The sequence below is a fragment of the Trachypithecus francoisi genome, unplaced genomic scaffold (genome assembly GCF_009764315.1).
Source record: "Trachypithecus francoisi isolate TF-2019V2 unplaced genomic scaffold, Tfra_2.0 Lachesis_group8, whole genome shotgun sequence".
NCBI classification, from domain to species: Eukaryota; Metazoa; Chordata; class Mammalia; order Primates; family Cercopithecidae; genus Trachypithecus; species Trachypithecus francoisi.
Genome location: NW_022681473.1, coordinates 98,320,669 through 98,836,016, shown reverse-complemented (window position 1 = coordinate 98,836,016; position 515,348 = coordinate 98,320,669). Strand labels below are relative to the sequence as shown.

Genomic DNA, 515,348 nt, shown 5'->3' with positions numbered 1-515,348 from the left:
CACTGCAACATCTGCCTCCTGGGTCCAAGCAATTTTCCTCCCTCAGTCTCCCCAGTAGCTGGGATTACAGGTGCCCGCCACCAATCACAGCTAAGTTTTGTATTTTTAGTAGAGACAGGGTTTTGCCATGTTGGCCAGGCTGGTCTCAAATTCCTGACCTCAAGTGATCTGCCCAACTCCGCCTCTCGAAGTGCTGGGATTACACGCATGAGCCACCATGCCTGACCAAGTTTTTCTTTTAACCAATTGATTAAATAAGAAATCTTTACTAAAAGATTTCCAGTTTCAGCTCTAACAAGTAAAGAGCTTGGATGTTGTCACTCCCATTTTTACAATAAGAAAAATCTGGACAAAGTGAAAATCAATGAATTTTCTTGAACCCACCAGAGAACTGAGTTTTCAGGGCAAACTGCTACACTGAAATCTGGAGGGAAAGGCTAACTTAGAGACTTACAGCTGGGATCTGCCCATCAGGAGAAGAAGTTTCTGAAACCATCAACTGGTAGGAACACTTACATGGTGATTTTGATGAATTGTTGGAGGCTGAGTATAGACTAGCATGAGAGTGGGGGCCTGTCCCACCAAATTCTCAAGGTAAAGATCTAAGAAAGTTGCTCTCTCAACGAAACAAAGCAAAACACACATTTTTTTTTTATTTTTTTGAGATGGAGTCTTGCTCTGTCGCCCAGGGTAGAGTACAGTGGCGCCATCTCCGCTCACTGCAAGCTCCGCCTCCCGGGTTCATGCAATTCTCCTGCCTCTGCCTCCTGAGTAGCTGGGACTACAGGCACCCGCCGCCACGCCTGGTTAATTTTTTTCTATTTTCACTAGAGACGGCGTTTCACCATGTTAGCCAGGATGGTCTCGATCTCCTGACCTCGTGATCTGCCCGCCTTGGCCTCCCAAAGTGTTGGGATTACAGGCGTGAGCCACAGCGCCCCGCCAATTCTTTGTAACTTAATCAGGATCACGTGGATCCGGGAGGTTGAGGTTGCAGTGAGTTATGATGGTGCCACTGCACTACAGCCTGGGTGACCAAGCAAGAACCTGGATCATGTCAGTGCACTGCAGCCTGGTCTACAGAGTGAGACTCTGTCTGAAAAAAAAAAAAAAAAAAAAATCTGAGTATGTACCACCTGTAGTGCAAGTATACAGAATGGCTCCCACTCATGTACACTTTGTCACCACAAGGAATAGTAGAATAGTCTAGAGGATGAACTAGCTTCTGCCACTAGAAATCTATACCCAAGATACTCTTGTTCGTGGAAGAGATCAACTACAGGAAATGTTAAGAGTTTATCCAAGGTGCTTTCCTAGGAGTTAGAGACTAGTATAATTTCATTTGACAGTTGACCTGAGTTAATGTCCTGCTCTTTTGTTCAATGTTTGCAAGACCTTGGCTAAGCACTTAACTTCTTTGTATCTCATAGGAATCAAAGAAATCACTGAGCAATGCAGACATGCAAACTTATGCCATTATGCATCTTTGCATTTGGAATGAGTCCTTTTCCTATGCGGATTATAAAACATTTAGTCTCAGAGATTCTATGAGAATATTATTATCTTGAGGCATTTAGGGTAATTTACTGATGTACATGCAAATTCTCATACAGACTTTTAAAATAAATGTTTCATTTTAGAAGGGTTTTAGTTACACAGAATTTTTGTAAAGATAGCACACATAGTTCCTATATGCCCCACAGTTTCCTGTATTATTAATACCTAATGGTATATTTGTCACAATTACTGAATCCATATTGATGTCTTATTAACTGAAGCGAAGACTTGATTTGAATTTCCTCAATGTATGCCTAATGTCATTTTTCTGTTGCAGAATCCCATCTAGCATACCACATTTCATTCAGTTGTCATGTCTTCCTATGTTCCTTTGTCTGTAACAGTATCTCACTATATATACATATATATTTTTTGAGTCAGTGTCTTGCTTTGTCACCCAGGCTGGAGTATAGTGGTGTAATCACTCCAGCCTTGACCACATGTGCTCAAGAGATACTTCCACCTCAGCCTCCTGAGTTTCTGGAACCACAGGTGTATGCCACCATGCCCGGCTAATTCTTTTATATTTTATTTGTACAGACAGGATTTCCCTATGTTGTCAAGGCCGGCCTCAAACTCCTAGGCTCAAGCAATCCTCCCACCTTGGCCTCTCACAGTGCTGGAATCACAGGCGTAAACCACTGTGCCCAGCCCTTTCCTTGTTTTTGATGACCTTGGCAGTTTTGAGGAGTACTGGTTAAATATTTTGTAGACTATCCTTTGATTTAAGATTTTTCTGACATTTTTCTCATGATTGGACTGGGATAATGTTGTTTGGGGAGAAAGATCAAAGAGGTAAAGTCATTTTTATCACATCATTTCAAGTCATTTTCACATCATCATATCAGTGTGACTTATCACAGTTGATACTGATCTGGGCTACTTGGCTGAGGTATCCTTTATTAGGTTTCTTCACTGTAAAGTTACTCTTTTTTTCTTTCTTTCCGTACTGTACTCTTTGCAAGGAAGTTACTATATTCAGCCCAGATTTAAGGAGCAGAGAGTTACGCCCCATCTCATTAAGGGTGTCTATATAAATTATTTAAAATTCTGCTGCCATTTATTTATATCAGAATGGACCCATGGATATTTATTTTTGTACTTTGAGTTACTAGCCAATAATAGTGATTGATTTTGTTACTCAAGTTTTTTCCAGCTCTGATTATTGGGAGCTCCTTCAGTTGACTCTTTCAGTTGAACCCCATCATTATGGGGTTTTGTTTTCTTTTGCATTTCAAGAACTTACTTCCTGACCCTACAAGATGTTCCAGGGTCATTTTCCTGGTGCACGCCTATGTAACTGTCAATGAAATATAGGCCCTGGGGGAAGAAGAATCCATGTAGATCAAAAAGAGCTTGTCAAATTTAGGAAGCAAGCGATGAAATTATTTAAGGATTAAAAAATTAACAGAAAGGTAACCTTCCCATGATCACTTTAACTGATAAAGCCTTTGCTACGAACTGCCTCAGCCTGGACACAAACCGTTTATGACTGGAATCAAGCTAATATGTTCAAGTTAGAAAGCCAACAATTCCAAAGTGGAATTGGAACATTCCAACTCCACTATTTTAGTTATTTTAAAATAGACAATATATTATTATTAACTATAGTCATCCTATTGTGCTACAAAATACTAGATCTTATGCATTTTATCTAACGTATTTTTGTATCCATTAAACATTCCCACTTTATCTCCCTCTCCCTATTAGTCTTCCCAGCCTCTGGAACCCATCATTCTATTCACTGCCTTCATGTGATCAAATTTTTTAGCTCCCATATATGAGTGAGAACATGTGATATTTGTATTTTTGTGCCTAGCTTATTTCTCTTAACAAAAATGGCCTCCAGTTCCATCCATGTTGTTGTTGCAGATGACAAGATTTTATTCTTTTTTATGGATGAATAATATTCCACTGTGCATTTATACCAGATTTTCTTTATCTGTTCATCTATTGATGGACACTTAAGCTGATTCCATACCTTGGTTATTTTCAATAGTGCTGCAAATAAACACAGAAGCGTAGATATCTCTTTGATATACTGATTTCCTTTCTTTTAGATATATATGCAGCAGTGAGATTTCTGGATCATATGGTAGCTCCATTTTGGTTTTTTGAGGAGCCTCCTGCTGTTCTCCACAGTGCCTGTACTACATTCCCACCAATAGTGTATAAGTGTTCCCCTTTCTCCACATCCTTGCCAGCATCCGTTATTGCCTGTCTTTTGGATAAAAGCCATCTTAACTGGGTGAGGTGATACCTCATTGTGGTTTTAAATTTGCATTTCTCTGATGATTGATGATGTTGAGCATTTTTCATATACCCATATACCTGTTAGCCATTCATATGTCTTCTTTAGAGAAATGTCTGTTCAGATCTTTTGCCCATTTTTCAATCAGATTATTTGATTATTTATTGTTAAGTTCTTTGAGCTCCTTATATATTCTGATTATTAATCTCTTGTCAGATGGGTAATTTGCAAACATTTTTTCAATTCAGTAGGTTGCCTCTTCATTTTGTTGATTGTTTTCTTTGCTGTACAGAAGCTTTTTAGCTTGATGTGATGTCATCTGTCCATTTTTGCTTTGGTTGCCTGTGGTCTTTGAGGTCTTTGAGGTCTTACTCAAAAAATGTTTGCCCATACCAATATCCTGAAGTGTTTACCCAATATTTTCTTCTAGTAGCTTCATAGCGTCAGGTCTTACATTTAAGTTTTGAATCCATTTGGATTTGATTTTTATATATAGCAAGAGATCAGGGTCTAGTTTCATTTTTCTGCATGTGGATATCCAGTTTTTCCAGTACCATTTATTACAGAGACTGTCCCTTCTCCAGTGGATGTTCTTGGTACCTTCGTCAGAAATGAGTTCACTGTAAATGCATGAATTTATTTCAGGGTTCTCTATTCTGTCCCATTGGTCTATGTGTCTGTTTTGATGCCAGTACTATGCTCTTTCGGTTACTATAGCTTTGTAGTATAATCTGTAGTCAAGTAATGTAATGTCTCCAGTTTTGTTCTTTTTGCTCAGGATTGCTTTGACCATTCTGAGTCTTTTATGGTTCCATATGAGTTTTAGGATTATTTTTTCTATTTCTGTGAAGAATGTCATTAATATTTTTATAGGGATTATATTTTTATAGTGATTGAATCTGTGGATTTCTTTGGGTAGTATGGGTATTTTAACAATATTAATTCTTCCAATCCATGAACATGGATATGGTTTCATTTTTTTGAGTCCTCTTTATTTCACCAATTTTGTTTTGTTTTGTTTTGTTTTGTTTTTGTGTTTTGTTTTGTTTTGAGACAGAGTCTTGCTCTGTCACCCAGGCTGGAATGCAATGGCATGATCTCAGCTCGCTGCAACCTCTGCCTCCCAGGTCCAAGCAATTCTCCTGCCTCAGACTCCCAAGCAGCTAGGATTACGTACGCCTGCCACGGCTAATTTTTTGTATTTTTAGTAGAGAAGGGGTTTCACCACGTTGGCCAGGCTGGTCTCGAACTCCTGACTTCAGGTGACCCACCAGCCTCAGCCTTCCAAAGTGTTGGGATTACAGGCGTGAGCCACCACACCCAGACTCATCAATGTTTTATAGTTTCATTGTAGAGAGCTTTCAGTTCCTTGGTTAAGTTATTTCCTAGGTATTTTATATTCTTTGTAGGTGTTGTAAATGGGATTACTTTTTTGGTTTCTTTTTCATATTGTTCACAGTTGACATACAGAAATGCTACTGATTTTTCTATGTTGATTTTATATCCTGCAACCTTACTGAATTTATCCGTTCTAATAGCTTTTTGGTAGAGTCTTTAGATTTTTCTAAATATAAGATAATTATCACTTGCAAACAAGTATAATTTGACTTCTTCCTTTCCAATTTCAATGCCTTTTATTCCTTTCTCTTGTCTAATTGCTCCAGCTAGGACTTCCAGTGCTAGGTTGAATAACAGTAGTCAACATGGGCATCCTAGTTTTGTTCCAGATCTTAGAGGAAAGACTTGCTGTTTTTCCCCATTCAGTATGATACTAACTTTGGTTATGTCATATACAGCTTTTATCATGTTGAGATATGTTCCTTCTAGGCCTGGTTTTTTGAGATTTTATCACAAAAGAATGTTGAATTTTATTGAATGCTTTTTCATCACCAACTGAAAATGACCGTATGTTTTTGTCCTTCACTCTATTGCTATAATGTATCAAGTTTATGGATTTGTATAGGTTGACCCATTTTTGCATTTCTACAATGATTCCCACTTGATTATGATTAATTATCTTTTCTTTTCTTTTTTTTTTTTTTTTTTTGAGACAGGGTCTCACTCTGTCACCCAGGCTGGAGTGCAGTAGCATGATCTCAGCTTACTGCAGCCTCAACTTGTCAGGCTCAAGCTATGCTCCCACCTCATCCTCCTGAGTAGCTGGAACTACAAGTGCATACCATCACGCCTGGCTAATGTTTTGTATTTTTAGTGGAGAATGGGTTTCACCAAGTTGCCCAGGCTAGTCTTGAAAGCCTGGGCCTGAACAATATGCCCACCTTAGCCCCCTAAAGTGCTGGGATTACAGGTGAGACCCACCACACCCGGCCCAAATTATCTTCTTAATGTGTTGTTGAATTTGGTTTGCCAGTTTTTTTTTGTTGAGGGTTTTTGCATCTATGTTTATCAGAAATGTTGGCCTGTAGTTTTATTTAATTTTTTTTTAGAGATGAGATCTCACTCTGTTACCAAGCTGGAGTGTGGTGATGCAATCATAGCTCACCACATCCTTGAACTCCTGGGCTCAAGTGATTGATCTGATTTTTATTGTTTATTTTCTTCTACTAATGTTGGGTTTGTTTTGCTGTTGCTTTTCTAGTTTTCTAAGATGCACCATTGGTTGTTTATTTGAAGTTTTTCTACTTTTCTGATATAGAACTTTATTGCTATAAACTTCCCTCTTAGTACTACAATACTTTTGCATATCCCATAGGTTTTGGTATATTATGTTTCTCTTTTATTTGTTTCAAGAAATTTTTAAATTTCTTTCTTAATTTCTTCATTGACTCAATGGTCACTCAGGAGCATATTTTTTAATTTCCATGTGTTTGTATCATTTCCAAAGTTCTTCTTCTTATTAATTCCTAGTTCTATTCCATTGTGATCAGAAAAGATACCCAATATGATTTCAATGTTTTTGAATTTTTAAAGACTTGTTTTGTGGCCTAATATATGTTCTATACCTGAGAATGTTCCATGTGCTGAGGAGAATGTGTATTCTTTAGCTGTTGGACGGAATGTCCTGTAAATGTCTATTAGCTCCATCTGGTCTGTACTGCAGACTAAGTTCAATGTTTCTTCATGGATTTTCTGTCTAAAAGACCTGTCCAATGCTGAAAATGTGATGTTGAGGCCTCTAGCTACCATTGCATTGGGTTCTAACTCTCTCTTCAACTCTAATAATATTTGCATTATATATCTAGGTGCTTCAGTGTTGGATGTAGGTATATTTACAATTGTTATAGTCTCTTGCAGAATTGACCGTTTTATCACAATATAATGACCTTCTTTGTCTCTTTTTACAGTTTTTATCTTGAAATCCATTTTTTTATCTGATATAAGTATAGCTACTCCTGCCTCCTCTCCTTTTTTGTTTTGTTTTGTTTTGTTTTTGGTTACAGGGTCTCCCTCTGTTACCCAGGCTAGAGTGCAGTGATGTGATCATAGCTCACTGTAATATCAAACTCCTGAACTCAAGTGATCTTCTTACCTCAGCCTCCCAAGTAGCTAGGACTGCAGGTGCATGCCACCACACTCAGCTAATTTTTAAATTTTTTGTAGAGATGAGGATCTTGCTATGTTGCCCAACTGGTCTTGAACTCCTGGCCTCAAGCAATTCTCCCACCTCAGCTTCCCAAAGTGCTGGGATTACAGGTGTGAGTCACCATGCCTGGCTCTTGCTCTTTTTTTGTTTTCATTTGCATGGAATATCTTTTTCCATTTCTTTATTTTCAGTCTATGTGTGTCTTTATAGGTGACATAGGTTTCTTGTAGGCAGCATAAACTTGGGTCTTTTTTTTTTTTTCTAATCCATTTAGCCACTGTGTCTTTCGACTGGAGAATTTAGTCCAATTACATTAAACGTTATTACTCACGGATAAGATTTACTACTGCCATTTTGTTATTTGTTTGCTGGTTGTTTTGTTGGTCGTCTCTTTCTTTCTTCATTCCTTCCCATTTTCCTTTGTGTAAAAGTGATTTTCTCTGTATTATGTTTCAATTTCTTTTGAAAAAATTTTTGGGTATCTGTTGTAGATTTTTGATCTGTGGTTACCATAAAGCTTGCAAATAACATCTTGTAGTCAATTATTTTAAACTGATGACAACTCTAATTACAAAAAAAATAAAAATCTAAAAATCTCTACCTTTTAACTCCATCCTTTTCCCCTTTTTGACTTTTTGTTTTTTCTATTTGTATATTTTAATACTATGTATCTATCAAAAAGTTGTTGTAGTTGTTATTTTTGATAGGTCTTTTAGTCTTCCTACTCAAGATATGAGTGGTTTACACACCACAATTACAGTGTGAGAGCACTCTGTATCTGTCTGTGTACTTACTACTAGTAGTGAGTTTTACACCTTTAGGTAGTTTCTTATTATTCATTAATGTCCTTTTCTTTCAGACTGAGAAACTCTCTTTGGCATTTCTTGTAGGACAGGTCTGGCGTTGACCAAATTCCCCAGTTTTTGTTTGTCTGGAAAAGTCTTTATTTCTCCTTCATGTTTGAAGGATATTTTTGCTGGATATAATAGTCTATGATGGAAATTTTTTTTCCTTCAGTACTTTGAATATGTCATTTCACTTTCTCCAGGCCTGAAAACTTTCCACTGAGAAATATGCTGTCAGAAATATTGGAGTTCCTCTATAAGTTATTTGTTATTTTTCTCTTGCTGCTTTTTAGAATCCTTTTCTTATCCTTTACCTTTGAGAGTTTATTAAATGCCTTGAGCTAGTCTTATTTGGATTGAATCTTCTCACTGTTCTATGACCTTCTTGTACCTGGATATTGATATTTCTCTAGGTTTAAAAGGTTTTCTGTTATTATTTGTTTGGATAAACTTTCTACTTCGGTATCTCTCTTTACTTCCACTTTAAGGCCAATAACTCTTAGATTTGCCTTTTTGAGGCCATGTTCTAGATCTTGAAGGCGTGCTTCATTCTTTTATATTTTTTTTCTCCTCTATGTGTTTTCATATAGCCTGTTTCAAGCTCACCAATTCTTCCTGATCAATTCTGCTATTGAGAGACTCTCATGCATTTTTCAGTTTGTCAGCTGCATTTTTCAGCTCCTGAATTTCTGCTTGATTTTTAAAATTATTTCATTCTCTTTGTTAAATTTGTTCAATGGAATTCTGAATTCCTTATATGTGTTACCTTGAAGTTCACTGAGCTTTGTCAAGACAGCTATTTTGAATTCTGTTTGAAAGATCACATACCTCTATCATGCCAGTGTTGGTGACTGGTGGCTTAATTAGTTCATTTGGTGAAGTCATGTTTTCCTGGATGTTCTTGATGCTTGTATATGTTCATTAATGTCTGGCCATTAAAGAGTTAGGTATTTATTCCAGTCTTAGCAGCCTGGGCTTATCTGTGCCTGTTCTTGGGAAGGCTTTCCACATATTCAAAAGGAATTTATTACTGTGATCTAAGCCTGTGGTCACTGCAGCCATATCAGCACTAGGAGGCGCCTTAAGCACAGTAGCACTGCAAATGCTGCAGATTCCTAGAAGCATTGCCTTGATGGGCTTGGGTAAAATAAGGTATAATCCCTGGTTTACCAGGCAAAGACTTTTGCTTTCTTTCCTCTTTTTCCCCAGTCAGGAGTCTCTCTTTGCACTGTGCTGCCTGGATTTGGGGAGAGGTGACACAAGCATTCCCTTGGCCACCACAGCTGGCACTGTATTGGGTGACACCTGAAGCCAGTACAGTGCTGGGTCTCACCCAAGGCCCTTGGGACTACTGCCTGGCAACTGCTGATGTTTGTTTATTCAAGGTCCTAGGGCTCTTTAGTCAGCAGGTGGTAGATTCTGCCAGGATTCTTCCTTTTCTGGCCCAGACTGGGTCTAGAAATGCTGTCACATCATCATAGCTAAGGTTTCAAACTAGGGGCCTCAGGAATCTGCACAATGCTTCATTTTACTGTGGCTGAGCTGGAACCCACGTTGCAAGACAAAGTCCTCTATACTCTCTCCTCTCCCTTCTCCAAGTAGAGGAACCTCTCCTCAAGCCGCACCATCGGGAGTAAGGGGAGGGATAAGGCAGGCACTACTTTGGCCACCACAACTGTTGTCTCACTGGGTCACATGCATCCCAAGTCTATTGGCTCTGAGCCTAGCCCAGCACTGTGGTTTGCCCAAGGGCTACAGTCCTTGTGACCTGACTGCCTCCCAAATTTATTCTGGGCCTCAGCCACCCGTGGCAGAGCTAGACGGGAACCCAGGATACTAGAGCTGGGGCAGAGGACTCCCCTTTGGTCTAGAAAATCTCTCCTTGGGTGCCAGCGGAATTCTTCTCTGTGTTGTTTTCCACTGTGACAGGCAGCAAAGTCCCACACTCACTTTGCTCTCCCTCCCACAAGAGCACAGGTTCTCTCCCCACGCTCAGTGTAGTACTGCCAAGGGATCGAGGAGGGTGGTATAGGTAATGCGAGGCTGTCTCTCCTATCCTCTTCAATTCCTTTTTCCTTGATATAATGTTAAAACCAGGTACTGCCTTATGAAGGTGCTTTCTTACATGAACAGTTGTTCATTTGCTGGAGGGTTCTAGCTGACCACCTTGCTCTGCCTCCTCCCCCCATATTCACCTTTATAAATAATTGACTTTTGGCTGGGAGCGGTGGCTCAAGCCTGTAATCCCAGCACTTTGGGACGCCGAGATGGGCGGATCATGAGGTCAGGAGATCGAGACCATCCTGGCTAACACGGTGAAACCCCGTCTCTACTAAAAAATACAAAAACCTAGCCGGGCAAGGTGGCGGGCGCCTGTAGTCCCAGATACTGGGGAGACTGAGGCAGGAGAATGGCGTAAACCCGGGAGGCGGAGCTTGCAGTGAGCTGAGATCCGGCCACTGCACTCCAGCCTGGGCGACAGAGCGAGACTCCGTCTTAAAAAATAAATAAATAAAAATAAATAAATAAATAAATAAATAAATAAAAATAAATAATTGACTTTTTAACACACTTTTAGAACAAATATTTTGGTAGGAAAGCGTCCTTAATAAATTGATAGTGTAATACTTGTGGTGTCACCATGAAACTTCCTGGAGTATGTTACAGATTAAAAACACAGCAGAATTATAACCAGATATAGTGATTGAATGAATGCAAAATAATAATGGTTTTATATTTCCATATTATCAAGTGAAAAAGATGAATGTCCAGTCATACCTTCATTAATTGTTAAAATATTTGGAGTCATGTATATTTAGAAGAACAAATGAAAAGAAAGCTAGGTAATTCCCACTAACTGCCTATTTAGGCAGATACATTATTCTTCAAAAATATAGCAAGTAAATTGAAAGCATTTCTTGCTTGGCTATCTATATATATGTGTGTGTAGTGCTTCTGCCAGACCATTTAGCTGGCAAAGTCTTGTCCAGCACAAACACAAATCATTCATGGAAAAAACAAGCCAATTGGTTTGTGTGCAAGAAGCCACTATCTCCCATGCTGATTTGGAAACAGAAAATGGTTTCAAAATTCTATCAGCAATAACAATCTAGTGTGTAATAACAAACATTCAGTAGATAGCAGAAGATACAGTTAATTGCTATCACATTTTTGTTTTGGTTGGTTGGTTGGTTGGTTGGTTGGTTGGTTTTAGAGACTGGGTCTCACTCTGTCATCCAGGCTGGAGAACAATGGCATGATCATAGCTTACTTGAACTCCTGGGCTCAAGCGATCCTCCCATCTCAGTTTCCCAAGTAGCTGGGACTACAGGCACATGCCACTACAGCCAGCTAATTTTTAAATTTATTTTTGTAGAGTCAGGGTCTTTCTATGTTGCCCAGGTTGGTCTCAAACTCCTGGCTTCAAGCAGTCCTCCCACCTTGACCTCCCAAAGTACTGGGATGAATAGGCATGAGCCACCATGCCCAGCTGTTAATGCTATATTTGAAATTCTACTTGTACTTCTTATTATGTTCAAATTGTATCTTGAATTTAATAATTTAAATAACTAGAAACCTTGTAGTCATCAAGGAAAGCAATGCAGTAACAGAGGAGAAAATGATTTCTGGAAGCATGTGGTTTTCTAAATACGCAGATATTTACCACTGCAGACCATAACACAGCTATGCATATTTTATTATTAATGAAGTATGCAGTGTATGCCTATAAACATTCACCTGGTATTTCCCAAGCGTCTTGTTCATGATACCATTTGGTATTGTTATGGGATTCTTTCCATGCTTTTTCTTTCTAGAAAGATCATCCCTCCCCTCTGTGGAAACATAAGGGGTAGAGGAAAAGTCAAGTCCCCTGGCACTCTTCAGTTTAATAATTACAGCTTTGGCCATCCATGAGTGTAACTACCTCCCTCCGAGAAATAAGTCAGCACTCAATTGGGACAGCCTTGGGTCCAGCTGCAAGAAGTCACTGTTGAAGACATTATGCTATGTGAAAAAATAGCCAATCACAAAAGACCACAAAGTGTATGATTCCATTCATATGAAATAACCAGAATATTCAAATGTACAGAAACAGAAGGTGGATGAGTGGTTGACTAGGGTGGTGGGAGAGAGTAGGGAGGCAGTGGGGAAAATGACTGCTAATGGGCGTGGGGTTTCTTTTGAGGATGAAAAAGTCCTAAAACCATGGTGATGGTTCCATAGCTTTCTTTTTTTAAAAATATTTTATTATTATTATTTTGCATAGCCTTTAAAATATACTAAAAACCATTGAACTGTACTGTTTCGTTTTGTTTTGTTTTGAGATAGGGTTTCACTTTGTTGCCCAGGCTGGAGTGCAGTGGCATGAACATGGCTCACTGCAGCCTCAACCTCGTGGACTCAAGTGATCTGCCTGCCTCAGCCTCCCGAGTTACTAGGACTACAAGTGTGCACCACCATGCCTAGATAATTTATAAATCTTCTGTAGAGGCAAGGTTTTGCCATGTTGCCCAGGCTGGTCCGGAACTCCTGGGCTCAAGCCACCCACCCATCTCGGCCTCGCAAAGTGTTGGGATTACAGGTGTGAGCCACAGTGCCTGGCCAAACTGTACATTTTAAATGAGTAAATTGTTTGGTATGTGAATTGTATCTCAATAAAGCTGTTAAAAAAGAAACCATTGTCCCTATATCAGCCACTAGCCTCAGAGTCACCCTATGTGTATATGTACTACAAATCTCTGTAATGATCAAGCTGTCCTCACAGGGTTAACAAGAATTCTGGACAGAAATATAGTTATAATTAAGCAACTATAATTAATCAGGCTGTGCTTTGCCCTCTTTCTTGTAACTGAAAGTAACATTAGATACTGACCATTTGCATTCTCACTGTTCCTATAGTTAGGATCTCTGATGTTAGAATAATATGGCTTTTGCTTATGAATTGCTTAAGGTGTTTTTTAGATTCCAAATCTCAGGGAAACAGCTGATGCCAACCAATTTAAAGACCTCCACAGAGGGACTAAATCAGCATGAGAAAACAGTTTCCTTATCTCCCTGTCCCATCACTTCACTCTGCACTTTTCAACCAATCGACAATCTCCATGCTTTGGCCCACTCCAAAACCCTTAAAAACTCTTATCCCCAAACTCCAAGGGAGACAGAGAGGTTTCCTCTCATTTCCTCATTCAATGGCCCTATGATTACATCTCTTTCTCTGCTGCAACCTGCTATCTTGGTGCCAGTAGGTAAAGGACCCTGTAGGTAAAGGACCTACAGTTATAATCAGATACAATGACATTTTGTCCTTTGAATTTTCTTGTGGGACCTCTGGTGGGCTATTCATCTTATGCTTTGAAAAAACCTCTGAAATGGGTCATGGCCATACTATGTATTAGCCAAAATATTGCTCCCTAACCTTTTCCCTACCACCTCAGCTAGAGTTTGGACTTTGGCATTTATAAAACAAACTGGCACAATTTTGAGAGTGGAAGGGAGAGCTATCAATAATTACTCTGACAGATGAACCATAAACTAGGACTGTCCTAAGAAAAATATTAGGACATATAGTCCTTAACTAGAGTTCAACAACAGTGTGTATACAACGAGCCTAGTAGCATGATGCCAAATAAGAAAATGTCAACAATATTTAAAAACCTAAAATTTGAACAATACAAATTCCCCTTCATTATCAAATTCCCAGCGTGACATTTAAATACGAAGAATGGCCGGGGGTGCAGTGGCTCACACTGTAATCCCAGCACTTTGGGAGGCTAAGGCAGGCAAATCACTTGAGGACAGGAGTTCGAGACCAACCTGGCCAATGTGGCGAAACCCCATCTCTACTAAAAACAGAAAAGTCAGCTGATCATGGTGGTGCATGCCTGTAATCCCAGCTACTCGAGAGGCAATTCACAAGAATTGCTTGAACCCGGGAGGCAGAGGTTGCAGTGATCTGAGATCACGCCACTACACTCCTGCCTGGGCGAGAGAGCAAAACTCTGTCTCCAAAAAACCCCAAATACAAATAATGAATCTCCCTCATCCTTTTAGCTAATGTACAAGATAGTAAAGCCCCACAGTCTTAAAATTAAATCAAAATCCCAAAGACCACTCTTTTCCAATTTTGTTTTACACAGGTTCCTATGGATGAACTGAACACAATTCTGTCCTAGGACAGCCCTAAAATGAATGCATCAGATGCCATCCCTTCTAGGCTACTCAAGGATCTCGATACAGCCCAATAATTGTTCACTTTCTCTCCTCCATCCCTATTTTATTTTATTATTTTATTTTATTTTATTTTTTGAGACAGGGTCTTGCTCTCTTGTCCAGGCTGGAGTGCAGTGGCACCATCTCGACTCACCACAACCTCTATCTCTTCAGCTCAAGCAATCCACCCACCTCAGCCTCCCAAGTAGCTGGGACCAAAGGTGTGCATCACTACACCTGTCAAATTTTTGTATTTTCAGAAGAGATGAGGTTTTGACATGTTATCTTCAAGTGATTCACCCACCTGGGCCTCCCAAAGTGCTAGGATTACAGGTGTCAGCCAGGATGCCCAGCACTTTTTTTTAATAGAAAAGAAAAACCAGAAACAAAAACTTCTCTTGATGAGCTATTATGCCATCTCTCTCCTCTCTGTCAACACAAAGAGTCAAACGCTGACATATTTGATAAGATTTATTCTGAGCCAAACGTGAGTGACCAATGGCTTGTGACACAGCCCCAGGAGATCCTGAGAACGTGTGCCCAGGGGTGGTATGGCTATAGCTTGATTTTATACATTTTAGGGAGACATAAGACATCAGTCAATACGTGTAAGATGTACATTGGTTTGGTCCAGAAAGGCAGGACAACTTGAAGCGGGCAGGGGTTCCTGGTCATTCATAGGTGAATTCAAAGATTTCCTGATTGGCAATTGGTTAAAGGAGTTATTATCTAAAGACCTGGAATCAATAGAAAAGAACATCTGGGTTAAGACAAAGGGTTTTGGAGACCAAGGTTTTATCATGCAGATGAGGCCTCTAGGTAGCAGGTTTCAGAGCTCTTATCAGATCTAAAAAGGTGCCCAACTCTTAGTTGTCTCCTGGATCAGGGAAAAGACCTGGAAAGGAATGGAGTTTCTCCACAGAGTGTAGAGTTTTTCATTTTGGGGTAAAATGCTTCAATATTTATATATTTTTTTATTTAATATTTTTTCTTTATCCTTTTTTTTTTTTTTTTTTTTTTGATACAGAGTCTCACTCTGTCAACCAGGCTGGAGTGCAGTGGCACCATCTCTGCTCACTGTAACCTCTGCCTCTGGGGTTCAAGCAATTCTCATGCCTCAGCCTCCCAAGTAGCTGGGATTACAGGTGTGCGCCACCACACCTGGCTAATTTTTGTATTTTTAGGTAGAGGCAGGGTTTCACCATGTTGCCCAGGCTGGTCTTGAACTCCTGACCTCAAGTGGTCTGCCTGCCTCAGCCTACCAAATTGCTGGGATTACAGGCATGAGCCACTGCACCCAGCTAATGCTTCAATTTCTTCAAGGCCTGCTGTCTGTCACATGATGCTACACTAGAGTCAGGCTGGAATTTGGTGCTTTATTTCTACAAAAAGTCTATTTTTGTCATTCTTAAGAGCTCTGTTATAATGTTAATGCTGGTCAGCTGTGCCTGAATTCCAAAGGGAGGAGGGTATAATGAGGCATGTCCAACCCCCACTTCCCATCATGGCCTGAACTAGCTTTTTAGGTTAACTTTGGAATGCCCTTGACTGAGAGGAGGGGTCCATTTGGTTGGTTGGGGAGGCTTAAAATTTTATTTTTGGTTTACATCTTTACAGAAAACGTCCTTGAAAGTTCAGTCTGTACTTGGTGTCTTTAGTATCTCTTCCTGTTAGCTCTTGAATCCACTCTAATCAGGTTTTTGCTTCACCAATGCATCTCAATTGTTCTATCAAGGTTGTTTTAATGCCAAATTCAGGTGTCAGTCCCAGCAGCACTATTTGACACTGTTGCTTTCTCTCTTCTCCTCCACTCTTTTCATTTGGCTCCAGGAAACCACAGTTGTTGGATTTTTTTTTTTTTTTTTAATCTCTCTTGACACTCCTGAGTTTCTTTTTCTGGTTCCCTCTCAGGTCTGACCCCTAAATTTTGGAGTGATCCAAGTTTTTAGATCTTTCTTTCTTCTGTAGAGGCCAAGGAAAACTTTCATTTTGCCCTCTAGAGTTTCACTGAAAATTCCCAACATGAGGCAGAATAATAGGAGAAGCAGCATACAAATTTATTTAATGTGTATACATAAGAGCTTTCAGAATGAAGATCCAACCTCCCTGTCAGGTGCAGAAGCTTATAACTGAGCTTCTAACTGAGGAAAGAAAAGAACTTTCATAAGAAGAATGAATGTGAGCTCTTTCAAATTATTAGGCCAATGGAAGCATTAAAATGAGACAGAAATCACACCCTACTCCCCTGTATGAGCTCTCTGTATTCATCTCTTGAAACTGCTTGCTATTGCCACAAATAGCTATAAATTAACCTAACAGTGCCACACCAAACACTATAATATAACCCACACCCTACAGCTTAACCAGGTATAGCCTATCACTAATCAATATTATTTCTGAAAACCAATGAGAATTCCTGACAAACAACTTTACACCAGCTCACTCCCTGTCCCCATTTTTTGCCTTTAAAAATCACCTTGTAACTGCTCTATAACTTATATACTGCTAGAGTGTATATTCAGGGCAACTTGAATCTATGATCCTGGTTGGAATCTTCAACCTTGGCCCAAATAAATGCTCTACTTATATTAATTTTGCTTCAGCTTCTTCCTTTTACATCAACAATACCATCTTGAGGTTGCAGAAAGAATCAGGGCTTGGATCCTGGTAAAACAGGTTATGGGGTCGGGGAAGAAGAGAAAGTCTGTTGAGGAGCAATAAATTATTATCAGGGAGAATGAATGGATGTGAAACAGAGAGCAGCTGGTAAATAATGGTCTCTTTGGAATCTGAATGAGTCTGAGAAACAGACATTATCTTGTGAAAGGGTGTGTTGAGGTGTGGTTACATTCTTGGTCTTTTCTCTGTAATAGATAACGAGAGATACCAGGGAGGGGAAGAAAAAATAATCATTCTTCTTGTTAGATCTGGATATTAGGCAGATAAACCATGTTTTGTTTATGCATTCATCATAAACATTCTGGTATAATACTGTTTTGTTTATGCATTCATCATAAACATTCTGGTATAATGCTGGTATAAACATTCATGTACAAGTTTTTATGGGGGCAAATGTTTTCATTTCTCTTGCATATACTCTTAGCATCACAGTTTTTTGGAAACAAATGGTATAAGGTCATTCTCCTGCCTGAAATCTCCAGCTGGCTTCTTGTTGCAGTTATAAGAGTCCAAACTCTTTACCAAACCTTTCCAGATCTTTGTATTCTAGTCCTAGCTACATCTCCGATCTGATCTCCTAAGTCTCCCTGCTCACAATACTTCGCCAGACTCTGATTTCTGCAAACACGCCAAGCTTGTTCTTGCCAGTGCAGTTTTAAACTTTCCCTTTCTCAAGATCTTCACGCGGCTGACTTGTTCTGATCAAACAGATCTCAGCCCAAAGATCACCACCTCCTTACTGTGGCCTTCCCTGACCTATGCATCTAATGTTGTCTGGTTACTCTTGGTAGTTAGAACACTTTTAATTATCTCAAATTATCTTTAGTACAGATTTTCTGTTTTTTTTTTTTATACTTTCTTGACTAAAATGTACGATCTATGAGATAAGAATTCTAGTTTTTCATCACTCCATTCCCAATACTTGTCTCAGTGTCTACCAAATCACTGTGTAGAAGTGGATAAATTACCTTGGCATTCATGTGACATCCTGTAAAGGTTATATAATGTCTTCTCTTGTATTCATCTTTGTTTCAAAACATTATTCTAAACTTCTTGAGCCAGTCCTTCTTTTGTACTTGAGATGGAGTCTCGCTCTGTCGCCGAGGCTGGAGTGCAGTGGTGGGACCTCAGCTCACTGCAAGCTCCGCCTCCCAGGTTTACACCATTCTCCTGCCTCAGCCTCCCGAGTAGCTGGGACTACAGGCGCCCGCCACCTCACCCGGCTAGTTTTTTGTATTTTTTAGTAGAGACGGGGTTTCACCATGTTAGCCAGGATGGTCTCTATCTCCTGAACTCGTGATCCGCCCATTTCGGCCTCCCAAAGTGCTGGGATTACAGGCTTGAACCACCGCGCCCGGCCCTCTTTTGTACTTCTTAATAATCCTTATTACCAAGCAGAAGAGGCACTCAATAGATTTCTTATGATTTCAGCATGTAGAAGTTGTTTATTCAATGTAAAGAAGCAGTTATTAGAAGCTTATGGAGTTTTAGTGAAATTTTATTGGTTTAATGCCTATATTTGTATAACCAATGCTAATATTCAAAATTAGGGAACCTATTCTGGTTTCCTTGAAGCCATGTAAAGATTCATAGGTGAGGTGGAGAATCTTTTGACTTAACCTAGTTTTTATTATTATACTTATAAATACACCTCGACTTATTTGGGGCTTATTTACTCAATGAATGCTCCTACCATTTATTGATTAAAGGAGAAAGTCCTAACTGACAGGCTGGCGCCTGTAGTCCCAGCTACTCGGGAGGCTGAGGCAGGAGAATGGCGTAAACCCGGGAGGCGGAGCTTGCAGTGAGCTGAGATCTGGCCACTGCACTCCAGCCCGGGCGACAGAGCAAGACTCCGTCTCAAAAAAAAAAAAGAAAAAAAAAGATATTGTTCAAATATCTAAGCAGTCATACTTGGAATGCTCATGAAATGCAGTACACTGGCTGACAAATGGAGGTAGATATAATGTGCAAGCATTTCCAGTAGCATCAAGATATCTGCTTTCATCTTTCACCATTAATTTATTCTTTTCTTTTCTTTTCTTCCTTTTTTTTCTCATAGAGATAGAGCCTTTCTCTGTCACCCAGACTGGAATGCAGTGTGCAATCATAGCTCACTGTAACCTTGAGCTCCTGGGCTCAAGCAGTCCTCCCACCTTGGCCTCTCGAATAACTAGCATTACAGGTGCATGCCAGCCACCACACCCAGCTAATTTTTTTTTCTTTTTCTAAAGATGAGAGTTTCCCTACATTGCCCATGCTGTTCTCAAACTCCTGGCCTCAAGTCATCCTCCGCCTTGGCCTCCCAAAGTGTTGTGGTTACAGGCATGAGAGATTGCTCCCAGCCCATCATTAGTTTCATTATGATAAAAACATTCACTAAAAATAACATTGTCCCAAGTAATTTTGTTATAGTTCTTCCTTTATTGTCAACATTAAATTAAATATATCTTGGATATTACCATTAATACGCAAAATACCACAAAGTGTTTTCCTTTCAGTGAGTGAAAAATGAAAGGGAACATTGAAATAGGCTAGTCTTTGCCCAATCTTAGGGATATTGTATTTGGTTATTAGATTTGCCTCAGTGACATTTGGAGGATTCCTGGGAGAGAGATGGCCCTACTCAAAGGCATGCTGATTAGACAACAATAAATGCCATTTCAGCTTAATATAAGCCTATGGAACACTTGATTGTTGTGGATAATCCAGCTCCTTTCATGAACAACTTCCACAATGTGTATTTTCAGTCATATTTTTGGAAAAAGCATTGTGTTTTTTGTCACTTTCAGCTTCAGATTCTATTAAATTGGACATTGTCAGGTATTTTAGGACAATAAAAACTCTCGTGCATTATGTACAATATAAAATATACACCTTAATTGAATGCTGTAAACCTTTGTTGCCATCTGCATTCTTGTTAACATTTATCCCTGACCAGAATAAGTGAATGTAACCAATCAAATGCAGCAATACTTGTCTCTGTTTCTGCGACATAAACAATGTGATTTATTTACACTGGCTATCCTAACTGGCAACTAAATTCTAGTAGTTGAATATGGCCCTTTCATAAAAGATCAATTGAAAAAAAACGAGATACCTATGGTTAGATCTACCAGGGCCACTGTGGTCAAGAATCCTTATTTCCAGCTCTATTCTTCAGGTGGACAAGGAAGTAAGAGAGAGTGGAAACCAGTCTATCCATCAAGGTAAGTTGAATTAAGCATGCCCATCCCTATGTTTGGCAAAACTCTGAGCAACACCAATAGAATGTGCTTGAGAACTATGAGATGGTTTAATTTAGGAGAGGTATCCAAGAAACAAATTATTGACTGGTTTCTTCAAGAAATATCAGTGGATCTTGAAATGCTGCTTGTCAGCATTCCATTCACATGCCTTCTTCTGGCATGAAAATGTAGAAACTGAATTAGAGCTGCTAATCATTTCTGACTGGAGATGGAGGAAATGTATACAGGAGAAATCACTTATAATAAAAAGTCCATGATGTGCTAGAACTTGACAACTTGTGTAGTTCAGAATAGGCATGAACCAAGTTTCCATGAACATCTGAGCATTAAACAAAACACAGATAATGAGCAATGGTGGTTTTTTGAAGTATATTGTTTCTTCTATGTGCAATTTCAATACTGGATTTGAATTACTGAACATTAACTTTGATAGCATGTTATGAATAAGGCTAGGAAAAGGGAAGCTTATTAAGATATCTGCAAAAACAGATGGAACAAGCTTCTTGGACAAAACAATAGAAATAAGAGGCTCTAAAGCAAGTCTAATGGGTGAAAGGAAAACAGAACAGAAAGCAATACCAAACAGGAGAATAGCTAAAGTAAAGCCTGAGTCAACTCACCAATAAGATCAAGTCAACAGGAAAAATTCAGCACTTTGATTGACCGGGATGTAAGTTTGGAGGGAGACTTAGTATCCATTTTTGTGGACTGTGTTGTGAAGAAAGTTGAAGTATCAATAACCTAGTTAAATGACTAAAAAGTTAATGACAAAATATGTGGATTTAAGCCAAGATTCTTAAAATATGGATTGGCTACATGGCATCACCCTCTCAAGGCAATCCTTTGCGGCTTTCCTGGAGGCTGGAACACATTGGCAGAAAACTGTAACAGGGGAAGACAGAGTTATTAGTACAGGGACAACAGTCTATCCAAAGATCTGGTGGCTCAGGAAGGTGTGGCTCTGGGAGGGTGGACTTCCTAGTTTTCAATGGAAAGGACCATCCACCCCATAAGAAAAAGATTTGTCCTCTTTATCATACATACAAGTGGATCTATTTTTAGAACTAGAAGCATAAAGCATACTTCTTGATTATTCACTCTCATTAAATCCCCTCCTTCCAAGTCCAACAGCCATGTCAAACATTATTGCATGTTGAATTTCACTTTTTTTTGAAACAGTTTGTCACTGCGTCACCCAGGCTGGAGTGCAGTGGCATGATCACAGCTCACTGAAGCCTTGGCCTCCGGGGCTCAAGCAATCCTCCCACCTCTGCCTCCTGAGTAGCTGGGACTACAGGTGCATGCCACCACATCTGGCTGATTTTTGTGTCTTTTTGTGGAAATGGGGTTTTGCCATGTTGCCAGGCTGGTCTCAAACTCCTGAGCTCAAGTGATCCACCCTCCTCAGCCTCCCAAAGTGCTGGGATTACAGGCTTGGGCCACCACACCTGGCCTGAATTTCAATTTTAACTTTGTATTAATTGAGCAACTACTATATGCCAGATTTATCCTACACACTGGGAATATAAAACTACAAAACAAAATCTCTGTCCACAAGGAGCTTGGTCTATAGGTTGAAAACTACATTACATAATTTTAAAACTATGTATTAAGGAATAAGCACAAGGGACCATAGAGGAGGCAAATCTAAATTACACTTGGAGGTTGATTATCAGAATGGGTCATGATAGAGCGGAATCTTAAAATAGGAGTTATCCTCCAAACTAACTAACGAAGAAAAGACTAAGGAAATGGCATGTTCAAAACCATGGTAACAAGAAAGAAGGTGGTGGAAGAATTCTACTTCTTGCTATAATGAAGTTGCCTGAACATTCCAACCACTTCGACTTGAAAACAACCAGGGAAGTTGGGAGAGGGAGGATGAATATAGATAGATATAAATATAGGACAGCCTCCAGCATAGTGAGATCTACATGAGGGGCTAAGACAAAAGCGAGAAGAGAAGCTCATTGATGTGAGCTCATTATTATATGTGCCATTATTTCCCTTGGGGCATCTGCTGATTTTTCAGCTTTTCAGGAGAGAGGCTGAAAAGCTGGGCAGAAGGCCGCTACTAAGAGACAGAGAAACTAGCAAAGCTTCAGCAATTTCGTAAGGCTGAAGAGATAAAAACTGGAGTTCAGGCTTGCCAAAGCAGTCAGGACTTGAAGGGACCAACATCTCACACAAAAGGAGAAGTGTGGAGAAATGATGTTGACACTCAGCAGGAGTATCCCTTATGAATATCTTGCAATACACCAAGAAACTAAGCAAAAAAAAAAACAGCTAAAAACTTTCAGCTGTCTGGGGATAACTCTGAAGATTTCTGAAAGTACCAGCATGCTGAGTTTGAATGCTACACAGTCAGGAACCATCCAGATGGGGACAAAAGTAGCAAAGGAAAATGACCAACCATAACACAGAACTATTCTAATGGAAAAAATACTGCCACCAATGCCTGGCATTTTGACACTCATGATACAAAGACCATATGCCAGAAAATACACCACAGCTGTTACCAGAAGAACCAGATGCTTTTGACACATTGTTTCAATAAGAACCAAACTCCTTGCCCAAGGTCACTTGCCCCCTATTTCATGGGGGTGCATCTGGGAAAGGGAATGCATCCACATGTGGATATGTGGGTGGATATGATATCATATGTGGATCCCTGACTTCAGGGAAATCTGAGAAATGTTATTTTAGCTTTCTAACCTCTATAACGTCCAAATGCAAACCAGAAGGGGATTGGCATGGATGTTGAGTGAGCTAAATTCCAGTACATCTCCAAAGCTCCAAACCATTAGAAGACATAAAAGGGGTTCAAGAAAATCCAATCAAAAAATAGAATGCAGGAAATAAGGGAGGAAAGGCTTACAAGAAGAAAGGTAGGTTTCATTTTCCAGCATCATGGTCAAACACATGCCTAGAATAACCCTCCCACTGAAAACCAATAAAAAATAAGATATACAAAATATTTTTTTTCAAAATGTATTTCAAAAGAAAATGAGGGAAATCTCTAAAAGCCAAAAATATATTGAAAGCAGGTATCTAGAAAGATAAGTTAGTACTGATTTTTTTGAAAAAAGAACGCCCTGAGAACATCTGTACATACCTGACAACCATCAACTTGCATTTTTATGACAATTTCAGTGGCTAACTCATTTTTAAAAAGTGATAATTACAAACTTTTAGTACTTAGCTCCATAGTCTCAAATATATAAAGCAAATATTGAGAAGGAAAATTTAATGAATCCATGAACAAAATGGGAAATTTTGTTTAACACAGCACACTTTCTAATTTATAGATCAAATAGGAAGAATAACAAGTACATACAAGATTTGAACAACACAATTAAGTACCTAAGACATAAATGTATAACATATTCCATATAACAATTGGACAACACTCATTATTTTCAAGCATAGAGAGAACACATATAGATGCTAAATATATATCAAGTAAAAAAGTGAATTACAACAAATTCCCAATTATTTAGCATCATATATTACCTCTCCACAATGCAACTGAATGAGAAATCAATGACAAACTAGAAAAGCTCCACAGGACTGAAAATTTTTAATGCACATTTTTAAAACAATCATGGGCTAAAAAGAAACCAAAATGGAATTACTTAAAAGATGATAAAGAAAACACTTGTATGACTCAGTTATGGAAATATTTAGAGGGACATTATAGCCTTAAAATGCCTATATTTTAAATAGATAAAGGTAGGAAAATTCATGACCAAAACATCTAACTTAAGTTAAAAAAAAAAAAGACAAGCTAGAAAATGAACAAAATAATAAATCCAAAGAAGGTGAAAAGAAGCAAGTAATAAGATGAAATTCAGTTAAACATAAATCAATGCTACATTATATAGAAGGTCAAAATAAAAGCCAAAAGTTGATTAAGCCTTGTATCACAATGTAATATTCTTTATTTCTGAGAATGAGTTTTGCTTTTGTTGTTGTTGTTGTGTTGTTTGTTTAGGGTTTATTTTTCCACCCTATTATTTCTAAACTTTCTGTGCCCTTATATTTTTGGTGTGTTTATTAGAAACTACACATAGCTAGAATTTGTTTATCAGTGTAACAATCTCTGTCTTGTAACTGGAGAGTTTGGTAACTGGAGAGTTTGGTTCAGTTATGTTTACTTAATTATTAATTCACTTATTCCTTGTCTTCTTTTGGCTTTTTATTTTCTTTTGGCCATTTTATTTTTCCCCTCAATAGTTTATGAGCTATACTTTCTATAATTATTCTCTTTCTAGTTAACGCTATCCTTACCCTCCTTTTTAAAAATACAAGAATCTTAAAATACCTGAGCCCTAATCATTCACCCCCCGACTTACATGCTATTATTGCCCAGGATGTTCATTTATATATAAAGTTATACATATATAATTATATAGATATATAAAGTTATATATATAGTTACATATGTAAAGTTATATATATAATTAATTAGACATTAAGTTTTTGTGTGATTAATGTTGGTTTACATTTCTTCATATATTTATCAGTGTCTCTATTCACCACTTCTTCTTACTTCTCAGGCTTATTTCTGGCATCATTTTCTTTGACTTAAAAGACATCTTGCCAGGCGCAGTGGCTCACGCCTATAATCCCGGCACTTTAGGAGCACAAGGCGGGCGGATCACATGGTCAGGAGTTCGAGAACAGCCTGGCCAACATGGTGAAACCCCGTCTCTACTAAAACTACAAAAATTAGCCGGGTGTGGGGTGGGCGCCTGTACTCTCAGCTACTCAGAAGGCTGAGGCAGGAGAATCGCTTGAACCTGGGAGGTGGAGGTTGTAGTGAGCAGAGATTTTGCCACTGCACTCCAGCCTGGGCGATAAAGCGACACTCGGTCTCAAAAAAAAAAAAAAAGACATCCTTTAGAATTTCTTCTGATTTCTAAACTCTGAGTGGTAAGCTTTCTATTTTGTTTGCCTGAAATATTTTAATTTGCTCTTGAAAAATAGTTTGATGGATATAGAATTCTAGGTTGAAGGTAATTTTCTCTTATCACATTGAGGATATTATGCCATTGTTTTCTAGCTTTTATTGTTGCTGACATTTTAACAGTCTTCTTTTGTAAGTCATCTGGCTTTTTTCCAGCTGCTTTTAGGATTTTCTAATTTTTTTTCTGTTATTTCACTATCTGGTGTACAGTTGTGGGGAATTTTGGTATGCCCTGCTTTGGGTTAGCCAGCTTTCCTGGATCTGAGGTTTAGCATCTTTAAATAATTCTGGAAAATTGGCTGGGCACAGTGGCTTATGACTGTAGTCCCAGCACTTTGGGAGGTAGAATGATTGCTCAATCCCAGGAGTTCGAGACCAGTCTGAGCAACGTGGAGAGACTCCACTTCTACAAAAAACATTTTAAAGTAGCTGGGTGTGGTGGTGATGGTAGGATCGGCCCATCTGAAGCATATGCTGTGAAGATGCTGGCTGCAGCGTGGGGTTGCATGGAGCCAGTGAGAACCCTGCCCGCTTCCAGGTGGTTGGGTGGGAACCCCACCCTTCCAGTGCAGTTGCAGCCTCCCAGTTATAGCTGCCCACCTGGGCATCCCTGCTCTCTCAGGGGCCTAGGAAGCTTCCCCTGCCCCCACAGGCTTAGAAGTGCCTGCTCTGGCTGCCTGGCCTCTCCCTGCTCCCACCACCCACTCCAATTTCAGAGCAAAGTTGAGGCCAAGCCCAGGTGCTGTCACGACCCAGCTGGGCATGCACACGCTCTGGGAGTGCTGACATGCCAGCCCCCTGCTGCCTCAGCCCCCTCCAGAATGTGGGCACTGAGGAGCATGGAAGGGAGCCCTAGGCAGTGCCGAGGGAGGCTTGGCGTGGCGCTGCAGGCGCCCCTCCACACAAACAGCCTGGGTGCCATGGAAGACATGATTGATGGTGGCAGGAGGCAGGCAGGCTCCTGGGCAGAAAGGGGCGGGTCCTGGTGAAGCACCACCTTCAAGTCAGGGACAGCCCGAGGCATGGGGGCCAGGCTGTCAGTTCTGGGTGGAGTCTGCAGCCTGGAGTGAGAACTTATAGTGGTTTTTCCAGGCTCGCCCATGGCCACCCGTGGACCAATCAGCATGCACTTCCTCCCTTCTGAAGCCCATTAAAAACCCTACTCAGCCAGGCTCACGGAGATGTTGGGCTGACCAGCTGTGAGAAGGAGCTACCCAATTCATGTCTCCTTGACGGGTCTGGGACAACCTGCCTGCAGAAGGAAGCTACCCACTCTGGGTCTCCTTCCCACTGACAGCTGGACACGGGTCAGGACAGCTTGCCAGAGCTGTTGTGTTGCTCAGTGAAGTCCCTCTCTGCCTTGCTCACCCTCTAGTTGTCCACCCACCTCATTCTTCCTGGACGCAGGACAAGAACTTGGGATGTGCCGAATGGCAGGATGGAAAGAGCTGTATGTAACACAAACAGGGCTGAAACATGCCACTGCAACTCACCACTTCGTGAGTGATGAGAAGGAGAGAAGAGCCGTGGTCCTTCAGGGAGGACAGACTTATGGGCTACCCAAGCCAGGGCTGTGGCACCCTCTTTGGGGCTCTGTGCTTCCTGGTGTCTCCAAGCTTCCATGTACCACCACATTCCCCTCATCCAAATGCAGGTTCCCATAGTGGAAGTTATGTGCGGTACATCTGGTCCAACCACAGCCTTGCATGGAGCCAGCATCTGTGCCAGCTCCTGAACCTGCCTGCCCTACTGCAGCAGCCTGTGTGCCTGGCGGTGCACAGTGGTTGGACCCCATGCTTGCTTGCCCTGGGCAGGTGTGAGACCTCGGCCAGTAGCATGAACCAAACGCAGCCAGACCAAGTGGGCACAACGAGCCCAGAAGGCGTGAGCAATACTCAGGCAGACGGTGTCGCCCACCACAGAGGTTTCTGGCTGGCTAAGTGAAACCTCAAGGGTCCCATGGCAGCGGTGTGCACCTGTGGTCCCAGTTACTCAGGAGGTTGAGGCAGGAGAATCACTTGAGCCTGGGAGATCGAGGCTGCAGTAAGTCGTGTTTGTACCACTGCACTCCAGCCTGGGCCACAGAGTGAGACTCTGTCTCAAAAACATAAAGATAATAATTCTAGAAAATTATCAGCCATTATCTTGGAATATTTGTGTTTTTTAAATTTATTATTATATCCTTCGAGAACTCTGGTTACATATATGCCAGACCTGGCTGTTCTGAAATGTCTTCATCACCATCTCACGCTTCTTTGGTTTTCTGGCTAGGCACAGAATTCTAGGTTGAAAATCACTTTCCTCAGAGCTTTGAACGTATTGCTCAAATACATTCAACTCCATAGTATTTTACTTTCCAGTGTTGCCCTTAAGAAATATGATGTCATTTTATTCCCAATCCATTGTATATGATGTATTTCTCTTTATCTCTGTTTATTTACTTACTTATTTTATCCTAATCACCAAATTGGAAACATTCACAACAATGTGCCTTCATATGAATCTTCTGCATCAGTTGTGGTCACTCCCTTTAGTCAAGAAACTGTTGTCTTTCAGTTGCAGAAAATTTTCTTATTTTGTTCCTTGGATCATTTTTTCACCTTCATTTGTATCTGTTCTCTTGTTCTGAAACTTTTATTGTTGAGTTTTGGATTGCAACATATCCTATGTATTTTTTTTTAATCTCTCCAGTTTCCCATCTGTTTGCCCTTTTGTTCTAGCTTGTGAACAATTACTTCAACTTGACATTTCAAACCCCCTCCCCCAACACACACACACACACACCAACCCTCTTCATGAACCCAGGTTTCACTCAGTCACCCAGGCTGGAGTGCAGTGGTGTGATCATAGCTCACTGCAACCTCGAACTCCTAGGCTCGAGCAGATTCTCCCGCTTCAGTCTTTCAAGTAGCTAGGACTACAGGCATGTACCACCAAGCTCGGCTAATATATACATTTTTGTAGACATGGGAGTCTTGCATATTGCCCAGGCTGGTCTCCAACTCCTAGTCTCAAGCAATCCTTCTGCCTCAGCCTCCCTAGTCTCTGGAATTATAGGAATGAGTCACCACACCTGGCTTCAACACTTTATAGAATTGATTTTACATATCATTTTCCTAGGATTCTGTTTCTTCTGTTCTATACATATTCCTTTTTGTAGCCTCTTATTCCTGCTTCTTGGATGTACTTTGAAGATTTTAAAAGAGGATTTAATGTATACATCTATGCATATGTATGTTTACATATATAAAACACAACATGTATATTTTATCCTTCTTCATTACATTTCCCTTTTTTGTCTATGATTGTTAAGATTTCTGTCTTTCTGGGCTGGGCACGATGGCTCATGCCTATAATCCCAGCACTTTGGGAGACTGAGGTGGGCCGATCACTTGAGGTCAGGAGTTTGAGACCAGGCTGGTCCCAACATGGTGAAACCCCATCTCTACTAAAAATACAGAAATTAGCACCTGTAACCCAAGCTACTCGAAAGGCTGAGGCAGGATAAATTGCTTGAGCCCGGGAGACAGAGGTTGCAGTCAGCTGAGATCACGCCACTGCACTCCAGCCTGAGCAACAGAGCAAGACTCTGTCTCAAAAAAAAGCTTTGGTTACAAGATTTTCTCAAATTCAAAGTGTTTAGTGTTCTTTGGCTGTTTCTTCATTTTTAAGAAAAAGGCATCGAAAAGCTGATGTGATCCTGTGAGTCGTGGCTGTGATTTTCAACCAGTGGATTTTGCTATAGAGCAGAGTTGCTCAATAGAGGCGCTGTTGATGTTATGAACTAGATAATTCTTTGTTGTGGGAGGCTGTCCGGTGCACTGTAAGATGTTTAGCAGTATCCCTGACCACCACCCCTTAGATGATAGTAGCATCCCTCCTTTATTTGTAACTAAAAAATGTCACTAGGCATTGTCAGATGCCTAGTGGGAAGGAAGACCAAGTCGTCCCTATTGAGAACCACCTTCTAGTGTGATCTGGCTACGATTTTGTTGGGGCTCCAAACAAGCATTTCAAATTGATCTTTTTTTTCTCATGGGGTCAATTTTCACTGCAAAAAATTATCCAGTGGCCTGCCTAGAGGTTATCATCTGGCCACCAGCATCCCCAGAGCAAGTTAGGAGTCTTGCCATTAGGTATGAGGCTTTACACTTAGTTCCACCATCACCTTGCTCATTTTCTTTTTGTTCTTCTTTTTTGTTTTGAGAGACAGGGTCTTGCTCTGTCACCCAGGCTGGAGTGGAGTGGTATGATCATAACTCACTGCAGCCTGGAACTCCTGGGACAAGCAATCCTCCTGCCTTGGTCTCTCTCAAAGTGCTGGGATTACTGGGATGAGCCACTGCATGGGGCCTCCTTGCTCATTTTCATTGCAGCTCATAACCCCCCTTCAGTCATGCCTGGTGCCATTCAGCCCAAAGTCTGTTTCTACTCCTGGAGAGCAATACAATTCCAGTCTTATGTCAGGATGGAGAAAAGCATCTGATTCTAGCTCTGAAGAGTCAGAGAGTTGATCTAGTGATCTAATTGCTTCTTATACAAGCTTTCAACTAATCTTATATTAACTTTATTTACATCATGATCTTAGTGATGCCCAGCACCTCCAATGCTAGGCTTTCTGAGGGTGGCGTTAGGAGATTACAGTAAGATGAACTTAGCAGAACCCAGAAAAAAGTAAGTAAGTCTACACTAGCTCATTTGCTTTCCAGCTTCCAAAGGTTTTTTTCCCATTTATTTTTTTCTGTTTAACTTGTCCTTGTGGATTTTTGCCATGTTAAAGTCCTTACTGTAATCTTAGTGGTGTTTTAGAAGCGAGTAAAGGTAAAAGCATGTATTCAACCCACTCTTCAATAAGAACTCCTTTGCTGTGTGTTTTTGTTTGTTTGTTTTTGAGACGGAGTCTCACTCTGTTGCCCAGGCTGGAGTGCAGTGGTGCGATCTTGGCTCACTGCAAGCTCTGCCTCAAGGGTTCACACCATTCTCTTGCGTCAGCCTCCTGAGTAGCTGGGACTACAGGTACCCGCCACCACACCCAGCTAATTTTTTGTATTTTTGGTAGAGACAGGGTTTCACCGTGTTAGCCAGGATGGTCTCGATCTCCTGACCTCGTGATCTGCCCACCTTGGCCTCCCAAAGTGCTGGGATTACAGGTGTGAGCCACCACACCCAGCCTGCTGAGTGTTTTAATAAGACCCCTTGTAAGTTACTTTCTCTTGACTTTGCCCCATTTACCCCTAAGCAGGGCCATTGGAGAAGAAATTGTGGGCCTGGGATCTTTCTGATTACCTATAATACAGATGATGATGACTTATCCTCTCAATGCTATTGCTGCCCCTAATTTCTCCATACCTACTTGTCTTCCTTTTTGTAAGAGAGAAACCATGACATTTATCTCACTGAATGTGTTTTATCAGATCAGGCCAGGAAGTCTATGCTACGTCATAAAAAGTGGCCTTTTTAGGAAAAAAGCCCCTATAGAAACACTAAAGTATGCTCAATTGGGTAACCTACCTTTGAAAGCTTATCTAGATTCAGAGTGTTTCCAGTTCTACATACCGACAGAAGCATCCCATTACTGACTCTGAGTTAAAGTGAATTGCCAATTCCCCTCCCAGTGTATCAAAACAAAAGTGACTTAACAAGATAAGACAAGGAAAGGACTGAGAATAGACTGAAACCACAGAATCCACAGAATCTTACATGTAATTTAAATTGAAGTCTACGTCCTTTCCTGTTTAATGGAGGCAGAGATCTGGAAATTGAGGTCCTTCCTTCCCAAACTGCTCAAATGAATCTAAAAGAATCAATCATTAAACAGTGAGAGTTTCTGTTCAGCCAGGCAATAACTTTCCTACTGCTTAAGCACTGGTGTTTACAACATGATTGAACAGGGAGAACCTGGCAAATGAGCTCTCTGTGGGTGTGCATGCCAATATCAATGCTGCACCCAGAAAGCATGCTAGACGGAGTTATGTTGATTCTTGGAGAAGTTTGCCTTTAATAATAATGCCAATTGCACCACAGACACATCTTCAACACACAAGCCCCACCTCAAATGAAAAACTTTTTTACAAAACAATGAACACATGTTGGCCTGTTTGATTGGGAAAAGCCTACACCCATGATGAAAAATGAGCCTGGTGCTAAGAAGAAATTAGAACAACCGTGAGAGAAGAGGTCAAATGTTATTGAGCAGGTCTTTCAAATTGGTGGCATTGAACCATTGGACACAGGACTTTAAATTTTTATATTTTCATTCCAGTGATAATCTAATGATATAATCATTACATCAAAAATATTTTGAAACTATTCATCAGGCTATTTCTTATTCCCCTCATTTATTATGTTTCACAGTACCCTACTATAATTCATGCTGAGCCTGATGGTGCCCAGGGAAGAAGATACAAACCAGAAGGAAATTCCACAGAATGAAGAAGAGATGATAGAGGGCAAGTAACCACAAGAATAGAAAGGGACAGGCCAGGTGCAATGGCTCACGCCTGTCATCTCAGCACTTTGGGATGTGGGAGAATTGCTTGAGCCCAGGAGTTTGAGACTAGCCTGGGCAACGTCGTAAGATCTTGTCTCTACAAAAAAAAATTAAAAATAGAAAAAAATAAGAATAGAAAGGAACATAGAAGCCCTTCTGGAATGGGGAAGAAACGAGGCAAGAAGTCAAAACCAGTGTCTTCCTTCTCCTTGATCACTTAACCCCTCTTTGCCTTCATCCTTCCCTTTCTGTTCAAATTGTTTCTGCCTAGAGTAAATCCTTCTGGTGCTCTTTTAGCAAGGAAATGTGAGTCGTAAATCTTCTCTGTTTTGTCTTAAAATATTTTTATTTTGCCTTATTTTATTTTGACAATTGAATAATTTAGTTGGGGATAGAATTCTAAGTTGACAGTTTTGCAACTTTTACTCCATTGATTCTGAATTTGATAATTTCTGTTGAAAAGTCTATTGTCATTTTAACTAATGTTCTCTTTTAGTTTCAATTTTAAAAAACTTTGGGTGTCTTAATATTTTCCTTTCATTTGAGGTGTTCCATCATAGTTATCCTGAAGATTCATGTCTTTCATTAATTTAAGAAAATTCTCAGACATTATCTTTTGAAATACTGCCTCTCCCACTCTTCATTCTCTCCTTTGGAAATTCCTATTAGATAGGCACTGGACATTTTTCTTCTTTCTTCCATATCTCTTAAACTACCTTTCATATTTTCCATTTCTCATGCTTTTGAGAGTCACATTTGTGTATATTTTCTTAGATCTATATTTCAGGTCATGAATTGTCTATTTAAGGATTAGTGTAGCTATATTTTTTAATTTTAATTTTTAGAAATTTCATTTTTAAAAAAAGGACTTTGATCTTATTTTCCTGTAATTCCTAGTCTTTCTTATCTCTTATTTTAAACATACTTATTTTATAGTGCTATAAGCTGAAGTGCTTGGGAGGGAGTATATAACTGCTGTTTGTTGAATCTGATAACTTTAACACATGGTAGATTATTTCCTCCGGTATTTTGTCATTTCACTGGGGATCATTTTTTCTATGTAGCCTCCGGTTTTGAAGTACCCTATAAAGTAGTTTGTTTGTTTATTTATTTATGTATATGGTTTGGCTCTTGTCCCCACCCAAATCTCATCTTGAATTACAATACCCGTTACCCCCACCTGTCGTGGGAGGGAACCAGTGGGAAGTGATTGGATCATGGGGGCAGTTTCCCCCTTGCTGTTCTCATGGATAGTGAGTTCTCCCAAGATCTGATGGTTTTATAAGTGCCTGGCATTTTCCCCTGCTAGCACTTCTCCCTCTTGCTGCCCTGTGAAGAAGAGTCTTTCCTTTCCCTTTGCCTTCAGCCATGATTGTAAGTTTCCTGAGGCCTCCCAGGCAATGCAGAACTGGAAGTCAATTAAACCTCTTGCCTTTATAAATTACCCGGTCTTGGGCAGTTCTTTACAACAGCGTGAGAACAGAGTAATACATTTATTTTTTAATTTTTTACTTATTTGTTGAGACAGTCTCACTCTGTCACCCAGGCTGGAGTGCAGTAGTGCAATCTTGGCTCACTGCAACCTCTGCCTCCCAGGTTCAAGTGATTCTCATGCCTCAGCCGCCTGAGTAGCTGGGACTACAGACACACACCACCATGCCTGGCTAATTTTTTTAATTTTAGTGCACACAGGGTTTTGTCATGTTGGCCAGGTTGGTCTCAAACTCTTGGCTTCAAGCAATCCACCTGCCTTAGCCTCCGTAAGTGCTGGGATTACAGGCATGAATCACAATGCCTGGCTTATTTGTTTATTTAATTTTTGCTTCTGGCAGACTGTCAGGTTGAGGTTTACATTAACTTTGTGACTTGGAGAGTTTCTGGACAATACAGGAAATTCCAAATCTGTCCATGGAGTACATGGGGTTTTAATTTCTTGAAAGAGCTTATGTTGTTTTCTGCCCAAAGACCTAGGCATTGACATGTTTCCTTTGAGTCTCCCTGGGACAATGGAGAGAGTTCTAGTCGTTCTTTCACACAGGCACATCTCTCTCAGTGTCCCTGCATAGGCTTAATACCTATGGTCTTAAATAGCATTGTTAATTTCTAAGTCTAAAATCGCAGAGTCAGCCTGTGTGCTTACCACAAGTCTTTCACATCTTTTTTTTCCGTTTCTGGTATGGAGAGTTTCCTTTCTCTATGTAGTTACATATAATTATATTGCATCTCTAAATAGTTACATTGCAGCCAGCATTTTGAGGTTTACAGGAGAAGATTCTGTGTTATCTTAGTCCTCTCTGTTGTTAGAACTACATGTTTAGCATTGAATCTTTAATTTCTTGGCAAGCATCTGTGGTTGCTTTTATGTCTTAATTTTAAAATGACAGTTACCTGTGTTCAAAGTAGTACTGGTGTTTAATTCTTTTACCAAAGTCAAACTTATTTCATTGAAGTGAAAATTCAAAATTAAAGGCAATTTCACAGGAAAAAAACTTTAGTTTTATAGAAAAGTTAACCCATTGAGACTTCCATTTCCTTGTATGAAAATGATATGATACAGTGGAGTCATGAACTACTTTGATTGTTATAAATCAATGAGAAAAAAATACAAGAAGAAAACATAATATATGAATGATGGGTTCAATCCAAGTGGAGGTATTAAGTGAGTGAAAGTTTTACAAGTAGGCAAATAGAGATAACTGGTAGAAGAACTGAGTCATCACACAGCAAATACTATAAAAGGCATATTGTCATAAATGAGTAGATGGGTTACATAAATTTCACTTCTGTACACAGAAGTTCAACAGTTCATGACCATTAGGTATAGTAGTAAGTATGCAATTTTAAAAATTCTGAAAACAGTGTGTTTTATTCATTAGTGTTGCATCAGGAGGATACAGTATTAAATTAAATATTTCATTAAAATAAGTGATTGCTGATTTATAAAAAAACCTAGTTCATTGTTTTCTTTCAGCAACACTATACCCTCTATTTCACGACATACATATTGGTAAATAGATTTTTAGGTTATTTAGGTTTTTTTTTTAATTTTTAAGTTTAAAAAAATTGTTGCTTATATAGTTTAATAAAGCTACATGAATCAGAAGTCTGTACCTAATTTTTTGCTTGCACATATTAAGTAACATTTAAATTAAAACAATTCAAGTCATCATTAAAGATCCAAGTAATAAACAGTGGTATATAAGTGTTAAAAGGAAACTTCAGACAAGTTAAATTTGATGGAGTTTAATTGAGGAAAAAAAGGAAATAATTTGTGAATAGGGTAGCCTTCAGAATTACAGGAGATTCAGAGAGACTCCAGGGGTACATTGTAGTCAGAATAAATTTATAGATTAAAAAAAGTAAAGTGATGTACAAAGATTAGAAGTGAGGTACAGAAACAGTGAGATTGGTTACAGTTCGATATTTGCCATATTTGAACACAGTTTGAACACTCAGCAGTCTATGAATGGTTGAAGTATGGCTGCTGTGATTGACCAACACTCAGCTATTGTTACAGGTGCATACTCCTAAGTTTAGTTTTCAATTTTTGTCTGCCTGTTAGGTTATGGTTCTCCACAAGGACTCAAATATAGAAGGACAGAGTCCTTCTCAGGCCATTTTAGTTCGCTTCAACATAAGATAAGACTCTAGGATGGGAGACAGAATCCATGCACTGCAGCCCTGGATTTTCCATTAGGTTGAATGACATGAAATTGTCATATAACCTTTTTCAATTTTATGTACAAAAATTGCAATAATACATAGTAGCTATGTAACCTTGAGTAAGAAATTTAACTTCTTTGAGTCTACCCTTTCTCATCTGTAAAATAGAGAAAATAGTTCTGACCTATTAGAAAATGGTTGTTCATACATTAGAACAGGATTTATTTTACTTATCTAATAGATAGAGTTATTTTTTTCCCCACGAGGATATGTTCCACAGAATCTGGTCTTTTACCATAAAAAAAATTGCTCCATTTCCCCTGAGGGAGAAGAGGTGTCCTGCTTCCCCCAACCACTGGCAAGAGGGGAGAGGAGAACTAGCTGAAATATTTTCTTAAGAAGAGTAGAAACTCCACATCCTCCTCATCCTACCAGAAGTCTCAAAGATGACCTTGCCGTGTTTGGAAATTTCCAATTTCCATTCCTATTCTTGACCCAGTGTTAGACTAAGAGCTTCCAGCAAGGCCATAAATGACATAAATGAAGCCAAGATGGTTTCATGTTACAAGGTGCAAGAAGAGCAAGACATATTTCTACACGAAAGGCTACAAAGATCCGGGACACTTTTGTCAAAATCCACATACAGTTGCCCCTTCAACAACAGGGGTTTGACCTGCACTGATCCATTTATACAAGATAATTTTCAACCAAGAACAGACTGAAAATACAGTATTCCTGGGATGGGAAATCCTGATATACGCAGGGTAAACTTTTCATCTATGGAGGCTCTACAGGCTGGACTGCTGAACTTGAGTATGTGAGCATTAGGGATTTGCAGGAGTCCTGGGGCCAGTCCTCTGAGTATACAGAGGGATGGCAGTATTATTTTGGGTTGAAGAGAGTGAAGCTCATGATTGCAGTCACAAGACCAAATTAATTTTCAATAACAATGACTGTTAAACAATTCATCTATTTGTAGGATATTAATTTGGTGGACAAAAGGAAGACAACCAGTCTATACTCAATGAAAAACAAATATGTATAGATAAACAATAAGCCATCAGATTTGATTCCTAAAGAATGGATATAAAATGCAAGAATTTGAGGCAAAAAAAAATCATAGATGTGCATAGATATGTAGCCACAGAAGAGCTATACATAAATACATGGACATATATGTATAAAATGTATATAGCCTTTGACTTAGCAGACAAAGAAAACGTTCGCAGACACAAAATGATAGGAACAGTAAGGATTATCTTACAGATCATAAAAGCCACGTGAGGTTGACCAGTCATTTTCAGACAGCATCAGTATACATTTATATTAGTGGCCAGAGTGATACCAGATTTAATCTAACATTCCATGTATGAGGATAATCATCTCTCAACCACCACCTCAGGCAGCCATGAAAATTAGATAGTACGACATGACATTTCACAAGGAGCTGCTATAGACATGACTCATATTTACCAAAAGAATGACTACTGTTTGGGATGTTACCAATTTTATTTATATGGAGGGAGGGGGAAGGGAATGGGGAAATAACGCAATATAGTTAGTTTTTTAAATTCATGTTTCTTTGTAAGGTTTCTGTATTTGATTCTGGGTAGGTAAAACTTGAGTTATAGAAGTGAGATTTTCAGCTTTTCCAGAAACTCCAGTGAAAACTGGATGTGATTATTTTTTAGGCAGGGGACTATGCAATGTGAATCTTTTCTGTTCAGGATTTGTGTGTTTCAAGTGCTAAGTGGAAGCAGACCAAAATATTCTCAGAATATTCTCCTAAGAACACTCTAGGAAAACAAATGTGTCTGGTAGAAATATTTCTTAATGGTTACCAGGACTCTTCCTCCTCAAAAATGCATCACGAATTCCACAAATGAGTATATGGGGGCATACACACCCCCATCCACCTAACTCTAATTCCTAAACAAATGCCTCTTTTTTTGTCTATTCAAACGTATCTGAATTTTTTTTAAAATGTTCTCTTGTGATTTCTTATTTTATTAGTAACTCTAACAAATATATACACTAAAATAAAAATGAAGTCTCATTATGCCACAGAAACTTACAAGAGTTAAGGAAAGGGATAGAGTGGTGTACACCTTGTGTACACCTAACGGTTTAGACTGTCCTTCAGCATCCCACGTAAATGGCTTAGGAAGCTTATGCTGCAGCTGACTTTCTTTTTTAATTCACTCAGAATTTTGCCACAAATTCATTAACTCTTTACTAATCAGATATAATTGCAAGCCACTTTTAACCTGCCTAGAACATCACTGGTGTGCATCTGGAGTGAACAGAAAATACAGAAAGGACATAGGAAGAAAAAAGTCTTGCCTCATGTGCACCTTTGCAAAAGATGACTAAGCTTTTCATGCCCACAAACAGCATCTGCATCTAGTAGGCTAACAAGGCAGTAGCCAACAGGTAAATCTTCCGCCTCTTTCTGAACCACTGAAGTACCCTTAGTCATCCTCCTTCCCTTCCCCTTCCTTCCCTCTTCCCTTCACCTCCCCTTGTACCCAAACATGATGTTCCATTAACAAATAATGCTCTTAGAGCATTGAGGGGAAGGCACTGGACAAGGAGAACAAGACTTTGCCTTCTTTCTCATTCATGGTTTTAGTGGAATCTGTTTGTTACCACACTAAGCCCTGCTTATAAAGGAAAACATTGTGCATCATGAAAAATTTGAGGGATGTAGACTGGATCTTGGGTCTCAGCTCTGTCGCCCAGGCTGGAGTGCAGAGGCTCCCAGTCATAGTTCACAGCAGCCTCAAACTTCTGGGCTCAAACAATTCCACCCTCCCTCCTTATCCTCTCCCTCTCCACAACACACACTGTTAGCTGAGACTACAGGCTCTGGCAGCCACCACACCTGGCTAATTACACCAGATCCTAGAGTTCAGAAACTCCAAAGCAGCTCTTGGTGATAGCCTCAAGCCCTGGGAACTGTCTTAGGATTTCCTATCTCAAAAAGAGAAAATAATTGGGTTTAGTTCAGTTCTCGCCTCTATTTAAGAGGGGCTTGATTAACACTGAAAACCTGAAGATTAAACCTTTTATCCTGGCCCCTTTTTTCAGCTGTTCCCTTACATTTTCTACTCCTCTGCCAGGTTGCAAAGTTTTAAAAGACCATGGACTACTATACTGAGCATTACACTGAGTAGCTGCTCATCTAATATTTAAGGAATAGGATGGAATTACACTGTCCCTAATTCAGGCTCCTGGCTCAGTACAGCATCCACTGCTCTGGAATGTGATCACCCTATTGCAGTGTCATGGTGATGTTGACCACAACAAAAAGGAAGCAATCTCTCAGGAGAAACCAGGAGGCTCTTTCTAGTTAGTCGACGCACGGAAGACAAGGTGATTCATATAATTCCAATGAGGTAATCATAAGACAATAGGATTTGAAATCAAGCAGGAATTATGAGTCATAACAGTCACGTTTTCAATTGGAATATCCAGTTTATTTTACTTCTCGGGTAAATAATGGGCAGCATACGTACGTATAGACAAAAGCAAAGGGCCCAAATTATTTGCTTTTTGTTTGTTTGTTTGTTTTGAGATGGAATCTCACTCCATCGCCTGGGCTGGAATGCAATAGCTCAATCTCAGCTCACTGCAACCTCTGCCACCCTGGTTCAAGGGATTCTCCTGCCTCAGCCTCCCCGGTAGCTGGGATTACAGGCTCCTGCCACCGTGCTTGGCTAATTTTTGTATTTTTAGTAAGGACAGCGTTTCACCATCTTGGCCAGGCTAGTCTTGAACTCCTGACCTCGTGATCCACCTGCCTTGGACTCCCAAAGTGCTGGGATTACAGGCGTGAGCCACCACGTCTGGCCTGTTCGTTTGTTTTTTGGATTTTGTTTTTTAAGACAGGGTCTCACTCTGTCACCCAGGCTGGAATGCAGCAGCCTGATCTTGGCTCACTGCAACCTCTGCCTCCCAGGTTCAAGCTATCCTTCCACCTTATCCTTCCACCTTATCCTCCCAAGTAACTGGGACCACAGGTGTGCACCACCACGCCTGGTTTTTAGTAGAGATGGGGTTTCTCTACTAAATTTTTAGATATTTTTAGTAGAGATGGGGTTTCGCCATATTGCCCAGACTGGTCTTGAACTCCTGGGCTCAAGGGATCCGCCCGTCTTGGTCTCCAAAAGTGCTGGGATTACCGGTGTGAGCCGCCAAGCCCGGCTATTTGCTTTTTAAAATTTATGTACTTGGCTGGGCGCGGTGGCTCAAGCCTGTAATCCCAGCACTTTGGGAGGCCGAGACGGGCGGATCACGAGGTCAGGAGATCGAGACCATCCTGGCTAACCCGGTGAAACCCCGTCTCTACTAAAAATACAAAAACTAGCCGGGCGAGGTGGCGGGTGCCTGTAGTCCCAGCTACTCGGGAGGCTGAGGCAGGAGAATGGCGTAAACCGGGAGGCGGAGCTTGCAGTGAGCTGAGATCCGGCCACTGCACTCCAGTCCGGGCGACAGAGCGAGACTCCGCCTCAAAAAAAAAAAAAAAAAAAAATTTATGTACTCTTGGGCGGGGAGTGGTTGCTCACGCCTGTAATCCCAGCACTTTGGGAGGCCGAGGAAGGTGGATCATGAGGGCAGGAGATCGAGACCATCCTGGCTAACACGGTGATTTCTCCACTAAAAAATACAAAAAAATTAGCCAGGCGTGGTGGCGGGCACCTGTAGTTCCAGCTACTCGGGAGGCTGAAGCAGGAGAATGGCTTGAATCCGGGAGGCAGAGCTTGCAGTGAGCTGAGATCGCGCCACTGCACTCCAGCCTGGGTGACAGAGCCAGACTCTGTCTCAAAAAAAAAAATAAAAATAAAAAATTAAATACTCTTTATGCACAAATATATTTTAGTTTTCTGACCATGGAAGAAATGTCATAAGTATTTTCTCTCACTTCATAAATATTTTGTATGCATTACTAGGACTTATATTTATTCCCAAATTAAATATTCTCTCAAATAACGTGTCCTAAATTATTATGAATAGCTTTTGGAAGTGAGGATGAGAGAAAAAAGTTTTCCCTTGGGAAAGCCTCTCCTAACACAATCAGCATGACAGTTGATCTTGAGATAACCTAAGTTCTGTTATCTCGTAAGCAATATAATTGACTAGATAGTAGCAACAAGGAAAAACCCGTTTAAATTTTTTTAAAAAGATAAAAAGAAAAAAAAAGAGCTTCAATCACAGAAGAAAAAAACAAAAAACTTTAGTGTTTTGTTTTTTGTTTTTTGTTTTTGAGGCAGAATCTCACTCTGTCACCCAGGCTGGAATGCAGTGGGGTGATCTCGGCTCACTGCAACCTCTGCCTCCTGGGTTCAAGCAATTCTCTGCCTCAGCTTCCCAAGTAGCAGGGGTTACCGATGCCCACCACCACACCTGGCTGATTTTTTGTATTTTTATTAGAGACAGGGTTTCACCATCTTGTCCAGGATGGTCTCAAACTCCTGACCTCGTGATCCACCAGCCTCGGCCTCCCAAAGTGCTGGGATTACAGATGTGAACCACCGCACCCAGGCTTAGTTTTTTTTAAAGAAAAGCTTAAAACCTTATTAATATGGCACTGTGATTGATAAGCAAAGCATTTTGCCTGGACTTTGGTAAGAAAGAAATAGGCCACTTGTCCATTTCAGTCCTTTTCAACCTTTTTGTGTAGATAGTAGCACAACTAAGTTTTCTCTACTAGCTAATATCTTTAGCCATTTTGGCTTCCCACAAGGTGTCTTCCACACAATGGATGTCCAGGATATAGGTGACGCATGAATAAGTGAATGAAGTAATGCACTTCTCAACTTCGACATGCTGGGCTAATGGGAGGCTCTTCACATAAACTTCTTGAACTGCCTTGACACTACCCTTAATACTTCTTTCACGAGCACCTTCTTCTCATGCTACTTGTTGACCTGGAGAGTTACCAAATAACCAATACTTATATATACATCTCTATAAGTGTGGCCCAGACTAGACTATTAGATGGTACTCTGGCCATTTTTTTCAGAGCTTCCTGCTCTGTAATGATCTGAGTAGAGTAAGAATAGAGCATAAAACATAATTTCTTCCCCCATTATTAATGGCTATGTCTTTTACCAATTTTAATTTAGTCATCACATAGTGACTGATTGATACGCATTATAAGCGGAAACTTAAAAATCATGACTCATCAGCACAAGTAGGCTATACATGTTCTGCCTGTTCAGTACAATAATAATTCATTTGGCGTATCTCACTGAGCATTAACAAAATAATGAAATCTGACTGTATAACAACTTCTTAAATTTTACTACTTATATAAGTAAACTGTGTATGATCATCTTAATCTTCTTGTTATTTGTGTACTTTTTTTAAAGTTTGTTTTGTTTTGTTTTGAGACAGGGTCTCACTGTGTCACCTAGCCTTGACCTCCCAAACTTAAGCGATCCTCCTGTCACAGCCTCATGAGTAGCTGGGAGTAGCTGGGACTACAGGCACACACCATCATGCCCAGCTAATTTTTAAAAATTTCTTGTAGAGACAGGGTCTCCCTGTGTTGCCTAGGCTGGTCTTAAACTCTCAGGCTCAAGAGATCCTCCTGCCTCAGACTTCCAAAGTGCTGGGATTACAGGCGTAAGCCACCATGCCCAACCTAAAAGTACTTCCCAATCTAGAAGTGTAAAGGATTTTGAAGTTTAATCTGATAATAACTTATACAAGAATGAATAGCTTGACTTCTCTGAAATAGAAACTCAGAAATACTTCTGACCTCTCTAAAATATGAACTCACCTGCTGCTATGTGACCCTGGGGTTGGGAACCCCTGCTTTAAAGGTTCATTGGACATCTCCAATGCTTCTAATCAGAGCACAGCATGAAATTGCTCCTTTGTCAATGGAAGCAGGGATACTGAGAAACCTAATGCAGCATTAATACTCACATAAGGCCAGGCACAGTGGCTCATGCCTGTAATCCTAGCACTCTGGGAGGCTGAAGTGGGCGGATTGCCTGAGCCCAGTAGTTCAAGACCAGCCTGGGCAACATGGTGAAACCCTGTCTCTACTAAAAATGCAAAAAATTAGCCAAGCGTGGTGGCGTGCACCTGTAATCCCAGCTACTCAGGAGGGCACTAGAATCACCTGAACCTGAGAGGCGGAGGTTGCAGTGAGCCGAGATTGCACTACTGCACTCCAGCCTGGGTGACAGAGCGAGACTGTCTCCAAAAAATAAAAATTAAAAAACAAACAAACAAACAAAAAATCACATGAGTATCACCGAGGAGTTAGTAACAGGATAGTTTTATGTCTGGCTGTGGTTGCCTGAGAAGAACCTGCCATGCTATTTAACACCAAACACTACAACATAAAATAAGTGTATGTAAAGGAAAAAAAATTGCATTTAATTCTTCCTTGCTAGACACATGTAACTTTGGTTCAGTAGCATTTAATAATGATAAGTTAATACATTTTATTGCTTTTGCATATTGGGGAGGTAAATCCACATTGACAGTCAAAAGAACTGTGTCCCAGTTTTGCCACTTACTGGCAGTTGTCCTTAGATGAATTATCTAAATACTGTGACTCTGTTTCCTCATCTGTTTTGTGTGTGTGTGTGTGTGTGTGTGTGTGTGTGTGTGTGTTTGAGACGGAGTTTTGCTCTGTCACCCAGGCTGGAGTACAATGGCGTCATCTCGGCTCACTGCGACCTCTGCCTCCCGCGTTCAAGAGGTTCTCCTGCCTCAGCCTTCCTAGTAACAGGGATTACAGGCACATACCACCACGCCCAGCTAATTTTTGCATTTTTAGTAGAGACAGGATTTTGCCATGTTAGCCAGGCTGGTCTCGAACTCCTGACCTCAAGTGATCCATCCGCCTCAGTCTCCCAAAGTGCTGAGATTCCAGGCATGAGCCACCATGCCTGGCCTAACTGAAGCTTAGTAAATGTTGATTCCTTCTTTTAAATTTCAAAATGTTTGAACAAGCTCCCATAAAATAGAAACAAAGAGTTAAATTTTGCTTCCAGAAAGTCAAAAGTCTTATTAATAAATTCATTGAGTTCATGTATCACATTGTAAAAGAACTTAGGAAGATTAAAACAACATTAGTTAGTTCTCATTCTAGATCCCCAAAATGTTAGTGAAAATAAACAGAGTATTCTGTGATTTTTAATAAAAATTCAGTAGAGGCTCAATACAATGCAGTGGAAAATAAGCACAGGTTTTGGAGTTTGGGAGACCTAGGGTCACATCCTAGTTCTGCCACTTCATAGTTTTGTGATCTTGCACAAGATTATATCGTTAAGGCTCATTTTCTTTATGGACAGGAAGGGGAGAATACCATATTTTAATGAATCTAATAATCCATATATTGTAAGACTCATTGTTTTTTCATGTACAAGTAAAAAAACACTGCCACTAAGACACAATGCTTTCTTGTAATGTAGAATTTTCATTTCATACTTATTGAAAGAGCTCTTTCGATACATTTAGATAGGTTTTAATCATATGTCACCCTAAGGCAGAGATAAAAATAAAAATCTTAGCAAAATAAACTACTTAATGTATTCTTCAAATACAACATAGTAAGACTCTTTTCTTTTATTTTAAAACAGAGTCTCGCTCTGTCACCCAAGCTGGAGTGCAGTGGCGCCATCTCAGTTCACTGCAACCTCTGCCTCCCGGGTTCAAGCGGTTCTCCTGCCTCAGCCTCCCCAGGTAGCTGGGACTACAGGCGCACGCCACCACGCCTGGTTAATTTTTGTATTTTTAGTAGAGACGGAGTTCACCATGTTGGCCAGGCTGGTCTCGAACTCCTGACCTCAGGTGATCTGCCCAGTAAGACTTTTCTGAATTGCTTTTGACTCACGGTCACTGATGTCCCCACTTTTCTATGTAATATTGGCTTCTATGCCATCAATAACCTCTATGATGCTTAGTTCCTACAAGACAACCCTACAATTGCCTCCAAGATTTTCCTCCAAGCCATACTTCGATGCTGCTGCTTTCATGCCACAAAAAGTGACAACCAAATTTGCTGATGAGCGGGCAGTGACAATCAGCGTATAGCTGCTGTCTTGTGGACAGTGTCTATGGGACATTATATGATCCATCTTGGTTTCAGAGACATTCAGTGGTGGGAAAATGTGCTTCTTAGAACTATGAAATGTGGGTAATAATCTTCATAGAATATCTGTGGAGATTAATAAGAAAATACATTAAAAGGATTAATAATATAATAAATAAACTGTAGCTATTAAATTACAGGAGAGTGGGAGAATGCAGCACGTTTGATCTGTGACTCCTCGCCATGTTCCTGGGATGGGCATAAATACTGAATTAAATTATTCAAAATCCTGGGTAGTCTGCTGTCCTATTTGAGGCTTGGCATTTTGCACATGATGGATTTTTCAAGTCCGAAGCAAACATTGTCAAATAGAATATTCATTTTAGTTTCTTATCCCCTCCCTCCAAAGAAAAAAAATGAAACAAAATGTTGTGGCTATTGTGGTAATCCATGTCTTATAAAAGCATGGCGAGATCACCAGAGTATGACACTCTTTTCCTTTCTTGCCCTCCAATTCTACGTTCTCCTGGGTACTTCCTGTCCACCACCATAAGGTCTGCAGATCCATTCCAAATAGCTACATTTAGAAAGGCAGGTCAGGCAAATGTTTGGCAGAGAAGTGTATCAATAAAAATATCAAAATCACTTTCAAGGGTAAATAAAAAATAGCTATAAGAATTACTTGGGATTTTATTATTTTACTCAGTTCTTCAGTGAGAGGTCTGAAAATCAGCTTATCTAAAAAGGGGGCCGTGGCGGCTCACCTCTCTAATCCTAGCACTTTGTGAGGCCAAGGGCAGATTGCTTGAGTCCAGGAATTCAGGACCAGCCTAGACAACATGGCAAAGCACTCTCTCTTAAAAAAAAAAAAAAAAAACTCGCTGGGCATGGTGGCGCATGCCTGCCTGTAGTTCCAGCTTCTTGGGGGGCTGAGGTGGGAGAATCACTTGAGCCCAGGAGATTGAGGCTGCGGTGAGCCTTGACTGTGCCACTGCACTCCAGCCTGGGTGACAGAGCAAGATCTTATCTAAAAAATCAATTAATTAATCAACTTAAAAAATTTTTAAAAAGGAAAAAAGAGAGCAATAACCTCCGAGCTTTACTGCAGGGGAGCAAAAGTGCAAGGCTGAGCCTCTTTTTTACCCTAGCTGCTCATGAGCCCACAGGCAACAGGTCCCCTTTATCTAAGACAGCACTTTCTGCAACTGCGGTCCAAAAATATAAAATGGAAACTTCGAGAAATAAACAATTCCTAAGTGTTAAATTGCACACTTTTCTGAGTAGTGTGATGAAATCTCACATCATCCTGCTCCATCCCACGCAGGATATGGATCCTCCCTTTGTCCAGCGTATCCATCCTGTCTACATTCCCTGCACCTTAGTCACTTACCAGCTGTCTTGATTATCAGAATGACGGTTGAGGTCTCACAGTGCTCGTGTTCAAGTCACCCTTGTTTTATTTCATAATGGCCCCAAAGCGCAACAGTAGTGATGCTGGAAATTCAGACATGCCAAAGAGAAGTGGTAAAGTGCTTCCTTTAAGTGAAAGGGTGAGAGTTCTCAACTTAATAAGGAAAGAAAAAAATTCATCCAATGAGGGGGGTTGCTAAGATCAATGATAAAAACGAATCTTCTATCAGTGAAATTTTGAAGGAGAAAATAGAAATGTGTGCTAGTCTTGCTCTTACACCTCAGACTGCAAAAGTTATGGCCACAATGCATAATAAATGCTGAATTAAGATGGAAAAGGCATTACATCTGTGGGTGGAAGACGTAAACAGAAACATGTTCCAGTTGATAGCAAAGGGAGTGGGATGGGAGGTAGGGAATGACCAGGGTCACATATCAGGCTGATCAGGCAGAACAATATCAAATAGAACAAAGTTGCTCAACCTTACACTATTGACCTTTTGGACTGAATGATTCCTTATCTTCAGGGGCCATCCTGAGCACTGAAGGAGGTTTAGCAGGATCTCTGTTTTCTAAGAACTAGATGCCTGTAGTTACCCGCCCCCTCTACCACCAATCCCTCCCCACCCCACCCCTGGAGTTGTGACAATCAAAAATGTCTAGGGCATGACCAAATGTCCCTACTGGGGTGGGGGTGAAGAGAAATTGCCCCTGCTTAAGAGCCACGTACATAAGATAATATCAGCAAAGTTCATGTATCGTTGTGAGATACCAAGATCTCAAAAGGAGTTTGAGTATAGAGGACTAATTCAGGCAGGAATAATTCTCAAGGACAGTGGTTGCTGGAATCAGCCTTCAGCCCTGGGCTTGCTCCCTCTTCTTTCTTTCTCTTCTCTTTCCCCTCCTCTTTCTCCTCCTTTCTCTGTCTTCTTCCTCCCTTTCCTCCTCTTTCCTCTCTTTCTCCTCCCTCTCCTTTTCCTCCTTTTCTCCTCCCCCTTCTCCATTCCCCCCACCCCCTCACAGGGAGAATTTGACTTTGTCTTTTGTTTTGTTTTGTTTTTTTGAGACAGGATCTTGCTCTGTCACCCAGACATGATCATGGCTCACTGTAACCTCAAACTCCTGGGCTCATGTGATCCTCCTGCCTCAGCCTCCCAACTAGCTGGGTTTACAGGTACAAGCCACTGCACTGAGCCCGATTATGTGACTTTGTCTTGCGGAGAGCAGCTCTCTAAGACAGAAGTCTTTGCAATCTCTGCTTCAGCAATTTTCTACACCACCAAATAGGTATTAGCCCAATTCTCTTAGCTTCTGGGAAGGAGCTGCAGAGAGGCACGGAAAACTTCCTTCCTCCTATACTCAGCAAATACACATTCAACAACACATGGAGGAACATTTAGGGAGAGCTAAGCTTAATAGTTGTGGGCTGGGCATGGTGGCTCATGCCTGTAATCCCAGCACTTTGGAAGGCCAAGGCAGGCAGATCGCTTGAGCCCAGGAGTTCGAGACCAGCCTGGGTAACATGGTGAAATCCTGTCTCTACTAAAAATACAAAACTTAGCCCGGTGTGGTGGCACATGCCTGTAATCCCAGCACTAGGGAGGCTGAGGCAGGAGAATGGCTTGAACCGGGGAGGCAGAGGTTGCAGTGAGCTGAGATCACACCACTGCACTCCAGCCTGGGCGACAGAGCGAGGCTCCATCTAAAAAAATTCAAAAAAAAAAAAAATTCAGTTGTGTATTTAAAGCTTCTTCTATTCCCAGAATATTAGCTTGTCCTGAATGTCCATTTTGAGAATTTGGTAATCACAAAAACACCTTTATTTTGTACTATACTATTGTGAGGTAATGAGCCTCAAATCTTTAGGAAAGTAAAATTTGAAAACCAAAAAACTCGTGGCTACAAACCTTCTCATGCATATGCATTGTCAGACAGTACTTGTTGAAAATGCAGATTCCTGGTACTACCAGTGAGTTTGATTCAGTAGGTCTGGGTGGACCCAGGAATTTGCATTTTTAACAAGCAACCCAGGTGATTCTGATCCTCAGATAATCTTTTGAGAAATACTAGTGTTCAAAGGATATAAAATGTAAGGATATACTGAGATTAGTTAGAAATGTATGATTTCGTCTAAGAGAAGGCATTTGGCAGGTACTTGGGCCCTTGTTTGATGCAACTCCGGGTGGAGGTTTGAAAGATTAGTGAAGGGGAGGGATTCCTGCATGTATAAATCACTGTGTGAGGAAAGTGGATAATTGCTTGGCGTTTAGGCAATTATACATGCAGATTAGAAGAGCACATATATATAAGCCAGATAAAACAAAGACAATGGTTAGTACATCACAGAGCCACCATGCCAGTCACATCATCATTTCCAACTACCCAGATGTAAGTACCAGCAATGACATGGTTTCCAATTGTTTGATGCTCTGATAGTTATGTATTGATGCAAGAATGTTTTGTTTGGAGGATATTTTTACCTTGAATGAGGAAAAATTATGATTAATTCTTTTCTAGTTGACTCCATATGCACCCCACACTAAAAATAATCAGATATTTAATAAACATAGGCCTAAGTCAGTTTGAAAGATAATTCTTATTCTCGATGTTAATATTGCATACTCCCAGTATTGTATTCTAGAATTCTTTCTGTCTTTCAGCTGCTTCAGCTTTTCAAGGCATGAGTGAAAAGCAGAAAGAGAAACGAAGCTCTTCTTCTTTTTCTAACAGATACTAGCTAGTGATATTTTCATTAGTGATTTTTATGTGTATGTTGTATCAGTCTATTGCCTGGAATAGCTGATGTACTTCTGTTTGTTCTCAGATTCATATTTCTTTTTTTTTTTTTTTTTTTGAGACGGAGTCTCGCTCTGTCACCCAAGCTGGAGTGCACTGGCCAGATCTCAGCTCACTGCAAGCTCCGCCTCCTGGGTTCCCGCCATTCTCCTGCCTCAGCCTCCCGAGTAGCTGGGACTACAGGCGCCCGCCACCTCGCCCAGCTAGTTTTTTGTATTTTTTAGTAGAGACGGGGTTTCACCGTGTTAGCCAGGATGGTCTCGATCTCCTGACCTTGTGATCCACCCGCCTCGGCCTCCCAAAGTGCTGGGATTACAGGCAGATTCATATTTCAAAAGATGTCCTGAGATAGAGGTTCTTAGACCTCCTACTTCTCTTGAGTCTTGGTTCGAGGACTCTTAGGTGGTCACAATGAAAAGTCCATCATTTAAGATCTCTATAGTCTGAGAAGGTAAATGGAAATGTTTTCAATGGTTTACAAATTTTAAAAAATCTGTAAGTGATATGACAAAATTGAACCTGGACCAGAGTGTAATTAAGATATGGTTCCTTGGTTCCTGCTTTAGAGTTTTTGCTTAGCTAGTGGGACAAGGTATGTAAACAAAAAGTGCCATAAAGAGTTCTAGGTGCTGTGAAAAAAAGCCTGTATGAGGAGAGGAGGCTTGAGGGAGGGTGTCGTCAGGCAGGGGTGAATCATAAAGGGGAAGGGTTGGGAAAAGCTTCTTGCACAAAGTGAGACTTGAGCCGAGTCCTCAGTATGAACCTGTCTTTAAAGGGCTTATTATAAAATTGAGGAGTTTGCAAGCTCATTAGAGAACCCAAATTTAAAATCCATTTTTTGAAAAAAGGTGAGTAAGTTGATATTAAATCATGTGGGGCTGGTTACTAGGTGAAAAACTTTTGGAAAAGTAAGGCAGGTGGGTTGGAGCAGGTACAGAGGGCTTTGTAAGGGAAGTAAAGCTGAGTCAAGCCTTAGAATGGGTAAGAAAGAGATAAGTGGAGTGGAGATTGGGGAGCAGAAGGTGGGGAAAGAGTCTGAGCAAAGACGGGGCCCACGAGGAGGAAACCAGCTGTCTGAGCAAGCATGCCTGACAGGGACTGGTGTGGGAGGTTTAACAGGGTCACACCATGACTGGCTTTAGAGCCAGGCAATTTGGAGATTTGATGTAGAAAGGTGTTGGTGAGGCTGGGCACAGTAGCTCACACCTGCAGTTCCAGTGCTTTGGGAGGCTTAGGAGGGAGGATTGCTTGAAACCAGGAGTTCGAGGTAACAGTGAGCTATGATCGCACCACTGTGCTCCAGCCTGAGCAACAGAGTGAGAACCTGTCTCTATTTTTAAAAAAAGAAGAAGATGATGATGGTGAGATCTCCCAAATTCCTGATTAGGGAAGTCATATAGCTGAACATATGCTGAAAGAAATATTTCAGAAAAACAAGTCTGCTTTCCATTTCAAACAATGGACTAAAAAGGGCTGAGACTGGAGGCTGGAGACCAGCGCAGAGGCTGCTGCAAGCCTGCCTCACAGAATTGGCAGGGAGGTTCTACAGTCCTGCCTCTGCTGCTGAATTATTACATTTGTATTTCTCGTCATCCTTTTCAGAATGATTCAGCATATATGCCCACTATACAGTAGGCATGGCAAGCACATTAAGCATCAGAGTAGCTTTTCAAAGGACGCAGAGTTAGCAATGAGTTGAGTACATCCCACAACCTAGGTTCTCTGAATCCAAATTGCTATAACGCAAAGTTTCTTGGCCTCAGCACTGTTGACATTTTGGACCACATAATTCTTTCCTGGGCATAGGAGGGGGGGCTGTCCTGTATAATGTAGGATGTTTAGCAGCATCTCTGCCCTCTACTCTATAAATGCTGGTACCACTTCTCTTCCCACAGGTAACAGTGAAAAATGTCTCTAGACATTGGCAAATGACCCCAAGGGACAAAATCAGCCTCAGTTGGGAACAACTACTCTAGTGTATCAACAGTATAATTTTTATAAGAATCACATCTCCTATGTTGGACCTAGGCAGCTATTTTCCCTGACTTTCACTGGAACCCCAAGCCAGCACTGCTCAGACACTCAGTCTTTGGAGGATGAGAAGAGCCCCAGTAGCAGGGTCACTGCTTTTGTGATCAATTCTTTCTGGAAATGATGGCTAAAACCCAATAGCAGGGAAAGGGTCTGCACCTTGAGGCACCCTTTCAAGGTGCTGCACCACCACACCCCGTTTCCACCTGGAACTTTGGGGATCATTGGTTTGATACTCTTGTCCCAGAATTTTTTTTCTATTGGCTAAGAACGCATCCCAATCCCAGTGATCTTGTTCTTAGGGAATCTCCCTCCTGTCCACTCACCTCTTACTTCTCTTACTTACTCTCAGTCCCTTCTAAGTTAATCCCATGCGATTCATCTCCACCCAACCAAGGCTATTTCTCTATATACCTATTTTATGGTCACTGAAACCCTTATTAATTTTACTAAAATTTCCTGTACACTTACAGACCTTTATGTGAGTGTTTCTTTCCCGTTTAACCTAAAACTGATTTCATCCTCATAACCTGAATTTCCTTCTTGACCACAGGTAGTAGCCACTTCTTGTGTTGCCTTCTTCCCTTTGACCCTGGGGTCTCAGGACCCTCAGGCATTGGCATTCTCCTTGGCCTAAACACCTACTTCCATACCACTTTTCTGCCTGTCTTAGTGTCATATTCGTTAAAAGTCATCTCCACATTCCCCTTGACATCCCATCCTATCATCTGTAAACCAGAACACTTACTTACAGAAAAGGAGTAAGGCTCAGGCCTCCTAATTGTGAACATCTTCTCTGTGAGTTCTAATTTGCAATAATAATACATATAAAACAAATACAGACATTACCAAGAGGCTGAGTAGGGTAATGAGGTAGGATGAAATAAAAGGAAATAAAGTTTTCTTTTAATTGGTAAAAATATTCAGCCTTCCTCCCCCACCCCAGCCACCGCCGCCGCCACCTTTCTTTTGAGACAGGGTCTTGCTGTGTAACCCAGGCTGGAATGCAGTGGCACAATCTTGGCTCACTACAGCCTTGACTGCCTGGGCTCCAGTGATCCTCCCACCTCAGCCACCTGAGTAGCTGGGACTACAGGCACACACTACCATGCCCAGCTAATTTTTTTTTTTTTTTTTTTTTTGTAGAGATGGGGTTTCACCATGGTGCCCAGGCTGGTCTCAAACTCCTGGGCTCAAATAATTCTCCCAGCTTGTCCTCTCAAAGATTACAGGCGGGAACCACTGCACCCGGCCTATTCAGCCCTTTCTTCAATTAAATGTAACAAAACCAACTGCCTGCCCTTAAAAAATATGAAACAGGTCTACTACGATCAGATCTTCTTTTCTGACCTGACCACTAGATCCATTTCTAACAAATATCAACTCGTGAATAACAGCCTGTTCTACTTCCTCATCATTCCAGAATCCCAGCCATCTTTTCCTGGAGATCTCTGAAATCTGTTTGCTCCTCCTGGAAATAGCCTTTCTCTCCTCCAGGTCAATCCATAAGGAAGTCTTGCACTTTATCATTGTTAGGTAGTTATTAGGAACTGCTCTCTGCCCACAGGTGGAGGCCATATGCATTCCAGCATTCAGAGTCATGTGGAGCAAATGGGCTATCCCATACAGAACAGAGTCATGTGGAGCAAATGGGCTATCCCATACAGAACAGAGTCATGTGGAGCAAATGGGCTATCCCATACAGAACAGAGGGGTTGTATCTTGCCAGTGTTTACAGCCTCTTTGGCTTAATGCTGTCCTACTAAATTTAACTTCACATTTTGAGATGCTTGAGTTAATAACGGCATTATGCTTAATGCACTGAGCTTATATTTGGACTATCCCCTAGCTTACTGCAGTGAGAATGGGGAGGTTCACAATGTGATCAACACGGACAAAAATAGTGAAATATGATTTTTAAAAGTTTTTTTAAGAAACAGATTCGCACTCTGTTGCTCAGGCTGGCCTCCAACTCCTGGCCTCAAGCAATTCTCCTGCCTCAGTCTCCTGAGTAGCTAGGATTACAGATATAAGCCACCCATGCCTGCTGTGAAATATGATTTAAAAATTGTTTTTATTAAAGTGAAGTTCACGTAACATAAAATTAATCATTTTAAAATGAACAAACCAACGGCATTTAGCACATTCACAGTGTTGTACAACTAGCACCTCTATCTAGTTCCAAAATATTTTCAGCAATCCAAAAGGCAACCCTATTGTAGTAGTCTGTTCTCACACTGGTATAAAGAACTACCCGAGACTGGGTAATTTATAAAGGAAAGAGGTTTAATTGACTCACAGTTCCACATGGCTGGGGAGGCCTCAGGAAACTCACAATCAGGGCAGAAGACAAAGGGAAAAGGAGGTCTTTTTCACATGGTGGCAGGAGAGAGAAGTGCAAGCAGGGGAAATGCCAGACGCTTTTAAAACCACCACATCTTGCGAGAATTCACTCACTATCACGAGAACAGTATGGAGGAAATCGCCCCCATGATCCAATCACCTCCCACCAGGTCTTGCCCTCAATACGTGGGGATTATGGGGATTACGATTCGAGACAGGATTTGGGGTGGGACACAGAGCCACACTATATCACCTGTATCTATTGAAACATGATATTTAAACCAACCTGAGAAAGTATATATGATTTGTGTAGTATTTGCAGTAAGGATTGGGTTTCTATTTTCCTTTCTCATCCTACTGACCCCTTATAATCTGCTTTATGTTAAAGACAGTTTTAGATGGGTGCAATGATGGCTCATGCCAGTAGTCCCAGTCACTTGGGGGCTAACATGGCAGACTCGCTTGAGCCCCTGGAGTCAAGGCTGCAGTGAGCTGCGATCTGGCCACTGTACTGCAGCCTGGAAAACAGAATGAGACCTCATCTCCAAAAAAAAAAAAAAAAAAAAAAAGGCAGTTTTAGTGGGAGTCACAGGCGGACAGTGAGTTACATGGGAGAAACCCCTCTGGCCCAGGTTATTTGCCTTTCTGGAAAATTGCTGGGTAACATAAATCTACACTGGATACACCCCTCAAAAAGAGAGGTGTAGGAGATGGGGGCAAATAACCACTGAAAACTATCAAGGAAGGAATTTGGAGGAAATTAAACTGAGAAGAGAAATTAGAATAGAGAGGTAAAGAACAGCTGTAGAACAGTCTCTGGCATACAGCAGGTGCCTAATAAATATCTGTTGAATGATGGAATGAACAAAAATAACCCTAAATGCAGTAGTGAAAATAACCCAGAACAAATGAATGGATGGCTGCATTGGAAATGGATGCAGGATACAGTAGTGTTTCAAGGGAACAATTTGATAAGCCATGAGGGGAAGCACATTAAATTGTTCCCATGTCATTGCAGTTGGACCAGTCTTAAAAGCAAATAGGAAAGAGATGTAAAGAGTCTATCATTTCAGGGTGGGCACGGTGGCTCTTGCCTATTATCATAGTATTTTGGGAGGCTGAGGTGGGTGGATTGCTTCAGTCCAGGAGTTCGAGACCAGCCTGGCCAACATGGTGAAACCCATTCTCTATAAAAAATATGAAAATTAGCCGAGCCTGGTGGCTCACACCTGTAGACCCAGTTACTCAGGAGTCTGAGGTGGGAGGATAGCTAGAGCCCAAGAAGTGGAGGTTGCAGTGAGCTGAAATTGCACCACTGCACTCCAGGCTGGATGACAGAGTCAGACCCTGTAGAAAAAAATAAAAATGAAAAAAGAAAGAAAGGAAAGGAAAGAAGGAAGAAGGAAGGAAGGAAGAAGGAAGGAAGGAAGGAAGGAAGGAAGGAAGAGAGAGAGAGAGAAAAGAAAGGAAGGAAGGAAGGAAGGAAAGAGAGAGAGAGAAAGAAAGAAAGAAAAGAAAGAAAGGAAAGGAAAGAAGGAAGGAAGGAAGAGAGAGAGAGAAAGAAAGAAAGAGAGGGAGTCTATCATTTCATATTCAAATATTTACAATATAGGGGAAATGATCAAAGTTTTCATAGATTTTACTATTTGTCATATTTAAATACTTAACTTTGAAACTACACCTTGAAAGGCAAAATATTGATTGGATTCCATTACTTAAGGTTTTAACAAAAAGGCCAGAAGTAGAAGGGCATCTATTATTATATAAATTGTTGTTTACAAGCTTGGATTGTACCTAATGTGGTTGTAAATTTATGTGACCATTTCTTAGTCAGTCTTGGAAATACTATTTCTATTTGTATTTCTTTATATGTTAAGTGCATTTTCTCTCCTATGACTATTAACTGAAGTATGCTATTAATTTGAAAGTTTGTCTATCTAGTCAGCTCCTTAACCAGGAGAATGTCTAATATGATACATACCACCATGTGACTATGGGTATTAAAACATAGAGTTAATTAAAGCACTGGCATATTTTGATCTACACAATAATTAGTTTAATAGGATTTAGCAAGACCCAGATGTTACTCTATTCCAAGAGGGTTGACATCTCTGCTCAATTAGTACTCAAGTTAGACATTCTAACTCAGGACCACAAGCATATATGGCAAATTTCACTCCAGTAGGAATATTCTATTACCCGCAGGAAGTCCATGTTTGGTGAACAATTCTTCCTGATCCATGGGCTCTGCTGAAGGACTTAGCCTGCTTCTTAAGCCATGGCAACAACTTCTTTGTGTTCTTTCAACAGCTTGTATTTAGAAACTTATGTGTCATTATCCTGTTTGAAGGCATTGAATAATATTGTACTTGTCATTGAACTTGTCACTTGACAATAAACACCTGACCATGTGAAACAACGAAGATAACCAGGAAAACAATTGTGTGTGGTGGAAAAAGGGATGGCTAGAATCCTAAAATCTGTGTGGTTAATGTATTATTTGAAGTGTGCCCCATGTATGAGAACAAATGACTAGTACAGGAAATGAAGAACCAAAAAGTACTTAAAATACATCTAAATTAAAATTAAGGTTAATTTCTGAAGACCTTCATTGGTTAGTTAGCTCTGCTTAAAGTCTTCCACCCAGACACCAGTAGGTCCTGATAATGAATTTAAAAACAAGAAATGAAATTATCAAATTCTATTTAGTGGAAATTTGCCTTCTTAAATCACAATACGAGTTTTGAAGAACTATCATCCCCATACTGTGCCAGTCATATTAAACTGTTAACAATTTTGTTTCTAGTTTAAGACCCAGGTACTTCAATCAAAAGGAGAAAAAAATCCAAATACATTAATAAATGCTTTAAAATGCACAGAGATAAAAAGAAACTTCAGGTTTAGTTGGAGCCACCATTTGATTAGATGTGAGTGGTATATTAAGTAATTGCAATGATCCATCTAATAAAAGGTTGCAAAGAGACTGCAGCATACCAGTATTTAGGCTGTTGATGGAGAAAGGAAAACTTAACTTTCAATCTCACTCTTTTCATTCCAAGTGGACATTTCTTTGAAGTTTAGAAGACGCTGAGTTCAGTCTCCCATATTTGAATTTTCTTCCACTCTCTGTCCCCTTTTCCCCCATCTCCATGCAACATAGAAGGGAAAGTATAGGAAAGGGCCCTCTCTTCTCACCTTTCTTGTAGATTCCAAGTTACCCAGATTGCAATCTCCTGGACTTAAAGAGTAAAATCAAGTTCAATGGATTAGTATTACGGAAGCAAACAAATGTAGGTCTTTGCTTATGAAGAAGTGAGTTACTGAAAACTTTTTAAAATCTATTGAGAGCAGGCATGGCGTTCCTTCTCTCAGGTCGACAGTAGTTATTAAAGGCTGCACGCCATCAGCATTGTCAGTGCTCTCACTTACCCTGCTTTCTTTACTGAAGAGAAGCCTCCCCAACAACCAAAAAAACAGGTTTCTTTTCCAGGTATCACTTGATGTCTGCACAAGGATTGTTATTGAAAGGGCACTTCTTCTAAACAGAAAGGCAACCACATGGAAGTTGGTAGAAGTGCTGTAAGGAAAAATGTTCAAAGAGTGAATACTATAAAATGCCAGAACTGGTTATTGAGGTAACATAAAAACAGTCAACAATCTTACTTCTGTAAAGCAGTTTAAAGTTCTCAAAGAACCTTCAGAACTGAAGGTTCTTTTTTTAAATCCAGTTAGGTTGTGAAATCTGCAGAGGTCTTTCATAATAATATTAAAAGCCTTCATCAAAATATGCACACTGTGATTACAACTGTGTTATGAGTATGCATTTGTATACATGTGTATACACAATTGTGATTTATAACTATAGCTTTATACACACACACACATGAGACAGAACTTTAGAATGATATTCAAATATGGAAGCAGGCCTTGAATTAGGATGGTTGGATTACAAAATATCTTTTGTTTTTCTTTTACCACGTTGGTGTCATCATGCTACATTTTCAATTTAAAACAATTTAATCCTTATGTCATATACAATGTGAGGTGAGTTCTGCCCAGAGAAAAGAGTTCCTCTAGTTTGGAGGCAGGGAGAGAAGAGACAACATTTGGAAATTTATTTTATTATCCCAGAAGCCAGCCAGGTGTGAGGAGGAAACTGGGCAGAATCCCACTGACCACCTAGCTGGGAAGATCTCTCTCTCTCTCTCTCTCCATCTCTCTTTTTCCGGAGGGCTTACCATATGCTACACACTTCCCAGACACTAGGACATTTAATTGCACAACGTTATGAGGTGGAAGGAGGTGAGATGGCTGCCCAAGGTCACACATCTAATAAATATTGTAGCCAGAACTTGAACCAAGGACTACTGACTCCAAGCCCATGTCCTTTGGATGGAATCTAACCTCCCTTGCTTGGCCTAGCTCCCTTATGTTATCAGGCCCACACTTACTTCTCCAACCTCCTTTTTTATGTCCCTCTTCCAGGCATTTACCATGGTCCAGAGACATCAGCCCAGAGCCTGCAAATCTCTCTCCTGCCTCAGCATCTTGGCACTTGCCTCTGCTTGGAAAGCCCTTCTCCTGTGTCTTAGCAAAGCTGGATCCTTGACACCCTTCAGGTCACCACTTATGTGTCACCTCAGGGTAGCCTTCCCAACCACCCCATCTAAGAGTATCCCCTCCTCTTCAAACTTACTCTCCACCGTATCACTCTGTTAATTTCCTTCATAGCATTTATCACACTTGGTAAATCTTTTTATTTATTTACTAATGTATTATCTGTCTCTTTCCAAGGGAGTGCAAACTCTCTGAAGACAGAGACCTGTTTACCTTGATGCCTCTGTGTTTCCAGCACCCGGCACAGGGCCTGAGATACAGCAGGTTAAACAAACACTGCATGCCCATAACCACTAAGCCCATTATCTGGGGCAAGGAGCCCTGTGGAGTATTTCTTAGATGAAGATGAAATAAGTTCAAAAGAACTTATAAATAGCACACACATCTACTTTCTACCCACATTTTATTCAACCAATTTGAGGACATTTGTACCCGTAAGTTCTTCACATGTCTGGCTTCTTACCCTTCAGGTTTTAGCTCATATGACATCTCATCATGCGGGTCAGTCTCCAGACTGACCACTCTAGCTGGAGCCCTCCCTGCATCCCTCCCATCCTCCACCCTGTTTACTTGGTTCACGGCACTTATCACACTCTAAATTTATGTTGATTTAATTATTTATTTATTTACTTCTATCCATTAGAAGGTAATGTTTTGAGCGCAAGAACATCTTGTCTACACAGTTCCTAGAACATTTCCCAACAGATAGTAGACATTCCATAAATATTTGTTGAATGATGCCACACATGGCCACTAATTTGTACTCCCTTTTTAGTTCTAACAGGTTTTTTTTTTTTTTTTTTTTTAACAGATTTCTTTGGTCTTTTTCTTAAGTAGATAATTATCACCTATGATCAATTTTCTCTTTTCTAAGAGTTACACCACATTGTTTTTTCCTTCCCTATTGTATCAACTAGAACCACCAGAACAATGTTAGACAATATAGGGAATAGCAGGTGTCTTTGATTATTGTTACTTCATAGACTCACCATTAATTATAATACTGGTGTTATCTAGGACAGACATTCCTTGCCACATCAAGGAAAAATCCTTTCTAAAGAATTACCAAGTAATTTTAAATTTAGCTCAATTTAGTTTAGTCCTAACAAAAAGCAATATTGAATTTTATCAGAGAACTTTTGATAATAATGTGTTATTACTTTGATCTAATGATAAAGCAAACTATGTTAATATATAAATCGCCTGAGGTCAGGAGTTCAAGATCAGCCTGTAAAACACATTCCTTAATAAAAATACAAAAATTAGCTGGGTGTGGTGGTGTGCATCTGTAATCCCAGCTAATTGGGAGGCTGAGGAAGGAGAATCGTTTGAACCCAAGAGGCAGAGGTTGCAGTGAGCTGAGATTGAGCCACAGCACTCCAGCCTGGCCAACAGAGTGAGACTCCATCTCAAGAAAAATAAAAATAAAAATAAAAAATCAGACATTCAAGCAAGTGATGTGATCAGCATGTCTCTTGGCCTGGTGATTGTCAAGGAAGGAAAAAACTAAGCCCTCTGGCGGGGATTTGGTCAACAGACTAGAGAAGGTAGGAGACTATGGGAGATTTCTAAAGATTATTGCTTTCTATCCAGCTGTGACTATTAAAAACCAAACTGATGAGTATCTTTTTAGCTGAGAGCCTGGGCAAAAGGTTGCCAGGATTACAGATACTAAGATTGAAAATGACTGCTTGCCGCTGGCTAAATAAGCCCATAAAACAAACCTTTGGAGAATTATTTTAATTTTAAGAGCATTGTGTTTAAAACTCCACAAAAACAATTCTGTATGGTTTCCAGGCCAGTCTCCAATGCCTCGTAAATTTCTCAATATAAAAGTTTCTCAATGGTATGCCCCATTGTGCCACAACCCAGGGCTGAAGCTTGTTTCGGTGCTGATGTCTGATGAGGTTGGACATTCAAAGTTCTCAACTCAGCTTCTGCTGCTCATCCTTCCTTTGCTATCTCAGGGTTTTGGCAACCATTTTTAAGCAGATAACTTCCCAATCTACTTCTCCATCCCTGTTTCAAGAATTCGAGTCCCACATTTCTCATTTTAAATTGCCATGTGGATGAATTGTAGATACATCAAACTGCTTGTGTCAAAAACTGAAAAACTGATTTCTGGACAAACCTGTGTTTCTCATACTATCAAATAGACTAGTCTCCTTTTAGACACCTCTCTTGAGATCTTGCATCATCTTTGTGTCTCTTTCTTAATCCTCTTGTTTAATGAGTTACCAAATCCAGCCAATATTTTTGGAATTCCACCCTTTTTCTACTCTCACTTACATTGCCTTTGATTGGGTCCTCTTTCCCTTTCTCCTGCATCAGCATTCCAACACAATGGTTTCCTTGATGCCATCTTCACTCTACTCTTCTTGTCTATTGCTATCAGAGTAATATGCCCAAAGTTCAATTTTTTTTTTTTTTTTTTTTTGAGACAGAGTCTCGCACTGTTGCCCAGGCTGGAGTGTATTGGTGCGACCTCAGTTCACTGCAACCTGTTCCTCCCGGGTTCAAGCGATTCTCCTGCCTCAGCCTCCTGAGTAGCTGGGACTACAGGGCTAATTTTGTGTATTTTTAGTAGAGGCAGGGTTTCACTGTGTTAGCCAGGATGATCTCGATCTCCTGACCTTGTGATCGGCCAGCCTCTGCCTCTCAAAGTGCTGGGACTACAGGTGTGAGCCACCGCGCCCGGCCCTAAGTTCAATTTTAACTGCATCACTGTCACCCTCAAAACCTGTATTAGCTCCTCGGTGCTTACACAATGAAGTCTAGAATTGCATGGCATTCATAGTCAGAGCTCAGCCTGACTACATTTCAGCTCACTGTGCTCTGAGCACTAGCCCAGTGTTTCTAAACCGCTTTCTCATTACTGTCCCCACAACGAACCTTTTTAGAACTTTTTTCACAATCACCTCCCTTGTGCAATGTTAATACTACAGATACACTATACATCTGTGTATTATGTGTAGATTTGTGCTTTCTACATAAAAAGAGGAAGATTTTACCCCTGTGGAGACTACGTGCTCTGCCAAAACAGATCATGTACCAATCCCAGAACATGCTCCAGTATTTTCTAGCTTCCAAGATTTTGTTCAGTCTGGTCATTAGAGAGGTTGAGGGAATATGAGAAGATTCCTAGACTGTACTTCTGTTATTCAGCATGCTGATCCCCTTGCCTAGAATAGACTCACACATCTCCTCCCACCACCCCCTATTTCTTCCTCTTGAAATCTGACTCTTCATGCAGCAACCTAAATACTGTATCCTCTCTCCATCCACTCAGTTGCCACTTACTTTTCTGTGTGCTCATGGAATTTTCTTTATTCCTCTGTTATGTTCTTTGTTACATAGTCATCTTTCTATTTGTGTTTCTCTCCCACTGGATTACAAACTTTCTAAAGACAAGAACTGTGTTGTTCACAGTGTATGATGCCTTCATGTAATAGGCACCAGGATATGTTGGTTGAAATCAGTTCACTGATATACTGGAAACAGTGTAAAATCCCACCAGTGACCATATGGAGAAGTCCCACGTGTATGCTAAATAAATGAACACACTAGAAAAATTGGACTCCATATACAAGACATACTCCCAAAACATGATCACTAATACAGACACTGTTTATAAAGGAGTTCTGTGTTGTGTACACCATAGGTGAACAAAATTGGTTCCTGGTTCACACAAATAACAGACACCCATAGAAAGGCAGTTAGCTGCCTAGGCATGTTTTAAATAATGATGATCGAGTGGGGATAACCCAGAGACCAAAACACAAGTGGCAATTTTTGATATCATGTTCTTGTAAAGATACAGAATTTTAATTGGGTTTATGTGCCATGAAAAGAAATGATACATGTGGATGTACATTTTATATGTTAGTAATCATCACCATCTTCAAAATGACCAAATTAAGGCTATGGGACAGAAAAGTCAATCTGACAGAGTTATTTTTGTGTAGAAAGTGAAGCCAAGATAAAAACATGTTTTCTGTAAAAGCCTTGATAATTTAAAAAAATGCATATATGTGAATATCTTTATAAATTTCCATTATTCTTCATTGTATTGTGGAACAACTGACTTTCTAGGAAAGCTATTTCCGTGGCTTCATAGGATTACCATTTGCTTTCACCAGAGGATTAGGTATTTTTAAATGGCATGTGTATTACTTCTCTGAGTTTATTAAGATGGTAATAAAATCTTACAGAAAACTTCTAACAGGTGTTTTCTACCGTCCTTTGCTTCTGGGCTGTCTTCTCCTAAAATATCATAAACTGTTTTGTTTGTTTGTTTGTTTCTAAAGTCTGAGAATGACTTTTGTGGGACAGTGGAGGTGGGGGGTGTCTACGGGATGAGAAGCTTGGCAAATAATTCGTTTCCAAGGATACATAATTTCCGCCCTTCAGCCAGGTTCATCCACAGTCAGTAGTGTAATTGAGTTTAGTTCTTCCTGGTCTTTCAAACGAAGTAATCCTTTTGCCAGTTACAAACCCTACTTGCAATTCTATTTTCTATGGGCTCTTAATTATTGAAAGGGAGGATTAGTCATCCTTCTTTTTCACTCCTTTGCTAGTCAAGCTCAAGTTCTGCGAGCAAACAGCAACAGCAAAAGCAAACACTTTGGCGCCAACACTTAGCCTTGCCTCACTTTAGAGGCAGAATTATATAGGCTTGTTTGCTTAACAACTCAGATGGGGGCGGGGAGGGTGACGGGAGGGAACGAGGGAGGGAACGAGGGAGGGAACGAGGGAGGGGGCGGGGAGGGTGACGGGAGGGAACGAGGGAGGGATCGAGGGACGGATCGAGGGAGGGGACGAGGGAGGGCCCGCCCCCCTTGGAACAGGATTGGTTCCCTCTCTCCCTTTAGACGTTCACTTTGCATCTCGGTTGGACAGGTTGAGAGAAATATGTCATTAAGGTGTTGTCAATATGAGCCCTTTAGGTGTGGGCGTTCCCTAGGTTTGTGGTTTTAGACTTTCAAAGGGACGGACTTATTATTGGCTGTGGGATCAAGTTAGTGAAACTGGTCTTGTATATGTTGAAAAATGCGTTCCTAACAGGAGGCGCCAAGGAGCTTAAGTGTAACTCACACACAGTAAAGAAAATGACGAAAGTTCCTCCGGGGTTTGATTTCAGTTTCTTAAATGACGAAGAGGCCAGGAAGATCCTTCAGGTGCTGGAAAGAAATGAGGAGCTACAGAGGGCCGAGAAGGACAGGATCAGGTACAGAGCAAACTCATTTCTCTTGTGCTGGGCCTGGGCCCAGCAGGGGCCAGGGATCCGCGGGGAAGGCGCGGAGCTCGCGAGGGGCACCTGCCCGGAGGTGCTCCGAGCGGCTGCTGCGGAGGCAGCGGGTCGGGAAGAGAAAATCGCGCCTAGTTGCCCTCTAAAGGACTTTGGGATGACTAGTTGGTACCCTTTCCATCCATTGCATACCAGACGGGCTCGCCTGCGGGTCTGGGGTCGGGCAGGGTGGGGGTCCGTGCGCTGCGGGGGCCGCGCAGCCACGCTATGCTATGCCGGGTGCCTGCGGGGCCATCGCGGGGCGTGGGCCGTTTCAGGCAATGAAATGAGGCGGGGGCGCGATCTGGAGCGGAATCCTGGCTGCTGCTCACTACGCGGCCCGCGCGCACCCACGTGCTCGCACGGGTCCGACAGAACTTCCACCTTCGCCTAACACAGTTTTCCCTCGGCACCAGAGGCGAATCTCCCCACCCCACGGGGGCAGTCCGCAAAGCCTGGGAGAGCCTGCACCTCACGGGAGGCGAAAGGTCCCCACCCCAAGGGTAGTAACTCGAGGAATTTGTCAAATAGAGACTTATGTGGGCGAATGGGACTTAGACACACGGGGTTGGCTGGAATGGTTGGGTCTCCTTGTGCGTGGTGCTGTGGGGAGCGAGATTCTGCGAAATTTCATCCTTGACCTTACTATGTACTGTTGTAGGTGAGGGATTAGTTACTAAAGAATGCAATCCAGAGACACAGATAGTGAGATAATGACATGGGATATAAATTAACCAGTTTTTCTGCTGGGGAGTGTAAAGGGACTCTCGCCAGTATTGGAATATACCCATCTAAGTCCTTCTCTAGATAACTGTGGAAGGGAATTCAGGACATCACTCTCAGGTCACACTGTGCCATTGATTGGAATTTAGCAAGTCATTTTGTTTTATGATCAACTGCTTGCTAATGTGAGTTCCAGGTTCCCAATTCTTTCTGGATATCCCCACCTGCCTGTCCCCCACAGCTGACAAAAGAAACCCTCCAAGGACCCTCTTCAAATTGGAAAATCTAGTTAGTCTTTGTAGAAATAATTAGAATATACTAAGCCCAATGCCCAGACTTCACCCTGCTCCCCTAAACATGACTCTTTGGGGAATGAAGGAATATTTGAGGTTGGTGAATGTGGATTTCATACCATCATACTCTGCCTTGAGAAAAAGTGGCTTTATCGTTCTCCTCCCCTGAACAGTGTAGAAAGTGTGCCTTCATGAGAACAGTATGCCGCACCACACACACCCACGTGCATGTACCTACTCATATGCACAGGCACCGCACACAGGCACACCCAACTCTCGGAAGAACTTCTGAACTGCACGGAATTTCAATGCATACTCCAAAGGCACTAAGAAACTGCGGTTATTCTCAGTGTGTCTTACTGGAAGTGTTTCTTGTCTCTGAAGAGGATGGGGCTTCTTAAGTGATCCATTGTGTACTGGGGGAAATTGAGGGGAAAGTTAGAAAATAAGAAGGAGAGAAACTTTCATTTAAGATGTTATCTGGGCTTTTCATTTTTGACCTGATGCTTGCCTTGTTGTGTTTTCTCTATTGCAACGCATGACGCCCACTTCAGTTGACTTTAGAAGGAACTGGATCTCCACATAGATCTGTTCAAAGCACATGTATCTACACAAAGCCATTGGGCTGGGCATTACAAGGAAGGTCAAAACACACTTTCTAATTTCATGGCACTCATATCCTAATGGAAACATCAACAGAAAAAGCCATAATGCTAAGACAAAATCAATACTCTATTATACTAATTATTAAAAATATTTAATTGTCCAAACAATTTGAAAAATATCACCATTAAAATACAAAAATCATTTAAGGAAAGTAGATGTGTGGACCAAATACCCAAGGCAATGATTTCTAGTACTGTCTTTTCCTTTGATTAATTCCCCACTTCCACTATCAAATACCCATGTCTGGCTTGCAGTCTCCATGGGATTGTTCTGCTTACCCACTTCAGGCTCACATGTATTAATTTCAGTAGCAGATATTGGCATTCAGAAAGTTCCTGAGACAACATGTCAACTTGGCTGCCTCTTCTGCTCATTTTCTTGATACATGTGATCATATTTTCCAAATCAAAAATCAGGACACATGACTTACAACTCAAGAGTATAATTTCATTCTGTTCTGGCTTGGCATATATGAACAACAACAAAAAAGAGATGCTTCAACAGGCCTGTCTGAGAGACTCAGGGAAGCCTTTTTACTACATTGAGAAAGAGCTTCAAGACCTCTTGACTAGAACAATAAGGGTCCAAATGGGGAAGTTTAGCAAGTTAGCAGGTTGGGGAATGGCTGATGAGTTCATTCATATCTATGATAGGCTTGAGGTATCTACAAGACAACTAAGAAGAAATACGAGTACCCTATAGTTAGCAATATAGAACTATAGTGTTGGGGCTGGGCCCAGTGGCTCATGCCTATAATCCCAGTGCTTTGGGAGACTGAGGCAAAAGGATCGCTTGAGGCCAAGAGTTTGAGACCAGCCTGGCCAACACAGCCAGACCCTGTCTCTACAACAAAAATTAAAAATAAATTTAGCCTGACATTGCTGCACATACCTGTAGTCCTAGCTACTCAGGAGGCTGAGGTGGGAGGATCCCTTGAGCCCAAGAGTTCAAGGCTGCAGTGAGCTATGATTGTTCCACTCCAACCAGAGTGACACAGTGGAGACTCTGTCTTTAAAAATAAAATAATTTTTTTAAAAAAAAGAACTACAGTGTCATGCAGGGCCAGAGATATTGTGAGATGGATGTGAGGGTAGTTGAGTTCATCATGCAGAAGGCAGCAGCCCCACCCACAGAAAAATCCCTGAACACATAGAACTTTTTCCTGATCTCCCCTCATCTGTACCAGACCTCTATGGCTCCAACTTACCAGGAAAGTATTTGCATTAAATATAATAGTTAATGTTCTAATATATAGTTTATTCAAATTTTTAAGAAAATCACCAAGATTCAAACTAATAAATAGGCAAAAGATAGAAATAAATCATTCACACCAGAAGATATCCAAACAGTAAACATAACAGATGGGAAAATGTCCACCCTCACAGTAATAAATGAAAATTGAAGTAACCTTGAGATACCATGCTGCCCCTTTAAAAATAACAGAAAAGACCATCCTGGCTAACACGGTGAAATCCCGTCTCTACTAAAAAAATACAAAAGACTAGCCGGGCAAGGTGGCGGGCGCCTGTAGTCCCAGCTACTCCGGAGGCTGAGGCAGGGGAATGGCGTAAACCCGGGAGGCAGAGCTTGCAGTGAGCTTAGATCCGGCCACTGCCTCCAGCCTGGGCGACAGAGTGAGACTCCGTCTCAAAAAAAAAAAAAAAAAAAATACAGAAAAAAAAAAGTCTGTGAGAGTTAGAATGAAATTGATAGATTCTTCACATTGTTAGTGACATTGTAAGTTGGTTACAAGCCTTTTGGTGAGCATTATGGCAATATCTATCAAGATATGCCTTACGCTTGACCCAATTGTCCAATTCTTGGATATTTCTCATTAGTAGGAGATTAAGCTGGAGGAGATGGCTACACCAATATATATTAAGTGCTGCCTTTTTATGTAATAATAGTAATTATTGTGATAATAATGACAGCTAACATTTATTAGGCCCTTACTGTATACTAGACACTGTACTAAACATGTTATACAGATTTAATTAATCCTCTCAATAACCTCATTAGGTATACACTTTAATTCTCATTTCACAGAGAAGGAAACAATTTAAAAAGATTGAGTATTTTGTCCAACTTAAGCAGCAAAGCCAGAATTTAAAATCCGGATCTATCTCGAAACTACTTTACTCATCAAGATTGAATAATCCTCACAACCATTTATTGGGGTATTATTAATGGCTTTTTAAAGAAGGAAAACTGAAATTCAGCAACGTTAAGGAACTTGCCTAAGGTCACACAGGTCATAAATGTCAGAGATAGAATTTGAACCTAAATGTATCTGGCATCAGGACCAGATGTGACAGTGCCTGGTGTAATCAAGTTTTTAAATGGCATGTCTAGATTTAGATCATTTTTTGCTCCGTGGCAAGATTGCAGCCTGGAAGGGTTTTCCAGAATTTAATTATTTCTGATTGATTTACAGTAATATCCTTGAGCTGTAGCACAGTTCTGAACGGGACTGTATATGCCAAAGTCATAAAGTGGTCTATAGCTGGTGGCAGCTGCCACATCCGGCAGACATTAAAAGCCAGATACACAAGCCTCCTGCCTCCCCTACACATTCTGCCTGCCCTCTCCTCTCCCAGCCTGTGAAATCTGCCTCTACCTAAGGGGCAGAGTTTCTAGAGACATTGGATGTCTACTGATTGGGCTTTTACTGTGTGCCAGACACTGGGTTGGCCCTGAGAATACAGTGGAAAATAAAACACAGATTCTGCCCCAAATGACATCAGTCTATGAAAGGTTTCCATTGGCGATAGAATGTGTAAGATGAAGTGTTCATATAACTGTAGCTCACCCTTAAGCAGTCCTGTGTGGCCTGGAAAAGGGACAACAAGAACAATGCCTGGAAGTCACAAGTGTGCTCAAGAGGCTTGAGCAGGCCGGGCGCGGTGGCTCAAGCCTGTAATCCCAGCACTTTGGGAGGCCGAGACGGGCGGATCACGAGGTCAGGAGATCGAGACCATCCTGGCTAACACTGTGAAACCCCGTCTCTACTAAAAAAATACAAAAACTAGCCGGGCGAGGTGGCGGGCGCCTGTAGTCCCAGCTACTCGGGAGGCTGAGGCAGGAGAATGGCGTGAACCCGGGAGGCGGAGCTTGCAGTGAGCTGAGATCCGGCCACTGCACTCCAGCCGGGCGACAGAGCGAGACTCCGTCTCAAAAAAAAAAAAAAAAAAAAAAAAAAAAAAAAAAAAGAGGCTTGAGCAAGTTCTGATACATAACAAGGTATCAGATAACACACAGCGGATCTCTGAGCTGTCTGCACTTTCCAGTGGCATCCATTTAGTTAATTCCTTTAAACTGAGGGAGAACTTTCTCTCAGATACATTCTCCTGTCTAGTTACTCCCGTGGATTGGTCCCCATAGGCAACACACACAGAACTACTATAATAATATCGTTCCATATCCCAATGCCAAGGAGCAGGGTTCTTTTTTTTTTTTTTTCTGAGACGGAGTCTCTCTCTGTCGCCCGGGCTGGAGTGCAGTGGCCCCATCTCAGCTCACTGCAAGCTCCGCCTCCCGGGTTTTACGCCATTCTCCTGCCTCAGCCTCCGGAGTAGCTGGGACTACAGGCGCCCGCCACCTCGCCCGGCTAGTTTTTTGTATTTTTTAGTAGAGACGGGGTTTCACAGTGTTAGCCAGGATGGTCTCGATCTCCTGACCTCGTGATCCGCCGTCTCGGCCTCCCAAAGTGCTGGAATTACAGGCTTGAGCCACCGCGCCCGGCCAAGCAGGGTTCTTTTTAAGCTTAGTGATATTATGACTCTTTTAGCTTATACAGTCTTTCATATTTGTTTTTTTCCTCAACCTGATAAAGCAAATACTATTATCTTCTTTTTCAAAAGCTAATAAAACAACTGTAATAATAGCTAACATTTGTTGAGTACTGACCCATGCAAGCTCTTTGTGTGCACTATCTCATTTAATTCTTACAACTGATGAGTTAAGGGATATCTTTATCTCCATTCAACAGAGGAAGCTTAGAGAGGATAAGTGACATGCTTGAGATCATACTGCTAGGGAGTGTCCGATCTGGGAACTCCATCTGTACATAATCACTGTGCTGTGCTGCCTCCTATAGTACCAAAAAGTTGAAGCAACTTTCCTCACCTGGCCCATCTACCTCACAACAGAACCAAGACTGGGATCTATCCACTTTAAAACTCTTGCTGTTTTATCTCCACTCAGCATAAAAATAAAAAACACACAATTCTATGTAGTCAAATGCCCAGCTAAAAGCTGGAGATGTTATTACTAAGGAAAATGGCATAATGGATATGGGAGGATAACTAGTACCATCTGCTTATATAGAAAAAATTGCTGGCAACCATTTATGTGAAAAAATGCATACATGCGTTCTGTAAGGACGGACTTTATACTGTTAAAATGATTATCTTTGGGGAATGACATTTAAAGGGACTTTAACCCTTTTACTACTGTTTTATTTTTGAGTTATCATATGCTATTTAAAATAGGCCAGGTGCTGTGGCCTGTAATCCCAGCACTTTGGGAGGCCGAGGTGAGTGGATTGACTGAGGTCAGGAGTTCAAGACCAGCCTAGCCAACACGGTGAAACCCCATGTCTATTAAAAATACAAAAATTAGCCTGGCGTGGTGGCTGGCCCCTGTAAGCCCAGCTACCTCGGAGGCTGAGACAGGAGAATCGCTTGAACCTGGGAGGTGGAGGTGGAGGTGAGCCAAGACTGCGCCGTTGTACTCCAGCTTGGGTAACGAGCAAAACTCTGTCTCAAAATAAATAAATAAATAGAACTGTTTCTTTGGATAATAAATATGGAATGTTTGACTATTTTTTACTTTCATACTTTTTTTATGAAGGTAAAATAGTTTTTAAAAATGTCTTTTAAGAAATAAGTAACTTTTACTGGTAAATTTCTTTTTTAAAATGTCTAAATGTTTTTCTGCCCTTGTCCTTTTCTTTACAATGTTAATGTGTGAACAGGTAAGTTGGTATATGGTAAGTTGTACATCAACCTTGATTCCTTGTGTGAGAGCCTCACACACTTAGGTACTCAATACCTAGTCAAATGGAACTTAACTTACTGCTATAGGAAATACAAACTAAGGGAAAGAAAGATCTGAGGAAACCAGGTGAAGGGCGAAAGAAGGTCAGGTGAAGGTTAGTCAGAAGATACTTTCGTTCCTCATTAGTACAGATGGTCTTAAACCTGAGAACCACATGAAGGTCAAAAGGAAGTCAGGTTAAGTTTAGTAAGAAAACGCTTTCCTTCCCGGTTAGCATAGCAGGGTCTTAAAACTGAGAAGAAGGTGGCTAAGAACTAAGGAGGGCTAGCTAAGGCATGATCTTTCATAAACGTGGGTGGATTCTCTCTTTCACCTTCATTCAGGTCGGTTTTTCTGTAGTGAGTTATTCCCCAGGCTGTGAGATTTGAGAGCGATAGGCTCATCGCCCTCTCCTTCTCAGGATGTTTCCTTATTGACATTGCCAATGGCCCTATTAAAAGGCCATACTTCAAATATTAACAGATCACAGGAGCCAGCTTCCTCATTCCATGATGTGTTAGGCTTTCTAGATGAAAGAGGAAATGGGAGATGACAGTGACCAAATTCCCTGCATCCCAACATAGAGTTGTGTTTTTTTTATATTGATCAAGCTTGTCTTGGTTTTAACTTTGAAACGATGCATTTAACAGCAATTGAGGGAGGAAAGGGGGTGGGGGAGGGAGTAACTTATCCTGCCAACCACTATTTCGTTCTTCATCACTAGTTTTATTTTTTAAAGACCGTTATATAAATGGAAGCACAGAATACGTAACCTTTTGAGAATGGCTTCTTTAACTCAGTAAAATGAGGGTCACACAGGTTGTTGTATGTATAAATGATTCATTCTCATCAGGCAAGTTGGCTCACGCCTGTAATCCCAGCACTTCGGGAGGCTAAGGTAGGAGGATCACTTGAGGTTTCGCCATGCTGGCCAGGTTGAGACTAGCCTGGCCAACATGCCAAAACTCTGTCTCTACTAAAAATACAAAAATTAGCCAGGCATGGTGGCACGCATCTGTGGTCCCAGCTACTCGGGAAGCTGAGGCAGGAGAATCACTTCAGCCCAGGAGGTGGAGGTTGCAGTGAACCGAGATCGTGCCACTGCACTCCAGTCTGGGTGACAGAGCAAGACTTCATCTCAAAATAAATGAATGAACAAATAAATAATTCATTCCTTTTATCGCTAAATAGTATTTAGTATTTCATTACATAGATTACTACAGTTTGTTTATCCTTTCACCCACTGAAGAACACTTGTATTGTTTACACATTTTAATAATACTGAATAATGCTGCTATCAACATCCATGTGCAGGCTTTTGTGTGAACATGATTTTTATTAGCAGTGGAACTGCTGGATCATATTCTTGAATTTGCAAGAAACTACCAAACTGTTTTCCCCACAGCTGTACCGTTCTGCATTCCTACCAACAGTATATAAGAGTTCCAATCTCTGTCTTTGTCATTCAGGCTACTACAACAAAATACCTTAGACAAGGTAATTTATAAACAGCAGAAATCTATTGCTCATAGTTCTAGACCCTGGGAAGTCCAAGATCAAGGCACTGGTAGATTCTGTGTTTGGTGAAGTCCCCCTCCTCATAGAGGGTGCCTTCTCTGTGTCCTCACATGGTAGAAGGAGCAAAAAGGCTTTCTCTCAGGCCTCGTGTGAAAGGGCACTGATCCAGTCATGACGGAGGAGCCCTTTCGACCTAATCACCTCCCAAAAGCCCCATCCCTTACTACCATCACCTTGAGGGGTAGGGCTCAACATGTGAATTTTGGGGGGACACATAGTTTCAGACAAGAGCATAGTAGTTCTTCAGTCTTGCCAGCATTTGGTATTTTCAATTTTATTTTAACCATTCTAATAGGTATCTCCTCATGGGTCTCCTCATGTTTCAATTTGCATTTCCCTGGTGACTAATGATGGTAAACATCTTTTTAAGTGCTTACTTGCCTTCCATATAGTCTCTTTGGTGAAGTATCTGTTAAAGTCTTTTGAACAGTTTTTAATTGGGTTATTTGTTTTCTGATTGATGAATTTTGAGAATTCTTTATATATTCTTGATACAGGTCTCCTGTTGAACACCAAGTTTGTAAACATTTTCTTCCCATCTGTAGCTTGTCTTAACTTTCCTACTGTGTCTTTGCAGAGTACAAGTTATCCAGTTTGATGAAATCCAACATACCAAACTTTTTTCTTTTATGAATCATGCTTTTAGTAGCATTCTAAGAATACTCTGTCTCAGCCCAGATTACAGACATTTTCTCCTATGATTTCTTTTTGAAGTTTTTTAGTCTTATGTCTTACATTGATGCATTTTGAAATAAGATTTATGTAGAGTGTGAGGCTTAGATTGAGGCTTATTTTTGCATATTAATGCCCAATTATCCCAACACCATTGTTGAAAGACTGTCCTTCATTAAATTGCCTTTGCACCTTTGTAAAAAAATTTGCTATATTTCTGGACTCTGCTCTTTTCCATTGATCTCTATGTCTTTTCCTTCACAAATACTATGATATCTTGATTACTTTATAGTAGGTCTCAACATTAAGTAGTATGCTTCCTCCATTTTTCTTTTGTTTGTTTGTTTTGTTTGTTTTTGTTTTTGTTTTTTTGAGACAGGGTCTCTCTTTTTCACCCAAGCTGGAGTGCAGTGGCACAATCTCGGCTCAATGCAACCTCCACCTCCTGGGTTCAAACTATTCTCATGCCTCAACCTCCTGAGTAGTTGGGATTACAGGCGTGTGCCACCACACCTAGCTAATTTTTTTTTTTTTTTTAATTTTTAGTAGAGACAAGGTTTCGCCATGTTGGCCAGGCTGGTGTCAAACTCCTGACCTCAGGTGATCTGCCCGTCTTGGCCTCCCAAAGTGCTGGGATTACAGGCGTGAGCCACTGTGCCCAGTCAGAATGAATTATTTACACATACAACAACCGTGTGACTCTCAAAGGTGTTTACTGAGTTACAGAAGCCATTCAGGCCGGGCGCGGTGGCTCAAGCCTGTAATCCCAGCACTTTGGGAGGCTGAGACAGGCGGATCACGAGGTCAGGAGATCAAGACCATCCTGGCTAACCCGGTGAAACCCCGTCTCTACTAAAAAAGAAAATACAAAAAAAAAAAAAACTAGCCGGGCAAGGTGGCAAGTGCCTGTAGTCCCAGCTACTTGGGAGGCTGAGGCAGGAGAATGGCGTAAACCCGGGAGGCGGAGCTTGCAGTGAGCTGAGATCCGGCCACTGCACTCCAGCCTGGGCGACAGAGCGAGACTCCATCTCAAAAAAAAAGAAGCCATTCAATTTACTCTTTGTTTTTAGAACTATTTTGTCTATATCGTTCCTTTGTTTTTACATGTAAATTTTTACATTTAAGTTTAAAATTGTTCATTGCTAGTATAGGGAAACACAATTGATGTTTGGTATTGCTCTTGTACCCTACCACTTAGCTAAGCTTACTTATTGGCTCTAGGATGTTCTTTTTTGGGGGGGGAGTTTTTTTGGGTGATTTTCTACATGGCCAATCATGTTACCTATAAATGGAGATGGTTTTATTTCTTCCTTTCCAATACGTATGCCTTTTATTTCTTTTTCTTGCCTAATATTGACTGGGACTTCAAGCATGATGTTGAACAGGAGTATTGAGATTGTACTTCCTTGCTTTGTTGCTGAGCACTGTCTTTCACTATGAATTACGATGTTAGCTATGTTTTTTTTGTGGATGAGTGTTTTATTTTTTTTTGTTTTTTTTTTGTTTTTTTTTTTAATAGAGACGGGGTTTTGCTATGTTGGCCATACTGGTCTCCATCTCCTGGGCTCAAGTGATCCACCCGCCTCGGCCTCCCAAAGTGTTGGGATTACAGGCATGAGCCACCATGCCCAGCCTATAGATGACTTTTATCTGGTTCTGTTTCTTGCTTGCTGAGAGTTTTTATCATGAACGTATCTTTAATTTTATTAAATACTTTTTCTGCGTCAACTTATATGACCATGTGGCTTTTTCTTCTATAGACTATTGATATACTTATTTATTTTATTATTATTTTTTGAGACGGAGTCTTACTCTGTCACCCAGGCTGGAGTGCAGTGGCACAATCTCGGCTCACTGCACTTGAGTTCATGCCATTCTCCTGCCTCAGCCTCGCAAGTAGTTGGGACTATAGGCACCCGCCACCACGCCCGGCTAATTTTCGTATTTTTAGTAGAGATGGGGTTTCACGGTGTTAGCCAGGATGGTTTCCATCTCCTGACCTCGTGATCTGCCCGCCTCAGCCTCCCAAAGTGCTGGGATTACAGGTGTGAGCCACTGCGCCCGACGATATACTTATTAACAGTAATTGATTTTAGAATATCAAACCAACCTTACTGTTGTGGGTTGAACTGTCCTCCAAAAAATTAAAAAAAAGAAAAAAGAAAAAAAGCTGTGTTAGAGTCCTAATTGCCAATACCTCAGAATGTGATCTTAATTAGAAATAGCGTCTTTACAGAGATAATCAAGTTAAAATGAGGTGATTAGGATGGGCCCTATTCTAATATGAATGATGTACTTATACAAAGTGGAAAATTTGGACGCAAAGACAGACAAGCATGCAGGGAGAATGCTTTGTGCAGACAGGAGTTAGGCTGCCACAAGGCAAGGAACTACTTCAGAAGCTAGAAGCCTGGAACTGACCCTTCCTTAGTGCCCCCAGAGGGAGCATGGCCCTGCCAGCACCTTGATCTCTAGCCTCCGGGACTGTGAAACGTGTGGTGCAAGTCGCTCAATGTGCCATACTTTATTATGGTAGCCAGAGAAAACGAATCCACTTATATTCTCAAGAAAATCTCACTTGGTCATCATGTGCTATTGTTTTTATATGATTTCACTACATTTGCTAATATTGAGGGTTTTTAAAAAATCTGGGTTCATGAGAGATACTGATATATAGTTTTCTGGGTTTTTATCCATTTTCTTTTTTTTTTTTTCTTTGGAACAGGGTCTCATTCTGTCACCCAGGCTGGAGTGCAGTGGTGTGATCTCAGCCCACTGCAACCTCCACCTTCCAGGCCTAAGTAATCCTCCCACCCCAGCCTCCCTAAGTAGCTGGGACTACAGGCATGTGCCACCACGCCCAGCTAACTATTTTGTATTTTTAGTGGAGACAGGGTTTCACCATGTTGCCCAGGCTGATCTTGAACTCTTGGGTTCAAGTGATTCCCCTGCCTCAGCCTCCCAAAGTGTAATCCCAAAGTACTGGGATTACAGCCCTAAGCCACCATGCTCAGCCTGTATACTATTTTCTGTGGTTTTGGTGTCAGTAATTCCAGCCTTATAAAATGACTTAGGAAATGTTTTCTTCTATTTTCTGGAAGAGATTATATAGCCTTGGCATTGCTTCTTCCTTAAACGTTTGGTAAAATGAAACAATGAAACCATCTGGAATGGGAAGTTTCTTTTTTGAAAGGTTTTAAACTACGAATTCAATTTCTTTGACAGATATAGAGCTTTTTCAGCTATTTCATCATGAGTGAGTTTGACAGTGTGTGTTTTTTGAGAAATGGATCTATTCTAAGTTGTCAGGTTTATATGCATGAAGTTGTTTATAATATTCATTTATTATCCTCTTAATGTCTGAAGATTATTTCTTTTCTCTCTCTTCTTTCTTTTCTTTCTTTATTTCTTTCTTTTCTTTCTTTCTTTTTCTTTCTTTCTTTCTTTCTCTTTCTTTCTTTCTCTCTCTCTCTCTCTCTCTCTTTTTCTTTTTTTCAAAATTTTTTTGAGACAAGTTCTCTTGGTATTATTCAGACTGGTCTCAAACTCCTGGGCTCAAGCAATCCTCCTGCCTTGTCCGCCCAGACTGCTAGGATTACAGACGTGAGCATCCCATTTTTTAACTTATAACAAAATTAATTTACTTCAAAAATTACTTAATCGCAAAGATAAATGACTAACAGAATTACTAGACAAGGGCCTGGGGGCGGTGGCTCATGCCTGTAATCCCAGCACTTTGGGAGGCCGAGGCGAGTGGATCACCTGAGGTCAGGAGTTCAAGACTAGCCTGGCCAACATGGTGAAATCCCGTCTCTACTAAAAATACAAAAATTATCTGGGCATAGTGGCGGGTGCCTGTAACCCCAGCTATTCAGGAGGCTGAGGCAGGAGAATCACTTAAACCCGGGAGGCGAAGGTTGCAGTGAGCTGAGATCACGCCATTGCACTGCAGCCTGGGCAACAAGGAGTGAAACTCTGTCTCAAAATACATAAGTCAATAAATAAAAATAAAACTTGCTAGATAAGAAAGCAAACAAAATAAGAATCTCACACGTTGTGAATCTAATGTTTCCACTCACGGGGGCACTGGTAAGGATCCTTAGGAGATCATTATCTGCACACCAGTCAGGATCCAACTAGGAAAACAGAAAGTAGTGCAGTGACTTGGTTCCACAGAGATAAGAAAAAAGCAGAGAAACCAATCAGGGGACAGTGAGTAAACGTGTGGAGTACTTTGCCGCTTTAAAACTGCTTGGCAGGATCAAAGGGTTCTTCTGCCCCGGAGCTGTTTCGGCAACCGTGAAGAATCACTTTTTACTTTTAGTTGCTTTGGCTTTGTTTCACTGCCCACGTGGTGTGGGTTATGCGTAAACACAAATGCTGCCGTGCCCACAAGCTGGTTAGATCCTGGCCTGGTGAATAGCTTCTTTGAACCCCACTGTAGTTGGTCACATTGGCTCTACTTGAGCAGTTATGTTCAATGCCTATTGTAAACATTGCTGTCAAGTATTTTATGTGTGGTTCCCTCCTTCAGATGTCAAAAAGGTATATGAAAATGACTTTTGGGATCGTACATATTTGAGGGGAGGTCTCAGTTGCTGACTGAATTACTACATTTGAACTCGAGCTTGCCCTTGGGAGCTCCCCTTCAGCATTACCAGGGGCCAAGTGAGAGCTCTGTTTGCTCAACATTGTACTCTAAGTAGTGGGTGTTAAGGGCTTCATGCCTCAAAGTAAAAAAAGCTCTTCACTCCTCAGAATAGAAAAAGCAGGGGGAATTCTGACAATAGCCTTCTCCACGGGGAGTACATCAGGGAGGGTCTGTCCACCTCTCTGCATTCTCTGGTCTGTTTCCCAGTGTCTCTTCCTCCTTAAGGACATCAGTTTCTCCCCTATTCTCAGCAACTCTGCTCTTCACCCCACCAAAATTCATTCTTAGTTGTAGGTTATGGTATAGCACTGGCTCCACAGTAGGTAACTGGAAAGGCCAATAAATTAGGTCATGTCTATCCGGTTGTGTAATTGCTTTGCCTCTGCCATCCAGGCAAGTCTTTAAAAGGTTTATGAGTAACACGCTCCCTCCGGGGTAGCTGTCTCCACCTTCAAAGCCACACCAGGCCTCACCTTCAGCCAGCTCTACCCAGCTCTTTGTACTCCCAGTTCCACTGAGCTCAGGCTCCAGCTTCTTCCTTAGACTTCCTTTCGTTTTCCCCATGTGTCAACTTATAACACCTTATCCTGGGCCTTCCAGAGCCTTAAGGAGAGTTCACAGTCACAAAACAATATATAAATGTAAATTTTTTCTTAAAAACAACTTGCACGTGTCTAAAACCCACCTTGCAAATAATGTAAATGCCACAATTTCCAAAAAGTTCTCCAAAACAACGACACTTTTATCATTAAAGTGATAATACTTTTCAATGGCTCATGCCAGTAATCCCAACACTTTGGGAAGTCAAGGTAGGAGGATCACTTGAAGCCAGGAGTTCAAGACCAGCCCGAGTAATGTAGTGAGACCCCATCTCTGCAGAATAATTTAAAAATTAGCCAAGCATGGTGGCACATGCCTATAGTCCCAGCTATTTGAGAGGCTGAGGTGGGAGAATCGCTTGAGCATGGGAGTTTGAAATTGCAGTGAGCTGACCCCGCCACTACGCTGCAGCCTGGGCAACAGAGTGAGATCTTATCTCTAAAAAATAAAAAAATAGTCTGGGCACAGTGGCTCACATCTGTAATCCCAGCACTTTCGGAAGCCGAAGCAGGAAAATCACTTAAGGTCAGGAGTTTGAGAGTAGCCTGGCCAACATAATGAAACCCCATCTCTATAAAAAATACAAAACTTAGCCAGGCATAGTGGCGTGTGCCTGTGATCCCAGCTACTTGGGATGCTGAGGCAGGAGAATCGCTTGAACCCAGGAGGCGGAGGTTGCAGTGAGCCAAGATTGTACCACTGCACTCCAGCCTGGGAGACAGAGTGAGACTCCATCTTAAGAAAAATGAAAATAAAAAATGCTATTCTGTTCTCAGCTTGCCTGAACTTCATCTCTGAGGTGCTGCAGACACTCACAGGTGGCAGTCTCCTAAAGCTGAAAGATCCCACACCTCCAGGAACCTCGGCCATTTCGGAAGGCAGGCCGGGCCTGGTTACTCTCTTGGCTCAGACCTGCTTTCCTTTCTGGAAGGTAAACAGTCATCTGGAGTTTTTGACTGTAGGTCAATCATCAGCATTAAGCATTGGGAGTAGCGCAATTTTGCCTTTTTTCTTGGAGCTGCCAGGTATGATCAACTCCTCCATTTGCAGCATTGAGGCAGTTGTCTTTGGAACCTGTCACTGTCCCAAGACCCTCCTGCCAGTGCCTCACAGCATCAGGAGTCAGAGGTCTAGGGACCTCTGTGTTCCTCCATAAAATGACAGCCCCATAGATTGTTTTTCCATGTCATGATTCAATGACACTTCTGTTCAACAGCACTAATTTATTTAGAGGATATATTTGAGATCCTACTGTGAACCTGGTACCGGAGATATATAAATGTTCTCTGTAACCTTTCAATACCATAAAAGAGGTGGGTTTAAAAACACTACATTCAGGCCAGGTGCAGTGGCTCATGCCTATAATCCCAGCATTTTGGGAGGCCAAAGTGGTTGGATCACGAGGTCAGAAGTTTGAGACCAGCGTGGCCAATGTGGTGAAACCCCCGTCTCTACTCAAAATACAAAAATTAGCCAGGCATAGTGGCGTGCATCTGCAATCCCAGCTACTTGGGAGGCTAAAGCAGGAGAATCACTTGAACCCAGGAGACGGAGGTTGCAGTGAGCCAAGATCACACCATTGCACTCCAGCTTGGGTGACAGAGAGAGGCTCTGTCTCCAAAAAACAAAAAATAAGAAAATAAGAAAGAAATAAATAAAATAAATAAATAAATAAATAAATAAATAAAAGCAGTACATTCACTATAACGTGACGAATGATAAGATAGTCACACAGGGGGCCGCAAAGGTCATTTAACCTCATGGGAAGTCTCAGAGAAGACTTGCTGGAGGAGGTGATGCCTGAACTGAGTCTTGAAGGAGATGAGAGGTGAATAAATGTGAAGTGAACAGCAAGTGGAGTGAACAACATTAGGCAAGCCACAAAGATGTGAAAGACTACAGGGAGATGCAGACACCATTAGCAGTGAATGTCACCAGAATGCAACGTGAGAGGCAGCCACAGGCAAGAGAGTGAGCTAGGGGTAGCAGGGTGGAACGTGGACCTGTGTGCCAAGCCAAGGCCCCTGAGCTTGACAAAACTGGAGGGGAAGAGGAGCCACTGAAATGTTTAGAGTCACTGAATAACAGGGTCAAATTAGGTGGATAGGTATGGGTGGCAAGTGAAGCCTGGATTAGGAGAGAATTGTGTTTAGGGGCCTCGATTAGGGATGAAGAGAAGACAAGTGATTTAAGAAATACTTGGAAAGTCGAATTAGCAGGGCATGGTGGCTGACTGGCCGCAGGAGGAAGGAGAAAGGAGAGTTCATATGAACTCAGGTTTCTGGCTTTGACGAGTCTATGGCGTTTGACCTACTACTGAAATGAGTGGGTCCAAATGGATTCTATACTTTGTGATTCCAGGGTAAGGTAATATATCTGAATACTAAAGGACATCAATTCTTCAATCAACTCTGAAATATTTAAAGGCATATCTCTTGTTGTACATTATTTCTCAGTGATTGAGGTCAAATTTTAGGCCTGTGACCAAGATTGGGGGTTGAGGGGAGGTGTGGACAGATTTCAAAGCAGAATTCTGGCCAAGGGAGCTTGGAACTTGTTCCTTGGCTCCAGATGGCCCGGTGAAAGACTTCTGGGAGAGAAGCTGAGAGCAGCCACCTGACAGTAGAGGAGGGAACCAATTGGCTCTCAGGAACCACCACACCAGTCAGCCATGGTGAGCAGCCTGCCAGGCAGCAGGTGCCTAGCAAGCCAGAGGAACCCGCGCGCGCAGTCATTTCCTCCCCTGCAGCTTTGGACTTCAGTCAGGAGCTTTATCTCTCCTATTCTAAGCAAAAATGGTTAAGGCCAACTGATTATTGAGACACCCTCCCCCTGCTCAAAAAAAAGTAAGACACTTTATTGCAGTAACTGCTTCTCGTCCCTGAAGCAGCAACAAGCTGGCTTTCAACGGCGCTCTCCCCTTTGGTATGGGGTCAGCAGAAGGGTGTTTTGTCTTCAGCGAGTAGGAAACCCCCTGTCTTCAGTGTGTTCTGCCCACCAGGATAGGGCACTGTGGATTTTGGTTTTGAAGCTTGTCCAGAGTTACTCAAGAGAGACAAAGCCGCCATTCTACTGTGTGCTACCCAACACCCACCAGGTAAGCTGCTGAGCAACAGGATGAAGCCCCTGGAAGATTGTTTGGCTTTGGTATTCCAGAATTTGCTTAAATATGTGGAACACACACCCCTGAGTTTAAAGCAGTGAGGCTGAGAATAATATCTTTAGCAGGCACAAGGATAAAGGAAAGAGATACCTGTTTCCAGTTTATCATGATGTTAGTTTGCTTAACTAAGTCCCATTTAACATTTGGGGGATCAAGATTTGTGATGTTTTCATTTTTCTTGGAGAAATACTTGACGAATATTTTGAAGGCCTAATATTTGTATGGGCTATGAAATCTGCTACGGTAAATGCAAAGTGTGGGACCCAAGAAATGTATAATCTGTTTGGGAGGACAGACCACAAGAATTCAAACAAGAATATAAGGCTACGCGTGACTAAGTACTTGATGGGTGGCATGGACAGCAGTGAGGTAGGGTTTTGGAGAAGAGAAAGATGGATGGGCGCTAACATTATTAGGCAAAACTTCATAGAGGCTGGCCTTGAAGTGGCAGGTGGATAAATGGGAGATAGATAAAGAAGAATGACTCCTAATTATGGCTTTATGCTTCCATTAAACCAATTCTACATAACATATTTATTGAGCTATAATCAGGAGTTAGAATACATAAATCTTCAATTCAGAAACCCTGTTCATATCAATATGGAAATTAAAGTCCTAAAGAAGAAGGCTGACGTTTGTATACTGTGAGTAACCGCAGGCTTGTCAGATTTCGTCCCACCTGACTTCTTTCTCTTGCCCTCCTTAGCAATCTGTTAACCATCAGTAACTTCTACTAAATGTTCACTAATTTTTAACAACCTTGCACATAGAGTGAGATTTAAGTTAATTGTTTTTGTTTTAAAATTCTGTAAATGTCAAATAGAAGAGAAGCACGAAATCATTTCTGATAAAAATAGAAGTTAAATCTGTGTTAAAGGGTTTTGTGGTCCCTTTCTCCCTAGCTGTGGCTCTCGGCTGAATAGGTTGCATCAGGGAGTGATCACGCAGTGTGTTGGTGCTGTCTGTGTTGAGTGACTGGCAAAAGACCACAAAAGGAAATCTTTAGTTTCCCCTCTAAGTCTCATTCTTTACATAGGAGCATAGGAAGCCTCCAGAAGACTTGCAAGATCCTAGTATTGAGTCTTCTTCTATGCATTTATCAAGGAAAATGAGAGAATTTCAGAGCAGCTGGAATTATTTATTTATTTTAGAGATGGGGTTTTGCCATGTTGCCCAGGCTATTCTTGAACTCCTGGGCTCAGGCAAGCCTCCCACCTCAGCCTCCCAAAGTGCTAGAATTATAGGCGTGAGCCACCATGCTCAGCCTGAAATTCTTATTTATAACCCAGTGACACAAGACTGTAATAAAACTATTAATAGATAATAATCAACCTCATCATTTGGTCATTTTCTCTTGATGCAAGGCCAGCAAATAAAAATTTTATATCCACTTAAAACAAACAAAACAAAAACAAAGCTTCCTTCGCTCAAAAGGTCACTTAGAAGGAAAGTCTGCCAATGAAAGCCTTCACCCATTGATTCCTGCCCACCCCCTTCCATGCACACCTTACCTACTTTCCATATTATTCACTCATTCACTGGGGAATGAACATCACTCTTGATGAACAATAATGGATTCAGACCCAGCCTTAGTGGAGTTTATTCCCCGGCAAGTCTAGTTCCGATTGCCTTTTAAGACCTGTCTTCATGAATGCTTTCCCAGCCCTTAGCTAGAATTAATCTTACCCTTCTTCATAACGCTAAAGCAAGAATCTTGATTTTCTATTAATATATTATCAACCGTGTCCTGTGTTATATCATAGCTGCTTTGTACATATCTTTTTCCACCAATAGATCTTGAGTTTTCTGGTGTCTTCACATCATCCTTACACATTTAAAGCTCATTATGGTTGAACAGGATTTTTTTTCCTCACTCGAAAAGGCATTTTTCAACTCTTTAGCTAAGTGCCAGCACAAGTTAGACTGTGTGACAAAGAATATGTAGAAAGGGCATTGTAAACAAAAGAAAAACTTGGAAAATTGCCCAGAGAGCATGGCAAAGTGCTTGGAATGGTTGGCACCCAGGGTTTAAATGACGGAGTAATGGGAAACAAGTCCGGATAGGTAAGCATGGGGCTGGTGATAAAGAACTGAGCTTTACAGATGAGGAAGATGAGACACATAGATGTTATTTGATCAACCCAAATAATGAAGGAATTAGAACCCCTCACCTGATTATCCTCACCATCCAGGCCCAGCACCCTCACGTAAGCTCGGACAGTGATTTTATGCTACCATGCCCGTCCAGGGCAATTGGCTGGGAAAAGATGAAGATAGTGACAGAGAGTGTCTATGACACTAATGTCTGTGTAGTTGGGCCACATTGTTCCTCTCTTTGTAGTGATCATGCAACTTGAAGAAAGGCAAGAACAATAGGAAGCAAACAACCGAGAAGCTTAGGTGTATTGAAGACAACATTCAGCACTGATCTGTGGCATGCTGTAGTGGCCAGTACGAGTCCCAGGTTAGGGTGACATAGACCTGGCCTGTAAATTACACTCTGAAGCAAATGCCAAGGTTGCCAATTTTGCCATTTGCTTGTCTCTTTACCTTGAATTTCATAGAACCAATATTTTAAATGGTGCCTGGGCCAAAATAATCAGCAAAAGTGTTGAGCAGATAAGTTGTCAAAAACTACAGGCCAGGCGTGGTGGCTCGTGCTTGTAATCCCAGCATTTTGGGAGGCTGAAGCGGATGGATCACTTGAGGTCAGGAGATCAAGATCAGCCTGGCCAACATGGTGAAACCCTGTCTCTACTAAAAATACAAAAAAAATTAGCCGGGCATGGTGGTAGGTGCCTGTGATCCCAGCTACTTGGGAGGCCGAGGCAGAACAGCTTCAACCGGGGAGGTGGAGGTTGCAGTGAGCCAAGATCTCACCACCGCACTCCAGCCTGGATGAGACAGAGCAAAAAAAGAAAAAAAAAAAAAGCTACACATATCCTATAAACAAAATAAATAATGTTCACCCTCTCTAGTAATCAAAGAAACAGGAAAAAAGAAAAATTTTTTTGGCCTATCAGATTAGCAAAGATCAAAAAGAAAAGACATAACTAAGATTGGGAAGGACATGGGGAAATGGATGTTCATAGAAGGGAAAATTTCATACAACCTCTCTCCAGGGTAATTCCATGTGATATATTTCATAAGTCATTGAAACATGTTCATCCTTTGGCCTGGCAATTCCACATCGAGGAAATTCATTCTACGGAATTAATCAGAGATGGGCACAATGCTAGTTTTGAACTGGGTTTATTTCAACATTATGACTCTAAAAAATTAGAAATAACTCCAATGAGAGGGAAGTAGGATCACAGGTTGCAGGATAGATATGCAGTGGTAGAATATGGACATAACACAGCATTCTTAATGTAATGCTAAGTGGCAAACAGACTACACAACAGCATGCATACGGTAAGAGCATTTTTTGAAAATGCAGGCATACATAACCGACATGTGGAGCAAGTAGGAATCACGGAATATAACCAGAAAGCATCTTTAGTTTTGCCTCCTACTATCCCTTTATTTCTTTTTTATTTTTTTAGACAGAGTCTTGCTCTGTCACCCAGACTGGAGCGTAGTGGCATGATCTCAGCTCACTGCAACCTCTGCCTCCTGGGTTCAAGTGATTCTCCTGCCTCAGCCTCCTGAGTAGCTGGGATTACAGATGCACACCACCATGCCCAGCTAATTTTTTTTTTTTTTTTTGTATTTTTAGTAGAGACAAGGTTTCACCGTGTTGGCCCGGCCGATCTCAAACTCCTGACCTCAAGTGATCCATCCGCCTCAGCCTCCCAAAGTTCTAGGATTACAGGCGTGAGCCACCGTGTGCAGCTGTCTCCTACTATCCCTTTGAATGCCACTGGATAAAAACAAAGGCAGTCCCTTGACTTTTCTGGTCACTTTAAGACACAAACACAGTCACAATTCAATGATAATTAGAACATCTGGTCCTAGATTAATCCCAGTTTTATTCAGAGGAGCAGCCCCTCACACAGTCACCACTTGCTGCAGAGCAACGCCTAGGACAGTGAAGAGGATTTGATCCTTTTCCTTTCGCCATCAGCCTCTGCCTCTCCACCCTTTCAATAGTTTTGTGTGTGTGTGTGTGTTGTTTTTTTTTTTTTTTTTTTTTACTGTTCCAGGGTTGAAGCGGAGGGTGGCTGGGAGGCAGGTTTGAGTTTGAATGGAAGGCACCTGCAGAAAAGCTGTTGCTTGACTAGAATGGTTGTGAGGTGGCATCACACTCTCTGGGTAGGGCAGATGTTTAAATCTGCCTCTTCTCTTGTGTGCTCTTCTGGGGTTTGCTGAGATGGCCTGTGGCCTGGCGCTGTTCCCCAGCAGCTCTTTCCATGCAGACGATGTGCTCTCCCCTGCTCTGTGCCAGGAATCCAGGGATTCATCCACAACCTCTTTCTACTCAGGTTTCTTCACCCCTGGAGCCAACTCTAGCAGACATGAACTAAGAGAACCCCATGCCTCCTCAGCCTCTCCTGGGGCCCACATCTTCTCCACGGGACACACTCACACTGTGGTTGCCTGAGAAACCCTGGAAATGAGGACTGATTGACAGCTGAGCTATGCACTTCATTCTGCAGTCAAAGCAACCGTCAGGCCCCAGTTTCTCCAACTCAGACTTCTCAGGCAGGAGGTAGATACCAGTCTACCTTTCCTCCAAACCACAAGGGACATAATTAAGCTCTTCCAGTCGTACTGGTTAAGCTCCCTGGCTCTAGAGAAAGCCTCCTCACAAATCCTCCCTCTGCCTTTACTCTTCCAAGTCAATGCATGTAAGGGGACTTAAAACCCTAACTAGAGAGATTTGCCTTTTGTTTGTTTTTAAAAATCCCACAAAGCAAGTTCTCCTGATCTTCTCACAACTCCCTTAGATGTCTTGAATCTCTTGCTTTCATGCTTTAGCTAAAAATGGGAGAGTCCTAGTCCTGTTACCACTGCTTTAAAACACGTGGATGAACATATGTACACACACAGCAGTACATCTGACTGTGGTAAATAAATGAGTGATTTATTTTATTCAAGTTTTTGTTTGTTTGTTTGTTTGTTTCAATGGAGACAGGATCTCGCCATGTTGCCCAGGCTGGCCTTGAACTCCTGTGCTCACTTGATCCTCCTGCCTCGGCCTCCCAAATTGTTGGGATTACAGGTGTGAGCCACCATGCCCGGCCTCTTCAAGTTTTTTCTTTAATTTCCAAGTCTTTTGCATTGAATGTAATTTTACTTTCTTTTTTTTCTTTCTTTTTTTGAAACAGTCTTGCTCTGCCACCAAGGCTGGAGTGCAGTGGTGTGATCTCAGCTCACTGCAACCTCTCCCTCTCAGATTCAAGCAATTCTCCCACCTCAGCCTCCCTAGTAGCTGGGACTACAGGTATGCACCACCATACCCAGCTCATTTTTGTATATATATATGTATATATATATATTTTTTTTTTTTAGTAGAGAACGAGTTTCTCCATGTTGGCTAGGCTGGTCTCAAACTCCTGACCCCAAGTGATCCACCGCCTTGACCTCCTAAAGTGCTGCGATTACAGGCATAAGCCACCCAGCCCAGCCTGATGTAATTTTACTTTCATAATTACAAAAAAAAAAAAAAAAATCAACGTGGAAAAAATTGTATAATGTCAAAGCAAAGTCAGTTTTATTGACATTTGAAATTTCCTGTCCCAATCCATGCTGGAGAATTCCTCTGTGAACAAATTCCTACATGCTGCTTATGGCTGGATGTTTTCATTATGGTCTTTCAGGTGACAAGGAGCATACAGCAGTTTCCTCAAGGGATGGGTGGCACTTTATTGTCAGGATCTAATGGAGAAGTAAGGAAACACAGGAAATAGCCTCAGCCCTGCACAGCCAGTCCTCGGGAACTGGAATGTTGATCAGAATACCGCAGCATTCTGGTGCCAATCAATCAACCAGGCTGGTAACCACAGGCTTGTGGCCCGGCTTCTCTCTTCTGCTTCTTCCTACTCACTTCCATTGCCAGGGCTGATTTTCTTCTTGCAAGTTTCCTCTCTGCCCCAAAGCTTCTTCCTGTTCAAGACTCTGGTGCCTCATGGTTTCTATTCATGGTACTGCTCAATACCTTCTCGCTATGTATCTCTTAGCCATGTCACTTTGGTTTCTCTTTCTTGTCATTATGATTTTAAGACATGCCAAGAGGAAAGACGTTATTAAGTTGTTAATCACTCTCCAAAATAGAACAAATAGAATTTTCTGGGCAGCATTCTTGCTCATGTTTAGCTTTTGGGTCAAGCATGAATCTCTGGTTCAGGTGATTCGGGCAGGAATGCAAAAAATGTTGGATCCCATGAAGCAAAGCACAGGAACCACCCGTGACTGCTTTACTATGAGTGGGACAGACTCCCAACACTTCATGGGATACCTGTATGCTAGAAAAGTGGTCCACATCTTTCAGACAGATCTACCACCATGCTTAATTCATTACTTTTGTGGCTTGATTGAGTGCTATTTTTGGGTGTTGGCAAAGAGAATAGAGATGCCAGAATGATTTAAAACAAAACAAAACGGAGGGAATCAGATATCCAGATTTCTTTTTCTATGCCAATAACATCGAAGGGATTCAAAGCTAAATAGATGTATTTTTAAATCTAAGGTCACTATTAATAAATAATAGGCTACACCCATATAGATATACCAAATAAACAGTTATTTTCTTCTATAAAGCACACTTGGCACTACTGCTTCTTTGCGTTGACATGTCTTTTCATTTTTGTGAAATAAGTTGATTGGTTACAGACTGAGTTCAATTATTTTGTACCTATTCTTGATGCACTGAGACACATTTATTTAAAGTACATCATGTCCACCAAAGTTAGTTATATTATCATTTATATTACGTAACAAAGCTTCTTTTAGGCCTTTTCTCCAAAGACTCATTGAGATTTCATGATAAATTATTTAATACGTGATAGGGAATGATCACAAACTTTATTATTGAGATTGAGAAAGGGGAATTTAGATACTAGAATTTGAAAGTTAAAGTGATAGTGAATTATAAGAACATATAACAATGACATTACCAGAAAAATATCTTTTACACAAAATCAAACTTCCATAAATAAGTTACATAATTTGGAGTAGTCACATGCATTTGTGCTGCTAGTAGTACTTCATTTGACCCCCAAATACAGATTTTGTCACAGAATTATTCCAGGAGTGGTTCTCAGGAGTATGTGTTGGTAAATAAATGTAACTACATCTACAGACAAAACTTAACGAGGTCTTCTGGATAAGATAATACCATATGAAAACAATATGTGTGTTTTGAATCACCGAGGCAGAATAATCATTCTAATCATAACATGTAGTGCAAGGATTCAAGAGGAAACGTTCAAAGTTAAAGCCCTTTGGCGTGTAATTCTGCAGTAATTTCTGATGAGGTGGCGTGGTCTGTCAGGTCAGTTGGTTTATCAGTAGATGGATAAAAAGGGTTTAAATGCCATACTCATCTTTGTAAGGCAGGGTTTATTTGCCAGAGAGGACTTGGAAAAGGCAACAACCATGTGGAAAAGGGTTATTTCAAAAGTTAACTCTTTTTGAAAATAAGTATACTGTAATCCAAACCAATGAGCTTTAACTGATGTCAGCAACAAGCTTCCTTTGACCCAGTGAGTGAAACCTGAAGCAGATGTGGTTTGCGAGTCATGGACTCTCCGAACCTCCACTATCCCTAATGGGACCAAGAGCAGTAGATTCGTGGTGCTGACATTTAGAAAACCTCCAGGCATTTCCTCAGCATTCTGCATCTTAACACAAAGACTGAATAGCTATTTGAGATCTATCGTTCTTTCGTCTGATTTGCATATTTGACCAGTGTGTGTGGGTGGGGTGGGAAGGAGGATAGTGAGAGTCTCATATTGCAACATTAAATTCCTTAAAGTTAAAGCAAGGTCCAGAATGTTGGATTTGAGTTGGTTTCCCAACACCCTTAAAACTGCATGATACAAAGGGTGAATTCAGTTGAATGCAATAATAGTGGATTTTAATTACAGTATGAGAAGTGAAAGTAATGTCATCTTGTCACCTTTTTGCTTAGACACAGAAGGAATCTATAAGAGCATCACTTTCCTTCAACTTTATGAAATAGCGTAGGCTGCTCTTTCTGTCTTCTATTCCTGGCAAGACAGGTTCCAAGAATAAGAATTAAATTGCCTGAATATGAGGGAGAAAAAAAAAAAAAAAAAAAAACATGCTCTGCATTCTTATTAATGAAAATGAAGGAGAGATGCATATTCATGTGTACCATTCTATCTTGTTACCTAACTCTACTTAACTAGCAGTGCAGAGGATGTGGTCAGAATTTAGGATGTAGTTGTCTTTGGAAAGAAGCTGTGAACAATATAATGAACAAATTCAAGACGTTGAGATCATACACTCTGTCTATGGATGAAAACCTTCATGGTTCTAACCTGCCTTGCAGCTGTGCTAGTATACCAGACTTGCGAGAGGCATTTATGTCCCCATTCTGCAGCTCTGAACAGCTTCCTTGCACTTTTAGAATCCTGACACTCAACTTGCCATTAACCCTTGCCCTCCAAGTTTCAGTGGAAGATATCTGAGCATCTTTATAAAGGGGAATAAGAGAGATGAAAAAGCTAAAAGCTAGTTTTTCATTCTCTAGCATTCTTTTTTTTGGTTATTCAACAAATATTTCTTCCCTGCTTGCTGTGTGTTCAGGAAATCTACACTTGACTTGGGAAGCTGACAATCCAGTGATGAGACAACCAACACGCAAAATAAAAGTACAGACACTCAACAGAGGAGGTTTATTCTAGGCATGGGTTGAATAAATCAGGCTCCTGGAAATAACTGCTCTTACTCAATGATTATCGTCATGCTGGTGGGGTGAGGGGGGTCTGAGCTGGGTAGAAGCTTAAGTCTTTCACTCACCACTTTACAACCTCTGGCAAGTGTTTTCACCTTTCATGGTTTCAGCTCCTTTTACTGGATTCCTGTGGTGATTACATGAAATAATCTAGGTGGAAGCGCCCAGCATCATAGCTGTCACATAAAGTGTGTTTACCAGTGCAAACTTTCCATCTCAGGAAACAATATACATTTACAGTGTGCAGGTTCCCATCACCTTCAGCAGCAGCATGAAGGTACTGGAAATGATACTAAATACTGCCTTCATTTTCCATAAAGTTATTGTCAGTTGGGATCTGGAATCATGTGTCCTTTTCTGGTCGTTTCATTTTAATCACGTAAAGGATCCAGACAGGAGCAGCAGAAAGTTCAAAGGAAGTGAAAGAAAGGACAGTAGATGCAAGAGGACAATATACTAGACTGGGACTTCCCAGGCTGAAATACAGAGGCCCAAGGGAGACAGAGTTAGAAACTATGAGATCTGAGCCAAACACGGACTTGTTGACCACATTCTTAAATAGTGGAGCATACCCTTTGCAACCATAGCAAAAGTGTACTTAGAATCACAAAAAGTGGGAAGTGTGGTGCAGTGGTGTGTGCCAGCTACTTGGGAGGCTGAGGCAGGAGGATAGCCTGAGCTTGAAGGTTCAAGGTCAGCCAGGGCAACAGAGGCACTGTCTCTAAAAAAACAAAGTTTAAAAAGTGGGGGCTGGGCACAGTGGCTCACATCCATAATCCAAGCACTCTGAGAGTCTGAGGCAGGGGGATCACTTGAGGTCAGGAGTTCAAGACCAGCCTGGACAACATGATGAAACCCCATCTCTATTAAAAATACAAAAATTAACTGGATGCAGTGGTGGGCACCTGTAATCCCAGCTACTCAGGAGGCCAAAGCAGGAGAATTTCTTGAGCCTGGGAGGCAGAGGTTGCAGTGAGCTGAGATTATGCCACTGCACCCCAGCCTGGGTGACAGAGTGAGACTCCATCTCAAAAAATAAAAAAATTATAAGTGGGACGGCATCCTTGATAGCCTCTAGTTCAACCCCCTAATTTTGTGGATGAAGAAATGCAAGTCCAGAGAAAAGAGAGTTTCCAAAACTCATATTCATTCACTAGTTCACCAAAGGCTGAGTCCCTACCCTATGTCAGACATCTTTCCAGAAAACAAGACAGGCAAGGTCCTCATGCTTGTAGATTATATTTTAATGGGGTACAAGAGATATAATCAATAAGAAAGTAAATAAGTGAAGAAGATAATTTTAAAAGAAGATTAACAAGATTAAGAAAAGTAAACAAGGGCCAGGTGCAGCGGCTCATGCCTGTAATCCCAGCACTTTGGGCGGCTGAGGAGAATGAATCGCTTGAGGTCAGGAGTTCAAGACCAGCCTGGCCAACATGGCAAAACCCCGTCTCCACTAAAATTACAAAATAATTAGCCTGACATGGTGGCAGGCACCTGTAATCCCAGCTATGCTAGGGAGGCTGAGACATGAGAATTCCCTGAACCCAGGAGGCAGAGGCTGCAGTGAGCCGAGATCTTGATTAAGTTTTCTTTTCTTAATTTTGTTAACCTTCTTTTGAAATTTCTTCACTTATTTACTTCTTATTGATTATATCTCTTGTAACCCATTAAAATATAATCTACAGGCATGTCTTGTTTTCTGGAAACACTCCAGCCTGGGTGACAGAGCAAGACTCCATCTTAAAACAAGCAAACAAACAAACAAACAAACAAAAGAAAAGTAAAGTAAACCAAGTAACTTGATAGAAAGCAGCTGAATATGAGAGAAGGAATAATCTTTTGGAGAGCCGGGGGGGCCTCTCTAAAGATGTGACATTTTAGCTACGGCCTAAATGGCACAAAGGCATAGCCATGTCACAAAATAGGGAAGAGCATTTCAGGTAGAGGGAACAAGTCTGAAGCCCAGTGGGAGCCAGCTTGGCCTGTTAGAGGGAAAAAAAGAAGCCAAATGCTGAGTGGAGAGGAAAGAGGAGTGATTAAAGGTGGTAGAAAAGGCAGAAGGTCAGACACTATGTAGACTTGAAGACTACAGAGTTTAACATTGTATTCTAAGCATGATGAGAAGCTGCTAGAGGGATTTAAGCAGGGGATGGCATGATATATCTTACATTTACAAAAAATCATGTTCAATAAAATTGATGGGGGCCAGGCCTGATGGCTCATGCCTGTAATCCTAGCACTTTGGGAGGCCAAGGCAGGTAGATCACTTGAGGCCAGGAGTTCGAGACCAGCCTGGTCAACATGGCAAAACCCCATCTCTAATAAAAATACAAAATTAGCTGGCCTTGGTTGCGCATGCCTACTGTAATCCCAGCTACTCGGGAGGCTGAGGCAGGAGAATCGCTTGAACCTGGGAGGCAGAGATTGCAGTGAGCCAAGATTGTGCCACTGCACTCCAGTCTAGGTGACTGAGCAAGACTCCATCTCAAAACAAACAAACAAAAACAAAACAAAACAAAAATAAAATTGATGGGATGCCACTGATTTGTACTGATCTTCTCCTGTACTAGGTCCCAGGAGATCAAACCAAAATGGAAACACTCTTAAGTGCCACATGATCAAACTGAAACTTAAAAAACAAAAACAGGCAAATCCCCAAATAGTCCAGATTTTCCAAAAAACAAAACAAAACAAAACAAAACAAAACAAAACAGCAGATTCACAACTAATTGCAAAGGGCCCAGCCAACGCCCACATGATAAGGAAGGCTTCCCTGCTTTAACCCTTACAAGGAAAGTAACCTGAAGTAGCCTGATGTTAATCAGTCCACTTTTTTGTATTATGTTGTTGTATTGTTACTGCTCAAGCTATCTTGTAAAAACCCACTGTTCTGCCAGGCAAGATGCTACTCAATTCATGAATCACTAATAAATGCCAATTAGATCTTTAAAACTCATTTTGTTGAAATTTTGTTCTCTGGCCATCACTCTTGCTCCTGCATGGAGCCTGGATGGAAGGGGAGCCAGAGTGCAGGGAGACAGATAGGGGCTTGTATGAGTCCGTTCTCACGCTGCTATGAAGGCATACCTGAGACTGGGTAATTTATAAAGGAAAGAGATTTGATTGACTCACAGTTACGCATGGCTGGGGAGGCCTCAGGAAACTTACAAATATAGCGGGAAGGGAAAGCAAACATATCCTTTTTCACATGGCGGCAGGAGAGAGAAGTGCTGAGTGAAGTGGAGTAAACCCCTTATAAAACCATAAGGTCTCCTGAGAACTCATTCACTATCATGAGAACAGCATAGGGGAACTGCCCCCATGATCTAATCACCTCCCACGAGGTCCCTCCCCCAATACATGGGGATTAGAATTCAGAATACAATTCAAGATGAGATTTTGGGTGGGGACACAACCAAACCATATCAGGGCTCCTGCAGACATCCAGGTGAAAGATGGTGGTGGCTTGGGCCAGGGAGGTGGCTATGGAGATACTTGCTAGACTGCAGGCTCCAGAAAGGTGAGAATCTTTGTCTCTTTTGTACACTAATGTATTCCAAGCTGCTCGAACAGTGTATGATATATAGTAAATGCTCAATAAACTTGTTGATTCAGTAGATGGTTATTTTCTGAAATTAGACTAGAATCCAGGTTTCAGATAAATAAAAGTATAAGCTGTTCATGTATGCTCAAATAATATGCCTTATTCAGATGTGGAATAGTATGTGTTTTTAGACATTTTAATAAAGTACATGCAATATTCTTGCAGTTGTGTGGCCCAAACCGTGGCATCAGACAATGCATTCAGTGCAGTGTGAGAGTTAGCCTGGTGACAACAGGCAGTGAGCCTTGCCCAGTGCATTCCTCTTGTCTTGAGCTTGCCATCTAAGCTGTGTTTGTGAACATCTGCACTGCAGTTTGTTTTCTCATGATCATGCGTTGATTTAAGTACAACATAGAAAACTGGGAGTAGATCTGTTGGGCCTTTGCCAAATAGCTGATGTTTTTGAGTTTTACAGGATAAGGAAACTTGAGGATGATTCCCTCTCTTTTTTGTGGGGGGAGACAGGGTCTCACTCTGTCACCCAAGGCTGGAGTGCAGTGGCATGATCTTGGCTCACTGCAACCTCTGCCTCTTGGCTTCAAGTGATTCTCCTGCCTCAGCCAGCCAAGTACCTGGGACTACAGGAGCGTGCTACCACACCTGGCTAATTTTTTTGTATCTTTAGTAGATACGAGGTTTCACCATGTTGGCCAAGCTGGTCTCAAACTCCTGGCGTCAAGTGATCCACTCACCTTGGCCTCCCTAAGTGCTGGGATTACAGGCCTGAGCCACTGTGCCCAGCCATGATTCTCTTTACTACCATAGACCTCTTTTGTGTTGGGAGTGGTGATATGTAATTCCCACCCTCCAACCCCATTATCCCTCCACCACCTTTACCACCCATCCTGCATATTTCACAGGTCACAATGACAGTGTTTCATTTGTTCCAGGCACAGCTGTACAGGCCTTACATACATTAACTCCAGTAATCCTCACACAAGCTCCAGGAGATATTACTCTTATCCCCACTTTACAAATGTGCAAACTGAGGCACAGAGAGGTTAAAATCACACCCAGTTAATAAAGATCAGGGTGGCTGGGCATGGTGGCTCACATCTGTAATCCCAGCACTTTGGGAGGCTGAGGTGGGAGGACCACTTGAGGCCAGGAGTTCAAGACCAGCCTGGCCAACACAGCAAAACACCATCTCTACAAAAATTACCCAGGCGTGGTGGTGCATGCCTGTAATCCCAGTTACTCAGGAGGCTGAGGCAGGAGAATCACTTGAACCCAGGAGGCAGAGGTTGCAGTGAGCTGAGATCACGCCACTACACTCCAGCCTGTGCAACAGAGTGAGACCCTGTCTCAAAAAAAAAAAAAAAAAAAAGGTCAGGAGCCACATTCATCCCAGGAAGTCTGATTTCAACTTAGTCTCAGTATTTTAATTTCTTCACTGGTAAAATAGGGATATTATCTACCTTCACAAGGGTTCTTGTGAAGTTTAAATTAGTTAATATGTGTAACATGCCTGGCCCAGGGCAAGCACTGTGTAACTGTTAGCTATGATTAGCTTTCCAGTATTATTCCTATGGAAAAATTGCTTTTTACATACATGATTTTAATTTATGTATAGGATCACATCTTGCACTTATGTCAAATATCAACTGAACTGCTTCACAATGATGGCAAAATCAGTTGGTAGAACTCATTTATTATCCCCTAGATGGAGCAAATATATAATGATCGACCATGAGTCTGCGACCATGCTAGGCCCTGGGGATACCAAAACAAATGAGACACAGCACCTGTCCTCAAGGAGCTGATGGCCTGGTGACACAACCAAATAGGCACATGACAAGTAATTAAATGTGATTTGGTAAATACAGAAGTGACAGTGAGTGATTTCTGAGCTGGCTCAGGTAAAAGGTATAAATTCAAAAAGGGATCACGTAAACCTAGGAAGACAGAAGAGCTCTGATGAGCTACAAGAGGGACTGACACTTAAACCCTAAGTCTGACCTCAGGATGGACAGCTAGTCCTTTCTACAGCGCCTTCTTGAGGGTGACTGTTGGTCAAGGGCGACTATTGGTGAGAGACCAATCACTGTGCTCTGAACCAGAAGGGAATTACACATCCTTATTTTTACTTAGATAACTTATCTTTTCTTTCTGTTGTGAGTTTCTGGATGTTTTGTAAAAAGAAACATCCAGAAAGATTGCAATGGTCAATTTATTGTATTTTTTATTATTTTTTTTTAGATAGAGTCTCACTCTGTCGCCCGAGCTGGAGTGTGTTGGCACAATCTTGGCTCACTGCAACCTCTGCCTTCCCAGTTCAAGCAATTCTCCTGCCTCAGCCTCCCCAGGTAGCTGGGATTACAGGCACCCGCCATTACACTGGCTAATTTTTTTGTATTTTTTATAGAGACGGGGTTTCACCATGTTGGCCAGGCTGGTTTCAAACTCCTGTCCTCAAGTGATCTGCCCATCTCAGCCTCCCAAAGTGCTGGGATTACAGGCATGAGGCACTGCACCCGGCCTTTTTTGTTCTTTTATTTTACCCAGGCTGGAGTGCAGTGGCACGATCTCAGCTCACTGCAGCCTTGACCTCCTGAGCTCAGATTATCCCACCTCAGCCTCTTGAATAGCTGGGATTACAGGCACGCACTAGCATGCCCAGCTCGTTTTGTTCGTTTGTTTGGGGTTTTTTTTGTAGAGACAGAGTCTCAGTACATTGCTGGTCTCAAACTCCTGGGCTCAAGCAATCCTCCCGCCTTGGCTCCCCAAAGGTGCTGGAATTACAGACGTGAGCTACCATACAATGGTCAATTTTTTAAATACAGAAAATACTGCTTTTTATCCTAGAGTAGGCACTCTATCACAGCCATTCATGGAATTGAAGTGGAATTTATTATCCAGCTTGGCTTAAAAGCTGGTGCCATTATTTTGTTGCCTCTCTTTGAGTCCTAAAGGCTGCTGCTGTTACTCTTGCTGCTTGCTTGCTTTATAAAGTTTACACTTTTCCTTGTCTGAGCTTCCCTTCCTTCAGACTTCCATGTATGATTTAACTTTACCCTTATGAAAAGAACAATATACTTGCTTGCTTTTTTCAATATACTTGCTTGCTTTTTCTAATTCTTGCCCCTCCCTGAGTCTTGGCCATGGGCTGAACCAAAGAACAGGCTCAGATGTCAGGGACAAAGGCTCTCAAATAACAATCTTTTCAGAAGATCAACAGGGAGAGAGACCAGGCCCCGGATGATGAAGCTGCTGGTGCAGCCACTGAGCCACAAGGCTTTCTCTTCCTTCACTCTGCCTTTTTCTGACAGGGACTGCACAACAGTTGTTCTAAAACTTTCCCTGGAGGGTGAGCGGTAAGAAACCTGTTACCTGGAAGTATCACCTTTCTGAAGCAGGAGAACAGAAAGCCACACTCTCCCCAGGTGGTGAGTCTCTTGGGGCTTCAGGGTTTTGAAAAGGCTCTTGCTTGGACATCCTGATCCACCCTCCATTATGACACTGGCCCGACGTTTAAGCTCTGACTCGGGATACAGTTCCTGCTCCATCCTCTCCATTTGTGCTTTTCCGTGTGTCGTGGTTGCTGGGCAATATGACAAAATTATGTTTGGATTCCTGCGTGGGAGGAAAACTTTAAAGCTGCTTTGATCTGCAAATCAAGGGACAAATTCACTTTCACAGGATTCGGTGTAATTGGAAACTTTATTCTGGGGTTGGCTGATGGCTGAACTTGTAGGAGATCAAGGGACTATTTGGCAAGGCGCCCTTGAAGGCTGGTGTGGAGGGTTGATAGAGATTGGGGTGCTTAGCTGCCTGGAAGGAGAACAAGGTGTAACAAGACGGTCAGGTCAGCGAAGATCAGCGAAGATGTAAAAGAAAAAAAGGGATGCGTGTACAGAAGCAAGGGAGTAAGAAAAGTGAAAGAGAAATATCAGAGATGTCAGAGAGGAGATAAAAACAGAAGTGAGAACATCAAAAAGAGGAATGGATGCCCTTGGCAAGAGGAGCTGATAAAGGGAACTATTTTGAGAAACATTTGAGATTTTTCTGACAAGAAAATGGAAGCTATTCCTGGCTTAAGGAGTTGTTTGTTTTCAAAACTTGCATAACTGCTCTCTCTTCAATCATATCTGAATTCTCGTTACTGCCTGTTTAATTGGCAAAAGTCACTGTAAGTTTATATCAATTGCATTGTTTATTAGTGGGATTAATAATGCCCACAGACAATGAGATATACGGTTAGGAGAACATGGGTTTTAGACTCAGAAGGGTGTGGGTTCATGTCTCAGTTCGGCAGCTCCAGCACAACTGCCACGTCCTCTCTGTAAATGAGGACGATGCTGGAGCGGTGTTAGGGTGAGGACTGGCAATAAGGACTGCAAAATCCAGCAGGTGGCAAGAGCTCAATTCATATCATCGGTTATTATTTTTTATTGGTATTATTTAACCCAAAGACAGGGTGTTTGGCCAGATTATATCTGGAGTCCTCTTTCAGCTTTATAAGATTCCTCAATGATTTGGATGTGATGTAGAAATGTTGAGGTTTTTCTGATCATAGATTTTAGACTGGGAGATATCTTCAAGATAATCTCATTTGTATCCATGTTTTTTTCAATTTATACATAACAAACCACCCCAAAATTATTTTTATTTTTATTTTTATTTATTTATTTTTTTGAGACGAACTCTCACTCTGTTCCCCAGGCTGGAGTACAGTTGCATAGTCTTGGCTCACTGCAACCTCACCTCTCAGGTTCAAGCAATTCTCCTGCCTCAGCCTCCCGAGGAGCTGGGATTACAAGAGTGCACCACCACGCCCGGCTAATTTTTGTATTTTTAGTAGAGACAGAGTTTCTCCCTGTTAGCTAGGTTGGTCTCAAACTCCTGGCCTCAAGTGATCTGCCTGTCTTGGCCTCCCAAAGTAGTGCTGGTATTTCAGGTGTGAGCCACTGCTCCCGGTCTCACCCCAAAATTTAAAGGCTTAAAACTACTTTTGTTTATTAGCTTAGCATTCTATGGGCTAGCCATTTGGGCTGGACTCAGCTAGGTGGGTTGCCTGGGATCACACATTGGGCACCACTATGACAGCTTGGCTGGGTCTGGATGGTCTAAGATGCCTTCACCCACATGTTGGGTAGGTGGCAATGGCTCTCTGCTGGGCCTCTTTCTGTGCATGGTCTCATCCTCAAGGAGACCAGCCCAAGCTTCCTTACACAGAAGTCTCAAGGTCTCAAGAGGAAGAGAGCAGAAGCTGTAAGATACATTGAGGCCTGGATTCAGAAATCTCAGTTTCACTTCCACCATATTCTATTGGTTTTAGCAAGTGCAAGTCTGGCCCAGATTCCAGGAGGAGGTGAAGGGAGGTGCCTCTTACAGCAGTTGTCCTGGGTCAGTCTCACTTCAAAGGCCAGAACTCTTTCTGTTTTGCTTCCTTGGTAATAGTATACACAGTGCCATCACTGACTACCCGAACCTTGAATTTTCTGGTTGTTGACTGTACCTGTTCATCCACTTTCCTGACAACCACTAAGAAAGAGGTTAAAGAGATCTCGCCTCAGCCGGGTGCGTTGGCTCACACCTGTAATTCCAGCACTTTGGGAGGCCGAGGCAGGTGGATCACGAGGTCAGGAGATCGAGACCATCCTGGCTAACACAGTGAAACCCTGTCTCTACTAAAAATACAAACATTAACCAGGCGAGGTGGCGGGTGCCTGTAGTCTCAGCTACTCGGGAGGCTGAGGCAGGAGAATGGTGTGAACCCGGGAGGCGGAGCTTGCAGTGAGCCAATATCGCGCCACTGCACAACAGCCTGGGCAACAGAGCGAGACTCCACTGCCAAGGAGTATACCTCCAGGAATGATAGGAATTGTAGAGGAATTCTTTGCAAACAATCTACCCATCATTTATTCCTCTTCGACAAGTGGGGAAAGAAAAACCAAGAAAGTTAAATATTTGGCCAAGATCACCCAGCTAGAACCTGACACTACTCCTGGGCTCTGTCTCCTATCTGATAGTACCTCAAGAATGGGCCAGGGAGGGTTTAATTAACAAGGAGCAAACAAGTGGGGCCAACGAATTACTTACAAACAACGACTGGGAGATAAACGGACAGCTATCATTTACTTTTTTTTTTTTTTTTTTTTTTGAGGCGGAGTCTCGCTCTGTCGCCCGGACTGGAGTGCAGTGGCCGGATCTCAGCTCACTGCAAGCTCCGTCTCCCAGGTTTACGCCATTCTCCTGCCTCAGCCTCCTGAGTAGCTGGGACTACAGGCGCCCGCCACCTCGCCCGGCTAGTTTTTGTATTTTTAGTAGAGACGGGGTTTCACCGTGTTAGCCAGGATGGTCTCGATCTCCTGACCTCGTGATCCGCCCGTCTCGGCCTCCCAAAGTGCTGGGATTACAGGCTTGAGCCACCGCGCCCGGCCTAGCTATCATTTACTGAGCATGTTCTAAATGGTTAGTACATAATTAATTTGTCAGGGAGAAAAGATGGGCACAAAGCCTTGCTCAGAATAAAGACAGACAAAAGTGACAAGCAAAGGTCAGCAAGGACTAAGCTGGGAAAGACAAAGAGGAGGGGGAGGTGGGTGTCATAACTCAAGGCTGGAAATAAAGGAAAAATAAGTTTAACTCAGGAATAGGAATATAAGAGGAGTGGCGTATTCAAGAGGTGCTAAGGTGAAATCCAAGGCAGCATTTCGCAGACAGATTCATGTGAATGAAGAAAGGACATTTTGACTTGGAGCAGAGGGCTGGGCCTCTGGCCCAGCAAGAAAAGACCTGATTTAATTTAATCAAGTTGATCAGCCTCAGGGTAAAACAAATTAGAAGTGTAGACAACAGTCCCTTGTGATATGTTGAGTCAAGCTGGACTAATTAAGCAGGCAAGCTGTGTATTAGTAATTTCCCTGTATGTATGTCATTCTCAACCCTGAGGTTCTCATTGGCATAAAGTGGACTGTACGTCCCAATTGCCCAATTGGTGCTGAATATATAACAAGCCCACATGGAAGAGGAAGAGCCTTGTGCAGGCTGGTTATAAAGTTGGTTGAATTCTGCTTACAAACAAATGTTATCTTTGTCAAACTGGGACTAGCGGGAATAGAAAGTACTGTCCTCAAGATTCATGTCACCGCATTTCCACTTTATGTTTAGATTTTTTTCTTATTTGCTAATGTCAAGCTTATTTGATGGTTTTTTTAAGTAAATGAACGAATCTAGACCACTGATTTTATAATTGTTGTGCTCCTTTTAGTACCAGAAGCTCAGTAAACCATTGTAAATGTACAAACTAAACTTCCTGGGGATCTTGGGTATGTAGGGTTAAAAAGATGAATTACAGGTACCCAGAAAGTTTGAGTTTAGACTTTTATGTCATATTTTCTCTTCCGGGTCACCCTTACATCAAAGGCCAAAACTATTTCTGTGTTGCTTCCTTGATAATAGTAAACATGATGCCATTATTGACTACCTGAATCTTGAATATTCTGGCTGACGACTGTACCTGTTAATCACTTTCCTGACAGCCATCCCTGGAGTCATCCTTGCAATATTTCTGCTTTAAAAATATTTGAATTTCTTCAAAATCTTGCCCCCTTCATGTATCTGCATGCCACTACTGTCTGAATTTCATTTCTCACTATCTTCAGGAAACAAATACTAGCATAAACGTATCCACGGATTATTTATATTTTACTTCCAACAGCGCTAACCAGAGTAGGGTTTGTATAGCTCAACATTCAAAATTTAATCAAAATGAAAGTCAATCTCATCACAGTAAGACGATGATCAAAAACAGGAAAAAAAAGTCAAAAACTTTCTTATTTAAAACACATAAGAAAAATGAGCTTTTTTAAATTAAACATTTCTTATTCCAATAAAGAACTCTGAGACACTGAGTTGTTTTTTTTTTTAAAGATGGAGTCTCACTCTGTCACCCAGGCTGGAGTGTAGTGGCGCAGTCTTGGCTCACTGCAACCTCCCTCTCCTGTGTTTAAGTGATTCTCCTGCCTCAGCCTCCTGAGTAGCTGGGATTATAGGCACCCACCACCAAGCCTGGTTATAAAGTTGGTTGAATTCTGCTTACAAACAAATGTTATCTTTGTCAAACTGGGACTAGCGGGAATAGAAAGTACTGTCCTCAAGATTCATGTCACCGCATTTCCACTTTATGTTTAGATTTTTTTCTTATTTGCTAATGTCAAGCTTATTTGATGGTTTTTTTAAGTAAATGAACGAATCTAGACCACTGATTTTATAATTGTTGTGCTCCTTTTAGTACCAGAAGCTCAGTAAACCATTGTAAATGTACAAACTAAACTTCCTGGGGATCTTGGATATGTAGGGTTAAAAAGATGAATTACAGGTACCCAGAAAGTTTGAGTTTAGACTTTTATGTCATATTTTCTCATGTATTTTTTGTATTTTTAGTATTTTTATTTTGTATTTTTAGTAGAGATGGGGTTTCGCCACGTTGGCAAGGGCCTGGTCTCGAACTCCTGACCTCAGTGATCCACCTGCCTCAGTCTCCCAAAGTGCTGGGATTACAGGCATGAGCCACCACACCCGGCTAAGACACTGATTTATAAATTGACAAAATATACAATTGCCAAATCACAAAGTATAATTACTAAACAGACCTAAAGGAAGAGTTCAAGCCTTCCTATTATCAAAGAAATGTAACATATTTTATTAAACAAAGAAAATAAAGATTCTTGAAAAGAAAAATAATTACTCACAATTATAAATAGTACCACCAAAATATTAAATTAGAAAAATAAAAATACTTGAAATAATACCTTGTCTTCTAAGGATGCCTAGTGGCAGACTTGTACTTTGCTGGCATAAATGATATTGGTGTAGCTATTTTGGTAGTATGTATAAAGAATGACAAAAAGGGCTAGGGTCTGTTGTTCATGCCTGTAATCCCAGCACTTTGAGATGCCAAGGTGGGAGGATCAATTGAGGCCAAGAGTGAGAGACCAGCCTGGGCAACAGAGTGAGAGCTCTATCTCTACAAAAAACTAAAATATTAGCTGGGCATAGCAGTGTGCAACTGTAGTCCTAGTTACTCAAGAGGTTGAAGCAAGAGAGTCATCTGAGCCCAGGAGTTCGAGGCTGCAGTGAGCTGTGATGGCACCACTACACTCCAGCCTGGACAACAGAGTGAGACCCTGTCTCTAGAAAAAATAAAATTTAACTTTAAAAAAAATCACAAAAATGTTTTGACTCTTTGGCCCAATCATTCTACTTTCGTGTCTGACAGACACTGTAAAAATAGAAAATGCACAATAATATTTATTACAGCAATATTTATAAAGAAAATTCTCAATGTCCTGGATGAGGAGAATAATAAATAAAGGATGGAAAACATACTAGCTTGAATATTAGGCAAATACTTAATGATTGCTCTGAAGATGAGTGATGTTAAATGTGTTATTTAAGTTTCGGTAATGTTAAGTTTTTCCAGTGTTAACTTTTGGGTTTTTAAAGATTATATATGCATGATATCTGTAAGTGGCATCTTCTTTTTTTTTTTTTTTTTTTTTTGAGACAGAGTCTTATTCTGTCATCCAGGCTGGAGTGCAGTTGTGCGATCTCAGCTCACTGCAAGCTCTGCCTCCTGGGTTCACGCCATTTTCCTGCCTCAGCCTCCCAAGTAGCTGGGACTACAGGTGCCTGCCACCACGTCCAGCTAATTTTTTTCTTCTTTTTTTTTTTTTTTGTATTTTTAGTAGAAACAGGGTTTCACCATGTTAGCCAGGCTGGTCTCGATCTCCTGACCTCATGATCCACCCGCCTCAGCCTCCCAAAGTGCTGGTATTACAGGCGTGAGCCACTGTGCGCAGCTTGTGAGTGGCATCTTCTATGCACTTCTGTAAATCAGAAGTCTAGGAATCTTCCTTGATGTGTCTCTACCCCTACTCCCCAAAACGCCATTACTTGGGGGTCACTTTTCACCTTAAGTCACCCTGAACGCTTTCCACTTTTCTCCAGCTTCCCCACTACCATCCTGGTCCAAGCACACACCTCTTTCTTTTAGATCCTACAAGTATCCCGACTGGTCTCCTGCCCTCCACTGGAATCTACTCTCTACCTGCAGCTAGGATGATCTTTCAAAAATGCAAATCCAATGTGTCTTGCCCCTGCTGAGCCATCATTGTTCCATGACCAAACACCAAACCGCAGAACCTTACCCCTAATGCTATGTTATCTAACAGCTGCCTCTCTTTCTGCTTTACTTGGGCTTCTTCTCTGTCCCCGCACTCCAGCTACACAGGCCTTATTTCAATTCCTTCCTTCTTCCCTGGGTGCATTTGTTGCTCTACAGAGGCTACCCCTCTGCTTGGAAAGCTCTCTCCCAGACCCTTCTGCCATGACCCTTTGGCCTCATCCTTCGTCCTTCATTCTTCCAGCCCGATGTCATCTCAGGGAAACCTTCACTGATGGTGTCTCAGCCCAGGTCCTTGTTATATGCTGTCTTAGCAACTATTTATTGGTTTTTGTTTTGTTTTGTTTTTTCCAGGCAGAGTCTCGCTGTGTCACCCAGGCTGGAGTGCAGTGGTATGATCTCGGCTCACTGCATCCTCCACCTCCCGAGTTCAAGCGATTCTCCTGCCTCAGCCTCCTGAGTAGCTGAGACTACAGGCGTGTGCCACCACACCCAGCTCACTTTGTGTATTTTTAGTAAAGATGGGGTTTCACCGTGTTAGCCAGGATGGTCTCAATCTTCTAACCTCATGATCCACCTGCCTTGGTCTCCCAATGTACTGGGATTACAGGTGTAAGCCACTGTGCCCAGCCTATTTACTATTTTTTTAGACCAGGTCTCACTCTTTTGCCCAGGCTGAGTGCAGTGGTGTGATCCTAGGTCACTGAGCCTCCAGCTCCTGAGTTTAAGGGATCATCCTGCCTCAGCCTCCTGAACAGCTGGGACTACAGGAGCACACCACTACACCTGGCTAATTTTTAAATTTTTTGTAGAAATGGGTTTTCGCTATGTTGGCCAGGCTGGTCTCTCACTCCTGGCCTCAAGTGATCCTCCCACCTTCCTTCCCAAAGCACTGGGATTACAGACAAGAGCAACCACACCCAGCCCTATTTACTTTTTTATTGTTTTCCCCCGACACACACCCCCACTTCAGCAGAATTTAAATCCTATGAAGTCAGGGACTTGTTCACTGTACTTTGCTCAGGGTTCAAATGTGTGTTGAGTGAATAAGTCATATTTACCATTATTTGTTACCTTATGTCAGTATTGTTATTGGATTCATACCTGTCTCTCCCACTAGACTGTAATCTCTCTAGGGTTGGCGCTCACCACCGTATGCCACCATTGTATGCCAGCATTTGCACCATAGAAGGCCTTCTACAAACGTATATTGAATATTATATATATACCTCAGCATCCCAAGTAGCTAGGGCCATAGGTGCAAGCAACCACATCTGGCTAACTGTTAAATTTTTTGTAGAGACAGGGTCTCACCATGTTGCCCAGGCTGATCTTGAATTCCTGGACTCAAGCAGTCCTCCTGCCTTGGCCTCCCAATGTGCTGGGATTACTGGTGTGAGGCACCACGCCCAGCCTGGATATATTTTATCACAATGGTGTGAGAAATGCAGTAGAAAAATCACACTGAAAGAGTAATATTGACTGTGTTCAGATTATGACAATATTACTGACTTCTTTCTGTCTCCAAAAAAAAAAAAAAATTGATGGAAAAGTGACAACACAAATAAAAATTCACAATTAAACAAAAAGAAGAAATAGCTCCATATATTGTAGATATTGTATAATAAAAAAGCTACAATAAAATGAAAAATAATAAGCTAAAAATAGAAATGATACCTATAATCTACTCTAAAACATCAGGTGTCTTCAGTTTTTTTTTTTTTTGGTGTCCCCTAAAGGGGGATCATTTTTACATAGCTACAATCATAGATAAATGTTGTATTTTCATTTTCCTGCTTCATGTTATGTCATGTGCATTTTCCCAGGATTCTATGTTGTCTACATAATTATTGTTAGCAACTCAGTTGCTCAGTTAAATTAATGCTCTTGGGGTGGGATTATTGCTGTAAGATAAATGTCCTGGAGTGGAATTCAAAGTGTATGAGGACTTTCAGGGAAATACAGATTTCTGGCTTCATTGGCCAGAAGACAGAAAAGAAGCAGGCAGTGGTGGATATGTACACAACCATGGAAGGAAAGCTTGAGGTATGATTAAGTAAACTGTGATTACCTTTAAAAGAGAGTCAGGGCTCAGCATGGTGGCTCATGCTTGTAATCTCAACACTTTGAGAGGCTGAAGTGAGAGGATCGCTTGAGGCCAGGAGTTCAAGGCAAGCGTGGGCAACAGAGTGAGATTCTGTCTCTACAAAAATTAGTCAGGGACAGTGGTCCCAGCTAAGGAAGGAGACTGCTACTACTCCTGCTGCCCTCCTCCCCCCACCTTGCCTAGTTCACAAGACAGGAGGAAAGAGAGAAATCAAAAAGAAAGAAACAAAAGTAAGATAAATAGCCAGACAACCTTGGCACCCAGCCCTAGGAGTTAAAAAAAAGTAATAATAATAATATCAACCCCTGACCTAAACTACTTGTGTTATCTGTAAATTCCAGACACTGTGTGAAAAAAAATTGTAAAACTTTTTATTCTGTTAGCTGATGCATGTAGCCCCCAGTCATGTTTCCCACGCTTGCTCGATTTATCACGACCCTTTCACGTGGACCCCTTAAAGTTGTAAGCCTTTAAAAAGGCCAAGAATTTCTTTTTCAGGGAGCTCGGCTCTTAAGACGCAAGTCTGCCGACGCTCCTGGCCGAATAAAAACCTCTTCTTTCTTTAATCCGGTGTCTGAGGAGTTTTGTCTGCAGCTCGTCCTGCTACACAGCTACTGGGGAGGCTGAGGCCAGAGAATCACTGGAGCCTAGGAGGTCAAGGCTTCAGTGAGCTATAATCACACCACTGCACTCCAGCCTGGGCAACAGAGTGAGACGTTGTTTATAGAAATAAATGCAGAAATAAAGAAAATGTGTAAAAAGAGAGTCAATATTACATCAAGCCTGTATGGGGGAAAATGTTGTTTATATGAAACATTTCTAAGTCAAGTAGCTTGACTGTCTCCTGAAACGAGACCGATGTTTTCAGAAACAGAGAAAGGTGGTGCCAGCTTTTGGGGAACTGACAATTAGGGAGGGCTCCAAGGAAGGGGAGGTCGTGTACAAATGTGGGTCATTAGTAAGTGAGGTGTTCATAAGTTAGAGGCAGCCAGTATTGGTTAGAAGCAGATACTTAGGATCTCTTAGTCTGCTCTGTTAGTAAATGAAGTAGCAATAGAGACAGGAGTACCAGGCATCAGAGGGCGGAAATGGCAAAAAATTTGCATTGAGGCACCAATGCAAATTCTGTAAGTTGAACATGTTGATTGCTGTCTAGTGCTTTGCAAAATGCAAGTCTGGGCAGGGTGACCTCTGGCTCCTTTCTCGAATATTTTATAAAATAGCAGTATCATAGCCCCAAGCAGGAGCCTGAGTTGCAGCCATCTCGGTTCATTGCCTTTTAACTCTAGATTTGCCACTTCACGGATATCTTGCTCTTCAGCTCCTTAGCAATACAAAGACCCTAACACTGTGCTTTACAGCAGACCCTGGATAAAGGATAACAGCTGCTGAGCCACACGGAATACTTTTCCAAGCAGCAGAATCTCCCAAGGTTGGAACCCAACAATTTGCTAACTTTTTCATTAGTGCTGTCTAAAAGCAACCACTCTATAAGCCTTGTCATCATGTTCTTCAGACTCCACTTTCTGCTCATTTTGCCTCCGTCCAGGAACATCTCCCTCTGAATTAGGGACCTCTCATTTCCAAACAGTTCTAGAGTCTTCCTTAAATAGAGCAAAATGATCTACTTTGAAAAAAAAGTATTAATAAATCACAACAACCGGTGATTTAATTAAGAACTTAAAGCAGCATTTTCATTTGAAAGAGAATTGGGCAGGAAAGGGGAGGACAGAAAAAAAAAGTAATAGGATTTCAGGCCACATGTTCTGACAATATGGGGCAGACACATTTGTGCACCGCATGGCTTTTCTGTCCATCTCAAATTATCCCATCTCTTACTACCTTTGCATTAGACCTGTGCTCACTCATGGGCTTTTGTGTTTTTGTGTGTAAAGAACTTCATTATCTAAGACCATTATATTCGGCAGGGTGCGGTGGCTCACGCCTGTAATCCCAGCACTTTGGGAGGCCGAGGCAGGGGTGATCATTTGTGGTCAGGAGTTCAAGACCAGCCTGGTCAACATGGCAAAACCCCGTCTCCACTAAAAATACAGAAATTAGCCAGGTGTGGCTGTAGGCGCCTGTAATCCCAGCTACTCAGGAGGCTGAGGCAGGAGAATCACTTGAACCTGGGAGGCAGAGGTTGCAGTGAGCCAAGATTATACCACTGCGCTCCAGCCTGGGTGACAGAGAGAGACTCTGTCTCAAAAATAATAATAATAATAATAAGAGTGTTACATTCAATAATTTCTTTTCTTCATGTTAGCTTTTATCTTTGACCACTGGATGGACAAGCAAGTATCCTATTTGTTACATTCACTGTTGAATCCATTGCCTACCTGGGGCCTCATAAACACTAAATTGATTAGCATTGCTCAATAAACATTTAATGAATTAACAAGTGAATGGATGAGTAATCAGAATGAGAATATTCTAGTTTCTGCATGTCATTAGAACATCTATCATTCAATTGCATTATTAGGTCAGGTTTTAGCACATTGCTTAATCCAGGTTGTCCTCATCAGCCTGATGATTAGTTTAACTACTGGCAAAAACTTTTACTTTGCCATCATATTTACAAGAATACTAAAAAAGAAAAAAAAAAAAGAATATACCTAAAATACACGCAGTGTTGAAAGGGAAATTCTGATTAGAGCCATTTTTTTTCTAGACTCATAGATAATGCTGCTCCTCCATTAGGTAAAGTTTAACCCATCACATGAATTGGCATTAGATGTGAATGAATTTAAAGAATGCATTGAGGCTGGACCAGGTGGCTCACTCCTGTAATCCCAGCACTTTGGGAGGCTGAGGCATGCAGATCGCTTGAGCTCAGGAGTTCGAGACCAGCCTGGGCAACATGGTGAAACCCTATCTCTACTAAAAATAGAAAAAATTAGCTGGGCATGGTGGTATGCATCTGTGGTCTCAGCTACTTGGGAGGCTGAGGTGGGAGGATCACTTGAGCCCAGGAGGTGGAGGTTGCAGTGAGACGAGGTTGTGCCACTGCACTCCAGCCTGGTGACAGAGTGAGACCCCATCTCAAAAAAAAAAAAAGTGCATTGATTTAAGGATGAGCTTGATGTTAAGAAAATAAAGACTGCGCTAATGTTTTTATTTTATTTCAGCAAACTTCAGAAGACAAAGAGGGATATCAGATGGCTTCAGGGAGTGACTGGTGAATGGTTTGAAGAAATTCAAAGAAAAAAGTTTTGTAATGAAACAGATGTTAGCCAAATGTTAAAACAACCACTTACATACAGGCTAAGGAAGGAGATGGCAAAAAACGGTAAGAAAAAGATTTTAGATTTAAAGTTGGTTTCTTTTTTTCTGTGGCATAGTATTGTAGATAATGGCCCAGTGGATCTCCAATGTAACCAATCCATGTTTAGAAATATTTTAAGGTCGTGCCGGGCGCGGTGGCTCAAGCCTGTAATCCCAGCACTTTGGGAGGCGGAGACGGGCGGATCACAAGGTCAGGAGATCGAGACCATCCTGGCTAACACGGTGAAACCCCGTCTCTACTAAAAACTACAAAAAACTAGCCGGGCGAGATGGCGGGCGCCTGTAGTCCCAGCTACCTGGGAGGCTGAGGCAGGAGAATGGCGTGAACCCGAGAGGCGGAGCTTGCAGTGAGCTGAGATCCAGCCACAGCACTCCAGCCTGGGTGACACAGCCAGACTCCGTCTCAAAAAAAAAAAAAAAAAAGAAATATTTTAAAGTCGTAAGCCACAAAAGTTTATAATACAATATACACTTTAAAAAAGGGAACTGAAATTTTACTGTAATAATGTCTTGGGGTTTCTTGTTTTTTGTTTTTTGTTTTGAATCGGACAAGATAGCATAGTGGGTAGGAATATAGACTGTGATGTCAACAGAGGCCTGGATTCAAATCTACTCTGTCTCTATTCATGTGAGTCTGTTCAGGTCATTTACTGTCTGTAAACCTCAGTTTCCTCATCTTTAAATGGATACAATGATACCTACACCTCATAAGGTGGTTATGAGAATTAAGTAAAATTATACATATAATGTATTAAGCTGGGTGGGGGCGGTGGCTCACAATTGCAATCCCAGCACTTTGGGAGGCTGAGGCAGGAGGTGGCAGGCGCCTGGAGTTTGAGACCAGCCCGGGCAACATGGTGAAACCTCATCTCTACAGAAAAATACAAAAGTTAGCTGGACGTAGTGGTGCCCAACTATAGCCCCAGCTACTCTGGAGGCTGAGGCGGAAGGATTAGTTGAGCCTAGGAGGCAGAGGTTGCAGTGAGCTGAGATCATGCCACTGCACTCCGGCCTGGGCAACAGAGTAAGACTGCACCTCAAAAAATAAATGAATAAATAATAAAATATTAAGCTGGAACAGGGTAAGCACTTAATAAATGGGATGACTATGATGAAGGGGGAGGAAGAAAAAGGGGAGGGGTGGAGGAAAGGAGAATCAGAGATCAGAGGAGAAGGGAGGGAAGGTGGTGGAGGAGCTGCCACACTTCTGGAACTTTGGTAAACTCCATGAATGAGTTCTAATAAATGCCTTCTATGTAGATTAAAAGGATACTAAAACTTGCTTTCACAGAGCTATTGTGAAGATAACCAAAGTGCACTAGAAACTATAATATACTAAAATAAAGTATCTTTTTACTGACGCAGAGTCACATTGACTACTTTTTTGCATGTTATTAACATTAGTAACATCATGAAACGTAAAAATAATTCTAAACTTCTATATTGATAATATCTTGCAACTCTCATAATAAACGTATCTATGTAAAAAGATTCATAGTTCAGATTTTTTAGATCACCCCCATACATACCCTCCTGACTTTTCCCTTGTCCTAAATTCCCCTAATATTTATAAAGTCAGCATGTCCAAAATCATTATAATATCATGGATTTTTAAAAATTTTATTTATTTATTTATTTTGAGATGGAATCTCACTCTGTCACCCAGGCTGGAGTGTAGTGACGCCATCTTGGCTCATTGCAACCTCCACCTCCCGGGTTCAAGCGATTCTCCTGCCTCAGCTTCCTGAGTAGCTGGGATTACAGGTGTGCGCCACAATGCCTGGCTAACTTTTTTGTATTTTTAGTAGAGATGGGGTTTCTCCATGTTGGTCAGGCTGGTCTTGAACTCTTGACCTCAGGTGATCCACCCACCTCAGTCTCCCAAAGTACTGGGATTACAGGCGTGAGCCACTGTGCCTGGCCAATACTATGGATTTTGTATATGTTGATGTTGCCTTTGAATTTTTAATACCCATATATTACCTATACATATATATTATATATAAACAGGTTGAATATCCGTTATCTGACATGTTTGGGACCAGAAGTATTTCTGATTTCAGATCTTTTTGGATTTTGAAATATCTGCATTATATAAACTGAAAAGTTGAGCATCCCAAATCCAAAAATCCCAAATCTGAAAGGCTCCAATGAGCATTTTCTTTAAGCATCATGTTGGTGCTCAAATTTTTTTGGATTTTGGAGGAATTTTGGATTTCAAGTTTTTTGGGTTTAGGATGCTCACCCTGTATATGTTACATGCAAACACATATATAAACCATGTATGTAGCAAATACATATCCACAGAGATAGATTTTGGAAACGAATGAAGAACAATCTAAATGACTTAATTTCCTTTTCCTTTACTTTCTTCAGTATAAGAAGTTATGTAGTATGTATCTGTCACCATTGTTATAAGGTACTGAAATAAAAACTTCTGAAGGACAGCATGGTTAAGCAACATGAGAATTGAATGGGGTCCCTGACTTCCTAGCTTGAGTGAGGAAGAACGCTGTATGGAATTTGATTCACAGTACACGTGGAAAGATTCCCTACTACTTGAGTTTTCTCTATGCGACAGAACCATCAGAGGCGCAGGAGAGAGGTTGTTCTGACTCCCTTAGTCCCTGAGGTCTTCATGTGAGGTTGCCTGCCCTGTTTCTAGTCTGCATAGAGGGAGAAAGTGACGTAAGAGCAGAGGCTTCATTCTTTCAAGTATATTTACTTGGAAATAATTGATGCAAAATTTTTACAATTTTTTTTTTTTAGATCCAATAGAATTACCTACATCAAGATCTAAAAATGTAACTAATCAAAAAAAGCCAACACCTTTTTCTTCCCGGATGAGCTTCAGGTCGTCATTTGCTTCCCTGTTCTCATTCAGGAAATCTGGAAAGGAGACTTCAAAGCTTCCATCGCTGGGACAGAAAGGGTGAGTTAAACTCAGGTCATGTTACGGCCCATTTGTTATCCGATATCAGAGGCCAGCAGCCTGTTTTGTGTTCAAAGTGTTTAATATTTGTTCTTAGAATTTCAATTCAACTGGTATTCATAACAAAGGAAATGGGACTTAGCTTGCATAGTGACAAAGTTCTTAGGAAACCATGAAATTTGGCTCACCTGAAATCCAACTTCTAACGAACTGCAGAGTGCGTTGGTGGTGCATTTGGTGAGTGATGGGTTAAATATTGGGAAATAGTGATTGTCAGTTTTTCCACTGCTCCAAGAGTCTGGCCTATGCCCTGGCCAGGAAGATATATTTAAATAAAAACTACTCCTTCTTTGCAGAGTATGTGTCCTGGTCACGTCCTGGTCATAAGGAGAGTTGGGGTATAAAGACTAGATGAGAGAAAATGTGAGACGAACAAAGAAACTAGAGAAAAATAGAATTCTAAAACAGAGGGAGGAAATGTGATTACTGTTACTAGAAATACTGAGGGTTGTTCCCATGTGTTTGCTCAGAATGTATAAGGTGAGGGAGGAGAAGCTTTTGGAGCAGTGGAAACTTAGTTCCAGATGGTTCCCAGTTTAGAACTGTGCAAATCAGTTCACTTGACTCAGTATGTTGTTGGATTACTTTGTGAAAAACAAGCAAGGTTATGCTTAAGTGCAATTGAGCTGACTGCTAAATATTTTCGGCATGTCTTCCTGGTTGCAAAGCTTCCCACCCTCTTAAGGTGTTGGCTTGGCACGTGATGTGTTCCGTGTGCCGTCAAACCACACGGTGTGTTGCAGCACTAAATAAAAGGTGTTGGAGGTCACTGTCGCTGAGAAACAAGAGGCAGCAAGCAGCTGGTGGGTCGTGTGATGAGGCTGCTGGATTTAGCAGACCACTGTCCTCCCCTCTTGGGTGAATGGAGGGTTTTTCACTTCCAGCTTTCACCCGAGGCTGTTTTTGTCTGATGAAAAACAGAGCTGACCGCAATGTAGATTTATGTGACCGTAGCTACCAGAGTCACTAGCAAGGAAATACTCTTCAAATAGGTGAGTCGTTTCTCTTTGTAAAAATTTTTGAGAGACTAGTGATTCTCACATTTGGGGGATTTAAAATTGAGAAAATGTTTCTTGCACAGTAAATATTTCTTTGAGGGAGAAGAAAATATTTCCACTGCACGGTACAGCTAGGATTTGTGATATCATTTGTATCCTACGTGATTTTCTTTAAGGTAGAATGTTGTATAGCTGAACCATCTAATATTAGTAAACTGGGAAAAGTTGAGGAACCTGTTAATTCTATGGGCAAGTTATTTCCAAGCTCATATTGCAAATTATTGCAAAGGTGGATCAAAGAAGATATAGATCTATAATCTTCATTCTGGGTATCATGTTTTTTGGTTACAGACCAAACTGGAAAACATTAAAACTCCTGCAACATTCTGTTTAGCAAATGTTCTTCTTAGATATCAAAATACTTGCAGCTGTCTTTTAACGGGGAGAATTGAAACATACACACAACATGCAGAAATAAAATAAATATCATCATTTAAGTATATTTATGTGTGTTTAGTAGTTTTCAGAATTTGTCATCTTCAAATACATTTTACTCTCAAAACATAAATGGAAATATTTAACATTTATCTTATTATTATTGATATTGATAAGTATTTATTATTTCTGCTGGTGCAGAATATAATTAAAGGCACTGGATTTTGCTCCTAAGAGGTTTCAGAAGATGACATATAAAAGCATGTCGTTTTTATTTTTAAATTTGAATGTGACCTAAATATTTGGATATGAATCCTATATGTGGGAGAAGAAGTGTTTATTAAAGGGGGCATTGTATTATGAGGAGGTGATATAAATCAGGTCATACATTATGAAGGGCTCTATAATCTCAGGTAGAACCTAACTTTCTTTGGCAGTGTTGATCTGAAATAGAAAATCAATCTGCAAAATGGACAGTGATTCAGGAGCTCCTCCTTACCTACAAGCACCCTGGGAGGGACTGACAAATGGCCCACGGACACACAGTCATCCTCTGCAGGCAGCAGTCAGGTTTCTACTTGCTGAAGCCATCAAGGGCTTGACTGTCACACTCAGTGCTCTGGAAAACAAATCAGTAAAGCAATTTAGAGGATCTTTTGCAAATCAGAGAAAAAGAATCAACACAAGGTGAAAGATAGCCTTCTGATCAGCACTTTAAAACGTGCTTATCAGAGACTTTTTTTTCTCTCTTTTTTAAGCTTTGGTTCTAACTGAGAAATGCACTGGGTAATAGGTAACCCTCCCCAGAAGAACATGGACTTCATCATTTCACCAGATTCACTTGTTCCCTTTAAGGCCTAGCCAATAATAGTATATGATATCTTCAAGCTCTGATTTCCTAATATCAGAGATAAAAAGCCATGGGAACACAGTGACTTGGTGAATTTGTAAAAAATGTAAAAAGAAAGGCCTGTCATGGCGGCTTACGCCTGTAATCCCGGCACTTTGGAAGGGCAAGGCGGAAGGATCACTTGAGCCCAGGAATTTTGAGACCAGCTTGAGCAACACGCTGAAACCCCATCTCTACCAAAAAGACAAATTATCTGGGCATGGTGGCGCAAGCCTGTAGTTCCAGCAACTTAGGAAGGTGAGGTAGGAGGATCACTTTAGCCTGGGAGGTGGAGGGTAGAGTGAGCCATAATCATACCGCTGCACTCCTGCCTGCGTGACAAAGTAAAACTCTGTTTCAAAATAAAAGCAAAAAGATTGACTACTTCTGCCTCAAATATGATTTGCTCCTCTTCTCAAACATATACACTTCCCAAATTATCCCATTATGATTTTAATCCTATTCGTAAATGATTGACCCTACTCCAACCCCAAGAAAAAAGAAAAATACTTTCCATTCATGTTTTAATGTATACCTTCCTAGCCAATAAATCCAAGAAAAGTATACATATACACATGTAGCTTTCCCTCAACATCTTCCTGCAAGTCATGTTTCCACGGGTCTTGTTCTGGGGTATCTAGTGCATGTAACGTGTGCTCAGCCCCTACCATAGAATTTCAGTAACTTTGTCATCTCACGAATGCCTTCCACAGGGCATCCAATGGTGTATGTCATCAGCTTATACATGCAGTCTTCTCAGCTGCCAAGCAGAATCTATAGTTGTTCCTTTCTTATTCCAGACCCCCAATTATTCCAGTGATGCCTTCCCTACTACGAATAAGTGATGTGCATTGCCCTTTGGATGCAAAGAGCTTTGGGGGATCCACCTAGCTACTCTCAGGCATGTCCAAATTTTCCTGACCCGTAGGGTGTACACAGCTCAGACAGTCCAACTGCAACCTCTAGGTTACATAAGTAAAAAGGTCAAATTCTATTTTGGAAAATTAAAAGAGCAGGTCATTTTTTTTTTTTTCCTGGTCTCTCTGTCTCTTGATCTCTCTCTGTTACCCCCCTCTCTCCTCCTCCCTCCCTCCTCCTTCCAAATGCTCTACTGTGTACTCTTGCTTGTTGCTAGTTGAGTGCCTATGTCTGAGTTGGAAGACACAGGAATCTAAGACACCTAGATTGCAGGAGAAGTCAGAGAAAGCAAGCTCCTTCTTTGGAAATGCTCCTTCTGTGATTCCAGGCATGGTGTCCACAGATAAATGGCAGCATTGTGGTGGCAAGAGGGAGAAACAAGACAAGGGGAGTGGTTTTGAGTTTTATCCTGGGTGGCTTATGGTTCCCAGCTGGTCTGATCGATCATTATTAGAATCTCATCAGCAATTGTTAAATGAAGACCGACAATCAGGCTCCAACCTGGTGCTTTTGAAGTAAGGTACAGGGAGCTTTACTTACTTATTTTTAATTCTCCAGAATATTTGGGTACTCATTCAAGTTTGGGAACTGCTGCAGCTTAGCTATCTCTCACTCTGGTAAGGGCTGTCAGAATTTTTGGCATAGGGGATAAAAGCCAGGTAATAGCTTCCCTTTCATTTATTTATCAAGCTTCTGTCCCACTCTGGATCAGACCCTATGTTAAGTGCTGGAAATCAAACAGTGAAATGAAAGCAAAGTCCCCACCTGGAGGATTTTATATTCTAGTAGGGAACACCATATTGCTGCATAGGTCAGGCAGGCAGCACGCCACAGAACTTTAGGATGTGCCACTTGCATCATGACCGTCATGGATTTGTACATGTCTTATGGCAATTTCCAGCAAATGACAGGAAGGGGTCTTGAGAAAGAAGTGCGCTTTAGAATTCACACAGGGATGCCATGTGGCCTAGCTGCCTAAGTAACAGCTGGGTACAGTGACAATTACAGTAGAAGGTGGTGAGTGCTATGGTGACGCATGATGTTCCTGCCAGGAAAAAATGTAGAAGCACTTAACTCAGACTAGAGGATCAAGATCCCTTCCTGGAAGAGGAGAGCTAATTTTTGAAAAACAAATAAGACTAAGCCAGGCAATTAAGAATCCAGACGCTGCACTTGGCAAAAGAAATGACATAAACCAAAGTGCAGAGAGTGGAGAAGGCAGGAGTTCATCTAGGTCACTGAAGTTCAGTGACCCAGTACAAGGTGAGGGCTGATAAGAGATAGGGGAGGAGAGGTTGGCAGACGCCACAACACAGGGGCCCTATATGTGCAATGCCCCTAAGGAGCTTGGCCTCATTCCTGCAGGCAGTGGGGAGCCATTAATACTTTTAAAATAATGCCACCCTTCTCCTTGTTTTGTACATATGACAGATAAAATCACCCAAAGCCAGTTCATCTGGACAAACACTAACCTTTTGGCATCTTTCCATGTGTGTGCGTGCATCCATTGACGGTTTTTAAACAGAGAAGTGACATAATTGGGTCTTCATTTTAGAGAGATTACTGTAGCTCAGTGGTTTGCAACCAAGCGTGATGTTGTCACCCAAAGGACATTTGGCAATGTTTGAGAACATTTTTGGGTCAGATGTGGTGGCCGCCTGTAATCTCAGTGCTTTGGGAGGCTGAGGCAGGATGCTCCCTTGAGGCCAGGAGTTTGAAATTAGCCTGGTCAACATAGTCAGGCTGCATCTCTACAAAACATTAAAAAATTAGCCAGGCATGGTGGCACACACCTGTAGTCCTAGCTACTTAGGAGGCTGAGGTAGCAGGATTGCTTAAGCCCAGAAGGTCAAGCTTCAGTGAACTGCGATTGTGCCTCTGCACTCCAGCCTGGGCAACAGAGCATGACCCTATCTCAATAAAAATAAAACATTTTTGTTTTCCACAACTGAAGAGGGGAGGGTGCAATTGAGATCTAGTGGGTAGAGGCCAGGGATGCTGCTAAACATCCTACAATGCTCACAACAGATCACCACAACAAAGAAACATCAACAGTGTAGAGACTGAGAAACTTTCTTCTAGCCGTATGCAAAGAATAGATGTGAGGCGGCAAAATTAGGCTCAGGGAGACCAAGTAGAGATTGCTAAGATAATGGTGGCCTAAACTAAGGTAGAGGCAAGAAGGAAGACAAAAGAATGGGCAGATTTGTACAAGATTTAGAATGTAGGCCAGACGAGGTGGCTCACATCCATAATCCCAGCACTTTGGGAAGCCGAGGCAGGTGGATCAAGCCGAGGTCAGGAGTTCATGACTAGTCTGGCCAACATGGTGAAACCCTGTCTCTACTAAAAATTAGACAAATTAGCCAGATGTGGTGGCAGGTGCCTGTAATCCCAGATACTTGGGAGGTTGAGGCAGGAGAATCGCTCTAACCCAGGAGGCAGAGGTTGCAGTGAGCTGAGATCGCACCACTGCACTCCAGCCTGAACGACAGAGAGAGACTCCATCTCAAAAAAAAAAAAAAAGAAAGAAAGTAGACTCATGAGAACCTAAGAAATGAATGTGGTGGGTAAGGAAGAGAGAGAAGTAGAGATGAACTGTCCACTCTGACTGAGCAAACTAGGTAGATAGATGATCATGAATAATATGAGGAAGAGCAGATGTGGTACAGATAAGGATGAATACACTCATTAATTTATTCAGCAAAACTGCCTGAAGAATACCATGTGCAGCACTGTGGGACAAAACAGGCCTTGCATTCCCAGGCTGTACTCTTGTGAGGACAACCAGAAGGAAGTAGAGAAACACACAAGAACAATGCTAAGATGGGGAAACTCCATACGCCACGGGAGCATATATGAGGGGTATGTCTTCTAGACAAAGTCCAGGTAGGTCTCCTGGAGAAAATGACATTTCTAGTGATTCTTCAAGTACGCGATAGTCAGCCAGGCAAAGAGATGGTAGAAAAGTGTTCTAGGCAAAACAACAAAATGTGCATAGGCTCAGAGGCCTATCTGATTTTCTACAGCAGGCTGGGCTTTCGTCGGCAGTGAGGGTGAGCGAAGCTTTGTTTGTTTTTGTTTTTTGTTTCATTTTGTTTAAATGGTCACACAAAGTTTTCATTTGCTAGCCTTGCTTCAAGAGAAACTGGCCAAATGATGAGGTTGATCATTATCTATTAATATTTTCATTACAGTCCTGTGTCATTGGGTTATAAGTAAAAATCCCAGGTCAAGCATGGTGGCTCATGCCTGTAATCCCAGCACTTTAGGAGATCAAGGCAGGTGGATCACTTGAGCCCAGGAGTTCAAGACCAGCCTGGCCAACATGGTGAAACTCCATCTCTACAAAAAAAAAAAAAAAAAAAATAACCAGTGTGGTGGTGCACTCCGGTAGTCCTAGCTACTCAGGAGGCTGAGGTAGGAGGATTGCTAGATCCCAGGAGGTAGAGGCTGCAGTGAGCCGTGATCATGCCACTGTACTTCAGCTTGGGCAGCTAGGCAAGACCCTGTCTCAAAAAAAAAGAAAATTCCCTATGGCAGAATGGATATAGGAAGGTGAGTTATGAGGCTGGAAAGTATACAGGAACTAGATCATACAGGGCTTTATGAATGCAGAAAAACATTTCAACTTTCACCTGAGAGCAAATGGAAGTCTGCAGGGAAGTGGCATGATTCAGTTTATATGGATCACTCTGAATAAAGCATAGAGGATTGGTTGGATTGGGACAAAAACCTGTACACAAAGGACAGTTAAGAGGTTATTACAGCAAAAAAGCCAAAAGATGATAAATGTCTTACTAGGGTAAAGTCAGGGAGATGTTAGAGATGTGGATGGGTTTGAGAGGGATTTCTGAGTTTGAATCAACAGGATTTGTTGATTAGGTGGATGGGGAGGACTGCAATGGAAGGAGGACATAGATTCTGTTTTGGACAAGTAGGATCTCAACGGCCTGTGGTTATCCAGGTGGAGGTCCTCCTCAGTGGGTAAAGTGTGCCCCACCAACACTTGGGGGGAAATCACCCAGGGTTCCAGTTAGAAAAGGATATTCTTGAGCTCCACTCAACTCTATTGAGTGAGAATTTCCGAATGGTGTCTGTAAAGGTGTGGAAATGAGAGAATATTAATGGAATTAATTTGACAAGTCTAGAGTACAGGTACCTGTGGAAGAGTGGAATGTGAGCAGATGAGACTTGAAGGGTACTGGATTATCCAGGAGTGTTTGCCAGGTTAAAGAAAGGCCTTATGTCATGTTAAGATTTTGATTTTTAAAATTTTCTTAATTTTTTGTATTTTTAGTAGAGACAGAGTTTCACCATGTTGGCCAGGCTGGTCTCAAATACCTGACCTCAAATGATCTGCCCACCTCAGCTGGGATTACAGGCGTGAGCCACTGCGCCTGGCCTCATTTTAAGATTTTGGATAATACTTTATTGTAAGATTTTTAGGCAGGGGATTGATAAGATCAAATTTGCATTTTAGACAGATCTTTCTATTGCTAGTGTGAAGGATGGAGAGGAGTCCAGAAGAGAAATTGTGAAAGTTGATGCTCAGGCAGAATGACTGGAGATGGAGAAGTGGGGATTAATGTGAAATATCTCAGATACAGCATCAATAGGACTTGTGTGTAAATGCAGAAGACAAGGTAACTTAGTATTCCTTGAAATGACCAAGTCCAGGGGGCTTTTACCAGCATAGTTTTAATGATACCACTGTTGCTTTTATTGACTCTCTAAGTGGAAACTCTTCACATCAGAAACATAAATTAACTTGTGGGAAGGCCTGGGAGTGGGTGCAGAGACTCTGGCCCCCCAAAACTGCTGAGTCCTATACTCTTCTACCCAAATCCACAGGAGCACACACAACCATGGCACTCTTAGGCAAGCATGTGTCCTTCCACTCGCTGCACACCCTCACATTTGGTGGTAGCATCCCAGCTGTGCTCTAGGCACCCTCTGGTCCTTTAGCTGCATCTCCCTCACACCTGCCATTCTCAGAAACCTGCTCCTGCTGCCCTCACTCCAGATCAGAAGGGGTGCCTGGTGAGCTGGTGAGTGTCAGACTGTGGGGAAGCACCGTGAGGCCTGTAGCCCAGCAGGATTCCGGAAAGAACCTTCACAGTCTGGCATGTAGTCCTGGCTCCAGGCATATTGGATTACTTGCCAGTCCCCGACCTCCCTTGCAGTGCCCCCATGTCCAAGCTTTTGCTCAGGCTATTCTTTAGCCTCTTGTACCACTTCCACTGCCATCTTCCTATTGCCTTCCCTGTTTGTCCCAGGAAGTGCTTGCTGGCTGGCCCCTCTGCATTTCCCATGCATTTTACTTATACCTCTTCATCGTCCTTATCAAGTCTTGACTTAGATTTTGGCTCTTTACATATCTGCTGTTTCCTAAAAGCTCTCAGAGAACAGGGTCCCTATCTGAGCCATATTTGTTTCCTCCAAAGAGCTCAACATAGTATGTAGAGTGTGGGAGGAAAACAGGCTCAATAAATGAGTATGGAAAAGAAGAATAAAAATAAAAGCAGTATTTAACTCCTAGATATTATTAGTAGATCCAGTATTTCAGAGTTATATGGAAACATCCATAGTTTTCATTTCAATTTCTGCTAAACTCTGAGCTAAACTGTAAAATGCATGTGGTTATCTTAAGGATATAAAATTATTTCATCTCCCAGGTTTTATGTTCAACTTTTATGAACCATGGAGCAGCTAGAAATTTGAATGGACAACTGTGCCTTGCCACTTTTAACTGATCTGTACCTAGAGACCCAGTTTCTTTAACTCTTGATCCCCATTACTGTTCTGTCAGTGGAGGAAAGGGCCTGATTTCATACAGAGCACTTAGTCATTATGGTCTATTAAATCTTTTTTTTTTTTTTGAGACAGAGTTTTGTTCTTTTTGCCCACGCTGGAGTGCAATGGCGCAATCTCAGCTCTCTGCAACCTCCACCTCCTGGGTTCAAGCAATTCTCCTGCCTCAGCCTCCTGTGTAGCCGGGATTACAGGCACCCGCCACTGCACCTGGCTAATTTTGTATTTTTAGTAGAGACGGGGTTTCTCTATGTTGGTCAGGCTGGTCTCGAACTCCTGGCCTCAAGTGATCCACCTACCTCGGCCTCCCAAAGTGCTGGATTATAGGCGGGAGCCACCACACCTAGACAGTCTATTAAATCTTGAATTCAGACAGAGAACCCCTTGGCATAAGACTATAGATTTAAAAGATTATGCCAGATGCAGTGGCTCATGCCTGTAATCCCAGCACTTTGGGAGGCTGAGGTAGGAGCATGACCTGAGCCCAGGAGGTCAAGGCTGCAGTGTACTGAGATCACACCACTGCACTCCAGCCTGGCTGTCAGAGTGAGATCCTGTCTCAAATAAATAAATAAAGATTAAAATTTATCTCAGTTCTGGGCCTAGGTCTTAAATTTGTCACCTTCTCATTGAATTTGAGAAAGCAACACAAATATTAAAAGAATACGTGTTCACAATGAGAACACCTGGACACAGGAAGGGGAACATCACACACCGGGGTCTGTCGTGGGGTAGGGGGAGCTGGGAGGGATAGCGTTAGGAGATATACCTAATGTAAATGATGAGTTAATGGGTGCAGCACACCAACATGGCACATGTATACATATGTAACAAACCTGCACATTGTGCACGTGTACCCTAGAACTTAAAGTATAATAAAAAAGAAAAAGAAAAAAAAAAAGAATACTTGTTTACTCCCAAAATGGTTTCCTAGTAAGTCAGGCATCTTTATAGAAGTAAACATCCTAAAGCAATGTTCGTTGTTGTGGTGGTGGTTTTTTTCTCTTTTTTAGAAACAAAATTATCTTATGTACTGTTAAATCTGGTCATTACTTAATTGCTCTTTAAAATAAAAATGCAAAGAAACAGAAAAGTTGTTTCCCATTAGGAAAAAAAGTCAGCATGCTGTGCTGGGTAAGAAAGAGGGCTCTGGGCCGGGCGCGGTGGCTCAAGCCTGTAATCCCAGCACTTTGGGAGGCCGAGACGGGCGGATCATGAGGTCAGGAGATCAAGACCATCCTGGCTAACATGGTGAAACCCCGTCTCTACTAAAAATACAAAAAAACTAGCCGGGCGAGGTGGCGGTGCCTGTAGTCCCAGCTACCCGGGAGGCTGAGGCAGGAGAATGGCGTGAACCCGGGAGGCAGAGCTTGCAGTGAGCTGAGGTCTGGCCACTGCACTCCAGCCTGGGTGGCAGAGCAAGACTCCGTCTCAAAAAAAAAAAAAAAAAAAAAAAAAAAAAAAGAAAGAGGGCTCTGACCAGGCACCATGACTCACACCTGTAATCCCAGCACTTTGGGAGGCCGAGGCAGGCGGATCACCTGAGGTCAGGAGTTCGAGACCAGCCTGGCCAACATGATAAAACCCCATCTCTACTAAAAATTAGCCAGGCGTGGTGGTGGGCGCCTGTAATCCCAGCCACTCGGGAGGCTGAGGCAGGAGAATTGCTTGAACCCAGGAGGCGAAGGCTGCAGTGAGCCGAGATTGTGCCACTGCACTCCAGCCTGGGCGACAAAGAGCAAAACTACGTCTCAAAAAAAAAAAGAAAGAAAGAAAGAAAGAAAAGGAAAGAAAGAGGGCTCTGGATCCAGACAGCCTTTGCCCAATTCCTAGCTCAGCAACTAACTGTGTATTCTGACTTCTCTGTACCTCCATCTTCTCATCTGTAAAATGGGAGTAGCCATAACGTCCATCTCAGTAGAGTGAAGTATCTAAATGAATTAACATGCACAAAGATCGAGCCTGACACAGAATAAACAGTGCAACAAACGTAGCTATTATATTTTATGTGTTATGTTGTGCTCAAATGCAAATCCACCAATATGTAATTTTTTCTAGGCTACCTGAGGGACAAAGATGTAAAGCATTGATTCTAAGCAATCATAGAAAACGGTTTCTATTTTTTTTCAATAATGCACTAACGAAGAAACATCTTTCTACGGTGAATTAGAAATAGATCTTCTCAAGATATCAAAATCTAATGGCAAATGTGCTGTTGATTTTTCCTCCTGGTAAAAGTTAGGCTCTTCTTCAAAGAAATCATTTCAAATTATTTCCACAGATGCGACGGCCACGCAGGACCTCCCGTGCCTGTGAGGGGAGCTGCTGTGGTAAGTAACCAGATAACTACCAGTTACTCTAAGAAATTCAGAATATATGTCATCCCAGGGTGGCTACCTATTTAAGTAGTATTCCCCTCGGCTCAGTTTTAAATTTATTTTAGAAGCTTGGATTTCTCCTCAATAGTTCACATTTTCTGAATTATATTTGGCTTCCAATTGACTTTGGTACTGGAATTCTCCGCCAGGAAGGAGTAAGGCCATCATGTTTCCACTCACGCCATCAGTGGCATCTCTGATATTTTACCATGTGTTGCTCCTGTACAGCCCTGAAGGGTTGGGCAGAGGAGGTGGCCAGAGGAGGAGCCACAGCCACGTTTGCCAGCCAGGATGGGTCTGGACCAGAACCTTTCTGAGTGTGGTTATCATTTGTACTCAAAGAGGAAGCCACTCATAGGTGCGATGCAGGAACAAGTTTGCATGAGGGTTGACCCAGAGAGACGCATCCTCAGAGGCTAAAATTTAAATTTGTCACCATGTTCAGATGCTGACAAGATAAAGAAGCTTAAGAGTTCTGTTTCTGCTTTTTCACGGTCATAACTTTTGATCTGCACATGCCTGTGTCTTCCTGTGTAACTCATATGGTTTGGAGGTAAAAGAAATGGAGAGTTTTGGAAGGCACCTTTAGGAAGGTTTTAAAAGCGTGCAGGAGGAGAGCAAGTATATTTATCAGTGGATCGAAGCCTTAGTACTGGGACCTCTCTTTTTCTTTCTCTCTGTCTCTCTTTCTGCTCTCTCTCTCTCTCTCCCTCTCTCTTGCAAAAAGCATGAGGTAAAATTCTGGTGAGGAGGAGTGCATTAACAGAGAGTCTTTTTTTTTTTTTTTTTTTTTGAGACAGTTTCTCACTCTGTCACCCAGGCTGGAGTGCAGTGGTTCGATCTTGGCTCACTGCAACCTAGGGTTCAAGCAATTCCCCTGCCTTAGCCTCCCAATTAGCTGGGATTACAGGACCGCACTACCTTGCCCAGCTATATTTTTAGAAGAGACAGGGTTTCACCATATTGGCCAGGTTGGTCTTGAACTCCTGGCCTCAAGTGATCCTCCTGCCTCAACCTCCCAAAGTGCTAGGATTACAGACGTGAGTCACCGTGCCCGTCTGGAAACAGAGGTTCTTTACACTCCTTCTTTCTGGATAACACTGATCCCTATTTTTCTCCTGCATATGCCTCAGCCCTAACCATGACACCAGCATTAAAAATTGCTACACTCTAATGTAGAACTTGCTGTCCTCTAGGCACTTGACATAGATCATTTCATTTAATCCCCAGAGAAACTCTATAAAATAGGTACTATTATTCTCCCCCATTTAAAGATGAAGAAATTGAGGTTTAAAGAGTTAAAGATCACACTCGAGGTCACCCTGGTAATAGACTCAGGATTAGAAAGCCTGGGTTTCTGGAACTCCACAGCGGGAAGTCAGTAATGCCAGCAGCTCCTCAGCTCTGATGCCCTGTTTGCACATGGACCCTAGTTGCTCGCCACCTGCAGAGACTCTGCTTCAACTGAGCAGTGGACTGAAGTGGCATGACCTCCCCATCCAGCTTTGCTCTGTGAGAGGACAGAGCCCTGCTCCAGGATGCTTCTGTACAGGATGCTTCTGTACTCTTGGTTCTCCTAGGGCAAGTATTCAGATTGACCATCCTCTGCCATTTGAGAGCCATGGGGTCTGAAGCAGAAAAAGCATGTAAAAAGAAAGGTAAATGCCTGGAAGAAGTGGAGCTAATTTGAAGTTTTGGTGATTTGAAAATCCAGTCTAGGCATTAATAGACATCTTACTTTGACAGTCCTGATTCCCACTTGCACGTAACCATTTCACTGCTTGGAACATGTCAATCTAAAAGGCAAGAGCTAGGCAAATAAGTGAAATGGAACCCAGTGATTGTTGCTCCCCATGAATAGCTATTATGAAAAGGAAGAGAGAGGCTGGGAAGAGTGGCTCATGCCTATAATCCCAACACTTTGGGAGGCCAGGGTGGGAGGATTGCTTGAGGCCAGGAGTTTGAGATCAGCTTGGGCAACATAGTGAGACCCTGTCTCTACAAAAAAAAAAAAAGTTTTTAATTAGCTAGGTGTGGTGGCGCACACTTGTAGTACCAGCTAATCAGGAAGCTGAGGTGGAAGGATCACTTGAGCCCAGGAGTTGGAGGCTGCAGTGAGCTATGATTGCATCACTGTACTACAGCCTGGGCAACAGAGAGAGACCCTGTCTAAGAAAGAAAGAAGGAAGGAAGAAAGGAAGGAAGGGAGGGAGGAGGAAGGAAGGAAGGAAGGAAGGAAGGAAGGAAGGAAGGAGAGAGAAAATAATGAAAGGAAAAAATAATAAAAGTACTATCTCTAAATTTTTTAAGTACTATCTAAAATAAGGCTTCTGCATGACATGTAGATTTCTCTTACTTACTCAAGGAAGTTCTAGCCCCTCAACCCCACAGAGAGCCGGAAATTGACCACTGATGCCATAGCGATTCTCCCCAAGATGTGAGGTGATGGGCGTCTCATCACTTGGTTGGTAGCCTGGCAGGAGTGGTACAAGCAGATTCCACCATTTCATGGGAAGTTGTATTATATTATTACATGATCTTCCACTTAAAAAAGAAGGAAGCTGCTACTTAAACATTTGCATAAGCTTAAAAGAAGCAAAAGAAACACAGAAATTTCAGAAAACATAGAAATTTTAGAGCTAGAGAAACACTTAGAGATCACCTAGCCCAGGGTTTCTCTCAACCTCAGCACCACTGACATTCTGGACTCCTATGTATTGCAGGATGTTTGGGAGCACGTCTGGGCCACTTGACTACTCCTTATCCCTGAACAAACTCTGGCTACTGTCCAGTGATACTGCCAGTTCTGTACCCTTAGGAACACACCTCCAATGTGGCACTTCTTACACCGGGCTCTTTGTCCAGATTGGTGTGAGCTCCTCAGGCAGGGCCTGTGTATTAGTTTGTTTTCATGCTGTTGATAAAGAGATATCTGAGACTGGATAATTTAAAGAAAAAGGGGCTTAATGGACTCACAGTCCCATGTGGCTGGGGAGGCCTCACAATCATGGCGGAAGGTGAAAGTCACATCTTACATGGTGGCAGACAAGAGAGAATGAGAGTCAAGCTAAAGAGGAAGCCCCTTATAAAACCATCAGATCTTGTGAGACTTATTCCCTACCACGAGAACAGTATGGGGGAAACCGCCCCCGTGATTCAGTCATCTCCCCCTGGGTCCCTCCCACAACACGTGGGAATTATAGGAGCTACAATTCAAGATGAGATTTGGTTGGTGACACAGCCAAACCATATCAGCCTGTGTATCCCCACTGCCTGGCACAAACTGAGCACTCAGTAATTGAAAGAAGAAATGAATGAGTGGTTTTAAGCTGCAGCTACATCGGTGGATATGACCTGTGCTGGAAAACAGACACGGAACAAATTCAGGAACACCTTGAAAAATTAAGTTGTTGATTTTACCAAGGCATTTGATAATATCAGTGAGTTTAGGCTTCAGCTCTGACAGCTGTTCTACAGGTTTGGCTGCCCTAGGAAGTTCTCAGGTACTCTAAGGCTACTCTATGACAGAGATTTGTTTGTCTAGTCAGGTCAGAATGGCAGACAATATCAGTAGAGTGAGTTGGAGTTGTGTAAAAGGCCTCATTTTGTTCAGCCTATTTTATGTACCATGTAACTGAGATCCTGAAAGCCAGCATTTTGCAACTGGCCTCTCATCCTGTGGGATACTTCTCTACCTCATTTGGCTGCCAGCATCAACAGGAGTCCTCCAGGAAATTCTCTATAACCACAAAAGAATAGTAGCAGCAACAGTAAGGATTATTAAGTGCTAGACATCATTCTAAATGCATCATAGCTATTAATATTAATTCACCCAATTCTTACAGCAACCGTATGCAATGGGTATTGTTACTGTTGCTGTTATTTTCCTTTTACCAAGAAAGAAACTAAGGTACAAAGAGATTAGATAACTTGCCCAAAGTCGTATAAATATTAATGGGCAGAGCCAGGATTGGAACCTATGTAGAGCTCATGTGCTTAGCCACTATGCTGTCCTGCCTCCAGCATGCTTTTCTGAATCCTAATATTACAAATCTTCAGTGTCTCAATTTCTGTAGTAATATATACTAGTAATCTTATATAATTACTTTTCTTTATTTTTTGAGATGGAGTCTCACTCTGTCACCCAGGCTGGAGTGCAGTGGCATAATCTTAGCTTGCTGCAACATCTGCCCCCAGGGCTTAAGCGATCCTCCCACCTCAGCCTCTCAAGTAGCTGAGACCATAGACATGTACCATCAAGCCTGCTAAGTTTTTGTATTTTTGGTAGAGACAGGGTTTCACCATGTTGCCCAGGATGGTCTTGAACTCTGGAGCTCAAGCGATCTGCCCGCCTTGGCCTCCCAAAATGCTGAGATTACAGGCGTGAGCCACCACACCCAGCCTTATATAGTTAGTTTTCTACCTTGGTATATCATAAATCAGTTCATAACTATGTGCAAAGTATCATGCCATATACAATGAAAGGCATGGAATGTCTCAGACAAGGTTCCTTTCTTCAGAGAGTTTACCATCTAACTAAAGATATGTACATTAGTGAAATAATAGTAAAAAAAAAAAACATAATGGAAAGAAGAGGGCTTGGGATCCGATCATATGAGTGTGACTAGCCAGTGCCACCATATAGATTATTAATGTAACTTCAGTAAGGCACTTACATGAGATACAGTTTCCTCATCTGAAAAAATGGGAACGATAATTCCTAGTTAATTCATAAATTTGTTACAAGGATTCAGTAAGAGAGGACAGTTTTAAGTATATTAAAAATAAATGAGTAATTTTGTTCAAATACAAGAAAGTTGGAGGCTGGGCTTGGTGGCTCATGCCTGTAATCCCAGCACTTTAGATGCCAAGGTGAGAGTGGGTTGCTTGAGCCCAGGAATTTGAGACCAGCCTGGGCAACACAGCAACCCCATTGCTACAAAAAATTAAAAAATTAGTCAGGTGTGGTGGCACACATCTGTAGCCCCAGCTACTCAAGAGGCTGAAGTGGGAGGATTGCTTGAGCAGGGAGTTCGGGGTTACAGTGAGCTGTGATTGCACCACTGCACTCCACCCTGGGTGATGGAGCAAGTCCCTGTCTAAAAAAAAAAAAAAAATTGGAAAGGATTTTGACACAGTTGTGCTACAAAGAGGTGTTTGAACCTCCTCATCCTCTAGGCCAGGGATGGGAAATAGGCTTCACCTTTTATGACAACTCCAGAGCATGGAGCATTATTTTGAGGGGGCTTCTGAGTCCAAAACTGAGCCCTGATGAGGATCAGTCAGTGTCTGCTCTGGGCCCTGGAGAGATTTACTTCTCTTCTAGGTCATAAGAAACTTCAGGAGCCTCCCAGCAGCTCTATGGTCTGTGTTTGGCTTCAGAGAATGCGAGAATGCCTGCTACAGGGATGTAATGCACTAATAAGCCAAGAGCTGCAAAACTTGATCATGAGTAGAATGAGGTATTTCAGCATTGGCTCTGGAATCTGACAGACTAGAAATGAACCTCCTCCCCCGACCAGTGTGACCAAAGGCAAATGACCTGACCTCTTGAAACCTGTTTTCTCAAAGTAGGGATAATAAGAATATCAACTCCACAGGGTAGTTAAAACTAAATGAACTGAAGTAACTCACATAAAGCCCTTAACACATTGCCTAGAATAATCAATGTTTAGTTGCTGCTGCTAACAATAATAATATCTCACACATAGCTTAAAGAAAAATTAGGAGTCTATAGGGTAGTGATAGTTTTCAATCTTTATGTCTGATACCTACTATTGACTAACAGTTCCTTTTTTTTCTTTTTAAATCACTAATGTCACCCTTGCAGAGTTACAGTTGAGTGTAAATGAAACCTCAGTATTTTCTCTTGTTAGCTGTATAATTTACATCTCTGTGTGTTGAAAGCATCCTGAACATGTGGTTTGAGTAGGGTAGGTCTTGAAGTAGAGGGTCTGGGCGAAATAAAACCAGAGGAAATTACACTCGGGGTCTCTAGAAGGTAGTAATTCTTCCCAATCTAGAGAGGGTCATCTCTTCACATGACCCCTCAGTTCATGTACTTTTCATTTCACTGTAAATTATCATTACAAAGGCATGTGATCCTGGGGGCCACAAGAAATGTACTGGTCTACATACATAGAGAAAAGGTTGTTTGGGTGTTAAATGGTCGAGAATGCCTGCTGTTCTCTTAATCAGATATATCTACTTTGCACCAACTACCAAAATTGAAGATTTGAGTAGAATGGATTTATAAGATCTGTAATGAATTGTTATTATCACTAACAACAATTATTGATGTAGGGTAACCTCTGAGTTGGACAGACAAAAGGGAACAATTTGATGTAGGATAAAAAGAATTAACTTTAACCGATCTGATTTCTCAAATGATTAGTTTGAGGTTTTATTACCTCCAATCAGTATCCCATTATAATTGTGTTTTGCTTTTAACATTTGTTTACTTCTGAATTTTATGTTAGTATGCTAAATCATATTCAATGACCAATAAGTTATCATGGGAGCACTCCTTTCTTATTAATAAATCTCCTTTGTGAGTAGTCAACCGTGGCTTGCTCATAGAACTGAAAACCATAGGTCAATGAAATTTGGGCAGGTTTCTGTAGGAAATAACTGACCTAGAACTTGAGAAAGAAAACAAACAGGAGTGAAGATACAAGGTCGTGAGGAACGTAGAGGTTAAGAGAACCAGCGCCGTGGAATCTGACAGACCTGTTATGGAGAAATTAAGAAGTTGGAGCTTTGGAAAGGATGGGCGTGTGGTCTTAGGCTTGAAAGATGAGATGAAATGTAGTGGTGAAGGTCACATAGAAAGGGAAATTTTGAGGTGGGGGAGAGGGATTTAAGAGGCAAGGACTGGGTAGCAGAGTGAGCTGAAAATAAAGACTGTAAAGGGAAGTGGGTGAGTGTAGGATGAGTTAAAGTGCAGTCATGAGTGACAGAGCCAGTTTGACAAAGGAAATGCAAATGGAGTTTTGGCACAAGAAAGTGAAGGATTGGGAGTGGATAATGTTCGAAAGGTTATGAAGACAAAAGCTTGAAAGTAGGGCAGTGATTAGATTTTATGAAATTAAGATGAACATTTGTTAGTAAAAATAATAATAATAATAGCTGGGCGAGGTGGCTTAAGCCTGTAATCCCAGCACTTTGCAGGGCTGAGGCAGGAGGATTGCCTGAGGTCAGGAGTTCAAGACCAGTCAGGCCAATATGGTGAAACCCCATCTCTACTAAAAATACAAAAAAATTAGCCAGGTGTGGTGGCATGCGCCTGTAATCCAGCTACTCAGGAGGCTGAGGCAGGGGAATTGCTTGAACCAGGGAGGTGGAGGTTGCAGTGAGCCAAGATCGCACCACTGCACTCCAGCCTGGGCGACAGAGCGAGACTCCCCCTCAAAAAAAATAAATAAAATAAATAATAATAATAAAGGAAAACAAATTTAGTTCTATATCATTCTCCTAAATCCTTTCATTGAAAACTAGCAATAGGTTTTTTTTTAAGCCATTTATTATTTATACAGTCATACTCTTGAGAGCCTTTGTTTCAGAACTATCAAATCAGCTCCTTATGGCCGTCTGAGGGATTCTACCATTCTAGATCAGCAGTCCACAACCTTTTTGGCACAAGGGACCCACTTCATGGAAAACAACTTTTCCACGGAAAGGGCTGGTGGATGGTTTGGGAATGAAACTTCCACTTCTGATCATCAGGCATTAGATTCTCATAAGGAGAGCACAACCTACATCCTTCGCATGCGCAGTTCACAATAGGGTTCGCCCTCCTGTGAGAATCTAAGGCCTAATCCTGGGGCTAAGCTGACTGGAAGCGGAGCTCAGGAGGTAATGCTTGCCCCTTACCCAACACTGTGCGGCCTGATTCCTAACAGGCCACAGATCAGTACCAGTCTGTGGCCCAGGGGTCAGGGACCCCTATTCTAGATGACCTCTAATGGAAACCCATTTTTTCCCCTAAATCCACAGGTTCACAATTTTTTTTTTAAATTTTATTTTATTTCATATATTTTTTTGAGACAGAGTCTCCCTCTATCTCCCAGCCTGGAGCGCAGTGGTGTCATCTTAGCTCATTACAACCTCTACCTGCCTGGTTCAAGCGATTCTCCTGCCTCAGCCTCCCAGGTAGCTGGGATTACAGGCATCTGCCACCACGTCCAGCTAATTTTTGTATTTTTGTTTTCTTGTGGGTTTTCTTTTTTTTTTTTTTTTGAGATGGAGTCTTGCTCTGTTGCCCAGGCTGGTGTGCAGTGGCGTGATTTTAGCTCACTACAACTTCCGCCTTCCAAATTCAAGTGATTCTCCTGGCCCAGCTTCCAGAGTAGCTGGGATTACAGGCACTCGCCACCACATCCAGCTAATTTTTGTATTTTTTAGTAGAGACAGGGGTTTCACCATGTTGTCCAGGCTGGTTTTGAACTCCTGGCCTCAAGTGATCTGCCCACTTTGGCCTCTCAAAGTGCTGGGATTACAGGCATGAGCCACTGCATGCAGCCAAGTTCACAAATCTTAAGGTCCACTAAGAGTTCTAGCTAACAGAGTCTTGAAAAAATACGTATATTGTTAGGAAATCCAAAATCCAGCCATTGGAGCCATGGAGACAGCACTCCAAACTCAAGAGGGGTCAATTTCTTTCCTCTCTGCAAGGAACCCCCACTAAGATCTGTGTAATGCTATTACCGCACCCCACCACTTACCCAAAGTTAGCCTTTGGTTGGAAGGTTTCCTTAGTATTGTTCCTTCCGTGGTCTCCAGGAAGATGTTACCAGAAAAAGGTCTGGATCCAGATCCCCAAGAGAAGGTTCTTGGATCTCGCACAAGAAGGAATTCAGGGCGAGTCTGTAAAGTGAAAGCAAGTTTATTAAGACAGTAAAGGAATAAAATAATGGCTATCTCATAGAGCAGCCCCAAGGGCTGCTGGTTGCCCATTTTTATGATTATTTCTTGGTGATATTATGCTAAACAAGGGGTGCCTTATTCATGCCTCCCCTTTTTAGCCCATATAGGGTAACTTCGTGATGTTGCCATGCCATTTGAAACTGTCATGGCGCTGGCGGGAGTATAGCAGTGAGGACAACAGGAGAGGTCACTCTTGTCACCATCTTGGTATTTGGTGGGTTTTAGCCGGCTTCTTTAGTGCAACCTGTTTTATCAGCAAGATCTTTATGACCTGTACCTTGTGCCGACCTCCAATCTCATCCTGTGACTTAGAATGCCTTAACTGGCTGGGAATGCAGCCCAGTGGGTCTCAACCTTATTTTACCCAGCCCCTATTCGAAATGGAGTTGCCCTGATTCAAACACCTCTGACAGTGCTGTGTTTGGCAGAGAGAGGCTCAGTACCTTGCCTGAAGTCTCATCATTGAAAGAATTAATGTAGGTATAGAGAAGTTGCAGGTCAGTTACAAATGGCAAAAACAACACATTGTAAATTGAGAAATAAATATTAGGAAAATGGATTTGTAGTCCTTAGACTAATATTTTTAAGCTTGGGACAGTTTTGTGGGAACGTGTGAGTATTCTGACTGGTGAAGGCTCAGAAATAATATTGTGTTCTCTACTTTAAAATTAGCAGGCAAAAATATACAGTTCACCTCTGGAAAATCAACTAGTTGACAGTGCATTTGTCCCAAAGCCAGCAGTCATGAGGGAGGAGAGTGGCATGCCTCCACCGTGGGACGCTTCACTGCTGGAGAATGAGTTTTTCCAAGGTAAGTGCATGCATTAAATTGCCTTTGCAACTACTGATACTAAAGGAAGTAAACAATAACTAGTTTGTATTAAACTACTCAAAACATATCAAATGCTGTACTTTAATTTTTACGTCCTCATGTTTAGCTTATTTGAAGAGGATGCTGACCTGTTATTAACACAAGTATTAAGAACTTATGATTAAATATAATCTAAGCAAACATTCTCAAATCAAGGACTGATAAATATATGGAGTAGTAATGTTTAATATTTAACCTCAGGGGTCAGGAGTTCGAGACCCCATCTCTACTGAAAATAATACAAAAATTAGCTAGGCATGGTGGTATGTACCTGTAATCTCAGCTACTCGGGAGGCTGAGGCAGGAGAACTGCTTGAACCTGGGAGGCAGAAGTTGCAGTGAGCCGAGATCGTGCCACTGCATTCCAGCCTGGGTGAGAGAGCAAGACTCCATCTTGGAAAAAAAAAAAAAATTAACCTCAGGTAAAAAGGAAATACATCTTTAGGAAATATATCTACAAAGTTTGCTGTTTAATAGACTTTTATTGTTCCAGATTAGGACCGAAATGCACTGTGATAAAATCTAATTCATTAGACAATTAACCTTGTATGATGATAAAAACTGAAACAGGTTCCAAAAGCAGTGGCGTTCCAAATGCACCTGTATCTTATTACAATCTGATCAGAGTTCACTTTTACAAAGGTTATTCTGTATAAGCCCGGCCATTTGAAAAGTTAACTCTGAAGTCGCCACCAGCTTCACCTTGAGGAACTACATTTAGTTTGCAAAGGCAATACCATCGCCTGGCCCCTATCGTGTGGTACAGCAGTCAGGAAGACACAGTCAGCTGGACAGTCAACATAGGGGCTTTCTTCAGTAAGATGCTTCCTGGCAGAGAACAGAGGAAAGTCTTTGTTCCAAAAGAAGGTTTTGTTGGAAGAGGAGAGCTACTGTTTATGGAATGAAAAAATAATGAAAAAAGTAATAATAATGTGGCCTTTCTGAAAATAATGTAGAGAAGCAGAACGGGAATTGTTCTGATGTCAGGAGTGGTGAGTAAACAGCATTGTTAATCTGGGATTCTAAGTGGCTTTAATTTAAAATCCTGTCGTGGGAATGTTAAGAGTGGTTACCTTTAAGTAGAATTCCTGGCGATTTACCTATATTGTTATACTTTTCTGTATTTTCTGTTGTAAATACATTCTGCTCTTGTAGTCAGCCAAGACTTTAAAGGGAAAGAAAAACATAAACAGCTTGAAAGGGAGAATGGATATCAAAGAGATTTTCATTATAATTTGTTTTAAAGATAGATTTTTATTCATTATGCAGTTTTGTTTTGTTTTGTTTTGTTTTGTTTTGTTTTTTGCCCCACCTTATACCTCAGCATTGCTTATTTTATTGTGGCTATAGGGAACAAATTACTTCAGGTCCTAGGGATAAATAAATATTTTTCACTAAAACATTGACAGATCATTCCCTAAAGAGTTCCTTAATTACATATCCTTAATACTCAAGATCAGTTTTTCTTTTGGTTGTACAAACTTAATAACACCAACTTGCAAATAAAATAGGATAGGGAAAAATCCAGAACAGATTTTTTTAAATCCCTTTAGCATCTGCCCTAACATAATTGGCATGTTGTATGTACATTTCACCTATGTGTTCTCAGACACTTACATTTCCTGTCATTATACAGTTGAAATAAAATTTGTAATTTCTGCGTATTTATTGAACATGAATATAGTAAACTATATCTATTATAGACTGGGTCTTAGAGAGTCTACAAACCTCAAAAGATTATGATTCTGTTCAAAGTCTAATGGGTTTTTATTGAGGAAAACATGTCAAGTACAATTAAATTGGTACAATTCAAAGAAAAGCCAACTGTGTCACCAAAAGGTAACACAGGCTTGTCTGAGATCACAGAGGCTGTGGTCCTAGAGAGCAAGAGCCCTATGTCTGGGCTTGGTCTAGGTCTTCAGTTATCATAAGGAGGCCCCTGGGCACTGACTTTAACATCACCCCCGACTTTGCTCCTGAGAGAAAAGTAATCATTATTTGACAACAGCAGCTTCGTGTCTTTGTAAAATTATGAGCTCATCTTGTAGTGAAATCATCTGTATGGTTCATAAAGAGCAAAATATGAAAAGTGAGGGTTTTTTTTCTGGGTTTTGTTTTTTTTTTGAGACAGGGTCTCACTCTGTCGCCCAGGCTAGAGTGCAGTGGCACCATCTCAGCTCACTGCAAGCTCTGCCTCCCAGGTTCACACCATTCTCCTGCCTCAGCAGGAGAATTCTCAGCCTCCCGAGTAGCTGGAACTGGAGGCGCCCGCCACCACGCCCGGCTAATTTTTTGTATTTTTAGTAGAGATGGGGTTTCACCTTGTTAGCCAGGATGGTCTCGATCTCCTGACCTCGTGATCCGCCCTCCTTGGCCTCCCAAAGTGCTGGGATTACAGGCGTCAGCCACTGTGCCCGGCTGAAAAGTGAGGTTTTATGGCACAGAGGTTGCATTGCACAGTGGTCGTATGCATGAACACAGAGGTTGCATTGCACAGTGGTCATATGCATGGACACAGAAGTTGCATTGCACAGTGGTTGTATGCATGGACTCAGGAAACAGACGGTCTGGGTTCAAATCCCAGCGCTGTGTGATCTTAGGAATTTGCTTAATCTCTTCTTGCTTCAGTTTCCTCATTATAGAATAATAATGGTGGTGTAAGGATTTAATGAGTTACTATATTAAGTGTTTAGGACTCTGCCTGACACACAGGAAGTGCTGTTTTATAGGAGTGTTAATGGGTATTAATTTTTCCAGAAAAAAAAAAAATCTACCATTGGCATATCATTTAATAATATTATCTGGCACTTTTAATTAAATATATTGCTCGAATCCCCCATCCACCTAAGTATGTTCTTAAATTAGGTGCTAAGCTTTTGGTGGTAATACTGTTTTCGTAACCGTATAACCTAGAAATCACATGCTACTTACAGAGGCTCATTTCTATTATGATCCCAGGAGGTATACACAGCTGGAAATATTGTAGCAACCTAGTGGCATGAAAGAAACAAAAAGACAAGGCTTAACAACACTAACAATTGTCTAGTTATTCAATGTCTGCATTATTAGTTCCCTTTTATTACTAGCCCATATAGAAAAACTCAGTACGCTTTAGATGCACTAAAAAAAACCATGATTAAAATTCATTGTTAGAAGAATATAGTTCTATTTCCTTAGGGCGTTATGGAAGGTTCACTTTGGAAAAAAGTGATTTGAAAAAGCAGGAAATTCCATCCTGGCTAACACTGTGAAACCCCCTCTCTACTAAAAATACAAAAAAAAAAAAAATTAGCCGGGTGCGGTGGCGGGCACTTGTAGTCCCAGTGACTCGGGAGGCTGAGGCAGGAGAATGGTGTGAACCTGGGAGGTGGAGCTTGCAGTGAGCCGAGATCGCGCCACTGCACTCCAGCCTGGGCTACAGAGCGAGACTCCGTCTAAAAAAAAAAAAAAAGAAAAAAGAAAAAGCAGGAAATAAATTTTCACTATAGTCTTGTAAAAGTCAGACTATCTTAAAAATATAATCAAAATTAATGTTATAACATTTATGATAATATGATAAAAAATAAAATTGTAAACGATTATGTTTCTTGAAAAGGAGCCTTCAATAACTCAAATTATTATTAAACTGTAAAAACATATACAAAAAAGTTGATTCACATTCTCTTTTCAGTTTTAGATGACTTGGATAGCAAATTGGCTCAGGAACAGTCTGCAAGCTCAGTGAATACCAGAACACCCCTCAACTATGGATCAAGGACACAGTTCAGTCACTTTTATTCCAGTGATAGCAGACATGGTAATATCACAGAAAGGCACAAAAAACACTATAATGAAACTTCCAATACGTCTATCTATGACATCCTAAGACCAGGAACTCCTAGGGAAGGTTTTAAAACCTTTTCTCCTAGGACAAGGACAATTTATGATATGTACAGGACAAGGGAGCCCAGAGTCTTTAAAGAAGATTATGTGCAAAAAAATACTTTTGGAAGTACTTCGCTGTGTTTTGACAGCAGACAACGGTCGGCCTTAGCAGCCACAGGGCATTTCACAGCAAGAAGCTTGCATTTTCCAGCCACAACTCAGAACAAGAGTGGGTTTATACCACCAAGGCACCAGCAGAGTCCAAAGAGAACTCCTTTATCATCTATCATGTGGAACAGATCGGATTCCTCTAGAGATAGGGAGAACCTGAGGGCACCATCACCAATGGAAATTGACCCTGCTGACAAGTATGTGTATCCCAGGGGTTTTCAGGAGAATAGGAGATATGAATCTTACCATTCACAGAATGTTTACCAACGTGTTAGTTTAAATGTTCCCGTGGAGAATGCAATGAGTCCTGACACTTTTGAGAACTCAGAGAATATGCCATTCTACCATCAAAGCAACCCATTTGCCAGGTCTTTCTTCAGCAATACCTTTGGACAAAGCGGAGAACAGAGGAGATTTGGACAAAGTCCTTTCTGGAGCCAACAGAAAGGACATTCTTTCTGGTCTGATTTTCATCAAAGCAGGAAGTCATTCAGTTCTTCTGACAGAGACTTTGAAATGATTTCCATGGAAGCAAATAGTGCATCAGCCATTCATGGCCATAGTGTTTCTTCTGAACACTGGGAATCATTTTCTTCTGGTTATGGAACAGATGTTTCCAGAGTCCAAGAAGAGCCACATCCCTGGCAGTTTGATTTTCAGACATCCACACTGGAGAGCATGGCGGTATCACATGGTAATGAGACCAAGTTGACTCCTCATTTTGGCACACCAAATGTTTGCTCCATGACTGGTTCAAGCTATCATGTCAAATCTGGTGAGTTGGTAAGCCAACAGGACAGTTCTCCTGTTGAAGTACATATAAACAAAGAAGCTTCCTCATTTGGAATTGCTCAGACTCTAGCATCCTCATTCAAAACTTCCTTTCCCCAGATTTCTGATGACAGAAGGAATCCTCAGAGTCCCAACTTGCAGAATCCCACAGTCACTTTGCAGAAAATTATTCCTAATAAGCCTGCCTCTCATCCAATGAGAAGCCATACAGAAGTCACTGTGACCAACAGCAATTCAATTGACTCTCTGCCTCTTGCCAAAAGCCAGCCCAATATCTTGGTCACAGAAGTGAATAATGAGAAAGACTTAAATGAATCTATTTCAGAAGAAGACAAACAGCTAAGCAAGATGGACCAGACAAACAAGGCAGATGAAGTACCCCAACCTGTTTCACAGAGAGGGATCTCAAACTCTTTACCTGATTTTCAAAATCCTTTCTCCCAGGACTCAGCCAAGAGCAACAGGTTTGGTTTCAGTGCATCTACCACAGTAAGTTCAAAAAAGTCACCCAGAGTCTTTTCCAGGAAAGATACTTCCAAAATGTATACACTGCACAAAGATAAATCCAATGACATTAAACAAGATAAGAGGTTTACTGAGAACAGAAAACTTGGCTCAACGGCTTCCCTTCCTTTCATTCTGGAACACAGAACACCACTATCTTTCCCCAGGACAGACCAAGGTTGTCACCAGGAACTAACTGTAAGTAATGAAGATATTTCAAGCATTATTACAAATAACCACTGGAGCTCTGCACCAACTGATATTCAAAATGCACAATCTCCAGAAAAGCCTGTTATTTTAGATACTGAGGGAGAACAATGTGCCACAATTCATTCTACCAACTGTGGCAAGTTGACTCCTGGCCACAAGACCTCGTGTGATTCTTTAGATCTGTCATCAGCTGCACTACCAGATTCCTCACCATCAAATAATTCTTCCCTTGATGCTCCTGTGGTTCCATCTACTACAGTGTTCTCCAGGAGAAGTCCTTCAGACAAAGATCCATCGCTAGGAGAAAGAGAAGAAAAAGACAATGCTGGGAAGAACCAAAAGAATCAGTTTATTTTAAGCCACTCAGAAAACCAAGAGAGAAATGATAGTCATGTACCTACACACGATGAAGTGGTTGATGTCAAATGCCATTCACACTCTCCTTTTAGGAATGAAAGAGGAAAGGGAAAAATAAGGCATCATATATCCTGTATTGAAAAGTTAAGCAAAACAGAAAGTATATCAGTACCCACCAGTGATCACAGGAGCCTCATTGAAGCAAATCAAAGCAATTCCAAAGTTTCTGAGCTTGACACAATTTATTGTACCTTGCCAAGAAAATCAAGCAGTTTTCTCATACATGGCAGGCAGTCAGGGAGTAAAATAATGGCTGCTTCATTGAGGAATGGGCCACCTCCCTTCCAAATCAAAAATAATGTGGAAGATGCAATGGGGAACTATACATTAAACAAATTTAGTCCCAGTTCTCCTGAGTCAGTGAATGAATGTTCCAAAGTCATTTCAGACTCAGCCCTGGAAGCACCTGAAGCCACAGAGAGAATGACAAATGTAAAAAGCAGTGGATCTACTTCCGTTAGAAAAGGACCCCTTCCATTCCTCATTAACAGGGCTATGTCGTGTCCCTCAGGGGAGCCACATGCCTCAACTGGAAGAGAAGAAAGAAAAAAGCCATTGACCTCAGGCAGGGATGCTTCTGAGCTAACACCAAGGGCTTGGGAGAGAATCATTAGCCCCGTGGAAAGTGACTCATCTGTTAGAGATTGTTCTTTAACCAAAAGACACCACCGAAAGGAAAACTTCCAAGAATGCACTGAGAAAGAGGGTAAAATGGCTGCCTCCAGGAGAAGTGTACTTGCCCTTTCAAATGAAGACCCTTTACCTTTTTGTTCAGACTTGTCAGGAAAAGAACGTGGGAAAACATTACATAAAGTTAAGACAACTAGTACGTTTTCTGTTTCTGGTGATGAAGATAATGTAAAATGTCTGGAGGTGGTCTCAATATATTATACTCTACCGCGGAAACCCAGCAAAAAATTCTGTAACCTCCTTCAACAGTATACACAAAATACTAATTCACTTACAGAATCACCTCAAGTGGAGACTGAAACATTTCCTCATGCTTTAGAAAAAGATGAACAGAATTATTTTACACGAGAGCAGTCAGGAACACCTTCATGTGAAAATCTAAAGATGTCGGTCAACTCTGATCAGACACTGACCACTGAAAATATGACTGCCTTCCGATTATCAAATAGGGGGCCCCTAGTGCCTACATTACAGGAAATGGCTTCTGTTGAAGCAGCTGTTTCTCTTCCTGAAGAGGAATCTAAAGCTAGAGAGATTTTTTCAGATAATTTAGCTAAAACACCTCTAGGTGATTCAGAAAACAAGAAAGAAAGAGGTAAAAAACTGCAAAGTGAAACCCTGCATACTTTGTTGATGCTTCAGAGAAAAAATGTTTCTGAAGAAAAATCTGAAAATTGTCAACAATCCATTAATTCAAGTAACAGTGGTCCCTCTAGTCTTCCAGCTCTTTCAGAAGTTAATATTGGAAATTCCCAAGCCAGAAGAAATTCTTGGGAGTGTACAGGGAGTGGCAGAGCCATTCCTTTTACTGAAAGTGGGAAGTGTCCTCAGAAAGATCACACATCCACAACTGTAGGTGAGAGCTCCAGTGGATCACAGCCTAGGGAAGGCAGAGGGGACATCAGAACCAACTGCCAAAAAATGACTAATAAAACACTTTCTCACTCAGAGAGTCAAGTCTTTGCTCTTACTCCAGCATTGCATAAACTACAGCTTGGTGAAGAGACTCAGTCAGATGAACCAAACTTAGAGAGTCTGCAGTCTGAACCCAGAGAATTACCTCAAAGAAGTCAGGAGGCAAATATGACAGAGAGCAGGAAGGCTGAAGATGAAATGCAGAAATCAGCTTGGGATCAACCTTCACTTCCTGAAGGAAACAATAAAAATAAAACCAATTCTGATGACCTAGTAAAGGGGGAAAATAGATCTTCAGTTAAACACAGATTGGCAGTCGTGTCTAAAGCAAACAGAAAATTCCCAGCTAAAGATGTAAGCCCCAGAAGACATGTAGCTACTATCTTCCCCCAAAGTGGAGGCAGATCTGGCTTTGACCATTTATCTCTTGGCACACTGGAGTGCAACCCACTGTTCCCTGAGCCTACTCCAAAATCTGCAGACTCCATAGGCGAAAGCAGGTTGAGTGAGGATGGAAAGCATGTGAAGAAATCCGAGAACCCTCTCACCATTACTGTACTACCCAGCAGAGAACCTTCTACACACGTCAGCAACCAGAAGTCTAACAGTATTTCACAACGACCTCAGAATGAGTTTAAAAATGTCTCAGAATCACCATCAAAGCTTGAGAGTTCTAAAGATGTCACAGTAGCTGAGAATTTAGAAAGAGAATCAGGAGCCCCATCCCCCATCACATTCACCAGCCTCAGGGAAGCAGAATTCTCTGACGATCAGAGGAGGCTGAGCCCTCCTTTTCCACTGGAGCCTGCACAGAAATCTAGAGTAAGCATCCCACTGGCCAGTTTTCTGCGGCAACAAAGGAGTGCTTCATCTCTGGAGTGGGAACCTGAGCCACACCTCTATCGTTCAAAGAGTTTAAAAAGCATTAATATGCATGGCGATCTACTACGAAAAAGTCATCCTCCAAAAGTCAGAGAGCGCCATTTTTCTGAAAGCACTTCTATTGACAATGCCCTGAGTCGACTGACCCTTGGGAATGAATTCTCTGTCAACAATGGGTACAGTCGAAGATTCAGATCTTTTTCTGAACTCCCCTCCTACGATGGAAATGAAAGTTGGGCTTATCGCAGCAGTACAAAAACAGGTCCCAGGTCTGCAACATCTATATACAGACCTATCGACTATGGGATCTTTGGGAAAGAACAACAATTAGCTTTCTTAGAAAATGTAAAGAGGTCACTTACACAAGGAAGATTATGGAAACCAAGTTTTCTTAAGAACCCTGGCTTCCTAAAAGATGATTTGAGGAACCCTCCCAACCCCTCAGAGTCATTAAGCTCAAATTCTCCCTGTAGTCAGATGCCAGAAGATGGCTTATCTCCAAGTGAACCGCTTAATATCTATGAGGATGACCCAGTGGACTCGGATTGTGACACAGACACAACCACAGATGATGAATACTACCTGGATGAAAATGACAAAGAGTCAGAACTGTGAGGCTTTTTCAATAAAATGCTTTACCTTTTTCACCAAAAGCTTATAATGGAACTGAGGTGTATGTGTGCATGTGCATGGGAGGATAAAAGATCTAGTCTGGGCAGTGTCTGCTCTGAAATGTCCCACATCTCCTTTTTTTCCTCCATACCCTATATAGATAGTTCCTGAATGTTAGAACAATGAATTCTTGTTTTGAGAGAGTCTCTATTTTCTCTCTCTGTAAATGTTCTTAGCCTGCCTTTCCACCACTCCCACTTAATCCCTAATTCACTGTCTGATTTGGGCTTTCTACTTTATTTCTCTCCTAACATTTTTCATCTTTAATTGTGATTTACAACCCTAATATCCCAGGCACACATACAAAACTTACTAATTACCCCGCACAACTGTGAAACTCTGTATGGCTTCTTCCGGTCCACACCCTATACTCATGACATTAAATAAAAGGTAGGGATGATAACAATGGGGTAAACATTATCATCCTGTTTGACTCATGAACATTTAGGAAGTTTAAGGTGATGATCTTCTCTTTCAAACAAAGATAAAGGATTTTTTTTTTTAACTTGAGAAACTGCAAAAAGGAAAAAAAAAAAGGATAAAGGAATTTTCTAAGTACATCCTGTTATATCTGTAGTGGAGCCTGGGAGGCACATGGTCAAAGCACATGTTGAGGTTATAGATGAAGACCTGAATCCCTACCCTAGTAAGCTAATAGAAGGTTAGCACTCCTAGAAATTCTTCTGAAACTGTGGGGCACTGGCTGGATTATTAAGGGCTTTTGATCAAGCCAAGGACTTAGGCCAGGCAACCTGGCCATACAGAGAGTTGCCTGGTCACAGAATTTCTGCTTCTGAAGAGAACATAGCTGAGGAGCAGAGAGAGGAAATAGGCATCCCTTCATGAGACCGACTTGTCTTTACTCCAGCTCTCTCAGCAACTGGCTTTTCCCATTTCCTCAGAACTATTCATTTTCACATTTTCTTTTGTTGTTGTTCTTGTTGTTTGGTTTTGTTTTGTTTTTGGTTTTTGGAGATGGAGACTTGCTCTGTCACCCAGGCTGGAGTGCAGTAGCATGATCTCGGCTCACTGCAACCTCCGCCTCCTGGGTTCAAGTGATTCCCCTGCCTCAGCCTCCTGGGTAGCTGGGATCACAGGCGCACCCAGGTGCATGCCACCATGCCCAGCTAATATTTTTGTATTTTAGTAGAGACAGGGTTTCACCGTGTTGCCCAGGCTGGTCTCAAACTCCTAAGCTCAGGCAATCTGCCTGCCTCAGCCTCCCAAAGTGCTAGGATTACAGGTGTGAACCACCATGCCCAGGTTTGGTTTTTTGTTTATTTGTTTATTTTTTGAGATGGAGTCTTGTTCTTGTTGCTCAGGCTAGAGAGCAATGGTATGATCTCAGCTCACTGCAACCTCCTCCTCCCAAGTTCAAGCAATTATCCTGCTTCAGCCTCCTGAGTAGCTGGGACTACAGGCACCTGCCACCACACCTGGCTTTTTTTTTTTTTTTTTTTTGGTATTTTTAGTAGAGATGGAGTTTCACCGTGTTGGCCAGGCTGGTCTCCAATCCTGACCTCAGGTGATCTGCCCACCTTGGCCTCCCAGAGTGCTGGGATTATGGCCATGAGCCCCTGTGCCTGGCCCACATTTTCTTTAATTGCAAGGTAGACCACTTCTTTTCAGGTGGAACATATTAGTCCCAAATATCAAGTGGGAACCTTGGCCAAGTCCCTAAAATGCCGTCAAGTCAGATCTGTTACCCTGGAATTCAGTCTTCACTGCAGGATCATTTACCAAACCCTTGGGAAATTCTAAGGCAGAGCTCCTAAGGGCCTGTCACTATGGATCTCTCAATAATTTATCTAGAGTAAACCACTTATGATACCCACTGATATTTTGACTTTCCTAACTCTTTAGTTGCCATGCAGAACCTTGGGGGATTTCTCTTCTAATTCAGGATAAAGACCAATAGATGGCAGTGAAGATAATCTGCTTTAACTACAGAGAGCATGCATTCCTGGATCTCAATACTATGATAGTCACCATGAATGGATTTTATCTTGTTTGGTTTATATTTGCTTCGTGACCTAATCTAATTTTCCATCTTTTATACCTAGTCTGTTTCTTCATTATAAACTAAGAATAATGATAGGTGTTGGTGAAGTGTATAGAGATCTGGAACTGATAGAGATTTAAGAAAGAACTATATTATTATTATCCTACTAACCATTCCCTTACCTAGACACAAAATGCCTGGGTTCGTTTACATGGTTCCCATGCAACTCAAAGCTAATGAACATGAGGTAACTAACATGAAAGCTATTCCCTAAATCTGTCAACTATTTTAAACTTCAAGGTCTGAACAATCCTGAGCTCAAAAAGTTCAAAAATCAAATATTGTGAACTTTTCAATGCAAATTTGTGTGGTAAAGAATAGATAACACTTTATTTCCTGTTTAATATATGTTTGTAAATTCTGCCTTTCCTCTTTTTCTATTTATCTGATTAGTATTATTATTTTCTTTGAGACGGAGTCTCATTCTGTCACCCAGGCTGGGGTGCAATGATACGATCTCGGCTCACTGCAACCTCCACCTCCTGGGTTCAAGTGATTCTCCTGCCTCAGCCTCCCGAGTAGCTGGGATTACAGGCGCCCACCATCGCACCTGGCTAATTTTTGCATTTTCAGTAGAGACAGGGTTTCGCTATGTTGGCCAGGCTGGTTTCGAACTCCTGACCTCAGGTGATCTGCCCTACTCAGCCTCCCAAGCTGCTGGGATTACAGGCATGAGCCACCTTGCCCAGCCTATTTATCTGATTATGTAAATAAAACATTTATAAACCATGACCTACATTTTCTATGCAATTTTAAGATACTCAGTATTTTAATATTGAGTTTCTTGATTTTTTTAATGATCAGCTTTCAAATTATATTTCAGTATATACTCTGAGTCTATGTGTATGCTACAAAACGTGAAATGAAGTTAGCTTATTTTTCAGTGAGTTTAGGCTATATTAAGAGTTAGGTAAGTTAGGTAAGGGTGAAACTGCTTTGGGGCCCAGACTGCACTGGAATCTACTATTTAAATTCAAAGGTAATTGATGGCCAGTGTTCAGTTGCACTATTTGTAACGTTTGCATGTTGGTCTGGCTCAAGTATCAGAAAAACACAAAATTCATGAAAATAGCACTTTTTATAATTTTATGCTTTTATAAAGCACTTCGTTAAAGAAGTATAGCAAATTTCTATGTATTTTAACATATAAGTCACTGCATTTTAATGTTCATTTTTGGTATAGCTATGGTAACTTATAATAGTCATTTTTATATTCATAACTTGTTTTTTGAAAGATATAATCATTATTAAAAGAAACATTCACGTAAATGGAGTAAATCATGGGGGAATCAATCCTAATAAGTACCTTATAAATTATAAACTTGTTTATATACTACATTTCTATAACCATAAATTTTATACTGTAAAGTCCATTTAAAATAGGGTTTAATGAGGTTATTTTAATTTTTAGAGACTCCCCTCTAAATAATTTACTCTTACATTGTAAATACATTGATGCCAACAAAATTCCAACTGCTACTAACAAAGGTTTGGTTGGTGATAAGCTAATAAAAGCTACTTTGTGTAGGAGGTAAATATGTGTACCGGAGGGGGTAAAAATCCACTTAGGTTATGGCAAAGATGGGAATCAAACTGGAAAGCTCATAGCTCCATAAAATTAATATTCTTTGTTAAGTGCCAGAGGGTTTAAGAGAACTTCTTGCTAAGAGTTTATTGATAATAATAATGCTTCAGAATATCCCATTTAAATGTACAGTGTAAATATGTAAAATATTTTACTTCCCAGGCAAGTTTGTGAATGTATTGCCACTTAGTGGCTCTTTGTGACTGGTGATTCTGTATATCTGAAACAAATAAGCTGTAAGCACTTTTGTTAAAACTTTGTCAAATAATCCTATTATGTACTTGTTCTCAGACCTGTTCTCTGGGTATGAAATGTGTTACAAGACAAGGTACAAATTTAAAACAATGCCTGTATTGAAATAAATGATTTAAACAGATGCACTATGTGATTTGGTTTTTATTCACATCCTCAAATGATTATTATTTATTTATTTTTTTTTTCGAGATGGAGTCTCACTCTGTCACCCAGGCTGGAGTGCAGTGGCCTGATCTTGGCTCACTGCAACCTGCGCCTCCCGAGTTCAAGCAATTCTCCTGCCTAAACCTCCTGAGTAGCTGAGATTACAGACACGCACCACCATTCCCAGCTAATTTTTGTATTTTTAGTAGAGATGGGGTTTCACCATGTTGGTCAGGCTGGTCTCAAACTCCTGACCTTGTGATCCACCCACCTTGGTCTCCCAAAGTGCTGGGACTACAGGCATGAGCCACCGCACCTGGCCCAAATGATTATTTTTAAGTGTGAATGTTTCAGGAAAAATATAAAAGGTGGGGGGCTTGAGGGAGGCATAAGTTTTCAAACCAGTCTTTCTTATGGCTATTGAAGGAGATCTGCCATATAGGTGGTTTTAAAAAAACAGTGGCTTGCTTCTTTCTCATTTGTACCCAAAAAGTAACAACCAACAGCAGGAAATTAATGTGCCTTGTTGCATAATAGGAGAGGAATGAAGAAAGTCTGACATTTCTTTCTGGAGATTCTCACATTTATAAAGGAAGAGGGGCCGGGTGTTATGGCTCACACCTGTAATCCCAGCACTTTGGGAGACCGAGGCGGGTAAATCACCTGAGCTCAGAAGTTTGAGACCAGCCTAGCCTGGCCAACATGGTGAAACCCCGCCTCTACTAAAATACAAAAATTAGCCGGGCATGGTGGCATGCACCTGTAATCCCAGCTACTGGGAGGCTGAGGCAGGAGAATCACTTGAACCTGTATGGCGGAGGTTGCAGTGAGCCAAGATCACATGGCTGCACTCCAGCCTAGGCAACAGAACAAGACTCTGTCTCAGGAAGAGGGAGCTACGTGGATTTGGGTCATCCACTGTCCAGTAGCACTGACGAAAGATAAGCAGGTCTCTCTAGTTGATATAAGTCATGCAATGTGAATTCCTCCCAAGCAAATTAATTAATAAATTTGTACTAATCTTTTACCTTTTCTGGAAAAGCAACCCAAAACCCATTTTCTATCAGGGACAGGAGAGTGTCATCATCTTGAATATGGACAGCATTTTATTCAAAATATTTTTGCTGTCCTTTATTAAAAGTTAAAATACAGTGGATCAGCTAGGACTTTTAGTGATAGACAATAGAATCCTCTCTAGCTCGTTCAAATAGAAAAACATCTATGGGAGGCTGGGCGCAGTGACTCATGCCTGTAATCCCAGCACTTTTGGAGGCCAACGCCGCCAGATCACTTGAGGTCAAGAGTTCAAGACCAGGGACTGGCCAACACAGCGAAACCCCATCTCTACTAAAAATACAAAAATTAACCAGATGTGGTAGTGGGTACCTGTAATCTCAGCTACTGGGGAAGTTGAGGTAGGAGAATGGCTTGAAACCAGGAGGCAGAGGCTGCAGTGAGCAGAGATCTCGCCACTGCACTCCAGCCTGGATGACAGAGTGAGACTCCATCTCAAAAAAAAAAAAAAAAAAAAGCAAGAAAGAAAAGGAAAAGGTCTATTAAATTGTAAATTTTGCTCACAAACTCATTAATAGAGATAAGGAGATAGATTTTGAGCTGAAATTCCAGGACCAATTCTAAAATCCATGCCACAGAATTGGACCTGCCAAGGGAGCTGCTGTCTCTGTTATGACCAGGAAGATGCGGAATCAGGACATCGAGTGGGCCAATGTCCTGAATCACCACCTTCATTTGGTCCAGAAATTGCTCCTATAGAAATAAAAACACCAGTATGTATAGACTTGCATGTAGGATTTTTATTACTACAATGTTTGTTGTGGCAAAACCTGGAAACAAAGTTAATACCTGATTGAGAAATGACTGACATAGAACACTTACATATGTATATTGTAAAACCATTGAAAATTCCTCTTTGGCTTTAGAAACTGTCTAATTTTCCATGTCACTAAGTTGACTTAGAAGAATTTCCATGAGGTACTGTTGAGGGAGAAAAGTAAAATTCCATGTTTGTAAAGCATTCACCAAGAAACCTGCATATGCATGTGTACACATGGAGGGACACACTAGGTTATTAACGTTGGTTGTTTTGTAGACAGGTGTTGGGGGAGAGGACGTTCAAGAACTGGAGAAAAGAGAGAGTAGTTTCTTTCCTCCAAAGAAGAAACTGTAAATATACACACATATATGAATATATATAGAAATATATAAATAAATGAGAATAGTTATTATTCATGTACTTAAGTGCAATGATTTATCGGGGGTATACAGATTGAAAACTAAGCATAAGTTTTTAAAGGATTTCTGTACAGGAGAGCATTTAATAAATTACTTTTCTTTCTTAAAAAAAGTGATCATCGGTCAGGCACAGAGGCTCATGCCCGTAATCCTAGCATTTTGGGAGCCCAAGGCAGGTGGATCACTTGAGGTCAGGAGTTCGAGACCAGCCTAGCCAACATGGTGAAAACCCATCTCTACTAAAAATAAAAAATTACCTGGCATCATGGCGCACGCCTATAGTCCCAGCTACTCCGGAGGCTGAGGCAGGAGAATTGCTTGAACTCGGGAGGCGTTAAACCCAGGAGGCGGAGGTTGCAGTGAGCTGAGGTAGTGCCACTGCACTCTAGCCTGGGTGACAGAGTGAGACTGTCTCAAAAAAAAAAAAAAAATTGATGATCATACTTAATTCTACAAAACGTTGTGTTTTAATAATATAAATGCTAGCACTAAGTTTCCCTCTAGGCCCATGTTCTTTTCCCCAATCATCCTTTCTAGATTATGTCATCTTTCCAGTCTGGGAATTACAATTCCATTCTAGAAATGTTTTGGAGAGATGTGGTAGGTACTGACATGATTGCCCAGTAGATCCTTTTTCTTTGCTCTGGAAACTGACATCCCCTCCCTTCAGGCCATATGTTGACTGTGGAAGAATCAATGTTATTCAACCCTAAGAATTAGGGCACAATTGATTGTTTCAAGGTGGAATGTTTTGAAGGAAATTGGTTCTGGATGGAAGTTAATATTTAAACCAATTGTCTCACCATCTAAAATGTACCCTATAGACTGTAATACACGGAAGGGCAGGGACTGAGTTTATATCCCTAGCACCTTGCATAATGCATGACATAAAGTCATGATATAAAGTGTGTGTTGAATAAATATTGTTGATATTATTAAAGTTTTGTGCATTTTATGGGATCTAATCTTGTCTAACCCTATGTAAGTTTTTTTATTCATTAGTGACATTGAAAATTAGACAATTTCCACAAAAACTAACCAGGCTTGGTGGCTTGCACCTGTAGGCCCAGCTACTCAGGAGGCTGAGGCAAGAGAATCGTTTGAACCTGGGAGACAGAAGTTCAATGAGCCGAAATCGCACCATTGTCCTCCAGCCTGGGTGACAGAGCGACAGTCTGTCAAAATAAAATAAATGAATAAATAACAATTAAAGAAAGAAAATTACACAATTTCTTTTTTTTTTTTTTTTGAGACGGAGTCTTGCTCTTTCGCCCGGGCTGGAGTGCAGTGGCCAGATCTCAGCTCACTGCAAGCTCCGCCTCCTGGGTTTTACGCCATTCTCCTGCCTCAGCCTCCGGAGTAGCTGGGACTACAGGCGCCCGCCACCTCGCCCGGCTAGTTTTTTGTATTTTTAATAGAGACGGGGTTTCACCGTGTTAGCCAGGATGGTCTCGATCTCCTGACCTCGTGATCCGCCCGTCTCGGCCTCCCAAAGTGCTGGGATTACAGGCTTGAGCCACTGCGCCCGGCCAGAAAATTACACAATTTCTAAAGTTAAAGAGGAATTTATTATAAAGATGCAAGGATGTCTCAGAAACCAGAAATAGAGACGCTGCTCATGAACTGTACCAGACTCTAGTGCACTACACATAACCCAGAGAGTTTTCTGTATTTCTCTTCTGTTTTCAGAATACGAGGGAAAAAAATAGCAAAGGTTATAATGCTTCTGTTGGAGAGCAGTCAGTATGTTAAAAATCTCCTAACCTTGATTTTAAACTCTCAGGGAAAGGGGATTAGTTCAGCATGAGTCAGTTTCCAAACTAGGAGCCAATGAACTGTAGCCATAGTTAAAGTTATGCTGTTACAAAGCCTCACTGTTAACCAGGTAGACTGTGGAGTAAAAAAAGAGGAGTTACCAAAAAAGGTAGAAATGTTATAAACTGAGTCGACAATAATTAACTGTGAATTTTATGTGACATTAATGTAAAGATTCCAGGGGCCAGTGCAATTCACAGAAGTGTATTGAATCTAGACCTTCCAGAGTCACATACTGACTGTAATTCTATGTGTTTGAGATTGGAGTTCAATATGGAGATGAATGTGAAAGGGAATGAAAAACTTCTCGGAGTGTATCATTTACTTCAAAATTTTATACATGATGTTCCTCCTATCCAGAATGCTCTCCTCCTTCTCTTTATGTGGCTGATTCCTATTTGACCTTCAAGGTTCGGCACAGATGTCATCTCTTTCAGAAGCCTCTCTTGGTTCTCCCAAGACTAGGTTAGCTGACCTTTATATGTAGTGTGTGAGTACACTGTACTATATTGGAAAAGGCTCTCTGCCATGGCACTTGAACTTCTCTGATCATTCTTGCTTGGTATGCCAGGCTTTCTGCATGGCACTTGAACTTCTCTGATCATTCTTGCTTGGTATGCCAGGCTTTCTGCATGGACCTTGAACTTCTCTGATCATTCTTGCTGGTCTGCCACTCTAATGTCCAGCTGTTTATCAGGCCATTTCTCTGGGCAGTGTTTGTAGCAAGCAACGTTGAGGGATGAGATAACATCTCCCCACCCACAAAGAGCAGGCTTAATTCTGTGTAGCCTAAAAGAGGCAAATTCCTTTAGCTCAGTGCTCCTGTCCTGTAATGCAACCCACTCGAGGCATCCATCAGAGTCTGTGTGCATTGTCCCCACAAGGCTTGGGAGGCTTAGGAACAAAACGCAAACCAACATAAAGCTCTGGCTACTGCTTTTGCAGTGAATAATAAAGTACTTTGATACAGGAGTGTTGTATCTTTTGACAGCATCCATGAAACAGTAACAGGCCAACTTGTTAGTTTTTAAGTGGGATAAAATCCTAGACCATGCAGTTCTTGAGGCCCATATTTTAACATCTGTAGGCTATTTACGTTGCCTCTTTGCCTTTCTTCTCCACTAAACTACAGGCACTTTGAAGTCAAAATACAATATCTAAAATATGGTAGGCATTTAATAAATATGTGTTGAATGAATGAAATTTGATTAATGATAAAGAGTCTGGTCAAGGCACTGGTTGCTCTGAAGAGATATACTCTTTGGAGACAGGTTAAGATGAGAAAGAAAACAGGTTGGTGCAGGCTTAGTATTGCTAAACACGAGTGTGCTCAGGTACAATTATATGGCTTCCCTGACGTGTTCTCAAAAAAAAAAAAAAAAAAAACACTGGGTGTTAACGCAAGTGTTATGTAATTTATTAGGCCATGTTTTACTATCATCCAGTACCAGCAAACCTCAGATTATTTCTCTGGAAACTGTTTTAAGTCAGATTTTGAAAGAGTGTGAGCAAAATGTGTTCCATACAATTTTTTTAAGTGATAGCTGGAACAGAGCAAAGCTATTTAAAGCAAGCAGACACCCCCACAAAATAAAATTTATCAATGAAAGTAATACCGAGTGATGTTACACTTTAGCCCTAAAATTTACCAGCAACTGACTACCAGTTCCTGAAAATCCTTCCAAAGTACAAAGAACACCATCCACAAGCACTGCTTAGCATTACTAAAATAGGTCAAGAGAACTGTGAAAATGTGGGAAAGATTTTGCCCTGGTAAAACTTGGTCATAGCAAGAATGCTGAGTAGCACAATTAAAGCTGTGAGGTGGACAAAGGCTTGCCTAGTGCCTGGCTCTGATGTTTTGGGGATTAAGGACCCCCAAGAGGGTGCAGAAACCCTGTGTCCATTCTAGGGTGTGAGTTCCTTCTGGCTCATTCAGCCAGAGGAAAATCTTTATTGTCTTTAAATAGATTCAGACCATAAGAGGACAAAAAGGAGGAAAAATCGTTAACAAATTGGATCAAATGATCAAAAAAGAGAGGCAGACAGTGGCCTTGACAATCTCTCCTGGATCCAGCGTTCATCTTCTGAGGAGTGGTGGAGGTGGCTGAGACCACCACCCCTTCTCCTACATGGATTACAGAAGAACAGGAGGTTTCTGGTTTTGAGGTAAAGCTCACACACGGGCTCAAGGCAAGGCCTGGTCTTCTGCCACCCCAGTGGCCAGCTCCTCAATCTGGGCTTGGCCCAAACTCCGTGGATGTTATGTAAACACCTGCTGGAAGAAGGGGAGTGCGGGAGGAAGCCGGAAAAGGGAGGAGTGGTGGGGATCACAGTGCTGTGAGGAAGGCTGCTGAGCAGAAAAGCAACAGAACAGGCCACAAGAGAACGGTGCTGCTGTGAACAGCGGGCTGTGAGGGAGGCCGGGGCAGGGCGTGACCTTGGCTCTCATCTTGTAAACTCATTCCTTGGGAAAAGGCATTTCCCTAAACTACATCGATCTGGGGGCGGGACCCTTTCATCCTCCCACAACAATCACCACCCGGTCCTTTAAAAACACCAGAGCTGCGGACCCGGTGGCTCAGGCCTGTAATCCCGGTACTTTGGGAGGCCGAGGCGGGCGGATTGCTTGAAACCAGGAGTTCAAGACCACCTGGGCAACATAGTGAGACCCCGTCTCTACACATAATAGTAATAATAATAATAATAAATTAAATTAGCCAGCGTGGTGTCGTGTGCCTATAGTTGATCCCAGCTACCCGGGAGGCTGAGGTAGGAGAATCTCTTGAGCCCAGAAGTTCCAGGCTGCAGTGAGCTGTGATCGCGCCACTGCACTCCAGCCTAGGCGACAGAGCCAGCCCCCTTGTCTGTACAAAAACAAAGAAAGAAAAGAGAAGGAAAAGAAGGAAGAAAAAGAAGGATACTGGAGGTCGAGGCCAGGCGTGCCCGAGGCCTTGGCAATCAACAGCGCACACTCGCAGCCTCGGTCTCTGTGCGGGCCTCTCCACCCCTTTCCTCCATCCGGCCTATGGGGCTGCGGGGAGGAAGGGGCGCGCCCATCGCCGACCCCTGCAGGGCGCGCAGTGGGTGATTGGAGCCGGGGCCGGACAGAGGGCGGGAAAGGGAGCCTGCGCCGCAATCTTTCCCGCCCGAAAGACCCGCCCCTCGGTGGGCCCCAGTCCCCGCCCGGCCCGCGGCCCTCCGGGCCCCTCCTCGGCGCCGCGGAGCTGGACCACAGTTGTGCCCCGCCGACCATGCGCAGCCTCCCTCGGGCCCTGCTGCTGCAGCTGCGCCTCGCCCTGCTGGTGGCCGCGGGGGCCCCGGAGGTGCTGGTCAGCGCGCCGCGGAGCCTGGTGTGGGGGCCCGGGCTGCAGGCGGCCGTCGTCCTGCCGGTCCGCTATTTCTACCTGCAGGCGGTCAACTCGGAGGGCCAGAACCTCACTCGCTCGCCCCCAGGTAGTGTCCAGCCGCCGGCCTCCCTCGTCCCACGGCCGGGTCCCCGCGCGTCCCTGCCGCGCTGGAGTCCGCCCGCGGCCTGCGTGGCGTCCCTCCTCGGCGTGTGTCACCCCTTTTTGGGTCTGGTCAGCTCCTCTTCCCTTCTCCCGCCCGTAATCAAAGCGGGCAAAAATCACCACAAAAGTTTATGGAATGAATGAATGAACTTCAAGGGCGCTTCCGCATTTAATGTGCAGGGGTTGATGTTGCGAATGGACGGCGCCCGGGCGTTACAAGGAGTGTGCCGTGAGTCACACGTTGGCTTTCATCTCTGACTTAGTTGTCTGAACTGTGAGGGATTGCAGGGTGCGCTTTCCAGTGGTGAGTCATCAAGCCCACGGATCGCGTCGGATTACATGGTTTAGGCCTGATGGGTTTGGAGCAACGAACTCTTACGCAGAGGAAATGTCAGAGCCATAGGAAGGAGGAGGGGTTTAAGTGTTAGTTTTTTGTTTCCTTTTTAGTTCTGAGTTCCTGAAAGCAGATTACAGAAACTAGGGAAACTCAGTAGAAATCATTCGGTTTTCCCTCCACCGAGGGTGAGATGGATCTGGTCCTGAATCCCTTTCTGCCCGGTCCTCCTCCCATGTTGTCCTTCACGTCTTACCTTTGCAACTTCTTAAAACTTGTCCTGCTGGTTTCACGCTGTTGCCAGTCAGGATTTGCTAATGTATAAGTTTAGGGCTCTGGCCAACTAGCACCTTGTTTTATCAGCGAAGAGACAATTAGAATAACCCAGTGCCTCTGCCCCTGCTAGTCCTGCTGGGAACATGGCTGCCAGAAGTGTGTCCCAGCTTGTGAAAGGGGTAAGGGGGTCTTGACAGTTGGGCAAAGCAGAGAATTTAGGAGCCAAACATAATTCACTTTTAGATTTAATGATTTTAAAAATTTCGTTCATTCAAGAAATACTTCTTTGATGTCTACTTCTGCGTTTGGTAATTCTGCTGGGGATCTAAGGATGAAAATGCCTGCCCATCAGGGAACTTAAAGTCTGTTGGTAAAAGACATGCAAATAACTGATCACTGTACAAGATAATGAAGGTATATACAGAGTGCAGTGGCAACATTGAAGCACTGCCAGAGACTGGAGAAGTCCAGGAAGGTTTCAGGAGCAGAGACTTGAAGGATGAGAAGGTTTGCTGGGCAGGCATGTAGGTGGACACCCCGGCATGTGCAAAAGCACACAGACGTAAGAGACCGTGGTGTTCGGGAGAATAAGTACTGTAATGATACTGAGCAGAAAAGGCTAGTTCATTGTAGCCACTGGTCTTCAAGCGCCTTGAATGCCAAGCAAATGACTGTATAACTGGATAAAAGCGAGCCACTGGAGAAATTTGCGCTGAGGCAAGAATGTGCCTCTCCCTTAACCACCTCAGTGGCTTGTGTTCTCCATTTGATTCAGAACACCACTCCTGAAGTTGTCTTTGAGCATTGCTTTGATAACGTGTCTACCAGTTAAACCCTAAAGACTCAGACATCTGGTTTCATATGCATGATATGCATTTAGGGAAAATAATTCCGACTGTATTGACTGAAACGCATGTGTGTATATCAGGGTTTCACAAACTTTTTCTTTAAAGGGCCAAATAGTAAATAATTTAGGCTTTGTAGGTGATATCATCTCTCACATTTATTCCGCTCTGCTTTGTAGCCATGGACCTATAACAAACCCGTTTATGTTACAATAAAACTTTTATGGCTACTGAAATTTCAATTTCATATAATTTTCCATAAGTTACAGAATATTATTCTTTTGATTTTTCTCCAACCGTCTCCCTGCCGTTTTTTTTTTTTTGGAGACGAAGTCTCGCTCTATCGCCCAGGCTGGAGTGCAGTGGCGTGATCTCTGCTCACTGTAAGCTCCGCCTCCCGGGTTCACGCCATTCTCCTGCCTCAGCCTCCCCAGTAGCTGGGACTACAGGCGCCCGCCACCACACCCGGCTAATTTTTTGTATTTTTAGTAGAGACGGGGTTTCACTGTGTTAGCCAGGATGATCTCAATCTCCTGACCTCATGATCCACTCGCCTTGGCCTCCCAAAGTGCTGAGATTACAGGAGTCAGCCACCACACCCGCCCCCCGCCTTTTTTTTTTTAAGAGACAGGGTCTCTGTCACCTAGGATGGAGTGCAGTGGTACAATTATAGCTACTGCAGCCTCAAATTCCTGGGCTCAAGGGATCCTCTTGCCTCAGTTTCCCCAAATGCTGGGATTACAGGCATAATCCACCATGCCCGTCCCCATTTTAAAACCATAAGAATCATGGTTAGCTTACAGGATTTACAAAAACAAGCAGTGAGCTGGATTAGCTATAGTTTGCCAACCTCTGATATATATTAAAGACTCTCAATTAAGATCCAAATGATACAGACTTAAAAGTTGTGTGTACATTTATGTATGCATATATATTATATATACACATAAATATATTCTTTAAACAAATGAAAAAACAGTTTACAGTTTCTATTAAATATCTTAACAGAAGGAAAGTTACATTTATGTTTCTGCTTGGTTTACCCCTACGATCTATGACTTTCCTTTTTTTAGTCTTAGAAAGACTTCCCAGCCAGGGCAACATAGCAAGATTCCATCTCTACTGAAAATAAAAATTTAAGAAATTACCTACTTGGGAGGCTGAGGCAGGAGGGTCAGTTGAGCCCAGGAGCTCAAGGTTTCAGTGCATTATGATTGTGCTGCTGCACTCCAGCCTGGGCGACACAGCAAGACCCTTTCTCTAAATAAATAAATAAAATGAAGACTTTTCAGACAACCTTACTTTCATTCCTTTGGATTCCCTTTGTTTCCTTTCAGGCCTCTTGATTTCTGGCTTCCAGTTAAAAAGCTGCCCTATAGTTTTGAAAACTCACCCAACTAGTTTCTTACATTTCTGCCACCAGCATTCACTTCCAAGTCCTGAGGTCTTTCCCTCTTCAAGAACCAATTGAATGGCTCGGTATTCATGCCTTGCAATCTCAGCACTTTGGGAGGCCAAGGCAGGTAGATTGCCTGAACTCAGAAGTTTGAGACCAGCCTGGGCAACATGGCAAAACCCATCTACCAAAAACATCCAAAATATCAGCCAGGAGTGGTGGTGCACAGCTGTGGTCCCAGCTACTGGGGAGGCTGAGGTGGGAGGATCTCTTGAGCCTGGGAGGCCGAGGTTGCATTGAGCTGAGATTGCACCACTGCACTCCAACCTGGGTGACGGAGTGAGACCCCATGTCTCTCTCTCTCTCTCTCTCTCTCTCTCTCTCACACACACACACACACACACACACACATACACACACACAAGAACTAAAAAGAACTAATTGGAAAAGAAGAAAAATCTTTTCAAGCTATAGCCTGTTGTACACAACTGAGAAAGGTTCCCTTATTATCACTCCCATTCAAAGTGTAGAATTTATCTGAATGCCACTATTATGCTACATATATCCAAGTACCCAGATAACAAAAATATTGTGAACTTCAGTGATCTCAAGCAGGACATCTCAAACTGGGGTTCACAGACAGAAATTACAAGGTCTTTGTCCTTGGATGGGGGGAAGAAAAAAACCTGTATCTTTATTTTCAGTAAACTCTTGCTTAAATTGAACATTTCCTTCAATTATGAATGTAGGCAGTACCTGTTGATACTGTTATATTCCCAGCCTCTAGCACAATGCCTGGCAGAGATGCTGAGTATTATAGATGAAAAGAAGGAAGGGGTGGAGGGAGGGATGATTGAAATATGTCAAGATGGAAGGATATAAATAGTTATTTTCTACTCAGTCTTCTATTTTCATCAGTAATAATATCTTCATAAAATAATCTTACCTCCTGGTTGTGTAGTACTTTAGTGTTTTGTACTATGCCTTGCTTAATTTGTCCTCTAAAATAGTCTTGTAAGGTAGGAAGGATAGATATTACTGTCTTTACACATAAGAAACTGGGCTCAGTGAAGCTAAAATGCCTTGCCTGGTGGGCTCCACAGCGAATGTCAGAGCCAAGGCAGGAACAGCCCTTTAACCTTCTACTTCATTGCTTTTTCTGTTTTATCACATCATCCTTAATATGATTGTCGTGTGTCAGTTTACAATAAGATGTTGGAGGGTGTTCATCGTTGGCAGCTAGCCAGGTATTTTTGGAGGATTTCCATTTAGCCTCATGGTACAACACCTTGGCCTTCTGGGATTTTGCTTCCCTTGACCATGTGGGGTCAACACTTATGTTGCAGCTGTAGAGAGCCTTAATGAACTTTCTGAACAACAGAGGAGGAGATGACTCCAATGTATCCAAAGTGCCAGAAGTATTCCTCCAACTGTGACTGCTGCAAAGCTACATTCAAATATTGGCTCCTCTGCTCATTATGTATGTGACCTTGGGCAAGTTACTTTACTTCTTGGAACATTGGTTTCTTGATGTATAAAATGGTAGTGACAAATACCTACCTCAAATTTCTTGTAGGAAATAAATGACATAGAAAATACATATGAAAGTCTCAAGCCCATAAAAAGTACTAATTTAATTTCTAAATATGCGTTTGATTTCTTACCAAATCAAACATGTTCAAGATTTCGGATTCTGATGATGTAACACTTTGATACTACCAACCTCCTTTTGTCTGCATAGTCACTGCATTCTCATCCAGTCAGCTATTTTTCTTAAGTTTGAATTTATTGAGTAGAAAACTCAAGCTGAGCCTCAATTCCTTTTTTTTTTTTTTTTTTTTGAGACAGAGTCTAGCTCTGTTGCCCAGGCTGGAGTGCAGTGGTGCAATCTCAGCTCACTACAACCTCCGCCTCCTGGGTTCAAGCGAATCTCCTGCCTCAGCCTCCTGAGTAGCTGGGATTACAGGTGTGTGCCACCACGCCCGGCTAATTTTTGCATTTTTAGTAGAGAAGGGGTTTCACCATGTTGGTCAGGCTGGTCTCAAACTCCTGACCTCGTGATCTGCCCACCTTGGCCTACTAAAGTGCTGGGATTACAGGCGTGAGCCACCACGCCCAGCTGCTGAGCCTCAATTCTATCCCACTATATTAGTCCCCAGAGCTAATGAGAATTTTCATTCCTTCCATTTGAAGCAATTAGAAATTTCACTCTTCATTTTCTCTTTTATGAGGTTAGGATTCCTTATTTCTATTTCAGTCCTGATCAATATTATCTTGCATTAATTCTAACATTAATTTCATGTCAACAATGACACAGGCATGAAAGATTATAAAAAATAACTGAACATTTAAAATATATATTTCCAATGGCTATATTATAGTTGTATACATACATTTTAAAATGTGACTTTTAAATGGTATTTCAGCGACAAAAAATATTACAACTGGAAGCGACCATAATTATTTATCTAATACTTTCAATTTACAAATAATTGACGCATTTTGGAGCTAGTTGTTTTTTTCTGCATGTCTTTCCCAAAAGTCACAGTCAATAATAGTCTTGTCTTATATCTGTTTTGTTTATTTAAAATAATAATGTATGGAGAATAAGACTATTTGATCAGGAAATAAGAAAACCTTTTTGTACATTTCCAGTTTGGGGAGAGAGCAATGGAAATGGCTTTCCAATTCCCAGACTTTCCTGTCCAGATTTCAATCTGCTGCGCCATGTTGCCTTTGTGAAACCATGTGGGAAATAATGCAAAGCAATAATTTATGTGTTTCATTTATTCGGTTCAGGTAATTGGCCAACATTTCTAATAATTTCATATTAAATTATTACCACTTTATAGCATCTTCCATGTTTATTATACTTCATTTAGGTTAGCAGGTTTCTTTCATAATTTTATCATACTTGTTTCAAGGATCCTAAAATGTTTATGTTTATGTTTGGTACTCAATTATTAATATTTAATAGCAAGATGTCAGATACATTGTTATTACTAAATTGAAGACTGAGAAACATTTCTGCGAACTCACAAGAAAAACCCTTAAAGATCAAAAGAAAGTAGATCTTATACTTACTAGATTTAGAAACTAAGAATTTCACAAACTTGTTTAGTAATCTCAAAAGATATATTTTAAATATTCTAAATTTTATAATATGATAGATGTGAGGTGAAAAACAACTTTGGTCACAATTTTCTGTTTGCTAGGACTGGGGATTTCAGAGGATTCATTACTTTTTTTAGCATTTCCATTTGATTTGGTGATCTAAATGGTATATCCACTGCACTCTCTGAGGAAGAAGTTTCAAAGTTTATTCCTGGCCACAATAGCATTAATCACAACAGTATCATTTCAAAGCCAAAATGTCAGCAAATAGGAAAGGGAAAGTTTGTTAAATAGGTATTATTTACCTAGAACAGAAACCCCACAAAACTTTAAAGGTGGAATGGATTATTATAGTGTAGCTGTTTCATTTCAAGCTGAACAAACAGACTCAGAAGTAATCTCTAGTATTTGCAAAGATGTGTATGTGTGTGTTTGTGTGTGTATATGTGTGTGAACTTGTACAAGAGTCTGGTAACTAGCTATAATCTCTCTCTACCTAAGGAAATGGGCTTAGAAGTACCACTTGAAATTTGGCCTTAATGAACGGGGAAATTTTCACAGAAATGAAAGTTATTAGATACTGAAATGGTATACAAAGAAAGCTTGTGTGTATTTTACGAGGAGGAAGTTCGATTACTATAGAGATCTGTCATGATTAGAGTCCATGGGTTTTTAACTATCTGGGCTTTAATCCTACCCAAAGGAGGAAAGAGTAAACAAGCAAAAAGTTTATTTTTTATTTGCTTTCAAAAAATGAATTGCTTCTCTTCATGCAGTAAATCAATGTTGAGTCTGATCTGTAGTTTGAATACATGAACCAAACCAAGCACTGTGGCTCAAGCCTGTAATCCCAACACTTTGGGAGGCTGAGGCAGTGGGGATCGCTTGAGGTCAGGAGTTTGAGATCAGCCTGGGCAACATAGCAAGACCCCCTCCAACCCATCCCGCCCCCCACCATCTCTACAAAAAATTAAACAAATTAGCTGGGCATGGTGGCACACTCCTGTAGTCCCACCTATGCATGGGGCTGGTGCAGCTTGAGGCAGGAGGTTCATGAGCCCAGGAGGTTGGAGCTGTAATGAGCTAGGATTGCACCTCTGCACTCCAGCCTGGATGACAGAGCAAGACCCTGTCTCAAAAAAGAAGAAAAAAAAAAAGAAAAAAAAGAATGCATGAACCAGACATGATAGTTCCTGGCCTCAAAGATCTTCCAAAGTAAATGATTTTTTTTAAACCACCAATGCTGCAGGAATAAGCAACATATTTAAGTTATCCAATGACACCTATCCAATAATTGTAAATCATAATCATGACATGGTAGAGTGGTTTGTATCTCTTTTCCTTTTAGGTCAAACACCATTCAAAGTAGTAGTCAAATCTCTTTCACCCAAAGAGTTGGTCCGGATACATGTCCCTAAACCTTTGGACAGGAATGATGGAACATTTTTGATGAGATACCGGATGTATGAAACTGTCAATGAAGGGCTGAAGATAGAGGTCCTTTATGGTGATGAACATGTGGCTCAGTCTCCCTATATTTTGAAAGGTAAGGATTATTATATACTACAGAGTCAGCCTTATGTATAGGTCCTGTGCCTTTCAGAATGGCCTAAACCTGATGACTTCAAAGTCATGTGCAATAAACATTGTATACATACCTCCTGGAGCTCAATTTAAATTTTAAGGGAAAGAAAATTAAGTAAAGATATTTAAGTGATAAGAAAAGAAATCTTGTGTATTAACATCCATGTAGTTACTATTTGCAAAACTCTTCATTCCTTTGTGTAGATCCATATTTCCATCTAGTAACATTTGCCTTCTGCCTAAAGGATTTTTATTAATATTTATTTTACTGTGAGAATGCTGGTGATGAATTCTTCCAGCTTGTGAATGTCTAAAAAAACTTTATTTTGCCTTTTGTTTGTTTGATTTGTTTTTTGTTTACTTTGAGACAGGGTCTTGCTCTGTGGCACAGGCTGGAGTACAGTGGCACAGTCAAAGCTCACTGCAGGCTGGGCGCAGTGGCTCCCACCTGTAATCCCAACACTTTGGGAGGCAGAGGCGGGCAGATGGCTTGAGCTTAGGAGTTCAAGACTAGCCTGGGCAACATGGTGAAACCCCGTCTCTACTGAAAATACAAAAATTAGCCAGGCATGATGGTGGCACATGCCTGAAGTCCCAGCTACTCAGGAGGCTGAGGCTGGAGAATCGCTTGAACCTGGGAGGTGGAGGTTGCAGTGAGCCAAGATCACGTCATTTGCACTCCAGCCTGGGCGACAGAGTGAGACCCCCATCTCAAAAAAAAAAGCTCACTGCAACCTCAGACTGCTGGGCTAGGCTATGTGCAGTGGCTCATACCTATAATCCCAGCACTTTGGGAGGCCGAGGTCAGGGGATCACTTGAGCCCAGGAATTCAAGACCAGGCTGGGCCACATGGCAAAAAACTGGCTCTACAAAAATTAGCTGAGTGTGGTGGTACATATCTGTAGTCCCAGCTACTCAGGGGGCTGAGGTAAGAGGATCACCTGAGCCCAGGGAGGTCGAGGCTGCGGTAAGCTATGATCGTGCCACTGTACTCCCGCCTGGGGGACAGAGTGAGACCCCCTGTCTCAAAAAAATATAAAACAGAAACAAAAATTGCTTAAAGCAAACCTCCTGCCTCAGCCTCTGGAGTAGCTAGGACTGCAGGCACACACCACCATGCCCAGCTAATTAAAAAAATATTTTTTTGTTTCTCCAAAACATTATTTTGTTTCTACAGGGTCTTATTATGTTACCTAGGCTGATCTCCAACTCCTGTGCTCAAGTCATCCTCCTGCCTTGGCTCCCCAAAGTGCTGGGATTACAGGCATGAGCCACCATGCCCGGCCTAGTTTGCCTTTGTTTTTAAAAGACATTGTCGGCCGGGCGCGGTGGCTCAAGCCTGTAATCCCAGCACTTTGGGAGGCCGAGACGGTCAGATCACGAGGTCAGGAGTTCGAGACCATCCTGGCTAACATGGTGAAACCCCGTCTCTACTAAAAAATATTTAAAAAAGCTAGCCGGGCGAGGTGGCGGGCGCCTGTAGTCCCAGCTACTCGGGAGGCTGAGGCAGGAGAATGGCGTAAACCCGGGAGGCGGAGCTTGCAGTGAGCTGAGATCCGGCCACTGCACTCCAGTCTGGGCCACAGCCAGACTCGGTCTCAAAAAAAAAAAAAAAAAAAAAAGACATTGTCTCTAGTTATAGTTATAGGTTGATGGGTTTTTTTTCTTTTGATACTTTAAGATGCGGTTCCACTGTCTTCTCACTTGCATTGCTTCTAACAATAAATCTAGCATTTTCCTTATCTTTGTTCATCTGTGTTGCTTTTAAGGTTTTTTCTTTATCAGTTCTTTTGAGAAGTTTGATTATTATGTGCCTTGGTGCAGTTTCCTTAATGTTTCCTGTGTTTTGGATTTGTGGAACGTCTTGGAATTTAAGTCATCCAAGTGATTTAAATTTCATCAAGTTTAGAAAAATTATGGCCATGATTGCTTCAAATATGTTTTCTGTTCCATTCCACCTTACCTTCAAGGATACTAATTACCCATATATTGGGCTTGAAACTATCCTATGGTTCATCGATATTCTTTTCATTTTTTAAATTATTTTTTCTCTTTGTTTCATTTTGTATAGTTTCTATTACTGTCTCTAAATTCTATTATATTCTCTTCTGAAATGTACAATCTGTTGTCAATCCTATACAGTCTAGTTTTCACCTCTTGATGCTTTTTCATCTTCTTGAGCTCATTTCTGGGGTGCAGTTACATTACTGGGAAATAGTTTAATCCTTCCAAGCTTTGCTTTTACAATTTGTTAGGTGGGACTAGTGCCATGTTTAGTCTAGGGCTAATTATTCCCGGCTACTGAGGCAATACCCTTCTGCATACTTTACCCAAGCCCTATGAATTAGAAGGCTTTCCAGTCTGGCTGGTACCCACTGGTAAGTAGTGTTCCCTCTGATCATTTTGGATGGGTTCTTCCCCTGTTTTCCCCAAGAACATATGAACACTCAGGTGGCAAATATCTTAGATGTCCATTTCTCAGCCTGAAATCTGTTTTCATCCTTTGTCATTATCATTCTAAACATTTAGATGTTATACCTAAATAATTAAAGTGTATTATTTTTGGAACCAGTACAGGGGAAGAACTCATCCAACATGCACTGATCATATGCTCTGCTTAATATGTGAAGAGGACTTCCTACAGAGGAGCATCTCTAATGTTCTCTCTGTGCAGTGCTTCCTTTTTAGATACTCTGTCCTACAAAGTCTAGAGCTGCCTTGGTCTCCCTGGACTGTCAGCTCTGTCTCTTCAACTCAGTGAGGCTGCCTGCCTTTGCCTACAGGCCCCCTCCCTGCACTACAACCTCAAAGCTCCCTTAAGCAGTAGGCTGTAGGAATTATAGGGCTTACCTTATTTGTTCCCCATCTCTCAGACTCACTGTCCTTCATTGCCTAATACCTAGTGCCTTAAAAACTATTGTTTAAGGCCAAGTGTGGTGACTCACACCTGTAATCCCAGCACTTTGGGAGGCCGAGGCAAGCAGATCACTTGATATCAGGAGTTCAAGACCAACCTGACCAATCTGGCAAAACCCCATCTCTACTAAAAATACAAAAAATTAGCTGGGTGTGGTGGTGAGTGCCTGTAATCCTAGCTATTCAGGAGGCCGGGGCAGGAGAATCACTTGAACCCAGGAGGCAGAGGTTGCAGTGAGCTGAGATCATACCACGGCACTCCAGCCTAGGCAACACAGTGAGACTCCATCTCAAAAAAACAATAACAAAAACAACAAAAAACTATTGTTTCATATGTTTTGTGGGGGTATTTTCTGGTTGTTTCAGGTGGGATGGTACAGCAGTCCCTGTTACTTGTTGTCAATGAAAAGAGTTAAATTTATGGCCAGGCACAGTGGCTCATGCCTGTAATCCCGGCACTTTGGGAGGCCAAGGCAGGTGGATCACTTGAGATCAGAAGTTTGAGACCAGCCTGGCCAACATGGTGAAACCCCATCTCTAGTAAAAATACAAAAAAGTTAGCCAAACATGGTGGTGTGCACCTGTAATCCCAGTTACTCGGGAGGCTGAGGCAGAAGAATCGCTTGAGCCTGGGAGGTGGAGGTTGCAGTGAGCTGAGATCACACCACTACACTCCAGCCTGGGCGACTCTGCCAGAGTCTCAGCCCGAGTGGACTGTGTCCCCCTGCCACAAAAAAAAGAAAAAGAAAGAGAGGGAGGGAGGGAGGGAGAGAGAGAGAGAGAGAGAAAGAAAGGAGGGAGGAAGGAGGGGAGGAAGGAAGGAAGGAAAGAAGAAAGAGTCCAGCTCTATAAAATTTGAAGAGATTTATTCTGAGCCAAATATTCAACTCAGTGAGACTACCTGGTTTTGCCTACAGTGCCCCACCCTGCACTACAGCCTCGAAGCTCCCTTAAGCAGTAGGCTGTAGGAACTGTAGGGCTTACCTTATTGTTCCCCACCTCTCAGACTCAATGACCAATGGCCCATGACACAACCCTCAGGACATCCTGAGAACATGTGCTCAAGGTGGTCCGGCTACAACTTGGTTTATACATTTTAGGGAGACAAAAGACATTAATCAATACATGTAAGATGTACATTGGTTTGGTCTGGAAAGGAGAGACAACTGGAAGGGGTGGGTGTGGTTGGGAGTGGTTGACGGTAGCTTCCAGGTCACAGGTAGATTCAAAGGTTTTCTGATTGGCAGTTGGTTGAAAAAATTAAGTTATTGTCTAAAAACTTAGAATCAATAGAAAGGAATGTCTGGGCTTATGATAAGGGTTTGCGGAAACCAAGATTTTATCATGCAGATAAGGCTTCCAGGTAGCAGGCTACAGAGAAGAGATTGCAAATGTTTCTTATTAGACTTAAAGAGTCAGTTCACCAAGGTCTGTGTTGATGTTAATGCTGGTCAGCTGGGCCTGAATTCCAACAAGGAGGAGGGTATAATGAGGCATGCCTGTCTCCCCTTTCCCTTCATGGCCAAACTAGTTTTTCAGGTTAACTTTGAAATGCCCTTGGCCAAAAGGAAGGATCCATTTGGATGGTCTAGGAGGCTTAGAATTTTATTTTTGGTTTACATAATGTCTAAAAATTAATACATTCTTTTTCTCCTTCCTAAAAGGTAAGTTGTTTTATGTTTGCCAGCCATTTATACCTTACTAGAAATGAATTTATCAGCTAAGTGACCAAGAGTAGGTTAGATTGGGAGAGGACATATACTACATTGTGTTATCCAAGGTGATGTGAAAAGGAAAGTAAAAGTGTAGGACTCTAACATAATCACTTACACCACTGATTTGACTAGGGCAGATTATCTCTGGATAATCTTAGAATTCACCAAGAAGCAGAGACAGAAGCGACTCCCTGTGCTGTGGTGCTTGCTAATGGAGTGCGGCCTTGTTCATGTTTTCCTTCCCTAGGACCAGTGTACCATGAGTACTGTGAGTGTCCGGAAGATCCTCAGGCCTGGCAGAAAACTCTTTCTTGTCCAACCAAGGAACCACAGATCGCAAAAGATTTTGCTTCCTTTCCCAGCATCAATCTCCAGCAAATGCTAAACGAAGTCCCCAAAAGGTTTGGGGATGAGAGAGGTGCCATTGTTCATTACACGATTCTTGATAACCACATTTACCGGAGATCTTTAGGAAAATACACAGACTTCAAGATGTTCTCTGATGAGATTTTGTTATCATTGACAAGAAAGGTAGGAGAATGAATGAATTGATAATACAGTTTAATTATTTGGGTATACACATTTAAATGTTTAGAATTATAATGACAAAGGATGAAACAGATTTTAGGCTGAGAAATGGGCATCTAAGATATTTGCAATCTGAGTGTTCATATGTTCTCCACCTTTGTGGATCTCACTTTCCTGTAAGATTTAAAATTAAGTAGCTTGAGGCCGGACATGGTGGCTCATACAAGCCTGGCCAACATGGCAAAACCCCATCTCTAGTAAAAATACAAAAATTAGCTGGGCGTGGTGGTGGGCACCTGTAATCCCAGCTACTCAGGAGGCTGAGGTAGGAGAATCGTTTGAACCTAGGAGGTGGAGGCTGCAGTGGGCCAAGATTGCGCCACAGCACTCCCACCTGGGTGACAGAGTGAGATTCCATCTTGAATAAATAAATATAATAAAATAAAATAAAGTGGCTTGAGCCCCCATTCCAGGTAGGTATGCCGTACAGGACACTCCCAAGGTTTCTTTGAGCTTTCAGACATTTATAACAAGGTTACTACCTCTTACTCTTTTTTTTTTAATAGTCTATATTTATAGTATCCAAACAGACTGTCTCTTATTTATTTATTTATTTTATTTTTTTAAATAGGGGTGGGGTCTTGCTGTGTCATGCAGGCTAGTCTCAAATTCTTGGGCTCAAGCCATCCTCCTGCCTCATCTCAGCCTTGGTCCTAGCTGGGACTATAGGCATGCACAACCATACCGAGAGGTCACTTTAAGTTCTCTGTTCCTGCTGAATACCACTCCAGTTTAGATTTCACCTTCTGCAGCTGTTTTCTTCTCTTCGCCTCAAAATGACTTGAACTTAGAACACATTTTCCTTGTTTTACCCTAAGCATACCTAGAAGATAGCATGCATGGAACATTTTGTCAAAGCTTGGGGTACCAGAAACAGGTTTTTTTTTTTTTTTTTTCCACCAGTACATACTAAAAAACAAACAAAAATCCTGATATTTAAAAATAGACATCTCTGTACTAATCAGACTCTCAGTCATGCTTGCCTCTGGGAATTTCTTGTGGCTGTCCTTGACCTTAAGGTCTTAGCGTCTCACTAATGTGGTTAGGCCCCCTGTCTTTCAGGCTCTCCACATCCCCCCAATAGCGCCCCCTTATCTTACTATTCAACCTCTCTTTCCACATTTGCAGAACTCTAAATTCCTCTTAAGCAGAGCAACTTAAACTACCTTTTGTCCTTGTTTCTGATCATACGGGGTGAGGGATGGAGCTGGGCAATATTTATCTTTCTTACTCAGAGAGACCATCAAGGGAGTTTGTTTGTTTGTTTGTTTGTTTTGAAACGGAGTCTCTCTCTGTCGCCCAGGCTGGAGTGCAGTGGCATGATCTCGGCTCACTGCAACCTCTGCCTCCCGGGTTCAAGCAATTCTCCTGCCTCAGCCTCCCGAGTAGCTGGGATTATGGGCATGCACCATCACTCGTGGCTAATTTTTGTATTTTTAGTAAAGATGGGGTTTCACCATGTTGGTCAGGCTGGTCTCGAACTCTTGACCTCGTGATCCGCCCACCTTGGCCTCCCAAAGTGCTGGGCGTGAGCCACTGCGCCCGGCCAAGGGATTTTTATAAACCAAAAAACAAAGCACAGTTTTCCTGATATGTTATACAGTTTCCCAAGTATGCTGACTGTGTGCCTGCAGTCAGTTCTTACTTTAAATAGCAGTCCCCAACCCCTCTGCCACCAGCCCACAATGTGAGGATGCAAGCATATGATAGGCATCTGCTCCTAAAGGTAGTGCTCTCTTCCTGGGCTACAACTAGTCAACTGTGCCCTGTATTCTTGCCTCTTTAATCCATGTTGCTGGTTTCATAGCAGTAGATTTCAACCAGGGATGATTTTGCCCCTCAGAGGACATTTGCCAATGTCTAGAGAGATTTTTGGTTGTCACAGCTCAGGGGTTGCTGTTATCATCTAGTGGATAAGCATTCTACAATGCAAAGGATAGCACCCCCCAACTCCATAGCAAAGAATCATCTAACCCCAAATGTCAATAATGTGAGCTTGAGAAACCCTACTCCACAGTGAGTACATCCAATGTGGAGTTTATTAATGAGTTTATAAATAATAGCAGGGAGGCTGGGCACAGTGGCTCACACCTGTCATCCTAGCACTCTGGGAGTCCGAGGCAGGTGAATCATTTGAGGTCAGGAGTTTGAGACCAGCCTGGCCAACATGGTAAAACCCCATCTCTGCTAAAAATACAGAAATTAGCCAGGCGTGGTGGCACGCGCCTATAATCCCAGCTACTCAGGAGGCTGAGGCACGAGAATCACTTGAACCTGAGAGGCAGAGGTTGTGGTGGAGAATCACTTGAACCTGAGAGGCAGAGGTTGTGGTGACCCAAGATCGCACCACTGCACTCCAGCCCGGGTGGCAGAGCGAAACCCTGTCTCAAAATAATAATAATAATAATAATAATAATATAATAATAATGATGATGATGACAGGGAAGCAAGAGGGTGAATATTCACATCTCTCACCCTTTCCTTTTGGTATTTGCCCAGTGGCTGGGGAAGAAATAAATCTAAGATAAGTGAGACTTAGTCCTAGTCTTTGAGTAGCCCACTCTAGTGGGAATTTTTTGTTGTTGTTTGGAAGTGGGGGTGGGATGTGAATACAAACAAATGATTATATCCCAATATGATGATAGGCATCAAGAAAAGTAAGTACCTCGGGTTTAAGTGCCAGAGGAGGGTGAGTCATAGAAGAGGTGATATTAGATCTGGGCTTGAAGGATTAGAAAGGAGACTGCCAAGTTAAATAAGTAAAACATTCCAAGCGAAGGGAATTACATGTTGAGGTGGATGGCATTTTCAGAGAGTAGCCTGAGGTTTCCTGGTGTGTGGGCAGATGAAATATGAGGCTTATAGCCAAGCTGGAACAAGATAGTGAGGCCTTGAACGCCAGCCAGAGAGTTGAGATCTTGTGCCATAGGCTTAAGGTTCTGTTGAGCTTGGTAGTGACATTAACAAAGTTATTTTAGAAATGTTAGTTTTGGAATTAATTTTAGTTTTGGAAATCTGAGCAGCCCTACAGCCCAGAATCAGAACATCTAGTAAGGAAGCTGTTGCAACAATCTAGGCAAGAAACGATGAGGGCCTAAACTGAGACATTGATCGTGGAGATGGAAACGGAGTGGCAAGTTCCAGAGGCAAGTGCATATGAGGTAAAGAGGGAGAATAGTGAAGGAAAACAAGGGTTTGGTTATAAGTTTGTAGATTCTCTTAGGCAGCTGGCAGAGAGGGTTCTTGAAGGCATTCATTCATACCTTTCTACACAATTTCCACTTCTCTAACACTACATTTTATTTTATTTCATTTTTTGTTTGTTTGTTGTTTTTTTTGTTTTTGTTTTTGTTGTTGTTTTGAGAGGGAGTCTCACTCTGTTGCCCAGGCTGGAGTGCAGTGACATGATCTCGACTCACTGCAACATCTACCTCCCAGGTTCGAGCGATTCTCCTGCCTCAGCCTCCCAAGTAGCTGGGATTACAGGTGTCTGACACCAGTCCAGCTAATTTTTGTAATTTTAGTAGAGATGGGGTTTCACCATGTTGGCCAGACTGTTCTCAAACTCCTAATCTCAAGTGATCCACCTGCCTCGACCTCCCAAAGTGCTGGGATTGCAGGTGTGAGCCACCACGCCTGGCCTCAAACACCGAATTTTAAATGCACCTCTGGACAGAGGTAGTGACTCCTGGTTAAGTGAATTTGCCATGTAGGATCCTCACAGATGACAAATTGACAGGCATTCTTCTCTCTTCTCTTGCTGTTTTTGAATGGTTAGCCCGGTCAGAATATGTAAGAAAACCAAAGAACTATTGTATTTAGTACCAAAGACTGAGATCTTCCCAGCACTGATGTTTGTTTATATATTTATTTAGGTCCTTCTCCCAGATTTAGAATTTTATGTTAATCTTGGAGATTGGCCCTTGGAGCATCGAAAAGTCAATGGAACCCCCAGCCCCATACCTATCATTTCATGGTGTGGCTCTCTGGATTCAAGAGATGTTGTCCTCCCAACCTATGACATCACCCACTCCACGCTTGAAGCCATGCGGGGTGTTACAAATGATCTCCTCTCTATTCAGGGAAATACAGGTATTCAGGGAAATGCAAGGCTAATTAATGAAGAAAAAGCTTAGAGAGTGGGTTATACATACATGTTTGCATTCAGTAGCATATTTGAAAAAGTCTTTCTTGTATTCAAAATTCTGACCAACCTAGGGATTAAAGATTTGTGGATGTTACTCAGTTATTTAGTTTTTTCTGGTCACCCTATGTAAGAACAAAGACCAAGCTCACATTTTATTGTGAAACACAGAAAATGGAAGAAGCTAATGCCTTGGTGAGTGGGCGAAGTCATTGAATCTCTTTTTGCTTTGAACATGGTCCGACATTATTTCAGGTATTTCCTAGTATTATATAACAGAATATACCAATACTTGCATGAGCTTTCACTAGCAGACAACTAGATGAAATTAGAGCCTTCTTTTATATAATACAGCAAATAAAAGGACTATTTTTTTGAAAGTCTAAACTTGAAAGTTCTTCTGGCAAATTGAGACTCAATCCCATATTTTATTTGAAATAGCATCTACTTTAGAAGATGAGTTGATGATAAAAGAGCTTTAACATCTTAAATGACAACAGTAGATTAAAGAGGATTATGCTTACCATATTAAAATGTCAAATTCATAATCATAATTTTTTAATGGCTTCAAACTTGTAGGACCTTCCTGGATCAATAAAACAGAGAGAGCTTTCTTCAGAGGTAGAGACAGTCGAGAGGAGAGGCTTCAGTTGGTACAGCTGTCCAAAGAAAATCCGCAGCTACTAGATGCAGGAATTACAGGATATTTCTTTTTCCAAGAGAAAGAAAAGGAGCTTGGAAAAGCCAAGTTGATGGGTTTCTTTGATTTCTTTAAGGTATGCATTTGAGTCTTCTTCTATGGATATGAAGTGATAAAATTTTGTATTAAAAGTCTACCAAAATAGGTGGGCTTCAGCAAATTTCTCTTGTCTTGTGAACTGACACACATGTTCACACTTTCTTAATAGATATCAGGAATTACAAAATTCATTGTGGTTTCCTTCTTTTGTTGTTAAGTTTACCAAATAACTCAGAACTGTACTTAATTCTCAAAATATAGTATAAGGATTAACCTGGGATTTTGGTGTATTTATGTCAATTTTTTTCTTTTTTTTTTTTTTGTATTTGCTTTAATAAACTGAGAATTTAAATACCTTTTACCTAAAGTGATCTCAAATGTCTTTTGTAAGTAGAAAAAGTATAAATTCCATATATGTAAAGTGGGAGTTGGGATTAGGGTTCAAGGCCTGCTTCTATCCTGCCTCTGCCACCAACTATGGGACCTTCCTGTCTTGGCGCCTTGGTCTTTAAACCCATGTGATACCTACCTACTCCTTCGGAACATTATCACGAGGCCCAGAGGAGAGATGTGAACAATGTGACAAAACCTGATGGGCTCAAAAACTCCTTGTACCAATTATTTAAGAAAAAATTATTTACCAAATCTGGGAGTGTGTCCTCTTTATCCCAGATAATGAGTAGAACAGGGGATTTGGACTCAGAATGAGGTTTATACATTTCTCTGAATACCAGTTTTCTCAATTGTAAAAACAAAAAGAAGGGGTTAATAATACCTGCTTCAGATTATTATAATTGAATGAGGTTTAATGCCTATGAAAACTGCATTTGAAATGGAAAACAAAGTATATTAACCCAACAAATATGCAGACAGCTTTCCTACTGTGTTGCCAGCATTGCCCAAGTCCTTAAACGTCTCCAGGTTTCTGTCTCCTCAGCTCTAAAACTGTAAAGTAGAGACAGTGCCTGCCTGTTTCATAGACTGCACATAAGGAACAAATGAAATAATGAATAAATGAAAGTGTTCGTTGTTATCAGTATTCAGCTTTAAGAATTTTGAAAATAGTTTTCCCGGCTGGGCGTAGTGGCTCACGCCTATAATCCCAGCACTTTGGGATGCTGAGGTGGGCGGATCATCTGAGGTCACGAGTTTGAGACCAGCCTGGCCAACATGGGGAAACCCTGTCTCTACTAAAACTAGGAAAAAAATTAGCTGGCCGCAGTGGTGGGTGCCTGTAATCCCAGCTACTCAGGAGGCTGAGGCACTAGAATTGTATAAACCCAGGAGGCGGAGGTTGCAGTGAGCCAAGATCACGCCACTACACTCCAGCCTGGGTGACAGAGCAATACACTGTCTCAAAAACAACAACAACAACAACAACAAAACAAAAAAAAACAAAAAAAAAAAACTAATTAATTAATTAAAATTTAAAAAGAAAAAATAGTTTTCCTACCTGAAATCTGGAAATCTGGATTCCATATTACAGAGACATGATTGAAATAGGTCTTCACTCCTATTTCCAAAAATTTCGCATCTTAGCTTTAAACAATATATTTCTTAAAATTAATCTGAGAAAGGCTGCTTGTGATTTTTATACAAAGAGAAGATATAAGTTATAAAATAAAACTTTTAAACACCAAAGTTGGAAAATAATTCCTCTGTAGTTGGTATTACGGTGTTGATGAGAAGCAGAAGTGAAGCAAATGACTACTGAAAGTTTGTTTATGTTTGTTTTTCATCTTCCAGTACAAGTATCAAGTAAATGTGGATGGGACCGTGGCTGCTTACAGATATCCATATCTCATGCTGGGCGACAGTCTGGTTTTAAAGCAGGACTCGCCATACTATGAACATTTCTACATGGCATTAGAACCTTGGAAGCATTATGTTCCAATTAAAAGAAATCTGAGTGATTTATTAGAGAAAGTTAAATGGGCTAAGGTATGCTTTCAGCAATTTTTGTTTCTTTAAGCAATAACAAATTTACCAGTGTTAGATGAGTTCCATCACAACACAATTTGATGTGACATAATGGAATGAAAAGAAATATTGTCTTCTGAAATTGCTGTTCCCTTGAAATATCTAAAGAATCAGCATCAGAATCATTTTGCATACCCTCTATCAACATTTTTGAAGATTTTCAGAAGATTTGAAGTCCAGCCTTATATAAAATACAGATTTTCTAAATGCTGTGTTTACACATACAAAAAGAACATACAAAATGCAAATTACTGATTGAAAGACCAGAGTTAAGGTGCTTTATGAACAAGAAAACATTTCAGGCAATTACAGTACTCTTTTCTTATCCCCAGGTAGAAAAAAGGCACAAATTCTTAATGAATGTGTGTTATATAATGCAAGAATCACGTTTCCCATAAAATAGGAATTCCTTTTTAAAAAGTAAAAGTATTTAAAAAACTGTTGCATTTTATTATAAAACTACAAAAATGTACCCTTCCATTATGAGATTTTATACTAAGTTTCTAAGAAACAATATATGGTTATGGAAATAATTGGATGCCTGAGGCAGAATCATTTTTGTGACCCTTTGTAAAAGCCTCAGTTGCTCGCAAATGGCTTACCTGCGGACAGCATGGTAGAAGATTAACTATTTTCCAAAAGTATAATTAGGAATGCTGACTATTTCTGGTACTGAATGAACAGCCTGTGGGTACTAATGACTGAATTTTTCGGTTACAAAAGCAATACAGTCTTTTATAGCTACCATTTTATAACACAACTTTTTGGCTCTGACTGCATATTTGCATGGAGCTTTTAAAAGATATTATAACATGAAAACGTATTCATTCTACTATCATGCAGAGAGGAAATAGGCTGGTGGGACAGATGAGGAAGCTGAAGAGTACTTCCTGGGTGGCCAGGAAAGTACCAAGATGGTCACAATAGGGGCTGCACGTGGGTTGTTGCACTGTGGGGAGCAGTGGTTTCCTCGTACTGTGGAAAAGGGGCCAAACGTGATCATTTCTTTTAACAGAGATGTCTAGGAAAATACTGTCTTCCCGTAGCCTCATTCTTTATTTATTTATTAATTAATTTATTTATTAGTTTATTTATTTATTTTTGAGACAGAGTCTCACTCTGTCACCCAGACTGGTATGCAGTGGCACGATCTCCACTCACTGCAACCTCCGCTTCCCGGGTTCAAGGAATCTCGTGCAGTGAGCCACCGCACCCGGCCCCTGTAGCCTCATTCTTAAGTTATAATTCCATTATGTTCTGTCTTTCCCATGCTGTTCACTTTCAACCCCACATCTGTTCCACTTCACACTTAACCCTCTCTTTGTGGGTCTTAGTAGTAATTTTTATTCATTTTTTTTTTTTTAACCTTTCAGGAAAATGATGAAGAAGCCGAGAAGATTGCAAAAGAAGGACAGTTGATGGCTAGGGACCTACTACAGCCACACAGGCTTTACTGCTACTATTACGAAGTACTGCAGGTCAGTTCAGAGTGTCCGTCCACACTGCTGGGTCAGGTGTCCTCAGACTACCCACTTGGCCTGTACACTTCCTGCCTGGCTTCCTGAAGGGCTCAGAGTCAGCCTATGGACCGGCTGGCTAAGCCAAGGCACTTGCCTAGGGAAAGATAGTGCTAAGTCTTCATTTGGTGGCCCCCTTTTTTTTGTTTTTTGTTTATATTTTTTGGGGTTTTTTTGAGACAAAGTCTCACTCTGTCGCCCAGGCTGGAGTGTAGTGTCTCAATCTCAGCTCACTGCAGCCTCTGCCTTCCAGGTTCAAGCAATTCTTTGGAGCCTCAGACTCCCAAGTAGCTGGAATTACAGGCATGCGACACCACGCCCAGCTAATTTTTGTATTTCTAGTAGAAACGGAGTTTCGCCATGTTGACCAGGCTGGTCTTGAACTCCTGACCTCAGGTGATCTGCCTGTCTTGGCCTCCTGAAGTGCTGCGATACAGGTGTGAGCCACCATGCCCAGCTGTGGCCTCCATATTTTCATCTTTATTCCATATTATGAAAAATGATGCTGGGAGCCCTCACAAATATAGATTAGCAGCTCCTCCCATCTTCTCAGTGCTCTCTTTTATTAAATGCTTTATTGAATTCCAGCCTCAGAGAAAAACATTTTTCTTTATCTGGAAAACAAGACGGTTGGACTGGAGATCATTAACATCCCTTTTTAGTCAAAATGTGGTCTCCTTATTCTCCGTGATACTTAAGATTCATGCCTTTTACAGTACAAGGCAGAAAGCAAATATTTAGCTTGCTAGAGCAAACAAACTAATGAAAAATATGTATAACAGTTCTAACACCTTAGGGCTGAATCCTGAATTACAGTGTTTATTGGGATTCCGAGGATTGGTGTTTTGAGTAATTACCTTAAGTTTTACTCAGAAAAATCTAGACAGGAAGGATTAAAAAAAGGAAATTATGTTCTTGTTTTTAACCTAAATTTATTTTCCTGTAGGCATAATAAAAGTAAATTTCCCTAGATGCTTGTGGATACTACCCTCTCATATTTTCATTTTCATAGAAAAATAAAAATGATAAGTTACACTATTTACTAGAAGCAGCTCTTCCTTCTCTTAAATTGGTCTACCCTCTCTGTTGGTCCAGCTTTAATTGTTAAACAGTTTTTTTTTTTTAACAATTTCTTGGCTGGGCGCAGTGGCTCGCACCTGTAATCCCAGCACTTTCGGAGGTCGAGGAGGGCGGATCACCTCAGGTCAGGAGTTCAAGACCAGCCTGGCCGTCATGGTGAAACCCCGTCTCTACTAAAAATACAAAATTAGCCAGGTGTGGTGGCACATGCCTGTAATCTCAACTGCTCAAGAGGCTGAGGCAGGAGAATCGCTTGAACCTGGGAGGTGGAGGTTGCAGTGAACCAAGATTGCACCATTGTATTCCAGCCTGGGCAACAAGAGCAAAACGCATCTCAAAATATATATATTTCTTAGTCTGTCACCCAGGCTGGAGTGCAGTGGCATGATCACAGCTTACTGCAGCCTCAACCTCCTGGGATCAAGCGATTCTTCCACCCTCCCACCTCAGCCTCCCACTGAGTAGCTGGGACTACACCACCACACTCAGCTAATTTTTTTAGTTTTTTTAGAAACAAGCTCTCGCCATGTTGCCCTGGTTCCTCAAGTGATCTTCCAGCCTCAGTCTCCCAAATAGTTTCACTTTTAATGGTAGGAATTTCTGTCTCTAAAATATTAATTAGGCTCATCTACTTATGTCAGCGTTTTGTTGCATTTGGTCCAGTACCAGGAATGTACAGCGAAATGGACATGGTATCATTGAACTGAAATATCCAATTTATATCCAGGCAGGGTGGCTCATGCCTGTAGTTGCAGCACTATGGGAGGCCAAGGTAGGCAGATTGCTTGAGTCCAGGAGTCTTCAGTCTGTGCAACATGGTGAAACCCCATCTCTCCAAAAATTAAAAAATTAGCCGGGCATGTTAGTATGCACCTCTAGTCCCAGCTACTCAGGAGACTGAGGTATAAGGATCACTTGAGCCTAGGATGTCGGAGGCTGCAGTGAGCCAAGATCACACCACTGCACTCCAGCCTCGGTGACAAAGTGAGACGGTGTCTCAAAAAAAAAAAACCACCCAACTTCATTTATAGAAATATTTCACTCAGGGCCACAGTGGAGGAACACTCCACAGACCTGTTGCCATTCAAAAATGTCTGTGACTATAGGCCTAAAGGAAAGGATGTGTGAGACTGCCAACTTTTCAGATGGTTATCTTGTTTGTTTGCTGGCTTGAGTATTCAACAAAGTCAATTATTCATTAACAAGTGTAAGATAAATGCGAGCTGCTGTTTGTTTCAGGCCTTTTGTAAGGTCTGTTGTTAAGCCCTTTTGTAGAGGCTTCCAACCAACACATGAAATTGTGGATTGGGGTTTCTTGCTAGATTATGAATTATCACTAGTGCCTGTGATAGCTAAAGTTAAAATGTAACTTTAGGACTGGAATAAACCAGACCTTTGGTTTTAGTCTGAAGACACAGAGCAACTAGAAAAGATGGCGTGACTGTGGATGGGAGTGGGTGAGGGAGTCAACAGAATGAAGTGTGAACTAACCTTTCAGTTCCCTTTAAACCCACATTTCAGAAATATGCCGAGCGCCAGTCCAGCAAACCCGAAGTACGTGATGGAATGGAACTTGTTCCTCAGCCAGAAGATAACACAGCCATCTGCCAGTGCCACAGGAAAAAGCCTTCGAGAGAAGAGCTTTGAGTCAGCCCAGATTCACACTCCTGTGTCCCGGCTACATCTTTTTTTTTTTTTTTTTTTTTTTTTTTTTTGAGACGGAGTCTCGCTCTGTCGCCCAGGCTGGAGTGCAGTGGCCGGATCTCAGCTCACTGCAAGCTCCGCCTCCCGGGTTTATGCCATTCTCTCGCCTCAGCCTCCCGAGTAGCTGGGACTACAGGCGCCCGCCACATCGCCCGGCTAATTTTTTGTATTTTTTTAGTAGAGACGGGGTTTCACCATGTTAGCCAGGATGGTCTCGATCTCCTGACCTCGTGATCCGCCCGTCTCGGCCTCCCAAAGTGCTGGGATTACAGGCTTGACCGGCTACATCTTTAAGGAAAGATCGAATCTAAGCTGTGAAGGGCAGTACAGAAGACTTTACCAAGTGGACTAGTTCTCCTGGTAGCTTTATATGTATAGATGGATGTAGCAGTACTGGGTTAGTATCCCTTATCTGAAATGCTTAGGACCAGGAGTGTTTCAGGTTTCAGATTTTTTCAGATTTGGGGATATTTACATATACATAATGAGATATCTTGGGGATGAGATCCAAGTCTAAACACAGAATTCATTTATGTTTCATATATACCTTGTTCATATACCCTGAAGGTAATTTTATATAATATTTTTAATAATTTGTGCATGAAACAAAGTTTGTATACGTTGAACTGTCAGAAAGCAAAGCTGTCACCATCTTAGCGACCCATGTGGTGGTGTCAGCACTCAAAAAGTTTTGGATTTTGGAGTATTTCAGATTTTGGATTTTTGAATGAGGGATGTTCAACCTGTATTTGAACAAGCATTACCAAATATCATTGGATATTAATATCTTTTTAGTAAAAACTGCTATTATCAGCATCATAGTTTCTCTAAAAAGAAAACTTGGGTATCATAGCAAATAGAGAGGCTTGCTAAAATATAAATTGGCCTCTGCAAAACTGTTTACATATTTATTAGTTTACATATTTTATTGGTTTATTTCTATCCCCTGTTCACTTTTTCTCTTCCACTTCCAATTATGAAGAGAAAATATTTGTTCAGGGATTTTTTCCCCCCATCACTGCATAATTTCTCCTCTTACAAGCTGCTTTTCGCATTCATTAATAACAGCATCCCTTTAGAAGGTCTGATAAGGATATTTAAGGAAGAGAATGACTCTTTTATTAAAGGTGGCATGGAGACTGTGGAGGGAATATTTTTTAAAGCACTACTCGTATCCTTTAAACTAAATTTTGCCAAAGCCTGAGACAACATTAAGGAGAAATTGTGCCTTAAGGTAGTAATTCCAAATCTATCTGAGTTGTATACCCATCAAAGACAATAGCATTATTAACATAGATGAATGTATGCTTTAGGCATCATTCATTATCTCTATATTGAATAGGTGAAAGATAACTGTAGTTGGCCAGGTGCGGTGGCTCAAGCCTGTAATCCCAGCACTTTGGGAGGCCGAGACGGGCGGATCACGAGGTCAGGAGATCGAGACCATCCTGGCTAACATGGTGAAACCCTGTCTCTACTAAAAAATACAAAAAAAAAAAAAAAAAAAAACTAGCCGGGCGAGGTGGTGGGCGCCTGTAGTCCCAGCTACTCGGGAGGCTGAGGCAGGAGAATGGCGTAAACCCAGGAGGCAGAGCTTGCGGTGAGCTGAGATCCGGCCACTGCACTCCAGCCTGGGCGACAGAGCGAGACTCCGTCTCAAAAAAAAAAAAAAAAAAAAAAAAAAAGGTAACTGTAGTCAGGTGAAGGGTGTTCATTATTTTCAAGCTGAAAAGGGGATCCTTGAAAACACTGAAAACCTCTACAACAATCTTCAGGAAGCCTGCTATCTTGGGATTCACTAATAACAGGCCAAGAACAAAGGCAAGCATCCATTCCTCACTCCACCACTTTTCTATTTCAGTGGGTGTCATTGCTAAGATAAAGACTTTGGAAATTCTCTCTCTTTTAGGACAGGGTCAGGATTTAGGACTCATAGCCTGAAAGTTCATTACATACCCCTTGTAACCATCAGTCCAAGGTTCAGTTTACTAAAGCACATGCTCTAAAACAAGAGTTATCCTCATTCCCAATTTAAAAATATGTATTCATATCCCAATTTAAAAATATGCTGGTTGCAGTGGCTCATGCCTGTAATCCCAGCACTTTGGCAGGCCGAGGTGGACGGATCTTTTGAGGTCAGGAGTTTGAGACCAGCCTGGCCAACATGGTGAAACCCCATCTCTACTAAAAATACAAAAATTAGCTGGGCATGATGGCATTTGCCTGTAATCCCAGCTACTTGGGAGGCTGAGGCAGGAGAATCGCTTGAACCTGGGAGGCAGAGATTGCAGTGAGCCAAGATCACACCACTACACTCCAGCCTGGGCGACAGTGAGACTCCATCTCAAAAACTAAAACTAAAACTAAAAATATGTACTCTCCTAATTGAGATATTTACTTAATCTGGAAAACAATGTAACTATTTTTAAAGTGGTTACATCTATTCTTGCTGAAGAACAATAAACAGAATTTTTTGACTAAGCATAACCAAATTTCAGAACAATTTAATCAACACCAAGTATCCAAGGCAAACTCTAGTACCCATCCATTGTGCAAAACCACAAGCGCACAAGTATTAAATAAGAGCAAGCTGTCCTGAGACCATACCTAATGAATTTGTGTCTTAAATATTGTACACAGTGTTTTTGAGGCTTGTCAAAACTGGGATTATGGCAAGAAAGGTTGCCTGCCTCATGCCTTTCTGCCTCGAATTCCAGGTACTAATGGCTAATGGCATTTTAAACATCTTAAATTTTTAAAAATGTATATTGCCTCTGCCAAACAGGCCTAACAGTTAAAAGCAAGATGAGACAAACGAGGCAGCTTCAGTGAGTGGAACAGGAAGGATGTGCTTTAAAAAAAGGTGGAATCCCTCAAAAAATTCTACAGGGAGACAGCAGCCTTAATCTACATAATTCTTCATCTCACCAACTCAGCTGCAGCCTTTAAAGAGTTAGTGTTAATGGCTTTCTGGTTTGTAAACAAAAATGTATCTATGTGGTTGAAAGTTTGAGAGGAGACTCACCAATATCTGAGGAGAAGATGGAGTGAAGGGAATTTTTACTTTTTGCTTTATACCTTTCTATAATATTTAAATTTTTTTTACTTTAAGTATGGATCAAATTGCAAAATAAAAATGCCAACCTTAGAAAAGACAATAAATGCACAAAAGATATAAATAGGAACAGAAAATATTTATATTTTTTTCCATTATGCTCTTTTTAAATCTATGTTTAGAACTTTTTATCTTGAGACATATATGTATACTTTTTAAATAAAATAAATTTTCTAAATAAAAATTTGAAAAGGATACCTTTTGTTTTTTAAGAAAGAGGTTGTAACCACTTATAGCCCTGGTATTTCTATAACTGCATTGGTCTAATTTTGATTCTATTATGTCTTCATGAATAAATGAACCAAAATGACCACTCAGTCCCTAGAGGGCAGAAATCTATAGTAACATTAGAAGAAAAGGCCAGTCACAGTGGCTCACACCTCAGCACTTTGGGAGGCTGACGCAGGAGGATCACTTGAGCCCAGGAGTTTAAGACTAGCCCTGGCAACACAGTGAGACCTTCAACTCTACAAAAGAAAAAATTTAAAAATTAGCTGGACATGGTGGTGAACACCTGTAGTCCCAGCTACTTGGGAGGCTGGGGTGGGATGACTGCTTGAGCCCAGGATTTTGAGATTACAGTGAGCTATGATCATGCCACTGCACTCCAGCCTGGGCAACAGAGCAAGATCCTGTCTTGAAACCACCTCTGCAAAAATTATAAATGAGAGAATCATTACAGTGAAAGAGATCTGACCTAACCAACTCCATCTTGCTTCTAACCTCCAAGCTGTCCTTGTTTATTCCTGGGCATAGGCCAAACTAACCTTGGGAGGACCTTAGTTTATAGTTTAACTTTGAAACAGAGATGATAACAGCCCTTTCCCGAAAGAATCCCCCTTCATGCCTGGGGATTAGACTGCCTTTGCAGGACTAACAAATTAGCTACAACATAGAAATTATGATTTAGCAGTCATGCATCTGAAGGCTGCCGGATTTTGAACCTCCTCAAATTGCTCCTGGGGATAACATCACTATTGTAAAACCTAAAATCAGTGCTTGAGATATTTCGCAGACCCTGTACTCGATGATTCCACTAGCATCACTCAGATCAATAAACTGGCTCATCTGGTGTTGTGGCCCCAACCCAGGAACTGACAGCATAGGAGGACAGCTTCGACTCCCTTTGATTTCATCTCTGACCCAACTAATCAGCACCTCCCCACTTTCTGATCCCCTACCCACCAAATTATCCTTAAAAACCACACTCCCCGACATTTCAGGGAGACTGATTCGAGTAATAAAACTCTGGTCTCCCACACAGCCAACTGTGCAAGAATACAACTCTCTATTGCAATTCCCCTGTCTTGATAAATTGGCTCTGTCTAGGCAGCAGGCAAGGAGAAGTCATTGGATGGTTACAGTCTCAAAAAAAAAAAAAAAAAAGAAAGAAAAAACATTTAAGCTTGGCACCGTTATTTTTGTTGATGGCGAAAATACAACAAGGGGCAGGGCGCGGTGGCTCACGCCTGTAATCCCAGCACTTGGGAAGGCCGAGGTGGGCGGATCACGGGGTCAGGAGATCGAGACCATACTGACTAACACAGTGAAACCTCGTCTCTGCTAAAAATACAAAAAATTAGCCAGGCATCATGGAGGACACCGGTAGTCCCTGCTACTCGGGAGGCTGGGGCAGGCGAAGGGCATAAACCCGGGAGGCGGAGCTTGCAGTGAGCCGAGATCCCACCACCGTACTTCAGCCTGGGCAACAGAACCAGACGCCATCTCAAAAAAATAAAAGAAAGAAAAAAAAATACAACAAGGGTACGCAGAAGACAAACAGTCCCCTGGCATAACAAGAGTCATTGTAGTGAAGAGGACAGATTTCTTAGCCAATAATTAGCTAAAGGTGCCAACTCCCTTCCCGTAGCCGCTTCAAACTGCTAAGCCTCAATAAAAGGATTGATGCCTGGTTGGAGGTCCCTCTGGCCTCCTTTAGGACCACTGCAGGACCGGTGCCTTTGACCCACACCCACTCCTCATGTGTGACATTGTGGTTTTCTACTACATGACATATTTTCCACAATTATAAAAGATTCCATGCTCACACCCAGGGGACAGCCTTGGAGTCCCCTATTGTTGGAGTTTGTTCCAGTGCCAAAGCAGACAGGAAAGAAATGGCATATAATTGTGACTCTTCTCCCTCGGCACTACAAATATTTCCCCTTTCCTCATACGAATTCATTTTTGTTTCTTTATCTCTTGTCTTCGCATGGTTTATAAAGAAAAATCTTTGCCTTGTAAGTGGAAAGCAATAATATTAATTTCATAAATATGATATATTGTATAATAGTAGTATGACAAAAGAGAAAAGAGGAAGAGAATGAGTGGAACGCGGAAGAGAGAAGGAAGGAAGGAACGATTTCTGTGAAACGACCCAGAAGTTCTTCTGAGTTCTGCTTCTTAGTAAACTGTTCCTAGATTTAAGCAGGTATATATAAATGAATAAACCTAACATTTGAGAGTTTCTAGTCTTAATGATCCCTTGTGGCTAAAGAAAGATACTTTTAAAGAACTGAACAATTTTTACATGTATTAGAGCAATAAGAAAATGTTCGAGCCTATTATGTAGAAATTGCTGAATTCTTCTGGATCAGGTTAGAGGTAACATAAGTATTCGATAGTAACTATTGTAAACACTTTTTTAAATAATTCAGATAAGCAGTACATTAAAAATATGTAGAGTTTATTAGGTTGATGCCAAAGTAATCGTGGTTTTCGCCATTATGTTTAATTATGTATGTTTAATGGCAAAAATCGCAATTACTTTTGCACCCACCTAATAAAAATAATATATAAACAGCAGTAGACCTTAAATTTATTTTTATATTTCATCCTGTACATTTAGGAATTTTTGTTCTAAATTATTTACTGGCTTAGTTTTGTAGTTTTTTAATTGAAAATTTAAAAATTGTGGTAAAATATAAATTTATCATTCTAACTACTTTTAATTGTACAACTCAGTGGCCTTAAGTATACTCACATTGTTGTGTAATTTTGAATTTAATTTTTTTTTTTTTTAAGAGGGAATCTTGCTCTTGCCCAGGCTGAAGTGCAATGGCGCCATCTCCGCTCACTGCAACCTCCGCCTCCGGGGTTCTATCGATTCTCTTGCCTCAGCTTCCTGAGTACCTGGGACTACAGGGGGCGCGCCAGCATGCCTGCCTAATTTTTGTATTTTTAGTAGAGAGGGGGTTTCACCATGTTGTCCAGGCTGGTCTCGAACTCCGGACCTCAAGTGATTCGCCCACCTCAGCCTCCCAAAGTGCTGGGATTACAGGTGTGAGCCACAGCACCTGGCCTGAATTTAAAATTTTTAACCCAGTTTCTATTAGATTGAAAATTAAGATATACATAATGTTTCCATGACTATATTTTTACAGTTTCTTGTTCATAACTACTGTGTATTAAGGCATCAAGGTAACTACATGAAGGGGAACTGAAGCTCACCCCTTGCTTATGATTGTGATTATTTTAAAGAACTCTGGGAGCTCAGTGAGTCACTGAATTAACCTACCAAGAATTTTTTCTGTACAAATGTTTTCATAATACAGGGAAATTTCTCTTCAGGTGTTTCTTTTCTCCCCTTAGAAGTTTATCTTCCTCCTGGCTAACACAGTGAAACCCCGTCTCTACTAAAAATACAAAAACTAGCTGGGCGAGGTGGCGGGCGCCTGTAGTCCCAGCTACTCGGGAGGCTGAGGCAGGAGAATGGCGTAAACCCGGGAGGCGGAGCTTGCAGTGAGCTGAGATCCGGCCACTGCACTCCAGTCCGGGCGACAGAGCGAGACTCCACCTCAAAAAAAAAAAAAAAAAAAAAAGAAGTTTATCTTCCTTGGCCAGGTGCAGTGGCTCATGCCTGTAATCCCAGCACTTTGGGAGACCGAGGCGGGCGGATCACGAGGTCAGGAAATCGAGACCATCCTGGCTAACACGGTGAAACCCCGTCTGTACTAAAAATACAAAAAATTAGCCGGGCGTGCCGGCGGGCGCCTGTAGTCCCAGCTACTCGGGAGGCTGAGGCAGAAGAATGGTGTAAACCCAGGAGGCGGAGCTTGCAGTGAGCCGAGTTGGCGCCACTGCACTCCAGCCTGGGAGACAGCGAGACTCCGTCTCAAAAAAAAAAAAAAAAAAAAAGTTTATCTTCCTTACAAAGTAATTATATTCCATGCCTGAACATAGGAGGAACGTAGCAAAACTGGGCAGTTCTGAACAAGATTTTTTTCACATTGCAATAATCTGTGACCAACTAAAGGACTGCCGGAGTGTCAGAATCAGAATTCAAGCAAGTCAGACTTGCTTTAGATAAGCAGTGCTTGCATTATTTAAGGTCATTTGAAAACTCATTGAAGAGGTCGTCTGTTTTCACTTAAAACCAATTTAGCTTCACCAGCTGAAGAGCTTACATTTAGAAATAACATTGGACTGCAAGTCACGTATTCTTTGACCTTGAGCAAGACCTTAAATAGGCTAATTAAATAAGCCGGGCGCCGTGGTTCACACCTGCAATCCCAGCACTTTGGGAGGCCAAGGCGGGAGGTGGGGGGGGGGGGGGGGGGGGGGATCGCTTGAGCCCAGGAGTTAAAGACCAGCTTGGGCAACATGGAGAAACCCTGTCGCCACTATTAATAAAAATAGAAAAATGAGCCTGGCGTGGTGGTGCACTCCTGTGGTCCCAGCTACTCGGGAGGCTGACGTGGGAGAATCACCTGAGCCCAAGGAGTTCCAGGGTGCAGTGAGCCGAGATCGCGCCACTGCACTCCAGCCTCGGCCACAGATTGAGACCCTATCTCAAAAAAAAATTTACAAAAATTAATTAAATAGAAAATACTTCATTATGTTTCTCAACATTTTTAAGGTTCTTGGTTGAAATGACTGGGCTTCATTATATACCAAGCCCAACTTCGTAGACAATCACTTTGCTTTCCCTTGCAAAATCCTTTGCCTCAAAGCCATTGACGATCGAAAGCAGGCTTCTAACAGAACCAGCAGTCTTCATAGGCTTTTGGTCTAGATCCCCCGGACTTGGTCAGAGCGCGAGCAGAGGAAAAGCCCGGGAGGAGTGGCGGGGCCTACAAGGCGGGGCTAGGAGGGCAATGGGGCGGGATAGAACGGATTGAGTTACGTCATTTCCGTCTGCGACGTTACCTAGGAGTCCAGCGGCGCCAGGGCCAGCAGCGATTGGTAGGTCAAGGGAAAAGTGTCCCTTCCCTCTCAGCCCGTACTACTATTCCGCTAGCCTTTGTGGCTTTTGTTTTGAGCCTTCCTTGTTTCAAGGCCCTGAAGAACCCACACCCTTGATATCCGTTCCCCATCCGCCCCCCCCTTAAGGATGTTTCATGCCTCTAAAGACCCCCAGCGAGGCCTTCAGCTAGTTTACAGTCCTGCCTGGGAGTAACCCCTTCCTCAGAGCTTCCTTTCCTCGCCCTCGGTGAAGTTGCGTGGGGCTGGTCAACCAGCCCTTACCAGTCATACTGCACGTTCACAGACCCCCCCCACACCCCAATCCTCCGCAAAGATACTGCTCCGTCCACCTTCCCGCTGACCGGGAAGTACACATTAATCTTCCTTAGATTTTTCCTCATTTCTTTCCCTTCCCCCCTCCCATTGGTTTTACGTCTTTTCATTTTTTTTAGAGATGGAAAAGGGAAACGCGTTTTTAAAGAATAGGTTAGTTGTTTTTCTTCTCCTGCCCCCGGTATCAAGGACCACATGTAAAGAGGAAAAGCGAAATTACGAAACTTATAAAGGCCACGAGAATCATTTGTGTATTCAATAAATTTAGTAGAGGAAACAAAATAGGAAGTATACAGGTTCGAATCCAAGCAAAGTGAAGATTGTTTGCTGCTTTAAAAGTGAAACTAAGAATCCAAACACATCTTGTGGGCTTTTATCCGTGAAATGTAAAAATAAATAAGACATCTATTATGATAAAAATTTGTATTGATTAGGGATGTAATAAGCTTGGAAGATCTTTGTCTCTGAATCTACAAGTGGTACATGGGTGTAGTAAAATACTTCATTGCCTGAGCAGTTGTTTGATAGTACATTTTATTTATTAGTTTTTTTTTGTTTTTTTTCAGAAGGCATGCCGCTCTGTTGCCCAGGCTGAGTGCAGTGGCACGATCTCAGTTCACTGCAACCTCTGCCTCCCGGGTTCAAGCTATTCTCCTGCCTCAGCCTCCCAAGTAGCTGTGACTACAGGCGTGCGCCACCACACCCAGCTAATTTTTGTATTTTTAGTAGAGACAGGGTTTCACCATATTGGCCAGGCTGGTCTCGAACCCGGTACTTCAGGTGATCCGCCCACCTCGGCCTCCCAAAGTGTTAGGATTACAGGCATGAGCCACCAGACCCAGCCTGGTAGTACATTTTAGTATCTTGAAACTTATGAAGGGTTTTCACAATGGTTAATTTATTTGGAGCATCATAATAGCCGTATAAAGTCGATCTTATTTCTTATCTAAAGCCAGCAACGGTCCCACCCTCCTTTCTGCTCCAGATGGTGTCCTCTTACACCTACTGAAAGGTTTTACCCTTTAACTTATCCCTTTCTTTGCCCTTTGAAGTTCTCCGTCACTTTAATTTCTCCCTAACTACTGGATGGTACATTTTAACAAGCTTTAGAATCTCTCATGGTTTTTTTTGTTTGTTTGTTTTGTTTTTTTTTTGTTTTTTGGGTTTTTTTTTAGAGCGAGTTTCACTCTTGTTGCCCAGGCTGGAAGAATGGCACGATCTCGACTCACTGAAACCTCCGCCTCCCTGGTTGAAGCGATTCTCCTGCCTAAGCCTTCCTGAGTAGCTGGGATTACAGGCATGCGCCACTATGCCCAGCTAATTTTGTATTTTTAGTAGAGCCGGGTTTCTCCATGTTGGTCAGGCTGGTCTCAAACTCCTGACCTCAGATGATCAGCCCGCCTCGGCCTCCCGAAGTGCTGGGATTACAGGCATGAGTCACCGCGCCCGGCCTTTTTATTTTAAAAAACCTTTAATCCATTCTCACTCTCTAGCTACACCCCATTTTTCTGCCAAAGAATTACTACTGTACTTACTGTCTCAACTTTCCCACTTCCTCAACCTACCCCAAACTTCCTTCCCTGTTTACTCCACTGAAACAGTGCCTGTACTGTCACTAGTGACTTTATCTGGCCAAATCTCCCTTTCTTTCCTCTGTATTTACTTGTCCTTGCAACAATATTTGACACAATTGAATATGTTCTTTCTGGAAATTGTGGAACTTCATTGTTTATTTCTGAATCATAATTTTGAATGCTGGAATATATTTCCTCAATATTTTGTGTATTCATAAACATAATGGTGGCATATATGACATAGTTTTTTGGCAGCCTCTAAACACCCTTTAGCCTATGTCACTAGAGAAGCAGGAAGCAGGTGTATGCAGAAAGCCTGTGTGAAATTATTTAGATCAAAGTGTTCAATAAACTGGGTCAGAATTTTTAAGATCCAGTGTTAAATTTTCACCTACAAAATTGAGAATGTATTTGGGAAAATGACAAAATTGTGATGGATTAATGCTAATGCTATCATGTTAAATAACACACATACTACATTGATGACAGGTAAAAATCATACAGTTTAGTTCTTGGAAAGAATATTAAAAGACCCGTTATAGTCCTAATATCTAATTTACGTTTAGTTTTTTACTTTTCTAAAATTTAGAGTCAGGCATTCCCATGGAATGTTTATGGGTATAAATTGGACACCATTTTTGAGGACAGTTTGGCAGTGTTAGGTTTTAATATGCATACTATTTTATTTTTTATGAAGTTATATTGTGTATCTCTGAACTAAATGCACATTGTGGAAAAAAAACAACAGTGTATAAGGGTATACTGGAACAAAAACATCTCTTCCCTTTCCGAACCCAGGCTCCTCAGTCCACAGGTCCCTTCCTAGAGACAGTCATTCTTAGTAATTTCTCATATCCCTTTCCAGAGACAGTCAATTCAAATGTATATGTGTGCCAGGCGCAGTGGCTCACGCCTGTAATCCCAGCACTTTGGGAGGCCGAGGTGGGTGGATCATGAGGTCGAGAGATGGAGACCATTCTGGCCAACATGGTGAAACCCCATCTCTACTTAAAATACAAAAATTAACTGGGCACGGTGGCACACACCTGTAGTGCCAGGTACTCCAGAGGCTAAGGCGGGAGAATCGCGTGAACCCGGGAGGCGGAGGTTGCAGGGAGCCAAAATCACACCACTGCATTCCAGCCTGGCAACAGAGCGAGACTCCGTCTCAGAAAACAAACAGACAAAAACCAGAAATGTATATGTACCTACCTTTTGTCATAGCAATTCCACTTTTAAAAACTATCCTACAAAAATTGTTGCTGCTGAGTGCAATGGCTTATGCCTGTAATCCCAGCACTTTGGGAGGCCAAGGCGGGTGGATTGCCTGAGGCCAGCATTTCGAGACCAGCCTGGCCAACAGGGTGAAGCTCTGTCTCTACTAAAAATACAAACATTAGCTGGGCATGGTGGCACACACCTGTAATTCCAGCTACTCAGGAGGCTAAGACATGAGGATCACTTGAACCCGGGAGGTGGAGGTTGCAGTGAGCTGAGATAATGTCTCTGCACTCCAGCCTGTGTAACAGAGCAAGACTGTCTCAAAAAAAAAAAAAAAAAAAAATTAATGAATCTTTTAGGCGTGAAATTTCCTTAATTTCACTTATGCCAACAGTTATTTGTCAAGAGAATAATTGTACTTAAAATATTATCTCAGTTTTCTAACTGGAATAATGCACATGAATAGTTTTTATTCTGGAAAAGTTTGTATTATAATAATAGATAAGATTTATTGTGATGGGTCAGAAACTATACTATATGCTTTACCTGTATTATCTGACTTAATCCTGACCATTTTATGAGTTAGGTACAATGAGTCCCCATATTTTACAGATGAGTAACTTGAAGTTTGAATGAGTTGAGTAACTTTTGCAAAATCACACAGCTAAGGATGAGGTAGAATTTGTTAAGATTTAAACCCTGGTCTGTCTTGCCTCAGAGCCCAAAGACTTAACCTCTCTTCCCATGCCTCCTATATTGTTAAGGCTATTTGTAGGGAAAGCAAAAAAGACATAAGTTTTTTTCATAGCGAACCTTCTCCTGACTCTTAAAAATGTCAATTTAAAAAACAATTTACCAAATTAGGAAGAAAACACCATTAGTTTTAAGCATCTGAATAACTTTAAACATCAAAAGGGAAAAATGACAAATTGAAAAATATATAAATACATTTTTCTTTCATTTTTCTTATGAATGGCATATCCTTTTTGGCAGTTTTCTGTTTAGCCTCTGTCTTTCTAAACATATTAGTAGATGTATGTTATGTGTTTAAATAGGTCAGGGCTTTGGGATTTGTAAATCCTTACATGTTTTGCATTTTACATGCACCAATTCAGAATTTAAATTTTTATTATTTTTAGAGACATGGTCTTATTTTGTGGCCCAGGCTGGAGTGCAGTGGTGCAATCATAGCTCATTGCAGCTTTGAACTCCTGGGCTCAAGCTATCCTGTTTCAGCCTCCGAAGTAGCTAGGACTACAGTATGTGCCACCCTACCCAGCTTTTTGTTGTTGTTGTAGAGACAGGGGTCTTGCTATATTGCCCAGGCTGGTGTTAAACTCCTAGCCTCAAGCAGTCCTCCTGCCTTGGCCTCCTAAAACCATGGAATTACAGGCATGAGTCACTGTATTCAGCCCAGAATTTTAAGCTTTTAAGCAAAATTTATTCACTTTGGACTATAATAAAGCATCTCAGAACTATATTGCTACTGTAAATGTAACGAGTGACATTATTCTGTGAAGTGTAATAGCTCTAAGTAAAAATCCATGTTTCTCCCTGTATTCAGTGCATAACCTTTTTCTTCCTTTTATATTTGACCATATAAGGTCTAATTTTAGGTTAGGGACCTGTACAATGTTGTGGATGCAACTCTGTCTCTATGCACGTTAAGAAAGGTTTATTTGAAGTCATGTAAAAGTCATGGACTTTGAAGATAAACTTGAATCAGTAACTGGCTTAGTTACTCACTATTTGATCTTAGGCCTTAAAGCTTAGGCTCCTCATCTCTAACACAAGCATGTTAGTGAAATCTGCTATGCAGGGTTATTGCTGGAATTAGAAAAAATATACAAATTAGGACGTATTAAATCACCAATAATTGCTGACCACTTTTGGCTGGGCGCAGTGGCTCATGCCTGTAATCCAAACACTTTCAGAGGCAGAGGTGGGAGGATCACTTGAGTACAAGAATTCAAGACTAGCCTGGGAAAGATAGCAAGAACCTGTCTCTACAAAAAATTTTAAAAATTAGCTAGGTATTGTAGTATGTGCCTGTAGTCCCAGCTACTCAGGACGGTGAGGCAGGAGGAGCAATGGAGCCTAAGAGATCAAGGCTGCAGTGACCTATGATCCTGCCATGGCATTCTAGCCGAGGCAACAGAGAAAGACTCTGTCTCTTAAAAAATAAAAAGGTGACTATTTTTATTTTTATTATTTTGATACAAAATCTTAATTGTTTTATTTATACAACTCTTTAATTTTCATTGAGTTCTAGTGGTAGTTTTATAATGGAGCATATAGAATAATTTTAGGCTGGGCACGGTGGCTAACGCTTATAATCGCAACACTTTGGGACGCCAAGCCAGGAGGTGTTTGACACCAGCCTGGACAACATAGCAAGACCCCATCTCTACAAAAACATAATAATTAAAAAAAGAAAGCCAGGTGTGGTGGTGTGTGCCTACAGTCCCAGCTACTTAGGAAGTTAAGGTGAGAGGATCACTTGAGCCCACCAGTTTGAGGCTGCAGTGAGCTATCGTCGCAGCACTGCACTCCGGCCTGGGTGACAGAGCAAGAATCTAAAATAAATAAATAAATAAAAATGTCCCCCCTTTTAAATGTACCCTTTTTGCTCATTTTCTTTTAGGAATTTCAAATGCCTTGGAAAGAGGAATTAGAAGTTATAAAGCAGGATAAAGCTGCCAGAGTCATTCAGCAGGCCTGGAAAAGTTTCCTTGTGAGTTTATTTAGAAGTTTTATTGAGATTTAATTTTTATGTCATGAAAATCAAAGTGTACAGTTCGATACTTTTTTTTTTTTTGAGACAGAATCTCACTCTCTGTTGCCTAGGCTGGAATGCAGTGGCATGATCTCGGCTCACTGCAGCTTCTGCCTCCCAGGTTCCAGCAATTCTCCCATCTCAGCCTCCCTAGTAGCTGGGATTATAGGCTCTCCACCATGCCCGGCTAATTTTTGTATTTTTGGTAGAGACGGGGTTTCACCATGTTGGCCAGGCTGGTCCCGAACTCCTGACTTCAGGTGATCCACCTTTCTTGGCCTCCCAAAGTGCTGAGATTACAGGCGTGAGCCACTGTACCTGGCCAGTTCAATACTTTTTATATAAAGTGTGCAATTCATTAGCTTTTAGAATACTTGCAGAATTATGTGCCACTCTTCACTTTAAAAAGCAGACTTTTTGACTGGGCGCGGTGACTCACACCTGTAATCCCAGCACTTTGAGAGGCTGAGGCGGGTGGATCATCAGAGGTTGGGAGTTCGAGACCAGCCTGACCAACATGGAGAGACCCTGTCTCTACTAAAAATACAAAATTAGCTGGGCGTGATGGCGCATGCCTGTAATCCCAACTACTTGGGAGGCTGAGGCAGGAGAATCACTTGAACCTGGGAGGTGCGGTTGTGGTGAGCCTAGATCATGCCATTGCACTTCAGCCTGGGCAACAAAAACAACAAAAAAGCAGACTTTTTTAACGTTTCAAAAAGTTACAATTATTTCATTAGCTGCACAAATGTTTATTGAGTTCCTGATCGCACTTTTATAAGGGTTATCAATGAAAGTATCATTAATAAGATTATTTGCCTTTCACCTCTAAACACTTTATTTCTTGACTGAGGAACCAGCATTGTGAGCAGATGTTAGGAATATAGCCACTCATTAAATATTTGTTGAGTACTTATTCTCAAGGAGCTTAAAGTTTATTAATAATACACTATATCCGGGTTAATGTCGTGGTCACTTCTTGTACTTTTGTAAGGGTAGAGCTGGTCTTATAGGTGTAAGGAATATTCCAAGTTGAATTATCTGGTTGAGTGAGAGCCAAGAACTAAAATGACCTCACTCTTTTCTCTCTGATAGCAGCAGGACTCTGTGCCTGGTAATTTTTTTTTTTTTTTTTTTGAGACGGAGTCTCGCTCCGTTGCCCAGGCTGGAGTGCTGTGGCCGGATCTCAGCTCACTGCAAGCACCACCTCATGGGTTCACGCCATTCTTCTGCCTCAGCCTCCCGAGTAGGTGGGACTACAGGTGCCTGCCACCTCGCCCGGCTAGTTTTTTGTATTTTTTAGTAGAGACGGGGTTTCAGCATGTTAGCCAGGATGGTCTCGATCTCCTGACCTCGTAATCCGCCTGTCTCGGCCTCCGAAAGTGCTGGGATTACAGGCTTGAGCCACCACGCCCGGCCTGTGCCTGGTAATTTTAACTGAAGAAATATGGCTCTATTTCTAGCACACACTGATACAAAGGTTTTATGGCTTACAAGACCACCTTTGTATCAGTTAATCACATTTTGTAAAGTTGCTTCATTATTTGCCTATACCAAGGCCATAAAACCTATGCTGGGGTATAACTATGCTGATTTCTAGCACTAAAATAATATGTATTTTTAAAAGATACAGGAATCTCACTATGTTGCCCAGGATGGTCTCAAACTCCCGGGCTCAAGTGATCCTACCACCTCAACTTCCCAAGTAACTTGCCCTATAGCTGAGCACCATCATACCCAGCGAATCTTCTTTTAAAACTTATTCTTCCTTAGTTGGTTTTGATTGACATATACATCACCTAGGCTTAAGCTTTTCTATTGTTTGCAGCTATTTTCTCTCACATTCAACCAGCCACACACCTTTGACTAACTGTTGTGTTCCTGACATTGTGCTAGGCGTTTTACAATACATCCTTGCCCTTAAAGGAGCTTTGGCAGATAAGCCGTGTAAATAGGGGTGTGTGTGTAGATTGAGGACACATTTCACCTTGTGTCCCTCCAGAACCCCATTGAAATGACACTGTATAGAAGGTTAATCCATAATAGAGGGGGTCATGAGCAGATAAAAATTTTATCTAATTTTTGGAAAACTAAAAATAGATGATAGCATCCTTTGGAAAAACTGTAGAAACACTTGCCTAGACACATTTCATAGGGTTCCAATGAGGGAATTGGTTTGCCATTGGAACCCCAGAGAGGATATGAATTTGGAGTTAACAATTTAAAAGAGCTGGAAGGAGAAGGACTGAAGACAGGGGGTTTAATTGAAGGTCTGTACATGGAGCAGCTGTGCCAGTTGTCTCCAGTCTTTTCCAGACCAAGAGCTGCAGGTAGGTGGATGTTTACTGCTAGTCACAAATCTGCTTGTAGACAGATATATACTATTAGGCAAAAAAGACACAAACCCTGGAGGCTTATCTCTTTTTTAAAAAAAAAAAGAAAAATGAAAAATCAAATGAACTATCTGGAAAAGCTAGTTCTAGCATGGATTTGGCATTCCACAGTGAAACCCTCTTAATTATGCCCTGTTGCCTGTTAATTTTGGTATTTGAGAGACACCCTGCTTCATAGCTGGCTACTTGACCATACCCATTAAAGAAAGCCTGCTAATTGCTTATTCCACTCATGTCATGAAGCCCCCAGGCAATTTTCCCACTCCTGAGTGAGAACACTGGGGAGACAGAATACTAACAAAAGACACTTGTACTAGCTCCTAGAAAAATTGACACAGACCTTCATTCTTAAGTATTAATGGACAACCAAGGTTCACTTTTAAGGAAAACCAATAATGTCAAAACAGAAAGGAAGAAAAAAGAGATAGAATCTAAAGAAAATAAAAATAGTAATAAATTCAAATTAGATCAGGATATTGAATGCCTCTAAGAGGGTTATATCCGGGAGGAAAATGGTACCCCATGCAACAGAAAGTATGACAGAGTCTGGATTTAGAAAAAAGAGATTAGAAACTCTGAAAAAAAAGCTAACCATGAAAGTCATGGTTCAGATATGACAGATTAAAATTGTTCTAAGATGTGAAGAGAATACATTTGCTTTTGATTATAGACACAGCATCTTGATTCTAGATAGAGTCAAGTGGGTGACTTCTAAAAAAGGATGCATAGTTTTAGCACATTGCTTGGCCGTAGAAGTGAATTATTTGCATAGTTATAGTAATGTAAATGTAGGGATTTAAAAAAATTAAATATTTTAATCTAACGTGTACTTCTTTAATAAGTAATATAGAAGAATTTATGATGAAAAATAAGTATTTTACCCCATTCTACTTTCTTTCACCCTCATACCCCAAAAGCAACCATTTTTAATTTTTTTTTTTTTTCTGAGATGGAGTCTTGCTGTGCTGCCCAGGCTGGAGTGCAGTGGCTCGATCTTGGCTCACTGCAACCTCCACCTACTGGGTTCAATCAGTTCTCTGCCTCAGCCTCCTGAGTACCTGGTATTACAGGTGCCCACTACCACGCCCAGCTAATTTTTTTGTATTTTTAATAGAGATGAGGTTTCACCATCTTGACCAGGCTGGTCTTAAACTCCTGACCTCATGATCCACCTACCTCAGCCTCCCAAAGTGCTGGGATTACAGGCGTGAGCCACCACGCCTGGCCCATTTTTAACTATTTTTATTGTAGATCTTCTAGTAGTTACTTCCATGCTTCTAAATAATATGCATGTACAATTATCTTTTATTAACTTTAGAAGTAATCGTTTGGCTTTCTGCAAAGATAATTGGGAACTTAGGTTACTTACCCTCCACAGCCCTGTTTATCTCCCCACCCAATATCATAATGTTATTTTTTAAATTCCTCTATTTTATTACCTTATTGGTTTAAAGAATATTTAAGTCTTAGTTATCTTGTTCCATCAGGCTGACATAGGCTCTCTTGACTCCACATTATATATGATGAGAACATAAGTATCCCTACCCTTTTCTTTACCTCTCCTCTCCATCTTCAAACCACCAAGATCTATTACCTGTACTATTACGTTATAAGTATTCTCTGGAGGAGTTCATATATCCTCAATGCAAGTCCTTTGTTAAATACTATATGTGTTGAATATCTTCTCCCAGGCTTGCCTCATTCCTCTAAGAAGTTCTTAATGAAAAGAAGTCTTTAATTTTAATAAAGTCCAATTTGTGACTTTTTCTCTTTCTTTCCTTCTTTCCTTTCTTTTTTTTTTCTTTCTTTGGCAGGGTTTAACTCTTTTGCCCATGCTAGAATGCAGTTGCATGATTACAGTTCACTGTAACCTTGAACTCCTGGGCTCAAGCAATCCTCCCTCCTCAGCCTCCTGTTTGGACTACAGGTGTGCACTACCACGCCTGGCTAATTTTTTAATTTTCTGTAGAGACAGGGTCTCTCTATGTTGCCAAGGCTGGTGTTGAACTCCTGGCCTCAAACAGTCCTCCCACTTTGGCCTCCCAAAGTGCTGAGATTAGAGATGTCAGCCACCATGCCCAGCCACCACTTTTTCTTCATGGTTAGTGCTTTCTGCATCCTGTTTAAGAAATTTTGTCTAATCTAGTCAGAAGATATTTTCCTTATGTTTGTCCTAGAGGCTTAATTGCTTTAGTTTCAGATTGAGATCTAGTATCCATCTCAAATTAATTTTTGTGTATACTCAGAGGTACAAAGTTCGTTTTTTTCATATGGATATCCAACAGATCAAATACCTTTGATTGAAAATACCATCCTTTTCACAATAAATTGCCATGGTGCCATTGTTTAAATCATGTAATCATATATGTAAAGTGTTTCTGTAGTGTCTATTCTGTTACATTGGTCTATTTGTGTATATGTATTTATTTATTGTTTAAGACGGAGTCTCATCCTGTTGCCTAGGCTGGAGTACAGTGGCACAATCTCAGCTCACTGAAATCTCCACCTCTCAGGTTCAAGCAATTCTCCTGCCTCAGCCTCCCAAGTAGCTGGGACTACAGGCATGCGTCACCATGCCTGGGTACTTTCTGTACTTTTTGTAGATGGGATGTCTTGCTGTGTTGCCCAGGCTGGTCTCTAACTCCTGAGCTCAAGTGATCTACCCGCCTTGGCCTCCCAAAGTGCTGGGATTACAGGCATGAGTCACCATACCTGGCCCATGTCTTTGGATCTTAAATTTCTCTCCATGAGGTTCTTTTTCTTTTCTTTTTTTTTTGAGCCGGAGTCTTGCTTTGTCACCCAGGCTGGAGTGCAGGGGCATGATCTCAGCTCATTGCAACCACTGCCTCCCAGGTTCAAGCAATTCTCCTGCCTCAGCCTCCCGAGTAGCTGGGATTACTACTGGCATGTGCCACCACACCTGGCTAATTTTTGTATTTTTGGTGGAGATGGGGTTTCACTATGTTGGTCAGGCTGGTCTCGAACTCCTGACCTCGTGATCCACCTGCCTTGACCTCCCAAAGTGCTGGGATTACAGGCATGAGCCACTGTGCCTGGCCTCTAATTGCTTTTTTATAAATTCCTTTGGATTTTCTTAGTCATGTTATCTTTGAATGATGATAGTTTTACTTTTTCTTTGTGAACATTATACCTTTGGTTTATAGAAACACCACTGATTTTTGTATGTTGAGTTTGTAACTTTACTAAATTTGCTTGTTATTTTTAACAGTTTTTTGATAGGGTCTTTAAGGTCTTCTGCATATAAGATCATGTCATCTGCAAACAGAGACAATTTAACATCTTCCTTTTCAATTTGTGTGTCATTTCTTTCTCTTGCCTAATTTCTCTGGCTGAGACTTCCAGTGCCATGTTGAATACAAGTAGTAAGCAGGGGCATCCTTGTTCCTGATCTTAGAGAAGAAACTTTTAACTTTTCACCATTGAGTATGATGTTAGCTGCGGACTTGTCATATGTGACCTTTAAAGGTAAATTAAGGAATATATTGAGACAAACAAACTGGAGACACAACATACCAAAACTTATGGGATGCAGCAAAGGCAATTCTAAAAGGCAATTTCATAGCAATAAATTCCTACATCACAAAACAAGAAAGATCTCAAACAACCTAATATTACACTTTAAGGAACTAGAAACAGAAAAACAAACCAAAGTTAGCAGAAGGAAGGAAATAAAGATTAGAGCAGAAATAATTGAAATAAAAACTTGAAAAACAATAGGAAAGATCAACAAAACTAAGAGTTGGGTTTTTGAAAAGATAAACAAAATTGGCAAATCTTTAACTAGACTAACTAATTTTAAAAAAGAAAATCAGGTGTGGTGGCACACGTCTGTAGTCCCAGCTACTTGGGAGGCTGAGGCAGAAAGATCACTTTAGCCCAAGAGTTTGAGTCCAGCCTTGGCAGCACAGTGAGACTACTTCTCTAAAAATAAATAAATAAATAAAAATGTAAAAGTAGGCCTGGCGCAGTGGCTTACGCCTGTAATCCCAGCACTTTGGGAGGCCGAGGTGGGCGGATCACCTGAGGTCAGGAGTTTGAGACCAGCCTGACCAACATGGAGAAACCTCATCTCTATTAAAAATACAAAATTAGCCGGATGTGGTGGCACATAGGCATGCCAACTACTCGGGAGGCTGACGCAGGAGAATCACTTGAACCCAGGAGGCGGAGGTTGTGGTGAGCTGAGATTGTGCCATTGCACCACAGCCTGGGCAACAAGAGTGAATCTGTTTTAAAAACAAACAAACAAACAAAAACAAAAAAAGGAAAAGTTAAAAAAAAGACTCAAATAAAATCAGAAATGAAAGATGAGACATTACAACTGGTATTACGGAAATACAAAGGATAGTAAGAAACTACTATGAACAATTATAAGCCAATAAATAGGATAACTTAGAAGAAATGGGAAAATTCTTAGATACATATAACCTTCCAAGATGGAATCATGAAGAAATAGAAAATATGAACAGACTAATAATGAGTAAGGAGATTGGACCAGTAATAAAAAGCCTCCCATCAAAGAAAAGCCCAGGATGGCATCACTGTTGAATTCACTGATGGCCTTACTATTGAATTCTACTAAACATTTAAAGAAGAAATAATAACCTGCCCTTTTCAGACTCTTTCAAAAAATTGAAGAGGAGAACATACTTCTAACCTTATTTATAAAGCCAACATGACTTGGCTACTGAGGCCAGACAAGGATGCTATAATAAAATTACAGGTTAATAGCCCTGATGAACATGGATGAATAGGATCTTTAACAAAATGCTAGCAAACTGAATTTAACAGCACATTAAAATAATGATCAAGTGAGATTTATTCTTTATGTGCAAGGTGGTTCAACATATACAAATCAATAAATGCGATGACCATATTAACAAAATAAAGGACAAAAAACATATGATCACTTCAATAGATATTTCGTATATTTTACAACACTTCTTGTCTGAAAGAACATTTTATTTTATATTGATATAGCTACCCTAGTGTTCTTTTGGTGAGTACATGACATTTTTTCTTATTCTTTTACTTTTCAGCTTTTTGTGCCTTATATTTGAACTGTGTCTCTTGTAAACAAAATACAGTTGGATTTAATTTTGCATAATTCTAAATAATCTTTGTCTTTTAATTAGCATGTTTAGACCATTTGTATTTATTGTAATTACTGTATTCTTTTTTTTTTTTTTTTTTTTTTTTTTGAGGCAGAGTCTCGCTCTGTCGCCCAGACTGGAGTGCAGTGGCGCAATCTCGGCTCACTGCAAGCTCCGCCTCCCGGGTTCACGCCATTCTCCTGCCTCAGCCTCCCGAGTAGCTGGGACTACAGGCGCCCGCCACCTCGCCCGGCTAGTTTTTTGTATTTTTAGTAGAGACGGGGTTTCACCATGTTAGCCAGGATGGTCTCGATCTCCTGACCTCGTGATCCGCCCGTCTCGGCCTCCCAAAGTGCTGGGATTACAGGCTTGAGCCACCGCGCCCGGCCTGTAATTACTGTATTCATTGGGCTTAAGGCTACCATCTTGCTGTTTGTTTTCTACTTGTCCGATCTGTTCTTCCTGTATTTCCCCCTCCCTTTTCCCTTTCTTTGTAGTAATTAAATATTGTTAGTTTGTCATTATTTTCTTCTCTATTAACTTTGTAGTTATTTTGATTAAAGATGCCATAAGTTGTTTTCTATTTCTCTTATTGACAGCAGGTGGCAATATTTTCCTTTTCTTTTTTTAAATTATTTTATTTAAAAAAAATTTTTTTTAAATTATACTTTAAGTTCTAGGGTCCTTGTGCACAAAGTGCAGGTTTTTGTTACATATGTGTACATGTGCCATGTTGGTGTGCTGCACCCATTAAGTCGTAATTTACGTTAGGTATATCTCCTAATGCTCTCCCTCCCCTCTCCCCCTACCCCATGACAGGTAGGTTCCCCACCCTGTGTCCAAGTGTTCTCATGTTCAGTTCCCACCTGTGAGTGAGAACATACAGTATTTGGTTTTCTGTCCTTGCAATAGTTTGCTCAGAATGATGGTTTCCAGCTTCATCCACGTCCCTACAAAGGACATGAACTCATCCTTTTTTATGGCTGCATAGTATTCCATAGTGTATATGTGCCACATTTTCCTAATCCAGTCTACCATTCATGGACATTTGGATTGCTTCCAAGTGTTTGCTACTGTGAATAGTGCCACAGTAAACATAAGTGTGCATGTGTCTTTATAGCAGATTATTTATAATCCTTTGGGTAAATATACCCAGTAATGGGATTGCTGGGTCAAATGGTATTTCTAGTTCTAGATCCTTGAGGAATTGCCACCCTGTCTTCCACAATGGTTGAACTAGTTTACAGTCCCACCAACAGTGTAAAAGTTTTCCTATTTCTCCACATTCTCTCCAGCACCTGTTTTCTGACTTTTTAATGATCACCATTCTAACTGGTGTGAGATGGTATCTCATTGTGGTTTTAATTTGCATTTCTCTGATGGCCAGTGATGATGAATATTTTTTCATGTGTTTGTTGGCTGCATAAATATCTTCTTTTGATAAGTGTCTGTTCATATACTCCGCCCACTTTTTGATGGGGTTGTTTGATTTTTTTCTTGTAAATTTGTTTAAGCTCTTTGTAGATTCTGGATATTAGCCTTTGTCAGATTGGTAGGTTGTAAAAATTTTCTCCCATTCTGTAGGTTGCCTGTTCACTCTGATGGTAGTTTCTTTTGCTGTGCAGAAGCTCTTTAGTTTAATCCCATTTGTCAATTTTGGCTTTTGTTGCCATTGCTTTTGGTGTTTTAGTCAGGAAGTCTTTGCCCATGCCTATGTCCTGAATGGTGTTGCCTGGGTTTTCTTGTAGGGTTTTTATGGTTTTAGGTCTAACTTTTAAGTCTCTAATCCATCTTGAATTAATTTTTGTATAAGGTGTAAGGAAGGGATCCAGTTTCAGCTTTCTACATATGGCTAGCCAGTTTTCCCAACACCGTTTATTAAATAGGGAATCCTTTCCCCATTTCTTGTTTTTGTCAGGTTTGTCAAAGATCAGGTGGTTGTAGATATGTGGTATTATTTCTGAGGACTCTGTTCTTTTCCATTGGTCTATATCTCTGTTTTGGTATCAGTACTAAGCTGTTTTGATTACTGTAGCCTTGTAGTCTAGTTTGAAGTCAGGTAATGTGATGCCTCCAGCTTTGTTCTTTTGACTTAGGATTGTCTTGGCTATATGGGCTCTTTTTTTGGTTCCATGTGAACGTTAAAGTAGTTTTTTCCAATTCTGTGAAGAAAGTCTTTGGAAGCTTGACGGGGATGGCACTGAATCTATAAATTACCTTGGGTAGTATGGTCGTTTTCACGATATTGATTCTTCCTATCCATGAGCATGGAATGTTCTTCCATTTGTTTGTGTCCTCTTTTATTTAGTTGAACAGTAGTTTGTAGTTCTCCTTGAAGAGGTCCTTCACATCCCTTGTAAGTTGGATTCCTAGGTATTTTGTTCTCTTTGAAGCAATTGTGAATGGGAGATCACTCATGATTTGGCTGTTTGTCTGTTATTGGCATATAGGAATGCTTGTGATTTTTGCACATTGATTTTGTATCCTGAGACTTTGCTGAAGTTGCTTATCAGCTTAAGGAGATTTGAGGCTGAGACAATGGGGTTTTCTAAATATATAATCATGTCATCTGCAAACAGAGACAATGTGACTTCCTCTCTTCCTGATTGAATACCCTTTATTTCTTTCTCCTGCGTGATTGCCCTGGCCAGAACTTCTAACACTTTGTTGAATAGGAGTGGTGAGAGAGGGCATCCCTCTCTTGTGCCAGTTTTCATAGGGAATGCTTCCAGTTTTTGCCCATTCAGTATGACATTGGCTGTGGGTTTGTCATAAATAGCTCTTATTATTTTGAAATATGTCCCATCAATACCTAGTTTATTGAGAGTTGTTAGGATGAAGGGGTGTTGAATTTTATTAAAGGCCTTTTCTGCATCTATTGAGATAATCATGTGGTTTTTGTCTTTGGTTCTGTTTATATGATGGATTACGTTTATTGATTTATGTATATTGAACTAGCCTTGCATCCCAGGGATGAAGCTAACTTGGTCGTGGTGGATAAGCTTTTTGATGTGCTGTTGGATTCGGTTTGCCTGTGTTTTATTGAGTTGAGGGTTTTTGCATCATTGTTCATCAGGGATATTGGTCTAAAATTCTCTTTTTTTGTTGTGTCTCTGCCAGGCTTTGGTATCAGAATGATGCTGGCCTCATAAAAATGAGTTAGAGAGAATTCCCTCTTTTTCTATTGATTGGAATACTTTCAGAAGGAATGGTACCAGCTCCTCTTTGTACCTCTGGTAGAATTCGGGTGTGAATCCATCTGGTCCTGGACTTTTTTTGGTTGGTAGGCTATTATTGCCTCAAATTCAGAGCCTGTTATTGATCTATTCAGGGATTCATCTTCTTCATGGTTTAGTCTTGGGAGGGTGTATATGTCCCGGAATTTATCCATTTCTTCTAGGTTTTCTAGTTTATTTGCATAGAGGTGTTTATAGTATTCTCTGATGGTAGTCTGTATTTCTGTGGGATTAGTGGTGATATCCCCTTTATCATTTTTTATTGCATCTATTTGATTCTTCTCTCTTTTCTTCTTTATTAGTCTTGCTAGCAGTCTATCAATTTTGTAGATGATTTCAAAAAACCAGCTTCTGGCTTCATTGATTTCTTTGAAGGGTTTTTTTGTGTCTCTATCGCCTTCAGTTCTGCTCCAATCTTGGTTATTTCTTGCCTTCTTCTAGCTTTTGAATGTGTTTGCTCTTGCTTCTCTAGTTCTTTTAATTGTGATGTTAGGATGTCAATTTTAGATCTTTGCTGCTTTCTTTTGTGGGTACTTAGTGCTATAAATTTCCCTCTACACACTGCTTTAAATGTGTCCCAGAGATTCTGGTATGTTGTGTCTTTGTTCTCACTGGTTTCGAAGAACATCTTTATTTCTGCCTTCATTTTGTTATGTACCCAGTAGTCATTCAGGAGCAAGTTGTTCAGTTTCCATGTGGTTGAGTGGTTTTGAGGGAGTTTCTTAATCCTGAGTTCTACTTTGATTGCACTGTGGTCTGAGAGACAGTTTGTTATAATTTCTGTTCTTTTACATTTGCTGAGGAGTGCTTTACTTCCAACTGTGTGATCAGTTTTGGAATAAGTGTGATGTGGTGCTGAGAAGAATGTATATTCTGTTGATTTGGGGTGGAGAGTTCTGTAGATGTCTGTTCGGTCCGCTTGGTGCAGAGCTGAGTTCAATTCCTGGATATCCTTGTTAACTTTCTGTCTCATTGATCTGTCTAATGTTGACAATGGGGTGTTAAAGCTTCCCATTATGATTGTGTGGGAGTCTAGTCTCTGTAGGTCTCTAAGGACTTGCTTTATGAATTTGGGTGCTCCTGTATTGGGTGCATATATATTTAGGATAGTTAGCTCTTCTTGTTGAATTGATCCCTTTACCATGATGTAATGGCCTTCTTTGTCTGTTTTGACCTTTGTTGGTTTAAAGTCTGTTTTATCAGAGACTAGGATTGCAACCCCTGCTGTTTTTTGTTTGTTTGTTTGTTTGTTTTCCATTTGCTTGGTAGATCTTCCTTCAACTCTTTATTTTGAGCCTGTGTGTGTCTCTGCAGGTGAGATGGGTCTCCTGAATACAGCACACTGATGGGTCTTGATTCTTCATCCAGTTTGCCAGTCTGTGTCTTTTAATTGTAGCATTTAGCTCGTTTACATTTAAGGTTAGTATTGTTATGTGTGAATTTGATCCTGTCGTTACGATGTTAGCTGGTTATTTTGATCCTTAGTTGATGCACTTTCTTCCTAGCATTGATGGTCTTTACAATTTGGCATGTTTTTGCAGGGGCTGGTACCAGTTGTTCTTTCCATGTTTAGTGCTTCCTTCAGGAGCTCTTGTAAGGCAGGCCTGGTGGTGACAAAATCTCTCAGCATTTGCTTGTCTGTAAAGGATTTTATTTCTCCTTTGGTTATGAAGCTTAGTTTGGCTGGATATGAAATTCTGGGTTGAAAATTCTTTTCTTAAGAATGTTGAATATTGGCCCCCACTCTCTTCTGGCTTGTAGAGTTTCTGCCGAGAGATCCGTTGTTAGTCTGATGGGTTTCCCTTTGTGGGTAACCTGACCTTTCTCTCTGGTTGCCATTAATATTTTTTCCTGCATTTCGACTTTGGTGAATCTGACAATTATGTGTCTTGGAGTTGCTCTTCTCGAGGAGTATCTTTGTGGCTTTCCTGAATTTGAATGTTAGGCTGTCTTGCTAGGTTGGGGAAGTTCTCCTGGATAATATTCTGAAGAGTGTTTTCCAACTTGACTCCATTCTCCCCTTCACTTTCAGGTACACCAGTCAGACGTAGATTTGGTCTTTTCACATAGTCCCATATTTCGTGGAGGCTTTATTCATTTCTTTTTACTCTTTTTTCTCTAAACTTCTCTTCTTGCTTCATTTCATTCATTTGATCTTCAATCACTGATACCCTTTCTTCCACTTGATTGAATCAGCTACTGAAGCTTGTGCATGTGTCATATAGTTCTCGTGCCATGGTTTTCAGCTCCATCAAGTCATTTAAGGTCTTCTGTACACTGTTTATTCTACTTAGTCATTCGTCTAATCTTTTTCAAGGTTTTTAGCTTCTTTGCGATGGGCTCAAACATCCTCTCTTAGCTCAGAGAAGTTTGTTATTACCGATCATCTGAAGCCTCCTTCTCTCAACTCGTCAAAGTCATTCTCCATCCAGCTTTGTTCCATTGCTGGCAAGGAGCTGCATTCCTTTGGAGGAGAAGAGGCATTCTTCAAAGCTGTCAGTATACAAAATCAACGTGCAAAAATCGCAAGCATTCCTATACACCAATAATAGACAAACAGAGACCCAAATCATGAGTGAACTCCCATTCACAACTGCTACAAAAAGAATAAAATACCTTGGAATACAACTCACAAGGGATGTGAAGGACCTTTTCAAGGAGAACTACAAATCACTGCTCAAGGAAATAAGAGAGGACACAAACAAATGGAAAAACATTCCATGTTCGTGAATAGGAAGAATCAATATTGTGAACATGGCCATACTGCCCAAAGTAATTTATAGATTCTATGCTATCCCCATCAAGCTACCATTGACTTTCTTCACAGAATTAGAAAAAACTACTTTAAATTTCATACGGAACCAAAAAAGAGCCCATATAGCCAACACAATCCTAAGCAAAAAGAACCAAAGTTAGAGGCATCATGCTACCTGACTTCAAACTATACTATAAGGCTACAGTAACCAAACAGCATGGTACTGGTACCAAAACAGATATATAGACCAATGGAACAGAACAGAGGCCTCAGAAATACCACCACACATCTCATCCTTGACAAACCTGACCAAAACAAGCACAAAACAAACCTCTCTGGAGGCTCTAGGGAAGAATTTGCTGCCTTTTCCCCCTTCTAGAAGTTGCCTGTGTCCTTGGCTCATGGCATCCTTCTATTTATTTATTTATTTTCTCTTTCTTTCTTTCTTTCTTTCTTTCTTTCTTTCTTTTTCTTTCTTTCTTTCTCTCTCTCTCTTTCTCTCTTTCTCTTTCTCTCTCTCCCTCCCTCCCTTCCTCCCTCCCTCCCTCCCTCCCTCCTCTCCTTTCTTTCCTTCTTTCTGTTTTTTTCCTCCTAAAATCCTTTCCTAGAGCAACCCCTATTTTCAAAGCCACCAATGACCTGTCAAATCTTTCTCACATCACACCACTCTGTCGCTGACTCTTACATGTCCTTTATATGGACCCTTGCAATTACCTTGGGCCAGTCAGGATAATTTCCCTGTGTCAAAGTCAGCTGATTAGCAACCTTAGTTATATCTACAATCTTAATTCACCCTCTCCATGTAACAGCATATTTACAGTTCCAGATTACAGGGATTAGGTGTGAACATCTTTTGTTGGGGGGCATTATGCTGCCTACCACACCGTGATTAACACACTTTACATTTGTTTTAGGGGAATGTGAGCAGGAGAAAACTAAAGAAAAAAATGGCTAATATTTATATGCAGATATATGGAAGAAATACTCATAGATACTACCTGTTTCTGCAACTAATTATGGGATCATAACTGGTATTTTTAACTTTTTTCTTCCACTAGCTATTTCATATTCTCTCATTTTTTCAGCAAGCACTTCAGCTGGTTGTGGTTCTTTGCTCAGGGGTGGAGGAAGGGAATGATGCAAAACTTCATTCCTAAAGGGGCTAGACCTAGAATAATTCTGCATGTGTGGGGTTATTATAATTTTCCAATTAACTTTTCTTACAGAATATGGTATTAATAAAAAATACCCCAAAAGTTTTCCTGAATTCTAGACATCTTCATACTATGAAGAAGCTCAAACTGAAGGTCTGCGTGGAAAGAGAGGCCCAGCTATCCTAGATATTCCAACAATTTCAGCTTAAGACCCTGATGTGTGTGTGAGGCCATATTGATTAAATCACCCAACTGCAGCTGATCTGGCAGCTGACTAAGGCCAACCAAGACCAGCAGAACTCCCCTGTCAACCCACAGAAAGAGAGAAATAAGAAATGGTTTTTGCTTTAAGCCACTAAGTTTTAGGGTGATTTGTTATGTATTAGTAGACAGCTGATATAGTAACCACCTATTTAGAAGATACTGTTCAGATTTTAAACCATAATAAATATCTCTTGATACTCAATTTGGAGTTTTATTTGGGGAAAATTGTATCTTCCTTTCAGAAAGAATACTATTAGTATAGACATGGGCTGTACCATCTTCCATAGGCAGTTGTAGTGGGGCTTTAGATTGTTATATTGGTACTATGGATTACTTAAATTTGAATTTTTTTTTTTGATTTAACACAAGCAAACTGGGAGTGGGGTGTTTACCAAGGGTTATTAAAGCATTTTTAGGAAGCTAGGGTTTGAGGGGAGGGTTACGAAAGAAATAATTTTCCAAGATGGACTAATTGGTAGGGATTGTTTAGCTAAATTTGCACTAATGTGAAACATAGATAAACACTCAATAAATATTAATCACTGTTACCATTACAGAATCTGGTAATAAATCAGTGGAATTACTGTAGGAATAAGGAGGATTCTGCAATGGTAACAATGGCTAATATTTATTGAGTGTTTTCTTGTGTCAGAAAGCTTTAAGCTCTACAACTATTAATTCATTTATTTCTCACCAAAGCTGTATGAGATGGCTACTATGATTCCCACTTTATAGTTGAAGAAACTGAGTACAAAGAGGTTAAGCAACTTGTCGAGAGTCACAGCTGCTAAATACTAACAGCTGAACCCAGACAAGAGTATCCCATACTCAGTGTTCTTAATCCGTAGTCCGTATTTTGTTTTTTTTCTAGATTACTCTGGAGAGTACACTGAGATGACTTTACCAAAGTTTGGGATATTACATTTATAGGTGGTAGTGACTCTATTACAAATTTAAGAATAAAACTCTGTGAGAATTATACTAATATTACTAGGGTTTATCAAAGCAAACCCTGAGTGCATAATATTTCTAAAATCTGGTATGCATACATAAAATCTATTTTATGGTACTTTATTCATTTTTCCCTAATTAGACAAAAAGCTAAGTAGAAATAGTAAATCCAGTTTTGATCATAAAATCTTGTGTTTGAACCTTTAGAATGTTGCTATATTTCAACACTTTAAAAGTCTGATTGATTTAAGAAGACAAGGAGAACCACGTCAGATCATGAAATATATTAATCCCAAAGAGGTAAGGACATTACTTGTTGATATTGCATCCTATATTTTTCCTTAAAATGTGATTACTTTATCAATTCAGTGTGTTCATCATATTTCTTTTTAAAACTGTTTTTAATAAGTATTACACATATGTTGAAAGTTCATAAAACATAAATATATAGCTCAGTGAATCATCACAAAGCAAACACCTGTGTAACCATCACCCAGATCAATGTTTTCATACTCCAAATCACTCCCTTCAGGTACCCTACAAATCACTGCCAACTCCCTTCTTCCAAAAGGTAACCACTATTTTGTATTCTAACATAATACTTTAATTTTCTGTTTTTGAACTGTATATAAATAGAATCCTATAGTATGCTTGGGGTATATATTTGTTCATCCAATAATACATTTACATAGCTAAAATTCATTCATTTTTAATTAATAGGCATTATTCACTTTTATGAATATATTGCTATTTATTCATTCTACAGTTGATTGACCTTTGTATTTTTTCTAGTGTGGGGCTATTATAATAACGATTTCTGGAAATTTTCATGTCTCCTCATGGATAAGTGTACACATATTTTTTTTGTTGTTGTTTATACTACACCTAGAAATGGAATTGCTGAGCAACAAATTATGCTTATCTCAACTCTGGGAGATAATGCCAGATTATTTCCCAAAGCTATTGTACTAATTTATATTTGCACTAGCAATCTTTGGTATTCTTAGTGCTTTATATTCTCACCAATACATAATATTGTCAGTTTGTAATTTGTATTTCCCTGATACTTTTGTGATATGGAAAGTGCTTATTTAAGTCTCCTGTGTGTGTGTGTGGTGTGTGTGTGTGTTCCCTATCCTTATGGGTTTTGGGGTTTTTTTTTGTTTTTTTTTTTTTAAGACAGGGTCTCACTCTGTCACCCAGGCTGGAGTGCAGTGGCACGATCAGGGCTCATTGCAGCCTCAACCTCCTGGACTCAAGCAATCCTCCTGCTTCAGCCCCATGAATAACTGGTACTATAGGCACATGCCACCGTGTCCAGCTAATTTTTTGTATTTTCAGTAGAGACAGGGTTTTGCCATGTTGCTCAAACTGGTCTAGAACTCCTGGACTCAAGTGATCTGCCCACCTTGGCCTCCCAAAGTGCTGGGATTACAGGCGTAAGCCACTGTACCCCTTATTGGTCTTTTAAAAATCAATTCTTTGTATATTTTTGTTAACTACTTCTTTTTTCTCAACTTATTTTTTGTGGTAAAGCACACATAATATAAAATTTACTATCTTAACCATTTTTAAGAATACAGTTCAGTGGTACTAAACACATTTATAATGTGTGTAACCATCACCAGCCATCACCACCACCCATCTCCATAAATCTTTTCATCTTATAAAACCAAAACTCTATCTTCTTTAAACAGTAACTCCTAATTTTCCCTTCTACCTATCTCCCAGCAACTACCATTCTACCTTCTGTCCCTATTGATTTGACTAATTATCTCATAGGAGTAGAATTATACAGTACTTGTCTTTTTGTGATTGGCTTATGTCACTTAGCACAGTGTCAAGATTCACCCATGTAATAGTTTATTGCAGGATTTCTTTCTTTTCTTAAGGCTGAATAGTATTCCATTGTGTGTATATACTACATTGTACTTGTTCACTTGTCCATTGATGGACACTTGGGTTGCTTCCATGTTTTAGCTATTATGAATAATGCTTCTATGAATAGTTATACAAATATCTCTTTGAGACCCTTCTTTTAATTCTTTTGTGTATATATCCAGAAGTGGAATTGCTAGATCATATGGTAATTCCATTTTTAAGTTTTTTAGGGGCAACTATACTGTTTTCCACAGTGGCTGTACCATTTTGTACTCTCACCAATAATGCACAAGGGTTGTATATTCTTTATAGAAGCCCTTTGTCCGTTATCTGTGTTACATGCATCTTTTTTTCACTCTATGACTTGTCACTCTCTTAATGGAGTCTTTCCTTTGATTTTTTGTTATTAAAAATGTCAAATATATACAAAAGGAGAAAGAGTAAAGTCAAAAGCCACCATGTACCCATCATCTAGCTTCAACAATTAGCAATTCATAACCAATCTTGTTTCATCTATACCTCTACCCACTTTCTACAACCTCTAGGTTATTTTGAAGCAGTGGTGTCTTTTGATGAACAAAGTTCTCAATTTTAATGTAGTTCAGTTTATCAATATTTTCCTATATGGTTGGTGCCTTTTTAATTTGGTTTTTCTTTTTTCTTTTTCTTTTTTTGAGACAGGGTCTCGTTCTGTCTCCCAGGCTGGAGCGCAGTGTTGTGATCACAGTTCACTGCAGCCTCAACCTCCTGGGCCCAAGCGATCCTCTCATCTCAGCCTCACAAGTAGCTGGAGCAACAGGCATATGCCACCATGCCCAGCTAATTTTTTTCATTTTTTGTAGCGATAGGGTCTCCTTAGGATGCGCAGGCTGGCCTCAAACTCCTGGGCTCAAGCAATCCTTATGCCTTGGCCTCCCAATGTGCTGGGATAACAGGTGTGAGCCACTACACCAAGCTGAGTTTTTTGCTTTGTTTTGTTTTTTGGTTTTTTGTTTGTTTGTTTTTTAGTACTTTAAGTTCTGGGATACATGTGCAGAATGTGCAGGTTTGTTACATAGGTATACACGTACCATGGTGATTTGCTGCACCCATCAGCCCGTCATCTACATTAGGTATTTCTTCTAATGCTATCCCTCCTCTAGCCCCAACCCCTCTACAGGCCCTAGTATGTGATATTCCCCTCCCTGTGTCCATGTGTTCTCATTGTTCAACTCCCACTTATGAGTGAGAACATGCGGTGTCTAGTTTTCTGCTCCTGTGTTAGTTTGCTGAGAATGATGGTTTCCAGCTTCATCCATGTCCCTGCAAAGGACATGAACACATCCTTTTTTATGGCTGCATGGTATTCCATGGTGTGTATGTGGCACATTTTCTTTATCCAGCCTATCACTGATGGGCACTTGAGTTGGTTCCAAGTTTTTGCTATTGTGAACAGTGCTCCAATAAACATATGTGTGCGTGTGTGTTTATAGTGTAATGATTTATAATCCTTTGGGTTTATTCCCAGTAATGGGATTGCTGGGTCAAATGGTACTTCTGGTTGTAGATCCTTGAGGAATTGTCACACTGTCTTCCACAATGGTAGAACTAATTTACACTCCCACCAACAGTGTAAAAGCGTTCCTGTTTCTCCACATCCTCTCCAGCATCTATTCTTTCCTGACTTTTTAATGATTGCCATTCTAACTGGTGTGAGATGATATCTCATTTTGGGTTTGATTTGCATTTCTGTAATGAGCAGTGATGCTGAGCTTTTTAAAATATGTTTGTTGACCACGTAATTGTCTTCTTTTGAGAAGTATCTGTTTATATCCTTCACCCCCTTTTTAGTGAGGTTGTTTTTTTCTTGTAAATTTGTTTAAGTTCCTTATAGATTCTGGATATTAGCCCTTTGTCAGATGGATAGATTGCAAAAATTTTCTCCCATTCTGTAGGTTGCCTGTTCATTCTGATGGTAGTTTCTTTTGCTGTGCAGAAGCTCTTTAGTTTAATTAGATCCCATTTGTCACTTTTGGGTTTTATTGCCATTGCTTTTAGTGTTTTAATCATGAAGTCTTTGCCCATGCCTATGTCCTGATGGTATTGCCTAGGTTTTCTTCTAGGATTTTTATGGTTTTAGGTCTTACGTTTAAGTCTTTAATCCATCTAGAGTTAATTTTTGTATATGGTGTAAGGAAGGGGTCCAGTTTTAGTTTTCTGCATATGGCTAGCCATTTTTCCCAGCACTATTTATTAAATAGGAAATCTTTTCCCCATTGCTTGTTTTTGTCAGGTTCGTGAAAGATGAGATGGTGTCAAAGGTGTGTTTGTTTTGGTCAGGTTTGTCAAGGATGAGATGTGTGGTGGTGTTTCTGAGGCCTCTGTTCTGTTCCATTGGTCTATATATCTGTTTTGGTACCAGTACGTACCATGCTGTTTTGGTTACTGTAGCCTTATAGTATAGTTTGAAGTCAGGTAGCATGATGCCTCTAACTGTTCTTTTTGCTTAGGATTGTGTTGGCTATATGGGCTCTTTTTTGGTTCCGTATGAAATTTAAAGTAGTTTTTTCTAATTCTGTGAAGAAAGTCAATGGTAGCTTGATGGGGATAGCATAGAATCTATAAATTACTTTGGGCAGTATGGCCATGTTCACAATATTGATTCTTCCTATCCATGAACATGGAATGTTTTTCCATTTGTTTGTGTCCTCTCTTATTTCCTTGAGCAGTGATTTGTAGTTCTCCTTGAAAAGGTCCTTCACATCCCTTGTGAGTTGTATTCCAAGGTATTTTATTCTTTTTGTAGCAGTTGTGAATGGGAGTTCACTCATGATTTGGGTCTCTGTTTGTCTATTATTGGTGTATAGGAATGCTTGTGATTTTTGCACGTTGATTTTGTATGCTGAGACTTTGCTGAAGTTGCTTATCAGCTTAAGGAGATTTGGGGCTGAGACAATGGGGTTTTCTTAATATACAGTCATGTCATCTGCAAACAGAGACAATTTGACTTCCTCTCTTCCTATTTGAATACCCTTTATTTTTTTCTCTTGCCTGATTGCTCTGGCCAGAACTTCCAATACTGTGTTGAAAAGGAGTGGTGAGAGAGGGCATCCTTGTCTTATACCGGTTTTCAAAGGGAATACATCCAGATTTTGCCCATTCAGATATTGACTGTGGGTTTGTCACAAATAGCTCTTATTATTTTGAGATACTTTCTGTGAATACCTAGTTTATTGAAAGTTTTTAGCATGAAGGGGTGTTGAATTTTATCAAAGGCCTTTTCTGCGTCTATTGAGATAATCATGTGGTTTTTGTCATTGGTTCTGTTTATGTGATGGATTACATTTATTCATTTGTGTATGTTGAACCAGCTTTGCATCCCAGGGATGAAGCCGATTTGATTGTGGTGGATAAGCTTTTTGATGTGCTGCTGGATTCGGTTTGCCAGTATTTTATGGAAGATTTTTGCATCGATGTTCATCAGGGATATTGGCCTGAAATTTTCTTTTTTTGTTGTGTCTCTGCCAGGTTTTGTTATCAGGATGATGCTGACTTAATAAAATGAGTTAGGGAGTAGTCCTTTTTCTGTTGTTTGGAATAATTTCAGAAGGAATGGTACCAGCTCCTCTTTGTACCTCTGGTAGAATTCAGCTGTGAATCCATCTAGTCCTGCGATTTTTTTGGTTGGTAGCCTATTAATTACTGCCTTAATTTCAGAACTTGTTTTTGGTCTATTCAAGGATTTGACTTCTTCCTGGTTTAGTCTTGGGAGGGTGTATGTGTCCAGGAATTTATCCATTTCTTCTAGATTTTCTAGTTTATTTGCAGAGGTGTGTATAGTGTTCTCTGATGGTAGTTTGTATTTCTCTGGGATCAGTGGTAATATCACGTTTATCATTTTTTATTGTGTCTATTTGATTCTTCTCTCTTCTTTATTAGTCTGGCTAATAGTCTATTTTGTTAATCTTTTCAAAAAAAAAAAAAACAGCTCCTGGATTCACTGATTGTTTGAAGGCTTGTGTCTCTATCTCCTTCAGTTCTGCTCTGATCTTAGTTATTTCTTGTCTTCTGCTAGCTTTTGAATATGTTTGCTCTTGCTTCTCTAGTACTTTTAATTGCGATGTTAGGGTATCAATTTTAGATCTTTCCTGCTTTCTCTTGTGGCCATTTAGTGCTATAAATTTCCCGCTAAACACTGCTTTAGCTGTGTCCCAGGGATTCTGGTATGTTGTGTCTTTGTTCTCATTGGTTTCAAATAACTTATTTATTTCTGCCTTTGTTTCATTATTTATCCAGTAATCATTCAGGAGCAGGTTGTTCAGTTTCCATGTAGTTGTGCAGTTTTGAGTGAGTTTTAAAATCCTGAGTTCTAATTTGATTGCAGGGTGGTCTGAGAGACTGTTAGGATTTCCATTCTTTTGCATTTGCTGGGGAGTGTTTTACTGCCAGTTATGTGGTCAATTTAGAATACGTGCGATGTGATGCTGAAAAGAATGTATGTTTTGTTGCTTTGGGGTGGAGAGTTCTGTAGATGTCTATTACGTCTGCTTGGTCTAGAGCTGAGTTCAAGTCCTGAATATCCTTGTTAATTTTCTGTCTCGTTGATCTGTCTAATATTGACAGTGGGGTGTTAAAGTCTCCCACTATTATTGTGTGGGAGTCTAAGTCTCTTTGTAGGTCTCTAAGAACTTGCCTTATGAATCTGAGTGCTCTTGTATTGGGCGCATATGTATTTAGGATAGTTAGCTGTTCTTGTTGCATTGATCCCTTTACCATTATGTAATGCCTTTCTTTGTCTTTTTTGATCTTTGTTGGTTTATTTATTTTTTTTTTTTTTGAGACGGAGTCTCGCTCTGCCGCCCAGGCTGGAGTGCTGTGCCGGATCTCACTCACTGCAAGCTCCGCCTCCTGGTTTACGCCATTCTCCTGCCTCAGCCTCCCAAGCAGCTGGGACTACAGGCGCCCGCCATGTCGCCCGGCTAGTTTTTTGTATTTTTTAGTAGAGACGGGTTTCACCATGTTAGCCAGGATGGTCTCGATCTCCTGACCTCGTGATCCGCCCGTCTCGGCCTCCCAAAGTGCTGGGATTACAGGCTTGAGCCACCGCGCCCGGCCGATCTTTGTTGGTTTAAAGTCTGTTTTATCGGAGACTAGGATTGCAACCTCTGCTTTTTTTTTTTTTTTTTTTTTTGGTTTCCATTTGCTTGGTAAATATTCCTTCATCCCTTTATTTTGAGCCTACCTGTGTCTTTGCATGTGAGATAAGTCTTCTGAATACAGCACGCCAATGGGTCTTGACTCTCTCCAATTTGCCAGTCTCTGTCTTTTAATTGGAGCATTTAACCCATTTACATTTAAGGTTAATATTGTTACTGTGTGAATTTGATCCTGTCATTATGATGCTAGCTGGTTATTTTGCCCATAAGTTGATGCAGTTTCTTCATAGTGTTGATGGTCTTTACAATTTGGTATGTTTTTGCAGTGGCTGGTACTAGCTTTTCCTTTCCATATTTAGTGCTTCCTTCAGGAGCTCTTGTAAGGCAGGCCTGGTGGTGACAGAATCTCTCAGCATTTGCTTATCTATAAAGGATTTTATTTCTCCTTTGGTTATGAAGCTTAATTTGGCTGGATATGAAATTCTGGGTGCAAAATTCTTTTCTTTAAGAGTGTTGAATATTGGCCCCCACTCTCTTCTAGCTTGTAGGGTTTCTGCAGAGTGATCTGCTGTTAGTCTGATGAACTTCCCTTTCTAGGTAACCTGACCTTTCTCTCTGGCTGCCCTTAACATTTTTTCCTTCATTTCAACTTTGGTGAATCTGATGATTATATGTTTGGGGTTGCTCTTCCCAAGGAGTATCTTTGTGGTATTCTCTGTATTTCCTGAGTTTGAATGTTGGCCTGTCTTGCTAAGTTGGGGAAGTTCTCCTGAATAATACCCTGAAGAGTGTTTTCCAACTTGGTTCCATTTTCCCCGTCACTTTCAGGTACATCAATCAAATGTAGGTTTGGTCTTTTCACATAGTCCCATATTTCTTGGAGGCTTTGTTCATTCCTTTTCGTTCTTTTTTCTCTAATCTTGTCTTCATGCTTTATTTCATTAAGTTGATCTTCAATCTCTGATATCGTTTCTTCCGCTTGATCGATACAGTTGTTGATACTTGTGTATGCTTCATGAAGTTCTTGTGCTGTGTTTTTCAGCTCCATCAGGTCATTTATGTTCTTCTCTAAATTGGTTATTCTAGAGAGCAATTCCTATAACCTTTTTTTAAGGTTCTTAGCTTCCTTGCATGGGTTAGAACATGCTCCATTAGCTCGGAGGAGTTTGTTGTTATCCACCTTCCAAAGCCTACTTCTGTCAATTCATCAAACTCATTCTCCGTCCAGTTTTGTTCCCTTGCTGGCAAGGAGTTCTGATAGTTTGAAGGAGAAGAGGTGTTCTGGTTTTTGAAATTTTCAGCCTTTTTGTGCTGGTTTTTCCTCATCTTTTTGGATTTATCTGCCTTTGATCTTTGATGTTGGTGACCTTCGAATGGGGTTTCTATGTGGATGTCTTTTTGTTGGTGTTGATGCCGTTCCTTTCTGTTTGTTAGTTTTCCTTCTAACCGGCCTCTCTGGCTGCAGGTCTGCTGGAGTTTGCTGGAGGTCCACTCCAGACCCTGTTTACCTGGGTATCACCAGTGGAGGCTGCAGAACAGCAAAGATTGCTGCCTGTTCCTTCCTCTGGAAGTTTTGTCCCAGACAGGCACCTGCCAGATGCCAGCCAGAGCTCTCCTGTATGAGGTGTCTGTCAACCCCTGCAAGGAGGTATCTTCCAGTCAGGAGGCACGGGGATCAGGGACCCACTTTAGGAGGCAGTCTGTCCCTTAGCAGAGCTCGAGCACTGTGCCGAGAGATCCTCTGCTCTCTGCAGAGCTGGCAGGCAGGGACGTTTAAGTCTGCTGAAGCTACACCGACAGCCACCCCTTTCCCCAGGTGCTCTGTCACAGAGAGATGGGAGTTTTATCTATAAGCCCCTGACTGGGACTGCTGCCTATCTTTCAGAGATGTCCTTCCCAGAGAGGAGGAATCTGGAGGCAGTCTGGCTACTGTGGCTTTTTGGCACTGTGATGAGCTCTGCCCAATTCAGACTTCCTGGCAGCTTTGTTTACACTGTGAGGGGAAAACCGCCTACTCAAGCCTCAGTAATGGCAGACACCCCTCCCCCACCAAGCTTGAGCATCCCAGGTCGACTTCAGACTGCTGGACTGGCAGTGAGAATTTCAAGCCAGTGGATCTTAGTTTGCTAGGCTCTGTCTAGGTGGGATCCACTGAGCTAGAGCGCTTGGCTCTGTGGCTTCAGCCCCCTTTCCTGGGGACTGAATGGTTCCGTCTCGCTGGCATTCCAGGCGCCACTGGGGTGTGAAAAAAATTGCAGCTAGCTTGGTGTCTGCTCAAAGGGCTACCCAATTTTGTGCTTGAGACCCAGGGTCCTGTTGGCATAGGCACCCTAGGGAATCTCCTGGTATGCGGGTTGGGAGCATCATGCAAAAAGCGTAGTATCTGGCTGGAATGCACAGCTGGTGCTTTTTATAAACTTTTCCAACTCCAAAGTTATAAAAATATTCTATTATACAAGATTTATTGATTTGCCTTTTATACTTAGATCTACAGTCCACCTGGGATTGACCTTTGTGTATGGTGTGAGGTACAGGTCAACTTTTTTTTTTTTTTTTTTTGAGGCGGAGTCTTGCTGTGTTGCCCAGGGTGGAGGCCTGTGGTGCTATCTCAGCTCACTGCAACCTCCGCCTCCCACGTTCAAGTGATTCTCCTGCTTCAGCCTCTCTAGTAGCTGGGACTACAGGTGCCCGGCACCACACCCGGCTAATTTTTTGTATTTTTAGTAAAGACAGCGTTTCACTGTGTTAGCCAGGATGGTCTCCATCTCCTGACCTCATGATCTGCCCACCTTGGCCTCCCAAAGTGCTGGGATTATAGGTGTGAGCCACCATGCCCGGCCTAGGTCAACATTCTCATTCTTCCATACAGATATCCAAGTGATTAAACCCTATTTATTGAAAATACTATCCTATCCCTACTGTTCTGCAGTGCCACCTTTAAAATAATTAAATCAGGTGGCCATTTATGTATTGGTCTGTTCCGTTGGTCTATTTTTCTACTATTGTCGTAACTATAACAGCTTTATAACAGTCCTATTAAATGATAGAGAAGACACCCAATCTTACAATTCTTCTTCAAGAAAACACTCCAGGCTATTCTTGAATGCTTTTTATTTCCACATAAATCTTTGAATTAGCTTGTCTATTTCCACACCAAAATAAATCTGTTGGGGAAATAAATGAAAATTGTAGAGTAAGGAGTTCTAAGAATAACTGTCAGCCGGCGTGGTGGTTCACGCCTGTAATCCCAGCACTTTGGGAGGCTGAGTCGGGCGGATCATGAGGCCAGGAGTTCAAGACCAGCCTGGCCAACGTAGTGAACCGTGTCTCTACTAAAAAACAAAAATTAGCCGGGCACGGTGGCATAAGCCTGTAGTCCCAGCTACTCGGGAGGTTGATGCAGGAGAATCACTTGAACCAGGAGGCAGAGGTTGCAGCGAGCCGCGATTGTGCCACTGCACTCCAACCCAGGTGACAGTGTGAGACTTCATCTCAAAAAAAAAAAAAGAATAACTGTCAGAATCAACTTTATTGGAACTCTGGAGTCTAATTAAAAACTTAGAGCAACCAGAGGAGTGCTTTTAATGAAGAAAAAGGCTACTAAACTTTAAGAAAGCAAGGTGGTGTTTTTGCCTACCCATCAAACATTCCTTGTTCTCCAGCTTGGCAGCAGCCATAGAAACAAAGGCCCTTATTCCTGGTATGGCTTACTGGGGCCAGAGGGCAAAATACAGAACGTGTTCTCAAAAATTGTGGTTATGTTTGTTTGTGTGTGTGTGTGTGTGTGTTTGTCTTTGTTTTTGAGATGGAGTCTTGCTCTGTCACCCAGACTGGAGTGCAGTGTCACGATCTTGGCTCACTGCAACCTTTGCCTCCCCGATTCAAGTGATTCTCCTGCCTCAGCCTCCCAAGTAGCTGGGATTACAGGCACCACCACCACACTCAGCTAATTTTTTTGTATTTTTAGTAGAGACAGGGTTCACTACGTTGGCCAGGCTGGTCTCGAACTCCTGACCTCAGGTGATCCACTCACCTCGGCCTCCCAAAGTTCTGGGATTACAGGCGTGAGCTATTGCACCTGGCCTGGTTGTGCATTTTGATCTGTCTGGCAGTTCCCTGAGGAACCTGCACAGAGGCTTGCCTTTATTTCACCCCTCTCCATGCCATCACAGGGATGGGCCAGCTTATGGGATTTAAAATCGTTTACAACCTGCAGCCACCTCAGGCAATAGATGGCAGACAAGGCAAGGACTGGCAAACCTAAAAATCTAGGTAGAATGAAGCTGAGGAGAAAGATACATGGGGATGTCTGAACAAATAGAGATTATCAAAAAAGAGAAAGATGACTAGTACTTACCAGGTGTTGGGGGTAGGGTGAAGGAAGTGACTGCTTGATAGATATGGGGTTTCCTTTTGCAGTGATGAAAATATTGTGGAAGTAGTGGCTGTACAATACGAAAGTACTAAATGTCACTAATGGTTAATTTATGTTGTGTGGATTTTTACCAAAATAAAACATATTTTTTAAGTCTATTGGAATTTTGGCCGGGTGCGGTGGCTCACACCTGTAATCCCAGCACTTTGGGAGACTGAGACAGGAGGATCACTTCAGCTCAGAAGTTTGAGACCAGCCAGGGCAACATAGTGAGACCCCATCTCTACAAAAAATAAAAAATTAAAAGTCTATTGAAATGTTGATTGGGATTGTATTGAATATTTAGCTCATTTTGAGGAAAACTGATACGACAATACTGAGAGCTCTAATTCATGAACATTTGTAGGAAATATGGATAGGCTGCTTAGATCCCTCTTTAAGAATGATTTACTACCCAATCTCAGGGACTGCAGTCCACAGACAGCCTCCAGCTGTGAGAATCTTCAGTGTCTACCCTAACTGCAAAGAACTGCTTGATCCTAGGTCAACCCTTTCCAGGGAATCCCACATCCAGTGACTGAGCAGAGTGTGGTGGGTGAGGAGATGGGTCTAGAAGCCATTGTGATGTGCATCAACTCTTTTGGCAGTATTCACTTTAGAGGTCCCAGCAGGATTGGCCCAGGCTTTGTGTGGCTTACATTGCAGTTCAAACTCTTTTTCTGCCTAGTTGTTCTTCCCTCCCCTTTCTTCCATAGGTATTGAGCCCTAATAAACCTGTGGCACTCAAACTTCATACAAGCATCTTCTTTTGGAAAACCTAATTTAAAATATTATTTAGTTCTTCTAAATTTTCTCTCAACAAATGCTTTATAGTTTTCTATAGAGAGACCTTGCATCTCTTTTGTTAGGTTTATAACTTGCTTTTTAATGCTCCTATAAATGGTAATTACAAAATTTTTATTTTCTTATTTTTGATGGTATTATGTAGAAAGACAATCAATTTTTGTATATTAGCTTTGTTCCCAACAACTTTGCAATCCTCATTTATTAATTCTAATAATGTGTACATTGATTATTTTGGATTTTCAATATAAACAATCATGACATCCTCAATGAGTTTGTTTTTCCTTTTTCAAGCACAATACATTTTATTTCTTTTTCTTGCCAATATACACTGGCTGGAGTCTTCAGTAATGGTGAATAGAAGTGATAACCACTGTCTTATTTTGGATTTCAGAGGGAAGGATCAATATTTTGTCATTAAGTATGAGGCGTGCTATTTTTGTTTGTTTGTTATAGAATCCTTTTATCTGATTAAGGAAGTTTCCTTCTATTCCTGTTGAGCTAAAAGAGTTTTTTTATTTTGTTTTTAGAGGCCAGGTCTCACTCTGTTACCCAGGCTGGAGTGCAGTGGTGCCATCATCGCTTGCTACAGCCTCAACCTCGTAGGCTCAAGTGATCCTTCCACCTCAGCCTCCCAAGTAGCTGGGACCCCAGGTGTGGGCCACCATGCCCAACTAATTAAAAAAAAAATTTTTTGTAGAGACAGAGTCTTCTTATGTTGCCCAGACTGGTCTCAAATTCTTGTCCTCAAGCAATCCTCCTGCCTTGCTTGGCCTTTGAAAGTACTAGCATTATAGACGTGAGCCACCGTGCCCAGACAAGAGTTTTTTAGAAATCCAAGAACAGATGCTAAATTTTATGAGACCTTTTTTGCTTTAATTGAGATACGATTTTTCTTTTGTTCTTATTTTTTGTTTGAATGTTAAATCTTCTTAGCATTCCTAGAATAGGTACATTTTGGTTATGATTATCTTATCCCTTTAAAAATCACTGAATTTAGGTTGCTAATATTTGGTATAAATATTTTCACCTGTGTTTCTGCAGCACATGTAATTTACGGTCTCTGTCAGATTTCGGTATCACATTTAACTGGCCTCCTAAGACAAATTGGGAATGTTTCTACTCTGTTTACTTTCTGAATTTCTTTTTCACATTGTTATTTTGTCCTTAAATGTACTTTGTAAGGATTTACTAATAAAGCCATCTATGCCAGGAGTTTTCTCCATGAAAAGATTTTAAATTACAATTTAGAATTATAGTTCTATTTCTATTTTGTATTTCTTCTTGTGCTAGCTTTGATAAGTTATATTTTTCTAGGAAGTTTTCATATAAATTTTCAAATTTATTAGCTTAAAATTATTCATAATACCTCTTATGATCTTTCTAATGTCTTAGAATCTGTAATAGTTATCTTTATTTTATTCCTAGTATTGGTTATTTGCGTCTCCTCTTTGTATTCTTGAGCAGTCTCTTTGGAGTTTATTACTTTTATTAGTCTTTTCCAAAAACAATTTTTAGCTTTGTTGTTTCTTTGTATTGTTCATTTGTGTCCTACCTCATCATTTTCTGCTGTTTATTATTTCCTTCTTTATATTTTCTTTGAATCCTGTTTGCTGTTGTTTTTCTAACTTTTTGAAATGGATGCTGAATTTATTGATTTGTAGCCTTTTCTGGTATATGTATTTAAGGACATAAATTTTTATCTAAGAATGGTTTTAGTTGCAGCTTACAAGTTTTGATATGTCATATTTTCATATCAATTTAATTCAAATTGATTTTCATATCATATTTTCATATCAATAAAATTCAAATTTAAATTGAATTTTAAATTCAATTTAAAATATTTTAAAATTTCTACTTTATTTCAGTTATTTAGAATTGTACTTTTAAATTCCTGGACACTTGGAAATTCGCCAGTTATCTTTTTGTCCTCAGCCCTTATCTTGATTATGCTATACTTTCAATTCTCTGTTAATTGTCTATTTTTTATTAATTTTTTTTTTTTTTTTTTGAGACGGAGTCTCGCTCTGTCACCCAGGCTGGAGTGCAGTGGCCAGATCTCAGCTCACTGCAAGCTCCGCCTCCCGGGTTCACGCCATTCTCCTGCCTCAGCCTCCCGAGTAGCTGGGACTACAGGCGCCGCCACCTCGCCCGGCTAGTTTTTTTTTTTTTGTATTTTTAGTAGAGACGGGGTTTCACCGTGTTAGCCAGGATGGTCTCGATCTCCTGACCTCGTGATCCGCCCGTCTCGGCCTCCCAAAGTGCTGGGATTACAGGCGTGAGCCACCGCGCCCAGCCTTTTATTAATTTTTTATCTGTACTTGAGAAGAATATATGTTTTCTAGTTATTGAGCATAGTATTGCATGGATGTCAATTAGGTCAAGTTTTTCAGTTATGTTGATCAAATCTTCTATAGCCTTGCTGAATATTTTTGTCTAGTTATACTATCAGTTACTGAGAGATATGTATTCAAAGCTTGCACTATGACTGAATATATGTCTATTTTTCTGGTAGTTTATATATATTTGAGACCATGTTATTAAGTGAATACTTAAGGTTATCGTATCTTTCTTGAATTGAACCTTTTATCATTATAAAGTGTATCCCTTAAGGTCTCAAATTTCTGGTATTAATACAACCACATCAACTATCTCTTTTTTTTAAACAAATCAGAAAGTTTTATTGGCAGTAATATTGTGTTTCCTTTTTTTATTATCATACTTTAAGTTCTGGGATACATGTGCAGAATGTGCATGTTTGTTACATAGGTATACACATGCCATGGTGGTTTGCTGCACCCATCAACCTGTCGTCTACATTAGGTATTTCTCCTAATGCTATCCCTCCCCTAGCCCTCCACCCACCGAAAGGCCGCGGAGTGTGATGTTCCCCTCCCTATGTCCATGTGTTCGTTCTCACTGTTCAACTCCCATTATGAGTGAGAACATGTGCACACCGTCTCTTATTTGCATGGTATATCTTTCCTGTTATTTTACTTCCAACATTCTGAATCTTTACATTTTTGCTGTGTCTTTTTGTAGGCAGCAGGGTTTTTGTTTGTTTGTTTGTTTGTTTTTTGAGACACAGTCTCGTTCTGTTGCCCAGGCTAGAGTGAAGTGGCAGTATCTGTCTCAGCTCACTGCAACCTCTACCTCCCGGGTTCAAGCATTCTTGTGCCCCAGCCTCCCCAGTAGTTGGAATTACAGGCATGCGCCACCACCCCCAGCTAATTTTTTGTATTTTTAGTAGAGATGGGGTTTTGCCATGTTGCCCAGGCTGGTCTCAAACTCCTGAACTCAGGCAATCCTCCCACCTTAGCCTCCCAAAGTGCTAGGATTACAGGCGTGAGCCTCTGTACCTGGCCTGGCAGCAGGTTGTTAGCTAACATTTTTTATCCAGTAGGATACTCTTTGTCTTTTGTCATAACATTTACTTCATTCACATGTAATGTAATTACTGATATTTGGGAATTTAAATCTACCCTGTTACTATTTACTCTCTTTATGTCTCAGACGTTCTACATTCTTTTTCAACATGTTATGGCCTTCTATGGGAATGAGTTTTTTTGTTTTATATTTTTCTCTATATATTATCATTCTTTTACACTTATTCAAGAGATTGCAACATGCATATTTGACTTATGAAATCATATATAGTTTTGCATTTTTATCTTCTCCCAGGCAATGCACTTATTTCTCATTATCCCCTTTGACTTATATACTCTGGCTGTTATACTTTTAAATTCTCTATTGGTGGATCTTATGGTAAGAGTACATTTAATTCAATAAGAAGCTGCCAAACTTTTTCCAAAGTTGCTGTGCTATTTTGCATTCCCACCAGCAAAGAATTACCGCTCCACATCCTTGCTAGCATCTAGTGTTGTCAGTATTTGAATTTGGTCCTTCTAACAGGTGTATAGAGGTATCTCGTTGTTTTTGTTTTGTTGTTGTTGTTTTGAGATGGAGTCTCTGTCGCCCAGGCTGGAGTGCGGTGGCACAATCTGGGCTCATTGCAACCTCTGCCTCCCAGATTCAAGTGATTCTCCTGCCTCAGTGTCCTGAGTAGCTGGGATTCACACCCCATCACACCCGTCTAATTTTTGCATTTTTAGTAGAGACAGGGTTTCACCATGTTAGCCATGGCTGGTCTCAAACTCCTGACCTCAAGTGATCCACCTGCGTCAGCCTCCCTTTCAAAGTGCTGTGATTGCAGGCTTGAGCCACTATGCCCAGGCCCTCATTGTTTTAATTTGTAATTCCCTAATGACATACAACGTTGACCATCTTTTCATATGCTTATGTGTCATCTGTATATCTTCTCTAGTGAGATAGCTTTACAGGTCCTTTGTCCATTTTTAATTCAGATTGTTTGTTTTCTTATAGTGAAGGTTAAAGAGTTCTTTGTATATTTTAAATACCAGCCCTTTATCAGATATGTGTTTTGCAAGTATTTTCTTCCCAGTTTATGACTTGTCTTTTCATTATCTTAATGCCCTTCATTTAGTACAACTTTTTAATGAAGTCCATCCTATCTATTATGCTTTTGGTGTTATATCTAAAAAGTCATTACCAAACCCAAGCTCACCTAGATTTCCTCCTGTGTTATCTTCTAAGAGTTATACAGTTTTGCATTTTATATTTAAGTTATCATCCATTTTCAGTTACTGTTTTGTGAAAGGTGTAAGATTTTTGTCTAGATTTTTTTTTTTCTTGAACGTGGATTCCCACAATGTCCAAATGGTCTTCCAGCACCATTTGTTGAAGACTATTCTTTCTCCACTAAATTGCCTTTGCTCCTTTGTCGGAGAATAGTTAACTAAGTTTGTGTGGGTCTGTTTCTGGGCTCTCTGTTCTGTTCCGTTGATTTATTTGTCTATTCTTTCATCAATACCACACTGTCTTGATTATTGTAGTTTCATGATAAGTCTGGAAGTTCGGTAGTGTCAATTCTCCAACTTTGTTGTTCACCTTCAGTATTATAGTGGCTATTCTGGGTCTTTTGCCTTTCCACTTAAAATTTATAATCAGTTTGTCCTTATACATAAAATAAGTTCCTGGGATTTTGATTGAGATTGCATCGAATCTATAGATCAAGAAAGAAGGGAGGAGCAGACATCTGGACAATATTGAGTCTTCCTATTCGGGTGTATGGAATCTCTCTCCATTCATTTAAATCTTCTTTGATTTCCTTCATCACAGTCTTGTAGTTTCCCTCATATCGATTTTTATGTATTTTGTTAGATTTATACCTAAGTATTTTACTTTTTTGGGTGCTGATATAAATGACATTGTGTTTTAAAATTTCAAATTCCGGTTGCTTATTGCTGGTTTATAATAAAGCAGTCGATTAGTGTATTAACCTTATGATTCATTGGGATTTTTTAACATAGACAATCATGTCATCTGTGAACAAAGACAGTTCTTTTTCTCCCTTCTCAATCTATATACTTTTCATTTCCCTTTCTTGTTTTATTGCATTAGCTAGGACTTCCAGTGTGATGTTGAATAGAAAAGGTGAGGGGACATCTTTGTAGGAAAACATTTAGTTTCTCACCATTAAGTATGATGTCAGGTGTATGTTTCTTGTAGATATTATTAAGTAAAGGAAGTTCCCCTCTAGTCCTAGTTTGCTAAAGTTTTTATCATGAATGGGTGTTGAATTTGTGCTAAAATTGGTTTATTACCCTTTTTAGTGTCCATGCAATCAGTAGTGATGACCTGTATTTTGTTTCTTTTTTTTCTTCACCATTTTCATTCTTTCCAAATTTTATTCCAAAAAAAAGGGGATGTGTGCGAAAGATTAAGATGTCCATGAAGAATAACCCATCATCATGACAATAAAGTATTCAATTAGACAGAAATGACAAGGACCATTTCTTATATTAGTAATGTGTAGTATCTGTCTTTTTTTCTTAGTTACCCTGGCCAGAAGCTTACCAATTTTATTGATCTTTTCAAACCAGCTTTTTGTTTCTTTTCTCTTTAGGTTTCTTATTATCAATTTCATTGATTTCTGCTCTAATCTTTATTATTTATTTTCTTCTGCTTGCTTTGAATTTAATTTGCTTTGCTTTTCTAGTCCCTCAAGGCAGAACATTAGATTATTTCATTCAGATCTTTTTTGTTTTCTAATATACACATTCAGTACTATAAATTTTCCTGTAAGCTCTGTTTTTGCTGAATCCCTCAAATTTTAGTCAGTTGTATTTTCATTTTCATTTATTTCAAAGTATTTTTAACTTCTCTTGAGACTCTTTATTTGACCTGCTTGTTATTTAGAAGTGTGTTATTTAATTTTCAAGTTTTGGAGTTTTCCAGCTATCTCTCTGTTACTGATTTCTAGTTTAATACTATTGAGGTATGAGAGTATATTTTGTATGATTTCTATTCCTTTTAAATTTGTTAAGATAGGCCCATATATGACAAATCCACAGCTAATATTGTACGGAATAGGGAAAAGTTGAAAGCACTTCCTGTAAGAACTGGAAAAAGACAAGGATGCTGATTATTACCACTCCTATTCAGGACAGTATTGAAGTCCTAGCCAGAGCAATCAGGCAAGAGAAGGAAATAAAAGGCATTCAAATGGGAAAATAAGAAGTCAGATTCTCTTTTTTTTTACTGATGACATGATCTTATATATATATCAAATGTTCTGATATAGAAGTGGGTGCTAAAAATGTATACACATGAAGGTAGACAGTGGAGTGATAGACAATGGAGAGTTGGAAGGATGAGCTGGTTGGAGGGAGGTGGACTATGAGAAATTAGTTAATGGATACAGTGTACATTAATTGGGTGATGGATACTCTAAAAGTCCTGACTTGACCACTCTGCATTCTATGTTTGTAACAAAATTGCACATGTGCTGCATAAATTTGTACAAATAAAAAAATGTGTTAAGGTGTGTTTTATGGCCCAAAACGTGGTCTGTCTTGCCAAATAATTTGTCTGTGCTTGAGAAGAATATGTATTCTGTTGTTCGAAGAAGTGTTTTATAAATGTCAATTGGATCCAGTTAATTTATGCTGCTGTTCAGTTCAATTATGGCCTTACTGATTTTCTGCCTTGCTGAATCTGTCAATTACTGATAGAGGGTTATTGAAATCTCCAATTATAATAGTAAATTACTATATTTTTTCTTGCAGTTTTATCAGTTTTTGCTTCACATATTTTCCTGCTTTGTTGTTAAGTAGTTACATTATCATCATGTAATGCTCCATTTAGTCCTGACAATTTTCGTTGATCTGAATTTGGCCTTGTCTGAAATTAGTATAGCAGTTTGGCTTTCATTCTATTAGTATCATATGTCTTTCTTCTTCTTCTTCTTTCTTCTTTCTTCCTCTTCAATAAAGCCTCACTCTGTTGTCCAGGTTGGAGTGCGGTGGTGTTATAATGGGTCACTGCAGCGCTTGACCTCCCAGACTCAAGTGATCCTCCCGCCCCAGCCTCTGAAGTAGCTGGAACTACTGGTGCATGCCACCACACCCAGCTAATTTTAAATTTTTTTATGTGGAGTCAGAGTCTCACTATATTGCCCAGGTTGGTCTTTGTTCTTTTCTTTGTTATTAATCTGTGTCTTTATATTTAAAGTGCATTGCTTGTGGATAACATATAGTTGGGTCTTGATTTTTTATTCACTCTGACAGTCTCTGATATGCCCTTTTTAATTGGTATAGGTAGATCATTGACATTTAAAGTTGTTGATATAGTTCAATTGATATTTATTCTATTTGTAATTGTTTCCTGTTTGTTGCCTTTTTTTTTTCTCTATATTCCTTTTTCTGCCTTCTCTGGTTTTAAGTGAGCATTTTATATGATTTCATGTGTATGTTTTACATGTAAATAGACTAAAGAACCCAAATGAAAGCAAAGGTTGTCAGACTGACAAAAACCGTATCTATTTATTATTTTTCAGGCATACTTTAAACAATAAGAATACCAAACAATAAGAATAAGACAATGGAAAAATATACATCATGCAAACTTTAATTAAAAGAAAGTCAGGCCAGGCATGGTGGCTCACGCCTATAATCCCAACACTTTGGGAGGCCAAGGTGGGTGGATAACTTGAGGTCAGGCATTTGAGACCAGCTTGGCCAACATGGTGAAACCCCGTTTCTACTAAAAATACAAAATTTAGTCAGGCAAAAGTTAGTCCCAGCTACTCGGGAAGCTGAGGCAGGAAAATCACTTGAACCTGGGAGGGGGAGGTTGCAGTTAGCTGAGATCACACCACTGCACTCCAGCCTAGATGACAGAGTGAGACTCCATCTCAAAAAAAAAAAAAAAAGAAAAAGAAAATCAGTGTCATTATGTTAGTACTGGACAAATTAAGCTTTAAGGGATAAAGTTTGTGAGCTATAAAGAGGGCAGTTTCATAATGATAGAGTAAGTTCAACAGAAAAATATAAAAATTCTGTACTTATAAGACAAAAATTTACATAATTACCAGAAGAAATATAGTAATTATCAAGCATAGTCAAAGATTTTAACACAGCTCTCTTGGTAACTGATAGAAACAAGCATGCAAAAAAATTTAGTACAGATATTATAGATTTTAAATTCTTTACCTAATTGATATATAGAGAGAACACTGTCACTACTCTTGCAATACTGCAAAATGTCTGAAGTTCTGCAAAAGTAATGTTGTTTTTAAGTGCACAGAAAATGTTTCCCATAATAGGTCACATGCTTGGATTTAATGAAAGTCTCAACAAATTTCCAAGGTTTGAAATCACAGAGAATGTTTTCTAGTCTCAGTGGAATTAAACAAAAAATTAATGAGAGTACAGAAGTAGAAAACCACCAAATTTTTGCTGATTAAGCACATGAGATTAAATAATCTATGGATTAAAAGAGAAAATTAGAATATATTTTATACTAAGTCATAATGAAAATATGACATCAAAACTTGTGGAATGTATCTAAAGTAGAGCTCAGACAGAAATTTATACCTCTAAATGCAAATATTAGAAAAGAAGAAAAATTAAAAATCAATTTACCAAGTTTATACTTCAAGCTAGAAAAAGATAACCAAATTAATCCCAAAGAAAGTAAAAGGTAGGGGGCCGGGCATGATGGCTCATGCCAGTAATCCCAGCAGTTTGGGAGGCTGAAGCAGGGGGATCATGAGGTCAGGAGTTCAAGACCAGCCTGACCAACATGGTGAAACCCCGTCTCTACTAAAACTACAAAAAAATTAGCTAGTCATGGTCATGCGCACTTCTGATCCCACTTACTTAGGAGGCTGAAGTAGGAGAATCGCTTGAACTCAGGAGGCAGAGGTTGTAGTGAGCCAAGATCGGGCCACTGCACCCTAGATTGGGTGACAGAGCAAGGCTCTGTCTCAAAAAAAGAAAAGAAAAAAAAAAAAGAAAAAAAAAACAGTAAAAGGAAGGAAATAGTGAAGATAAAATCAGATATCAATGAATATAAAGTAGAAGTGGCTGGCAGGGTGGTTTACACCTGTAATCCCAGCACTTTGGGAAGCCAAGGTGCACAGATCGCTTGAGCCCAGGAGTTTGAGACCAGCCTGGGCAACATGGAGAAACCCCTTACCTACAAAAAATAAAAAAAAATTACCCTGTCACAGTGATGCATGCCTGTAATCCCAGCTACTTGGAATGGTTAGGTAGAAGGATCAGTTGAGCCGGGGAGATTGAGGCTGCATTGAACCATGATGGTGCCACTATGCAAGTAAAAGCCAGTTGGTTCACTGAATAGGTTAATAAAATTGATAAACCACTAGCATGATTGATAGATCCATATGGCCAATAAGCATATGCAAGGTGCTCAGCATGGTTAGTCATAAGAAAATACAAATAAAAACTACAGTGAGCTACCATTATAACCCCACCAGAATGGCTAAAATTAGAAGGATTGACAGTACCAAATGTTGATAAGGAGATGGAGCAACCAGAACTTTCATATATTGCTGGTACGGGGTTGTTACAAAAATTTGGAAAACTCTTTGGTAGTCAGTAGTACAGCAAATTACAGATGCTCCTTGGCTTATCGCAGTGTTAAGATAAACTCATCGTAAAGTGAAAATATCATAAGTAAAAACTGCATTAAATACACCTAACCTGCCAAACATAACTTACCAGTTTAACTTAGTCTATACTGTAGAGCAGCAGTCCTAACTTTTTGGTGCCAGGGACTGGTTTAGTGGAAGATAATTTTACCACAGACTTGGGATATGGAGGATGGTTTTGGGATGAAATTGTTCCACTGCAGATCACCAGGCATTAGATTCTCATAAGGCGTGTGCAACCTAGATCCTGTGCATGTGCAGTTCACAAGCGGGTTTGTGTGCCTGTGAGAATCTAATGCTGCTGCTGATCTGACAGGATGGGGAGCTCAGGCAGTAATGCTCCTGCTGCTCACCTCCTGCTTTGTGGCTCAGTCAGTTGTTTACCCTCATGATCATGTGACTGACTGGAAGCTGTGGCTTACTGCCACTGCCCAGCATCACGACAAGAGCATCATACCACATATTGCTAGCCTGGGAAAAGATCAAAATTCAAAATTTGAAGTATGATTTCTACTGAATGCATATCACTTTCACACCATTGTAGTCAAAATCGTAAGTTGAATCACTGTAAGTCGGGGCCATCTGTATACTTACGTACCATATATATCTCATGACCTCTCATATTTCATTTCTGGGTATGTAACAAAGAGAAATGCTTGCTATAACCCACAGAAGACATGAAAATGAATGTTCACAGTAGTTTTATTCATTTTAACCCAAAACTAGAGACATAGCAAATGTCCAACAATAATATAAATTGTCATATATTCTATTATATGATAGAATGGTAGATAGCAGTGAAAAAGAACTAACTGCTGCTATCTACAACTACATACATGAATCTTAGAGATTTATCACAGATTCATGTTGAGCAAAAGAAGCCAAGCACAAGAGAGTACAATACATATGTAAAAATTCATGGAGCTGTACACTTAAGATCTGTCCACCTTAGTGAAAAAATGTGTATATGTATATTATTACAGTTCAAATACAGAAAATAGGTTTTATAACAGCATCTCACACTTCATATTTGAATTCATAAAATTTTTAGTCAAGAGAAGATTATTCGGCAAAATTAATGTTGTCTTTAAGATTCTACAGTTTGAATAGCATCTATTTTCTGATCTAACCTAATATGATCAGGAGACAAGATTGAACTGCTTTCCAATAAAGGACCAAGAATTTTTTTCTCTACTTTCCATTTGGTGCAGCATACCAAACTAAAATCTAGAAAACCTATTATATACAATTCTTACATTATTTTATATTATTTTATTTATATATTTATTTATTGAGACGGAGTCTCTGTCGCCCAGGCTGGAGTGCAGCCTCCACCTCCCCGGTTCAAGCGATTCTCCTGCCTCAGCCTCTAGAGTAGCTGGAATTAACAGGCACCCAACACCACACCCAGCTAATTTTTGTATTTTTAGTAGAGATGGGGTTTTACCATGTTGGCCAGGCTGGCTTCAGAACTCCTTACCTCAAACAATCCACCCTCCTCAGCCTCCCAAAGTGTTGGGATTACAGGTGTGAACCACCACACCTAGCCGAGAATTTTAAACATGGATTTTTAAATTTAACAATAGCTAATTAGAAAAGGTCATCTACTGTTGAATTTAGGTTGTTCATAATTTTTTCTTTGAATTTACCTGTAAGATAATATGTTATATGTAATATTTGATGACTTATTTAAAAGTTAAATTTTATGAGTAAAATATTACTTGGCTTTTACGTTTATATGTTGTATAAAGAGGAAACAGTTTGGTATCATTTTTTCATTTACCATAGAAGCTGTGTTAGTTATTGATGTCCATAAGAAATTAAGTACTTAGCTTATAAAATATTTACTAATTACAAAAAAAATTTTTTAATGGCTGAGCACCTTGGCTCATGCCTGTAATCTCAGCACTTTGGGAGGCCAAGACAGGAGTATCAGTTGAGGCCAAGAATTCGAGACCAACCTGGCAACATAGACTTTTGTCTCTACATGAAAAAAAAAACAAAAAACAAAATTAACCAGGCATGGTGGTGCATACCTGTAGTCTCAGCTATTTGGGAGGCCGAGATGGGAGCATCACTTGAGCCCAAGAGGTTAAGGCTGCAGTGAGCTGAGATTGTGCCACCACACTCCAGCCTGGGCAACAAAGTGAAATCCCATCTCAAAAAAATTTTTTAAACAATTTTTCTAATTTAAAATTGATTGTCTGAGGTTGATTCACTTGACCTATTTCCTAAATAGTCAATATTTAGCAATTATTTAAAATAATAGAGTGAGAAGTAGTGAATTGATACATACAGAATCCTGAAGAATAATATATAAGAATGATATATTTTCTTATAGGCAGAGCTTCTAGATGCTGCTGCTGGCATTCATGTGCGATTCAGATTAGGTGGAGTAAGTATGGATGAATGCTTATTTAGTAGTTTTAAAGCACATTTTTATGAAATTGAAACAATGTAATTTTTTAAATGTAAAACATTTTTGTAGTTAACTTTACAATGGTTCTTTGAACTTTTCCATCACAGGTTAAATTTCCACCTGATATATACTATAAGATTTTTACTCACAGACCTATTGAAGATCTATGTGCTAACAGCCCTAGAAATTATGCAAAACTTCCAGCAAAGCATACATCTCATAATAAAAATGATCATCTTCAGGAAGAGGATCATAGTGGCTGGTATCATCGTATAGAAAACAATGGCTGGAGGCCAGTTTCTGATACAGTAAGAAAAATGTTAATGTTTAATCTTATGTATTTAGAAACTCATTTGTATTTTTGAAAATTAATTTTAAAATTGTTTTTTAAAATAATAAATCCTAATAATTTAATTGATACATTTTGCTTATGTTAGCTACTTGGGGGTTGCTAATAATACTTCAAGGCACAGCAATTTATCTTTTTATTACATTTAATTTTACTTTTAATTATCCACTTTTTTTTTTTTTTTTTTTTCTGAGACGGAGTCTTGCTCTGCCGCCCAGGCTGGAGTGCAGTGGCCTGTTTTCAGCTCACTGCAAGCTCCGCCTCCCGGGTTTACGCCATTCTCCTGCCTCAGCCTCCCGAGTAGCTGGGACTACAGGCGCCCGCCTCGTCGCCCCGCTAGTTTTTTGTATTTTTTAGTAGAGACGGGGTTTCACCGTATTAGCCAGGATGGTCTCAATCTCCTGACCTCGTGATCCGCCCGCCTCGGCCTCCCAAAGTGCTGGGATTACAGGCTTGAGCCACCGCGCCCGGCCTAATTATCCACTTTGAATCTAGGCCATCTTTAGATACTCTCTGGTACTCAGCAGATTATATACTCAGTATGCGGATTGTAGAATGTGGTATGTTGAATATATTAACACTAAGTATGACCAGGCACTGTGGCTCATGCCTGTAATCCCAGCACTTTGAGCTGAGATGGCACCACTGCACTCCAGCCTGGGCAACAGAGTGAGACTCTGTCTCAAAAACAAACAAAAGAATATACCAAGTATGAAAAGTAAAAATGATCAAGGTATGAATTCATTCATTTGTTTAATAAACTATTGCATATCAACCATATACCAGACATTGTTCTGGATGCAGGGGATAGACTTAAGTAGGTTGCCTTTCAATTAGGGAGACAGTCAAGTAAACAGGATATTTCAGTACAGTGTAGTAAATATGTTAAGTGGTTTAATAAGGGCAAATATATAGTGTTTGGAAGGATTAACAAACTCTCCTTATTATTTAGGGTATAGATAGAGCAGGGGGAATGAGCTGGAGGGTGAATATAGACAACCAGTTAGGAGAAAGTGTCATAACGGGGAAACCACAAAGTCTTAGGACATGGTACAGGGACTTCTGCATTCCTGAAGGGTGGCTGTACTCCTTGAGAATTAGAGTCATCAAAAGCCATCAGCACTAAGAGTAGGTCAGGTCTATTCATATGAGAAGATGAGACATTCTTAGAATATATCTGTTTATCCATTCAACAAATACTTATTAAGTACCTCAGTACACTAGTACTTTGTTGGTCTATCTGTAGCATGTGCTTCTGAAGGCTGAGTGTACTATTCACCCGTAACTTAATTAGAAATACCTTGAAAGTATCTATCCTCTCCTCTGTTTCTATCTTGGCATATTCCTACTGAACACACAGAAGTTCTTTTCTATTGCCAGATAACCTCGCAATCAATATTTCAACATTTTGTATATTCGTTTTTGTTTCTCAATAGTTTTGGCTATCTACTGACAGTATAGTGGTAGAAGACAAAAAGGAAAGTGAATTCCATTTCTCTAAACTGAAGAGAAGGCAAGACTTGGAAAAGAAAAGAAAACTTAGAAAAATAGAGTGGATGAGGCAAATGTAAGTTGATGAAATACTTACTAAGGAAATATGTAGTATTTGGGGAAAAAAACAAATTTGAAATGAGGTATTGCTCCTCACAAGAGGGCATTAGCTGCAGGGGGTCTGCCCGCAGACCCTGACCCAAACGACGAATGAATAAAATGCACACTGACACACAGATATTCTGTTTTGCCCATCCTGCTGAGTGTCCGACCGCCTACACACCAAGAGAGGCTTGTCACTGCGGCTGGCCCCAGTCAGCTAGGGAGACTCATATTTATTCATTAAGATTAGTTAACAAAAGCTTGAGTCAACGCCATTAGAGGGTAACTGACATTGTGGACTTCCCCAGTAAAAAGCACACATCAAAGGCTTGTCTTAAGACCACATGAGTAAACAAGCTAACTAGATAACACTTCCCCATATCCCGTTGTTTACTACTTTAAACTTTTTAACTAAAGGTAGTGGGACCAGGCCGCCTTCGGCGGGGTCTATTACCGAAGTCATGTGAAAACCCTTAGGCCTTCCAAAAAGGTTTTGTGGCCATGATAACTAATATTTTTCCCAGCAGCCTGATCGAATCCCAACATTGGAGAACTATACCGCCTGATTTCAAGACTTACAAAGCTACTGTAATCATGATATTGTAGTACTGGCATATAGACAGACATATAGGTCAATGGAACAGAATATGGAATTGTGAAATAAACCCCCATGTGGCTGGGCATGTTGGCTCACGTCTGTAATCCCAGCACTTTGGGAGGCCGAGGTGGGCGGATCACGAGGTCGGGAGATTGAGACCATCCTGGCTAACACGGGGAAACCCCGTCTCTAGTTAAAAGAAAAAAAAAATTAGCCGAGAAAAAATTAGCCGGGAGTAGTGGCAGGCGCCTGTAGTCCCAGCTACTCAGGAGGCTGAGGCAGGAGAATGGCGTGAGCCCGGGAGGCGGAGCTTTCAGTGAGCGGAGATCAAGCCACTGCACTCTAGCCTGGGCGACAGAGCGAGACTCCCTCTCAAAACAAACAAACGAAAGTATCAAAGACAGAAAGTGGAAGTTACAAGGCTTTTTCAGGCCTTATCTTGGAAGTCACAGCAACATTTATTCTGCATTCTGTTGGTCAAACTCAAGTCCTAACAGGCCTAAGGGGGTCAAGTAAAAGGTGAGACTCACAGGAAGTTCCATATACATTACAGCTTCACTTGCAGTACAGAGGAGAAGGGAAATCCTTCCACTGGTATAGAACCTCAAGTAGCATACCTGGTTGTATATTGTGCCTGGAAGAAAAGATGGCCAGAAGTACAGATCTATAGATGGATGGTGACTGATGGTTTTCCTTGATGGTCAGGGATTTGGAAAGAACATGGGTTAGAAAATTGGTGACAAGTGGTCTGGGGAAGAGGTATGTGCAGACTTCTCCAAATGGGCACCAAGTGAGAAGATGCTTGTGTCCTATGTGAATGCTCACCAAAGAACAATCTCAGCAGAGGAGAATCTTAATAATAGGTGAGCAAGATGACTCATTCCTTGGAATCAGTCAGCCTTTCCCTGCAGCCACTGCTATCCTTGCACTATCCAGCCTGGACGACAGAGTGAGACTCTGTCTCAAAATAAATAAATAAATAAACCCCCATGTATATTGTTAATTAATTTTCAACAGAGGTGCCAAGGGAACTTAATTGGGAAAAAATGGTCTTTTCAACAAATTGAATATTCAAATGCAGAAAAATGAAACTTGAGTGTTATCTTACAGTATGTGTAAAATTAACTGAAAAGAGATCATAGATCTAAATATAAGAACAAAAACCATAAAGCATCTAAAAGTAATTGATGGAGAAAATCTTAGTGTCTTTTGTTCTGGCCAAGATTTTTAAGGAGGCCACAGAAGCTAGGAACTATGAAAGAAACAATTTTAAATTTTACTTCATCAAAATTAAAAGCTTTTGTTCTTTGACGTGTTACAAAAATAAAAATACAAGCCATAGACAGGGATAAAACATTTGCAAAATATATATCTGACAAAGGTCTTGAATCAAGAATACGTTAAAAAAAAAAAAAAAAACCACCTCTCAAACAGTCATATTTTAAAGTGGGCAAAAAATTTGAATAAACACTCCATCAGTGAAGATATATACATAGCAAATTAGCATAACTCAACCAGTGACTATCATTAATCATTAGAGAAGTGCTAACTAAAACGATAATGAGATACCACTACACACCCACTAGAATGACTGAAATAGTCTGTCATGCCAATTGTTGGCAAGGATATGGAGCAAATGCCAATTAGTGTGTGTACTTCAGAAAACAGTTTGGCAGGTTTTTTTTAAAACAAGTAAACACACCAACTATTCTACCTAGTCATTCCACCCCTACATATTTACCCAATTGAAATAAAAACATGTCCACAGAAAGATTGTATGCGAATGTTCATAGCTGGTTTGTCATTGTAATAGCGAAACACCAGAAACAGCACAAATGTGCATCAGCAGGTGAATGGATAAATAAGTGATAGGATATCTGCACAAAGGAATACTACTCAGCAGTACAACAGAATGAACTACTGATACACAGAACGACATGGACAAACCTCAAAATAATACTGAATGAAATAAATCTGTCAAAAAAGAGTACATACTCTATGATTCCATATACATACAGTTCTAGAAGACATAAATCTGTAGCGACACAAAGCAGATCAGTAGTTGTCTGGAGATAGAAAAGAGAAAAGAGAGAGGGATTCCAAAGGAGTACAAGGAAACTTTGGAGGGTGATGGATAGGTTCATTTTTTATGGTAGTGATGGATTTACAGGTATATGGACATGTCAAAACTGTACATTGTACAATTTAAATATGTGTAGTTTATTGTACATCAGCCATACCTCAATAAAATAGTAAAATAAAAAAAATTTTAAAACCTGTGCAGAAAATCAGAAGACCTCCCTGGCAGCTCTGAAGTGGTCCTTTATCTCATATCCACAGCATGGGTTGAGGGCAACCCTGGGTTTCATTGCAATGGTTACAGGGTTACAATGCCTACAGTACTACCAAATGCTTAACCCTGCCAGGTCTTTTGCACTAAGATAAGGGGGGAAGAAGTAGAACCCTGAGCCCTGGGATTAGGACATTTGGGCAAACATACACAAAGCTAAGAATCTTGAACTTCCAAAGTGCCTTGTTGGTGTAGGGAACCCTTGCTCTCCCTTTTGAGGGAAGCAGCGCAGCCCTTTTCTGCATAAAAGCCTTTCAGTGACTGCACTGGCACAGTTGCCACACACACGCTGATTCTCCTCAGGATTCCCCCTCCACTATTTCTTATTGCCTTTAGCTCACAAGGAGATTTGTATTTCAGGACAGCCCAGACAAAGGTACAGGATCCACTCCAAGAGGAGATCGTTTATAAACCAGAAGAGTTACAAGAAATTACTAATCTATATTGCCAGGAGTCTCAGAAGCATTGTGTGTGGGTGGATTCTAAGGTTGTTAGATCAAGAGTTGGCTGAGCCAAATTTACTGATATGGCCATACTCATCTGGGATTGTGGATTGAATGTTTTGGCCAGAAATTATGTTAATAGTCTGTTAAGTTAGCTAATCAAAGCCTGATTTAGGTAGAGCCAACCAAAGCTCAACCTTTGCAAAATGCTGGAACTTCTCTGGTATACTGTAGTGTAGCAGGATTGATAAGGAATCAGAGAGACCGATGGGGTTGAGGAGGATATTTATTATTTTAGGTGTACCGGCCCAGTCGGATTAACATCCAAAGGACTGAGCCCTGAACAGAGAGTTAAGTTACCTTTTAAACACTTCATGGGGTTGGGGGAGATCTGTGCAGGGGGAAGCATGTTACAGAAGCGAGAAACCATAGTTAATTCAATTAATTGAGATATGCATTACATCATTTCTTACTTTTCAAGGAAAATATGTTTTATGACTTGAGTTTATTTGTCTAGTGACCTTGCAGCTGCACAGCTAGAGAAACAGGGTCTTTACAATGCCTGGGAAGGAGGAGAGATAAGGCTCACTAGCCACAGAAAAACAGGCAGTTAATTTTTAAAGCACTCCAACTCTTTCTCCTTCTCAAAGGGAATTGGGTTTTCTTATGTACAACTGAGTTTCTATTTACACATTCTTTAATTTTTTTAAATTCCTGTTCCATTAGAAAAGGGATTTCTAAAAGTTCAGGGAATTGTGTGTTTGTTTCTGTTATGTGCAATCTACTAAACCACCATCTAGCCATCACCCCAGGAAGTCCCAGGAGATACCTTTTTCATCAAGCTATGAAGTAATAGCTTGGTGAAGGGAGCAGCATGTTTCTTTCTCTCTCTTTCTTTTTTTTTTCCTTTGAGACGGAGTCTAACTCTGTCACTCAGGCTGGAGTACAGTGGCGCAATCTTGGCTCACTGGAACCTCTGCCTCCGGGGTTCAAGCAATTCTCCTGCCTCAGCCTCCCGAGAAGCTGGGATAACAGGCATGCACCACCATGCCTGGCTAATTTTTTTGTATTTTTGGTAGAGACAGGGTTTCACCATATTGGCCAGGCTGGTCTCGAACTCCTGACCTTGTGATCTGCCTGCCTCAGCCTCCCAAAGTGCTGGGATTACAGGCGTGAGCCACCATGTCTGGCCCAGGAGCAGCATATTTCTTGATGAACTCTGTGGTGGCTGTCCTTTACAAGGCTGGAGATGACAGTGGGGAAAGCTATGATGGAACTGGTCCCTATAGTTCATTGGGACTAATGGAACTTTGAAGTGGTAGAGGTCAGGTGATGATGACACAATTGCAGCGAGGCTTCCAGATGTGGCTTCTTCAACAGAGCAAATCAACACAGCGCCAGGTACCTGGTATGCTCCAGCTGACCTGGCAAATGTGTTCTTTCCCATCCTGATCACTAAGCAATAGGAGAAGTAGTCTGCATTTTCATGGAAAGAACAGAGTGTGTTTTTACATCTTGCTCCCAAAAATATATCAGCTTTCCTGCTCTTGTCCCCAGGGGTTTGTACATCTGTTTCCATAGAACATTATGCCTGTCCATTACATTGATGACCTTACCTTGATTGGATGTGGTGAGCAGAAAATAACAGCTCCTTGGTGGCTTAGCAGGACAAATGCACACTAAAAGGAGGCAGATAAACTTTGCAAAAAGTTAAGGATCTGGCATGTAATTGAAGCTTAAAGACATTTGAGATATCCTTTCAAAAATGAGAGATAAGTTACTGTACCTTATACTGTCCATCTTGAAGAAGCACAACGCTTAGAGGCCCTCTCTCGATTTGAGACCTAACGTATGACATATTTTGGGGATGCTGCTCCAACCTCTTTACTAGGTGATCTAATAAAGCAGACTGGCTCCAGTGGGACATGGAGCAAGAAAGAGGTGTGTAGCAGATCCACAATGTGGTCAAGCTGCCCTACAACTTGAGCTTTATGGCCCAGCAGTCCCAACAGCATTAAAAATGTCCTTGGTAGTGAAAAACTGTAGAGTCTCTAAAGAGACCTAATGGGAGAATCATAGCACAGACCTCTAGGGTTTAGGAAGAAGGTAACGAATTCCTTCCTCTGCCAGAAGCTATATTCCATTTGAAAATCTGTTCCAGATTTACAGCTGGGTCCTGGTAGAGACTGGATGCTTAATAATAGGGTACCAAGTACTATGATCATGAAGTGACCTGGGATTTATCTAATCAATTAAACCATAAAATTGAGAGTATCTAGCACTGTTTCAATATAAAATAATGAGGTCTATATGGGAATGAGTCTGAGAAGGTCCAGAAGGCCCAAGTAAGCTGCATGTGCAGGTGGCTCAGACTCCTGCAACCACTACTTAAGCTGCATTACCTCCACATCGTCTCCATACCTTTGGCTTCACAGGGAGTCCCTATGACAAGTTAACAGGGAGGAATATGTTGAAGAAAATAAGTTGGATCTGTACAGGATGCTGCATCATCTAAAAATGGACAGTTACTGATTTCAGTTCCTCAGTTGGCCCAGAAAATGATCAAAAGATATCTTTCCAGTGAGCACAACTTCAGGTGGTATGTTTGGTTTTCCACTTCATTTGAAGGGGAAACAGCCTGAGGTAGGCATCTCATTGACTGTGCTGACCAACATTTATAGTTTCCCAGCTGATCAACATTTGCAAAGAATAAAATTGGAAAATTGGCGAGTATAGGTCAGGGTAGAGGTATGCTCAGAATGGATACAAAGTATATTTCTGTCCCATGTGAATGCTCTCCAAAGGGCTTATATGAGGCAGACAGCTCTCAGTATCAGATGGACAAGATGATCCATCCTGTGAATGTCAGGTCTTCCCCCGGCACCTCAGTGGTTGCACCGTGGAGTCTTGTCCAAAGTGACAAAGATTACAGGGATGGAGGCTTTATATAGACTCAACAACATGGTCTTTCCCTCACCAAAGCTGTTCTGGCTACAGTCACTGCTGATTATATATCAAAGGCTATTGCTTTGCTCCCAGTAATGAGATATGCTGGCTAGTTGGTGGCAGGGTGATTATATTAGACCATTCCCATAATAGAGGAGGCATCCATTTGTCCTCACAATGATAGACAAATATTCTGGATATTAATTTTATTTCTCTGCCTGCATTACTTCTGGCAATAATACCTCTCATAACATAATGCATTATCCGTCATTATTTTATTCATACAACATTGCCTCTAATGGGGACCCATTAACAGCAAAGGAAGTGTGGTTATGGGCTGAGAGCAACAAAATTCCCCTACCATATGTGCCATCACCTAGAAACAGCTGGCTTTGACAGAGTGGTGGTATGACTTGTTGAAGTGCCATTACAGTACCAGCTGTGAGACAGCATCTGGGTCAATAAACACAGGAAAGAAGAAGTAAAATTCATATTATTATTATTCTATAATGCACATGAAAAATAATATGCATTTTACTTCTTTCCTGTGTTTGTTTACCTCAACACAATCCACATCTGTAACTGAGCTCTGTATTTCTAATTATATGGGCATTTCTAATTATATGGGCATTTCTGTATCAAACTCAACAGTTCCAAAACTGAATTTCTAATCTTCCCCATCATAAAAGTTGCTTATTCTCAGTATTCCTTCTGGTCTCAGCTTATGACACCACCATTTAGCCAGTCATCCAAGCCAGAAACAGAGGGCTTACCCTAGATTTCTCACTCTTATTAGTGCCTACATGTAATCTGTCATCAAGTCCTATTAATTCCACTTCCAAAGTATCTCCCAAATCTGAGCTTTTCTTTCATTCTCCACTGTAACATCTCATTTTTCATCTAACTTCTGATTAGTTTCCTAGTCTCTAGTCTCTTCGTCTTCTCTGTATAAACACTGAACTTATGTTTCTAAGAAATAATTTCCTTACTTAAAACATGTTGAGGGCTCCCCATTACCTACACCCCCCATAATATTTCCTCTCCCTAGAGTGCTCAGCTGCATGACAATGACATCTTCATCTTTTGATACTTGGCCCAAGTATCTCCTTCTGAAACCTTCCCTTACCCACCTAGACACAATTAGGTACTTCCTTTTGATGTGCCCCATGGATCTTTTATATACTCATTGGTCACATTTTTGCAATTAACTGTGTATTTGTCTGCCACCTTCACTAGACTTTGAGTCCCTACAGAACAGAGACTCTGTTCCATTTATTAGCACAGGATCTCAGACATAGTTCATGTTTAATGAATATATGTTGCTTATAGAATAAATAAATGAATGAATGATTTTTTTGACAGGATGTTCCATTTCCTTTTCATAGAGTTGCAGGGAGTGAATGAGAAATTTTACTTTGTGTGCTTTGTTCATTTATGGCATTTAAACACTCTTCATTCTGACTGTTGCTGAGAATCAGTAATGAACAAAATCAACAAAATTTTGATTTTTTTCCCCCTATCTTACTAAAAGAATTCTGGCTTTTAAATCTTGTCCCTTCCTGTGTCCTATAGATCTTAGCTTTCCTCAACCTCCTTTGCAACTTAAGCTTTGATTCTTCCTAGGTCTTTGTTGTTTTAACTTCTCTCTCTGTCATGACATTTAGACAAACATTTCTTATAATGTTTTTTCCCTCTAAATTTCCTAGTTTAGAAAGAATATAAGATCGTGTTAAAGTAAATACAACTAAAAATATATTGCAAAATTATCCATGAAGACAAAGTTTATATCTTTTTTTTTTTTTTTTCCCAGAAATTGTCTTGCTCTGTTGCCTAGGCTGGAGTACATTGGCACCATGTCATCTCACTGCAACTTCCACCCCCGGGTTCAAGCATTCTCCTGCGTCAGCCTCCTGAGGACCTGGGACTACAGCTACATGCCACCACACCCAGCTAACTTTTGTAGTTTTAGTAGAGCCTGGGTTTCACCATGTTGGCCAGGCCAGCCTCAAACTACTGACCTCAAGTGGTCTGCCCACCTTGGGCTCTCAAAGTTCTGGGATTACAGGCATGAGCCACCACCCCAGCCAATTTTGTGTCTTTTTAAAAAATCACTAGTTTGTTTATAAAGCAAATTATGTTTATAAAGTGATCTTTTATTTCTGATCACTATATTTGAAACACTGTTGCTGCTTGCAAACCTGTTATTTTATCAATATACCATTTAATTATAATAGTAACTAATTTTAAAAGCGTTCAAAATCTGAGAATTAAATTATTTGAACAATTACTATGACTCTCTTGAAAACACAGTGCATTTTATTCTTCCCTAATAAGAGAAAAAAGATACCTGAATTGTTATATATCACTGTTGAAAAAAGAAAAATAAGAGGCCAGGCACAATGGCTCACGCCTGTAATCCTAGCACTTTTGGGAGGCAGAGGCGGGCAGATCACTGGAGGTCAGGAGTTTGAGACCAGCCTGGCTAACATGGTAAAGCCCCGACTCTACGAAAAATAAAAAAATTAGCCAGGCATGGTGGTGCGCTCCTGTGATCCCAGCTGCTTGGAAGGCTGAGGCAGGAGAACTGCTTGAACCCAGGAGGCACAAGTTACCGTGAGCCGAGATCTCGCCACTGCACTCCAGCCTGAGCAACAGAGCATTTGCTGTCATGGATCATTATCCATTTAAAATCTGATGAAGTCGAAATTTCATCAGGGCAAGGATGTATCTTCTCACTGTTAATAGCCCTACCACCCAATACAGTGTCAGCCTATGGTACACAGTTTACTGTGTACCAGTCATTGTTCTAAATGCTTTACATAGATTTACACTTCTTTTTTTTTTATTATTTTAGAAAATTTGGGGGGCTGGGCTCAGTGACTCATACCTGTAATCACAGCACTTTGGGAGGCTGAGGTGGGCAGATCACAAGGTCAGGAGTTCGAGACCAGCCTGGCCAATATGGTGAAACCCTGTCTCTACTAAAAATACAAAAATTAGCTGGGTGTGGTAGGCACACACCTGTAGTCCCAGCTACTTGGGAGCTTGAGGCAGGAGAATTGCTTGAACCCAGGAGGCGGAGGTTGCAGTGAGCTGAGATCACATCACTGCACTCCAGCCTGGGTGACAGAGTGAGACTCCATCTCAAAAAACAAACAAAAAAAAATTGTAGAGACAGGTTGTCCCTATTTTGCCCAGGCTGGTCTTGAATTCCTGGGCTCAATGGAGTGTCCCGCTTTGGTCTCCTAAAGTGCTGGGATTGCGGCCATAAGCCACCATCCGTGCCCATCCCACATGGATTTATACTCCTTAACCTCTGAAGAATGCTAGGAGGAAGTAGTGTTATGATTACTTTTTTTTTTTTTTTTTTTTTTTTTTTTAAGAGATAAGGTCTCGCTCTGTTACCCAGCTGGAGTGCAGTAGTGCAATCATAGCTGACTGCAGCCTTGAACTTCGGGACTCAAACAATTCTCCCACCTAAGCCTCACTGGTAGCTGGGACTACAGGCATGTGCCACTGTGCCTGGCTAATTTTTTTCTTGTTTGTAGAGATGGGGTCTCACTATGTTGTCCAGGATGTTCTTAAACTTCTGGCTTCAAGTGATCCTTCCGCCTTACCCTCCCAAAGTGCTGGGATTATAGGCATGAGCCACCACACCTGGTCCTGATTACCATTTTAAGGAAGTGGTCAGTGAGGCCCAGAAAGGCTAGGTTATTATTATTATTTTTTTTTTTTTTTCGAGACAGAGTCTTGCTCTGTCGCTCAGGCTGGAGTGCAGTGGCTGGATCTCAGCTCACTGCAAGCTCCACCTCCCGGGTTTACGCCATTCTCCTGCCTCAGCCTCCCGAGTAGCTGGGACTACAGGCGCCCGCCACCTCGCCCGGCTAGTTTTTTTGTATTTTTTAGTAAAGATGGGGTTTCACCGTGTTAGCCAGGATGGTCTCGATCTCCTGACCTCGTGATCAGCCTGTCTCCCAAAGTGCTGGGATTACAGGCTTGAGCCACCGCGCCCGGCCAAGGCTAGGTTATTTAGCAAAGATTATATAACACAGAACCAAGATTCACATCCAGATAATTTGATATCAGAGTCTTACTCCATATCACCACTATGCTGTTTCCTAATCAATGAGTGTTTAATTAATAAACGAATAAACTTCGTAATAGGTGACCCTTTAAAATGGCTACCAATGTAGATCTTAAACACCAAAAAAATGTTTTGATGATCTCGGTAAGGACTACTAACTTCTGTCTAGTTACTCAGCTCATTATCAGTGAATATATTATTTTATGTGTTCTGATTAAGACAGGCAGTGCTGCAGAAGGAGGCTGAACTTAAGACTAAGGGTCTGAATACTGGTTCTCATAAGTGTTTACTGCTACATGATCTTGAACATTTCTTTACACATTTTTAAAATTATTAATCAAGATGAGGGTCTCTCTGTAGCCCAGGCTGGTCTCAACCTCCTGGCCTCAAATGATCCTCCTGCCTCAGTCTCCCAAAATGTTGGAATTACAGGCTTGAGCCACTGTGCCCGGCCTTGAACAATATTTTAACTTCTTCAGGTCTCAGTTTCTTTATCTCTAAAAGGGGTCTCAAAATAGCTGCCACAAATGGCTGTGTCTTTTCTTCTTTCTTTCTTTTTTTTTTTTTTTTTTTGAGACTGAGTCTTGGTCTTGTCGCCCAGGGTGGAGTGCAGTGGCACGATCTCAGCTCACTGCAACCTCTGCCTCCGAGGTTCAAGCGATTCTCCTGCCTCAGCCTCCTGAGTAGCTGGGATTACAGGGGCCAGCCACCACACCCGGCTAATTTTTGTATTTTTGGTAGAGACGGGGTTTTGCCATGTTGGCCAGGCTGGTCTCAAACTCCTGACTTCGTGTCCACCTGCCTTGGCCTCCCAAAGTTCTGGGATTATAGGTGTGAGCCACTGCGCCGGGCCTGGCTGTGTCTTTTTAAAGAGAATTAAATAAGAATGTATGAAAAGTACCTGGCACAAATAAAATAGTGTATGTCTTCCCTTTACCTCTTCTTCTCTTTCCTTTTTTCACTTTCCTTCCTTTTTTATCTGCTATTAGCCCCTTGATTTTGTAAAATTTACTTAACTCCTCTAAGATTTATTTCCTCACCTATAAACTGAGTAGGTTAGTTATTTAGTTTCTAAGACCCTTTCCACTCTATAATTCTAATATTCAACAACTTAATAACTTAGTTTTTCCTTATATCATAAAAATGCAACTTATTGAGGGGTGATTTGAAGTTAGTGTGGTTGATTAAGTTGTTTTTTCCCCCAAAAGATCCCATCACATAGATCTTGGTTTAGATGCATCTGAGTTATATAGGAGGAAAACTTTATTCAATATGCAAATAGTTTTAATATGTAAATAACAACAATATATATCGCTTGTATCTACTTGTTATCTCCTATTTCAGAAGATTTACGTCTCTTTCCCTTTCCTCTATGTAGGTACTACTCAGGAAGTCTGGAGGCTAAGTCAACACATCGTGAAACTCTAGGACTAATTCACACTGCAACAAAGGGGCTGATTAGAGCTTTTGAAGATGGTGGCATAGATTCTGTGATGGAATGGGAAGTGGATGAAGTGCTGAACTGGACAAACACACTGAACTTTGATGAGTAAGTACATGTATTCTTGGGGAACAAGGGCAGTTATCATATTTTTTTCTAACATTTCCTATTTCCGTGTTGAATCTTGGAGCTGCAAATAATCTTCAAAGAAAAAAATCCTGAGTGTAATTTGTCTAGAAAGAACAGAAGAAAAAATGAGGGGTAAAAAATGACTGATACAAAAATAGTAAACAAAAACTTAGACTTAGGGCTCTTTATTCCTAAACTTTATTCTTATGCCTTAGTCTGCTTTGCTTCTTACTTTGGGATTTAGAAAAAAGGCCAAGAGCATGAAATTAATAATACAAAGGTTTTCTTTCATCTATATTCCCTAACCTTTCTGTATGAGACAGTAAAACGTTATAATTTTTCAGCGATGTACTGTGGCCCTTGGAAAACATTTTAAAAATTTCTTTTGTGGTGGAAATATTTAATGTAGCCCCATTAAGGAAATGCAATCAAAACCATAATGAGATACCACTTCATACCTACTAGGAGAGCTGTAATTAAAAAGACAGATAATAAAAAGTGTTTGCAAGAATGTGGAGAAATTGGAACTCTTATACACTGTTAGTGGGAGTGTGCAATGGTACAGCCACTTTGGAAAACAATCTGGCAGTTCCTCAAATGGTTAAACACAGAGCTGTCATGTGATCCAGCAGCTCCACTCCTAGATATATACCCAAGAGAAGGGGAAATACATGTCCACACAAAGACCTGTGCATGAATGTTCATAGCAGCATTAGTCATAAATAGCAAAAAGCAGAAATACTCCAAATGTCCATCACCTGATGAATGGCTAAATGAAATATGGTAGATCTACACAATAGAAGATTGTTCCACAATAAAAATAAGTGGGCTGGGCGTGGTGGCTCATGCCTGTAATCCCAGCACTTTAGGAGACTATGGTGGGCAGATTGCTTGAGCCCAGAGTTTGAGACTAGCCTGGGCAACATAGCAAGACTCCATCTCTACAAAAAATAAATAATTATCCAGGCCTGGTGGTGCACAACTGTAGTCCCAACTACTCAGGAGGCTGAGGTGGGAGGATCTTTTGAGCCAGGAGATAGATGCTGCAGTGAGTCATGATCACAACACTGCACTCTAGTCTGGGTGACAGAGCGAGACCCTGTCAAAAAAAAAAAAAAAAAAAAGGCCAAATGTAATGGCTCACGCCTGTAATCCCAGCACTTTTGGAGGCTGAGATGGGAGGATTGATTGAACCCAGGAGTTCAAGACCAGCCTGGGAAACACAGTGAGACCGCACCTCTATTAATAACAGAAAAAAGAAATTAAGTTCTGATATCTGCCATAACATTGATGAATCTGCTAAGTAAAAGAAGCCAATCACAAAGGATCACATGTTATTTTATTTATATGAAATGTCCAGAACAGGCAAATCTGTAGAGACAGAAAGTAGATTAGTGGTTTCCTGGGGCTGGAGAATTAACTAGGGGGAAGGGGAGGTGGTGGCTATGGGGTGCAGGGTTTCTTTTTGAGGCAATGAAAATGATTGAAAATTCACTGTGGGCCAGGCGTGGTAGTTCACACCTGTAATCCCAGCACTTTGGGAGGCCGAGGCGGGTGGATCATTTGAGGTCAGGAGTTCAAGACCAGCCTGACCAACATGGTGAAATGCTGTCTCTACTAAAAATACAAAAATTAGTTAGGCATGGTGGTGGGCGCCTGTAATCCCAGCTACTCGGGAGGCTGAGGCAGGAGAATCACTTGAACCTGGGAGGCGGAGGTGGCAGTGAGCTGAGATCGCGCCATTGCCCTCCAGCCTAGGCAACAAGAGCAAAACTCCATCTCAAAAAAAAAAAAAAGAAAAAGAAAAGAAAGAAAAGACAAGAAAAGAAAATTCATTGTGGTGGTGGATGCACAACTCTGCAAATATTATACTAAAAGCCACTGGATATTATACTTTAAATGGGGGAATTGTATGGTGTATGAATTATACCTCAATAAAGCTGCTTAAAATGTTCAATATTTACTCAACTGCAATAAAGTATGTGGATACCGCATGAATGTAGAGGCAGAAAAATTTAAATGGAGATGGTGTAAATAAAGAAATGTTAGAAAACAGAAGAAATCAGTAAAAATGAGATAGGAAAATGGGGTAGGGAAAATTAAGGTAATGGTCATTGAACAACAGAACATGAAAAAAAGAAGCCAGAGGAAGCAGAGGAGAGAATAATGATGCAAGGAAAGATAAATGAAGAAAAAGGGGGAAGAATGATAAAGGACAAAGGAAAATCAAAACAAGAATAAAAGAAAAAAGAAGATACTGATGAGAAGGATAGATCAGAAAATAACAAGGACAAGATAAAATATAAAAGACTAAGTATCCATAGTAGATGCCTTAAAATATTTTTAAATAAGAAGAAATTGCTATGATTCAATAACCCCAATATTTTGTGCAGACCTGAGTCTTGAGATTCCCTACAGCAGCACGTCTGTAGTTTCTGGGACATTGAACAAATTGCAGATGGTAATAATGATGCAAGAAATGACAGCCAAATAAAGGACCTGGAATGCCTTGCTTTTACTTTTCTTCCTAAGAGTAAAAATTGCTGGGTGGAGAAGAGAGGGAAGAAAGGGAAAGAGAGGTAGGGGAGGTCCATTTTGAATGAGTTTCCCAGGACTGGATAGAGAATTTTCTCAGGTGAGCTTTTGAAATCCTGCTCTGCCTTTCCCTTGGCTGATTCAAGCTAAGGGCCGGCAAACAAGTACAAAAAATTCATACCAGATATTCTATATTCTGTCATTACTGTAATATAAAAAGAATAAAACCACTGAGTTCAAAGGAAAGAAAAAATAGGCATCTGGGTCCACATAAGACTCCCGTCATCATTGCTAAGTGATAGTAGGTGAAGTCTTAATGGCTTCCCTTTAAAAAAACGAAAAACAGCTGGGCGTGGTGGCACACGCCTGTAATCCCAGCACTTTGGGAGGCCGAAGCGGGTGGATCATGAGGTCAGGAGGTCGAGACTATCCTGGCTAACACGGTGAAATCCCGTCTCTATTAAAAATACAAAAAATTAGCCAGGCAAGGTGGTGAGCGCCTGTAGTCCCAGCTACTTGGGAGGCTGAGGCAGGAGAATGGCATGAACCCAGGAGGCGGAGCTTGCAGTGAGCCGAGTTCGCGCCACTGCACTACAGCCTGGGGATCTCAGAGCGAGACTCCATCTCAAAAACAAAAACAAAAAACAAAAAACAAAACAAACAAAAAACAGAATAAACCAGTAAGACTTGAAGCGATTTCTTCATAGCATGTAGGAGTGGGATGGATATACCTAGCTTTCAGATGATAAGAGCAACTGAAAATTTCCATTTAAAAAAATGCAAATACCTTGTTTCCAAGTTATGTATAACTTCTCTCAGTTTATTTTCTAAGCTGAGGATACTTGTAATTTTGTACCATCAATGTGAACCTTAGCAAAGTTTTACATTGAGCCTTGAACAACAAACATTTCAGATGAAATTTCAAGTGTGATTATCTGGGTATATTTCAGTAGCACTACTTGGCCACAAGCACTGATTATCTCAGTAAGACTAAACTTTGCAAAGGCCTTCCCCTAGCTAACTGCAGACATTAGGCATAAGCCCCTTCTTTCCAGCGCATTTATGGTCTCCACAGTCTACTTCCCCGTTTGACCTTTGTAGACCTCTAGATAGTTGTAACTGGCTTGGGGTGACATCTTGTTTGATGAAAATTTAAGTCTGACATTTGTCCCCTCTAGAGAATTGGTAACCCCTAATTCCTTGGAAAGTATCCTTTAAAATCTATGGACATTTTTCTATAGTTGGACAATTAGAATAGCATAGATGCCTTGAACACTGATATTTAGTGATAACAGCCAGTTTCTCCCCAAAGGCTTTTGTGCTAGTGTGTTATGACAGACCGATGCTCTCCTGAGGTGAAGCCATGTCCATCTTCAGATGTGTACTGCAACTATTAACCGAACATTATTATTATCATTTGAAAGAATGGATAGAGCCAGTTTCACTTGTGGACTCAAACACACTAATGAATACTGTTGCAAATTCCTGTATCCAGAGCTATGTTACTGCAGATGTTTAGAAACCAGAACAGTCCTCACATCACCATCACGGAGTTATGCACAATGCCACAGGACAGCTACTGTGGCTCTTGCTGGCATTCATGCATTCATCCTAATGGATATTCAGATGTTCCTCTTCCAGGATCATGATGTTTTTCAAACAGCAAGTGAATTGTGACAAGTAATTTCCTGATATTCTGTTGGTGAGAGCTCTGTGCCTATGTCTGTTACGGATAGTATCTATATCTGAAGCTGCTCCTTTGATTTCTAAGATACGTAGTTTTGTGACCTCTCTGGCTAGGGACTTTTTCTGAGCTCTTAAAGTGTTAAATTTGTAGTTTAACAAAGGGATTCATTGTAGAGTTCACACACACTTGATTCTGTAACTATTTTCTAAAAATTTCTACAAATTTCTTAGTGAGAAAGATCAGCTGTGTGATATAAACAGCATGGTAATGCTATCATCAGACTTGCTTCTCTGTAAAACTTAGATTTTTGTAAAACTTAGATTTCTTATCAATTATTGCTGATATGTTCTTTTTTTTTTTTTTTTTTTTTTTTGAGGCAGTCTCGCTCTGTCGCCCGGACTGGAGTGCAGTGGCCGGATCTCAGCTCACTGCAAGCTCCGCCTCCCGGGTTTATGCCATTCTCTTGCCTCAGCCTCCCGAGTAGCTGGGACTACAGGCGCCCGCCACCTCGCCCGGCTAGTTTTTGTATTTTTAGTAGAGACGGGGTTTCACTGTGTTAGCCAGGATGGTCTCGATCTCTTGACCTCGTGATCCGCCCGTCTCGGCCTCCCAAAGTGCTGGGATTACAGGCTTGAGCCACCGCGCCCGGCCGCTGGTATGTTCTTTATGTGAAGTTCTTTTTTTTTTTTTTTTTGAGATGGAATCTTGCTCTATGGCCCAGGCTGGAGTGCAGTGGCGCGATCTCGGCTCACTACAAGCTCCGCCTCCCGGGTTCACGCCATTCTTCTGCCTCAGCCTCCTGAGTAGCTGGGACTACAGGCGCCCGCCACCAGGCCTGGCTAAGTTTTTGTATTTTTAGTAAAGACGGGGTTTCACTGTGTTAGCCAGGATGGTCTTGATCTCCTGACCTCGCGATCCGCCCGCCTCCGCCTTCCAAAGTGCTGGGATTACAGGCGTGAGCCACTGCGCCCGGCCATGAAGTTCTTTTTAAAATAATGGAATAAAAGTCATGTGCTAATCTTGGATAAAGCAGGGACAGTGATGGGCCTAGCTATGGTATGTGTTTGTGCCCCAGACTGTCAGGGCTCAGCACACTATTGATCAAGGTCTTTTATCTTGGTTTCTTGAAGGTGGTGGCATGAAAGTCTTTTCTGTGTATAAATCCAAGCAAGCAGGGTGAGTCTTTATAGTGCTCCTGAGCAACCACTGAAAGCTCAAACAAAGTCTGCTAAAATTTAAGGTCAAACCAAACTGAATTGCCTACTGAGAGATTGTGGAAGGAGTTTATACTACCTGCTCTTGTCCTGCAGCCTTTCATTTAAGTCACCCAGCAGTATCCTATTTAAGGCCATTGAAGAAAGTTCGCAGAGCACCAAGGGGTAGCAGTAGTGAGAAGGAGCCAAATTCAGACACAACATCTGATTGTAATTAAATACTGTTGGACAGGCCAGGTGCAGTGGCTCACGTCTATAATTCCAGCACTTTGAGAGGCCAAGGTAGGTGGATCACTTGAGCCCAAGAGTTCAGCCTGGTCAAAATACCGAGACCCCCCCATCTCTGCAAAAAATTAAAAAGTTAGCCAGGTGTGGTGGCATGCACCTGTGGTCCCATCAATTCAGGAGGCTGAAGCAGGAGGATCACTTGAGCCCATGAGTTTAAGACTGCAGTGACCCATGATGGCACCAGTGCACTACAGCCTGGGAGACAGAGTGAGACCTTGTCTCTATAAAAATAAGTATTAAATACTGTTGGAAGTATATACCTTCCTACTGCAAAAAACTTCAGGAGCCCAGGGTTGACAGAAGTAAAAAGAATTCAAATGGAATGAATAATTAGAAAATCACAGTGTCACTTTGGGAGGCCAAGGCAGGCAGATCACCTGAGGTCAGGAGTTCGAGACCAGTCTGGCCAACATGGTGAACCCTCCTCTCTACTAAAAATACAAAAATTAGCTGGGCGTGGTGGCAGGCGCCTGTAATCCCAGCTATTGGGAGGCTGAGGCAGGAGAATCGCTTGAACCCGGGAGGCGGAGTTTGCAGTGAGCCGAGATCACGCCATCGCGCTCCAGCCTAGGGGACAAGAGCGAGATTTCATCTCAAAAAAAAAAAAAAAAAAAAAGAAAAAGAAAAAAGAAAATCACAGTGTTTTCTGAATTACATGACAATTTTTTTTTTCTTTTTTTGAGATCTCGCTCTGTCACCCAGGCTGGAGTGCAGTGGCGCCATCTCAGCTCACTGCAAGTTCCACCTTCCAGGTTTTAGGCCATTCTCCTGCCTCAGCCTCCCGAGTAGCTGAAACTACAGGCGTGCACCACCACACCTGGCTAATTTTTTGTATTTTTAGTAGAGATGGGGTTTTACCGTGTTAGCCAGGGTGGTCTCAATTTCCTTACCTCGTTATCCACCCACCTTGGCCTCCCAGAGTGCTGGGATTACAGGCGTGAGTCACCACACCGGGCCAATTACATGACGATTCTAATTCTTCACCTCTCTGTGCTAGCTCCTTTTCAGCACCTACTGTAACCAAATCCTGACCTGATTTTTTGATTAAAGTGGGTGCAGTTGTAAAGGCAGCTTAGGAAAGTGGGATATGGAGCCTAAGGTGAAGTAAGTCTTAGGCAACCTGCCTCTTGGTGCTTTCCATCATCCTCACAGAAGGTCGTACCTTGTCCTTCCCTATTCCACCTCTTCTCAGGCAACCCTGTTCTCTCTATTTTCAGTCTCTGTTCAGGAGCTGAGGTGACAGCTGCATTTACCCTACCTGAATGTATCTCTTACGTGTTCTGGACACTGAAAAGACAGCACTGCTGTTCTAATGAGCTCAGAAACTAGACACTTTAAATTTCCCTTCATATATCAGAGACAGTGGATCTGGCAATCCAGAACCAAGGAGAAAGTTTTTGTTGTTGTCTCCAGGAGAGTCTTCTGCCCATGCTTTAAATTTAGATGTTATTAACTAACATCTTAGTAAACACTCAGCTGAGGACATGATTTTGCAGGAATTCATAGAATAAAATGAGGAGGCATGCTAGAGGGAGGCGAAAGAACACTAAGTATGGCAGATGGTGGGCACCATTTTTATACCTCCTTCAACTCCTTGTCCTGAAGGTTCTTAGCTGGATGTGAGCTACTAGGAGGTGGGAAAGTCATGAGAATTACACATGGAGGCTAGTGAACATGCCATCATTAAGATTTCTCAAAAGAAAGTGGAATTTTAGACGTAGTCTAAGTATGTAGTAATGAATCAATTTAATTTAATGAATGCTCATATAATGTGCTTAGATACATTGCCAGCTGGAAGGAAATTGCTACAAGCAACTCTTCGGCTAATTTCAAAGGTAGGTGATTTTTAGCAGTACCTTATAGGAAATTCTCATGAACAAAAAATGCATTCCACACATGTATTTCTAGGCATTTAACCTTTCAGTAATCTGCATGATATATAAATTTAGATGCATTTGTCAAGTCATTTTTACCTTTGTATGTAAGATTGCTGTTTGGGAATAGAGGGAAATGTCCTATATTATTTAAGGTTGAATAAAATGATTTTAAAAATATGAATCCTTTTTTTTTTTTTGAGACAGAGTCTCACTCTGTCGCCCAGGCTGGAGTGCAGTGGTGCAATCTTGGCTCACTGCAAGCTCCGCCTCCCGGGTTCGTGCCATTCTCCTGCCTCAGCCTGACTGCAGGTGCCCGCCATCACGCCCAGCTAATTTTTGTATTTTTATTAGAGACAGGGTTTCACCATGTTAGCGAGAATAGTCTTGATCTCCTGACCTTGTGATCTGACTGCCTTGGCCTCCCAAAGTGCTGGGATTACAGGCGAGAGCCACTGCACCTGGCCAAAATATGAATCCTATTTTAAAAGTTACTGGTCAGGTACAGTGGCTCACACCTGTAATCCCAGCACTTTGGGAGGCTGAGGCAGATGCCTCACTGGAGGTCAGGAGTTCGAGACCAGCCTGGCCAACATGGTGAAACCCTGACTCTACTAAAAATACAAAAATTAGCTGGGCATGGTGGCAGATGCCTGTAATCTCAGATACTCTAGAGGCTGTGGCAAGAGAATTGTTTGAACAGGGAGGTGGAGGTTGTGGTGAGCCAAGATTGCACCACTAAACTCCAGCCTGGGTAACAGAGTGAAAAAAAAAAAAAAAAACAGTTACTTACAGTTTTAGTAATGATTTTTCATGAGCAGACTTCATTCGGTAAAATAAATGCCTCAAAATGTTGAAAATAGTTTTTAGGTTCTAGGCCACTATTGTTCTGCCAGTAGTTAGCAGTACTGAAATGCTGAAAGTGAAAGCCAGCATGTTGAAGAAGAGTGTCATCAGACCCCAGAAACGCCGATAATTTTAACATAGCCAAAGCCTAATGATGGTGTATGAGTTCTGTCCTAATAGCAGATAGGAGAAGCAATAAAGCAAAGAGGTTAGGATTGTGGAGTTTTTTGTTTGTTTGTTTGTTTTTGTTTTTGTTTTGAGACAGAGTCTCACTCTGTTGCCCAGGCTGGAGTGCAGTGGCCCAGATCTCAGTTCACTGCAGCCTCTGCCTCCCAAGCTCACCGATTCTCCCACTGCAGCCTCCTGGGTAGCTGGGGCCATAGGCACACACCACCATGCCCAGCTAATTTTTTTATTTTTGTCAAGATGGGATTTCGCCATGTTGCCCAGGCTGGTCTTGAACTCTTAGACTCATGTGATCTGCCCATCTTGGCTTCCCAACGGATAGTGGAGTCTTGATTCAGAGTGCCTGGGTTTGATTTTTGGCTCTACTCTTTACTGGCTATATGATCTTGGGCAAGTTACTAGCTCAGTTTCCTCATCAGTAAAATAATAACAGTAGTACCTGGCACATAGGTTGTGAGAAAATGAGATAATCATGCACAGAGCTTAGAATAGTCCCTATCTCATAATGCATACTCCATAAATATGAACTATCCTTAGTATTTACCGATCCACCTATTTCCAGCTCATTGCCATCCACTCAGCCCAAGTTGCCTTCATCCCTCTACAGGCTTCTGCAATAGCCTCCAAACCAATGCCTGTCCATTCCCTTCCTGCACAATAGATAGTGATCTTTTACATATTTAAATCAGCACAGAGACCCAGCACAGTGGCTCATGCCTGTAATCCCGGCACTTTGGGAGGCCAAGTTTGGAGGATTGCTTGAGGCAAAGAGTTCAAGACCAGCCTGGGCAACACAGAGAGACTCTCACTCTACAAAAAATAAAATGTCAGCAGGGCATGGTGGCATGCACCTGTAGTCCTTGCTACTTGAGAAGCTGAGGCGGGAGAATCGTTTGAGCCCAGGAGGTGGAGGCTGTGTGATTGCGCCACTGCACTCCAGCCTAGACAACAGAGTGAGACCCTGCCTCAAAAAAAAGAAAAAAAGAAAAAAGGAAACAATATAAATTACTGAGTTAAAAGAAATTACTGTGATAAGTAGGAAAGATATAGGATGGTAGTTGAAAGGAGCACAAGAGCAAGTGAAAATTATTTTAAGTAGTGGAGATTTGCATAACTGCAGTCAGTGAAGGTGATACATTGAAGATGTTGGCATTGGAGAAGAGGAGAATGTGTATCACTTCTTCAAGAAGCAAGAGAATATAAATCCAGAGCAGATTTAGAAACATGGGCTCTTGAGAGGAAAAGGGCATCTCTCCCTTTGTGAATAAAGAAGTTAGCTAATAGTTAATTACAGAGCACCAACTAAATGCCAGATGCTCTAAGTTCTTTACATGCACTGTCACATTTAATTCTTGCAGAAATATGATGAGGTAGGTGCAGTTATTATCCCCATTTTACGGATGAGAACACTAAGACTTAGGTTAAATAATTTGTCCCAAATTACACACTTAGTTACTAGTAGATCAGACCTAAAACCCAGGTCCTGCAGAGCCTTTTGTAGGGATGGACAGTGATATGTGAGAGTGAAAGTGGGATGAACTCAGAAATTTGGAGCATTTCTGGTTTCAGGTGAAGATATTTGCTTTAAGAGTGATGAAAAGGAATGTGGAACAGATTGGCACACAGTAGCATTTTGAATGAACATCTTATTATATCTGGTATCTTTCTAATCATTTGTCACTTCTCTTTAGGATTCAGATTTGATCAAGCACAGAAAAACATATATGACTATGGAGGAGATATATCAAAAATGCAAATGGAAACACCAGATCATACTTACTGTGAAAATGTTTATCAAGAACCAAATGTAACTAGATTAACGCCTGATTCTACTTATGGACTATAAAGTACTTTATTTCTATTCTGAGTTATAGACCTTTGAGCCCTCCATCCATCAGTTATAGTCAAGGGATAGTGTATTCTGACTGGAATAACTTGTGTATATATTCTGGGCACAGAATCTAGCTTAGTTAAGTAAGGAAAATTGAGCAGAAATAGAACACTGGACTGAATACAATGATCATGGCAAATATAGAAATTATTCCTAGTGTTCTGAGAAACTGTAGTATTCTAACAGTTACACTTAAGTAAAGAGACTACATTTAGGTGCAAGAAACTTCAGACTGATTATTTTGCATGTTTACTTGAGGCATTTATTTTTTATTTTTATTTTTTTTATTTAAGTTCTAGGGTACATGTGCATAACGTTTATATCATGTATAACTCCCCAATGCAATCCCTCCCTCCTCCCCCCTCCCCATGATAGGCCCCAGTGTGTGATGTTCCCCTTCCCGAGTCCAAGTGATCTCATTGTTCAGTTCCCACCTATGAGTGAGAACATGCGGTGTTTGGTTTTCTCTCAAGGGACCAAAAGCTCTGCCTTCCATGATTGCACTAAATGCCTCAAGTAAGAATGCAGCTGGAAACCATCATTCTTACTTGAGGCATTTAGTGCAATCATGGAAGGCAGAGCTTTCGGTCCCTTTATCCCATATCCAAGTGTGCCTTGCTTCTTCCCCCATCTCCCACTCTTATCCCTCTCATTACTCCATTTTTTGCTTCACTGAACTTTTTTCTTTCTTCCTCTTGATTCTCTGTCTGCTTACTCATTATAGTTGTCTTTGCAATTCTGTTTCCCTCACACTTAGTTACTGCCTATTTTATGTCATAGTTATTTCTTTCCTTTCTTTTGTAATGTTCTTTATCTTTCCTTGTTTACATTTTTCTCTTTACTTGCTTTCATCAATGTTGCGCTTTCCTTTTTTCATTTTCCTTTCTACATCATTCCCCTAATCTCAGTTTTTTGGGGCCTACGATTTGCCTTCACTACTCTGCATGCAATACAATTCTTTGGATTCCCATTCCCTTTCTTCCAGGTTAGAGCAGTGAATTAGTTTTTTATCACTGCATAATAAATTACCCCAAGACAGCAGCTTAAAGCACCAAAAGTTATTATCTTGTTCAGTTTCTGAGGGTTAGGAAACTGGGAGTGGTTTAGTTGGGTGGCTCTGGCTTGAAGTCTCTCAGGAGGTTGCAATAAAGATTTTGGCCAGGGCTGCAGTCAGCTGAAAGCTTGACTGGGTTGGAGAATCTGCCTACAAGATGGCACACATGAACAGTTGTTGGCAGGAGGCCTCAATTCCTTGATACATAGACCTCCCCATAGGATAGCTTGAGTGCCCTCATAACATGGGTGAGCAAGCAACCTGAGAGAGAGAGAGAGAGAGCAAGGAGGAAGCCACAATGCCTTTTAAGACCTAGACTCAGAGGCCACACACCATCACTTCTGCCCTATTTTATTAATTAGAAATGCATCAAGTCCAGCCTATACTTATGGAGAGGGGAATTAAGCTCCATCTCTTAAAAGGAAGACTATCACAAAATTTGTGAAAACATTTAAAATCAACACAAAGAGAAAAGGAACAATCTTAGTGGTTCCTTTCAAAGGAACCATAAGACATTGGTATAGATAGTTTATTTAGGAGATGATCCCAGAAAACACAAATTAGAAATTAGAGAATTAGAAATTAGAGAAAGTGGCCGGGCGCGGTGGCTCAAGCCTGTAATCCCAGCACTTTGGGAGGCCGAGACGGGCGGATCACGAGGTCAGGAGATCGAGACCATCCTGGCTAACACGGTGAAACCCCGTCTCTACTAAAAAATACAAAAAACTAGCCGGGCGAGGTGGCGGGCGCCTGTAGTCCCAGCTACTCCGGAGGCTGAGGCAGGAGAATGGCGTAAAACCCGGGAGGCGGAGCTTGCAGTGAGCTGAGATCCGGCCACTGCACTCCAGCCGGGCGAAAGAGCAAGACTCCGTCTCAAAAAAAAAAAAAAAAAAGAAATTAGAGAAAGTGACACACGGAAGGGAGAAAAGCCAAAAAAAGTTTGTGTTAAGAATGGGTTATTGCTGTGGGTGTCCAGGCCTCAGTTTGCTAGGAATGCTCTGAGGAACCATACAGAATGCACTTCAGAATTTTCCTGCTAGTGGACAGAGAAACCACGTATTTATCTACCAGCATGAGGAGCCAAATATGACCAGGCAGCAATCATAGCTTTAGGTTCAGTGGAATCCTTACTGTGACCTCCAGGGGAGCCATTCCCTCACTGGATACAGGGAGGATACATGTAACCAGTGGCTACATGGACTCAGTTCTGCTGAGTCTCAACTTGTAGGAACAAGAAGCACAAATTCCCAAGGGATCACTGAGAGTAGTGGTGAGAGGGGCCAACCTTATTTCCATCCCTTGGTTCTTGGACCTGTATGTCATAACCCTATTTAAGTTATTTAGACAGAGCACCATATAATGGCCCTTGGTTCAATGTATATATCACATCCTGGAGGAAAATGCTCCAACCTAGCTGCCTGTCCTACTCAAGCTAGAACCTTAGGTTACTCTTTAATAGGCCAATTTAACACTCTAATAGTTTCTGGATTGTGTGGCATATGATAGGACTAGTGTTTTCCATGGTCATATACTCATTTTTAAAATTCCTTTACTGTAAAATTGGTCCCTTGGTCAGAAAGCCCATAATAGTAAATCATACATTTTATAGGTCCTTAAATAGTGGTTCTGATAGAGCCACCATGGTCAAGAAAGGCAAATCCATACCTGCACCAAGTAGCAATCCCTGTTAGGAACGAATTGCTGCGATGTCCAAATAAGAATGGGTCTGTGATAATCATGTTGCCACCAAATAACTGATTGGTCTTTTCAAATGATGGTGCCATATCAAGGCCAAGTGTCATTCAGCAGTGGAAGCAGCTAGATTAGTTTTTCTGAGAAAAGGACCATGATTTTGGGCCCTTGGCTTCCATCCATGCCATCATGACTCTTCTGTACATGAGCTAATTGCATAAGCACTAGGGTGGCCAAGAGCATATTGGCTGGCCCTCAGTGCCAAAGTCACCTTATCCATCTGGTTGTTCAGTGTGTCTTCTGTAGTGAATGCTCTCTGGTAAGCATAAAAGTGATAAGTGAAGATCCACACCTTATAAGTCAATCGTTATGACATTTCCCAGATTTCCTTGTCTCTGATCTAATTTTGCCCTTTCCGAGTTAAGTACCTGACCAATGAGTCAAACTATTTGCCACTGCCCAAGAATCCATGTATATCTCTACTTAAGGCTACTTCTCGCTCAATAAGAAGTGAATGACCAAGTATAGTGCTCAAAGCTTTGCCCACTAGGATTTTCCCTTACTGCTGTTCTTTAGGGCTATACCTAAGTGGGGCTGTAGTAAGGCATCAATCCAGTTTTAGCTTGAGCCAACTCATTCATGAACAAGGCCCAAGTTCATAGGGAACTTCTGTACCTCGAGTGACGTACCATAGTATACCATAGTCAGTATCATCAGTGTGGGCTGAGAGAGAAGCATTTGGGCAACTGCATTAGGTGACGTGGAGATGAGGGCTTTTGTTGTGTAACTTACTTGTGCTTTTCAAATCTGCTGGAGATAATTCCCAAATGTCTCATGTAATGGGTATCTACTGTGCCTGCTAGATCTGACCATTCATAGCAAATAACCTTCCCCCATGAAATCTGTCAGATATTACCCCTTTTTGAGAAACTATATCCATGACTTTACTCTCCCAGACATTCCATGTAACATTTATCACCAAGCCCTGCTTGAGGAGTAAGAAAGTAAAGCAGCTGGCCTGTGCTCCCTTCACTTTGTCAAGGGAACTTCTAGGTAATCTAATGTTATTTGTCCTTGTGTAGAAGTTCCTTAGCAGGCTGACCCTGAGTAAGGGTTACTTAAATAAACCCAGGAGCTATGGATTTCTGAGGCATGGCTTCCTGAAGAATGTTATATAACCTATACGATTCCATGGGGTATCACATTGAGATGTTTTGTGATTTAAATATCCCTGCTCTGTGTAATGCAAACCCACAAAACCTTAACTGGAGACCTAATCTGTTATTCTAGGCCAGATAACCCATGTTCAGTGTGGCTAAAGCTCCACAGTCCAGCTGTCCCAGGCCTTTCTCTGCCTTGTCTGAGCCTCGATTCCCTGTATCATTGAAATTATTTGTAAAACTTCATACTGAATGAAATCTTTATGTGAATCTGACATGACAATCCAATCTTTTGTTAGTTCACATACTAATATCACGTAAATACCTACTGAATTCATGTATTTCATCTGTGCTGTCACAAACATAGACCATGCCACCATCATCTTTTGCTAACTGGTTTCTTTGACTCAGGTCTTGTTTTCCACACCACAGCCAAAGTGATCTTTCTAAATACAAATGTATTTAATTTTCTTCACTTAAAACACTTCAGTGCCACCTCATGGCAGCCAGGTTAAATCCAAACTTTTAAATATAGTTACAGTGTCCTTGAGGAGTGATATGGTTTGGATTTGTGTCCCCACCCAAATCTCATGTAATTGTAATCCCCAGTGTTGGAGGAGGGGTCTGGTGGGAGGTGATTGGATCATGGGGGTGGGTTTCCCCCTTCCTGTTTTCATGATAGTGAGTTCTCACAAGATCTGGTTGTTTAAAAGTGTGTAGCGTGTCCCCTTTGCCCTCTTCCTCCTGCTCCAGCCATGTAGGACTTGCCTGTTTCTCCTTCACCTTCTGTCATGATTGTAAGTTTCCTGAGGCCACCTCAGCCATGCTTCCTGTGCAGCCTGTGGAACCAGACCCAATTAAATCTCTTTATAGATTACCCAGTCTCAGGTAGTTCTTTATAAGCAATGAGAGAATAGACTAATACAATGATCTTGCCCCTCTTCACCTCTCCAGACTCACCTTTCTCCACTTTCCATCCCCATACTATTAATATTCCATCATTTTCTATATAACCTATAACCTAGCCATATTGAAGTTTTCAGTTTTGTAAATGCACGATTCTGTCTTCCCACCAGCTGATTGCCCTGTCTGAAATGCTCCCTCATCAGTTCCTCCAATCCCATTTTTCCAATGTTCTGTGGAATATTGGTGAGTGTGGTTGTCCCTTGGCATCCCCGGGGGATTTGTTCCGGGCTCGCACAGACACCAAAATCTGCGGATGCTCAAGTCCCTTACATAAGACAGCGTCGTGTTTACATATAACCTATACACATCCTCCTATATTAGTTTAAGGCATCTCCAGATGACTTATAATACCTGATACAATGTAAGTGCTATATAAATAGTTGTTATACTATATTGCTTAAAAATCTGTGTTATTTTAATTGTTATATTGGTATTTTTTATGTTTCAGATATTTTTTGTATGCAGTTGGTTGAATCTGTGAATGCAGAACCCTCAGATATGAGGGCCGACCATGTTTATTTGGCTGGAATTAACACAAAAAAATCTGATTAATAGTGATTTAAACAAAGAGGACTGTTTTCCTCAAATAGTCTATTCCACAAGTTACGTTTGTTCAGCTCTTTAATGATGCCATCACATAGCAAGGCTCTTTCTACCTTTTTGCTCTACCATCTTTAATATGTGGCTTGTTGTGTTTGAGCGTGTTCTCTTATGGTTGCAAGATGGCTGTGAAAACTCCACACATCATGTCCATGATAGACAGAAAAGGGGCACCATAGCAAGTTCTCCTTTTATCAGAAAAGCAAAAGCCTTACTAGAAGCCCCTGCCTGAGTCACCTTAGACGTTGTTGAACAAAACTGGGTCTCGGGGCACCCTTGGCTAAAAGAAGCTGGAAAAGCAAAAATCTGTCTTTCAGTTTCCACAGTGGAAGGAATAAAGGATTGGAGATGACTGCTGGGTCAAAGGAACAGAGTCCACCACACTCTCCAGTCTGAATTACTATATGTTCCCCAAAGCACCTTGTACTTTTACCCATCATGACACTTAGCACATTGTATCTTTAAAAAACTGTCCATAATTCTAATAGACCAGTGTTTATACCTCAAGTATAAAAACAAATCAGCCAGAAAATCTATTATTTAATAATAGATTTAATTTAAAAATCTGATTTACTGAGATAAAATTTACATACAGTTTACCCATTTTGAGTGTTCATCTTGATGAGTTTTAACAAATATATGCATTACTGTGATTTCCACAATATGTAAAACATTTCCATGACCTCCAAATTGTGCATCTTTGTAGTTAACTGACTCACTCCAACTTAAGCCTCTGTCAACCACTAATCTCTCCATCACTAACATTCTGCCTTTTCTAGAATGTTATATAAATGAAATCATATAGTATGTGGTATTTTTTTGTCCCACTTCTTTCATTTAGCATAATGCTTTTGAGATTCATCCATGTTGTATCAGTAATTCATTCCTTGTTTAATGACTAGTGTTCCATATCACAATATGTTTATTCATTCACCGGCTGATAGACATTTGGTTGTTTCCAGGTTGGGGCCATTAAAAAAAAGCCGCTATTGACATTCATACACAAGTTTTTGTTTGTTTTTGAGACACAGTTTCACTTTGTTGCCCTGGCTGGAGTGCAGTGGCACAGTCTCGGCTCACTGCAACTCTGGGGTTCAAGCGATTCTCATGCCTCAGCCTCCCAAGGAGTTGGCATTACAGGCACCTGCCAACATGCTCAGCTAATTTTTTTTTTTTCAGACGGAGTTTTGCTCTTGTTGCCAGGCTGGACTGCAATGGCGCAATCGTGGCTCACCACAACCTCCGCCTCCTGGGTTCAAGCAATTCTCCTGCCTCAGCCTTCCAAGTAGCTGAGATTACAGGCACCTGCCACCACGCCCGGCTTTTTTTTTTTTTTTTTTTTTGTATTTTTAGTAAAGACAGGGTTTCTCCATGTTGGTTAGGTTGGTCTCGAACTCCTGACCTCAGGTGATCTACCCACCTCGGCCTCCCAAAGTGCTGGGATTACAGGTGTGAGCTACCATGCCCAACTCATGCTCAGCTAATTTTTGTATTCTTAGTAGAGACAGGGTTTTAACATGTTGGCCAGGCTGGTCTCGAACTCCTGACCTCAACTGATCCACCCACCTCAGCTTCCCAAAGTGCTGGGATTACAGGTGTAAGCCACCATGCCTGGCCTCATGCACAAGTCTTTATGGGGACATGTTTTAATTTCTCTTGGGAAATACCTGAGAGTGGGATTGCTCTGATGAACAATAAGTATACATTTAACTCTTGGTTGTATTTTACTTTGGGTTCCAGGATACATGTGCAAAACGTGCAGTTTTGTTATATAGGTATACATGTGCCATAGTGGTTTGCTGCACCTATCAACCCATCATCTAGGTTTTAAACCCTGCGGCATTAGGTATTTGTCCTACTGCTCTCCCTCCCCTTGCCATCCACCTGCCGGCGGCCCCAGTGTGTGTTGTTTGCCTCCCTGTGTCCACGTATTCTCACTGTTCACCTCCCACTTATGAGTGAGATGTGGTGTTTAGTTTTCTGTTCCTGTGTTAGTTTGCTGAGGATGATGGCTTCAAGCTTCATCCATGTCCGTTGTAAAGGACATGATCTTGTTCTTTTTTATGGCTGCATAGTATTCCATGGTGTATATGTGCCACATTTTCTTTATCCAGTTTATCATCGATAGGCATTTGGGTTGGTTCCAAGTCTTAGCTATTGTAAATAGTGCTGCGATAAACATAATGTGTGTGTGTCTTTATAGTAGAACGATTTATATCCCTTTGGGTATATACCCAGTAGTAGGATTGCTGGGTCAAATGGTATTTCTGGTTCTAGCTTCTTGAGGAATTGCCACACTGTCTTCCACCATGGTTGAACTAATTTACATTCCCACCAATAGTGTAAAAGCATTCCTATTTCTCCACAGCCTCAGCAGCATCTATTGTTTCTTGACTTTTTAATAATCGCCATTCTGAGATGGTATCTCATTGTGGTTTTGATTTACATTTCTCTAATCATCAGTGATGTTGAGCTTTTCTTCATATGTTTGTTGGCTGCATAAAGGTCTTGTTTTGAGAAGTGTCTGTTCATATCCTTTGCCCACTTTTTGATGGGGTTGTTTTTGTCTTGTAAATTTAAGTTCCTTGTAGATTCTGGATATTAGAAGCTGGAGGCATCATGCTACCTGACTTCAAACTGTACTACAATGCTAGAGTAACCAAAACAGCATGGTACTGGTACCAAAACAGACATATAGACCCATGGATCAGAACAGAGACCTCAGAAATAACACCACACATGTACAACCATCTGATCTTCGACAAACTTGACAAAAGCAATGGGGAAAAGATTCCCTATTAAATAAATGGTGCTGGGAAAACTGGCTAGCCATATGCAGAAAAATGAAACTGGACCCTTTCCTCACACTTTACACAAAAATTAACTCAAGATGGATTAAAGACTTAAATGTGGCTGGACACGGTAGCTCATACCTGTAATCCTAGCACTTTGGGAGGCTGAGGTGGGTGGATCACCTGAGGTCAGGAGTTCAAGACCAGCCTGGCCAACATGGCGAAACCCTGTCTCTACTAAAAATACAAAAATTAGCTGGGCATGGTGGCGGGGGCCTCTAATCCCAGCTACTCACGAGGCTGAGGCAGGAGAATCGCTTGAACCTGACGGGTGGAGGTTGCAGTGAGCCGAGATTTCGCCACTTTACTCCAGCCTGGGCATAAGAGCGAAACTCCATCTTGGTCGGGGGGAGAAAAAGACTTAAGTGTAAAACCCCAAACCATAAAAACCCTAGGAGAAAACCTAGGCAGTACCATTCAGGACATAGGCATGGGCAAGGACTTCATAACAAAAACACCAAAAGCAATTGCAACAAAAGCCAAAATTGACAAATGGGATCTAATTAAACTAAAGAGCTTTTGCAAAGCAAAAGAAACTAGCATCAGAGTGCACAGGCAACCTACAGAATGGGAGACAATTTTTGCAATCTATGCATCAGTTTATTTTATAATCTGCTTTCTAAGGTGGCTATACTATTTTGCATTTCCACCAGCAGTAAATAACTTTCAGTTGCTCCACTTGGTTTTTATAAATTGGTATTGTCTGATGTTTTAACTTTGCTTTTCTAGAGGATGTATAACAGTGAATGACATCTTTTTGTGATTTCAATTTGCATTTCCCCAATGACTAGTGATGATGAGGATTTCTAACTTGCCATTTTTAATATCTTCTTCACCAAAGTGTCTGTTCAAATCTTTGGGCAATTTTTAATTAGGTGTGTATCTCCTTATTTTTGTGTTGAAAGATTTAAAAAATATATTCTAAAACCAAATCCTTTATCACATACTGTTTTGCCAGTTTGTGGCTTGTGTTTTCATTTTCTTAACAATGTCTTTTGATGAGAAAGAGATTTTAATAATGCCCAAGTTACCATTTTTTCTTCACCGGTTCCTGCTTTTAGTGTCTTATCTAGGAAATCATTGCCTAAACCAAGGTCATAAAGTTCTTCTGCAAAATTTAGCTCTCACATTTAAATATATGATCCATTTCTAGTTAATTATTGTATGTAGTGAGGGAAGGTTTGAGATTCATTTTCTTGAATATGGATATGCACCATTTATTGGAAAGACATCTTTTCTCTGTTACCTTGAAGCCTTTGCTGAAAATCAGTAATCACTATGTAGGTCTATTTCTAGACTCCCTGTCCTGCTCCATTAATCTGTGTGTCTGTCTTTATGGCAATATCACCTTGTGTTTCTTTTTTTTTTTTTCTTTTTCTTTTATTTATTGATCGATTGAGATGAAGTCTCTCTCTGTCACCCAGGTTGGAGTGCAGTGGTATAGTCTCAGCTCACTGTAACCTCCACCTCCCAGGTTCAAGCGATTCCCCTGCCTCAGCCTTCTGAGTAGCTGGGATTACAGGTATGCACCACCACCCCTGGCTAATTTTTGTACTTGGGTAATACACATATTTTATATGCCCAATCGTTTCATATTTTTGATGCTATTTTTTAAAAATTTCAACTTCAGACTGGTATTGATGCTATATAGAAATATTGTTGATGTCTTGTATATTGACATTTACCATGTGACATTGTTAATTCTAGAATTAAAGAAATACAGAATCTTTAGGATTTTCTACATATAGATGTTTGTCTTGTGCAAATGAAGATAACTGTACTTCTTCCTTTTCAAACGGTATGTCTTTTATTGCTTTCTATTTATATTACTGCATGGCTAGAAACTCCAGCGCAATGTGGAATAGAAGTGGTAAGAGTGGCATCCTTGCCTCATTCCTGATCTTTGGAGATAACCAAGGTTTTCCTCATTAAATATGATGTGAGCTGTTTTTCACAGATGTCCTTTGTCACATGTCTTTTATTCCTAGTTTGATGAGTTTTATCATGAATAAGTATTGAATTTTCCCACAAGCTTTTTCTGCACTACTGGCATGATCATATGGCTTATTTAGTTACATTGATTGAGTCAATCTGGAATAATGCCATTTGGTCATGATTTATCTCTTTCTTATATTGATAGAATTGATTTGCTAATATTTTGTGAGGAATTTTATATAAGTGTTCATGGAGGATATTGATCTTTAGTTTTCTTTCTTGTGATTCTTTTTTTTTTTTTTGAGACAGAATCTCACTCTGTCACCCAGGCTGGAGTGCAGTGGCACGTCTCGGCCCACTGCAACCTCTGCCTCCTGGGTTCAAGCGATTCTTGTGCCATGCACCACCACGCCTGGCTAATATATGTATTTTTAAATCTTTGGTAGAGATGAGGTCCCACCATGTTGGCCAGGCGGGTCTTGAACTCCTGACTTAAAGTGATCTGCTGCCTTGGCCTCCCAAAGTGCTGGGATTACAGGTGTAATCCTGGCATCTTTCTTGTAATTTTCTATCTGGTTTTGATATGAGTATGCTGGCTTCATAAAATGGGTTATTCTAATATTATAAAGAGTTTTTGCAGAATTGATATTATTTTGTAGATGGCACTGACTTACCACAATTATTTTCTGTGTTTTTGTCCTTTTCATGTTTGAAATGCCTATGAGGTCCACTTGTCCATGATGCTTTACACTGCAGTGATTTAAAATAAATCTGGCAAGCAGCTAATTTCCTTTTTCTCTCTTAAAACCTTTGCAACTCTGATAATCATGGAAATCTAAAAATGTTTTTTAAAAAAAAAGAATTACTGGCCAGGCACAGTGGCTCACGCCTGTAATCCCAGCACTTTGGGGTGCTGAGGCGGGCAGATCACTTGAGGTCAGGAGTTTGAGACCAGCCTGGCCAACATGGTGAAACCCTGTCTCTATGAAAAATACAAAAATTAGCTGGACATGGTGGTGGGCACCTGTAGTCCCAGCTACTCGGAGGCTGAGGCAGGAGAATTACTTGAACCTGGGAGGCAGAGGTTGCAGTGAGCTGAGACAGTGCTGCTGCACTCCAGCCTGGGCAACAGAGCGGGACTCCATCTAGGAATGAATGAATGAATGAATGAATGAATGAATGAGGTTTAGTAGTATTTACAAAGGACTAGAAGTTTATATTAAATATTCAAACACTACAGTAGGGAACATTTTGGGTAGTTTTCAAGTAACCTAACATTACCATCTCCTAACAAGGCTAACAATACACAGACTCAGGTTTTGAAACCGTCAATTGAAGGATATCTTCTGTTTCTAAAACTTCTTAGAATACCATTTATAGGATTGGTGTAAAATATACAATGCTTCTACTTTTAAGAGTCACCCACACCCATTATGTTTGCTACTCAGATATAAAAACAGAAAATAACAAGTATTGATAAGGATGTTGAGAAATTGGAATCCTTGTGCACTGATGGTGGAGTTGTAAAATGGTTCAGCCACTGTGGAAAAACAGTATGGTGGTTCCTTAAAAAGTTAAAAATAGAATGACTATATGATCCAACAATTCCATTTCTGGGTATAAAGAAAAAAGAGTTCTTAAGACATATTTGTATACCTATGTAAATAGTGACAATATTCACGATAGTCAAAGGGCAGAGACAACTCTGGTATCCATTGAGGGATGAATGGATAAACAAAATATATACAGTATATACACACACACAATGGAATATTATTCAACCTTAAAAAGGAAGGAAATTCTGCAATGTATTACAACATAGATGAACCTTGAGGGTGAAATAAGCTAGTCACAGAGACAAATATTGCATGATTCTACTTATAAAAGGTACAGTACCTGGAATGTCAAATTCAGAGAGACAGAAGGTAGAACAGTGGTTCCTAGAGGCTGGATGAATAGAGGAATGGGGAGTTGTTGAATGGGTATAGAATTTTAGTTTTGTAAGGTTAAAGGAGTGCTGGAGGTTGGTTGCACAACAACCACTGTATCATTGTATCACTATGAACTGTATACTTAAAAATGAGATGGTATATTTTGTTCTGTGTGTGTTTTTTAAGTGACTCACCATTAGTAGTATACCAGCTATGAACACACACTTATATCAGGGCAAGAACTATACGCAAGATCATGACCACTTCTCTCCTATATGTTTCTGTCCCAGTATGGGAATACTGACCTTAACCTTTAATACGGTGTCTCAGTGTTCAGTGCTCTTTGTGTCGCTGGATTCCTTCAAATCAGCAATGTGTCTTATGTTGACTGCTAAGCTTTAATTCTCACGGGAGAATTATAATATCTTTCCTGTTTTCCTGATTTTGTTACTGATTTTTCTTGGGATTCAAAATTTGGAAAAACAAAATTTCTCAAGAAATGCTGGAAAGGAAATCCCACTTGGAAACACTAACCAAAACATTTGCAAACAAAATAAAGCAATAGATAAAATGGACCAGCTGAGGTTATACTAGGAGTACAAGATGATTTAACCTTAGAAAATCAAACAGTGTAGTTTACATTAACATTCAAGGAAAATAATCATCATCAGCAAATGCAGATAAACCGCTAAAATTCACCATCTGTAATAAAACCTCACAGCAACCTAGGGACAGAAAGGAACTTCTTTAATCTGATAAGGGAAATATACACATTAAAGAAAACAAAAATCAAACCCTGCAGCAAACAGTAAATTTAAAGGTAAACACTAACATTTTTATCTTTGACATGAGGCGTGGAACAGAATGTCCCAACATTCTACGGATGATTGTGCTAAAGAGAGGTCCTAGCCAGTAAAGGAAAAAAATAAAAAGCAAACAGTATGGGATTGGAATATGATCCAACAATTCCATTTCCAACATTACTCATAGATGATATGATTATATACATAGAAAATCCAAACATTACTCATAGATGATATGATTATATATATAGAAAAATCCGAAAGAATCCAGATATATTTCTAGAAAGAATTAAAAGAGGTTACTGTGGTTACTGGATAGAAAAATCAATATGTAAAAACTAATTTTAATTCTAACAGTAATAATTAGGAAAAACTTATGAAAAAAAAGTCCTTTACAAGAACATTAAAAAAATAAAGTGCTTACGAATCAACATAGTGAACTATGCAAGATCTCTGCAAGGAAAACTAAAACTTAACTGAGTGACATTAGGAACGGGGGGAAAATCCCTACCTGAAAGATTTAACCATAAATGAAAACACTAATAAAAATGTCTGTCAACCAAAAAAACTCCATTAAGAGAATGAAGACACAAGCCACAGAATCAGAAAAGATGTTAGCTAAGATGTTATGTAACCAACAAAGGATCAGTAGAAATATCAGCAAAGAATATGTACAGGGAATTCATCAAAGAGAAAATCATACTGACTAACAAGCATATACTAAAAAGTTTAATCTCCCTAATAATTAGTGAGGTACAAATTAAAATGAGACATACCATGTGAATCCCATCGAAATAACTATTTTATTTTGAAAATATCCAGTGAGGCAGCAAAATCACCCCTGGTTTTAAGAACCACTGCTTTTGGATCATACACAATGGAAGTATATATTTCTACATACTGTTGTACATAAAACTATGTATGCTGTACTTTTAATGGCAAAGGGATTTTTCAGAGGATAAATGTCTATTATGAGATCTCCTTACTTACCAAATTCTGAGTCGTTATAATCTTTGTGGAAAGTGACTCCACTATATTCATGCAAAATTCAGTTTGTTAAAATCTAGGCAAAAGAGCCTAAAACTCTGAAGAGGACTGAATTTATTTTAAAAATATGATAATACAAGTAAAAAACTTTGCATTTAGGATACCAGGATCTTTGCACTTGTCATATTCTAGTACAGATCTTTTAGGCTAGAAATGTCAACTAGATCACTTTCTAGGCCCAAAGAAAGAACATTGGTATTTGCCTTTTTGTCAGGAGGCGATTAAGAAACACTACTAGGATACTTAGACTGAAATGCAACATTATCAGACTGGCTGTGCGGTAGGCTCCCTGGTTCACACTGCATCGTCAGTTGCCTATCCTCCTCAGATTGGGAGCTTTATATAGGCAGACTATGCCTGCCTTGCTCACTGCTTTCTCCTTAGGAACGAGTCCCATGCCTGGCACACAGAACACACAAATATTTGAATAAAGTGAATGAGTCTTAGTATATGCTTTTAGAATTATTTATTCAAAAACACTTTATAATAGATTCAGGTAACAGTAAAGTAATACAATCAATAGTACTAAAATAAATCTATAGAAAATAGATAATTTCATTAAGGTGCAATTAAAATACTTGAAATTGGGACACATCTCTATATTTCAAACCAACATACTGGCTTTCTACTTTTTAAAAGACTATTCTAGTCTTTAAGATGTCCAAAGTTTTTCCTCTTTGCTTTTATTTGCTTTGGACCATATTTAAATTTTTAACATTCCTAAGTGCATACATTTTAGGCATATACTATAATGACCAAGAGTTTTTTGTGAACCTACTGATTAGGTAGACACTTTGGGGAGGTATGACCTGCACAAAGTAGGGTGGGAGGGCTATTATCTCCCTTAATCTGGACATAACTGTTCAAGCAGTCTATAATTTATTAGCTTCTCTTAATAGCTTCACTATTTGGTTTTCATTGACCTTTTGAGCAACTGACTGGCAAACCCCAGATTCTTTTCACCTGAAATCTTTTCATGTTAGATATTGTCCATATTACACTTGTACTTATAATTTACTATCTTCTTGCCTTGGACAACTTATTTCTCCAAATTTTGATTTCTCCAGCAGTAAATTGGGATTTCACTAATCTTGCAAGGCAAAGATCAGAGATGCTGCATATAATATGTGTCAGTGACTTAGCATACAACAAATATTCTATGATTAATATTTTCAAAATCTAACTACTCCTCTTTTGTCCTTGGCAGTTTTCTAAGTCATTTGCAGAAAGTGTTCCAGCTTGCCAAAGCTTTTTTTTTTTTGAGACAGAGTCTCGCTCTGTTGCCCAGGCTGGAATGCAATGGCAACCCTGTCTCTACTAAAAATACAAAAAAAATCTTTTATAATCTTAATTCTGTCATCTGTGAATTAGTTATTTCTCCTAGGTCTGTGATCTGTATGTAAATTTGATAAACTTTTCAAAGCCATTGATTAGAATACTTGAACAGAATAGGAGCCTTATGGCATACCACGCAAGGCTAAAGAGCGGATTAATGATGTTATTCAAAGCTCTCTGGATGCATCAACTAGGAAGAATTAGCTACAAATTCATTTAACTATACTATTATCTAGTTGATAATTTCTAATTCCACCCATGAAGACTTCAGGGCTTTCTTAAAGACATTCTAAGTTTACTGCGTCTCCTTGATTTTCTATAGTAATAAAAACTACCAATATATACCAAATATTCATTTAGGCAGCTTATAAGAAAAAGATACACCAAGGTAAGTTTGTAATTTGAAATGCAAAGTAATATTCTGAACAGTTCTCCAGAAATCAAACCAACAAATTTATAGTCCAAAAAGTTCTGGAGATTGGTTTTAGGGGAGGGGAATGTGAGATCAAATATGAATGAGTGCCCTGCCATTGGCAGTAAAAAGAAATGCCAACTCTTCCTAAGAAAAAAATTTATATAACCTTCAAGGTCCAAATATGAGGAGAAAGCTCAACCACCCATTTGTTAATCTCTGCAGCTGGGATGAACATTTTCCTAAGGATGGAGAAGAGATTATACTCACTAATACAGGAGTCAGTAGTTTTACTTTCAGGTGGCTTTTTATCTGATGTTTATCTGATATGATGACAGTTGGGGGACAGAGAAATGTTCCACTTCTAGCTATGTATCAAACTAGATACCTAAGCCCTTCCCTTCAAACAGAACACAGAGAAATGCTAGATAAAATGTAGAAAACATTCTTTTAAATACATACTAGAACTTACAAGAAAGTAAGGGGAAATCGTTATGGTCACAAATGAGGGGAATGAGGCCGGGTGTGGTGACTCACACCTGTAATCCCAGCACTTTGGGAGGCAGAGGCGGGTGGATCACGAGGTCAGGTGATCCAGACCATCCTGGCTAACACAGTGAAACTCCTCTACTAAAAATTCAAAAACTCAGGCATGTTGGCACACGTCTATAGTCCCAGCTACTCAGGAGGCTGAGGCAGGAGAATCGCTTGAACCCAGGAGGTGGAGGTTGCAGTGAGCTGAGACTCCAGCCTGGGCGACAGAACAAGACTCTGTCTCAAAAAAAATGAAGGGAATGAAAAACCAGAGAGGTAAATATGTGAGCTGATGCTGTAGCTGTCTTAGAACAATTTGCCAGTTCATTAACCCATGGCTTTTAGCTTCGACATCTATATGGGGACTAAAGAACCTGGGACTTGCCAAAGGCAGGCAGTGGGAATTAAATATACCTCCTTCCACCCCTACCATAAAGGTGGGCCACATGGAAGCTTATACTCTCAGTGAAAAAGGCATCAATCAAATATTCTGCCCACTAGCACAGGGAGATGAGGAGGAAGTATGTCTGCCTTGGCCGGAGAAATCTCCTATCAGTAAGTTATACTACACTTCAGGTATGGAAACCCTAAAGCCAAGAAATTAAAAATAAGAATGGGCATGTGTCAGCAACAGCCCTGGGAATGTGACATAAACAGAGACTCACGATTCCCATAGATAAAGCCTTGCTGAAAATAAACTCAATTTTCAAAAAGACAAAAATGGATAAAGTCTATCAAATACAAAAATCAACAGATATAAACAGCAGGAACTAAATTTAATAGAACTATTAGAGTGACTATCAAGTACAGACATTTAAAATAATTAGTGACATAAAAAGAAAACATTAAAAAATGACATCAAGAAACAGATCTGAAAAAATTATGCATAATTAGAAATGAAAAACAATTTCTGAAAGAAGCCCAAGGGATAGGGTAAAAGAGATTATATATAGCTGACAAGAGAATTCATGAACTAGAAGGCAATATATGAAGGTATCACAGAAAGATAACATATGGACAATACAGAAGGGCTTAAAAGATAAAGAGAATAGAATGAGAAGTTTCAATACACACTTTAAAAAATAGTAACTACACTAACTGTGTCTTTGAAATTTGTTCTCCGTAACAGCTTCATTATTTAGTAACACAGTGATCTTACTAGGAAAAATCCAAATACATTTCTGTTTTTTTTTTTCTTGAGACGGAGTTTTGCTCTTGTCACCCAGGCTAGAGTGCAATGGCATGATTTTGGCTCATAGCAACTTCCACCTCCCAGGTTCAAGAGATTCTCCGGCCTCAGCCTTTCGAGTAGCTGGGATTACAGGTGCCCACCACCATGCCCGGCTAATTTTTGTATTTTTAGTAGAGACGGGGTTTCACCATACTGGCCAGGCTAGTGTCTTGGCCAGGCTGGTCTCGAACTCCCGACCTTGTGATCCGCCCACCTCAGCCTCCCGAAGTGCCGGGATTACAGGCGTGAGCTGCTGTATCCAGCCCGAATAACCATTATTTCTAAAGAGTGAGAGCAGAGATGTTTCTTAAGACCATCAAAACATTTTTGAGTGGTGATTAAATCAAGTATTAAAACCAATATTCAAAAAAAACCCACAATAGTTCTTAGTTAAATATGAATCCCTACTTAAAGTATGTTGGCAGGTTAAAAATAAAGGCTAAAATATAATTTCTAAAGGCTGAATGCAAGGGTAATCATATGCTGAAGATCACACCCAAGCTTTCCATCCTGGGAAAAGTCGGCTGAGATTTTTGGGGTCCATGGCCTGCTGTATGAGCAGATTCACTTGTCCACCAACACTGAGCACAGTGCCTTCTTCCACTCCTTTCAGTTTCTCTTGTAGTCTCATTAAGACACGTTCAGCTACTTTGTTGAAACTCTGGTCAATATCACTAAGGACAAAAACACAAAGGTTTCAGTGAGGTGAACGGTTTAAAGGCCTTGGGAATAAGAAAATCTGAACAACTGACAGGACCTTCTTAAAATACTGCTCACCTGAGATTTCGTTTGCATTCTTGGTCATCTGCATTCAGAGTAGGGTGAAGCTCAGTTTCATCTTCTGGCCTCTGCTGTAAATACAAAGCTTTCAAAGGATTCATGGTCCAGTCAAAGAGTGGATCATACAGAAGGACCTAAACAGAGAGAACATATGTATTAAAAGAACAATGTACATTTTAATCACAAGTATGTAGAACCAGTATCATACAAATAACAGAGGCCAGTCACGTGGTAGATGATGGGGGAGGGGAACAAACATCATACACGCTTCATGTTTCCTTGTGGAGGAAACTATCCTAGCATAATGCTCCAAGCTTCTCATTCAACCCTGAATTCATTCTTCTTCCATGGTTAGGGGTGACATCCCTTGACCCATGTTTCCCGACTGGATGGAACTAATCTATTAAAAGGAGATAAGCATTAGTCACTTTCTTTCCTTCTCTCTCTACTCTTAACCCTGGGTTAGGGTATTTGCTTTGTAGAGCCCAATTCTTCCTCAGCCAGGCTGTCTCAAGATATAGATTGGGTTGTGGGGACTGGAGAGCATAAGCAAGCCTATTTGGACCTCACTCCTAAGCCATCTTCTCCAATAGTTTTATCAGTAACAAACCTGAAATTCTGATCTCTACTCTATTCCTATGGCTCTTTTTCTCTCAGTTCTAAATCTGGGTGGATCCAGAAAGGTATAATTTATTGAAACCTCCTCAAAACCCAAGGTTTGGTGCTGTGTTTGGAATCTTGAGATATGTATTAGGTATAGAATTAGGATACCAAAACAACTGACATGGCTAGAGCAAGTGGCTTTAGGTCTTAAATTTTAGAATGTGAGGTCATGAGGAATCTGATATTGGCAGTTCAGAACAGCTAACTGCTCTGGTATTTATAAACACAGAACTTAAAAAAAAATAGGCTTTGGCAAACGCTTACAAATCTTAGTAGTATGTGGAGACAATACAAAGAATGATTCTATAGGGCATTCCAGTATTACAAGGTTGGAACACTTTTTTGCTGCTGCCTGTACACAGTTTCTCAGTAAATCTGCAGGTTGGGACTATAAAATGTCTTTAGCAGATTTAGTTTCAGGACATGTACTATATTAGCAGAACCAAAATCTCTCTATTTTTTAATGCTGTTTTGAGTGTCCTCCAGGACCATTAAATACTGTGGAGAAACTGGGCTTGATTACATGTGGCTTGTTTGTAAGTTCAAGGGTTCCTATGTGACTTCAAGTTGGGCATTGACATGGCTTTAGATTTCAGAGATCCAAACCAGTTTCACCCACAAAAGGAAAATATTAGTATATTTTATTAATGAACTAATGAAAAGGAATGAAGGCCTCTAATATAGACTAGATGGTTTTCTTGGGTTGAAGTAGAAGAAAAATCCAAATTACTTCAAAACCAAGGGCTTGTGTCACGAGTCACACTTGGAAATATTAGAATTAAGGAGGAACTGGAATAAGTAAAAAATTATGCTTCAGTCTGACAAGACAGAAGTGGTTGGAAACAGTAAAGTCAATAGAGACTGATTAAGCTAGAGCAGGGTTTCTCACTCTCAGCACTACTGTCATTTTGGATGGGATATTTCTTTGCTGTGGGGGCTAACTTGTACATTCTGGGGTGTTCACCAGCATCCCTGGCCTCTACCCAGTAGATGCCAATACTGTCCTCATCTCCCATCCCCAATTGTGACAACCAAAAATGCCTCCAGACATTGCCAACTGTCCTCTAGGGGACAAAATTGCTCTTGGCTAAGCATCATTGAGCTAGAGGGACAGAGATATTTCCTTAGCAGGACATATAAAATCTTTAGAGGACAGAATGGTCCATTGGGAAGAAAATGAAATCTTGAAGGCCAGGAGAGACAAATACACTGAGAGGAAAAGGGAAATACACTCAGGTCAAAGTGCTCTGAAGAAGGGGCTTAGGAAGCAGGGAGATCAGATCAGAAATAATGACTGTGTCTCAATGAAATCTAAGAGAAGAAAAGAATCCAAGAGAGGAGAGAAATGATGTCCCAGAGGACTGGGAACCTGGATGCTATTGAGAAGCACCCTCCTAAAGCTGAAGGCAGAAAGTGGTCTTACTGTGGTAAGATCACTGGGGAAGTTATTATTGAAGATTGGGATAATCACACCAAATGATTTTGGGAAATTCAGACAGATTTATGGAGGGAAGATCAGGCAGATGAGTGTAAAAATACACAAAGCATTGGAGGGTGTGTTTAAAGGTGAGAGTTATTGTAGGTGGAGATGCAAATCACTTTTCAGACTCAAAACCCTCACTCAGGAAATCCAAAGTCCTTACAATGGCAAAGAATCTGGCCACTGTCACTTCTCTAATTTGATCTCCTACCACTCTAAAAAATGAAGTCCATAAGCAGTTTGGCATTAAACTAGTTAAGATTTTTGAGGCCCTAAAAGAACTACTGTCTGTCTTCTGGTGAGTGTTAGGTAGGATAAAACTACTGGAAGAAACTCCCAACTCCACCTTAGCATAAAAATCCCTTCTGACTGAGAGTAGGTAGAGTAAAATACTAAAGAATATGTTAAGCTGCTTTGACTCTTTAATTTGAAAAGTTTGGGTTTTTTTTTTATTTTTTTTATTTTTTTATTTTTTTATTTTTATTTTTATTTTTATTTTTTTTTTGAGACGGAGTCTCGCTCTGTCGCCCGGACTGGAGTGCAGTGGCCGGATCTCAGCTCACTGCAAGCTCCGCCTCCCGGGTTTTTACGCCATTTTCCTGCCTCAGCCTCCAGAGTAGCTGGGACTACAGGCGCCCGCCACCTCGCCCGGCTAGGTTTTTTGTATCTTTTAGTAGAGACGGGGTTTCACCGTGTGAGCCAGGATGGTCTCGATCTCCTGACCTTGTGATCCGCCCGTCTCGGCCTCCCAAAGTGCTGGGATTACAGGCTTGAGCCACCGCGCCCGGCCTATTTTTTTATTTTTTTAAAGACAGAGTCTTGCTCTTGTCGCCCAGGTTGGAGGGCAATGGCACGATTTTGGCTCACTATAACCTCCGCCTCCTGGGTTCAAGTGATTCTCCTGCCTCAGCCTCCTGAGAAATTGGGATTACAGGTGCCTGCCACCACACCCAGCTAATTTTTGTATTTTTATTAGAGATGGGGTTTCACCATGTTGGCCAAACTGGTCTCGAACTCCTAACCTCAGGTGATCCACCCCCCTCAGCCTCTCAAAATGCCGGGATTACAGGCGTGAGCCACCGCACCTGGCCTGGGCTTCTTTTTCTTACATGACCAAGTGCAAGATAATATAACTTTAGAGTTTAATTTCGACATTATTGAGGCATCCATGTTATCATGTATTCTTTTTTTAAAATGTTACACATCATGCTTATTTTCTGTATCATTTATTCTTACTGCAGAACCAATGGCAAACTGTAACAAATGACAACATGTATGAACAGAATTTGAAATGGGTGAAAGAAAAAAGAATATATTTTTAACCTTGGGAATAGCACAGCCTTGGATTTAATTTTACCAACATATTACTGGGACCTATTTCAGCAAACTCTTCGTAGCAAAATCTGTATTACCATCTGCGGTCCAAAGGAGATCTATAAAGATGCCTCGGTTCATAAAGATGCACACAGGACCACCCTGTGGTCTTCCAAGGGATAAAGCCCCACCCTTATTGACCACAGGCTTAATGGTTAATGCCAATGAACTAAAACAGTTTTCATATCCTAGTTGTACAGTAGGAGAGATTTTTAAAAATACATATATTCCTGCCCCATCCCTAGAAACCTGGTTTGGATTTGATCAGCATCAATGTTTTTTAAAAGCAGTACAAGTAATAATAACATGCAGCCAGTCCAACATTATCAGGTTAAAGGAAGAAAAGCTGAGGAGTGGAAGAGGCAAGCCCATGCTGCACTCCACCTGCCATGTTTCCCTGGGGAGGCCACGCTCCTGATTTCTTGTCTCACATACCCTTACCAGGTTGGTGAATGACTGGCATAGGTACTAACAGCACAGACACTGAAATTTGTCTGACTTCCTTTTTTTCTGCCCTGGATCAAGAGAAGGCAGTGATCCTGATTACATATGTTTGCTCTGCAGGCCCAAACCCTATACAGGTTCCTGAGAGTCCCAAGGGTAAGACAGCAGAGAGGTACTGAGGTAGCACCAGCAGTAAACTAGTTTGGCCCTCATTCCTAAGCCATGTTCCTCTAGTAACGATGCTGACAATTTGATCTCCATTTGTCTGACTAATTAGTTCTGAACCTGGGCAGGGAAAAAGGAGATACCGATTTCCCTTAAGCCCTAATGGAAACCATTCTGAAAATAATACCACCACATGGAATATCTAAATGTCAGAGAGTTGATTTATGAATTGAAAACTAGAGACTACTTAACTTACAATGCTATAACATTCCAAGCAGCTCGAGGGGGCTGAAGGCATTTCTAAACCAGCATTTTTGGATGTGTGAAAAGGCTAAGTGCGCAATCTCCTCCCTTCTGCTGCCCAGCCACATCCCCCTATGTTAAAATGAAGCAGTGCTCTTCACATCAGTGACTTCCCGATGAGGTACAGTCTACCTGGTTTAAAAAAAAAAAAAAAAAAAAAAGGTCTCCTTATAAAATACTTTACCTCTACAATGGTTAACAGAGTTTCCTGAGAGTTTCTCATCACTTCCATGGTTTTCTCACAGCATCTAGAGTCAAACACATTATAAATACAGATTTTGTTGCACACCAATGTTTTCAACATATCTTTATCTGTATACTCTCATGTGTAGTATGCTGAGCCTATGCTTGTTAATAATCTACAAATTTGTATCTCAAAATAGCATAATACCTGGCAGAGTGGGCTTTCATTAGATATCTGAAACGAATACAAGTATGTATTTGACTATTTCTGCAAGCTTGGCATTTACAAGAATAACACAACACTACTATGAAAGATTTATTTCCGTCTTTGATTTTCTTTTCTTTTTTTTTTTTTTTTGGCAATGGGATCTTGCTACATTGCCCTGGCTGGTCTCAAACTCCTGGGGCCAAGTCATCCTCCTGCCTCAGCGTCCCAAGTAGATGGGATTACAGTCATGCACCTCTGTGCTCAGCTCTCAGTCTTTGATTATTGTGGCAATTATTAGTTTACACTGACTTCAATCTGCCCCAATCTGAGTACACAGACCTATGCTGAGAAAACTACAAGGAACTGCAAAGTTTTTTTTGTAGCACAATGTTACACTGGAACACAAGCTCCTATAAATAAAAATGTAGTCTCTTCTATATCCCCAGTGATGAACACCCAATAGTAGTTCTGATCACTAAAAAGGAGTCAGCCAGGACAGAGGTGTTAAAAGTAAAGGTGGGATGCTTCCAGAGGAGGTTTGGGATAACAGTATGTATGTTACATGGGCTTAGCTCCCAGGTGGGTAGAAGGAAGGGGAACTATTATTGCTTTTACCCAGGGTCTTTTCCTTAGTATTGGTAAAGCACTGGGCTATGATTCCAGCATTAAATTCTATAATCTGTACAAATCTCTAACCCATGTGTGTATATATATGTGTATACACACACACACACACACACAAATTTTTTTTTAGAGACTGGGTCTCTCTGTATTGCCTAGACTGGACTCAAACTCCTGGGCTCAAACAATCCTCCCACTTCAGCCTCCTGAGTAGCTGGGATTACAGGTGCAAAGAACCATGCCCAGCCCATGTAATTTTGACATCAAAAATTATTTCCCTCCTTTACTTTGTATCACTTACCTTCTGAAGACACCTTCAACACCAGTAATGCCCATGCCATCCACAATATCTCTGGTGAGTCTAAAAGGAACTGTCTCAGGAGTAGGAAGGATTTTGCCCTGTTCAAAAGCAACACCTAAAGTAAAGAATACAGTGAGGTTAGGAGGTTTGGCAGCTAATTTACTTTCTTTCCAGTTAGAATGTGAACTTTACAAAGGCAACAAACCATTTGTTACCTATATTCTATGAATACTAGTACATACAATAGTTTATTTCTACTCTGGCTGCCTTCCTCATCATCATCTCTATGAGATCCACCTCAAATCCAAATAACATAACTTCTTCTTGATGTAACTAGAGAAATCTAGGTTAAAGGGTGATTTTTAAAAATGAAGTAACTACTGGTATAATTTAAAATGGAGACGACATATTTATATTTAAAAAATTTTTAGGCTGGGCGCCATGGCTCACACCTGTAATCCCAGCACCTTGAGAGGCCGAGAAGGCCTGATCACCTGAAGTCAGGAGTTAAGAGACCAACCTGGCCAACATGGTGAAACCGTGTCTCTACTAAAAATACAAAAATTAGCTGGGCGTGGTGGCAGGCGCCTGTAATCCCAGTTACTTGGGAGGCTGATACAGGAGAATCACTTGAACCTGGGAGGTGGAGGATACAGTGAGCTGAGATCGTGCCATTGCACTCCAGCCTGGGCAACAAGAGTGAAATTCTATCTCAAAAAAAAAAAAAAGAGACTTTATAATTATATGTTCACTTGGAGTTACAAGAAATCATACAGGAAAGATCATCCCATATGCCTTTTACCCATTTCACCCCAACTGTAATATCCTGCAAAACTATACTACTACTGACATCAATGAAGTCAAGATACACAATATTCCTATCATAAGGATCCTTCATACTGCCCTTTATGGCCACACCTATTTCCTTCCCATAGCCTATCACCCAGCCCCCTAACCCCCTATTTTTCTAGCAACCACTAATCTGTTCTCCATTTTTACAATTTTGTCATTTCAAGTATGTTATACAAATGCAAGTGGAATAATCATATAGTACGTAACCTTTTGGGAATAGCTTTTCACACTCTGCCTAATTCTCTGGAGATTCATCCAAATTGTTATGTTTATCAATAGTTCTGTTTCTTTTCATTGCTGAGTAGTATTTCAGGGCATGGATGTAAACACAGTTTGTTTAAGCATTTGCCCACTGTAGGACATCTGGATTTTTCCGGTTCTTGGCTATTATGAATAAAGCTGCTATATACATTTGTAGTACATGGCCATTTTATGAGTAGATTTTGTTAAGTTTTGTGAGTTCTTAAAGATTGTTCTTCTAGTATCAAGTCTAGGAACTCTGATCTGCCCTAGATGCTAAAGATTTCCTCTTAATTTTCTTCCTCTGTCGCTCAGCTTGAGTAATTTCTACTGCTCTGTCTTCTGTTCACTGATCACTTCTTCTGTCTCCTCATTCTGCAGTTGAAATTTATTTTATTTACTATATTTTTCTGTTCTAAAATTTCCATCTGGTTCTCCTTTATATCTATTTCTATACTGAGACTAATTATTTCTGTGCTGAGACTTACTATATTTTCATTTGTTTCAAGCATGTTTATAATTGCTCCTTCAAGTGTTTTTATGATGGCTGCTTTAAAATCTTAGATAATTCAAACATCATTGTCATCTCAGTGCTGGCACCTACAGGTGGTCATTTTTCATTAAAGTTGAGACTTTCCTTGTTCCTGGTATGACTAATGATTTTCAATCGATGCCTACACCTTTTAGTTATTATGAGACTCAGGATCTTCCTTAAACTTCTGCTTTTGATGCCTTTGGGAGTCACCACCTTGTTACCGCTAGGTAAGGGCAAAAGACTAGATTCCCCAGTTGGCCTCCACTGACATTCAACAGGGAAAGGGTTTGCTATAGCTGAGTAGGGCTGAAAGTCCAGGTTCCCCGGATATGTCCACAGACACCAAGGAATGAGTCAGAAAAAAGGAAAAAAAGGTTGGAAAATATAGACTAGCAGGTAACAGTATAGAGTGAGAAGGCCTAACATAGGGTTACTGGAGTCCCAGAAACAGGGAGGAACCTGGATGGACCCTATGGCATGACTATGACTAACACAATGTGATGGAAGTGATACTGTGCAAGCTGCGGGCCTAGCCCTTAACTTCCACTTCCTCCCCCTGGGAGCCCCAAGATGCTGAATAGGTCCAGGACACTATTGTGGACAGAGAGGCCACATAGGAGTGCTGAAGCATCAGACATGTAAGTGAAGAAGCCATCATGAACTCTGGCCCCGCTGAGTCTTAATATAACTCCAACCCCAGATGCTAACTGCATCTGCATGAGAGATCCTAAGTGAAAACTGCCCAGCTGAGCCCAGTCAACAGACTATGAGAGATAATAAATAAATAAATAAATAGTGATTTTAAGCTACTAAATTCTGGGGTGGTTTGTTATGCAGCAACAGGTAACCAAACAGATATACACAGAATAGTATACAAATCACCCAAGTGTGTGACTGAGATTTTTGCAAAGTGAACAAATCCACATCAACAGAATGCACCAGCATTCCAGAGGCCCCCCTTCAGCCCCTTCTACCAGTCACTAACTACCTCTTTCAAAAGGTCACCACTATCCTGATTTCTAATGCTGTACATTAATTTTATCTGCCTTTGAATTTTATATAAATGGAATTATACATATGTACTCTTTTGTGTTGGAATCTTTCACTTAGCATTATATTTGTGAGAGTCTTCTATATTGTGTGTTATTGTCCATTCGATCTCATTATATACAAAGAGAATATAAATATACAATTTGTTCATCCATTCTACCTATGAGGGATATCTGGATTGTTTCCAGTTAGGGGCTATTATGAATAGTGCTACTATAAACATTTTTAAACATATGTGTGCATTTCTGTTGGAATGGAATTGATGGGTCACAGGATATACATAAAGTCAGTTTAGTGGATAATGCCAAACAATATTCCAAAGGGGTTGTACCAATTTACCCTTCTCATTTATAGATGCTTTTAGCACAACCTGAATGGACACAGGTTGGCATACTCCTACCTCTAATTTGCATCTTCCAGACCACTGCCTTTTCATTCTCAGATAAAGTCTCACTCCCCTGTTGAGATCCCCACCTTCTGGCTCTAACAAATCCCTCCCATCTTCATGTTTACTATGTAAACCTGTAAGGTTTTCTCTCACATTCACTGAATGTTGGCATGGACCTAGCTCACAATCTTCTCCTCTGTCCCAACTCTAGAATTCATTCTGGGGACAACCATACAATATCCACGACCATCTCTGTTCTAATGGAATTCAATTTCATTCTCAGCAAACCACTCATATGGGTTGCACTCCAGAAATGAGTCTCCTAAGACTGCACCTTCTTAGACATTGTAAATTGTACATTCCAATCAAAACCTCTTCTCCTTCGACCCCGTATTCTTACTAAACAGTCTCTGAATTTGACTGAGATTTCTAGTTTATTAGCCCTCTTCCTTCCCTAACTCAGCCCATGGGTAGAGAATAAGCTTGATTACTCTCATCAGTGCTTCAAATCTGTTTGTCCCCTTGTCCCTCCGCCACATCTACCATTTTAAACTACAACTGAAGCTCCAAAGATGTTGAGGACTGCTGGAAAATCATACAACAACCCTACTGGCTCCACTGCAAATTTAGGATTAAAAGTGTCCCTTAAACTGCTTGCCAGTTCTTATTTATTTATCCCTTTCTAGTCAGGTCTTGGTCTCATTTCCATGGTAAATTTTAGAATTTTATTGTTCTTTTAAGGCCAGTTACCATCCCTCCAATTCTTAGCAAATGAATATGCTTTCTATTTCTCAGCGAAAACAAAATAGCAAATATAATTCCTTCATACTCCTTCCCCTCCAGCTTAAGACTTTCCTATTGGCATCACTTTTCCTCCTCTCTCAGCAGAAAAGCTAACATGCCTCCAATCTACCAGACTTACGTACTTTATGATATCCCTTGCTATTTCAATTATCTTTTGTTTTTCTCATGTATCTTCAATATCTAACATGTTTACACCTCGCCTATCTTAAAAAAGCAAGGACGAAATGTGTTTCTCATCCCTGCAGCAAACTTCTCTGCCATCCTTCTCTTCCCTTCTTAACTTCTTATAGGAATATTCCACATTCTTTGTTTTTTTTTTTTTTTTGAGACAGAGTCTTGCTCTATCGGCAGGCTGGAGTGCAGTGGCTTGATCTTGGCTCACTGCAACCTCTGCCTCCAAGGTTCAAGCAATTCTCCTGCCTCAGCCTCTCAAGTAGCTGGGACTATAGGCGCCCACCACCACACCAGGCTAATTTTTTGTATTTTAGTAGAGACAGGGTTTCACCATGTTGGCCAGGATGGTCTTGATCTTCCGATCTTGTGATCTGCGCCTGGCAGATTTCACATTCTTAATCTACACATCCTTAACTTCCATTCAGTCCTTGCCTTTTTACAGTATGGTTTCCTCCATTCTATCCAAAGGTGACTTCCAAGGCTTCTAAGATTGATTACTTGTTAAATTCAGAGGTCTATTTTCAGCATTCATCCTCTCTGACCTTTCTGTATCAGATACTATTGAGCACTACTTCTTTCATAAAAGATTTTCCCCTCTTGCCTTCCAAGATCCTGACTTCCTAGTTTTCAAGACTTGAGTACTTCTCAATTTTTTTCTGGCTTAGCCTTTCCAAGGCTCACTTTCCTTATGATCTCATCTTTAGGTCTCTTTATCGAGGATGATGTGTAAGATCAGAACCTCCTCTAGCCCAACGACTTCAACAGAAATCTATTTGCTGAAGATTCTGGATCTTTGTCATTACATTCACACTCCTTTCTTTCTTATATATTAAAACTGTCCATTCCACCTATAAATCCCATTAATACTTCAAAATAATGAGCAAAACCAAATTCATCACTTTCTTATTATTTACAAAACTTGATATACTCCTTAGCTAGAAGCTTCAGTTATCCAGGAGCCCCACTCTCCCACTATTTCCTCATTTAGTATCACTGGTACAGTTTACTACAAAAATGTCCCTCAAATCCAATCTTCTCGTTTCCACAACTTTAGTAAAAATCTTCATCATTTCTCTGCTAACCTATTTATATCCCTTAATTTTTCTTCCTGTTGCCAATACCACTCCCCAAAGTGCTCCTGAAACTACCTTTCTGAAAATAAAATATTATTATGTCCTTCATTTATTTCCTATGGTTTAACGCACTGAAGCTGAAACTCTTCAGCCTGACTTTTTACAGTCTAGTACCAATCTCTCTCTCAAGTGACTCAACTACAAGCATACTTCACTCCAGACACATTTAATGTCTCACCACTCCCACAACATGCTACATCTTAAAATTACTCCTTGTTTTAGTGGAATAGCCCTGATTCCTTCTTCTGAATCTGCTCTTATCTTCTGTCTGAATTATGCTTCCTTTCTTTCTTGAAGACCAGGCTCAAACGTCACCTCATCTATTAAGTTTCACTCAGTATCCCAGGCAGAGTTAACTGTTTCTTCCAGCACAACTGTTTATGCTGAAATAAACACCAATATTTACTGCTTTGATGTATCTGTCTCTCTTATATTTGTAATATCTTGGTAGGCAAACAACATTCCATGATGACCAAATATTTATTAAAAAGAATAAAGATACATAGATTTGATTACTTACCCAAATCTATATGTACAAGTTCTGCTGACTGCTCATTTATCAAGATATTCTGTACATGTCTATCCCCAAGTCCAAGTATGTAACCAACTGGAAAAAAAACAAAAAACAAAAAACGAACAATCTGAAATAAATGATTCCATCGCTTTCTAATATACAGCCATAATTTCAATTAAGACCACTGACTTGGTATAATCTTTAAGTGGTTTAGGATTTTTAGCCTACTTAAATGATGTGCATAACTGGCCATATTGAGTTTAACGCAAATCTTACCAGCTATTTTAATGCATACTGCATTTTACAAATCCTAGATGATTTGCTAAAAAAATTTCTGTTTACTAATAGGCACACATTTTAAAGTATTAGTACTTAAGAAATTACTGTGGCTAAAGTTGAGACCCATTATTTACCTGGGCCAAAACAGTGCATTATATGTACTCAAATTTTTATTGAACATACTTATAAGAAGTCTATGGATAAACTCTTCACTCTTCAGTGAAACCTTCTCCTTGATGAATTATATTTAACACAAATTAACCATTAATTCATTTCATTTCACCAGGTATATATCCCCCCAAAAAACTGCATTTCTGTATTTCAGACAGATGATGACATCTGATGGGAGAGAAATCACATGGCATTACAAAAAAAAAATTGGGTAGGCAGTCAGAATGACTGGATATCTGGCTCACTCTGTCATTAACTAGGCCTACTTTCTTGTTTATAAACTAGCTGTATCCGATTAGTGATTCTCTGTGTAGAAGAGAGTTTCACAATTCCCTGGGAACTCTTTCAAAACATACAAGCCCTGCCTTCCTGGGATATAGTACGTAAGTGATGAGTCGTCTTTAGTTTAAAAAAAAGAAACAATAGACTAGATGATCTCTAATGTTTCCATTAGTTCTCATGCTCTGGGATTTTGTTAACCATACTATCTACCTATTCTAATTTCTTAGGGGAAAAAAGTCAAAATAAATATTGTATACAAAATACTTAAATATATCTCATGATTTCTATTCTGAAAACAAAATTCTATTAAACAATATTAATCACTAGGTGATAATATTTAGAGTATTTTAGAGGTTATATGCAAAAGAACAAAAATAATTAAAGGAAGTAAGTTATCACAGGTTTTATTATTTTCCAAAGAAAGTCTCAGAAAATAATACATTGAGGAGAGAAAATACGCCACATTAACTATAAAACAAAGAAGAAGAAAACCCTTTTTATTATTTATCAAAGTACGAGAATTCTCTTCACATAAGTTATAAAAAGGTAGACACTAAGACTCAGGATGAACAAGAAACATAGTGATTTAATAATAAAGATGGTTTGGCTACTAACTACATCATCACTATCATCCCCCTGCAACTCAGAATGTAAAAAAAGTGCTGAATCAAAACAAAAATAAAACCTGCCAAACAACAAAGTGCTGAATCTACTATATGTACAAGATTACCAATAGAAGAAGTGGCTACACTGCGCGTATAAGCCAATCGCTTCTCAAACCAAATAGCTGGATCCAAGAATTTTTCCATGCAGAAGTAACGGAAAACTGGTTGAAAATTTTGGCAAACATCCATGAAGACTTCATATTTATCTTCAAAAGACTTTTTTTGCACCTCCTTTAAATACAGCATATATATAATTATTTTTCAATATTGTATTCAATTAAACTAATATCCACATTTTTATATAAAAATAGATATGGGGCAATAAAGATGAACAGGATATATTACCTACAAGAAGCTAACAGTCTGGATAGGGAAGCAATCAATTACAAGTGACAATCCCTTTAGGATTTCCGTTATTAATCGTTGGGAAGGAAGCACACCTACGGTTACTGTTATTTGTTTTGATTAAATTCTAATTTTAATAATCGTGTAATCTTAAGCAGAAGCAAAGACAGAAACACCTCAGTAGTTCCAGTAGCTCAGATGGCATCACAACATTGGGTTGCAATAGAAAACAGGAAAAGGGAAAGAACAGAGGAATCCCTCATGGATGGCAGGTGACATGACTCAGATCTCTATCCTCCAACATATTCTTGCTGTAAAATACTACCTGAAGCAAAGCTTACCGACTTCAACTCCCTCCCATCTATATGCTGATGATTTCTAAATCTGTATGTTTGGCCCAGATATCTTTATTAAGCTTTAGCTTAGTGTGCTTCTCCAGCTGCCCATTCCACATCTTCACTTGGATCACTTCCAAATCCAAACAAATACTTCTTCATCTCCGGCAAACTTTAGTCACCTCTTCTATTCTTCAATTCAGTAAAGAGCTTCACCATCTACCCAGCTGCCCCAACCAGAAAACTGGGAGGCACTGGCGACTCCTTTTCTCCAACTTTTTTGTTTTTTTGTTTTTGTTTTTTTGAGACAGGGTGACAGGGTCTCCGTCACCTGGACTGGAGTGCAGGGGTGTGATCACAGCTCATTGCAACTTTGGCCCCTGGGCTCAAGCAGTCCTTCCACCTCAGCCTCTTGAGTAGCTGGGATTACAGGCACGTGCCACCACTACCTGGCTGACTTTTTATTTTTTGTAGAGATGGGGTCTAACTATATTTCCCAGGCTAGTCTTAAACTCCCGGGCTCAAGCAATCCTCCTGCCTTGGTCTCCTTAAGTGCTGGGATTACAGGCATGCGCTACCACACCTGCCCCCCAACCTTATTTTTAATCAGCAATCAAATCCTATGAATTCTGTCTCCTTCATATTTCTTATCTCTACCCACGATTCTCCCTTCCTACTGCTATTCATCTCAGTTCAGACCATCTCATGCCTCCAGTCTGCATTCTCAAAAATAGAACTCACAGTGCTGTCGGAGTTTCTTTCTAAAATGCAAGTCTGATATTACTATCCTTTAGGGTCTTATAAGACCTATAGCATAAATTGCAAACTCCTTTGCATTTCATAAAGCAACACTCCATCTTTTGACCAACAACTACTGCTCCAATGTCATCTTTTCTTCCTCAAACACTAAGCCTATGCTTATGTTGTCTGTGCCTGCTCATGCCTCTTCTCCTTTGCTTATATGCTCCTTCTGCCTGGAAAAACGACTCATTTACAAAACTTGGTTCACACACATTTTCCTCTGTGAAGCATTTCTTGGATCTACTTATCTCTATTCTCCCCACCCCAGGCAGAACTAAGCACTTCCTTCTCCATACCTACACTGTACCCTGTGTGCTAGGTACAGATTTCCATCACAACACCTATAGCACTTACCACATATTTTAAAAAACATGTCACAGAAAGCACAATGAAATGAAAAGTAAATGGATTTTGGATTTAGACAAGGCTCAAATCCTTGCTCTGTTTATTAGCTCACTGGCCTTGGGGAAGTTAAGTTCTCTGAACTTCTCATTTTAAAATGGGGATAAGGATCATGATGGTTAGTCATACTATTTGTGAAGTCTGAAGTCAGCACAGTACCTGGTAAATAGAAAGCATACAATAAATGTTGCTGATTCTGTGAATGAGTATCAGACTAGATGGCCAATGTGACATTGTAAATGTCTTAGAAGGTTTTCTATTTCAATTTCATAAAAAATTACTTCATACTCTTGTTGTTGTTGTTTTAGTGTGTGTCTGTTTTTTAGAGATGGGGTCTTGCTCTGTTGCCCAGGCTGGCCTCAAAATCCTGGGCTCAAGTGATCCCACAGACTCAGCCTCTCAAGTGGCTGGGATTACAGATGCATGCCATCGCGCCTGGCATTTTAGTGTTTTGTTAAGAATTAGTTTATTCCCAAATTGAAAACAAATCAGCACACATTGAATAAATAACCTTTACATTTCTTATCTGACAAGGGTTGACATATGTAGTTTAAAATCCTTCCTTTTTCACTCACACACTTTCATTCTGATGAGTTTACTTTCTTTTACTTATTATCTTTGATAATTATTACCTGACGAAATTTAAGGTTTTTTTTGTATTCTACAATACCTGATAGCTGTCAGCTTTAATAAGCCATTAAATAATCTTGCAATAAGCTTTAATTTTGGGTGTCACTCACCATCATTTTCTTTTGGCATTGAAAGGCACTGAAATCATTTGGCCTGTATCTTTTATGAGCACCGTCTTCATTGTTAACAAGAAATTCACCAATAGGGATAGTTCCTGTACACCATTCAAGAACACCACTTCGCTGAGAGAGGGGAACCACCTGGAGTTACAGATTAAATACCTTTTAATTTTAAAAGGCCATTAAAGAGCATTTGATGATCATTCAACTATCAGAGTCAGTACAAAGCATTTTTTTCAGGTTGTATTAATATTTCTCTGTCCCTAGAAGACAAAGCTCCTTGGAGGAAACCAACCGGAAATAAACTTAAGCTCAAAGGATGTAATTTTCCAGTCAGCTGCCTAGATGTTTGAGAGCCTGCCCATCACTCAGTCCCCATGATTCTCTGCGAGGTCACTCCTGTTATTATACTCACCATCATCTGTCATTAATCCATACTTAGTTTGTCCAGTTAGGAGAGGAATTAACTGCTTTACTTACAATTTTAATATCAATTAAAGTTGGGGAGCTTCACTTGAAAATTATTACCCCTGAATGTGATCTCAATTTTAGTGTAACTTCATTATTGAAATTACATGTACTCTTGCTTTACAGTCTTATTATCTTCACAGAGAGAAAATGTACTCCTAAATATAAAATAAGCAATTTTACAAGGAAATTTTTTAAAATTATAAGCACACATAAAGTATAGAAAATGATATTAACAGATACCCTTTTATCCATTAAGCAGCCATATCAAATCTAGGATTTTCTGACATTTGCTGGGGAAGAGATGAAGCTCCCCGTTGTGTGCTTCACTGACCCCAAGTCCCTCCCCACCATCAAGACGACATTAGCTGGTTTATCATGTTCATGTATTTTTTGGTATACTTTTATTTCAAAGCTATATGTACACAAATAGTTGTAAGTATTAAGTGAAAGTATGATACTATATGTATACTTCTGTAATTTGGTTTTTTATTCAATACTATTTTATCCTAACTATGTGAGCATATTTAACTCTACATCATTCAACAGCTATATACTACATAAATACACCACAATTATCCAATCTGCATTTACATTGTTTCCACATTTCCATGAAATATTGCTGCAATGAAATAAACTACTCCTGAACATATTTCAGTTTCTCTAGGCAGGGGTGTCCAATCTTTTGGATTCCCTGAGACACACTGAAAGAACTGTCTTGGGCCATACATAAAATATGCCAACACTAATGATTGCTGATGAGCTAAAAAAGAAAACAAATTAAAAAAAAACTGCAAAAGAAAATCTCATGATCCTTTTTGTTCTAATTAACATTATTATATTCATTTTCTCAGCTGGTCATTCGTCTTTATGGTGTCTTTAATTCTATACATTTTTTAAATTTTAATTTTCTCACATACGTTGAACTGTTTTGTGTCTTAAGGAAGCATTTGATTAATTTATTAACATATATTTGTTGCGGGTGTTATTATGTGTTACACACAGGGCTAGGGCACTGAAAACAGACTGGCAAAAAGGCAGATGAAGACTATGCCCTCATAAAGTTTCATTCTGGTGAGGAACATATATCCTAATAAACATTTCTTGATATTAGATAATAAGTATAAGAGAACAAAACATAAGTTTAAAAAAGAGAGAAAGTGGGTAATGGCAACACGCTCGGAGGCCTTTCTGAGGGTAACACTGGAGCAGAAGCCTGAATGAAGGGAGTGACTGGTGTGAAGATCTGAGGGAAAAGCATTCCAGGCAGAAGCAGAAAAGCCCTGAGGCAGAAACAAATTGGTGTGTCTAAGCTATTGCAAAGACCAGGTAAGTCAAGTGGAGATGACTCATCTATACAAGCAGAAAGTGAGAGGAGTGTGAGGAGACTGGTAGATAAGGCTGGAGGGAGAACAGCAGAGGCAGATGACTTAGAGAGCTGTCATTCAGGACAATGTGAACTCATCTGGGGTTCTGAACAGGAAAATGGAATACAGCTGGCCCTCTGCATCCACAGATTCAACCAACTGTGGATCAAAAATATTCACCAAAAAACCCTCAATAAAAAAAAAAAAAAAAACCCACAAACTTTAAAAACCAATACAGTACAACAACTATTTACATAGCATTTACACTATATAAAGTATTTTAGATAACCCAGAGATGATTTACAGTAATGGGAGAAGGTGCATAGGTTATAGGCAAATGCTACATACACCACTGTATGTAAGGGACTTGATTTTAGTATCCACAGGGGGCTCTGGAAACAATCCCCCACAGATACCGAATGATAACAGTACTCTGTCTTAGATAGTTTTAAAAGGATCACTCTAACAGTTATGAATAAAACTAGCTTTTGAAAACCAAGAGCAGAAAGTAAACTGTTGGTTTGAACTCTAGTATCTACAAAGATGTGACTGTAGAAGTCGGGTGGTAATAGCAGGGGTGGTAAAAAGTGACCTGCCTGGAAGTTGACCAATAGGACTTGCTGATGGCATAGATGAGACTTGAGAAGAGAGAAACAAGAGTTTAAAATGACTCCCATTACTTGGTGATATTTAGGAATTTTTGTGAATTGTTTTAGGTGTGATGACAGTAATGTGATAATGGTTTTTTAAAACAGACATCATCTTATAGATCTACACACTGAAATGTTTACAGATGAAATGATATGACATCTTGCTTTAAAATAATATTGGAAGGAAGTTGATGGAAGGAGAAATGGAACAAAATTGTCCATGAGTTGGTAACTGCTGAAGCCAAGTGACGAGTACAAGGGGGTTCATGATATTGTCTCCTTTTGCATGTTTGAAATTTTCCATAATAATACAAGTAAAAAGAAAATAAAGCCTCTAGGTTTCAGTCTGAGCAACCAAGTGAAGGTGGTGCCATCTCTAACAATACACTTTGCATTTTGATTATGTTTATTATGTTTATTTTCCCTATGAGAATGTGAACACTTTTAAGAACCAGGGTGATGTTTTACTGCTTCTATAGACCTAGCACTCACTAGAGTATCTAACCCAACATAGGCATATAAATTCACATTTATTGAACAAACGAATGATCTCATGGCCTTTCTGATTTCCCTTCCTGCCTAAGTATTCTACATTGCTCTCTTCTCCCCTGCTCTTTGACTTTGAGTTAGCTGTGACCCTTGATGCTTGATCACATTAACATTCTTGCAGTGTAGTGTACTTAAAGTCTCTTTGACATTGATTACTCTCTGTCAATATCTAGTTCTGGGGGGCGGGGGGAATCAAACCCTTATTTTTTGTTGAGAGATTGATTTAGAAAGGAATAGGTTAGCTTTTTCTGCCTCAGCTTAGAGTCTCAACTGTGATGTTGGTTGTTGGAGAAAGAGCTGAATTTGAATTTCAAAAAGCAAATGACAGTGTTTTCTCTGGTACTAAAGATTCTCTATAAGATTTCAATTGGGTATCTGGGTATTTTGTGTAAATACCACAAAAAAGGACTGATGACTGTTTTCTCACTTCTCTCAAAATACACAGCTGATACCATCCTAGATACACAGAAATGAAGTTAATTCATTATATTCAGTGAATGCCTTAAGATATTATGGCTTCTCTCCCCAGAACCATGACTGAGATGGAGGCTCTGAAATATGCATGACAAGGAATAAAAATTATTTATTGGCACAAGGGCAGGATGATCAGGTTAAGTACAAAGCTCCTTTCAGCACTTTAAAACATATTAGAGACTTGCCTTTTAGAAAACAAATTCTCTGACACCTAAGATTTTAGGCTTGTTCAGTATACTCTGTAACAATGCATAGTTTTGGTGGAGAAAAATGGGGTCAGCCACCCTAATTCTGGTTAATGTTAAGGGTATGTCTGAGTTATCAACATATACAATAAGAACTGTCTTCATTTCCATCTGATTCTCTGACAAGAGGTATCTGGCATGCCTCAATATACAAGTCTCTCCTTTTGAGGTTGCACAATGGCACAAAGTTTGTATACCAAGATTTAGTTCCAGGTAGTCAATGTTTGTTCTTGGTGACACAGTGACCACAGAAGACCTGAATCTCAGGACTGGGAATGACTCCACAGATGACTGGACTGGGTAGACTACTTCGCCGTAGTCTAGGGAACCTCAACTAAAGGCAAGAACAGTTAGTTTAACATAATGATGACACAACTTTCACATTCTTGGAGTAATCTCAAAATAACATAATTGGCTTACTGTTGTAATTCTAAGAAATAGTCAAACCTAAACTGTTGTGTTTAGAGGTTATACTTTAATATTGAGATGTATAACATTAAATACTCAATTATCTGGGTTACCCCCCCCACCCTTTTTTTTTTTAAGACAAGGTCTTGCTCTGTTGCCCAGACTGAACTGCAGTGGCATGATCGCAGCTCATGTACAGCCCGAAACTCCTGATTTCAAGCAATCCTCCCGCTTTAGCTTCTTGAGTAGCTGGGACTATAGGTGCATGCTACCATGCCCAGCTACATTTTTAATTTTTTGTAGAGATGAGGTCTTGCTATGTTGCCCAGGTTGGTTTCAAACTACTGGCCTCAAGTGATCCTCCTGCCTTGGCCTCTCAAAGTGCTGAGATTACAGGCGTGAGGCACTGCATCTGGCCTCTAGACATTTTTCTTGAGACGAAGTCTCGGTCTGTCACCCAGGCTGGAGTGCAGTGGTATGATCTCGGCTCACTGCAACCTCTGCCTTCTGGTTGAAGTGATTCTCTCACCTCAGCCTCCTGAGTAGCTGAGACTAGAGGCATGCGCCACCATGCCTGGCTAATTTTTTTGTATTTTTAGTAGAGATGGGGTTTGGCCATGTTCACCAGGCTAGTCTCAAACTCCTGGCCTGAAGTGATCCACCCACCTCGGCCTCCTGAAGTACTGGGATTACAGGTGTGGGCCACCATGCCCGGCTAGAAATCTTAATGGAATAATTTATATGGTAAAATAGTTTTGTGTGAAAACCAGCTGTTGAAAAAGTCATAAAGTAGAGATGTAAGTTTAGCAATTTCTGCCTTCAAGATACTCTAGGTCAGGCATTGGCTTTTTTGTACTTTACAGCAATGAACTTTGGAGGTTCAATTGTGTACCTGATTGGAAATCTCAGCTACTTTCTGAGAGTTCAGGAGGTGCTCCTATAGCCTGTACTTTTGTAACCCAATTCTTCAGTCATTATCTTTGCAATCTACAAGTCTGGCATTTAGAGCATAAAAAAATTTCCTTTCATCCACATTACAGGAAAATCTACTCTCTAAAAATTTCTTAGCAATCTCTACATTATCTGTCAGATTGGAGATAGCTAATACATCATCAACTTTGTTCTAAAATTAGGTCAGGTCAATAGATGGTAGAACAACTAGACTGGTGGGTCTCAAAGTGTTGTCCCTGGACCAGTGCAGCATCAATATCACTGGTATCTTGCTAGAAACGCACATTCACAGATTCCACCCTAATCTTGCTGAATTAGAAATTCTAAGAATGGGGCTCAGGAATCTGTGTTTTAACAAACTCTCTAAGTGACGATGATGTCTGCTAAAGCTCGAGTACCAATGATCTTAACCACATCAAAGAATTCCTGTACAGGCCAGGCGCAGTGGCTCAAGCCTGTAATCCCAGCACTTTGGGAGGCCGAGATGGGCAGATCACGAGGTCAGGAGATCGAGACCATCCTGGCTAACACGGTGAAACCCTGTCTCTACTAAAAAAATACAAAAAAACTAGCCGGGCGAGGTGGCGGGCGCCTGTAGTCCCAGCTACTCGGGAGGCTGAGGCAGGAGAATGGCGTGAACCCAGGAGGCGGAGCTTGCAGTGAGCTGAGATCCGGCCACTGCACTCCAGCCCCAGCGACAGAGCAAGACTCCGTCTCAAAAAAAAAAACAACAGAATCCCTGTACAGAGTAGCTTTTATAGAGCAACTTTTGCTTTCTGTATTCATCGAGGATTAATTAGCTTTTTAAACTGCTAATGAAAAGCATCTATTATGTTAGTTATTATTACAGAAAGTTCCATGTCACAAATTTCTCACAAACTTGAAGGCTAAGGAAAAAAATTGTGCTTTCCTTAATGAACAGTATGCCCCTCTCCCAACCAGTAAGTTTTATATTTGTCTCTGAAAGCAGTAAGAAGCTCAAAACCAAGTTCTGCTTTTTATTACAATAGCCTAGCTCAAGCAGAATTTTGGAGGGTAGATCTAATTTATTCTTCTCCACTCCCTTATTTAGGGCTTTTAATTTAGCCATTATTTTAAAAATAAAACACATTCCTAGTAGAAAACTAGAAAAATATAAAAAAGCAGGTGTCACCCATAGACCCTGTTAGAACATTTATAGAAGGAGAAAGTTTTAAAATGAGGTACAGGAATGAAATCACAAAAGACAAACCTATGGAAAATAGGCCCTTTAAGTTAAGGATTTATTGTTATTTCCAAACTGGTTAAATGAATAATTAATATGAGTCAAAGATGATTAGCTAATAGAATGTGACTGAGGACTGTCTTCTCAGGCAAACAGCTAGAGGAAATGTAAGTGGGTACACCACCATTGGGAGTAATTTGGCAATATGTACCAGATTACAGGTGCATGTATCCTCTAACCCAGCAATCCAACTTTTGGAAATCCATGCTACCGATTTGCCTGCACATGTATGAAATTTGTATGTTCAAGGTTATTCACTATAATACAGCATTGTTTGTACCAGCAAAAGACTGAAAACAACCCAAATGCCCATTGATAAGGACTTGTATAAAAAACTACATACATACACACAATGCAGCTGTTAAAAAAGGAGAAAGATTTCTGTGACATATTGTTGAGTAGAAAAAAAAGGAAAAATACCTAATTATAAGAAACACCTAACTATAATTAACATTAATAAAGACTTTTTAAAAGAAAATAAATCTTTATTATTTGGTCCTTCACAGAAAACATTTGTAGACTCCTGGTCCAAATAATGGCATCTTCTTCTTCTTCTTTTTTAAACAGGATCTTGCTGTGTTGCTCAGGCTGGGGGCTCACTGCAGAGCCTGAGCTCACTGCAGCCTCAAACTCCTGGACTCAAGTGATCCTCCCACCTCAGCCTCCCAAGTAGCTAAGGGACTACAAGCACATGCCATCGTGCCTGGCTTTTTTTTTTTTTTTTTACTTTTTGTCAAGATGGGGTCTCACTATGTTACCAAGGCTGGTCTCGAACTCCTGGCCTCAAGCGATCCTCCCACTTTGGCCTCCCAAAGCATTAGGAATATAGGCATGAGCCACTTCACCCAGCCAAATGGCATCTTTTATATGTTTCTGGTGAAGTAACAGAAGTACAAATAGTTACCTTATAAGTACAGATAGTTAATTTCCTCTTCCTAGTTTCAGTGTTTCTCTGCAGTAATGTATTACACATCTGGAAGACCTGTTGCATGACAGCATCTTGTCTCAGGTCATCACGTCCCTTCAGAATAATTAAACATGAATAAACAAGTACAGTTTATTTTATTATAAAAACACAGAGCCATCTGAGAATAGCAAAGGGCACTCAGAAACAAATCTGAGCATCTGTGCACCTCTTGACAGTCTCCCAAATAATTAAAGATCTACTGCCATTCTTTCATTTAGAATAAGCTACAACATTTACACTGATTTAGAAAAAGAAGTTTCCCCTAGCTACTTCTGTAATTAGATTAACTGGAAGTCCCCCATAGGAAGGCATACTGCAAACACCTGAGTAAAACAGCACTGTGTCTTTCAACCACTCCCCAGTAGGACCCAAAGAGCTCGTGAGCAAATGGTAAGGGAAGAATGCTCTCCCTTTTTGGTACATTAAATAGCGCTTGGAACAGTACCAGACCCAGTATACTGACACAAAGGACGTCAACTTGTACTATTCAAGGAGATAAGAGACAGACACCAAAGTATTTTTTTTTCACAAGAAGCAAGCTCACTGTACATGTCTGTACATCTTAATGGTATTCTTTTACTTGAATCAACCATATAATGATGGTCTTTCAGAGACACACATACACACACACACACAAAATGGAGAAAAGCCTGGTTCTAGAAAGTAATGAATTTCTACTCTACAAATCTTCCTCATTTGCAATTATTCAAAATAAAGACAAAAACCCAAATAAAGCAGAAAGAAGATAACAACTAAAATTTTTCATCATTAAAACTCTTAAGGGCTAAGCCAGAGAAGGGATGGCTCACCTTAACAAGCTGTCTCCTCTCCTTGCCATCAGAACCTACACAATCTATTATTTTTGGTAAATTTACACCTCCTGCTAAGCGAAATTCTGCTTTAAATGACTGTATAGTCACGAGATTTCCATATTCTCCTGTGTGGTCCACCTAATAAAAGCATAAACATGATTGATAATAAGTCAGATACACTATTTGCACTTAAAGAAAAATACATTATAAATGGCAATTTTAATATTAAACAGAGGAACAAATGACAATGTGATACTGGTTAAGAACTGCAACTACAGGATGGGTGTGGTGGCTCTTGCCTGTAACTTTAACTACTGTTTAATTAAAGATTCACTAATATACGTAAAGTCATCTGAGAAATAACTCCTCACAAAAACATAAAGTAAATTTTGGAAAAGAGTAGGAGTTTTCTGGGTTGTAACTGCTAAATCTGGCATTTTAAGGAAATATTCAGCTAAATCACTTGGCTGATATAGCTAGAAAAATAGCAGTCAATCCAAATGATACAGCTACATTTCAAATCAAGTATCTAGATACTAAGCACTAAACTGCAAAATGAAAAGAAAGACAATGTATTTAAGATGATCATTTTCTAAACTTATAACACTTATTATTACATATATCCCTGCCCACATGAAATTACTTCCATTATTTCTTGCAATGAAAGAACATTAGAACAGAGCTAAGTGCATTATGCATATGAAGTCAACTTAATATTATAATAATAGGTACTATATTACTTAATACTGTGATATATCACAGCCAATACATTTTATTGCACATAGAATTTTTAAAAACAATATATGACAATTGGAACCTTCCTTGCCAAGTCAAAAATTAATCTTGGCATAAGCACATAGAAACTCTCCTTCTGGCCAATGAAAGTAACAGTCTACAGACCTTCATAAGAAAGATGGGAGGTGTAGAACTGAAGGGAATGGAAAAGAAAGCAAGAGAAGCTTTTGAGTATTTTAGGGCTTGGGCAAAGGAAATATAATACTGAGAAATTATAGGTTGAAACACATGAAATTTGCCAATATTTAACCAATTCTGACTTACATAAAAATACTATTTCAAATGGTTCAATCTAATAAAAAAATTTAGTTTAAAAAAAAAATCAAGAGTTAATTGTAAATTACCTTAATTTCCATAGTAGGGACAACAACATCTTCTAAATTCTTAAGTTGAGTAATTGGCTGGTCTGCTGGAATATTTATGCCTTCTGTATTGAAAAATGAAGAGATTTTAGTGACAAACTGAGGAAGAACATTGAAGGTCAAGCAGGAATAGTCAGCAGATACCACTGGCCCCAACTTGTTGCTAATCTGTGGTTCAGGCTGTGATTGAGAAATGAAGACTCTAGGCTTTGGCCACTATGCAGCTCAGGGTCAAAGCTCAACAGTGGCTAATGTAGCTTTAAGTAAATTTGCAGGTTACCTGACAGGGGTAACTAGACCAGATTCCACCTGAGGAACCAGACTAAGCATCTTAAAATACTTATGTAATAGTTTGCATAATACATAGATAACATACTCCTGTCACATTACTATTAAATGCAACTAAAGACATGTCAATACTCTTTGTTTGCTTAGAGAAACAATATGTGAAGCCTCATACATGTTTTAAAGTAATAAGAATTTAAAACTTGAAGATATGATTCTGAATAGAAAAAAAAATGCAATTATTAAAGTATGGGGAGATACTTAGAAGCATACTTAGAGACTAGTCACAAAACCAAAGATTATAGCAGCTTATAATTATCTGAACCGACACAGTAAGAATAATAATTAAATAATGGCATTTTAGCACCTATGGAAGAAATAGTAAAGGGTTTTTGTTTTTAAGTCCCAGGGCACAGTTTTAGTAACCACATCATTTAAAAAAACTTTTGACTCTAGAAATGTTCAGTTATTCAATTATTTGAATAGACTTGCCTCTATGCAATTCTCCATAATAAGTATGCCAGAAGATTATCAGAAGAAATCAAATAATTAATTTAGTGTAGTCACCTATTATCAGTTCTACCAACAGATATTAAGTGAAAAAGCAACCAGGGAATGTTGAAGCTATCAGATATAAATTAAGCTTTTGGATTATGTTTGTGATTTTAAACTGATTTACATATTAGGCTCTATAATTAATATATCTCTACAGAGAGTAACATAGCAAGAAAGTAATATTCCTTCTTTGAAACACATACTTCTCTGAGTCTTCCACTGAGTGGCATCTAAGTTTGCTAATATAATATAAGCATCACAAAGTGCCTCAACACTTCTGACCATCTGAGGTCTCCTACTTCTGATAGTACATATTATTCTGTTTGCAGCCTCTGTTCGATCCTATTAATAAAAAACAAATAAAAAACATTACATAAGGAACTACCCAACATTTAAACTTCTCAGAGTTAGAAAAACAAAGAGAAAACCAGAATTTATGCACAAATCTAGACAATGGAATGATTATAATTCCTCAGATACAAACAAAACAGTCATAAATGAAATACATAAAAAATACATACTCTCATCAATGACTTAGGTGCCTTTCAAAAATCTATTGTTTCCCTTTGCCAGCTGCTGTGAGGAAAAAAGTAAAATACTACTGGTATCTCCTATGCTTTGACAAACATTAAGGAATTTTGAACCAATTTTAATTAATTAATTAATTAATTAGAGACAGAGTTTCACTCTTGTTGCCCAGGCTGGAGTGCAATGGTGCAATCTTGGCTCACCGCAACCTCTGCCTCCCGAGTTCAAGCTATTCTCCTGTCTCAGCCTCCCGAGTAGCTGGGATTACAGGTGCCCACCATCATGCCTAGCTAATTTTTGTATTTTTAGTAGACAGGGTTTCGCCGTATCTGTCAGCCAGGATGGTCTCGAACTCCTGACCTCAAGTGATCGACCCGCCTCAGTCTCCCAAAGTGCTGGGATTACAGGTGTGAGCCACCGTGCCAGCCTTGAACCAATTTTAGATGGCATCATAATAATACAATATTTTAAAAATAAATATTCTAGGAAAAACTGAATATCACACTTCTAAAAGGTATATATGTTTAATCCAAATACCTCATCAAGCTGAGAGCTTTGTTTAGGCGCATTTTTAGTTATTCTACTTCTTCTTGCTACCTCTGGTTTAGTCAGAAATTCATCTCTGTTTGCATTTGCTAAGGCCAGTATAATAAATAAAGTATGATGGGGGTGATCCATTGAAATTCTAGAGATTAGCTGTAAGAAAATTAAGAACTATTAGATTTATGCAAATAGACAAAAAAAAATCCGTATTTTTCATTTTGGTTAACATTAAAATGTGTATTACTGTCTAGATACTGCAGTGGGTAGAGCATGTATGTCTGCATGTGTGAGAAAGAGGCAGAGGCCTATGAGGAATTAGAGAAAATGAGTAATTTATGTGATGTCAGAAGAGACAAAATATAACATTTTGTATTTCCATTTCTTAGAGGGAATGGTATACATACTTTATATAATATATAGTAATAACAGAAAATAATTATTGTGGTTTGATTTTCAGGTTTACTTACATTATTGAGGACTTCATGAAATCCTAGGCCTCCCATCATCTTGGTCCCCATTCTAGCAGCCAGTTGGTACATAAGAGGCAAAAATTTATATGATGGAATCTTCATTCCATCTCTCTACCATTAAAAAAAAAGACACAAAATTAATAAACAAGGTATTTCAAATATTCTCACATCTAAGCAAATAAATTATTTTAAGACAGTGCTCCTCTATTAGCACAAGCAAGTGGTTAACAAAACTTCATTAACTATATTTTTTTCCTTCATTTCTTATGTTATCTGAAGGTCTTTCTAATGGGTACTCTAGATTAATGCATTGGTAAATCAAAATATTTGGTCCTAAATTAAACTGGTTTCGGAACTGGAATACTTGGTACTGCTTATATTCCAAAAAATCTTAAGGAAGACAAATGTGATCTTGATTCCTGAGAAGTCAGTGTACAATAAAATGAAGTAATTGCTTTTCCCCATAGGCCAAAAGTAATATTTAGTGTATACTACAGCAGAGATGGATTGTATCTATTATGAGTCTTATTCTTTTACTGCAGGAGAAACATTTTATCTCTAACCTTCAAATTGACTAACTATATATCTTGTCAACATAAATTTAATATTAAGTGTCATCACTATAACATTTCCAAAGAAAAACTTACACAATACTGCTGTCTTGACATTTTCTTAAAAATGTATTTTCTCTACTTACAAAAGTAATTTATTGTAAAAATCCCAGATTTTTGCAGCAGGGGGAAAACCCACCTGTGATCACATCATCTTTAATTGCTTTCTAAATCCTCCAATCTAATTCCCCATTCTAGACACTCTCCTATGGTAACTGCAAAGACATAGGACCAAGCTAAATTCTCTCACCTCCACACAAACTTGCATCATTTAGAGCTCGTCAGCTTATATAATATTATAATAATACAAAGGAACTTTTGTAGAAACAAGACTAGAACTTGTAAATAATTCTAAATACAGATCAAAGTTTAGAAAACTACAAAATGCTACTCATGTATAGAGCACTGGATGAAGTGCTAGGAATACAAAGAGGTATACAAAATCCCTGCTATCAAGGGGCTTACGTCTAAGTTTTTCAAGCACAGGGTAGAATATTGGGCTGAATAACACTTGCCTTCATCATGCCATTGACTTCAGAAACTCCAGAATTTTCAAGCCAGAGGGAACAAAGTCGGAATACCCACATATCATGTTCTTCTCCACTTAATAAGCAGTTGATGTAATTTTCAACTGCTTTACATAAGAAGCGTTTACGATCCTCTTTCAGTGCACGCAGGGCAAGTTCATCCAACTCCAGCTCTCGCTGAACCTTTACTGTGTATCTTGCATAGAATAATTAAGGTAAAACACAAAAGCCATAAACTTTAACAGAACTACAAAATCACACACATGATATACAACATAAATGAAAAAATTTGGGTTTTTATCCCAGGGAAAAAAGCAAACTTCTAAGGATTATAAAGGAAATAAACTTACTTTTGTCTTAACTGTGCAATTCACACACCTAGGCATCGAAGGACAAAGGGGACTCTCCCCAAGCTATTTAGCTAACTTAAACCTCTACTTACACTAAAATATACAGATTCAAGACAGGCTTAAATAAAGGGATTTAATTACATCAAAATTGGTAACTTTTGTAATTAATTTCAATATCTATCTCCTTTTCCACTACAATACCAACAAACCAAAAAAGCAAAACAGAAAGCTAATATCTATATTCTCCACAATGAACTTAGAAGTAGAGCATGAATTATTTACGAAATAACACATGTCAATGTCTTACATACTAATTTGTGATTAACTACAGTAGGACCAAGGCAGACAGGGCACAATGCCTCACACCGATAATCCCAGCACTTTGGGAGGCCAAGGTGGGCAGATCATTTGAGCCCAGGAGTTTGAGACCAGCCGGGGCAACATGGCAAAACCCCATCTCTGCAAAAAATACAAAAATTAGCCAGGTATGGCGTGCACCTGTAGCCCCAGCTACTTGTGGGGCTGATGGGAAGAATCATTTGAGCCCAGAAGGTCGAAGCTGCAGTGAGCTGGAGGACAGTGATCACACCACTGTACTCCAGCCTGGGTGACAGAGTGAGACCTTGTCTCAAAAAAAACCCCAAAAACCAAAAAACGAAAAGAACCCAGAAGACCAAGATAATCTATATATAGTTAAGCCAACCTTTAGTGCTCACAACTATATCACATAAAAAGACCAAGTCACTCTTTCTGTGCAAAAACATTCACTCAGTTAACTGGTGAACATAAAATTGTCACTTGTAGAAACCTAGTTACCTGTTTGTCTGAATTTTATGTTCCCTAAGGAGACCTACTTCCTCTTTGGCTCTTTTCAGGAGAGCTTGCTTGTTTTCAAATTCTGATGATTTCATGTAGTTTTCAATTCTTTGGTATTGCGTATCTGAAAACCGGGCTAATGACAGAAATGCCTTCATTTTTCCATTTCTTAGCTCATCATTACTTTCTCCATCATAATTTCCAGCAACTTCTACTGCCTTCAAGAAAACACAACCAATTTAAATTATATTTACAAATACTAAATACATCTAAAGAATCACTCGTATTAAGGTAATACACTAAAGTTTAACTTATATACATGTAAAAGCTAGCTAAATTATATGAACTATTGCAAGCTTCTCCAAGCCGTGGCCCATGGGCCGCATGTGGCCTAACACAAATTCGTACATTTTCTTAAAACATTATGAGATTTCTTTTGTGATTTTTTTTAAAGCTCATTAGCTATCATTAACATTAGCGTATTTTATGTGTGGCCTAAGGCAATTCTTTTTGCAATGTGGCCCAGGGAAGCCAAAAGATTGGACAGCCCTGAACTGTAGTATTTTCTTGACTTTTCAAAACAACTTTGACAGTGTAGAAATAACCCAAACAGCTAATACTCGTAAAGAACTCTGCAAAAACAAATAACTTTATAAAATTTAAAGACAATCAGGCTGGGTGTGGTGGCTCACACCTGTAATGCCAGCACTTTGGGAGGCCAAGGAGGGTGGATCACTTGAGGTCAGGAGTTCGAGACCAGCCTGGCCAACATGGAGAAACTCCGTCTCTACTAAAAATACAAAAAATTAGCCGGGTGTGGTGGCACACTCCTATAGTCCCAGCTACTTGGGAAGCTGAGGCAGGAGAATCACTTGAACCTGGGAGGTGGAGGATGCAGTGAGTCAAGATTGCGCCACTGTACTCCAGCAGGGCGACAGAGCAAGACTTCATCTCAAAAAAAATAAAAAGTAAAAAATAAATAAAGACAATCACATCATGTGTTTCATGTTACACTTATTTAGTGAGGTAACTATTTCCAAAATTAGTGAAGCTAAAGGAATGAGGGAGAAACAGGAAAGTCAAAGGGGGCTAGTGTACGGAAGCCTTTACTTGTGGGTGGCTGGGCTAATGAAGAGCAAAGGCTGACTTGCCTACTCCTGAATCAGTTATTTTTGTATATGAATAAATGAAGAAATTATCAGAAACAACCTGCTGAAAGGATAGCTGGTAGTGAAGGCAGTAAGGAGGAAGAAGAGATACTATACTTGGGCCTACTTTCCAAATCAGCTGCTTCATTTCTGTTTCACTCCACTCTAGAGACTATACAGAGCTACAACAGTAATAATATATAGAAAAATAAAACCATACTTTTATTTGCTTTTGAAATATATTGATCTTGATGAAAAGATGAAGCATATTCATGCTAAGTAACTTATCTTAAAGGTTGCTCCAAAAATCTTACCTTTTCTAGATAGGTCTGCATGATGACCGCAGGATTTTCTAAGCAAGTTTCTGCTAACCAGTTGCCACAAACCCTTAGACATTCTGTGTATATAAGTTTTAGGCTGGGATTGTTCTGTACAAGAAAGGCAAAATCTTAAAATACATTACCATGACTGTACCCAACTGTCCTTCATGTAAGGGGAAAAAAGCAGGTTAAAAATGTTTTTCCTCGGTAGGTGGGAGAAAAAAAAGTTTTTCCTCATCTGCTTTTGCCATACAACTACTTTAATAATCCCATGTAGGAAACGATCATCCTCTCTTTATTATTATTATTGCCATTATTGGAGCAAGTCACATTTATTGAGTACTTACATATGCCCAACACTTTGTAAAGGCTTTATATATATTAACTCATTTAATTCTCACAAGAATCCTATTAAATAAGTACTGTTATTACCCCCAATTTGCGGATTAGAAAACTGAGGTACGAGGAAGTTGGGTAACTCCAGACAGCACATACTTCAGGGCAAATACTATTAAGCAATATTTACACATATCATATTGGCATTCAGTGCTTTGGTATAATGATTTCTCTAATAACAGAAGATGCTATACAATGAGTGCCCAACATCAAAGAGTACAGTAAAGGCCAGGTGTGGTGGCTCATGTCTGTAATCCCAGCACTCTGGGAGGCCAAGGCGGGTAGACTGCCTGAGCTCAGGAGTTCAGACCAGTCTGGCCAACGTGGTGAAACCCCATCTCTACTAAAAATACGAAAAAATTAGCTGGGCATGGTGGCGTGTACCTGTAATCCCACTTACTCAGGAGGCTGAGGCAGGGGAATTACTTGAACCAGGGAGGTGGAAGTTGCAGTGAGCCGAGGTCATGCCACTGCATTCCAGCCTGGGTGACAGAGCAAGACTCCGTCTCAAATATAAATAAATAAATAAAAAATAAAGCACAGTAAGCTGATATTCACTAAGCAGGAACATGTCTGTGGGACACCACTGTAGACAAACGTTGGGGACACCAATGTCTCTAGTTTATCCAGTGTGTATGCTGGGTTTATAGCTGAAGTAGCAACATAAGTTTGCAAAAACTAACAGGTAATGTTAGGTAAAATATTAGATGTGATATTTTCAAAGCATTTGGATTGACAACCTAACTGTCCCAACTTGCTTTTATTTTCTAATTTAGTTCTCTCATTCATTTCCTCTTCCCTTTTTTCACTTGCCATTTCAAATTCAGAATAGCTATTTCATTCATTTCCCACATACCTTTCTTGAATTCTGTAGGAAGTTAAAGGCTTAATACTGGGATGCATTAAATGAATCTACCACATGACGAACTAATAGAATTGTTATATATAGGAAAACGTTTCTAAACTTCTTTTACAAATTAATTTTCAAGACTAGTTTTACAATATCTTGTTCATAAATTAGTAATTTCAAGGCTCTAATAAAATTGTTATTAAAACTATTTTAAAGCACATTTGTGTTTTTTAAATAAGAGTAAAACACTAATCCAGCCAATAAAAAAACAAACCGCTGCACAGCTGGCATCCAACTTCTTGATCATTTGCTTGAGAATACTCAGGGCAAGACTCTGCTCCTTTTTTGCCCAGAATACTTGTGCTTCTTCCAGCTGCCACTCAGAGACTCCACAGCTAACTGGATTATACTGTTTAATTTGAAATATTGCCCTTTCAGGGAGCTGAAATGAAAATGACATATGGGAATAAATACTTCTACTATTACTACTACCACCATCAATAATAATAATAATGAAAGCAGTAACTACCATTCATTGAGGACTTAACTACTTGTCAGGGGCTATCTTAAGTACCTCTCTGTCTGCATGATATTTCCCCAACCCCCCGTATGCCTATCTGTCCGTCTCTCTCTCTCTCTATATATATATGTATGTGTATCTGTGTGTCTATACACACAGTATATAAAATCACCAAATTGTTATCAATATAGTATGTTAGGTATCTTCTCATTTTATAACCAGGAAATTGAGGCTGAGAAAAGATTAAGTAACTTGCCCAAGGCGTAAAGTCAGATCTAATTCCAAAATGGGAACTCTTAAACAACTGTCTTTACTATATATTAATAGAGATCACTATCTCTTAATGACATTTCTTTTTCATTCAGGCTTTCTGTTTTTTAAATAATAAAAGGAAGGTCAAGAGGTAAGATGACATAGTTTTAAATTATATTTACCTGAGTGTTCTTGAACGTTCTGGACAGTATAGAGAGTTCTACAAGGTGTTTGGTGAGAATCTCCTTAATACATTCTCTTTGTGAGTTCTCTATTTCCTTTTCCATCAGGATCTCCAAAATGACTGTGCGTAGAGCCATGATAGGCTCCTGAAAACTAAAATCACTATCCTTGAGAAGCTGGGAGTGTTTCTGCCACTTAATATATACTTCAGAGAGTTGTCTATGTGTGACTGATCTGAATGCCACATCATAGAGTTCATGTAAGCAAGATAAATGAAAAAAAAAAAAAAAAAACTATGTAAGTTCTGAAACTTAAGACAGAATATAATAAAGGAACTTTTGTAGTGACAACACTAGAACTTGTAAATAATCCTAAATATGGATCAAAATTTAGAAAACTACAAAATGCTATGTGGTCAGAGCTCATAAGAGGTTATTAGCAGAGAGGCCACAGATAAGAAACATTAAAAAAAATTTTTTTAATACTCTGACATTACAAAAAGCAGCCCTTCTAAATACTCTTCTGAAACAAGAATATATTCATCAGACCTATCATAAAGAATGCCTACATCTTTAGTCCTGCTTCAATACTGCTTGTAGTAATGAGGACATGTCCGCAAGGAAATGAGGGATCCCCTACTGGGGACAACTTGATGCATAATTATAGATGTCAAAAAAAATCACAATCCAGTGAAGGAAAAGATGGCATCTGGCAAAGGTTTCATTTACCAACATTATTAAAGGAACAGAAAAGGCATATTGTACAATTAGTTTATATGAATAGTATGCTTCCCAAGTAACTGAACTATGAAATACTACCCAATCCTTCAGGGACATTTATTGAAAGAAATAAGAAAGGAAGCAGGGAGAGTAAGATGACAAAGTGATGACTAAGAAATGAAAGCTCTTTTAAGTTGCTTGATAGAGAAGGAACAGTAAGAAAAATGCTAGGAACCAAAACTTCAATTCCTCTCTAAATGACCCTACCACAGCAGGTCTCAAGCTTTTTGAGGAACTCCTTTACAATCAAACAGATTATCGAAGACCCCAAAGAACTTTCAATTGTTGGACCATATCTACTGATATTAGATATGATATCACATTAGAAAGACTGAGAAAAATCTAAAATGTATTAATTTATTCAAAAATAATAAATCTATATATCATAAATAACAATTTTTAGGAAAAATAACTGCAGTGGTTTCTCTGTATGTGCAGAAAATTGGCTCCAAGACACCTTGATAATGCTGATGTTCAAAGCCCCTTACTTAAAACGGCAGGGTATTTTCCTATTACACATAACCTCTAGATTATATGTAATAGGAGAATGTGCATAGGTTATACACAAATCTCTAATTACATATAATACTACTATAATGTAAATACTATGTAAATAAGTGTTATATCCTATTCTTTAACATTTTTTTCAAATATTTTTTATCACATTTGGTTGAATCTATACATCGAAACCTATAAAGAATTTCAACTGTATACTTCCCAAAACAAAACAAAACAAAACTTAGTGAGAATGGCACTGTTTTGCATTTTTGCAAATCTCTTTAATGTCCCGATTAACAGAATGAGATGAATTCTCATCTCTGCTTCTGCATTCAGTTTGTTATGATTTGATGTTTTGGTTGAAGTACACGAATGAAATCTAATCTGAGAGCATAAGCATTTGTTCACCAGTTCATCCAACTTTCCCTCTGCTTCTCTTCTTCCTAGTTCTCTACCAAAGAAAGAGCCAGATTATTCTTTAGGCATTTCTTCTTTTTAAAATTTATTTTTAATTTTTATGGATATATAATAGTTGTATATATGTATTAGGTACGTGTAATACTTTGATACAAGCATACAATGTGTAATGATCAAATTTGGGTAATTGGGATGTCCATGATCTCAAACATTTATCATTTCTTTATGTTGGAAACATTCCAAACCTTCTTTTGTAGCTATTTAAAAATATACAGTAAATTACTGTTAACTACAGTTGCCCTATTGTGCTATCAAACACTAGATCTTATTCCTTCTATTTACCTGTATTTTTTTACCCATTAACCAGCCACTCTTCATCCTCTCCCTCCACAACACCCTTCCCTGCCTCTGGTTACTATCATTCTATTCACTGTTTCTTAAAGAATTCTATACTCTTTTTAGCAGGAGAAATCTTTCATTCAGAGGAAAAATTTCTTGATTTCTGGCAGTAAGAACTGCCAAGGTACTTACTAATGAAAGCAGAAAAGAGTTTTGTTCCTTTATTTTCTTCCTAAGAAAAGCCACATTAATATGTATGTCTTCTGCTATGTCATTTTGAAAAGGCTATTATTCTTTTCTTCTGACTCTTAAAATTTCCTTCTGTTTTCTACTTCCAAAACATATTCCAAATTTTATTTTTGCATAAAGGTAGGGTGACCTTAGTCATTTATATCCTCTTTCTTTCCTCTTATAATAATAATAGTGACTCAAAATAGCACGGCTAAAAGGGGCTTTAGAGACCATCAAATATAAATCCCTGACTTTAGAAATGAGGAAACTGAGGACACAAAACACTTTACTTTGTCATCCTGACAGACTCAAGGCTGCCCTTACATAACTCTTCCACTTCTTTTACTCTAGCAGCAAGGCAGACATAAAATAACAGTAATGCAATGTAGTGCTAAAACTGAATGGAGTGTAACATGCTGTGCAAAAACATGAGGAAACAATTTTATCTGGGCAGGCCAGGGAAAAAGTTATAAAAGAAAAGCATATTCAAGCTGAATTTTTAAAACATTAATTTTTACAATGACTATTTTGGAAAATGTTTAACAAAAGCACAATTCACTGGGGCTAATCAACTTATATCTTGATAAAAGGAAAGAAACACACACATCTGGTCTCTACATAGTTTTCTGTTTGTTTGTTTGTTTTTTGAGACAGAGTCTCGCTCTGTTGCCCAGGCTGGAATCCATAGCACAATCTCGGCTCACCGCAACCTCTGCCTGCTGTGCTGGGTTCAAGCAATTCTCCTGCTTCAGTCTCCTGAATAGCTGAGATTGATTACAGGTGCCTACCACCATACTCGGCTAATTTTTGTATTTTTAGTAGAGATAGGGTTTCACCATGTTGACCAGGCTGGTCTTGAACTCCTGACTTCAAGTGATCCACCCACCTCAGCCTCCTCAAGTGCTAGGATTACAGGCATGAGCCACTGCGCCCAGCTTATAGTTTTTTTAAAGTCACTACTGGTAACAGAAAAGCTGCACTTTAGGATAACAAAGTCATATGAATTACATACTTTGAGAAAAGCTCCCCAATGCTTTCCAGCTCTCCAATGGCCTGCAACCTGCTGAGTGTGGGGTAGAGCGAATACACAGACTCAAGGCTGCGCTTACACAACTCTTCCACTTCTTTTACTCTAGTAGCAAAAAAGAAAAGACACTCTGAAAACAAAGAAAAGGTTTTCAGGGAAATGAAAGTTCAAATTTGTTGTTAAAGAGTTCTCATCATAGGCTTTGCTACTGATCTAGTAATACTAACAAGCAACAGTGAATACGAAATAGCAGCGGAAACAAAATACAACTGATCCTTGAACAACACAAATTTAAATGTGTGGTCCACTTATACTCAGAGTTTCTTCCATCTTTGCCACCCCTGAGATAGCAAGACCAACCCTTCCTCCTTATCCTACTTAACATGAAGGTGGCAAGGATGAAGACCTTTGATAACCCACTTCCACTTAATTAATAGTAAATATATGTTCTCTTCTTTATAATTTTCAATAACATTTTCTTTTCTCTAGCTTACTTTATTATAAGAATATGGTATTATAATACTTATACAAACTATGTGTTAATCTATTGCTTAAGTTATTGGTAAGGCTTCTGGTTAACAGTAAGCTATTAGTAGTTAAGCTTTTGAGGAGTCAAAGTAATACTCACATTTTCAAATGTGTGAGGAGGAGGGGCTCAGCACTCCTAACCTCCAAGTGGTTCAAGGATCAACTGTAAACCTTGGAATCACACAGACCAAGATCTAAATTGCAGTTCTGTCACTTATAGCCGTGTAACTTTGGGCATGTTACTGGACTTCTCTAAGCCTTTTTTCGCATCCACAGTTATTGTCATGATTAGAGAATACATATGAAAGGAGTCTAACAGTGGCTAGCATATCATAGGCACTTAAATGATAGTAAATTTTATTTCTGTGATAAACATAGGATTTATTAAGTCACTACTGTTATAAAAACGCTACATTTGTTTAGCCCATTATAATTATTTCCTCATGTCTCATCACATTTGTGCCTCAAAACAAGTTTGTAAGTATTAACCATGAGTTACAATTTTATAAATTAGAACACTAAATGCCATACAATTACTAAATGAGACAAGACGAAATTCTCAGGATACTTGTACTGGAAGAGAACAAAGAGGGAATCACCAAAACTTTCTTGAAGGGTCAGGGTAAAGAATGAACCTGGAATCCCAGAAACAATTTGTTTTGAAGGAGGGTAGAGAATTATACGGAAACATCTGATCACAGCCACTAAGTCTTTATCTCTTCATCAATGCAAATCCTTACATTAAAATTGTTTTTCAAGTTTTCAGAAAAGAAGCCATGACATTAAATGTTAAAATACAGTAACTTTGTCTTTTTATAATACCTTGCATATTTGAGACTTTCATAAAATGCAGAGAATTCTCTGTCTCTTAGAGATTGTAGAGCATTGTACAATGATTCATGGTAACTGGTTCCTTCTATTTCTTTGCTGTGAGATAATAAGTCAAAGAAAAAAATATATTTAAAAACAGAACCCTAAGATATATATGTACAAATAGCTTCACCAAAGGACAAAATTTTTAAATTAAAATTTCTCCATTCTAAAAAATGTGTTTCTAGAATTTTTGGTAAGAAATACAAATTTTATGAGTCATTTAAATTCTTTAAGCAGAAAAAAAGGAAATTACTCAGATACTTTGCCTGGTTCTAAATATGCTCTACTTTTATTTATTCAATAAATACCTATTATGTGCCAGGCACTAGGCACAAGGAGGATTTACAAGTTGACAAGTCAGATCAGGTCTCTACGCTCATGGAATTTATGTGCTGGTTTGGAGGAATACACAATAAATAAGTATTGGAGAGTAACAAGGGACATGCAGAGAATTAAAACAGGGTAACAAAACAAAATGGCTAGATGGCTATTATAGAATAGGTAGTCAAGAAAGGTCTCTCTGACAGAGATATAATATTATTTAACTAGGGTCAGAATGAAAAGAAGCCACTCGCATGGTAACTGGGGGAAAAGGAGAAGATACATCTAAGGCCCTTGGATAGAAACAGCTTGGCCTGATAAGAAAACACAAGAGAGGCCTGTGTGGCTGAAATACAAGGGGAAGAATAGTATACATTGATTTACAGAGGCAAGCAAGAATCAACTCACACAGGAAAAAGTTTTTAAAATGAGGGTATATCTCTTTTTTTTTTTTTTTTTTTTTTTGAGACGGAGTCTCGCTCTGTCACCCAGGCTGGAGTGCTGTGGCGGATCTCAGCTCACTGCAAGCTCCGCCTCCCGGGTTCACGCCATTCTCCTGCCTCAGCCTCCCGGGTAGCTGGGACTACAGGCGCCGCCACGTCGTCCGGCTAGTTTTTTTTTTTTTTGTATTTTTTAGTAGAGACGGGGTTTCACCGTGTTAGCCAGGATGGTCTCGATCTCCTGACCTCGTGATCCGCCTGTCTCGGCCTCCCAAAGTGCTGGGATTACAGGCTTGAGCCACCGCGCCCGGCCAAATGAGGGTATATCTCTAATTTTATAGCAGTCTTACAGTTTGAAATATTTGAAAGGCACTCCAATAATTATTATTTTTTGAGACAGAGTCTCACTCTATTGCCCAGGATGGAGTGCAGTGACATGATCTCAGCTTACTGCAACCTCAGCCTCCCAAGCAGCTGGGACTACAAATGCATGCCACTGTGCCCAGCTAACTTTTGTATTTTTTTGTAGAGATGGGGTTTCACCATGTTGCCCAAGCTTGTCTTGAATTCCTAACTTCAAGTCATCTGCCCTCCTGGGCTTCCAAAAGTGCTGGGATTACACGCACGAGCCACCACGCTCGGCCAATAATTTTTTTTCCTATGAAGGCAACAAAACATACTTAAACATAATTTATTTTTTAGTGTTTATATTATCAAAAAACTTTACATAAATATGACATCCTTTATTAGATTAGGTGCTTGGCTTTTCATTCAGAAAACATGGGGACCTTACATACAGATTATAAATGTTATCTTCCTGGGTAACTGAATGGTTTTTTTTTTGAGACAGAGTGAGACTCTGTCGATCTTGGCGATCGACAAGTGGTGCGATCTTGGCTCACTGCAACCTCTGCTTCCCAAGTTCAAGCACTCTCCTGCCTCAGTCTCCTGAGTAGCTTGGATTATAGGCGTGCAGCACCACACCCGGCTAATTTTCGCATTTTTAGTAGAGATGGAGTTTCACCCTGTTGGCCAGGCTGGTCTCAAACTCCTGATCTCCAGTGATCCATCTGCCCCAGCTCTCAAAGTGCTGGGATTCCAGGCATGAGCCACCACACTGTTATTTATTTATTTATGTATTTATTTATTTTTTAAGAGATGGAGTCTTGCTCTGTCGTCCGGGCTGGAGTGCAGTGGTGCTATGTCAGCTCACTGCAACCTCTGCCTCCCGTGTTCTAGCAATTCTCCTGCCTCAGGCGCCCAAGCAGCTGGGACTACAGGGGCACGCCACCACGCCTGGCTAATTTTTTGTACTTTAGTAGAGACGTTGCCCAGGCTGGTCTCAAACTCCTGAGCTCAGGCAATCCACCCGCCTCGGCCTCCCAAAGTGCTAGGATTATAGGCGTGAGTCACTATGCCCAGCCGTATTATTTTTTAATAAAAGAAAATATTTCATAAATAAAGATAAGCGGTCCTTTGTGGATCCTCCAGTCAATATAAGTGTTATCTTACTGACTAAAATGTTTGTAGCAGGGAGTAGAAAGAGGAATGCCTATACTTTGCTTGACACGCCTCAGTCCAACAAACAGTATGTGAGATGATTCTCATAAGAAAACCCTTTTCATGTTTCTGTTTTTAGAAATACTTAGGGGTGGGGTGAAGTTGTCCTAATGGAAGAAGAGAGTAAAATTCAAGCCTAGGTGCCTTAACTGCTTATTGCTATCTTACTGAAGGATTTAGGGCTATCTATAGCTTGCAACATCTGCTGTGTGTGTGTGTGTGTGTGTGTGTGTGTGTGCGCGCGTGTGTGTATAAACTCCTGTTATATTCATAGAACAAGAGTAAAACAGTTGTTGTTTAGAACTAGGAGAGAGGCAAAAAAAAAAAAAAAAAATGAAGTCAAATTTCTTCTTACCTGACATTGGTGCAATGGTCCCACTGCATATTCCTCCATGCTGCTTGGTAATGGAGTTCCTGTAGTTCAGGACACCAGTCTTTATTTTCATAATCTAATCCTTTTAAATACACAGAAAGAATATGGCAGAGTCCCAAATTCTGCAAGGCCTAAATAGGAGTTATTTTTGTTTTTAAGTTAAGTAATCAAAGATATCAACAGAAAACCAGAGAAAAAAACAGCAAACATACAAATTAACTTAAACAAATTTTAGTTCACAATATCGCTTTAAATCCCAAAATATCAGCTGAGTGTGGTGGCTCATGCCTGTAATCTCAGCACTTTGGGAGGCTGAGGCAGGAGGATCACTTGAGCCCAGGAGTTTGAGACCAGCCTGGGCAACAAAGCAAGACCTTGTCTCTACAATTTTTTTTTTTTTTAAATTAGCTGGGTATGGTAGTGTGTACCTATAGCCCCAGCTAGTTGGGTGGCTGCAGTGAGAGGTGCCCTTGAGCCCAGGAGGTCAAGACTGCAGTGAGCTATGATCGCGCTATTGTACTCCAGCCTCAGTAACAGGGTGACAACTTATCTCTAAAAAAAAATTTTTTTTTTTTTTTTTGAGACGGAGTCTCACTCTGTTGCCCAGGCTGGAGTGCAGTGGTGTAATCTCGGCTCACTGCAAGCTCCGCGTCCCGGGTTCACGCCATTCTCCTGCCTCAGCCTCCCAGGTAGCTGGGACTACAGGTACCCGCCACCGTGCCTGGCTAATTTTTTTTTTTTTTGTATTTTTAGTAGAGACAGGGTTTCACCGTGTTAGCCAGGATGGTCTCGATCTCCTGACCTTGTGATCCGCCCACCTCAGCCTCCCAAAGTGCTGGAATTACAGGCGTGAGCCACCGCACCTGGCCAAAAAATTTTTTTTAATCCCAAAATATCGGTTAATGTTTCCCAAAAAACACAAAGATGGAGCTCAAAGGGCTCTAACATTTCATGGAAGAATGGCTAAGGAGTATTAGCCAGTAACAGAAACAATAGGTTCTGGGACCAACTCTATTGCAAACTATGAGAAATAGTTCACAGGAGATTTTCCATGTGAAGCAGTAAGTACACTACCTGGCACATTGTATATGCTCAACCAATGTCTTCTATTGTTATCCAACAACACTGTGATCAGGAAATCTACACTATATTTTAGGTCAATGACCTGTCTGACTTTCCTGTGTCTCCCTGAATTTTTTCTCTTTTTTTTTCTGCATCCCTCTGCTTCAGGAGTATCCCTGAATGTTTAGCCTAATCCTCTGAAAAACAGATAACTTCTAGTCTTATCTCTAGAGTTTATCTGGCTGTGTAAATTTCCACCAACATAGTGAAATAACCTCAGCACTACACTAGTGATGACTTTACCAAATTTGGGAAAAAATGTACCTGAATGATTCCTGCCTGGCGGGTTGATGAGGAGATTGCTGTTTCAAGGTCATATGTTACTAGGGCTTTGCCCCACATTGCTTCGTGTTCATATGTTCGTAGTCTGTAAGAAAAGATTGTAAAAACAGCTTTGGGTTTTACACACACGTAACTCCTTCATAAACAGAATTACTATACCATTCTTCAGAAAAATGCAATTTACCTAGTAATGGGTTGTAACATCTTCCCTCCACCACAGCCATACAAACTATCTGGTTCTCCTATACTTCTGTAGATTTCTAAGAGAAGATCCTGAAAACACGGAAGCAACAAAAAATTGAAGAAGGAAAAAAAATCAGTCTATAAATTTAGCAAATTTTAAATTGTATCATTACCAATACGTAACTCCCAACTCTAAATGTTATGTTATATAAATAAAATGTAATGATTCTGAAATACAGTTGATCCTTAAACAACACAAGTTTGAACTGTGCAGGACAACTTATATGTGGATTTTTTTTTCAATAAATATAATGAAAACTTTTTGGAGGTTTGCAACAATTTGAAAAAACTCACAAACCACACAGTTTAGAACTATTGAAAAATTTTTTAAAAGTTATGTCATGAATGCATAAAATAAATGTATATACTAGTCTATACATTCTATCATTTGTATACATTTGATATACATTTTATCATTTACTACCATAAAATATATACAAATCTATTACAAAAAGTTAAAATTTATCAAAACTTACACATACACACTGTACACAGCATTATTTGTGGTTAAGACAAATGTAAACAAATGTAAAGATGCAGTATTAAACCATAATTGCATAAGATTAACTACAGTACATATTGTACTATTGTAATAATTTTGCAGCTACCTCAGTTCCTATTGTGGTAAGCATTATTGTGTTGTGAGTATCCACTTAAAATGCCATGTGACACTAATAATTTCTGCATGAGCAGTTCATTTCTCTAGCAAATTGTATATAGCAATAAAAAGTAATCTCTCCAGGTTCTCATGTATTTTTTCACTGTGTTTACTGCAATACTATAAGCCTTGATTAACACCACGGGTGGCTGGGGGTGCTCCCAAGATGCAGAGAAAAGTCATGCCATTACAAGAAAAAAGTGAATTGTTTGATAGGTACTGTAGATTGAGGCCTAAAGTACATATCAACCAGCGGTGGTTGCCTAAAATTTCAGACTGATGATTAATTGTAAAGAGATGATGTAAACTTACGGTATTGATAAATACAGTACAGTTCTGTAAATGCATTTTCTCTTCCTTATGATTTTCTCAATAACATTTTCTTTTCTCGAGCTACTTTATTTAAGAATACAGTATATAACACATATACAAAATATGTGTTGTTTATATCATCGGTAGGGCTTCTGCTCAACAGTGTACTATTAGTAGTTAACTTCTGACTACAAATTTAGTTTTACCCTGATTTTTAATAGCACAGGGGGTTAGCACCTCTAACCCCCACATTGTTCAAGGGTCAACTGTATATACCAATGATCTGGATCAGCAGCAACACAGTAGACTGGTCCTAGACAACAGGAGGACTGTAGTTTACCTGAGAAGAACTGCCTACAATTGCATGAATTAGATAAGAAATAAGTACCAACCTACCAGGCTTTTATCACATGCAAAAATAATCACACAAAACCAAACAATCTTGTCAACACCTAAAACTGTACATGGGCTGGGTGCAGTGGCTCACACCTTTAATCCCAGTACTTTGGGTAGCTCAGGCAGACTGCTTGAGCTCAGGAATTCAAGATCAGCCTGGGCAACATGGCTAAACCTGTCTCTGCAAAAATTAGCTGGGACGGTGGGGCATGCCTGTAGTCCCAGCTACTTGTGAGGCTGAGGTGGGAAGATGGCTTGAGCCTGGGAGGCAGAGGCTGCAGTGTGTTATGATTGCACCACTGCACTCCAGCCTGGGCAACAGAGCCCGACCCTGTCTGAGAAACAAAAAACAAAACAAACAAACAAAAAAAACTGTACATCAGAAAATACAGTTCTACAAAGTCTGACTCTTGAAAACTGAATTTGGTAAGAATAACGGTCATGGATTTTTCTTTGAAAAATAGCACAAAACTGTATTGGAATTGGTAAAATTTGATATGGATAAAGTAGTTTGGTTACTGAAATCTTTGTTGTAAAATTTACATAGAAAAGATAGATTTGGTTTAAAACAATCTCCGTTAAATAAAAATGAAAACATAAAAAAACATAAAATAGAAAAAATTAGGAACTCTACTGCATAGAAAACTGACCAAGCAATTGAACTGCCTACATGGTGCTTGCTCTGTGAAATATTTTCTACATACAAATCCATTTATATTGGCATAATTCTATAGTTCCAACTCAAATGCTTCTATTCATAACGTGAAATCAAGTCCTCAGAGTAGAAAAGTTCAGCCCATGCTTAGCACAGTGCTTAGTACACACACGATATTCCAAAAACTCAGTAGAGGAGGAGGAAACTATGAAGAAGCCAAAAGTGAAAGGAGAAAAATCAGGAGAGTGGATCAAAAAGGTAAACAGAACATAGTTCATCAAGGCATGGTTGACGATGAAGTATTAATAAAACATTAAGGAAAAGGAGGAATGAAAGGTGACCACCAGACTTAGCAACATGAATTCTATGAGAGATATTAGCAAGTGCTATTTTACTGGAATAAATGGAAGGAGGGGAAATACAGACAGCAAATAAAGACAACTCTTTCACAAAGTTTGTTTATGAGAGGAAGGAAGAGAGAGGGTGATACCTAAAAGAGAACATAGGGAAGAGGGAAATTATTTTGTGTTTGTGAGAAAGGGAATTTTTAAACAGGAGAGGTTTTAAAATGTTCAGAACATAGTTCAGAGGGAGAACCGCATATTAAAAAATAAAGTACCTGAGAAAGAGCAGATAAAAAAACAAAGCACAGGAAGAGTTAGTCTCAAATAGAAGGATAAACTGTTTCTGTAACATGAGGGAAGGTTATTAAAGGAGCAGATGCCAGGAGATTTCAGTGTTTGATAGTGGGATGTGGCGAGATTTCCTCTCTATGCCTTCTATTTTCTCCAAATAGGAGGCAGGCTGAAAGCAATGGCGTAGAAGAGAAGATGAAAAGTTTAAGGAGAATGGAGAAGCTGAAATTGTCATTGTGAAGGAATAAGTTGACCAAAGAAATTTGACCAAAGAAATTTGTCTGGGATAGACAGTAACATGAGCCAATTTAAGAATGGATATCAAGAAATGTATAGAAGAGGCAATCTGCTTCTTCTGTGACATACAATAAACGAGCAACTAAATATATAATTATAAACCCTAAGTGCTATAAAGGAAATCAACAGGGTGCTATGGCAGAAAATGCATGGTATAAACTCTTGAGAAAGGTGGTTTTACTTTCGTCTTTCAGGTGAAGGAACTCAACTAGTGGCAGAGTCAGTATTAGAATTCAAGTCTGTCTACTCCAAGGCTTAAGCTTCAGACCATAAATTTATATATATGGTGCTTAGTCCAATAAGTAAATTCAGTTTAAAAATCACATGGCATCTGTACAGTGTCTGTAACAACCCAAAGTATGAGATAAATATTGTCATAAATAATAGAACCTCTAATATTTACCTGTAAACTTATTCCAGTTTCTTCTTTACTTTTTTCACTCAAGCTAGAAATAGTTGTACTTTGGCTTCCTTCTTCAAATGCAAGACTTCTGTTTGTCACAAGAACACATCTTTTAATGAGAACATACTATTTGGAAGCTCCTGAATACATACACTATAGACTTTGACAGAAAAAAAACTAATGAAGGTTGCAAACAAAACAGAATAAATCACTTATACTTTAAAACTTAATACCATTTATACCTAGGATGGAAAAGGAATTTGTGAATGAAATTATATTTTAAGAATAATCTTCTAGATATGGAAAGCCCATATGCAAAAATATGATTATTTATAAAGAGACAGGATTGTTTAAAAATAGAGCACATGCCCTCCAGTTCAGGTACTATATACTCTGTCAGTGGTTTCACCTGAAATTCAACTCAATCAATAATTACGGACATACAAATAAAGACCACAATAAGAATTTAATACCTAATAGATATAAATTAAGACATCTGATACTAATTATTGAAAAGGAAGTAGATCAGTAGGATCCACTTAAACCAAGATTATAAAACTAGAAAGTGACAGTCAGGATGATAACTCAGATTTGTCTACTTTAAGGCCTTAAACTTTATGCATTTTATACATATGACATTCAGTTCTGTAAGTAACTTCAATTCTAAAACCATGACAGTTATGGTGTCTATAACAGTAATAATCTAATACATAAAATAAATACTATCATAAGTGATACTGCCTCTAATATTTACCTATATACTTATTTCAGTTTCTTTTTTTTTTTTTTTTTTGAGATAAGGTCTCGCTCTGTCGCCTAGGCTGGAGTGCAGTGGCACAATCATGGTTCACTGCAGCCTCTCCCTCCTGGGCTCAAGTGATCCTCCTCCCTCAGCCTCCTGAGTTGCTGGGACTACATGTGCAAGCCACTATGCCCAGCTAATTTATTTTTATTTTTAGTAGAGCTGAGGTCTCACTATGTTGCCCAGGCTGGTCTTGATCTCCTGTTCACAAGCAATCCTCTCACTTTGGCCTCCCAAAGTGCTGGGATTACATGCGTGAGCCACTGTGCCCAGCCTAGAAATAGTTATACTTTGGCCCCCTTCTTCAAATATAAGGCTTCCTACTGATCCACTTCCTTACCAACTACATTTCTGTACAAAAATGGGTACAACCGCTTTAAAAAACAATTTGGGACCAGGTGCAGTGGCTCATTCTTGTAATCCCAGCACTTTGAAAGGCTGAGGTGGGAGGACTGCTTGAGCGCAGGAGCTAGGGACCAGCCTGAGCAACATAGCAAGATCTTGTTTCTACTAAAAATAAAAATAAAAATAAAAATAAATGAGCTGGATGCAGTGATGTGTGCCTATAGTCCCAACTACTTGGAGGCTGAGGCAGGAGAATCACTTGAGCCTGGAAGATCAAGGCTACAGTGAGCTATGATCGCACCTCTGCACCACAGCCTGGGCAAAATAATGAGACCCAGGCCATTTCAAACGAACAAAGATTTGAAGAGGGCAGTTGGGATAATAAAGTGTTTTACTTTATTTTTTACTCTTACTTTCTTGATTATTTTTTGTTCTTCACCATGATCTAGGGGTGTATTTATTAAATTCTTATGACAGTTCTAACTCAGTCAGAGGAAAGCAAATTAAATTCACTAGAAATACAGGTAGATAAAGAAATGAAACTTAGTCACAGAAAGAAATCAGTCACATTACTTTATAGCCATTTTGGATTATAATTTTGGGTATTTTATATCCAAAATGAATCTTGAATAGTTTAGGAATTAGTAGTAAATCTAATCTGATTGAAGTTAGGAAATAATTTAATCATTTGAAAAATATTTATCACCCTTAAATTAAGTACTCAATGCTAGGGCTGTTATGGGGAATATACAGAAAATTAAGTATGGACTCTGTCCTACAGGAATTTGCTATCTGTTAAATTTTTATAATACCTAAGTATAAACATTCCCATTGTTTCAGAGCAGGAATTACATATTCCTTTTTAAAAATTTATTATAATTTCACTTTAAAACAAAATTTCTATCTAAATAATGTCTTTTAAACGGGGAACAGGAGGCAAAGTAAATCTTTACTGTATACCCTTAATGAGACAATGCCAACATTAATTCTAAAAACCAAAAATTGTAAATTCCATTACCTTTTCTCTTGATCATCCATGCTTTTCTTATCTGCATAGATTTCTGCATAGAGTAAAGCTGTAAAGTGAGCAGCACAAGACTGAGCTACCTTGGCAACTTCTAGATAATTTAAATCCAGCCAGAAAGCATCATCAAAAATTGTTCCTGAAGAAGGTCTAAAGAAAAATTAGATATAATATCACTCACTTTTTTAAACTTCAATATCAAAAGAAAAGCATGTTGATATTGAATACAATGGTAGTAACTGCTTAATAGAAAATTACAAATTCCTGAAAACCACATTTCCCCAATATATACCTATAAACATTATAACATGGCTGAAGAGTCCTATTTAATAATCTTTTTGGTTGTTCATTTTTCCCTCAAACTGATCAGAGAATCTGATAAAACCTATAGACTATCACTTGATACAAAATTGGGGTTCATATCTGCTCCCCACCAAGAAATCCATGTACCACAGGCTAAGAATTGGATACACAGAATAGCTAATACAAATGCACACAAGCACCCCCCCAACACACACTTTTAATATTCCTATTAGTCAATTTAATAAAAATATTGTTTCATCTAAGACACAAATACATGTCTTTCCTATTGTGACTTATTTTCTCCTTAATGTATTGCCTAGGTTGAGTTACTTAAAAAAAAACCTTCCACTGTGTTAACAGGTAGGTCAAGATTGAAAGGGACCATAGATAGTATCTTTTTCAAAACTAGCATTATAGAGATGGGACATGGTAGTGGTTAAGAGCACTGGTGTTGAACAATACAGGTAGGTTCAAATCTAGCTATATTACCTACTACCAGCTGTGTGATCTTAGCAACTTAACTTCTTAAACCTCAGTTTCCTAGTTTCCTTACTTGTAAATGCTGGAACAACATGGACCTTGGAGAATGAGTGCAACAATTAAATAATGCCTGCAAAGCTGATGAATAAGGAACACCCTACTACATAGCAAGCACTCAACTAAAGTTAATTTTCTGAGGAACTTGAAGTTCAGAGAAGTGAAATAATTTCCCCATGGAAAGGAAGACACTGCAGACATTATTCTGATTTTGAAAGATGATAAGACTGAGGTTCAAAGATACCAAGCAATTTTTTGTTGTTGTTTTATTGTTGTTCTTTGTTTTTGCCCAACATACTGTATAGGATAACAAGTAATTTTTACACAGCACAAGCTTGGACTTGAATGCATGTCTTTACCCCCTTTTCTATATCCCATTCATACTTTCTCAAGGAATCTTCTTTAGGATCTTATTCAGAATTAAAATGGAATATGAAGAATTTTTATCTTCTCCAAATCCTGCTAATGTCAACACCATTCTACCCCAATGGTAAATCTGAAATGAATGACTCAAAGGTAAAACTGCCTCCCAACACCAAGAAAACAAATGCTCTCAACTACGGTAAAGCTTCTGATAAGCCTTCTGAGAAGATAATCTGGTATAAAACTATAAGGTAAAATAACCAGAAGCAAAGACACTGAAAAGCATAAAACTTCTTCTTCTACTAGAGAAGAAGAATGGCTAAGAATACATAGATATTAATTTTTTAAGATATTAATGCATTTAGGCTTAAAAACATTTCATTTTTCACTCACCTCTCCCTCTCATTCTTTACCAACCACTGCCACCACTACCATACACACTTATGAGACATCGATTCCTACCTATTCAAATTATAGGCCTACTACACTATTTCTTCAGAGTTCTGATCAACTCTCAAGCAGTATTGATCAGTCAGACCATTCATTCTAGCAATTCCTGTATGCATTGTTAAAAATTTCATGAGAAATAACAGGAACAAAGATACTACACTATAAAACAATTTACCAGAAACAATAAAATAAACATTGTCACAGCAACAGTGCTGCCACAGATTTTGAGACCACTGCACACAGTAAAGAAACTTACATCTTAAAATAAAGATACATAAGGAAGACATTTACACAACTCTATTTACTTCTTAGAACTAAAGCAAAGAGAAAAGTAAAAAGAGTGATAATACAGCTAAATGTAACTTGGAAAAACACTTGCTCCTATCCCCAACATAGATGAAATAAATTGGAGCCAAGAAGGCTGCATAATTTAACAAAGGTAACACTGTTACTGGTACAGCTGGTACTAGAATTGAGAGTTCTTGACACTGATTGAACTGAAGTGCTATCCTGAATATGGATTACTGCAAGGAGATACAAATATCACACAAATTAAATATAGCACTTTGCAACAGCTTCACCTAAGACGATCATGTTAAAATTCAGCCAATAGTTAACAGCCAATACTCTAGATCCTAAACATAAGAAGCAACACTCATTACATTACCTCTTTTGTCTTCTCATGTAGTCCACAACAGCAAGCATTGTTCTTTGTGATTTTTTATCCAAACAGCATCGGAAAAAGTGCTCTGACTCTGACAAACAAAAATATCTCCCCTCAGTCCCAGGCATTCTTGCTTACGCACTTTCTTCCTTCTTGTTTATGTGTCTGTAACCCACTATGCTGTAAGGTTCTAGTGGGCAGTACCTAACACAAAATTGGTTCTGAGGGAATTTAATAGCATTTCTTTTGCTTTTAAAAGAAACTGTTATCTTAATAAAAGTGAGAACTTACATTGTAATTTATATTTTATTTCTGAGGAGGACTAATAAATTGATTCAATAAGATCTTTTATGTGCTAGGTCCTCAGTATATAACCATGAACAAGATAGACCATGTCAGACCACACAGAACTCACTAACTAGCCTGGGAGATTACAACACAATATGATTAAGTGTTATAACAGGAAAGTTTAAAATGCTATAGAATCTTAGCAGAGGGAACCTCACTTAGATAAGAAAAGTTTCATAGAAAAAGTGATACTGGCCAGGTGTAATGGCTCACGCCTGTAATCCCAGCACCTTGGAAGGTTGAGGCAGGCGGACCACTTGAGGCCAAGAGTTTGAGACCAGCCTGGTTAACATGGTGAAACCCTATCTCTATTAAATATACACAAATTAGCAGGGCGTGCTGGCACACATTTGTAATCCCAGCTACTCAGGAGGCTGAGGCACAAGAATTGCTTGAACCTGAGGGGCAGAGGTTGCAGTGAGCCGAGATCGCACCACTGCACTTCAGCCTGGGTTACATAGTGAGACTCTTGTCTCAAGAAAAAAAAAAGAAAAAAGAAAAAGTGATACCTGAAAGAAGAGTAATAGTCACAAGAGCAGGAAAGGACAGTGCTACAGGCAATAATAACAATATCTGAGATGGCTGGAAGCAAGAAATAACTTGGAAAATTTAATGAAAGAATTTCACCTGTGCTAAGTCATAGAGCTAGAAAGCAGTAAGGATGCTAAGGGCAGAGAGAAACAAATGGACTAAGTTATTCATAATATGGAATTGGCAAGATTTGGTAATTAGATGAAATACATGAGAGAGGTTTCTAGAGTAAGCAACTGAGTGCCATTTGTCAAAGAGGTACACATTTAAAAAAGTAGACTGGGGGAAGAGATGAAGAAGATGACACATTTGCTTTTGGACAGCTGAGTATGAGATGCACATGGGACATTTAGTGAAGGCAATGACGCTTATAGCCATCAGAAAAGATATACCATTTAAATTTTATAAAAATATGCCTTTACTTTCCTTTTCAATAATAGAATTTTATATGTGAAGTTTAAATTTTCACTTAAGGTAATAAAAATATTGGCACTGTACACAGATATAATAAAACAATTACTTTACCTTCCAATGGTTGTGGCATAAATACATAACTGATAAACATGAAAAAAGTCTTGGCCATGTTCACAATAACAAATTACCAGATTATCATAAACAATGATTACCTTAAACTATGTAATAAAAATTGTTTTTAATAGTACTGTAAATTACATATTAAAGTTTTAAACACTTAAATCACTTATACCTGTATTTTCCCAATTAAAGATAAGAGATACATTTTAGATAGTTTACAAAGCCTCTATGAAAATTTTTATTTTAGGATTTTCATTTCAGTGGCCTAAAGAAAATTCATATAAGCACATTCTAGATCACTTATAGAACAGCTTATAATCTAGTAGGATCACAGGATGGGCATCTATGTCTATGTTTATAATTTGTATTTTTCCAAATAGTAGATATGTAATTGCTGTTAGCCAACAGGAAAGAAAATACATAAAATATAAAGCATAGTAAACTGAAGTCTAAATGACATTAGAGTCATGTCAAATGAAGGTTGTAGCAGTAAAACTAGAAGAAACAACTGGAAGAACTGAGTAATCACAACCTTTGCTGAAGCGACTGGAAGGATTGGGAGGAGCAGACTAGTTGTGGCAAAATATCACATTAAATCAACAATTACATTAGAATTGATTGGTCTTTAAGTATAACAAGTGAATTGGTACCTAGCTTTAAGATTGCAAATAAAACACATTAATAATATATAATAAAGAGAGTTAATAATCTGTGAATTTTGTATCCTTTCATAAAATTTAGGTTTTAAAAACTGACCCATAATGAGCCCTCAAGTGTGCATATATGTAATATACATACCCAACCCTGGTGGAATTTCTTTTGCTATTATGCTCTTGGCATGAGAAACATTCGTTATATGTCACAGAAGGAAAGTAGGTTATAAGAGTAAATAAAGTGTAATTCAATTTTTGTTTTAAAAAAATTAGAAGGATATATACCAAATGTTAATTATAGTTATACAAAGGTTTTTTTTCTTTTTCTTTTTTTTTAAGACAGAGTCTCACTGTGTTGTTCAGTCTGAAATGCAGTGGTGTCATCTTGGCTCACTGCAACCCTCTACCTCCTGGGTTCAAGTGATTCTCCTGCCTCAGTCTCCCAAGTAGCTGCAATTACAGGTGCCTGCCACCACGCCCAGCTAATTTTTGTATTTTTAGCAGGGACGGGGTTTCACCATGTTGGCCAGGTTGGTCTTGAACTCCTGACCTCAAGTGATCCACCAACCTTGGCCTCCCAAAGTGCTGGGATTACAGGCGTTGAGCCACTGTACCCAACCAAAGGCTGCTTTTTAAATTGAGTTGGCCAGAGCTCTGAAAACATGAAAATTCTATCATATCTGCACCACAGTATCTAAAATATCTGATTGTGTTTATTTGTTTTTTCCATTGCTAGAATGTGGGTGTTTCTTTTTCACATTAATATTGCTGGTGCAAGCACAGTGCCTGGCACATATTGAAAGCTCAATTAGTTGACCCATTATCAATAGCCAAAATGTACTGAGGGAATACTATACATCAAGTATTATCCTAGGCACTTTACACACACTATTTCATTGAAAACTTGTTGCAACTATTGCAACTTTTATCTCCATTCCACAGATAAAGAAACAAATTTAGAGGTTACAGATTTAATCCTGTAAAGTGCTTTTAGCGGGATTCCACCTTAAATCTATCTTTCTCTAGAACTGAGAAGTTTACAGTATTAATGTTAAAAATTTAATAGAATACCTGAATCCAAGTTTGCAGGGGTTGTGGATCGGCTCGTTTGTGAGAAGTGTCGAAGACAGCTGGTGAAAAATCCCTGAACATGTGTAGAAAGCAGATTTCTCCATGATTCATTTGTATCTTGGAGCAAAATATCATGAATCAAGTATGGAAGTACAATCTGACAAAAGTCAGTTTTCACCTAGAATATACCAACAAATCCACCCAATAGTTTGAGTAAAAATGAGTAAAACTAATACATTTTACTTAAACTTTTCATGCCCTGTTGACATATTAAATTTCTAAAAGATGATAGATTAATCTGCCACAAACTCAACATACTGCTAAAAAAAAAATAAACAAAAAACATGTATTAGGTGGTGTTTAAAAAAACCACACTAGGCTAGTATAACAATATCAAATGTATATGTTAGTGACATTGTAACTGTTTATTTTCAGTCTAGGCTATTAGCATAATGAAATAGACTATTGCTCACAAATGAAATTATATCACCACTTTAAATACAGTTTCAGAATTGAAAAGTGTTAGTAACAGAAGGAGTTTTCTGATTTGATAGAAGAGAAAACGGTATCAAAAGTTTAAGACAAAAGTTGAAAATCTGATTTTTATGCATTTTCTATCCTCAGTGAAGAACTACAACAGTCATGTTAAAAATGTTTATGTTTTGGCCGGGCGCGGTGGCTCAAGCCTGTAATCCCAGCACTTTGGCAGGCCGAGACGGGTGGATCACGAGGTCAGGAGATCAAGACCAACCTAGCTAACACGCCGAAACCCCGTCTCTACTAAAAAATACAGAAAAACTAGCCGGGCGAGTTGGCGGGCGCCTGTAGTCCCAGCTACTTGGGAGGCTGAGGCAGGAGAATGGCGTAAACCCGGGAGGCGGAGCTTGCAGTGAGCTGAGATCCGGCCACTGCACTCCAGCCTGGGCGACAGAGCGAGACTCCGTCTCAAAAAAAAAAAAAAAAAAGTTTATGTTTTAATAAGCCCAACTTCTGGGTATAAAATTTGGTTAATTATTTGTGGTATATTCCAAAGAGCAGAAAAGCACTCTAATACATCTGGCACATTAAAACAGTATTCAGCTTTACTTTTGCTATTCACCGCACTCCATGTTTAACATATGAATGAATCATTACACTCCATATCCATCATATTCATCAGACTTCACACACATAAGACAGGTTATAGATTACTAATTGCACCCTTTTCTTTTTCAAACCAAAGACCAGGCAAAACACCACTTTTAGAGCTAGAGAATTTAAAGTACCAGAAATGAGGTGTGTACATACGTATATTTGGAACATTTTATCTTCTGGCTCAAAGTTAAAACTTTATAAAAATCTTAGCTTTGTTCACTAATGAGAAATAAGCTGTATGTGTGTTCGGGGTACCACTCTGCTGAACTGGTATGAGTGCGGTGTAGTATTGCAGAGAAGGTGATGTTTTATTCATTGTCATTACTTTTTCTGTAGAAAATAAGAATTGCTTTTTACATTGCTTCCAATGTGAGTACATTATGAAAATACTTCCCTATCAGTTATCTGTAATTGGCAGATGTTTAACCTAGTCAGATGTTGTATTTTCACATTTCTGTTGAATCACATTTGACAGTGCTATAAATTAACTCTGTAAAGCATCAGGTTTTGCTGTTTTAGATTACATATTTGATGGAAGAGTAAAACTTTCTGTTTCATTTGGTATGCACCTTCACTCTTTATTGAGATACATACTATATCCTCAAAAATAAAAAAGCTATGCTGATTGCTGCCCCACTCCTTTTTCTTATTCAGGAAAGCATATCAGGGAAAATAAATGTGCTCTTATCAGAAGACGTAAACAAAGTTAGAACAGGCTTTTGGTTAATGCAAATAATTTATAATCAGCAGTATTTTAACTATCATTAGTATTAGTAACAAATTATTCAAGGCACCCCTTAAAACTCCTCTAGGATGTTGCTATCCTGAAGCTGAAACCTAATGCGTAAAGTTATGACTAAATATGGATGCTCACTTTAATAAATTTACAACAGTTTGAGTGGGGGTGATATTATGTGAAGATGATGTGCAGTAACACAGAACTCTTTAGATAAACAGGTCATAAACAAGGAATTAAATCAGGCTAATTAATCTTCTTACTTCACACATTGGCTTTAATAATTGAAGAATTTCACATTTTGTGCCTCCACTGTCCAAAAAAGCACAAGTCAGTGTCTTTATCCAAATGTCATGATTTTCACTTAGAGGAATCCACAGATTTATGTCATCCAGGCCTTCAAAAGGGTTTTCTTTGTCAAATCTGGGTACTTCTAAAAACTAGAAAGAAATGGATTAGAAAATGTAAATAAGAGAACTGGAAATCATTGTACCTTTCCTACCTAAAATGAGTATAACAAATCTGTTTCTGAGTAAAGCTAAATACAGTTAAAACTAAATCTGGAGGCAATGTTTACCTTTTAAAATTAAAACATTTATGTTTATACGAGAGTCAGAGTGGTATGGTAAAAACTGCTGCTTTAGGCACCAGAAAAACTGGGTCCTACTCTCAGCTCTGTCACTCATTAGTAGCATATTACACAAATCACAAACTCTGACTCATCTGTCTCTTGAACAAAACCAGACCATACCTATCACATAGACTTGATTTCAAAATGAAATGAGATTTTAAAATGTTAAAATTATAATGCCTTCCAGGTTATATTATTAGTTTCATTAACAGTTTATATTACTAGTAATTTTACTAAGACCAAAATTATATTTGTGATGCACTGAAAGTACTGCTTCAATGTTGGGTTTCTGCCCTGAAATTAAATTGGTGAAAACTAAACTGTGTACTTCTCAGTCACTTTATGAAAAGAAGATAGTAAAGAGGAATGCTTAGACTAAGGAAGGAACAAGTGTTCTTAAACATGCCTCACAGAGTACTTACAGTGGAACCCTATTATGATACTAACATGGAAAAAGGAAGAAATCTATGGGTCATCCTGTATTTCACCAGGGGATTGTGATACATTAACTTGCCATGGAAATAAACACTTGTGGATCACAATAACTATAAATCATACCCCGAGCTAACAGCTTTCACGGGCGCAAAGTAGGGTTTTCTATTTCTAAAAAAATAAGGTTTGTCTTTAAGAATTTCCCCTCCCCCCAAATCAACTACTATTTCCTCAGGTTACCTATCTCAGCTTTTCCACACTGCCATGATAAGTAAAAAATAGCAAATTCCTTGGATTTATGAAATATGGTTTAAATTACTTATAGGAAAGGTTAATTGTTAGTACAATACCATTTCAAGCAAGTTAACAGTCACAACCCACAGCAAACAGAACTGTTTTAGATATGGTGGGTATTCGATAAACATTTATTACTTAAGAGACCTTTTTTCTCGATGTTCTAAAAGGCTGTAGATAGGCCAGCATTGGATCTGTTGTCATCTTATAAATCTCCCAGAAACTATGTCCAGTCTTTGTGGCTAAAATGTTTTTCAAACAAGTAACAGCTGCTGATCGAACTTTGACACTGAAAAAACAAACAATTCAAATGTCTATCAAGTACACCAGTTATTAATCTTGATGAATGTTAACCTCCACTGAAAAAATTTCAAAACTAAAATTTAAAATTTGTATTAGGAAACTTTACATTCACCAAATTCTCCAATATCAAACAAAATTATCAAAGGACTTTCACTAGTCATTCAGTAAACTTGAATTACTAATCAATGCAACAGCAATTCCCTTCATTCAATACAGTTTAATTGTGACTACTATAAATTAAAAAGACTCACAAAAAGAAATACTTGAAAATATGTTCTAATACATGTAAGTAATAAAAATTCTGGGAATCCTTTGGTCCACATCTTCATATGCTAAAGTCCCTTGAATATCTAAAGTTTTTCCCTGTTAAAGAAAAATACAAAAAACTTCTACCTGCTTCCTAGTATTCTTAAGTTTAAGTCACACTAATATTTCTGTGCATCTGTTTCAGAAAAACCAGTTTCGAGTTACTATGAAACGAATGAAACATCTAATGCTTGCAAATTTTCTGTGGTACTCTCTTCAAAAACTGTGCTTGATATACCTTTAAACACATTTAAAAAATGAGATGAACTGGCTGGCTGTGGTGTGGCTCAAGCACATAAACCTTGCACTTTAGGAGGTTGAGGCAGGAGGATTGCTTGAGCCCAAGAATTTGGGGTTACAGTAAGCATGATCTATGATGTATGATCATGCCACTGCACTCCAGTCTGGGTGATAGAGCAAGACCCTGTCTCAAAAAAAGAAAAAAGAAAAAAAGAGAGAGATGAATTAATACTTGTTAATACAAGGACAGATTGATGGCTAGAAGTGATTAAGCAAGGATAGCAGTAAAATATAGAAACTATGTGATAAGCATATGGATGTTTACTATAAAATTATTCCCATTTTGCTATATGTTTAAAGTTTTTTATAATAAAATGTTCAGAAAGAAACCATACAAATTTGTTTAATGAAACAAAAACAACAAAAGAAAGAAATATATAGGTACATTAAATCAATAACAGAAACAGGGCAGTTAGACATTATTGCCAATCATTTATTCCTCAAGAGAAGGAGAAAGGGAAGTACAGAAAAAAAATCAAAACATGTATTTATCTTAGAAAGGTGCCTGGTTGTGAGGAAAACCCTTTGAGCCTACCACCAAATATGGTGGTGATGGAATACTCAAAGACACCAATCAATCCATCAACAAATGAGAGAGAGAAAAAGCATGCACACAAAAGTAATCTCAACCAACCAGTTGAAATTTTGATATGTGGTGCAATTCTGTTTTGCATAGAGAATAAATAAGCAATAGAAAACCTTGTCTGATTAGCTTAAGACTTCTAGGGTTATAAAACAACCTCTCTGCTTTATGGTTTATTTTAAAAGGATCAAAATAAGGCCTCACTTAGAGGAGAGTGGCACTTCTGATATTGACAAGAGCCTAAAACATCTCCCTTTATACTCCCCTCTCTTAATTTTCTGTGTAGAACCATCTGGCATTTTTCTTATTTATTGTTTATTTGTCTAGTCCCACTAAAATTTTAACAGGGACCTTGTCTGGAATGTTCACCATTATATCAAGTGTCTGGCACATAGTAGGGTCAATAATTCTGTGAATTAATAAAAATACAAGAATTTTCAATCTTATAAAGACATTGAGATTAAATCTCAATAAAGACATTGAGATTAAAAAAAGGACAAAGCTTTAGTTACTGAGAATATCAATTTGTGTGAAGTATCATTCTCCATGAATGTCATATTAAGTGGAATTACATATAAGGTATCAATAAATACTCACCAATCTTCTACCAGTGTGTTATTCAAGTAGGTCAGCATTATGAAGGTCCACTGAAGTTCTTTACCTTCAAATAACTTAAGGGCCTTGGTATAAGATGCATCTTTACTATGTTGTATAGCTATGGTAGAGAAATCTATAGGACCCACTTCTCCCAAGCAGCTTCCAACAGCCTCTACATACAGAAATTCTATTTCAGTAGAGTCATAGGTAAGAGATCATACATAAAACTGAAATTTTCTAATTTCAAAACTATAGTGCTGTTTTGCTGTACTTCGAGAATTAACCTTAAGGCCGAGCGCGGTGGCTCACACCTGTAATCCCAGCACTTTGGGGGACAGAGGTGGGTGGATCACCTGAGGTCAGGAGTTCGAGACCAGCCTGGCCAACATGGTAAAGCCCCATCTTTACTAAAAATACAAAATTAGCCAAGCGTGGTGGTGCAGGCCTGTAATCCCAGCTACTCAGGAGGGTGAGGCAGGAGAATCATTTGAACCCAGGAGGCGGAGGCTGCAGTGAGCCAAGATTGCACCACTGCACTCTAGCCTGGGTGGAAAAAAAAAAAGAGAGAGAGAGAGAGAGAATCAACCTTAAAACTGTTAAAATTTTTGTTGAGATATCACACAGGCCGGGCGCGGTGGCTCAAGCCTGTAATCCCAGCACTTTGGGAGGCCGAGACGGGTGGATCACGAGGTCAGGAGATCGAGACCATCCTGGCTAACACGGTGAAACCCCGTCTCTACTAAAAATACAAAAAAAAAAAAAACTAGCCGGGCGAGGTGGCGGGCGCCTGTAGTCCCAGCTACTCGGGAGGCTGAGGCAGGAGAATGGCGTAAATCCGGGAGGCGGAGCTTGCAGTGAGCCGAGATCCGGCCACTGCACTCCAGCCTGGGTGACAGAGCGAGACTCCGCCTCAAAAAAAAAAAAAAAAAAAAAAGAGATATCACACAAATTCCATAATCTTAAACACAGTTCAATGAAAATTTATACATACAAATATACATTTTTTTCTGCCTGTGTTCTCCCTAACCAGATGAAGATAGGACATTTTCAGCAACCCAGAGGGCTCTTGGTGCTCTTTCCATCATGATGGTATTTACTAAAATAAGTTCACAAATTTCTTGAGAGTCCTTCTTTCAAAGGGTAGAACCTAATTTCCCTCCCGTTGAGTGTGGGCTGTACTTAGTGATTCACTTCTAACAAACAATGTATATAAGTCTTTCACCTCTTTGATTAAATTTATTCCTGGGTATTTATTTCTTTTAGATGCTATTGTAAATGGAATTGCTTTTCTAATTCTTTCTGGATTGTCCACTGCTAGTATATACAAACACCACTAATTATGTGTTGATCTTGTACCCTGCAACTTTGCAAAATTCATTTATTAGCTCTACAGTAGCTTTCTTATGCATTCTCTGGGATTTTCTCTACCATATCATCTGTAAATACAGATAGTTTTACTTCCTTTCTAATTGGCATGCTTTTAATTTCTTTTTCTTGTTTAATTGCTCTGGCTAGAACTTCCAGTACAATGTTGAACAGCAGTAGTGAAAGTGGACAGCCTTGTCTCATTCCTGATCTTAGGGGGAAAGCTGTGAGTACAAACCACATTAATTTTATGCTACACAGGAAAGCCACTTAGGGCTTCGGTTATAAATCAGGTCTGTCCCTAAAAGCAGTGCCACTATGGACAAGGAGGTAAATACGCTGGTTAAAGAAAACTTCTACAGTCTGGTAAGATTCTGTTTCTTAGTCTGGGTGCTACATGTACAAATGTACTCTGCGAACGTTCTTCAAGCTAGATATTTTTGATCTGTATACTTTTCTATACGTAGGATATATCTCAATTTTAAAAACCTAAAAAAAAAGGAAGTACTCTAGATATTAGGCTCCTACCGAGAAGTTAAGACTGTTGAAGAAAGATAGTAGAATCTGTAAAACACTACTTATTCCTCCTATTTTTCTAATTTGAAGCAAAACCATCATGAGAGCTTCAAGCTGACTATAATCAGGTGATTTCTCCATCCCGTGGTCACTAAATCTAAACACCTAAACTAGACATGATGTTAGCTTCTTATCTTACATTAGGTTTCCCCTAAAATGGCTGTAGGAAAGGACTTGAATGGTTTTTAATTATTTAAGTTTAATCTAGCCCTCCAAGTCTTCACTCTTATGACTGTTACATAACAAAAGACACTGAGTACCTGTCAGTTATATTTACAAAATACATTGGCAGTCAATTTATTTGCAACTTAACTCTAAAAAAAAAAGATATTTCTGCCTTTCCTAAATATTTATAAGGCATTTTCAAATTAAGTTATACACATATGTAAATCTCTTAACTTTTCATTTTATATGAATATTTAAGGAAGAAAAGTACAAAAGGGGGCTTTTTAGGGACACTTTAATTAAATAGGCATGTAACTTAGCTAGCATCTCGTATTTCCCCAATATCCCAAATGACAAACCCTCACTTATTTTGAAGATATAATAAAGATGACCACTCATATAATAAAGATGACCACCACATAACTCACATTCAGCCAATACAATCATGCTTTGCTTAATGACACAGATATGTTCTGAGAAATGTGTCATTGGGCAATTCTGTCATTGTGCGACCATCACAGAATATACTTACACAAACCTAGATGGCATAGCCTACTACACACCTAGGCTATATGGTATAGCTTACTGCATCTAGGCTACAAACCTGTAGAGCATGTTACTATACTGAATACTACAGGCAATTGTAACACAATAGTAAGTATTTGTATATATAAACAGAAAACATACAGTAAAAATACAGTATTATAATCACATATAATCCTATATGTGATCCACGGTTGACTGAAATGTTGTCATGCAGCACATGACTGTAGTTTACCTAGCACTTCTTTTTCACCAGTGTGGTTTATTGCCATCTTGGATAACTGCAACAAATTGACAACTAGCTTCACCATAATCCCATCTTGTGGATTATCTAGAAATAATTTTTTAAAAATTAGTTTCAACTAGCACAAAGACAACACTTTTGTTTACAATAACATATATATTAAATTATCTGACTAGAAAATTTCTATAAAGTTTAAAGAAGGTTGTAAGTCATGAGTAGCTCAAAAAATACGTAGAGAATGAATCTGAACTTCCTTAATACCACAGATTCTTTTGAAAGTGATTAGCAATATTTGACAACAGAGAAAATAAAATGTCTTAAACAAATTGTGCAGATAAGTCAACACTTTAGCAAAATCACAAACAGAAGCACAAGAATCATTCAACACTAAAGCTAGAAGGGACTTTGGGAGCTTGCTTGGCTTTTTAACATCTAACATTTAGAGTTTAGACCAGCACTGTCCCACAGAACTTTCTGCAATGATGGAAATGTCTATAATCTACACTGTCCAATGATCACTACTGACCAAATTTACTACTGAGAACTGCATATGTGTTCAACACAATGAAAAAACTGAACTTCAAATTTCATTTAATTTTACTTCACTTAAATAGCCAAATGGCTAGTGGCTATAAGGCACAAGGCAGATCTAGCCCATAAAATACTCAAGAACACAAGAACAAGAAATAATGGTGTTTCTATTTACATACATTTTGTACATCTCAAAAGTACTAGAAACTCTGCTCAGTCAAAACTAAAATTCATTTTAAAAAGTACTGAGGGTAAAAACAATACAACAGAAATACAAAATTAGACTGGGTACGGTGGCTCATGCCTGTAATCCCAGCACTTTGGGAGGCCGAGATGGGCAGATCACCTGAGGTCAGGAGTTCAAGACCAGCCTGGACAACATGTGAAACCCCATCTCTACTACAGATATAAAAAATCAGCTGGGCATGGTGGCACAAAACTGTAATCCCTGCTACTCGGGAGGCTGGGACAGGAGAATCATCTGAATCCGGGAGGTGGAGGTTGCAGTGAGCGGAGATCATGTCACTGCACTCCAGCCTGAGTGACAGAGTGACACTCCGTCTCAAAACAAAAAAAAAATAGAAAGTTTCCCAAATACTGTAATAATGTACATTTCAAATCAAATTAACATAAATATAGATGTTTCGTAAGTAAAAAGCAAGCTAGAAAAACTTACAAATACATACACACATATATATACACACAAACACACATGGCTAAAGTATTAAAATGAGACATATTTCTTTCATTCAGGTAAACTGGACTAGAAGACAAGACTAGCTTGTATGTCTGGCTCTAAGGTATTAAATTTTTCTTTTACACAGTCAGAAGGTGTTAAAATGTTTAAGCATGGGCCGGGAACAATGGCTCACGCCTGTAATCCCACCACTTTGGGAGGCTGAGGTGGGCGGACGCCTGAGCTCAGGAGTTCGAGACCAGCCTGGCCAACATGATGAAACCCTGTCTCTACTAAAGAAAGTACAAAAACTTAGCCAGGCATAATGGCAGGTGCCTGTAATCCCAGCTACTAGGGAGGCTGAGGCTCGAGAATCTGAGCTTGGGAGGTGGAGGTTGCAGTGAGCCAAGATAGCGCCACTGCACTCCAGCCTGGGCAACAAGAGCGAAACTCTGTATTAAAAGAAAAAAAGAAGTTAAAAATGTTTAAGCATGGCTGGACGCCATGGCTCATGCCTCTAATCCCAATGCTTTGTGAAGCTAAGGCAGGAGGATCGCTTGAGGCCAGGAATTCAAGACCAACCTAGGCAACATAGTGGGACCCCTGTCCCTACAAAAAATAGAATAAAACAAAAAAGTAGCTATGTGTAGTGGTGTGTTCCTGTAGTCCCAGTTATTCAGAAGGCTGAGACAGGAGAATTCCTAGAACCCTACGATGGTGCCACTGCACTCCAGCGTGGGTGACAGAGTGAGACTCTAAAAAAAAAAAAAAATCTGTCTCTGAAGAAAAAAAAATTTAGGCAGTAGAAAAACATGATCATATTTGGGTTTAGAGAAATCGTTATGGCAGAGGATGAATACAATAGGAAGAGTTCAGGGTGAGGGGCCCAGTTAGGACCAGTTTTACAGTTAGATGAGAAATGAGGGTCTGAACTAAATGATGAGAGCCTGAACTAAGTCTGTGACAGTGAAACCAAGAGCAAGACTTTACAAAATATTCTTTCAAGAGGAAACAGGTAGAAATAACCCATGTCATTAAAATTAGTACCCTGAGATGCTCTCATAATGTCCATCATCTGATCTTTATGTAGTTCCAGTTGTCTTCGAAGATCCTTTAGTCCTTCAAGTCTTGTCAATGGAAGTGCATCATAAACACTTACTGAGAGAAAATGGTTAATTTCCTAAAAGAGAAAATTAATTAAAATGTAACTTGCTTTTAACATGTATTGGTTAAGCCTGTGAAATAAAACTTAATAAAAGAAAAAAATTAGTTAAGTGCCATTTATAGACACTGACTCATGTCTCTATTACTACCAAACAAGGAATAAATAAATGACTTCTTCCACTGCAAACCCTACAATGTTTTAATTCTTTCTTTTAGACAGAGTCTCGCTCTGTCATTAAGGCTAGAGTGCAGTGGCACTATTGAGGCTCACTGCTACCTCTGCCTCTCGGGTTCAAGTGATTCTAATGTCTCAGCCTCCCAAATACAGGATTTACAGGAATTCAGCCTCCCAAATACAGGATTCAGCCTCCCGAATAATCAGCCTCCCAAATACAGGATTTACAGGAATGTGCCACCATGCCTAGCTAATTTTGTATTTTTAGTAGAGACGGGGTTTTGCCATGTTGGCCAGGCTGGTCTCGAACTCCTGACCTCACATGATCTGCCTGCCTCAGCCTTCCAAAGTGCTGGGATTACAGGTGTGAGCCACTGCACCCGGCCTAATCCTTTAAATTCTAACAGACTCTCTCATGGTAACACAGATTTCAAGATTGTTATAGCATACTCAACTGGAGGGAAATGCTTAAATTTCTCTTTAGTAGTATAACTCTACGTCTTAACATATTTAAATATGTTTTTATATTTACACAGAGTCAAATACAGACTATCATTTAAAAATTATAATTAAGATCTGTATGGAAGAATATACCTAAACATAATTTTGAGGTTTATAAAGATTAAAACTTGAAATATGCTTTCGAAAGTTAAACATTATCTCTTACACAAACATTAAATAGACATTGAAAAGATCCAATGGTAGTTTTGGGCTATTAGTGAACCTTAGGATCTTATGTGTTAAAATCAAAACTATTTTATGTCACATTCCTTGAAAACTTAAATTTGGATCTTTACCAGGAAGTTTTGATATTTATACTTTGACTTCAATACAAAGAGATACATTAAGATTCATTTTTTTATTTGTTAAGTAGGTAGATCTCATGTTATACACACACATACACACACAGGTATGTGTGTATATACATATATACACATATATATCTAAGTGTGTATATATATATATATATACACACTTAGATATATATATATGTATTTTTTTTGAGACTGGGTCTCACTCTGTCACCCAGGCTGGAGTGCAGTGGCACAATCTTGGCTTATTGCAGCCTTGACCTCCAGGGCTCAGGTGATCCTTCCACCTGAGCTACCTCAGTAGCTGATTCTACAAGCACGTATCACCATGCCCGACTAATTTTTCGTAGAGACGGGGTTTCGTCATGTTGCCCAGGCTAGTCTTGAACTCCTGGGCTCAGGCAATCCTCCTGCCTCAGCCTTGCAAAAGTGCTGAGATTACAGGCATGAGCCAATGTGCCTGGCCTACGTATTTTTAATCACAATTTAAAAAAAGATTCCATTTTTTACTGCTAGAGCATTACAGATTTTTAAAAAGTACTACGGTCTATGTTCTTTAATAAAAAATAGTAGATGATGAAATTTTTATTACCTCCAAGAGTGAAAAGGGTCCTCTACTGTATTTGATTTTTTGCTGAGTAATACGCAAATCCTTAAAAACAACATGGTCAGGAAAAGGATCTAAAAGCTTAATCGTGAGATAGAGGTTTTCATTATCCTTGTTATCTATCACTAAGTATTTCAACAAGTCCAATACCTAAATATAATTTAAAAAGAAAAAATTATGAGAGAAATAATTTTAAAGTAAGCCAACAAAACTTACTGTAATAAATGATAAAATCTATTAACCTAGATCAGATTAAATGTTCTAATTACATCTAAGATACCCAGCTTTTAGTTTCCGTGTTTTCAAATATTCAATAAGTATATAAGGTACTACTACAAGGTGGGTACTGAGGTTTAAAAAAAAAGCCAGTATTAATGAAACAGTTTATATAAGTAGTAACTCAAACACCACCATAATGTTGTGAACTGCTATCTCTAGTTTTGACTACCCCTATACTTCAGCATAGTAGATGAAACTATCAGGTTATTTATTAGATCAAAAGTACCAAGTGCTCTGTAATTGATTACAAAAGTTAATTCATTAAGCATATTGTTCCAATCATTTTACAAAAAAATTCGCAATAAACTCACCAATTATACCAAGTAAACAAAAAACACTCAAATCCTTCTAACAATACTTTATAAATATATTTTAAATACCATTCTGAAGATGATTCAGAAAATTACCTGTTTCTGAACCTCCACCTGCTCATCCACAAGGGGTATAAGTGTACCAACAATAACATGAAGATGGTTTTCTAGAGCATCCTTACAGTAAGTCACTGCTGTCTGGCAAACCTGACTTAATAAGTCACAACAAAGGGAGAAGCTACGTAATGACACATCCATGATACGAGAAGGCCTAATATAGGGAGAAAACAACAACCAGTAAGTTCTGGAAAATTACTCTGAAATAAATTCATTCAGAAGTCACTTTTGTTCAGCATCTCTTAATTCTTATATGCCTTGACATAAATATTTTAATGTCTTATAAGCCAAAATGAGAAGTGACATCAGCAAAATGCAGAATAGACAGCTCTAAGCTTCCATCCTTTAACAGAAACACTGAAAAACAGGCAAACTTGTCAGAACTAATTTTGTTAGAATTCTGTAAAATAGTCAAAGGTTTACAGTAATCAAGAAAATATTGAATCAAGAAACATGCAACTGAAAAAAAGTAGGAAAGCTTCGTGGTGACTTTACTTGTCCTTGCCCACCTCTACCCCAGGTTGGCAACAATCACAAAAGCAGCGGCCTGTATCCTCGGTGTGAGACGCTGGCTCACGATAGTTCATGGAGCTAAGCAGATTAGTTGCAAACTATTGTATATGTCTATTCTAACTTGTCTGGAGCCAAGGACTGATGTAAAGTGCGTGGCTCTGTTTTGTTTAACTTCATACAAGCTACAAAAGATATGGGTGTTGCTTGAAACTTTGTAAGGCTGACCGACAACCTGCAGGTGCATAGGGCAAAAGATTACTGTTGAGACATACAAGAGGCTGCCTAAAGCCTAGGAGTAGCTGGAGAGAGTATTTCTTTGGGAAATTAGTGTATTCAAAAGCACCCACAAATTAGGGGGAATTGAGAAAGCCACACACATGCTTCAAGATAAGACTCTTACTCAGAAAAGACCAGAGAAGACCCTAAGCTTGTATTTGGGGCTGATCCCAAGCAATGCAAGCATGGCTAAGTGTTGAAGAAGAATCCTAGCATAAAGCCAATCTGCAAACACTAGGAAAAGTTTTCTCCTCTTATACTTCCTCATCCCAACACTCTTGGCTTCCAAGGAAATCTCTATCAAACACTATCTAAACACAAGCTAAAGTACAAAGTTTTCAGTGACCACACAAGGCAAGACACAAAAGGACGTATATTGTACAACTCTAGATTAAAATATCTACAATAGGCAAATTCATTGAGACAGAAAATAGATGAGTTTCTCAATGGCCAGGAAGGGGGAAGGGGGAATGTGGAATTATTGTGGAATGAGTAGAGGTTCCGTTTGCGATAATGAAAGTTTGGACATAGATAGTGGTGATGGCTGCACAACAATGGAAATGTAATTGATGCCACTGAACTGGCCATTCAATAGCAAAAATAAAAAATTTATGTTACATATTTTACCACAATAAAAAAGACATTAACAAATAGAAATCTCATTAAAATCAATGGAAAAGATCAGAGATGCTAAATTGAACAACCCCAATTCTTGTTTTTTTTTTTTTTTTCTTTTTTTTTTTGAGACAGAGTCTTACTCTGTCGCTCAGGCTGGAGTGCAGTGGCACGAGCTCGACTCACTGCAAGCTCTGCCTCCCGGGTTCATGCCATTCTCCTGCCTCAGCCTCCCGAGTAGCTGGGACTACAGGCGCCCGCCAGCATGCCCAGCTAATTTTTTTGTATTTTTAGTAGAGACGGGGTTTCACTGTGTTAGCCCGGATGGTCTCAATCTCCTCTGTGTTAGCCAGGATGGTCTCAATCTCCTGACCTCATGATCCACCCGCCTTGGCTTCCCAAAGTGCTGGGATTATAGGTGTGAGCCACCACACCCAGCTGAATAACCCCAATTTTGTAGAAATGTTTATTTGAGGCCATCAATAACTAGAATATTAGTATTAAAATGTTGAAGATCCTTCTTAAGATTTCTAGAATTGGAGAAGTAGTGCTTTTTTTTTTTTTTTTTTTTTTTTAATTGAATGAAAGTCTCAGTCTGTTGCCCAGGCAGGAATGCAGTGGTGCAATCAAGGCTCACTGGCAGCCTCAAGCTCATGAGCTCAAGCCATCCTCCTACTTCAGCCTCCTAAGTAGCTAGAACTACAGGTGCATATGATCATACCCAGATAATTTTCTTTCTTTTTTTTTTTTTTTGAGACAACAGTCTCGCTCTGCCTCCCAGGCTGGAGTATAGTGGCACACTTTGCTCACTGTAACCTGCAACCTCTGCCTCCCGAGCTCAAGCAATCCTCCCACCTCAGGCTCCAGAGTAGCTGAGACTACAGGTACATGCCACAATCCCTGGCTAATTTTTTAAAAATTTTTTTGTAGAGATGGGGTTTCATATCATGTTGCCCAGACTGGTCTCTAACTCCTGGGCTCAAGCAATCCACCTACCCCAACCTCCTAAAGTGCTGGGATTATAGGTGTGAGCTGCCACACCTACTACTAATTTTCTTTTTTAAAAAATTTTTAGTAGCAACGAGGTCTGTTATGTTTCCCAGGCAAGTAGTGCAATTTTAAAAAACTAATAGGTAAATATAATAGACATCGTAAAAAGCAAAATTCAGAAAGCAACAGTCTTATATCTACCTCTTAGAAGCATATAAACTTTCAATTAAAAGAACAGGATAGGTTGGGCATAGTAGCTCATGCCTGTAATCCCAGCACATTGGGAGGCTGAGGTTGACAGTTCATTTGAGCACAGGAGTTTGAGACCACCCTGGGCAATATGGTGAAACCCCACCTCTACAAAACACACAAAAAATTAATCGGGCATGGTGGTATGCTCCTGGAGTCCCAGCTACTCAGGAGGCTGAGGAGGAAGGATAATCTGAACCCAGGAGGTTGAGGATGCAGTGAGCCGTGACTGCACCCAGCCTGGGCAGACAGAGTGAGTCTTTGTCTCAAAACAAAACAAAGCAAAAAAACAGGAAGAAGAGGATAGAAGGACTGCTTATATATTGGTCCAAATGTGTTATTTACCTTTGGTTGATATAGTGAATCAGAGTATAAATAACATCTCGAAGAACAAACGCCCAAGCTCCTCCTAAGCCACTTTTTATATCTTTCAGTAATAAACTAACAAACAGGTGGTATATTTTAAGAATTCTGTGCTTCTTATAAACATTATTTGTTTCAGCTGCTTGCTCACATATGGCAAGAAGAATTTTCTGATAGGAATCCTAGAAAATAAACAGATTTAGTAAAAACTTGTTTAATTAGATAGTCGGCTACAATAAATACATTTTATATTTTTTCTTCAAATATTTGAATACATACACATTTTATATTTAAAATAACTAAATAACAGAATTTAGATTTGGGTTCGATATCAAGTGCAAAATGTTACATTAAGAAAATTACTATCTTAAACTATTGCCAATTTATTTAATTTTCAGAAAGTAAACTATAATTAAATAGTATATTCCTATGAAAAAGTAAATACATTCCCTGAGCTAATATATAACTAAAGTGTCACAAGATTCTGTTCTCATATATAACATATTTCAATTAAAGTTGACAAGTAAAATACCATTTAAACTTGTAAATAAATGTTTTCCTTTTTAATTATGAGATACATTTTTTTTGTTTACTTTTCCTCTTTAAGATGTACTTACAAAGTTTTTTTAGCTAAAAAAGAAAGAATGCTCTATTATTAAACTCATTATGTATACTTACAGGGCTTTTGGAAAGAATTTCTAAAATGCTCTTTAACTTGGTTTTATGACAATTGCTGATATAGGCAAATGTTGCTTTAATCACATGCGATGGAAAATGAGGTGGATTAGGAGCAGGATCCAAATCCCTAACAGAGTTAAGGGAAAAAATACAGTCATCATTTTAAAAAGTTTTGTTCATAGACCAGTGAACTTCCAAAATGAAAATTTAGATTTTAATAACCCCCAAATTCAAAAACTATTTTTCTACTGAAAAACTACTTTTAATAAAATCACAAATAAATATCAGAGTCCAGATATATAAATCAGATTATCTAAATACCTTTCACCCTCAATAACTTAAATAATCTTAAATGATCTTGTAATGATTTTTTTTTTATTTTTTATTTTATTATACTTTAAGTTCTAGGGTACATGTGCATAGCGTGCAGGTTTGTTACATATGTATACTTGTGCCATGTTGGTGTGCTGCACCCATCAACTCGTCAGCACCCCTCACTTCATCATTTATATCAGGTATAACTCCCAATGCAATCCCTCCCTCCTCCCCCCTCCCCATGATAGGCCCCGGTGTGTGATGTTCCCCTTCCCGAGTCCAAGTGATCTCATTGTTCAGTTCCCACCTATAAGTGAGAACATGCGGTGTTTGGTTTTCTGTTCTTGTGATAGTTTGCTAAGAATGATGGTTTCCAGCTGCATCCATGTCCCTACAAAGGACACAAACTCATCCTTTTTTATGGCTGCATAATATTCCATGGTGTATATGTGCCACATTTTCTTAATCCAGTCTGTCACAGATGGACATTTGGGTTGATTCCAAGTCTTTGCTATTGTGAATAGTGCCGCAATAAACATATGTGTGCATGTGTCTTTATAGCAGCATGATTTATAATCCTTTGGGTATATACCCAGTAGTGGGATGGCTGGGTCATATGGTACATCTAGTTCTAGATCCTTGAGGAATCGCCATACTGTTTTCCATAATGGTTGAACTAGTTTACAATCCCACCAACAGTGTAAAAGTGTTCCTATTTCTCTACATCCTCTCCAGCACCTGTTGTTTCCTGACTTTTTAATGATTGCCATTCTAACTGGTGTGAGATGGTATCTCATTGTGGTTTTGATTTGCATTTCTCTGATGGCCAGTGATGATTTTCTTAAAAAATCTTTTAAGGCAGTTCTGCAAATGAGCCTCAGTATTACTTCAGTTCAGAATCAGAGCTCTATGCCAGTACTGAAAAAGCAGTATTTTAAGACATGGCAATCAACACTTTTTTAGATAGCATGAAATTACATATGTGAAAGTACTTTCTCAGATATTATTACTATTTTATATGCCCAGCACGGTAGGGCACATGAAAAAAAATAAATACATAAACTAAAGCATATTTTCAAGTAGCTTACAATCACACCAGGAAAATAACTCTAATGTGCATATACAACTCAGAGACATTCACATCCAAATTAAATTATACAGATAATAAAGCACAATAAAGAAAAAGTGAGGCTGGGCACAGTGGCTCATGCCTGTAATCCCAGGACTTTGATTGGCCAACACGGGGGAATCACTTGAGGCCAGGAGTTCGAGACCAGCCTGGGCAATATGGTGAAACCCCGTCTCTACCAAAAACATAAAAAATTAGCCAGTTGTAGTGGTGCACATCTGCTGTCCCAGCTACTGGAGAGGCTGAGGTGAAAGGAAGCATCGCTTGAGCCTGTGAGGTGGAGGTGGCAGTGGGCCGAGATTATGCCACCACACTCCAGCCTGAGCAACAGAGTGAGACTCTATCTCAAAAAAAAGAAAAAAAAAAGAAAAGGTGATCAAAAAAGGCAAGACCTAGATAAAGAGAACTAGGAATAACGTGCATGAAGAAAAAAATTTCAAGGGACAACAGATGGCACAATGTTCAAATATTACAGAAAGACTAAGAAAAGGTTATTGGGTTGGCCAACCAAGTGGTCGATTTAGAAAGAGTAATTACTGTGGGGAGACTATGGTAAAAGAGGATAGGTAATTACCTCAATTCAAAGGTGGCTATTTTGAAAGAAACAAACTTTTTAAAAAGAGTGATGTCTATAAATTGAAATAGATATTGAAGGTGTCAACTAATAAACTTCTTTAAGAACTTGTGAAGCTACAGCTAGTTCTCTAAGTTTAAAATGTACATACCCTGAAAAGTCACAGAGGTCAGTGCTCTGACTTGCACTAGAATTTGCTGGCTCATGTAACGTCATCAATAACTCCACCACAATCTCTGGTAAGTTACTAATGAATAAATGATCGATCTGCAAGGGCACAAAATTAAAATACATCTAATATTTTATATCTTTGAACCTCAAGACAGCTCAAAAGGCATATATTACCTTATTTCCAAAATTATTCAACGATTGCAAAAGAAAATAGATGACTCAAAGTCCAAGATCTACAAGATTATAACTAACTCTATCTTTTTCTTCTATGCAGTGAACCTGTAGACTAAGAGGAAAAAGTAGGAAAATCAAGCCAAACAAGGCCCCTTTAATCCAATTCTTCAATTTTACAGAATCATTTTAAATAAGACTTCAGGTCTATCATTAAGTTATGTGACCTGGTAATTTTTCTGCCAACCAAATTTCCCACTGATCTGTAACTGCTCCTCTAACTGAATTTTACTCTTGGCTTTTTATTTGGGAATTCTTTCTCAATTACAGAACTTTACCGTTAAGAATTCCCAGTGACTGGGAATAATCTCATCTTTGTTCCCTGCATAACTTCTTTCCAGACTTCTACTTGAGTGCCATCCCAAATTCTAAGGCTAGCTGATATCCACATCCCCTTTCCTCAATAGTAGAATAAAACCCTTCCCAACAGATTTGGACTTTTCATCAATCTACTTCCCACTATAGACAGGTAGCTTCACAAAAGACACAAATTCTCTAAATAAAAAGAATAAGTCTGCTATGTTACACGTTAGTTAAATGAATGAGATTTGTGAAGTCTTAAGGGTGAATTTAACAACTTTCCAAATAAGGAATTACAGTGATCTAAACCAAAAGGCAAATGGCTACTTTACTTAATGCATAAGGAAGTTCAAAAACATACTTCCTAATAAAAAATATTTTAGAAGGTGACAAGAAAGAAACCTAACGTAAATGAGGCAGGGCAATAAGGTCTGGAGGAAGGGAACCTAAGGCCAATCCACGCTGACTTCCTAGAACGAAATCAAGAGGAAAACCCCAACTTTCCACGCTCAAGTAACGAAAGGACAAGAGGCTAATCCCTTTGCAACCCCCTCCCTTTTACTGTGGCAGATAAGAAATTGAAAGTACCTCTGATTGGTCCCCTCCTATAACTAATCAGACTGATTACGGGCCACTACTTTATTTACATAGGGTGTATACCAAGTAACCAATGGGAAACCTCTAAAGGGTATTTAAACCCCAGAAAAATCTGTAACCAGGCCCTTGAGCCACTTGGTTGGGGCCAACTCCCGCCCTGTGGAGTATAATTTCATTTTTGATAAATTTCTGCCTTTGTTGCTTCATTCTTTCCTTGCTTTGTGTGTTTTATACAATTTTTTTTTTTTTTTTTTAGACAAAGTCTCCCTCTGTTGCCCAGGCTGGAGTGCATTGGCACCATCTTGGCTCACCGTAACCTCCGCCTCCTGGGTTCAAGTGATTCTCCTGATTCAGCCTCCCAAACAGCTGGGATTACAGGCACGCATCACCATACCCAGTAGAGACGGGGTTTCACCATGTTGGCCAGGTTGGTCTTGAACTCCTGTTATTTAATTTTTGCTGTTCTTCATTCTTGAGGCAAGTGTTTCAATCAAGGCTGAACATAATTACTTTTCCCTCCAAAACCTATTCAGGCTCTAAAAATTGCTGTCTTTTGGTTTGAATACATTAAAAAAGAATAGTAAGATTAAGAATGCTCAGAAGACTAAGCTGGGAGATTGAATGGGAGTGGCTAGAGGCTGTCTCTCTCAAATCCCATAACCTCTGGAGTGCCTATTTCTGTTCCAGCTGTCTTTGGGAAAGGAGTCCTCAGCTCACCAATTCCCTTCAGATGGCAGACTTACAACCAGTTCTGAATAGGTCCACCTAAGCAACTGAGGAAATGCTGTTCCATTTCTTGGTTCAATATAGATACCTAGGAAACTAAAAAAAAGGTCTCTTGAAGTTTACCTAATATTGACCAAGTTTGGTTAGTTATCCCTTACTTATATCCAAAATAAATAAACACATAAATAAATTTGGGGTGACCATAGCTTTTTTATCTTAAAAAATTTATATGTATGTTTTAATATAAGTTGCTTCAAAAAAATTTGGAATGTATATAAATTATTATAAAACAAACAAAGCTTGTTAAATCCTTCTTTACTTGACTCCTTCTTTTGACAAAGATTTAATGAATACCCAAAATATATTACGTGGTTGAGATACATCAGCCAAAAAAAAAAGAGAGAAATGTATGCCGGAGAAGACTGGCAAATAATTAACATAATTCAAAAGTAAATTATGGTCCAGCACGGTGGCTTACACCTGTAATCCCAGCACTTTGGGAGGCTGAGGTGGGAAGATCACCTGAGGTCAAGAGTTCAAGACCAGCCTGGCCAACATGGCAAAATCCCGTCTCTACTAAAAATACGAAAATTAGCTGGGTGTGGTGGCACACACCTGTAGTCCCAGCTACTTGGGTGGCTGAGGCAGGAGAATTGCTTGAACCCAGGAGACAGAGGCTTCAGTGAACTGCGATTGTGCCACTGTACTCCAGTCTAGGCAGCAGAGCGAGACTCTGCCTCAAAAACAAAAGCAAAGACAAAACAAAAAAAAAGTAAATTGTATCATATGTTAGAAGGTAATAAGTGTCATGAAAAAACAAACAGCAGGGTATGAGAACTATAGGAATGAGGGATGGTTCTTCTTCTTGAAAAGTGGAAAGCTTGGTGAGACTGAAGAGAGGGTGAAGGTTTTCTGTACACTGTTTAGTATTCCTTGACTTTAACAACCAGTTTGCATTCGTGTATTACTGCAGTTAAAATACATTTTTAAATGGCAGAAGAAAATTATTCAAATGGTTTTTTGGGTTATTTCTAATTCGAAACATTTCTACTTAGTTAAAAGCCAATCAGAGGGAGAGAACATGACATAACCAAAAAATTTATGGGTTGGCTATGCTAGATAATTAGCACAAGCTAAGTTTCAATATATAAATAAGAATAAATAGCCTTAAAACTTAAAGGTTATATCTCAGATCATTCAGGGAATGAAAAGTAGATAAAAATTGAAGCCATACCTGTTTTCCCAGTAAGTTTTCACTTTTAAGCATATCATAGACCTTGGTAGCAGTCTCTCTTTGCTGTGCCATCCCACTGTCTCCTGTACCCTCATAGGCAAAATAAGGAAGAATATTTACAAGAATCTTTGGAAAGCAGTCTGTTAGAAGACTTTTCCAGTCCTCTTGAATCTGATTAGCAATGGACTTCACCTCATCAAAATGACTTCTAATCACCAGATGTGGAACCAAAACCTTATAACAAGATCTAAAAATATAAAAATTTAAACTATAGATTATATATAACTTTTCCAAGTAAAATCTTATAAAATAGTTCTTAAAATACTGTTTTAATACCATCAGCATTAAAGCATCACAGTTTATCCAGATTATTAAAGATTCTTTAATTTTCTAAATGGAAAAATTAACTAAATTCTAAATAGTCACATTAAAAAAATAAAAAAGCTTAGAACATACCACTACAATTATGGGATTTAAAAATGGGGACCTTGTTCAGTAGTACCCTTAGCATAAAGAAAAAACAAAACAATAAATAAATAAAAATGGACATGTGAATTTATATTTATTTCTTCTGCATAATCAACTAATGTAAATGAAGTTGAGCCTTGAAAAACATGGGTTTGAACTTATAATTGCATATTTTTCAACCAAATGCAGATAGAAAAACAGTATTCACGAGATGTGAAAGTCTGTATATACAGAGGACTGACTTTTCATATACGTGAGTTCTGCAGGGCTGACTTGGGGACTTGAGTATGTGCAGATTTAGGCATACATTGGGAATCCTGGAATGAATCCCTCACATATACAGAGAGATGACTATATTGTTCTTGCCAAAATGAATGAACCATAAGGAACACTAAATTTACTTCTGTAGGAATATCCTTCTTAAAGGAAGTTACCTACATACAACTCATAATCTATTAGAAAGCTCTATTAGGATGGGCCTGAAACTCAGTCTGTGATCTACTACATGTAAAATGCATAGCAAAGTCCATAACACAGAGCATGCTCAACAAATATGAGATGCCTTCCTATCATCCTGATACCTAAACATTACTTTTTGGTTGTTTCAAACCTCTCCATTTTCAAATTTTTCTTCTACGGAGTTAAAGTTAGCAAAATAAAAGTTTTACATTAAGTTTCTAACTCTAATAGAAGTAATGACTAAACAGCCTATAGTCAAGCAACAGAAAAGAAAAACAGGCAGAAATAATCAGCTACTAGTAATCTATCTTCAATCTTTTCCAAAGGAAAGATGATCAAATATTAAAGCTGAAAGGAAACTGAAAGATCTCCTTGTATAACTTCCTTACTTTACATATTAAAAAACCAAGGCATAGACGGTCTTTATGTGGTTTGACCAAAGTCACATAGCTGGTTGTTGGCACAGCTAGGACCGGATCTGAAGTCCAGTGACTCCCTTCAATACATTCTTATTAAAAGAAGCTGTCCCGCTTCTCATACTATGTAGCCTCCCACACACACGTGTGTATGGGTATGGTATGTGTGGTGCTGGTGATAGGGACTTGCTAAATATTGTTAATTTTAAATTAAACAAATTTCACATATGTCATGTATAAACTTACCTATAGAAATCCTCAATATTTGTGTAGTTTAATAAAATAAAAGGAAAAGAAGATAAGTTGTATTCAGTATCTTGAAGATTTAGCCATTCCAAAACCAGATAATCTAAATGAGATGCCATAAAGTCTTCTAAACATCTATATCCAAAAGTTTCAGAAACTTTCTCTAAAACCTGCACGAACCAAAAAGTCAATGTGTTAAGAAAAATGAAAAAAATAAATCATTTAAATGCTTGTTAATATTATTTAGAATAAGACCTAGAAACAACATTCATTTAACTTTTCTTCATTTCCTCATCTATGAGATGGGAATAATAATTAAGAAAATGTACTCAACTGGCACAGTATCTGACACATAGCAAACCCTTAATAAATGTTAAGTAAATAAAAACATAAAAATATGCATAAAAACATAAACAGTTTCCAACATTTGGCTATACTTAAAGGAAGATTTAATGTAAGATTATTGGCCAGGCATGGTGGTTCACCTGTAATGCTTTGGGAGTCTGAGGAGGGAGGGTTGCTTAAGCCCAAGAGTTCAAGACCAGCTTGGACAACACAGCAAGAGCCTGTCTGTACAAAAAATTAGCCAGGTGCCTGTAGTCCCAGCTACTCAGGAGGCTGAGGCAGGAGAACGGCATGAACCCGGGAGGCAGAGCTTGCAGTGAGCAGAGATCGCACCACTGCACTCCAGCCTGGGCGACAGAGCGAGACTCCGCCTCAAAAAAAAATAAAAATAAAAAAATAAAAAAATTAGCCAGGTGTGGTGGTACATGCCTGTAGTCCCATCTACTCAGGAGGCTTGGGAGGATCGCTTGAGCCCAGGAGGTCAAGACTGCAGTGAGCCATGATTGCATCACCGCACTCCAGCCTGGGTGACAGAGTGAGACCCTGTCTTTCAAAATAAATAAATATAAAGAAATAAATAAAAATAAAATAAAATTATTCCTCTCAGGCTTAAATCCAAATAAGGAAAAATCCAAACAATACATACCACTTATGATTATTAGGTAATGTACTTGTATACTTTTAAGAAACACCCAACAAGTCTTATACTGAGAGGTAAAAGGCTAACTGATTACAGGTTGGCTTACTACAAAGCACCACGGAAACTATGCTGGTAGAATGTTAACTGGCATATCAGTCCACTGACCTACCACTGATTTATCACATAAAAATCTGCAATGGAAAGGCCGGGAACTTCCTAAACCATAAATGCTGAGGGGATGGAAAAGAGAGGGGGCCAACATTCCATAATACTGTGCTGATGTAGTAATTACAAGGCTTGGACCCTAGTCCTTCCCCCCTGATAATTGAACTTAAAAGCCTGATAGTTCTAAAATTTGACTTCTGGCCCTGCCAGATCCCAGTGTGGTGCCCCAGTATCTACCGGGCAAAACACCTATACTGCTCTTGTCTCCATGTGTTTCCCTCAATAAATACTATTTCCAAAAGCCTGGTCAGTCTGGCGGGCAAGTCATTCACTCTTGTTAGTTCAATGAAAGTCTTGTGAAATGCTCTTAAATGGAATGTAAGAAACAACAGTGCATGCACATAAATACACTATTTGAATAGTTTTCATATAACTGCTTTCCAATATTCCCAACCTAAAAAATAAAACTGTTTCCTAGTCTTAAATAAGTGCCACTTAGAAAATCTACCTTTAACTTTTTAAATTATTTCATAGTGACCTAAGGAAGCTTATAATAAAATACTCATCCACATATACCTTTTTCACAAGATGAGGTTCTAATCCATTCTCCTTCACAGATTTACATAGGGCAAACAAAGCCTGTTTTTCACAGATAGGGCTACAGGATAAAACCACAGCTATCAACATCAGTAAAACAGATTTTCTATTATAAATTTCATCCAAAGGTTCAGGGTTCTCAGCACTATGGGACTTAAAAAGAAATTTAAAAAAAAAATGTAATGTAAAATGTAAATGCTTAACAATCAATTATAAAATCCCAACTGAACTCCAGATTTTTTGACTAGCTATACACATTTAAAAAACCTCCTACTCACTAATCCTAGTTCTGTCTTTTGGTACAAGAAACAGTAAGGACCAATACCTTTGCTAAATCATAAGCACTGACATGTTTAAAAACAATTATGAGCTTTCCACTAAGTCAATTCCTTCACCCATTTTTTATAAGACACAGATCTATAATATCCTGGCTAAAAATCTTTTACTTTACTAAGAACCAAACCAAACATTATAGTTATCCTCTAAAAAATACAGAAACATTTAATAACTGAAACAGTGTAATTGGATTGCTTGTAACACAAACGATATTTGTTTGGGGGATGGATACCCCATTCTCCACGATGTGATTATTTTACATTGTATACCTGTATCAAAACATCTCATGTACTCCCCAAATACATATATATACACACCTACTATGCACCCATAAAAATTTAAAAATCTAAAAATAAAGCAAAAAGTATAAAAGATCCAAGTTCTTGTATCAACTTTGTTCATGACAATATGCTTCTGTTAATGCATTATAAGACAGAGTTAGCCTTTTTTGATAACTGTAATACAATGTTGATTCATACTATAATCTCAAGATATACAAATTCTTAGGTCTTTTTCTAAATGAATTGCTGTGAGATCAGTATTTTCCCAGTTTGCAGATGACAGGCTGCTTTAAAATGTATAATATACATTACCTCATTAGATTTTATGTTATTTATACTTATCTTTCTAATCTATTGAAATTCTTTTCTAAACTCACATTCTTTCAATTGTGCCTTTCAATTTCCTGCTATCACAGATTTGACAGTTATTTAACTATCTTAAATGCTTGTAAGAAACAAATCAGGGCATAAATAAATGAAAAAATTTGAACCCTAAGATAATCATTACCATAATAAGTATATTATTCTACAGAAATGTGAAATATCACACATTTCACTGTAAACACCACAATGATTTGATCTTGTGTGAGATTCTTCTCCTCAATCCATTTCTTCCCATTGTCACCTGTTCTCTTAATTAGCTTTTAATCAGATCACATACGAAAGGATTTTTAAAATAAAAAAGGAAGTCATTTATACTCCCATAAAAACTCAGTTAAATTTTGGGTTTCTCCATAAAAATGCTAAACCAAAAGAAATATATTAAGGTAAACCAAAAGAAATTTCTATGATTTGGCCCATTGTGACCTAGAAATAATGCAGTTTCATTCAATTCATACAGTTGTTTTAGAGCAGCTTTATACTGTAAACTACTGCATTATAAACTCTCTTATGCCAAACTTGGTAAAGTAATTTATGGGATATTCATAGCAAGCATATGATAACAGCAAATACATGTTACTTAAAATTACCATTTCTCTCATTCCTTCCTGAGCTTTCAAGTATGCATTTTCAAAAGCTGTTTGCTGAAGCCTCAAAGGAAGTGCTTTCAGTAACCTGGAAGAATCTCTCTTCGTGTCCTGGAACAATCTTAAAACAAGCAAACCAACAAACAAAAAGTGAAATATTTTTTTAATTTCAAACCCTACTTGCCAAAGCATATTCCAGAATAAAAATAAATCACTCTGTGAGACATAATAACATACTAGCTCTTTCTTAAAGACTAATAAAACCTGAGTTTATTTAAAGAGGTTCAGACCAGCAGCTTAGTATTAAGGTCTTGAATACAAAATCTATTTTCTCCTAGAATTGAAGAGGGTCTCAAAATATATTTTAACTGTTGCCCAAATTTGAGTGCACTGAACTCAAACTAGCCAGAAAAGATCAACTGTTCTCTGGCCAAACACCAATTAGTTGAGTCCACAGATTCCATTGTCAACCTGCTCTAATATTTAATCACTCTGAAAGTGGGTAAGTTAATGTTTTCATGTACCATCTAAATTTTGTTTTAGGTGATGGAAAAAAGTTGATCAGTACACCTTTTGTGTAATAGCCACATATTTAAGGATAACTCTTTAATCAACTTTGTCTTTTATCCTTTTTTAGTAATCGAAGCTTTTATAATTGTTTATGTTCCTCTGATTCTTCTAGTTTCTCTCACTGCTCTTAAAATAGCTGAACATTAGGTATCTGCTATTGTCTGAATGCTTAATCCCTCCAAATGTCATGTTGAAATCTGATCCCCATTAGGTTATGCCTAATGGGAGGTGTCTGAGTCATGGAGGCAGATCCCTCACAAATAGATTAAGGCCTGAGGGTAAGGAATGAGTGAGTTCTCACTATTCAGTTCCCACAAGAGCTGGTTATAAAAAAAAAAAAAGAGCGTGGCACGGCCTTCCCTGCCTCCAACCTTGCTTCCTCTCTCACCATGTGATCTCTGCACACACTGATTCCCCTTTGCCTTCTGCCATGAGTCTGAGGCCCTTACCAGATGTAGATGCCATACGCCAAATAAACCTCTTTTCTTTATAAATACCCAGCCTCAGGTATTCCTTTATAGCAACACAAAGGGACTAAGACAAAATCTAACAAGTGTAAAAAAAAAAAAAAAAAAAAAGAATGCTACTTGCTACTTGCATGTCACTCTTGAATTTATACTTTTTGAATCTTCAATTTTTCTCAATGCCACCACTACACTGCTGCCTTATTACATTCAACTCAGTCTTATATTACCTCAGTCCTTAAAGTTCAGCATACATTTGCTATCCTTTATCTGTGAAATTTAATAAGGACGTGAACTACTAAACATACTCATGAGAAATCCTTACAATGCATTATGGTCTTACTAAAAAAGAGTTCCAAACCTGAGGAGTTAGACACAAAATCTAGTTTATGAAAACATTACTGTCAACATATTCAAATACTGAAATATTAGTTTTAATACTTTATGTGACTGCTGAACAATATAGTGATCTTTTATTATTGATCACTTACATTTGACCAGTAAAGTTACTCAAATGATTTTCAGCTTTGATGTTTTTGGAGCATCATGTAATTTTTTTTCAAGTACATTCATTTATTTTAAAACAGTTATTAGATACCTATCACATGCCAAGTATTGTTTTAGGTGCTAAAAATACAACAATGAACAGAACAGACAAAAACCAGTGCCTTTTAGGAACATATATACTAGTGGAATAGGGAGAAGTAAATATATTAAAATATGTTTCAAGTTATCATAAATGCTAGAGAAAAATAAAACAAGGGAATAGCAAGATGGCAAAATAGGAACAGCTCTGGTCTGCAGCTCCCAGAGAGATCAGCACAGAAGGTGGTGATTTCTGCATTTCCAACTGAGGTACCTGGCTCATCTCATTGGAACTCGTTAGACAGTGGGTGCAGCCCACGGAGGGAGAGCCGAAGCAGGGTGGGGTGTAGCCTCACCCAGGAAGCGCAAGGGGTCGGGGAACTCCCTCCCCTAGCCAAGGAAAGCCGTGAGAAGCTATGCTGTGAGGAACTGTGGATCCCGGCCCAGATACTATGCTTTTCCCATGGTCTTTGCAACCAGCAGACCAGGAGATTCCCTTCCTTGGGTGCCTACACCACCAGGGCCCTGGGTTTCAAGCGCAAAGCTGGGCAGCCATTTGGGCAGACACTGAGCTAGCTGGAGGAGTTTTTCTCATATCCCGATGGCACCTGGAATGCCAGCAAGACAGACCCATTCACTCCCCTGGAAAGGAGGCTGAAGTCAGGGAGCTGAGTGGTCTAGACCAGCGGATCCCACCTCCATGGAGCCCAGGAAGTTAAGATTCACTGGCTTGAAATTCTCGCTGCCAGCACAACAGTCTGAAATCGACCTAGGATGCTGCAGCTTGGTGGGGGGAAGGGCATCTGCAATTACTGAGGCTTTAGTAGGATGTTTTCCCCTCACAGTATAAACAAAGCCACTAGGAAGTTCGAACAGGGTGGAGCCCACTATAGTGCCACAAAGCCACTGTAGCCAGACTGCCTCTCTAGATTACTCCTCTCAGGGCAGGGTATCTCTGAAAGACAGGCAGCAGCCCCAGTCAGGGGCTTATAGATAAAACTCCCATCTCCCTGACACAGAGCACCTGAGGGAAGGGGCCGCTGTGGGCGCAGCTTCAGCAGAATTAAACATCCCTGCCTGCCAGCTATGAAGAGAGCAGTGGATCCCCCAGCACAGCGCTCAAGCTCTGCTAAGGGACAGGCTGCCTCCTCAAATGGGTCCCTGACCCCCGTGCCTCCTGACTGGGAGACACCTCCCAGCAGGGGTCGACAGACACCTCATACAGGAGTGCTCCGGATGCCATCTGGCGGGTGCCCCTCTGGGACAAACTCTCCCAGAGGAAGGAACAGGCAGCAATCTTTGCTGTTCTGCAGCCTCCACTGGTGATACCCAGGCAAACAGGGTCTGGAATAGACCTCCAGCAAACTCCAGCAGACCTGCAGCAGAGGGGCCTGACTATAAAAAGGAAAACTAATAAACAGAAAGGAATAGCATCAACATCAACAAAAAGGACATCCACACAGAAACGTCATCCAAAGGTCACCAACATCAAAGACCAAAGGTAGATAAATCCATGAAGATGAGGAAAAACCAGCACAAAAAGGCTGAAAATTCCAAAAACCAGAATGCCTCTTCTGCTTCAAAGGATCACAACTCCTTGCCAGCAAGGGAACAAAACTGGATGGAGAATGGGTTTGATAAACTGACAGAAGTAGGCTTTGGAAGGTGGGTAATAACAAACTCCTCCAAGCTAAAGGAGCATGTTCTAACCCAATGCAAGGAAGTTAAGAACCTTGAAAAAAGGTTAGAGGAATGGCTAACTAAAATAACCAGTTTAGAAAAGAACATAAATGACCTGATGGAGCTGAAAAACACAGCACGAGAACTTCATGAAGCATTCACAAGTATCAATAGCTGAATCAATCAAGGAGAATAAAGGATATTAGAGACTGAAGATCAACTTACTGAAATAAAGCATGAAGAAGACAAGATTAGAGAAAAAAGAATGAAAAGGAATGAACAAAGCCTCCAAGAAATATGGGAGTATGTGAAAAGACCAAATCTACGTTTGAGTGGTGTACCTGAAAGTGATGGGGAGAACGGAATCAAGTTGGAAAACACTCTTCAGGATACTATCAGAGCTTCCCCAACCTAGCGAGACAGGCCAACATTCAAATTCAAGAAATACAGAGAACACCACAAAGATACTCCTCAAGAAGAGCAATCCCAAGACACATAATCATCATATTCACCAAGGTTGAAATGAAGGAAAAAATGTTAAGGGCAGGCAGAGAGAAAGGTCGAGTTACTCACGAAAGGAAGCCCATCAGACTAACAGTGGATCTCTCAGCAGAAACCTTACAAGCCAGAAAAGAGTGGGAGCCAATATTCAACACTCTTAAAGAAAAGAATTTTCCACTCAGAATTTCACATCCAGCCAAACTAAGCTTTGTAACCAAAGGAGAAATAAAATCCTTTACAGACAAGCAAATGCTGAGAGATTCTGTCACCACCAGGCCTGCCTTACAAGAGCTCCTGAAGGAATAACTAAATATGGAAAGGAAAAACCGGTACTGGCCACTAGAAAAACATACCAAACTGTAAAGACCATCGACACTATGAAGAAACTGCATCAACTAATGGGCAAAATAACCAGCTAGCATCATAATGACAGGATCAAATTCACACATAACAATATTAACCTTAAATGTAAATGGGCTAAATGTCCCAGTTAAAAGACAGAGACTGGCAAATTGGATAGAGTCAAGACCTATCAGTGTGCTGTATTCAGAAGACCCATCTCATATGCAAAGACACACATAGGCTCAAAATAAAGGGATGGAGGAATATTTACCAAGCAAATGGAAAGGAAAAAAAGCAAGGGTTGCAATCCTAGTCTCTGATAAAACAAACATCCAACAAAGATCAAAAATGACAAAGAAGGGCATTAGATAATGGTATAGGGATCAATGCAACAAGAAGTACTAACCATTCTAAATATATATGCACCCAATACAGGAGCACCCAGATGTGTAAAGCAAGTTCTTAGAGACATACAAAGAGACTTAGACTCCCACACAATAATAGCGGGAGACTTTAACACCCCACTGTCAATATTAGACAGATCAACGAGACAGAAAATTAACAAGGATATTCAGGACTTGAACTGAGCTCTGGACCAAGCAGACCTAAGAGACATCTACAGAACTCTCCACCCCAAATCAACAGAGTAATATACATTCTTCTCAGCACCACATCACACTTATTCTAAAATTGACCACATAATTGAAAGCAAAACACTCCTTAGCAAATGCAAAAGAAAGGAAATCATAACAAACTGTCTCTCAGATCACAGTGCAATCAAATTAGAACTCAGGATTAAGAAACTCACTCAAAATCACACAACTACATGGAATCTGAACAACCTGCTCCTGAATGACTACTGGATAAATAAGGAAATGAAGGCAGAAATAAGTAAGTTCTTTGAAACCAATGAGAACAAAGACACAATGTACCAGAATCTCTGGGACCCAGCTAAAGCAGTGTTTACAGGGAAATTTATAGCCCTACATGCCCACAGGACAAAGTGGGAAAGATCTAAAATTGACTCCCTAACATCACAATTAAAAGAACTAGAGAAGCAAGAGCGAACAAATTCAAAAGCTAGCAGAAGACAAGAAATAACTAAGATCAGAGCTGAAGTGAAGGACAGAGACACAAAAAAACCTTTCGAAAAAATCAATCCAGGAGCTGGTTTTTTGAAAAGATTAACAAAAGAGACCACCAGCAAGACTAATAAAGAAGAGAGAAGAATCAAATAGACACAATAAAAAATGATAAAGGGGATAAAACCACTGATACCACAGAAATACAAACTACCATCAGAGAATACTATACAGGCCTCTACGCAAATAAACTAGAAAATCTAGAAGAAACTGATAAATTCCTAGACACATACAACCTCCCAAGACTAAACCAGGAAGAAGTCGAATCCCTGAATAGACCAGTAACAAGTTCTGAAATTGAGGCAATAATTAATAGCCTATCAACCAAAAAAACCCCAGGACCAGATGGATTCACAGCTGAATTCTACCAGAGGTACAAAAAGGAGCTGGTACCATTCCTTTTGAAACTATTCCAAACAACAGAAAAAGAGGGACTCCTCCCTAACTCATCAGCATCATCCTGATACCAAAACCTGGCAGAGACACAACAAAAAAAGAAAATTTCAGGCCAATATCCGTGATGAACATCCATGCGAAAATCCTCAATAAAACACTGGCAAACTGAATCCAGCACATCAAAATGCTTATCCACCACTATCAAGTCAGCTTCATCCCTGGGATGCAAGGCTGAGTCAACATATGCAAATCAATAAACATAAGTCATCTCATAAACAGAACCAATGACAAAAACTACATGATTAAAGGCTCGTGCCTGTAATCCCAGCACTTTGGGAGGCCGAGGCAGGTGGATCACCTGAGTTCAAGAGTTCGAGACCAGCCTGGCCAACATGGCGAAACCCCATCTCTACTAAAAATAAAAAAATCAGCTGGGTGTGGTGGCAGGCACCTATAATCCCAGCTACTCAGGAGGCTGAGGCAGGACAACTGCTTGAAATAAGGAGGTGGAGGCTGCAGTGAGCCAAAATCATGCCATTGCACTCCAGCCTGGGAGACATGAGCAAAACTCCGCCTCAAAAAAAAAAAGAAAATGAATGAAATTATTATATGTTTATTCCAGTACTCAAATATAAAAGATCCTCATGATAGAATCCTTCCAGTGCTTCACTGGATGTTCACTCAAGTAAATATAATTGTAATTAGCACAATGTAAAATGCCCTAATTATCATTTTATAAACTCACATAAAATCACAGTAATTTCCAAACAGTCCGTATCTCCTGTACGTGATAGTAGACACACATCACTCAAGTCAACCACTTGTTAGCTCTGTGGCATAAGCAAGTTACTTTACCTCACTAAGTCACAGTTTTTATTTACAAATTGAAGGAAATAATAGAATCTAAGTTACAGAAGTGTAAGAATTAAGAATAAACATAAATGCCAGGCACACTGTATATACTCAACAAGTGTTAGCTATTTTTAATATCTCAACTATGAGCTGTTACTATGTAAGACATTCTATTGCCATCTGCAGCATTCCAAATACTTCATGAATATGTGACCCATTACCTATTGATTGACTCTGCAGCCAACATGCGAACTCGGTGATGATTATCAGCAAGAAATTGTGTAAATACTTCATTTACAGGAAAGTCTTTTCCCATTACATTAAGAATGGCCCATTGTGAATAAGGATCAGCCTATGGGAAAAGAACTGAGGTTAAATACGAAATAGAGAAAAATTACTCATTAACAAACAAAAACTGCTTTAAATTTTTCAATGAAGATCTTACTAATAAAATGTAAAAACTCACCTCAAGCAAAGTTTTAAGGCAGTTTACTAGGGCCATTCTGACAGAGAATGTACATTTCCTCTCCTTTGTTAGATGCCTGAAATCAAGTAAGTTTTCCAAAGTTAAATAATCATTCTGGTAAAAGCACTCCGAAAACTCACTGAATATTAAGGTTATTATAAGTTGCTTCCAATATGTCTTCCTGTGCTAAACTTATTTGTCATTATGTGGAATATACCAACATACTCACCTTCCCAAAAATTCAAGCTAAAAGAAATTAGTTTGAAAGAATTCATTTTAGTGTATATAATTCATTTTATACCATTATGTTTCTTTTTCGGAGGCTACCATAGAATGGTTAACCACATTATAGTAAACTTACTTTAGAAAGAAATTTCTTTGTTAAAGTTTTGTTTGGTATATTGAAGATTTCAAAATCACATTCAGGCCGGGTGCGCTGGCTCACGCCTGTAATCCCAACACTTTGGGAGGCCGAGGTGGGCGGATCACTTGAGATCAGGAGTTTGGGACCAGCCTGGCCAACATGTTGAAACCCCATCTCTACTAAAAATACAAAAAAATTAGCCAGGCATTGTGGCGGGAGCCTGTAATCATAGCTGCTTAGGAGGCTGAGGCAGGAGAATTGCTTGAACCTAGTAGGTGGAGGTTGCAGTGAGCAGATACAGCACCACTGCACTCCAGCCTGGGTGATGGAGTGAGACTGTCTAAAAAAACCACAAAAACAAAAAACATTCTATTGATTTAGAATTACTCATCAATCAAATAGTACAAGGGTTCTAAATTATATGTATGTGCTCCTCTGTAAGTATCATGGTGTTATCTCAGAATGTGAAAATATGCATAAAATAACCAGATAAGAACAAGGCCAATTTGTTCACTCTGGGAACATGAACAATTCAATTGATTTTGGCTTGTTGTCCTTTCTTTATTCACTATACATGTCAAATTATTAAGTGATTCAAAATTTGCAGAGAAAGGAGTTAAACAGTTTAGAAAACCAAGCCTTAAACAAAAAGCAATGTAGTTATTCAAGCAACTGAGGAAACACAAATTACATTCTACTATTCTTAAAAGATGTATTAGCTATGTAGGAAGATCAGAAGAAATCACTGATGTGGATACAAAATTTGCATTCATATCCACAGATAGCAAAAGAAAAATAAGACCACAAAGTAGACTGTACCTACCAAAATGCTCCAATTACTGTAAGAAACTGTCCTTGAGCATCCCTTGTGTTCTCAGAGTCCATATTGCTTTGACCTAGGTTTTTCACTATATGAAGGACATGGTTTAAAATAGTTTTACAAACATCTTGGTCACGACGATACAAAGAACACACATTGCTGTGGTAAAAAAAAGTTTAACTTTACAAGCTTAACAGAACACATCGGTTATTTTATAAATTTAAAGTGAACATAAGGTTTTAATTTCTTACGATAGTGGTTTCAGAAGTTCAACAACATCTTCCATTGGCAAGGGGTATTCTTCTCCAGGAAGCTCCTTTAAAAGCATTAGATACTAAGATGGTAGGAGGGAAAAAAAATCAGGTTTATTCACAAATCATTTACTTTAAAAAGTATATAAACATAGGCCGGGCGCAGTGGCTCACACCTGTAATCCTAGCAATTTGGGAGGCTGAAGCGGGCGGATCACAAGGTCAGGAGTTTGAGACCAGTGTGGCCAATATGGTGAAACCCCATCTCTACTAAAAACACAAAAATTAGCCAGGGGTGGTGGTGGGTGCCTATAATCCCAGCTACTCAGGAGGCTGAGGCAGGAGAATCGCTTGAACCCAGGAGGCGGAGGTTGCAGTGAGCAAAGATCGTGCCACTGCATTCCAGCCTGGGCAACAGAGCGAGATTCTGTTTCAAAAAAAATTTTTTTAAGTATATAAACATAAATTCATACATGCACACACATGCGCACACACACACAGCTGTAAATTTTTAAAAGGTGTACAGTAAAAACAGAAGGCTTTGAAGTCAAACAGCAGAATTCAAATCCCAGTACCACAGCCTTAACTTTTCTGGTTAAAAAACTTGCCTTATGTCATCTAGGGCCTTCGTACCCTCATCTGTAGAGTAGAGATATATCACTTACCTGGCCAGATAACTGTGAGGATTAGATAAAATAAACGTAAAAGTCTAGCTTCTATTGTGGGGGTCAATAAATGATCATTATTACCACTGCTGCAGTTAAGAGCTTGAGCAAGATTCTGAAACTGTAAGTCTCCACTCTCCCAAATAATGCTTGGGGATAATAGACCAGTGGTTGAAAACTATTCTATTAATGAATTTTGGAAAGCAGAAATAATCACGGGCAGGGAAGAAGTCAAACACCTTGACCTATCTTCCCATAAGGCAATCTTGTAAGGCTCTTTATGGTACTATGGACAGAAAGGGCTGTTGCAACGACCAGTTATAATGGTAGATACTATCTAGGCAGCCAGTTTCCGAGAACTACCAAATAATTTTCTAGCTATACTGAAATAATAAGGGATTTTTTTCCTATTTAAATATAGAATAATATATTTCTTATTCCTTTTCAGATATTAACAAAGGAAATTAAACGATCCTTTTCATTATTTGACATGAGAGTCATGTACATGAGGTTACTGAATGTTTTGAAGTGACTTGAAACACCAATACTTTAAGAAAAGCATATAACTTCCTCTTGGTCAGGGATAGAGACTTAACTAGAGTATCTGCCAGGACCTAAACCAGGGGCCCAAATAGGGCACAACCAAACTTGTTTTCTTACTCTAAGGGACTGACGTGCATTTTCACCAAGGGTGGGAAACATGACCAGGGATTCCACCAATGACTCTGCCTAAAATTTACTGTGATCACAGGTTCTAATGTTTGACAATTTGCTGGAACTGGGGACATGACCTAGGATCCAACTTGTTCCTCGCTAGGCCAGGGGCTCTACCTCCATATACACTGGGGCTAGGGCTAAGAAAATGGCTCACATGGTCAGATTAGTTATATACAAGGTTGCTGAGCAAATAAGTAAATGAGCAAATAAGTAAAGGTTGAGTGGATAGCCAGGTTTTGGGGCGTTTTTTTAACTGCTAGTGAAGAAATTTATAAGTTTAGTCAGAAAAAAAGATAAACTGTGTGATGTTGGCTTGGATTTGAAGGTATCTATCAACAGACAGATAAATGGAAAGGGTGAAGGCAGAAGAGGAATTACTTTTGGAACATTCTCATCAAAGTATAAATCTAATCATAAGGAAACATCAGACAAACTCAGAGCAATGGACCTGTACTATTCAAATATATGAAGGTCATGATAAATAAAGAACTGTTCCAGATTGAAGGAGACTAAACAGACTACTCACCTAAATGCAATGACAAAATGTTAACTTCCTGATTTTGATGATTACACTCTGGCTAAACAGAAGTGTATCCTTATTTTTAGGAAATATACACTGAAGTATAAGGAGCATCATGTGTGCAACTTCAACTCAAAATGGTTCAGAGAAAATGATATGTGTATCTGTGTATGAGTGTGTGTGTGGAGAGAGGGAATGATTAGGTAAATATGGTAAAATGTTAACTGTAGTATTCTTGTAACTTCACTATCATTTTGAAATCAAATCCAAAAAACTGGAAATATTTAAACTAAGGTCAAAGGCAAGATTCCAACTTCAAACACAATGTTATGTAATATTTTTACATTCAGGGTCTATGTTTCTTAGCCTAATTAAATAATTTATAAGAATTAAACCTAAAGAGAATAAATCTATCCAAAACCCATCTAAGTTTTAATATTTCAGCATCCACTTAAATTTGTTCATAGCACATTAAAAGAAAAAGTGTTATTTTCCAACTAGTCTCAGGTTCATTCCTCAAGAAAGCAATTTCAATTCTTCAAAGATACCATGTGATTCTTACATGTCAACTCATTACATTTAGTCAGCAACATCAGATAAAACCCAAGAGCTTCTTCATTTAACGTAACTCACCATATGCAGGTGGAGGGATTTGGTAGGGTCTAGCGTGCTAGAATCAATTAACATTAACAATTTCCTCCGAATATCAGCTGCCCTAAAGGACACAGTATTGGTCTGAGCAGTAGTTACACACAAACACAAGAACTTGAGCATGTCTAGGAAGAGTAGATCTTGCTTTGACAGATATTCTTCAGCTAAAGGATTAATGGCACCTAAAAATAAAAAGTACTCATTAACACAAAGAGAGGGGGCACAACAGCCACATATATTCATATTAACTTAAATTTCCTCCTCTTCACAAAAAAAAAATATGAAAAGCAAAATTATAGTGAAATTAATTATATACTAAAAGCTTCAAAACTCTTTTTGAAAAATTATCCAGCATTCTTTTGTCAAGAAATAATTTAAAATATGGGGGAAAAAACCCTTTAGACAAACGATCACTGCAATAATGTTTATTATAGGAAAATAGAAAAAAATTTAAATTTCTAATAATACAAAATGTCAAGTAAATTATGGTACTTATATAAGATTGAAAAATGGTGAAGCCATTAAAAAGAATGACTATCAAAAAAAGTAACTACATGGAAAAAATACTTATAATTAAACAGGCATTCATAACATATGTGAATGTTGATGTTGATTACAATTTTGAAAGTTTCTACAGAGAAATAATAGAAAAAGGTTAACAGCAATGGGATTACGGATATGTTTTCATTTCCTGCTATTTGCCCAAATAACCTATGATATGGTTTTATTTTTTTTTTTTTTTTGAGACAGAGTCTCGCTCTGTCGCCCAGGCTGGAATACAGTTGCACAATCTCGGCTCACTGCAACCTCCACCTTTCCAGGTTCATGCCATTCTCCTTCCTCAGTCTCCCGAGTAGCTGGGACTACAGGCACCTGCCACCAGGCCCGGCTAATTTTTGTGTTTTTAGTAGAAACGGGGTTTCACCATGTTAGCTAGGATGGTCTTGATCTCCTGACCTCCTGATCCACCTGCCTCAGCCTCCCAAAGTGCTGAGATTACAAGCGTGAGCCCCCACACCTGGCCTGGTTTTATTTCTTTAATAGTTATCTTAAGTTCCTTTTATGAAGAATAAAATAAGAAACTAATAAAATATGAAACTAATAAATTCAAGTAAAAATCAGAAAAATATAAAGTATATAGGAAAGGAACAATCCTAAAAGGCTATACTAAGGGAAAATGAAATAAGCATAAAATTGATATCAATGAGGCCTCTTATACTGCCAAATCAATAATAGGTAAAAGAAATACCAAGTAGTAAACAGGTATTTACCTATGGTACTTTGGCTCTCTCCAGGTTCATTTGCATCACTAACACTACTATCAGGGTAATCGTTAAATAGATTCATGGATGACTGCTCCTCCACCTCCATTAGATTTCCAGTAGTATCCTGTTCCATTGATTCTACTTCTCCACGGTCAGATGGCTTTTTGATTAAGGATGCCTTCAAGGAAGAGAAACAAAGATGTTCAAGATGGCTTCTTGCAGGAGCATGTTGTAGTTAAAATTTACCTAATCAGGCCAGGCACAGAGGCTCACGTCTGTAATCCCAGCAATTTGGGAGGCCGAGGCAGGCAGATCACCTGAGGTCAGGAGTTCGAAATCAACCTGGCCAACATGGTGAAACCTTGTCTCTATTCAAAATACAAAAATTAGCTGGGTGTGGTGGTGGACACCTGTAATCCCAGCTACTCAGGAAGCTGAGGCAGGAGAATCACTTGAACTCGGGAGGCAGAGGTTGCAGTGAGCCGAGATGATGCCACTGCACTCTAGCCTGGGTTTGACAAAGCAAGACTCTGTCTCAAAAAAAAAAAAAAAAATTTACCTCATCAAACAATTCAAGGTTCATGTGTAAATATGAACACTACAGTGCTTTTTCTACTAAATCTAAATGTCCAACAATAGTAAAATGGATATATAACCTGCAATATGTCTACATAACAAAATAATATGCAAACTTTAAAAATTATTTCTTATACTAAGAAGTTCTGTAACACCCAAAGTGTTACCCAAAGAGGGGGTAGGAAAATGTCTAAATTGGTATGACTATTTTGGAGGACAATGACAATATCCATCAAAAAGTAAAATTTACATTCCTTTTGAACAAGAACGTCTATTGCTAGAAATTATCCTATATCCATCATATACACAAATACAAATAGACAAAATAAAAGTACAATAATCTGTACCACAGAAGTCGTTGTAACCCAAAAAACTAGAAACCACTTAAAATGTTAATTAAGAGCAGATAGTCTTTTTGGCCCAGTGCAGTGGCTCACACCAGTAATCCAAGCACTTTGGGAGGCCAAGGTGGGAGGATCATTTGAGGTCAGGAGTTCTAGACCAGCCTGGCCAACACGGTGAAATCTGGTCTGTACTAAAAATATAAAAATTAGCCGGTTGCGGTGGCACACATCTGTAATCCTAGCTTCTCAGGAGGCTGAGGCAGGAGACTCTCTTGAAGCTGGGAGGTGGAGGCTGCAGTGAGCCGAGACTGTGCCACTGAACTCCAGCCCGGGCAAAAGAGCAAGACTTCATCTCAATAAAACAAAAATAAAAATAAATAAAAAAAAGAAAAAAAAAAGGAGCAGATAAGCTTTCATATACATATATACTATTCACTATTCCCACACAATAGAATACCATGCACTACTAAATAAATAAAGTGTAACAGCAGATAGCTTATAAGTACAGTGACATGGAAAATGATTAAGATGTGTCATAAAATGGAAATATTCAAGTTATAGAATATGTTTTCACTCAATAGATATTTCAATATCTACTTTGTATGCCCGGCAGTGTTTCAGAAAAAAGAATGTATGTGGCATAAGCCCATTTGTATGGAAGAAAAATAAATACTACAATACGAATATGTTGCTTGCCTGGCAAGATTTTTGGTCACTTTTAAAGAACAAGGAATTATTTTAAATTTTGGTACAATGTTGCATAGAAACAGGTGTGAGCCTGGATGATTCCTTCCCAATTTTTTAGTGTATTATTTATTGAGAAACTAAAGGCAGGCACTGACTATGCTAGGTATTGATATCAAGAAGCAGTCAGGTGTATTTCCCCACAAGACAAGTAACTTTATTTAATTTCCACATTTTATTTTATTTCACTCTGTCGCCTAGGCTGGAGTGCAGTGGCATGATCTTGGCTCACTGCAATCTCTGCCTTCCAGGTTTAAATGATTCTCCTGCCTCAGCCTCCTGAGTAGCTGGGACTACAGGTGCATGTCAGCATGCCCGGCTAATTTTTTAGTATTTTTAGTAGAGACGGGGTTTCAACATGTTAGTCAGGATGGTCTCAATCTCCTGACCTTGTGATCCACCCACCTCGGCCTCCCAAAGTGCTGGGATTACAGGCGTGAGCCACCGCGCCCGGCCTTAATTTCCACATTTATAAAAATGTAAGATGCTATATGTTGTGACATGCATCCTTATTTACAAAGATATTTCAACAAAAAAAATTATGCCTATTAGAATCAAAATATGGTAAGAAAAAAAAGGAAGCATACTTACAAAACTTTTACAAATATCAGCAATGTCATTCATTAGCTTTGATGTTAACAATCGCAGGAAAATGCCAGATGCAATCTTATTTGGACTCTTCTGCAATTAAGACAAACAAAGAACCAAGCAACAAAGAAATAAAAACAATTATTCTTGGCAGTGTTTTCTCTATCTTGAATGAAATGTAGATAAATAGTTTACTATCAGGGCCAAGATATACACTGCTTCAAAAACACATCTTTTCTTAGAGTAATAATAACTATACTGTGCATCTTTCATTGTGCTTTAACAACATTAAAGTAACAGCTATTGACCCTAAACATAAGTAAGCTATAATTATAGGTTAGAGTTTATTCTTCTACTTTTCTCCTTCCCCACTTACACCAAAAGGGAGGAAAAACACGTTACAAAACCAAGAAATACGTTGATAATATTGATATATGGCCATGTACCTAATACTAGGTTTCAAATATATTTCCAATTATTATCAATACTCTGGGGCCTGGCTTGGCTACCCCACAGGCTGCTGCAGATAAAAACAAAGATTACACACAGTAGCACTCTTTCTACCAAATGTTATGTAAGATGATCTGAGCAAAAGAAAGTAAAGTATGTGCTGGAGTTATTGTTGTGCTGCTCACTAGCCCTGCTATGCATACCACATAGTTTGGGTCAAAAAATTTTTATTGACTGAATGAAAATATCCTAGGAATAAAAAAGTCATCTTTATGGTTGTATATAAAAGTTGTAAGACAATCTCAGAAAACTTCCTGAAATTATAAAATTAGTTTCATGAGAAACTCAGATTCCTATTGCTTCTTTGTCTGGATATTACCTTTATGTACCATTCAATTTAATCTTAAATCAGTTTATGTAACTTACGAATGTGACCAGATATGGTAGCTCAAACCTGTAATCACAGCACTTTGAGACGCCATGGTGGAAGGATCACTTGAGCCCAGGGTTTGAGATTAGCTGGGGCAATGTGTAAAACCCCATCAATACAAAAAAATACAAAAATACAAAAATCAACCTGGCATGGTGGTATACACTTGTAGTCCCAGCTACTAAGGAGGCTGAGGTGGGAGGATCACTTGAGCTCAGGAAGTCAAAGCTGCTGGATCGCAGTGATGTGATCACTCGCTCTGGGTAAAAGAGCGAGAGACTGTATCAAAAAAAAAGAATAAAAATAAAAGTAAAAAATAAACTTATGAGTGGACACCAAAACAGTAACACCAACCAGTAATCAATCCCTTGCATAGGCTACAATTTCAAGTAAAAAGAACATTTTAGCTAGGTGGTACATGAATGTAGTCCCAATTACTTGGGAGGCTGAGGCAGGAGAATTGCTGGAAACCGGGAGGTCAAGGAGATAGTGAGTTGTGACAATCTCACTGCACTGCAGCCCGGGTGTCAGAGAAAGATCCTATCTCACAAAACAAAACAAGAATAAAATCTTACCTTGGTACAGTTACTCAAGCAACGTGTACATAGATGCATCATATTTCTCAAGGAACCAATTCTGAATTCCTCATTTGTCTTATTTTTAAACAGAGTGATACTTTCTCCTGCACATTGCATTAGAGACTATTACGAATAGAAGGAAAAATGCAAATTCCAGTTAAAATTATAGTTTAGTATTGCTTTTTAAAGTGTACTTTGATCTTGGACAAACTATAAAATAAAAAATAAAGTGCACTTCAGAGAAAAAATGAAATGTTCTTAGAAGTTCCACGTAGTTATACAGCATAAGCAAAAATCATTAACAATTTTTTTAAATGGCAAATCTTATACTCTGTTCCTGCAAATCATACCAGTAACAGAGTACTACCAAGAGATAAGAGTTTCATTCTTACAGCCTACTTGATTAACACCCTTAATCAAAGATTCTTCAATATAACTGATCAAAGGGAAAACTTTAAAAAAGACAGACAAAAATCAATATTTTAATGAGATTAAATTTTAATGTGATATTACTTCATTTACTATTATTTATAGTTGGCTTACAGTAATTTCAAATTTTAAGAATACATAGGCTGGGCATGGTGGCTCATGACTGTAATCCCAGCATTTTGGGAGGCCAAGGCAGGCAGATCATGAAGTCAGGAGATCAAGACCATCCTGCCCAACATGGTGAAACCCCGTCTCTACTAAAAATACAAAATTAGCCGGGCATGGTGGTGGGCACCTGTAATCCCAGCTACTTGGGAGGCTGAGGTAGGAGAATCGCTTGAACCAGGGAGTCAGAGGTTGCAGTGAGCTGAGATCATGCCACTACACTCCAGTCTGGCAGCAGAGCAAGACTGTCTCAAGTTTCCTGACTTTTTAATGGCGATCATTAAAAAGTCAGGAAACAACAGGTGCTGGAGAGGATGAGGAGAAACAGGAATGCTTTTACACTGTTGGTGGGAGTGTAAATTAGTTCAACCATTGTGGAAGACAGTGTGGCGATTCCTCAAGGATCTAGAACTAGAAACACCATTTGACTCAGTAATCCCATTACTGGGTACATACCCAAAGGATTATAAATCGTTTTACTATAAAGACACATGCACACACATGTTTATAGAGGCACCGTTCACAATAGCAAAAACTTGGAAGCAACCCAAATGCCCATCAATGACAGACCGGATAAAGATAATGTGGCACATATACACCATGGAATACCATGCAGCCATAAAAAAGGATGAGTTCATGTCCTTTGCAGGGACATGGAGGAAGCTGGAAACCATCATTCTCAGCAAACTAACACAAGAACAGAAAAACAAACACCACATGTTCTCACTCGTAAGTGGGAGCTGAACAATGAGAACACATGGACACAGAGAGGGGAACATCACACACCAGGGCCTGTCGGGGTGGGGGGCTAGGGGAGGGACAGCATTAGGAGAAATACCTAACGCAGATGACGGGTAGATAAGTGCAGCAAACCACCATGGCACTGTATACCTATGTAACAAACCTGCATGTTCTGTATCATGTACCCCAGGGCTTAAAGTATAATAATAATTAAAAATTAAAACAATTAAAACATACATAGTATAATTTCTTCTCATATTACACAAATAAAAGAGAAAGGGTTAACCTGCACAAAATTTAATGTCTTCCAAACAAATGTAATAATTTTCTCAGGAATACATTTCATTTAAATTTAATCTGAAACTTTATTAGTATAAATTCTCCTACCTTGGCTTTCTGGAATAATTCTGACTTATATGCTTCCTCTTCAGCTATTACACCCATATAACAGTAGCAGCCAAGGACACCCACCAAAAGACTTGAACACCGGACAAGCGTTTCCGAATTTGTAATCTTAAAGTAAACCACAAATAAAAATATATATATTTCATAAATAATTTAGTATACTCTATCTTTTACAAGAACAAATTCTACATACATATTAAAAAACAAAAGTTCAGTTAACTGACTTAAAGATGGCATATTCTGAATATCTCTAAAAACAGCTAGGAGATCACTGTAGAATTATAACCAGGATTCTCCAGAAAAATAGCCTAAGTATCTCCTAATGGCCAAGCAGGTTCGGGTGGAGCGTGTACTGTACATGCAGGCCCTTAAATATTTGAGGTAGGGATGAAAGAAAAGAAAAAAAGCTTCACAGGCAAATAAATGACTATAAGTTTTAGATCATAAAGAGACAATAAAATGACATTTTAAGCTTCTGAAGAACAGGAATCTTGACTTACTCAGCTTTTTAGACTCCACAGACTAGCATAAAACATTTTTTCTAGTAGATAAAGTTTAGACAGCTGGCCGGGCATGGTGGCTCACACCTGTAACTCCAACACTTTGGGAGGCCGAGGTGGGCGGATCACCTGAGGTCAGGAGTTTGAGACCAACCTGGCTAACGTGGTGAAACCTTGTCTCTACCAAAAATACAAAAATTAGCCAGGCGTGATGGCAGGCACCTATAATCCCAGCTATTCAGGAGGCTGAGGCAGGAAAATTGCTTGAACCCAGGAGGTGAAGGTTGCAATGAGCCGAGATCACACCACTGCACTCCAGCCTGGGCAACACAGCAAGACTCCATCTCAAAAAAAAAAAAAAGTTTAGACAATTTTATAGAACTACGTAAGAATCTGCTAAGTTACAAACAATATGTTCAGATTTTTTTTTTGCTCCTATAGGGTAGGAAATGGTATTTTAGGAGAAAATATACAAAACTAAATTACTTTGTAATGAAAGTGGTTTACAATTGTGGTGCAGAAGAATGTCAGTAAAAGATCACAAAGAGGTACACTGTCCCTTCTCAGGTCCTCAAGTCATTTTCCCTGGTTACTGAATTCACTCCTTTCAACAGATTGTAGGCTTTATTTCATTTAATCATTTACCATGTAATAAGGCACTGTGGAGGATACAAAGATTAATAAAAGTATGTATGCCCTTTTAAGAGTTTATGTTTAAGAGTTATAGATCAAGAGATATTTGTATACAAACCATATGTAAATATCCACGGTATAAAGAAGATGCTGTCATTAAAAATGTGAAACATTAAGTACTATGAAATTAAAAGATGAAAAATTATTAGGCCAGGCACAGTGGCTCACGCCTGTAATCCTAGCACTTTGGGATGCTGAGGTGGGTCCACCACCTGAGGTCGGGAGTTCAAGACCAGCCTGGCCAACATGGCAAAACCCCATCTCTACTAAAAATACAAAAATTAGCTGGGCATGATAGCACGTGCCTGTCCCAGCTACTTGGAAGACTGAGGCAGGAGAATTGCCTGAGCTGGAAGACGGAGGTTGCAGTGAGCCAAGATCATGTCACTGCACTCCAGCCTGGGCAACAGAGCAAGGCTCCATCTCAAAAAGAAAAATTCTTAGAATCTTACCTTCTGAGATTCTAAGAAAGGCATTAGCAAGTATTTTCACATGTGGATGATCTGAATACACAGAAATAGGTAGAAAGACATTTCACATTTTCAAAAATGGAAGTTTTGGCAAGAGAATAGTATACATGAAGAGAACTCGTGATTTTATGAGGCTAAAGGAAATTCCTAGACGACGTCTAAAATAATTGCTAGTCCATTTATTGTATTTACTAATCACTTGTCTCTCTTCAAATGCCACCAAAATCTATTAGATTTGTTTAAATTGTGTTCTTTTCTATTACTGTAACATCTCACTCCTTTGTATTTAGAGGTTTTTTCAATCATATAATCCCCATGCTCAAACTCTATTCCTCACTAACCTACACGAGGAATTCTTTTACGTCTATCATAATTTCCAGTACAGAGGAAGTACTCAAATTATCATTCTTGAGTTTTCCTTTAATGACGCTAAGTTGTCCCAATTTGTAGCCCTTTCCTGCCACTTTGCTTTTAAAATCAAGCCTCCCACCATCCTTGGTGTTTTTCCTCCCCCTATTTCTCCTTCCTAACAGTTTATCAAAGCTGAATCATATATAAACTTAGTTCTTTTTTTAAAAAATCTCACCTCAGATGAGTAATTATTTAGGAGCTGTTCTGACAATCCCAGAAGATAGTGATCCAGTGATTCCTTGAGATTCTGGTGGACAGAGAAGCCAGTACTGGACTGGTGCTTTTCTATACCACATTCTCTCACAATGGTTAAAAAGTCCATCTTGTCAAAAGTTGTCTGAAGAAATAGTTCTTCTACTTCTGAGAATGAAAGTTCTTCTTTATCTTTTCGGTGGTGGTCACTTCAAGAAAGTAAAATCTTTAATTTATAAACAAACTACCTAATGCTTCGCCTATATGTATTCGCAATATATTACAAAGGGAAACATTAACCTAGTATCTACATCATTCAAAGACTACTTATATAATTAATAGATTATTATTTTAAATGCTTCTCTCCTTTGGACTTTGATACCTACTTGTATCAAATTTCATTATTCAGTAGCAAAATTTACCAATAGACAGAGAAAAAAATACAAGTTACAATTTCAAAGGCAAATTCAGAAAGTATTTTTAAAAATACCAGGTATCAATGTTAAGCATAACATTCTCCGCAAACACAACCCTTTTTTCCCCAAGCAGAAGGAGTAGCAAGCATAGATTTAAAAACCTTTAATATCTGGTATGGTTAAGCAGTTACACATCCTTTGGGTTAGAAAAGTAATGATCTTGCAACCAAGTTTCATTATTGTTGTTGGTATTTATTTGTTTTTCACTATTAATTTCTCCAAAAAGTAGGAATTTTTTTCATCTTTTGCCCTCTTGGAGGAGATAAAGAATCTTTGTGCCAGTGAGTAGTTTTCAGTCACAGCAATACAATCTAAGTCTCTTGAGTCAATCAACTAAAATCAGGTTTGGATTTATTTTTGTTTTCAATTATCCTTAGTTTTTAAAGCTAACAAATAGTTAAATCATAGTTGATGTACAGAAATGGGTAACATCTTTAAGAACTTATTTCATATAAATTATATATTCTTAATTTCCTAGCAAAATCACTCAACTTTTCTCATTGGCACTTGCCACATATTATACTACACAGCATTAAAAAATTGTAACCTTGGTCTAATGTTATATAACACAGATTACAACCACTGAATAAAAACAGCCTCTTCCCTGGCTAACAGTTGCAATTTGTTTTGGACCAATTTAGTTTACAATTATTAAGATGCAGTTACTACACAGCTAAAATTATCATCTTCGTAATTAAACTTACAGCTTAAAATGACAAAGAACATTATTAGATAACATACCATTCTGGCACACTTTGGAAAAAATTCATTGCAGCTTTACAGTTTTTCATAGTGAGACTCACAAGAATTTTCTCCAGTACAAGATGAGGAAAATTACTATAAAGAAAAACAAAAAGCTTCACTTAGAAGACCAAAAGCCACATAAAGAATACTTTAACATCCATGTTTAGCTATAAATCTTGACTTCTAAAATTTGGATCCTAGATTAAAATTGTTTTCATCTATACCGAATTTCTTAATATCTAAAAGGACAATTTAAGGAGGACAACCATTGTTACTATCATTTCCAATACTGTTTAGAAACAGGATGTCTGATTAACAGTATTTCTGAAATAAATAAAAGGTTGTAAAATTAAAGCAAAAGTACTTTAATTGGATCCATTCAGAGGTCTGCTCTCCAATCATTTGGTTCCAATTACCATCTGTGCAAAGGTTAAGTGGACAAGTGACTCTATTCCTTTATCCTCGTGTTTACATCCTGTTTTGTCTTCCTCATTTCCTCACCCCATTCATAAAACATATTTTACCAAAAAGACACTCCCATTATGAGAAAGGATCCAGGATCTACATAACTGAGATATATGGACTCATTTATTTAAAAAATCAGAAAGGGACACATAAATGCTCAAAGAATTATATGTGCATTCTTCATGCACATCCGCCATATTCTCACAGTGAGACAACCCTTTATTTCAGAAGCAATCAGGCATAAAGATACAGATAGACTGTAAAAACAAACGTAATATTTAATAATTAAGGTTAGATCTGGGAGATTCTGCATTACTATTATAAAATAAAGCCATCTGGCATCAAGTAAGTGGAGAGAGCCTGACAAAACAAAAAAACCAGCAGCATGCTAACGAACTTAAATTACCTGTGAATAATTGGAGGCACTTCTGTACTATTTTCTAAGTCACCATCTAGCTGATAGAATAAGAGCCATTTCATTATTGATTCCTTTAAAGAAAAGCTTCTATTTACTTCACACATATTTTGCTCTATTCCCATTTTTACTGTTCCAGGAACTATACTGGTGGTCAGTGCCAAAGTCAAACAGCATACTGCAGGACTATAACAAAACAAAGGACAATTGTGAAAAGCAAGCTCTTGGAGGGGCAAAGACTTTATCTATCAGGACAGTGCCTGGCACAAACATTTAGTTAAGTTGACTAAATGAACATAAAAATTGTTAAAAGTCTGATTACATTTGGGAAGATTCTTGATTAAAAAATAGTTCTTTTATTAACAGTGCATAGTATTACAATTTTAACAAGGCTATTAAGTAAATAATGATAAATTGCACATAAAAGAAATTTAAACTCTTGGTAATTCTTTAAAGGAAGTCTTTTGGATACACATATACAATTAGAAGGAATAAAACCTGGTGTCTGATGCATCAGTAGGATGACTACGGTTAACATTAATCTATTGTACATTTCAAAATAGCAAGAAGAGAATAATTTAAATGTTCCTAGCATGAAGAAAAGATATGTAGGGTGATGATATCCCATCACTCTACATGAGTGTGTCATATGAGTGTGTCAAATTATCACATGTACCTTGAAAATACATAACTCTATCATAGATCAATTAAAAATTTTTTAATTAAAAAAAGAAAGTCCTTAACATTAGGCTTTAATAATTTGTCGACATTTATGCATTTATTAAGTCTTCTTGGCCAAACAAGAAAAGCATCTGAAATAGAATTTGACATCTTTAACTGAAGTAACAAACTATGAAAATGATCAGGGATATGTGAGTGTGTGTCTGTGTGTGTTTATATGTAAAGTCAGACATAATGCATGCTAAACTTACCATGAAGGTCTGCAGGCTGACCCAGTAAATAACTTCCAGAATTCTCTGTCAACCTCAACTAAACTACTCTGAATTATGGCTCCAAGTAAGCCAAAGTTTTCAGCTTGTATTTGCTCAGAACTTATACCACGAAAGGTAATACACCAAATTTTATTCCAGAGTTTTAATAAATCTGACTTTTGTGAGCTTTCTAGGTTTGACCTCTTGTCTTGACACAATGCAACTTCTGTAAGGCATCGTAACACATATGGTGTACGTTCCCCATGTCGCTGTTGGGGTAGAAGCTGAGACAGTATCATCAGTAATGGAGACAGCTCACAGTTAGGTAAACTTGCAGGATACTTTGATATTAATTGGGTTGCAATCTGTAGCCTAAAAAAAAAAAAAAAAAGGATAATTTGAAAACTATTCAATCACATTAACAAACTAAGAGGAAATATATAGACATGGTACTCTTACAATATCCTAATTAGAGAATCACCATCATCATTTCCATAGTACTCTAAAAATAAACTGGCTCTTAATAGTTACTATGTCCCACTTCCTAAATTGCCAGGAAAATTGTCAACGTTTTGGCTAGCTGGGTTAAGCTGTTAAGTTTCCCTTAAACAAATATTTTAAAAGATGTTAAATTAGCAATATTTGGGCCAGGTGTGGTGGCTCACACCTGTAATCCCACCACTTTGGGAGGCCAAGGCAGGTGGCTCACAAGGTTAGGCATTCGAGACCAGCTGGCCAACATGGTGAAACCCAATCTCTATTAAAAATACAGAAATTAGCCGGGCATGGTGGCACATGCCTGGAATCCCAGCTACTCAGAAGGCTGAGGCAGGATAACCACTTGGACCCAGAAGGCGGAGGTTGCACTCAGCAACCTCTAGGTTGTATTCTCTAGAATGTGTGATATTTAAGAATAGGAATCTTATGTTATTCGTCTCTGTATCCCTAACACTTCGCCCACAGCAGGTGTTCAATAAACAACTCGACTAAATGGACAAATTAAGAATCTTAAACAGCTACTCTTAAATATAAAAATGAGCTTAAGTAATAGGTATTTAAATCAATATGCTTTTCCCCCTGAAGTCACTTACATTTAAACATTCCATCAACATGGTAATCAAAAGAGCACTGATCACGAGTTTGACTATAATCTATAAATCTCTGTCCTTACAAAAGTTGCTTAACCTCTCTGGGTTTCAGTTTCTTTTCAGTAAAGCAAACAGGCTGAACTAGATAAATTCTAAACATCCTTACCAGACCTAATATTTTGGGATTCCAAAGTATTCCATAATTTATTTGCTTACTTAAATATACATGGGAACATTATATGAGAATAAAGAAGACAGAAAATAAGAGAAAATAACTTTTTATCATAAGGTCAAAATTATTGTGATTTCTTAAAGTTATCTTTAACTTCTTCCTAATTCTATTAGAAGGTGCTATGTATGCTAAAATCTTTTGTTGAAGTGTACAATTCAGTGAATTCCATGAGGCACACACTTCTAATTGCCTATCAGCCAGCCAGTCCTCCTTCTTAACTTGCTATGACAATATGATTAGAAAAGTTGGCCTTGCCCTTGGCCCCAGCAAGTGAGCCATTAATGACTGATCTCATTTGTCATGGCAATCACATATCCCTTTGCTAGTAATAGGTTTGGGGGTAGACAAAAGACTTAGTTCTGGTTGAGATGAAAGGATTCCACTGAAAGTTTTCTGAAAAATAACATAAAAGAGAATAAAATGACACTGAATGAGAAAATGATAACATTTTACCAAGGCACAAGATCAAAATCATTCTGTGACTTCTGAAGGTGATCTTTTATTACTTCCCAGCCTAGTTCTATTTTCTTCCTTTTACAAGGTACACTGTAATCACTAGATTCTCTTTGTGTAGTAGTATAAGATTGAGAAATCTCCAAGCATCTGGTATCTTCATTAAAAACCTGTAAAATAAAAATAAATCCACTTTTTTTTTTTTTTCTTTGAGACGGAGTTTCGCTGTTGCTGCCCAGGCTGGAGTGGAATGGCACGATCTCGGATCACCACAACCTCTGCCTCCCAGGTTCAAACAATTCTCCTGCCTCAGCCTCCTGAGTAGCTGGGATTACAGGCATGCATCACCATGCCCAGTTAACTTTTTATTTTTAGTAGAGATGGAGTTTCTCCATGTTAGTCAGACTGGTCTTGTACTCCCAACCTCAGGTGATCCGCCCACCTCAGTCTCCCAAAGTGCTGGGATTAGAGGCGTGAGCCACCGCGCCTGGCCAAATCCACTTTTTTCATTGCTATTGTCTTCTAATATTTCATTAGGGGGAAAAAAAACATCCTTTCTGAAATGAAGATACAGGGAACTCATAAAGCAAGAGTAATACATTACAGAAACACATAAATCTGATAACACAGTAAGAAACAAACATTTTGCATGACAATAATGGCACTTGTAGAAAGCAGGTATTACCAAGTAATGCATTAGTTTTATTTCCTGGGAACATTTACTAAAAGCACTAAGAAATCTAAAAGTAAAGCCAAAACCTTTACTTTCAAAGGGACTCAATTTTTTAAATTTAAGAAATTTTAAGAAATATTAAGGAAATATTTGACAGAGTGAAATTACTACTCAGGATGTTAACCCAACCTCTGGGGAAAAGAGTTTTATTTAAGAAACATTAGGCCACCAGGTGATGAATAGGTAAGTAAAATGGAGTATATCCATACAACTGAATATTATTCCGTAATAAAAATGAAGCACTGATTCATGGTAAAACATGGATGAACTCTGAAAACATTATGCTAAGTGAAAGAAACCAGACACAAAAGACTCACATATTGTATGATTCCATTTAAATGAACTGTTCCAAACAGGAAAATCCACAAAAACCAAGACTGAGTAGTGGCTGGTTGCCAGGATCTAGGAGATGCAGGGAATGGGGACTGAATGCTAGGAAGGGATGAGGTTTCTATTGGGATGATAAAAAAGTTCTGGGCTGGGCACGGTGGCTCACGCCTGTAATCCCAGCACTTTGGGAGACCGAGGCGGATGGATCACAAGGTCAGGAGTCCAGGAGACCAGACTGGCCAATATGGTGAAACCCTGTCTATACTAAAAATACAAAAATTAGCTGGGCGTGGTGGCAGGCACCTGTAGTCCCAGCTACTCGGGAGGCTGAGGCAGAAGAATCACTTGAACCCGGGAAGGGGAGTTTGCAGTGAGCCGAGACTGCACCACTGCACTCCAGCCTGGGTGACAGAGTGAGGCTCCATCTCAAAAAAAAAAAAAAAAAAAAATTTTCTGGAATTAGTGATGATGGTTGTACAACATAGTAAAAATACTAAAAACTACTGAAATGTACAACTCAAAATCATGAATTTTATGCTACGTGAACTCTAGCTTAATTACAAAAAAAATAACAGACTGGGCTTGGTGGCTCATGCCTGTAATTCCAGCACTTTGTAAAACAGAGTCGAATCGAATCGAATCATTAGTGTTAGGGTCACCTTATTTCCTAGAGACAATCATTTAAGAATGAAAAAGTTCATTGTTTGTTTTCAGTAAGTCTATATCTGCAAATGCATTAACTTTTAAGTTACAAAGGTAATTCCAAATATTTCTGATATTTTGAAAGGAATAGTTGCATGTACAGAGTCATTTTATAGGCTTTTTGTAAGAACACAGGTTTTAAAAGCCCAAAATGCCCAGTTTTAAAAAAAAATTAACAGGAAATTTCTAAATGTGACATGACCTACTTACTGTACCTGGTGACAAATATCTGCCATCAATTCAATCAAATTTTCTTTGACGGCAATATTACGAAATCCTGAAGAATACTTTCCTCTACTTCCTATATGACTTATCTCATTCACTAGCAGATCATATAAGTTGTATAAAATACTTTTCCATTTTGTTGATTCATAAGCACCTGTAAACCAAAAAATTAAAATGTAATTTATTTATGTACTCTGCTTACACTGCTAGCTCCCACAAAATTATTCAGCTGTCAAGCCGCATCAACGTTAGAAGACTTATGGTCCAACCTTCTATCCAGTACTAATGCCTCTTCTGACAAGATCCTTGACAAACTCTAATTCATAACTGTCCATTTTACGTTTATGTAACTGTATTTCTTACAAATTTCTTCCATATTCTGACCTAAAATCTGCCTTTCTCCAATTTATTCTCCCACCTGAGGCAAATAGAATTAATATGTTCCGTCTTTGATATGAGGACCAAGTTCTCCATATGCCTTTTTCTGGCCTAAGAGAAAAATATTACCAGTTCCTTCAACTAGTGTACAAATGACATAGTATTCAGACTTCTCACCACTTCAGTCATATTCCCCAAGACACGTTCCAGTCAACTTAAAATGCTGACTGTACAAAATGTGGTGAACATGATAATCCAACTGTGGTCTGACTAGTGTGTGGAACAAAAGGTCTATTATTTCCCACAAACAAGGTACTATAAAATCTATTAATGTAGTCTGAAACTACATTAGCTTTTCTGGCATCCTCATCATCCTGCCCATTTTAAATTCATCCTAAATACACAGTTAACTAAATCCCTAAACATATCATATCACCTCCTAATAAGCCTGATCTTCATCCTGGTGAGAGGAGGTGAGTAAAAGATGAAAAACTATGAAAAGTCACTATTCTTTCACTTATGGTAGTGTCATGGGCTACATATTATCTAGATATACTTATTAGAAGAGCCCATAAAACAAATACACAGCTACTTTTGATAAAAAGTAGCCACACGGCCAGGCGCAGTGGCTCATGCCTATAATCCCAGCACTTTGGGAGGCCGAGGCAGGTGAATGGCTTGAGGTCAGGAGCTCAAGACCAGCTTGGCCAACATGGTAAGACCCCATCTCTATTAAAATACAAAAGTTAGCCAGGCATGGTGGCGGGCACCTGTAATCCCAGCTAATCAGAAGGCTGAGGCTGGAGAATTGCTTGAACCCAGGAGGCGGAGGTTGCAGTGAGCTGACATTGTCACTGCACTTCAGCCTGGGTGACAGAGTGAGACTCTGTCTTAAAAAAAAAAAAAAAAAAAAAAAAAAGAAGTGGCTACAAGACATTTCCTCCATTATAGCTGCTATTACTCAGTGTGGTATGCCGTCTTAAGAAAGTCACTATACTAGCCATGATGAGTTGGTCCAAAGGCTAGTACAAGCACAAAGGCAATCATAGACAAAGCAAGAGGAAACTCTAGTTCTAGTCAATAAAGTTCCTAACTACAGAAAAGCACTACACCTTCTGGGCAATACTCTCTTGGTATAGGATATATATGAAGGAATTAAGGAGAATAAGTGATTCTCCTTAATAAGTGATACTCTACTAGGGCAAACAGGGCCCTAGAGTAACTATGAGGCTTAAGGAAGCAATTTCCCTGTTTTTGCCTCACATTCCTATTAAAGTAATATGTATGTATCTTCCTTAGGAGCTGAATAATCTGACTGGTTTTAGTCCAATTTACGTATTTTATCTTCTAATAAAAGCAATAGGTAGATAAACAAGATCCTGCTTTCTTTAAATTTTTTTGCCCTATAGTCTGTGTCAGACCTCTCAGTACCTAAGTAATGATGCATAATTAGCTCCTAGAGGGAACAATGTCTCAGATTTGTTTGTATTTTCCATAATACCTAACACTGTATTGAACAAATAGAAAGGCATAACAGAATCTGCCACCACTGCTTCAAATTCTAAAAACTCTATGAAAAACATTCTCATTGCAAATTAACATTATCAACCGGAGCAATCCAGAGGAAAGTCATAGTCTCCTAAAGAACACTAATTTTATACTTAAACCTCTACGATTGAATGAAGAAGCCAATTCAAAACAGTAAACATTTCCTTTATACCTTTTTCTTGGGTTTTGGCTCCTTTTGGATGATGGATATAAATTTGCAGTTGAAATAATTCAATAATGACTTCTTTTAAACAATCATTAAGTCTATGTTGAGTCCAAATATAAAGCAAAGTGGGAAGAATTTCATCTCCTAATTCACACACTCGAATTCGAAAGTTGACAGCCAAAGTCTTGAGGAAGATAGTAAGAGCTGCTAAGATATGATTTAGACCTGGAGAGCTCTTTTCCTGTCTGTGAGGAAACAAACAAACTCAACTGGGTGTAACAGGGGGAACAAACTGCACAAACTGAAGACAGTTACGAAGTGATATGCTGGAAGAAAAGAAAAAAAAACTCTAATTTTCAAACAATAGTCTTAATTTCAAAACCATTAAAAAAATAATAATAACAGCATTACTTCACACTAACAAAAAATTAGTTCTTATTTGGTGTTAAGAGACCACTTCTGTTAGCTCTCCCTGCTGCTAAAACATTATCTAAAAATAAACAAAACTGATTCATAACACCATTTATAAAATGTCTTACATTATAAATTGAGTACTGCCACACATATGTACAGTAGTAATATTTCCAAAATATTTTCCTATTTTATTTTATTCTCAGTATATTACAACCATCCTCAAAAATGGGGGAAATGCAACGGCTTAGAGGATATTTAACTTTCCTGGTCAACAGAACATCAGCAAGACACATCTCCCACTTGAAAACATCGTGCAGTGTTCTGCATATTGGATATTCAGAAAGTGTCAGACTTGGTTGTCTCTTCAGGAATCCACTAGTTGTTATGATGGATCAATGTTTTATTTAAAGGTAGAATTCTTAGTTATTGAGTCTAAAACATGGTCTTGCAAGAAGGTCAAAAGTATTTCAATATAAAACAAAAGAAAAAGGGATTAGATTACCTCGCACACTGAATAGCCTTGGAAAAAAAGTCCAAAAATTTGGAATTTAATCCATCAGTCTGAGAACAGCATCCTTTGGTAACAGCATGAATTATTCTAGCCACTAAAACTCTATGAACATCTTGTGAAGGTTTCAGATAAAGCGTGAAGTACACAGAGAACAATTCTTAAAAAAAAGAAAAAAAAATTATTAGTCATGATTTTTTAAAAATCAAAATGTATTAAATGTTACAACTTAAATATTCCATAATCCCATACAGAAAAATGATTTTAAAACAGCACTAATTTACTTTTAACATAGTAAAAGTACTCTATCAGTATTTAATTTTATCTTATATAAAATGCCTTTAAGACAGAAACAACTATAAACTGCTGTGAGGGCACCAGTTTAAGAGCCAGATCGCAGAAACATTACTTCTCTACGCCTCTGTTCCGTCACCTAGGCCCAACAAAGCACTTACAGTACATACTCCACGGGTTTTTTTTTTTTCTTTTTTCTTCTTTTTGAGACAGAGTCTTGCTCTGTCGTCCATGCTGGAGTGCAATGGTGCAATCTTGGCTCACGGCAACCTCTGCCTCCTGGGTTCAAGTGATTCTCATGACTCAGCCTCCCAAGTAGCTGGGACCACAGGCGCACAAAACCATGCCTGGCTGATTTTTGTATTGTTAGTAAAGATGGGGTTTCACCATGTTGGTCAGGCTACTCTCAAACTCCTGGCCTCAAGTAATCTACCCACCTTGGCCTCCCAAAGTGCTGGGATTATGGGCATGAGTCACTGGGCCTGGCCTCCGCAGTTTTTTAAAATAATAATACTGTTTGATTATTAATATGCACAAAATGTGTTGAGACCTATGAAGGGTATGAAATTTTACTCTGCTTGGTTTGTTTCTTATTTATTTGAGGTAGAGTCTTACTCTATCACCCAAACTGGAGTGTGGTGGTAAGATGGCGGCTCACTGTGGCTTCAGTCTCCCCAGACTCAGGTAATCCTCCACCTTAGCCTCCCAAGTAGCTGGGTCTAGAGGTCCACACAACCACACCCAACTGATTTGTATTTTAGGTAGAGACAGGGTTTCACCATGTTGCCCAGGCTGGTCTTGAACTCCTGAGCTCAAGTGATCCACCTGCTTTGGCCTCCCAAAGTGCTAGGATTACACACATAAGCCACTGTGCCTGGCTGAGATTTTGCCCTACTTGTTACCTAATAAATTAGCATGACAGTTTCCTGAGTGCTGGCAGGAGATCTGAGATTCCTGATAAGACAAAAAGGACAGTTTATTTCTCCCAGCAATGATAGTAGCCAGACTACCTTCATTTTTGCACCAGTTCCCCAGTACCAAAGGCAAGATGAAATGGGACACTTGACACTGTGAAACAGTGGACTGAGTTATAACAGAGAAACTGCAAGCTTTTTATAATGAAGAGGCTATAGGTAAATCTGTCCTGTTTTGGAGGAAGCCATCATCTGATCTCAGATGATCCACCTGCCTCAGCCTCCGAAAGTGCTGAGATTACAGGTGTGAGCCACTGCGCCCAGCCCCCAAATAACATGATTACACAGTTATACTTGTGTATATTGGGACTTTAAATATAGACAATCATGTCATCTACAAAAGGGAAGTGTTATTTCTTCCTTTCCAATCTGTATGCCTTTTATTTTTCTTGTCTAACTACTCTGGCTAGAACCTCCAATATAATGTTGAAAAGGAGTGGTGAGAGTGCATATCCTTATCTTGTTCCCAATTTGTCTTATGAAAGGCTTTAAATTATGGATTTAATTTCTTTAATTCAATCTATTCTAATAGTTATGGGACTAGTCAAATTATCTATTTTATATTGGATAACCTTTGATAATGTATGCTTTTGAGGAACTGACCCATTTAAATTAAGAGATGTTCATAGTGTTTCCTTATTATCCTTTTAATATCTATAGGATCTGCAATTAGATCTCATTTCATTTCTAATATCAGTAACTTTGGTCTTTTTTTGTTTTTTTTAAGAGACGGAAGTCTCACTATGCTTCCCAGGCTGGATTTGGACTCCTGGGCTCAAGTGATCCTCCCACCTCAGCCTATCAAGCCATAAAAAGACATGGAGGAGCTGAGAACGGTGGCTCACACCTGTAATCCCAACACTTTGTGAGGCTGAGTTCAAGTTGCTGGCCTGAGCAACATAATAAGACCTTATCTCTACTGAAAATGAAAAATTAGCAGGGTGTAATAGCTTGTATCTGTTGTCCCAGCTACTTGGAAGGGGGTGGGAGGATCATTTGAGCTCAGGAGGTTGAAGCTGCAGTGATGCATGATCACACCACCACACTCCAGCCTGGGTGACAGAGTGAGGCCCTATCTCAAAAATAAAAAAAAAAGAAAAAGAAAAAAGAAAGAAAAAGACATGAAGGAAACTTAAATGCATATTACTAAATGAAAGAAGACAATCTGAAAAGGATACATACTGTTATGATTCCAACCACAGTCACACACTATATGACAACATTCTGTTCAATGACAAATGGCAATATGAAAAGGTGGTACCATAAGATTATATTAGAACTGAAAATTTCCTGTTTAAATACTTAGTGATGTCATAGCACAAGAAATCACTCACAAGCATTTGTGGTGATACTTGTGTAAAAAAAAACCCACTGCACTGTCAGTCATATAAAAGTGTAACACATACAATCATGTACAGTACATAAACCTTGAAAACGATAATAAACGACTAAGTTACTGGTAAATGACTATGTTAGGTTCATGTACTTACTCTACTATGCTTTTTATCACTATTTTATACTATATTCCTCCTTCTCCATAAAAAAACAAACAAACAAACAAACAAAAACAGTAAAACAGTCTCATGTAGGTCCTTTAGGAGGTATTTCAGAATAAAGCACCATTATCACAGGAGATGAAAGCTCCATGCATGTCCCTGAAGTTCTACCAAGGGGACAAGATGCAGAGACGGGAGACAATGATACTGATGATCCCGACCTTATGTAGGCCTAAGCTCATGTGTGTGTTTGTGTCTTTGTTTTAAACAAAAAAGTTTAAAGGAAAAAATAGAATAATAATAATTTCATTTAAAAAGCTTACAGAACAAAAGAAAAAACATCTATAACTATATAAAGAAAAAACATTTTTGTACAGCTGTACAATGCATTCCGTATTTTAAGCTAAGTGTTAATTACAAAAGAATCAAAAAGTTTAACTTTAAAGTAAAAGTTACAGTAGCTAATGTTAACTTAGTATTGAAGAAAGAAAAATATATATTTTTAAATTTAGTACAGACTAAGTGTTTATAAATTCTACAGTAGTATATAGTACCCCAGGCCTTCACATTACCACACATTTACATACCCAGACCAACTTCCAGTCCTGCAAGTTCCATTCATGGTAAGTGCCCTAGACAAGTGCACCATGTTTTATCCTTTATACCATACTTTTACTGTACCTTCTCTATGTTTATATATGTTTAGATACACAAATACTTGCCATTGTGTCACAACTGCCTGCAGCATTCAGTACAGTAACATGCTGCACAGGTTTGTAGTGCAGGAGCAGTAATACCAAACAGCCTAGGTGTGTAGTGTTATACCATCTAAGTTTGTATAAATACACCCTATGATGTTCACACAAAAAAGAAATTGCCTAATGATGTATTTCTCGGAACATATCCACATTGGTAAGAGATGCATGACTATATATGCTGGAAAAGGCCAAACCATGAAGATGGCAAAAAGATCCGTGGTTCCCACAGTTTGCAAGGAGGAAGAGATGAACAGGTAAAGCACAGATGATTTTTCTGGCAGTGAAACTATTCTTTATGATACTATAGTAGTGAATAATTGTTACCATTCTCTCCCAGAGGAAAAAAAAATACGACCATCTCATTAGATACAGTAAAAGATCTTTTAAAATGTCAATACACTTGTCAAAATCCGTAGCATATGTACCACCAAAAGTGAATCTTGGACTCTGGATAATAAGGATGTGTCCCAGCATAGGTCTACTGATGATAACAAATGTACTACTGGTGCAAGAAGTTGACAGTAGGGCATGCTGTGTGTGTCCAGTGGACTTTCCATTCAGTTTTGCTGTAAACTTAAAATTCCTCTAAAAGATAAAAGTCTATTTAAAAAAATGGAAACCACTAGGTTTGGGAAACTGAATAATTGTCAGTGTAGCTTAAACACAGAAATTAGAAGCGCTTTAGTTAAGTTAGACAGGTAGGAAGGAGCACAATTACACAGGGCTTTCAAGGCCTGGAAGGGGAATCCTCATTTTCTACTAGTTGTTCTAGGGAGAATGTAGAGAAACTGGAACCCTTGTGTGCTGCTGGTGAGAATGTAAAATGGTGTAGCTCCTGTGTAAAACAGGATGTTGGTTCCTTAAAAAATTAAATATAGAATTACCACATGATCTGGCAATTCTACTTCCGGGTAGATAATCAAAAGAACTGAAAGCAGGAAACTCAGGAGAAATTTGTATACTGATGTTCGTGGTAGCATTCTTCACAATAATCAGAAGGTAGAAACAACCCATGTCCACCAGCTGATGAATGAACAAAATGTGGCATATACACACAACAGAATAGTGTTCAGTTTCTACAAAGAGCGAAATTCTGACACAAGCTCTAACACTGATGAGCCTCAGAGACATTTTAGTAAGTGTAATTTGCAAAAGGACAAATACTTGTAGGAGTCCTTTACTTCAGGCTGCTATAACAAAGTATCATAGATTAGGTGGCTTAGAAACCACAGAAATTTATTTATCTCAATGTTGGAGGCTGAAAGCAGATCCAGATGCCAGCACTGTGGGTTTCTGGTGAGGGCCCTCTTTGGGGCTGCAGACTACTGACTTTGAACTGTATCTTCACATGGCAGAAAGACAGCAAGTTAGCTCTCCCGCCTCTTTTTACAGGGGCATTAATCCCATCCATGAAGGCTCAACCTGCATGACCTAATTACCTCCTAAATCCCACACTTCCAAATACCATCCCTTTGGGAGTTAGATTTCAACATAATTGGTGGGACATAAACATTCAATCCATAAAAATGAAGCACCCAAAATAGCCAAATTCATAGTGACAGAAAGTAAAATGGTAGCTGCCAGGGGTTAGGGGAGGGGAAATGGTAAATTATTGTTTACTGAGTATAGAAAAAAAAGTTCTGGAGATGGATGGTGGAGATGATTATACAACAATATGAATGCACTTAATACTACACAACTGTACACTTAAAAACAGTTAAAATTATAAATATTATATATATTTTACCACAATAAAAAAATCTCATTGGACGTCCTAGCCAATGTAATAAGGCACAAAAACAAAATAAAAGCCACATGGCTCAGAAAGAAAGAAAAAAAAAATTACTGCTTACAGAAGACATGTTTGTCTACAAAGAAAATTCCAAAGAACATTCAAAGAAAGCTACTAGATTTAATAAGTGTTTTTAGCAAGGTCCCAAAATATAAGGTCACTATACAAAACTCAGCTGTACTTCTGTATAATTTTTGTGCACTGAACAATTTGAAAATCAAAATGTTAAAAACAATGCAATTTACAAACTACTGCAGTATAAATCTAACAAAACGTATACAAAATCTTTATGTTTATAGTATTATAAATAAATATCAATTTGCAGCTGGGTGTGGTGGTTCATGCCTATAATCCCAACACTTTGGGAGATCAAGGGGGGGATCACTTGAGCCCAGGAATTTGAGACCAGCCTAGGCAACACAGTGACATCCTGTGTCTATTTTTTTAACATATAAAATTAAAGAAAAAAATTGTCAATTTACAATAAGAAATCTATATGCTGACAATTATAAAACACTAATGATAGAAATCAAAAAACACATCAGTGGCGAGGTGCGGTGGCTCAAGTCTATAATCCCAGCACTTTGGGAGGCCGAGGCAGGCAGATAACCTGAGGTCAGGAATTTGAGACCAGCCTGGCCAACATGAGGAAACCCTGTCTCCACTAAAAACATAAAAATTAGCCCGGTGTGGTGGCACATGCCTGTAATCCCAGCTACTCAGGAGGCTGAGGCAGGAGAATCGCTTGAACCTAGGAGGTGGAGGTTGCAGTGAGATCATGCCACTGCACTCCAGCCTGTGCAACAGAGGGAGACTCTGTCTCAAAAAACAAACAAGCAGGCCGGGCGCGGTGGCTCAAGCCTGTAATCCCAGCACTTTGGGAGGCCGAGGCGGGCGGATCACGAGGTCAGGAGATCGAGACCATCCTGGCTAACACGGTGAAACCCCGTCTCTACTAAAAAAAATACAAAAAATTAGCCGGGCGAGGTGGTGGGCGCCTGTAGTCCCAGCTACTCGGAGGCTGAGGCGGGAGAATGGCGTGAACCCGGGAGGCAGAGCTTGCAGTGAGCCGAGATCGCGCCACTGCACTCCAGCCTGGGCGACACAGCGAGACTCCGTCTCAAAAAAAAAAAACAAACAAACAAGCAAACAAAAAACCTAAGTAAATGGAGAGATATACAGTGTTCATGGATTTGAAAACTCCACATTGTTAAGATTTCTATTCTTCCCAAATTGTTCAACAGATTCAATGCAATTAGTATCAAAATCCCAGCAAGATCTTTTGTAGAAATCAGTAAGCTGATTCCAAAATTTATATGGAAATGCTGCCTCAGTCTTAGGCCATTCTTCTCATCTCACACTAAATTCTATATACAAATCTCATCCATAGTCATGGCTTCAATCACCACCTGTACCGAATATATATTTTGAGCACAGACTTCACTTCTCCCACAGAGTCCTCATCTAAGCAAGTTTTAGAAAAGGAAAACTAAGTAAAAAAATATTTTGATAAAAAGGCTAATTATAAGAAGTAACATCCAGGAAGATGTGGCGAAGGTTAGCTTAAAAAAAGAAAAAAAAGAGGAAGTAAGAGTAGTTAGTTTAAAAATAAAAAGGGGGTTTCAGAGAACACACTAGATGACAGAATTTAGTAAGGAGACCAGGGGAAAGACTGCCTTTGTTTTCAGTGACAGCCATGGTTACAAGTGATAATGTAAAATGCCCTAAATATGAGCAGCCATACTGGGGAAAGATCGAGCTAAGTAACCTAGATACCACCAGCCTATTCCCCAAAGGCTGTCTCTAAGCTTGTTGAGGGCCCTGTACAGACACAGCCTATCTTGTGTTCAGAGTAACATAAAGGCTCCAAATGACTCATAAGAAATTAGTACAACAGCTGAGAAGGCGTTTATTCTCATGGGAACAGTAGAGTGTAATGTGGGAGTGAGGTTACTGATTAGGTAGTAGTTTTGTGGTTCACATGTATCTCATTTCGAAATAATAAAATGGCAATAAAGAATATGGACAAATGTCTTTTAGTTGGCAAAATTTAGCTTAAACACTTTTCCATGAAAAAAAAAAAAAGCTTCTAAACTTTTACAGTCCGTGTATTTGAAGACTTAGACATCTGACTTAAAATCATCTTGCTAATGTCAAATCCTACTTTCACTTATTCTCAAACCCAGAAATGCTCCATCTTTGAAATCAACAAACTGAAATATTTCAATTTCTGACCATAATTTCCTTCCTTTGTGGTCTCTCAGTACCTCCCAGCTATAAACAGGTAACAACACAAGATTCCTCCCTAGCACACACTCTACACATCTAGTGAGTCAGTGGGTCCCGTACATTGTCTTCTGAACTCCTGAGCTCAAGCAAACAACCTGCCTTGGCCTCCCAACGTGCTAGGATTACAGGCGTGAGCCACCGCACCCTGCCCGCTTTCACTTTTATGGTACTTCTCTCTTTCGGTTTTCTCCCTTTCTACTTAAATCATGGTTGAGTTTAGGTGTCATTATTTTGTATACCTACTGAAACCAAATATATCTGTATCACAGCACATTATCATCTCTGGTTTATTTGGGTTTTATTCTGCCACTGTCAACTCCTTGACGATGGAGATGGTATCTTTCAACTGTAATTCCAGCTCTGGTATCAGGTACCTGATATATTATTCATGATTTTATTCAGAAGCTACATAATAAATAAAAATTAAGGGTCAGGTTCGATAACCACATAATTTTACTAAAGTACTGTTAAACTGTCAGGTCCCTTGGGGGATATAGACAGATATAGACAAAGTGCTTTCTTTGGTGAAGTTTCATTTCATGAGGAAAAATTCACAAATAACAACCTTCAAAACATACCTAACCACTGTTGCTGAGATATTTCACACCAGTATTTTCTCACAGAAAGAATGTCTTTGAGTAGTATGTTGCTATAATCAGCTCCGTAAACAGCACCACTAGATGAATCTTTCACTGTATCCATGATGTAATTCAAGAGTTCTTGACATTTTAGCCTAGGTGCTCCTATTTAAAAATAAACAAAGAAAAACATAAATTTAAACAAAAATAAAAGACACTTGGAATGGCAACTATGTAAATAATTTCATTTGGGAAATTACTATTAACTAACCTTCTTCTGTAGAGAAGAAATTGGCAAATTATGGCCCCAAGTAAAATTCAGCCAGTTGGCTGTTTTTGTAAATAACATTTCATTGGAACATAGTCACATCCATTCATTTACTTATTGTCTATGGCTCCTTTTGTAATTAAGACAGAGATGACTACTACATGGCCTATAAAGTCAAGAACATTTACTATCTGGCCTCTTTACACAGTAAGTTTGCCAGTGCCTCTTTTATAGGAATATATAGCAAAAACAATCTTTTTTTTTTTTTTTTTTTTTTTGAGATAGAATCTTGGTCTGTCGCAGTGGCACAATCTCAGTGCACTGCAGCCTCCACCTCCCAGGTTCAAGTGATTCTCCCACCCCAGCCTCCCAAGTAGCTGAGACTACAGGTGTGCACCACCACACTCAGCTAATTTCTGTATTTTTAGTAGAGACGGGGTTTCACCATGTTGCCCAGGCTGGTCTTGAACTACTGACCTCAAGTGATCTGCCCACCTCGAAAAGCAATCATACTTAAACAACTAAAACCTTAATAATTCACAATTTCTGGTGTTAGACCAAAAATGATCCCAAGCTTTTTGGCACTCTTTATGAAGAATAAATTTATTAGAATAACATAAGATTACAAGGAGAATATTTACTTTGGAAAGCAAAATTAGTTCTAAGTCCTATAATAGCATTTGTGGCATACAAATACCTCAGGTTGTAATTTTTTTTTTTTTTTTATGACAGGGTCTCGCTCTATCACCCAGGCTGGTGTGCAGTGGCATGATCACACCCAAAGCAGCCTCAACCTCTCAGGCTCAAGGGATCCTCCCACCTCAGCCTCGTGAGTACCTGGGACTATAGATGTTGTGCCACCATGCCCAGCTAATTTTATAAATTTTTCATAGAGACAGAATCTCTCACAATGTTCCTCAGGCTGGTCTTGAACTCCTGAGCTCAAGGGATTCTCCTGTCTTGGCCTCCCAAAGTGCTGAGACTATAGGTATGAGCCACTGTGCCTGACCCCCGTAGTCATTTTTAACAGCATATTATTTACTTATTAGAGATTCTGAAAACTCAGCGTTACTAGACACATATTCTTGAAGGTAACAAAATTACATTTAAAAATAATTTAATTCTCATTTTCAGTAAATTATATTTATGTCACAGCAGAAATGCCATTTTTCAATACTGACAATCTTAAAATTGAATATATTTATTGCTATAACTATGAGCAGAGCACAACTCATGTAAATATGAATATATTCTGGATTAGGGTTTTCGTATGATGAAACTAGTTACATTCACAAGTATCAGACTATGGTAAATAAATATATAGTGATATAACTATAAAACCATCTTCACTTATGGCTCATTTTTTTAGACACTGTCCAGTTATGAAATGCACAACCATGTGATCCTTTTTTCTAGTACCCTGTGCATCTCTCTTACAGTCCTTGTAACATTTTTCTAATCTAAAACATCCATTGCATTATTAGATCTTTAAGGAAAGGAATTAATCTCTATATTCTGACATAAAAGCCCAGTGACTGCCTCAATAGCAAATGCTCAATAAAAATTAATTTGTGTTGAACAACTACAGAAATTAATATTATAATAAAATCTTATTTTTCTATGTCCTTTATCCCAATATATCTCCCTCCCCTACCAAATATGGGAAGTATTTCAAGTAATGTGTTGACATTTTTTCATTGTTTTGCTTGTTTTTGAGACAGAGTCTCACTCTGGCACCCATGCTGGAGTGCAGTGGCCCCATCATGACTCACTGCAGCCTTGACCTCCTAGACCTAAGGGATCCACCCACTACAGGCAAGCATCACTGCACCTAGCTAATTTTTTAAGTTTGTGTAGAGATGGGGTCTCCCTATGTTGCCCAGATTGGTCTCAAACTTCTGGTATCAAATCTTTCTTAAGAGTACAACTAAGTTGCCTGCAGAGACTTTTTTTTTTTTTTTTGGACACAGGATCTCACTCTGTCACCCAGGTTGGAGTGCGGTAGCATGATCTTGGCTCACTGCAACCACTGCCTCCTGGGCTCAAGCGATCTTCTTCCGTAAAGCTGGGACTATAGGTGGTCACCACCACACCTAGCTAGTTTTTGTGTTTTTGTAGAGACGAAGTCTCACCATGTTACCCAGGTTGGTCTCAAAATCCTGTGCTCAAGCAATCTGCTTGCCGCAGCCTCACAAAGTACTAGGAGTAGAGGCATGAGCCACTGTGCCCAGCCGACCTGCAGAGACTTTCAGGAATCTTAGAGAACTTAACATTTTTCACAGCTGAGTTTTACATTATCTAGACTCTATTTAAGCTTTGTACAAAAGCAGACAAATGCTAACATAAAGAAATGAACAGGCTGGGCACAGTGGCTCACGCCTATAATCCCAGCATCCCCTTGGGACAACAAGGCGGGTGGATCTCTTGAGGTCAGGAGTTCAAGACAAGCCTGACCAACATGGTGAAATCCCATCTCTACTAAAAATACAAAATTAGCTGGGCATGGTGGGGCATGCCTGTAATCCCAGCTACTTGGGAGGCTGAGGCGGGAGAGTCGCTTGAGCCCAGGAGGCTGCAGTGATCCGAGATGGTGCCACTGCACTCTAGCCTGAGCAACAAGAGCAAAACTCTGTCTCAAAAAAAAAGATAAGAAAAGAAATGAACAACAGGCTGGGTATGGTGGCTCACACCTATAATCACAGCATTTTGGGAGGCAAAGGCAGGCAGATCACATGAGGCCAGGAGTTTGAGACCACCCTGGCCAACATGGCAAAACCCTCACCTCTACTAAAAATACAAAAATCACCCGGGCCTGGCAGCGTGTGCCTATAGTCCCAGCTACTCTAGAGGCTGACGCAGGAGAATCGCTTGCGCCCAGGAGGAAGAAGCTGCAGAGAGCCGAGATTGCACCACTGCACTCCAGTCTTGGCAACAAAGCAAGACTCTGTCTCGAAAAAAAAAAAAAAGGAGAGAAATCATAATATTTGCTTACTTGTTTCTTCTCAGCTGCCTTTTACTTCTTTTTTTCTAATCTCTATTTCCTTCATCATACCTTGGATACCAATACTAAGCAAGAGTGGCAAAGTCTAGACATATGTTAAATTTCCATCAACCCTCCAATCTTTTGGGGAAAAAAAAAAAAACTGAGGTGGGGTGAGGGCATAGTAACTCCCTGGTTTTGCCCCAAGATTAAAAAGGTTTAAGTTACAAAGTCAAATTTGAAAGAAAAGGAAGCTGTAAATAAAAACACACATTTTCAACTACTTAAATGACCTGCATTGATAATTTTACCATCTCTTTCTTATAAACAACACGCTGATGCATTTTCAAATGTAATCTCCTTTGTTAATTTTGCAATTAAAAGGTTTGTTCACTGCAAGGCAAAACTACTGTACACGCTGCAAACTTTTCTGATGGGTTACAAAATTGACGTGTTATCTTTCTCTCACATTCACTCTTTCAGTAAGTACCTACTACATCCCAGCGTTACTAGCAAATACAATATTTTACCGGATACAAAGTTACCACACAGAGCAAAGTGGGTGCAGAATATTTCGGAGTAGTTTTCCTTTGTCTCTGCTGGAGTCTCTGACGAGGGGCTGAAGTTATCCACACAAGCTGGCATCTCAGGGGAGGTGGAAAATTGACTAAACAATTATACTTTGCCCTCAAGTCTCATATCACCATTCTGAAATATCATTCACTAATAATCTGCATACTTGTACTAAATATTTACTAATTTGGATGCTCTCCTGATTTTTTTTTTTTTTTTTTGAGAGTTTTGCTCTTGTTGCCCACGCTGGAGTGCAATGGCACGATCTCAGCTCACTGCAACCTCCACCTGCCAGGTTCAAGCAGTTCTCCTGCCTCAGCCTCCCGAGTAGCTGGGATTATAGGCACCCGCCACCACGCCCAGCTATTTTTTGTATTTTTTTTTTTTTTTTTTTTTTTTTTTTGAGATGGAGTCTCGCTCTGCCGCCCAGGCTGGAGTGCGGTGGCCGGATCTCAGCTCACTGCAAGCTCCGCCTCCCGGGTTCACGCCATTCTCCTTCCTCAGCCTCCCAAGTAGCTGGGACTACAGGCGCCCGCCACCTCGCCCGGCTAATTTTTTTGTATTTTTTAGTAGAGACGGGGTTTCACCGTGTTAGCCAGGATGGTCTCAATCTCCTGACCTCGTGATCCGCCCGTCTCGGCCTCCCAAAGTGCTGGGATTACAGGCTTGAGCCACCGCGCCCGGCCTATTTTTTGTATTTTTAGTAGAGATGGGGTTTCGCTATATTGGCCAGACTGGTCTCGAATTCCTGACCTCAGGTAATCCGCCTGCCTCAGCTTCCCAAAGTGCTGGGATTACAGGTGTGAGCAACCGTGCTCCACCCTTCTGATTCTTTTTTTTTTTTGAGACGCAGTCTCGCTCTGTCGCCCAGGCTGGAGTGCAATGGCCGGATCTCAGCTCACTGCAAGCTCCGCCCCCCAGGTTTACACCATTCTCCTGCCTCAGCCTCCCAAGTAGCTGGGACTACAGGCGCCTGCCACCTCGCCCAGCTAGTTTTTTTGTATTTTTTAGTAGAGATGGGGTTTCACCGTATTAGCCAGGATGGTCTCGATCTCCTGACCTCGTGATCCGCCCGTCTTGGCCTCCCAAAGTGCTGGGATTACAGGCTTGAGCCACCTCGCCCGGCCCCTTCTGATTCTTAAGAGTTGGTATCACAAAGCAACATCCTTATCTGTGAAGAGCCCAGGACTCCCTGAACACACATTTCTGCCTCTAGCTTTTCGGTATGTATAAAGCCCATTTCCTTACAAAAGCTTACCAGGATCCTGCATTTTGGTTCCAAAAAATCAACTCTTCACAATATTAATTGTACAAGTTAAAGATGGGATCTGGCTCATCAGGAGAAAAAAATCTTTTTTGGGGTTTTTTTTCCCTCAAATCATAGTAAGTACAATGTCAATTAAGTGTTCTGACAGCCAAGGAAGCTCACATGATCTTAGAATGAATCAGTAAAAGTACAGAATGAAAGATAAGTAAGACTTGCTTCTCTCTGTACTAATCAGAATATACCTAAAAGATTGAGTCCTGGCCAGGTGCAATGGCTCACGCCTGTAATCTCAGCATTTCAGGAGGCTAAGGTGGGAAAATCACTTGAGGTCAGGAGTTTGAGACCAGCCTGGTCAACACAGTGAAACCCTGTCTCTAATAAAAATACAAAAATTAGCCACACATGGTGGCCCATGTCTATAGTCCCAGCTACTTGGGAGGCTGAGGCAGGAGGATCACCTGACCCCAGGAGACGGGGATTGCAGTGAGCCAAGATCACACCACTGCACTCCAGCCTGGGCTACAAAGCAAGATCTTGTATTAAAAAAAATGAGTCCCACAGTTTTTGTTTGTTTTTCTAGCCTCTTCCCTGTACGTAGAGGCCCACACTTCAAGACAGATAATTAAACTGAAGAATATTCAGAGAAGAGTGGTATAACACCTAGGTCACATGAGATAAAGAGAGTGAGTTTATGAACTTTAGAGATGAGGACTCAGGAAATATTGTGGCTACCTTCAAACATCTCTAAGGATGTCACACTAAAAAAATAAACAGGAGTTTTTGATATACTCTCAGAAGGGAGAAGCAGTAACAAAAGACAGGTTTTTAATACTTTTTTTTTTTTGAGAGTCTCGCTCTGTCACCCAGGATAGAGTATAGTGGCGTAATCTCAGCTCACTGCAACCTCTGCCTCCTGGGTTCAAACAATTCTAGTGCTTCAGCCTCTCAAGTAGCTGGAATTACAGGTGTGTGCCACCATGCCCAGTTAATTTTTGTATTTTTAGTAGAGACAAGGTTTTGCCATGTTGGTCAGGCTGGTCTCAATCTCCTGACCTCAGGTGATCTGCCTGCCTTGGCCTCCCAAAGTGCTGGGATTACAGGAGTGAGCCACTGCGCCCGGCCAGTTTTTAATACTCTTAATACTATTCAAAGATGGAAAAGAAAGCCTTGAAAGTATATTCAATCATTAAGACTGCACTTCTACCTAAAGGCTAGGGATGTATAGAGGGCATCCAAGACTGGGTAGTTAAAACAGTAATTTTTAATTCCTTCACTGGGCATGGTGGCTCACATCTGCAATACCAATAACTAGGGAGGCTGAGCAGGTGGAGGACTGCTTGAGGTCAGGAGTTCAAGATCAGCCTGGGCAAAACAGTGAAATAACATCAACTAAAAAAAAAAAAAAATTAGCCTGGCATGGTGATGCACATCTGTAGTCCTAGCTACAAGGAGGCCAAGACAGGAGGATCACTTAGGAACTCAGAAGCTTGAGCCTGCAGTGAGTTATCATCACACCATTGCACTCCAGCCCGGGTAACAGAGTGACGCCCTATCTCTTAAATAAATAAATCCCTTCAATCCTCAGATTTCTGTCATTCTATGCTTGAATAAATTTCCCCAAATATTTGAAACAGTAATATTAAAAATCAGGCTGGCCTGAGTGCAGTGGTCTTTACAACTAATTGATCACAACCAGTTACAGATTTCTTTGTTACTTCTCCACTCCCACTGCTTCACTTGACTAGCCTTAAAAAAAAAAAAAAAAAAACCTTTTAATAAAAATAAAAATCATTATATGTACTTGCACTCAATTTTTAATCTTATTATATTTAGAACAAACTTATGCAACAGTTAAGTCCTTAAAATGATCTGAAAAAAAACCCATGAAACAGTAATCTGTTAAGCCATTTATTTATAATTTATAACACCACTTACTTCTATTTGCACATTTGATGAAGTATTTGACCAAACTACTGATTTCCTGCATCTTTTTCTGCCTGGAGGCTTGTGTTGAGGCTGATACATTTGGTTTTGCTATTCTCAGACATTCTGTTTCTTTCTGAATATACTTCTGTAAAAACCTTCAAGAAAACAAAATTCAATTTCAGAAACTCGTTGAATCCTTAAATTATAATAATTTCAAAAGCTGTTCATGCCATCACAAAAAGCAACTTTTAAACTACCTTTCTTAGATTACTATACCAGCTGAATAACAATTAAATCTCTCTTTCAAGGCCTAACGCCTACAAGACCAATTTAATGTCTGGTTTGCAAAGTCCTTAATCTTCTATGACTTTCTACTGCTTTACTGCCTGCTTTCTAAATTTATCATTAAAAGTAAGGACCCTCTCAATCCTCTCTGAACTCCTTCTGTTATTCTGTACTGGATCTACCTCTTTCTTAGGCAGTTGGTAATGTTGCTAGCCATTAAATGAAGCCTGCCTAGAAGATACTCATAACTAGCCAGGAGTGCCAGGTACATATTTGACCTACCAGATCAGCTTATACAAAATAGTATTCATCTTCAGGTTATATTTGTTGTATTTAAAATAAACTAGAAAGCCAGAGGAAAAAGAGCATGTACGTTTCATTTTATATGCATTCAAATCTGCAACAGTCAATCTAATACCAAATAGGAGCTAAAAATAAAACAGAATCTGTCATAAACACTGAAGGACAACTAAATACATACTTCCTTGTGACAACAAATGTTATTTCTAGTTTATTTAATACTCTCACTATTTAAAATACTTTATTCATCTTTCCTAATTCTTACAATCTGTTTCTAGTTATAAATGGATTTCATGGTTGAAAATGATATCTCAGTGTAAAAATGCATCAACCCTGTTGGTTTAACTGATTGCTGTCCAGCAATCAGTTGTGTTTTTTCATTGTTTGAGGTTTTTTTTTTTTTTTTTTTTGAGATGGAGTCTTGCTCTGTCGCCCAGGCTGGAGTGCAGTGGCGCGATCTTGGCTCACTGCAAGCTCCGCCTCCCGGGTCCACGCTATTCTCCTGCCTCAGCCTCCGAGGTAGCTGGGACTACAGGCGCCCGCCACCTCGCCCGGCTAGTTTTTTTGTATTTTTTAGTAGAGACGGGGTTTCACCGTGTTAGCCAGGATGGTCTCGATCTCCTGACCTCGTGATCCGCCCGTCTCGGCCTCCCAAAGTGCTGGGATTACAGGCTTGAGCCACCGCGCCCGGCCAAGGTTCTTTTTGTTTTTAACCAAATTCATATACAAGTATTCCAATCTTCCTTTTACTTGTTTTATTACAATTTAACACGTGGCATTTACTTATAATCAGAGCAATATTTAAAGGTGTGAAAGTAATATCCAAACATTTATTATAATTTTTTTCTCTAATCTGAAGTCTTGTGAACTAATTAAAATGAGAGAAATTCTCTCTCAATTTTGAGTGAGATATGTCTAAAACATTTTATTGAAGAAATAATTTATAATTTTTAAGTTTATGAACAAGCTTTAAAAATTATGTTTTGGATAAATATTAAATGCCAAATTCATATGCAAGGCATAATGATATACAGGAAACAAAGACAAATGTTAAGACACACAAAAATAATATCACAACAGAAATAAGTATGAAAGAGAAAAATGAAGACAGTAAAATAAATTTGAATAGAATACCTAAAAACAGCATCCCAATTCAAGTATTTTCCTTGTTTGGAATCTGAATGCCGATCTAGATGTATAATTGTTTCAGGATCTCGAATCAGGCGCTTAAATTTCTCAACTTCTTTCTGAAAATAAAAAGGAAATAATAATGGGTTACTAATCACACTTATTTCAAGGAAAAATTGAATTTAAGTAATTTACTACCTTTCGTTCTGTAGCTCTATCATGTTCTAGTTGACGGCAGCAAATAAGCAGATCATTAAGTGCTAGACTCATGGTTCACAATTTCAGAATACACATCACTGTCTGCAAAAAAAAAATATAGGTATATATGTATATGTATATATATGCATATATAGAGAGGTGTGAAAAAATGTATATATATAATTATTTTACACTGCAGTATTTATAGATTTAACCGTACAATTAGAAGCATATTCTCATCAAAGGCACAATAATTTTTCTTAACATTTCCATATTTAAAATGAGATTTTCTTAAAATCTATACAAGCAATGCTGTAACACAAAAATGTTTGCCTTGCTTGCAGTGGTAGCAGGATTAAAATAAAAGTTAATTTACACTGGGTGCGGTGGCTCACACCTATAATCCCAGCACTTTGGGAGGCCAAGGTGGGAGGATCACAAGGTCAGGAGTTCAACCAGCCTGGCCAATATGTTGAAACCCTGTCTCTACTAAAAATACAAAAATTAGCCGGGCTTATTGTCGCGCACCTGTAATCCCAGCTACTCAAGAGGCTGAGGCAGGAAAATCGCTCGAACCCTGGAGGCAGAGCTTTCAGTGAGCCAAGATGGAGCCACAGTACTCCAGCCTGGGCGACAGAGGAAGGCTCCATTGGGGTGGGAGATGGGGGAAGTATATTTACTTTTTATTACTCTAAGACCAAAGAAATATGACATTTAAATTCAGACATGAAAGATAAATAGAAAACAGCCAGGCAAATAAGGAAATGAGTACTCAGGAATTTAACATTGACAATGAATTATTTAAAAGCACTCTTGGCCGGGCGTGGTGGTGCATGCTTGTAGTCCCAGCTACTCAGGAGGCTGAGGCAGAATAATCACTTGAACCCGGGAGGCGGTGGCTGCAGTGAGCAGAGATCACACCACTGCACTCCAGCCTGGTGACAGAGCAAGACTACGTCTCAAAGGAAAAAAAAAAAGAAAAAAGCACTCTTGCTCATATGGAGAGATGTGTCATTTTGCTGAGCCAAAGGCTTAAAACATGCTTTGGAACTGATAAGTAGGAGGCTATCAGAGCTAGTAAGCTTTGCCTACCACTTCCATCTCAACTGGTAATTAAGGTTCTTATTGAACACATAACGATAGGAGTAAAATATTTGTTTTAAAAGGAAATTCTATGCTATGGTGGTATCTTTTGCAAATGTCAAGGATCAACTATGTTTTACTATGTCTTGATTCCACTGTAGTGGCTCTCTTCTTTTGGGGGCTTCTGATATAATCAAACTCTCTTTTGATGTCCTTCAAAAAAATCTAGTAAGAACAGCATTTCAACATGGACACAAAGATGGGAAAAACAGACACTGGGGACTGTTTGAGGGACGGAGAAAGAGGGAGGTATGGCTTGAAGCGCTACTTATCAGGTACTATGCTCACTACCTGAGTGACAGGATCATTCGTACACCAAGCCTCAGCAACATGCAATTTACCCATGTAACAAACCCACACATCTACCCCCAGAACCTAAAATAAAATAGAAAAGAAAAAAGAAACAGCATTCTGTTTTACTAGTTCTGATCTAAACGTTTATATGATACAAAGAAGTTTTTTTATTAGACTATGAATGTCTATAAACAGAGAAAAAACACATATATTTATGTATATTATACCTACACATACCTACATCTCAAGATGTAAAATGGTAGGGAAACTCCTTCTCCTATCCATCCATCTAAATTCTACTTAATCTTTCAAGATCAAGTATGTTTCTCTGCCCCGATTCAATCTCACAGAATCTCAAAATTGGGAGGAACTAAGAGACCAGGTCCAATCATCCTATAAAGGAAGGAATGTCTCCTACAAAATGAATGCCCTGTCTTTGAATATTCTCAGTAAGAGCTGACTACCCGGGCCTGGCGCAGTGGCTCATGCCTGTAATCCCAGCATTCTGGGAGGCCGAGGTGAGCATTGCACGAGGTCAGGAGTTCAAGACCAGCCAGCCTGGCCAACATGGTGAAACTCCGTCTCTACAAAAAACTCAAAAATTAGCCAGGTGTGGAAGCACGTGCCTGTAATCCTAGCCATTGGGGAGACTGAGGCAGGAGACTCACTTGAACCCAGGAGGCGGAAGTTGCAGTTAGCTGAGATCACGCAATTGCACTCAGCCTGGGCGACAGAGCAAAAATCTGTCTCAAAAAAAAAAAAAAAAAAGGGCTGACTACCCATTTTATTAGCAGACAGCTCTGATTCTCTTCTCCTTTTGTATTCACTGGTGGTTCTTCTGACCTCCCCCATCCCCCAACACTATGACAACCTCCACTTTACTCTGCTATAGATTACAGATTGTTATTTGAGTCCTTTTCATTTAATTATATACTTCCTGTGAACAAGTATTATCATTTTTGTTTTTCTATTCCTTATGGTTTTATCTAGGAATCTTCTTACTTCTTCAATTTCAGTTTAAAGCCCTCTTGAGTCAATAAGGAAAATGAAGCTGGTAATGTAACCAACGAAAATACCTTAGCAATATCCAAAGAACCATAAGGGTTGGCACCTTTATTCCTAAATATACTAAAGATTTGCCACTTCCCAGAAGAGGCAGCCCTAAACTTGACTTTTTTTCCCCCATGGTGTGACTTCTTTGAACTTGTTTTTCTTACCTTCAGTTTCTTAATGATTACTTTGAAGAAAACAAAACAGTTCAGTATTATCTACATAAACAGAAGATGTTCGTTCACTGATAGATGCAAACAATATTTACGACGTATAGGTAGACAAATAATGAACTAAACAGATACAAATCCTACCCTCATGGAATCATATCTAGGCAGCAGAGTGACAGTAAACAAGTAAACTGATAAATCAATGCATAATTCCAAATTGTGATGTATGCCTCTGAGGAAACAAAAATACAGTGATAGAAAATAACTGTAGAGAGGATCATTTTAGATAAATTGTCAGGGAACATATCTCAGAGGAGTTTATAATAAAGCCAAAATCTGAACTAACTGGTGCCAAACCAAAAAAGGGCTAGAGGACCAACACTTCAGGGAAGGAAACCAGCCCAGCCAAAGGGTTCTACAATGTAAAAGCACATAGTATGTTGGCGGAACTGAAAGAAGGCAGAGGAACTATTAGGTAATCAACTAGAGTATGAGTGTCACCACATAAAGATGAACTTCATTTATACATTAATCCAGAATATCTAGGTTCCACTCAAGGTTCAAATGAAAAGATACAGATTTCCTACTTTCTACGAGCCTCTGAATTGACGAATTCAATGTTCCTTTTTAGATCTCAACCAAGTTGACCCCTTTGCAGAACTTGTCAATGACGCTTATATCCCATCTTCCTAGAAATAACTCTGCCCTTGGCATGTCATTCTTTTCTAGTGCTAAGGAGTGTGGCCTCTGTAGTCAGATTGTGTTAGTTCAAATCCTGGTTCAGCCACTTACAAACCGTATAATCTAGAGCAAGTTCACTAATCTCTTCAAACCTCAGTTTCTCAATGAGAAAAGGAAAAACAATACTAGTACCTACCTCTATGAGTTCCTGTAAGGACCCATATACCTGCTTACAGTGCCCTGAAACACAGCAAATGTTAGCAATGATCATATTCTCTTCCTTTATGACTGTTTCGAACGTCTCCTGATAGCTCTTCTTCCGCTCATACCTCAAAGAACAGCTTTGTTTTCTTAGTCTCATCCATTCCTACGACTTCAGCAGTTGAAAACCCACAAAATAATATTTCATTCAATGCCAGACCTCACTCCGGAGCTTCAGGGTCCTTCTACACTTTGTGCCTTTACACGCATTTTTCCTTCCATCTGGAAGGCTTCTACCATCTGCCAAGGTAACACTGCGAGGTCTCACCACAAACTGAATTGATAGTCTCAGGCTGAGTTGGCAGAGAACCAAAGTCACTCCTCTACCATCAGAGTACTCCCCTATCACACACATTATCATCTATTGTAGTTGTCTTTCTACTTATCTGTACCTGGTAACAATAGTAGCTAACGCTCACGAGTGCTCACCGCAGGTCAAGATTATCTCACTTATCTTCACAAGACAGTAGAGAGAGGCCACACGAGTGACAGTCAGAATTCCAACTCCAGCCGTGTGCTTCCAGAGCCCAAGCTCTTAACTGCGAGGCTGAAGTTGAAATATCAATCAATGCTCGCTGACTAAAAGTACTAAATACGAGAGAGAGATCAAAAGATGACTAGTCAAGTCGCGTAGTTAAATCTGAACCCTAAGGTGACACGAAAAGAGGATGAGCAGGAGGGAGGGTTCAATTCAGGGCGTTTAAAAGGATGAGGTTATTGGCCAAGTCCGCTAGGAACCCGAAGAGAGGCCGGGAAAGATGGAGTGAGGAGAGGAATCAAGGGAAAGATGGAGTGAGGAGTCAAGGGCCGCTCTGGAGGGGTGCATGAGATTGGGGGTCTGGGGAGAGGACAAACTGGATCGCACGCGACTGAATTTTCCAACGCAGGAGCCTCTGCGTTGCCTCTGCGCCCTTACCGTTGTACTCGGAAGGTCAAAGTGGTATCAACCACGGCGATGGCTGCAGCGCAGATCCCGGCTCTTTTCACCTCCTCCCGCGGCGACGGCTTCTTTTTCCCGTTAGCCACGCAGGTACCTACTCCCGCTTCCGGTTCAAACCCTGCGAAACTGTACAGCGCCCACTTCTGGAAGAAGCAGGGCCGAGCGGCGGTAGAGCACGATGTGCCCATGCGCGCCAAGCATCACGCGGTCTCCGCGCTCAAAACACTCCCCCAAAACATCCGGCCCGTCGGAGCAAATGCGCCTGCGCCCTGTCCACCAATGGCCAGAGACCTAGCATTTGCGGCTTGCCCTTCGGCTCAGGCTCTGGGGTTCTCACCCACCCTCCTCACCCTCTTCATCCCCGCCCCTCCAAGTCTGAGGACGGAAGTGACGACAGTTCCAAAGGCGAACGGAGGCGGGTTTCATTTCGGCGCCTTTCTTTCTCTGGCAGAAGCGATTGGCTGGCGTAAAGCGAAAGAGGCGGGACAAATTGCCGCGGGTTCAGTACCGCCACTGGAACCGGGAGATGCGGCGCAGGAGCTGTCGCTGTGTTTGCTTTAACCTGAGTCTTGTTCCTTATTGTGGTTCCTGCTACGGTTTTGATGATGTTGTTACCTTCGGACGTAGCCCGGCTTGTATTGGGTAAGCGCGGGCGCGGAAAGGAGGGTTATTGGCCCCCGCTGTGCCGGACACAAGGACCTTTGAGGCCAAAGGTTTTCCCTGGGTGGGGAAGCTTTGGGGTTTTGCCTCCCAGCTTACGAGTTGATACTGGCGGTGATTCTTCGTCACTCGGAGGTTCTAGGCAGCCTAAGCCTCTTTGTATGTAGATGCTTCTCTTCAGAGGCTGCGTGACGAGGGGAAGGCCGAGGGGAAGCTCGAGGTGGAACACCTGGGGCAGGATTCGGAGGGAAAGTCAGGCCTCCACAGCTAATTAGGACCCCTGAAAGAGCGTTTGTCCGCATGACGGACGAGTTGCGTGTGCTTCAACCTTGGGCGCGCTTTCGGTGGTTCATTGCTGGGACCAAAATAGGGCAAAGAGGGACTTCCCCGGCCCCCCATCTTTGTAGGGAGACCTTCCTGCCGCCCTTTTAATTACCCGCCCTTATAAGTACGAATTTGGGAGTAAGGGTGATCTTCCTTCTCCATCCTCCACGCAATACGTCGTCCAGTGTAGAGATGGGAAATGCTACTTGCATATTTTAAAACAGCAATTCCTATACCTTTGATCAGCAAAAAATTTCAGAGGGTTAATTGCCTTAAATTAGTTGAACGTTTTCTAGCCCTAATTTTACCTTCATTTGAGGAGGGGTGGTTTGTGGGTCACTTGTCCGTCAGGGTGTATTGTCTGTGTGAGAAACGGGTTTTGTTGTTTGTCCCCTGAAAGAATAAAGAGGATTGTACTACAGGGGACGAGAGTCACGTAAAGCTCAAAATCCGAGCCAGTGATTTACAGACGTCGTATGCGACGTCCTTAAAAGTAAATGGCAAGCATCTGTGATGAAATCTCCCGTAGTATTCGCAGCCATTACTACCATTATTTTATTGTTCGGAAAACCCATTTGTCTTGGGCCTCCTTTAAATGCCCAGCGCTGTCCACAAAAATTTTATTTGCGTAGGGCTCTTGATAAGCACATTTTGCAGGAAACGTTAAACGGAACTGGTTCCACCATCCATTTTTGAAGAAACTAATGACAAGTTTAATGTTTTGTTAGTGTCTGGTTAATCTTTTGCTTAAGAATTCTGAGTTTTGGCAGTTTGGTAATCTAGTTGAGTTTCGGTAACTGTAGTCTTAAACATGATTTCTCAGCCTCAGTACTGTTAACATTTTGGGCCTCATAATTCTTTATTGTGGGGAGCTATCCTGTGCTCAAACATTGTAGGATGTTTAGCAGCATTCCTGGCTTCTATTCACTAGATTACAGTAGGACACCGATTCCCCGCCCTGCCCTTACCCAGTTGTGATTAGGGAAAATGTCTGTAGGTGTTGCTAGTATGTCCCCTGGAGGGCAGAATCATCCCTAGTTAAGAAAGTCCTAAGAAAGCAGTATCATTTTCTAATTGAAATAATTCGCATCAGTTTGTGAGTATTCTTTCTCCACAAACCAGCTACTCTGCTGACTTCCTGCTTTTCATTTAATGGACAAAAAACGCCAGCCATGGTTTTCTTACTTTAAAAATCTTTGTCATTCACATTCCATTTTCACTGCTACCAGTCCCGCGATGTGCCTGCCATTACTTCTCTTTTGGACTTCTGTCATGGCTTCCCCGATAGTTGTCCTTGCAATTCATTTTATTTACTGCTGTCACAAATCTCCCTGAAGCGTTCACACTATACCTTTTATTCTCAAAGTTGAGATAAGTCTCTTCTTACTAAAAATTTCAAATGTGCAGGAGTATACAATACAAAAAAAAAGCCTCCCCATGCCTAATGCTCTTACTTTTGTTATTTGTCATTATACATCTTAAATATATACATATCGTGTGTATCTTTCTCATATCAGGTTTATTATTTACTCATGATTCTTCTATCAGTACCCCCTCCCCATCTTCAGCTCTTCTTGTTATTGGCCCCTTCATAATGTTTTTTCCAGCAAATCTTTTGGGTGCTTAATGTGTTCCAAACACTATGCCAATTGCTGAACATAGAGAAGTAAGTTTTCTCCCCTTAGTGTTCAGATAATTAGGGTTTTTTTTACTCTTAAACATACACACACACAAAAACACTTTTCTGGACCCCAGTAGACATTAGACACAACTTAAACAGGACGTTCTGGCTGATGTTCTGTGTCACCCTTTCACAAGTCAAATGTATTCAAAGAACAAAGAATTCCATTAGTTGCTGTTCTTCACCTACTTTTATCCTTCAGGATACTGCCCTCTGACTTTTGCATCTCACCACTCCACTTAAGTAGCCCTTGTTGCCTTGTTGGGATTTCACAAAATGTATGGGCCAGAATACATCAAAGTGTTGTTTATTGCCTCTGGGCTATCAGTTCAGTTTTTATCCATTTATTCAAGGTGATCTGTGGAACTGATCCTACTTACCTCTCCAGCTTGATCTCAACTTCTTAACATCTGCTTTATGCCACAGACATGCCAAACGAATTGAAGTTTCTTTGGATATTCTTATATATATTCTACTTCTCTTTGTCTTCCCAGTACACTTGTATTCAAGGTTCGGGTCACACCTGATCTCTGAAACTTCATTCAGCAAATACAGTTAGTACTTTCTTAAATGTTGCCACAGCGTTGTACTTCTGTTACAACTTTATCATGTCTTATTGTAGCTGTGTGTTTACTTTTTTTGATAAAATATACATAACAAAATTCACCATTTTAAAATGTATAGTTCTTAAAGTCCAAAATAATGAGTTTGTTGTTGTTTTTGTTTTTATTGTATAGATCAGTAGTGTTAACTGTGTTGACATTGTTCTACAACCATCACTACCATCAGTTTCTGGAACTTTTTCATCTTCCCAATTTGAAACTTGCTTTTTTGTTTTATTAGTAGTCTTAGTCATGGATGAATGGACAAGCTTCAAGAGTTCTGGGAGTCCCCAAAACTATCATCTGTAAAGGTTTTCTTAAATAGATTTGTTACCTTCTGTATGAGACAGTATGCATTAAAAAAAATAGAAACCACTCTGAGTATTTAACATGGAAAGATTTAATGAGAGAATTGGTTACACTGGTGAGAGAAAAACTTAAGACACCCAGCAGCTTACAACTAAGGCATCTCAATGGTTAGTGACAGTAGGAAGCCACTATGCTAATGATAAGGAGAGAGGAAGCAACCAAGAGGCTGAGTTGACTGTGTGGAACATGGAAGACTTGCCTTATGAGGGAGCGGTAGTCATAGAGGAGACTACTGAGGCAGAAAGGGAATGGGGAGAAAATGTGGCTGCTCCTCCTGCCCTCCAGCCTCCCACCAGTGCTTCCTATTTACTGAGCCCAGTCAGTAGCAGGCTGACAAGAGCTTGGGGAACATTGCCTATATAGAGTCAAGCTTTATGTCATAGAGTAGAGAGCAACAGAAGAGTCAAGAACGTATTTGAAGTCAAACAGGACCAGAACTGACACACCCCTAACAGGTCAAGAGCTGCTGGTTCTATTCACCTTTATATCACCAAAACATAGATATTTAATAAAACATTTGCAAAAGTATGGCTGTGATTATGACACTCCCCTTTGTTTATTGAATAATATATGTACTCCTTGCTGTCTAAAACTTTTCATGATCCTTACCCGCTTTGTCTTTTCTGTTGTATCTCCAACTCTTCCCCTTCATAAACTGTACTGCATCCAAACTGGACATGTTCCCCAAATATGCTTGCATATATGCTTTCTGTCAGCTTCTTTGGGATTCCCAGCCATCCTTCAGAACTCATCTGCACCTTCAAACGTCACATAATTTCCAAGCTTAGTAGTGGTTCCTCCAGCCCCTCCCTTCTCGTGAAGTAAATCAGCTCTATTTTCTTACCATTTTTGCTTTGCATCACAGTTATTTGTGTATATATCTTCTATCTCCAAGTAAGTTGTAACTTTATAGACAGAAACCTTGTCTCTGTTATTTATGGATCTAGTAATATAAGGCACCATAAGGTAAGGCTTCCTAAGAATTATTTGCATGCTTAAAGGACATTAAATTACTAATCTTTCTAGGGAAATAGTAGAATATGTGAAGGAAATGTTTTCACATAGCGTGCTTTACTATCTCTTGCTTGCTTTAAACCTCTCTTTTTATCTTTCCCTCTCTACAAGTAGGAAGAAAAAATACTCCTTTTTTTTTTTTTTTTTTTTTTTTGAGACGGAGTCTCGCTCTGTCGCCCAGGCTGGAGTGCAGTGGCCGGATCTCAGCTCACTGCAAGCTCCGCCTCCCGGGTTTACGCCATTCTCCTGCCTCAGCCTCCCGAGTAGCTGGGACTACAGGCGCCTGCCACCTCGCCCGGCTAGTTTTTTGTATTTTTTAGTAGAGACGGGGTTTCACCATGTTAGCCAGGATGGTCTCGATCTCCTGACCTCGTGATCCGCCCGTCTCGGCCTCCCAAAGTGCTGGGATTACAAGCTTGAGCCACCGCGCCCGGCCAAATACTCTTCATATAGTTAGGATTTTATCCTTTCTTCTCTTTTTCAGTTGTGTTTACTCTTCAGTTTATTTAGTTACTCATTACTACCTCCACTTATAATAAAAGTAGGCTGAAGATAGTATTATGTTAAGAAAGAAACTCAAGCATACTTTCTTACCTATTCGGGCAACTTAGTAAGTTTACACAAAAAAAATACATTTCTTTTATTCTTAAGTTGTTTTTAGGAATAAGAGGAAAAAACGGTAATAACTAATATTAGTTATATGATAACCATTTGTATTATACTGATAAGAGATGATTAGTGCCTAGTTTGTATTTTCTGTTTTATTAATTTATTTATTGAGGTGGCGTTTCACTCTTGTCATCCAGGCTGGAGAGCAGCAGCGAGATCTCGGCTCACTGCAACCTCCACCTCCCGGGTTCAAGTAATTCTCCTGCCTCAGTCTCCCAAGTAGCTGGGATTACAGGCGCTTGCCACCACGCCCGGCTAATTTTTGTATTTTTAGTAGAGACGAGGTTTCACCACGTTGGCCAGGCTGGTCTGGAACTCCTGACCTCAGGTGATCCACTCGCCTTGGCCTCCCAAATGCTGAGATTACAGCCATGAGCCACCGTACCAGGCCTGTATTTTCATCATGTTTGGATTTTCATTCATCTAACATCTGAGATTTAGAATTAATTTGTGCCTAAAATTTCCCATTACCTGACTGAGAATTGGTTATAGTCAGATACTTAATGATGATAAATAAACATTTTGTAGGCAGATACTAATCATATATATATAGTAAGGACTAATTTAATAGCATTAATAGGTTCAATAGGATCTTGAAAACTGCAACTTTAAGCAAAATGATATATAATCAAACTAATTTTACCATAGGCTAACTGATAAAAGAATTTCTTCAGCATATTTTTGGTCACAAAAATATCACCACACTTGTAAAGTCCAAAACGCTTCTAATATTAAACATTGAAATAAATGTAAGCTATACATACATTTAAGAAGGATTAATAAAAACAAGATAATTACTTACCCAATTAGTCCAGTTCAAGGTTGCAGGTAGCTAGAGCCTATCCCAGCAGCTTAGGGTACAAGACAGGAACTAACCCGGGGCAGGATGTCATTCTGTTGAAGGGAGCACTCCCACACTCACATACATTCACTGACGCTCACATTATAATAATTTAGACACACCTTTTAACAACATGCACATCTTTGGAGTGTGGGAAGAAACTAGTGTACTTGGAGAAAACCCATGCAGGCATGGGGAAAATGTGTAAACTCCATACATAACAGTGTCCTCGGCCAGAAATTGATTTTTTTTCCTCATCAGCAATATAAGAAAAACATTGAACAAAATGATGGTATTTGAGGACTTGGTATATGATGATCAATGAATATGAGAGTAGTCAACTATGTACTACATTGTTTTGGAACTTTTGGGACGCAACTAAACCAGAATACATCAAGTCTAATCTAAAATGAGAACTCAAGATTGCCAAAGTTGAGTATATTTCTAAGAGCAGAAGGTAATGTATCCTAGATGTTACTATTTTGAGATGCATTATAACTTAAACACTTATTATAGAAGTAATCTATCCTTTAACAGTCTCATCTCGTGTGTGCTATGCAGAGGTATAATGTTTTATGAAATGCCACGAATTATCTGTGATGATTCCTTTCCTGGTTACGCTAGCACAAATGACAGTATTTTTCTGAAAAAGGTTAACTGTATCACTGTATTCTGTCTAGGGCATTGTTTCTCAACCTTTATTTCATTACACAGCTTTAAGGAAACTTCTTAGGCTTTTTTTTTTTTCCCTGACCCTCCTCCCCACATGAAATTGTAATGTTTTAGTGTCATAAGTATATTGTATATGTTTATATATCATGTATATCTGTGATTTATGCATAAAAAGAGGGAGGGAGATTTTCTTCATTGCTCCCTGTCCCAGAACCAATTTTCACCCTCTTAGGACAGTATCACTCCTTTTGAGAATGCATGGTCTAGGGAAAAGCAAATCTACTTCAAGGTAGATATAAATCTACTGCAGATCTATAGTATATTTTAATACCACCATCTATCAGATGTCCCCAAGTGACTGAATGCATCTAGGGTGATAAGTACTTGAAACTCCACCAGGAAAAGGAAGTATATTTGAGGTCTTCAATTTAAATCTTGAAGCATACGAGGGAAAAGCTCCAACTGTCCTAATTTCAAGGTGATTCTAATAGTTTATAGATGTTTTAAATTTTTGTGTTTACAAAAAGCTACTAACAGCTAACTCACCTATTCCAAATATTATAATTGTCAGAAAGCCAGCCATCATAAAAATTACTTTTCAGCCAGCTGTAGTTTTCACAAAAAGGGAAGAAAACTTTGCATTGTATCTTTGATCTAATTAATTTCACATCTGTGATTTGATGTTCAATGATAGAAAGATTGAAGTCATGTTATCTGAGATAAAGCTTTCTTCAGATATCCAAATGTTTTCTCCAAAACACAATGCCATTGGGTTTTGATGTGTATGTTTGTTTGTTTCTTCTTATTAGCAAGAGATTGGAAAACAGATTCATCCACTCTAAGTAGAGAGTGGTGAGTTGATTCCCAAATCACAGCTAGGGTGTTGCCTGTAATGAGATGACCATATTCTTGCCCTTTGTTTTTTAAAACCTTGGTGTAGAATGACTTCGTAGGCCATCTTATTAGTTTTTTCACCTGTTGGACCTGGTTAACGATACAGTTCCAGGTGAAGAGAGTAGACCCTTATAAAGTTGGAAGAGATCTTAGAAATAATTTCTTTTTTTATCTTTTAAGTTCTGGGGTACATGTGCAGTTTGTTATATAGGTAAACTTGTGTCATAGCGGTTTGTTGTACATATTATTTCATCACCCAGGTGTTAAGCCTAGAGCCCATTAGTTATTTTTGCTGATCCTCTGCCTCCCACCCTTTACCATCCAGTAGGCCCCAGTGTGTGTTCTTCCCTCTATGTGCCCATGCGTTCCTATCATTTAGTTCCCACTTCCAGTTTTAGTAGCTAATGAATACTTGTTCACAATTATGTCAGCACTGAGATAAGTGTACTTCAAAGGAAAGTATAAGGGAATACTTATAAATATTAAGTAATACCTGTAAGGGAATATTTAGTAGTGGGGAATAGGGAGTATTTTTACTAAACTGTGAAGAATGAGTTGAAGATAGCTAGGCTGAGAAAAGATTAGCTGCCCAAGCAAAGGAAATAGAATATACAGTGGCCTTGAAATACAATCAATGGTATATCTGTGGGACTGAAAGACCAGTCTGGCTGGAAGCAATAAAATGGCAAAACATAGGCTGAAGAGGAAATTAGGGTACGAAGCAAGTAGAACCTCATACGACACGTTAAAAATTTGGAATCATAGGCCGGGTGCAGTGGTTCACACGTGTAATCCCAGCACTTTGGGAGGCCTAGGCAGGCAAATCACCTAAGGTCAGGAGTTCCAGACCAGCCTGGCCAACATGGCAAAACCCTGTCTCTACTAAAAATATAAAAATTAGCCAGGCATGGTGGCACGCATCTGTAATTCCAGCTACTTGGGAGGCTGAGGCAGGAAAATTGCTTGAACCTAGGAGGCAGAGGTTGCAGTGAGCCAGGATCGCACCATTGCGCTCCAGCGTGGGTGACAAGAGCAGGACTCCAACTAAAAAGAATTGGAATCATATTTTTTTTCATCGAGATATGATGCACACACTACAAGATATGAAATTGGTTGGTTTTCAGGGTATAAAAATCCAGGATATTTGTGGATTCATAATGTGAAGATATCACCACTTATTTCAATATTTCCATCACTCCAAAGAGAATCCTTATACTGTTAAGTCACTTCCAATTCCCCCTTCCCCTGTCCTCTGCCAACCACAAATCTACTTTCTGTATCTATACATTTGCCTTGCCTGGACATTGCACATTAATGAAATAGAATTTTGGCTTTTTGCCGGGCGCAGTGGCTCAAGCCTGTAATCCCAGCACTTTGGGAGGCCGAGACCGGCAGATCACGAGGTCAGGAGATCGAGACCATCCTGGCTAACACGGTGAAACCCCGTCTCTACTAAAAAAAAAAAAATACAAAAAACTAGCCGGGCGAGGTGGCGGGCGCCTGTAGTCCCAGCTACTGGGGAGGCTGAGGCAGGAGAATGGCGTAAACCCGGGAGGCGGAGCTTGCAGTGAGCTGAGATCCGGCCACTGCACTCCAGCCTGGGCTACAGAGCGAGACTCCGTCTCAAAAAAAAAAAAAAAAAAAAAGAATTTTGGCTTTTTGTGTCTGACTTTCACATAGCAGAATGTTTTCAGCATTATTCCATGTTGTAGCAGATATTAGTACTTCATTCCTTTTTATAGCTGAATATTTCATTATATGAATATGCCATATTTTGTTTGTCCATTCATTAATGGACACTGTTATGAAGAACGCAGGCCAGGTGTAATGGCTCACCCTATAATCCCAACACTTGGGAGGCCAAGGCAGGAGGATTGCTGGAAGCCAGGAGAGCGAGACCAGCCTGGGCAGCATACTGAGACACCCCATCTCTACCAATAAATAAGTAATTAGCTGGGCATTTGTTTGGTGGTACATGCCTCTAGTCCTAGCTACTGGGGCGGCTGAAGTGGGAGGATCAGCCCAGGAGTTCAAGGTTATAGTGAGCTATGATTGTGCCACTCTGCTCCAGCCTGGGTGACAGAGTAAGACTCTGTCTCTGAAAAAAAATTAACTGACCATAAATGTTTGGATTCTATGCTTCAGAATTGACTAGATAAATAAGATCTGGATTTTTTATTTTGTTTCACTAATTTATGTGTCAAACTTCATGCCAGTATATCGTCTTGATTACTGTAGCTTCATAGTAAGTTTTGAAATTGGTTAAGTGTAAGTGCTTCAACTTTTTCTTCATTTTCAAGAATTATTTTGGCTATTCCAGCCCCCTTGTATTACCTTAAGAGTTTTAGGATCAGTTTGTCAATTTGTGCACAAAAGGCAGTTGAGATTATGATAGGAATTGTGGTGAATGTATAGGTGAATTTTGGGAGTATTGAATTTTTAACAGTATTGAACCTTTCGGTCCATGAACACAGTATGTCTTTGCATGGATTTAGGTCTTTACATTCCTCCATTGATGTTTTCCAGTTTTTAGTATGCAAGTCCTTTACTTTTGTTAAACTTATTCCTAAGTATTTTATTTCTTTTGATGCTATTGTAGCTAGCATTGCACTCTTAATTTTTGGTTGTTCATTGCGATTGATTGACTTTTATATATTCATTGTGTATTCTGCAACCTTGTTGAAGTCATTTATTAGCTCTAATAGTTTTTGTTTTGTTTTTGAGACAGAGTTTAGCTCTTGTTGCCCAGGCTGGAGTGCAATGGCTCAATCTCGACTCACCACAACCTCTGCCTCCCAGGTTCAAGTGATTCTCCTGCCTCGGCCTCTGGAATAGCTGGGATTACAGGCATGTGTCACCTTGCCTAGCTAATTTTGTATTTTTAGTAGAGCCAGGGTTTCTCCGTGTTGGTCAGGCTGGTTTTGAACTCCCGACCTCAGGTGATTTGCCGGCCTCGGCCTCCCAAAGTTCTGGATTACAGGTATGAGCCACCATGCCTGGCCTAGGGAGGTTTCTTCTTTTTTTTGAGACAGAGTCTCGCTCTTGCCCAGGCTGGAGTGCAGTGGCACCATCTCGGGTCATTGCAACCTCCACCTCCCTGGTTCAAGTGATTCCCCTGCCTCAGCCTCCCTAGTAGCTGGGATTAAGGTGGACGACACCATACCCAACTCATTTTTTTGTATTTTTAGTAGAGACGGGGTTTCACCATGTTGGCCAGAAGTGGTCTTGAACTCCTGACCTCAGGCAATCTGCCTGCCTTGGCCTCCCAAAGTGCTGGGATTATAGGCACAAGCCATGGTGCCAAGCCTCTAATAGTTTTTTTAATGGCTTCCCTAGGATTTTCTATATAAGACATGTCATCTGCAAATAGGGGTAATCTGACTTTTTCCTTTCCAATCTGGATGCTCTTTTTTTTTTTTTTTTTTTTTTTTGAGATGGAGTCTTGCTCTGTTGCCCAGGCTGGAGGGGAGTGGCACTGTCTCAGCTCACTGCAACCTCTGCCTCCCGGATTCAAGCGATTCTTCTGCTTCTGCCTCCTGAGTAGTTGGCATTACAGGCATGCAACACCACACTGACTAATTTTTATATTTTTAGTAGAGACGGGGTTTCACCATGTTGGGCAGTCTGGTCCGGAACTCCTGACCTCAGGTGATCTGTCCACCTCGGCCTCCCAAATTGCTGGAATTACAGGTGTGAGCCACCACACCCACCCTGGATGCTTTTTATTTCAAGTTTTTTCCTAATTGCCCTGCCTAGAGGATACATGCGATGTTTAGTAGAAATGACAAGAACAGACATTCTTACCTTTTCCCTGATCTTATGGGGAAAGCTTTGAATTTTAAACCATTGAAGATGATGTTACTTGGCTTTTTTTTTTTTTTTTTTAGTAGATACCTCTATCAGGTTGAGGAAATTTCCTTTTATTTCTAGTGTTTTTATCATGAAAGGGTGTTGGAATTTGTCTTTTTTGGTTTCTTTGGTAGTGTTTTGTTTTGTTTTGTTTTGTTTTGCTTTTGAAACAGGTTCTTACTCTGTCATCCAGGCTGGACTACAGTGGCATGATTATGGTCCACTGCAGCCTCAGCCTCCCAGGCTAAAACTATCCTTCTACCTCACCCTCCCAAGTAACTGGAACTATAGGCATGTGCCACCATGCCCAGCTAAATTTTTAATTTTTTGTAGAGATGGGGGGTCTCACTGTATTGTCCAGAATGGTTGGATTTTGTTCAGTTGCTCTTTTTCCATGATAATGTGACTTTTATGTTTTACGCTGTGAATATAGTATATTACACTGATTTATTTTTATTCAACCAACCTTGCATTACTGCATTAAATCCCACTTGGTCATGGTGCATCACTGTTTTTCATATGTTGCTGGATTTTAATTGCTAGTGTTTTGTTAAGGATTTGTTTTTCCTGGAGACAGGGTCTCACTCTGTCACCTATTCTGGAGTGCAGTGGCACAATCATGGCTCACTGCAGCCTTGACTTCCCAGGCTTAAGTGATCCTTCCATTTCAGCCTCCCGAGTAGCTGGGACCACAGGTGCACACCACCATGCCCAGCTGACTTTTGTATTTTTTGTAGAGATGATGTTTTGCCATGATGCCCAGGCTGGTCTGGAACTCCTGAGCTCAAGCAGTCCTCCTGCCTTGGCCTCCCACAGTGCTACTCTCGCCCTACAGGCGAGAGCCACTGTGCCCACCCTGTTGAGGACATTTATGTTCACTTTGTTTCTTTTTTTTTTTTTAGACAGAGTCTCGCTCTGTTGCCAAGCTGGAATGCAGTGGTGTGATCTCGGCTCACTGCAACCTCTGACTCCCTGGTTCAAGCGATTCTCCTGTCCCAGCCTCCCAAGTAGTTGGAATTACAGGCACACACCACCAGACCCAGCTAATTTTTGTATTTTTAGTAGAAACGGGTTTTCACCATGTTGGCCAGAATAGTCTCGATCTCCTGATCTCGTGATCCGCCTGCCTCGGCCTCCCAAAGTGCTAGGATTATAGGTATGAGCCACTGACCCCGGCCCCTGTGTCCACTTTCATAAGGAATATTGGTGTGTAGTTTTGTGATGTCTTTCTCTGGTTTTGCTGTCAGGGTAATATTGGTCTAAAAGAATGAGTTGAGAAGTCCTCTCCTACTATTTCAAAAAGAGTTTGTAAAGGATTGGTGTTTCATTCTGTGTTTTGTAGAATTCACCAGTGAGGGCATTTGATCCCAGCTGGGCTTTTCCTTATGAGAAGTTTCTTTATTACAAATTCCGTTTCTTTACTTGTTATAGGTCTATTCAGGTTTTCTGTTTCTTCTTGAGTCAGTTCTCGTAGTTTGGGTCTGTTAGTCCCTTCTTGTGTTTCTATGAAGAAATACCTGAGAGTGGGTAACTTATAAAGAAAAGAGATTTAATTAGCTCACAGTTCTTTAGGTTTTGCAGGAAGCATGGTGCTGGCATCTGCTTGCCTTCTGGAGGCCTTGGGAAGCTTAACAATCATGGCAGAAGGTGAAGGGGAAAGCTGGCCTCTCACATGGCAAGAGTGAGAGCAAGAGAGAAAGAGGTGTCACACACTTTTAAATGACCAGGTCTTGTGAGAACTCACTATCTCAAGGATAGCACCAAGGCATGAGGAATCTGCCCCTGTGACCAAAACACCTCCCACCAGGCTCCACCTCCAACATTGGGGATTACAATTCAAGGTGAGATTTAGCAGGAGCAACATCTAAACTATGTGAGGGTCTTTCTAAGAATTACCCATTTCATTTAGATTCTCTAAATTGTTGAGATAACAACTGTTTATACTATTACTTTACATTCCCATTTATTTCTATAATACTGATAGTAATATCCTCTCTTACTTTTCTGATCTAGTATAATGTGAGTACTCTCTTTTTTTTTGGTTGGTCTAGCTATAGAATTGTCAACATTGTTGACCTTTTCAGGGAACTAGCTTTTGTTTTTATTCATTTTTCTCTGTTTTTGTTTTGTTTATTTATACTCTGCTTATTTCCTTCTGCTTTGCTCTTTTTCTAGTTTCTTAAGGTAGATGATGCGATTATTGAATTTTTTTTTTTTTTTTTTTTTTTTTTTTTTGAGATGGAGTCTCGCTCTGTCACCCAGGCTGGAGTGCAGTGGCGCGATCTCCGCTCACTGCAAGCTCTGCCTCCCGTGTTCATGCCATTCTCCTGCCTCAGCCTCCCGAGTAGCTGGCACTACAGGTGCCTGCCACCACACCCAGCTAATTTTTTGTATTTTTAGTAGGAGCAGGGTTTCACCGTGTTAGCCCGGATGGTCTCGATCTCCTGACTTCGTGATCCACCCGCCTTGGTCTCCCAAAGTGCTGGGATTACAGGCATGAGCCACCTCGCCTGGCCCAATGTGGTTATTGATTTTAAATTTTAAGGTTTTTGTTTGTTTGTTTTGAGACAAGATCTCAGTCTGTTGCCCACACTATAATGCAGTGGCACGATCATAGTTCACTATAACCTTGAACTCCTGAACTACTGGGACTATAGGCACATGCCAGCACACCTACCTAAAGAGACTTTTTTAGACACAGGCTCTTGAACTCCTCACCTCATGGTACCCTCCTGCCCCAGCCTGCCAAATAGCTGGGATTATAGGTGTATGCCACCATGCTTGGCTTCTCTTTTATTTATTTATTTTATTTATTTTTGACATGGAGTCTTGCCCTGTCACCCAGGCTGGAGTGCAGTGGCACGGTCTCGGCTCACTGCAGCCTCCACCTCAGGATCACCCAATTCTCCTGCCTCAGTCTCCTGAGTATCTGAGATTACAGGTGCCTGCCACCATACCTAGTTAATTTTTTGTATTGTTAGTAGAGATGGAGTTTGCCGTGTTGGCCAGGCTGGTCTCGAACTCCTGATCTCAGGTGATCTTCCTGCCTCAGCCTCCCAAAGTGCTGAGATTACAGACGTGAGCCACCGTACCTGGCATCTCTTTTTTAAACACAAGTGTGTATAGCTGTAAATTTTCCAGTGTGCACTGCTTTAATTGCATCTCATAAATTTATTGACACTTATTTCATATCCTAATATATGGTCGACGCTGGAAAATGTTCTATTTACAGTTGAGAAAAATACGTATTATGCTGTTTTTGACTGGAGTGTTCTATAGATATCTGGTAGGTCTAGTTGCTTTGCAGTTTAAATTTTCTGTTTATTAATCTTCTGCCTAGTTGTTCTATGTATTACTGAAAGTGTGGTATAGAAGCCTTCAACTTTTATTGTTGAATTATCTGTTTCTCCCTTCCCTTCCATGAGTTTGCTTAATACTTTGGGCTCAGTTAGGTGTATTTGTGTTTTTAAGTGTTATTTCTTTTTTTTTTTTTTTTTTTTTTTTTGAAGATAGGGTCTCACCCGGTTGCCCAGGCTGGAGTGCAGTGGTGCCGTCATGGCTCACTGCAGGCTTGACCTCCTGGGCTTAAGCTGTCCTCCTACCTCCGCCTCTAGAGCAACTGGAACTACAGGTGCACACCACCAAGTCCAGCTAATTTCTAAAAACCATAGAGGTGGTTTCTCACTAGGTTTCCCAGAATGGTCTTGAACTCCTAGGCTTAAGCGATTCTACCGCCTCAGACTCCCAAAGTGAGCTACTGCACCCAGCCATTGTTATCTTTTTGTGGATTGACCTTTTTTGTCGTTATCTTTGTCTCTAGTAACAATATTTGTCTTAATATCTACTTTGATACAGGTTGAGTATCCCTAATTCAAAAATTCAAAATGCTTCGAAACCAAAACTGTTTGAATACCAACATGAACCTCAAAGGAAATGTTCATTGGAGCATTTCAGATTTTCAGATTATCAATGCTCAACTTAAGTATAACGCAAATGTTCCAAAATCTGAAACACTTCTGGTCCCAAGCATTTCAGATAAGGGATACTCAACCTGTATTAATATAACAACTTTAAGTCTTACTTGATTACTGGATAGTATAATCCAGTAATCTTTACTATCCTTTTACTTTCACCCTGTTTGTGTCTTTGAATCAGTCTGGAGCAGCTGGTGCCAAGACGCCAGCTGCAGTGCTGGAGGTGTGGCCAGGGCTGTGTGCTCCACAGGGCGGCAGGAGCTGGAAACAGATGGGTGCCCTGTCCCCTTCCAGGTTGGATGAGCAGGAGCCCTGCCCTCCCAGGTGCAGCTGCAGCTGTGGAGCAGGCATCCCTGCACTCTCTGGGGCCCAGGAAGCCCCCCTTTCCCCACAGGCTTGGAAGTGCCTACTCCCACTGCCTGGCCTCTCCCCGCTCCCAGTGTCCACTCCAATTTCAGAGTAAAATTGAGGCTGAGCCTACTGCTGTCAGGACCTGGCCGGGTGTGTGCACACTAGGGACAGCACCAAAACACCAGCCTCATGCTGCCTTGGTCCGCCTCCGTACTTTCAGCTCTGGTGAGCACATGAAGGAGGCCGAGAGTAAGGCTGAAGGCAGCTTGGCATGGACCTGCCCCTTGGCATGAACAGCCTAAGCACTGTGAGCACCTTAGATGTCAGGTTGATGGTGGCAGGAGGCAGATGGTCACCTAGGCAGAAAGGGGTGGGTCCCCAGTGAAGCCACACCTTCAAGCCAGAGACATCTAAAGCCTGGGGGCCAGACTGCAGATCCAATGCCCAGAGTGAGAGTTTATGGTGCTTTTTCTGGGCCCACCCGTGGCTGCCCATGGACCCATCAGCACATACTTCCTTCCATATGAGGCCTGTAAAAACCCCAGACTCAGCCAGACTCACAGAGATGTTGGGACTACCAGTTGTGAGAAGGAACTACTCACTATGCGTCTCCTCTACACTGAGAACTGGTCACTTGTTGGGACAACCTGCCTGCAGAAAGGAGCTACCCACTGCAGGTTTCTTCTCCACTGAGAGTTAGACACTCGTCAGGATGACCTGCCCGCAGAAAGGAGCTTCCCACTGCGGGTCTCCTCTCTGTTGAGAGCTGGACACTGGTCAGGATGACCTGCCTGTACAGAAAGGCACTGCAGAAAGGAGCTTCCCACTGTGGGTATCCTCTCCCCTGAAAGCTGGATACTCTTGGGGACGACCTGCCTATGGAAAGGAGCTAACCACTGTGGGTCTCCTGAGGGCTGTTCTGTCACTCAGTGGAGCTCCTCTCCGCCTTGCTCACCTTCCAGTTGACCATGAACCTCATTCTTTCTGGACGCAGGATAATAATGTGGGACCCACTGAAAGGCGGGACTGAAAGATCTGTAAAACAAACAGGGGTGAAACATGCCCCCTCGCTCACCACGTTGCAGACAATGAGAAGGAAAGAAGAGCTGAGGCCCTTTGGGGAGCCCAGACCTAAGAGCTCCCCAAACCTGGGCTGTGACACCCTCTTTGGGGCTCTGGGGTTCTTGATGTCTCCAAGCTTCAGGGTGCCACTGCGTTCCCCAGTGCCCACAGTGGAAGCCACTGTGGTGTGCCTGATCCAGATGCAACCTCACAGGGAGCTATTGCCTGGATGTGCCCACCCACTGTATCCAGCATGCCTGGCTATGCTCAGTGGCTGGACCCCGCGCTCACTCATACACCCCCTCACTGCTTCATGCCTGGCTCACCCCTAGCAGGCATGGGATTAGGCCCAGTAGCATGAGCCGAACACAGCCTGCTGGGCCAAGTGAGCGGAACAAGCCCAGCAGACCCTAGCAAAACTCAGGCAAAGGTACCACCAGCCACAGGAGTTTCAAACTGGAAAAGCGACACCCTAAGGATCCTATAACAACAGCATATAGTTGGATCATGTTTTTAAGGTCATAGAAATTACACCTTCATACATTGTATGCCCATATTGTTGTACACAGTTATCTTTTTAAGCAGAGATGGGGAAGAAAGTTTACATACAACAAATGCTTATACTCTTTTATTTTTATTTATTTATGTATGTATTTATTTTTGAGACACAGTCTCACTCTGTCACCCAGGCTGGCATGCAGTGGCATGATCTCGCCTCACTGCAGCCTCCGCCTCCCCACTTCAAGAGGTTCCCATGCCTCAGCTTCCCAAGTAGCTGAGATTACAGGCGAGTCCCACCATGCCTGGCTAATTTTTTTGTATTGTTAGTAGAGGTGGGGTTTTGCTATGTTGGCCAGATTGGTCTCAAACTCCTGGCCTCAAGTGATCCACCCGCCTGAACCTCCCAAAGTGCTGGGATTACAGGCATGAGCCACTGCACCTAGCCTATACTGCTTTATATCATGCTGTTACCAAGTTACTCTCCAATGTCATCTCATTTTAGCCTGAAGGAGTCCCCTTTTAGTATTTCTTACAGGGAAAATCTGCTAGCAACTAATTCTCTTAGTTGTTTATCTGATAACATATAATTTTTAAATTTTAATTTGGAGTCTTGCTAGATATAGAATTCTTCCTTGAGGCTGGATGTGGTGGCTTACTCCTGTAATCCTAGCATTTTGTGGGGGCCAAGGTGGGAGGATCACTTGAGGCTAGGAGTTCAAGACCTACTTAGGCAACATATAGTGAGACACCATCTCTATTAAAAAATTGTTTCTTTTAATTAGCCAGGCATAGTTGTCAGTACCTGTTATCCCAGCTACCTGGGAGACTGGAGGTGGAAGTATCATTTGAGCCCCAGCATTCAAAGCTACAGTGAGCTATAATGGTGTCACTGCTCTTCAGCCTGGGCAACAGAGACCCTGTCTCAAAAAGAAAAAAAAATTATTGGTTGACCTTTTTTTGCTATCAGTTTTTTATCTTTTTTCTTCAACAATCAAAGTAAACATCAGGTCTTTGAATATCATCTCACTACTTCTGGTTTCTGATGAGAAATCAGCTGTCAGTCTTACTGAGAAACCCTTGTTATATATATGTTGAGTTGTTTCTCGCTGCTTTCACAATTTTTTTTGTCTTCATATTTTCAGTTTTATTATGGTCTAGGTATGGATCTCTTAGTTTATCCTACTTGGAGACTGTTGAGCTACCTTCATGTGTAGATTAAGTTTTTTCTCAAATTTGCACATTTTTGGAAATTCTTCAAATATTCTTTCTGGCATTTCTTTTTTTTTTTTTTTGAGACGGAGTCTCGCTCTGTAGCCCGGGCTGGAGTGCAGTGGCCAGATCTCAGCTCACTGCAAGCTCCGCCTCCCAGGTTTACGCCATTCTCCTGCCTCAGCCTCCCGAGTAGCTGGGACTACAGGCGCCCGCCACCTCGCCCGGCTAGATTTTTGTATTTTTTTTTAGTAGAGACGGGGTTTCACCGTGTTAGCCAGGATGGTCTCGATCTCCTGACCTCGTGATCCGCCCGTCTCGGCCTCCCAAAGTGCTGGGATTACAGGCTTGAGCCACCGCGCCTGGCCTCTTTCTGGCATTTCTATCGTTCTAGGATTTCCATTATGCTTATGTTGGTACACTTGATGGTGTCCCTTAGGTTTCTGAGACTCTGTTCACTTTTCATCATTCTGGATTTGTTTCCATTCCTCAGATCAAAGGACTGTTACAACTCTGTCTCCTTCGTGCCATCCATAAGGCAGCAAATGATAGGGGGCTGTGTTTCAGCTCATATGTGTTACACCTCGTTCAGTCCCACTGCCCTGCTCTGACTTGTGGCTCCTGGGCCTGCTTGACCCTGCCACTGTTTCCTGTCATATGGGGCGGCTGTCCGGTCCTGGCGAAGGTGGGGAGGGCTGCAATGTTACAGCCCCTTTCCCACCAGCAGGTTCTGGGGTCTTGTCCCACATCCAAGAAGAATAAGGTTACACAGACAGGAGAGACTGAGCAAGGTGGAAAACGGTTTTTATTGAGCAGCAGAACAACTCTCAACATGAGAGGGGACCCAAAGCGGATAACCCTCTGTGTGATAGAGGGCCCAGAGGTAGGTAGCCCCCACATGTGGCTGAGTCTAGCGTTTTTATGGGCTCAGAATGTGGGAGTGCATGTTGAATGGTCTATGGGCGGGCCTGGAAAAAGCATAATTGGTTTGGCCTTAGGCATCAAGGAAGTTCTCATTCTAGTTGTGGACTCTGCCTGGAACTGGCATCCAGTTTTCAGGTTTCAGGCTGTCTTTGACTTGAATGTTGGGTTTCACCATGTACCTGCCCCTGTCTGCCTGGGAATTTGTCTCGCTGCTATCAATCCTCCCTCTGAAGAAGTACATCTAACTGCCATTAGAATGAGGACAATGACCACAATTGCTGCTTTCTGTTGACAGGGGTGCTGTTTTGCAAAAACGGCAGTCCGATCTCTCTCAGAGGCCTAAGAGTTCCTAGGAAAAGGGAGCCATCATCTGAGGCTCCATTTGCATGACCATATGGAGTTTGATGATCTCTAATTGAGAAGAAACAAATTTTACAAGGAGGTTAAATATGTATGGACCAAATAGTATATTATACAAAGAGGAGCTAGAAGGGAAAAATGTAGTCCCAAAGATAACAGAAATAAGAAGCCAAATACACTAAACATGCTGAAACAATGTTATGGCTAGAGCTGTTTCACCCTGGTGAAAGAAATTAAATCTTGTATGGGGACAGTTAAACTTCAGAAGAAAAATAACTGTTTAGGGGAGTATATAATCCCTTGGGAGTTCAGGATTAAGGGGTCCTTGGCAAAGATCCCTTGTGGGGAAAAGAACTAGGGTGAGAAGAGCAAGCATAGGAGAGACTATAAAGAGGATGTCCATGATAGGTTAATGACACTTAACCTTTTGTCATATTTAGCTTGAGGTCTCTGGTTTTTTCTTTTCTTTTTTTTTTTTTTTTTTGAGGCGGAGTCTCGCTCTGTCGCCCGGACTGGAGTGCAGTGGCCGGATCTCAGCTCACTGCAAGCTCCGCCTCCCGGGTTTACGCCATTCTCCTGCCTCAGCCTCCCGAGTAGCTGGGACTACAGGCGCCCGCCACCTCGCCCAGCTAGTTTTTTTGTATTTTTAGTAGAGACGGGGTTTCACCGTGTTAGCCAGGATGGTCTCGATCTCCTGACCTCGTGATCCGCCCGTCTCGGCCTCCCAAAGTGCTGGGATTACAGGCTTGAGCCACCGCGCCCGGCCGTCTCTGGTTTTTTCACACTGGTACTTTGGGTACTGTTCCAGGTCAACAGAGGTAATTCCGTCAGTTTTCCTAGGCCTTTACTCCAACATAATGAATCTAAGAATCTTTTCCAGTGACATTTACTGGCGTAGGAGTAGAAAGAAGTATGGTATAAGGTCTCTCCCGGTGCAGACCTGGAGAGGGAGAGAGGATAGAAAGTGCCTTTACCCAGTACTATGTCCCCTGGGTTGAATAGAGATGGCCTTAGTTCACAGAATTGGGCCTCTGACAGTTGTTTCAGTTCCTATTGGAAATGGGCCAAAGATGTTATACATGTAATCTAATCAGAGGTTTCTTGGTCTAGCAAGAAATCATTGGTGAGAAAAGGTCGTCTGTATATCATTTCGAAGGGAATTAAACCCAGCTTTGTAGGGGTGTTTCTAACATGTAGTAGGGCTATGGGAAGAAGAGTAATCCAGGACAGATGAGTCTCCCAAGACAATTTTCTGTGGTACCTTTTGATAATGTCATCTGTCTTTTCTACCTTTCCTGAAGATTGTGGCCTCTAAGCACAATGAAGATAGTATTATATGCCTACTGCCTTTGAGACCCCCTGGGTGACAGCCGCCTTGAAGGAAGGGCCATTATTACTCTGGAGGTGTTTAGGAAGTCTAAAGCAAGGAATTACATCATTAATTAGTACTTTTATCACGTCAGAAGCTTTCTCTCTCCAACATGGAAATGTTTCTACTCAGTTAGTGAAATTATCTACCCACACTAGGAGGTATTGGATGCCTCTTGTCTTCCGCATGGGGTGAAATCTGTCTGCCAGTCTTCCCCTGGGTAACCTCCCATTATTTGGGTTCCAGAAGGGAGAAGATGTTGCTTGAGGGGATTATTTCTAATACTAACAAGTATTTCTAATACTTCTAAGGCAAGTCTCACAAACATTAGTGACCTGTTTGACCATTTTTAGCAGATATTTACCTGAAAACATTTGGGCCAATTGATAGGTTTTATTCTTACCTAGGTGGAGGGCTTGCTGAAGGATTTTAAGAACTTTTAAGAACTACCTGGCCGGTAGCTGGTTTATAAAGTTTGCTGTCCTCTGATTTTAACCATCCTGAAGGCTAAAAGATGTGTCCCTGAGAGATGGCTCATTCTATTTCTACAGGAGAATATTGAGGTTTTATTTCCCTTGGAGCCCTCCCAGATCAGAGGGGCCTCAAGTGGATCAGAAATCTGGGGCCCTCTTGTTGCCAATTTAGCTGCTTGGTCTGCCAACTTAGTTCCTCAGCTATTTCATCTGTTCGCTTTTAGTGGCCTTTACAATGTATTATTACCACTTCCCATGGAAGGAAAACTGAGGGTAATGATCTCTTAATTTCCTGGTGGTATGAGAGACCTATTAGCTGTGAGGAAGTCCCTTTCTTTCCAGATAGTGGCATGGGCAGGGAGGACTAGGAAAGTGTACTCAGAATGAATATAAATGTTAACTGCTTTCCGTTTGCTTAGTTCACCCTTGTGAGGGCCGTTACCTCAGCTAGTTGATCACTTGTGTCTGAGGAGAGAGGCATGCTATCAATAATATCATTTAGGGTGACTATTGCATATCCTGCTTTATGGATCCCTTATTCCACAAAAGAACTTCCATCTGTGAAGAGAGTCCAGTCTGGGTTCTCTAAGGGGGTTTCTTCGAGGTCCTCTCTGGCCGCATAGGTTTCCCCTACTATCTGTTCGCAGTCATGTTCAAGCTCCCGAGCTTTCTCTGAGAGGAAAGTTGCTGGGTTTAGGGAGGGACAGGTTCTTAACTGGGCTGCAGATCTCTCTAATAGCACAGCTTAATATTTGAGGAGACAGTTGTCCACTACCCAGAGCCTCCCCTTAGAAGACAGCAGTCCTGCCATATTATGTGGGGTATAAATGGTTACGTTGTACCCCATGGTTACCTTAGTGGCCTCTGGTACTGACAAGGTTACTGCTGTGACTGCCTGGAGGCAGACTGGCCATCCTTTAGCTACCAAATTAAGTTCCTTGCTTAGGTAACCTACAGGTTTCTTGGCTGGACCTTGGGCCTGAGTTGGAACTCCCTGGGCCATTCTCTTCCTTTCTGATACATAAAGATTGAATGTCTTCCCTATGGGAAGACTAAGGGCTGGTGCCTCAAGCCAGGCTTGTTTCAGTTGGTCAAAGGTCCTTTTAGCCTCTGGTTCCCAAATTAGGGAGTGAGTCTTAGTCGCCTGAGTCTCCTTTATTGTGTGATATAAGGAACAAACTATTTCACCATACCCGGGTATCCATAGTCCTGTAATCCCCAAGAATCCTCTCAGTTCCTTGAGGGTTTGGGGGAGGGGAAAAGAGGAGATGGACTTAATCCTTTCTTCACGTAGTTCCCTGGTCCCCTCTGACAAGACTAGACCTAGGTACTTCACTGAAGTCTGACAGAGCTGAGCCTTAGATTTTGAGACCTTATATCCTCTGTTAGCCAGAAAATTAAGACAAGCCTTACGCTCCCCCTGAGACTTCCTTAATTGGAGCGCAAAGGAGAATATCATCATCTACATGTTGTAAACCTGAGGATAAAGAAACTCAGATCTTTTGACAACACTTGCCCAAACAGCTGGGAGCTGTCTTAGAACCTCTGTGGTAACACCATCCAGGTTAGCTGTGTAGTCTGGTTGGATGGATCCTTGAATGCAAACAAATACTGGCAGTTGGGGTGTAATGGTATGCAGAAAAAAGATGTGCTTTAGGTTCAGGACTGTGAACCATTTAGTTCTCCCAAGTATTTGAGTTAGTAGGGTATAGGGATTAGGAACCACCATATGGATTGGAACCACATCCTCATTAATAAGGCAGAGGTCTTGGACCAGTCTCCTTCCTTTATTGTGTTTTTGTAAATCCAGTATCAGAGTATTACAAGAGCTGTTGCAGGGTTTAAGGAAGCCCTGCATCCTTGAGTTATCAGTGATGGCTTCTAGCCCTTTTCTAACTTCTGATTTTAGGGGATATTGTCTCTGGTTAGAGAAGGTGGGATCCTTAAGGTGGACCCAGACCAGTATGGCAATTATGGCTGCACCAATTTTCCTTTGAGTTGCCCAGACTTCTGGGTTAATTAATATCTGTCTGCACTAAGGTGAGACAAAGAGTCTGTCCTGGAGCCATAAGGATGGTGGGTCCCATACCAGCTAAAATAGCCCTGCCTAGCAGAGGAGTTGAGCTTTCAGGCATGATTTAGAAGTCATGGGTAGGCCGGGTGCAGTGGCTCAAGCCTGTAATCCCAGCACTTTGGGAGGCCAAGACGGGCGGATCACGAGGTCAGGAGATCGAGACCATCCTGGCTAACACAGTGAAACCCCATCTCTACTAAAAAATACAAAAAAAAGCTAGCCGGGCGAGGTGGTGGGCGCCTGTAGTGCCAGCTATTTGGGAAACTGAGGCAGGAGAATGGCGTGAACCCGGGAGGCGGAGCTTGCAGTGAGCTGAGATTGGGCCACTGCACTCCAGCCTGGGCGACAGAGAGAGACTCCGTCTCAAAAAAAAAAAAAAGTCATGGGTAAACAAAAGGTCACCTCAACTATAACTAAGGGGTTGGGAAAAACATCAGATTAAAGGCTTTCCTGAGACGTCCCTAACAGTCATACTAAGAAAGGAAGGGAGGACTGACCTAATAAGTTGCCTCCCAAGAGGGAAAAAAATCAGTCCCTTACATAGCAACGCTCCCTGTAGTCACAGGACTATGCTGACTCCTGACACGGTTGGGGCTGGGGAGGGGAGGGCAGGAACAACTTAAATGCAGGGAGGGGAGGTTGCCTGAGGGAAATAGCCTCTTGCCCGATGCAAATGGGTTCCTTCAACAGGTGAAAGAAAACTCATTCATTACATCCTTCTTCTAAGAACAGAAAAAACCAAGTTTTCTGAATTACACTGCTGATGACTAAGCAAAATGCTCATTCCACTCAGTAGTGTTGTCACTGTGGTTTGCAACAACACCCTTAATGTTGTATATGAAGACGAGATAGGAGCCAGGAAAGAAAGAAAATGCTATAGGAAAGACTGGAGGTCTTGACTGACACCTGAACGGGCTTTTGGGGATTGGGGCCAGTCCAGGAGCCTTTGGGTAACACTGAGGTGTAGCCTCAGCCAGATGCCTTCAGTTGTCCGAGGACCTTATTCTGATCCTATGCAATGGCTAGACCTCTGTGAAGGGAGACTGGATTGAAACAAAGCCAACATTCCCACTACCTGAGGGTGATGGCAGAGGCTTGACAAAGTCTTCCCCGGCAAGCCTGTCCTTTGCAGCTGTGCCATTCGCTCTTAACTGGCTAATAGAGGTCCAGTGCTTCATCCATTTTCGGAAAAAAATGTGAAGGCAAGAAGCCTCAGAAATGAAAGTGTAAGAGGTCCACTCTTACCCTTCCACAGATCCCAGACAAGCCTCCAGAAATGACACAGGATTCATTCAGTGCCGCTGTGCTGACCAGCATCTCCGTGGCCTGTGGCACACCTATCTGGGCCTCACTCACCTCTACGCTCACTGCTGGGCCCTCTGCCCACTCGACCCAGCAGACTGCTTCTGGCTCGGATTCCATGCCCACTGCAGCTCTGCATTCAGCCCACAACTGGTCCAGTTGTGCCATGATTGTCTTCTACCTTGGGAGCCGGCATCTGGATGAGGGTGACATAGCAGGACCCAGAAACTTGGAGATACCAGCAACCACAGAGCCCCAGCTGTTGCCCAGGGAGTCCCCAAGGACCATTACAACTCTCTCTTCTTCCCACCGCCCATAGCATGGCAAACGGAGGTGGCAGGGGAACGCATGTTTCAGCTCCTTTGTGTTACAGCTCGTTCCATCCTCCTACCCTGCTTCAGTCTACGGTTCCTGGACTGGCCCAGCCTCACTGCTGCTTTCTGTCGGGTAGCTGCCCAGTGCCAGCAGAGGGCTGGAGGGCTACAGTGTTAGAGTTCCTTTCACCACCATTCAGCAGGTTCTGAGATCTTGTCCTGCGTTTAAGAAGAATGAGATTATGCGGACAGTGGAGAGTGAGCAAGGCAACAGCTCTCGACATGAGAGGGAACCCAACATGAGTAGACCTCCATGTGAGAGGGGATTCCAAAGGCGTGTAGTCCCCATGTGTGGCTGAGTCTGAGGTTTTTATGGGCTCAGAATGGGAGAGTGCAGGCTGATTGCTCCATGGATGAACCTGGAAAAAGCACCATTTGATTGGCTAAAAGACATCGAGGAAGTTCTCACTCTGGTCATGGACTCTACACAGAACTGTCAGTCCAGTTTTCAGGCTTCAGGCTGTCTTTGGCTTGAAGGTTGTCAGGTTTCACCGGGTACCCTACCCCGTCTGCTTGGGAGTTTGTCTCCTGCTCTCATCAACTGTATTATTTCTTTATTCATATTTTCTATTTGGTGAGAGATTATTCTCGTAGTTTTCTAGACATGGATTCCTTTAGTTTTTCCAACTTATTTAAAAATAGCTCATTTATAGTCTCAAGTCTAACGTCTGGATTTCCCTGGGCAGACTTGGTTTTTTGACTCTGTATGAGCCATACTTTCTTATTTCTGTGTGTATATCATAATATTTTGTGAAAAAATTGGATGTTTTAAATAATGTAATGCGACAACTCTTGGAATTAGATTTTTCTTCTTCCGTGTTTGTTGTTGTCTTAGCTGTTGCTGTTTGTCTAGTGAGTTTGCTGAACTAATTTTATGCAGTCTATATTCTGTGAAGAGTTGGTACTCTATGATTGGATGATGATTTCCTTAACTACTGGGAGCAAATAAATATCCCATTGTTTGCCAAGGGGGTCTTTGTGTGCGTTGGGGCATGCTTTAGTTCAGCCAAGCAGTTGACCCACTCTGCCTTAACCTTCCTTCACTAGTTAAAGTTAAGGTTCTTGTTGGAATTGGTAATGCTTTGATTCCCAAAGGGCATAAATTAAGAAGGGAGTTCCTGTCTCACTTTTCATGCAGAGTAGGTCTTCTGTTCATTCTTTTTATAAATCGTTTGGCAAATAAATGAAGTATACAAATACATAGCATTGTGGTGAGAACGTAGTTTTCTGATAACTCAGTAATTGAATTTATACCATCAGCTGACCTGGTCATTATGGAAGTTATGCAGTAGAGGAACATAGTTATTTATCATTAATTTATTGGTTCTCCTATAAGTACCGTGAAATAATTATACTTGGTTAAACACTTTATTTTACTAGTTTAGCTAGAATTGTTTCATGTGAAAGGGCCACCTGTTCTGTGAATTATGCTTTGTATTGCAGCACAAGCTGGTGTTTCTGTTCAAGGCAGCCAAACACTAGAGCATTCCACCTAAGGTTTAAATTGTGATATCAGTACATGCTATAGCATTTTCAATAGCAGTTTTAACCAAAAGTACAGAATTCAGTATAAGTACTTAAACTTTTATTTTTTATTTAGGTTACTTACAGCAAGAAAACCTCATTTCTACCTGCCAGACTTTTATTTTGGAAAGTTCAGATTTAAAAGAATATGCAGAACACTGTACAGATGAAGGGTTTATTCCAGCATGCTTACTGGTGAGTTACTTATTCCTTAAGGGAAATACTTCATCAACACAAGAGACTACAAACATAGTCATAAAATCAGCTTATCAGAAAAAAAAATTGAAATTGGCAGAAGTTTGATGGTTTATATTCATGCATGACTGGTAAGACCCAAAGAAGACCAGCTGTTCTTTTTACAAATTTATGCCAGAACTATTAAATGAATTACAACTTTGACTCTGAGAATTAGTTTCAAAATGACACCCTCGTTTATGATTAGTTTCGCTGCTGCTATCTCCAAGCCTTTTTTTTTCCCTTCCTGACCTGTATCTGGCTGCTGCTTTCAGACAAATACAAAACAGATACTTTGATTGATTATTGTCATCTCTTCTGTTAAATATCACTAGACCAACAAACCATCGTTTGGCATGTAGTGGATACCTTCCAGAACTACATTATTTCACATGGTGTTTACTATTTTAAACATGGCTCCTTGAAGACAATCACAGATAACATCAATGTCTGCTTAGGAAACTGAAAATGACACAAAACTAAAGTTAAGCAAGGTCATAGAATACAGAGTATACACAAATCCATTGTATTCTGTATGCCTGCAATAAACAATTGAAATTTGAAAATTTTTTGAAAATATGCATTTATAATAGCAACAAACAAACAAAATACTTAGAGATAATCTAACAAAATATGTGTGAAATCCAAATGCTCCAAATTGCCTGAAATCTAAGGCCTGAATAAAAGGAGAATTGTACTGTGTGCACAGATTGAGAGACTCAATATTGTTAAGGTGTTATTCCCCCAATTTAATTATAGATTTTTCACAGTCAAAATGCCTGCAAGCATTTTTATAGATAACACGGAGCTGAATTCTAAATTTTAAGTGGAAGAGAAACTAGAATAGCCTAAAGAGTTTCTAAAAAAGAACAATTTGGAGGATTCACATTACCAGATTTTAAAACTTACTAAAAAACTGTGATAATCAAGATTAAGGGGCATTTTTGATAGTTTAGGCATGTAGATCAGTGGAACCAAATACAAAGTCCATATAGAGACCCACACATCTGATTTTGACAAAGGCTTAAAGGCAATTCATTGCAGGAAGGATGGTCGTATCAACAAATGTTGCTGGAACACTCAGACATCCATATGTAGAAAAAGAACCTCTACAGATACCTCATACCTGATGCAAAAATTAACCATAAAATGGATCAGAATGTAAAACACAAGACCGTAAGACTTCTAAATGAAAACACAAGAAAAAAATTGTGCAAAGTTGGATTTGACAATGAGTTTTATATATGACACCAAAAGCATGGGCTATAAAGGCAAAACTTAGGTCAATTTATAAAAAATTAAAAACTTGCTCTACAAGAGGCATGTTAAAAGAAATGGGCTGGGCCAGACACAATGGCTCATCCCTGTAATCCCAGCACTTTGGGAGGCCCAGGCAAGAGGATTGCTTGAACTCAGGAGTTCTATACCAGCCTGGGCAGCATAGTGAGACTTCATCACTAGAAAACAATTTTTAAAAATTAGCCAGGTGTGGTGGTGTACTTAGTCCCAGCTGCTTGGGAGGATGAGGCTGGAGGATCACTTGAGCCCAGGAGGTGAAGGCTGCAGTGAGCCACAGTTGCATCGCTGCACTTCAGCCTGGATGACAGAGTAAAACTCTGTCTCAAAAAAAAAAGGCTGGGTGAAAATATTTGTATCTTACATGTCTGATAAAGGGTTTATACCCAGAACATATGTATAGAACTCTTTTAACAACAAAAACCAAACAATTTTTTTAAGTAGATAAGAGCTCTGAAGATACTTTTACCAAAGAAAATATACAGATGGCAATAAGCATATGAAAAGATCTTCCATATCATTAGTTATTAGGAAAATGCAAATTAATACCCCAGTGAGATACGAATACCTATTAGAATGGCTAATATAAGAAAACAGGTTTAAAAACTGGCAAGTCCTTGACCACAAATATGCAGAGCAGCAGGAACTCTTGTTTGTTACTGGTAAGAATTAAAAATCATACAGTTGCTTTTGAAAACAGTTTCACATTTGCTTATATGATTAAGCATATACTCCCCATGTGAACCAACATTCACATAACCCAAATCAGTTGAAAAACTTGTGTTCACACAAAAACCTAGACACTGGTGTTTGCTTATAGTGCCTGAAAACTGAAAACAGGCCAAGTGTGGTGGCTCACACCTGTAATCCCAGCACTTTGGGAGGGCAAGGCAAGTGGATAGCGAGGTCAAGAGTTGGAGACCATCCTGGCCAACATAGTGAAACCCTGTCTCTACTATAAATACAAAACTTAGCCAGGCATGATGATGCGTGCCTGTAGTCCCAGCTACTCGGGAGGCTGAGGCAGGAGAATTGCTTGAACCTGGGAGATGGAGGTTTTGGCGAGCCGAGACTGTGCCATTGCACTCCAGCCTGAGCAACAGAGCAAGACTCCATCTCAGAAAAAAAAAACTGAAAACAGGCCAGGCATGATGGCTCACACATTTAATCCCAGCACTTTGGGAGGCTGAGGCAGGAACATGGCTTGAAGCCAGGAGTTCAAGGCTATAGTGAGCTGTGAGCAGCCACTATACTCCAGCCTGTGTGACAGAGTAAGACCCTGTCTCTAAAAAAAAAAAAAAAAATTTAAAAACTAGTGACATCCAAGATGTCTTTCAAAAAGTGACAAACTCTGATGTGTTCATAACAAAGCATTACTACTACTCAGCAATAAAAAGCAACATGCTGTTCGCACAGTAACATGGATGAATATTAAATAAATCCTTCTAATTTTTTCTAATTTCTTCTAAATTAACAATTCTGAACAAATAACAAATTGTAGATAGTGGGAGCCAGATTCCTCACTGTGTGAGAAAGAAGATATAAATAAGCCTAATAATGAAACCAGTGGTGTTGGGTTATAATCTGAGATATTAGTATGACACTGTGGTTATTTTAATATATATACAGATAGATGCAGAAATACAAATGCTTGTGTATATGCATTTGTACATGTATGTGTAGCTGTCTGCTGAGAGGGTCTAGAAGCAGTAATACCCAAGTAGCTATAATGTCCTAGTCAAACGGGCAAGATTCTTTCAAAGCTTGGATGCAAACTCTAATGTCAGTGGCTATTTTCATTTTCGATTACCTGCTTCTTTACCCTTTCCTCATCAGCTACTCTGCAGTTAGATCTTTTATTAACTTGGATGGTGGAATCTTTTCTTATGAGAAATTATTGGTAGTATTATACAATTTTGGTAATATTTGATCTTTTTCTTTTCAGTCCTTATTTGGAAAAAACTTGACAACAATTTTAAATGAGTATGTAGCTATGAAAACAAAAGGTAAGAGTTCTGATTTGGAGTTTTTTTGCTAATGTTTACAATATTTATCTACTTGATTTAGTTAAAAATAATTTTTAAAGGTGTCTCATAAAAGCCTTGAGAAAACTTGTCTGCATTGTGATGAGATAAATTTTTCTGGGACACATCTAATTTGTTTGTGGGTTTTGTTTTTTGTTTGTTTGTTTTTGTTTTTTGTTTTTGAGACGGAGTTTCGCTCTTGTTCAGGCTGGAGTGCAATGGCATGATCTCGGCTCACTGCAACCTCCAGCTCCTGGATTCAAGCTATTCTCCTCCATCAGCCTCCCAAGTAGCTGAGATTACAGGCCTGCACCACCATGCCCGGCTAATTTTGTATTTTTAGTAGAGGCGGGGTTTCTCCATGTTGGTTAGGCTGGTCTCGAGCTCCTGACCTCAGGTGATCCATCACCTCGGTCTCCCAAAGTGTTGGGATTACAAGTATGAGCCAATGCCCCTGGCCATTTGTTTGTGTTTATATTGAGTGATACATAAATTGCAACAATCTTTATATTAGCAAAAATAACCCAAAAATTACCTTTAAAAAATATGTAAAATAAAACTCTTACCTCTGTGTTATCTATACTGATAAACAGACATCACTATGTGTTAAAAAGTTTTAAACTGACATTTTAATTTTAATTCTATGTAGTAAGTCTGAACATAGAAGCCAGTCATAAACTGGCTTATAGTTACCAGCATATAAAATTCTACTTGCCTTAATTAAGGATGTTTTAGAGAAAAAGTTTTGACTGCTTATTCTCTAATATTGATTATTTTCAATAGCTTACAATATTAACAAAACAATTAGCATTAAACAATTTGCATAAGATAACATAAAAAGAAGCTTGACCTTTTTTGACATTGTCACTGTGTATAAGCTTTGTGCTATGTGCTTTCATATGGTTTTTTTCCTCATTTAATATTTTGTTTGTTTTGTTTGTTTGTTTGTTTGAGACGGGAGTATCTCTCCGTTGCCCAGGCTGGAGCGCAATGGTGCGATCTCGGCTCACCGCAACCTCCGCTTCCTGGGTTCAAGCAATTCTCCTGTCTCAGTCTCCTGAGTAGCTGGGACTATAGGCGCGCGCCACCGTGCCTAGCTAATTTTTGTGGTTTTAGGAGAGACAGGGTTTCACTATGTTGGCCAGGCTGGTCTCGAACTCCTGACCTCATCGTCTGCCCACCTCGGCCTCCCAAAGTGCTGGGATTACAGGCCTGAGCCATCATGCCTGGCCTCTCATTTAGTCTTTAGAATAACCCAGTGAGAGATATTGTTTAAAGCCATTTTTAAATATGAGAAAATTGAGGATTAAATTTCCACACTTACAAGGAATTTGCATAACCTTTATGATAATTATTATAAGACAAATTATTTTAATTCACTTTCATATGTCATATGACATCAGATAGAACAAAGATCAAAAAAAGTGTTTCTCCCTTTTTTAATAAAATGAAGGTGTAAAATTATTGGCCAAAAAATGCTGAGATTTTACAGATATCCATTTCTACTCATATCATACCTGATACTCAGTGGCTTTAGAAGAGAAAGCAACCTTATTATAGCTTTGCAAGCTGTTTTACAAAGTAGATTTATTTCTCATTTTCCAACATACTGTCAATAATTGAGAGACAAGGTTTTTTTGTGTGTCTTTGTTCAAAATGAATGATGAAATTTCTTCACCTGGGTTTATTAAGAACCTTTTCCTCCTGTGATTTAGAAACATCAAATAATGTCCCAGCAATAATGTCATCTTTATGGAAGAAATTGGACCATACACTTTCTCAGATCAGGTAATAAGCTATTAGAATGTGCCTAATGATTTCGGAATGCAAATACACTTTGGGTTTAAATCTTCTTAAGACCTACACAGTGTACTTATGTAACACTTATGCAGTTTTGAAATTACTCTAGAGGTTGCTGGTACTGTGGAGACTACTGACTGACATAATTTAAAATAAATAGCATACTTGTAATAAAATATTTAGAAAACTAAGCTATGTAGTAGTTTAATGACATTTCTAAGTTTCCATAGCAATTTGGAGGCAGATATATTGTTGGAATACAAATCACCTAATCCCAGGCCACTGTGAATTCCCTTAGGCAGCTGTCTCTATTACATATTCACAGAATTGATGCATTGAACCCATGCACACTTGATTTCTTAACTTGAAATAAGCTTGAAGAAAAATGCTAATTCTGAAATCTTACGGTATCAATTTTATGAAAATCTCATATTTGACTACAGAATTTGTTAAGAAAAGCATAGTCTCTTAACCTTTCTTTCAGAGCTATAAGTGACTACCCCACCCAACTTCAGCATGGGTTTCATTTTCTTTCTCTGCTTAAACTGCTAAGATGGCTCCAAATGCTTTCTACTTAACTCTGGACCACATCTTACTTGATAGTCTTTTCTTTATATTTCTCTTTCCTGACTCGAGTTTTGTGGATCTTGTTGGAGACTTACTTGACATTTTTTATTATAATGGCACGGTGTCTGTGACTGTATCAAATAAAGGGGTGGGCCATTCTGATTCATACTAAAATAACTTGCACTGTGAATTTTTCCATATTTGTTTGCGTCTTTAGGGGTTCAATAAAATAATTTCATAGCCATAAATTTGATAAAAGCTGAATGTCCTCTGACATTAACTTGGGGATTCCAAAGTATTTATATATGGAGTCATGGAAAATCAGAATTTCTCTATGGGAAGGCATCTCTGTAATTGTGAAAGATAATAAAAAATGTATACTATGTATATTCTTACTTAAAAATGTAATATACAGAGTTTCTAAAGTTAAATTATATTCTTTTTATTTTTTGAAGAGGTAGGGTCTCACTCTGTTACCCAAGCTGGAGTGCAGTGGTGTGATCATAGCTCTTGTAGCCTTGAACGCCTCAGCTCAAAAGTTTCTCACACCTCAGCCTCCCAAGTACCTAGGACTACAGGCACGTGCCACCTGGCTAATTTTTATTTCATTTCGTGGAGACAGTGTTGCTGTGGTCCTCAGGCTGGTCATGAACTCTCAGCCTCAAGTGATCCTCTCACTTCAGCCCCCCAACGTGCTGGGATTACAGGCATGAACCACCGTACCCAGCCCAGATTGCATTCTTAACGTAATGTCAAGGCACTCTAACGCATATTACATTGGATAGAAACTTGTTAATTAAAATTATATGTGTTGTGAGTGTGTCTACATGCCACTATTTTTCTCCTAAAGCAAATCAGAGTTACTTACCCAAAAAATGTGCTTGTCTTTTTTGTCTGAGAGAGATTTTTTGCTTTTTACCTCATAACTAACTTCAGGTCTGACTGGAACTAAATCATAGTGGATGTCGGCAACAAAAATTTTTTGATGGATAACTACTTTGTTTTCTTTGTTAGGAGCATGCAAAGTTCCCCAAGGTTTGCTGGCAGTCAGAGAGGTTGGTATCCAACTTTAAACAATGTTCACAATTACTTCAAAGTTACACTATCAGATGAACATTTTAATTCATTATACACATGTGCTGAGTGTATATTTTGCTTAAAGTACTGTTTTTCTTTGTTTTGTTTGTTTGTTTTTGTTTCTTGAAACGGTGTCTCGCTCTGTTGCCCAGGCTGGAGTGCAATGACATGATCTCAGCTCACCGCAACCTCCACCTCCTGGGTTCAAGCGATTCTCCTGCCTCAGCCTCCCCAGTAGCTAGGGCTACAAGCGTGTGCCACCACACCCAGCTAATTTTTAAAATTTTTTTAATAATCATTTTTTGTATTTTTGTATTTTTTTTTATTTTTGTAATTTTTTTGTATTTTGCCATGTTAGCCAGGATGGTCTCAATCTCCTGACCTCGTGGTCTGCCTGCCTCAGCTTCCCAAAGTGCTGAGATTACAGATGTGAGCCACTGCACCTGGCCAAACTACCTTTTTTCTAAGTACAGTTATGTTAATATTTTCATTTATCATAAAAATATTTTGTAAATACTTCCTACATTTCACATAGACTCATGTAGAATGTTTTCATTCTCATGAGTTTAGGTTTATTAATTCATGGGGGTAATTATCAGTATGAATTATTGCAGAACAAATATAATCTTGGATTTATAAAACTTGAGTGTATTCATTTTAGTTTCTTCTGAAAGTCACATAAATTTAGTTGATATATTTAGGGGTCATTCTTCAGTCTGTTGATATAACATGTTATATAATAGGATGCATCATATTGACTTCTTATAATTCCCAAACTACCCTGACATTGAATTTGTTTTTTAAATGCTTATATGTTTCAGCCCGAACAAGAACTGGAATTGCAGAAATCAAACGGCAGAGAAAGCTTGCATCTCAAACAGCTCCAGCCAGTGCAGAGTTGCTCACTTTACCTTACCTTTCAGGACAGTTTACCACTTCTTCTTCCACAGGTACACAAGTTACTCGACCAAGTGGCCAAATTTCAGATCCATCGAGGTCATATTTTGTAGTGGTCAACCATTCACAGTCACAAGATACTGTAACCAGTAAGTTTACATTTTGTTCTCTTAAATTTTGTTGTTAATGAAATCGTATGAATGAGATAATATACTAATGTCTTTATACTCATAGTGTAAAATTATGCCCCCCCGCCCAAAAAAAATGATGAGAGAGACTAAAAGTGGAACAGACTTCTAGATTTGCTATAAGCATATAAAATCTTCAAGGCATTTTAATCTAGGATTCTTCCTATTTCTACTCTAACTGAAGTCCACCTCGAACTCTCTAATTCTCCATTTTTGGCATTAAGAGAAAAGGACCTTGTTGTATTTGATTTTAAATGGAATGTACATTATATTTTCTACCTCCTTGCCTTTGTTGATATCAGTCTGTCCTCCTGGAATGAGGAATGCCTTTCCACTTCTCCTCTATCTTTACATGTTAGAAATCCTACATATGCCTGGCTGAACCTTAGAGTTAGGAATATCCTTAGAGAGCGTGTGGTATATCTTATTTGTTGCATACTTGAAGCTTTTGAAAACACATGATAGTAAGGGATAAGAAGGTAGTTAATTGAGTTGGGATTAGAATTCAGGAGTTAACACTCTCAGTTCACAAACCAGTTATCTTTCTGTGCAGTTAAAATTTATTGCCATCAAGATCTCCCCCATTTTCACCTTTTCCAAATCCTTTTCTACACCCAGAATGCTTAGTTTATACTTCTTAGACTTTTTCCATTCTACCATATTATTTTTTGTTGATACTATACTGTACTTTGCATTTTATTGTAAAACCTTAAAGCATAAAGACTATGTTTTATTGATCTTAATATCTTTTCCCATGCTTTATACATGGTAGGCACTCAGTACATGTTAATTGAATTTAACATAAAATAATAATGACTATTTAAAGCTTTTTATCCCATTACAAGTTTAGAAAACTATTCCATTTCTTTGGCTTACTGTTATGTTTTCTTGAAATACAGCTGGAGAAGCTTTAAACGTCATTCCTGGTGCTCAGGAAAAGAAAGCACATGCCAGTTTAATGTCTCCCGGTAGACGCAAAAGGTAAATGCTTTTTAAAAGAGACAAGTTACCCATATCCATTTAAAAAAAAAATTATATCAGGATACTTACATTGTGAATAAACTAATAAGACCAGATTATGTTCTGATCTGTTATTAGAACTATTCCAAAATACATTGTCTTTCTTCACATTCTAACCCGCCTGAAATTGGGTTGCATCTCAATTAATGGCATATCACTGTTTCATGGGAAATATGTTTATTCTGTAATTGTATATAAAATAATGGTATATCTTACAAATGATGTTATCCCAGATTTTTTGAAGTCCATGTTTTTTAACCGAATGTAAATAATACCATTATGTTCTATGCTGCACACACATTTAAAGTCCTAAGATCAATTGATGGAATTTTTCCAGGCACAATCTTTGAGAAAAGTGTTTTTCTGTCTTACTTACCCTGTGTGTCTTTGTTTGAAGGATATTTTTAAAAAGAAATAGTAGTTTTAAAATGTTTCTTCTAGTTTCTTAGTTGCCAAGCCCTGGATATTTTTGTTAGAGTTTTTACTTTTGGTTGTCTTTCATTCAAGACTGACCTCAGCGTCCTTTGTTGGAGCCTTTCTCACTTCACCATATAAAATAACAAACAGTAATATCGATTTATTTATTTTTAGAGATAGGGCCTTGCTTGCTGTCTTGGCCAGGCTGGAGTATAGTGGTGCGATCATAACTCATTGCAGCCTCGAACTTGTGGGCTCAGAAGATCCTCCCACCTTAGCCTCCCTAGTAGCCAGCACCACAGGCACATGCCACCACACCCAGCTAATTTTTTTATTTTTTGTAGAGATGGGGGGTCTCACTTTGTTGCCCAGGCTAGTCTCAAACTCCTGGCTTCAAGTGATCTTCCCACCTTGGCCTCCCAAATTGCTGGGATTACAGATGTGAGCCACCATGCGCAGCCATAAAAGAGCAATATTAATATTTAACATTTATAGGAACCTTGACTTTTTAAATAAAGTCTTTATATATACTTTATTTCATTCCATTCTTTAGTAAACCCAGTAATGCAGTTGGTCATTATAAAGTGGGTTAGAGAGTCAGAGCTTGCTGTGCTTCAGACCGCATAGGTAGTAAGTGGTAAAGCTAGACTTCAAACTCATTTTTTTGAATCCAAGACTACTAATACTTTTTGTACTTCCCCTTTGTTCCTACCACAAATAGAGAATATACAGTTGACCATGAACAACACGGGTTTGAACTGCATGGGTTCATTTATACTCAAGTTTTTTTTCAACCAAACACAGATTGAAAATTTAGTAGTAAAACCTACCTAGATGCAGTGTGCTGACTTTTTGAGTACATGGGCTTCCTAGTGCAGCCTGTAGGACTTGAGTACATGTGGATTTTGGTATCCTTGGGGGTCATGAAACCAGCCCCCTACACCCAGCCCCCTACAGATACAGGGACAACTGTATCTGTTCTGCTATGGTGATCTTAAAATTTATGTCTGTATATGTATTTATCTTTAAATCCGTTAAACATAGTGGTTAAAAGAAAAGCTTTTAAAATGTGTTTCAGTGAATCTCAGAGAAAAAGTACCACTTTGTCTGGCCCTCATTCAACAATACGGAATTTCCAAGATCCAAACGCATTTGCAGTAGAAAAAGTAAGTGACTCTGCCAAACTTTGCAACTTAAAATATTCCTGAGTTAAAAAATACAGATATATATGTATATCTATGTATGTATATATGTATCAAATAAAGAAACAGTGGTAAGTTTATAGATATCTATAAATATATTGTTGTTGTTGGATCATTTAATAAAATACTGCCCAGGTGCTGTGGCAAACACCTATAATCCCAGCACTTTGGGAAGCTGAGGCAGGCAGATTGCTTGAGCTCAGGAGTTCAAGACCAACCTGGGCAACATGGTAAAACCCCGTCTCTACAAAAAATACAAAAATTGGCTAGGTGTAGTAGTGCTTGTCTGTAGTCCTCGCTGCTTGGGAGGCTGAGATGGGAGGATTGCTTGAGCCTGGGAGGTCGAGGCTGCAGCAAGCCATGATCATACCACAACACTCAAGCCTGAGTGACAGAGTGAGACCCTGTCTCAAAAAAAAAAAAAAACATCTAGTGAGTAGTGGCTTATACCTGTAATCCCAGCACTTTGAGAGGCCAAGGGGAGCCGATCTCTTGAGGCCAGGAATTCAAGACCAGCCTGGCCAACTATCTCTACTAAAAATACAAAAATTAGCTGGGTGTGATGGCGCACGCCCATAATCCCAGCTGTTATTCAGGAGGCTGAGGCACAAGAATTGCTTGAACTGGGAGGTGGAGGTTGCAGTGAACCGAGATCGTGCCACTGCACTCCAGCCTGGGCTACAGAGGGACACTGTAAAAATAGGGCATTTACTGGGGTTTGATGATGAGTGTGGAAGTATATAAGAAAGAGTTGGTGAAAGATCTGTGAAAACATTTGCAAGTTATAGTGTTCTATTCAGGTATTAATATGGAGGGAGCCACCACAACTTCTGAGTTTCCATTTAGGTTTATTAAAACTATCCAACTCTTACCGGTTTGTTCTTTTCTAATAAATATTAAATAGCAGAATACTCTTTATTGTCCTTTTGCTAACAGTGGCTTTCTTTTCCAGCAAATGGTTATTGAAAATGCACGAGAAAAAATACTAAGCAACAAATCTCTTCAAGAAAAGCTAGCAGAAAACATAAATAAATTTTTAACTAGGTAAGCTGTATATGTTTAAAATGCCTAATTGTTTTTGCCTAATTGCATAACTATAATAAAGATTTTTCTTTCTTTATTAACAGTGATAACAATATTGCCCAAGTACCTAAGCAAACAGATAACAACCCTATGGAGCCAGAGACTTCAATTGATGAATTCCTAGGACTTCCGGTATGGGTGGTTGGGGTGCACATGTGTGCGTGTGTGTTACTTATACTTAAGATTGATGGTATTTTGGTTTCATTTCAAAACCATTGCCAACATAAGATGTTATGATTTGCCATCTAATTAGATAAAATGATTTACAATAGTAAGATCAAACTTTTCTTCATTCATTGAATGTAATCTGTTCCTGAAAAACACATCAGATGATGACTTAAAATAGAATCTGTATTGCCTCCACAGTCATGAATTCCTAAGTATTTAATACTTAAAAATTGGTTAGTGGGTATATTTGTGTGTAATAAACAGTAATACAGTGTTTATATAAATTACATTTCTTCTGCACTGCTACGAATTGTATAATACTTTAGAGAAACAATGGAATGATATATTAAAGATATGTGATGGGGCCAGGCACGGTGGCTCAATGCCTGTTATCCCAGCACTTTGGGAGGCCAAGGAGGACAGATCACTTAAGGCCAGGAATTCAAGACCATCCTGGCCAACATTGGCAAAATCCCATCTCTACCAAAAATGCAAAAATTAGATGGGCATCATGACACGTGCTTGTTATCCCAGCAGCTCAGGTGGCTGAAGCAGGAGAATCCTTGAATCCAGGAGGCAAAGATTGCAGTGAGTGGAGATCGCACCACTGCTCTCCAGCCTGGGCGACAGAGTGAGACCCTGTCTCAAAAAAATAAGAAAAAAAGATATCTATTGAATCCAAGTAATAGTTAACTAAATAAAATGAACAAGACTTTTTTTTTTTTTTGAGACAGAGTCTTTGTTTCCCAGGCTGGAGTGCAGTGGCACAGTGTCAGCTCACTGCAAACTCTGCCTCCCGGGTTCACACCATTCTCCTGCCTCAGCTTCCCGAGTAGCTGGACTATAGGCACCCGCCACCACGCCTGGCCAATTTTTTTGTATTTTTAGTAGAGACAGGGTTTCACTGTGTTAGCCAGGATGGTCTCCATCTCCTGACCTCGTGATCCACCCACCTCGGTCTTCCAAAGTGCTGGGATTACAGCCGTGAGCCACCATGCCCAGCCAATAAAATGAACAAGACCTTTTTAAAAAGAAAGATTGTTAACCAAATGACAGTTTGCCTGTGAGCCTTAATACTAAGAGAAGAAAGATGGGGACAGTGGTCACTGTTGCTATTCATTGGTAGTAAATACAAAGGAGAGTGAGCTAGTAAGGGAGAAATATAACAGTCTATGTTTTAAGATTTGTTGGGCTGGGTGCGGTGGTTCACGCCTGTATTCCCAGAACTTTGGGAGGCTGAGACAGGTGGGTCACGAGGTCAGGAGATCGAGACCATCCTGGCTAACACAGTGAAACCCCGTCTCTACTAAAAATGCAAAAAATTAGCCGGGCGTGGTGGCGGGCGCTTGTAGTCCCAGCTACTCAGGGGGCTGAGGCAGGAGAATGGCTTGAACCCAGGAGGCAGAGCTTGCAGTGAGCCGAGATCAGGCTGCTGCACTCCAGCCTGGGCGACTGAGCGAGAGTCTGTCTCGACAAAAAAAAAAAAAAAAAAAAGGTTGGTTGATGTGCAGCTATCCTTTAATATACTTTTTTTTTTTTTTTTTTTTTTGAGACGGGGGTCTCACTCTGTTGCCCAGGCTTGAGTGCAGTGGCTCAATCATGGCTCACAGTAGCCTTGATCTCCCTCAGCTCAAGCAATAACTCCCACCTCAGCCTTCTCAGTAGCTGGGACTACAGGCACATGCCACCATGCTCAAATAATTTTTGGTTTTTGTTTGGTTTTGTTTTTTGAGATGGAGTATCACTGGGTCGCCCAGGCTGGAGTGCAGTAGCACGATCTCTGCTCACTACAACCTCTGCCTCCCGAGTTCAAATGATTCTCTTGCCTCAGCCTCCCAAGTAGCTGGGATTATAGGCATGTGCCTCCACACTTGGCTAATTTTTGTATTTTTAGTAGAGACTAGGTTTTACCATGTTGACCAGGATGGTCTTGAACTCCTGGCCTCAGGTGATCTGCCTGCCTCGGCCTCTCAAAGTACTGGGATTACAGGTGTGAGCTACCTCACCTGACCCAAATACCCTTTTTGAAGAGCAGCTGCAATTGTGATTTTAGGACATCTTTTTACTTGGACCATTGGACAATGGAAATATTTTTATTGGCATGCCCATGTGAGTGTATTAGAGCAGGTTTTCTTTCAGTTGAATTCTGAGAAAGCCATTGAGCCCTTGAGTTGTTTTTCTCTTTGTCAGTTCTACCAGTACTTCTTTTAAAAACCTCTGTTACCTTACCATTTAATAAATATGGGCCAGGCACAGTGGCTCATAGCTTTAATCCCAGCACTTTGAGAGGCCACGGCAGGAGGATGCTTGAGCCCAGAAGTTCAAGACCAGCCTGGACAATATAATGAGACCTCATCTATACAAAAAATTTTTTAAAAAATTAGCCAGGTGTTGTTGCATGCACCTGTTGTCCCAACTACTCGGGAGGCTGAAATGGGAAGATCACTTGAGCCTGGGTGCTTGAGGCTGCAGTGAGCTGTGATTTCACCACTACACTCCAGCCTGGGCAACAGAACAAGACACTGTCTCAAAACCAAAAAACAAATATATATGCTGTGTTCTAAGTTTTTGTATCCTCCAACTTTTTGCTTATTGTTTCTCTACAAATACATCAGATGCTTACCATAATCCGGGTACTTTGTTAAATACTGTGAAGGATTGTAAGAAAGTAAAGGCACAACCTACTGTTCTTGGTTGTTCATAATACTGTATTTGTAGAAAGTTAAGAATTAAGATTTAGCTGGGTGCGGTGGCTCATGCCTGTAATCCCAGCAGTTTGGGAGGCTGAGGCAGGTGGATCACCTGAGTTCAGGAGTTCGAGACCAGCCTGGCCAACATGGTGAAACCCCACCTCTACCAAAAATTAGCTAGATGTGGTGGTGCGCACCTGTAGTCCCAGCTACTGAGAAGGCTGAGGCGGAAAATCACTTGAACCCGGGAGGCGGAGTTGCAGTGAGACGAGATCGCGCCACTGCACTCCAGCTTAGGCGACAGAGTGAGACTCCATCTCAAAACTAAAAAGAATTAAGATTTAAATAATAGTTTTTAAGACAGTATAGGGAATTTTGTAACTTGAGCCAAAAGGCTCAAGAAGTAGCACCAGGACGTCTAAAAGTGCCTCTTAAAGCTGAGGCTACAAACAGGATAATAAGGTGCAAAATTAAGGAAGGAGTTAAACCCTGTATCTACTCCCTATTTCTCATGCTCCTCCAGAAACACTTGTCCGTCATGAGCCCTCACAGCAAGAAATATGACTGACTCAAAAGAAAAGAACTAAAAATACAGATGGTTCTACAACATTATTCCATAGCTTAGCTTGTAGTTGACAAGCTCACCCCTGCCATTGGTACGGGGCTTTTGAGGTAGGTTTTGGCATGTTAGTTTTAAAGCTGAATAGATAAGGATTGGCAACGTTTAAGGAAAGCATTTTACATGAAGAACCCATAGCAGACAGATAAAAGGGATAAAAGAGGTATATATTGAAGGACCTATAAAGCAGTCTACAAGAGTAATAATGTAAAGAAAGTAGATTATAGAACTTTATAGTATGGGCCAGGCACAGTAACTCATGGCTATAGTCCCAGCAGTTTGGGAGGCTGAGGTGAGTGGATCGCTTGAACCCAGGAGTTCAAGACCAGCCTGGGCAACATGGTGAAACCCCATCTCTACCAAAAATACAAAAACTAGCTGGGTGTGGTGGCACATGTGTAGTTTCAGCTACTCAGAAGGCTGAGGTGAGAGGATCACCTGAGCCTGGGAGGTCAAGGCTGCAGTGAACTGTGCGCCACTGCATTCCACTCCAGCTTGGGTGACAGAGTGACACCCTGTCTCAAAAAAAAAAAAAAAACTTTATAGTATAATATTATTTCCATTTATATACATATATTCATTTTATATCTTTTTTTTTTTTTTTTTGAGACGGAGTCTCGCTCTGTCGCCCAGGCTGGAGTGCAGTGGCCGGATCTCAGCTCACTGCAAGCTCCGCCTCCTGGGTTTACGCCATTCTCCTGCCTCAGCCTCCCCAGTAGCTGGGACTACAGGCGCCCGCCACCTCACCCGGCTAGTTTTTTTTTTTTGTATTTTTTTAGTAGAGACGGGGTTTCACCGTGTTAGCCAGGATGGTCTCGATCTCCTGACCTCGTGATCCGACCATCTCGGCCTCCCAAAGTGCTGGGATTACAGGCTTGAGCCACCGCGCCTGGCCCATTTTATATCATTTTAATGTTTAGGAATATATTCACCAAAGTTCTTACCTCTAAGAAGTAGGATTAGGAAACCGTCACCTTCTATCTAGTTTTGTTTTAATTTGTTTTAAATGAGCATATCATTGGAAATTGTCTTGGAGTGGGGGGAATGCTACTATATAAAAAGTCAAAAATAGTCAAGTGTCTGCTAATTATTTTGCTGGTATTAAATCATATTATTCAAACTGGGCACAGTGGCCCACGTCTATAATCCGAGTGCTCTGGGAGGCTGAGGCAAGAAGATCACTTGAGCCCAAGAGTTCAGGACTAGCCTGGGCAATGTAGCAACCCCATCTCTACCAAAAATAAAATAAAATAAAGTAAGCTGGGCATAATGGTGCACCTGTAGTCCCAGCTACTCAAGAGGCTGAGGCAGGAGCATCAGTTGAGCCCAGGAATTTCAGATTATAGTGAGCTACAGTGACTATACCACTGTACCACTACACTCCAGCCTGGGCAAAAGAGTGAGACCTTGTTTCATATATACATACAGTATGTAAATATATATAAATTCAGTTAGAATCATGCCTTCACCCTACTCCTTTCTTGCAGAGTGAAATTCACATGTCTGAGGAAGCTATACAGGACATATTGGAACAGACAGAATCAGACCCAGCATTTCAGGCACTCTTTGATCTCTTTGACTATGGTAAGGAGACTATTTCAAGACAGAAAAAAAGGCTTCTCCAGTTTCTTTGGTAACTTAACTGGAGTGAATCAGCATTCCCCAGAGTATCTAAAAAAGTTATTGTTTTCATTTAATCAGACATATGGATATGTTAAAGGAGTTTTTGTTGTTTTGTTTGTTTTTACCTGAGAAACTTCAGCTGTTAAAGTGGAGAGTAGTTTTGTTTTTTATTTTTGTGGCATTTTTGCCAGCCAACAGGGAATGTGTTGATGTTGACCACTATACAAATGTACTAAACACAATTGAATGGTACAAAGGGAATGCAAAAAACTGGCCATTGTCCTCAATCTTATGATTTAGTGCAGTAGTTCTCAAAGTATAGTTCCCCCAAACCAACAATCTCAGCATTATGTGAGAACTCGTTAGAAAATGCAAATTACTGGGCTAAAGTTTAAGAAACACCTATTTGGTGTAAAAATCTTTGTACTTGTAAATGATATTAGAAGCAGCATTTTTTAATAAAACCCTAAATCAAAGTTTAACATTTGCTTAATCACCCACAAGCTGTATTGATTGATGTTTATTTTTTGTTTTGGTCATTTAATTATTTGCCTATTCCCTTTTTAACAGGTAAAACAAAGAATAATAAAAATATATCACAAAGTATTTCCAGTCAACCTATGGAATCCAATCCCAGTATAGTCTTAGCAGATGAAACTAATCTAGCAGTTAAAGGTTCTTTTGAAACAGAAGAATCTGGTAAGAATTTGGTTTTGTTAATGTCATCAATCCAAATCTTAATATTCGTCTCAGAATTCAAAGGCAGAAAATACTAATTTGGAAGTAGAAGTTGTTCAGATTGTTACAAATCATTTTTGTATTTTTCTCTCCGTTAAAAGCAATTATAAATCTTTGGTAGTTTGATTAAAAAGAAAATTTGGGGTATTCATTCTTTTACTGTAAGCTTTTTTTGTTGGTGTGTTTTTGTTTCTTGAGACGAGGTCTCCCTCTTGTCATCCAAGCTGGAGTGCAGTGGCACAGTCATAGCTCACTGCATGCAGCCTCAAACGATCCTCCCAACACTTTGGGAAGCAGAGGTAGCATTACAGGTGTGAGCCACCACACTTAACCTCATTCCTTTATAATTCAGTCTATTCTTGACATGTGCAATTTAGTATTAATGTTGTTCAGTTGCTCAAAAGTCTGTAACATTTATTTTTATTAAGGCACATCTTTTCTGCTCACCTGTTTTTAAATGTTATCACTGCTCCCACCACTAAAAACTCTGATGGCTTCCAATGTTCATTCACATCCTGTCCTTCAAGAATCTCAGACTACGTGTCTCCTTTAATTCCTCTGCCAACAATCAAGTCCAATTCTCCATTTCTTCTTAGCCTGAATTATAGTGGGTTGTGTTTTTGCAGTATATATCATGTCTAGAAGGTTGTGTTCTACCCTGTACAAAGTGAAACTTGAAATTCTGTTTTCTGAGAAAGTCTTCCTACTTCACTGAGGAACTACTTATCCTGAATTTATGTGGCCTATATACAATTTCCACTGTTTTCTCCACAATAAGGATTCCGATGTGCTCTGTACTCAACAGCAAGTGTCACATTTAATAGAATTAGAGTAGTCCCCCCTTATCTGTGGGGGATATATTCCAAGCCCCACAGCGGGTGCCTGAATTGGGTGGTACCAAAACCTATCAGTATTTACTGTTTTTTTCCAGTTCAGGCATACCTATGGTAAAGTTTAATTTAAAATTAGGCACAATAAGAAATTAACAATAATAAAATGGGACAGTTATAACAGTATATTATAATAAAAGTTATGTGAATGTAGTCTTCCTCAATATCTTATTGTACTGTACTCACCTCTTTTTAGACTGTGGTTGACTGTAGGTAACTGAAACCACACGAAGCAAAACTGCAGATAATGGGAGACTGCTGTATATGCTAGTTGACATACATTTTCTGGTTTTTTAAAAAGCATTTTTCATACTGATTCAAGTTAATGTTTTCTGTCCTAAATTGTGAATGCTGTATTGTTTTCTGAAACACTTTTTCCAGGCCAGGCACGGTGGCTCATGCCTGTAATCCCAGCACTTTGGGAGGCCAAGAAGGACAGATTACTTAAGGTCAGGAATTCAGGACCAGCCTAGCCAACATGGTGAAACCCCATGTCTACTAAAAATATAAAAATTAGCCAGGTGTAGTGGCGTGCGCCTGTGATCCCAGCTACTCAAGAGGCTGAGGCAGGAGAATCACATGAACCTGAGAGGCAGAGGCTGCAGTGAGCTGAGAATGGTACCACTGCCCTCTGGCCTGGGCGACAGGACGAGACTCTGTCTCAAAAGAAGAAAAGGAAATACTCTTTCCTCTTACTCATATCATACTCTCTTTATTTTTTAAGATCTTCTCATACAGTGCCTCCTTTATACTGCTTTCTCATGGTGCGTTTTCTTCCTATGCTGTTACAGTTTTTACCATACTTTCTTATATGACTTTCTCTTCTATAGTTGGTTCCTTGACTAACCTCTCCAAGATTAGAGATTGGATCATTCATCTTTGTATCCCACTAACAAAGCATGGTTGGTCTTCAGTAAATATGTGTTTAATGTTAAAGAGTACACAATGAGATCGAGTGTCAATCATGCAAAATGTACTTGGCCCCATCTCACCTTTAAGAATATGTCAGATGGCCGGGCGCAGTGGCTCAAGCCTGTAATCCCAGCACTTTGGGAGGCCGAGACGGGCGGATCACGAAGTCAGGAGATCGAGACCATCCTGGCTAACAGGGTGAAACCCCGTCTCTACTAAAAAATACAAAAAACTAGCCGGGCGTGGTGGCGGGCGCCTGTAGTCCCAGCTACTCGGGAGGCTGAGGCAGGAGAATGGCGTAAACCCGGGAGGCGGAGCTTGCAGTGAGCTGAGATCTGGCCACTGCACTCCAGCCTGGGCGACAGAGCGAGACTCCGTCTCCAAAAAAAAAAAGAATATGTCAGATAAGTCAGGTGTGGTGGCTCATGTCTGTGATCCCAACACTTTGGGAGGCCGAGGCAGTAGATAAATTAAGGTCAGAAGAAATGTTAGAAGTTGAAAAGTTAAGTGTTTCAAAATTTCATGTTTGGAGCCAGTATGTTTTTTACCTATTGAAATACTAGATTTTTTTAAACCTCTTTACTTTTTCCTTCTTTGTGTCATCTGTCTTCCAAGAAGCTTAGAAAACAAATTGACACTTGTGTAAAAAGTCATCAGTCACTAAAAAGTACCTGTAAATTTTTTGATACTCAGTTAATGGGAAGCACAGCGTATCAGACTTCCACTTACTGGTATGCAAAGATGAGTTATTTCCTTGGCAAAATAAGTTTTATAGCAAAGATGACTACCATAGAAGCTGAACATATTTACCTTATCTGCCTACCTGCCTGATATTTTGCAGATGGTCAGTCTGGTCAGCCACCATTTTGTACATCCTATCAGAATGACGACCCATTAAATGCTTTGAAGAATAGCAACAACCATGATGTGCTTAGACAGGAAGACCAGGAAAATTTTTCCCAAATAAGCTCCAGCATACAGAAAAAGGCCTTTAAAACAGCTGTACCCACTGAACAGAAATGTGACATTGACATTACCTTTGAGTCTGTGCCTAATTTGAATGACTTTAACCAAAGAGGGAATTCTAATGCTGCATGTAATCCACATTGTGCTGAATTATACACCAATCAGATGTCCACTGAAACTGAAATGGCTATAGAGATTGAAAAGAACTCTTTGTCTTCAAATGTACCAAGTGAATCTCAATTACAGCCTGATCAGCCTGATATACCAATAGCTTCATTTGTTTCACTTGGTTGTGAAGTTAACAATGAAAACTTAATTCTCTCTGGGAAAAGTTCTCAACTTTTATCCCAAGATGCTTCATTAACTGGAAAGCCATCTAAAAAAAGTCAATTTTGTGAAAATTCTAATGATACAGTAAAACTTAAAACTACTTTTCATGGTTCCAAGTCACCAGATTCTAGTGAAATTCACAAGAGTAAAATAGAAATTAATGTGTTAGAACCAGTTATGTCACAGCTGTCAAACTGCCAAGATAATTCTTGTCTTCAAAGTGAAATACTACCTGTGTCTGTTGAAGGTTCACATTTAAATGTATCTGAACAACAAGTAGAAATTCATCTTCAAGATTCGCTGTCTTCTGCTAAACAACCATCTAATGATTCAACATCTGCTGAGTTAAATCATACAGAAAATGAAGCTCAGCCATCCAAGTCTGAGAATTCACAAGAGCCTTCATCTTCTGTAAAAGAAGAGAATACTATTTTTCTGTCTTTAGGTGGAAATGATAACTGTGAGAAAGTTGCAGTGATGCCTCCAGAAGGCACTCCTATAGAAAACAGTCACTCTCTTCCTCCAGAATCTGTGTGTTCTTCAGTGGGAGATTCTCACCCTGAGTCCCAAAATACTGATGATAAACCTTCTAGCAACAACTCAGCAGAGATAGATGCATCAAATATCGTCTCTCTCAAAGTTATCATTAGTGATGATCCATTTGTTTCCTCAGATACTGAACTTACCAGTGCTGTTTCTAGTATTAATGGAGAAAACCTGCCAACTATAATCTTGTCTTCTCCTACTAAATCACCTGCTAAAAATGCAGAATTAGTTAAATGCCTGTCTTCAGAAGAAACTGTAGGTGCTGTTGTATATGCTGAAGTAGGGGATTCAGCCTCAATGGAACAGAGTCTTTTAGCATTCAAATCTGAAGACTCTGCAGTAAACAACACTCAGAATGAAGATGGCATTGCTTCTTCAGCTAATGTTACACCATGTGTTTCCAAGGATGGAGGATATATACAGTTGATGCCGGCCACAAGCACAACTTTTGGCAATTCAAATAACATTCTGATAGCTACCTGTGTGACTGATCCAACAGCCTTAGGAACATCTGTGAGTCAGTCTAATGTAGTGGTGTTGCCTGGAAATTCTGCCCCTATAACTGCCCAACCTCTGCCACCTCAGTTACAGACACCACCAAGGTCAAACAGTGTTTTTGCTGTCAACCAAGCTGTGTCACCAAACTTTTCACAAGGTAACTTTAATAACATAGTTGAAATTCGTTTCTCTGGGTTGGGATCTTAATTTCTTTTGTATGTGTTGTTATTGACTAGGAAGTAGTAACTCATGGGTAGATGGTATGAGAAAAGATTCTGGGCCGGGCGCGGTGGCTCAAGCCTGTAATCCCAGCACTTTGGGAGGCCGAGACGGGCGGATCACGAGGTCAGGAGATCGAGACCATCCTGGCTAACACGGTGAAACCCCGTCTCTACTAAAAATACAAAAAAACTAGCTGGGCGAGGTGGCGGGCGCCTGTAGTCCCAGCTACTCGGGAGGCTGAGGCAGGAGAATGGCGTAAACCCGGGAGGCGGAGCTTGCAGTGAGCTGAGATCCGGCCACTGCGCTCCAGCCTGGGCGACAGAGCGAGACTCCGTCTCAAAAAAAAAAAAAAAAAAAAGAGAAAAGATTCTGAAATTTGTGGTTATGCTGCTGCTTTATGCTAGCTAATTCAAACTTTTTTTTTTTCTTAATCTAGTAAGCTGTGGGTTTTAGTGGGTTTTTTCCTTTTTTCTGTTCAGAAATACTTCTCAATCTATGTGCTAATAAGTTACAAGAAACAGAAAAGACGGACTAATTCATCACATAGCTGTATAAAACCCAGTGTTGTGGGGGGTTTTTAAAAATAGCTCTTATAGTCATGGTCTTCAGGGAACTTATCTATTTGGAGAAACTTTCCAGAAAAACTTGAATTTCGGCCTGGTGTAATGGCTCACGCCTGTAATCCCAGCACTTTGGGAGACCGAGGTGGGGCAATCACCTGAGGTCAGGAGTTTGAGACCAGCCTCATCAACATGGTAAAACCCATTTCTACTAAAAATACTAAAAAATGAGCCAGGCCTGGTGGCAGGCGCCTGTAATCCCAACTACTCGGGAGGCTGAGGCAGGAGAATCTCTTGAACCTAGGTGAACCCAGGAAACAGGTTTCAGTGAGCCAAGATCATGCCATTGCACTTCAGCCTGGGCTACAAGAGTGAGACTCTGTCTCAAAAAAAACGAAACTTGAATTTCTTCCTTTATAAAATCCTAATTTTTCACTGCCTTTCACCTTCTAGAATTGATCTCTGTCTTTAAAATCCTTTGTTTATGGCTGGGCGCAGTGGCTCATGCCCGTAATCCCAGCACTTTGGGAGGCCGAGGTGGGCAGATCACCTGAGGTCAGGAGTTCAAGACCAGCCTGGCCAACATGGTGAAACCCCGTATCTACTAAAAATATAAAAATTAGCTGGGCATGGTGGTGGGCACCTGTAATCCCAGCTACTTGGGAGGCTGAGACAAAAGAATCGCTTGAAGCTGGGAGGCAGAGGTTGCAGTGAGCCAAGACCAAGCCACTACACTTCAGCCTGGGCAACAGAGTAAGACTCTGTCTCAAAAAAAAAAAAAAAAATCCTTTATTCATAGGGGCTCTTGTGGCATTTATTGCCTGCTGTGTTATATCTAGTTAGTGATTGATATGCCTGTCATATTGATAATTTTTTGTTGTATGTTCCTCAGTGATAGCGCTTATGGCACATTTATTTACATTTCCTTATGTGTTGGTTCCCAAGCTTCCCTCCTTTCCCTTTTTGTTACATTATAGACATACAATAAAATTTCATTAAATATCAACAATTAGTGTTAAACCTAATGGGTCTGTTTAAGTGCCATTACAAATTACATAAAGGAGAGGTCGAAATTAGTAGAGAATGTGGGGCTTGAGCTAAAGCTTAAAGAATGAAGGTAGGATTTGGAGTTAAAGCAAGGAAGTTTTTATTTTATTTTATTTTATTTATTTATTTTTTTTTTTGACACGGAGTCTGGCTTTGTCGCCCAGGCTGGAGTGCAGTGGCCGGATCTCAGCTCACTGCAAGCTCCGCCTCCCGGGTTTAGGCCATTCTCCTGCCTCAGCCTCCGGAGTAGCTGGGACTACAGGCGCCCGCCACCTCACCCGGCTAGTTTTTTGTATTTTTTAGTAGAGATGGGGTTTCACCGTGTTAGCCAGGATGGTCTCGATCTCCTGACCTCGTGATCCGCCCGTCTCGGCCTCCCAAAGTGCTGGGATTACAGGCTTGAGCCACCGCGCCCAGCCTCAAGGAAGTTTTTATAACTTATAAAACCTATGAGTTATAAAGAGAAGCAGTACAAGCATAGATAGAGAGACCATAGTGGGTTGCATGAAAATGAGGGGATCAACCTGACAGTAATGTATTAGGCAAAAGTTTGTTTATGGGACAAAAGTTTGTTTTTCTACTAAATTACGGTAGCCACAGACTATGTTGTTGACTTCTAAGGACTATATAGACATTGTAATTTTCCCTCCATAATTTTGTCCAGTTATGTGCTTAACTTACCCCCTTTTGATCAATACCATTGAGATATGTAATAGGTTGGGGTTATGAGCATAGTTCTGGCTATAAATATTCAGTTGGGGTTCTAATTTTCTGGTATAAGGTTCAGACTTGAAACAGTCACCACTCATTTTCTAACTAGTTTCATTATTTCTAGAGGAATCCAGATATGATTGTAATATGTCTTGGCTGTAGAGTCATATGCTTGATCAACGTGGTTCACTGACTGAATAACATAAGACCACCTTAATATTTGGATTGACTTTTTCTTAATTTGTTAGCCTTGCTGTTTTTCCTAAAACTGTTTCAGTTTTGTGTTTTGTTTTGTTTTTGGAGAGTGGGTTGTAAGGAATAGGGATTGTTGATAGAATTTATTTCAAAACAGTAATTAATTTGTGCCAAACATTTGTTTGTTTTGTGCCAAAGCATTTGAGAGGAAATCTTATTTTAACAGTAACTGTTTTTTTAGGATCTGCCATAATAATTGCCTCTCCAGTCCAGCCTGTACTCCAGGGAATGGTAGGGATGATCCCAGTATCTGTGGTTGGACAGAATGGAAATAACTTTTCTACTCCTCCTCGGCAGGTAAGATTTATGAACTGAAAATGGTGCATTGATGCTTTTCAAGCTTAGTGTATGTAATTAATGACTTTTTCTCTTCTAGGTTCTTCATATGCCTTTGGCAGCACCTGTATGCAATAGAAGTATCCCTCAATTCCCAGTCCCTCCAAAATCTCAGAAGGTTCAGGGACTGAGAAACAAGCCTTGTATAGGTACCATTTTTAAATTCATTAATGTCAACTTTGTATGTTCATTTGTTTGCAGCAACACGTAAATGTTTTCTTTTTGAATACCTAAACCGTTTTATCAACAAGTGATCACCCTACATTTGCTAGTAACAGATACCATAATGTAGCCAACTGTCTACTGAACAGCTTTGGTTCTGAGAAAATTGTTTCCTTTGTTGAATCTGTTAGGTTTTGCCCAGTAGTCCTTGGTTTATTCTTTGCAGCTTCCCTAAGTTAAGTATAATCCCTGTTTTTCCCAACAACTTTTGAGTGTTTAGTGAATGCCTCGTATAATTGTTTGAGACTTTAGAGCAGTTCTTTTTGTATTTTAGTGTGTATATGAACTACTTGGGGATTTTGTTAAATGCAGGTACTGAATTAATAGGACTAGTACAGCGCCTGAAATTCCTCATTTCTAACAGCTTCTAAGCAATGCCAGTGCTGCTGGTACTGGACCACACTTGAAGCAAGGCTTTAGAGTTTGCAAATTACCTTCCTGTGTTTCCTGTTTTAGCCATTGTCCCAACCATCTGTTTACTTATTTAAAAAACCTGGTAGTCACTCTTAAAACACATTTTTCCTCTCCTTCTTAGTTCAAGTATTTGTCATTTTTCATCTAAGTTGTATCAATAGTGTCTTGTAGTCTCCCTTCTTTTCGTCTTTGTTGTTTCGGTTCACCTTATATCTGCTGGCTGAGTGACTTTTTTTCCCCAAAATACAAATCTGAATATGTTGCTTCCCTGCCTAAAAACTTTCAGCAACTCCCCCTTGCCCACAGGATAAAATTGAAATTTCTCAGGGTGACATATATGCATACATTTGTCATCGAGTCACTCTCGACCTCTCCATTCTCATCTCTTACCACTTCTCAGCATGGACCCTTTGTACAGACTATAGTTGCTGCTCTCCTTATACTTGGTGATCTTTCTTGTCCCTCTACCTTTACCAATGCTATCTCTTCTACCTAGAATTCCCCTTCTTACCCAGCTCTTAACCCTCAATCTGGTTCTTATTTGTCCTTCAAACTTAACTTAAATATGACTTTATCCTAGGAAACATTTTTAACCAGCGGTGGCTAAGGTGGATATTCCAGTTTTTTTTTTCTTTAATTCTTAGTGATACCTATGCTATAGCACTTAACACATTACATTGTATTTTGTCTCAGTAGTGTGTCTTAAATGCACTCATAATACAGAGAACGCACTAAATGCTATCATCAAATCAGCCTTTCCTTAAGCTAAACAGTATACATCTATTGATGTAGGCTTAAGTTGCGTTTTGACTTATTGAGGCACCCTCTTAGACTTATGTCATGTTATAACTACTCTATATTATCTTTATGTTCTTTCTCATAACTAGTTCATTCCTTTTAATGGCCATTTGATAGCTATCACATAAATGTATTTTATGTATCTCCTGTCAGTGGACTTTTCAGATGTTTTCAAGGTTTTTAATCTGACATGGAATGATAGGAGGAACACCTTTGTAAATCCCTCTGTGTGAACCCATATGAGAGTTTCTTTGGGGGCTTATTCCCAGAAATATTTGGATACGCTGGATATACATAGAGAAGAAAGTTTATACTTCTACCATTATTTTCCCTGCTTCCCTCACAACACTACCAATATTTGATACCATGTGATATTTTTAACTTTTGCCACTATGATGGATGTAAAGTGGTGGTATCTCTCATCATTCTTTTGCTTTATTCTGATTACTGAGAAAGTTTGGAATCCTCTCATAACCATAAATAATATTTTCCCTTCTGTGAATTGCTTATTCATATCCTTTTCCTACTTCTCTATTAAATTTCCTATCTGTTGAGGTGTTATACTTTTATTAGTAACATATCACAGATGTCTTCATAGTCTGACATTGTTTTTATCCCTTACAAAGTTAATACCAGAAAAAAAATTGGTAAAGTTAAGCATCCATTTATGATTAAAGCTCTTAAAGGCTCTCTATAGTAAACATTATGGGTTCCTTTAAAGCTGTGAATAACACAAGGATACTGATTCCCACCCTGTATGTAATAAGCCAGTGTTTCCAACACCAGTAAATTAATTATTAAGTATTATCAGTCTTTTCCCCCACTGACATCTGATTATACTTCCACCATAAACAAGGTCCCATACATATGTGGTTCCAGACAGTGCCGTAAGAAAATGGAACTGGGCATGGTGGCTCATCCCCATAATCCCGCACCTTGGGAGGCCGAGGCAGGAGGATTGCTTGAGTCTAGGAGTTTGAGACCAGCCTGGGCAATATAGTGAGACCACGTCTCTAGAAAATAATTTTTTTAAAAGTAGCCAGCTGTGATGGCAGATAGTAGTCCCACTTATTCGGGAGGGTGAGGCAGAAGGATTGCTTAAATCCAGGAGGTTGAGGCTGTAAGTGAGCCATGATCATGCCACTATACTCCAGTCTGGGCAACAGTGAGACCCTGTCTCAGAAAAGAAAAGAGATAGGTGTAAAGATTTGAAGAGAGGGAATTAAACTGTTATGGAAAATGAAGTGATTTTTATACAATAAAGCCACAGGGAGTTAATAGAAAAATTAATAGAACTAATAATTCAGTAAGGTTGCCAGGTATGATTAATTTATTAAAATTGTGTTTTTAGGTGCCAGCAATAAACACCTATTAAATGTAATAGAAAATAAGATAATGTTTATAATGACCACAAAAATGATAAAGTATAAAGGAAGTAACCTAACCAAAAATGTTAGAAATGGGGAATATTTGAAATTTTTCATAAAGGATATATAAATAGAAGAGAACCGTGTTCATAGGTTTGAAAATTCAACAGTGTAAAGATGGCAGTTCTCCTAGTTGAATCAAAAATTCAATATAATTTTCCTTTAAAATCCCAGTAGAATATTTTGGGAGATGGGAAAAACTATAAAATCTATGAGAAAGAATAAAAGTCCATGACTAGCCAAGATAGAAGAGCAGAGGACAGAGTCATTCTACCAAATAATAAAATGTTGCAAAGCCACAGTAATTAAAACAAAAAGACAAATGGAACAAGATAGTTTAGAAAGAGACCTTGTACATGATAATGTTAACATCAGAAGTCAAGAGCAAGATGGACGGTATAATACATGAAATGTATTGATCATTAAATATATAATATATAGAGAAGAAAGTAGATCCCTTCCTCATACAAAGATGAAGTCCAAGATGATTAAAGACCTAAAAGTAAAAAGTCTAACAATTAAATGATGGAAGAATGTATAAGAGAATATTTTTATGACATTGGGATAAAGGATTTCTTTCTTTTTTTTTTTTTTTTACTTGAGATGGGAGTCTTGCTCTGTCACCCAGGCTAGAATGCAGTGGCATGGTCTTGGCTCACTGCTGCCTTCCTTTGCCTCCCGAGTTGAAGCGATTCTCCTGTCTCAGCCTCCTGAGTAGCTGGGATTACAGGCGCATGCCACTACACTCAGCTGATTTTTGTATCTTCAGTAGAGATGGAAAGGTTTCACTATCTTGGCCAAGCTGGTCTTGAACTCCTGACCTCTTGATCCCCCGACCTCGGCCTCCCAAAGTGCTGGGATTACAGGCATGAGCCACCGCTCCTGGCCTGGGATTTCTTTTTTTAAATGAAAAGACTTCAGGCACAATGGCTCACTCCTGTTAATTCCAGCACTTTGGGAGGCCAAGACAGGTGGATAACTTAAGTCCAGGAGTTTGAGACCAGCCTATGCAACATAATGAGACTCTGTCTTTACAGAAATTTTTTTTTTTTTAATTAGCCAGGTGTGGACCGTGCGCAGTGGTTCACGCCTGTAATCCCAGCACTTTGGGAGGCCGAGGCAGGCGGATCACGAGGTCAGGAGATCGAGACCATCCTGGCTGACACGGTGAAACCCTGTCTCTACTAAAAAATACAAAAAACTAGCCGGGTGAGGTGGCGGGCACCTGTAGTCCCAGCTGCTCGGGAAGCTGAGGCAGGAGAATGGTGTAAACCCAGGAGGCGGAGCTTGCAGTGAGCTGAGATCTGGCCACTGCACTCCAGCCTGGGCGACAGAACGAGATGCTATCTCAAAAAAAAAAAAAAGCCAGATGTGGTGGCATGAACTTGTAGTCTCAGCTACTTGAGACGCTGAGGTTGGAGGATCCCTTGAGCCCAGGAGTTTGAGAGTGCAGTGAGCTGTCTTCATGCCACTGCACTCCAGCCTAGGCAGTAGAGTAAGACCCTATCACAACAACAACAAATATATATATATGTATATATGTGTGTGTATATATTAATATAAGAAAAGAAACTGGGTGTGGTGGCATGTATCTGCAATCCTAGCCACTTGGGAGGCTGAGGCAGGAGGATCGCGAGCCCAGGAGTTTGAGACCAGCCTGGGCAACAAATAGTGAGACCCGTCTCAAATAAAATTTTAAAATGAGAAATACATAACTTATAAATGGAAAAAATTGATAGAGTGAACTACCCCAGAATTTAAAGTTTCTGTTCAACAAAAGACACCATACACAAAATAACAGCAGATTTTTACTCCGAACCTTGATGACTGTGCTACCTGGTTCTCAGACTTTTCTCCCTACATTTTTTTATCATCATGAATGACAAAATACCCATGTTGTAAATCTACTCACCACCCTAACCCTCAGAGGTTTTTTATCCTTTTCACTCCTTATTTATTTATTTATTTATTTATTTATTTTTGAGGTGGAGTCTTGCTCTTGTCGCCCAGGCTAGAATGCAGTGGCACAATCTCGGCTCACTACAACCTCCACCTGCTGGGTTCAAACAATTCTTCTACCTCAGCCTCCTGAGTAGCTGGGGCTACTGGCACGCACCACTATGTCCAGCTAGTTTTTGTATTTTTGGTAGAGACCGGGTTTCTCAGTTGGCCAGGCTGTTCTTGAACTCCTGACCTCAGGTGATCTGCCTGCCTCTGCCTCCCCCAAAGTGCTGGAATTACAGGCATGAGCCACCGCACCCAGCCCGCGCCTTTCCACTCCTAAGACTTATTTTAACTTCAGCCAACCTCTTCCATAGCCACACCTTGAATTTTTCACCTTTTTATTAGACTTACAAGATTTTTAAAGGCCAGTGATGTGTCTCAAAACACTCGTTTCCATATACCCATTGAATTCCTCTTCAACCAGTGATAGCTTTTCTTATTTGAATCCTTACCTTTCACTTGAACTTGTATCTTGTTTCTGGATTCACTTCCTTTACTAAACAGCCTAGAGCCCAGAAGCCACCACATCAGCCACTTTTAATAACCTGCATATACACATTCTTCTACATACACACTGGCTACTCTACAGCCCTTGATCTGTCCAGCCAACCATCTCAGCTTTTATACCTGGACTTGCTAGCATTGGGCGCCTTAGAAATGCTACCATTCCCTGCCACTTAAAAATGCATTTCTCACCCACCTTCCACTTGGCAATCAATTTAAATGTCTGCCTGTCTGCTTTCTCTTCTGTTCCTCCTTCAAACTATTCCAGTCTTGCACAGCACATCTCAAATCTAGTCCTGCTCCTCCTCATTTTTAGCTACTGGTTTTATTTTCCATCTTAACCAGTATTAAGCTTCACTTTCTGATCATCATTTTCATTCAGTACATACCTGTTCTGCTTCCAAAATCATCCTTTCTTAAATAACTGTCTTTCATTCTTTCTAAGGTTAATGTAGTCTACATGTGCTCCAGATTCTTCTATGTATTTTTCATCTTTTCCTGTTTGGCTTCTCTCCCTAGCTATAAACATAGGTTTGTCCCACCTGCTGACCTTTTATCTTAATCTCTTAACCTCTCTTAATCTTCCATTTCTTCATTCAAATTATTGTCTTTTCTCATGTATTTACTAAAACTGTCTACACTAAGGTCACCAGTAGCCTCCTAATATTGTATTATGCATTGAAACTTTTCCATTCTTACCTTACTTTGCTTTCCCTATACTGTTGATACTGTGGTGGCTTCTGGAGCCATAACTAAACTATTCTCCCTTGCTAATTTTGTGTAACTCAGAGCCTTCAGACTCTACATATTTCTCACCTCTCTTCCTCAAAGACTTCTGCCTAGTGTTTTTCCCCTTGGTTAATGTCACAATTTATTTTTTTCCTTTACTTTTTGTAATGCAAATGCCCATTATTGTCTCTCAGACCCTCATCATCTCTTACCTGAAATATAGCCATCTACACAGAGTTTCTACTTCCAGTTTTCTGTCTTCTCAGTTCCATCTTCCACATTATTGCCAGATTGATCTTCCAAAAACATAAACCTATTCATGCATCTTCACTGTTTAACACTCTTAAAGGGGCCAGGCATGGTGGCTCACTCCTGTAATCCCAGCACTTTGGGAAGCCAAAGAGGGTACGATCACCTGAGGTCAGGAGTTTGAGACTAGCCTGGCTTACATAGTGAAATCCCTTCTCTACTGAAAATACAAAAATTAGCCGGGCATGGCAGTGTGCACCTGTAATCCCAGCTACTCGTGAGACTGAGGCACTAGAATTGCTTGAACCCAGGAGGTGGAGGTTGCAGTGAGCCAAGATCATGCCATTGCACTCCAGCCTGGGCAACAGAGAGAGACTCTGTCTCAAAAATAAATAAATACATAAATAAATCTCTTAAAGGATTGCCTCTGAAACCTTTTGCATAATACGTAAGATTCTTCATAATCTCATCTTTGCTCTTCTTTCTAGTTTTGATATCTTGCTGCTCTCCCACATAAACGCTGAAGCTCTGGAAATTAAAATATGGCTATTAAAACTTCAGAGCATGTGCTCTGAGTGACATAGGCTTGTAAACATGATAGGTACTTGGACAGAATTTTAAAATAGATATAATCTGTTGTTTTCTTTAAGTGACTACCTGGATGTAAGTAGTACATTATGTGCTATATTGAGCGTTGTAATTTGTAGATCCAAAGACTGGATTTATAATATTTGCCTGAACTGGGCATGGTGGTTCACGTCTATAATCCAGCCATTTGGGAGGCCCAGATGAGCAGGTCACTTGAGGCCAGGAGTTTGAAACTAGCCTGGCCAACATGGCGAAACCCCATCTCTACTAAAAACACAAAAAATTAACTGGGTGTGGTGGTGGGCGCCTGTAATCCCAGCTACTCGGGAGGCGGAGGCAGGAGAATCACTTGAACCCGGGAGGCAGAGGTTGCAGTGAGCTGAGATCGTGCCACTGCGCTTCAGTCTGGGTGACAGAGCATAACTGTCTCAAAAAAAACAAACAAACAGACAAACATAATATTTGCCTGAAGTTGACGCATGTCATTTGCTCCATATCTGGATTTCCTCTGTAGCAGTGGGGAAATAGCCATCTTGTACTTATTTCTTTTTTTTTTTTTTTTGACGGAGTCTCGCTCTGCCGCCCAGGCTGGAGTGCAGTGGCCAGATCTCAGCTCACTGCAAGCTCCGCCTCCCGGGTTCACGCCATTCTCCTGCCTCAGCCTCCCGAGTAGCTGGGACTACAGGCGCCCGCCACCTCGCCCGGCTAGTTTTTTGTATTTTTTTTAGTAGAGACGGGGTTTCACCATGTTAGCCAGGATGGTCTCGATCTCCTGACCTCGTGATCCGCCCGCCTCGGCCTCCCAAAGTGCTGGGATTACAGGCTTGAGCCACCGCGCCCGGCCTTGTACTTATTTCAAAACTACTTTTTAAAAGCTGCATTGTCAACATGTTCTATTTGCACGTTAGCTGTCACTTAAAAATTTTTCTCGGCCGGGCGTGGTGGCTCAAGCCTGTAATCCCAGCACTTTGGGAGGCCAAGACGGGCGGATCACGAGGTCAGGAGATCGAGACCATCCTGGCTAACACGGTGAAACCCCGTCTCTACTAAAAAATACAAAAAACTAGCCAGGCGAGGTGGCGGGCACCTGTAGTCCCAGCTACTCGGGAGGCTGAGGCAGGAGAATGGCATAAACCGGGAGGCAGAGCTTGCAGTGAGCTGAGATCTGGCCACTGCACTCCAGCCTGGGCGACAGAGCGAGACTCCTTCTCAAAAACAAAAAAAAAAAAAAAAAGGCCGGGCGCGGTAGCTCAAGCCTGTAATCCCAGCACTTTGGGAGGCCGAGATGGGTGGATCACAAGGTCAGGAGATCGAGACCATCCTGGCTGACATGGTGAAACCCCGTCTCTACTAAAAAATACAAAAAACTAGCCGGGCGAGGTGGCGGGCGCCTGTAGTCCCAGCTACTCGGGAGGCTGAGGCAGGAGAATGGCGTGAACCCGGGAGGCGGAGTCTGCAGTGAGCTGAGATCCGGCCACTACACTCCAGCCTGGGCGACAGAGCGAGACTCCGTCTCAAAAAAAAAAAAAAAAAATGTTTTCTCATGATATGTGATAATTGTCATCTGTTCCATCCTCTTTCAGAGGAGTGTATTCTTTTTCTCAGGAATGTGCATTTATAATTTCAGGAAAACAAGTAAATAATTCGGTGGATTTGTCAGGTCATTCAGTTGGATATCATGCCCAAAGGTGAGTATAAAGTAGTTTCTATCATAGATTATTTGAATGCTCAGATTTAAAACATAAAGGATTTCTTTATGCTGCTAGAAATAGTTTTGTTTTGTTTTGTTTTAGAACTGAAGTTTCTGACAAGACTATTGCCACAGATCTTGGGAAGAAATCAGAAGAAACCACAGTTCCCTTCCCAGAAGAGAGTGTAGTTCCAGCTGCTAAACCATGCCACAGACGTGTACTCTGCTTTGACAGCACTGCTGCTCCCGTGGCAAATACACAGGGGCCAAACCATAAGATGGTGTCCCAAAACAAAGAAAGGAATGCAGTCTGTTTTCCTAATCTTGACTCACCCAATGTGTCCTCCACCTTAAAACCTCCTTCTAATAATGCTATCAAAAGAGAGAAAGAGAAGCCTCCTCTGCCTAAGATTTTATCTAAATCAGAAAGTGCCATTAGCCGGCATACCACCATAAGAGAAACTCAATCAGAAAAGAAAGTTTCACCAACAGAAATTGTGCTTGAATCTTTCCATAAAGCAACAGCTAATAAGGAGAATGAACTGTGCAGCGATGTAGAAAGGCAGAAAAATCTAGAAAATTCGAAACTGTCTATTGGGCAGCAAAATGGGGGTTTGCGAAGTGAGAAATCTGTAGCTTCACTGCAAGAAATGACCAAAAAACAAGGCACATCTTCAAACAATAAAAATGTCCTTTCAGTAGGTACAGCTGTGAAGGATCTAAAACAAGAACAAACTAAATCCACCAGTTCTTTGATTACCACAGAAATGTTACAGGATATACAGAGGCACGGCTCAGTAAGTAGGCTTGCTGAGAGTAGTGATTTACCTGTACCCCGGACACCTGGCTCAGGGGCAGGGGAAAAACATAAAGAAGAACCTATAGATATTATCAAGGCCCCCTCTAGTAGACGTTTCAGTGAAGACAGTAGCACATCAAAAGTAATGGTCCCTCCTGTCACCCCAGACCTGCCTGCCTGCAGCCCTGCCAGTGAAACAGGCAGTGAAAACAGTGTAAATATGGCTGCCCACACGTTAATGATTCTCTCCAGGGCAGCCATTTCTAGGACTACTTCAGCAACTCCTCTGAAAGATAACACACAACAGTTCAGAGCATCTTCAAGGAGCACCACAAAAAAGCGGAAAATTGAGGAATTAGATGAACGTGAGCGAAACTCTCGTACTTCTAGTAAAAATCTTACAAATTCATCAGTACCAATGAAAAAGAAGAAAATTAAGGCAAGTTTGAAAGTTTTAATTTCCAAACCACACCTTTTTTTCCCTTTAATAATTATAGAATTCATCAGTTCTTGCCACAATTTAACTGAATGTTACGGCTAAGACAGCTTTTAGTTTTCATTGACAAAATACATTTTCCAGCAGTGTTAATGTGGTATGCGCAGGGTTTCTAGGTTAAACAGCATTTTCAGAACCACTGCTGAGGCACTTGTTTATAAACATCTTTCCAGGGGAAAAAAAATACAGTTTTTGTTTCTTTCTTGGTAGAACTCAAGTTTTTTCATGAGCATGACATAGTCATGAAAGATTGGGAAACACTATTAAACACTTGTGTGGAATTACCAAGTAATAAAGGACTTTGTTCTTAGATCTTCAGTTCCCCCCCCCGCCCCACATCTTGTAATCTCTTCCATAGGCCCTTAAAAATGTTAGCATATGGCTGGGCGTGGTGACTCATGCCTGTAATCCCAGCACTTTGGGAGGCTGAGGCGGGCAGATCACAAGGTCAGGAGATTGAGACCATCATGGCTAACACGGTGAAACCCCATCTGTACTAAAAATACAAAAAATTAGCCAGGCATGGTGGTGGGCGCGTGTAGTCCCAGCTAATCCGGAGGCTGAGGCAGGAGAATGGCGTGAACCTGGGAAGTGGAGCTTGCAGTGAGCTGAGTTCACGCCACTGTGCTCCAGCCTGGGTGACAGAGCAAGACTCCTCAAAAAAAAAAAAAAAAGATATTAGAGCACTGGAAAAATTAAATTTACCTATGTTTTTCCTTTTTTTTATTTTGAGACAGGGTTTCACTCCCGTCACCCAGGCTGGAGTGCAATGGTGTGATCTCAGCTCACTGCAGCCTCCACCTCCCAGGCTCAAGCGATTCTCCTACCTCAGCCTCCCAAGTAGCTGGGGCTACAGGCATGTGCCACTGCACCTGGCTAATACTTCTTCCTTTTTTTTTTTTTTTTTTTTTTTTGAGGTGGAGCCTTGTGCTATTACCCACTGGAGTAGAGTGGCACGATCTCGCCTCACTGCAACTTCTGCCTGAGTTCAAGCAATTTCCCTGCCTCAGACCCCAGAGTAGCTGGGATTACAGGTGTCTGCCACCACACCGGGCTAATTTTTGTAATTTTAGTGGAGATAGGGTTTCACCACATTGACCAGGCTGCTCTTGAACTCCTGACCTCGTGATCCACCCGCCTTGGCCTTTCAGGGTGCTGAGATTCAGGCGTAAGCCACCACGCCTGGACATTTTTTCTGTTTTTTAAATTTTTTTTATAGAGACAAGGTTTTGCCATGTTGCCCAGGCTGATCTTGAAGTCCTGAGCTCAGGTGATCTGCATGCCTTGGCCTCCCAAAGTGCTGGGATTACAGGCATGAGCCACTGCACCTGGCCTTACTTATGTTTTTTCTTTAAGCATGGTTGTCTCTAGGAAGGCAATGCAGGGATAGCATTGATAAATGAAATTCATTTATTTTCAATTTGGTTAGCTATTTAGTAAGAGAATTGAATAGAAAGTGTTTAAAATATCATAGAGGAAGTATGGTATCAGGGAAATAATTTAGGCTTTGTTGCCCTGCAAGTCTGGGTTTGAATCCTGCATCTACTGTGTATTGGTCCTGTGATCATGATTAAGTCTGTAGCCTCTCTGAGTCTCAGCCTCATCACTTGACATGATATTACCAGATACCTTAGGCTGTGAAGTCTAAATGTAGTATATACATGAAGTATCTGATGTATATTAAGTTTTGGAACTGACAAGTAGTACCTGTTACTTTAAACATCTGTTAGTAAAGCTTTCTTAGCAGTAATAACCACCTAGCATAGAAAGCATGTTCTATCTTGTCTCATTCAACATTCAGATACTCTGATTTGTATAATGTCTTTTGCCATAAACTAACATTCAGGTGCTATTGAAGTATATTTAATTAACTTTGGGTTTATAAAACTTGTCTCTACTTCTCTATAGAAGTAAAATTCTAATAGACTAAAAAAGTTTGACAATTTTAGTAGTATGTGAAAGAACCCAATACACTGTTTTAGGTGATTTACTAAGAAAGCATTTTGGCCTTGTTTGAGTTTATTTTTTCTTTCTCTTTTTCAACAGAAAAAGAAGCTTCCCAGTTCATTTCCAGCAGGAATGGATGTAGACAAATTTTTATTATCATTGCATTATGATGAGTAAACATTCTGGGCACATAAGAACAGTAGGTGTTCAAAACTCGTATCCCTTAAACTGAGTGTAGGGAATGGGATATTGACAGAATTTGAAAGCATGACCTGCACTTTGATTGTACTGAAATTTCACTTTATATCTAAATCATGCTGTTTCTAAAACAGCTTCCGAGTTTGTAAATAGACTTACTTGGTTTATTTTTATTTTGGGAAAAACATTTGCAGAAATGTAAGTAAAGCCAATCTGCAAAACTGTATAGCTTTGACAATTCCATATTGTAAATACTGTGTAAATCTTGTTGAAATAGAGTTAAATCAACCTAATGTGTTTTTTGACTTCTTATGATCCCTAATTCTAAGACTTACTCATCTGGAATAGTTTCTCACTTGTTTTGGAGGAAAATGATGGTTACTCTTATAAATTACCTTCAGTAACTGTTCAACAAGACATTTAAATACACAGCCACTAAGTACTACAAAATGATAACCACCTCAACCGATAACAAAATATCTAATTAGAAATCAATAGTTCGATGAGTTTTTTCCTGGAGTGAATACTACCCCTTTCTTATAATTGCTGTAAGTATTATATTTCTGGAATTTTACACTTTACCTATTTCTTGTGATCCCTCTGTTCTCTGTTTTAAAGAGAGAATTTTGTAAACCATTTATTGAATGTTCTGACCTTTCATTTATAACTTTTAAGATTTTTACAGGACTTTAAGTGGTTAGACTATTGAGCCATAAAAAGTTTGGTTTGTAGTAGAGATTTCTCGATATGTACTTTTCCCCTAAATGCTGGGGATTTAAAGAATTGCACTAATTCATAGAACTCTTTACATTGTAGTGACCAATGCACATATAATTTAAATCTTGTATTCTATGTGAAAGTTTATGTGGAGGATTATCTTCTGGTGTTGTGTCCATCATAAGATGTAAAAAGAGAAATCATAATTTTATATTTTAGTTTCTCCTACAATGGGGTATGTTAAATAACTATATCTGTACTTAGATACAGTGCATTGTCTGTGTCCCTTAAAGTGTTACAAAGAGTTTCTCTCAAAAGGTCCTTAAGGAGAGTTGAGAGATGAGAGAGGTGCCTTCTCTGTATTAGACTCACACACATCAGTCAAGTTGAAGAATTGGTTTAAACTTTTAAATGAGAACAGAAATTATAATTAGTACCTGACCAATTGTGCCTAGATATTAAAGTATGTTTTCTTTAGTACTTTCCGTTCAATTAAATGTCAGTATATTAGGGATTTTTTTCTACAGGTGTATATTTTGTTAAAGAGTCACTTTCCTCAACCATTTTTTTGTACTGGGCCTTAAAAAAAATCCATCCAACCTTCACACAACATTTCTCAGTGTAGAAATCATGTCTTCTTAATTGCTGAACCTTACTGCAAAAACTTGTGATGTAAGAAATTTTTATGATGTGGCAGTGGTCTATTCCTGAGAAACTAAATAGCATATAGTTAATGTTTATTTAACTCAATTTGAGATTGTACTACAGTTAGGTTTGAATAAATATTTTCATTAACTTCAGAAGTTTGAATTACTTTACATTGGCAGTCTTGTTTAGAAACTGATTAAATTCCTTTGCAAGTCAATTCTTACTCTTTTTTGGGAGTTTGTACAATGCTGAAAATCACAGTTTTCTTCTTATTCAGTTCATACTTGGGTATGCTAAGTACTGAAAATTCATATACAAATAAAATAAGTTGAGTTTCTTCAAGATGCATAGTTAACTAACCAGGAACTGCTAAATAAAAGTCGAAAGATAACTTGCATTTGGAGCTTTTATGTTCAAAGGCAAGATCATATCCCCATTTTACCTTAAAAGTCCACAGGTCCTGGACTTCATTACACTATTGTACCTGGTAACCTGTTTGAATACTTAAATGCCCAGTGGCTGCATTTCAGGGTTGATGTATATTACAACAATCCATGGCTGTTTTTATAATTACATGTAAGGATCCAGTCTGTTGTTTGGCTATTACTTAGAGGTTAATGCAGTCAGTGTATGCCAAATCTGAGAAGTGTTAAGTAAAATCTTGTTACAGATTTAGCCCTGGATATTATTAGAACTATAGTGTGTTGAAATTGCACATGAGAAAAGCATCCATCAGCATTCATGCAAAGGCTACATATCATGACTATTAGGAGTAATTTCAAAAGCATATTACTATATATTCTGCATTCATCCTTTCTCTGGTCATCTTTCAGGCTCAGGCCCAGCTTTCTGAAATTACATAAGTTTTGACTTTATTATTATTTATTTTGCTACTTCCTTTAAACAGTGGACTCATTGTGTAGTTTTTTCTTTTTATAAATGTTATCATTTTGTCATACTTTTGTCTTTTTTAGTAAAGTTGTATCTACATTGTTGAATTCATGATACATATAGTTTCCTAATGCTTTTTGTTTTTTTGAGAGAGGGTCTCACTCTGTTGCCCAGGCTGAAGTACAGTGGCAAAATCATGGCTCACTGCAGCCTCAACCTCCCAGGTTCAAGTGATCCTCCAACCTCAGCCTCCCGAGTAGCTGGGACTACAAGCATATTCCATCATACCCTGTTTTTTTGTCTTTCGGAGAGATGGTGTCTTACTATGTTGCCCAGGCTAATCTCAAACTCTTGGACTCAAGCAGTCCTTCTACCTCAGCCTCCCAAGTGTTGGAATTACAGGCATGTGAGCCACCTCATCCAGCTGCTGCCTTTTACTTCCAATAATATAAAGCTTTTTTTAGCTATTACAAACAAAAACAGCAGTGAGCATTTTTGTAAATAAACATTTGTTTATGTTAACTATTTCCTTAGAAATTTTAGAGAGTAGAATTACCAAATCAAGAAGTTAGTGTACCTTTTTTTAAGGATCTCAGTATATTTTGCCATATGCTGCTATTAAACTTGCATCAATTTACATTTCTACCAGCAAATTGTCATTTTTTTGCATAGCATATGCTTATCCATTTCCAGAGGTATATTCAACTATATCATCACCTGTTTCTAGGTTTGTATTTCCTGATTTGGTAAAATTAGCAGTTAGCTCCTAATCTATTTGTTTCTTGTTTTGGTACCTGATATGAAAAAAGGGTCAATGTACATTTTTTCCCTAAATATTTAACTGCTTGACAGTTTGTTCACTTGAAAATTTAACCACTGCACAGTTTGTTCAGATAAGCTTTCCTTTCCCCTGCTCATTTATTTAAGATGTCTGTCTTATCCTACACTGATTAACAATCTCTTATTCACAATTCTAAAACCCAAAAGATTCTGGCAAACAATTTTTTTCCCCTAGATTTAACATCAGAACTCATTCTGTGGCACACTTGACCTGAAATGACACGAGGCCACTTAACAGTCTTTATCTCATTTATAGTAATGTTGATTAGTCTGCTGTTCCAGACTCAACTGGGGGGCATATGGTGTATACATCTAGTTTTTAGAAATCCAAAATATTCTGGTTTATGAACCCCAGCTAACCCCAAAGGTGTATGATCAAAGATTTTGGACTTGTATTAAATGTATACACATATATACACACTATATGGTATGTGTATAGTCTATTCTGTGCCACTGATTAAATCATAACTTTTGTGTCCACTGTTACTGTTTTTGTTTTTTCAAGTACTCACCCTTTTATGCTTCCTGATGAACTTTAGAATTACTTGTATTATTTCAAATTGTTTGTATTGGAATATTTGAACTACATTAATGTCATAAGCTAATTCATAAAGAAGCAAAGGGTAAAGGTCATATGGTATGTATCAAAGTGTTACAGTTACCCCTATCAGAAATATCTTGCTAAACTGGGTGTTTTTGTTTGTTACTATTTTTAGAAAGCTCTTCATTTCATAGTTTTAACTGGTTATTGCTGTTATGTAGGGATGGTCCTGCTTTATTAATATAAATTTTTTTTTTTTTTTTTTTTTTTTTGAGACGGAGTCTCGCTCTGTCACCCAGGCTGGAGTGCAGTGGCCGGATCTCAGCTCACTGCAAGCTCCGCCTCCCGGGTTTACGCCATTCTCCTGCCTCAGCCTCCCGAGTAGCTGGGACTACAGGCGCCGCCACCTCGCCGGGCTAGTTTTTTGTATTTTTTAGTAGAGACGGGGTTTCACCGTGTTAGCCAGGATGGTCTCGATCTCCTGACCTTGTGATCCGCCCGTCTCGGCCTCCCACAGTGCTGGGATTACAGGCTTGAGCCACCGCGCCCGGCCTATTAATATAAAATTTTTATGGAGACATATAAAGAGAAAAGTGCACCACTATAAATTCATGCCCTTCAGTGAATTTTCTTTAAGTAAATACATCCACATAATCACTATGAACATTACCAGTACCCTAGCATAGTCATTTTTGTGACTTCTAGCACCAGAGATTAATTTAGCTTTGTTTTCCTTAACGATATCAATGGATACATGGAGTATATAATCTGTGAGAAACACTCATGTTTTGTGTAATTCAGCTCAGTCATCCTCAATGCTGTGTATATATTGATTGTATTATATTACGGTTAATCCATTTTATAGATGGAAAAAGTTTATTATGAACAGACTGCTGTGAATGTTCTTGCACATTTTTTTGTGAATGCATTACACTTCTCAGTTGGATAGATACTTAGGAATAGGGTTGCTGGAACACAGCTGCATATATTCAGACATTCAAATTTTTTCATTTTCCAGAATGGTTGTAACAATTTATGCTATACTCACAGTATAATAAGTTCTCGATACTCCGTGTTATTTCCAATGTTAGATATTTTCATTTTAGCGGTGTGTATTGGTATATGTTGTAGTTTTAATTTGGTGTTGGTTTTCTGGGGTTTTATTTTTTTTTTTAATGAAGTTGAACACCTTTTCAAATACTATTTGGGCATCTTTTGTGGACAGTCCAAGGTTTTTGCCCATTTTAGTATTGGGTTGTCTGCCTTTTTCTTACTGATTTTTAGTTGTTCTTTCTGTATTCTGGATACAGGTCCTTTTTCGGATGGGTATTAGGTATCTGAGTATTTTCCCTTGTTGTTATTCTAAAAGCTTTATGGTTCAACCTATTTCATTTTGATTTGACTGTCTATCTGGAATTGATTTTCCACATTGATGTACAATTAACCCACACTATTTATTACCAAAGATTATCCTTTCCCAACTACATTGCACACTTTTCTCATAAGCTGGTAAATGTGTAAGTTTGTTTCTGGACTGTATTCTGTTCCATTGGTCTGCTTTAAGATGTGCTAATAATACACTGTCTTAATTACTGTAGGAAATCTTTTTTTGGGGGGGGGGACACAGTCTCACTCTGTCGGCCAGGCTGGAGGGCATCGGTGTGATCTCTGGTGACTGTAACCTCCACCTCCCAGGTTCAAGCAATTCTCCTTCCTGAGCCTCCCGAGTAGCTGGGATTACAGTTGTGCGCCACCATATCCAGTTAATTTTTGTATTTTTAGTAGAGACAGGGTTTCACCATGTTGTCCAGGCTGGTCTTGAACTCCTGACCTCAGGTGATCCACCCACCTCAGCCTCCCCAGGTGCTGGTATTACAGGCGTGAGCCACCATGCCAGGCCCAAAATCTTTTATATTTTAGTTGCTATTTATTTTCTATACTGAGTGAAGTCTGTTAGTACTAATGGATTTACCAGTGCTACTTTTTAATTTACGAAGTATTATCTAAATAATTCTTTTCCAATTTTATTTATTTTTACTACACTGATGTTAGCACTTCCAGTGCAACTAATAATGATCAAAGTCTGCTTCATGGTCTTGTTCCTTATTTTAATGGCAATGTTAAGTATAATGTTTGCTTTTGTTAAGTATGTTTGCTTTTGTTTGTAGAATTTTACGTCAGAAGTACCTGTTCAACTTAATTGCCATGTTTAAGCATCAATTAAAATATTTCCATTGAACTCATGAATTTATTTTTATATTGGTGATTAAGTAAATTTGTTTTGTGAACATTTTATTTAAATGTTTTTGGTTTTTGTTTTTGAGACAAGATCTTGCTATATTGCCCGGCTAGAGTGCAGTGGCTGTTCATGGGTGCAGTCATAGCCCATTATAGCCTTGAACTACTGGGCTCAAATGATCCTCCTGCCTCAACTTCCTGAGTAGCTGGGACTACAGGTGCACACCAACACACCCAGTGAAAAGTTTACTTTTAATGAGATTGGTTTCAAACTTATGCCAGTTTTTAAAATGAATTTTAAACCTTTCCTTCTTTTTCTAGTTTATTTGAATATTGGGGATAATAAATAGTACAAGTGCTAAAATGTGAAGTTTAAATTTTACAATATATGTAAAAGCACTTAGATTAATGCCTGGAACATAATACGCACTTTAAGAACTAGTTGCTATTATAGCTGATGCTGTTTTTTATTTCTTTTTTCTGCAACAGTTTATTTAGAATGGGAAATAACTGTTCCTTGAGACTAAATCACTACTAAATTATCTAGGCCTGCTGTTTTTTATTTCTTTTTTCTGCAACAGTTTATTTAGAATGGGAAATAACTGTTCCTTGAGACTAAATCACTACTAAATTATCTAGGCCTGGAGGCTTTTGCTTAAACAGTTTTCCATTTTTTTTTTTTCTCCTAAATTTCTTCCTGGCTGATTTATTATCTATTCAGGCTTTGACCTTTTTTTTCCTGAGTCAAATACCACATTTTTTCTAAATTTTGCTTTTGTTCTCTTTTAAATTAGATGTAATTTTTTTTTCTCTGTCAAAAACACTTCTTAGATTCAACAAATATATAGGAGTCTACTTTATTCTTTGTGCTTCCTACTTTCTCAGGGTCCTTTTTGCATGTTTATTTAACTTAAATTGAATAAACAGTTATGTGATTTTTTTTTTCCCCCTTAAACCATGTAAGCATTTAAGGCTATGAATTTGCTTCTGATTTCAACTTGCAGCAAAATTTGGAAGGTGGGGTAAGTACTTTAATATTCATACATAATTATTTGTTAATAATGTAATACATGATACCAGGCTCTTTTTTGCCTAAAATTTTTTTTATTGTGGTCAGGATAAGTTCCAGGTTTTATAAATGTTGCATGGGTGCTTAGAAACAGGTATTCTTGGCTGAGCATGGTGGCTCACACCTGTAATCCCAGCACTTTGGGAGGCCAAGGCAAGCAGATCACTTGAACCCAGGAGTTCAAGACCAGCCTGGGCAACATGATGAAACCCCATCTCTACAAAAAATTAGCCGGGCACGGTAGTGTGCAACTGTGGTCCTAGCTACCAGGGAGGCTGAGGTGGGTGTATCACTTGAGCCCAGGAAGTCAAGGCTGCAGTGAGATGAGACCATGCCACTGCACTACAACCTGAGCAACGGAGTGAGACCGAATCTCAAAAAAAAAGTTTTAAAAAAGAGAAATAGGTATTGTTTATAAAGGTAAAATTTGATATTTATTCAGTCTTATACTATTTGAATCCTGTCTTTCATACTTTTTTCACAAATGTTTAATCCATGAAACATTATTATCTTGGTCATAGCTTTGGCTTTGTTTTCTGCATGGTCTACAGCCATCATAAAAAGTAGTTCTTTCCCGATTTTAACAGTTTCTGCCTTCTCATAATTTATGTTACATGCCAACCCTTTTTACCTTTTTTGTTTTTGAGACAGAGTTTCGCTCTTGTTGCCCAGGCTGGAGTGCAGTGGCGTGATCTCAGCTCACTGCAACCTCCACTTCCCTGGCCCAAACTATTCTCCTGCCTCAGCCTCCCATGTAGCTGGGATTACAGGTATGTGCCACCAGGCCTGGCTAATTTTGTATTTTTAGTAGAGATGGGGTTTCTCCATGTTTGCCAGGCTGGTCTTCAAACTCCTGACCTCAGGTGATCCACCCACCTCGGCCTCCCAAAGTGCTGGGATTACAGGCGTGAGCCACCACGCCGAGCCTCTTTTTACTTTACAATTGGATTTTTAAGCTTTTGTCTTATAGTAACTTAAGATATGGAACTGTAACCGTAACAGTCTGTTGCCCATTGTGCATGACAAGTCAGTATGCAAGACCCTGGGTGCAGCAAAGAAAGATGTTTAATTGCAGGGCCACCGAATGAGGAGACTAGAGGAAACTTCAAATCTGTCTCCCTGAGGGTTTAGGAAGTGGGCCAAGGTACAGCCTGTTTATTGCCTAGTTATAACTATATTTCTGTCCAGGACACAGCATGCAATTCTTTTTTTTTTTTTTGAGGCGGAGTCTCGCTGTGTCCCCCGGACTGGAGTGCAGTGGCCGGATCTCAGCTCACTGCAAGCTCCGCCTCCCGGGTTTACCCCATTCTCCTACCTCAGCCTCCCGAGTAGCTGGGACTACAGGCGCCCGCCACCTCACCCGGCTAGTTTTTTTTTTTTGTATTTTTAGTAGAGATGGGGTTTCACCGTGTTAGCCAGGATGGTCTTGATCTCCTGACCTCGTGATCCACCCGTCTCGGCCTCCCAAAGTGCTGGGATTACAGGCTTGAGCCACCGCGCCCGGCCACATGCAATTCTTATAAGTCCTGTGAGGGCAGTCTCAGAACTTGTCCTACTGGCGTTTACCTTTATTTAGCAGATAAAGATACATGTTACCGATATTTCACCATGTGAACCAAGGGGAACCAGGAGCTAGGTAAAATACAAGGAAAAAAGGAAACTTAACACGTTTTAGAATACTTCACTGAAGGTAAGTAGTGCATCAAAGGTCAGTGATCTGGAAAACATTTGAAAAGTGCTCTTGACAATTCTGGGGAAAAAAATGGAAAGGAAGAGAGAAAACATAGAGAACCAGAAAGTAAATGGTATTTCTTTTCTTTAAGAGACAAGGTCTCCCTCCCTCTGTTCCCCATGCTGGAGTACAGTGGCAAGATCATTTCACTGTAACCTCTTGAAGTTCCCCCTTGGCCCTCTGAAGTTTCGCTGGAAAATAAAATTGTTTGCAAAAGGCAGATTAATTGGAGAAAAGGAGTATACATTTATTTAATGTGTATACATGGGGGCCTTCAAAGACCTGACCCCGCCCCCAATGGGGTGTAGAAACTTTTTTTTTTTGAGATGAAGTCTTGCTCTGTCGCCCAGGCTGGAGTGCAATGGTGTGATCTTGGCTCACTGCAACCTCCTCCTCCTTGGTTGAAGCGATTCTTCTACTTCAGCCTCCCGAGTTGCTGGGACTACAGGCGTGCGCCACCACGACCGGCTAATTTTTGTATTTATAGTAGAGACAGGGTTTCACCATGTTGGCCAGACTGCTGTCGAACTTCTTACCTCAGGTGATCCGCCCATCTCAACCTCTCAAAAGTGCCGGGATTACAGAAATGAGCCACTGTGTGTGGCCGGGTGTAGGAACTTTATACCATCTTCAGGTTACAGAAGTAATGTGAGCTCCCAGCATGGCCAAAAACATGTTATTTTGGTAAATCAGATTTTAGTGGCAAGACAGCTTAAGGGGAGGGAAAGGGGACCTGACTAGGAAAGGTGGTCTTGTTAGTATCTTTCTCAGAGAATGGATGGTAAATGTTTAAGACCTTTAAAGGTGTCAGACAGGCTGTCATTTACCCTTTTCTAGATTCCAGACAAGGGAAGTCCTGGCTGCATTAATGGAGATTCTCCATAGATGCAAATTTCTTCCACAAAAGAAAGCTTTGCAGCACCACTTCTGTTTGCTGGCCCTCTGACAGCCATCTCAAAATATGTCAGATAAATATAATTTAAGGTAAAATATTTTTATTTCCTTCAACCACTACCTCTCCTTCTTTCCCAGCCAGTCCTTAAGCAGTCATTTAAAAAATTAAAAACTTTCACCTAACTGAATTCTTAATTCTTCATTCCATGGGCTTGCCTAAACCTTTGTCATTTTTGGAGGAAACATCAGAGTACTTTATTTTCTAAACTCTTCCGTGTTTGAGACACACCTTTTAGTATCTTATTTGTTTCATTAAAAACAGTTAGATGTTCTGTCATTTGTTTTCTTGGATTGAATGTAATAGAAATAAGAACTACGGCTACCTATTTTTCTAACTAGATATTAGAGAAATTTAATACATTTTCTCCAGAATGTCTTAGTATGATTTTCTGCTAATTAATTTTGCCAATAAAATATGCTCTATACGTGGTGGCTCATGCCTGTAATCCCAGCACTTTGGGAGGCCGAGGCAGAAGGATCACCTGAAGTCAGGAGTGCGAGACCAGCCTGGCCTACGTGGCAAAATTCTTGTCTCGCCGGGCGCGGTGGCTCACGCCTGTAATCCCAGCACTTTGGGAGGCTGAGACGGGCGGATCACGAGGTCAGGAGATCGAGACCATCCTGGCTAACACGGTGAAACCCCGTCTCTACTAAAAATACAAAAAATTAGCCGGGCGTGGTGGCGGGCGCCTGTAGTCCCAGCTACATGGAAGGCTGAGGCAGGAGAATGGCGTGAACCCGGGAGGCGGAGCTTGCAGTGAACCGAGATCGCGGCACTGCGCTCCAGCCTGGGCGATAAATAAGACTCCGTCTCAAAAAAAAAAAAAAAAATTCTTGTCTCTATTGAAAATACAAAAATTAGCTAGGTGTGGTGGTGTATGCCTGTATACTCAGGAGGCTGGGGCACGAGAATCACTTGAACCCGGGGAATGGAGGTTGCAGTGAGCCAAGATGGTGCCACTGCATTCCATCTGGAGCTACAGAGTGAAACTCTGTCTCAAAAAAGAAAAAAGAAAGAAATATGCTCTTTAAAATCTTCCCCCTTAGGACTTAAAAATCTGAGTTTTTCTATTATCTTTATGTTTTCTGTTGTGTTAGATTATTGCTTCAGAGTATCTTTTTTTTGTTTGTTTGTTTGTTTTTTAAAGAAACACCATTTCAGCTGGGCATGGTAGCATGTGCCTATAGTCCTAACTACTCAGGAGGCTGAGGCAGGCAGATCACTTGAGAACCCAGGAGTTCAAGGTTACAGTGAGCTATGGTCATGCCACTGCACTCCAGCCTAAGCAATACCTTATCTCTTACAAACAAACACAAAAATCTACTTACTTGTTGATTCTCTGTTTCTTCTCTTTTTTCTATTTTTTCCCAGAATTTTCAGAGCACTTCTCAGATGTTTTCCAGATCAATGACCTTTGGACGCAATGTTAGTTTCTGCTTATCTTCAATGAAGTATTCTCATGTTTTGGGTTTCCTTTTCTCATCTTATCCAGCTCCTGGTTCAGTTATAAGTTTTTGTAAGTCGAGGCAGATAATTATTGAAAGACATTTAACTAAAGTATAGGAAGTTAAGAACGTGGGCTCTGGAGCTCAACTAACTTGGAGTTGAACCCTAGCCAGCTTTTTGCCCTTGGAATTTATTTAGCTACTCTATGTCTCAATTTCCTTATTTATAAAGGAGGGATAATAATGGTACCCACTCTTAGAAGTTTTTGTGACAGTTAAATGAGTTTATACATACAAAGCACATAACAAGCCTCAAAAGTTGTTGATGATTACAGATGTTTTTGAAAATACTCTTCCTCTGAATCTTAAGAGCTGTTGATTTTTCCCATATATTGTCATTTTGCTCCTTCAAAGGATCTACAATACATTATTTGCCAACAGATAATGTGTACACAATGACCTTTACTGCCCCCTCCTCTTCCTGAGGGTGAGTTTTCCCTCTTCAGAGCTGCAGTTGAGGGTGGTGTGCATAGCCCCTGCCTATAGTGTTTTAATTTTTTCCCAGATAAAATGCAATGCAGGATACTTGTGCTACAGTCTGTCCTGCTTAAGAAAAGGCATTGTGGTTTATTGGAAGTGGTGATCTCTTCCCTTTTTTATAAATCCATTCAGTTTATCAGTTTCTACTTCCTTTCCCACTCTCTATGCTGCCGTAGTAATTCAGAGCCCAAACTGCAGGGTTTCTATTTGACCTCCCCCAACCCTGAATGTTGAGGTTATAAGAAATTGCCCCCACTCTAGACCCTGAGCACATGGGTTTCTGTCTTGTTTTGTAGTACTGTTGCACACACTGTGGTTTGAGTGATTATATGAAGCACTGTTTGTCCAGAATAGCCAACTCTTACTGTAAAGAGAAGTAATTTACTAAATGTAAATTACCTACAGAGAACATTCACTTGACCTTTAACAATCCTCAAAAATATAAATTTGTTCTCACAAATGGAAGCTTCTAGCTCCTTACGTAAGTCACTAATATTACACATTGGTATTTCTACTATATTTTGATTATAAGTGTAGACTCAGAATGCAAAGATATATCAGACTTTTCAAGGTTACCAAAAAAAAGCAGAAGAAAAAATTTAATTTCAAAAGGTTTTGGGATTTTATTTTGATTTTTAAAAGTTAACATAGAAAATAATATAAATGAAACAGCTTATCTGAATATAAGCTAACCCACAGTAGTCACACTGATTACAGCAGGCCTTCTGGTCACATAGGGTTGTCTCCTTAAATAGCAGGTTGTCTACAGCTTCTGAATTAGCATGGCAGAAGCACCTCCTCCTCCATTGCAAATACTGGCAAGACCGTATTCTCCTTGCTTCAAGGCATGAGTCAAATGACCAACAATCCTGGCTCCAGACATTCTAAAATTTAAAAAGCATTTACTTCTTTAATGAAGTACAGACTTTATGAGTAACCAAAATGTTTCTATTCCAATTTAACTTCGTGAAAACCTTACTAGCCACTACTTCTTGCTGAATTTACTGCTACTATTCTAAAACTAAAACTTGGAGGACTTGTTTCAGGAAGGGTCACAGATCTTAGATCTTTTATTTATTTTTTGAGATGGAGTCTTGCTCTGTCGCCAGGCCGGAGTGCAGTGGCGCATCTCAGCTCACTGCAACTTCCGCCTCCCAGGTTCAAGCAATTCTCCTGCCTCAGCCTCCCAAGTAGCTGGGACTACAGGCGTGCACCACCACACCCAGCTAATTTTCGTATTTTAAAGTACAGAAGAGTATAATGGAAGATGGAAGGGGGATGTGGAATAAAGTACATATTGGGTACAGTGCACACATTTGGGTGACAGGTGCACTGAAATCAGCTCCCACCACTATAAATTAGGTAACCAAAACCCACAGTACCCTAAAGCTAATGAAATAAATAGGAAGGAGAAAGAAAAAGGGGGGAAAAGTCTAAATGTACACTTTAATTTTCTTCTTCAACATAAAACGTTATTAGGTTTCAAATAACAGATGTGACAGGTCTCTGTTCAGTATTGGATACCATCTATCAGAAATGATTTTTGCCCTATGAAAGATGGGTAGGAGGGAAAACTTAAGAGCAACAGGAATTATAAGTTTAGCTAGAAACACAAAGGCAGCTATTAACCTAGATATAGTTACTATTTTTACCTACCCAATTGGATGCCCCAGGGAAACAGCTCCTCCATTGATATTCACTTTTTGGGGATCAATCTCCAACATTTTAATGTTTGCTAGTACAACCAGACTAAAGGCTTCATTTACTTCCCACATTGCAATATCTTCTTTTTTTAATCCTACATCTTTAAGAACCTAAGATTTTTTAAAAGACAGATGATGTTCAAATAATTAGCAATCACAACTTACTGTCATTTCCTTGAAATACTACAATTGGAAGTTCTTGGTTTCAGATGGAAGGATCTCTATTTTCAGATTCTTTTTTTTTAGACGGAGTCTTGCTCTGTCTCCCAGGCTGGAGTGCAATGTCACGCCATCTTGGCTCACTACAACCTCTGCCTCCCAGGTTCAAGCAATTCTCCTGTCTCAGCCTCCTGAGTAGCTGGGATTACAGACACCCACCACCATGACCAGCTAATTTTTATATTTTTAATAGAGATGGGGTTTTACCATGTTGGCCAGGCTGGTCTCAAAACTACTGACCTCAGTTGATCCGCTCACTTCACCTCCCAAAGTGCTGGGATTACAGGCGTGAGTCACTGTGCCCAGCCTATTTTCAGATTTTTAGTTGCTTATCCTATTCCATTATATCAAAGAATTTTGTTTGCATTATGTCTATTTGGACATAGAGGACAGAAAATTTGATTTTCTTTCCACAGATCTTTGAAAAGGTGCATTTTCTATTTAGGGGTACATAATGCTTTATATATTCTTAAGCTTTGCTTTACTGATTGTGTGTTGCTTAGTTCTACATTCTTTTTTGTTGTTGTTGTTGATTTGTTTTGAGACAGGGTCTTTGTCGCCCAGGCTGAAGTGGAATGGCACAGTCATGGCCCACTGCAGCCTTGATCTCCCAGGCTCAAGCGATCTGCCTGCCTCGGCCTCCCAAAGTGCTGGGATTACAGGCGAGAGCCACTGCACCCAGCCAGTTCTATGTTCTTGACTGTTAATCAAAGAGGTGTATTAGTTTCTACTATAAGTAATATTAATGCATCCCCTGCAGTTTCTGCTTTATAAAAGTTACTGTAGGGTTATCTGGGCCACAGATACTTAACACCTGTTGCAGTTTCATTGTAAGTCATTTATTTAAAATCTTACACTATATGATCTGTTTTGTTTTGGTAGTTCCTCAGCTATGCAGGAAGGTGTATTTGTGCCAGTATTATCCCTATGCTAATACTGTTTAAAACATTACTAGCGAGTGCCCTTTTTCTTTACAGAATAAATTTGATTGTTGTGAGCAATAATAAAATTAACATGGAACTCTTCCTCCACCTTCCTCTCTTCAACTAGTGGACTAAGGTAGCTTTCTAGCCTATATAGCTCAAACAGCTTCCACTGTTCCAACACCACAAAACAAAATATGGTACCCATATATAGCCACGTCTGTAGCTCTCAGAAGTTATTCTACCTTCAGAATCCAGAATTGTGTAGTACTCTTGCTTTCCAATGTGATGCACTCACTTTCAGAAGCTGCATGTTCCTGTCATTTTCTGAGATCTGCCAGCTCTGAGCAGATCATCACTCCACTGGCCCCTTGTCTCTGATCCTTCTCTATTCTTGTTTCCTACTGATTCTGCAGTTTTTTTCATTGCGGGGGTTGGGGGCGGGGGGAGAATCTGATTTTACTAAAATTCTGCAATTTTTTTTTTTTTTTTTTTTTTTGAGACGGAGTCTCGCTCTGTCGCCCAGGCTGGAGTGCAGTGGCCGGTTCTCAGCTCACTGCAAGCTCTGCCTCCCGGGTTCATGCCATTCTCCTGCCTCAGCCTCCTAGTAGCTGGGACTACAGGCGCCCGCCACCTCGCCCGGCTAGTTTTTTGTATTTTTTAGTAGAGACGGGGTTTCACCGTGTTAGCCAGGATGGTCTCGATCTCCTGACCTCGTGATCCGCCCATCTCAGCCTCCCAAAGTGCTGCGATTACAGGCTTGAGCCACCGCGCCCGGCTGCAATTTTTTTTTATCTGAGTGCTCACAGAAGTTTACTGTCAGGGTGAGGCCCTCTCAAAAGGAAATATTTACTTAAGATTTCTAAGAACCCTGAACCCCTAAAAACTTTCTTTTCCTGTGACTGCTTAGCAATTTCCCACTGAGACTTGGTTATTTCTCCTTTGATAGCACTTACTGACAATTTGGAATATGTAGGTTTTCTGTCTCTAGTTTCACTATTTACTCCAAAGACCTGCTGCCAGCTGTTCCTTTTCAGAATGGAGGCCTCTCCTGGGGAGTGACTAGTTGCTTTCCATTCTAGATTTGGAACTACCAGCCAGCATTCCCTTTTCTTTGCCAAACCAGCCTCCCCTTTGTGGTTACCACACCAGATGTGTGAGTTCTGTATGATACTTACAAATAATTCAGATGTGTAGTTTTACCTGTTCTACTGAAGATGTAGTTTGTGGGCTGTTCTTTAATTATTTTTTTGTTATCCTTGTTGCTCTTACTCTTTTCAGGAGAGGACATGGGAAGATTTGAAACCAAGCTCTCTCTCTGCTTTGGCAGATAAACAACATTTAAATTCTAAAAACTGCAGCCTTGGTATAAGCAAACTGGAAGTTGGCATAATGGAGTATCATCCCTCACTTTGTTCTCACCATAGATACAGCATATACAGGAGCAATTGGAAAATCAATAGGTTCTACAGCAGCGTCAGCAAATGCTGTTTAAAAAAAGGGGGAGGGTGAGTTGTTAAAATCTTTTTTTTACTACACAGAATATGCAAAAGTCAAGTTTAACCCATTAAATGCACATTTCCTAACCCCTTTAATATATGTAAATATATTTCTTCCTTTTCTAAGATTCTACACTTTATAAAATTACTCCAGTAATCTAAGACACTGATTTTCATTGGGAGGGAGTTTGGGGGTATTTGCCTCTAGGAACATTGGCACCATCTAGAGATGTTTTTGGTTGTAGGAATAGTTCAGATGCCACTGGGTAGAGAATAAGGATTCTGCTAAACATCTACAATGCATAGAACAGTCCCTACAACAAAGAATTATTTAGTGCAAAAGTCAGTAGTGCTGAGGTTAAGAAACCATGATCTAAGAAAAAAAATGAAGTTATAAGGCTTTTTATAAAATAACAAAATAGCATCTGTTTAAATCCTTAGGAAGAAGGCAAGACAGACAGATTTTTGCAGCTAAAAATCAGCTTAAGGACATTGAGAACTTACCCAAGGCCACAGTGTTAATATTAAAACACCACACATCTAAATTTTGTATTTCTGGACTCCTAATCCCATATTCTTTTTTTCCTGCATCGCTGCCTCTCTAGGAAAATGCATGTACTTTATTTTCTTCTATTTATCGTAAAGGACAGGAAGTTTTTTAAAGCTTAATCTTTAATTAAAAAAAAAAAAAAAAAAAGACAAGATCTGGCTCTGTTGCCTCGGCTGGAGTGCAGTGGTGCTGCAGCTTTGACATCTTGGGCTCAAATGATTGTCAGCCTTAGCCCCCTAGGTAACTGGGACTACAGGTATGCCACCACACCTGGCTAATTTTTTTCTTTAGAAATGGGTTCTCACTGTGTTGCCCAGGCTGGTCTCAAATTCCTGGCCTCAAGCAATCCTGCCTTAGCCTCCCAAAATGCTGGGGTTACAGGTGTGAGCCACTGTGCCTAGCCCTTAAAGCTTAATCTTATATAAAGTATAATGAAAATATTAAAGGAGCTTCTATCTCAATTGAAATATGTATTAAATTCTGCCACAGGTACAACCTATAGATAGTAATATTGAATATTGGAGTTGGCTATATCTAACAAGTAAACTTAATTACAGGAAGAGCTTATAGATGTTTAAAAACCGTTTTTTTTTAAGACAGGGTCTCACTCTGTCACCCAGGCTGGAGTGCAGTGGCACAATCTCAGCTCGCTGCAACCTCAAACTCAGGAGAGCTCAAGGCATCCTCCCACCTCAGCTTCCCGAGTAGACGGTAGTACAGGCACATGTCACCATGCTCAGCTAATTTTTTAACTTTTTGTAGAGATGAAGTCTCACTATATTGCCCAGGCTGATTTTGAACTCCGGAGCTCAAGCAATCCTCCCACCTCAACCTCTGAAAGTGCTAGGATTAGAAGTGTGAGCCACCTCGCCTGGCCTTACCTACTATTCTTGCCAGTGGTGTAACATTGAGCCTCTTGGCTGCATCTGCCGTCATCAGAACCAGAGCAGCTGCTCCATCATTCAATGTACTGGCATTGGCAGCTGTTACTGTACCTGAAAGCAAAAATAAGCATGAAGTCAAAACATTACTTCACAATAAATGCATTTGGTTCAATTTAACAAATACTGCCTGGGCTGCTAAATGTTTAAAGAAATTACAAATATGGGTGGAGACAATTCCTGCCCTCAGGAAACACGTACATATAACTGCAAGACAATGTAAGGATACCTTTTTGTGTTCATAAAACTAAGTTTTCTCAAAGATCAGAAACATGCATGATGGCACTGGGTAAATGATGGTCTACAACTCTTGAAAGAAGAGACCAGTTAATATTTTTGTATCCAGGGTCTAACTTTCCTTATCCAATATATAGCAGATACTCACTACATGTTTTTCAAATCAGATTTTTCTTCTTATCTACAATCAATCACCTGAAGTTAAATATCAATGAATGCTAAAAACTACCAAACCACTTTAAATAGGAGAATGTTATCGTATATAAATTATATCAATCAATCTGTTTTTTTTCAATGCCAGTGAAGACCCTATCATAGACTGCTACATATGAAAAACTGAATTCTATAGCCATGTTACACATCTCTTCCCTTAGATTTATATATTGAAGGTATAAACTATCAGTTTTATACTTTCAGTTAATCTTACATGAGCCTGATATATTGAAAATGTTAAATAACATCTAGATGTTTTCTAGAATTACTTTTTAAAAATCCTTAGGCAATTCTAAGAATTAGATATGGTATACTGGCTCAATTTTTTCTTCATTTCTTAACACTAACCATTTTCTTTCTGGAAAACTGTCTTCAGCTTTGGAACTTTGCTAAAATCAACACGTTTATATTCTTCATCTTCTTTCACCACTACATCTGGTTGACCTAAAATAAAAATATTTTAAGTGAAATCGCTCAAAACAAGTAGTCATTCAGCAAGCAACTGTTGTACAAGATGCCCAGTGGTCTGTGCCTCCCTTTGTATCCCTGCCTCCCTTAAACCATCCCAAGTAAACACTAATCTAGAATTTATTATCTATAATCTCTATTATGTTACCATCTTAAAGAGAAACTTACAAAGTAGCTTCACAAATTTTTTTTTTTTTTTTTTTTTTTTGAGGCAGGGTTTTGCTCTTGCTTAGGCTGGCATGATCACCATTTACCTCAGACTCTCCAGGCCCACGTGATCCTCCCACTTCAGCCTCCCAAGTAGCTGGGAGTACAGGTGTGAGCCACCACAGCCAGCTAATTTTGCTTGTTTGTTTGAAATGGTCTTGTAGTCTCCCAGTAGAGTGCAATGCTGCAATCGTAGCTCACTGCAGCCTTGAACTGCTGGGCTCAATTGATCCTCCTGCCTTGGATTCCCTAGTAGCTGGGACTACAGGCATGTGTCGCTACACCCAGTTAATTTTTAAATTTTGTGTGGAGGCCGAGTCTCACTTTGTTGCCCAGGCTGGTCACAAACTCCTGGGCTCAAGCAGTCCTCCCACCTTAGCCTCCCAAAGTGTTGGGATTACAGGTGTGACCCACTGCACCCAGCCACAAAATTTAAATCTACACCTCCACATCCCATTCTCTTCTTCCTCAACTCCCTTCTATGATCACAGACTCCACTCTCCTGACCCTAGAGGTAGCTATCTGACCTATACTAGATAAGCTCTAGTATTCTATCATCTAGAGCACAGTAATCATTCCTGGAATAGAATTGTAACCTAAAGCAAGTTAATGAGTTTTTATTGTGGATTTATTCTGCTGGAACTGGTGAGAAAGTCTCTTTCCTTTTTGAGAATCGTATATATGTGACCCTAGAGGTAGAGGCAGCAACTTTAGAAAGGCTGACAGAATAAAGCACAAAAGCCTGCAGGTGTGAGAAGCCAGAAGCGCATGCCTTAGTAGTAGTGAACACCCACTTCCAATCCCTGAAGTTCCAAGAGCTGAATGGTTGCTACTGTTCATCCTTCAGTTCTTGGAGGCACTCCCAGTAACCTTCTAGTAAATCCCTTTTCAATTTAAAATACCGTGTTGACTGTCACTTACAGGAAAAAGAGTTCTAATAAATTTCTCAAAATAATACTCTTAGGGATCTTATAAATGGATTGAAACCTGACATTAAGTTGGGTGGATTTATGTTCTCTCTGAACTGGCAACTCTTCACTTTTTATTAACCATAAGCAGTGTCCTCAGTTGAAATGAACAAAGATAATGTCCTAATTTAAAACTTAAGCATAAAACATTCAACAACATGAAAAGTCTATTCATCCTTTTTGGAACTTTTACCTTTTACTGTAACTGTGACAGGAATAACTTCATTTCCAAATTTCCCAGCTTCCCATGCTGCTTTACTTCTGGTATAAGAATTAATAGCATACGCGTCCTGTTCATCTCGTGCAATATTCAGCTTCTTTGCTGTATTCTCAGCACAGCTGCCCTGATGAAAAGTTGAAATAGTTTAAAGTTAGTTAACTTTGCATAATTTAGAAAATATCTTTTAACTTTGCATAGCTTATATGCAAAGTGTTTAGTAGTTACATTTCTTAAAATATATTTCTTAGGCCGGACGTGGTGCTCACGCCTGTAATCCCAGCACTTTGGGAGGTCGAGGCAGGCAGATCATGAGGTCAGGAGACCAAGACCATCCTGGCCAACATGGTGAAACCCCGTCTCTACTAAAAATTAGCCGGGCATGGAGGCATGCACCTGCAGTCCCAGCTACTCGGGAGCCTGAGGCAGGAGAATTACTTGAGCCCAGGAGGCGGAGGCTGCAGTGAGCCAAGATTGTGCCACTGCATTCCAGCCTGGGCAACAGCAAGACTCCATTTCAAAAAATAAAAATAACGACATATACACACAACATTTCTTTCTATACCAGGTCACTTTTCACTCATGTCTTTTTTTGAGATGGAGTTTCACTCTTGTCACCCAGGCTGGAGTGCAGTGGTGCAATCTTGGCTCAATGCAACCTCTGCCTCCCGGGTTCCAGCAATTCTCCTGCCTCAGCCTCCCAAGTAGCTGGGATTACAGACACCACCACCATGCCTGGCTAATTTTTTATATTTTTAATAAAGACGGGGTCTCACCACATTGGCCAAGCTGGTCTCAAACTCCTGACCTCAGGTGATCTGCCTACCTCGGCCTCCCAAAGTGCTGTGATTACAGGCCAGAGCCACCGCATCCGGCCCACTCATGTCTTATCTTCAAATACTTGAATTAGCCAAGCAGTTGCTAGCTGAGCGTCAGAAAATACCATATTTAAATGTGGGACAATTTCTTTAATGACTGAGCCATGCCAATGCAATAGGCATACAAAAATATTTTCCGAAAGTACATGGCTAAAATCAACATTTATAGAGCCCATCTTTCAGTTCAGTTTGTAAAGTACATACAGTAAGAAAAATCAAACAGTATTGGACACTAGATAGCATTTATCCACTAAAAATCACATTTACCATATGAATTTTATTGTAGACATCAGTTAGCCCGTCTTTAACGATCAAATCTTCAAGCTTTACCCCACCATATGGTGTTGATCCTCTGTTCATTACATATGGAACATTGGACATGCTCTCCATCCCACCTGCCACCATCACATCCTGCACAGCAACACCAGAAAAACCCAATGTTAATTCAAACAGTTGCAAATCCATGACACCCTTTATACAGCTACCACCAAACAAGTATTCTACATGCATTTATTAAACATTTGTTACACAGTGAATATAGGAAGTACCCTCTTTACCACTTCACCCTGATGAAAAGAAGTGGTGTAAAATAATATAATGAGAAATAAGTTGGCTGGGTGCAGTGGCTCACACCTGTAATCCCAGCACTTTAGGAGGCTGAGGCGGGTGGATCACTTGAGGTCAGGAGTTCAGGATCAGTCTGGCCAACGTGGTGAAACCCCATCTCTACTAAAAATACAAAAATTAGGTGGGTGTGATGGTGGGCGCCATCCCGAGTAGCTGGAGGGCAAGGCAGGAGGATTGCTTGAACCTGGGAGGCAGAGGTTGCTGTCAGCTGAGATTGTGCCACTGCACTCCAGCCTGGGGGGCAGAGCAGGACTCCAAAAAAAAAAAAAAGTGGAGGCGGAGGTTGCAGTGAGCTGAGATCGTGGCACTGCACTCCAGCCTGGGCGACAGAGCAAGACTGTCTCAAAAGAAGTTCACAACCAGAGATTAATAAGAATCCCAGAAATCTGGCTGGGTGCGGTGTCTCATGCCTGTAATCCCAGCACTTTGGGAGGCTGAGGCGGATGGATCACGAGGTCAGGAGATCGAGACCATCCTGGCTAACACAGTGAAACCCCGTCTCTACTCAAAATACAAAAAATTAGCCAGGTGTGGTGACATGCCTGTAGTCCCAGCTACTTGGGAGGCTGAGGCAGGAGAATGGCGTGAACGCAGAAGGCAGAGCTTGCAATGAGCCAAGATTGCACCACTGCACTCCAGCCTGGGTGACAAAGCAAGACGCTGTCTAAAAAAAAAAAATACCAGAAATCTTTCATGTAAAACCATCTTCTGAAATTCTTAAGTTTTCTTTTAGACAGGGTCTCGCTGTTGCCCAGGCTGGAGTGCAGTGGCATGATCTCAGCTCACTGCAATCTCCGCATTTTGGGCTCAAGTGATTCTCCCACCTCAGCCTCCCAAGTAGCTGGGACTACAGGCATGCACCATCACACCCAGCTAATTTTTGTATAATATTTTTAGTAGAGATGGGGTTTCGCTATGTCACCCGGGCTGGTCTCAAACTCCCAGACTGAAGCGATCTGCCCACCTCGGCTTCCCAAAGTGCTGGGATAACAGGCGTGAGCCACCATGCCAGGACTGAAATTCTTACCTTCTAACCCTTCATTTCATTCATGCTGCTAAAAACTTAATGTGCTCTAGAAGATTAGAAGTAATCTCAGTTCATGAAAATAATCCTACTTCCTTGACTGAGATCCTCATCATCTCTTCCTGGACAGCTGAAATAATTTTCCACTTGATCTTCTGACGTGCAGCCTTTCTACCAAAGCATCATCGACACTCATCTGACTCACTTTGGCTAGAATGTAAGTCTGATCATTTCACACTTTAGAGAACTCAGCATAATATATAAAGCCTTTACAGTATCCCTTCTCTCCCCTTTTTCAGTCTCACAGCCTAACCTGTACCCCAGGTCACACGGAACTAGTTAAAGCTCTCCAGAGACACCATGCACATTTCACACACAAACCTGCACTTTCCCCATCCACCAACATGTAAAACATCTACGTTTCCTTTAAAACTAATCAGAACACGTCTGCCTTGACCATTTATTTCTATCCTTTCTTGAAACCGTTTCTCTTCCTTTGTGTTCCCCAATTACTATGCAATGCTTTTAATATTATTATATGTTTATATATCAAGTCTTCCCACTAGACTATGCTCCTTTGAGGCCAGACGCCCTGTCATATTTTTACCTCCTTGGCAACTGACATATAGAGGTTTAATAAATATTAATCAACTTAGTACTTTTGCAAGTCAACAAAAAAATCACTTGCATTATAAGGGCTAGTTAAAAACACAGTTTAATATAAAACATTAATGTAAACATAAAGCCAATAATATCTTCTTACAGTCTTTAATCAGGCATACAGACAAGCAAGCTCTATACCAAAGAAACCTAAATATTTTGCCTATTCCAAAATACAAAAATTCTTAACCAGTTCTCATCTAAGTTTTATTCACTTGTACTTTTTACTGGGGGTGATGGCAGTAATAAGTGACAGAATATAAGGTATCAGTTCTTCCTTATAAAGCAAAACTGACCATTTTCCAAGGTCATAAATATTCAAAACAAAGCACTTGCAAGTATGCCTGTAAGTCACTCTATATATTCACAAATGAATAAAATAATATTAAAGTATTTCAATATAGTACAAATGGCATTTGCTAGAGAACCACAACACATCAATTAAGACAAAACTTTCCATGACAAAGAATTTTGAAACTAAATCTCGTGACCATTTTTCACCCACTGGTTTGACGAGGGTTTGGTACCACCCAGTGGTGGTGCAGATCCAGACAAGTCACACAACTTTTGGAAAGTATAACTGGTACAACTTTTATGGAAAGCATTTGCAAATGCCAAAATGTTCAAATCCTGACTCAGCATTTCTTTTAGGCATTTTTCCAACAGAGACCTGCACATGTACAGATGTTTTTAAATATTTTGTTTACCACTCTATTTCCAGTGACTGTCACATGGTAGATGCTCAGCCCTGTAACTCTGTGGCTGTCTCAGACACACTGAAAAAAATCTTCATCTGAAAAATGAAGGGCTCAGATCTGCGAGAATCTTGGTTCTTCTGTGTGTCCAGGTCTCACCTCGTGACATGACAGCATATATTTGCTAAGGAGCCTGTCTCTTGCTTGATCTCAAGTAAAGACAAGATACAGATCAGCAAGGCCAATTAGAAAGCCTGTAGAACTTAAATGAGTTCAGGCATTGTAGAAACTACAAATTAGTCATCAAGCCTGGGCTCAAACAATGATCTGATTCCCAGGGTTAAGCACCTTGTTCTCCTTTATAATGAAAACATTTATAATAAATTCTGGCAAATATAGTATTTATGAATTTTTAGTCACCCAGCCTCAGAAAAAGACCCAAATGCCTTGGCTAAAAACTTTTTTTTTAGAGTCTTGCTCTGTCTCCCAAGCTGGAGTGCAGTGGTACAATCTCAGCTCACTGCAACCTCTGCCTCCCAGATGCAAGTGATTCTTGTGCCTCAGCTTCCCAAGTAGCTGGGATTACAGGCGCCTGCTACCATGTCCAGCTAATTTTTGTGTTTTTCGTAGAGATGGGGTTTCACCATGTTGGCCAGGCTGGTCTTGAACCCCGGGCCTCAAATGATCTGCCCCCAGCCTCCACCTCCCAAAGTGCTGGGATTACAGGAGTGAGCCACTGCACCTAGGCCTAAAAACAACTTTTTAACACAAGATACTCAGGCTATCTTTTTCTTTTTTAAAAAACAGGGTCTCACTTGCTATGTTGCCTACGCTGGTCTCAAACTCCTGGGATCCTCCTGCCTTGACCTTCCAAAGTGCTGAATTACGGGCATGATACCCAGCCTACGCTATCATTTTGACCATACTTCAGATGGACTTAGCAAATCCAGACACTCTTGAGCGTGTGAGAAAACATAGTAACTTACGAGAAAGAATCTCATTTCTAAAGCATGAATATGCCTAGATTTTTGTGTCTTTTAGCCCTAGGTATTATTCTGATTAATAAATGGAAAGGATGGTGTTTCTTACCTGATGTCCACACATAAGACTTTGAGAGGCCATCATGATGGCTTTCATTCCTGAAGCACAAACTTTGTTTATGGTGGTGCATGGAGTAGAAATAGGTAAGCCTAAAACCAATAAGTCACTTTTGAAAAACAGATACTCAAACACAACTGCAGAACTTAATAGAGCATGTTACTATAAACTACAACATTTCTTCTGCCAATATAACTACAAATTATATAATGCATTTAATATTTAAGCTTAAATAACCTTCATTTTGCCATTTTATACTTTTTTTTTTTTTTGAGACAGAGTCTCACTTTGTCACCCAGGTTGGAGTGTAATGGTGCAATCTTGGCTCATGCAACCTCCGCCTTCTGGGTTCAAGCGATTCTCCCGCCTCAGCCTCCCAAGTAGCTGGGATTACAGGCATGCACCACCACACCTGGCTAATTTTTGTATTTTTAGTAAGAGATGGGGTTTCACCATGTTGGCCAGGATGGTCTCAATCTCTTGACCTCATAATCCACCCACCTCGGCCTCCCAAAGTGCTGGGATTACAGGCGTGAGCCACCGCACCCGACCCCTTTTACACATTTTAAGTATAAAAGCAAAAATGTCTTCCAAGTACCTGCACCCAATACTGCCTGCCTTGTAGGGGCTTGTCCTTCACCTCCTTGTAGAACATTACCCATGTATGCTTCTTTCACTTCTTCTTTTGGAATCCCTTTATTAAAAAAAAAAAAACAAAAAGGCATTTAATTCAATTTAATAATTAGTGATTACCTAATAAGGTATGTGACATAACACAATAGGAATGGTTTTTTTTTTTTTTGTCAGTTTTGAGTTTCAATCTAAACTGTATAGTAGAAAGACTTCTTTACAAGGGAAAGCAGAAATGTAGGCATTAAGTCATTTCTAAGTGTTACATACATAGTTAATCCAAAATAAATCTTTTCCATGAAATATTTTTGCTCCCTTAACACAAAAAGCAAAGCAACTACTGACCTGCCTTTTCAATGGCTCCCTGAATTGCAATGGAACCAAGCTTAGTGGCTGGCAGCAAGGAAAGGCTGCCTAAAAAAGATCCAATGGGTGTTCTTGTAGCACTTACTATGACCACTTCCTGACAAGACACAAGATGGTAAAAATTATAGGTATTTTACCCAAATCGTATTTCATTAAACATAATTCATAAATATATTATCCAAAGAAAACACTTCTATGAATGAGTAGTCATCAAAAATTAAAATAATCTCAATAGTTGAACAGCTGTAAAGATAATCAGTTCAATGCTAGTGCTTTATGATTTAAGACCTTATGGAAACCAACTCTAAAACAGATGTAGATCCTTCCCAGTTCTCTACAGGAGGTTTGAGGACAGAAGCTTAAGTTTCCTTTCTATTTCTCAGTCAAAACTCAAGAAATGGTCACTGTACCTTATTTTTTTGTTTTTGTATTTTTGTTTTTGAGACAGGGTCTTGCTCAGCTGCCCAGGCTGGAATGCAGTGGCACGATCATAGCTCATTGCAGCCTCAAACTCCTCGGCTCAAACAATCCTTCTGCCTCAGCCTACCAAAGTACTAGGATTAAGGGTATGAGCCACCACACTCAGCCACTTTACTCTTGTTAACTGCATAATAAACAACTCGAATGAAGAGGGTCCCTTACTGAAAGGAACTCTGGCTAGGAATCAAGACCTGTATCCTAGATGGGGCTATACCACTTAACTAGGACACAGCAAGGGCCAGAATTTTTTTATATATATAATTTGAGACGGAGTCTCACTGTGTCACCCAGGCTGGACTGCAGTAGTATGATCTTGGCTCACTGCAACCTCTGCCTCCTGGGTTCAAGCGATTCTCCTGCCTCAGCCTCCTGAGTAGCTGGGATTACAAGCATCTGCCACCGCACCCAGCTAATTTTTGTATTTTTAATAGAGATGGGGTTTTGCCATGTTGGCCAGGCTGGTCTTGAACTCCTAACCTCAGGTGATCCACCCGCCTTGGCCTCCCAAAGTGCTGGGATCACAGGCATGAGCCACTGTGCCCAGCCGTAATTTCTTTTTTTTGTTTTTTTATTTTTTATTTTTTTTTTTTTTTGAGACGGAGTCTCGCTCTGCCGCCCAGGCTGGAGTGCAGTGGCCGGATCTCAGCTCACTGCAAGCTCCGCCTCCCGGGTTTATGCCATTCTCCTGCCTCAGCCTCCCAAGTAGCTGGGACTACAGGAGCCCGCCACGTCGCCCGGCTATTTTTTTGTATTTTTTAGTAGAGACGGGGTTTCACCGTGTTAGCCAGGATGGTCTCGATCTCCTGACCTCGTGATCCGCCCGTCTTGGCCTCCCAAAGTGCTGGGATTACAGGCTTGAGCCACCGCGCCCGGCCTTTTTTTTGTTTTTAGACGGAGTTCCGCTCTGTTGCCCAGGCAGGAGTGCAGGTGCCCGAACTCAACTCACTGCCAGCTCCACCTCCCGGGTTCACACCATTCTCCTGCCTCTGCCTCCTGAGTAGCTGGGGCTACAGGTGCCCGCCACCGCGCCCGGCTAATTTTTTGTATTTTTAGTGGAGATGGGGTTTCACCATGTAGGATGGTCTCAATCTCCTGACCTCGTGATCCACCCACCTTGGCCTCCCAAAGTGCTGGGATTACAGGCGTGAGCCACCCCACCCAGCCCAGAGCCATAATTTCTTAAACAGTAAGACAATAATATGAACATTAAGCAAAAGAAGATAAAAGCTCTCCTGAATACTATAAAACAGCACTGTGACAGTTCTCTCTTCACACTTGTCTCCCACAATCTCCTATTAAGTTTAGAGATAAATAACAGAATGGTTGCCTAGATTTTGATAGAAGATCTTAACTAAGTCACTTTAGTGACCCTTACAAAACAGAGAGGACTCCTCAGAAGGTCCTAGGAGATGTTGTAATGGCCCTCCTTGTCTAATTCCCAGCTGGTCCACTCCCTCGCTTCTAGGATCTTCTATATGGTCTCTGCTTGTACCACAATACAATGGGAGTCCCTGTGAGTAACGGAAGAACACTGCCCAGTTCTAGAGGGAATGTTGTTTTGCAGCAGAGTATGAGGAAGCAGCAAACACTGGCAGAGACTAACTGAAATGTTTTTCTATTATAGTCATCTACTTTAACTGAATATTTGAATAGTTAGCTATTCCTAACTGTTGGATAATCCTGCTTTGACTTTCACATATACCCAAATCATAAGTATATGCATTTTTATTGCCATTTCCTTTAAATTCTGGAACTTTTAAAGCACAACTTACTTACCTTCAAAGTGGGTTTTGATACGTAACTCCGTCCCACATATCTTATTTCCTGTAATATAAATATTTACAATGTTATAATGTAAAAATTATTAAACTAAATCATTTTATATTTCTCAGTGATAAGGTTATAGTGATTTCTTCCTACATCTTTATGCTTTTATTTCCAAGTTTTCTGCGGTCAGAATATATCACTTTTAACAATTAGAAAAAAATGACTGCTTTATAATAAACTTTTCTGATTATTCATTGGAAATGTATGTTTTAACTCCTAAGTTTACTATCTTAAAATTTCTAAGTCTTGGCCAGGCGTGGTGGCTCACGCCTGTAATCCTAGCACTTTGGGAGGCCTAGGTGGGTGGGTCACCTGAGGTCAGGAGTTCAAGACCAGCCTGGACAACATGGTGAGACCCAGTCTCTACTAAAAATACAAAAGTTAGCCCAACATTGTGGCACATGCCTATAATCCCAGCTACTCTGGAGGCTGAGACAGGAGAATAGCTTGAACCCAGGAGGCAGAAGTTGCAGTGAACCAAGATGCCGGCACTGCACTCCAGCCTCGACAACAGACCAAGACTCCATCTCAAAAAAAAAAAAAATTCCAAGTCTTTCTTAAATATAACTTTCTAAAATGTAGTTTTGACTTAAAGCTAGGTTCTAAATTAGTCTTAGAATCTAACAAGATATTTTCATTTCTTTAAGACTGTTTTCAAGTAAAACTTGCTGTTTCTCCCCATCCACTTCCAACAATTGTCTTTTGATTTATATGAGGCAAACACATCTCATATAAATATGACCTATAATAGCAGATAAATTATTTCTTAAAAAAGGAAAGAGTAAACATCTTGCCCCTACTACTTCTCAGTTCTTTCCACACTTCTTAGGAACAAATGTCAACAGTAGGCTGGGAGAGTGGCTCATGCCTATAATCCCAACACTTTGGAAGGCTGAGGTGGGCGTATCACTTGAGGTCAGGAGTTAGAGATCAGCGTGGCCAACTTGGCAAAAAAACCCCGTGTCTACTAAAAATACAAAAATTAGCGTGGCATGGTAGCAGGCACCTGTAATCCCTGCCACTCGGGAGGCTGAGGCAGAATTGCTTGAACCCAGGAGGCGGAGGTTGCAGCGAGCCAAGATCATGCCACTGCACTCCAGCCTGGGAGACAAGAGTGAAACTCCATAATAAATTAATCAATTCTGACAGCGCAGGACACAATTCAGAGACCTAACTGATCTGAAATTAGACTATCAGTAACTGGGCGAGGTGGCTCATGCCTGTAATCCCAGCACTTTGGGAGGCCGAGACAGGTGGATCACAAGGACAGCAGTTCAAGACCAACCTGACCAACATGGTGAAACCCCGTCTCTACTAGAAATACAAAAGTTAGCTGGGTGTGGTGGTCCATGCCTGTAAGCCCAGCTAATCAGGAGTCTGAGGCAGGAGAATCACTTGAACCTGGGAGGCAGAGGCAGCAGTTAGGCGAGATCACGCCACTGTACACCAGCCTGGGCGACAGAGCGAGACTCCATCTCAAAAAATGATAATAAATTTAAAAAATAATAATTTAAAGACTTACCAAAAAAAGTTCCTAATTGTAGTAAACATGCCAGTCACTGCCTCTCCAAACACATGTCTTTCTCAAAGGGCAAGCCTAAGTACTTACAAGGTGACTCCCCTGCCTCTGGCCAGAGCTGATGGGATCAGGAATGGAACAGACTCACCCAAGCTAGCACCCTGAGAGACTGGGTCAGTTGGATGACAGTGGGGACTGGAACTGAAAAGTCAAAGGGCTGGAGCTGACCAGCCAATGCCACAGAAAAGCAGCGGCTAGAACAGGGAAAAGCCGTGAATACGCTGAGAAGCAAAAGAATGGAACATACATACTCAGAGACAGGAGAAATAGACCATAGCACACCACAAGAGGCAAAAGATGGCTTGGTTAGTGATTTTCTAGCTTGGGTTCTGGCAGGGTCAGTTGTACTTTATTTTGTTTAAAACTTTTCATATATAGAAGTAAAAAATAAACCAGAACTCTTGGACTCAAGCACTTCTCCTGCCTCAGCCTCCCAAGTATCTGCGACTACAGGCACGTGTCCCTGCACCTGGCCGGCTGCACTTTATTTCCTATCCTTGGATGTCCTAGTGCTTGCCCACTGTATCTCTTCAAAAAGTTCCCTTTCTGGAGATTCCTTAAAGAACTAAAACTAGAACTACCATTTGGTCCAGCAATCCCACTACCGGGTATCTACCCAGAGGAAAAGAAGTCATTATACGAAGGCCGTGCGCAGCGGCTCACTCCTTTAATCCCAGCACTTTGGGAGGCTGAGGCAGGTGGATAATGAGGTCGGGAGTTCAAGACCAGCCTGGCCAACATAGTGAAACCCCATCTCTACTAAAAATACAAAAATTAGCTGGGTGTGGTGGCGCACATCTGTAATCCCAGCTACTCGTGAAGCTGAAGCAGGAGAATCGCTTGAACCCGGGAGGCAGAGGTTGCAGTGAGCCGAGATCAGGCCACTGCATTCCAGCCTGGGCAACAGAGCAAGACTCAGTCTCAAAAAAAAAAGTCATACGAAAAAGACACTTGCACACGCATGTTCATAGCAGCACAATTCACAATTGCAAAAATATGGAACCAGCCCAAATGCCCATCAGTCAACAAGTGGATAAAGCAAATGTGGTATATATACCATGGAATACTACTCAGCCATAACAAGGAATGAAATACTGGCATTCAGTGCAACCTGGATGAAATTGGAGACTATTATTCTAAGGGAACTAACTCAGAAATGGAAAAACCAAACAGCGTATGTTCTCACTCGTAAGTGGGAGCTGCGCTATGAGGACACAAAGGCATAAGAATGATACAGTGGACTTAGTGTCCCAGAGGAAAGGGTGGGGGTAAGGAATAAAAGACTACACTGGGGACAGTGTATACTGCTTGGGTGATGGGTGCACCAAAATCTCAGGTATCACCACTAAAGAACGCATTCATATAATCCAACACCACCTGTTCCCAAAAGCCTATTGAAATAAAAATTAAATGTTAAAAGTCCCCTTTCTACTTAGCTAGTTTGTTCCTTGTTTACTAAGCCACTTCTTTTAAGCTTCTGGTCCAGTTTAATGGAAGCTTCCCTGGTTCTCTCCACTTTGCTCTGGATCCCATTTCCAGTTGCCTTTTCAAAGACCACACAGTTATCCTTTGCCTCTCCTCTACATCATTCATCCCTTTTACTTCTGGATAATTCCATAAGCATACAAACAGGCTCTGATTCTCCCCACCTAAAAAACAAAGTAAAAATAAATAAATGTCTCTTGACCCACATTCCCACTGAGCTTTCACCTCATTTCTTTTTTTCTTTTTGAAAAAAGGCTGGAGTGCAGTGGCGCAATCTCAGCTCACTGCAACCTCCGCCTCCTGGGTTCAAGCAATTCTCCTGCCTCAGCCTCCCGAGTACCTGGGACTACAGGCATGTACCACCACGCCCGGCTAATTTTTGTATTTTTAGTAGAAATGGGGTTTCACCATGTTGGCCAGACTGGTTTTGAACTCCTGACCTCAGGTGATCCGCCTGCCTCGGCCTCCCAAAGTGCTGGGATTACAGGTGTGAGCCACTGCGTATGAAAGGCAAGAAAGGTTCTCCTACAATGTCTGTTTGCTTGTCCTCACTTCCTTTTTACAGTTCAGCCCACTCAGATCCGGATTTTATTTCTGCCTGTTTATCACTGTTGGTTCTGAGCAACATCAACAGTGTCTGTGTAGCAAAATCCAACTTGTTGTAATTGTCTCACTTAACCTTTTAACACATCAGCAAGACTGGGTTCACCTTTCTTTGAGAAATATGCTGAGCAGTTAAGAGCCTGGGCTTACCAGTTCAGTGTTCTTTGTTTTGTAGCGACAGAGTCTCACTATCTTACCCAGCTGGTCTCAAACTCCTGAGCTCAAGCAATCCTCCTGCGTTGGCCTTCCAAAGTGCTGGGATTACAGGCGTGAGCCACTGTGCCCTGCAAGCTGAGTATTCTTGAGCAAGTTACTCAGACACACTTACCTTGGTTTTCTCAAATACCCTCCACGGGCTGTTATGAGAATAAAATGAGGTAATATGTATAATCCACTGCAGAATCCCTTTCTTGTCTTGGCTTCCATTACAAACGTGGACTCCTACCTCATTAGTCATATTTACCTCAGTCTCCTTTACTATTTCATCTTCCCCTTCCAGCCTCCAAGTGCTGAATGTCCCAGGGCTTTGTTCCAGGCCTATTTCAATTTAACTTCACTATCTCCTTAGATAATCATATCCAGTCCCATGGCTTTAAAAAGCATTTATGAGGCCAGGCGCAGTGGCTGGCTCACGCCTATAATCCCAGCACTTTGGGAGGCCGAGGCAGGCAGATCACGAGGTTGGGAGATCAAGACTATCCTGGCTAACACGGTGAAACCCCGTCTCTACTAATAATACAAAAACAAAATTAGCCGGGCGTGGTGGCAGGCGCCTGTAGTCCCAGCTACTCGGGAGGCTGAGGCTGGAGAACGGCGTGAACCCGGGAGGCGGAGCTTGCAGTGGACCAAGATCATGCCACTGCACTCCAGCCTGGGCGACAGAGCAAGACTCTGTCTCAAAAAAAAAAAAAGGCATTTATGTGCTGATGATTTTCCAAATTTCTATCTCCAACCCTGACCTTTCAATATGAGGTCGGGAGTTCAAGACCAGCCTGGCCAATATGGTGAAATCCCATTTCACCATGTTGCTACCCAAGCGCCAACATGACAGCTGCAGGTGAATGTCCAAATCATAGCTCTTAATGTCCAACCCTAGAAAACTTGTCTGTGGCCGGGTTCAGTGGCTCACCCCCGTAATCCCAGCACTTTGGGAGGCCGAGGGGGGTGGATCACGAGGTCAGGAGTTCGAGACCAGCCTGGCCAACATGGTAAAACCCCATCTCTGGCCGGGCGCGGTGGCTCACGCCTGTAATCCCAGCACTTTGGGAGGCCGAGGCGGGCGGATCACAAGGTCAGGAGATCGAGACCACAGTGAAACCCCGTCTCTATTAAAAATACAAAAAATTAGCCGGGTGCAGTGGCGGGCGCCTGTAGTCCCAGCTACTCAGGAGGCTGAGGCAGGAGAATGGCATGAACCCGGAACGCGGAGCTTGCAGTGAGCCGAGATTGCGCCACTGCACTCCAGCCTGGGAGACAGAGCAAGACTCCGTCTCAAAAAAAAAAGCAAACAAACAAAAAAAAAACACCCCGTCTCTACCAAAAATACAAAAAAGAAAAAATAAATTAGCAGGGCATGGTGGCACGCACCTGTGATCCCAGCTACTCCAGAGGCTGAGGCAAGAGAACTGCTTAAACCCAGGAGGCAGAGGTTGCAGTGAGCTGAGATTGTACCATTGCACTCCAGCCTGGGTGACAGAGTAAGACTCCATCTCAAAAGAAAAAAAGAAAAAAAAAACCTGTTTGTTCCCGGTATTCTTAGGTGCTCAAGCCAAAATCACCCTTCATCCTTCCCTTTATCACAGTCCCTAAAACCCAGATACTGTCAACAGCATCCAAAACATAACTAAATTAGTCCACTCTGCCTCATCTCCACTGCTGCCACCTAGTCCAAATCACCATCTCTTGTTCGTATTAATGGCCTTCTACCTAGTTCCCTGCCTCCCCTGGCACCTCTCTACAGTACATCCAGTTTTGAAAATGTAAATCAGATCATATTACTCTACTGCTTAAAACAATGTAATGGCTTTTCATTGCTCTTGGAATTATATCCAAACTCTTTACCTCATCCTACAAGGCCCTGCATGATCTGGCTCTTGGTTTTCTCTCCAAATTTACATCACTCTTGCTCTGTGCCAGCCACTGGCATCTCTTTGTTCTAAACCCTATCGTGATACCTCAGGGTCTCTGCAGTGTGCCTCTGCCAGTCATAGCCTCCTCAGGCCAGGCATGGTGGCTCATGCCTGTAATCCCAGCACTTTGGGGAGGCCGAGGCAGGTGGATCACTTGAGATCAGGAGTTTGAGACCAGCCTGGCCAACGTGGTGAAACCCCGTGTCTACTAAAAATACAAAACTTAGCCGGGTGTGGGGGTGGGCACCTGTAGTCCCAGCTACTTGGGAGGTTGAGGTGGGAGAATCGCTTGAATCCAGGAGGCGGAAGTTGTAGTGAGCCGAGATCATGCCACTGCACTCTAGTCCGAGCAACAGAGTGCGATCCTGTCTCCAAAAAAATCAAAAACAAAACAAACAGCTCCCCCAGCAATCCATGCCTGGCTCATTTTTATTCTTCATGTCTTTTCTAATGACACATTCCCAGAGTGGTCCACGCTAACTACTCTATCTAAAGTTACCCTCTACTTTTTCCTCTCTTTAATATGAATATCTTTATTTCCTTCGAAGCACCTCTCACACTGTAAGTATGTGGTTCACATCTTTGTTTTATTTTCCACCCCTCCAACATAATGCAGGCTTCCTGATGGCAGGACGGTGTCTCTTGTTCACTGCTACATCCCTATGACTTAGTGCAGTGCCTAGTGCTCATTAAATATCAGAAATGAATGACAAAATTATAGTATGGTCAGGACACTGAACCATACTGTGTACAATAAATACATGCTGAATGAACACAACCCATTAAGTTTTATCTACATAACACAACTCTCTTTCAGGGAGGGCTCTTGTTCGTATTAATGGCCTTCTACCTAGTTCCCTGCCTCCTCTGACACCTCTCTACAGTCCATCCAGTTTTGAAAATGTAAATCCTATGCCATGCCAGAAAGAGGTCAGCATTCCTACTGCAACTTCCATAACGCCTGCGCACATTCTAATTGTGCCAGAACATATAATTTTGTAACCTTCAGGTGGCTTGTCTCCCTACTAGACTGAATTCCAAGAAGAGACTGATTTTATTTATTTTCTATCCCAGTGATGGCAAACAGACTGATTTTATTTATTTTCTATCCCCGTGATGGCAGCAGACATGAAACAAATATTTGAAGACAGTCTGAAACTTACCAATTACTCAGAGAAACAAAATTTCAGCTGCAATAAATATGTTATGAAACCAGCAAAACTGATCATGAACTAAAGAGTAACTGAGGGCCTACTTTACATAGGAGAGTCAAAAAAGGCCTTCTAGCAATGTTAGTGGAGCTGAGAAATGAATGTTAAAGAGTCATCCTTGGAAAGATCCAGGAAAAGCACATTTGAGGCATTAGGAACAAGTAGGACAAAGGCCATGAATTAGGAACAAACTTGGCACACATACTAAGTATAAAAAGAAGGGTCCTGTGGCAAAAGCAGAGTGAGCACAGCAACAGCTGAGGTCACAGAGTAAGCAGGGCCCAGCAGATCATGAATAAGTGTCTAGATTCTGGCCTGTGGGCAATGACAAGCCACTGAAAGCTCTTATGTTATAAAAAGACCACTCTGGCTGCAGTGTAGAGAACTGAGAGTACTAGGGTAAGATTAGAAAAAGGGAAGGGGGCCGGGTGTGGTGGCTCACACCTGTAATCCCAGCACTTTAGGAGGCTGTGGTGGACAGATCATCAGAGGTGGATCACCTGGTGGGCTGGTCAGGAGTTTGAGACTATCCTGGCTAACATGGTGAAACCCTGTCTCTACTAAAAATACAAAAATTAGCGGGCATGATGGCAGGTGCCTATAATCCCAGGTACTCAGGAGGCTGAGGCAGGAGAACTGCTTGAACCCGGGAGGCAGAGGTTGCAGTGAGCCAAGATTGCGCCACGGCACTCCAGCCTGGGCAACAAGAGTGAAACTTGGTCTCAAAAAATGAAAAAAAGAAAGAAATTAGCAACAGGAAGGAACTAGCATACAGGCTGGTAGGTCAAAGGGAAGAAGCAAGGTTACCAAAGCCAAGGGGTCAGGAACCCAGCAGAAGCAGGAACCACAAGAGAGACAGACACTGCCAGAGACAGACACACAGACAGAGAAATTATTCTGGCTTCTCCCTTCCTCCTATCTTCCAATCTTCCACTGGTGCCTCACAGTGGCTACACCCAGCCAGAAGCCAGCTGATATTCGTCAGCCTACAGTAATGCAGACAGAACAGGGGAGGGGAGAGAAATGAATCTGGGAGCAAGTAGGCCCAAGACTGGCACAAGATAGGAAATTTTTTAAAGTCTGAGTATTAAAAGAAGCTGAAAATTGGATCAAAACACAAAACAGGAGTTTCAAGGAGGGAGTGGTCAATAGTGTCAAATATAGGATAAAGGTCAAGAAGAAAAAACATGGGCCGAGCACAATGGCTCACACCTATAATCCCAGCGCTTTGGGAGGCCAGGAGTTCAAGACCAGCGTGGCCAACAGAACCAGACTCTGTGTCTACAAAAACTAAAATAAACATAGATTTTAAAACCACAGAAAAAGGAAATCACTGGTATTTTTCAGCTTGAGTGGCACAGAAATTTAACGGCAGAGAGTTAAGGAGAAATGGATGCAGAATAAATGGGAGGTAATGAGTAAAGACCACTCCTTTGACTAGAGAGAGAAAAGTGATTCAAGCTAGAAAGGCAACACGCTCCAATAAAGTCCATAAAGATTTGTTGAACATAAAAGAGACCTGATAAGCAAAGGGAAAAGAGCCAATGTAATGAGAGTTCAAATTCTATTCTACAAAATAGCACAGAAAACTGAAAATCCTGTTTATTGATTCAGTAAATGACCATTTAATTCAAGTATCCAATACAACTGCTTCCTAGAGTTCAGTAACATGAATGTCACATATCATACATTAGAGCACGTACAGGCATTTTTTTCATGAGGAATATTTGTTTTTGATTGTACGAGTATTTGTGTTTCATTTTAAGATTTTTTTTTAAGATGGAGTCTCACTCTGTTGCCCAGGCTGGAGTGCAGTGGCACGATCTCAGCTCACTGCAACCTTCCCCTCCCGGGTTCAAGCGATTCTCCTGCCTCAGCCTCCCAAGTAGCTGGGATTACAGGCACCCACCACCACGCCTGGCTAATTTTTTTTTTTGTTGTATTTTTAATAGAGGTCGGGTTTCACCATGTTGGTCAAGCTGGTCTTGAACTCCTGACTTCAAATCATCTACCCACCTCAGCCTCCCAAAGTGCTGGGATTACTGGCATAAGCCACCTCAACCAGCCTGATTGTAAGATCTTAATTAAACCATAAATTAAGAAGGTTCTGAACTTTTTTTTTTTTTTTTACATCTCTAGAGTACCTAGTTCACCTATCTCACTTAGTCAATACTGACTGAAACCCAAGATAACCTAATTACATTCTTGTGATTTCTCCACTCATCCCATGAGACTAACAAATGGCTAAAAGCTCATCTTCCTTGGAAACCTACGCATTTTGACTTTTCTATTATTTCAGTCACCCAGGATCAATTTTAGACTTTCTTTTCCCTTGGCTTTGCACCCTCACTCCATAATTGTAAAGTCCTACACTGGTTCTTCACAATCTCTTGCACAGCTCCTACCACCAGCACCCTTGTGCGAGTAATGTTACTCTATGCCCAGACATAAGAACTAGAGTGACCTCCCATTGCAACAAAAACAAACATACCAATAATCCCTACTTAACTAGGGTCAAATCCATACACTCACAACATAACTGGATCTCCAAGCTTATTGCCCCAATCGACCTGGAAAACTCAAGTTTCACTAACCACACCCTGAAGGTCTCTACCTATTCCTGAGGCTTTGCCTAACAATCTGCGGTGCGTACTCCTTTGCTTACGCATGTGGAGAATAAATTCTTTGGGACCCTGCCCCTGCTGTGTTCCCTAAACACAATAGTAAGAAGAGAGACATCCCTTGGAACACCCTCAGTATGTGAGCTTTGCTCTTATGTCAAGTATAATGTATTGTATTATCTGAATAGTCATTTGCTTTCCCTGATAAATTTTAGGCTGCTCCAAAAAACATCTGTTATGATCACATGGTGCCCTCTCCCCTTGTACGCCCAATGATTATCTATTGTATTAAAAAAGAAAAGGAACCTCTCCTGACAATAACGCACACGAACATCTTTTAAAGAAAATCTCGGAAGCAGCTGCACAGGCCTGCAAAGAGGCTCTCCCCCATCCCACCGCTCAGGCCTGGCCAGCGCCAATCCCGGCCGTCCTGTCCACCCAGACGCGTGCCCTCGTGTTTGACACCAGACACCTGCCCTGGTGTTTAACACGTACTGGTGTTTGACACACCAGTAACGCTCATTAAGATGATTACGCCGAGACCTCGGAAGTAGAAAAGTGCTGTAAAAATACGCGAGTCCCTGGGTGTTATGGGAGCACTTAGGCGGTTTTTGGACAAGACCCAGTCGCCTGCCTGTCCTGGGGCCTACGCCGCGCGCCCGGGCCGCGGGAGCCGCAACGGCCGCGGGCTGGAAGCTTTCGAGGCGGGGGACTCCTCGCTTCCCAGGTCTGAGCGCTGTGGGGACGAACCCCGCTCACCTTCACCAGCCTCCGGAGCAGGGGGCTGCGGCTGCGGGCGCCGCTGAGCAGAAGTGCCGCCAGCACAGCCATGGTTGCGGAACGCGGAGGGGTGGCTACAGAGGCAGAGAAGACTTGGGCGTCCTCCCCAACCCCGCACCCACAGCTACTAGGAGCGGGCACCGCCCATCCCGCCTCCTCCAATAGTAACCCCGGACCGTCATAGTCGGCAGCGATTGGCCGACAGCCAAGGGCGGGGCGAAGGGGGGCTCTGGAACGCCGCAGCCTGGGCGAGGAAAGGTTGACAAGTGAATGACGTGGATGGAGACGCTGGCACCGGGGTCAACGAACACATGACACGCTGCTGGTTCCCGTGTCCACCACTTCTAACCTGCCGGGGCCGTTGGTTTATGTGTAATCCGAGCTTTTTCTAGTCACTGAGCATGTTTCCCTTAGGCCTACCCAGCACAAACTCATGAAAATATTTTAGGATTACTTTTTCTTTTTCTTTTCTTTTTCTTTTCTTTTCTTTTTTTTTTTTTTTGAGGCAGGGTCTCACTCTATCACCCAGGCTGGAGTGCAGTGACGCGATCACAGCTTACTGCAATCTCGACCTCCAGGGCTCAAACGATCCTCCCTCCCCAGCCACCCAAGTAGCTGGGACTACAGGAGCCAAGCCTCCACAACCGGATAATTTTTGTATTTTTTGTGGAGACGGGGTTTCACCATGTTGGCCAGACTGGTCTTGAACTCCTGGACTCAAGTGAGCCTCCCTCCTCGGCCTCCCAAAGTGCGGGGATTACAGGCGCGGGCGACCACACCCGGATAATTTTTGTATTTTTTTGTAAAGACTAAGTCTCCCTATGTTGCCTAGGCTGGTTCCTAACTCCTGGGCTCAAGCAATCGACCAGCCTCGGCCTCTCAAAATGCTGGGATTACAGGCGTGAGCCATCCCATCCAGCTGTGAAAATATTTTGAAGCAATCAAATTCCAGGCTTAGTTCAGATACAAATATGGGTAAAAGGCTTCAGGTGAGTCCAGTCCCCAACCTTCAACCACTCCAGCTGAGACCCCAGACATCATGGAGCAGAGACAAGCCATCCCCACCATGTTGTCTGAATTCATGATTCACAGAAATGAGGGAAAACAAATGGTTGTTATTTTAAGCCATTATGTTTTGGAGTAATTTTTTTTTTTTTTTTAAGATAGGGTCTCACTCTGTCACCCAGGCTGGAGTACAGCGATGCACTCATAGCTCACTGCAGCCTCAAACTCCTGGTCTCAGGGGATCCTCCTTGTCTCTGCCTCCTGTAGCTAGGGGATCCTCCTGTCTCTGCTTCCCAAGTAGCTAGGACTACAGGCAGGTTCCACCATGCTAATTTTTTTTATTTTTATTTTATGTGGAGAAGGGGTCTTGTTGCCCAGGCTGGTCTCAAACTCCTGACCTTAAGACATCTTCTGGCCTTGGCCTCCCAAAGCACAGAGATTATAGGCATAAGCCGCCTCAACAGGTCTGTTCGGGAGTAATTTTTTTTTATTTTTTTTGAGACAATGTCTCGCTCTTGTCACCCAAGCTGGAGAATGATCTCGGCTCATTGCAACCTCTGCCTCCTGAGTTCCAGCAATTCTCCAGCCTCAGTCTCCCAGGTAGCTAGGATTATGGGTGCACGCTGCCATGCCTGGCTAATCTTTTGTATTTTAGTCGAGACGGGGTTTCACCATGTTGCCCAGAGGCTGGTCTCAAACTCCTGAGCTCAGGAAATCCACCCCCATCAGTCTCCCAAAGTACTGGGATTACAGGCATCAGCCACCATGCCTGGCTGGAGTAATTTTTTAATATAGCTATAAATATAGCACCCTGTCTTTAATTTCCCCATCACTCCAGGTTTGTCCCTTAAAGTCCTCTGTGATTCCTGCACCGACACGAACCTCTCTATTCAACAGCTCACCAAGGCCTACCTCCTTCCTTGGAATGTCACACTGACACCTTCCCCTTTTACCAGAGGCCAAATATTTTTCATACTGGGCTGCTTTGAGAATTATTGAAAGGAAGTCATTACATTGTATGTCAGTGTTTAAGCTGCATGTGTGTGTGTGTGTGTGTGTGTGTGAGAGAGAGAGAGAGAGGAGAGAGAGAGAGAGAAACAGATAATATTTCTAACTGAAAAAGTTGAATTTTTAAAGAAATGACTCAGAAAACTAAAGGTCTGGCCTCATAGAGATAACCAGTTGTGAGAGGCCAAAGCTGATGAGTGGGGCATCACACTGTAAAAAATGACTGGTTAGGCTGGGCATGGTGGCTCACACCTGTAATCACAGCACTTTGGGAGGTCCAGGTGAGTGGATCATTTGAAGTCAGGAGTTCAAAACCAGCCTGGCCAACACAGCAAAAACCCATCTCTACTAAAAATACAAAAATTAGCTGGGCATGGTGGTGGGCACCTGTGATCCCACCTACTCAGGAGGCTGAGGCAGGATAATTGCTTGAACCTGGGAGGTGGAGGTTGCAGTGAACTGAGATCACGCCACTGCACTCCAGCCTGGACAACAGAATGAGACTGTGTCTCAAAAAAAGAAGAAGGAGCCGGGCGCGGTGCTCAAGCCTGTAATCCAGCACTTGGGAGGCCGAGACGGGCGGATCACGAGGTCAGGAGATCGAGACCATCCTGGTAATACGGGTGAACCGTTTTACTAAAAATACAAAAACTAGCCGGGCGACGAGGCGGGCGCCTGTGTCCCAGCTACTCGGAGGCTGAGACAGGAGAATGGCGTGAACCGGGAGGCGGAGCTTGCAGTGAGCTAAGAGCCGGCCACTGCACTCCAGCCTGGGCGCAGAGCAAGACTCCGTCTCAAAAAAAAAAAAAAAAAAAAAAAAAAAAAAAAAGAAGAAGAAGGAAAAAAAAAGAGACTGGTTATATAGCTATGTATATAGTTCTTAATATGAACCAGTTCATTCACAGTTTAATTAATTTAATCCTCACAAAAATCCACTGAATTAGGAAGTAGCATTATCCACATTTTCCAGAAGTTTGTCCAAGGGCACAAAGCGTGTAGTTAGTGACACAGTTGCAATTGGAATCTAGGCAGTTTGGTTGCTAGGGCTCAGCTTCTAGGCACTCACTACACTAGTTGTGTCTTAGGAGAGACCTGCCCTAGGAGAAACCTAACTAGGAACATAGAAGTCAGCTCTAATTGGACAATTCTGCCATCAGAGGCACTACCAGGAAATATTGCCACTATGTTCATCAGGACAGCTTCTAGAGAAGTTCAGAGAGATTTAGGAACATTGAGGGGAGAAGAACAGTACATTTCCTTCTGGAGCTACAGCAGGCAAGCTGCTCTTTAAAACTGAACTTCAAAAAAAATAAGAGTAGCTTTATCACCAATATGAGCACCAGGCAAAAATGTAGCTAATAATTTCACTTAAGAATCTAGGACTCGACTGGGCGCGGTGGCTCACGCCTGTAATCCCATCACTTCAGGAGGCCGAGGCAGGCGAATCACAAAGTCAGGAGATCAAGACCATCCTGGCTAATACAGTGAAACCCCGTCTCCACTAAAAATACAAAAAATTAGCCGGGCGCGGTGGCGGGCGCCTGTAGTCCCAGCTACTCTGGAGGCTGAGGCAGGAGAATGGCGTGAACCCGGGAGGCTGAGCTTGCAGTGAGCTGAGATCGCGCCACTGCACTCCAGCCTGGGCGACAGAGGGAGTCTCCGTCTCAAAAAAAAAAAAAAGCCGGGCATGGTGGCTCACGCCTGTAATCCCAGCACTTTGGGAGGCCAAGGCGGGCGAATCACAAGGTCAGGAGGTCGAGACCAAGGTGAAACCCCATCTCTACTAAAAATACAAAAAATTAGCCGGGCGCGGTGGCGGGCGCCTGGAGTCGCAGCTACTCTGGAGGCTGAGGCAGGAGAATGGCGTGAACCCGGGAGGCGGAGCTAGAAGTGAGCCAAGAACGCGCCACTGCACTCCAGCCTGGGCGACAGAGAGAGACTCAGTCTCAAAAAAAAGAAAAAAGGAGGCCGGGCGCGGTGGCTCAAGCCTGTAATCCCAGCACTTTGGGAGGCCGAGACGGGCGGATCACGAGGTCAGGAGTTCGAGACCATCCTGGCTAACACAGTGAAACCCCGTCTCTACTAAAAATACAAAAAAACTAGCGGGCGAGGTGGCTGGCGCCTGTTGTCCCAGCTACTTGGGAGGCTGAGGCAGGAGAATGGCGTAAACCCGGGAGGCGGAGCTTGCAGTGAGCTGAGATCTGGCCACTGCACTCCAGCTCGGGCGACAGAGCAAGACTCCGTCTCAAAAAAAAAAAAAAAAAGGAAAAAAAAAAGAAAGTGACTAGATTAACATTTCTTCTGTGAAATAGAAATGGAGTGTTGAAATGAAAATTAAGTACAATTAAGAGAGAATTATTTTTATTTTATTTGTATTTTAAAATTTATTATTATTATTGGTAGTAGTAGTAGTAGTATTTTGGTAGAGACAGGGTCTCACTATGTTGCCCAGGCTGGTCTCCAACTCCTGGGCCCAAGCAATCCTCCCTCCTCAGCTTCCCAAAGTGCTGGGATTACAGGTGTGAGCCACCACACCTGGCCAAAGAATTTAAAAACATTTTTTGCATATCTGAATTTGTGGCTTTGGATTATCATCCCTGTCATAGCAGGTAATATAGCATCTGGACAGATGTATTGATGAAGAGCTACTTAAAAAGTAGTTTATCTGGGATGCTCAGTTTATTACATTTGTCAAGGAGATCTAGTCAATACCTCCATCTAGTGGCAAACTTGTAAGTGGAGACTTACGTCTTACAAAGTATATTAAGTCTTGACAAAATAAAGCCCTCTTTCTCTCTGAAATGTCCATAAGACCCAGAGTGGCTTTCTAGAAGCAGAAGTTAGTTTTAGGAATATTAGAACAATATTTTCACAGCAGGAAACAAGTGGAAAAATAAAAACATTTAAGGAAAAACTTGTGGGTATTATATTTATAATACAAAGATGTTTGATATTCACTTCCAAGTAAGTTCTTCTGCAACTAACAACTTCTGTCAAACGTAGCTTACTGGAATAACTCATTGTACTAGGTTAAACAGTGTCCTCCCAAAAGATGTTTGTTTGTTTAAGAGACGGTCTCTGGCCAGCTACAGTGGCTCATGCCTATAATTCCAGAACTTTGGGAGGCCAAGGAGGGCAGATCACCCGAGGTCAGGAGTTCAAGATCAGCCTGGCCAACATGGTGAAACCCTGTCTCTAGTAAAAATACAAAAAATTAGCTGGGTGTGGTGGTGGGCTCCTGTAATCCCAGCTACTTAGGAGGCTGAGGCAGGAGAATTGCTTGAACCCAGGAGGTGGAGGTTGCAGTGAGTTGAGATCACGCCACTACACTCCAGCCTCAGCAACAGAACAAAACTTGTTCTCAAAAAAAGAAAAAAAGAAAAAAAAAAAAAAGCGAGACAGAGCCTTGCTCTAGTCACCCAGGCTGGAGCGTGATCATAACTCACTGCAGCCTCCTAGACTCAAGTAATCCTCCTGCCTCAGCCTTCCAAGTAGCTAGGACTACACATGTGTGTCACCATGCCCACCTAATTTTTGTTTTTGGTCTCTTCAAGGCAATCTAGGCTGTCTATCATGTGCCTCAAAATTCTTCCTCTGCCCATCACCCCAATCTATTAATAAAGGCATTTCCATGTTTGTGTATATTAATATGGCAGCACCCCACTTTTCAGTACCAAAAGCTGTATTTGTTTCCTAAGGTTGCAGTAGCAAATTACCACTAACTGGGTGGCTTAAAACAACAGAAATGGGCCGGGCGCGGTGGCTCAAGCCTGTAATCCCAGCACTTTGGGAGGCCGAGACGGGTGGATCATGAGGTCAGGAGATCGAGACCATCCTGGCTAACACGGTGAAACTCCGTCCCTACTAAAAATACAAAAACTAGCTGGGCGAAGTGGCGGGCGCCTGTAGTCCCAGCTACTTGGGAGGCTGAGGCAGGAGAATGGCCTAAAACCCGGGAGGCGGAGCTTGCAGTGAGCTGAGATCCGGCCACTGCACTCCAGCCTGGGCGACAGAGCGAGACTCCGCCTCAAAAAAAAAAAAAAAAAAAACAGAAATGTATTTTCTCACAGTTCTTGAGGCTGGAGTCCACGATCCAGGTGCTGGCAGGATTAGTTCCTTCTGTGGGTTCTGAGGGACAGTCTGTTCCATGCCTCTCTCCAAGATCGTGGTGGTTGTTGGAAATCCCTAGTGTTCCTGGCTTTGTAGAGGCATCAGTCCAATCACTGCCTTCTCCCCTATGTGTGGCTTTTTCTCCACTATTGCTATAAGGACATCAGTCATTGGCTTTAGGGCCCATCCAAATCCAATATGATCTCATCTTAATTTGATTACACCTGCAAGTTCTCTATTTCCAAATAGTCACATTCATAGGTACTGCGAGTTCAGACTCTAATATATCTGTTAGGGGCCAGGTGTGGTGGGTCAGGCCTGTAATCCCAGTACTTTGGGGGGCCAAGGCAGGAGGACGACTTGAGAGTAGGGGTTTGATACCAGCTTGGGCAATACAGTGAGACCACCATCTCTATGAAAAAAAAAAAAAAATTAGCCAAGGCCAGGCATGGTGGCTCATACCTGTAATCCCAGCACTTTGGGAGGCAAAGGCGGGAGGATGACTTGAAGCCAGGAGTTGGAAACCAGCCTGCTTCCATTAAAATGCAAGTGGAGGGAGATAAATTGAGGTAGGAATTGT

The 515,348-nt window shown here is 40.2% G+C and overlaps 6 protein-coding genes and 1 long non-coding RNA gene across 26 annotated transcripts; 5 read left to right on the top strand and 2 right to left on the bottom strand.

Annotated features, from left to right (window-relative positions):
- Positions 1-48,242: 48,242 nt before the first annotated feature.
- Positions 48,243-142,263, top strand: EXPH5 (exophilin 5). 7 transcript variants are annotated; one of them, XM_033204146.1, is made up of 7 exons: positions 48,249-48,312; positions 62,852-62,938; positions 108,216-108,376; positions 111,142-111,304; positions 122,700-122,748; positions 132,397-132,532; positions 136,263-142,263. In XM_033204146.1, exons 1-7 carry the CDS (start codon positions 48,278-48,280, stop codon positions 141,650-141,652), a joined length of 6,021 nt encoding a protein of 2,006 aa, XP_033060037.1. In that variant the 5' UTR covers positions 48,249-48,277; the 3' UTR covers positions 141,653-142,263. The 7 variants fall into 7 exon arrangements, 6 of the variants coding, with proteins under 6 accessions (XP_033060037.1, XP_033060035.1, XP_033060034.1 ...); XM_033204144.1 differs by having other exon boundaries at positions 132,394-132,532; XM_033204143.1 differs by lacking the exon at positions 48,249-48,312 and having other exon boundaries at positions 62,639-62,938; positions 132,394-132,532.
- Positions 142,264-152,710: 10,447 nt separating this feature from the next.
- On the top strand, positions 152,711-178,740 carry POGLUT3 (protein O-glucosyltransferase 3). Of its 3 annotated transcripts, none has more exons than XM_033204150.1 (9): positions 152,711-153,279; positions 160,649-160,846; positions 165,764-166,047; positions 169,980-170,196; positions 170,828-171,024; positions 172,734-172,928; positions 174,341-174,445; positions 177,086-177,240; positions 177,547-178,740. In XM_033204150.1, exons 1-8 carry the CDS (start codon positions 153,078-153,080, stop codon positions 177,209-177,211), a joined length of 1,524 nt encoding a protein of 507 aa, XP_033060041.1. In that variant the 5' UTR covers positions 152,711-153,077; the 3' UTR covers positions 177,212-177,240; positions 177,547-178,740. The 3 variants fall into 3 exon arrangements, with proteins under 3 accessions (XP_033060041.1, XP_033060042.1, XP_033060043.1); XM_033204151.1 differs by lacking the exon at positions 152,711-153,279 and adding an exon at positions 153,307-153,564; XM_033204152.1 differs by lacking the exon at positions 152,711-153,279 and adding an exon at positions 153,619-153,639.
- A 6,774-nt stretch (positions 178,741-185,514) lies between these two features.
- On the top strand, positions 185,515-256,715 carry CUNH11orf65 (chromosome unknown C11orf65 homolog). Of its 3 annotated transcripts, XM_033206754.1 has the most exons (10): positions 185,526-185,567; positions 191,340-191,429; positions 207,546-207,638; positions 207,871-207,909; positions 231,950-232,003; positions 232,135-232,335; positions 233,813-233,943; positions 245,769-245,939; positions 253,464-253,519; positions 256,282-256,714. In XM_033206754.1, the coding sequence occupies exons 2-10, from the start codon at positions 191,349-191,351 to the stop codon at positions 256,434-256,436; spliced, it is 981 nt and encodes a 326-aa protein (XP_033062645.1). In that variant the 5' UTR covers positions 185,526-185,567; positions 191,340-191,348; the 3' UTR covers positions 256,437-256,714. The 3 variants fall into 3 exon arrangements, with proteins under 3 accessions (XP_033062646.1, XP_033062645.1, XP_033062647.1); XM_033206755.1 differs by lacking the exon at positions 207,871-207,909 and having other exon boundaries at positions 185,515-185,567; positions 256,282-256,454; XM_033206756.1 differs by lacking the exons at positions 207,871-207,909; positions 231,950-232,003 and having other exon boundaries at positions 256,282-256,715.
- A 14,257-nt stretch (positions 256,716-270,972) lies between these two features.
- ATM (ATM serine/threonine kinase) lies at positions 270,973-406,466 on the bottom strand. Of its 7 annotated transcripts, none has more exons than XM_033206747.1 (63): positions 406,115-406,466; positions 401,600-401,701; positions 401,408-401,520; positions 399,698-399,843; positions 392,675-392,839; positions 384,488-384,653; positions 383,578-383,816; positions 381,470-381,633; positions 379,490-379,659; positions 377,717-378,088; positions 376,776-376,970; positions 375,902-375,997; positions 374,668-374,893; positions 372,401-372,526; positions 370,676-370,801; positions 369,224-369,313; positions 366,975-367,146; positions 365,686-365,885; positions 363,151-363,233; positions 362,903-363,058; positions 361,716-361,791; positions 361,471-361,601; positions 354,721-354,838; positions 353,112-353,285; positions 351,386-351,555; positions 349,797-350,043; positions 346,689-346,804; positions 344,520-344,646; positions 343,824-344,023; positions 340,815-340,989; positions 340,114-340,278; positions 338,418-338,550; positions 336,155-336,250; positions 333,271-333,442; positions 331,329-331,470; positions 330,088-330,264; positions 327,955-328,132; positions 324,821-324,908; positions 322,495-322,650; positions 320,330-320,417; positions 316,915-317,003; positions 316,713-316,815; positions 315,309-315,457; positions 312,582-312,686; positions 311,217-311,336; positions 307,940-308,174; positions 307,260-307,427; positions 305,734-305,847; positions 304,272-304,489; positions 303,094-303,301; positions 301,965-302,078; positions 301,492-301,650; positions 300,630-300,768; positions 299,569-299,651; positions 298,427-298,567; positions 297,555-297,671; positions 290,266-290,415; positions 287,708-287,873; positions 286,252-286,338; positions 280,556-280,670; positions 279,427-279,490; positions 274,811-274,947; positions 270,973-274,707 (listed from the first exon to the last, which is right to left on the bottom strand). In XM_033206747.1, exons 2-63 carry the CDS (start codon positions 401,669-401,671, stop codon positions 274,524-274,526), a joined length of 9,171 nt encoding a protein of 3,056 aa, XP_033062638.1. In that variant the 5' UTR covers positions 401,672-401,701; positions 406,115-406,466; the 3' UTR covers positions 270,973-274,523. The 7 variants fall into 7 exon arrangements, with proteins under 7 accessions (XP_033062638.1, XP_033062639.1, XP_033062640.1 ...); XM_033206748.1 differs by lacking the exon at positions 406,115-406,466 and adding an exon at positions 403,663-403,708 and having other exon boundaries at positions 271,208-274,707; XM_033206749.1 differs by lacking the exons at positions 379,490-379,659; positions 383,578-383,816; positions 384,488-384,653; ... (3 more) ...; positions 401,600-401,701; positions 406,115-406,466 and having other exon boundaries at positions 274,159-274,707; positions 381,470-381,587.
- Positions 406,467-406,609: 143 nt separating this feature from the next.
- On the top strand, positions 406,610-471,893 carry LOC117080005 (protein NPAT). 3 transcript variants are annotated; one of them, XM_033204464.1, is made up of 18 exons: positions 406,610-406,780; positions 433,287-433,405; positions 436,686-436,746; positions 438,480-438,552; positions 440,146-440,186; positions 441,159-441,254; positions 442,193-442,274; positions 443,809-443,896; positions 444,885-444,976; positions 445,060-445,147; positions 449,980-450,076; positions 450,686-450,814; positions 453,497-455,152; positions 457,972-458,087; positions 458,167-458,275; positions 466,689-466,749; positions 466,834-467,989; positions 470,093-471,893. In XM_033204464.1, exons 1-18 carry the CDS (start codon positions 406,741-406,743, stop codon positions 470,168-470,170), a joined length of 4,182 nt encoding a protein of 1,393 aa, XP_033060355.1. In that variant the 5' UTR covers positions 406,610-406,740; the 3' UTR covers positions 470,171-471,893. The 3 variants fall into 3 exon arrangements, with proteins under 3 accessions (XP_033060355.1, XP_033060353.1, XP_033060354.1); XM_033204462.1 differs by having other exon boundaries at positions 441,030-441,254; XM_033204463.1 differs by having other exon boundaries at positions 406,611-406,780; positions 441,030-441,254; positions 466,855-467,989; positions 470,093-470,318.
- A 7,459-nt stretch (positions 471,894-479,352) lies between these two features.
- Positions 479,353-486,822, top strand: LOC117081546. 2 transcript variants are annotated; one of them, XR_004436195.1, is made up of 2 exons: positions 479,353-479,851; positions 485,934-486,822. It is a non-coding gene; the product is annotated as an uncharacterized LOC117081546 (long non-coding RNA). The 2 variants fall into 2 exon arrangements; XR_004436194.1 differs by lacking the exon at positions 479,353-479,851 and adding an exon at positions 483,946-484,444.
- ACAT1 (acetyl-CoA acetyltransferase 1) lies at positions 482,406-508,791 on the bottom strand. Its single transcript, XM_033207649.1, has 12 exons — positions 508,625-508,791; positions 498,187-498,234; positions 495,910-496,027; positions 495,533-495,628; positions 494,926-495,026; positions 491,098-491,241; positions 489,929-490,079; positions 488,441-488,536; positions 487,583-487,696; positions 486,075-486,139; positions 483,464-483,621; positions 482,406-482,691 (listed from the first exon to the last, which is right to left on the bottom strand). Exons 1-12 carry the CDS (start codon positions 508,694-508,696, stop codon positions 482,571-482,573), a joined length of 1,284 nt encoding a protein of 427 aa, XP_033063540.1. The 5' UTR covers positions 508,697-508,791; the 3' UTR covers positions 482,406-482,570.
- Positions 508,792-515,348: the final 6,557 nt, after the last annotated feature.

What these genes read in the sequence shown, in the direction of transcription:
- POGLUT3 (XM_033204150.1), top strand. Translation starts at nt 153,078, where the DNA reads ATGCGCAGCCTCCCTCGGGCCCTGCTGCTGCAGCTGCGCCTCGCCCTG. An exon ending in CTCTATTCAGGGAAATACAG is followed by an intron (nt 170,197 to 170,827) that starts GTATTCAGGGAA and finishes TCAAACTTGTAG; the next exon opens with GACCTTCCTGGATCAATAAA. An exon ending in GTTTCTTTGATTTCTTTAAG is followed by an intron (nt 171,025 to 172,733) that starts GTATGCATTTGA and finishes TTCATCTTCCAG; the next exon opens with TACAAGTATCAAGTAAATGT.
- ATM (XM_033206747.1), bottom strand. Translation starts at nt 401,671, where the DNA reads ATGAGTCTAGCACTTAATGATCTGCTTATTTGCTGCCGTCAACTAGAA. An exon ending in AATTATTCCAGAAAGCCAAG is followed by an intron (nt 370,802 to 372,400) that starts GTAGGAGAATTT and finishes TATTCGTAATAG; the next exon opens with TCTCTAATGCAATGTGCAGG. An exon ending in AAAACTTACTGGGAAAACAG is followed by an intron (nt 346,805 to 349,796) that starts GTATGGCTTCAA and finishes GTGCCCTTGCAG; the next exon opens with ATCGATCATTTATTCATTAG.
- EXPH5 (XM_033204143.1), top strand. Translation starts at nt 62,751, where the DNA reads ATGTTGAAAAATGCGTTCCTAACAGGAGGCGCCAAGGAGCTTAAGTGT. An exon ending in CCATCGCTGGGACAGAAAGG is followed by an intron (nt 111,305 to 122,699) that starts GTGAGTTAAACT and finishes TTATTTCCACAG; the next exon opens with ATGCGACGGCCACGCAGGAC. An exon ending in CTGTGAGGGGAGCTGCTGTG is followed by an intron (nt 122,749 to 132,393) that starts GTAAGTAACCAG and finishes CTTTAAAATTAG; the next exon opens with CAGGCAAAAATATACAGTTC.
- ACAT1 (XM_033207649.1), bottom strand. Translation starts at nt 508,696, where the DNA reads ATGGCTGTGCTGGCGGCACTTCTGCTCAGCGGCGCCCGCAGCCGCAGC. An exon ending in ACCACTGGCAAGAATAGTAG is followed by an intron (nt 486,140 to 487,582) that starts GTAAGGCCAGGC and finishes TTTTTTAAACAG; the next exon opens with CATTTGCTGACGCTGCTGTA. An exon ending in CTGTATATGCTGTATCTATG is followed by an intron (nt 483,622 to 486,074) that starts GTGAGAACAAAG and finishes AAAAAATCTTAG; the next exon opens with GTTCTTAAAGATGTAGGATT.
- LOC117080005 (XM_033204462.1), top strand. Translation starts at nt 406,741, where the DNA reads ATGATGTTGTTACCTTCGGACGTAGCCCGGCTTGTATTGG. An exon ending in CGTAGCCCGGCTTGTATTGG is followed by an intron (nt 406,781 to 433,286) that starts GTAAGCGCGGGC and finishes TTTTTTATTTAG; the next exon opens with GTTACTTACAGCAAGAAAAC. An exon ending in ATGAATTCCTAGGACTTCCG is followed by an intron (nt 445,148 to 449,979) that starts GTATGGGTGGTT and finishes CCTTTCTTGCAG; the next exon opens with AGTGAAATTCACATGTCTGA.
- CUNH11orf65 (XM_033206754.1), top strand. Translation starts at nt 191,349, where the DNA reads ATGCCTTGGAAAGAGGAATTAGAAGTTATAAAGCAGGATAAAGCTGCC. An exon ending in TGCGATTCAGATTAGGTGGA is followed by an intron (nt 232,004 to 232,134) that starts GTAAGTATGGAT and finishes TTTCCATCACAG; the next exon opens with GTTAAATTTCCACCTGATAT. An exon ending in CTCTTCGGCTAATTTCAAAG is followed by an intron (nt 253,520 to 256,281) that starts GTAGGTGATTTT and finishes ACTTCTCTTTAG; the next exon opens with GATTCAGATTTGATCAAGCA.